Raw genomic sequence first — 576,716 nt, 5'->3', positions numbered from 1 at the left:
GAACAGCAAGGGGAATAGAGCTGTATCAAAAGTCCATGTGCAGATTGTGTGTGTTTATCTACACATGGTAGAAAAGAAGGTCAACAGGAGTCTAGATTGGATAGTGCTCCATAGCGCACAGTCAACATGAGTCCGGATAGGAAAGGGAGGAGAAATCCATTAGAGATAGGAGCCTTGGTCTGAGGCTTCATCTAATGCACAGCTACTCAGCCAGTCAAGCAATGCCTGCTTATCACGTTACACAATTGTACACACAAGCGCATACACACACAAAAGGTTTCCCTGGGCTGTCCACCCAGCATCTTTGTCAAGAAATACGTAAAAAGTAAGTAGATTTTTCTTATCTTTGATGCACAAACACACTGAAACGTAAACAGTTCAAGTGTGCAAATGAAGTTGTATGTTCTTTTTTTTATTTTAGAATTTCAGTATCCACAACAAGCACTGTAATAAACTCGGTTAGAAGAAACTACGTGACAAAACAATCTTAACTAAATGTACATTTACATTTTTTTGTCCTGTGCATTAGTGCTACAGTCTAGCATTACTGTACTCACTCCAGGCTGAATCGTTGCATAATAATAGGATCATATTTGTTTGACGTAATCTGTTGTTCAAATCAGCAATTCAAAGTGAATTGTAAGTAGTTTTTTTTTCATTTTAGCTTATTTGCATTGCATCAAATCCCATAATTGCTTTTTAGATTTTTTCCCTTCCCTTAGTTTTTTCTTTCTTTCACAGCAACGATTTCATATATATTCAGTTGTTACTTTTCCCAATATTAGGCATCTCCCATGCAGGATTTCATTCACATTCTCTTACGCCATGTATTTATACTGCCAATCAAAAGTTTTAGAACACTCCAATTTTTCCATTTTTTTTTTAAAATTGGAAATTATGCATTTTTATTTTTATAATTATAGTTGTGCATCTCATTGTACTCTGAAGTGAAAGCACAGAACAAATAAACAAATGACATAAAAATCAGGAAGTGTATTCTAAATTTTTGACATCAAAGTAGCCACCTTTGGCAGATATCACAGCTGAACACATGCAAGCTTCTTTTTCTTATTCGGACATCTTAGCAATGACTTTTCTTGCTGTAACTTGACCTGTCAAACCTGCAACTGGAACACTACTTTCATGCAGACAGAGGGGGTTGTAAGTAAAGTAGAAAAGTTGGGACACCTGTAGGGTTTGGTAGCACCAACTTTCAAGGCTTGATCAACCTATATTGCTGCAGAACAGCTTTAAGTTGTTAGCCCACTTCTTTTTCCCTGAAAACCACCTTTCTGTATAATTTTAAAATGAACATTATTTTTCAGTTTTGGGTAACTTTACTTTTTTAAATTTTACTTTTTTCACAGGGCTACACACACACACACACACACATACACACACACACACACACACACACACACACACACACACACACACACACACACACACACACACACACACACACACACACACGTTTGTACTTCTATCTTAGTGAGGACATCCATAGGCGTAATGCATTTCCTAGAGCCTTACCCTAACCTTAACCATCACAACTGATTGCCTAAACTTAATCCTTACCCTAACCCTAACCAAACCTCAATTCATACCTGTTCTCTAAAAACAAGTCTTCACCCTCAAACATGGTTGTTTCAAAGTGAGGACCGGCCAAAATGTCCTCACTTTGTAAAAATGTCCTCACTTTGATAGTTAAATGCAGAAAATGGTACTCACAATGTAGCAAGTACAAGAACACACACACACACACACACACACACACACACACACACACACACACATTCATAACATAACAGTTCATAACACTGAGGTAACACATTTTTTTTATAAATTTTCAAAAAATATATTTTTTGTTGTATACTTGTGATAGTATCAGTTTGAATTTATAGTATGAATTTGACTTAGTAGAAAGCCAGAACAAAATAGAGATGACTTCCAAAAAAATCTGATTTTATTCCAAATACATTTTCTTTCCCATTTGAATTTGGGTTTTTTTTTTTCGACAAAAAGAGATAACTCCAACACTCTTTTTTTTTTTTTTTTTTTTTTGGCAAAAACAGATAAATCCATAATTAGACTTTGCTTCCCATAGACAGTTCAGTATTCTACTGACAGTGGAGAAAGGCTGTCAAGCTCAACAGAACTTTATATGCATCTTTTTCACATCCAAATCAGCAGGAAGATACTTTCTACCAGGTACACCATGGCAAGTATATTGGCTTGCTCCACTGGCAAATTTTTTGATAGTGACATCTGATTACCTCTCTCTTGGCTGCTCTTACATCTGTATTGCGAGCACCCCCATGAAGTTCTGGCATTGGTACTCCTTTCTGCATCTACTTTGCAGTGTTGCTGAGGTGATCCTTCTTGTCACCTGTAGTTACAGAATAAGCCCTATGAACATGCTACCTTCTATGAGGGGCTGTTCGGAACATTATTCAGAATTACCATGCAGACACACTACTGAAACACTCTCGCACGTATAACTGACATGCTCATATACATACATCTGAAATGCTTTTCAGTTGTATGTGCAACAGTGTTTCAGTAGTGGATTGTTCAGAGAAACAATGGCTCCGTTTCTGAACAGATGTTCCATCTAAATTTCCTTGTTAATGCCAACTTTTTAACACTGTACCACTAATTAAATTCCATTCACCTCCATTGTGTTGGTGGCCTTTTACAGCCAGATGTCTCAAATTTACCAGTAAATAGCCCTATCCCACTGAGGAGACACTCGAAAAATCTCCTTCTTTGTGGGTGAATATATTTGCATACTTCCTGGACCTTTTGGTAATTTGGATAAAACTGCTTGTTAAATGAATTTGAAGAGAAACGTTTACCTAAATCAGTGTGAAGTCCCAGAGGACAGTCATACAACTCCTTAGGCCAATACCCAAACACAGTGCAGTGGCAGACTGTTTTTTATTATCATCATTTGCATTGTATTTAATTTATGGTTCCGTCAACCCTGACTTTCCTTCCATACATAAAACTAGACAAAATTTTGCACTGACCCAACTAAAGTACCAAACTTAGAGGCTGTGTGTAATAAATTATTTTTTCAGTATTAGCCAGACTGTCTGTGCCCTTGCATTCTATCTACTTAAGTGATTAGATCTGTTCACACTTGCAACAATACCACTGCTGCATGTATTATTGCATTTAAGCAAAAAATCTCAAAAGGGCTCCATAATAATCCCCTTCATCCACCCGCCAAAAAAATGTCCAGAGGAGACAATATTTGTGGATAATAAAAACGTATCGACGGCTCGGATGGTGCCGGTGTTTATCCTGACCTCGACTCAGTGATTTTACCGTAGAAACTGTGAATCTGTGCAGCAGCTGAGCTGTTTGCTTGTAGAAAAGCATTTCAGTTAATAAAGCTACACAAGGTCACATGTGCGAAGTTTAAAAAAAAAAATCAATAAAGTCGATAAAAAGAAGGGAACATTTAACTTTGTTCGGCGCTGCAGAGACTCTGAAAACTAATTTAAAGAGCTGTATGTGAGCTGAGCAGTGGCAGAGTGTCATCAACCGGGCCTGAAATTTTAAAAATTATACCTTTAAGATGCATGAACGAATATATGGGCCACTTGGAAACAGCACAGCACACTGTTAACATCAGTACATAAAATCTGCTTATTTTACGTCAATCTATTGCCTGTTTTTACATCACACAAGGAGGAATATTAACAATCATTTGGACTTCTTGGTTTGCTTCTGTTGAATATTGACTGTCTTTTTTTGAAGCTATTCTGTCTCCTGCCAAAATCCTCTGGGAAATATGTGGCTCTTTCCGCTGCTAAATGCTCCACTTTGTTCATCAGCTAATCACTGACTGTGTCTGCCTGCCTGTTACTGCTGGGCAGGTAGTGTACAGTGAGTTTACCAGAGCTTTTTCCTCTAAAAAACAGCTGCCTACTGTGGTTGATGAAGGCACTGCAGTAAAATTGCAAGCTGTAAAACCAAAACAGTGAGTGGAAACATGCTGAAATGCCCAGCGGAGCATATGGGAGCTCAGGTGAACATTGTTAGTCACTACAGACAACGACTTTTACATTTTACAGTCATTTAATCCGTTGCTACTGTAGAAATATTAATTGGTGCTACTTTCGACTTTGAAGTTCTGTTATTCTGGTTTAATAGATTATATTTTTTGGATCTCTTTTCACCTCCACTTTCTTGTTTTCTTTATTTACGTATAGTCTAGCTTGTGCTACACATGAAGGCTTCCCTCCTGCTGACAGTTTGATCTGTGCTGGCATTTATTGATGTGGCCCAAAGCCCATCCTTAAGCCTCTCTGAGATAGTGTCAACTGGGATGGAGGGGTTGAGGGCGGAGTGGTGGTTGGGGGAGATAAGCCAGCGTTGCACACAAGTGCTTCGTTTATGATGAAGTGGTCCAGACAATTACACTAGAGGCACAATGAGAACCCTTGTCTCTCTCTCGCCCCCCTTCTCTCTCTGTTGCTCTTTGTCAGCTCGGTCACTCTCACGGTGCCTCCTGCATCATTCCCAGCAAAAATGCAAGGAGGCACCTCAGACACCTTATCGGACCAGCAGTCAAGGACGGGAACTTTTGTGCGTTCCAGCTTTTTTATAATGCCTGGCGTGGTCCGCCAAAAGAGGGAGAAAGATTTATGATGTGACACCAGTCAGGCCCAGCACCTGCACACAACATCCCTCTGTTGAGAGTATCTGTTCACTCTTTTATGGAGGCCGTGATTTAGGAGGAGTAATTGACTGGAAATGGACTAGTGCAGGTGAAATGTTTTATAGACCAAAGTGCTGGCTAACTGCACGAGGTTCTTGATGGAGAAGAGGAGGAAAGGAGTGAAGAGAGTGTTCAAAGAGACGGTGTCGCTCAGACAAAAAAACCTGAACAAGTAATTAAATGGCATATTGAGCCTTACAATCTCTTCTGTTTTTGCAAACGAGATAAATTGCGATGAAACAAGTGAAATTATTTCAGCCCACTGGCACATTTCATCATTTCTCACCAGAAAAGGGGAGGGGGGGGGCAGATTTCAAGCTTCAATACTACATTTAATTACTTGTTAAGATTGAGATATGCAATATAATCACTCATGAATGTAATCCCCCTGCAGGAGTGTCTCTGACGTGATGTTTCTTTTTTTTTTCCTCTCTCTCTCTCTCTCTCTCCTCCATTTTGCAGCAGGATTAACCTATGACTGCAATTCCTGAAAGTCCTTTATTATATCCCAAATGTTTGCAAATTCTTTTTTTATGCGAGGAGTTAAATTTTAAAAAGTTAGGCGCCCGGCGACAACACAACAAATACTGTTTCATTATGAAAGCAAATACATCATGGAGCAGTTTTTCTTTGCAGGATTAGACTGTCAGCCAGATGTCAAGCATATCAACTTTTCTTTTTTTTTACTTTTTTGCTCTCACATCTGGGTTGAAGTCTTCTCTCGGCTCATTAAACAGCAACAAATAAGGACATAATTAGTAGTAAAAACCTACATCCTCATTATGTGTTGCAGCAGAAGCGTAGCAGCACAGACAGCCACAAACACAAACTTAAAGCAGGCCAGATGGATAGTGTGGCTTAATGTTGTCATGTCATAGGGGCCCTTATGTTCGTCTGTACGTGATTTCTGTTGGTTTAGTTGTTTAGCGTCGGAAAGGCTCGGGAGAATGTGGGAGCAGGCAGGGAGAGGAAGGGGTAGAGAGAGAGAGGGAGCGGGATGCAGAGGAGTGCTGCTGCCCACAGGGAAACAGGCTTTGACATATGTGGAAGCACATAGCTCCTTTGGGGGGAGATGGAGGGAGAAGAGTGGAGCAGAGAGGCTCCTCAGAGCTGTGGGGAGAAGGGTGTGATCATTCTGTCATGGAGTATTACTGTCATAATGCAAACACACACACACACGCAGCAAATTCCACACGGCGCCGTACAGTGAGCAAACACACAGAAGTTGAGATGCCGATGTATGATACAGTGTGGCAGCCCTCGTGCACTTCTCCTCATACACCTGTACCCCGGTGACGGCAGCCCCCTCCTCCCCCGGGGTGGAGCCCTATGGGGCCTGCCATTTTCTGCACCAGCACCTGTCACCTGGATCGTGCACGAGGAATGAAATGAGCATGTCAACCTCTGCTCCCCTCCACGCTGCACCCACCCCGTCTCCCTCCTCCTTCCCTCCCAGGTGTTTCAGACCAGCCGGCTATGATAATTTAGCACCTAGAGACATGCTCACTTTGCTTTTGGAGTCACCGATTGCTACAGTTTCCTAGCGAAGCTCCCGAAAGCTTGGCGACGGCTGCGAGACTGACAAAAGGAAATACCTCAATTCAAGGTCTTTGTGCAACTTGACATGAAAGGCAGGAAGCGACATTAAAGACATTCACATTTGGAGGGTAGTAATAGCCTGAACAGTCGATGAAATAAGTTGTCTTTGGTACGGTACATATACAACCCATTTACCGTAATTACTTTAATGTCTGTAGGATGACATATTTTTTCCGCTCAGGGGCCACTGGTCAACCTGTAAACCCAAAATCTGATATTTTATCACCTGACATATCACTTTTAAAAGCTGTTGTGACAAACATGACAGCAAATTGACACCCTCTTAAAATAATGGCATAAGTCATAAGTTTTTCAGGCTTTTCAGAGAACACAAAAAAACTGAACCAAACCACAGTGAACCATGACCAAGGCCATGATACTACAGGTGTAGAACTGAGGTCAGAGGTGGCCAGCATCGTGAGGAGATGATTTTGACCAAAAAACAAAAAACAAAAAAAAAAGTCAAAAACTGACTTAGGCCATTGTTTTGGGAAGGTAACTTAATGTAGCCGAGCTCAGCTAGAACCACTGAAGGTGACTAGTTAAGCAACCCCCTCACTCTGTTTGTTGGACTGAGGAATGAGCAGAAGAGCTGTTTCTGTTTTTGTGCAAAGCTCAATTGTTTCAGTTTTTTAATAAAGCCAAAGAGCCTTCCAATAAAGAAAAAGAATATGATAATAGGGTCATTAAATATACAGCATTACACATTATGCAATGTATGATCAAAAAGTTCCAAGACTTTGCCAAAAAAAGTCAAACATTGCAGTGACAGCAGTTCCAATGCCTCTGCCACACTTCTCCTTCTCTGCCTCAAAATGCTGACTCCTCAATGGGAATTAGATTTTTTTGAACGGGGAGAAACATATGCAGAGACAAATCTGGTGAGTAGTTTGGGTAGGGAGTGACAATTGTGTGATAAAATTCACAGATTGTCAATACACCTAGAGCAACTGCATTGTAATATGGGAACTCCCAGTTGCCTTCACGCCACAGTTGAGGTCTTTTGCACCAAATGTCACGCCAAAGGACGTTGAAGTAGAACTTGACAGTCCGAGCCTGTGGGATGAAGTCACTGTGCACAATCCAATAAATCTTGAAGAAAATGACAAACCTGCTCTTGGTTGCTCTCCTTACCTGTGGAAGAGACTGAAGGCTCTTAGCACTGCGACTACTGCTGTTTGTGTCTGGGTTGTAGCGCTCGACTCAGCTGTCATCACCAGTGATGATCCACAACATGAAGTTTGGATCATTCAGGGTCTGCTGACAGAGGAAATTGCAGAGTTTCACACAGTGTAGCTTCTGCTGGGGAGTTAAAAGCCCCAGGCATGAATGCAGCAGCCAAACAATGCCTGTTCAAAGTGAACTTGAGGATTCCATGAATTGTTCCAAATGACACGTTGACCGTGTCCACAGTTTCCTGGATGGTTTGATGATCCAGTGATCTTGATGCATAAATCATTTAATTACTTGGACGTTTTTGGTGGTTTGTCTCAAGGAGAGTCGCCCTACACTCTCATTGTCCTTCAATGCTGTTCTGCAGTTTGACATGAGCACGCCACCGAGGATACCTCACTTGTTGCTTCATCTCTGTAGACTTTCTGAAGCATTTTGCGGAGTTTGACACAGAATTTGATGATGGCTGTCTGCTCCATTTTGGGATCCATTATGATGTTGCAGATGTGTGCTAACCACTGTCCACAAAAACCCTTGCAACAGCTCACATTGCTGATCACCACATGGGACATAGCATACTACCACGGGACAATTGCTGCTTTCTCTGATGTGCGATTCGTCAGAGCTTTTTGATTGCAAATCGAGTGATCAGTTTATTACAGAGAAATGCAAAGTCTATGCTTTACAATTATGGACTGAGTAATCAGACCGCTGAAGGTATGACGAGATGATTAATAATTTGGAAAATGAACGACTGATAAGTGACTAAACTGAGTTATTAAAATTTGAATGAATCCGCGCTGTAAGATGGGCTTTGGTAACCAGCGCACGAACACAAACTGATACCAAGTCTTTATCACGCTAATGGTGGAACGGAAAGGAAGAGGAGTGTTGAAATGGAGTTGCAAATGCCAACAACACAACTGAAAAAGTGGAAAATTACTGTGAAATGCTAGCAATGGTACCCATCAATGAAAAAGAGAGAGAAAAAAAAGTGTGTAAATATGTGTGTACAAGGTCAGAGGTGATTATTGAAAACTGGTTAAGTGGGGTAAAGGATTTGCAGAACATATCGGTTCTACGTGTGTGTTTGTGCGGAAAGTGCTTTCAGAAGCACAGATGGGTGCATTAGCACACAGTGGGAGCTTGTGTTTTTTAATTTTTTTTTCTACAACCATAAATCTTAGTGGGGGGTGCAGATATAATTATTTCACAAGCAATTTTGTATGAAGTCCTCAGAGGGAAGAGATTGCAAGTTGTAACTCTGCAAGTAAATGACTTCTGATGAATTTGCAACACTTTTGCTTTAAAAGAAACTAAGCAAGGAGAAGGATGACTGCGGTTAGAGTCCCCACTGTCCATTTCCAATGCTCACAGGAGGAGGAGAGAAATCTTTCACGCCACCGTGACAGCACTGGACATACACTCTTTTCATTTCTGTCACTTTCTCTCTCTCTCTCTGTACCCACGCTCTCTCACACCTCTCTCCCTCTATGTGGTCTTCCATCTATCAGTTTTCTGTCCAGAGGAACATCCCAAGCTGTGATCTCTAAATTTCCATCCCAGGATCAAGTATCGATCAATTCCCTCCACAGACTGATGTCTGCCTTCGACATTGCATTTTGTGTGCAGCCATCTCCGTGCTTGTTTATCTCTTCTCATGCATCATCCTCCATCATCCTCCTCCGGCTTCGAGCACCTCCCCTTCGCCATCATCTTTTCCTCCGCACAAACACCTCCCCTGCTGCTTCTCTTTCCTCTCTCTGTTTCCCTTCTGGTCAGCTCCTCCTCCTCCTCTCTTCTCTGCATCCTTCTTTTCCTCTTCCCACATCTGTCTTCTGTTTGTCTGTTTTTCAGATCTCAGCATCAATTCAACAAACTTAAATGGCAGAGATGTCATAGAAATCTCTCCTAATTATTTGCCAAAATGCCAAAACTTCTCTGAAAAATGCACAAAAAGAGATGCTATTTTTTTCCTGACAAGACTGACAGAAGAAACTAACAACATTAGAAAATAAATCTCTCTTTCTCTCTTTGTCTCTAGCTGCCTGCAGTTGGTTTTTATGTGGCGAGCGATGGCAGGATTTCAAACTGTGATGGAGTGCCAAGATGAAGGCTCCATCATCAGTATTATTATTCATGATTTAGACGCATAAAACAAGTCCTTCATGAAGTAAACAGGACATGCCCGTGGTAAAGAGAAGCCTTGGCCTCTCTGCTATAAATTGCCTTCGTAAAAGGACACTTTGATATTCCAAGCTTTATTAGGATGCCCTTTCCTTTGGCATTGTAAGAGAAAGTAAACTGCCTTGTGGAATTAGATTTAAAGCCCGTGGGTGACGGGACAAATTTGTGGAGAGATGGGAGATGATAGAAGACAGATAGGGCAGCTTTTATAGAGAAGGATGGCTTTAAATCAGTGTTTCAATAGTTAATTAGAAAGCCATCCTTGTCAACAACTTAGCAGAAAGACTAGAGCATCGTGACTTGGACTATATTTGTTTAAAATTATCCACACATATTCAATAAGGAAGTCAATAAAGGTGTGTGGAAACATGAGTTGAGAAGTACATGGCTTCGTTTTGACTTGGCTCTTTCATCTTTCCAGTTTCTTACATAGTCAGGGGCCGAGAGTGACGGAAACACGAGAGCAACAGGAAAATGAATAATAATTTATTTGGTAGGAAATGGAGCAGAAAGTGAACAGAGGGTTGCCAAATAACAGAAAGGACAAAGGGATGTAAAAATGAAATGCAAGTGCACATATTGATAAAAACAAAAAGCCCCAACACTGCCAGTCAGAAATATTGAGCAGCTCATTAGCTGAACTGTATCCAGCAGCCACTAGTGATTTTTTTTTTTTTTTTGACTCTCTTGGATATATTCTGAGAGAGACACCGGCCGGACTGAGAAGAATGATTAAACTGGACGATGGTTAACCTAATGACAGAAAACAAATGGAAGTGAATTTTTTCAACCAGAAAATAAGGGATCGCTAACAAGCTGATGGATATTAGGATGAATGTATTTTTCATTTAGTTCAAGTCACAATGGCCTGAAGGTGTATTTCCCGATGGGCTTCAATGTTTACAAAACAGAGATGCATGGGCGGAAGATGGTATTGACGATGTGTCTGGGAAGAGACACAGATACTCTGTGAGATTTCTGCTCAATCCACTTGTCTCCGGGTATCAATAGCAAAAAGTCCTCGGGGATCAGCACTTAGATCAAACTCTGCTTTGGAGCTTTATTCACTGCAAGGCTTGTAACAATTTGTAACACTATTGTATGTTAGCTTGAATTAGGCACAGCTTACATGGAATCAATGAGGTCAGAATTCAAGAGTAAATAAACACCTGTTTAAATACCAGTTTAGCTGCACATCTCTCAGGCTCCAATGCAGGACAGAAATTGCACAAAGCATACAGATCCAGAATTTCCATCCATTGAAAGCTCTCCGAAATAACCATAAACAACTTCGGATGGATTGCTATTTTTTTTAGTCCCGATCGGATGAATCCAAGTGAATTTGGTGACTTTTCTTTTCACCTCCTATCAGACTGACAGTTATGGTTCTGGATGTGTCATTACCTGCATGGTCTGCACTGATGTTAGGTTCCATCATTTACAGTGTAAATGATTTGTACTCATTTTAATGATCCGTCTTGCATCATCGTCTTGTCAGAGTTTGAACATGTCTCGTACAGTTTATGAATGAATACTCACATAACCAGTGACTGTCCCACCAACTTCAGTTTTGTGTTTCATTCACGGCACATCGTGCTTCAAATTAAAGTGGTGTGAAAGTCTTTAAGGGTCCTGACAGATAACAATGCATTCACACTCGTGTCTACCTAAAGGCTCAGAGACTTATTTTGGTTGAGCCTGTTAGCAGGTGATCATTTTGGCTCTCTGTGCACTTAAATAAAAAAGAGTAATTTAACTCTTAGAGGCACGAGTGACTGGACCTGCACTCCTCCATGAGTGGGTCAAAAATGACCCATGTAAGAATCAGTGTGATTTTAAGCCATTTTTGTCATTTTGGTTAAAAATCATCATCATGTGTATTAATGTTTGTATTAGATGTTGGTCCACATAAAAATGATTTCATGTTTGAAACATGTTCATTTTTCACTTTATAACAAATTCTGAGCATTGTGATAATTGTAAAAGAAGAATACACAGAACAGCGAGAGAAGAATGTCAACATCCATTTTGTAGACATTTTTCCACTCTTTTCATCCAGCTGTTGCGACTCTCCACCCATCCAAGTTTGTGCACTACATCACCTCTTGACATTATCAGTGACAAAGAGCTCCTATGCATGTCTTGGTGAGACGGTGGTGGTAAGGCCTGGTGCAGGCCCCGACCAACTTCTCAAGATATTGTGGCTTGGTGTTCTGCTCTGGGTGGGAGATGACTTGCTTCAGTAAGAGTCCTTACGACTCATTCTGTTAGACGTAGTTTGGACTGATCAGAGGAATCTTCTGTCACTTCAGTCACAATTGATAAGAATCACAGGTTTCCATGAGATTCTTGTATCACATGGGGATCCTGAAGGGTTCAATGCCCAGTGTGGCCACAGCACAAAATAACTTCTCAGTGAATTGCCATTGTTGGGGGCTTCACGATATCTCTGCTACATAGTCTCACAGCAAAACCCCCACAGTGGTAACAGAGCAAGAAATGGATTATTTAAAAAAATAAAGATTGTGAAATTGTCTGGAGTGATGCAGGAGGCAGAAACTGTATTATTTTCACTTTGGAGGTGAAGGTTCGAGTCATGTGTGTAACCACTGTTATTGTCAGCTGCTACATGCTTGTGTTTATACTCCAGAAAGACTTGGTTAAATTTGGGCACCAAAATTACTCGGTTAGGTTTATTGTTTGGGTCAAAATACAAGCAAAGCTCTGTTTGTTTTCTACATTGCAAGGGTGACAATTCCCCACCCCGGGAACAACCCTTGAAACACAAACATTTCACAATTTCACAGTCATTTTTTGTGAAAAAAAGGAAGATTTGCGTTGTGAGCCAGTGTAGCTACGATGCTGATGTAGTCTAACTGACGAAAACACCTGCTCAGGTGGAACAGATGTCCTTTGGATATCCTAGTTCTCCAGTACAGGAGCTTTCTATTTATAATCTATGGAGGGCAGCGGCAAAAAGGCACTTATTCCATGGGCACTTTGTCGGTTAACATAATTACTTAATTGATCAATTAAATTGAGGCAATTAGCGTAAAGGCATTCCACTATTTATATGTTAAGGATGTCACCGATTAAATGATTATTGGTCAACAGCCATATAAAGCTCTGCTAGAAGCATCCTGTAAATGTGATCGTGATAAACTGTACATATATGTGTGTGTGTGTGTGTGTGTGTGTGTGTGTGTGTGTGTGTGTGTGTGTGTGTGTGTGTGTGTGTGTGTGTGTGTGTGTGTGTCTATTTGTGTGCACCTGTGTGAACTACATCTGACACCGAGCGGTAGAGCGTTGGTGATCGAGGAGCTCCAGGAGCCATAGATCAGCGCAGAGAAAAGGTAGAGGTGAGAGGCAGATTTCAGCTCAAGGTGTATGAGGAGGAGATCAGGACCGAGAGGATTAAAAAGTGAGTGTCATGTGGGTGTGTGAGGATGTGTGAGGGAGAGAGAGTCAGAAAGAGACAGAGAGAAAAAAAAAAGAAGGTCTCTGAGGAGCATTCTGCTGTCTTACAATGCAGGGGCAGGGATGAAAAGAATAAAAGTACATGTACACCGCATGAACTTTCTTTTTTTTTCCTTTTTTTGCTGCACTTATCAATGTGTATGTGTGGTAGCAGCTTTAAAGCAGCGCATCAAAGAGGCAAAAGGCTCTAAAATAGATGTACAGGGTTTAAAAGCTGTGCATGTCTGCGTAACCGGCTGCCTAACGGTGCTCCATATGAGGATATTGTGGTGACTGTTCCTCGGCATTAATCAGAGCTCCCAGTAACTTAACGCCATGCATCACCTTCTGTAATCAAGGAAAAGAGAAGAGAGAGGTGCCGACAGACAGGCTAGATTGCAGCAGCCCTTTTACAGTAATTCACGAGAATAAAAATGATGTGGTTTAGGCTGTGTCATTTCCCTGACTTCCTGCGGAGAAAGTTTTACTCAGCCTCCGGAGCTGAAAACAGAGAGGGAACGACAGAAGTAATGGCAGTGACCTTGGGAAGTCATCTTTGTCTCAAAACGTGTAGTGACACAGACCAGCACTCTTATGCATTTTTTTTCCTCACAGACACGCCGCATGTTTCACCCCTTTGTCACAAAACCTGTCAATATCTGCTTTTAATGAGGAGCAGACGCAGTATGTAAGTGCGTGTCCTCATGCTTGTCTGCCTTCGATTGCATGATTCGTGGTTATTACGCAGGCCCATAAACATGTATACGTGCCCTATAAAACCTGTCTGTGTGGCTTCATCTATGTGGGGAAATCTCGAAGGGCCAGTACAGCGTGAAAGGTGAAGGCCACACAACTGCCTGAGGTTAGCAAGCTGGTAGGCTACACTTTGGCCACGGCTGACCGCAGAAATGCGATGTGTTGGTAGTTATTTATGAGTAAAAAAGGCCACGGATATAGATATCAATCAAATGAGATTAAATATTGTGTTTTTAGCTATGTAATCTACAGTATTTGTTGCATCACATCACAAATGCTCGCTAACATTTGTGATGTGATTGAGTGAGATTTACACTCAGATTAAAGTACAATAAGACTTTGAAACACTAGTTCATGTGTTTTTAATGGTATTTGAACATTAATGCAACATTAAGACAGAAAAATAAGCTAAACCAGGCTTTGTTTTTATAGACACCACACTTATCAGTCACTTAGCATAATACAAAGGGCCGTCCAAACCATAATTACCCTGTAATTGTCTTTTTTTTCAGAAAATTATTAATAAATTCCTTTTTTTTCATTTTATTTCACAGACTTTAGGCTATACTGTCATTATCGTGTTCACTTGCATAATCATTGGCATATGTTTAATTCTCACTCAACCCATTTAGCTGTCTTGAGTTGCCAGTGAAGTGAGAGCTCACAAAGTATAAACATCCACTGGATTGGCGTTAAAGCTGAAAGAGCTTTGTTCGGATGCCTAAGACAGATATTACATTTTAACAAGTGTTTCTGCTGTATGTTACATTTGAGACTTCGGAGCCACATTAATCTTCGACCTTGCGATACACACTTTTAATTTGCAAAAATAAAAAGAGAGAGAAAATTAGCTTTCGATTGGTAATTGTTTTTTGTCGCACATCTTAAGATTAGTTGGTTTTTGGAAAGAAAAAGTAGCATTGATATATCTCTAATGTAGAAAATGTGGAACTTTCCCCCTTCTTCCATCCCTCTTTTATTATATGGAATTGTGAGTCCTGTTTATTTATCTTGTATTCATTATACATTTAGACGTCTCCCACTGAGGCTTTGATGTAATACAACAGCAAGCAGACACAAAAGGAAAAGTCAATTTTAAATTACACCTAAAGTTGGGTGTTCTGACACTGCATTGATTGTCTTTGTGGAGGATACTGTAATTGTCCAAGCCAGCAAAACAACCAATCTACCAGTATGCTAATTTCTGTAGTTGCCTCCAGCAGTCACATGACCCCTGCTTTGCACGTTCTAGCAGCTCCTTTATGGTCCCCTCTCGGCTCTCGGCTCTCGGCTGCAGTGCTGTAGCCCAGGGCAAAGCATTTGTGTCACCGTGGGTGGTTGTGTGTGTTATTAGCAGCAGGGGAGCTCTGGAGAGGGGTCACCAGTTAAACACGTGGGGTCACGTCAGATTGTCCGTGCATTAGGCTGTGGCCGGGTGTGTGTGTGGCCTTTCCACGGGGTGACTGGGTTTCTGAGAAGCACGGCAAGCACAGTGACAGGGTTAGACGGAGCAGAGGAGGGGGTCATGTGCCAGGCAGAGCATATGTGTGGGAGAGAACATGTTAGAATGCGATGTTAGAGTGTGAGGATGGTGAGATCTGAGCCAGGTGTCACCTTGTTTGTGATAAAGCAGGGCTGAGAGGTTGCAGAGCTCTGTGTTTCTCTTCACCTTGGAGAACACTGGCTGTATTAATATACAGAGTGTCGCTGCGTGGATCCAACACTCTGAGTCTCACTTACTATTTCACTGAACCTGTGCAGAGGCTTTAAGTTATGCTTCTTTTTTTTTTAAACCGCAGGGCATACAATATAGATGTGGAGATGGAGTGGCTCTTCATCCCTCCCATTTCTCTTTCTCCTGCCCTGCTGATCTCTACATTTCTCCTCTCGCAGTCTAGCTTGTACAATGGTGTAGATGGAAATTCAGCAAAGAGATTTATTGGTTGGATTGATCTCATAGGATTAGTCAAATGCTTTGTGTAGTTAGAGGCTCATGTTGATTCGAATCGTAGCAGGTGAGTCTATTCTCCACATGGAGGTTTATTGATCCCACACGTATGAATCAGCATCTTTGCAGCATCATCGCTACAAGAATAAAGGAATGCAAAGCTTTCCAGATAGGACGTGTTTGTGTTTGTCCGTGGCCCAGGTGAACCTAATGAGAGTGGCTCCTATTGGTTTGCTGCCCCTGCCGCAGGTGTATGCGGAAAGCCGAACAGCAGCATTTTTTATGAAGACAGATGAAAGACAAAGAGAGGCCATTTTCATTCCAGACGGATGAAGTTAAATGATCCATCTGGTTGGAGCCAAATTAAAGTCTCACAACAAAACCTCTTTGATTGTCATGTAAAACACAAGTGGAAAATAAAACGCATCATAACTGCTTTTCGTTCTGTCACTGCATATGAAATTTAAAATGATGTGGCAGATTTATCATCCAGACTCATGCTCATTAGCTTGCTAATAATAACTCAACAAATTGGTTGAAACATGTACAAGTTTTCAGGTTGCATGTTTATGGATTGAAGTTGCACACACCTTTCAGAATATAAGCATTCTTAGAAGGCATACAAATAATACCAGGCATTTATTTTGAAATAACCTCACAAGCATCAGAGTTTACATTTTGTTTTTTGTTTTTTTTTTTTGTTATAGTTTCCTTTCTTTTACAAAAGAGCATAATATAAAGATGATAATTAACTGTGTCTGTGTTTGAGCCATCCTGCTCAGGTGAGTAGGTGCATCGATGAGAATGTGCTGTGTGATGAAGGATTTCTCCAGAGGCTAACTGTCTTAACAAATACTGGGTCGTGCGAGTGGAAATTCAATCCTAATCCTATAATGAGTCAGATCAATCACCCCTCACCATCCACAAACTGGGGCACCGCTGAGATTAGCCAAGTTGAAAAGCTCAAAGGGAAGGCAACTGAACCAGAGTCCACGGAGACACAGGAGTTAACAATAACAGATGCACCAGGATGAGAGCTCGACATTATGTTGTATCCTCTCTGAGCATTCCCCCTGCTGTTCTCTCTCCTCCTCTTCTTTTTTCTCTTTCTTTTTTCTTCCTTTCTCTCACCCTGTGCCTTTATTTGTCTGCGCCCACTGCTGCTCAGACAAACCCAACAAATCTTACACTTACTCGCCTGGTGTCTCCCCACCTCCTCCTTTTTTTTCTCCCCTCTCCTATGCCATGCCTTTTTCATGATGTATTTTTCTCGTCTTGCTGAGTTATGTCTGCTCGCGTCATGACCTTTTGTGTTTTGCCAGAGTCCTCCAACAATAGCATGACAAATAGCTGATTGGAAAGTAGATATTCTCTCACTCAGAGGTTTGGACCTGGTTAAAATTACTTTCATGTGAAATTACTTCTGCCATCTATCCAAATTCCTCCTCTGCAAGTACAAATAGGCCTGTATATATGCAGGCCGCGTATTCACGATGCCTCATTAGGTAATGCAATAAAGAAGAGGGGAGGCAGAGGGGGAAAATGGAAATGTTCAGTGTGTGTGTGTGTGTGTGTGTGTGTGTGTGTGTGTGTGTGTGTGTGTGTGTGTGTGTGTGTGTGTGTGTGTGTGTGTGTGTGTGTGTGTGTGTGTGTGTGTGTGTGTGTGTGTGTGTGTGGCTGGTGCTGTATATACTGTTTGCAAGAGTTTGCATCTTTACCTGCATCTCACCTGGGTTTGACTCCAAAATCAACAAAACCATGTACATGTTTTTTTTTTTTTAAGTGATGGATTGAATAGATTAATTGATCTCTTCATTCTTGTCAAAACTGTTGTGTCATTTGTGAAATTAGTGTGGCAAATGTGTTGTGGTTTTATTTATCAGCTTCGACTGCTGATTAATGGTTGACATTGTTCATGCTGTTTTTTATTTTTTCTAAGAAAATTCAAAAAATTATTGTCAACTTTTTTCACTCTAGTCTGGACATTTAAAAAAAAAACAAAAAAAAACGTTCCTTACAATTGAGGGATGAAACAGAAACAGAACCTGGTCGATACTGGATTTTTGAGGCCGATGCCAAATTTAGTGAGTAAGGAATTCTGATATCGATATATCGGCCAGTATATATGTTAGATTTTGACTGAAAAAAGAACATGATGGGGCCACCTTTCAAGCTATGTATTTCACAAACTAATTAGCAACTATCCACAAAGACACTGTTTGACCCCGCACCCCCATCTGTCGAGCTGTGATGTCTATGCACTCTGCTACACGTGCTGCAAATGGTTCTGAGAGTATAAAAATCATTTCAGAGCTGCTCTGCTGGACAAACTCGGTGATGCAACTATTTCTAAATTACCCTAAACATCTTTTTCTGTCTCATGCTCTGTAAAAGAAAAAGTTCTATATTCGCATATATTGGAGAACATGCACGGCTTTACCGATATATTAATAAAAGGCTGCTTATATTGGCCAAACAGTATATCATTCTGTTTCCACAAATACCGAAAATGATTATTAGTTACTCTTTCATCTCACCTGGCAGTTGTTAAGAGTGGATGTTATCAAAAATCCTTTTGAACAGTTCTCAATTCCTAATGGATACATTATTTTTGGTTAAGAATGGGAATGCAGTAATATGATAATTGATAGGTCTGTGGAGTAAAAGTTACTTGCTGGCGTTTGTTTACACAATGGTTCGACTATCTGTGTGGTCAATAACAAGATGAGATTAGATTTACCGGAGGAGTTGGAGGTGCAGAGAGAAAGCTTTCCTTTACCTTCTAACGCCCCATTGCTTATCAGATGGGCAGAAGAGAAGGCCTTGACATTATCACGAAAAAGAAATGGCTGGCTAAGACCGATGTTACCTGGATAAGGCTGCAGGAACAGGGTTAGGACATCATGGGAGATGGATCAAGCTGTGAAGAGAAAAAAACAAGCTAAAAGAACTCATTTGATCCATCTATATCTTGGTAGTATAGAAAATGCAGTTCACAGAAAGAACAGTAACGGTTTCTATTGCAATTTTGACGGGAAAAAATGGTCAGAAACTCCTACATACATATTCATATCTTACCCCACTTTGGAGTTCCATCGTTAAATATTTCCAACACCAACTTACTTCTTAAGCTTCTTCTATCTTCTGTCATTTGATAGCCACACTTGACAGTGATTATTCAAGTGAATTATGCTAGTTTGCAGATTGAGCCCATAAACCATTGAGGTAAACAGTCAAGCATTAGCAATTCCAGAAGCTGTTTACATGTAGGAGTACAGTGATGCGTGTTGAGCTCATACATTCTGCTGAATAAATTCAAAGATCATGTTGACAAGTGCTTGGCAATGATAGACATGAATTGTAAGGAAGTGGAGAGTCATAAGTGTGTGTGTGTGTGTGTGCATCTGCGTGTATGTGTACACAAGTGTGCATCAGTGATATTAATGAGTGCAGTCAAAAGATGGATTTAAATCGCTGGGGCAGGCAGACAGAGGAGCTTGTCAAAAGCGTACACAAGCGGAGGAGAGGATCGGCGTCTCTCAACCCCACCCCCACCCCCACCCCAGCCTCCACCTCCCTCCAGAAACAACAATTAAGTGGTTGAGCTGGCAGTGGTGATGCTGTCAGGCAAGTCTGGGTTTCTTTAATGCTACTTAATTAATCTCTGCAAATCAAATCGATGGTAATTTTGCTCACACGGCAATCGCATTTGGGGCTTCGTGCTGTGAAACGATATCCAGCTTGAGCGCTGAAAGGGCTTGTTTTTCATGGCAATCAAACAGCCTCATCCATATGTTCACAGCGCATCCGAAAGAGGGAGATGGACGATGGAGGGACAGGGAGAAAGAGGAGAAGCAGAAGAGGGGAATGTGGCGAGGAAGCATGAGTACATTACGCACTGCTTCAGTACGTTTTTATTCTTCTGGAGGCCATTGTGTAGCCTTGAGCAACTGTTGACACTGAGGGACACTGAATCCTTTCTAGATGAGGACAGGGTCCACAGTACGCTTCCCAAAGGCCTAGCTTAGTTGCTACCAGTATACAGTGCAACTTTCAGAACTCATATGTAGCCTGCATTAATCCCTAATATCATATGAACCTCGTTTCTTTTCAATGTTAATTTTACAGGCAGCTTATGCAAAACAAATTATTTTCCATGGGTGAAGAGAGAGATCATGCGGATCATAATGAAAAACCAAGCTATGACAATAAATTGATGAGATGATAATGGCTTAAAAAGGCACTTGATCACAATGTCAGAATGAAATTTAAGTGATCATGCCAGTAGTAAGGGGTACACATGCCATAATTCACTGATAATGTAATAATGTAGGCACACAAATTTGAGAAAAAGTGCAAGTTGTTATGGACAGAATGAATAAAGTGCTGCATGAAATGTTCAAGATGGGAAATAGCAAACTATTTCACACACCGAAAGCAGTCTCACCTCTACTTTTAATTGTGATTTATAGTGTTGCGTATTTTCGCAACAAATATTCACAATAAATTGACTCGAAAGCTCATCTGTTTTTGTCCATTAATGCATTGGATCTATTATCGAGATTTTCACTGAGAAGCTGAAAAGTGAATGCGTGCACACGTGAAAAATGACAAAGGCCGACACAAAAATCAATTACACTATATCTGTAAGTGAGTAGCAGTATCCTTAAAGAACTCAGTAAGGAGACGGAGAATAATGCCTATTGGCTACATCTAACCTCTGGATCCACACATTTTTATTAAGCTCCCCTTGAGTCATCTTTTGGGTAAAATGACTGTACAATCTTTGCCAACATTAATAGGACTGCAATATTGTGGATTTGAACGAGTATGGAAAAAAAATATTAAAAATGATGCTCATGCTTATCTTAAAAAAACATTTAGAACCATCAAAATAAAATCCTTTTTTTTCCCTCTTGGATATTTTCCTCAAATCCAGTTGTAACTAAACAATATTAATAATAGAGTTGGTAATATCATGGTTATTATGCTGCGCATGCCGTCTCACTGGGTTACTGAGATGTGCTAAAGGGACAAACCCATTATTAAGTCACGTCTGTGCTTCGCTTTCCCTGCCATGTTAGATCAAAATTTCCACTAAGGAACAGATTGGTTTTTCTGTGTGGCCAAATTCAGTGGTTGGAAAATGTTAAAACACGGCTCTTCTCATAATGTGATCTTTGTTTGGCCTGATCTTTGATGCACATCTGGGGTATCTCTTGCAGCTCTCAATATGCCAAAATCCAATGTTTACTGGCCAGTAGTTATTGGATCTTTCAACTGATTGTCTTTAAAGATCATCTCCAGTGAGTCGTCAGCGCCACGGCTCAGTGTTTGCGCCTTGAAGCTGCTGTGTATTGATGTCAGTCTCAAAAACACAGATTCAAATCAATGGAACTAGTACTGCCCACTTGGAAGCCAGGGTTTTCCATGTCAGTATTCTCCTTCAGAATGAGTTTCCAGTTTTAAACATGTGTGACTGAATTACTCCAATATTACAACTTGCCGTTGTGTAGTGGATCTTGTGTTGCTTAATCTATCGTGTTCCATAAGTAAAGGGATTGAACCCACAGTGTGATGTAACAAAACATAGCTAATCTATCATCTCTACATGTAAACTGCAGGTCATTTAAATGTGGTTGTATTGGTGCTAATGCTTGGAGGGAATGTATTCAGAGAGTGCAGTTCTCCACCAAGGTAAATGCCACAAATTTTAAGGGACATGATCTGGATCTATTCTTGGTAATTTTTATGTAATCCTGTTTATAGACAGACAAACATGCTGACAGGCGAACAGATGACACCGAAAGCACACCTTTCTCTCAGTGAAGAATAATTCCCTAAATGTCAAGGCAGATGACAAAGGATGGAAGATAAACACCAAGATAGTTGTGTGTTCACATGAATGGGGCATGTTGAAGGCAGATGAGAGAAACTCGCCCACCTATCCAAAAAGTTATCTAAGCCCTGACTCAAAGGAAGTGATACAATCAGAACCGTGACTTTACTGGTTGCATCGCCACCACAGAAATGTAGCATTGACACCCTTTAAGACATAAAGTGGCTATGTTCTTGTGTTTCTGGCAGCATATGACTATATGCTGTAGATACCACAGGTGTGACAGTCCTGTCCTGCTAAGATGTCTGTACATATCTAAATATATCATGTCTGTATTTAAAATATGAAACTACAGTCAGTAACTGTAAGCTTAGCATCCTGACTGGAAATTACTAGCGTGGTTCAATAGAAAGGTAATAAAATCCTCAAGATAGCACATCTGAAGCTCAATACTTAACAAGTTATGTCTCTAGCCCAAATAGTCTGACTTGTAACCCTCCATGAAATCCCAACTTGCCTTTACAGTTGGGGTTTTGTATGAATTAAGCAAACTCGATAAGATGTGTTAATTACTGTGCATTTCTGAACTGTGTCTCATCTCAGGACTGAGCTAAGCTAACCCCATTGCTGGAGGAGGCTTCACATATCTGTATGTGTAAAGATGTGGCAACAAAACTACGTATCGTATAGAATTTCAACATAGCCTGTAGTTGAAAAACCCATTTCGAATGTATCATATGGAGATGCAGTTAGAATATACTGCATGTTCATTCTCACATTACATTGAGAGTGCAGATGAGTAGCAGAGGGATTTCACACAGTGTCAGTCAAGTGGCCCTGTTCAGCTTGTAATGAATCTTTGATGTTAAATGAAAGCTTGTTGGCAAGGAGAGGACATGGAAAGTGAGCATGGTAGAATCACATATGCAACAGGATCTAGTCGGAAACATGGCAGAGCCCAAAGGCTCACAAAGCTCATGTAGTTTTCAGTGAAACTGCTAAAACACTCTTCTATGACACGCTTCTTAAAGGAGGACGTGTATAATGTGTAGAGATCAGGGATGGATGCGCAGTAAAAATAAATAAATAAATAAAATAAAAAATTGAAAACCAGTGAGCACTCAAAGCAAAACACTAACCTTGTCCACATGATGGTGGATTTTTTCCTCTGTCATGGTGCACTCTGAAGCTATAGAGGATGTGGACAGATGACAGAAAGCACTAAAATGTGAAATAATGACTGTCTCTTGACAAGAAAAGCTTTTATCACACACTGTCTTTGCAAACATGCACACATGCCATATAGCCTGACAGCTACAGATGATACGCCCTGAATGGACTGTTGTGTTCTCTCAATGTCATTGAGCCAGAGTTTTTGGTGGAGAAAGGAAACACTAGAATATATAATTCATATGAAGGTCCGTGTTTGGTGTCTCAGAATCCCACTGAATTGAAAATGTCACTAGGTGCTCTAAATGGGAGCTTGGCACATTGTTCAAGCTGTCAGTGACATAACAAGAGTATATATATATATATATATTTTAGATTGATCGAGAATAACAATATTATTCAATCCAAAAAGCTGACTTCTGTTCTTGTGGAACACATGCTGAAGGGAACAGACTTTTCAACAGCAGAACAAAGAGTAGTTTAGAAAGGGATGTGTTATCAATTTTGTTAGACACATTTGACATACTTCTAAATGATATTTTATCATCCCTTCTACAGTACTCTGTATCTGTGGTAGGACCTTATTTCTCTGCATAAAGCACAGACCACAACTTTGGACATTTCACGGATGTTTAAGTTTGCCACTGTGTTGGCTCACTGTCCAAAGCGATCAGGGATACTTTATTGGAGGTATGCCATTGACAAATCAAATCAAGTCAAAGGGATACTGTGAAAGGTGTCTTCGAGTTCTCAGTTATTTTCATCTCTTCATCTGATAGTGGTAAAGTTGGTTTCTAAGGTATCTCCCAAATTGCATGTCTCAAAAAAATCACTCATTGCTTGTGCATGTCTCTCTCGTTTAAGAACGTGGCCAGACAATCCAACAACATTCGTTATCCATAACTGATGGACAAGGAAGGCACATGGCAGGAATATACATCCAGCTACAACATTTATACCACTGACAGGTGAAATGAATGACGTTGACGATCTCATTACAATGGCATCTGTCAAGGGTGGGATATATTAGGTAGCAAGTAAGCAGTCAGTTCCTACAGTTGATGTATTGGAAGCAGAAAACATGGTCACGGTAAGGATCCGAGTGACTTTGGCATGGGCCAAATTGCTAGACGACTGGGTCAAAGCATCTCCAAAGGTCCAAGGAAGAACAACCAGTTAAGCAGTGACAAAGTTGTGGGTGCACGTAGCATTTTGATGGAGATGGGAATGAAGATTGACCCATGTGGTCTGATCTCAAAGAAGTGCAGAAATAGCTGAAAACCTCAACCCTGGCTGTGCTTGAAAGGTGTCAGAACTCAGAAAGCATTGCAGCTCGCAGCTTGCCATGTATGGGGATGTGCCTGTATGCTTATCTCTGTCTGTTGCTGAAAATACCTAAAATGAATAAGTGAGCATTAGAACTGAACCATGTAGGGCTGGAAGAAGATGACCTGACCCGGTTAATGATGATTTATTTTACATTACATGGATGCAGTGGGTCACAGTGTTTTAATAGGGAATGGATGGGAGCTGGGTGCACTATGGAAATGGGGTATGATGCTCTTGGCAAGACTGTGTAATGCAAACCTTGACTCCCGGCATTCATGTAGTAACCTTGACATGTACACCTACCTAAATATTGTCGCCGACCGCTTAGGCCCCTTCAGGGCAACAATATTCCTTCCATCAGTTGCCATACTGCAAACATTGCTCAGGAATAGTTTTGAGATACATGGCAACGAGTTAAACAGCCCAGATCTCAATATGATTTAGCATCTGTGGGATGTTTCAGAAAAACAAGCTCAGCGAAGGACCAACTTTGCAACTTGTAGAACTAAAAAGATCTGCTGCTAACATCTTGGTACCTGATACCGCAGGAATCCTTCACAGGTCTTGTGGAGTAGATGCCTTGATCGATCAGAGCTGTTTTGATGATGCAAAGTGGACCTACACCATGTTGGGAGAGGAGAATATGGTCAAAAACTAAACTTTGGCAACTTGGGGCATTTTAAAATTTGAATCCCTATTTTGCAATGTGGGACTTTACAGGATTGTCATCACTTAACACATGAAGTGAAAGTTAATGTCTTTGTTACTTGATTCCAGTTACCCATACATACGATAGAGCAGTTGTCACAAATAAGCCTCACAAGCCTGAAGTCAAACAAAAAACAAAAAGGGAAATTTATTCTGTGACATCACTCACTGCTAGGACCATGATATAATCTTGTTCAACTAGCATGCAAAATAACCACCCAAATATACATGTGCCCATACAGATAGGATAAAAACACATATTCATATGGGTAATTGTATGTAAAAATAAAGCACGTTAATAATGTGGTACAGTATACTATACCATTAGTGCTACTTTAGGGACTATTGTATATGGAAAAGCGACTTCTTAAATAAAAATAATTGACTGTGATGGCTCGATCTTGTGCAGGTAGTTGATCTGTCCACATCACACAAACATATGACGGTCACAAGCGTTAATATACGCCATGGCAACTGTGACAGTGGATTGTGCTGCTCTTGCTAAAACTTTGGTACCACTGTAAAATTTCATCGTCTTATAATCTTCAGCTTGCTACTTTCACGAATATTCAGTCACAGGAGCACCCACCCAAACACATACACACACAAAAATGCCATGACGCCACGGGATCAATAGTATTTCCCTCTATTAGCTGCTTAATTAAGCCTCCGACGGATGGCATTTCAGATCAATAGAGGAATTGGTAGAAAAAGACCCCTTACCTCAATTAACATGGGCAAGATCAATAACAGTAATCTCTGGTCCCTGAATGATAAATAAAGGGAATATATGTGCTGTGGGGTGCATACTAGGTAATTTAACTCAAGCATTTTAGACAGGGGAGGTGGTTAGAGGAGAAACGTGAGGGCAGGAATGACAAGATTGGGGATAATTGTGGCGACTGGTCTCAACAACAGTGTTAACCTCACAGGGCAAGGGCCCGGGTTGGAAGTGCTAAGAGGCTTAGCCACTAATACAGCAATGGTCTCACACATGAAACTAGTATCTACGCTTTCACATATACATGCAAATGCAAAAGAACCAGGCTTATTCTGGCAGTGCCCACACATACGTATTATGTAGTCACTCTGCATTTCCTCATTAAGGCATATGAATGGCTTCTAAAGACTCATGGGAGAATTTCATTAGTGCTCTGTCAAGCCTTACTCTTTACTCATGCTCGCACCAAGTGCTAAGTGTGTTTGCAATGGTTGTCACTGGACTGAAACACATATTAACATGCCCTGAGTAAAACCAGGGGGACAGGGAGTCAGAGGAAGGCTCATAACTGTGGATCGATACTGTTATGCGAATGAGGCGCACGAGTAGCCCAAAACAAGAGAAATGGTTGAAGCAGTTTGGCAGTTATACAATTTCTGTTTCTTTATTTTTAATTTGTAATTTATGGGTACATTCAGTTGTCTTTGTGGTGCTTCCAATCTGAATATATAGTTCCAAAAGTGGAATTGTGTTAAAGCTAGGCAGGCACATTAAAGAGGTTATATATGATATAGATCATTAATGCTCTCTTTTCATGAGCAGATATGTCATCTGGATTGACTTTGTTTGAATCTGCAAACACATGCCATAGATGCCATTAGTGCCTGACCAAACAGCAAGTGGTTATTGCAGCATTTTCCTCTGCTGATCCTGCGATATTTCATCATAGGAGTTTAATCTTCACCTAAAAAATAAAGCAGAACACTGACAAAGTATTAGTATGAGTTTTTATAAACCCATAAACTCACCATGGATGGATGCCAGATAGATTAAATACAGCTTCTAAAGCAGACCAAAGTCAGTTCCAGTAGGTTTACATTCCACTTTATCCCTAAACTGAAAGACCATCATTGACCATATTAAAGCGAGCTGGCTGGCCCTCAGTGGACCTGCCCTGTCTGCCTTCTCCACATCAGTAATGTGATGGCGGAACATTTACCAAGCGAGGATTTCAGAGATGAGCCCACAAGTAAAAGTTTCTGAATAGCTGCTTAAAGCTCGAACTGAACACATGAGCACATGTTCAGCATTAAATGTGGTAGGTTTATTTCTATCGTGAGTGGGAGCTGGGTAGATTTAGAGGTTGTTTTGTTCACGTTTCTCAAGCAGAACTGTCAGAGGCCACAATACGGCACAAAGCACTGCTGCCCTGGAATACCTTCACTTCATTTCCAGACTGCTGGATCCCTTACCATAAATTGTTCACGTCCCGCTTTTTCTAACCACCTTTGGGACAGAACAAAGGAGAGAACAAGACAGAGAACGATGGATGGGGAGATTTTCAATGTGTACAGATGGCAGAATAAAACAGAGGAGCAGGCAAGCAGAGAGGCTCAGACTGGGAGACAGGACAAAAGAGTCAATTAATAAGGGATTGTAGTCAATTCCAGAAGACAAATGAGCAGGCACGTCTAAAAAAAAAGAGAAAAAAAACACAAAATGTTTCACTGAACCTGGTCCCAGTTATGACAGTTCAAAGAGCAGCTCTTACCTAAAACACTTGCTGTAATGGCGTTATCACAGAAGAACAATTGTCCACCCGACATTGGGGAAAGGTGGTAATGGCTTGCATTCCATTATAGTGAGAGACAGGAAACTGGAGAGAATTTGGCTCATTCAACTCTACTGGGAAGAGGTGAATGAAAATTGAACCATAATTCATTACTAAATTAAAGCTTTGAGTATTTCCTTAATTTAAGCAAGAAATTAATGTGGGCTCCAATGAGTTTTCTGTGACTGAAAATGAAATGCTTGAAAAGTATACACATATTGATCTGTTGAAAGTCTGCAATGCTCTATCCACATAAGACATGATTGATTATTTTAAATTCAAGCACTGCATGACAGATGCCTAGAAAATGCAAACATCACAAGTGATTTAAATTTCATTGAAGAAGTCACCTTGTGCATGGTACATGCAGCACCATCTGTGATGGATCTCCTCTACTGTGATAAAATATGGCCTTTCAAATTAAAATTCAGTTTGAAGAAGAGGAAGTCACAGGGATCAAAATCTGGCAAACAGGCTGGATTGCAACTATGTTAAATGCAGTCAAAACAAGACAGAGCTCAGGTTGCTTACATTGAATGTTTCCTTGAACACCTCAGAACATTATAATCGGTCTCTGCTGCACAACCAGACTCCTGGTGCCTTCCTGATCTGATGCTCCCTTTGTGTTCTTAGTCACTGTGGGGTCTTACTTTGTGCTGTATCTGCTCTCAGTGGTTACCACAGACTCATCTCTCGTTACCAGTGGAGATCCTTAGCATGAAGGTAGACTCATCTTGGGTTACAGACACTGAATTGCTGTTTCCTTTTCTGCTTCAGTCTGTGGTCCCCTGAGAAAATGCAGATGTGCACTTACCAGTGGTGCTGAATCACAACAGTTGCTGCTTGCATGTCATGTATTCTTTGCGTCCACACAACAGTCTCTGAACCTTTTGATCTCATCATGTATTTCAACCTAAACAATAATCATTTCCTAAGCCTAATCAAGTTGTGCTTTTTGTGTCGAAATCTAACCAAGCAGCGATTGAAAACAGAAGTAAACAATGAGTGAAAAACAGAAAGTAAACAATGAATGAACAAAACTTCCATCTCTAGCCATCTATACAGTCAATATCAAACCATCTTCAATGTCCAAATTAGCCTACAAATTCTGCATTAACTTGCTTAGTTATCTAGTTCGAAATAAATGCAGTGATGCAGCTGTCAAAATGTGCAGAAACTATTAATATATGAGCTAAAAATTCAGAGTTTGAGTTGTAGCCCGCTGCTAACTGACTGCCTCTATACAAAAACCCTGAACTAATGAGAACTGTAGTTGAAAAATTTAGCCCATGATTGCCCCCCAAACAAAAGAAAGATAAAGAATTTTCAGAGAAATTACAAAATCTGTTAATAAATGTGTTTCATATTTATATTTCTGCTATGCTTTTCTTGTTTATTGGTGTTTAATACGGGTTCAAGTGGGCCATCAATATAGTTTTTACATTCCTGAAACAGTGCATCTCCTCTATCCATTCATATCTAGATATTTGCAACATGTTGAAAAGCTGTGGACATTGAGAAAAAAAATGTAAACAGTTTGATTTCGGTCAGAGCATTTAGTGTATTATGCATCAGAGAACCCAGGACTAATGAAGAGAACTTTCATTTTTCAACACTATGGTGTGTGTGCTTTACATTCCGGCATCCTCTCTCTCCCCCTGTTATTTCTCTGTCTCTCTTCCTCTCACATGCTTTCAGTGGGTTCAGCCCAGCAGCTTTTTTCTTTTTTCTTTTTCATTCTTTTTGAGGGGAGGGTTAGACACCCGGATGAACATAAGGCTCAAGGAAACTGGCCATCTACAATGCTGACCTCTCTGTGAACTCTACAGGATGCCGACTCATAAATACACAGCTTACAGCTACACAGCATAATGTGCCTCCAGCAACACAGCATTCTCTTCTGCCTTTACTTCACTAGGTTGCACACCACATATTGGGCCTTCACTCAGTCCATTTATTGTGGGTGAAGCAGCCGGTCATATCTCACAGGGTCTCCATATGTTGTTGAGGAAGTCATTTCAGAATTTATGAAGTAGCTTGACTTAAATCATAGCTTGTAATCTGAAGAGAGATGTGACTTATCTAACATTTTTTTTCTTTCCTTTCACACTAATAACTTACCAAAGAACTGCTGATTTCAGATACGCAGTAGAGGAGATGACTGCACTGTAGCAGCCTTGTGAGTAATCTCTGGAAACAAGTCTGTCCTGTAACCACGGCAGAAAGCATCAAGTTTTAAAAAAAAATACCTTTCTCTTTAGGAAAGCAATCTACTACTTTCTGACGGACTTTTGATGAAGAATTTAATTTCCTTTTGGGCTTGAACTCTTAATGAATAGCTTTTTACAGCCAGACAGTGCTAGTTTTTAAACAGTTTGCTGTACTCATTATAGCAGAGCTTATGTTATTCAATGTACTTCATAATAGCTTTTCTGTGCGGTTTGCATTATTACCTATGTGGCCCATTACCCTGACAGGGATTGCAGAACATCAGAGCAACAGAAATGCAAACAACTTTAAAGCTGTGTGAAGGAAAATTAATCCTTATATAAAGCTTTATTTAGGTTACCAACACTCTTCTTTATTTGTCTCAAAGGCTAGCTGTATTAAAAGGAAATGAAACAATGCAGAATTTAAGAATTGTTAAAGCTACATCACTTAATTAGTGTAAGGATTATCTAGACAATGTTCACTTTGTGTTTGATCTTTTGAATTTTGACATCTCATAGCACAGTTCATCGTTTTCAGCTTTTTCAAAGGAGGACAGAGATTAAAATTGATCTTTAAAAGGCAGGCTTTATTTTGCAAACTGCAAGAGCCTCTTGTTCTAGCGAGTGTCCACAGTTTGATTTGCGTAACAGTGAAGTGGAATCCACTTGTTAAGATGTGACATATTGACCTTGCATTAATACTATTAGCACTTACAAGCCTCTACTATGTTGGTTGAGGGTCTCATCTTTTCAAAATATCAGAGTCTTTCTCCCGCTTTTCTTACAATGACAGCATTGCATGCCAGCCACTCCTGCCTCCCGCGATCCTAATGACGATTAAGTGGTGTATAGATAATGGATGGATGGATGGGTGGAAGACATAGGTCTCTGGGTGTTCTAAGGTGTCTGTGACTAGGGTGTTGTGCAGCATATCCTTTGGGTCCTATACCTTGCAGGGTTTGGCATCCGTGATTTGGGCTTGTTTTGGCATATATTAGGGACGTGGGAAGTGACTGGCTTGGTCTCATCATCATACTTCATGAGATGTGCCTGCACAGTATTTGATTCACTATCATTATATTTATTGATGACTGCCCACTCCACACATATTCCCAAATCAAAAGTCTTGGTCTTTTCCCCTACATCGATAACTTCTCACACATTGCTCATTTTCACCTTTACAATATGTCTAGACTTTGTGCTTCCTTTTTTCAACACAGTGCTAAAGCCCTTATTCACACCCTGGTCACTTCTCTGATTACTGCAACACCATCCTCTCTGGTTTTTCCAATACTTTTTTAAACAGCTTTAAATCATTCAAAACTCTGCCACAAACCCAACAACCACTTCCCATCATTCAGTTCCTCTGACTCTGAGTGTAGCAACAGAAATATTAGAAGCTTCTACTGCTCACCTTCACGGCCCTCCATAACCTGGAACCTCAACACCTTTAGGACATTCTCCATCCTTGCACCTCTTCCTGTACTTTTAGATGTTCCTCTGCTGTAAGTTTTGTTCTCATCACCATGGGCCAGAACCTGCATTTGCACACATCTGTCAACTGGTCTCTATTGTATAGTTCAACTCAAAACCTTAAAGCATTTGTTTCACTTACTCACTTTCATTATTACTCAGTTGTAATCTGCTCTGATCATGTTCTTGATGCGTTATTGCTGTCTTAATATGCCAAATGTTATCTAAAGTGTCCTTGAGTGTTTTGAAACTCGTCACCACATAAAATGTATTATTATTGTCATTAGTTTTTGTCTTTTGGCTGGGTACATTGTCTACTGGGGGAGCTCAGGAGTCTTGTTGACATGCAAGGTGCAATTGTACTGAAACAATGTTTAGGTAGGTGGTACATATCATAGTAATAGCTACATGAATGCCAGGACCCAAGGTTTCCCAGCAAAATATTGCATTGTAACATGATGATAAATGCTCCACACTTCAATGCTGTGGCTGATATCCTCTAGCTAGCAAGGTTACTACTAGCTTTTAACTCCTTTCAGCCTTAGGAATCTTCTTTGTGATGAATGCTTGGACTACCTTTGGTCATACAACCTTGCAGAAAAGCTATACTAATCATCATTTTTAATTATCTGTGGTGCCTTTCTAAAGAAAGTGATAATGAAAAGTTCTGCTTGCTCTTCATACTTGTCAGCCTTTTTTGGATGCCCACACAGACCTCTAAGTGAAAAAAATCTCCAAAATGAGTGAAAAGTCAATAGTATCTATAAATGGCAGGTACATGTATTAGATGGTAACACTCAACAAAAAAAAAAGATGAGCAGCTGTATCATCATACCAACAAAAAATGGATGAATACACACAGCATATTCTGTGTGTGAGGCATCAAGATGGCAGCATCCGGTGTGAAGGAAGCAAATGAACATTTTAAATCAAAACTGCACCAGAGGAATCGGCACAGACAAATAGAATCAGCCACAGGTAGTGCTGTCTGTGCGTCCCGTTGATGTTAATGTATACCTCCATAAAAATTTTAAATGGGGGGGGAAATCTGTGTAAATTACAGAAATATTGCAGAAGTTGACTTGTATTGCTTTTGGGATCTGATGGATTTGGACCCAGAAATGACTATTATGCCACCCATGGTGTCAGATTTAACAAGCAGACACATAAATTCTGAGGTTTTGTTTTGAAAAAAGAAAATACAAGGCTCTCAAAGTTACACTTCACACCTTCCTCAGCGAGGAAACTGTTGAAATTTTCTTCTCCCTTTGGTGAGTTGGATTTGCAACATGTGGAAGAAAACAAATTGCCACAGCTGTTTAACAGGTTGGAGAGACTTTGGAGAGAAGCTAATGATTCACTGACACGTATTCCACTTCACCTAACCCCACATGCCACATGAATGTGCAAATGTAGCAAATGTGCTGCATCGTTGGCCATTTAGACTGGTTGTTGTGCACTTAAATAATAGCCCTCACACATTGGCATTACGATGTTGGTAAGACAGTTAGATTCAACACTCTAGCTTCATTTTAAAGCAAATGAAAGCCGTTTCTTCATGTGTTATTTATCACAAAACATTCGTCTTATGCATCCTCCTACTCCCATTATCTCACTTCAAGTTTTATTAAAGCAACTTTTCAGAACATCGGGGACATGGATGCTGCTTGCAATGTGCAGCAGCTTGGCTCAGTCTCATTTTAAATGGCTGAACTCAACACTAATACATGAAAACAAGCCCTTTGCCAGGCTATTTGTGTTGCTTGCCAAATTGACATACGTGAAATTATGCTCCATCTCTAATTGTTGCACATTTTGCCCAAGGCAGAGGCAACTGCATTGATGTATTCTCCTCTGATTCTTGATGACCAAAAATTCTCATTTGTAGTCATTTTCATTTAAAAGCATTTAAAATCGCTAATGACCCATTTATTTAAGACACACATTGCATCTATTGTACTCTGTATGTGATTTCATATCGTGGTTATGTAATATGATCTGCTAACTTCTGATTGGTCAGCAGTGAACTCTGCAAACAAGGTATGTTAAACTCCAGTAAGCCTAGCAACTGTAGAAGACTCTACACTGTTATGTAATAAAAATAAATGATTTGAAGTTGCATAGCTGTAACTCACTCTCTGTGGCATTGTATTATCACAATGCTACTCCTCCAAGTTGGACTGATATAGAAAATCATTTCATTGAAGAAAATACCAACTGCTTTGACGTCTTTCCCTGTGCCGGATCTGTCTGTATTTACACTGATCAGCCACAACATTAAACTGCCTACCTAATATTGTGTACAGCCACCTCATGCTACCAGAACAGCTCAGACTCATTGGGGATTGAACACAAGACCTCTACGGGTGCCCTGTGATTTTTGGTACCAGGACAATGTTTGAGTCCTGTGGTTTGTGGGTTGAGGCCTCTGTACTTGTTCTGGCTTGATCAGATTGGGATCTAAGGAGTTTGGAGGTCAAGCCAGTGCCTTGGGATCTTTGTGTTCCTTGAGCTGTTCCTGTTCCTGCAGTGTGAAAGGGCATGTTGTCCTTCTAGGGGGTGGCTGTTGGCGTTAGAGATTGCCATCGGGGTTGTGTTTGGTCTGCCATGATGTTTAAGTGGGTGGTACGTGTCAAAGGAAAGTCCACATGACTGCAAGACCCAACAATTCCCAGCAAAACATAGAATTTTAACAAGATCGTTTTAGTGTTGTGGCTGATGGGTGTATATCTCTATCAATATAATTGTCATCTTTTACACTTCTGTCATGGAGGTTTGCACAAGACAGACAGACACATACAAACAAACACAAATCCCAAGAAGTTACATAATGTTTCCCTTGTCAAAAGATTTGGAAAACAAATCTATCACACTCGTGACTGATTTGGTTAGTCAGCCCAGACAGGCAGACGTTACACAATGAGCTCTGGGCTTTCTACTCTACAACACATTTCATTATTTACCACCACTGTAGAACTGAGCAGTCTAAAATTAGGCCTCTCCAGCAGTGTAATGTATCCATTTGGAGTGACAGCATGAAATAATTAAGATCAGATTTCGTGTGTGTTTGTGTGGGAGATAATACATCTGTGCTGTAGGAGTTTTGGGAACCGCATGTACTGTGTGTGTTTGTGTGTGTGCAAACAAACTTCTGTGTGTTTGTGTACGTGTAGCATAAAAGATGCATGTAGATACATGCGTGAAGACCGTCTTATGCAGATTTATATTTATATTTTCCAAAAACCTGGAGATCTTATTGAAGAGGCAGGACGCACACTGGAGATAAATACACGTGTATGCTTGCTGTGTAGGAGGGTTTTTCTTTTGGATGTAAGCGTCCAACTTAAAGAATTTTAAAGTTTAACCAGCTGCTGTTTCTGTGGCTGACAATGAATCCCTTTGCAGTGTTGGATTTTCCTTTATCCATTTTAAATGATTGACTTGCGGCCAGTTTCAGGTGTAGCACTGAATTATGAATGTAGGTAAACAAAACAAAATGTTTTCATAATATATTCATATTATGAATGTGCTCAATATAATGAACATGTTTTACACGAGGTTCCTGCCCTAACAAGGCGCCAACTTCTTTCATCTCATCTTCTCACCTCTTGTCCTGTTTCTATGTATATATATATATATATATATATATACATATATATTTTCCACCCATGTGTCTCATGCATCCCTGTATTCGGTCATACTTTGGCAGTGGTGAGCTATCAACACCTGTCCCTGCCTCACATACTGTAGATATGCAGGCCATCTGCCCATCATCTCTAATTAACTGAAGAGGAGCGAGCCAGAGAACGACAGATCCATAACAAATCCCAAATCATGTTGCAGTGCTATTACATACGTTAATCACCAATGTGCACCAGTGGTTATAGTAATGTAAAGTGCATACAAAGCAATCACCATTCTCTCCTGGATTGTCATGCTACCTCAAGGAAATCCTCAGCATCTCTGGAGTAACATGTAAACGGCTTTATTGTCTTGCTCATATATTCATCTTATAATGAAGCATTTCCTGCAAAAGCCCTGGCTCTAAAATCTGGCCATGCCACATCACATTATCCATGGAGATTGAAACCCCATCTCCTTCTGCTTTGGATAAATTCCGTATCATTGCCTTCTCTCTTACCTTGGCACTGGTGCCTGGATCGGTAATGGCTGCATGTAAACAAAGAGTCTCTACTTTTATTTCCCTGGATGTTTTCGCTTGTGTTTGGAAAACTGTGTTATTACATGATGCCATGTATATAGCCACCATGCGCTTATTGAAGACCCTTTTTACAGCAGTGTTGTAGCTTATTAGCCCAGTTTGTCTATTATGTTTAGTGAACTGTATTCATGGTAAATTACACTTTTAAATCTTTAATCCTTATTCTAGAGCAGAAACAGGAGCTAGGTTAGTTGTGTTGGTCTGCTGAGTGCTTGAACACAACATTTCAAATGTGTTTGGAGGAAAACACACACATTTAAGTTGTATTGAAGAGGGATTATGTTTGAATTGCTCATTTTTTCGAGCTTGTATGTATTTAATTACACTGAAAATCTTTGCAATCACAGAAATGTAAAACTCTCTGTGTAAGTCATCATCCAGGTCACACATTTGACACAGTTATAGTAATAACCACTCTGGATTTTATTAAAATGTCAAAGACTGTGCCTCATGGTCAATAAACCGAGAAGCTCTGAAGAAAACAAAATAGTTTTTTGTATGGTTTTCCAATTCCACGCACACAAGTAGAATTCAGATTTCACAGCTGAAAAGCAGGTTTGAAAGAGCCTTGAAAGGGCAACTTTGGGTAAGAGAGGCTTGCATTTCGCGTATTTACCACAAATAAAAGTGGATGTTGTTAGCTGGCCATCACCTGCATCCAATTCTCATGCTATACAGAGAAACTGTTTATCGGGTTTGTACTTTTAATGGTGCAGAGAAACTAACACGCTCAGGTTTTCTTGTGTCTCCCCCATGCAGCAGGAATAAAAGGTTGTTTACAGTTCAGATATAAACCCTTCTTTACCCCACCTTCAACTCTCCATCACAGCAAACCAATTACAGCTAATGCAACAGACCTAATAATGAAAATATGCCTTTGTTGCATGTGTGCATGAGTTCATCTGCATGTGTTTACATGGGCATGTGATTGTGTTTCATGCGGGACAGTTATCATTCTTTAAAACTCCAATTGTTTCCTGGTAAATGCATTTTCTTGAATGTTTGTTTTGTGCGTGCGTTTGCAGTAAGAAGGTGCGTGTGACGACTGAGTATGTGTGTGTGTGGTGTGTGTGTTCCTAGGGACCTCCACAGGCCCTAATTGCAATAGCGTGCTACTGACTGTGGTTACTGTCGGTTACGATCTGTCAGAGCCCTCATTTGCATTGGTCTACCTCGCCATCAAAGCACATACACAAGTTGAAGTGCAGCTTATGTGATCCGACAGCAATTCGCAGCTGCTTAGACACGCTCACTAAGGACCTGACTTCAGCTCATTTGTTGTATTTGCTTGGTTTTTAAAGAGGGAAGTTTACCTGTATGTGGAGACCTTCAAGATGCCTCATCCCACGGAAAATGCAACTCGATCAATATGACATTTTAACTGTGGTGAACCTTGGATCTTGCTGTATTCTTCCGCTCAGCGGTACGCACACACTCATGCTGAAAAGGAAGCATTAGCAGGCTCACAGTGTATGTCCTTGACAATAGAGGATCTTGACTGAGGGATCGGTTCATTATGCAATATTTCTCTCTAAGGGACGCTTCTGGTTCCACTTCTTTAGCTTAAACAGCAGCATGCTGGTCTGCCGCCCTGCTGTCTGCTTCAAATGATCAAAGATGAGGATGGGATTTAGATATGTTTACATCTTTCTTTTCAAAGCCACCCAGTCTGTTCAAAGGCAGTACATACATTATAGAGTAACCTATTGCTAAGCTGAAGTCATTATTTCTTCTCTGCTGGTCATATTTGAGTCTCTTCAACTTCTGATCATGTTAACAAGTGCAATGTTAGACTGTAGTGTTACTACTGATTACAATGTTACCAGTTCAACTACATGTCTGAGGAGGGAGATGGTAACGTCACTGTTTTCTGAATCAAACACCTTTTCAGTAACGGTGCTCTTTTATTAATCAAGGCATGCTGTGGTGCCTATACAAACAGCATTTTTCAGAGCATTTTTTTTTAACAAACACAATATAGCTTTCAATGTGTTAGGAAAAAAAAATACAAAAAACAAGAAACGGAGAATGTTGTGAAGGTTTAGCAAGTAAAGGTTCACCATGAGAAAGTCTTCTGTGATGCTTAACACCTACTGGCCAGAGCTCTCATTTTATAAACAAGCTGAAGTCTGCCAAGACAACTTTGGCCAAATAGCTGCTTGTCTACGCCAGGGGTCACTAAATGGCAGACGGCAGTCAGGATCCGACACGTCTTATATGGACCCAGACCTGTAATCAGTAAATTCTAACAGGATTTTAAATTTGATGGGTCACTTCTATTTTACTGGCACAGCTTTTCCAGTGTCTTGTTCTGAAATTGTCTTATTAAAAAATTCCATATTGTGCAGGGTTTAGAATTATGTTAATTAGCTTGCAGTCTAGATGTGCTGCTTTGTGTCTTTTCACATTACTCTCTGCAACTGTTGAGAAGTGAGATAGCTTGAAACCGACAGCAGGAATTTGAATCATTGTGCCCGTGGATTTGTGTATGTACATATACGTCATTGTGTACAACACAAAAAAAAGGAGGAGACCCATTCGGGGAAAAAAAGCATTGCTCTGTTGATGTGCAGACACAAATCTGACAATAAATGTTAATGACTTTATTAACACTGACATGTTGTCAAATGTAAAGAAACATGAAGGAAAACTCTTAATCATGACTTCAATAAACCTGCCACCATCACACTGACATTATCACAGTAGAGATCAGTCTCATCACAGGTCCAAACTTCACTTTAAAGTGCATTTGGAAATGGCTCCTCTAACCTGAAATGCTGCTCTACATTATTGGTCTTGATCATTAGTGCTGCTTGCCTCTTGTTTTTTTTTTTGTCTACATATTTGTACTTTCTAACTAATAATTGATGTACCTCGACATATTTTGTGTCAACTAATGTTTTTTGCATACTCGCATGCACATAAATTTGCACAGTGCACTTATTGTACAGTTTACTACTGCACAGTAATTCATGTAACTGCTTTCCATGATAAGCACCAGGTTTAGCACAATTTACATAATGTAAATATCTAGACATGTATGCATGCTTGGATGTTTGCTGGGTGTATTTGTGTGTGTGCGCGCGCGTATGTGTGTAGAACATTTCCCTTGCCCGCCACCGTGCTCAAGGTTAATGTATACACCGATGATGGATATGATGTTCTGGAAAGCGTCCTCACTTCTGTCGGGGAATCGCAACTACATTGCATTACGGAGCTCATCAGCATGATGGAACAAGCTCCTTAACATCTCTTTACAGCGTGCACGTACTTACACACACACACACACAGAATACTACCTTTTAACAGGTTGACAGCTCTGTGCTGACACACTTATAGGCTTACACTCCATGCACTTCACCACCCACATTACCCACAACCCCACAGGTCCAATTCTGTGTAGCACAGTTAACCTTGGACCTTTTGAGCCACAAGTGCTGCATACAAAATGCAGAGATGACTGTGTCACCATTACCTGTATTGTATGTCAACTTTTCCGAAATAAAAAAGGAACTGCAGTGTCCATACAACTGTACAATTGCATTCTATACCCTATAGTTTGTTTAAGTAGTCTCCCAGAGTATGCATTCAGAAACACTGAGCAGAGGTCTGGATTGCCCTTGCCCTGGAAATTCTGATGAATGATGATGGTGAATTTTGATGCACAAATGTGTGCTTTTTCCTGTATGAGTATATGGTAGAAAAGTCTTTATTTGACTATCCGGACAATGATCCAATATCATGTCATAAGGCTCTCACGCATTCAGTGTTTCAAATACTCATTCTCCTTTAGGTCAGCTTTTCCCATTAAGCGTTATCACTGCTGATTCCACACACATTTATAGGTATGATTTGCTCTTCTGTCCTTTTACTGTGTTTTCTGTGCTTGTACTGTATCTAATGTACATGTGGCATCAATTCATGTCAGTCATGAATTGATTCATTTTAAATATCTCGAAAAAACCCTTGACTTAATGCTCGTGTGTGTTTCTGCGAGATTTCTGCTTATGCTCAAAACTTTGTGCATATTCAGAACATATCCCCCGTAGCTGTGTTGAATATGCTAGTGAAAATAGCATATTCAACGTTAAAGTCCTTGGCTGCTTTATGTTTAAATGCATGGGTAGAGATGCATGTGTACTTAATATTTAGGGAGCTGTATCTTTAGCATCCCCCATTAAATGTACCCCGATGATGCAGGGCAACTTCTGCAGTGAAGGACAATTGGCCATTGTCTACCATGGGCATGCCTTGGGCAGCATAATGGGTATGCCAGTGGGCATCGTTGCCCCCAGCTGCCCCTAAGGTTCTGCCCACCCCAGGGACAGACTGCATCAAAAGGGTCTGCATGAACAGATTGAGAATATATGAGAAGGGAATGGGCGAGCAGAGAGTGCTTGCACTGCAAATTCACAAACGCATAGTCAGTGCTAAGCGAGGAAATTGCAAAGAAAGAGAGAAACAGGGACAGAGGAGAGATAGGAGAGGAATGAGAAAGTGAGAGTGCCAGTGAGAGAGCCAGAAGAATACAGACAGAGCGGTCCTACGTATCGTCTGTTCTCATATTTTTAGGCTGTCTGCATGTACCGAGGCGTGGGCACTGATCATGATTGGATGGCTGCTCAAATGGAGCGTCATATCCCTGGATGTAGAGGCCTCTCTCCATTCTCCTCCCCTCCCCTTGCTCTCCCATCCGTGATGAATCTGAATTGTCTCCTAACCGAAAAGCGTGCAGCCCATTTTTCAACGCCGATATCCTTTTACAGCAAAGTTTCAAGGGAACCCTCTCACGCTTGTTCCATATTAGATGACACTCTTAATCCAATTTGGTTGGAAGTACGTTCCTTCGCTTTTCTGCATCCCCCATTCTGTTAATAGTGTGTGTAATGGCCTGCCTATGTGTGCGCGTGCATGCAGGCCAGTGTTGAGATGTGCAAATTTGTGTGGGCACGGGCAATTGTGTGGGTGTGTGTCATGTCTTTGCAGTGATTAGCTTTAGCTGCCGGGTCTCTCAGGACCTGTGCTACACTGTGTGTTCTGCTTGCCAAGCACGGTTAAGACTACACTCAAACTCCCAGCACTGTGCCATGGTGGGGAAAAAAATGACTTTTTCTCTGCTGATTTGTTGTGAAAGGGGAGCAAACACACATCGGTGCGGTTGTGCAGCTGCAGTAAAGGTGGATTGCCTTAGGTTGTTTCTCTCTGCAGGGCAAATCCAGGGCAAACTTTTAGCCAAGGTCAGCTTTGGATCGTTTACAGAAAATGGATGAGATCAGATCTAAAAAATCTGCAATGTGAAATAATTATTTATTAATCCTCTAGCACACACAAAAAATATGCTGAGCTTTATGCTGTTTCTTTACCTGATGCATGCATACTTTCTTGGCCCAGGTTTGGAAAACTATGAATTGCAAACAGAAAATAGGAATCTCCTGGGAAAATGCACTAAACTGTGCACTGGATGCACCGTAAGACCTTCTACACCATGAATATTGTAAATTAAATGGGACCCCATTTAGAAACAACCATAAAATACAATTTAGAACTCATGTGTCACTTTTTTTTATGTATAATGCAGAGTACCTTTTGTATGCAAAACCAAGAACAAACCATAGCAATCCCAACAAGAGCTCAATTAAGCCTGACCTTTTTTGTGATTAAAGGAGTGACAACTTAGAGAAAACGTGTCCTTGTATAAATCATTTATAGTGAGTCACTAAGGTTGCCTGCTTGTTTTGATTACAGTCTCCGTTCTCTCGCTTTACTCGAGGGCCCTCCAGAATCTCCGAGGGATTTTTAAAAAAGGTTTCCAACAAAGAGTAACATGGCACTATCTGATTGCATTTTAATATTTTGTCTGTATCAAGTGCAGTGAATATGACAAATCCACTGGACCACTTTAGCTTACATCACAGCATCGTGTTTGGACATGCTCTGATCAGCGAGAGGAGGAGTGTCTAAAATGAGAAAAAAATAAAATAAAAAGGCTTGCTCATTTCACAGGGCTTCACTCTTAGAGGTTTGTCTATAGGGGAAAAAAGGAGGATATCGCTTGTGAATGTTACACCCAGACTAAATTGATTTTGGTTTGGGTTGAAGGTTTTATCAAAGCTTCTTATCCTCAGAGGAAAGGATAAGTCTAATCAGAATGTTTTTCTGTTGGGATTAGTGGCTGCAAGCTTCTATCTCTCCCTCCCATTCTTTATTGCTAGCTGTCTCATGTACAGTTTTTCTCATACTCTTGTGCATTTTGCCTCCTTTTTTAAAAATCCTCTTTCTTCCTTTAAATATCTTTAATTTCTCTCGTCTTGCTCATTCCCCACATCTCTTTACAGAGTCTATTGTCGAGTATTTCAAGTGCCTTTCTTAATCACACATTTTTTTAGTTACAATTCTGTGAAGTTTTTGTTTAATATTACGAAATGATTTTTTTCTGATGTTGGCTCATCTCTTGTCCTTGGCCTGTCTCACTCCTACCACACACTTTGTTGGTCTGAGTATGGGTAATTCTTCCATTATCCTGTGTGGTTTTTCCATTTCTCCATTACACCCACTCTTATGTATCTTGTTATGTGCCCTCTCTTTCCTCTTGGTTGCTAACTGTCTCTAGAAAGAGACTGTGTAGCCGGTACGGGCAATGATCATTTAGATGTAATGTCTTTCTAACAAGCTGGGAACAAGCTCTTTATGGAGCTAGATAATAAGATCACGGTGTCTAAGTCACAAAGGGGAACCTATATTCAGTCATTTTAAAAGGCTAGATGCTGCAGATGCCATTGAGTCTGTAGCAGATACTTCATGTAGAGTCATATATAATGACTTGTGAAACACAACATAAAGCCCCGTGTGACCGAGTCGATCTATCTTAAAAGAACTACGACAGCATATGATAATGGATAGCATAAAAGGTGGCCATGGTGGCGAAAGGTGTTGCACGTCTCGCTTTCTCGCTCTCTTCTTCTTCATGAGTGGAGTTTGGTGCGAAATGCTCACTGGCTTTATTTATGTGTTCATATCTCATCCATTCGCACTGATTTGATTAGAACTTGATAAGCAAATGACACTGCGCTTATACATCTTTTTTACAGCCATCCTATTGCGATAATTTGATTCTGCCAGTGCGATGTAGTGCAGTGTTTTTCATTCAGTGCAATGTGCTGCAATAATGGAAATATTTTGGTAATTCATCATCTAGTCGCTCCTGAAAAGGGAGAACGAGAGAGGGAAGGACAGTGCTAATATGCTTTTTGAAACCCTATTTTTTGCTGTTGCAACACAAGAAACAAAAGATGTCCCCAATTTTTGCTAATAACAATAGATTTACTTGTGTATACCACACTTGAACAATAGTTACTTTGTGTCTTTCAGCTCAGACTCTACATGTGAAAAAGAAAACAGTATAATTGTGTAAGAACAACAATGTATTATTCAACTCCTTTTTTTCCCACTGTCAATGATTGATTATACCCCTGAAAACCCATCTCTGCATATCAAAGTTACATATTTAGAAGTTTGTCCAGGAATAAGATCCCTTTCTAACTTAAAATGACGTGTTTAGAGCGTACAGACCCACCTGGTCAAAACAAAGAAGCTTTAGCACAGCAAAGGGTGGCTATTTTTGAAGAATCTAAAATATAAAACAGGTTTTGACTTATTTCACACTTTTGTTGTTCACTGCATAATTCTATATGTGTTCATTCATAATTGTGATGCCTCCAGTGGGACTCTACAATGGAAATAGTCGTGGAAATAAAGAAAAACCATTAATTGAGAAGGTAGCTTTTGACTGATAATGCATGTTCTAGACAGGATAACCTAACTTTCTATGACGTATTTAAAATGGAGACAAATGTACCAACGTTTGTATTTTTAAGATTCCCAACAAGATAGTGAGGTCATAATTTTCCCATTAAACACCTTCAAGTGAACCATTTTTATCAGAATTTTTGTGATATGTCCATCTGTTTGATTCAGTGGAATCTGAATATGCAACCCATTGATTGTACAGTAAAGTGACTTTTTAGAAACAGTTCATTACACCATGACATTCATTATACAAGGTGGAAAACCTGAAGATGCTGGTTTTCTGTGTGCTGCCAAAGAGGGAAAGATGATAGACTCATCTGGAAACTTGACAAAGTGACATGATTACTGCAAATTGTTTTCTGCTTTAATATTTTACAACAAAGCCACAAAGAAAATAATTTCAGACCAAGTAATGGAGCACTGCCATGTCAATTTAGGTGAAGCATTGTGCTATTTTATTCATGTAATCACAGACTATCACACAAATCATATTTATCAGAAAAGATAGCGCCAGAGCTTTACATTCCAGCCGTTCACCCTTTCAGTTTGCAATAATCCAGGAAATCACTTGAGCGGATTATTATGCAATCCAATTATGGTTCGTAATCTGAGCCTAGAAAGAGTTCCTTTGCTTCTGTGCTGTCTGGCTGCAAGATGGTTTAGTTATCTAAGCCGCACAGCTGATTTATATGTATATGTCCTTATACAGCACTTGAATAGGTGGTAGACATCAAAATGCCTGGCTAAGACGTGTGACAGGATTTACATGATAATCGTGAGCAATTCCACACAAGTATTTAAGTACTTATGTGTGCACACACTATGATAGTTCTTAAATCGTACAAGAGTACTTTATAAACAAGTAGAAAGATATGCTTTACCTGCCTTCCTAAAACTGTACCATTATATTTCTTTTATAAAAGATGGTATCACAGTTTAACTCACTTCTCTGCTCATTTTAGTAACTGCTCCTAGCTTAAAAATATGTCTGGAAAATTTGGAGAAACTGTCTAATTGTGATTTGCCTGACAGACATTGCAATTTCAGTTGCGATCTACACTTGAAAAGTCAAGCTTCAGTTGAATTTTCACCATGTAATAGAATTAAAATGTGATGGATAATTGCGTGACTTACGAGGAAAGCAGTATGGATATGGGAAAGCATTGGCATGTCAGTATAAACCCTCGGTAGATGTGTTGAAAAAGTCACATAATTAGTGAAATGGAGATCATCTGACTATAATTTTTTTATCTCAAGTGATTGAAGTACAAAGACACCTGTATCTGGAATTTCCAGTTACTGCTGAGTAAGCACAGCTGACTATAACTACAGTGTGAAGACAAAGCAGCCCCACTCCAAGCGATTCCATGAAAAAGTTAAGGCATCAGTCACTGAATAGGTACAAGAAAAAATCAAAGTAACTCGAGTACAGTTAAAGCCATCATTAAGAAACAGAAGAAATATGGCACTTGTTAATCTGCCTAGAGTAGGCCGTCTTCAAAAAAAGTGAGTGATTGTGCAAGAAAGAGACACATTTGGGAGGCCACCAAGCCACCTATGAGTCCTCTGAAGGAGCAAACTTCAGTGGCTGAAATTGACGAGACCGTGCATGAAGCAACTGTTGCCCTGGTTCTTCTTAAGTAAAGTTAAGCAAAAAAAAAAAATCAGTTTACTGTGATTAGAAGTATGAAAAAAGCTGCATTTTAAAGTAAGTATGCATTGTGAATTTTCCCGTCAAATGCAACCTTGGAAGAGCTAATGAGATTTTGAATCTGATTTTATTTGAACTGACAAACGAATGAAAGAAGATCAAGACAGACGATGCTAAATATACACAGAAATATAGACGCACGCAAGCTCCTTCTAGTTGCACTTAAGACACTCAGAGCAGGCATCAAACAGCTTTGTCTGCATCACAGAGATGACATATCAAAGCCGTAAAAAACAGCCCACTTCAGCTCCGACAGGCAGAAGATCAAAACACGTGTCTGCATGTCTGGACATACATGTTCAAACATCTTGTACTTATTCATCTCAGAAAAAAAAATCCATTAGCACCCAACCATGTATTCTCGCTTATTACGGATCTAGACGATGTGACTGAGTCGTGCTCATGCTGCGGCAAGAACTTTCAGTCTCGGGATGAAAAGCACCAACTTCATAGTTCTCTCAGAGGCTTTCTCACAGAAGTCTGATCTCGAAAACTTTATTTTTTTTCTTCTGGTGTACTATCTTAGGACTTAATTAGCAACAGAGATGCTCAAGTCTCGCAATGTGCATTCACCATTGTTGCAGCCCAGACTGCTGAGATAAATACTGTAATGCTCATTTTACCACTCACTGTATGTAGAGTGCAGAAAATCCACGGAGACCTCGGCATCTCCGAGCCTCTCCGCCCCACTGGCCTATGATGGATTCCCAGCAGAACTGCTTTTGCTTTGTCTCATCCCCATTGCTTCTTCTCATCCTTCCTGCTCTCCACACAGCAAAGCTACTCCATTCATAGAAAGAGTCACTTTTGTCATGAATTGCATAGTTCCACTTCACGAAAAGAGTCAATTGTTTCAGCTTGTTTGTGTTTCAGAACATCAGTCAACGCAAACTCTTGTATCTACAGAGCAAGCGAGGATATGAAACCAAATAATAAATGCAAAGTATGGCACTATTGGGAGCACGATTGAGAAGAGGATAGATCACAGCAAGTAAACCCAACCGCCCACACACTTGTAGCATCCAGCACTTCCAATTAAGTTGTTTTGAAGTTCGGGGCTTGTGCTTTGTTTTCGTGTGCTTGTTGTTTCTGCGTGCGACACTGAATGTGGTATCATTAGCGCCGTCTCCGTTAGCGACTGCTCGTTCCCTCCATCTCTCTTCACAAGTCTTTGTTTCTCCTGGTCTTTTCCTCCACCTCCGTCCTTTAGTGTTTGCTTTCATCACAGATTACATGAACAAAGCTGTGGTTATCATCCCCATCTACCACTTTCTTGACCCCTCCCCATAAAAAAAAAAAAAAAGAAAATGCAGAATGTCGGTTGGACCGGCTGTGTCAAGTCTGCCACTGCTTCTTCAACTGGGATTAAACTCCCTCTATGTGTTCACCAAAGTGACCTCTAATTTGAGGTATTTTAGATGGAACCTCGGCTCAAAAAAAATCGAGAAAATGTGAACAATACGCATACCATCCAGCATATCAAAGAGTCTAAATTCAATAATGTATGGAAACCCTCCCGGTCATTCTGCTGCCTTGAATTTTAACTCACTGACTTCCTCAGAGGAAGTCTTATGCATTCAGTTAATGATACCTCAACAGGTGGATATATGTGCATGAAAACCTAGATTCTTAGATGTGTATTTGTGTATTTTTGGGTTGTTTCTCCAAGAATTCCATTTCCTTTGTACTCACTCCCTTCTTTTGCAGATCCAGTGTTAGTGATCATCCTGTCCTCACATTATTGCCATCTCTGCTAGCGATTGCTCGTTTTCTCCATTTCGCTCAATCAGTCTTCATTACTTCTGGCCTTTTTCTTCTATCATGTCTTGATAAGGAGAACATAGTTTTCATCTTCCTTTGTCGCTTTCTTGATTTTGCCCCTAAATCCATTCCACTGGCTCAACTGGCTATGTCACTGCCGCCGCTTTTCAAACTCGGACATCTGCAGACACCACAAACATGTTACCATTTTCTTGTCATGTGGAGCACACATCCCATACATGTGCAGCAGATCTTCATGTACATATTCTGTGGATATGCACTTCCACGTGTGCAAATGTTGTAGCAAACTGAACGGTATGTAGATGTCTGCACAAAGACTCGTCTACTCCCTTCACGATATGTACGGCTGCAGAAAGAATAACTCTGTCCTCATGCCTCCTCATTCTTATTTTATACACCTTTTCATCTTTTCATACATGTCTTTCCACTTCCTTGGCCCCCCGTTTTGATCCATTCTTGCTGTACTCAGCTAGCACTTTACTGTTTTCCACCCTGCCACATTTTGTGTCCCTTCATCTCTTGCTCCTCCACAGCCCTCTCATATGTTCTCATAATGAGGTCCTGCTCTCAGAGGACCAGAGCCATCTCCCTTGGTACGAGTAAACAACCAATCATGCATCATATCTGGCATGACCCTTAACCTACCAGAGGCCAGATCAAAGCAGGAAGCGAAGGAGAGGATGCACCCGTCCAAGAGTGATGGACTGTCATTAGATGGCAAGGATGAGGGATGTTGTGTGTGTGATTGGCCGTGTGCTGCATGTTTGTGCGCAGAAGGAAAAGAAAGAAAAATCTGAGAGTAAACTCTGAGTGGAGATTGAAAGGAAGAGGCATAAAATGGTGTTTTGGAGTTTCAGCTTAAGTAGAAGAGAGCGAGGCAGAGAGAAATTAACTGAAGGAGATGTAGAAGGGCAGACAGCACCACTAACACATTCTGTCATGTGCCATTAGTTCTCAACAGGAAAAGGGGAAAAACAAGTTTCCAGTTTAATCATTTCTGAGCGAGTTTGGCGAGACTTGTCACAACCTCCTTTATGGCTGACTAAAATCAAGAGAAAAAGTATAGTTCATTTGTCAAACTCTTTATCAATGCCACTCCTTTATCTTTCTTTAAAAAACAATGACAAGGCTCTGTACGTGGCATTTAAAGCCAAAGTTTAACACTGAATGAGAAATTGCAGCCCTGTGTTCTGACAAGTGTTAACCCATCTGTGTGACTAGGGGAGTTAGGAAGAATACGTCCTCTTTCTATTGGAAAATGCGTAGAAGCTCCATGGAACATTTTCATGTATATTTTATCCACAATGAGACGTGGCTCTGTATTATTGATGGCTGACTTCTCAGCTGTCACCACCCCTTTGGAAGAGTTTAAGTTACAGAGGGTGACTCATAATTGAATCATAGTGCAACTGTCCCAATACAGGGGGATGTTTTAATGGGAACCAGCCTCCTGGGTTGACATGAAGGAGGAGGACAGAGAAGAATGAGACCAGGTTGAAAAAAATATTAAAGCATCGATTTACTGCCATCAGCAGGCAGTGTGTTATTGAGAGATATAGTGGATACTGTAGCTTTGTTTGCAATATTTATCTGGCTTGGTACGTTTTAATTCTCTCATTCAATATTCTATTGATTGTTCTTACGTTGGATGGAGTCATTCATTCATTTTCATTTTTTGCACACATATAAAGAACCGTGATATTTATCCAGCCATCCATCTGTAGTTTATAATTGCTTTATTGAGTGTTTCTGTTGCGTAAATGAATGCATATTATGCAATCAATCACTGTTTATTTGGGTTACAAAACGGGAAAGTAGGTGTTTGTTTGACATTCATGTCTATGCAATATTTCATTAATTGCCAGTCGTTTTCTGTGATAAAAGCACAAGAGACGGTGGGGAAAATGGTATCCATTTAATCCCTTTTTGATCTCCGATCTTTTGATAATACAGTTGTATGTGGGCTGTGTCAGAATAAACTGGCATATAACCACTGGACCAGATGAATGAGAAAATACATCTAGCACATGCATGTGGATGTTAATCTGCAGAGAAAGAAGGCATCTCCTGCTAACGCTGCTAACGTTAGCCACTCCTAAAAAAACAATATGACATTGTTTACCCTCAAAAACGTTGATCTTGGTTTGAAAACAAAGCACATTTTATCACAGCAATGACTGCAAAATATGCCTTCAGTCGGCTTTGTTGATTCTGAATGCTAATGGCATATACTGAACCTGATTACACTGAATAAATGATCACATCCAGATCAGAGCACAAACAGTGTTTTCTTGCACACAGGCTGAATAGTCTAAATTTGAATTTCTGTTTAATTGACAGGGAAATTTGTCACAAGAAATATCCAGTTGCAGAAGTGCAACGCCAGTGGCATTTTGTTATCGTCTCATATTTCTATTCTGTTTCCTACTCAACTATTAATGAGAAAAACTATTTATTTTGACAAAATTGTGCACCAATAAAACATTTTAGGAGTAACAGAGGCTCAGTTGAGAAAAACAAAGAGTAATAATTGTTCCATAAAATCAGCCATATCCAAGAGGCCCGCAGGTCATTCCTTTGCAGAGAATATTAATTCATTGACTTCCTTAGAGTAAATATAAATTCAGTTAATAATATCTCATAGTAGCATGTTTTTAATTGTATTTTTTTATCAAGCTTGGTCCTAATTCCTCACTTATGCTTGAATCTGTGTCCTGTTCAGTTTGTGGTTCTAGTGTTAGTGGTCATCCAGACTCTCAAAATGAATATGACCACTATTACTCGTTATTTATGTCCAGTTTTGGTTTGGTTTTACTTGTTTCTGCAGCCTGTCCTCAAAAGAAAAACGACTATGAATTTGAGGACTTGTTGCAGCTGGTATTCGGTCAGCCTTTTCTCAAGAGGTTTTACTCATTTGACGGCAAGGACTCTCCTTGACGAGAGAGAGGAACTACCTTATCTTATTTTTCTGCCTTTTTTTCCCCAAACCAATGGCATCTTGACACATCAGAATACGTTCATGTCAGCGTCATCACTCGAGAAAAACAGCAGTCACTCCGCAAACCGGCCCATCCTGGCTGTATGCGCTACAACCACCAGCTGACACTTGACAACTAACTACACATTAAGCAGAAACACCACTACCTTTACATTTATCCAGATATGTTTCTGGCTGTATTTGCTTACCTCCCTTAGCTGAACATACAATCTACAAATTGCATTTTCATTTTGTCGCCGCAAAAGAGAACAGAATTTTTTTTTCAAACCATATCCACCCACCAATTTGTGTTCCTTTCACTCAGAAAATAATTCAATAAAAATACATGGATAACACTCACTAATTTCCCAATTCTGGTATCTGTAGTCATCATACCGTTTCAAAAAAACAAAACAAAAAACAGCAACATCCCTCTTCTCCATTTAATTTTCAACATTCAATTCACAATTTAATTTTTTTTCTCCGTCTTTTACAAAGCAGGGAATTAATAAAAGAACAGACTGTGGTGACTAGACATTCAGGAAGTACAGCGTCAATGAGGATGATGTGAATGTGTGTGTGTGTGTGTGTTTGTGTGTGTGTGTGTGCGTCTGTGCTGTTAGAATCTCAGTAAAAGGTCTCATGTGCTCACAGTGCAGTCATAAATCGATACCATCTCCCCAGGGTGTAGAGTCATAGTTTTACTATCTTGCACCATTGATCTATGCGTGTGATAGTGAATCTCAGAGAAAACACACATGCCGGAGACAAGAAACATACTGTAGCTGGACAGAGATACACACTGACAGAATGTATGCGGTGTCACCAGATCAGTTCTTCTCATTTTGCTGTTTGGCTCAGGATCATGATGTAAGAAATGTGTAAGATTCAGGCTGACGCAAGAAGAGCTGTGGAGTCTCCTAGTTTATGGCGCCCTTATTTGACATATACCATCATTTGGCTGTGAACTTACGGCAAAAAGGGATGCAGATAAGACACTGAGAGAAGGGAATGGAGGCCTAGTGCCAGAATTTGACTGTGTTCACGCAGAGCAGAACATGAGAGTTGAGGCTGCATTTCATTTCCTCCCGCAGATGTTTTCTGTTCCAACTCAAATTCCTCGCCAGCTGTCATAGTCTCTGTTTATATTCATGAATTCAATCTGAATGTCTCAGATTTTGTGTCAAACTGAGGTGAGGCTACGATGTCGGATACCTACCCGCTAAAAGAAAAATCTGCCCTGTTTGCAGACTCAACTCAAAGCTTTTGTTATAAAAGAATTACTGCGGGCACAATTGCATGTGATATTTCATATCAGTTTCTTGTTGCAAATCAGTGCTTAACAGGGCAAGGAGAGTTAGACCTACATGTTTTAAAGAGGCTCATTCATTAATTAGTGGATGTTGTAGAAGCTGTGTATGGCATTTTCCATCTATCCATTATCTATACATTGCTTATCCTCCCATTTTTCCTGCTTCGAACACATCGACTATGAGGACTAAATGTTCACTTCCAACCCACTAACAGGTGACATGATGTACAGATAATTAGTGTTATTCACTTCACCTGTGTGTGGTCATAATATGTCTGAGTGGTGTATAACAGCTTACATTAGGAGTACACAAACATTAAGAGTCTACTGCAGTTTGATAAAATCTGCAAAATTTGTGTCACAAAGGCAAATCTCAGTCAATCATGACACATATATCTGAATATGTCTGCCTGCAAGTCTCACTTAGTGAGATCAGCTCTTCAAGATTCAATTCAGTTCAATTGAGTTATGGAAGATGGCCGCTTGATCGGACTGAACCTGACTGCTAAAGCCTTCCAGCTTTGGAATACATTACTGCACACATCAAAGACTGAGGATTCGCATCATCACACTGATATCTCTTGAATGATTTTATGGAGAAGACAAGCAGCAATGAATAGCTTGTTTTTAGTATACAAATGGCCATTTGAACATTTTCTGAAGATAAACTTCTTTACATCTTAACACATTGCAAGTTAAACTAAACCTTTTGAATGTGTTGTCCAGTCAAATTTAAGCAGACAACGCAAAAATAAACATTTCTTTGCTTTCCGTGTGACACATTAATGCAGATTGTCCCATCAGTGGAGCGAGCAGTCTGGTTTCGAAAAAAGTAAACACACTTGTAATTAACCATCTGCAATTGTAGTGAGTCTCATTATCAATCATTTATTATTTTTTTAAGTCAAATGTACACTGTATTGTCTTATCAATCCACCGCCTGGTTCTGCATACAGAGCAAACATCTAATTGTCACCTTATTCCTCCAATTTGACATCACGTTTCTCAAAATATCAGCGCGGTTGGGGTCTTTACCGGGAGAAATCCTAACCACAGATATGACATTTTTAATCTAACCAGTGTATGAAGTTCATCTGAAAGACTAGACAGGCTGTGTGGCACAATTGCTGCTGGAGTCCTCAAGACTGCTCGTCGAGCTTCACATGTGCAGTACCGCCGCTGTGTTTCATGCCACCTCTTCTTGCCTTTCACACGATCTGCCTCGCTGCAGGACTCCGCTGGCACATATCGCCATGCTGTATTCACCTCACATAACACAGCATGAAAAGTTTGCATGTGCGTCAAGCAGAGAGGTCCACTTTTAAAACAGACTTCTCAAAGCCAGCTGCCAGCCGCCCAAAGCGGACCCTGTGCATTATTTATGTTCATTTACACAACCTCCCATCTCCTTAGCATGAGTTGATCACACTTTCACTACTGCTCGCTGTATGGTGAAGGAACCAGAGGACACTGTCATGAAATACATAAGTAGAATGCAATGTAGGACCCCAAAGATGGTTGAAACTGTTCAATTTGTTTGTTGGATGGATTTGGTGATGATTCAGGTGACTTCTGCAGTATTGTATGTTTTGATATGCACTTAAGAGAATTCTGTTCAAAGTAAAATGTGTTATTTTGACTGCAGGGGCTACCAATATGACATTTCTGTGCCAATCAGTAGTGTACACAAACGTACCGGCAAACTAATTAGCATGGTTCAGAGCGGATTAAATGTTATACGTAGAAGATAATGCGGCTGTTTTGACTCTTTTCCAAAGCAACGCTCATGCCACAAGCTCATGAGCTGATGGAATGCTGGGTTGCTACAGGCTAACTCCCCGCAGGCAACGCTTCTGCAAAGGAAATGCATTATTTCCTGTGCATTCACTACATTTGCACAGTGTGTGAGAAGGGCAGATGCAATACATAAGTACACTGTGTATCGGTTGCTACAGAAATGCTAGTTAGGTTTAAAGAAAAAAAGAAGTATTTTACATATGACAATCTTGAGGATAAATACCTAAAATCCTGTGGATTAAATGCGCTCTCTGAGTCCATCTGTGTGACTTTGTGTATGTGTGACAAGAGGATAAGAGCAAGCTATGGCTGTCAGAATAATGTGTTTTATGTCAAAATAGAACCAAGTTAAACCACCTCAGGGACAGGCTCTTTTAATTACTCCATGCATGCATGTGACTTAGCGAGTGTGTGTGTGTGTGTGTGTGTGTGTGTGTGTGTGTGTGTGTGTGTGTGTGTGTGTGTGTGTGTGTGTGTGTGTGTGTGTGTGTGTGTGTGTGTGTGTGTGTGCATAAGCTCAACCAGGGGTTAAAAAAAAAACTGCACCAAACACCCATTTTCAACTCAAGTGAATGAAGCAACCTGCATGAATCTGGATACTAGAAATGATACCACAACCCGAATATCTGAGAGAAACAACATGATAGCCTTTTCCTTGAAACAAGCACACCCTTGTTGCTGTTGCACATCACGTCACCCAAGTTATGGTGCTGAATTTAATAGATATTGTGCTCCACTCAAATATCCTACATATCCTTCCCCTTGTTTGTTTGATCATCTGGAGACACAGACAGAGTCAACAAGCTAACAGCTACGGATCTCCCCTGTTCAAGACAATATCTCCCTCTATGCTTTGTGAGAGGGAAAGAGGATGTTGAGAAAGCCACAGGAAACTCCACTTTAACAGAGGGCACTTGATGTGTTTGTGTGTCTGTGTGCATTTTCACACACACACTGCCTGCACACCTGTGGTCGCCAAGGCAACATCTACACTCCCCCACTCTCCGCCGCCCCCTCACCAATTCGGCAGGGGAAATCAGAGATCCGGGTGACTGCTGTCTTCCGCCACCTCTCCCCACCTTCCTCTCAGCCAATAGCACAGATTCCACCCCCCACCCCCTGCCTCCCTGGGGGAGATGAAGCCTTAAATGGAGGTTTAATGAAATCTCGGGGATTGTCCTGTGGCTTGATCACTCAGGCGCTGATCGCATGGGGTGGTCCCCTATTTTTTAGCAGTGTGTCGGAGAGAGGGAGTGCAGTCGCTAATTGCGGGGCCTCGGGACAAGCAAAGGGGAACAGAGAGGAGGGGAGGAGGGAAGGATGAATACAGACATAAGGAAGGAAAAATACAGAGCGGAGCAGCAGCACATGTTTTAAAGGTCACATGTGACACACAGAGGAGCGCTCAAACATGCACACACATATACTCTCTTGTACAACTGCAGTCAATGGCCCTGCCAACGACCAGCCCCCTATGGTGCTGATTGTTGAAATGAATATTTAATTAGCACAAGTTGAATTAGCACACTGACAGTAGGCGGTGCTGCTGTGGATCATTGAGGCTCAGTAATTAGAATCTTCCAGAGCGGTTGGAAACACACAAGTATTGTATGAACTGTTTATTTTCATGTATGTGTGTGTGTGTGTGTGTGTGCAAATTCAGTGTCGAGGATGAATAGATCAACAGCCTGGTAACCATGTGCCGCAGAAGCACCAGTGCACTGCTGGAGTAATTGTTGATTATCGCTTAAAGCACAATTAAAGGGAAACTATAATGAGGAGATAAACAAAGTTTATTTTTAAATTGAAACCTGTTGAAATGTTAGTGCTAATGAATTGCTGCTGCTTTGCTATATTTTCAAATGAGCAACAGCTGACTGTTTTTAAAAAGAGTGCTCCAAGCACAGAGTGTTATCAATAATTTTGTATTAAGCTTATTTGTGTTGCAAACTAACATTTTTGAAAAGATTAAAATTGAATTGCATTCTGTTTTTCATTTTACAGATATCAGTATGCCAATGTTTTCCAATTTATTTTGGCCAATTATTTGTGCAGGTACGGATTTAATAATGTTTTTTTCTCCACCATTGCAGAAAAATCTGATCCCTCCTGCAGTAGAATTAACATATTATTAGAATTAGTCCTGTTGTGATTGTCCGTTGACATAAAATACTGCTTTCTCATGCAAGAAAATCTACATGTTGACATGCCATATTTATTAATATATGATATTTTAAAGCAAATCTGTAAACTTTAACATGAATCATGATGCTGAAATGTATGTTAAACAGGTGTTGTCTCTGTCTGTAGTGTCACTCATTAGACAATGAACAAACCAATGTTCTTTCATTTGATTTAGTCAGACTTTTAACAGGTGATATACTTAACAGTTATTAACAAATCCTCACTATTGTACTTAAAACAGCTGGAAGGATAAAAAGATTGTTTGATTTCTTATAATATAATGCAAATGAGGCTAAACCCAGCAGGTGTGCATGTAGTTGTATTTACACTAGTGGACGTGTTAGAATGTAAAAACTCAGGTCAACCTTTCAAAATAAAGATGTACAGACAGTGTTTATTCATTTAACAGTGCCCTCAAAAATCCATCACAAAAGCAGCATTTTGTATACCCTTCCATGCAGTGCAAAACATTTGTCCAGCTTTTCACTTGAACTAAAAAAAATTACAAAAAAAATCTATCTTGGTTGCAAGTTTCATGTTTTTTTTCTTGTTCTGTAGGTTTACATGTAGTTTCCCCCAGTGGTGTCACACTTTTGTTGTACTGTACAGAGAAAACGATATGACCACAATGGAAATGGAAATTATTTATAAGCATGGATCACTGTTTGTTACTGTTTCATTAATGCTTTTACGCTATCTGCGAGTTGTCCGGATGCAGCCCATTTTCCAGTCAAAGGTCAGTCGATGTTTCAAATGTGATGTTTTTGCACCTCACAATCCACATCCAGTTCAAACCTTAAGAGCTAAAGCAGGAGGCAGTGTTCCTGACATGTAGTGAGATGGAAATAGCGCTGGCAAAAAAGAGAATCCAGCAATAGTTTTGTACTAATATTTTTGCAAATTCACTTGATGCCAGGTCCAGACTGGCACACAGCGCCTCAAAGAAATAACCATGTGCTAAGTTCTGACTCTGATAAAATCTCCTGCCAACTCAGCTTTTACATGATACTAAGCTAACAAAAAGTGTTCAGAAATGGAGTTGTAGCAAACTTAAACAGTGTTACAAACCCACTGGAGTTCTGTGAGATAAAATTTAGCTGTGACCAGTGTGGATGGTGACCCACTGACATATCTTCCCCTCAGGGCTTCCCATAGTGTACACACAGAGGTTAAAGGCACCTCACAAAACCAGTTCTATTATTAGGGTTGCATTTATTCAAGTGGAATATGCTTTTTTTTTCTAAATCAAATGCTCAGAAATGACAGAAAAATGCACAGATGTCTGTGAAATAGGACAACACGGAGCTCATGTCTTTTGCTGTACATCAACCAACTCTGCTTACTGCCATGCAGAGTCGCAACCCAAATATTCCTACTGAACTAAGACAAACCCTGTGGACAGTATGTATTGACTGCTGAGGCTCATCACTTTTACAAACCTGTAGCCTCCACTTGGCTTGACTCAACTCCAGCTTTCATACATGGCTACTGCCTTCCATACTTCCTGTACATGCCCAACTGCAACACATTCTAAATGTGTCTGTGGCACTTGCCACATTGGTTCATGTACCAACAGTAGAGCTGGAGCTGCAGACATTTGCTTGGTAAACAACTTTTAGTGACCTTATTTTAAAGTTTTGCATAGTTACATACATTTAAGTAACATTATTCCCTTCAGTTAATTTACTTTTTCTGCTTTGGTCATCTGAGTTGGTAGACGATTGTTTCATTAATCGTAAAAAGATTGCACATGTACCATCAACAAGATTATTGCAGTAAGTAAAGTCAAAAACGCGAGAAAGTTGTGTAACTAGAAAGTTTTCAGAAAGCAACAACTTTGAAAAATATTGGTTCTGTTTCAAAAGAAAGGTCACTGAATATTATTTGGGCTTTTTTTGCATAATCATCCTAAATCGAATCTTTTTGAGACTGCTATTTTTCTATATTGAAAATCCCCAGTAGATGAGTAGAGTGGTGTGGTATTAATGGAGTTCAGGGTCACCATAAAAGAATTAAGGATTTAACAACCTGTCTTATTTTCAGAAATAAAGAAAACTCGTCTGACATATTATGGGACAACTTTGGTGAAATAGTTCCTCGACAAGTTCTCATTTGGGTGAAACTGGAAGTCAAACAAAGGACGGCAAATCCTCGCAAAGTAAAAGCAAACTCATTTCCCAAAAAATAATTGACGGCAAGAAGCAAATGTAACAATGATAATATACCGTGCATTCCTAGCCATCTTTTCTCTTTCCTTTAAAAAAAAACATGCTGTACACTGTACTTTGTGGTTTTAAAGTGAAAGCCTTCAAATATCCTTGAGGCAATTAAGGCCGACCTGCTCTCTTGATGATCGAGACAACGTGTGATAGGCTAACCTTGGTGCTCATCAAAGCACAGCATCTGTTCGAGCCCATAGCTATATTAGTGTGTTTTCTCCCTCTGTCCCGTTGGTGCCGGCTTTAATTAGCAGAGCCAGGAGAAAGAGATGACTTACCTGCCAACCTCTGCAAACATTATTATTATTTGGAGCTTTGCTGTTTTATCCTCTCCCCCAACACTTGACTCTAATACATGTCTCAGAAATGTGTGTTGTTGTGTTTGCACAGATTTCCCGTAGAATTAGCACCATGGAGTTCTTGTAATTAGGCTTTGCGGATGTGTGACTGAGTGGTGTGAGGCCATATATTCAGGCTACTCTGATGAAAAAAAAGAAAACATCCTACATGACTCATTCGGTTATTAACACGCTTCTCACACACAATGGGATGCAACTGTGTTTGCAGCAACCAGTCGCAGCCCAGAGACAAACAGAAACAGCATGCAATAAAAGCTAATCAAAGATTTATTTGGCTAGGTAATTTACATCTGATTACTGCTGTGATGTCCTGAGTTAAGAGGATGATTTCTGAAGTTTCACCTGTTATTTTTCCAGCAGATCGGGGTGCCAGCCTCTTGTTATGCAGCCCGAGTGAATGATGCCATCTGCTCATCATCATTTAAATGTTTTTGTCTGAGCCAATTATGTTCATTAAGAATGCGAGACAGATCTGAGGGCATGCGGTGTGCCAGCCACCACGTCCACGTCCTGGACTCACCCCTGAAGTTATAGGAACACACACACACACACACACACACACACACACACACACACACACACACACACACACACACACACACACACACACACACATACACAATGCAACACACACACATGAGCACATGGCTGATGGCGAAACTCTCTTTTACATGAATGTTGTCATGCCACATTTACTGTGGGAGCATTGATGTGTAACAGGAGAAAAAACAAAAAAAAAGACGCACAGTGCATCCACAACTTTTACAGATGCACACACATGCATGCACACAGTCAGTGTCAAATCTGGGTTACTTTTTTTTTTCTCCTTTCCCACTGGGGATAAATAACCAAAAGAAACGTAGCTTGTCAGTGACTCATTGACATTATATGACAATCTTAAGTGGAGATGACAGATATTAGGCTTGGAGACATCTTTCTCTTCCTCTCCGTCACTCTTTCTCTTTCTGAACGCACACACAGAAACAAACACAAAACATCAGTGGTTCTTGGGTTCGGTATCAGGCGGCTTGTTTAAGATGTGGAGAAGTGTAATGTCACTGAGATGGGTAGCAAGGATAGATTTCATTAAGATAAAGCTTCTCCACTAGCTGCTGAGATAAATGTATTTCTGGTGATAAAAAGAGCAAATCTTGTTCTCAAAGTCTCTGCTTGCCGCAGAATTTGAATGAGAATAGAGTGCACTCGGGAGTATTGAGAAACGCATGTATTTATCCCGACCACTCTGTTTGGGAGTGTCTGTTTTTCGCTGCCTCTGTGTGTTTCTTTATCTGTGTGCGCATTTCAGGGAAGAGCACTTTGATGGAAGGCTGCCCATGGATGAATAATACCCTCATTCAATTTCTGTCTCACTGACTCTTGTCTTAATCGCCGTGTGACAGTGCATCTTTCCCTTCTGTTCCATACTTTGGAACATGCAGCAGCCCCACATTGGCTTTCCCCTTATAAAACCCCAGTCTGACAACTTTTTTTCTAACTTTTCTTTTTGAACTTTTTTTTGTGCTCTTGTCTTCTTTCTTTGTAGTTGTGTTTCTTTTTTTGAATCATTTTCAGGAAAGATGACAGGGTAAAACAACAGCAACCTATGAATAAGACATTTTAAAGCTGATCTGTTTCTTGGTTTTCTGTAAGCTTTGCAAGGATGTGTCCCAACCCATCATTGTGCCATCCCTGCCATATGGACCGTGTGAAAAACAACATTCCAACTGACTTTTATGTTTCAGCAGCAAAAAACTTCACGTGGTTTCTCTTTGATGCATTGCAATATGCTTCTGCCACCTCTTTGGGCCCTATTTTCATGGCGGTGCTGACGCTATTTGGTATTGCCTCACTGTCAAACATCCCAATCTGCATTCTGATTCCAAGCGTTGACTTCACAGGTAAAAGAGGTGCAAACAGTTGGGTGATTCACTCAAATGAGGCAGCGTTAGTACATTTATTGGAATTTTGGTGAGCATTTAACTTGAACTTTAGGATGCATTTTTCATCACTAGTAGCAACAGATGAGTCCACGGCTCCAACCCAGAGACCAAACAGCCATTTTCTGTGGAAGCGCCAACAATCTCCTAAACTGAAGAGGTTGTGCTAAGTCCGCAATGCAACCAAGAGCTTGCTTGTCATTATGTTCCACATTCATGGGGCTGTGCACCTTAAATTCATTTCCTGAGGTCAAAATGTCCAAGACTGTACTGTCTTGAGGCATCTGAGGAAGAGCTTTCATGGAAAATGACCTGAATTATGACATGACATCATGTATGCAACAGTTTTTTGGGCTGCACCAACACAATCTTCACTATCCATTCTACCTGCGAAATTTGGCCCCATGACTTCTTCAGCCTCCCCAAAATGAAATTTAACTTCAAGTGTCACCATTTTGATACAGTGGAGGATATCCAGTATTTATAGCAGATGGTTCTTGACACTCTCACAGAACAGGACTTCCAGGGAATGTTCCAAACGTTGCAGGAATGCACGGAGCTGCGTATCATTGCACAAGGACACTGCTTTCCAAATTTAAATCAAGTGACGTTTTTGCTTTTTGTATACTCAGTCTCACAACTTTTTGATCATGTCTACGACATTGGAATTGCCTTATGATGGGTTTGGGGTTTTATAATAGCTGGCACTGACAGGGGGGAGAATTGCAGTGAAGCATAACTCTTTCAATGTAAGTAATCATTACAAGAATGTAGAGACACAATCATGCTCGAAGAAGCCACCCGCTGTTTATGACACACGGAATAAATCTAGCTCGGAAAAAGGGCTCTTCTCTGAATATAGTGAGTTTGTCATCATCCAGCACAGCCCGGTCTCACGGGGATTCGTGAAACTGTCACGTCAGTTTTTGTTTCGGTTTCGTGCGCACCAACACGATGTCGTCATGTTTTTCGTGCCGCTCACCACGAGCGAAACCCGCTGTGGTAATCACATCTGAAAGTGGTTTATACCGGCGGATTCATGACGATCTAAGCTGTCCATCGGTGTTTGTGGCAGCCGCTGCGGCCGCCGGACATTCTTTAAATTCCTATGCAAATTAGGCGGATTCATGACGATCTAAGCTGTCCGTTGGCGTTTGCGGCCGCCACCGCGGCCGCTGCTGCGGCCGGATGTCTGACGCCGATGGACAGCTTAGATCGTCATGAATCCGCCGGTATAAACCACTTTCAGATGTGATTACCACAGCGGGTTTCGCTCGTGGTGAGCAGCACGAAAAACATGACGACATCGTGTTGGTGCGCACGAAACCGAAACAAAAACTGACGTGACAGTTTCACGAATCCCCGTGAGACCGTGTTGTCCAGCAATATGAGTCCTGATAGATGTTGGCAGAAAAACTTGATAGTCTTGGATATTTGATGTCTAAACTGACAATCTTCCAGGATGATCTATCTATCCATGATTATTTTAAATAGCAGCCATCATATCTGATCTAATTACTATCTATATCACTCTATCCAGGCATGATATCTATGCAGTTTAACTTCTTATTTATTAAAATATGCATTGCTGGACAATCAGATAAACATAGTTAATGGAAAGTCACAAGGCCATCATGCTTCATCTATAATATCGAGGTGTTTTCAGGTTGCAGTTAGAACAGGAATGTATGAGATGACCTCAAGCAAGTGCGAGGTCTGAGAATGAAGAAAGTAAATCACGATATAACAGTACAGAACAGAGCTTGCTCCTAAGTAAGCTCAAGATGTGCCATCAGCTGTACAGATGAGTAACCAGGGAAGCCAAGAATGAGGTGGCAAAGTTCAGGGTAGCTGCTAATAATAATAATAATAATAACAATCAGAAAAAAAAAACATATCAGTCCACATTCTATAGTTGTTGAGATGTGCAGTGGGAAAGTACTGCTGAGCAAGCTGTGGGGAAAACGTAACAGAAAAAAACAAACAGTACAGGGAGAAAGTCCCAGGGAGAGAAAGATTGAGTAGTAGACACATGAGTTGAGGCAGAGGTCAAGCAAAGGGAGAGATGGAGGGCGGGAGGGATATATAGGGGTAGTAACGGTGGCCTTTTGGGTCCAATTCTGCCGGTGTTCGGGGAACGAGGGCAGCTGTGCTCCAGACCCAGAGCGCTGAAGCTGAACTAACGAGAATGTAATGGCCCTCCATCAAGAACTCCAGCAGCTCGCCAGTTTGCATACACATACTCATATGCACATGCTAACACATTTTCAGCTTTTACTGTAAATACACGTGTGCGCCAGCAGTACCATGTGACTTGAGTTCAATAAGAATTCCAGAAAAATCAGAGCTGGATCTCCTATACAGATCATCCACACTGCAGTTACAGTACAGCACATTGAAGTGTGATTTATAATGTAGGATAATGGGTATCTGCCCAGTAATGTCTTCCTTGTAGAACTTCTGGCTCAGTGTGGCTACACAGATTGAGAATGGTTCATTAAGACCCAACATTATACTCAGATATCCTAATTCCTATGCAAAACTGACTTAAAGTGTGGAGTTCGGTGTGTACAGGCTGAAGCTGTGTCTATTTTAAGTTCCCACCGTCAGAAACTCATGCAGTACTCTGTAATTTTAGAGGTTTGATCTGACTCTGGCTGTAGGCAGTGCTTATTTACTGTTTCCCTTGTAGACAATTGCTGCTGAAATGGATTTTCAAACTTTTTCACATGCACATTTATAGACATGCATGCATACATTTATACATGTACATATGCATGTACACAGTTGTGTATTTAAAAGCATATGTACAACACAGTGTTGAAGAAAGAACAGAAACAGTTAAGCTACATTTTATTCCTTTGGGGGGCGCTTTGCTTTAACAATTTGTTTTCAATGACACATTAAAGCAGATACAGATCCTGTGTTCCTTGTGAAACACATAAAGCTGACTGCTCACACTCACTATAAGCTGATATTTGCCAGAGTGGCCAATTTTAATGACAGGATACATGTTAAACTTTACCGCACCGTAAGCATTTAATTAGAACATCGCATCCACCACTCTTTAGCCCTGCCAATCTGACTAATGGCAATAGATGAGAGCTAATGAATTTTATCAAATGCCTACCCCCGCCCTGCAAATACACTCCTTCACACAGAGACTGTCACCAAAGTCTACAGTAACAAGCACTGCAAATCCAGCCTGATTCAATTAGGGCGGGGGGGATTAAGTGGAGTCACTGATAGGAAGGCGTGTGATGTAATATTAAACATCGGCTGTGTAGGTGCTGACGGGGCATTGTGTGGGACCGGAGAACAGAGGGAAACATCCAGTGCCCTGATCTAATTGGCATCCCATTGGTTTGACACATACCGTATGTCCTCTTGCAATGAGATCGCTGATAGTTCATTGAGTTTTAAAATGATGTGACACGATGTGGCAGGACCTGGCTGCATGGAGCTCTTATCTGGCCAGCCATGCACACAGAGAAGCCCACACACACACCCTCTCTCACTCGCTTCATCGTTTGTTTGCCGTTTTCCCACAAAAGCTAACGTGCACCGTACTGTATTACGCTAAACGTGCGTGCGCTTTTGCTTTGTGGTAACATTGCTGGCGGCCGCTGTCTAAGTTGATGCAACAGTCCTCATGCTGTCACGCTGTCATGTTGATTAACTAATGACTCAGACCTTAAAAGGCTGTAGATGCTAGTTGCCTTATAATGGAGTCTGGCCCTCGGATTGCGCACTGCTCTAAAAGGCTGAGGAATAAATAAATAAACTAGCGGGTAGCACATAAGACATGGAATTTATTACCTGTCCGGCTAATTAAATGGCTAAAGATATATAGAGGCAGGAGAGAGTGAGATGAGAGTGGGATGAGGGGCTGAGTGGAAAAACACAAGAGAAGCAGATTGCAGGGTCTGATAAATTTCTCTCCTCTCTCTTTTGTCTCGTCGTCCTTCCTGCACACACACACTCCACTGTGACAAGTGACCCAGCTTTGTTTGTGTGTGCGTTGTGAAGGAGTGCAGATGTGCATGAAGGCGCATGGCGGCCTGTTAAAGAGGTCTCAGGCAGAACGGGCACACATCCAGGCAGCCATGACATCAATATTCAAAGCGGCTCCAACAGGCTTTTATAAACACGGAGGGAAAAATAAATAAAATTATAAGGCAATGTTCTGCCAAATGGACTAGAAATGGATTGGGAGGCAGTTTGCTGGTGATTTGCCGTTTGACCATTACTTATGCACAAGCAGATTCCCAGGTTACTGTGTCTGCCTCCCTCAAATTGTTGCATTGTTTTGCCCAATTATGCTCCACAGCACTGAGGGGTCCGTCCTGCTCATTTGTTGCTAATTCCTCGTCAGGCTCTTGTTGTGATTGCGGCCGTGATTGTTTTGAAGGTTACCCTCCACTCATGATTCAATTTGTTCAGGTTTTTTTTTTTTTTTTTTTTTGTCACTCCACTGCCCTCGACCCTAATTGATTAAAAAAAAAAAAGAAGAAGAAGGTGTCCGGCACCAAGAAGGGAGGGATGTAGTCATGTAAATTGCTAATTTGAGACAGAAAAGTGAAAAAAAAAAAAACAATGCCACAGGGCTCAGCTGGTGAAAAAGGCAATCCCACTTCCATTAGGCTACTCTCTTCTCTCCTGCAATGAAGTGGCTGCCCTATCATTGTGCTCCTATTTGAGACTAATTTAAAAAGAGGTATTACACTCAACTGTTTACTAGCCTGATTGAGACCAGAAGGCATTTTTTTTCCTACAATCATTTCTCTTTGATGTCTCTCTCTTTTTGTTACTCAGGGGGCTGGACCTTTAGCTAACCTTTCTTTCGCTTCAGTCTCTCACTCTTCAGCCAAATAACAGATGACTTTGCTTCAAAAGATTGCACGCGCGCTCTCTCCGTGTATTTGTGTGTGTGTTTGTCGGCCACCGGGGCTAGCCTAGCGGGACACAGAGTTGTGTTATGTCATGGAGGATTTAAAGAGGGTGTTTGGGGGGGAAGCAACCGGCAGATATGCTTTGACATGGATGTTGACTGACCCACTGGCAAACAAAACTGAGTGAAGAACAGAAAAAATATCGACGTCCAGCTTTTCCCAACATGACGTTAGCCTTGTGTGAAGAACACCGTCAGAGCAGCTTTCTGTCTATCTGCCTGTCTGATTCTTTCATCTTCGCAGACGTCTCAGCCGAGGGTGGGTGGGAGAGAGAGAGAAAGAACACATAAGACGAAATGATGTCGACCTGGAACAGCTCTGATTTTCTTTTGTGGACAACTGAGGCTACTTGTAGACAAAGCAGAGACGTTTACAGACATAGAACTAGACATGCCCTCCCTCACACACCTGTGCATTTTCTACAAGATTGCTAGAGACCAGGATGGAAGTCAGGGGATGATTGTGGATTTCTTTTGCTGTGGGATTCACATTTTCCAAAACCTATTGCATAACATTTTGTATATTTCCAATAGTGGTTGTTTTGATAACCGTTGCATAAAGCATCCTAAAAAAGAAAGAACAGTGTCAACACTTCACACTTTTGCAGCAGCAGATTCATGACAGCATAGCCTGATATTCACTGCAGGGCTTAATGATATGTCAAACATCATTAAACATGAAAACTGGCCTACCGTAGCAACGCTGGCCCAAATATTCATTCCTTTCACTATGCATTGATAACTGAGATGAAGTAAATTTAAGCATCCTATTTTTCTCTCAATGTACACTGCCCATCTAAAAAAAGGTCACACACTCTAATATTTCATTGGACCGCCTTGAGCTCTGAGAACGACACGCGCTCACCATGGCATCATTTCGATAAACTTCTGCAATGTCACAGTATTTATTTCTGTCCAGAGATGCATTAATTAAGGTCTTGTATTGATGATGGGAGAGCCACTGCACAAAGTCTTCTCCAGAACATCCCAAAGATTCTCAATGAAGCTGAGGTCTGGACTCTGTGGAGGCCAATCCATGTATGAAAATGGTGTTTCATGCTTCCTGATCTACTCACTCACATTGTGAGCCTCATGAATCCTGGCATCATCATCTCGGCATATGCCCATGCGTTTTCTTTTTTTTCTTTTTTTGATTAGCTTTACTGATAAGTGGTTTTCTTAGAGCTACGCAGCTGTTTAGTCCAAATCCTTGAGCTCCTTTGCACGGTGCATGTGGAAACGCTCTTACTTTCACTACTAAACATAGCCGTGAATTCACCTGTTGATTTCCTGTGATCTTCTAAGAGTTTGTTCCGATCACATTTCTTCCTCGAAGATGATGGTCACTAGCCAAGCCGCGCTAGACAACCCATGGCAACGAATTTAATTCTCTGCCAGGGTGGGTCTAGTTACCCTCCATAAGGCTCGAGGCTGGATTCTCCTAAAACTGGCCGGACCAATCACCATGAAGTGTAGAGTCAGAAGGCGGGCGTAACGAAGTGACGACAGAGGCGCGACGATTCTTACAGAAACAACCGGCGCACAATAAACAGTTATCTTTCGACTCGGCTTTGGCCACAGCCCTTAAAGATTTGAAGCTAAAATTCATCTTGAAAGATAAACAAAGGACGGCACTGAAGTTTTTCATTGAGAAGAAAGACATATTTGGACTTATGCCGATGGGATATGGCAAATCCTTCATATACCAGTTGGCTTCGCTGGTTGGGAAGCTAATGGGACTTAGCCACAATCCGCCGGCGCTCTAGGAACTCCGTCAGCCTATTTGTTGCGCTGATTGGTTGTATACTTACCCAATTGCTGCAGAGTGATTTGATAGACAACCTTTTAGCCCGCCTCCCTCCCTGTCGAGCAGCCCTAGACCCTTGTGCCTTCAGAAACATGGGTATAGCGTGGCTAGGCTAGATGGTCACCACTGTCTTTCAGGTTTTAGTAATGGTGTTGGATGGTTCTTAACCTGATTTCAGTAGTTTCAGAAATCTCTTTAGTTGTTTCCTTTGCTTGATGCAGGTCAATTATTTGACCCTTTTGAAACACATCCTTCGCATGACCACAGGATACGTCTTCCAACACAGTTGCTAGAGAAATGAGAAGCTCCTCATTGGATCAGCTAGGGTTAAATAAGTTACTGCCAGCTGAAACATATTCATCACTGTAATAATTATCCAATGGAAGGCTCTTACCTATCTGCTTAGTTAAATAAAGGTGGATTAAACTAAGCAAATAGAAGAGCCTGCGACTTTTTATTGGACAGGCAGTGTATATGTCAGCAGTCGTTACTGATACCTTACTCCATCTTGTCGAGTATTTATGCAACTGTTTAAAATGTGGACACATTTATATGGAAAATAAAGACAAGATCCGTTTCATCAGGTGTTTCAGTCTATTCATAACTTAATGTAGAACACTAAATGATTCAGCAACTCACATACAAATGAAGCAATACTACAGAGCAGTGGTCACAAACTTTTTTCTGTGAAAAGTTTTCTTCTGATACACCATTCAGTGCACCACAGAGGTGTTACACATCAATACTGATTAATATTTCATACTGATGCTAGTGTAAACATGATAATTTTCACCGTGAAACAATGCACAGCTGAGGCAAAGAATAAAGTGAAAGACACTTTCGCAGAGAAAAGGCGTGTATGTCCCACTACATAGTATGTCAAATGCAGTGTGCAACATACCAGGATGTCCTACTACATCTGGTTGCTTTTCCGACCATTTTCAGCCACGGTCATCTGTACAGTTGCGTCACATTCGAGTATAAACTAGCTTCAGCACAGACAGATGACATAATCTTATGACAGTTGTATGCATTTGCATTTGTATTCATCTTGCATGAAACAAAATATACGGTATATGGTAAGCTGTACTAGCTGTATTATGTACTGGAAGTAAAAAGATAAAGTATGTGATTTGGAATGTAGCCTGAGAGTCTACAGTCGCAGCAGTTGTTCTGTTAAGCTGTTCTTACACTTATTTATAGTACTGTGAGCATTTCATACTAAACAGCATCTTGCATTAAACAAAGGCAAACTGGATAAACACACCACACAGGTTTTAAAAGATAACTGTATGTATTGAAACAAAAAGGTTATCCAATACCAACTGGACTGAGTCAAAAAAAAAGTCACTAGATCCCAAAAAACTAGCAAGCTGCATTCATAAGTAGTAAGCAGTTGAACAAGATACACCCAGTCAACTAATAACTTGAATAGCCTATTGTGAAAAGCACAAAGTTGGATTGAAGGTCTAACTAGTAGCACACTACGCCACAATCAAAGGAAATTCCACAAAAGATGAGGAAGGAAGTCATTGAGATACATCTGTCTGGGTTACGAAGCTATTTGTAAGGTTCTGGAAAATTCCTCCAAGATCACAACGATGAGTCCTCCAGGAAGTTGCAAAAGATCAGATAAAAACATTCAAAGAGGCAGAGGGCTCTCTCTCCTCAATAAAGGTCATTGTTGACGCATCCATGATCTGAAAAATATGGGCATGCATGGCTTCTATGGTGAGGGGGGAACTACTGCTATGTCAAAGGAACAGTGAGGCTGACTTTGATCATAATACACCTCAGTGACCTTCAAGGCTTTTTCCATGGACAAATGAGTTGGAAATGGACTTTTTGGAAGATGGCGTCCGATTACATCAGAATTCCTCAAAAGAACATTACACCTTCAGTCAAGCATGGAGGGGGCAGCGTGAAATTGTACGGATGCTTTGCTGCTTCAAAGCGTCTTGCCACAGTTATGTTCAACATTTTCTCTGTTCTCTGACATGAAATTCTGAAAGAGAAAGTCAGATCGTCAGTCTGTAGGTTGAAGCCCATGTGCAGCTGGGTGATGCAGCAAGACAGGGATCCCGATCTGTCCGCCACAGATTGCCTCAATGCGTTTTAGAGTGACAAAGTCAAAGTGATGACCTCAACCCCATTGTGAAAGAGCAATTTCTTTTCTCGTAGCATCTAATGTATCTGCAGTGAAGCCCTTCTGCAAAGAAGCATCAACCAAAATTCCACCACAGCGAGGCAGATGTCCAATTATATGAAGCATTTCGTCGCAGCTGAAGGCGTGTGTGCCCTATCATTGGTGGGACACCAAAAAAGAAATCTACATGCAAATGTTTGCTAATTATCGATAACTGCTAAGTATAGGTGGGGTTGATGGGTGTATGAATCCTGCCTCCTACCAGCTGTCAAAATGGCCGCTCTTTGTACCTAAAAACACGGAGCAGTGAATTCATCTGAAAAAATATGATAGTCTATTTCCATAAAAATCCCCTTGAAAATCAAAGAAATTTATGCAAAAACAAATGTTGTCTTTAAATATGTTGCTAATTTGCAATGCTGGGACAAAGTGTGCCTGAAAAAGACATATTGTTTGAGAGCTGCACTAAAAAGCTTAAAAATAAATAACCGAATGTCATTGGTGTGGGACTGAGAATGAGTGGATGCTGATGGAAAATGCCAGCACAATTAGAACATGCTTTGCTTCTGCCGTCATGCTTCATTTTTTTCACTCTCCATTTAAAAATGATGTAAATGAGTCATAACTATCATATTTGCCAGCACTGTCCCTTGTTAATTACTTTCTGAATTACCAATTACCCCACATCCCCCACCCCTCTGCTTACACGCTTTTATTGACATATATAAGGAAAGCTAATAAGTCTCATACCAATTAGTCACCAAACACATGTTTAATGGCAGCTGGAAGCTTTTTTGGTCCCTCTATCACGTCCAGCAGCCTCTGTAAATTGCCCTGGCAAATTTGGGCGACATGTTGATGTGTCAGTGGTTTTATTATGTTGGCGCACCGCGGCCGGAGTGTTGGAACAGAAGAAGGCAGCGGAGGGTGCATGTGCGGGGGTGTCTAACAGAAGGCAGAGGAGAAGGCTGAAAGGGGGCATGCTGTATTAGCATGGACAGCCAAAGCTTCATCCCACTGCTTGGCTGGTGTGTTTTCCCTTGGCCTTGCTTCCAGCATGTAGTTTTTGCAGAGTGGGGATCCAAACACACTCCTTTGTGGAACCTCCAACCTGTGTCCAGCACCAAAAGAGGGTCGCCACATATAGCCCCCAGATAAGTCAGCGAGGTTTATTTAGATCAGCCGTATTCCTTCTAATTTACCTCTTCTCCATTTCATATTTTCTGTTTTCTAATGATGAGTTTGTACTGTTAAACTGATTTACCTGGTCACTTGGCAGCCGTGGAATCAAGCTGTGAGCACGTTGCTGCCATATCATCAACATTTAAGTGATGAGTCCAAGCAAACAGTTGTGTTTTTGCATATCTGGCAGTACATATCTGAAACATAACTGAATTTAAAATCTTTCTCCAAAGGTATGAAGTTTTTCATGACCAAGCTCTGTCATACTAGAAAGACTTTATCGGACCATGTTATCCCACCTGAGCACTTCTCTCTGAGAGTACAGGCTTACTTTGGTTCCTGGAGTTTTCAAAACCAGAATGGGAGGCAGTGCCTTCTGCTGTCAGGCTTCTCTCCTGCAAATCCAATCCTCAGTTTGGGTTCAGGAGGCAGACAAGTTTAAAACGTGTCTTTTTGATAAAGCTTAAAGCTGGTGGAGGTTAGATGATGTGTTATGAATTGGCATTATACGAGCAACATTGAATTGAACTGAAGTCCAATTTTCACTTTGCTTTAGCTCTGCTTTTGGTCTCTATCAACTCCTGAGGGGATTGTCTGGCTCTTCAAGTGATAAATGTTTACCAGCTCGTCGCTCAGTGAACCTTTCGAGCTTTCACACTGAAAACAGGCATCTGCTGTAGCCAAAAGTACGATGAAAGCAAAGAGAGTGAAACAAAATAAAGCTGAGGGCCAGACAGCTCAACATTAAACTGCAACTCATTATACAGCTGTATAAAGCAAAGGGAAGACACGGATCCAAGTGATTATTCACTTTATTACAAGCAACTCCTTTCACACTGTCATTTGGTAAACATTTATTAGAAAATATTGATAACAGCTGCTTCCAAGCTGCCCACAACAAATGAAAAAATAACTAAAATATTATGGTGGACTCAGGCTTGCTAGGAATGCGATGTGGACCTCACACATAAAAAAACAGGAACTCACAGACACACAAAGAAATAATCAACCTGAAAGATAAACTGAGTAAGAATCCCTATCTGATCTGCCAGGTTCAATGGCTCCATTAGGAAGAGTTCATTAGGGAATGTGAACAAAACAGCAGTTCAAAAGGAGGAGATCAGATCAGAGACAAACTGATATAATGTGAGTACAGATTAAGTGCAGATTAATTAGAAGGAATAACCCAAATTCAACTCAGCAAAAAAAAAGTACTACACTTCTAAATAATGGCCGAATGCTCCATTTTGAAATTCTATTTTTTGCCTCTAATCGATTTTTTCTTTCAAAAGTACCTCTGTTGTGTGTTCCTTTGCTGATGGTCCATTAATGACACTTAGAGTAAAGGTAGTTCCTCCAGTTTTAAGCAGCTCTTCCTTACTGCTGCAGGTGTTTAGTCCTTGTGCTCAACAATAAAGCCTCCCCCATTATGTTACTTTTCTGTGCTGACACAGACAGAAGGGATGCTTTGACTGTGCAAGGTTAAGGTGTGAATCTTTATCGGAACAGTAGCCCACGGCTGCCACACAACTGCATGATCATTAAAATTCAATTAGAAGCAATCAGCAAAAAGCTAACAACACTAACCTGTTTGCAAAAGTAGGTTCTGGAGACCTGAAATTGAGACTTTTCTGAGTAGACCTTAAAAAGGAACAGAAATGGTTGTTTTAAATGGTTTTGCTTCTTGTATTGCATTTATGTGGAATGTATTAATTTAAAAATTCTCGGCATCCTCACATGATCGTCCAAACATTCCCTGTGCTTGCTGTCAGTCATATGAATGGCTAAGGAGAAGTTAAAGTAAGAAGATAAAACATGTAAATGTGTCTGTTAATCTCCAGCTTCCACCTTAAAGTCTTCCTTTACTCACATCGTTCATGCTTAAAACAGAATGAAGGATCTACAGCCATGTTCACAGCTCTGTGAGGGCATACTGATGGAGTGCAGTGCTAAATGCCAAGGTGTTTAGTATTGAGCATCTTAACTTAGCATGTTAGTTTCCTAGTATTTATGCAAAATACAGTTTAGACTGATGGACAAGTCAGTTTTGTTTCGAGTCAGATTTCCAACTGATGATGGTGCAAGATGAAAACTTAAAGGGTCACCAACATGATTGTGACCCACATGCCTCTATCAAATTTAATGACAGATTTTCGCAGTAGCTACCACATTATTTACTTCACTACATGAAAAGCAGAGCAAATCAACAAAGGCGATAGGGGCACAATCTGTGGGCACCGTCAATATTTATTCTAAAATTCACAGCAATTATATTAATACTTGCTGAGATGTTTTAGTTTTGTCCAAAGCGGTGGACTGACACACCAATGCCATCCCTGAGTCTACTGTAGCTAATGATGACAAATAAAAGGTCCAAGAAGTCTCAGTAAGTTTGTTAATTTTCACTTTGTAACTTTTTGTTGTCAGTTGTGCCATTTTTCTCACATGAAATCAGCTTTGATACTTTGAGGCTTTGATACAAGCGCCCCAGACAATATCATATTCCATCTGCTGATCCAAAGCTGTGTAAGCTACATAAGTGAGATCCAGGTGTTATCGCTCTCTTTATCGCACTGTCACATTAAAATCCATTTGCACCTTTCCTTATCCACACCCACATAATATTCTCTTCACAAACCCTTCACTTTTATGCAACTACTTTGTAAAGAAGTAAAAAGACAAATCCTGCTGCAGTTGTCTGATTATAAGGTGATTTCCAGAAGCTTTACCACGAATAAGAGAGTCAGAGGAAATGCTATGTGTCTGGTGTGTACATGCAGCTATCACAGAGCACCTAAGGCCAGACATAACCACAAATGACCTCAAAGTATATTCTACCACACGATGAGATGAGATTTTGTTTTGACGTATTCCAAAATGAAGCCATGAATAAATGTAAAGGCCTCTCCGCAGCTCCTATATACTGCGAAGTGACTGCACTCACAGCCAGAGTTCCTTTCAGCTAAATGAGAGTTCATTTTGTCTGGGCTGGGTTTGTTGTGCGGCGCTGGAAGTTCTGGTCATTACAACCCATCATGGTAAAGTACAGCCTGACTAACTCCACTCATACTACCGGCTATGATGACAAATAGATCTGGAGAGCCTGAGGCTCTGATACAGTAAATGCAGCCGGATGGCTGAAGTGCTGCATTACAAATCTGTTAATCTGCCCCTTCTCTCATTCTAGCACCAGGGGAAAAAGTAGGAGATAAAGTGGTTTTATATATTATGTAAAGAGAAACAATTGAGAGAGAAGAAAAATATATTAGGTATGATAAGATCTAATATAAGATAAGGTAAGGTGAGATAAGATGAGATCAAACTTTATTCATCCCAAAGGACATCCTTAAACATATATAGAAATTTCACCTTCAATATCCACACTTAAAGAGCTTTAAATGGTCCTCTTGTTTTTCACTGGGCAGCTCATTACAGGAGTTTTCTTCACTGCAGCTTTTACCCTTCCATTGTCTCTTTCTTTCATCATCGACTTCATCACTCCACCTTTTTCCGCAGCACCTTCTTTCTTCCTGTGTTTGTCTCTAATGGCTCACCTCTCCACCTCTGACTGACGGACAGCAGACCTCCTGTTGTCATGCTTGTTAAGCCCATTAAGGCCGGTAATCACCCGCTGCTCTTCAGGTGCTCGGCTGTCTGCACACGCCGGGTTAAGTGGGTCGGCCGTGTCGCTCTGAAAAATGCACATACACACATATCAGCCATGCCTTTCTAACTCCTCCAAGGAAGTGTCAGCACACTGCAGATCCTTTGCTAAATATTGGAAGAACACACTCTTAGACCCAATTTCTTTTCTTAGTTCCAATTACGGAAAAAATCACAGTTAATTACAACCTGGGTCTTATTTTCTTAGAATCATCTTTTTTTTTGTAGCTCATGAGCTCTGGGATCATAGCAGAAGACATGAGTAATCTGGTAATCAGGCAGGTTGTAAAAAAAAAAAAAAGGCAGCAGTAAAATTTATTATAAAAGTGATTCAGCCAAGCTCCATGTCTGTGAGAGTATGGCAAGTGCAGTGTGTCAAAACTGGACAAGGACCAGACAATGACTCTACAACTAATATCTTCACTGTTCACTTTTGCTTTTGGGATTGTTGAAATTACAAGTAAAAAAAAAAAAAATGTTTTGCACCTTCTTTAGAGTTATATGAAGAGACTGATGTCACTCATCTCTTTACAATACAGTGCAAAGTTAGCAAGTAAAAACTATGAGAAACGATCAAAAGCAAACCAAAGTGAAGCTCTGGTTGTTTCCAAGGTTGAGAGGATGAGTCATACCTCAAGAATATACCCTGAAAACATAAGTATGTCACAATTTTACAGCCATTTTTTTTTTTTTTTTTTTGGGGGGGGGAAATAATACATTTTGAGCTTTGGATCAATGTAGCTATCACACATTTAGGTGTGAGACTTGGCTGGGGAGAAAGACAATAACCATATCTTCTAAAAAGTCAAAACTATGACAGCTCACTCAGCCTTTTAAAAATGGAATTTACAGCACATAATAAATACTATCAGTCATCCCCTCTGACTAGTTTTCAATATGCCTGCTTTATGTCCGCACATTTTGCTTTAAATCAACAAAGCGAACATGCTCTGGCAGATATATGCATATACATTTGAGCATACACATACGCACAATACATATATCTGGCCTAATTCCCAAGGCTGATAATAAATCCAGTAAACTGCATTTCATCCAGGTGCATAACAGCATAGCAAACACCAGATGAGAAGGAAGCTCCGCATACGCCTACAAAATGTGTTTGTTTTTGATAATTCCCTGGGAGTTAGGGGGGCTCCTCATCTAAGCGTTCCCACAATCAAGGTGTCCTTGTTTTGTTGGTCCAATAACAAATGTGCTGGGGATTTTTATTTTTTTTCCCCCAATCCCTCTGCCCTGCAGTTTAATTAGAAATTGGGCTGTGAACATTCTCGAATCCTTTGCGTTGTTGCTCCTTGTCTGTAATTGCATATGCAGGTGTTTGCAATGTCCCCAGAAAGTAAGAAGAGGAGGAAGGGGGTTCTGTAGGGGCGCGTTCATTATCCCAATACACTTTGTGACTGTTTATAATGGCTCGCCTGCACCTGCGCTGTTACTTAGTGATAAGTGACTCAAGAGCATTAGCCGTAATAATGAGCTGTTCCTTTGCTTTGCTCTCGATGCTTTCTCTTTTCTCCGTCTCTTGCCGTCTCCTCTGTGTTGTTTACTTTCAACTAAGTCCAAAGGGTTGGTTCTTTAAAAAGATAATGCTTGTATGACAGATAAGGGAAAACATACGAAGCAGGGTTGCAACAGACTGAAAGCTGCCATTTATCATACACAAATGTGCAGTAAAGCCCCTAATTAAAGCTCATTTAAACACAATGTGCAAATGAATGCAACGTGGAGTGAGTCTCAGATTATATGGCTAACTTTCAAATAGTTCCAATTGGCTGCTGAGAGTGGAGAAGACAAGGCGTTTGATCAGTTTGATATTTTCCATTATGTATATTCTGTTTTCTTTTTCTGTGAAGTTAACATTAGAGCCTATTAGCAGCCCTATTATGCACAGCTTCTATTATTAATGTAAACTCAAAGTGAGAGATGAAAGATTACTCTGAGGGAGGCCTAATGGATGGCTGCTGCCCATTGTGTATGGGTGTTTGTGTTCTTTTTTATTTAGTCTTCAGATGTGTATTGGTTGTTATTAACTCCCCCATATTTGCAGCTACATTATTTTCAAAGGTGGTCTGCACGTTTCCTGATATAAGGCTGCTTTATATTTAAAGAAACCTGCACATATTGAGATATTATACTGTGTACATATGAAGCAGACAGTGTGAAACCTCGACAGACACTGTGTTGTTGAGCGTTTCAGCTCGAATCACCGACGAGAGATTAAAGATTGCCAAGAGTGAGAACACATCATATCAAAGACTGTGCTAAAGCATGTGGTGTGAGATGAGAAACAAAGAGACAGTGGCTTTGATTAAATGAAAGGGAGGAGGAAAATAAAGAGGGTGGGGGCAGAGGGGGGCAACAGAACCTTGAGGAAATCAAGCCACTTAGAGAAAAACAGGAACTGATGAAGAGAGAGCAAATTGAAGGTCAGAGCTTCATTTAGACTTCAATCTGCTACAGCGAAAAGGTGGTAGGTGCTGCAATTACCAGGGATGCAGAGTGGGCTCCAAAATCCCTGACATGCTTGATACTGCAGTTCAAAGAAGTTTTATTAGTATTTGGTATTGAGGAAGGTGAATGCCATTAAAATGGTAATTGTTCTGAGCACAGTTTTGGATATGTACTCTCTCAGTCTCTAATTAAAGGGTTCGTGATTGCAAACCCTTGACTCCTGTCTGCTCCCATGTCAGCTGAAGATGACTCATACCTGTCTTCCCTAATGCTCATGTACAGTACACCTTTTATTTTAGTAACTCTTATTCTTCTTGAGAAGCTTTTGGGGAATCGGCATTTGTCACATTTTTACAAGCTCGGTCTGATCTGTGCAGCTTATACCTTGTTATACACCATGTTTTGTGGAGCGAACGCCAACATTGACTTGGTGTCTCACTTGAGACGCCTTTATTGACGAAGCTTCTCTCGATTGGGAATCGGTTACGTCTTCAGACTTTGGGTCTGACTGAGACAGTCTGACAAAACAATCTTCAATCCATTTGGGAATATAAATCCTCCTACACAGGGATTTGATTTGGGAAAAGTCGTGTTGCTTCCAATCATAGATGCTGCATCATGTTGTAGATTTAGTTTAGTATTTTTTTTCCCTTCTGTTGTTAACATAGAAAGCTAAATACTGCCAGTAGGAAAAGAAATAAATATGGAAAGAGTGGTCTACTTTAAATATTTTAGGATTAGGATTTGTTATGGAAGATGCAGATCAGGGTTTTGCAAAGTCTAGTTAAGGTCAGAATCTGTTCTTAATGGCAGAAAAATAAAATATAAAAATATGCAGGGCACACCATGTGCCTGCTATAAGGCAATATTGAGATATTAATTTTTGTGTGTATGTGCGGTTTGTGTTTGGGTTACAGTAGTGTGATTTAAGGCTCCCATATATTTACTGTACTGGTAGTGAACTATTGCAGAAGCCTCTGCATCCATAAGTAATGCAGCATCCTCTTAGCAGGCAAAAGCTGAGGTTTAAAATGTTGAAAACTGACAAGAGAAGGACAATCTGCCGCTTTGGATAATTCACATCTGAATTTTGAGTAAATTCACTAACTTTGGACGACAAAGCACTTTCACTTCGCTACCAATTTAATTTGTGTCTCGCATTGGGGCAGAGAGCCTAGTGCAGTATAGAGCAGTCTGCCACGCTAAACCGACATTTCTCAGAAGCAGAGCTGAAATAATTAAAACCTGTGGCCATGCATTACCCAAGAGAGTCCTATGTATCCATGTCAACATGAGGATGCATTTGAAATGGGAATACATAATGAGTAAATCACATCCAGATTCGCAAGTCTATGCCAGCAGCAAGATGTCTGAGAAAAAAAAGTGCAAAAAATTAAAATTAAGAAGAGAAAAAGAACCACAGCCAATTCAATCCTGCAAATGCAATCCTGCAGTAAGCCTGTGGTGCTCATACTGCAGCTGCATTATCAATGAACACTTTGGCAGTCTCACTTGGTTTGTGGTTCAAAGCACTAGTTAAAATCAAACTGCACAGTTTCACCAAATAAAGCCAGCCAGCATGCTGCCTTGCTGAATATATATGTAGTTATACTTTCATTATATGCTGACATGGATTAAGGTTAGGTATGTGAGATTTCAAACATTGCTATAGCTTGAAAATAGCAACAGCTGACTGCTATGTAAAGATGTGTTGGAGTAACGGTGTCAGTAGTGGGTTCAAGCAGGGAATGAAGTCGCACTTTCTCCATATGTTGGAACAAAAGCTGATCTGTTATATATGGTTTTGGTCTTTTCCTCACGAGCTACATGTGCCTGTTAGTGCATGTGAGTCCCTCCATTTGAAACTGCTGGCCCTGTCCACATTTAAAAGAGACTAAAAGTGATTGCATACACGATACTGTAAAAGTGAAAGTGCACGCTGTTCAGTCCCAAAACCAAAGAATTCAAAATAAACTATCTCATTTATTTTATTTACCTAATTAAAGTGCATTCATTTCATTTTAGCTTAGTCTCTGCTGCTTTTTGGATGCTCTCTTGCCTGCTCATCTGCTTCCTGTTGAAATACAGGACATGGAAGTGATGTTACTTCAGTTAACAACCACTTGTTACTGTCTTTGATGTAATTTACAATGGGAACCATGGGTTTATGTTTGTGGTTGGACTTTTTTCCTTCTTGTTTTGGGTGAGGTATGGCCGTTTATAGTTTGATCTGATGCTGATGCTGCTTTAATGGTACTGAATATTGTACACATTTAGAAACATGTCTACAGAATATACCATTGCATAGCAGAAATATTGCCATATATGTATGTATGTATAGATATTCATTATTTTCATATCATGGAAACAGTCTTCTGAACTAATTTGGTGACCATTTGACAACAGTGTGCCAGTTTGGCTGCGTAGAACCCAGCAGACAAACGAGTGTTGTATATTTTGAAATATAGATGTGTTGGATGTTTTTTTTTCTTTATCTTTGAAATTTGTGCCTGGTCATGGACAGTCATAGGCTGATCAATTTGCAAAATAAAACAAAATAATATTGCAATTATTTCTTGTACAGATACTGCTTTATTAGTTGGAATTTTAGTGGAAATGATGATTTTTGCTTTTCTTTTTCACTAAAAAAACCACATCAAAGTGATTTGATTTTTGCTGCAGTCTGTACCAATTATTAATTCCTTTATGTCAGGAGAACATGATTTGTAGGTTGCAGTATCTCTGTAGCGCCACAATGCCTCATGTATGATGGTATGTTGTGACACATTTTACTTTAATCGTAAAAATTGCAGCTTCTGTGATATGGATATTGCGGTCTCTTTCTTTTAATCCGCTTAACACATTTGAGGCATAGACATTTCCCGTGCTTTTAGCTTTATATGATGGGCTGCTGAATATATGAAGTTAATGACTCTATATATATTACTGGCTTATATATGTTGGTGTTCCATAAGACACTGCAGTACAGGCTCTTCAGTGGGATTATAATGTTCAAACTGGTGCAGTTTATACGGCATGTGGACACTGTTATTGAATTATCCATGGAATTTTACAACGGCTTACTCGGGCAGATTATCTTAAAGCCTGATGAGGACAAATTAAATATTCAATCAAATTTAGGCTTTAATTTCTTTCATCCAGGATTTGTAAACATTACTTCCCCGCATGTCCTGAGAGGAGCATTATATCTCCCACAAAACACAATAAAAATACAAACATCTCATCACCGATGCCATCAAGAACAGAACAAGCATCTCTTCTTCTTTCAACAGATAGAAAACATTCTGTTTGTCAGTGATCTTCCAGTGACCAAAAAAAAAAAATCTAATTTCTGAAAACTACAAAGACACAGAAACCGTCTATGCATAACTGAACTGTCCGTCAGTGTCCGTGATTATAGGAATAACTGAGTAGTTACTCAGTGTTAAATGATTAAACTTTAATTAATAAACATAATCTTTGAAACCAACAGACAGACAGACTGCTTTGAACCGAAGCTGTGGATGAAGCTTTAAAAGAAAACAAGCTTAGGATGAGAAAAAAGTCAACACTCATTAAATACTTTGATTTAGAGGACATATTGATTCCAAAAAACACCCACACATTTCAGGGTGTTCTCAAACACTTATGTGCAGCTGTTCTCACACACTCTCCTGCACAGCTGCCCTCTTGAGGAATACGAAACGGCGAACGTGGTGCACGCTGGCTTTTGTCAAATCTCTGATGGATTGTGTTCCATTGTGTTATTGTAATCCATACAATTCCAACTGCCCCGTAGATAGTTAAACACGCAAACAGGCTTACATCTATGCTGCCTTTTAGACTCGCAAGAAATGGCTTGGTGCTTCCTCTCATTTGAATCAATCACAGGTGACCTTATGCTGCTACAGAGGAGTGAGTGAAGCCTTGATTAGGAGTGCCTATGCTTGTTAGGCACAATGTCTGTCTGCTATTCTGCATCCCACACATTTTAATCAGATTCTCACAAACATGCACGCAACACACACATACACACACACACACACAACTTTTCATGGCTGATTATTATTATGCACAACAACCTCTCCACCTTAACAATCAATGTGAAACTACCCTGTTCTGATGTTTACTGTCAATATTAGCTGTTAATGAGTTTCTTCTGTCTTCATTTCTGTAAACAAAATTAATAGGGGAACACACTATTCACCATGTTCAGATTGAGCACCGTGGTCGACCATAAAACCCCAAAATGTGGGTGTTGTGATGGACGTCGTTGCGTTTTCTATATGCTTGGAACCTTTGATACATAAGCACAAGTGTGATATATGCGCTTCCACACCTAATTTAAAGACAAAACCCCTTTCAGACATGCACTACTCTCTGTGAATCTAAATGCATGTTGGCTGTATGTCTAAAGGAGCATCCTGGCCACTCTTCAGGCAATCTTACTAGGTCCAACCTTGCTGGATGACTGTATCACCCTTAAACATTGCACAAGTTTGAGCTGCGTGCCGTTGCATCAAAGGATAAAAACACAGGACACACTTGGAGCTGTGTGATGCAATTCGGGAGAAGGCTTTTTCCATGTTTTGTTGGTCACAGAAAGTGCCAAACATATAGCCTTGCCGCGCTAGACCCATGCTCTGAAGACGCAAGGGTCTAGGCACGCTCGACAGGGAGGGAGGCGGGCTAAAAGGTTGTCTATCAAATCACTCTGCAGCAATTGGGTAGGTATACAACCAATCAGCGCAACAAATAGGCTCCTAGAGCGCCGGAAATCAGAGGACGTGGTAGTTCGGTGAAGCCTTATTTATACAGTCAATGGGTGAAGCTCAAGTATATTACAGACATGTTAACAGAAAGATTATTCAGAGTCGGTGCTAATGGAGCTCAACGACTATTGTCGTTTTTGTTGTCGACCCTGGCAGAGAATTAAATTAGTTGCCGTGGGTTGTCTAGCGCTGCTAGGCTAGTTGTTTCCGGTTGTTTCTGTAAGAATCGTCGTGCCTCTGTCGTCACTTAGTTACGCCCACCTTCTGACTCTACACTTCATGGTGATTGGTCCGGCCAGTTTTAGGAGCATCCAACCTCGAGCCTTATGGAGGGTAACTAGACCCACCCTGGCAGAGAATTAAATTTGTTGCCGTGGGTTGTCTAGCGCGGCTAGACTACCACACATAGAGTTTTGAATGCCAAATTCCCATAGCACCTTTCTTCTTCTCTGTTCGCAGCAATTTCACTTCTATTATAAACAATAATGTACATAACAATAAAGTTTTGGTGCAGTGTAAACAGAACAGGTCAGATTTAATGAGATTTACCAACAATTAATGTAATCTCTCATTCTGTGACTCCCTCTGTCACTGTTGTGGGTATGTCTTAATCAAGCTGTGAGGAATATTCACATTAAAGTGACCTATATCTGAATTACAGAATGTGATCACTTAATAAAACGACATTAAAATCAAAATTTGCAATTTGCATTTCTTGAAAGTGATTTATTTTTGCTTTTTTTTCTAAAGCAAATTCCGTGCAGACTCAGAATCAAGTACTTGAGACGTCTGCAGGTTCGTATGGATTTAAATTTGGACTCAAAGTACTTCAATCAAGTCCAGTTGCACAAGTGCCATGTACAAACATTAAAGTATAAAAGCCCTGACTATAGCAGCTGGTGATTCCTTGGATCTTACAAAACAACAACAAGAAGAAAAACAGAGGAGCAGCATTTTATGTGATAAACAAGGCAGGAAACATAAGAGCAGTCATTTTCAATTCGCATGCATCCAGTGCAAGATTAAATAAAAATCAATCGTGGTTTTCTATCAAGAGAAAGTTAACGTTAGCATTCTACAAGATGAAACGGAAAGACAACAAAATGTGTCTCACATGTCTAATCTCCCAATAAGTGGATTTTATTATTTGTGCTTAATAGGCCTTTTGCTTCCTTCAGCTGGCACACACAGAACATTCCACAGCACAAAGAAGAGTGAGTTACCATATTGAATTTAGCTGTTGTCCACAAATCATATTAGGTGGAAGATTTAAGGCTGGACAGATGGGTGCTCTCTACTGACAGCAAGTCTTCATCCTGTGTTGCAGCTGAGCCATTACTTTGAACCAACTGAACTGATGTGTTTCTGTTTTTTATTGATTTTATCCTTTGACTGTTGGGATCAATACAAACATGCTGACTATATGTCAACTGTGAGAGTTAAAAAACTACATATATTTAAGAAATATGTACGCTGTTGTGTTTATGACGTTCATGAGAGCAGTTTGTATTCACAGCTTTGAAAAGGTGCATTTTCGGATGGCTCTTAGACTTTAAATAACAGATGGACACAGTGACTGTATTGTCATTTATAGGTTTATAGATGACTGTTTTGAAGCATTTGATCACCTTCATCTTGCTCATTTCAAAACAGGCATAATAAGGGGGTTGTGATGCAAAACGCGACAAGACTGCTGGTAGGTAAATATATAATTGCGGGACTTTTTGTAACATAGTTGGCAGGTATCGTAGTTGACATTTTTGCTATTTTCAGGCCTAAAATCAACATGGCCGCCTATAACCAAACACCACATGGGATTTTTAGAGAAAGGTTCTTCTAAAATATGATTTATTCAAATGAGTAAAATTGGAATTGAAAGTTATTTATAAAGATATTGTAGTAAACCTGTTGACTTGCGACAAATCTACACTTGACTCACACACTACTTTATATTAAAGGATTAAGAAAGCCTTCGAGTCTTAGCAGTCTTTTCTTCAGGAGGAAATGACATCATGTGGAGCAGGTCATGTGATTTGGAATAAACAAACGTCCTTGAGAGGTGTTTTTGTAATGGCTAACTTAGTTCAAAATGATTTCTCGGACACAGATACAATTTGTTTTTTCCATATAAAATTTGATCTATTGCCAAAAAAGAAATATCTGTCATGATTATCTCAACTTAATAAAAAGAACACAATCAAAGCTATTTTTTAACAAGCTTATTTTATTATTATCTAGCTAATTAGAAGTTTTGTATTTATTATATTTTGATGATTCATTAGTTGACATTTTAGTGATATCTAGTCATTTTAATTAATAAGAGATTGTTTCCATAATAAATAATGATGGAATTTGTAAAGATGCGATCATAATGAACATAAAAAAATGCTTTTTTTAAAAAAGTTTGTTAACAGAAATGTATGCAAGATATATTTCATGGACTTCAAAAGTCCTTCAATTATATATTGAACCTGGTACAGTAGTGATCTGCAACATACTTTATCATCTGGTTGTTGTAACTGGGAGCATTTTGTAAATTCGGTCGGAGACAGTCCACATCTTCACCATCGGCCAATCTTTCTTTTCATGCCTGGCAAGGTCAGGTACAACCTGGTGAAGGGCTGTGTGGCTCCTCAAAGGACGTGCAAAGCTTTTGTAGCTTTTGTAGTTTAATAAATACAAACTTACTGATATGATTAAAAAAAATCCTCTGGCACAAACATACATCAAAGTGAACCAACAGATTAAAAATTCTTAAAACATTCTTTCTACTCTGACTGATCTAAGCGAGCCCACCTGCGCTGATAGTCATGAATGCTCGTTCTGTGTACTGGTGCAGGGATGAGATCTGACACAGTGGGGCTTCATCAGGCTGCTCCTCTCAGCAGGAGGTGGAGGAAGGTTCTGCTGGACAGGGCGGGTGGTCGCTGAGGAGCACTGCTGTGAAGAGCTGCATGCAGTTAGTCATAAAATGTTAAAAGCACTTAATAACGTGGCAGTGCTTATTTACTGGGAGCTGAGGCCGTACATGCTGCCTGTGTGGTGCATGTTGATGAAGTCATGCTTCAGCACCTGATGGGGTCTTATCTGTTTTGCTGCATCAAGCTAAAACATTCCTTTCAGCATGTCCACAAACATAATCAAATTACACGTGACATCATCTGCAGAGTTCTCATGACTGAAGACCCGGACCGAGAACCATAATCAAACTAGACTTTACTCCATGCTTCTTGTAACATTTGGTCCAAATATTATTCCTTCCGGAATAATGGGCTGGACAACTGCAAGAACTGAAGGTGTTTCCTCAATGCTGCAAACACTGTTCATATTGATATTTAATCTCACAGGCTACCATCATTTAGAGTTAAGGTTATTTTATTTTTTTTGGACCACTTGGGGACAGTGACACCATCCCTTTGCATGTTTTTATATGGAATTTTTTGGCAAACAGTTGTCTATTTACAGATCACATACTTCCAGAGCAGCTTTTCTCATTCATTTGGAGCAAAAAGTATTCTCGTTTTAACCATGAATTGGTTTAAACTGTAAAAAAGGAATTCTGGCATATTTCAACCTGATGTACTTCTTATTAATGTCATTACGTGGTACTGCACTCCTCACTGTCATTCAAAGAAAAGGAGTCGCACAAAACAGCTTGTGAGCAGCGTTAATGGGGTAATTAGAACGAGCTTCCTGCAGCTTCCAGGGAAAGTCAAATTCCACCTTCATTATTTCACAACATTTGTTTTCAGTCTGATTGAAGGTAAATACAAAAAAATAGCAACCGAGAGCAGACATTTTGGATCTCCATCTGGGGATACTTGCTGGCTGATCTAATCACTAGCATATGTGAGGTTGACTTGTGTTGTGCAGGTGAAGGCGAAAAGACAGCATGATGTTCTAAAAGACAGTGCACTTTGAGGTCTCGCTGCTCTGCTGCAGGTTGAAAAAGGAAAAGTGTTGCTGCGTGTGTCCATGGATGCGAGTAATCTGAGCTGTGGAATTACAGCTAATGAATCTGCAGCTTTTATACATTTTGCCAACCAGGAGATGATGATTCCCCTCCACAATATCCACTCAAAGTAATGGTCTAGACCAACTGGACTGAAGGCTCAGCTCCCCATAGGGTGAGCTAAAGCTAATACAGTTAGGAAAATGTTGATGCAGGTGACTAATCTCTGTATTTACTTTCAGTTAAATTTCAAAACAAAGGAGTGTAAAGTAAGCATGACACTTCAAACCAAAATAGCCACATTAAAAGGAAATATGGTAGGTTCAGATATAATGGGATTCTCCTGTGAGTACAGCCTCACAGAGCTGCTTAGTGTTACTGAGAGTCTTATTGTTAAGGAGCCAATGGACATTAGCTCTCACTGTTATTCATATTTTGCTCCTCTACCACTAAGTATGATTATGAAATACATAAAGGCAAGTTTCAGTTTTTCCTATGGGCTGCTCAACAACAGTAAGGCCAAGCAATTTGCTCCCTAAAACAGAATGACACTTGAAGGCAATAAAAGTTGCTTGATCGTGGTTGCAGTTAGTAAAGTCCAGGAAGCATCAATCAAGCACAGTTCCCACACGCCCACACAATCCCGCGAAGAGGTCCAATCAGCCGAAATCACTGAACACCCGGGTGGGTGTACTTTAATGGCAATCTTGCTTGATTATTGTTGGTCCGTTGGTGCAGGTTTGTTGTTTTTTTTTTTTGATTGCAAATGATAAGCACAAAATATTACAGCTGTTTCAATATTTGGAGTGTTTTTCATTTATCGTTTTTCGGTTTAAGGCAACACAGTGTTCTCAGTGGTTTCCACTGTTGTCTCACGGTGCTAATTATGGTTCTCCACTTAGAGAGTGAAGCCTTTTGGGATTAGTGTTTGCATGTTCTTCTTGTGCCAGTGTATATTTTCTCTGGGATCTTCAGCATCTTTCTATAGTCCAAAGACATGCATGTCAGGTCCAGAGGTGGTTCTGAATTAGCTGTAGATGTGAGTGTGCACGGTTGGCTGTCTTTTTGTGTTGTGTCTGTGGTGGACTGGCAGCCTGTCCATGGTGCACCAACATCAGCTGGGGTAGGCTCCAGCTCCACATACACATAGTCCACAGTATCCCACAGTGTCCCTATCGACAGAAGGTATATGGATGTTTTTCAATATCTAACAGCATTTGAATTTTTAACTGGAGCCCTGCAAGCTCTGTAACATTACTCTTGACTTTTTCCCCCCTCTGAGCCAGTGGTGACCATCCATCACTTAGAGGAGCTCAAAGCAAAGCACACAGGGAGATCAGCGGAACAGAAGAGATCACTCTGATTCAAATAATAATACTGGGACTGAGAAAGCAATGGAAACTTGAAAAGGGACAGAGAGGGAAGAAAGATAAGACAAAATATTTCAGCGTTCCTTCATTACCTGAACCTGACCCTGATATGGGAAAGCAAATTCATTAAAAAAAAAAAAAAACAGAACAAAAACAAGCATGCTTTATTTGGAGCTGTCTATTTGATACATTTCTGGTAGGAGACAAAGCAAGGTGCAGATTGATGTATGAGGCAGAGGAAAATGAAAATCTGGCTTCTGAGTTAGAGATTGCCGAGGGTTCTCCTATCAACTCTCAAAATCACATAAACACAATGACGATGAGAGCTGGGGGAAGAGGGATATACAGCAAACGACAGCGGGAGAACAAGGAAAAGGGGCCTGGAAGGGAAAAGGGGGAAAGAGATGTCAAAAGACAGGCAGATTGAGAAACAGATTTGGGAATTCAAACACCAAGTGTCCGTGGCAGAAACAAAAGGCAAAACAAAACTGCTCGAAAGTGAAAGAGAAAGATTAAAGGAGGTTTTTGCGGGCTTTTATCTCACAGCAAAGCTTCAGCCCTCTCGCCGGGGTGGGGAGGTGGGTGCGCACTCACCAGGAGAGCTGGGGGGCCACACAGAGGAGACATGGAGGGGTGAATAAATGGGGGGAAAATGCTGACTGTGTGTTTCATGCCTCTTACTGACTCTCATCTTACTCTTCCCCCTTTTACAGTCCAGTCACTTCATTCTTTATGTTGTGCCAGTTTGGGCACAAATGTGTGAACCCCTAAAGCCCCTAAAAGCATGGCTTCAAATCAGTTTAGAGATGGAGTGTGCAGTTCTAACCCAATATGATCGATCGATCTATCGATCTATCTATCTATCTATCTATCTATCCATCTATCCATCTATCCATCCATCCATCCATCCATCCATCCATCCAACTGTGAACAAGTCATACTGTTTGGATCAATATCAACACATTTAAATTTGTGCATTATGAATAGTTTGTATATTATTATTATTAAAACTGTAGACAATTTCTCTATCTATGAAGAAGTCTGTTCAATATTGCAATATTTTCCTCATTCGGACACATTTTTGACAACCTGAATATCCACATATAGAAGAAGTAGTATGTATATATATATATTTTAGGTTTTTTTCAATTTTTTTTTTTGTCAAGCTCACCCAATTTTTTTTGAATTATCATCCCCCTTGTTCTGACAGTGGAAATATCCTCACCGTTGAATTAATGGCGGATCGGCTCATATCATATAACATAAATTTTCATGCATGAAAGTTTATCGCATCCAAAGTATAATGGTTGTCTAAATTTGATATGTTTCCTTTTTCTAACTTTGTCTCAAAGGTCAGGAAAAAAGGGAAAATGAACTATTTGATCAGTCTTTATAGGGAACTGGTTGGTATTTGAGAGTAAATCCATCAATAACTCAATGATTTTTGTTTAACTGATTTGAAAGCCAAATTAGAAATGGCATATTGTTTGCATAGCATTAAAACCATCAGGATTCCTCTTATATGAATTTGTGGCATCTCAATAGTTTATGCTTGCTGGGCATAATGGTATAGCATGGTTGCATGAAAATAAATGAATGGGTCAATAAATAGTTAAGCACTCAAGCATGTCAGGATTGTGTGAGTGAGGTTTCATCAGATTTGACTGACAGCACCGCCAACAAATGCTCCACATCGTCCTTTCACAACTGAGTCACACCGACTTCAAAACAAACTGTGTTTTTATGTAGGACAGCTTCACACATAGAAAGAAGCCGATGGCGACAGTAGGTTTTCAGAGCCCTTAAATTTTCTTTTTTATTGTCAGTGTTACAGTATATGCATTCTTTTGTCTCTGCCTCTTTGGTCTGTGTGCTTATGTGTTCACACAGTGAGTGACAGCCAGGCAGCTCCTGCCTCGGAGACCCAAAGAGCTCAGGCTTGTGTGTCGGATGCTTCACTGATCCGGGTCGAAGCTTTTATTTCTGCATCCCCTCAATGGACAGCCACTCTGTCTGTCAGGTCAGCTTTGGCAGGGCTGACCCTACATGGCCTTCAGCACCTGAACTAGCAGATGTAGCTTTCTGCACTATTCCCTAAATTTTATAGGAAACGACAACAAATTTCATATTTTAATTTGAAGTTTCCTTATTCGCGATCTTTGTCATTTTACTGTCACGCCACAATTAAGTTGGATTTCCGTGGACATTTTTAACTATTTAAAGACAACACAAAGCTTTGATTTCTTGTCATCCATGAAATATGAGGTGAATATGAGATCAAGCTGCCTCTGCAATTCCCTCAGTCTGTTTCACTAGGGGCGGAAATAGTCTACCACAGTTACAGTAGGCTCCAAGCTAGGCCTGAGGCACCAGTCAGAGCTGGGAGGGAAATTTTTCTAAATGAGAAGCCCCAAAATAGCACCCGCTTGAAGGAGTCACTGTCCAAAACAACTTCTGATTGGCTAACCTGTTTGCAAACAGTCGTCACATGACACCAACCGGAATTCAGCATGGGTGGACTGTCAACTAAATAGCATTTTTAACATCTCGCAATGTATTGAATTGCTGCTTAATTCTGTAGCAATTTGCTTTGAGGGGCTTATGTGAAAAACAAATTACATTTTCCTCTATCCTTAATGATTTTTTTCTTTTTTCTTTTATTCCAGCAATAATATTACAAAATCATCTTTGGCACATGTTGCAAACACTTGAGAATAAGCCTCAGATAAAGATGTATTCCTCAAGCCTTTGTGTGATATATTTCAGCGGCTGCAGACAGCGGTTCCACCTCTAATCATTTACCTTCATTGCAAGATGGCTCATCAATAGCAGGCTGTGACAGAGACGTTGTTGTTTGACAACCCACAAATCATTATTTCATCACATCATTGATGTTCTGACAGTGGGGGCTTTGTCACAAGGTGAGCTGTGATGTATTATTGGGCTTTTTGGGCTCACTTTTCAAAATATTATATCGGCCACTTGTCTGAGACCTTTATTCTTTCTTATCTACTGAAAGAATGATAGCTACGATCAAACACTGTGTGTTTCCTTTGTGGTAACTGCTGGTCTTTAGAAAGCCCCTCAGTGTGGACTTAGCCGTCTCATATACTCACAGTGCTCGACAGACAACAAATCTTCTGTATGTTTGACTACATAAGACGAAGCCACAAAGCTCATTTGGTTTAAACCCACTTCAAACACACACTGACTAGATCCTGGAGTGACACTTCCTTTGACAGTTGTAGCACATATCAAACATCACTCAGAAGCACTTAGATTACTGTAGATGGGGTAGAGAAATTTGGCAAGTAAATATTATGGAATTGCAGGGTTGATTCTCGCAGATGTTGGGATATAGTTTTCTCGCAGTTTTCTTGGTGGGTTGACATGTCATATATCATACTTTGTGTGGCCCTCGTGTATAGGCTGCCAATGAAAATATGTTGTTTGTTTTATTCTACCCAAGTCCTTATCTTTCCATCAGTATACTTAGTACAATGAGCTGACGATTTATTCAGAGGGTTATGTGAACATTTTCATACTAGTAGGGCTCACTTCCACTTATGTTTCCAGCCTCAAGCAGAGACGAGGAAAAGCTCACTTCTTTAATCATTCACAACCCCAGAATCTTTTTATTCATACTGGTAGTATTCAGCTCTGACCAACATTGCCATTGCTTCATTGACCATCCTAAATTTAAAAAAAGTCAACCTTTTATGCATAGTTGGCACTAGGGCATCCGGTATTTGCAAGCTAATTTAGCAGAGGGGACTCCTGGTGCATAATCAAGGTTCCGGCCCACCAGTGTTCCTGATGGCCACAATTACACTCAAATTATCACTCTTCACACAGATTAACATGAACTCATCCTCCGGGTCGGATTGACTTCACCAGTCAGAGATGCATTGTGAGCTTCTCTGTCTACTTTTTTACTCATTGGACATGTCTCCTTAAAACAGTCTTCAATTTGAACATGCTTTCTGACCATTAACGTTTGAAGTTTGAGCTGTGATGTGTCTGCAAGCTCACCACAGTAGATGTTTTTTTGTTTGTTGTTTTTTTATGACAAGCATTCTTGCTAATCATACAGGGCTTAGTTTGGAAAAGGTCATGACTTTTAAGACCACTTATGTGTTATAGAAGGTGCCAGACAGGGTGTTGGAATGGTTGCTACTTGGATCAGTTTGGCATTGACCATGTATAGCTTCAGTCTTATCTCAATAGCGATAGCTCTGACAGCACATAGCCTATATCAAATAGAACATTTGTTGCATACTGTAACTCCAGATTCTTTAGGTATGACTCTTTAACCTGTGGGCTCCACGGGTTAGGTGAAGAAAAGGAATGGTCAGATGTTGTCTTTTGTACTTGTAATGAAGACCATCCATCCATCCATCCATTAACTATACCCATTTTGTTCTGTAGAGGGTAGCAGGGGCCTGGAGTCTATCTCAGCTTAGAGGTGGTATAACCCTTGACAGATCACCAGTCAATCACAAGGCTAACAGAAAGAGACGGCACACACACTCAGCCAATTTAGAGTCACCAATTAACCATCCATGCATGTCTTTGGTCTTTGGGAGGAAGCCAAGAAAAGCAATGTAGGGGTGGAAAGACTCCAGCTGATCTCCAGATTTAAACCTTCTTGATGTGGGGCCAATAAATGCAACCCCAGGCTGCTCTTTGATGTAGAATGGTTGTGGTTGAAGTCTGACAATTAACTCCGATGCTATAGTTAGACTTAGATTACAATAAAGCAAGACAAGTTGCAGTGTGACATAAAAAACTGAATGTTAAATATTCATTCACTGCCCTGGCCTTACAGTTATTTTCTACCTTATTTCAAAAGAGCTGACCACTCCTTGCATTGGCACTGTATGTAGACTGAGCTCTGCTAAAGACATGACTGTTTGAGACATCACTGAGCTGCATATAATAGCGTGTACTGTATGTGAATCAAAGACAACGCACCATGCTCAAACACAATGAATGTTCCCCGATGGCCAGTGTCTTCATACATGAGTGCATGTGTGAAATATGTACACTTGCATGGTTCCATGTGTGTCCTAGCTTTTATGATGTGGGCTATTGCATCCGTGTTTACACGGTGTTATTTATCAGCCCGATCTCACGAGGATTCGTGAAACTGTCACGTAAATTTTTGTTTCGGTTTCGTGCGCACCAACACGATTTCGTCATGTTTTTCGTGCCGCTCACCACGAAATGCGCACCAATGTATTTTAAACGGCGGACTTTTCGTGCCACTCAGAACGTATTTCAAACGAATGGGTATATTATATTTTTAATGTAAAACCGTGGCGAATCCAACGCTATATTTTGCATGACATCGTCCCTAACCATAAACCTAACCATAACCTAACCATAAGCTAACCATAACCTAACCATAACCCTCACCATTACCCGGTGGTACACTTACCAATTTGCATAGGAATTTAAAGAATGTCCGACGGCCGCAAACGCGATCACACAAGCAGTATACGCCGATGGACAGCTGAGATCGTCATGAATCCGCCGGTATAAACCACTTTCAGATGTGATTACCACAGCGGGTTTCGTTGTGTGCAACACGAAAAACATTTCGTGGTGAGCGGCACGAAAAACATGACGAAATCGTGTTGGTGCGCACGAAACGGAAACAAAAATTTACGTGACAGTTTCACGAATCCCCGTGAGACCGGGTTGTATTTATAGCTTGTCAGTGTTTTGCATCGTGCTTTCATGTCACAGTGAAGCTTCCCATGGGATATCTCTATATCTGCATGTCCACGTCCAGTAGCTGTGGGCCGTGTAGGATTTAGACTGCCTTTACCCTCCCCTTTATTTCTCTGTGTCTCTTCCCACTCTATTAACCCACTCTCACCCCTTGTCCATCCACCCACTCCTGTTTCACCTTCCATCTCTACAGCCTCTCCTCCCTCTGTCCCTGCAGCTTTAGCTTTGGAGAGGTGTCCTTATCTCCTGCTGACATTGGGCTTGACGCCAGCCAGGCCACCACTTTGCCCCCAGCTAGCACAGCTGTCAAGAGAGACAGCGGGTCAGGGATTGGGAGGGGTGGGGTGGTGGGGGGTGGTGCTTCGGGTGTCACAGACTGACCCACTCCACCAGAACAACAATCCACAGCAACATTTGTTCAGCAGGGTCTGTCGCGTGGGCGAGAAATATGAAGTTCTGTGCAACTCTGTCACCAGCCCTATCTTTAACTTTTATAGTAGCCTCAGGTAACACAACCCAAAAACCAGGCAGTAAATATGAACATTCTCTTCCACATTGTGCATCGTGTTCTGCTTGTATTTTCCCAGAAGGAATATGGATTGAAAGAAAAAAATGCCTACTGGGTAATAATCACAGTTTTGAGGGCACATAGGGGCTATGCAAGTTTCAATTTCACACTCTACTCTCCTTTCCCACTCGTTTGCTCAGTCTCTCTCTCTCTCTCGCTCTCCCTTTCTCTCTTTCTCAGTAATCCTCCGAGGCAGTGCTGACAGCGGAGGTATGATAGAGGAGGGCCTGCTGGAGCGGAGAGGGAAATGATCTGCTAATGGTACACTCTCTCCCATAGGACACCTGCTTACACTCCACAGCCCTGCTGCTCACTCGGTTGCCGTGTCTGTGTGTGTGTATATGTGAGAGAATATAAGCCAGACCCTCATCCATGTGTGCCTTTTCTCAACCAGTACACCCCTTCTTTCATTTCTCCACAACTTCCTGTCTCGATAAGCCTCCCCGCCAAACTTTGTCCTTATTTGCCTTTCGATCCAGATTCTTTGCCTTTTCCCTTTTTATTTTTCTCTCTCAAACACTAATTCCTACAGAAATCCATCAGCGTGTAACATCAACTTTTTAGAGCTCATCAGATCATGCCAAGCCTGATTAAAACAATCCACACTTGATCATTACACCCATGGCGGCAACAAAGCTCACAGCAATTAATAACCGCTCTTCACAGTGGCTTTGTTGGCCAATTCCAACTCCCTCTCGCTTGGATAATAAACAATCAGCAAATTTTACATCCCAGTAAAACTTTATGAATATGGCTCGATGTGTCTCCCCGGCTGCCTCCCTGTCTAATGTCTCAGCTTTGCTCTCCGACTCCCTTCGTCTCCGTTGCCTACAGTCATCGCTTGCTGTCCCTCCTGTCCCTATGCACCATGTTAGTTATCCATTTAAGTCAGCCCCGTCTAAAGCTGCAATTTAATAGGCTGAGAGAAACCGATTGCTGGCGCATTCCCATTAACTCCCATAGCAACAACCCATGCATTCAATCTTGCACATACATCGAGTCATCTACATATGCATGTGGAAAATGGTAATATGTATCTTGCATCCCAGCTGACGACTGCTCCACGAGCACCCATGAGATTATCTAATATTTGTCGGTGTAATCATGAAATTGAATCTACGGTAATATGTATGTTATAATGGAATGGTATAATCAGATGGTTTCGGGAACCAAGGAGGAAAAATGAGGATCATTAATTGGCGCTTCACATTGGGACAGCAGGTCACATGGAATGGATTTGTTACTACGCATACCTATCCTGAAGTGGATGGCAACTTGAATCTGAGTCGGTTAATAGACATGTTTTTCTAGTGCAGCTTTATGGCCGTAGGAGGCCCTGTACACCCGGTGAGTGGGATGTGTCCTCCACGGGGACCTGATTTGGGCTTTGGCTTCGCCCCAGCCAGTCAAAAATAGGTGGGGGTATCAGGAGTGTCGCTGCCCAGTGAAGGGTCTCCATATGTGGGGAGCAGAGTGAGACGTCTCCCAGATCAACCGCCATCTGGGAAAGAGGACAATATGCCAGGAAGTGCATGCAGAGAGAGAGAGAGAGAGAGGGTGTGAGAATACCAAAATAGATGGCTGGAGAAACTGTCAGAGTGAAGCATTGAGAGCAGGACAGGAGGAGGAATTCATGGGGGGAAAGATGGAAGGCTGACAGGGAGAAAATCAACTGATTTAGAGGGATGCTGTTTTCATCTGCTCTCTTGGCCCGACAACCAGCATTTAAGCTTTTCCGCCCGAGGCTGAGACTCTCGTGTCTTCATGGTGACGTAGGTGAGCGGGTTGTGTGTCTGTGTGTGAGGGCCCATGTGTAAAAGGGGGTAAACTGGTCAAACTAATTCTTCTCACAAAAGACATCTTTGCCCTGTGCCTTCCTGTATGAACCCCAATGTCAGTACTTTCCCACAACCCTACACTTATTCTTTGCAACAGGAATCTTTACACAATATGCACAAATGATGTAAAAAACAAAAACACATTCTCATTGCTCCCCTTCTGGTACATCGTTGTTGTAGTTTTGGCTTTTACTTGCAAAGATTGTGAGACTTAAGATATTCTTCCAGCAATATCCAGCTTATGTTTTCTCTGGAACACAATACTGAGACTTTTTGATGACTAGTATCTTCGCTTAATGTTTTTTTAAAATTATTATTATTAAAGGTTAAAGCAGTATAGTTTGTAACTAAAGGATGTCAACACAAGACTTCTCCATTCAAAGTAAGACAATCAAATTTTTCTTATTACAAGTTTTCTGAACTTCTGTAAGGGTGGAGGGTGGAGATTTCTACAGGTAAATACTGAAACTAATAGATATCACCATAAACCTTCCCCACTTGGTTACTTACATGAAGACAGTTAGTTTATATGTTTAAATCTACAAAGACAGCATTATTTCATTAAATCTATCCTAATCTGCATAACATCTAAGAGACAAACCGGAGTAAAATAAACAACTAAAGGTGAATTTCGGATGCTTATTTCCACTAGTCTAAAAGACAATATGTTATGGAAGGAAAACATCTGAAAAAGAAAAAACAATCTCAAAAGTGACATTAAAAAACAAAGTTTTTGATATTCAAGTCTTGCCTTAAGATGTTCGGCAAATCATGAATGTCGACCTTAGACCAGAAGCATTCTTACCAGTTCTGGATTGTACAAATTTGTTGCTTTGCTCACAAAAAAGTCAAGATTAAGTTTCCCAGCATAGTGTAAGTGGGACAGTAGTAGGAGACAAGATTGTCACTATTCACACTCTCTTTCTCCCGTGATTACGATGCAGCACCATGTAATGAAGTCTAAATGGTTATTAGACATTTTGACACACAGGGCTGTGACCTGTGGCACTACAACCTTATCAACCAGATCAGACGAAATCCAATTTAGATGTGGCTTGGCTTCTGCTCAGTCTCACATAATAACTCGATATACAGACATGGATTTTTTTTTCTACTGAATATGCACTCTAAAATAAAGCATATGTAATAAAATACTGTGGTTCTTCTTTCTCTTTTGTTAGTAGTAGTGAGTAAACTCAATAAGGAGTAGGGATATTACTACTTTAATGGCCAGGTTAATTCCCTGGGTTATTTTTGTGTCTATAAGAGTCCCCTTTTGTTATGGTGCACACAGAACCACCTTGGCTGCTGTTTGCAGTGACAAACTAATCAAAATATTGCACTGTAATTGGTGGGTAGTGATGTGTAGACTGTAATTACTGCAGACAAGGTTGCCTTTATTCTCCAGCACCATCCTTCTGGGATGTAGGAGAGGGTCAGCATCCTGCAGTCACAAAAGCTACAGCAATTGAAAAACTACTGTCGCGCCAGACACTGATCATTTTAACACAGGTGTCAGAGTCCTACTGTGTCGCAGGTGAATTGGACATCACATGCAAACATTCAATTTGGGCTTTTTTTGAACCCGTATATTTTCCATCAATTAGCAGCAATTTTCCCTCATTTTGACATTAAAGATTCTTTTTTTGTCTTAATCAGTGTCAAAAAACAGCCTAATTAATCCACTGTGATTAAAAGTTTTATAACTTTTAGTACATTTTTTAAGGCTCTGTATGATCTTTTAGAAAATAACAGTGACAGAAAATATCAAGAGCGCAAGGATGTTCACTATTCATTGTACTAATTGCTAGTAAGGATTAGGATGGAAGCAGCAGAGAACAAAGACATGCAGACTTAAAAGCCATTCACAGAAAAGACTAAAAAACACAAGACATCGGGGGGGAAAAAAACATGCAATCGGTATGCTGAAAGAAAAAGAATATCTTGAGTAAAAATAAACTAAAGCAGCTTTTCATCTTCTTAAAAACTGCACAAAGGTTTGATGCCTCATGGAGAAGAGCTTGTGCCAGGAAAATGAGAAGGATTAGGTACTGTTAGACACATTTCCCTCAGAATTGTGAGGCTATTTGATATTGTAAAAGGGAAGATCCGCAATTGTGACTTTTGTGCTGCTTCAGAGGCACGTTTCTAAAGGAAACCCTTTAATATCGTGTTGCTCTGCTCGGAAAAGGATCGCAGCTTGCCATGATAGTGTCACCAAATGATGAAACTGTTTTATAAACATGAAAGTGTGAGGCGGTGAGGGATGATGCTTTTCTCAATCTTCTGTCTGTGACCAGATATTATTGCTCTGACCTCTTCTGCTGGATATAATTCTCTTCCTACTGTATTCCTTTATCAACGCGTGTCCATGTGTAAATTGAGATTTTTTTTTCAGTCTGTATATCATGTAGTTCACCTAATTTATATTCTTCCACCATTCCGATTATTAAATATCAGCACTTGGATAGCATGCATAAAATTTCTTCTCCAGTAACATATAATATGAATTCAGTCCCCAGTGATGCATGCTAGGAATTAAATGCCTTCTCTCCCCAACCAGCGTGCACTTTTACAGCCTATTTTAGCAGATAATTTCAGATCCCCACACCAAACAACTACTCCATTAGGTACTCCAACAGAACTCTCCTGTAGCTCAAACATCCCAGCTGAATCTAACATCGTAACTTTGGACCACTTCTCCCTTTTGTTTTGTTCCACCCGGGCCCCGCTTGTTATTTTTGGGTAATTAATTTAGAGCCTGCGTGCCTCGTTTGTTGCAACACCATAGCATTGATTCATGTTTACACCTAAGCGCCACAATTAACGGATCAATACGGAGTGGAGAAACAGGGAGCTCTTCAGTCAGCCTTTGTTGGACATAAATGAAAGCGGATCTGCACACACATGCAGGGTAAGTGCATGCAGAACACACCAGCCTAGCCTCCTAACTACTCCATATGCAAATGTGCCTGAGTAATGGCTGCAAGGTAGACAGCGACAGAGAATGAAGACAAAGTGACTCTACGTGTTTATTTACCAAACTGTGGGATAAAATTTAAAAAAGATTGCCCGAGGACACTTATTCCTTTGACTGTTCAATATGACCTTTACATAATGTGTGATAACATTTACAGTAATTGCTTACGTTTAATCCTCCATTACCACAGCTTTCTTAGACACTAGCAAAGCGCATCAGATTCCAAAGAACATTCAATTACAGCAAAATGCGCCAGTGAGTGGCTTCATGCTCTCTCTCTGTGAAGTGCCGGTGTCCACAGGGGGGCAGAAAAAGGGCCCCATCAATTTTCAGCTTCCATCAGGGATGAGCGGTAGTCATTTTGTGGTCAGGGCGGCCTCCAGCTGTGCGCGGCGATGTCCGCATCCACACACATGCAAAAGAATCAAAAAGCGCCTCGGGCCAAAATTCGGCGTGGAAAAACACAAAAATACCCTCGCTGAAGGGGGTGTGCTCTCTGAAGAGGGGTGCGGGGGTGCAAGTCACATCAATGCATGTTGTGTCGCACTGTGTGATTGTGTGTGTCATAACTACCACTCAGTGCTGGTCAGGTATAATGGATGTGAGGCAGGCAGGGGGCTGATTGCTGTGGTTTGTTCCCCCCATAGAGGGATGAGGTTGAAGGTCTCAGCTCCCTGCTCTCCAGGTGGTAGATGTGTATGGGATGATGGAGCATTTTAATGAGAGAGCGTAAAAGGTCAGTGTGTGCGTGTGTATGTGTGGGCGTGTCGGCGTGCGTGTGCCCACACAAGCGCATCTGTAAATGAGCTGATATGTAGTTAAGGTGCAGAGGAGTCACAAAGTCCCCTTAAATCTAACGACACATTTTGTATGCAGCCAAAATAATCTGAGGAATAATGCATGCTTTGTACTCCTGGCATGCACCCAGCAAAACTGTAATATGTGCGCATGTGTGTGTGTGCGCGCGTGTGTGTGTGTGTGTTGGAACTCGTCCACAAACTACAGCAGGCAGCTGCTGCTGGGTGGAAGAATCATCTCCATACCACAGAACAGCCAGTCAGGCCACCATCCAACAGAGAAGGATTTGGAGGATTTAAACTGTGTGAAGGTGAGGCACTCAAACACACACACCCGCGTACTCACACATGCGTTAAAACTGCACATACTCCAAAGAGAAGGGGGGGGAGGACACCGGCGAAGCAATTGAGGTGGAGGAAGAGGATTTTGCTTCTGTCCTCTTACCTCCTTTAAAGTGCTCTATCTCGGCAAACCACATTTGTTTTATTAATTTAATGTCACATCAGGAAGAGTCTGTCAGGCGGCTGACTCAGAAAACTCACTTCGCAGAAGTTTTATTCTCTGTGTGCAAAGTACCAACAGAACAAAGAACCATCGTGTAATGACAAAGCAGGGAGAGAAAAAGAGGGAGACAAAGGGAGGAGGGGTGCTGGGGGATGAAAGCAGCTTCCCTCCGCCGATTAAATTTCCCTTTAGATAAAAGTAAATCAAGTAAAAAGCATCGCAAAAGGGGGAAATTATTAATCATTCTCTCCTCTAAAGTGATTTTCAGCCTTAATATTGGAGATGAATAATCAGGAAACAGGGGACGAATGTGTTTTTTAGCGTGTTGGGAACTTAATCCCTTTAAAACAACTCTGCATCTTATTGGACCATAAACAAGCCACCTCATGGGGAAGATATCGAGGCGTCTGTTTGCGATCTGAGGCCGGAGTGTTATGAATTCTAGCTCTCATATGTCTTATTAGTTTATAGTTTTCCCCTCAGCAGAAGCATGCATACATTTTGATGGACAATGGTTCAGTGACATAAAAAAAGATCCAGCCGCTTTGTTTCCCAGATGCGAATACATGCACGTAAGCGGGGCATTTTAAGGAGACACCAAGAAATGTTAGTGATGTTTTGTTGTGCTGTGTCACGGTCAGTAGGTATGGATGTGACCTACTCATAAAACTATATGTGTGGTCAAGTCATTACACGGTGCAGATGTGTGTGTGTGTGTGTGTGTGTGTGTGTGTGTGTGTGTGTGTGTGTGTGTGTGTGTGTGTGTGTGTGTGTGTGTGTGTGTGTGTGTGTGTGTGTGTGTGTGTGTGTGTGTGTGTGTGTGTTCTTGTACTTGCTACATGGTGAGTACCATTTTCTGCATTTAACTAACAAAGTGAGGACATTTTGGCCGGTCCTCACTTTGAAACAGCCATGTTTGAGGGTGAAGACTTGTTTTTAGAGAATGGGTATGAATTGAGGTTTGGTTAGTGTCAGGGTAAGGATTATGTTTAGGCAATCAGTTGTGATGGTTAAGGTTAGGGTAAGGCTCTAGGAAATGCATTACGCTTATGGATGTCCTCACTGAGATAGAAGTACAAACATGTGTGTGTGTGTGTGTGTGTGCTGGGACAAAATGAAAGCAATAACAGCCATAGGTCCACTTAGAGATAAGTAACTAAGCAGCAAAGCAAATGGCCGATATCAACACCCTTAACAATCACTGGGCAAACCTGTCATTATGTAATTGTTGTCATTGACGATGCGACCCAACCAACAGTAAATACATTAAGCTTAGCTAATGGCAACAATTAGCTTATATATGTATGCAACTCCAATATGTCTAATGCAACTTAAAATCTGTGATGCATGACTCCCTTACCACTACCACAAAGAAATTATAGAAGCTATCACACAATTATGTTTTCCCCAAAACATTACAAAAGTGCAAGTCTCAACACACTGAACACGTACCAAGCACCAGCAACCTTTATGCAGTGCCTTCTATGCTAATTAATCAATGATGAAAACCACTTAAGAACAAAATGGTTGTGTAACTATAGTTCCAGGCATGCATTAGGGACAAAGCACATCGCCTATAAAAAACAAAAAACAACAACAAATAACCCACTGCTTCCATCGTGTCCATGCACAACAAAGAAAGCAAGAAGATGTGGAGGAGCAGAATGCGGGGCTTGTTTCAACAGAGAATCCGAATAAAAAACATGATCACTCATTAAAAACCAGCTAGCAATCACAAGCATAAAACAAGTTCAAAATAGAGGTACTTTTTCTGATTGCATTCTGCAATGTATTTAATAATTAAATGTCCTACTTCTGACGTTTGTATGTTGCAACTTCTTGTCCCATCATCAAGCTTTTCACAAAAGGAAATACAGTGCTTGACTCACACGGACTGCTACTTAAGGGATGAAATAGTTTCCTTTTTTTGTCCTTCCTTGGTTCAGTACGTTCTGTCTGCCAAACAATTACTATCAGAAGTCTATTTTGATCAATGCATTTGCGCTCCCAGAACAGAAATTCTAGACGGAGAATTCAACCTTGAATGTTCTGCAATTCACCAGTCATACAATCAGCTATTTCATCCTAGTACGGATGGCATTTAAAGCTGGACAGACACTGTGATTTTTTTGTTAATATGTACAGTGTGGTCGCAGTATGTGTTGAGTGCGAATCTCACTTTTGCCCCATGAGAAAGCAATAAAGTTTATTCAAACAGGATGGCTGTGATGATAGCATTGACTGTATGAAAAAAAAAATGGATAAAGCTGATGCCGAAGTGCCCTAAACTAGCATTCTTTCTCATAACCAGCAGGGGGCGACTCTTCTGGTTGCAAAGATGTGTTTGATTGTACAGAAGTCTATGAGAAAATGAGCCAAACTGTGACTTGATTTATTCTCTCTGCAACTACAAACCAGTTTCTAATGAGTTTATTGGCTCCATCACTTGATTTAGGGTTATTTCAATACAGTATGATGTTCATTTAGGAAATTATGGTTGCATTTATAGTAAAATAGACAATAAAGCAGGGTAAGTTTTAAACCATCTACCATGCCTCTTGACAGGCCGCTACCATATCAATTTCTTTCACTGCAGTTTCATTTTATTTATATAGCACAGGATCACAGCATATGTCACCTCAGGGTGCTTGACATGGTAAGGTGAAGATCTTGCAAAATTTATAACCAACAAATCTGGCTCAACTAGTTGGGGGAAGGGTGAAGGGAGAGACAACGGGATAGCAGATGGAGAACAATAAACACTTTAGAGGTCAGTGAGGCAACAGCAGATCAGAGGCGTGTAGCAGCAGAGCCACAGCTACCTGCAGAGAGGACAAAACACAAACTACGGGAGGGAAAAGACACAAAGTTACCGACATGCAATGGTGGCATGTAATTCTATGAGAAGGAGAGGTCTTTGGTGTATCATGGGAAGTCCTCCCATTGAAAATTTTAAGCCTAATCTTTATTGTAGACAAGGTTTCAGACTTCCAAACCCTAACTGGAAACTGGTTCTACAGGAGAGGAGCCTACTGTGGCACCAGAACCAGAACCGTTATGTACACCCCCTGTCAAAAGTTTTAGGACACTTTCTCATTCAAATAAAGTAGAACCTGTCCTACAACTTTTGACAGGGGGTGTATCTACCAAATTTGGTACTCATATGCAGCACATCAGGCTGAACAAAAAAGTCAGTGACAGCCACATTCCAAACCCAACAGGAAGTGAGCTATTTTGTGTTGAATGTCAGATTTTGCCCATTTTTCATTTTTTTTCTAGAGCAAACTCCTCCGAGGGTGAAACTCCAATTCACCTCAAATTCAGCCAGTACATACAGGAGGCCTTAATGATTATTAAAATCTTTCTCCAAAGCCAAAGGACATGTCCGTGGTGGCCTCTGGAATTTTGATCCTTCGCCATGAAATTTCAAATGCTGTGTAAATGCCCTGAACATGCTCCAATCTGCATGAAACTTTACATGTATGATCAGAGTCCTGCCCTGATCACATCCACATGATGAAATACACCTCCTGTCAAAAATTGTAGGACAGGTTCTACTTTATTTGAATGAGAAAGTGTCCTAAAACTTTTGATAGGGGGTGTATATAGGCATAGTCTCCTCATGTTCTCAGTGTGATTTCTGCAAAACCAAGGTGGAATCCACAGTCATCCACGACCAATGGGTGATGTCACAGTTTACGGTTAATAAAGAGAAAAAAATCAAAGTGTTGAATATATTCAATCTTTGCAAGTAGCTGATAAAAATAAATTAATTTCTACATGTTTCTGTTTTCTCTTGAGTACCCAAAACTGATGATTCATAGACTCCAACAGTGAGATACAAACCAAATTGTGCATTTTGTTAACTGCTGCACCCTTTTTATTCTTGTCCAGTGTGACTGGGTACATCAGAGATGAGAGGACGTTCATGTGTTCAGCCTCCATTCTTGGATTTGCATGACCTCCCTAATCAACATGAAGCCACCACCATTTTTCATCAGCACTGATTGTTGCTTTCCTGCTACAAACAGTTGATTGCCTATGCGTTTGCATGTTCATCACCACACAGTTGTTTAGCCTCATCACATTCAACCTACAGAACATCCCCCACATTTACACTCATAAAGAGGGGTGTAATGATCCTATATTATTCTTTGCCACCAGGTCTTGATTAAACAGAACATTTGAGTAACTCAATTTGTCTGACTACTTTGACTTTTCCTTTGTCTTTGATTATATTTGCACTTTGCAAGTGATGTTTTATATTATCTTGTGACAAATGTTTCAAATATATTGACTTAAATCACAGTCCAGAAAACGTTTCAATTTAAATAATGTATATGTTATTTTAGTCTCAATTTCCGAGTAAAGATGGCCAGTGTGAAATGTTTATTCTCTGAAACCACTGCTGCTCCCTTTCTCCTCCTGTGTGATGTTGTTTTTCTTCTATTATCCCTCCACCGATGTTGTTGAGCCTGAGAGGGCACTGTTTGATGTCAGAATTGGTATCTTGCCACAGAGGTGGGAAATAGGAAATGAGATTTGTGGCCTCTCCAAGGGATCGGCCTGATTGTGGCAGCAACTTAGCTTCAGTTTTGCTCTGCATTCTTGACACTGGCTGGTACTTTTAATATCAATATTCCCTCGCCTACTTCAAGGCTGCAGAAACTTTAAAGGACACCCAATACCACCCACAAAACCACCAGAGAGCAAAGATATTAGACATGCCCCAGCTGAGCTTTGGTGACATTTATATCACAAGCTTTAGCTCATATTTCCATTCACAGGTCCTAAAAACTGTCAAAACACAAACTGTCAGACCTGTACACTGAACAAAACAGTGTATGAAAAGGGATTCAAAGTCACCTCTGAAAATGTTGTTGCAGTTAAAGTTCTACTGAGTTGGTTTGACTTCCACTTAGAGCACTTTTTGAGGATAGAAGTTGTAACATTCTGGCACAGTTGTCCCTCTTTTTCAGCTTTTAGTGAACAAAACATTAAAAGAGTTAAAAAAAAGAAAAAGAAAAAAGAACCAGTATTAAACAGTAGGGGAATACCAAGCAGAAGAGAAATATATTTTTATTGCAACAAAAACGATGAAAAACTATGAAAAAATATCAGTGATAAATAATAATGACTCGCCTTTTTTGGTGATGTATTCACACATACACACATGTACAACATCAACATCATTAGCCAACAATGTATCTCAAAGCAGTACATTGTCACGGATTGCTATGCTTATGCTTTGAATCATCTGATCTTCCCTTTTGAACTGCAGTTGCATGATCAGCATAATTTTTTTTTTTTTTTAGTTTTGGGGGGAAGAGAACAATGAGAGAGCAATGTGAGAATTTAAGTCCTGTGAGATTTAAATCTCTCATTGCTTCAGTGTGAGAAGTTCAACCAAAGTTACAAAACTCAACTTAAGATGAAAGTCATAGAAAAGTAATCCTAAACTACTGTTAAAGTATTTTTTGCTAAGCTCTGCATCCATTTGTATTGGCAGAAATAAAAAAATAAAAAATCAAACCTGATAGCCAGCCAAGTATCCCCAGGAATTGAATAGAGAACAGAGAATTTTGCACCTCATAATTTGCATTTAATACCAGCATCATGTGGTTCACTTGCCATCATTTTTGTATTTAGCTTTCTATCAAAGAGCTGCCAAGAGTATTTGCCTTTCTGGTAATGATCATCGACAGAATGATGGATTATTGATCTTGTAACTTTGGTGTTTTAGTCGACATACCCTAAATATATCTGCAATTACTTCAGTTAATCGCGAACCTCAATCGTACCTCCATATTGTTGTTAATTGTGTATACATACACAATCAGCCAACACGGAAACCGCCTCACATGTAATGTGTAGGTGCCACCAGAGTAGCTCTATCTTACTGGATCATGGACATGGGACCCGTGAGGGTAACCTGAGGTGTGGCAGTGGATCCTTTGGCTCCTGTTGGTTCCAGGTTAAGGCCTCCATGCATCAAGCTTGCTCCAGCATATCCTGCAGACACTCAGTTGAACTGAAATTTAGGGAGTTTGGAGGCTGAGTCAAAGCATTAAACTCTTGGTCTAGTTCTTCTACCCATGTCTGAGCCATTTTTGTGTTGTAGAGCGCATTGTGTTGCTACTGGAGAATTCCATTGCCCTGCAAGGGTGTTCTTGTTACAAAGTTTAGGTGAATGGTGCCTGTCACAGGAGCATCCACATGAAGGCAAGGACCAAAGGTTTCCAAGTGGAACATTTTATTCTATGCAGCCGAAAACAGCCTAAATGATCATTTCAGTTCAGTGCAATTTGGATTTTCTCTGATGTGACACCAATGTGTCATGAAAGGAATGATAGGCGTTGTCCAAAGTCATATGTAGCATCCTCCTCTCTGACACCTCCACCAATGACTTTAGCTTCCCCACTCCCAGGACAAAACCAGCTTTCCAGTCTTTTAGCTTAGCGGATGATGCTGGAGAGCCAGAGCCTCCATGTTTAGTTTAGTCCAGTCCAGTTTATTGTTAATGTGGACACCAAGGTATTTGAACAACAGCCACCTCTGTTCCCTTAAGTGGTGATAATAGTAGTATTAGTACTCATCAAGTTTATTGCTAAGAACGCATTGGCATTTCTTAAAAACATTAGCAAAACAGAGGAAGAAAAAGCACTGATCAGTTCTAAAGCTGATTCCCAAACAGTTTTCCAGCAGATAATCTGGCTTCTTTACAGCCTCATTCTTTACAGTCTCATTATCAGCTGCTTGCAGTGACACCGTGATCTCAAAAGTCAGAGTTGAATGCAATAATATAGCTAAGACTGTTGCAATAAATAAATTAAAAAATGAACTGACCTCAGTTGTAAATTAACTGGAATCATTTAATGAGACATACACTACCGTTCAAAAGTTTGGGGTCACTTACAAATGTCCTTATTTTGGAAAGAAAACCATTTTTTTCAATGTAGATAACATTAATCCAAAATACAGTCTAAACATAGTTGATGCGGTAAATGACTATTCTAGCTGGAAATGGCTGATTTTTAATGAAATATCTACACAGGGGTACAGAGAAACATTTCCAGCAGCTATCTCTCCTGTGTTAATGCTACATTGTGTTAGCGAATGGTATTGAAAGGTGTAGTTTCTCAGGCTAATTGATGATTAGAAAACTCTTGTGCAATTATGTCAGCACATGCATAAACGAGTGAGATTTCATGGAAAACGTGAGCTTGCCTGGATGACCCCAAACTTTTGAACGGTAGAGAATATATTTGTCCATTTAGAGTTTGTGGTACTGACTTCTTCCTCATAGCAGGATACCTTTACAGAACAAAATCCTATCCTAAAGGTCTGTATTCATTCTCCAAGCCTTCAGTATATGTTGTGTTGTACTGTTTAGATGTCTCCCCTTTACTTTTATGGGGGCGAATTCAGAGCAAACACAACTGACAAGTGCATAAATTCCTCTCTGCGTCTCCCTCCCAAAGAAAGTATTAAAGTGGAGTGCAGTGATGTGAAGCCTCCATTCTTCAATAGCAGCTTTTCGAGACTAAGCCCCAGTGTTGCTAATGCATAGCCTGCGATTAATGACTGTTTCCTAATTAACACCCATCCTGGCAACACAATTAAAAATAACTTCAAAGAAAAACGTAAAACTCTAAAAATACTAACCAGAGCGAGAAACCATTCCATCTTTGCTGAGGTTACACTCATACATACATACACAGTTCTATACGGCTCTATCAGCACACCCATAGGCATCATTTAATAAGCCTTTGTGAGGGGCGACACAGAGCTATAATCATGTTTGATCATTCAAATCATGTTTTGCGTAATCATCAGTATCTATCCAATACCACCTAACATGCTGGCTTGTCTGCAGCAAACAGCACAGCAGAACTTGTGCACAATTCCCCTCATTATGATTCATCTCCTCTACAAGTGAGCAGAAAGTTATTGCTTGGAAAATTATAAACAAGCCTTCTTCTTTCTGCATCACATCTGTCCCGGCCACTGCCTGATTGCTTTGTGGGCACTGTTTAATTGCCAATTAGAGGGTAGACCAGGACAGCAATCACAATAGGTATGTGTGTGTTTGTATTCGTATTTCAGTATGTGTAGGAGGTGGCAGGCGAGATGAGGTAAATTGGTGGTCCTTGAAGCAATACATATGTTGTGAATTCAGTTATATTCTTTCACGAATACCAGTGATCCCAGGTGTAAACTCATTTTCACTTCAAACTAAAAAAAAATGAAGAAGTCCTAGATAAACAAAAGCCGAAAGCGGATTGAACAGTTGTTGCAGAAGCAGCCACACAGGTGCATCTTCCCTTAATTTTTCTAGGAGACAATGCATTTACAATCCTTACATTGCAGTCAAACAGCGAAAACACAATATGCTTCTTTTGCCTAGGGGAAATCTGGTTATTTGGTTCGACTATCCAGCAAAAATGGACAAGTACATGTGCGCCTATCATGAAAATCCACCCACAGATTGCTTGCTAGACAGATGTATTATTGTAATTATGCAGCAAATGTATGGCAACAGCTTGCCCAGTAAAACAATGCATGTTTTTACTATCACCAGTCTGCCGGTGCTAAAATCAACAGTTGTTCGCAGAAGCTAGAAAGAAAGAAAAGAAAAAGGAAAACATATTACCACAGAATTAGGAGACATATTAGTGGATTATCATGAAAATATCTAAGAAAGTGATTCTTTGTGTTTCATTATTAGTTTGACAAGGTAAAAGGAATGGATTCGGTGGTTTTTTTGTCGCACTGAGGCGTTTGCTGTATCGGCTCAGTACAAAAGAAATGCTTTTATGGAATAATTCATAGTTAGTTTGGGCCTTTCTTTTGGATTTTTTCACAGTAGTGGAATTATAAAACTGGGACCTCTTTTCCAATTAAGCGACACATTTTGCAACATGTGAGACAAACAACAAAAAATAACACATAATGATTGTGGTGACACTAAGCTGCAAATCTGTTTCTTCCCTTCTCAGTCTTAATTTTTAATGGCTTTTACACAACCTTCAGTTTCTGTAGAGTAAAAATATAATTTTAGAGTGTGTTAGGTGACATTCTAAGCTTTTCATTCTCTTTCCCAAGGATTGACTGAGGTTTAGTTCTGATCCTAGTAATTATCAGCCTCTAACCAAATGTCTACTGGTTCAGCAGATGAGAGTAGTGATCATGGTGGTGGCAAGGTGCTATAACTGGAACTGGAAGGTGTGTAATGGACTCCAGGGGATTTCAGGTTACGTTGACCTTCACTCTCAGGTAATCAAGAAATTCTAATTACCATTTGCCTCATTATGTCTAGTCAATGCTGAACTTGCGTCCACGTTTAGAGTTCTATTTTTATCAGGGAAGTTCTTACTTGCTGACAGTTATTCAGGATTTGTTTTCCCAAACAGACATATAAGTAATTTCTTTGTTCATGTGTTGTTGTGGCAACCTTGTTATACCTATTTTTAGTCTATATTTGCTTCTATTTTAGCCTAGACATACTTTTAAATGCTATCAGCTGCAGTGATCTGTCGAACAGAAAATACATTGTAAGTTACCATAGTAACTGGACAGAGTTTCCAGTCACTAGTTGCTTTTGAGAATGAGAGCACTGATGTAAAGAGTAAAAGTTTCTCAGTTTAATGAAAAAGTTGCCAATCTGGCAGCAGTTGAGGGGGTTTCAAAAGCTCCCCGCGCCAACGAGTAGTTTAATTTCACAATAATTATACTCCCTGAAAGTTGGGTAGGTGACAGAATGCATTTTAAAGGATGTTCTATTTTTTAAATCAACTTCATCCTAGTTTATATGCTAATAGTGATGCTGTTTGTACCTTCCAGCCGGCTATTTAGCCAACTGACCCCTTGACCTTTGATAACTTCTTTTTGATAGGCAGGGTTTGATTGAAATATATATTTTCTATATTGAATCACTGCAAGTGATCGACATAGGATGCACACAAGTCCATTGTAGCTTTGCTCTTGTTGCACTGATCTTGCTTGAGCGAGCTACTAGTCACAATAAGAGAGAAAAAGCTCAGCTTTCTACAAATACCTCAGATCCATTCACATGTTGGCACATGTCAGATTGCACCTGACACAGTGGGTTTCACAGATATATGCAGGCATAATGTGAACATGAGTGAAGTGATGGATATTTCTCAGATATTCCGCTTTGATTGGACTTGACACGCTATTCTGACATTTGGCAAGGGCAATTGATTATTCAATAACTCATGTCAGGCCGTGATAGATTGCAAATGGATCCTAGAAGAGGTGTGTTGTCTGCAGTTTTTTTTTTTTGTTGTTTGTTTGTTTGTTTCTAGGTGCTGCACACTATTCCACTTTGGTGGTAACTGATTGTAGTCCCCAACTTCAGTTGTCTGAGATTAAGGGATCTTTTTTACTCACTGTACTGTGTATTTATTGACCCACTACATGCTGTTGTCACCTCTCACATATCATTCTTCAATACACATGATTAAACTACAGCGTTTCCCTTGGATACTGTCTAACCCCCTTTGGCCACAGTTTATGTCTTGATATATTTTTCAAGGAAAAGGTTTGGAAACCACCAACAGTTTTAGATTTGTCATGTTTACTGCATAAACCACAGTGACTGGTGTTTTGTTTTCTTCTTCTTTTTAAAATATTCACGTATTTATATTCAGGTCAATAATGGCAGCAGGGAAAGGAACAGCTACACTGCATCACTGTTTGTGTGCAAAATGTTAATTTGGTGCTGCTCAATGTTTAATTTGGTTTGTTTAAGCTCTTAAACAAATCTTCCGAGCTTGTGTCCAAATGTTCCCACACCACAAATTAATTATAACGCGCTCACAAATGCCCCCCAATGTGCCATCATTAAACATTCTTTGAAATGTAAACAACTATTAAAGCAACTTCCAAGTGCTCTGGAGCTTGGTAAGGAAGACTGTTAAATGCACCAGCCCCCTTTTTATGATATACATTTTAATTTTAAATGCAGTTTACAAAGATAAACCCACAGTCACTTACTCAGCAAAGTTGTTTGGAGCCCATAACAAGAGTCAACTGATTTTTATTACTAAATGCACACTAGATCTGTACTGTCAGTATCACTGCAGGGACTTTTCAGCTAAATTCAGGGAGAACAGATAGCCACTTTTTCCTCATTTTTTTCTCAAACAGAGGAAATAGATGGGGAACATTAGCCTATCTCTAATGACAAAGACATTAAGGATGCACCAGTCTGATACTCTATCAGCATCTGCCCTGGTGCTGACCATATTAATCGGATTGGGTCCACATTAAATGCTGATTCTTAATCACTGCCATTGTAAGAGACAGTCCTACCAAGATGGATGACAGCATCAGTCATTTGAGCAGATGCTTCCAAACAATATTTGTTTAAGTTCAGTTGACAAATGGCAAAGAAGGAGATGTGCTGATGTAATTTTAATAGTGCAAATTCCACCAGTCACGTAAAGAGGAAGTCAAGGTGGTCATATGTCAAGAAATCAGGTTCCTTTGCCCTAGGAGACTCCTGAATCCTGAACTCATGGATGGATGGATGGATGGATGGATGGATGAATGGCACTGCAGTATAGCTGTGGTGTTACATGGAGTAAGGTGTAATGTAGTATAAGTTGTGGTGATCAATAAACAGCAGATAGGCAATGTAATTAACATATACAAAGACTGAATAACAATGTAGTGGATAGATTTTCACCCTAGGTGGGACTCAATCCCACAATCCCTGTCTTAAAAGGCCAGTGCCTTATCCACAGGGCTACTGGTACAATTTTAGCATGAACAGCCATAAGTCTGAGACAGAAAAGTGGTCATTTTTAGTGAACGTGATACCTTAGTGCCTTTATAACGGGTGTGCGGATGATCTCCTCCAGCAGTGTGATTTGTTCTCTTAAAATCCGACAAAAACATGGTAGCAGCATTATGAGTAAGTTACAGTCAGAGGTCTGCTGATACCAGAATAAAGTGTGTAGTACGTGTAGCAGTGGTCATGTCAAAAGCATAAAGGTTGATTTTATTTTCTAGATTTTCAAGTCCTGATCTTAGTTGAATGTCTCAGTGGGGCAGAGCAGGACTGCACCGCATGAATCAAAAGACAGCTCAGGTCAGAAGTGCAGCTATTTTAAAGGTGAGCCACAGAAAATAGTTTTCATTTATTTCCCAATATATACACATAAATGCAACCTGAACTACACGCTTATACTTCAGCTTAACTGCAGTTATTATGTATTGACTTATGAGAACTTCAAAAGCACAGATTACCTTGTGGAGCATATGAGGTCTTTATTAACATCTCTTGATTCTATTAAAATCATAGAATTTCTTCAAAACAATTTGACTCTCCTTGTTTGTACATACAGGTGATGGAGATTTTATGCCTACATTTAAATATAATCAAGTCTGTCAGACTATTGCGGATCACTAAAACCCTTTTGATGTTATTCTAACTGTAATTAACCACGCCTGACGTGTACGTCAGCGGGGTTACTGCATTCGCTTCGGTATCTGGCTGGCTGGGTAAGTCTGTATGTGTGTGTGTGTACGTCCGTTCATGGGCTTGGTTCTGCCATCTACTGAGGGCTTGTCTAGTTGCATTTGTCCTGATTCCCTCTTGATTCTCGTGACCACAGCAGTTCAAAAATTCAAATAAACTTCAGGAGCACTTTAAAGATGAATGATGAATGTTTTTTTTTTCCATCCAGGTATAGTTTTCCTTAGCAGTCCTGTTCCATGCCCCCTTTTCTTGCTGAAGAAGGGAATGCTTGGATGTGCATTTCAAAGGCCTCAACATCATTAAAGAAAGCGTCAGTCTTGGATGAAAGCTGCACTGTTGATTCAGACATCCAGCACCATCCCTCCTGCTATCCGAGCACTCCACCGATGATGACACATGTTCTAATCATTGGGTCACGTCACATCTGATGCTCTTAGCAACATCAAAAGTCCCACGTTGAGATGCAGAAATTCTCAAAGAAGCAGAGGAAGGAGACGACAGCCCCGCTTCCTCAATTGGTTATGTTGGGGAGGAGAAGAAATCGTTTGACACTTCCCTCTCTGCTCTCCCATTTCTGAAGCCCTCAGGGGTCCAACGAGGCCTGTGTGGCTGATCTCTACCTGACAAGGGCATCCACCGGGAATTAAGCAGCTGCAGAGATGGCTTTTATTCATATATTTATGTCCATGGAGAAGTCATAAGGGAGTCAAGGCAGAGTGAAGAGCGCAGGTCTTGGGCTTGTACAGTGCATTTTTTCATGATATTAATAGATTGCCAAGCACTAAGAAACTTGACCTAGTTAAAATCCCTTGAATGGGCTTTGTTACTACATGCTGCGCTGAGTGTGTTCCACTGTGGGCCTCTGCTTGAATGGACAAACACCGTCGGCAGATTCCTCTTCATGTTGACGGGGATATAGCACTTAATTCCTTTTATTAGATGTACAATTCAAAATTTTCAAATGCACTTTTCAAGGGCACATTTTTTTCATGTATAATTGCTGAGATGTTATGTTACAATTGATTCAATGATTTTTTTTCCATCTGTGCTTAATTATTTTTGAAAAAAAAAACATCTTGACTCACCTACTTCCACAACTTTTATTTATATTTTTTAGGCCTTTATTCTCAAAATACATTTTTAAAAATTATTTTTATTTTTTATTGATGCCCGTAATCTTTCACACTAAAAGATTCATGAATGGGTACTTCAATATTTTGTTTCATCTGGTTACTAATTTACATGATCAGGCACTTGGTATGCAGGACATCGAGCTATCTGACCCAACAAACACGTGATTTCCTTTACTCAGAACCAGGCAGTATTCAGCTGTAGTTCTGAGCTGAAGAATGTAAAGGCCATAATGCCCTATTGTATATTCCGCGTTCATGGTGGTTGCTATGCTGTGCCATTGTAGCAGCAGAATGACACTGAGGGCAAAGATATTTATATATGCACACTATTATACTATAGCTATAGGGTTAGCTGTTGCTACTCCACCAAAGAATGGCACTAAGGTCCGCATGGTAATACACTTACACACCTTTGTGCCATTCTTTGGTGGAGTAGCAACAGCTAACCCAAAAGCTATAGTATAATAGTGTGCATATATAAATATCTTTGCCCTCAGTGTCATTCTGCTGCTACAATGGCTATAGGGTTAGCTGTTGCTACTCCACCAAAGAATGGCACTAAGGTCCGGATGGTACATTATTATTAATACACTGACACAACTTTGTGCTCATTAGAAGATACACACAGTGGCTTTATTTCTTAAAGTTTAATTGACTCTGTTTATTTTTTGGCGTTGTCAAAATCAACACAACACATCAGTGTAGTCGTAACTGTCTGTACAACCACAAAATGGGAAAAGAAATGGCAGATTGATCTCTCCTCCTCAGCCACACACTCTCAGTAACACCCACCTGTTAAAGCCACTGCCAGGCTGCACTGCAGGAACATCAACGCATAAACACACACAGGGAGGAACACACACACACACCATCTTGGCCACAGTGCACCTGATCACAGCCCACACATGGAGAAAACATACACATAGCTCCACTCGCCAAAAGAATCACAGCGTGTTGTGTGAGAGCGGTGGATGACTAAGTCGGAGAGGGGGGAAAAAAACACAAGGAAGTCAAAGCGTTTTAGTGAGCAGAAAGGAAGAGCGGAAGAACACTGCACTGGTTCTTTGTTGTCTGAAGAGCAGAGTAAACTACATTGTGGTCGCTCCTGCCGTATATTTTTACACATTACAACAGCGCTGCCTCCCAGTAGAGCTGTCTCTCTTCTGTAAGCTCTTTCACGTCTGAATATTCACAATCCCACAATGTGTTTTTGTTCCAGGTAGGTACATGCAGAGATAAATATAGATGAGGTGCATCTCTGAAGAACCTTTTTTCTGTACTTTCCTTTTTAACTTCTACATACCCCCCACCCCCCACCCCAACTAACCCTCACATCTACTCGCCTGAGTGAGCCGGTAATAACTCTCTGCTCCCCATTCACCTTTTCACCTCTCATAAGGTTCAAGTATTGCGGTGCTGTGTGCTCAATGCCGGGTGCAGCTCTGCCGCTAACCCCGCGACCTTATGCCGAGACTCACAGCGGCACACAAGTACGCACCCCGTCGCTTGTGTGCACACTCAAACACTCCTACGCTCGGATGTGAGTGCACGCGTGTCATGTCTTCTTATGGGCGCTGCTCTAGGCATAATGGAATAAGGCTGGAGCTCCAGAAGGAAAAGTGACGTACAGCGTGGTCACACCCATGCATATGAACACTATCATCTTGTGGAGAAATCTCTGCGGGCTTTTTTTGCATCACTGCTTCTTGTTCTTGAGGGAGAACACTCCCTCTGCCATGAAGGGGCCATATTGAGAACACGGTGCTCCACAAGTATATTGATACACAGAATATCTTCAATTTCCAAGCTAGTGTGTGAAAATCATCATATTAATACGTTTAATTAGCACAATCACAACATGTTTTCAGAAATTGCTCCTGGCTATTCCACATGATGGTGTGATCACAGTTTGCATTGTGCGAACGTTTGCAGTATGTGTGTATGTGTCTGTGGCAACAAATCCTGAGTGTAATTGACTGTCTAGACTGTAAGCTTAAAAGCTTTAATTATGTGATCAAGTGTCGAGGAAAAACATAAACATTCTCAAAAACCCAATTCACTTCAGAGAGGTTTATAATGTATCTTCAGTCGAAATGCAATGCTTGGGAAGTTCCGAGAGAATCTTATTTGTTCGCTGTGGAACAAATTGTTTCTTTCTCCTATATCTTGAATTTGTGGCAACCGTGCACGTATCTTCAAGTCTGGATGTGACTAAATAAGAAAAAGTAATGTTAAAGCATTGAAAAACACTTCAGTGAAAATAGACTTCAAACAAGGTCTCCTAAACTCCCCAGCCTGGTATGTACGTCTATATATTACCATATTTGTAGGGGGAAAGTATTAATTCACATTTTTTATTTATTTATTTATTTTATACCTGTGAGCATTGACGGAAGGAAGTTAATTATACAGCATTCCCATGGTACCAGCACACCAGTTGATTCATCTCCTACTGATTCACTGCCAGCAACTTTGGTTTTGTGTGCACTGGGAAATGTCTGCAGGTAGTGAATTGCAGTGCTGGTATTTACATTTCCTTGCCAATAACAACTTAAATTCAAACACACATAATGAGACTTACTTTATTTAGGCAACCAGAGTGGAACAGTCGTGGGGAATAAATAAAATAAAAAGCAGAAAAAAAAGTGCAGAGGCTGCTCAAAGTAGGGTACATTCATCACAAGTGCCTGACCCAATACTGTTCATCAGGCAGGCCCAAAAAAGGGCTTAGGACTAATAACCTTGTGTCACACAGCAAAGATTTACAGGGACCTTTGGGCCAAGTTGTGGAAAACTATTATGCAAATCTCGCACATTATCTTGCCTTCCCTGTCTTCTCCATCACCAAAAACTGTCACTAATGCGCTCTGCCTGCTGTGTGGGCTACAAACAGACAAGAAAGAGACAAACAAATGCAAGCAAAAAGGCAGACATGAGTAACCTCATGTTTTTTTTTCTCTCTATCTGTCTCTTTCTCTCACTTTCTATTTGTCTTACTGGGGCTTTCATCCTCACACACGGAGACACTTTGTCAGATGGATGCATCCTCACATAAATGCACAGCGCAAACAAAAAAGACAGAGAGGCAACAAAAAGAAACCTGAAAGACGGCCCTTTCGCTCTTCTAGCGACGTCTGTGTGGACAGATATGCACACATGGGCCCATAGGCGTGCACTCCAAGCTGCACTCATATAGCGGTGAGTAATCAGGTCTGTCTGCAGTCCTAATTACACTCGCATCTGGCTTTTAGTCACCCATGGGTAGCCAACCACAGTAGGATAAACAAGCCCCTTGGTGTCACATCTTGGCAATCACAAAGGTGACACTGGTGCGTGGATGGAGGGCAGGCCAGCATGGAAAGATGGAACTAGAAAAATGGAATATCATTTTTACAGCTAATAAAAGACCCGCATATCAGAATAAAGTTGAAAAGGTTAATGAAGCATGTCAGTGACAGTCACTTTCCAACATGCTGAAATTTCTGATCCTCTAAACACACCCCCAGCTTCCACTGTGACACAGATCAAAAACAATCTCTTCCTAACACCTCAGTGAAGAAGAACCGAGTGAACAAAAGACATTTCAGATAAACAGCCTAAAACACCTTATTGTACATCAGGTGTCGAAGCTGCAGAGTTGTGCTTTGTGAGCCACCGTGAGCTTCTCTTTGAAGGAAGACGTTTTGTTCTCTGATTAGCTAGCTTGCTCGTCTCTGTTGTGACGTTATTGGTTGTTGCAGGTCAGTGAAGCGCCATCAGACAGCAGGGGTGGGAGGCTGAAGCAGTGCCAGAGATTTGTGTAGGGAGAGAGGGAGTCTGCTTGGCATTGTTGCAATAAGCTGGTGATCACTGGTAAAGGTCAGGAGGTCGTGCATAGCATCAAGCCACGTTGTCAAGTCGTTGTCAGTCATATTTAATGTGCGAATGCTCGTTTCTAATTGAGTGAGATCATTATTCAAATCTCCAAAGCAGTTTGTGGATATTTTAGTGTTTATGCGACAAGCATCTTCTTGCTGGTTTGCGTAAGAATCCAAACATGGCCCCGAATTTCTAATTTGTTGACATAACATGCTCTTTTTCTTTTCTGTGACACCTGTTCCATTGAGAGTCCCCAGGAGTCAAATTCAGGATGATGTTTGAATCATACAGCAACACGGTATTTCTTAGCCTACTTGTGTGTGTGGGTGTGATACTTGCTTTGCTGTTATGTAGGCTATGGAGAGAGAAATACATATTTTTCAGACAAACACTGGGGTTCAACCTGAGTTGACGAGTTAACTTGTATTGCAGTTTTACCTCACAGGTTTGGAGTTACATATCATGACTAACAAATTAATATTATACCAAAGGACAACTTTCATGTGTAAGCGTACTGTAGCTGTGTAGCAGAGGTGTTTCTTTCCTTAGGATAAATGTGTGGTTTTTAATAGAAAAAGCTGAAGCCTAAAACTTGCTTTGGGAGTGAAATTGGATAAAATTGAAAATTAAAAATTCAGTTTGGAGCTGCCAACTGAAGCTGTACTTTCAGATATGGGTGGACGGTGGTTGAAATTTTATTTAATATCGGTTTGGTTAACTGGTAGCTGGACCACAATTCCAGACTAGGTTTGGAACCTGATGTGGGATGTGCAGGATGAGAAATGACAAAATTGGTGACATTTCAGGTGGTGGAAAGAGAAGTTTTTTTGGTCCGTTTGAGTTAGCGGCACATTTGATGTGTACCATCACTGCAGTGATGACTGTCATTGAGGCAAAAGAACAGGAAAATTAATACAAGATATAACTGTCAGTCACTTCTAATGCAGAAACACATGCATAGATTTAAACTTAAATAGTTCGCCGATGTACAGTTCCACTGTGGTTCAAACTGTGTACTATTATTACTGCTGAAGTCATTGGAGATCACTTGCCTCAGCAACAATAGACCAGTTGAATGTCTGTGACCATGAAATATTTGAGTGCATCGATATCTGTCATGCTTGTAATCATGAACCATTGCATTGATAGATGCATGTCAGTTCCGGTACTCTGCTATGCCTTGTAACACCTGGAAATTACAAATACTTACAGCCACATCCTGTTCATAGATGTTAGTTCTGCAATGTATTTCATCAACCCACTGATACTCTTCTGTGTACTCTTGGACATGACCCAGCTCAACGTAACCTCACACCCTCTTAGCTTCCGTACAGGAGCTCCTCGGGGCTGTGCTAATGACACCCTGGACTGCATTGAGAAGGACCAAGTTGTCACTTGGTGCACTGACAATGTCCTTCTTAATAGAGCCAAAACCCAAGGATATCTATCTATCTATCTATCTGTCTATCTGTCTGTCTGTCTGTCTGTCTGTCTGTCTGTCTGTCTGTCTGTCTGTCTGTCTGTCTGTCTATCTAATCCCAAAGTATCCATAATCACAGATGAAGGCCCCCTATCGCCATCACTAACTCTTTTAAATTCCCAATGCCATGAATAGAAAACTGCCACTGAACACATCATTGTATTGAAGTATCAACTTCTTTTTCATGTTCTGTTCCACTCCGTTATCACTAAGTTCATCACTGCATCTTCTATTACAGCATGGTTCTATAGCATAGACAGTGAAACGTCTAAGGAAATACAATAAAAGTTGTCGATAAAGTGTTCAAACTCTCCTCAGGTGAATCTCTACATACACGCCAGACTGTAAAGCGAGCAAAGTAGATCATCTATGACCCCTCACACCCTGTTCATCACCTCTTTCAGTTCCTTCCCTCAGGGAGTAGCTTTGGGTCACGGTCCACTAACACTTAAACACTTCACAAACATTTTTTTTTTTCCACACAGCAAACAGGACTTTAAACCCTGACCACTCTTCCCCTCCTCAGACAATACTGGTCTGTATAACTTTCCGAACCATTCTCATTGGTCATTAATTGATTAAGTACGTACTAGTATTGCATAACGCTGGCAATATTTGTGGTTGTTGGTGTATGTATTGTGCTGCAAAGTTTAACATACTGTACTCTAAACAGTTTGAATCTGAATGAAATTCCGTCTTACTCCCTTTTAACCTGTTTGACTCAGTACATTAATTAAGCAGAACATTAGACACTTAAGCTCCCTGCGTCAACATGCTTGAGTCACATCCTGAACACATTGACTCATATATCTCTAGTTAGGAGTGGAGGTGTTTGTGCATTCATCTGAAGTGGCATTACAGGACTGGAAAAGACTCAAAAAAGAGAATGAAAGAAACAAGCGTGATACATCAGTAGGATGTGGGCAAACATAATACAAACTTAGAAGTCATATTATGACGTCTGCAACTGTTTCAGTTTAGCTTGGTTTGTTGAATGTATTATATACGCTTAAATTGCCAGCAGGGGGGGTGTACTGGCCATCTGGACGAGTGGAAGTTGGTTGACTGTTCAGTCATCCTGCTTCAGATTGGCTGGCCAGCATCTCTCTGTGTGTGGGGATTGCTCTTGCCCCAGAAATCTTTCTTACCTGTCCAACTTTACTTTGGCACTTTTTACCTTTCATGTAGTGCACTCACAATGACAGACTGATTATACTGTGCATTAATTGCGCCCAAGTCAATCTCACGATTCAAGCATGCATGAACGAAGCAAATAAGGGGTTCAGTAGTACAGGTGATGTTTATCTTACATTATCCCCAAGTGACTTTTCCGGCTGATAACTTCTTTCCACATGGCATGTGGCCTTCAAACTATTTCTAGCAGACAACATGAGTGATGCTATGTTTGTGGTCAATGATGTTTCCATGTAAGCTATACTCTCTAATGGTGTGACTGCCCCGAGCTTTCTTGCTTGTTCTGATGATGCCATTTGGCTGCCAGCACTGTTCTCTTCAGTTCCTGCCCTGCATGAATTTTCCCTTGCTCTCACCACCTTCCCAGTATCCACCTGTGAACACGGACTCTGTAGGAGATGTGCAATTTTTCTATGCTCAAATTTCCTGTCCAATATGCTTACCCTCAGCGGCAAATACACATCTTTGGAAGTTAAAATGAAAGTCCTTTTGATATGTATTGTTTTTGATGAGTTGAATTGAAGACATTTTTTAGGTCCCTGCAAGATATTTAATTCCCATAAAGGGTCTTTCCACCTCAGATCATCAATTTGTTGTACCAATTTTTGCTCGACCATCTCACTGTTATTTTTCATTGTGCCACTGACTGATATTTTGAAACACTGAACAAGTAGATCATATATTCTCTGATTATGGCTGATTTGAAAAATGAAAAGAAAACCAAAAATAACAAAGCAAAAATTAAGCTGTTATAAAACGTTCTATCTTGACGCACACATTAACAGATGCAGATGTCAACTAGTGATACTTTCTGAATCCTAGGACTTGATGTATATCTAGAAATTCTATATAAAATGTCACAGCTGCAATGTTAAATATTCATAGTTTATTATAAACAAAAAAGTTCAGAGAAAATCAGAGCTAGTCAACCGAAAGGCCTCTGAAAATTTGAGCTGGAACAACCCTTACCATTGATAAAATGATGCTGTGTCCATGTGCTAAGAATGGCTAAAGGTTGGCAGTGAAACTATTTCAGTTCGGATACTTAAGTCTATCATTTCGCTTGAAATCGTGGATTGTGAATAAAAATTCGCTAATTTAGTTGGCAGACTTTATAAAAGGGCACTATAGGAAACTACATACTGTAAAAAAAAAAAAAAAAAAGCTCAGCTGTCAGCGTGAGACAGGTGCAAAGAATGGGCAGACAAAAGCTCTTATGAAAATATCAATGCCAAGTAAATCAACATGACCATTGTTGTGATGAAGGTCATCATTAATGCTCAGCCTACCATCAGTCGCCATGGATACAAGTGAATGTGAGAAGACATGGAAAGTTGGAGACAATACAATATCACAATGACACTGGAAAATTTAATATCTCACGTGGCAGACCGTCAGTTGCTCCCGGTAATTGTGGATGTTAACATTTTAAGAATCCTGAGCAGAAAACCTATGTTGGTTTTAAGTTCTTTGAAAACATTATGCAATTTCTCCAGTATTCACAGCAGGAAGACCTTTATAAAAATAAAAAAAAAACTGCGTAGTGTACAGAAAGCTCTTGTACCCGCACTTCACTTGATAAAAAGCCTGCATCTTGAGTTTAGAAATTGCTTGGTTGTGTATATTTTGCATTAAGATCAAATACAATGAATAGGAGGCTGTTTGCCTTTGTTGTGCGTGTTAGTAGAAGCACACTGAAGTAATATCAAAAGGAGTCTTTTAAGGAAGGATGTGATAGGTTTTACTGTATTTTGTGAGAAGATCTCGTATTGTATTTTCTTGCAGCAGTATGGCATATTGTATGAGACCATACAGAATATTATGTAAGATTTGTGGCTGCATAATTCAGAATTCCCCAGCACAGAAATAATAAGATCATATTGTTATTCAAATGCCTGTATTAAAGATTTCCAGGAACCAATATCTCTGTTTGGCTAGCACATACAGTATTTCAAGGTGCAATATGCAAGATTCCAAACATGAATATAATATTAATATAGCAGCAAACATCTGCTGCGTAAAGGTACAGTGGAGTGATGGCATTTTTTTAGGAGAGAATGAAATCAGACTCGCACTATGTGTTCTAAATCGAGCTTTTCTGTTCTCTGCTCTGTCAGTGCATGTGAGTCCCTCCCTTTGAAGTTATTCCTATGCTTATAAACATATCAAGACCTCCTATACTGCACTGGGAAAGCAGAAGAAGTGCAGTTCGATGTTCAATCAAGCCTTAAGAACCCAAAGAACAAAGTATTCTATTTGTTTTCTGCCTACTTTACGTGCAATCATTTCATTTCAGCTTTGTGGATGTCTCTATTGCTGTTTTGAGGCTTTCCTTTGCTACTCCTTCTCCATTCCTGTTTGCCCCCATCTGGTCTTTGTGTCTCCAGTCCATCCACAAGTGGGTCTGGTCTATTCATTGGCATATTCGGGGACTATCAACCCAGACAGGTGAAGCAAAAGTAATGATACAAGAATTGACAACAACCTCTCTGGTTGTAAATGAACGTAAACTGAGAGGAAGGTGTGCCCATTGCGCTCCTTTGTTTTGGTTTGAGATGCTGGTGCTCTAGCAACATCCAGTGGTTCCCAAAGGCTGCACACAGAACGTTTAACTTCAGGTTAATAATTATTTCACTTAAGATCCTTATTTCAAATGTAGAGAAAGACGATGTGCCATGCAATCATGATGTCATGTTTCTTTGGAGTCAACTAAGAGAATTTTAAATGATGTTACAGCGAGAAAACCAGTCCAAGAACTGAACCTAAAGAGACTCAGAGAGTTTCAGCAGCATTGAATTACTTTGTTGTCATGTCAATAACTAGCTGGTCAGCATGTTGGACTCAGATTAGATTTTTCTCTCAGAAGTCAGTGCAGATTAAAACTGAGCTAAGAGGCTACAGTCAATATTGCTAGGTGGGCAGAAACATAACTCCAAGCAAACACTCATGTTGCTTGTGTCAGCTGGATGCCTAAATAGACATAGTGTTTGCTAACATATTCACCATGTCAAATTTAAATGTATAAAAATATGTCAATGCTGTATTCATAGTTGTGCTCTCCCAAGATGCCACAGAAACTGCCAGTTTGAAAATGCAAATGCATATAATGGAGCTTTGGTGGTTCAGACAGTCACTGATTCAGTTAAAGTCACATACCCTACGTTGGCATACTACCGCTGATCTGCAGATCATCTTTTTCTCCTCCTCAGCCTCCTCCTACATAAGCAAAAAGCGTCTTTGGGCTGATATTGTGCTCATACATCCAAATATTGTGAATCTCAGACTCAGCTCAGTTGGGGTTTTGGGGATCTTGGGGACCGTCTGTGTCTTGCTTTCTCAGATTTTTCAAGAGCATCACTCAACCTAAATAAATGGTTAAATCTTTTGCAAGTGTCATTCTGAAAGTAAACATTTAGCTTTCCACACAGCAGGGTTTATTTTTTAAGTCCTTGAGGGTGCTCTGGTAGCCTAGTAGTTAAAATGTGTGTCACGTAACCTGAAAACATCATTCAGTTCAGTTCAGTTCAGTTCAGTTCAGTTCAGTTCAGTTCAGTAAAGTCCCATCAGCCACTGCTGCTGCTCATGGAGGAATGTGTTGCTGCCACCACAGCAGAGCTGCAGTATGGCAGCCAGGTTTACCCTCTGATCAGCAATAAGGGATGTCTTTTGGAAAGCGTCAGAGGAAATTCCAAGTTTTTGCCTCGATATCACACTTCAGCAATGATTCTCTACCTACAGTCCTTCTCTACAGTCCAGTGTTTGGGATGTACATGCATTCAGGACCACATCAGCACACATCCTCTGAACAGCAGATCCCTGGTTCAAATCCCAGCTCTATGTCCTTCCCCTTTTCTTTCTCCTGCATATGCTGACCTACTGTCACTTTAAAAATGAATCTTTACTCAAACAAACAAGAGTCAAAGAGATTTTAAAGATGAAATAGGCAGCATAGATGTAGGTACATAGCTATACCTCTGGCATTGGCAGCTAGAACTCACTTTGGTGATGCTCAAAGGACCTGTTAGACTGTTCCTTAACAATGCTGCCACTGGAGCTACAGCTGGGGCTGCTTGTGGCTAGGGCTAATGAAATTAGAGCTAGTTGTCAAGCTGGGTCTCACATTGCAAGCTGCTGCTATTAAGACTGTACTGTGAGAGATTGACTTTTTGCTTGGGCCGAAGCTGATTGACATACCTATCAACTAGCACAACCGCAGTACATAATCCTCATGCTCTGAGATAGTAAGTCTGAAGCTGCAACACGTGAACCGCTATTATTGGTTGTGCACGTCCAACTGGTTTGGGAACAATGCTGACGCGGAACTGTGTGCAGTGCTAAGCTAAGCTTCATGAGCTTTGCTGGCCTGATCAAGAGACAGAGTTGGCTAGGCTTGTGCAACCATGGAAGTGTAAGTAAGGGCATCTATTATTCAAGACATAATTATGCAGTGGGCCGCTTTGTCAGCCAGTCAATCAGAACCCAGCTTTTCATTAGGCTGCCTGTCATTGCACTGTGCTGGAGGCATGCCTCTCACACGCATTCCACATAGCCACCACACACACATGCCAGTGACTACAAACAGACACATAGGCACTTTTTCACACACATTGTTCCCCTCTGCCAATATATCATTATAAAAACAAGAGCAGCAAGAAAGAGAAAAAGGTGGAGGGATGACTATTGCTCCCTCCTCTCATTTCCCTTCTCTTTCGTCCAACAGGCCCCCACTGAGACTCAATTTAAATGTCAAATGAGACTGATTGGGTTATGGGAGAGCGAGATCTGAGAAAGGCCGAGTGTGAGGAAGGAGTGAAGATGAGAGGAGGTAAAAGAGAGATGCTGAGGGAGGGCAAAGGCGACTGGGATGGGGGAAAGAGGTGAAAAACCCTTAAACACAGAGCTGCGAGACACCAAAACTTTTGCTACACATACACTGTATCTTCCTTTACTGCACTAGATCTATGTGAGTGATGAAATCGTGTATAGTGTGGACAGGTAGGATTGTGTATAAACACTGTGAAGGAAGGAAAATGACAATGGAGGTAAATAATTTACTTCAATGTACATTTAGCTCTGACATCCTGTATGTAAAAAAGACAACATGCCTTGTGTTCATGAAGCATTTCTATCTTACACTCACTAGTTACATGTGAATAGACTCTCAGTCAGCATGAGTGGTTTCCTAGGTTAAGCCTTTAGTCCTGAGTGTTGCCAATTAAGGGAACAAGAAGTGATTAAGTTTCCCTTTATTGCCAACAGAATCCTGATTTCAGCACTGACTCCCTCAGTCCCACATATTAGCTGGATGAAGTGGATGGGAGGATAAGTGAATAAAGTTGATCGCATCAAGACTCCACATCATATCCTTTTCCTATTATTTTGGCTTAATATCTGCAGTAAATGAATGTATGTGATGGGCACTAACATTGTTACTTCACCTTATTAGAACATTATTGGAAGGACCCTGACAGAGCAGCAAATCAGTTGCACTTTGTGTTTTCTCTCCTTTTTTTCCCTTTAAAAAATGATATCTCCCCTTTAATCTGAGCATATTAACCAATTTTCAGCTTGATTTGTTCTTTCAAGCCTTTGATATTAATATACAGTGACATATACAGCAAGTAAATCCTTTGAGGTTATCTATATATTGTTGAAACACTGACAGAGTGGGTTAGAAAAAGTAGGTAGCCCCTTGGCGAACACCGTCAACAAAACTAATTAGGTGCTGGAGTTAGCAAATCTGGAGTCCAATGACTGAAACAAGGTTGGCAGTGTGGGTTAGAGCTACATTGCCTTCAATCAAGTATTGTGAGTTTTCTATTCACAAGAACCATCTGCGAACTATGAACTATGCCTCAAAAAAGAAAAAGAGAATTACCACTGAGAATTTGTATGAAGCTAGAAAGGGTTATGGAGTCATCTCAGAGAGTTTAGATATTCATTAGTTCACAGTCAGATAAATTGTCTGTAAATGGAGTCAATTTATTACTGCGGCTACTCTTGCTAGAAGTGGGCGCCCAGTTAAGATGACTCCAAGGCATAATGCAAAATGTTCAGTGAGGTAAAAAAAGAAGCTCTGAGGAACAGCTAAAGGTTTAAATGAATTATTGAAGTTGGTTGACATCTCTGTTTATGATCCAACCATACACTGAGGCACCATAGAGGAAATCGCTTCTCTGCAAAGAAGCATCACAAATTTTCCAAAGAGCACCTTGACATGTTTTCTCGACTAAAGAAAATAAAATTGATAAAGACCACTGCAGATCAACAACATGAAACGTCGTACCAAAGGTGAAATACAGCATCATGGAGCTTCATTCTATGGGACTGCTTTTGCTGTGTCTCAGTCTAGACACCAATCGTTGGTGGGGAAATGGCTTTCCAAGTTTATTAAGGTATGTTTCAGAGTGGCTGTCTGCCAGCTGCTCAGTCAAACAGAGAAGTAAATCTACAATAAAATAACCTAAAACAAAGAAAGTCCACCTTTTGGACGAGCCATGTCAAACCCTGCACATAAACAAAATAGAGTTGCTCTGGAAATACCTCAAGAGACTCCTTCAAACCAGAATTTTCACCGCTGTTTTCTCCACCAGCACTGGAAATGTTTAATAGGTGTGTTCAAAAACACAAAGAAGGCTGTTTGTTTTTGGCCTCATTACATTGCGACTCTCTTTACCTGTGCCTTAGCAAAAAGATCAGATCACATTTTAAGACCCAATAGTGCAGAAAACCAGATCATTCCAAAGGTTTGCATTCCTCTGCTTGTAAAAGAAATGTTTCTATGTGGGACTTTGAAGCTTTTCTCTAATATCACTAAGAAATGAAAGAAAGGAACTCACTAGAACATGACTCACACCCGTGGTAAGCTCTACTTCCAAAAGATTACATTCTTTTAAAACTAAACTGCATACTCAATAAAGGTATGAGGGAAATGTTTCTGAACAATATATCTTAGCTTTTTATTGTATTTCTTTTGAACTGTCAAACCTTTCCAGCCAACCAAACGTAGATGAACTCTATATCTACTGTATATATTTTATACCATTAATACTGTTTTCACTTTTCCTACAGTTTATGCTGTCCATACTATTTATACTGTTTCAATTGTTCATGTAGCTATTTATTTCTACTTATAGATTGAGATTATCAAATTTATATTGAATCCACATCTATATGTTAGTGTGTTCATAGCGCTCTGTCCATAACATACTGTATATAATATAGTGTAAATAATGCTCTTCACTTCTGTTTTTGCACTCCTGGTTAGATACGAAACTGCACTTTGCTCTTGTAGTATTCATACTTTGTGCAGTAAAAAGCATTTCTTTTAAAATGTAATTGAGATTGTAATTTATTTCACTTTCAGGTGTTTCTCTTATCAAGACCATTGTCAAGGCATCCTGATCCTCCATGACGATCTATTAAAATATGGCTATTGCAGGTAAAGTCCTGTGTGGAGAAGGAGGTTGTGTTGTGCAGTAGTGAGTTTTTTTTTTCATTTTCTCTGGCTTCTTGTGACTATAATATAGTTCCAAAAACACCTTTCAGTACATTTTCCTTAAAGTTGAAATCCGTGATTCTTGAGAAATGTTGATGTTTCACTAGTTGTCCGATTTACATAGTTAGACCAGCTTGGTCATCCATCTCACCATGACTGTGGACAAACACCTGGATTGTTCTTTAGCGCGCACATAGAACAGAAAGCTAGAGAATGTTGACGAGGTATTGAGTGAATTTGACAAGAACTGTATTGGATTTGAATCACTTCACCTTTAAATTTGTGCCTGAACTGTTCTAAGAAAAAGCCATGCTAAGCCTTTAATATGAGCTTCACTTAAGATCAGGCCAAGACTGTATAGATCACAGAAAAAAAAAATACATACAAAAATGCAATAGATTAGTTCAGCATGAAAATAATCATCAGTTGTAGTGTCTTTATTTTGTGTAAATGTTTGAATGTAATCCAAAGAAGATGCTAAATTCGGCTGTTACTATTAAAACAAATCACTAATTCATAGCTTCTGTAACTTAAGCTGAATTTGTCTGGATTTTTCCTGCTACCTAATACTGTCTGCTTTTAATAAAACAATACACTGCCTCTGCTACATACAGTAAATCTAAAAATAAACAGCAAGGCTTAATGGTGTTGCATAAACCGTATTAATATACATTCCCTCCCAGGGGACAAAAATTAATGAATGAACTGTCAAAAAGAGGTACAATTTGCCAAAGCGATCTGTCTCTCTCTTTTGAAAATGCCAAGAGAACATGGTATGACTGAGAGGGCAGGGATGGAGAGAAGAGGGAGGATGGTTCAGGTCAGAGTCATGGTGAGAGCAGGACTGAAGAAGATTAGAAGGCAGGACGGCAAGATTGAGATTTTGCAAAGTGGTAATAACAGTAATATGCAAATGGTGGGAGGTTAAAAATCAGAAGACAGGTTAAAATGAAGTTGGTGACTCCAGCGATTTGACAGAAAACAGCAGAATGAAGACAGCGAGCATGAAGCCTCGCCGCAGAGCCTCTAGTCTAGTTGGTTAGAGAGTAAGCAAGATCTCATGAATATGTATGTCTACAGTGTGTGTATATGAATGTTTGTGTGCATCTCAATGTTTACTCTTCTTTTGACCAAAACGTCTCATTAGCAAATGTGACGGGCGGTCAGGATGGGAAGAGGAGGGGGTTCATACTATAGACCTGAGGATCAAAGCCACCATCATGTAGGATAGAAAAAATAAAATAAAAAAAATAAACTCCTCTCCACTCCAGAGAGGAGCAGTACACAGTAATGATGTTGACTCAAGCCTGATCCATGTGTACATTTCCTCCTCACTCGGTGCACCCAGAGAGGGTGGTTTGCGTTTGTGGATGTTTCATTTTCGAGGAGGAGTGTGTGTAATAAGCGAAGTGACAGGGGACTGCAGCGAGAGCTATAGTACACGAATGGCATCAGAAAATGTTTGAATAATGTTGTCTAATTGGTGCCCAATATGTTTGGAAGGAAACTAGAGCAAAGAGAGTAGTTAGCTATGCTTAGCAACTGTTAAGTCACTGACTGAGTGGCTCAGTGTTCTGATTGGCCCACTGAGGAATGCTACTGCCTGCATGCAAATACAGAAATGGCTCATGCATTCGCCTTTCGCCTTTACCTATTTGTTTTATTTTAAACTAATTTAATCTGTAATAATTTTAAGTGGATTTCAGTATATATATATATATATATATATATGTATATATATATATTTTTTTTTCATCACAAATCAAGGCATTCTGTTGCCACATTGCATCAACCCTCACTATAGAGTCTCCCAGTCTTCTCTATGCCTTATAAGAGGGGCAAATGAAAAATGAATTATAAATCCTTTGGCTATTAAACAGTTATTCAAACTGTCAACAGATTTATTTAATCAGTGGAGGATAGGGCCAACGACACATGAGCTGGCCACCTGCAGGTATGTGTGGATGCTAATCACGAGTGTATTTGGGAAAACTGGAGAAACAGCTTCATCATTCAGCCAAGATGTTTAACAAACATAAAGATGGGCAATGAGCGGGAGGTGGTGTGAGGGAGTTGGTAGAAAGAAAAGGAAGAAGTGACAGCGTAACAAGGGGGAAATGAAGACGAATGGAGATTAGATTGTGTTGTCATTAAAATCTGGTTTGGATTTGACAAAGGCTTAAAAAGCGATCTAATAAGTAAACAGGAGACACTTCACTCTTGTTATCAATTGCTAATTTACTAATTACCAAACAGGCCTTTAACTGTATTAACCAAAACAAAAAATATTGAATTAATTGTAGCAGTTAAAATATAAAAGATGTACACATATGTGACGATCATTTATATGAAAATGTATTCATTGTTTGATGTATACATGCCAATAAACATATGAAACAGAAAATATAAACTTTTGGTAAACATGAAGGTACCATGTGAAAATTCGTTTTTATTTTAGTGTTTTGTGATTTTGTGATTTATGATGAACACACACACACACACACACACACACACACACACACACACACACACACACACACACACACACACACACACACACACGTTTGTACTTCTATCTTAGTGAGGACATCCATAAGCGCAATGCATTTCCTAGAGCCTTACCCTAACCTTAACCATCACAACTGATTGCCTAAACTTAATCCTTACCCTAACCAAACCTCAATTCATACCTGTTCTCTAAAATTAAGTCTTCACCCTCAAACATGGCTGTTTCAAAGTGAGGACCGGCCAAAATGTCCTCACTTTGTAAAAATGTCCTCACTTTGATAGTTAAATGCAGAAAATGGTTCTCACAATGTAGCAAGTACAAGAACACACACACACACACACACACACACACACACACACACACACACACACACACACACACACACACACACACACACACACACACACACACACGCACATTTGCTGCCATTCCTCTGTTGCTAATGTGGCTATTGTTAGCTTTAGCTCTGACCCTATGTCAGAGATGGTGAAAACTCCAGCAGCTTTTTGTAAACAATAAACAAGGTGAATAATATGTTTTCAGGTCGCATGTTGTGTTTCAGTGCTCCACTCCCTTCACAGACTCAGGAAAACAGGCCTCTCCACCACACACCTCACCACCTTCAGGGGCAACATTGAAAACATCCTGACCTTTGGCTTCACCACCTGGTGCGGGTGCTGCAGCATGAAGGACAAAAAGTGGCTTAACGGACTGGTCAAGACAGCCCGCAAAATCACTGGCGCCCCACTCCACTACCTGATGGAGCTTTACCAGCATTGCTGCGTCAGTAGAGCCACCTCCATCATCATGGACCCACTCCACCCCTCCCACCACATCTTCTCCCTTTTGCCATCAGGGAGGAGATGCAGCAGACATTAGCTGCAAAACTAGCAGGAAGCTGAAGAGCTTCTTTCCCCAGGCTGTAAGACTTATTAATGGACTGTCCCCCATCCCCACCCACAGTCACCCTTGACAGCTAGTCACCTGTCAAGTCAGAAGACTTAATGTATTTTTGAGAGATTGGATTTGTTTTTTATCTGATATTATTGCTATCTAATAGTTTATTATAGTGTTTATGTTTTAATATGATGTGTGCTATGTTATTGATGTTTCTATTGCACTGCATTCACTGATCAAGAAACAAATTTTGTTCTCTTCTGCATGAAAACGCATTGTGAAAATGACAAAAAAAAAACTTTGACCTTTGACCTTGACCATAAACTTGGCTGATGGCATGTCAACTGGCAGTCCCTTCAGGAAATGTTCCAGCTAAAAAACTGATTTTATAACTGCAGCATTGTATGACATACTCACCATACATATGGGTTAAAAACAACAGCTGATGTGTGAATTTGGCAGTGTCTTCATATGAAATGATTGCTCAAAGATGAAAGAATTTAGTTTAGTAAAGTCCTGATTTCACTTTTACTTTCATTTTAGTATCAGCTGCATTTCAGTCACCAGAGAGAGTATTCTTTCTTAAGTGAGCACCAACAGCAGCAGCTCAACTGCATTTAAAGCTACAGACAGTGAATCAGCTGGTTTAGAACGGGGCTGGAACCTGGAGTTATACAGTCATGGGGAAATGAACCATCTTGATAATATTTTGAGCTAAACTGACACATTGTCAGGACACATAGGCTAATTTATTTGCTAAAAAGAGGCCCAATGTGGTACCTTTAAGGCACAATCTCTGATTTGTGGCTGCAACATGACAACACTGGGTATACAATGTAGCACACACACACACACATGTATCTATCTAAAGGGTCTAACTAATCTTCGGTTATTTGATGTGATACATGTTTAATTAATACAGTCACATTATTGGCATTAAAATTAAGTGCCTTGCTACTAGCATTGTCATTTTTAGCGTTATTATAAAAAGTTTTTTTTTTTTTTTTTTGCACAGCAGACAAAAGGACAGACCCCCCACCAGGATCAAAAATGGTTCTTTGAACTCTATATATACTGAGGACTAAACACAAAATAATGAAACAGGGCAATAAACAAAAGAGAACAAAATACATGTAAAATGTGTGCATAACAGAACTGGTTCAATTTTCCACATAATTAGCATACACAAAAGAGTAGCCTAATAAAATTCTGTAATTACCTGGCATCCAGCAGTAGTACCAGTAAAACCACTTCTAGGCCTTGTGGTGGTAGAACTTGAAAGGAGCTGAGGCATTTTTAGAATATCTGACCCAAAATGAGAAACATGTTTGACTTTTGTTTAGTGAAATCAATTCAAATGTCTCAAAATATAGACTTACGTTCTTATTTGGCATCATGGGCACAGATGAAGGCCTAAGAAAGGATGTGCTGGAGGAAATATTGTGGAGGAACTACGTAGTCTAAACATGTAGCCACCTGCCTTGTATCTAATTAATCTTATTATGCTCCCCTCGCATATGTTTTGCATCAATTTCTCTTCCCTCCTCTCATAGAAAATGTTAGGCAGCTGCGATTTTGCCCTTGGTTTGGATTAACAGGGGGATGTGGTATGCCAAGAGGCTTTTATTTCTCAGAAAACCGTCCAATTTCAACTCACAGAAACTTTGGTTTTATGGATTCTGTCACCTTCCATTTTCTTGAAAGGCTTTTGTGAGTTTCTTATTTTGACTCATCTGCATCGAGACATATAGTAGATATTTGTTTTTGTCTTTTTACTGTTGTGCTGAACTGCTCTTTTGCAGTGCGAATATGTTCCAGCCGAGGGGCTAATGTGAGGGAAGCAGCCATCAGTGGAACATGAACGACAATAAACACCCATGAGCCAGTTGCAAGGACAAGAGAGTCTTCCTTCACTGCCTCTCCACCTGATAATGCTTTTGATCTGATGTGCCACTAGATGATGCACAGTTGACAATTACCTCTTTTGCCGCGGCACTCAGGAAGAAAGAAAAAAAAAGCAGTCGCTATGTTCCAGCTCTGGAACACACTGACAAACAAACGCTGCCATTCGTCGTGCCATTTGCCAAGACCACTTGGACCAGATTCCAACCTGTTGAACACAAAGCCAAGATAAGATGGATTTGGGCGGGCGGCCTCTCTTTGTGTTTCCTGAGCAAAATGTCAACAATACAGGGTGTCCTGGGGAGTGGCTCAGACTGAATACCCCCTCCTCTATCGGTCTGTCTGGTCTCTGATCCCCTTTGATGACATGTCATTCCATTAAAAGTCTGAAAGGATCCGGGTCCCTTATCTCTGGCTCTAACTCCATCATACAGCTGCTGGTGATGAACGATGCAGCATGTCTAGCCTCGGGGTGTATATATGTGAGTAAATGCAGTCTCCAGCATGATACTCAAATGTCTCCTTGAATGTAACTCACCTGTGTGTGTGCGTGTGTGTGTGTGTGTGTGTGTGTGTGTGTGTGTGAGCGTATGAAATATGTGAACCATAGTGCAGGTAAGTGGCTGTTGATAGTCCTCCTGGCATTGTGTGGAGCGCCTTGAGTGACATGCGGTATTAAAAGTGTCAGTGTGGGGTGACACGACTGTGATAAGGAGCCACTGAGAATCATCCTCATTAAACATCAATCCTGCTTGACTTTCAGGCTTGTTGCCCAGGGCAACACCCTGTATTGTGACACACTGAACAACAACTAATGCAAAAAAAGAAATAAATAGGGGAGACTGGATAGAAAAAAAGAAATGTGTGTTCGTGTAGAATTTTCTCCTTTTCTGCCACTTGGGCGCAATTTGATGTACGTCTCATAAAAACTGAAGCTTTCTCTGGTTGACACTTCTACAGTTAACATATGAGCAGATTAAACCCAGTTAGAGGTGCATGTGTTTGCTTATTGTGAGTGCTAAATTAAAGTCTAGTCATCTGTTAAGTATTATAGGATTAAAATAGTTTTGTTACCAACTGCAGATGGTGCTGAAAGGGATTTGTTTGTTTCTTCTCTCTCTCACTTTCTTCTGTCAGAACATTCACGTACACACACAGGAGCGCCGCTGCTCAGGGAGAGTCGTATATTGATGCTCAAATCATTCCAGTGTGCCTGCATGCTTATCAGTTGTCCTAAGAGCACTAAATAGAAGCACTGTGACTAGGGATTTCTAACTGACAGTGCTGACTGCAGATTCTACATTGTGCCACTCTATTTAAAATAGCTGTATGGACGCAGCAGCTTTGCAGCTACAGGTGTTAATGTACTTCACGTGAGTGTAAGTGTTAGCGTCTGTCATGTAGTCAAAGAATAACACATCTTTGTCACTTAAGCCCTGTAGCACTTCCTTTTTCCATGTGTTCTCCCAAACATGTACACACAAAGCCGCAGGTTAGATTCATAATCCTGCCTTTCAATACGTGGGGCTTGTTTGGATGAAAGAATCCATTTAGCAACAAGTGCATGTTGCATGCATGATACTAAGACAACAGAAGCTTGGATTCAGGGACAGCGTGTGATACAGTTGTGCGGGTTACTTATGCACCTCGCATTCAGCATTATTACATGTGCATTCAGGCATGTTGTGTTCTGCACCGCCTCGGGTTGCAGTGTGTCCAAACAAAGTACATTTGCAATTTTGTGTTTGGGGTGATGAGTGAAAGGCACAATGTGCTTTCTGTGCGTTGAGAATTGCATGGAAGCAGTTTGTGAAGACAGCGGCAAAAGCACATCAACATTCATGCTTGCACTGCCTAAAAATAAATCGCTAAATAAAGATATAAAGCCCTATAATGATGATGATGTGGCTAAAATTCCTGCATCTCGTGCCTAAATGTACATTTTTTGCTTTGCTGCTCGTACATGTAGTATTCACTGGCTAGGCATTTTGAAGTGACAGAAAATAACCACTTGATTGAAATACTGAAATACAGTAGTTTGGCATAATTAACCTAAATTTTGCATGACATCAACACTTTTTTGACTTTTTAATTCTTCATTAGTGCAGATAGATTGATAGATTTAACTGTTTGATTCTGAAAAATTCTGTTATTGTACAAGGTAGTTTCATTTATGAACAAATCCATGTAACAATAGAGATTCTCCTCTTCTTTTTCTGTGAAGTATTAAAAAGCAATAATTTTAGAAACCTATTCACTGAAGTAAAGAAATAGGTTGCCTTTAAAACAATGGGAATTTTATTATTATTTAAAGTTGCATTTTCATTAAAGTATCAGATTTTCTTTACAGTGCAGTTATACAATGAAACAAAAAAGAGTAATTATAGTAATAATTAAGATTACCACTTGGGAAATAGTCACCCAGCAATATTAAAAGCAAGTTACTATAGTTTCAAATTAACTTTTGTCATAAACAGTGTTGATCACAGGGATAACCTGCAAGGCAGCTAAAATGTCATCGTTTGTTTGAGTTAGGTGTCATGATAAACTCCCCCTTAAACTCATTCTAAAATTAGTCAGAGTGACCAGTTTAGGGGAAAAAATGGACTCATTCTGTACAGTGATTGTCCATCGTTAGGTGCAATCTGAAATGCATCAGAACCAGTGTATCATCCTCCCTTTCTCTGGAAAGTTTCCCCAAAGCAGCCCGTCCTGCTCCTGCAGTGAGTTGCGAGCACATTCATTTTCATGACAACTTGTTGTGTTTTCTCCGGAAGATAATGCTGGAGTTTGGTGTCGTAAACTGTGTAGTGATATTGATCTTGCAAAATGAGGTTCTCTAGTGGCATCCAAAGCAAAGTGAAACACTTTTTTTTCTCCTGTGCCCATTTTGTCAGGTGCAAAAATCAATCAGTTTGGAAAGTACATGCTTTCATGTCTTCACTACTTTGGCAGACATGTCAATTCTCAAAGGAAGAGAAAAGTTGGAATCTCAAAAACCAATCAAGAGACACATCAAACTCGTTTCCAAACTCAGAGAGACCGGGAGATAAGTTATTTCTAGTCATGGCTCACTGCTGATCTGCCCCTTGTTTCCATAAAATCCTGCAGCAGCTCCTCCAGCCACCAACACCGATAACTCTTTCCTGGCCAAATCGACCTTTCCCCTGTGCCTTTCAGCAGCCAGTCACATCTTTTACTGACTAGTGTTGTGCTAATTGTCACCAGCTTTCAGAGCCCAACCGCCTCAGTTCAGAGGCCATAGTGGATCCAATCATGATGATGAATCACTGGCTAAAGGCCTGGCACCGATGTGGTCTATGTCCTGTGGTTGGATCATTTGCATGAGGAAACTAGCAGAGTTTGGCTTTAAAAGATCAGGGTCAGTGGAATAATAGAGAGATTCACATTTCTTTTTAATCAATGCGGTGTCCCGAGGCCGTGTGCAGGGCTGTTCTTAAAGAGTTATTGGGAGCACTTTGCTTTATGTACTGAGCTCTTGCTGAGCATTTCGCTGACAATCAGCAGTATTGGATCCGTGCTGGATACACTCGACCCCATCTGGGCGAACATCACATACTCTGGATTCTCCTCCGATTGCCCTCTGCCACAACAGTCCTTTTGTACTTTATTTTTACTTTTGTACTGCCAGTGATCAGATTGGTCTCAGTCAGCAATTCATAAACACACGACATGACTTGTTGTCAAAGAAGGGTACATTTGACCAAAATGATTTCACCTCAAGATCCATCTCAACTGTGATGCATTAAGTCTTTTTCAGTGTTATCATGAGGTAGGATTTGCACAAACTTGCTGGATGCCGTGTGTTTTATCTGTATGAAAACCAAGCATTAATAATTGTTTCATGTTGAGGTATTTTTGGTCAGGTTTGGTCAAATATATATTTTCGGTTTATGCAGATTTATGGTGAGATTTTTGGCTTATTCTCAAAGTAGACATTGCAGCCATGTCATGTCGTCAGTGCTTAACCTGCAGCTCGAGGGAGCTTACGAGGCTTAGTTATATGCAATCAATAACTGGTACCATACAATAACCCTGTGGTGATATATTAAGGGATGTGACATCACCACACCTCCCTCGGGTTACTCAGTCTTCTGTATAATGTAAAGGTATAAATAAAATGTCATTGAAAAAATATTAAGAAGCTGGATTCAATATCAGGTTCATGTCCCTTCTGTTGCATTGAGATGCTCCATGTTCCTGAGAAAAAGTGCCTAAAGGTACCTTAAGCTTCATCAAGTTGTCTTTGTAGCTTATCCCTTACCAAAGATTTAGTGTCCTTAGTGCTAAAGCTAATCATTCCACATGGTAAGCAGATTAAAATGGCATCCATTTACGGTGTTACATTACCCAGTGTGTGGTGGAGAAAAGGGATATTCACATAATTTATGTCAACACCGTGTTATGTCTTTCCCAGCATGTCCCATTCACTAACATTTTATGAGACTGCGATGCTGTGTGTCACATGCCATACATGTTTACACATTGATTTTACGTTGGGGTTTATAGGATATACGTGCCTGCGTGTTTTCCTTCTTTCCCTTAGTATGCAATCCACATGCGGTTACATGTTGAGAGGTCACAAAGCATCATCGGTCAGCAAGAGAAAGCGAAAGGAGGGAGGAAAGTGTAAGTGTGGGTTTAAAAGATTCAAACATGAAAAGAGAAAAATGTGCAGAAAGCTCATCATGACAGCCTGCATCTTGTATTTTTCTTTTGTGTGTGTGTGTGGATACACCTAAAAGTGTCTCTTTTGGTTTTTGCAATATCTGAGACAAAAAAAGCGAACATCAAAATTTATTCTTTTGTGAATGTGAGTGCAATTTAATGACATATTCTTTCATAATGACTTTCAAAAGTAAAAGCAGCCAAGATTATGTGCTTTGGGTATGTGTGAACTAAATATTTTGTGTGGCATATTTAAAGTGGTGCAACTCTCTACATATTGCAGTTTTCTGTCATGAATTTGTCATATTATCTGCTCTGCACTTGTTTTGCTAAGTAGAACTTTGGTTATTTCAGTTTAGTTACAATCAACTTCAAAAGAACAGTAACTAGTTACAATTATCACAATGAACATGTTAGTAATATTGTGACCATAATAAGGAATAAGAATCAGACACCAGGGTGATGAATGGGAATATTAACAGTTATCTCAGCTCTAGCATTATTTGATTATGCCTAAAGATACTATATTATTCATTAGTAAAATACATTATTCACAAATCTGATCTTTTCTTGGAGTGGAACCTACATATACAATAGGTGATGAAGCTAGCTATGATGACATGCACCGTTATTATCATTAATGTGGTATTATTTTCATCTTGTCTTGTTAATTTGCAGTTTCAGCTGCAGTTTCAGCAACTTCAGGCACTAAAACTATGTAGTTAAATTAAGAAAAGCATCATAGTTTGGTTTAAAATACACACTATATCTTCAATACCAGGATGATGCTCTTATTTACTCAACCACAAGGGGGCATTTGTGTTATCGGGGTTACTGACTGTTTATCGGAATCAGAATGGATGATAGAAGGTCTAATAGAAGGTGGAGAAGGTCCCCATACAAGGTTCCCATACAAGGTCCCATTGTATGGGAATGCTGTAGGATGATAATGGTCATTTAGGGGCTGATAACATTCATATTGGGTAGTGCTCCCTCTTACAAGTATCTAATGCTGATAGAGATAATGCTGATATTGCACACTGGAAGTCTCACTTGCCTTCTTCTTTTCTGCAACACATATCTAGCAGAGCATCAAAAAAAAATCTTCTCACACAGCAGTGATTGCATTAAAGTGATCGTCTATTCAGTATAAAAAAAGCATAATATAATTTGCTTGATTTAGCTCCAATTACTGACCACAGAGTGTTCCCCATTTGCTCTGCATCACAAAGCAAAGTGACGTTGTTATAACAGGCAACATAAATAAAGCAAGTCTGCACGTCATGCATTCATCTAATGTTACAGTGGAGACCAACAGTGATGCGGCCTCTATTAATCCCATGTGTCAAGCACAAACGTGTTTTTAGTTTCATTTGATCACCATCTTTATTTAACGCAAAGTTGGGTTGAAAACTCCACTAAAATATATCGTGTTTTACCTTGTTAGCATGTCCATGTGGTCTTTTTTAAATGCTGGAAGACACACACTGAGTGAAATTAGCAGTTAAAAACATGGCTGAACATTTCACATAGGAGCTCCAGTGTACCAATATGTCAGCTAAAACACACAGATTCAGACATTTGATGTTCCATATGTTTCAAACATTCATAGCTGAATTACTCCAGTATTCAAACTTGCTGTTCTGTAGTTTGTGCAGTGTTTGAGCAGAGTTGTAGGCAAGTCGTAGGTGAGCTCGAACTGCAGTGAACAGAGACGGGTGAATGGAGAAAGGAGCAGAGACTTCTGAAATACAGAGACTTCTAGAGGATGCAATGGCACACGTTTATTAACATACACAGAGATTAGTTTTGAGTTGGTAAGCCAATGTCTGAAGAAATTTAGGAAAAGGGTTAGGGTCAGGGTTAGTTTGCCAAAGTGTTATAGCTAATGCATGAGCAAATAAATGCCTTTTTCCATATTCAGTAGAGACAGACCACCATGGTGTAATATTGGTGTCCCTTTTCTTCACCAACTGCTGAAAATATGTCCATCCTGCTCTCACTTTGCTAAAGTGAGAGCAGCTGCTTGTGGTTTTATATAAAAGCTGTGTTTGTTTTCTCAGTCTAATAAACCATACACAGAGTGTGAAATGTGAGCAAGTATTTGCTTATATGATCAAAATAAATGGTAGTCTAGCCGCGCTAGACAACCCACGGCAACGAATTTAATTCTCTGCCAGGGTGGGTCTAGTTACCCTCCATAAGGCTCGAGGTTGGATGCTCCTAAAACTGGCCGGACCAATCACCATGAAGTGTAGAGTCAGAAGGTGGGCGTAACTAAGTCATGACAGAGGCGCGACGATTCTGACAGAAACAACCGGAAACAACTAGCCTAGCCGTGCTAGACAACCCACGGCAACGAATTTACTTCTCTGCCAGGGTCGACAACAAAAACAACAACAGTCGTTGAGCTCCATTAGCACCGACTCTGAATAATCTTTTTGTTAACATGTCTGTAATATACTTGAGCTTCACCCATTGACTGTATAAATAAGGCTTCACCGAACTACCGCATCCTCTGATTTCCGGCGCTCTAGGAGCCTATTCGTTTCGCTGATTGGTTGTATACCTACCCAATTGCTGCAGAGTGATTTGATAGACAACCTTTAAGCCCGCCTCCCTCCCTGTCGAGCGTGCCTAGACCCTTGCGTCTTCAGAGCATGGGTCTAGCGCGGCTAGGCTAAATAAATGGCACAACAAAGAAAGAATTATACTTTGATAATAGGTTGGGAACATAGTCGGTGCTGATTTGCAGTCCTGCAGACTATTGTTCATGATAACAGCATTGAAGAAAAATGGTTAAATTGACATCTATAAAAGCAGTTGAAGGTTAACACTCAGCTCTTTTGACAGACAGTAATGGAACACAGGTGCACTGCAATAAAAGAAGTGAAAAGGATGTCAAAGGCAATAGGGAAAAAGTTAACTTCATTAGAAAGACATCGTTTTCCTGATGCGCATTTGCAAGTAGAACCTCCCCACACACACTTCCCCAACACACCGTCTCCTCTCATGTGACAGTCCCTGCAGTCTGCCACACTGGGACACTATGGACTCAGGATTGATTTTAATCAGGGCTGTCACTGGATCAATGGAAGTTTATTACCCCCAGAAGGAGCACCGGCAATGAAGCTGTGCCCCCCCGGGAGGTGTAGTTTCACCAGCCTTCATCATCCAACCTGCTAACACCCCTTAGGGAGCATCTGGTATGGGAATTGCAATTTTTATTGTGAGCAGTAAATCTCATTGTTATTCCTCTGAAATGTGACGTTTTGGCCAACATCGGTGTCACGCAGGAAAATTGAAAGGAGTGCCACGACAGAGTATATGTTATAAATACATTAGTCGGGAGCACATTTGTTGTTTGTCAAATGTAAAATGATGTGGTCAGAAGTGGATAGACAAAAGGGAACTGAACAACAGAGCGAGGTTATTTATTTGTGCTCACAGTCCTGTCAGCATGATGAAACAGTCTGTTTCTCATCTAATATCTGGCATATGTGTGCACCAGGCGTTGTTTTGACAAACCACCAAGCAGTGGTGCTTACAGCGCAGCATGTTATATTAGAGCCATTTAGAGAGACCGCTGGAGCCCACTCCCCACTGCTTTCAATACACACTGGTTTTCAGTTGCCCAGGTGACCAGTACATGGCTGTGATTAATTGCACTTTGTTAATAAGCAGTTCTTCCAACAACTGTACACCAGAGTAAGCGGCGATCTATCTGTGTGTGTGTGTTAGTGTGTGTGCATTGGTAGTGTAGGTATCTCCATGTGCACACATATGTTTCTATGCCAAGCCTTTGTGCCTCCGTGCCATTGTACATGAACATATTCACTTGGGGGTTAAACAATTACAAATAAGAGAGGTTTCTCCCCAATATTGTCCTCATCCCTCATCGCCCTCCACCGCCAGTATTTGTCCAATGATATATGAGGTGAACCTAATACTGTTCTCACCAACCCAATGTCCTGATTACAAACAATTATTCATTGTTACTTACAGTAATAAAAGGGTAATGGGTCCCCATAAATCTACTTGCTGGCACCTCTATCCGCTCCCAGAGGGGTGTTGCCAGTGGGCCCCTTGGGGAATGCAAGACTCGGCGAAGGGGATGGTCAGTGCCAATGTCAAACATTTGACCTGCTCCTTTGATTTGAGTGTGTGACATAAACAATGTCACATTATTGTTTCACAAATGGCGCTGATGATAAATCTTTGCTACAATTTACGTGTCACAACAAAGGGAACTAAACAAGTGAAGCTGTAAAAATCTCCGAGTTTATCAGTAGGCACGGTTAAGATGCACGCTTGCCAGGCCCCTACTGGATGCACCGGATGGCTTTGATTAGATAAAAGAAGTGCGCAGAATCAGATTATGGAGGATAATAAAGTAGCTAATGTTGAATCATCTGCAGCTAGGTTGACGCTTTCAATTACATCCAAGTGCTGATGCTGTAGAAACATGTGATTAGCACATGTCAGGAGAAAGCCTTTTGATGTGCAATGTCAGGAAATGAAAAGTAAGAAATGGAGGAGGCTGTGGGGAAAAAAGATCTTTATCATCTGAGCGTATGATTTATGATCCCCCCCGCCTCCCCCCACCCGCTAATTCAAATTTGAATGAAATGCAAAATTCTCTCATCACGTCAACCTATTTCTCATTCCCACGCTCTTCCTCCCACGCGTCAAACACACAGACACACACACACACACACACATACACACATTCATCTACACTGGATTCCTGGACTGCCCTGCAACAGAATGGCAGTGTTACCATGACGCTACTCCGGTCGGTCATCAAGGACAGCTCGTTGAAATTCCGCTCATCTCTTCCTTTTCTCCCTCAGTTTCCCTCTATCCATCCCAGCCCTCTCCCCTTTGCGCGACCGGGGTGAAGCGGCCTGCTTTTGTTAACGGCATTACATAAGTGCCTGAAGAGACAGAGGGAGAGATAGAAGACACAAACGCAAAGACAAAAAAAAGGGTCAAGATTCTTTGCGAGAAAAAAGAAAAGGAAGAAAACCTATTTATATATATATATATATATATATACATATATTACACAGATAATCCTTTGTAAATTACTTATTATGTGCCTTTGTTATACAGGGATAAAATGATTAGAAGGCCTGCCTGTCCCCTGTTTTACACACACACACACACAAAAAAAAAAACCCTCACACACACATTCCACCACTAAACCGATGATGATTGCCAGGAAGCACTTAGCATTGCACTGACCTCAGTGTTTATTGTAAGGATGGGAAGGCGGATTATAGAAAACATATCAATGGGGTGCACATGAAGGGGAAAGTTGGTGTGCAGCGTAGATGGATGGAGGAAGGCGGATGGTTAAGTAATTTGTGAAGGGAGGGGAAAGACCGCTGATGGACGGCATGTCCGGTGCTTCAAGGACGGGTTAAAGAGAGGTGGGTGTGGTGAGTAAGTGGGGGAAGGAGAGGTTACAAGTGGGGGGAGGTTGTGCGTAAGGGGTGGCAGTGGTGGCAGTGGTGGGGGTGGGGCGGGGGGTGTAATGTCATAAGTGGGCTGTTTGATTCAATCACGTTCCACGTCAAACACACATTTCATTCTGCTTCATTTAGCTCAGCCGAGGCCAGACTCTGTGACTCCCACTTACACTTAAACACATCACTGATACATTCTGAACCAGGGAGCACCTGCTCGCATGTTCTCACATTAATACACATGAAGGCGCCGATGGCATAAACCCATCAATATCGAACAATAAGCCTAAAAAATGCTTGCACCGATTTTTGTCTGCGACAGCCACAAACAGGCATTTATGCATGCACACATGCATGCAGTCTCAGAGATGCACCTGCCTTTGGTTGGCCCATTAACCATGTTGAGAGGGAGGAAAGTCAGGGGCAGTGGAGTGTCTCTTATTCCAACAATCAATCATACATTAGCCAGACAGCATATCCAACTGAGCAAGCTGCCAAACAGACGGGGAGCCAGAGAGGAGGAAATCACTGCCTAACATCAGGAGCCAGATGCAGACAAGCCGCTGTATGTGTAGGTTTGAGACTAATAATTGTGCTTCCAGTTAAAGAAACACTCATGCTCAGATTTGTAAAGCAGCATTCACCCCTGTTTCTGTTTTTTTTTATGTCCCTCTTTCACAGTTATCCATAAATTAAAGTAGATGAGCCCTTCGTGAAAAGATTTCATATCAATAGATGTGCTTTATCCAAAAATCTTTGCACCTGTTTGTAAAAGCAGTTTTAAAGTTTCACAGAGATGCTATCCTCACACACAGGAAAACCAGATAGCCTCAAGGATCACACATCTCAATCATAATTGTCGTTGAAAGTCAGAAAAATAATCAGTTAATCCAAGAGAGTTTACTGAGCAGTTACCACCAACGAGTAAACAACTTTCCTGTCAGATTGTATCTCTGTAAGAAACTGCACCATAGTCTATATAGGACTCCAAGTTTCACTGCATATTTCTTTTAATTTACAGGTTCCAGTTTATATTTGATTCCTGTTAAGCATGTGTTCTGACTTGTATATTGTAACTATTTGACAAATGTGGAAATATATTGCAGTAGCCTGCATAAATTTCTACAAAAGTTTCCATGGTTATGTCTCACACAATATATTAACTCAAGGTCTTGACAGTCATCATAAGGAAGTATGGATGCTAATGCATATTGTATAACTTTTTCTGCACTAGCAGGGAGCAGTGCTCAGTTTGGTTTTCATCAACATGTTAGTATATTGATTCATGTTGTGTTTTTCCCGCCCAGAGACATGCATTCAGCACCGAATCTTTCAGCAAGAAACCCATCTCAGTTGACTTTTATTTTGTACTTTGCTTTTTTTTGTCAGCAGAGACACATTGCTACATTGAAACATGAAATCTCTGCTGACTGCAGTTCCATTATTATCAGAGGTATTCACTTACCCAGTGAGGGTTAGTTTGTGTAAACACAAGCACTGCCTGTTATGTAGTCCTGTCCACTACAAATACTGTTACATACCACCTGAAATCCTTGTTGAGAGCTAGAGTTTTTTAGGACACAAGCAGTCAGACAATGGATTGCTAGTCTCCTTATCTTTCTGAGAAAATCATCATAGCATTTCAGAATATTTTCCAGCTTCTCTACCTGCATAACATCAAATGATATTGCCGCCTCCAGCTATTTTCCCCATATTGACTGCAAAAGGAAAACAGAAGACACAGTTTCTTTGAGGTCAGTTTGTTTTGCTGCTTATTTTCAGCCATGCCAGTGGCATAGCTTTACGGATAGTCCAAATGGTCAGTCCACCACTTTAATCCAGGCTAAAATATCTGAATGACTACTGAATTGATAACAATGGGACTTTCTACAGACACTGATGGCCCCTAGAAGAAGGATGCTAGTGCTAATGTTAGCCATCCTCTGACTTCTACTCTAGCACTGGGTAAAAATTTAGTTTTGTTGGAGGTAATACCTCACCATCGACTTCACAGATTTAAGCAAAACATGGACATTCGCGGTTCCCAGAGGATGAACCATACTGCTCCCCCTTCTCATGGTGTTATATTAGCAACACTGGCAGGTTGCTGTTTGAAGTTTTGTGTGGAAACTCTCAGCAAGTTTGTATGAATTCCCATGAAAATTGATATGTGTAAATGATCTGACTTTTCCTCATACCTGTTTAACATGGGGATTGTTAGTGTTGAGAATGGAAGCCTTTTAGCATACCGATGCTTCCTTTAGCTTAAAGCATATGTACCGTGTGCTACTTTTCTGTTTTATCCTAAAATTAATAGTTGCTACTTTCCATTACATCAACTTCCAAATCTACAGACACTAAGGATATAACATTAGAGGAGACATTCTATCCGAAAAGATGTTGGTCAGTCTATTGAATCCCTTATTTAATGATGTGATGACAACATTTAAGCCACGTAAATATTACTATGCATGTCTCCCAAGTCAACCAAAACAATTCTGGTCCACTGGAGCATGGAGACAAGGGCACTGGGGGGCAAACAGTAAGTAGATTGTTTGGGTCGGATTTGTTTTGGTGCGTCCTGTGGATGCTCGATTGGATTGGGATCTGAGGTGTTTGGACACTGGGTCAACATCTTAAACTCCTTATGGTGTTTGTTGAGTTTCTCTTGAGGAGTACTTGGGGTCACGTTTTGTGAATTGTCCTGCTGAGGAAGGCTGCTACTGTCAGGATGTGTTACTGCCATGGAGGATGTGCTTGGTCTGCAACAATGTTTAGATGGGTGACATGTCAAGGTAACATCCATATGAATGGCTGGATTCAAGGTTAACCAGCATCTTAGATGATCAATGTTTCACCTGCCAGTGGCTGTAATGTTGTGACTTTTCAGTGTATTGTCAGTTCAAAGTATTCTGTCTTTATGACATGAGCACAACATTAGCACAACTGTAAGTGTTACAGACGATGTCTCTTAGTTGCTTCTGTGTGCTGCACCTCAAAGGCCGCTTGCCCAGAGGGAAGGAGGAAGAAACGCGTTATAATTGGCATAAGAAGTTGCTGCAGACATGATTTTGGACAGAGTATAAGATACAAGTAGCAGTAAGTGTGTTTGAGTTCTAAAAGCAGTGAAGCAGAGAGGAAAATAAGAGAAACAAAGGCAACTTAAGTTAACCACCTGGATTGTGCTGTTATTCAGTGAAGAAAAGGACAGATTTAGTTTGGACATTTAGGAAGAACTCAGATAGATCAGGATGTATAGTAGTTTGTACTGAAATTCAAATCAGGAAAAATAAAAGGCCATGAGCACAAGTTAAAGGAAACATTAGGATAACAGAATTAAGACTCTAATTAGGGTGAAGGGAAGCCACAAACTGCTACAGCTAGAGCAACCAGGCGCCGTCTCTGTAACTCAGCTGGGAGGATAAGAGTATACCCTTCACAGCAGTAATGCTTAGAACAGTGTGTATTTTCTGTCATTATAGTTAAGCTTTTACAGCTTGAGTGGACCGACAGGAGACCACGCCAGGAAAACCGGTGCGCTTTCACATTCCTTTTTATTTTATACCTCTTGTTTACTCAGCTGTTTCTTTTATTTTGCCATTGTGTACGTACCAGCGGAAAAAACTGCAGTCAGCAGCACAGATAGCAACACATGCTTCAGTGAAAAGATTCAGGATTCCTGCTTTCTTTTCTGCTTCCTGACATTTGTAAGTATTAATAATACATGAATCTCCTTTTATTTTCCCCCAGCAAATCACAAAGTTGCGACTGCCACATAAGCAGAATTTCACAAGAATAATAAATGCATGATGCAAAGTCGTAAAACTCTATTTAATGTCACAAAACAGATGCTTTTATTGCTTCAACAAGTAAACAAAATGTGTTTGACTGAGGGGAACAGGTGGGGCTCGGCTCATTGGCAGCCAACATCACAGATTTTGGAAGAGGAGCAGATCAAAAATGAATGAAGCTTAAATATGGTAACAAGTTCATCAAGTTCAGGATACGGCAACTTTAGAAGTTAGTTGCAAACTAGCCAAGCCTGACTAAATGGGTCTTTGGAAGTTATGACATGGCTGACTGATCTAATACGATTGTGTTAAATTGTAAAATAAAGGAATCTCATCTGCATATCATAAATGAAGTAGTGATGCATGAGGTGGATGTTTTGCATTTTAGCGTGAGTGTAAAATATGCATCTGTGTGTGCCTTGTTGAGATCTGACTTTCATTTTAGGGATGCATTATTTATGTGTGCGCATTAGTAAAAACAGCAGACAGGCTGTGCTTATACATATTGGTTTGTAAGTGGGAATTAGTGGTATTCAGAGTGTTACGGTTTACTGAACTGTAAGGCAGCGAATTACTGTGAAAGCTGCTTCTGATTGTGAAAGTTTGTTTAGACGCTTGCTTCTCTCGTTTCTTTTTTTGAACCCTGGGAAGAGAAAATAAAATGTCAGAAAAAAGCACAAGCTGAATTCAAAAAATTGAACTTTCAAAGGACACCCCCACCCAAATGATGCCACTTTGGGAGAATTTACTCGTCAAAACATTTGTTGTCATGACATGCAGGCTTCAAGGGTTACTCACAGACATAATACCTACAAGTCCTCTGTGAAGACAGTACTGTTATTGCTATTTTTAAAGGGAATTCTTCAATTTACTGTGCCTATTTGTTGCATCTCATTTTGACTAAGGGAAGCTGAACACCAGAATATGTTCATGGACATCAATCATGTTAAAGATAACTCTGTTTTCAATTGAAATTCCATAAACCAAAGTACATGATAGGATCCATCTTCATCTGTTGTGAACTTCTTCGAAAAAAAGGTTCATTTTTATGAACATTTTGTAATTAGTACAGAAATGCATTGATCCAAAACAATGAAAAAAAAAAGTTAATTAAAACAAAATGTGACAATGGAAACAGACTGGAAAGTCAAAAAAAAATGTGACAATGTGACTACAAAAACAAACAAGTGCCATATTTTCATCATGTTTTACCTATTTTTAGATTTGACTGGTACTCTTTTAACAATGTCTTGTTGTCTTGACTTCTTTAATTATTTAATGGCAACCAATTGGATAATTAGCACTATCTGCTATTTGTCTTGATGGAACTCACATGTTTTTTTTCTGCACTTTCTGGAAATGTGGTAGAAAATTACACTTCATTTGTTCTGAAAGGTGAACAACATTAGCTTTCTTATCAAAAACGTTTGAATATACTTGACCGACTACAACATGTGTCGCAGTCTGGTATGTTCTAAGCCTACAGAAACTCTTACTGCAGTGTCCCAGAGTCAATATCTAAAAGCAAGAGAAATAGCCAAAAGACAAACGGGCAGCAACTTGCCTTCAAAGCCTTTCAGACTTAAAACTAAGAGGGGGAAAAAAAAAGCAGATTGTAAATAATTAATTTTTACTGCAGTCAACCACCAGTTCTGTTTGGACAGATTTTCTTTTCTCTCTTGCTTGTGGGGTCATGAAAGTCCTGCTTGTGATGTGACAGTATGTTGTCTTCATCAAACTCGTTTCCTGTCTGTTCGGCAAAAAACATATATATTTTTTTTCAATATTTCATGACCCACTGAACACAGTGTATAAAATTGCATTCAGCGTTTCTACCGTGTTTTTTTTCTGTGTCACTGAGCACTTGCTGTGATTCTTTTTGAGCCCTGCTATTAAAAGATACCACATGTATGAATTATGGATGGACTGTTAGAGGCTAAAATTGAGCCAAAATGGAAGTTTCCTCTAAGAACAGTGGGTGCAGCGGGACTTTAACTCGTGTTCCTCATGCAGACAAAGTGTACATTCATTACTGGCACAGTATGTGCTTGTTACAACCATGTCAAACTACTTATGCAACCATATCTAACAGAAGGAAAACAATGATCGAGGGTAAGGAAGGTTACACATATTTTCATATTTATGCAGCATAATACATTGGAAAGCTTGTAAAATGTACTATTATTGACAATCGTGTTTGCTTTCCAATCCCCCCTCTGTTGTTGTCTTTCCATCTCATAGACACAATCACAAACAGACTTGGGACTCATGGCCACGGCCTTTACCTTTTAGTGTTTGTGCTGCTTATTGGAGCGTGCTGTCTACGCCATGGCCCAGCTCTCAACAATAGCCCCAGCCAAGATCACATTTAGTTAAGAGCCCATTGAAGACCTGTCTTGAGGCTAAACGCAGAGCAGCAAAGAGTCAAGGAGGAGCAAAACAGGAAGAGGGAAGGCGATCAAAATCTGAGACAGGACACAAAGGCTGAGATGAGCAACTAGTATCTGCTGTGTGGGTGACACTGGTGAATTTCAAACCAGGTTTTCAAGGCTGCATTTTGTTTCAAAGCAACTTTAACCAAGAGGAAACTTTCTCACTTGCTATCAGCATCACTTACTAAACACCTCTGATACACGAGACTCCATGAATCCAGCGTTTGTCCGACACTCTCCATCCCAGCAGAGCAGGCAATCTCACTCTCATCTTGATTCCCTGTTGGTATTGTCAAAATGATGGAAATAGCAGCAATTCCTCAGTGAGTGGAGCTCTCTAATGGTGATGGGTGTTTTCTGCTGGCATGAAATTGCTAACTTATCTCCTGGAGGGCGAGATCAGGCGTCATCACTACTGTCACGCCAGGTATTATTCATTGCCTTCCTCTGCCCACCTCATGGTGATGGAAGGCAACAAAGCTTCGTATTTTATGTGCCGTAATTAGGATCATGACTGGCGAGGAGTGCGGTTACAGGTATACGCTGCTATCATAATGTAGAAACAGTCTGATGAGCTTTGGTGAGTTTCTCTTCGATAGGAGGCAGTATTAATATTTTAAAGGTCACTAAATCCACCCATTGGAGTTATTTAATGAGAAGTACAGTCATTATTTTATAGTATCCAACAGAATTACAAGTCTCTGAGCCATACCGCCTACCTTTGCTGCATCAACGGAGGCCTTTCTAAGCTCATATTAAGGGAGCAGTTCCTCTGACTTTGAACTTTGCAGTCTTGGCTGTTAGTGAAGATCGACACTTGGGGGAACTGAGTCACCGTCTCACTGCAGTACCCACAGACCCAAGAGACAGGCTTGTATTTTCTTTTAAAAAAATTTTGTCATATCTCACAGGTACTGTATTTTATCATTCCATTTTTCACATTTTGTGTCTGATTATTTCATATAAATTTTTTTTTTCTGTTTTAATCAGTGCTTTTTAAAAAATTCTAACGTATTACGGTCCCGGTTTACCCCAGGCAAATGGACCCATTTCTATCTATGCTGCTTTATTAGATGGAACTATTTATTGAGTTCATCTTTTCCTTGGGTCCTAATTTAAACTATCACACGCTATCAGATAGACGCACTTGTCAGCCAGTTTTGTAGGAGACAGATTTCATCATATTCTCTGTCTATGACACAAAATACTGCTCTTCCTAAAATAAGATGATGTTCAAAGCCTGAAGTGCAATAACTTTATGATGAAGTGTTTTATGATTATCAAATTAAATCTTTATGTTCTGTTGTACAAGTTGAGACTAAAATAGAGTGTCATGTACACTGCTGGTCAAAAGTTGTAGAACACCCCAATTTTTCCAGTTTTTTATTGAATAATGTGCATGTCGGTGTCTCATACTCTGAAGTGAAAGCATAGAACAAATAATCAAATTAAGTTAAAAAAAATCAATTTAGAAACCAAAATGTATTTGAAACTTTTGACTCATCAAAGTAGCTACCTATGACAGATATAACAGCTGAACACACTTGTGGCATTCTTTCCACAATGGAAATCAAATATTCTTAAGAAGGTTCCTCCCAACTCTGTTGAAGAAGTTTCTGTAACCCTGGGTTAAACACACTTTTATTTAAGAATTTAAAATTCCCACCCCTTTTTCAAGTCCCTGAATGCATCACATTCACCTGAGTGATCACCTGGCTTCTCCAGCCAATCCCATGTTTTGGAGGGAATATATATGCTGCCTCACTTTCTCTCCAGTCAGTTGTGTGGGGAGAGGAGCTGAGGAAGTAGCTGTACAGGTCAGTTCCCAAACAAACACAGTCAAAAAGAAACATTTTGGTTTAAACTAATACATAAAATGCCAAATTACAGAGCTTTACTCTGGGACGTGAGGATTGGTGGGACCCAATGCCATTTTGTGCAAATCTGATCATTGGAATTGGTGAGTGTGAATTGTTTGATGTTTTGTTTTGTGTGAACAATGAGTTAGCTCTGCTGGGCCATGTGGTAGCATTAGCAGCTAATGCTAATGCTAACATGCTAACCCAGGTGTCCTAGGCCTCAGGCCAAGATCTATTATAGATTTATATGTGTTTAGCCTATTGTTCTTAAATGCTAACATTAGCTTAGCATTTTTCAGACTTTTGGTTTTTGAGTCTGTTTTATTGGAATGAATTTATTTGAATGAACTGAATATATACACCATGGTATTAGTGATTTTAAAAGGTTTGGATAGTGTACACTAAGTTATGGAACTTGAACTCTGGTTTTATGAGTTTTCATTTTGCCCTTGTTTTATTTATACAGGCCAGGTACCTTTACCCTTTATGGGTTAATTCGATGGTGAGCTAGTGATCCACGGCCAGGAGCCAGAAGAACCCTCAGTCCGTCTCTGTAACACCTGTCGGGTAGGAGGCTGGTGCAGCCTGCTCTCTCCCTCCACTTACTCACCTTCCATTTGCCCCGCTCCACTACTCACCTTCCTTTGGACAATTGCGCTTTTTCCATAATCCCCGAAACCTAATAACAATTACTGAACATTTTGCGGTGCCTAAATGGACTGTCGTGTGTAACCGGAAAACCTACAACAAAAGGACTTTGGGTTTTGGTTTGTTCATTTTAAGTTGAACATTTGGAATTAGTGCGTGTATCTTTAATGTAAATATTCACTGTACAATTGGGTTATTTGTGTTGTTTTGTTTCTGTTATCACATATTCACCTTAATATATGGTACCATCACTTTAAAACTTACCTTGTCTTGTATTTACTGTTCTCGGCTCTCCAGTAGCCGTTCTTAGATCTTCTGAACACTAGTCCAATTCTTGTGTTAATGTATTATTTAGTTACACTATACAACCAGGTGGTGTTATAATACTTGCTACATTTCCATAAATGTGTGGCACCTATAAGTCGGTTTGCTTCCACTGCTCTGTACAGTTCATCCCAAACCAGCTCAGTGGGATTTAAGTCTGGAGACTTTGCTGGCCAATCCATGTTTTCAACCTTAACATCTTGTTATTTTTTTCCTAAGGTAGTTCTGGCATAGCTTGGACTTATGTTTTGGGTCATTATCTTGCTGTAGGGTAAACCCCTGACCAACTAGGAACATACCAGAAGGTACTGCATGGCACTGCAGAATACTGTGGTAGCTGTTTGGTTCAGGGTACCTCTGACTGTACAAATCACCGACTCTGGATCCAGTAATACAGCCCCAGACCATCATGCTCCCTCCTCCATGTTTGATATAGACTGCTAAGTCCATAATACCTTCTTCCAGTCTTCAGTGGCAGTGTTTCATGGCCCATGCAAGCCTAATTTTCTTATTCTCATGTCTTAGCAATAGCTTTCTTGCTGCAACTTGACCTGTGAAATCTGCAACTCCAAGTCTTCTATTCAAAGAAAGTGAGCCCACCTTACTACGACCACTATGAAGCTGTGCTTAAAGCTGTTGTCCTGTGAGCCGCCTATCATGCATGCTGTTCACGCTGTGGACTTTCGGTCTTCCGGACCTCTTCCTGCCAGAGTTTCCTCCACTTTCTGAGTGCCTTTTGATGTTGAAGAAAATTGTATTCACCAATACTTTGACTTTTTTTTTTTTTTTGCGCAATTTCTCTGTAAGAAAGACCTACATTTTTAAATGGTATGATGGTGTGTCTCTCTTCTTTTGTTTATTGCCTTGTCCTCACCATTTTTATTAACCTTGCCAGCAAGCTGATTTCTCGCGATATTTGTGAGTTCACAAATCTCTCAAGAAAGCATCTTGTACCGCTCCCGCATTCACTGTTCGTACAGAGCCAAGTTGGCACGGGCCAATCACGCAGCAGTATTCGTGTGTGGGGCGGGATATCCGGGTGTAAAGACGACACCAAGCGCCAGTAGATCAAAACAAACATGACAACAGAGGACAACGATTGTGTAGATGCTGCTATTAAGTCAGTTTTAGCTGAATCTCCTAAGGAGGAAGAACAACGAGAGGCGCTTTGCGCATTTCTGGATGGTAAAGATGTTTGTGCTTTTTTACCTACGGGTTTTGGTAAGAGTTTAATCTACCAATTGGCTCCGCTCGTTGTGAAGATCCCGCGATTGGCTAAAAACAAACCTGTCAGAGGCGGGACATACTGTTGCATTGTCCAATTCGTGCCTCTTTCCTCCAAACGGATTTACTTGGAGCGGTCCCAGATTGATATTGTGGAGTACTATCAAGTACTACACAATTATTAATCTGGCTATTGCCAGGTTACATTTTTATGGCAACATACTACTCTCTGTAATACTGTTCAAATAATACCCATGAGGGTACAGTACCATGGTGTGTTCCTACACAGACAGAGGGGGTTGTAAGTAATCAAGAAAAGTTGGGACACCTGCAGGATTTGGTAGCAGCAACTTTCAAGGCTTGATCAACCTTCATTGCTGCAGTTATCTCATTTCTTGTTCCTTAAAAAAGGCCTTTTTGTATAATTCTGAAATGTACATTATTTTTCAGTTCTGGGTTACCTTACTTTTTAAACTTCTGGCAGTTCACCACTACCTTTGTAGCTATTATGAGTGTGTGGAAAACCATTTGTGAGGTTGTATTGGCAATGGGTGAAAAGGAAGAGGTATGCAAGTGGAAAGATTTAAAAAGGTTTCTGCTGTTTGTGAGAGTTGATGCATTTGGCTTTAATAAATATAGAATGTGTCTCAGCAGTAAGGTTTTGGATGACATCAGTATTGGTTTTGCTAGGCACCAATGACCAGCGGATTGTGTTTAGCCAGATTTGGATGAAATTTTGGAATATGTAAATATTGTACAAATCATATTTGAATAAATATTTGACATCACTGAAAACAAAAATGCTACTAGGATTCAAAGATGGTAAATAAGCTTTTAAAGATGAAGTAGGCAGTATTCCTTTGGCACCACTGAGGCAGCATATTGTAACTCAAGTGGTCTGACAGGAAATTGACCTTCGACATCTGCTCCTGGCTCTGTTTTGAGATCTTAGAAAACCTCTAAAATGCAACGAAGTTCAGACTGAGAGTAGCATGTGGTGGGTCAGTGAGTTCCATGGAAGACTTTTAATTAGGTGGTTGATGTTTGAGCTCTGGGTGAAACCTTGGGATTAGCTTAGCTCAAAGATGAGCAGAATGAGGTCTGTATATTTTCAAAATGATCATTTTTTTTGTTCTCTGGATTCTGCTAAGTGCAAGTTTCAGTATCAGTGTGCATTGTATTTGCAATAAAACCTGCAGCACGTATGAAAGAAAAGCATCCATTTTCTTCCATGATATACAGGTTAAATCTAACTTTCCAAATATATCTTTTGGGTTTTTTTCTGTCCCCAATGAGATTCGATATGTATTGTAGAGAATGTTTATTCTATTTTAAAGAGATGGTTGTTTCTTATAATGTGGTTTAGTCTTGAGGTCCCCAGGAACTCTCGGCAGTAGTCCTCACATGTTAAATATGCTGGTTGAGGCTGCAGATTCATTTGACTTGCAGGGAAAATAAACTTTAGGTTGTGAAAGTAAGACACAACTGATAGATAGAAATGCTGGATAAAATGACAGTTACTCGTGCAACTATGATTCTTTGAGTCCTGTAAGGAAAACTAAAATGTCTGAAAAATCATCAGGTTAGAAATGAGAGATACAATGGACAATACTTGCAAGCTTCTCTGGCTTTTTACAAACATTATGTAAAAGTCAATCTACAACATGTTCCTGCTTTCCATGTGTCTTTGTGCCAAGTACAATCATAATCCAAGAGAGATACAAAATAGTGACTTTCTATCTACAGTAGCTGCTAATTCAAAGACTCATTATACTGACTGCATGATCTCCAATGAAGACCATTTGACATTTTATGTGTTCAAGCTTGTGATTGTGCCTTCAAGCCAATCAGAATCAATTCTCTCATGCAATACTGGAGTGATAATTAAAGATTAAATACTCTTAGTCCTCTACTAGGAACAAATTGTGCACAGAAGGTGCTGGTACAGTCAGTTACTGCCGTCACTGAGTGTTTATTGTGGCCCACTCAGTAGATATAATACAAAGCATGCAACCCACCATTTGCTTACAAACGGAACTGAATGAATAGAGTCTCAGTTCATGTTTCCTATTAGCATTTTCAGAAAAGGCGCCTGAAAGTATTTATCTTGATTGATTATTTGTCACAATCAATGGAGAAAATTGAAGTTATGCACACAGCTATTTGCAAAGCTGAAAGACAGATTACAGTAGCTGAACTTTAGATGTACCAAAATTAATTCTTTTCACAGTTTATTTATTTATTTTTTATATCTAAGAAGCACAGCTGGGGCCCTACAGAGAAGCCTGGCAGGCTTGAGAGCAAGGTAGACTTAAATCATAGCTCCTTTTTTTTTTTTTCTTTTTTTTCTTGGACCTGTTTGGCCCACAGTCAGTTGTGATGGATGGGGCAACAAAGTGTGGTCTGCTGTGGGCTTCAGCTGCTCTTAAATGTATGGGCAGGGGGATGGAGAGATGGAGAGCAGACAGAGAGATGAGATGGAGGGACCAGGGGAGATATATGAGAAGAAGGCCGGGGAGAGGTGATAGATGTCCATGAAGGGGGGGTGGCGAGAGGGAAGGCATAGCTGGACCAAGACGACCACAGAGAAGTTATACTGTAGGTGGGCTGAGAGGAGGCCCATGGTCAGCCTGTGATCTGTCTTTGTCACTCGAAGGAAAAGATTTTCTCCCTCAGATAATTCTAAAAATTTAACACTGAAGCTGAAGGTAAGGCCGGTGGTGTGTGGGTACATCACATGTTACGATGTATAGCAGTGATTTATTACACATATAGAACCGGGCTGCTTCACGAAGAGCCTCTCTTTGTTGACTCACCATCATGGGTGCAGCCAACCCTGTACGCTCAGAAAGAGATGAGAATAGAATGAAAAGACAGAGATTAATAGGCACAGAATTGCGCCCCCCCCCCACCCCAAAAAAAAAAAAAAAAAAAAAAGCTACAGATTAAGCTGTAAGAATATTTGTGGATAAATTTCACCATTTCATTTCAGCTCCCTTTGTACGTTTTTGGCTCGCTGCACGGCTGTGTCCTTTAATGTCCTGAGATGATTCTGGCAGTAAATATACCATATTGGAGAAATTTTCCCTCCTTTTCTTGGTGAATAACACCAATTACACGGACCCATAATGCAAGAATATGCAGCCTGGTGTGACAGAATCAATTATCAAATAATTCATGGTGTGAGTGCTGAAGTCACCCAGACCTGCAAATACTTGGGAGCTGTGTTTAATAACGGATTGAGATTTAGTGTTATTACAGACGTCATTGTGTGAAAAATGCCCACTAGCAGCAGCTCCACTGCTTACATGAATTAAACTTCTTTAAATTAGATCAGAGAATATTGGGGGGTTGCCACTAATGACTTTTGCAACTGATTAATGTATCAACTATTTTACCAATTAGTCAAACAATTTATATTCCTTTAAAAATCTAATTGACCATTCCATTCAAGTTCATTTTAATTCCGTGTTTTAGCTTTGTGAGTGTATCCAGCATCTACAAGGACCATAGATATTAAACAGCTCTTTCTACTAATGATGTGATACGCCATCAGGAGTTTGCACATACAAACCATGCGTTTGTTTTGTGGTCATTTGGTGTACTCCGATACTATTAAAGGCTTTGGAAACCTTTACACTGCACCAAATCAGACCCTGCTGCAGCTGCCACGTTCTGAGACCATTCTAAGAGTGCAGCAGACTAGTGAGTGGAGCCAAAAGTGAGAGAGACAGCAGGTCCGATTTGTGGCACTGGCAGCGAGCAGTGACACTTTTTGTGGCACCGCTGCCGTGCCACGGTTAATGCCACAGCGGTGCTACAAAAAGTGTCACTGCACAGTGGCATTAACCGTGGCACCGCGGCGGTGCCACAAAAAGTGTCACTGCTCGCTGCCAGTGCCACAAATCGGTCTTGCCCCTACTGGAAGTGATGCAGAAAATAAATTATATGGGAGAATATCTGAATAACTATTGGATTAAATTTCATGCAGACATCCATGTAACCCAGCGGTTTCCAACCTTCAGGCTGCAGAGTGGTACTGGTCTGTGAGTCATTTGGTGCCGGGACCAGAAAGAATAAATAACTTACATGAGTTCCGTTTTATTTATCTCAGCCTGAACGATGTTTTATTTTGAAAAATGACCGGATTCTCTTCGCTACATCCGTATATGACTCACTCTTGACACATGTCAAGACGCTTGTCTCGGTCACATGGTACGTTGCCACAAACTAGCAAAATAAATAAAAAGACAGTCTTTGGAAAGTGTTTTTTTTTCTTTTTTGTGCCAAGAGGAAAAGGCCCAGCGAGGAGACAGAAGAAGAGCCAACCACTTCCAAGAAAAAGAAGGCTGCATTTCACAGACAATACCAGTAGTCCGACTTAAAATACGGATTTATTGCAACAGGTGATTCCAACGCAACAAGCCGGCTCTGCAAAATATGCGGCGACTGGCTCTCGAACAAGGCAAAGAAACCTTCAAAACTGCTTCGCCACTTAGAGACCAAACACCTTGCATTAAAAGACAAGCGTTTTTGAGTTTTTCGAAAGAAAAATGCATGAACAAGACGGACAGAAACAGTTACTGAGGGCCACTACAACAACAAATGCGAGTGCACCGACAGCGTCATACTTGGTGGCTAACCATATTGCTAAGGCCAAGAAGCCTGAGCAGTTGGTGAAGAATTGAACCCGCCTGCCACTCCTTGAAGAGAAACAAGCTCAGGGTTCCCACGGATTCAGCACAGTGGTGAGTTGTGTTTGTCATGCACTTTATAATATTTGTTTTTGTGGTTTATCTTATTTTGGAGGCATGTTTTAACATTACCATAGCATTAGGGGCAGAGGGGATGTGACTCATGTTGTTGGCGCAATGTTAGGTGGAAGCTGCTAATAAAGTTGCATACTGATACACAGTGGATTTAGGTTTGTTATTATATTCATAAAATACCACATTTTTATGCTGATTGTACCATTTCATTGTCCTGTATTGATATATTGTATATATTATTTGTTATACCAACATTTGCTGTCAGAGTAGCTTTACAGTGTTTGAGCAGAGTCACAGGTGAGTTGGTGTGCTTCAGCTGTAGGGCTGCACCAAACGACGCGTCGACGAGTCGTCTGAGCATGATACGTCATCAAAAGCGGAAGTGATGCAATGCAACAGAAATTCCCTTCCAACTGGAGCACGGAGCACGGAACACGGACGAACGTTGGCGCGGCATCGTGCATGTATTATGTATGCACGCTGCAGCGCGGATGTCCGCGTTTAGATACAGCTGTATAGTAAATGCTGACATCCATGTTTACGATAGAACGCGGACATACATAATACAGTGCCTTGTGAAAGTATTCGGCCCCTTTGAACTTTTCAACCTTTCGCCACATTTCAGGCTTCAAACATAACGATATAAAATTATAATTTTTTTGTCAAGAATCAGCAACAATTGGGACACAATCGTGAAGTGGAATGAAATTTATTGGATATTTTATACTTTTTTAACAAATAAAAAACTGAAAAGTGGGGTGTGCAATATTATTCAGCTTACTTTCAGTGCAGCAAACTCACTCCAGAAGTTCAGTGAGGATCTCTGAATGATCCAATGTTGTCCTAAATGACTGATAATGATAAACAGAATCCACCTGTGTGTAATCAAGTCTCCGTATAAATGCACCTGCTCTGTGATAGTCTCAGGGTTCTGTTTAAAGTGCAGAGAGCATCATGAAGACCAAGGAACACACCAGGCAGGTCCGAGATACTGTTGTGGAGAAGTTTAAAGCCGGATTTGGATACAAAAAGATTTCCCAAGCTTTAAACATCTCAAGGAGCACCTTGTAAGCAGTCATATTGAAATGGAAGGAGTATCAGACCACCGCAAATCTACCAAGACCCGGCCGTCCGTCTAAACTTTCACCTGGAACAAGGAGAAGACTGATCAGAGATGCAGCCAAGAGGCCCATGATCACTCTGGATGAACTGCAGAGATCTACAGCTGAGGTGGGAGAGTCTGTCCATAGGACAACAATCAGTCGTACACTGCACAAATCTGGCCTTTATGGAAGAGTGGCAAGAAGAAAGGCATTTCTCAAAGATATCCATAAAAAGTCTCGTTTGAAGTTTGCCACAAGCCACCTGGGAGACACACCAAACATGTGGAAGAAGGTGCTCTGGTCAGATGAAACCAAAATCGAACTTTTTGGCCACAATGCAAAACGATAAATTTGGCGTAAAAGCAACACAGCTCATCACCCTGAACACACCATCCCTACTGTCAAACATGGTGGTGACAGCCTCATGGTTTGGGCCTGCTTTTCTTCAGCAGGGACAGGGAAGATGGTTAAAATTGATGGGAAGATGAATGGAGCCAAATACAGGACCATTCTGGAAGAAAACCTGTTGGAGTCTGCAATCGACCTGAGACTGGGATGGAGATTTATCTTCCAACAGGACAACGATCCAAAACATAGAGCCAAATCTACAATGGAATGGTTCACAAATAAACGTATCCAGGTGTTAGAATGGCCAAGTCAAAGTCCAGACCTGAATCCAATCGAGAATCCGTGGGCAAAGCTGAAGACTGCTGTTCACAAACGCTCTCCATCCAACCTCACTGAGCTTGAGCTGTTTTGCAAGGAAGAATGGGCAAGAATTTCAGTCTCTCGATGTGCAAAACTGATAAGAGACGTACCCCAAGCGACTTGCAGCTGTAATTGCAGCAAAAGGTGGCGCTACAAAGTATTAATGCAAGGGGGCCGAATAATATTGCACACCCCACTTTTCAGGTTTTTATTTGTTAAAAAAGTTTAAAATATCCAATAAATTTTGTTCCACTTCACGACTGTGTCCCACTTGTAGTTGATTCTTGACAAAAAATTAAAATTTTATATCGTTATGTTTGAAGCCTGAAATGTGGCGAAAGGTTGAAAAGTTCAAGGGGGCCGAATACTTTCACAAGGCACTGTACATGCACGATGCTGTGCCGACGTTCGTCCGTGTTCCGCGCTCCAGTCGGAAGGGAATTTCTGTTGCATTGTGCGCTCACTTCCGCTTTTGATGACGTATCGTGCTCAGACGACTCGTCGACGCGTCATTTGGTGCAGCCCTATTCAGCTGCAGTGAATAGGAAGGAGTGAAAGGAGGAAGGGGTGAGAACTTCATAGAGCTACACATTCTAAATGAAGCAATGCTGTAAAGTTATATCTAAAACATTTGAAGGCATGAAGAGATTACTTCCCTGGACAAAACCAACAACAAAAAAAAATCTACTTTTGTAAGTTTAACATGTGGGAAGTAGTTTTTAAAAGCTGAGCCAACATCCAGAGGGGGCTTTATAAAGCTGTTCCACACTGATGTACTCAAACTTTGTCAGACTCTTGATGGACAGTATATTACCCACAATGCAGCTTGACTGCCAATAGTTCAGTTGGAGATTCGAGTGTGTTTAACGTGTGTGCGCGAGCCTTAAGCACAGATGAGGAGTGTGCTGAAGAGGTCCGCTAAGGTCACTTCTTTCTAACAATACACCTCCATCCTTCTTCTTTTTTCTTTGCGAACTTGTAGTCTTCATCCCCACTCAATATTGCCTCAAGTGAACATCTCTTGATATGGTTTAACAAACTTTGGGCAGCTCCTTCTGGAGCTACAAATAACTTTTTCACATATGCAGTAGTTCTCTGCATGATGTGTTAACTGACTTTGACGCGTTTCTCTTTAACTTTTAATCAAATAATAACTTGCTGACATCAACTTCTTCTCCCAAAAAGTATGCTCATATGCAGCTGAACTGCATTATTATTAACATTTTGAAAGAAATCTATTTTTTTAACATAATTTCTCACTGAGAGTTAGGACTCCGAAGTCGCAGGACAGGCTTTTATTTTGAAGGAGCACATTTTGGAAGCAGCAGGTTCTATGTGGGACCTCTATTCAATTGAGTTTTCCACTTTTTTGGTTGGAATAGGCATCAAAACTACAACTAGAAAAATATATCATGGTTAACATTTTTCACAATAATAACCAAAAAATCCCCAAAATGTCATAGTTAGGTTTCATGGTTTTGGTTAAAAACAACCATTCCAAACATGTTTGAACCTTCTTCTCTACTATGATAAGTCATCCCCCATTTAATATATAATTTGTTAGCCAGAACGGGGCAACATTAAAGCAATAAATAGACAAAGATATGTTGATTTACTACAGTTGTGATACATTTCAAACAAACATAATCCGGCAAAAACAAAACGTGTTAAGCATGCGGTTTTGCTGTATAAGAATGTATTTTTTCTTGGAGGATACTGAGCACAGTAAACATTATACCTGTTAGCATGCACATCAAGCTCATAGCACGTCAGCCATTAGCATGGCTATCGACTATTTCCAGGTGTACGTATGTACATATTACTTTTTACTCTATTTCAACACCTTTTCCCCCCATAACCAGCTTTTGCACTTTTAGATTTTAATTTGTGTAAATAAATTGTGTCGGTAAACAAGCTTGTTGAGACATGAATGAAGTACCGAGAACCGAAATGAAGATTAATGCAGGTAGAGAAGAGAGTCTAAGGATGAAATGGGCAAATGGAGGTAAAATGGGAGAAAAAAACATAGTTTGGCGCAAGGGAAAAATAGCAATTCAGACAAAACCCCCCCAAAAATAATGTACCGGTTGCATGTAAGAGAAAAGGGCAGCAACTAAAGGATGGAAAGAGAAGGTGGCATGAGGAGAGAAGAGAAAGGAATAGATGGGGAAGCCAGAGGGGAGTTTTGTACCAAGGAACACTATCATAATTGTCACATTTGATCAGGGAGGAACTCTAGTTAGCTTCATGGACCGCTGGTTTTCTCCAAGCTCCCACCCCTCTGAGGATTCAGTAGGCTGAGCATAAGACAAATGCACAAACAAGCGCGTACACCCCCAAATGCATGTTGGCGTCCATGTACACAGCTACACATGAACACACACGTGCAAGAATGAGCTTAATTATCCTCACATACATGATCGAGGACATTGAATAAATAAGATTTTTTAAAATTTTCATTTTTTAATTAATTTGGGGATGTTTTATTCAGATGTTTATCATGTTTAGAATTACCTCAGCATGACATCCCTGACGCACAATACTCTACTCTCTCTTGATTTGAAATATAAGCAGGGTAGAGATGCATTAACACAGAAGAGAGAGGATTACCAAAGTGTAGCTCTGGCAAGTGTGAATGGAAAAAAAAAATGCAGCGTGACAACTGTATGACATCAAAGTCGGCGCTCAGGTAAGCTCTAGAGCGAGAGAGAGAGAATTAATGCTAAAGGCAAGTAATAAGTATGGACATTCGAACAGCTGATGCTTCACAGACTGCAGAGGAAAAGCGCACAATTCAACCGACATACCAGCTGTGTTTAGCAAGTTGTCAGAGTGACTGAGATTTAACAGGGCTCAGAGTCCCCCCCTACGAGCAAAGTGAAACAATAAAGAAACTAGAAAACAATTGTGACAATACGAATTCCCCCCTGAAGCTTTAGCCTGCCCTTATTCGTGGGAAGCGAATCAAACACGCTATTGTTCTGGAGCCATTTGCCTCGAACAAATTAATCAAACATAGGCAATACAATTTTCTGACAAGGCAGGCATTTTAAAAGTGCAGACAGGAAGGGCAGAAAATTGCTCTGATTAAGGGATGAACTGTAGAGTTGGGGGTATATTTGTGCCTTTAGGATGTTACTTTTGAAGTGAGTCTTAAGGTTGTATGTGAAAACTAAGTAGTACACTTAACATACACTTTTAAGCCTTCATAGCTGTCGTGACTTTATTTTGTGGCTTCACACAGAATGCACATGAGAATGGCTTTTAACAGCACACACAGACATATGTGCGTACATAGAGTGCAAATACCGCACGCCAAAGCAATGATCCTCTTATTAGCTGCTTGGTGTTTCGAACTGCGAAACATCACACGCTGCTTGATGTCATAGTCCGGCTTTGTGTGTTTCTTCTACTGGTTGTTCCTATAGCATCTGTGCAGGAACACTCCCTCTGGCCACAGCAGATGTCAGCTAATCAGGTCAAGGGGCCCCATTGGCTTGTGCTGATGTGTACGTATGCATAGTACATACAGTGCCTGGCGAAAGTATTCGGCCCCCTTGAACTTTTCAACCTTTCGCCACATTTCAGGCTTCAAACATAACGATATAAAATTATAATTTTTTTGTCAAGAATCAACAACAAGTGGGACACAAACATGAAGTGGAATGAAATTTATTGGATATTTTATACTTTTTTAACAAATAAAAACCTGAAAAGTGGGGTGTGCAATATTATTCGGCCCCTTTACTTTCAGAGCAGCAAACTCACTCCAGAAGTTCAGTGAGGATCTCTGAATGATCCAATGTTGTCCTAAATGACTGATGATGATAAACAGAATCCACCTGTGTGTAATCAAGTCTCCGTATAAATGCACCTGCTCTGTGATAGTCTCAGGGTTCTGTTTAAAGTGCAGAGAGCATCATGAAGACCAAGGAACACACCAGGCAGGTCCGAGATACTGTTGTGGAGAAGTTTAAAGCCGGATTTGGATACAAAAAGATTTCCCAAGCTTTAAACATCTCAAGGAGCACCTTGCAAGCAATCATATTGAAATGGAAGGAGTATCAGACCACTGCAAATCTACCAAGACCCGGCCGTCCCTCTAAACTTTCACCTGGAACAAGGAGAAGACTGATCAGAGATGCAGCCAAGAGGCCCATGATCACTCTGGATGAACTGCAGAGATCTACAGCTGAGGTGGGAGAGTCTGTCCATAGGACAACAATCAGTCGTACACTGCACAAATCTGGTCTTTATGGAAGAGTGGCAAGAAGAAAGGCATTTCTCAAAGATATCCATAAAAAGTCTCGTTTGAAGTATGCCACAAGCCACCTGGGAGACACACCAAACATGTGGAAGAAGGTGCTCTGGTCAGATGAAACCAAAATCGAACTTTTTGGCCACAATGCAAAACGATAAGTTTGGCGTAAAAGCAACACAGCTCATCACCCTGAACACACCATCCCCACTGTCAAACATGGTGGTGGCAGCCTCATGGTTTGGTCCTGCTTTTCTTCAGCAGGGACAGGGAAGATGGTTAAAATTGATGGGAAGATGAATGGAGCCAAATACAGGACCATTCTGGAAGAAAACCTGTTGGAGTCTGCAAAAGACCTGAGACTGGGACGGAGATTTATCTTCCAACAGGACAATGATCCAAAACATAAAGCCAAATCTACAATGGAATGGTTCACAAATAAACGTATCCAGGTGTTAGAATGGCCAAGTCAAAGTCCAGACCTGAATCCAATCGAGAATCTGTGGGCAGAGCTGAAGACTGCTGTTCACAAACGCTCTCCATCCAACCTCACTGAGCTCGAGCTGTTTTGCAAGGAAGAATGGGCAAGAATTTCAGTCTCTCGATGTGCAAAACTGATAGAGACGTACCCCAAGCGACTTGCAGCTGTAATTGCAGCAAAAGGTGGCGCTACAAAGCATTAATGCAAGGGGGCCGAATAATATCGCACGCCCCACTTTTCAGGTTTTTATTTGTTAAAAAAGTTTAAAATATCCAATAAATTTCATTCCACTTCACGATTGTGTCCCACTTGTTGATTCTTGACAAAAAATTAAAATTTTATATCTTTGTGTTACTGTTTTGTATGAAAAGTGCCATATCAATAAAGTTGATTTGATTTGATCTTTATGTTTGAAGCCTGAAATGTGGCGAAAGGTTGAAAAGTTCAAGGGGGCCGAATACTTTCACAAGGTACTGTATATGTACTTGCATGGACAATACAAAGCTTGACCTAGCTGCTTTCCGAAGCGTGGCCACTGAGGTGCGGGTCAACTCCAGTGCCGTGGGATTGTTGTTGCTGCTAAGCTATAATGCCGATTGCTGAATGTGAATGAGGAAGACAAAGAAAGAGCGAGAGTCATTTATTCAAGTCATTTACATGAAACATCAAGGTCTTTGTAAATGTTGCTCCTTTAAAATGCCATTTACTGAAGCTCATAAAAGCAGACTATTCTTAAATGCTGACGGAATCTTTGGTTTTGCTCAAGGTTTAGCTAATTCTCAGGGTCATAAAGATGCTCCACACATGCAGGATGATGTCACTTCTAAATTAAAGCTGAGAAAAACAGTAATTGTGCAAAAGAGCTGTAATCTCTCAAACACTGTGGAAACCTTCGCACGGAATATTCATGTCCAACAGAGGGAAAAAAAAAAATGCAAAAATCTGGAACAAAATTCATGTTAGCGAATTTTCCTTTGGTTGGCTGGAATATAAAATCTTATACAAAGAAGCTCTCAGTCTCTCTGCTGTCCCGAAAACTGGCTAAATCTATGCCCGAATGCGTGTAAGTCGGCTCCAAATCACCTTTCATGTCTCTCTGAATTAGTGATGGAGCTCTCCATGGTGCTGAAATCTTCCAAGGTTTTGTGTATGTGAGGACTTTTCTGTTTCTTCTTTAAAAGCGTGTGTGTGTGTGTGTGTGTGTGTGTGTGTGTGTGTGTGTGTGTACATGTGCCTGTGTGTGTGTGCGTGCCATTAAAAGCAACGTCTTGAACTTTCAATGAGCTCTCCGTGGTGCTGAAATTGCAACAAACTTTGCAAACTTAGCAGGCTTTTCCATCATCCGGCTTCCATTATGTCACTCTGTGTTAACTTTACTTCATATTTCGAGTAACGGGGTCATTATTAGGCAGCATGACAGGTGTTGTCATTCATTTCTGTAGCCTGATTTTAGACCAAAGTTGACTTTACATGCCAACAAGAGTTGCGGATCACAACCCAGCTCAAAGTAATTATAACTAAAAGGTCAATACTAAATCTCGTACTAGTACACCCTCACATCACATTCAAGGATAGATTCTGTAACATGTGACTAGTAATTAATAAGAAATCCATGTCCATAGTGTTTTTTCACTTTACATGCATGCTTGAAACACCTGCCCATGATCTCCATTGCACAACACAAGGAAACATTTATATTCCCGATGATGATTATTCTATCTCCGCCAAGAATGTTGATGTAAAGTAGGCTGTTGTAGCCGATGAAAAATTTCCCTCTCCTGTGATGTTATTCCGAGCTGCCGCCTTGCCAGCTGGTTGATGTATGAAGATATAAGGATGGCATGGCTGACTGATGTTTATGCACCATCTTGGGAATTTGGCACGTAGACGAGACAGAAGTCTGAGCATTGTCTGGTACATGCCTTCTATTAATATAGTTAACCATTTTTTAATTTTCATTTATTCATGAGAAATGATAAGTTTTAAAGAGAGATTCTTGTCAGTCAGTAAGTGAATTAAAGGTGAGGAATTTTTCATCACTGTACGTTGCGGCCGAATTAGTTGCGATGGCATGTTCTAATGCTAATAAATGAGACGGATTATCACAGTGGCAGACAGTCTGCCTTTTGATCTGCTTTGTGCTTTCATTTGCTCCAATTTGGGAGCCCACAAATTTGATTCTCGGCAGAATCCTCTCAGGCGAATAGCAGAATGTTCATAGACAGTCTCTTATAAGAGCTGTAGAGTGGAGGAGAAATTTGCATTGACAGATCATTTGACAAAGGGCACATCCAGGAATAATAATAATAAAAAAACCCATTCACTTTTAATAAACCTAAGTGAACCAAAGACACCAAACACATGCACTCTGTCATGTCATGTCAGAGTGTATAGAGCCATTTAATGTTCCTAATACAGTGTTAACCACAAATCATCATTGACCAATTAAAAACATGCCCATGTCCGGAATGCAATGCATGCTTCTCGAATCACTGAACTGCTGCGACTCTGTAAGCCTCGGAGCGAGTGAGGACCAAATTCCCTAACATCAAAGAGCCACAAGATAAAAAAAAAAAGTCCAGAAAGTCAAGCCAGGGTCTATTTACATATAAATAAACGTGTAGCCACAAAGGACATCTAGCAGCCTACTGAGTCGCAAACGGGTGTAGGAATAGAGAAAAATGTAGCTTCACTTTTAAGGCAAATCTCAGGACTCCAAGTAGGCTTTGTGGTTAACATGCAGACTCTGAAATGCTGTAATCTGACAGACGTATTCCCATGATAGCGTCTATTTTCTCTGTCATTTGCGTCCGTGCTCAATGAGCCCGCTGGTGAGTAATTTTCAAATCTGACTGCGAAAGCATTACCGTCCACTTTTGTCTTCAGAGATATGCACTTCATTTTCACACAGTTTTCTGCTGTCTTTTACTACATTGTAGCGGAAAAGCAACCAGATGTTGGCTGCTCTTTAAAGGAGAAAAAAAAAGAAGTAGAAAAAACTTTAGTGTTCTTCTTTTTTTAGCACATTTATGAGAATCATTGTGTAAGACTGATTTAGTAAGTTTAATTGTGCCTAAAAAGGGGGGGGGGGGGGTTGACTCGTTCCAGAACTGTAAAGAAGATTGAAAAATGGTCGATGCATGAAAACGTGGATGGTTAGGAATCTGTCTCCACCAGGAAATCTGCTCCTCCTCCAACCCTGAGCCTTTCAGAACAAGCACTTGACTTGACTGATGTCCCACCACTTTTTCCCTCATTCTTATGCAAATATATGCAAGCGAGAAGCTCCAAAGTCTAATCACATCATCTACTGTATGGAGGATGCCGTTGTATAAGTAGGGAATCTGACACCAAAGGCATGAAAGGTATGATAATGGCATGTTTGTTTGAGTTTTAGCCTTGCAGGATTTGGTAATGAGGGCATGGATGGTGCCAGATTTCTGATATGTTTTACAACATTGCTGGCAGAAAGGTTGCGAGAGGTAACAAGGGCATCTGTTAGGTCTAAGATTAATAGAGTTGACACTATTTTAAGATGTGTAAAATGCTCTATCAGAAGTAGCCTCACAAATCAAACTAAAATTGGGGATTGTGTGTGTGTGTGTGTGTGTGTATGGGGGGGGGGCGCATTTTGTAAATACGCCGTGTTATCTTTTAAAAGAAAGAAGAAGCACTTGCTGTATTTGGAAACTGCGCGTGCTGACGTCATGATGGTGGTGGGGGTGGGGGGTGTTCCGCCGTGAACGCGCCTGACGGATCCCCGGCGGAGGGCAGCGAGGGCGCGCATCTCTGTCCTCCGCTTGTGAAACGACTGCAGGGGAGCCAGATGCCCGACTGCGAGCCGCTGCCTGTGGATACCCATCACCCAAATGCCAGAGCAGGCGAGAGAACCTCAGACATCCCCGTGACAGGGGGGAAAAAAAGAGGAGAGAATAAAAGGGCAGTGAACGGAATTGTTTCTTTTTTTTCCTTCCTCTTCCTACATTTTCTTTTTTCTCCCCCCTTTCTTTTTCTCCTCCTCCTCCCTTCCACTTGCTCTCTCTCTCCTTGTGTTTCATCCTCCGCTTCAAATGAAGAGCTTCCTTGGACTTGGAGTACCGGGCATCACTAGAAAAAATCCCCGTTATCCTTTACTCTGCCTCTCCTCCTCCTGCTGCTGATGCTGCTGCGGCGCTGCTAACTGTGAGCGCGTCCTCCTTCCTTCCTTCCCTCACTGCTTTGGAATATACAGCGTGCCTATATGCGCAAAAACCATGGAGATTATATGACGTGGATATATCTTTTGAACTAAACTGGACATCTACAGTAACGACGTTCCTTCTTCTTCTTTTTCTGTTTTCATTTCGCCCCTTTTTTGTGCGTTCTTCTGTTCTTTCCTTTTCGATCTGTGGCTACTTTATGATTTCATGTCCTCAGCTTATTTCTCCCTTGTTTCTGTTTTATTTTGACACTTGATTATTATTGTTGTTGTTTTTTTTTTTTTTTTTTTTTTTTACATTTTTGGTTGCTTTTGGACACGCAGAAAGTAGGATGCCTGGCAGAGAACATTTGTAGCTGAGAAGATTTCCGCGCAGCAGCGAGGGTGAATGAATGATAGTCTCCTTCTCCATCTGAGACGTGCCATGGATGGGAAACTTAATTTGTATCCACGGAACCGATCGGGGAATAGCCGTCGCATCAAATAACTACTGCTGACAGCGATCAGGTAACGTGCTTTACCTTCCAGAACTCTAAAACCTAAAAAAAAAAGAAAGACCTTCGTTGGAGTGTTTCTTTTGCGCCATACTCCAGATTGCTTTGCAGTCTGCCTGCTCATTTATTTATTTATTTCCTGACATGCATGTGCGAGGATCGCTGTGTTGTAATTAAAGATTTTAACAGTCTCAGATTCACGCCACAGGGCAGTTAGGGCAGTTTTCAACAAGGCTGAGCTGCATTTTTATCCGTTTGGATGTGCGATCGTGTGAACCAGAAGTAGCGGTCACGGGAGAACCAAAAATCCCCCCAAAATACACCAAGGCAGTTGAATTAAACACCATTACCAGAGCACAGGTGGAGAGCAGAAGCCTCCTGGATGCCGGATCCCTCAGTGGGAGACACACACAGAGCTGTATGATTGCCTCTAGCCGCTGGCAGACATGTAACTTTGCGCAGTGGCCAAAAGAAACGCACACACCACATCGTGCGCACGTAGCCTGCACAGACACTTTTATTTCCGTCTTTCACACTGCTGCTTCGCCTTTTTCTAGACGCATTCACATGCTTACATCCCCCCTCCTCAGCCACGCACAATGATGGTTTTCTCTTTCTGCTTGCGCATTTCTCTCTCTCTCTCTCTCTGTGTGAGGGGGGGTTTCCACGATGCCATTTTGAGTTTGGAATAACATTAATAAGTCAGAGCGTCTCCCGCCCAGCACGGATGCTTCTTTAACAGTGCCCCTAATGGCTGGAAATGGTTCTTGGCAGGACGATGTCTCATCCGTGGCCTGATTCACGTATAGGTTTAGGTTAGAGGTTCTACTGCCGATGCTCCCTCCACTCTCCAACCCCCTCCCTCCCACCAACCCCCGTGCGCACTGTGCGCTTGGTTGAGTGGGTGCTTTCTCCCGTTGAATGTTAAAGAGCCAGGATGTACCAAAGACGCCAGTGAGCGTGCACTGGGGATTGAAAGAGGAGGAGGAGGATGAGGGGGGTCTGCTTGACTAACATCCGTACTGCCATCTCACCGCGCAACAGGAAAGCCCTTTTGAAAGCTACCTGATCACGCACCGGCGTCCGGTTTATTATCTGCGGGGGCGATTTTTGTTTGTAGCGCCTCCGACCCCGGCGTGCGTCTGCCGCAGTGCCGCTTCTTGGTGCCATATCTCACCCCTCTACACACTCCCCAGCCCAGTCTGTTCCGTGTTGTTTTAAGTGAAATGATAACTATGCGGGCTTTTATCGAGGTTCCTTGTCCCCCACCCCATCACCTCCTCTTTCTCGGTAGCGAGCAGGTGGCTCCGGTGACGCTGAACGGGAATGACAACCGGGACACGACAACGCCAGTGCAAAGGAGGCTCCAAGCATTCTCTCTCTCCCTCTCTCTCTCTCCCTCCCTCTCTCTCTCTCTCTCTCTCTCTTTTCTACCCATCTGTTGAGCATGCAGTATGTGCGCTCTTTCCGCACACACCCCAAATCAGACTCCCATCCTGCTACCAAAACTCCCTGAAATAACGACGGAATGCCCTCCATACTGTTATTCTTTTTTATGTTCTCCTCCAAGCAGCCATCCGTGGTATGTTAAACAATTTGCTTCAGTGTTCTACTTACATTGCCAAACTCTGCAGCCTGCTGGTTGGAGGCTCCTTCACAGGGGACACTTCATGATTTGTGACTGTCCCCTTGGTTCCTTTGGCATCCGGATTAACAGGTCAGCCACTTGTATTGCTGACATCCTGCTCAGGGATTTCAGAAGTCAAGTCATGGACTCTTAAGGCACAAATCATTCATGACCACAGAATCATATTGAAGGACTACTGACTTTGCATTTGGAGACTTTGAAATCTTTGCATTGAAGTCTTGTTTCTACTCATGGAGCAGTGGATATCCTAACATTTTTATTTATTGCAACACTCCAAATAAACTTGTTTATTTTATTTATCTGTTGTAACTAATGGAGGTGGCTGCCTTTGATGATGACTGATGAGTTGGAGGTGAGAAAAATGAGAAAAGGCACCTTTTTTTTTAAGCACAGTGGGCATCAGTTAACCATTGGCATCTATGCCATTTTCAACCAAAACTTCCAATCGTTCTTGTACTGATCAAGCTGATCTATGCTATATTCCCTGTGAGGACAGCAGAGAAACCTAGTGTTCTCTGTATGAGCTTAGGAGAAGCCTGGTTTGGATTGCTGCACTGTTTTTACAAGTAGTTTCCAGATGAAATTTGAAGTTTTTTTTTTTTTTTTTTGCTCAATCTTGTAACAAAACTGCCTCCTCTCACTTTCGTTAGCTTCCAATCAGTGCCACAATTTGGCACCTTGTAGTCACTTGTGGAAATGATGCCTCTGTTAACCTGCAATGATGTGAAATCGCATCCACAGCATCCGAGAATGCTCAGGATGGTCCCAGATTCAGCACCATGGACAGCGGTGGAGGCAAAATTGCATTAAAAAGCAACAGATCTTCCATTTGAATGGTTTGTTTTGATTGGAAAGTTCATACAGGACCTTCAGTGAAACCAGCAAACAGCATGTTCTCTGTGTTATCCAGGGGGAAACTGATCTTATTGTTTTTAAGGTATTTTCCTTAGCACCACATAAAAAAAAAAAAACACATTCAGCCTTATTGAATCTGGGGCTGGCAGCAGATTTTCAGATTCAGATACCTTGAAACCAGGTCAAATAAAACCAAAACTATTTCCGCTTTCCAGTAGAGGTAAGTGAGAAAATACGCTTTGCTGTGTCAAGGGAAATGAGACTGCAATAGTGACACAAGAGGAATAATTAGCGATTGGTTGAGTATCTACTAGACTTTCAAGTGAATGCTAACAAAAAGTGTTCAAAGTTCTCATCATGCTGCTATCCCACTTAGAGTCCTATCTAGTGTAGTTTATTACTAGTTACAACTAATGTTGCCGTAATTAAAAAAAGGGAACTTCATGTACTGAATCTGTAACTGAATGTACCAGAACACAAACAACTCTTTAATTCTCCTGGTTTGTTATAGCAATTATAGTTCCTAGGCATAATTTGCATCATTGTATTATCTTTGACACACACAGAACATACAGTATTTTGCCACATGATGCTGGTTTTCACATCTCTTTGAGTGCAAAGCTGGTATCTGTTTCTCTTTTCCTATGTTTTGTGAAATGTTGCCACAGAAGCAGTGCCTCTCTCCTGAGTTTCTGTGTCCTTTGCCAAACAGGCCGTGGCTGTTGCCCACAAAGATCCTCTGAGACTTCTTCAGCTCCTTCAGGAAGAGCCTCCTTATGTGGAGAATCTTCCTGGATTTTCTCATGCTCATCGGTGCCAGGGTCCAAAACGGGACCAAATGCCTCATTCACAGTTGCAGTTCATCGCTTGCTCATTGTGGCACTAGCCACCGAGTGACATGTTGACTAACTGGCAATTACATTCTGGCCCAGGCGAGGTGTAATCGGTTGTAATTTTTGGGTTTCGTGAGGAGAGAAGTGAGACATCTGAGAAAGTAGGAGTTTAGAAAATAGTTGCGTGGTAGTAAGTGGTTGTGAAAACTCCTTATTGGCTTGGAGTGAAGTATAAACATGAAGTAAAAAAAAAAATCTTTGCAACAGTGAGTCGTTCATTGCACATTCTTGGATATTAAATGTGGAGGCTGCTTTTTAACTTGGAGATAATCCTACAAGGCAAAAGAAGCAGGTTTACGAGAAAATAAACCTTTGAAGTGGTCAATTTGGTCCAAAGCTCACCAGGAAGGTTATACAGAACAGAGAAATGAGACAGCGACTAATGATTGCGCTATCACTTAATGATCATCTGAGCAGCTGCTGGAAATGCAACACAAATGACAGTGTGACACGTATCAGCTGAAGATGTATGAAAACCACCCAGCTCTGTGGCAGTTTTATAAGGCCTGTAAATGTGATACTAATAACATCTTCAATATCCACCCACATGTCATGCACTAACGCTGGCAATGCTAAATCTTTCTCTCCCTTTCACACACACAATATAGATACACCCCAGCCTCTCTCCTACCTATCCCTCGCTCCTTATTTCACATCTCACTTTCACTCGAGCAACTCTGATGGGCAAATATTCACACATACATCAACATACACGCAGCAGGAGAGAGAATGCACAGTGCGAAAAGTCATGGCGGCACGTCACACTGTGTGTGCGCGTGTGTGTGTGCATGCTGTTTAAATAGTGCATATGGACCAGGGGCCAGGCGACAGCTTGGTCTTGCCTGGATCACTGCACCCTGGCTGGGCCATTGTTCCTCTGACACCCCCACTTAGATGCACAAATACACACTTCCACCCCTTTGTTGGCCTTTCCCTAACAAGCTTCCTACTCTCTTCTCCTCCCCCCATCTCTCTTCCTTATGTTCCAACCTCATCCATGCATTTTATCGTTTCTTATCTGGTTCCCAATAATTGCAAACGTTTTTAAAATTCCCACAGCAGCAACGAGATTTGGCTGAGATCGCGATGTTTTTTTTGTTGTTGTTTTTTTAAGCCGGCGTTGGGTCTTCTTCTGTCAGCATGGTTGACTGAGTCTGTTCAAGTAACGTTCACCGACAACTAGGCTGAAGACTTTTCAACATCACATCTAAAAACTCTGCTGTCAGCTCTCTGCAAATCAGCCATCCGCAACCCAGGCCAGTGCTTAGCAAGGGAGAAAGGGCAAATGAGGGGAGAAAAAAAATGAAGTTAAAATAATCATTGGGTTGATTACTGGGTTCAAGGATGGGTCAGAGAGGAGCGATGGACCAGCATGCTGAAGTGAATCACTGAAAATGATTTTTAAAAAAACAAAACGGAGAGGTTAAAAAAAAAGTATCTACTTTCTCCCTCGCTTCACCATCATATATAGTGCCCTCCTACTTCCTATCCTCTGCCATGGTCCATTTGGAGTCACAGATGCCTCTGTCGCTGGGGAAGCATTCATTTGGCGCGGCCCCGGGTGACTGTGTCAATATTTGCAGTGAGTGCCATTTTTGTTTGGGGCACCTCTATAAGCATGACTGGGCTTGGGCGGGGCTAAAGCTAAAGGAAAATCAACAGGAAACAAAAACCCCGGCACTATAGGCTCGCTCTGAACAATTAATTAAGCCTTTTGGCAAGAAAAGTGAAAGGATGGGCCTCCTCGGGAATAGACAGGTTGGGGTTGCGGGAGGGGTGAGGAAAACAAAACAAATTAATTGCCGTGAATTGCTGAGATAATTCACATCTCTGATTAATATTGATCGCACGAAGGATAAGAAACTGCCACAATACAACCACAGAGAACAGTTAATTCAATGAGGGATTTTATTTGTGTGTTAATAACTCTCTTTGTGTAAAGATGAACAAGGAGACTTTGCTGGGCAATGACTGTGCAATTTGAGATTGTTACTTTTGTGTGCTTGGAGCTGCGTGTGTGTGCACAGGCTTCCTGGATGGTGACTGACTGCGTCCCTGCAGTGATATTTGCCTTTTATGTAATGTTTTTCATAATGTGTGGCCCTTGGGGATGCGGAAAGAGCAAGAGCTGGCAGATTGTATTGATTCAGAGCATCTAAAGCTGCTGTTTTATAGTGCAGTACAGGAGGGCCCGCGAGGATTCCTTAAGTTAACGTGTTTTCATGATTGCTTTTCCTCAGCATCTTACTGGACAAGTCTTACCTTTTCATTCCCAACCCATCTCTACTCCTTCTTTTATGATTCTTCTGTCTCTCTTTTCCTTTCTGTAACATTAGCATGCACACACTCGGTAACACTTTCTTCTTGCTTACTCTCATTAGGGAGTGGATGTCCGAATTCAGTTTCCACAGAAATGCACACCCACAGTAGCTACTCTTTGCAGTTCATGCACATGCAGGCAGCTAGTTCCGCTGCTTAACTCGGTGTTCGGCGGGTGCAGACTCATCTGCCTTAGCACATTGGCCTCATCATCAGGAGAGTGCCCTGCTCTTACACCCATCGGCCCCTATTACGGCTCCTTATAGAGGAGGGCGATTCGTGTTCGCAGGCCAACAAGTGGAATGCTGTGCTCTGGTGAAGCAGATGGAGGGAGCCCAGACTCCTCCGTGGTGTGTTCTAATGGGATCTGATGCGTGCCTGTGCATTCAGTCTTGCATGTACGAACTCGGTAAATACCTCTCCTGCACCAGAGAGCTGGAAACAATGAAATAATGCAGGGTTTTACTTTAGAAAGTAGGTGGAAACAAGTTGATATATGTAATTCAGAGAAAGCTATTGTGACAGTGATGCTTCCGTTCATTTACTAGGTGAAAAGTGTGCATTTGTATTGCGCTAATCATTAAATTGCAGGTAATGTATTAACCTTGGAATGTTCCCGAATGCCTTCTACCTCTTTGAGTAACAGTCATTTAAAGTTCTGTCTTGCATAATCATATTCATCTGAACTCTCTAAACCCCCAAACATGCCCACAGGATACAGTAGAACGACATGTTAGCTATTTTTAAAGAAAAGCTCACAAAAATTACACAATTTTTCAAACCCAGAACTGCAAAAATAAAAACATTTATTGGATTTTCAGCTTTCAATGGTCCTTGACCCACTCATCTGTGATGTGCCGTACTATCTGCAAATCGATCCACATCTAAGCTTAGAATCTTGATATTTCAGCAAAAGCACTTTACTCTACATGCCTCTGTCAAAAAGTAGCCAAAAATGAACCGTCTGCAGCGAGCGGATTCTGTCAAAAACTACAAATTCTGACGTCCACTGCACAACTGCGAAGCTGTGACTAATTCAGCTGTGACCAAGAGTTATGTGACGAAAATTCAGAGTCTTTGTGACAAAACTGGCAGAATCACATGCAGTGTTTGCACAGAGCAGTTGGGAGAGAAGTATGAAAACAAATATTTAAAAATAATAATAGTAATATTATTGTAGCATTTATATGGTTGCTTATACATGCTTTATTTATTCATTGTGTTTGTTTTGATATTTTTAATCAAAGAAATTTAAACCTTTTCCCCCTAGATTTATGGCAATATAAGTGTGTCATACTGCACATAGGACATTTTTGATTTCTCTCTACATCTAGCCACTCTTTCTATTGAATTGCAGGACTTTATATTGCAGCGAACAATGAGCCCACTCTGAGCAAAAATGGAACATGAGCCAAAATGCCCAGAAATTGCTTCAAGTTCATAGAGTTAACCAAGAGAGAAAAAACTAAAACATAAAGGCCTTCCATTCCTGACACCTTCACGCTTTTCATTGATAAAAGAGCGAGAAAACATTTATGACAAAGTAAAAGGTGGAAAAAAATGATCTTGAATAAGGGCATCTCATTCTCCTCGGGCTGCTGTTGTGAATAAAATGTGTTCTTGGAATGTGCGCGGCTTGCCTGTTTGAATAAAGGTTGCGAGAAAAAAAAAAATCTATGACAGGCAGTCCGGGGTAACATGCTGTGATTTTATGTGCTGCCAGTTTTCATGTTTCATTAGTTCTGTGTGAGGTTGTGTGGTATATGCGCGTTCAGCGATGCGTGTGCGATCATCCACGCTGAGTTGTGTAGGTGTGTCTGTGCGCGCGTGTCGGCGCGTGGAGAACCACCCCAGGTCCAGTGGCTTGTCAAAGCTGCAGCTTGTGTGTTTTCCCAGGAAGCAAAGTGGACAGGTGGAATTCCAGGCCAGAGGCATGCTGGGTAGACTCACGGGGTGACAGGTGTGCACATTGACGGAGTTGGCATGGAGATGATTACTCCGACCTCAGTGGTACATACCTGTTCTCGTCGTTTGTGTGCGTGTTACAGTCTTGACGTGGAGACGAATGGAGATTGATAGTGCGCCTGAAGTTTCCTTGTGTCACTTCATGTACTACAAAGGCAACATGCATCCCTCAATGTCTAAATCATGATTTCTTTTGAATGATTCCCTGTTGCATGAAAATGCGGCTCTTCGCATCGCAGTGCTTGGAAGTCTGCTCTGCATATATTAATGAAGTAATTATTTATACTGTTAAACAGGAAGGGAATTTTTTAAAAAAATGCTCCAAGGAGTGGCATCCTGTGAAAAATGTTTACCGGTTTCATATGACATTCCAAATAATCCGAATTGATGCAGCTGCATGGGAAATAATGTCTTTTCTTTTTTCCTATGCATTATTCTCTCTTTTCTAAACCTGATGCTTACATTACTCACACTGCAACTGAAGCAAATTAGGCTGATTTTAGCATCTTTCTTTGGAGCTACACTTGGCCTGTTCTATTCTCAATCTAAAATGTATTCCCTATCATTGTTGGATACAGGGGATTAATAGTTAACACTTGTGAATCAGACTGCATTAAGGAGAAAAGTCACCAATTTGACTAAAGTGCTGGGTTTTTCAGATCCGTTTCCTCTCCGGCTCAGGTATTTCTCACTCTCAGCTTCTTTGCAACTTAAATTGTTGGATGTGAGATTTGGCAGCTCGGTGTTATTGCAAAAGTGTTAACTAATAGCATATTTGAGTGTTACACATAGAAAAGCCTGCGTTTTTTTTGTGCCCAGAACACTTAGCGGTGCTGTTCTTCCTGTGAGTGTATGCGCAAATCGATCTCTATTGCTGGAATTAGTGGACTCCAACCACGTCTACAGCCAGTATCTAAACTTTTATAGCCCAACAGATTTAGTACAGCTAGTCGGAACGGTGCACACAGCCTGGGAGGCCTGCTTCTGAGGTGACGTTAGGGCCAAAATAACACACAAAATATATGGGACAGCTTATGCCAACTTCCATCTGCTTCACCAGAACTTCAATTTTCGACTCGTATAGGAGCCTGCTCCTTGCCGGTTATGTAAGTGGTGCAGAGTGGCAGCGAGGGGCTGTGATTTTGTGTGGAGTAGCTCGTTTGAAAGTCACAGTGTTGCTTCCTCCATCTCGCTCCTTCTAAGCGCTTTTGATTGTGCTTGTGATATGGAGTCTGTGTCTTTTGGTCACTAACATCAAGGGTATGCTTCCTTAAATGGCAGTACAGATGTATGCTTTAAGAAAACAAAGAAAAATGTGTTTGCGGTGAATGTTCGTGACAGTTCAGACTGACTGATTCCAGACTCTACAAGGAGCTCCAGTTGTTTCTCTTATTTCCCTTCAGACTGTCTTCTTTTTGTTGGTGTCTCTGCACATTCATCACACTGAGTTTGACATGTCTTTGTCTCAGACTTTTGCCAAGTACAAAAAGGATTTTTATCTGTTTGCATGTTTGTTGACTTTGTATGCTTTTGTGTCACCTTTGAGTTTCTCCTTGGGTTGTATAATGCAGCTGAAGGGCAGCATTTAGCACATTTGACTTGGTGTAGAATGCTGATATTCTATTTTTCTAAAACCTACAATACAAAAAAAGTAATACTTTACCCTTCAATTAGAGCATCCCCTTGTGGTCAGCAGCACTACTGTTTATAAGGTTCCACTTTCCAGTGTTTACAATTTACCATCTCAGGGGAAGCTGGGGGAAAAAAAAGTATGGGGAGTAGAAAACAATAAGCCTTAAAACTACAAACAACCTCTGCGAAACAAATTGGCTTCAGCCTTGCAGCTTTAAAAATGAATTAGTGCACTTAATAACACGACTCGGATTTTCATGGAGCACCACGGAGAAATGCAGGTCTCGTGGAGCCAGACTGTCGCCCCTTCACAGATGCATGGTGTAATTTACTGTCTGCCCACTAAACGTCGTGACCAGAGGCTGTGTCATCATCTGGCCCTCCCGCTACCTTCACAGCAATTAGACAGGTAGATGAAATGAGAGTGTTTCAGAGGCCAGCAATGTAATTAAACTTGGAGCGAGAGGCCAGTGTGCTCCTATGAAACAGTACCCCTCCTGCCCACACACTGAGTACACGCATTGTCACAAAGGCCCAAGTGTGCTGCCTTCATCAGTGTGCTTCATCTGTACTGTCCAGATGATGAGTGCATACTGGGCTGGCAGAAAGACGTGCCTACCAACAAACAGGTGAGTGTGGGAGAACGTGTTTGTAGACAGTCAAAGACTCGCATGAATGATCTTGATGAGAGAGACAAATCCAAAACAACACATTTCAAGACACTATGAAGTTCTATATGACACCGACACTAGCAAAAAACTGGGCAATCTGTGAAGATGCGATGCTGGTTCTGCAAACATACAATTGAATTTTGTGAATAGATTCACATATAGCATTCAGAAACCTTCTGAATGTAGTTCAATGGAAACCTTTTGACCTGGCGACTCCTAGAAGTCAAATTGGCAGATGCAGGATAGATGGCAAATATCTATTCCCTGGAAATTAGCTGCAGATGCTTCATCCACTCAGTGCATCCTGAAGACTCTTGAAGTATTGGCTAACTGGCTCCAGGCTCAAGAAGGCTCTTAAGGATGCTGCAGAAGAGGCAGAGTCAGGAACCTTCTGGCTTTGGCTGAGAAGGAATGACAAGAAATGGAGAAAACATAGACAGTCCTGCAGATGGCACATCTATTAAACTTTGACATAGTCGTTTGATGAATGCTTAACAGGTAAACACTGAATATTTATAGCAGATTTAATAGCTTTGATTTGTCATTGTCTGCATTATGAATTGCAGTGGAATATCCAATTACAACTGAAAATACTGGTCGCATGAATGATGAACATAATTACAATGTTGATTGAATATGTGACTCAAGGATGATTGAATATGTGACTCAAGGATGCATCTATTTTCAAAGAATTTTCCACATTTAGTACATGCTGTACATCAGACAGATAAACAAACCCATGACAACATCGTCATGCGGTTTAACGACGGTAAAAGTGCCAGAACCAGTACTTGGAGCTGTGATTTACTCCACCTTATCTGTTCTGTGCTGAAGCGAGTCATGTGCTTTATGGACATTAAGCGCCCCAAAAACGATCGCTGGAGCTGTGATTGGTTTCATCATATCTGGTCAGTGTTGAAACCACTCCCACGAGCGTGCCCTGCTGACACGGAGGTGGTTCGGTTTGGACTAAACGGGACGCTGGGAAAGACCACGCTGGGTTGTTTGTTGGCCAAGTGGAAAGCTAAGACATACTGCTTGACCAAATGTTGTTTGTGCTCACTGGAAACTAACATGACCATACAGCACAATGTGGGCCGTAAATCAGTCAGGGGTTCGCTGGTGACATTGTAATGACTTGCCTCGGGGTCTGGCCGAAACCTCATGCATCTGAAGGTGTTTTTTTTTTTTCTTTTTCTAGAATGCAGAAAAGCAGAGAGTGATTGTCCTGTCCTGATCTATGTTAGTGCATTATCTGCGGTGCAGCTTTGATTCAGGATTATAAAACATCTTCTTATATAGCAGATGGCGCAATTAGAGTTAAAAGGTTCCATGTGTGTGGAAGATTGGAGTACTGTTTTATCCATTTAAGAAGCAAACCATGTAGCATATATAAAGCACATGGTAATTATGGAGAGACAAACTTCCTTGTCGATTAAACGGAAATTTTAATTTTGACCAATTGGCTAAATACATGGCATCATGTATTTGGCCTCAATTAACTGTCTGAAACCTTTGTCTTTAACAGCAGAGCCATATCTCACACTGTCATTTCTGTGATAAGCTGTGTTATCTTTTTAGACTAGGGAGGATCATAGTGTCTGACGGTAAACAAGGTCATGTTAATTTGCTAAATGAGGCTCATGTTAGCAGTATGGACGCTGGTAACTTTTTCCCTTCTTTAGGGTTCGAATGCACATGCATGCGCTCCCTTCACTGGTTATGTCAGTTTAGTCTGACACTGCCTGCATATGGACTTGCTTCATTCCCGGCTAAGTCACACTAGTTTTTCAAAGTGTCCCCTTCCACTATGCTTGTTTCCAACATTTGTACAAAGAGATGGGCTGCCTTCTAGTGCCGGGAGGCTGCACAACATTGTAGATGCAGTTAATGGTGTTGCACGTTCATAAAATATGAATAATTCGTGTATCTGTCTTGTATTTCTGGTGCCAGCTACTGAACATTGCAATATTGAATCATTTAGTCAACTAATCCTGCATGTCCCCCAATGGCGATGGTTCCCTTCTAAAGCAACTATTTTCATAATGTTGTTTTTGAGGCTTTTCTTTGTTTCTAGTGCGCCGTCCTCATGTGCTATCCACGATGCAAATGCTGCACTTCTTTTTAGGATAATTTCAGCAGACACATTTATCTCCATTTCTACTACGGATGCACTTTTTATGTACGTACTGTGGCACAAATGGACAAATGTGCATTTGCATGTGAATTTGCATTTGTTATTTTACATCACATCCTCTCACGAACATTAACCAAATAAGTAAAAGAATAAAATATCTACTGTGGGGCTTTACTCAGCAGGAACATCACTGCATGCATGTTCACAGCAGCTGTTCCATTTGGGTTTTTTGTTGTTGTTGTTGAATTAACTCTTTTTTCCTCCAGCCTTGCACTCTGTCCATAGACAGACACACACACGCTCTCCACTCAGCTGTGACAGCTGCACTCATATTACACACACATGGCAGCACACTGTGACACATGATACATTATTACAATCACACTTCAGCAAATGCCATTAGCCAAGAATATTTCCTGTGCCACACTATATTGCAAAAGGGCTTCATGTTGCAATGTCCTTATCTTGGTGGTTAGAGCTCAAAGAGGCATTTAGTGTAACCCTCTGGGGTTAGCAGTCAAGCTTTTGTGTGCGATGTATTGAGGGAAGTGTTAAGATGTTTAAACTGCAGTCCTTTTTTAAAGGAACAAAATGGAAATGTAAAAGCAAAAAGAGTGATGTGGATCCATCCATCCATCTTGAAACGTGCTTGGTATTCTGATATTTAATGCATTATCCAGACTAAACTTGGCACTAAGATGTTTTTACTTTTTTTGTGTATGCAAATACAGCGGACTTGCCAGCATGATCTCTAAGATAATCTCTACTCAAATATATACAAAGCTTTTTAGTACACTTGTGGGTGGTCAGTACACATGAACATTCAAATCAGCTATTAATACCTTAGGACTTTCTTCATATGTGCTCTAGTGAAGAAGAAAATCCCTGGTGATGCTTAGATAGGTTTTATTGCTTGCGGCCTGACAGCGTTTTAATTCCCCTCGCGGTTCCAGTATCATAGCAGTCCAATATCCTCTCACTACACCATCAGCACCTTTCTCCCAGACCCAATTTAGCCGGTGATCCTAAAACTAGCACGCCAGAAACCCGGGAGATTTGCAACAGTTCCCTTCGTGGAATAGGACCCTAGTACCTTTAAGGAATAGACCGCCTCAGAATGTAATTAGATGCTGCCAATCTTCTTGCAATCGCTTGGAAACTCGGGGCTAGTGAGTCTGTTAATGGAGATGGTTTCTCAGCATGGACATATCCTTTGGAAGTAGAGCAGAACTCCTGCTTCTGAACCAGCATGTTCAACATCGAAGTGTCTTGTTAAAAGGCCCGTTGCTTCCAATGTCCTCCATTCGATCTGATCTCATTTACTAAATGATGCTTTGTTAAACTTGCATGTCTTGTAAAACTGATTTACAAGATTCTCAACACAGCAAACAAAAGAGTAATCTGTGTTCTCCCTCAATAAAGGTGTTCGTCTTTGGGAATATTTAGAATAGAAGGTCATTAAATATCTCACCTTTCTGGCACAAAATATTTATTTTCCATTTGTACACATCACAAAGCATGGAATGTGCTCTATGAAGTGAGAATGTCCTAAGTATCTCAGCTCCATATTAGTCATCTTATGCTTCTCGACAGATCTGATGGCCAGTGTGATTATCGGTAATTTATAGCAGCTGATGGTGTCTTAAACCCTGATGTAAATGTGGTTTGAATCCGATAGAGCTTAAGCTGTGATGGGAATGTAGCTTATGGCACGCGCGCCTCCACTAAATCTATTTCAGAAGTCATTATAATGATTAGCACTACCATTAGGGCTTTGAGGGCATTTATAGCATGTATAATGTACCAAATATGAGATGCTGTTAAGGACCTGCTTCTGGAAGATTAGCCTGTAAAGCACTGAACCTATAGGATATTCTCACTCCACAAGTGAAGATAGACACGCCGTAGAATCTTCTAAGGATTGGCTTCAGTGCATTGGCTCTATGCTCAAACTGTGTTTTTTGTTCTTCCTTAAGGCAAGGTTAAATGCCTTTTAAGTGCCTATTCAAAGAATAAGACTGCAGGTTTGAACACATGAGTCATTGTGTGTAGCCGTGTGTGTGGTTTGGATAGCGGATTTGCCAGCTTGGGCATGTAGGCAAGCGTCTGGAGGTGCGGTGATAGGACTCGATCTGTCTGTATCCCATATCTGCTCTGCTTCATGCACTTACAGGATTAAATGTAACTACATTTGGGTGCATGGGTGGTGCGAGCTGAAGGATGTCCGGAGTGAGAGTCACCGTCTGAGCCGGACAGCAGAAGGTGATGGCAGGAAGAAGAGGCTACTGGCAATATTAACCCCTCACCGAGTTGAGTGGAACAGGCAATTACAAGCGGTCATATGGCTGTCACATTGCCAGAGGGAGACAGCTCTAAACCCCCCCACACACACACACACTCACACACACATACACACACAAACAATACAATATCAGATCCTTTACCTAAAGGATAATCAATTTATTCCATCATGGATTTTATTTCCATAATTTCTGCTGTCTTCGTTGTCACTAATAATCGCATTGTATTCGTCGAGATAATTGCTGATATCTGAAACCCCAGCAGCACCGTCGCTGAAAAACAAGTCAGATGTGGCGACAAACACGAGGAGTCAGACAACTGTGTTTTAAACAAATCCCCAGGTCAGTCACACTTGTTTCGAAGAGAAAAAAAAGGCAAATTGAAACAGTAAGCAGTCACCATTGTGCACCCACTTTTAGTTTCACCTTCAAATGAAGTTTTTTTTTTTTTTTTTTTTTTTTTTACAGATAAACTGTTTGCAGCCTGATTTCTTTACGACACACCCTCTGGACACATTTCTACAAGGTGGTTGCCTGCCTGGCATCATGTGTGTCTGCTCCTCAACATCTTCCCTCTGTTTGCAGCAGTCCTTAATGCTGCCTTCCCCTCTTCATTTCTGTCTTAAAAACACTCCACCCACACCAGCTCCTCTCCTTTTCCACTTCTATTTCGGGGGTGTTAAGCTGCTGAGCGTTGCCGAACCTGCTCACAGCAGTATATCTGATCAAATCGATACCTATTTCTCTCCCCAACACTTTTTCTATTCTTTCCTCTCGTTTCTGACTGCGGTTAGCCATGATAGGTTGATTGGAAGGCGATACATCCACTGGGTCTGTCTTGTCTGTGTGAGATGGATAGATTAGCGTGGGTGTGGAGGGGAGCGGTGGAGCAAGATCAGTGAGAGGGCTTTGCCATGTTGCACCGCAGTAAGGTGTTAGCAAATCCATCAGTGTGGCACGCTTAGTGGAGGCCAACCTGAGCTTACTTGACTCGCTCGCGAAGCAATCTGACTCCTCCCTTCCCTTCATGTCTCCCCATTAACACCTCATGGAGCCAGTAAGGGAGCAGATTGAGATGCCTTGTAACACCCATAGACAATCAGCAAATGTGTCAGCCATCTTCCATTGTTTGCCTGCACCAGTTTTCCCTGTCAGATGCACATATTTCTCACAAGAATCCATTCTCACCACTCGGTTTGCTCCCATGTTGCTTCCTCTTTCACATTCTTCCCTCTGCTGCACTTGAAACTGTAGTGCGCTAATTTATTTGCATCTTTTGTGAAGGCGTAATCTTTCCTTTGTTCTGTTCATTGAGCCCTCTCTCCCCTCCTCGGATGATTGTATCTCCCTCTTTTGGTTTGAAGGAAGGTTTATTATTATCTGGGTGCAGACTATGAGGGTTAGAGTGATTCTGTTGGCTTTTAGGAACCACAGGGGGGGTCAGTCTGCTGCATCTCTTCCCAGACTTCTTTGTTTTCCGCTGATTTTCTGCTGTCCCACTGCGCGCTTTCTTCGGCTGTGTTTTGATGCATCTGTTCACTGGCTCAGGTCCTGTTAGTTTTAGGAAAATGTGAGAAGCCACAGCGTTTCATTAGTGCAGCGGGTCCCATCACAGTAGACTGAACACACACACACACACTCAACTAAGTCATTTATTCATGACTCATCCAGCAGGTCAAATGATGTGAGTGTATGTGGGAATGTGTGCTGCCTTTGTTTTTGCTCTTTTATAGATATCTGACGACTCTCCTCGTGCTGTGTCTTCACACACGTACCTTTGTGTATAGCTGTCCATCCCTATCACTCTTACCCACGTAGGTCCCCTCCTAGATCTCAATCTACTCTATATACTCACTTAAAAAGCTGCTTTTCCTTCTTGAAACCTGCTTATATTGGAGGTTTGTTTTCCATTTTGTCTCCTACCTGGCATGCGTTTGTTTTGTGTGTGTGCGTCTTTTAGTATTTTGATTTTTGCAGACTTGTTGTTATGGTTACAAGCTTGCTACCTTTGAAAATCCAGCATTTTGTGTGCTGTTCTGAAACTCTCCTATGAGCCTGCAAACACGTGCGCGCACACACACACACACAGATACTTTTTGGTGTTTCTCTTTGTCTGTCTGTCTTCAAACATCTTCACTTCAACGTGAATGCAGTGGAAACAAATTTCCTGTTGGGGAGCAATAAAGTGTCTGTCTTTTTTTTTTTTTTTTTTTTTTCCCAGGCCCCATTAAATGCTCCCCTACACACCAATTAATTAGATCAGTTTCCTTACAGTGGGCACTTGTACACCAGGAGGTAGCCTACTTTTGCAGTTGCCAGGGATACACTGAGTATTTTACTAATTAAATGAATTTAAAAAATCCGGCCTAGGGTTTGGCGTAGATATGTATAAATTTTTCGCTAAGTTTCCCATAAATCTACATCAGTACAGTGAAAACAAGTAAGCAATTAGCCAGTAAATTTGAAACCATTTGCTCCAAGAAGCGAACATGAGGTTTAGTTAAACCAATAATCCTGACCAATATGCTTATTATTAGTTCTATTTTCACATTGTTACTTTTTGTACTTTTTTTTTGTACTTCAAGTAATTGTAAATATCAACGATTTTTACACCTTTTTTAATAAGAATATGAGTAATCTATCTAATCTATCTATCTTGTCTATCGATAGGAGCTAGTCTTAATGAATAAACAGTTGCCATAACTGGTTAAAAATCATGGCTAAAATGTTTTAAACTATCAAATAGAATGGCCGGTTGAATTGCTTAGATGTAAATATTGGAGAAATGTTTAAAATTGATTTCTAAAAGTACTGAAAAAAGTTAGAGAAGTTAACTAAAAGTAATGGATTACGGTTAAAACTGCTAAACTGAATGGACAAACACAACTTATGTGTCTTAGAAGAAAAAGTATAGAAAAATCACTTGTTCATTACTGTGTTGTTTCAATTTCCACTGCTTATAGTTACAGTGAATCACATAAAGCTCATCCATTTCCATGAATACGCTTGGAGAATGATTTGAGCTTACCTGCAGGTACATCAAACAAACAAACAAAAAATACCCGGGAGCCGCTGAATTTGATAAAAAGCATTCGACGCTGAGTTTAAGCCGTTGTGTGTTGGATAAAGTGTAACTGTTTGTTACTTTGTCTCCCCCTCTCCTCCTCCAGCTCTGTCACGAAACCTCCCTCTCCCTCCCCACATGTTCCGTACATTTTTTACTTTGCCCAGTGACTCAGTGCTTGCTTTGTGGATTCCATCATCATGAATTCATGAGACGCCCTCAAATGCACTCAACTTCTGGAGGCGTGGTACTGAAAGAAAAGTTTTTTCTTTTCTTTTTTTTTTTTTTTGGTGTTTGTTTATCCCACTCATCCCTTTCACGGATTATATCTTTACTGGCACTCTTCTTCCCCGTCTCATTTCCCACTAACTTAGATTCATGTAAAGGCCCTCTAAGAGACACCAGTGACACCACTGAAGCATGTACCCAATCAAAGCCAGAGCTCTGATATGCAAACTAACACATTCTCTTTGCTTGATCAGAACTTTGATTGACACCCTATCATGCACTTAAAATGAGTCCATATTAAATGGATTTGTAGCCTTTCAATTGCGGGAACAGATTGTTGCGCTCTTTCCCAGTACATAATGAATCATAAACGTCAGTCATGGTTTTGATCAAAATTGTTGTGATGAGCCCTTTTTTGTCTGTTGTCAGTGAACGGCACCCTTTTTTCTTGGTTCCCGCTTGGCATGCATGGGTGCCGGAGATCCAATTCATCAGGGTAATGGGCCCCCTGAAAGCAGAAAATGTCAATTTAATGAGATACGCTTCCGATATACATATGGCCACTAGCTCTTAAAGACCCGTGTCTGTTAAGAATCATATAGCAATAACACTTTGGCAATAAAGGACAGCCATGTGTGAAATATGTATGAGTGGTAGTTGCTGATGTCGATATAGTATCTATGAAATTGAGTATAGCAGATACCTGTGATACTTGGAGGAATGTTTTCTTTTGCCGTAGCTGTTATCCTAAGCCATCAGTGGGATTTTGCTCTGGCATCTGAATTATTCACAGACCTGTAAACCTTTAGGTTTAAGTAGTGTTAACTGAGAGTATAGTCATTTTACTAAAAACTATGTGTCAAAAACTGATTCTAGCTAATCAAGGCAGTCAGCAGTTTACCTGGAAAGATTTTGGAGGTGTTTGCGTGATTATGTACAAGCAACCCAAGACATCAATGTATTGATGTTTTCTATATTTTAGTAGATGTACTGTATGTGTGTGTCTTTCAAGGATAGTCTCTGCACTGTTGGCTAATGTGGCATTCAAAACCCAGCACAGGCCGTATCAGTTATCATTCTCACCTTGTTACTTGTTACCAAGCAGCAAAACTGGTTACAAACTTATTGTGTTTCTACCTTTTCTTAAACATCTTCTGCTGTATTTTCCATCTTCTTCTGCGGTTGGATTCTATGTCAGCCCCTAGAACTGTGTGTGAAAAAAAAAAAAGTTTTGAAATATGGCACATTGATCGTGGACCGTCCCTTGATTCTTTCCACAAAGTTTCATGTCTGCACCTCAAGTACTCTAGTGCCACCAGTGGGTCAAAGTTAAAGGTGCATTTATTCACAGAACTTAAGTTTTCAAAAAAATGAGTCACTGTTAGATTCCTTGGATCAAGCTGTGTTCAAAGCTCCCCATGATGACAATTTCCACTAAATTGGATTTCATTAAAACGAAGCATTTTCAGAGGCCATCATGTTTTATCCAGCCTTTACCAAAACCAGCAGAGATGATCTTCAATATTCGTCACAGCTAATCAGCTGCCAAGCAGAAAGTACAGTTATATCTCTGCAAATTTTAATGATGAAAACCAAGCTTGTTGCATTATTTTTGGATCCCATTTTGAAGAATGACAGAAATTTGACAACTAGGGGGCACTGTAGTAAAAAAAAAGAAGTTTTTTGCTGAATAACTGCTCATGTAAATGCTTTGGGAGGACCCAAGGCTGAGACACGTCAACTTGCCGTGTCAACCTAACTGATGCAGCTGCTGTGTTGGATTTTAATAAAAAGACTGAAGATTTTATTTCAGTCTTCACCATACCTTGTACAGACAAAGCCTCACAAAAGCAGTTAAAATGGATGTCAGATTTTTGAGCTGGGTTCAAATTTCAGAGGAGCTTTTTTAAGTGTTGATGCTTTCCCCCAACAGAAGTGATCTTTGTGTCAAGAGATACTTTAACAAAGATGAGACATGACAAATTGTGATCTCATTGTAGTTGATATGGCTGGTATTCCTTTTAGAAAAAAAAAATGAAGAGAATCATCACAAGCCCCAAATTTGCCAAATCTTCATCAAATTCCATTAACATCTTTACAGAGATTAAGTATTTTAATGAACTCTTATTGAGTACATCATACATACACATTCAAACCACTGACCTTTCACATTTGGAAAGTTAGTAGTGAAGCTGATGCCACAAAGAATATCAGAAGTAATGTGCTGGGATAGATACCTGACTTCAAAAGATCTGCAGTCTTTCATTCTTGTAGATTCTGAATTCGATTCGTATCATCTTGCGCAAAGCAGGCAAAACACCCCAAAACATGATGTAACCTCATATCACTAACACCGAGTCTTTGGTCAATTGATGTACAACCTGCTAGTGCTTTTCAGCTGCCCTTTTAACAACGTCAGATCAAATTGCCATGGCGACTGTGCACTGCTGAACTGCTTTCCACCTTCATTACTGCCATTCAGCTTTGTTTTCCAATCCATTTGTCTTTACTTCTGTTTGATTTTTACTGGATTTCATCCATCACAAAAGCATAGCAGTCTATCTCCTCCCAATATATTTCCAGAATCCTGTTTTAACTGTTGTTCCTTTGCTTTATAAAAAGGAAAATTTCTTTTTTTTTATGATTTGTTACTATTCTTTCCAGACAATAACATCCAGGTCCAAGACGGGCGAGGCAGTAATGAATTATGTCTGTTTTATCTTCTGCTGGCTGACAGCCGAATCTCATTGCTATACTGTTTTTAAAGACGTGTGTGTGTTTATCTCTGGGCCTGTCTGCATGAGGCTGTATGTATGTATGTATGCGTGTCTGCGTTTGGTGTTTAAATGAAATGATCTATCATCACCATCCTCGTCTCCTTCCTGGCAGCCCGTTCCATCATAAGCATGCGCATTTCAAGGGAAATGCACCGTCATGTTCCAGTCATTTACCCAGCCAGGATTTCAATCCTACCCAAACTGTCTGTCTCTGAGGGTAAAGGCACATATCTTTAATCCGTATTCATATTCAAATATGACAACAATGTGCTAATAGTGGCTCTCACACCTCCCCAGATTCATCACAGAGAAGAGAACTGGGTAAGAATCTAGGACCGATTTCGTATTTGTCATTGTATCCCAACCGGTCGCCAACTTGGTGTCAGCACTGACTCCTTTAGCTGACTTTAATTCTTTATGACCAACATAGACCCAGACACTTTGCAATCAAATCATCTTGGCAGCTAGACCAGCCCTTATACTGAGTGAAATATCTGCTGGGCTCCTGCTCTTGTTCGCAGATGTTTCGGATAACTAAGCCTATTTGGATGGAAAAAGTCGCTCCCACAATGGGTACTTAAGTCATTTGGCCGCTTTTGGAGACGTGCACAGTGTTTGGACAGAAAGAGGCTATTCTGTGCTTCTCCTTTCATCTGTCACACTTGCATCATTTCATTTAATAAGTCAAACAGGAGGTGTGACATTTGGCATGCATTTATGCGTGTTTCCATTTGGGAACACATGCCTGGAAGTGCGCATATGTGTGCATGCGCATGTTTGTGTAAGAAAAGCAACCAACTGGATCTGTGACCTAATGGCTGAACAAGACAGATTCATTATGTTCTCCTCATAGATATTCTACTCAGGGCTTTAAACACGAATAAACACCGGCAGCAGTGTCATTTTTCCTGTCAATTAGGTGCTAGTCATGTTTCTGTTGGGTTGACGATTGTGAAAGAGTGTCGCTCATGTGTGCATCCAACATATAGACGTTGTGTTTTGGTAAGTGAAATTTATACCTTTCACTTTGATATTGCCACCACATGGGCATTATCCATGTCCAACTGTCAAGTTTGCTTGCCTTTTCTTGTTTTCTGCATCTGCAAGCAGGTTGCTGCTCGACGATAAGAGCACGTGAGAGCTTGGCACTAAAACCAAGAGCATGCACAGCAGTCATTGCACGGCAACAATGATAAGGAGATGCAAAGAGCAGAGTGTGGGAAGAACACAGTGTCTGATTTGGCTGTAGTGCTGCCTTCTGTCTGATCTTCAGCTAAAAAGGCCCTAACTCCTACAAGAGGCTTATAACCCCTCGCTAATCCCCCCTTCTGACTCATTTCACTGCAGTTTGAAGCTCTCTCTTTAAATCTCTTGTTCGCTTGCTGCCGTGCAGTTGCACACACATGCACATGCACACACACACACATATATATATATATATATATGCCAAAGTCTCTGAATAACAAAACCCTTCAGTTGAAATGGAAATGTCTCGCTGGACCGGTAAATTGCACTGTGAGAAATATCTTGAGCCAAATGTTCACACACTGACAAGCGGAGACACGAGCACACACTGCAAATCCATTTTGTGATTTCCTGTTTAATTATAAGTGCGTGGATGCCAGCCACCCGTGACCTCCATTACTGATAGTTTTATTTTGTTTTCTTTCAGCTCGTGTTAAATGTTTTCTTGTTTCCAAGCATAATGCTTTTCATGGTGAGGGCAAGAAGGACATCCTCGGTGGATATTCACAAAGGCGCGGGCACACAAGTACACTCATTCAGTCCTTTTACATGTGTCACGTTGTCTGTTAATTTTAGACTGAACTGAAAAATGACAGATTTTTTTTTTTTCATTTTTCCCTTTAGCACTCCAAATTAAAATAGTGAGCTGTTGAGGCCATCAAAAGGTTTGGAGGGGACAGAAAATAACCCCACCCCCACCCTCTTGACAGAGGGGCCTTTGTGTCATTATTAAAGATTAATGTTTTTACGAGCACTGGAGGAATTAGCATTAGTGACGGTTTTAGTGTCAAACGCTTGTTTCAGAGCTGTCACTCGCTCCCGCCTCCCTAAAATGAGACGACTTAATATCATGCCACTAATAATACCACCTAATCACAGTGCCAAAATAGCAGATCACAGCCGTGGGTTTAGTGGTGGTGGTGCAGAAATACAGAGAAAAGGCAGGATTCCGTCATACTGCACCCTGATGGTATTCATAGGAGGCTGGAGCCACTTCTATTTGTGTCTGCTTCCCATTTTATTATCACAATTGTCCCTTGATTAGCATGAAAAAGCGGATCCTCTTTTTTTTTTTTTACCACACCTATTTTGGGATAATGATAAGAAGCATCAGTGACAAAGCAGACGATTTAGCTGTTTGGTGATTCTGAGCTTTAAGCTAGATAATATAATTTTTATTCAAATTCTTTGTATTCTTCTGTTTATAAAAGGACCCCGAACTGGATATAATGCAGAATATTTCATACTCAGGAAAGCTCAGCGGCAGCGCCCACTGATAGATTGTTCTACCTTTTGCCGTGGTGCTGCAGCTGCACTCTCCATCTTCATTGCCCTATGGAATTGCATTGACCAGTCACATGTGAATGGAATGAGAATATGGTTATGGAGAGATGGATATTCGCCATGCAGAACATATCACCGTGTCCCCATTTAGAGCCATTAGGCTCTGTACTCAAACAATATTTCAGCCCCTCTTTAACGCCAGACTATCAGGGGATTTTTTTTCTTTTTTTTTTTATATGATCCAATTACCTTTGTTCATCAGACAGGAGTTAAATGGCAGTGATTCTCTCTGTAATTCCTGCGCTGGCAGCCTCATGACACACATGCTTGAACCCAGATACAAGTATACAGTCTCCTGTGCGGCATGTAGGATGAGTGTTTAATAGCTGAGCGATGAGGGCGGGCTTATCAGTGAACTGTGTGAACCATTTGGGCCCCCATTACATAAATGCAAACATTGTGGGCTCAATGAGCAAAGCAGCCATAGCAATATTTAGACTACAAAGCTGTGAGAAATACATTTTTTTGTGGCTCAGTGACAGAGAAATTCTACGCCCTAAACCTGCATTAATGAGGATTTTTGATAATATAGATTCAGAAAGCTCATAGCAAGGAGCTGTCTGCAGTGCCTGCAGTAAATCAAAGACTGTTAACGTCTGACTATACAGCTCTACACAGTGTATTTAGATTGTGGTTTCACAGCCCTCCCTCTTAGTTACTGTATAATGAGCAGCTTCATGAAGCCTTGATGCACCGTCTAACCAGCACTAAAAGCTGAAAAGGCCAACAAACTAGAGAGTGGAGCAGCTAGCAAGCTAAAGATCAAGTTAGTTTAGTTGGTGGGGACCAAAAAAAAGCAAAAAGACAATGATTATTAGAAGGTTTTGATGGTTTTCTTGATTATTGTTGGTTGATGCAAGCAAAGTGTTGGAAAAAAAAATCTCCAACACCGACTTTAGATTTACTACACTCTTTTAGCCACTTGATATTTTATAACACATTTTCAGCAAGGTAATTTTTGGGGTGAGTGAAAGAGCAGACATAGTAAAAACCAACCTCAACTTGCCAAGTCACATAAATTTGAGAGTATTTAAAAAGGATTTGTGACATTGTGTTAAAGCTGTGTGTCCATTTTCATTCGTTCAGAATGGGCCTTTTTGGGGAGTGACGCGTGACAAAAAGCGTGATCAATCTGTGTATAGGAAAGGCACTCAGTCTGTTACCATATTTTATAGAAATCTGTGCATTTCTGGTCATTTTTAAAATAAAGAATGCCGCTTTTGCTTGAGTAAATTAAAGCCGAGTTTACAAAACTGGTTAAAAAATAGATCTATTTTTTATTCTCGATACTAATCATGTTTTATGCTGAGGATTTTTCCCTTGGTGCTGGCTAAAGCCTCTTTGGGGATGCCAAAAAACCTCCTCAGCAGGAAAAACCCAGCTTGTACCCCATGAGGAGTATCTCAAACAATCCTTTGTTTTCCTTATTCAGGACACAGAATTGTTCTAACCACACACAGTTCCCCCTTAAATTGTGCTCCATTGGGGTGTGTTCCATCTCATTTCTGCCCTTGTTTATTGCTAATTGTTGACTAATAAATTGTTCTCGGCTCCTCTTTAAACATATATAACTAATGTACAGTAAGGCAGCTCCTGCTTAGCAAGGGGAAAGCAATACACAAACAGAAGAGAACTGAAATGAGCTCAGAGCTGCAGAGGCTTTTGCAATATATTATGTTCACAGCGTTTGTACCACTTTTGAACCTCCATATTTACTTTCTGTCAACAGCCATGTGTTTAAAGTTTACATTAGGTTTCCAGAGAAAATAGACTTTACAAAAGGCTAGACTGTTTTAAAACACAATACACAGATTAACAAGCTGACAGATAAGCAGATTCCTGTGCTGGTAATTACATTAGCAATTTGAGTGATGGTGTTTTTCTCTAATATGACAACATCCTTGCTGATGCACCTTCACAGTGTCCCCGACTGTGTTTTTTTAATGCTAGGAGAGTTAGCATTATGCTAATTTCAAACTAGTTGATCATAGTTTGTATGCAAGTGGATGCAAGTGATTAAGATGCTTTCAACCGATCGATGTCGGTTAACAGCTTGTCCTGACTGAGTAAACAGAGTGAGACAGAGGATGGAGGGATGAGAGGGTACATGTTTGATTAGCCTCTGAAGAGAGGGATGTGCCTTTAATCCCTCCTCTAACTAATCCTCCTCTTGGAGGGTCCTCACTGCCTGGGGGCGAAAACTGTTCTAAGTCCTGAGTGTGAAGCCAGTGATCAGACTGTTGGGCTCTTTTGCCTCTGTCCATTGCTTTCATTCTTCACATTGCCTCCTTTTTAATTTTTCTTAACATAAACCAGGATAATTCATAGTCAATACAAAGTGGACATGCCTGCTAATAATTTTATAAACCCATGATAACCACTACAAATGTACTGCAGTCAGTAGCGGCTGTATTTTTAGCCATGTTTTTGTTAAGCCAATCACTTGGGTTCAGGCTGAAATATCTCAACTGGACCTGACTTTTCATGACATTTTTGGTTTTTAATGGTGTATTTTGACAGGTATAGAGGGGATTGCCGTGACATTTATTCTATTCAAGCTCATACATGCCAACTAGTGTGAATGATAACCTTTAGGCCTATAATCCAGTGGAAAAATGAGCAGAACCCATTAAAGATTCTTAGGGTCTAGCAAAATGTCTTATAATTTAACATTTAATTTAAACAAAAAGAGGTGTTCAACTGCAATTTCAGATGCAGATGGGCAATAAAAACAAACAATCAAAAAAATACTCACTCTGTATCATCTGTGTGTGAGACATCAAAGTGGCAGCATCCTGTTTGGATAAAGCAAAGGAACTTTTCAAATCCAAACTGCACCAGAGGAATAAACATCAGAGGGAGAAGCAGCCACAGATGATGATGTTTGCACATCCCACATCGAAATGGCTGAAGTTATGAAGCTGTGCAACTTCATGAAACAACACAATCTGTCGGTGGCTGTAGCAGACCCCCTGACGTAACTTTTGCAACACATTGCATTCATTTTAAGCAAATCTGCATAATGTACACGCATTCCATACATGTTGAAGCACGTGCAAGCCGCTCATTGGATGACTCTTAATGACTTTTCCTGATCGGACCACCAGCAGGTCCAACTCACATCCCAAGATCTACGTCATGGATTCACACAAAACTTGGTCCAGATGCTATCAACCCCATTTGGATCAAGTGAAAGATCCTTCCGTGCTAACGAGCTCATGTGAAGTTGTGAAAATGATACCTACTAAATGTTAGCATTTTGATTGTGGAGCCTCACAAAAGTTCAGTTGGTTGTAGAGTTTTGTTTAGAACATTTTTGATCTCACTCACCAACTGTCTTATATGAATTTGCAGTCTACAGTTTGAACAGAAGATAGATCTCTAATCTAGTAGGGGGCTCAAGTCTCTTTCCTCACTGTCATGCTTCAGACTTATTACTTATTTCCGATAAAAGAAACTTCTCAAGATGGAATTATAGAACAAGGTCAAAAAAGCAGCGGATGATGAACCCTCACTCGAGCCAGTACCATTTAGTGAATGGGTGTTGAGGGGAAAAAAACCAGCTAAAACTAATTGTAATTCCTCAAGCATCAGTGGAACTTGAAACCTCAGCTTGTAGCTTTATCCTGAATGCTGAGCTTCAACTGCCTGTACCCATTATGGGCTAACATGCCAGAGCATATCTTGTCCTGTGGAATTCAATTTAGCCAAATGAATATCCGGCCTTCAGATAGTGTGCTGCTGCAGTAGCTACAGCGAGCCTCCACGCAGACAGCAGCTGTCTTGAAGGACCAGTCGCTGCATAATGTCTACCAAAATGCTTCGCCACTGGTATCAATGTGTGATCAATATGCAATAAAAACTCATTAAAGCAGTCTATGTTCTGTCATGGAAATTAATTCCGGAAGACAAATCTGGAAAGTGTCACCCTGGATATGATTTCAGTCCATCCATGCAGAAACAAGTTATTTAAAGCCAGAAATTGGATATGGAGGTGGGGGGGAGTGAAGAGAAAGAGAGAAGGAGAAAAAAAATGAAGATGGAGAGAGAAAAAGGGGAGGATGAAACCAACCCATCTGGAAGAGAGGAGACAGGAAGAGTCTATGACAGCCCAGCATAATGAGATTTGGTAGTCTGTGTGGCTTTCTATTCACCTGAAAAAGAATTAACATAAAAACACACACAGACACACACACACACAGTATTCTTCATTCTGCTCACATCTTTCCAAAACCATCATCGCTTCATATCCATCCCTCCCACACTGAATGATTTCAGCATCTGGTGGATCAATCATCTCACTGTTTATTGCAAACGGTGTCTTTTTTACATAGTTTTAATGCAGGGCGAAGAAAGAAAAACACCACAAACAAAACAAGACGGACTGAGATTTGTGATCTTACCATATGTTTCACTGCAAATGTGCAAGCTATATAGCCCAGCAGGATGTCATTGAATGTTTTTTTTTTTGTTGTTGCCACAAATGCTATTTTGGCTTAATCTTGCTTTGTAAGGACTTCATGTCGGGATACTGCTGTGAGCTTTGCGGGAAAACATACAGCATGACTTTTAGTGTCGGGTAATGTATGTATCCATTCCCTTCTGTTGGGTAACAACACAGAAATACAGATGTTACAATGGATGCTAGTCTACCTGCCTTGGAATCCAAGTTTCCTCTCACACTGAACTCCTTCCACATGCGCTACCTAGGACGCATCCTTGGAATCACCTGGCAAGATCGTGTCACAAACAACGCTGTCCTCTCCAAAGCTGGTATCCCATCCATGTTCACACTCTTGCGCCAGCACTGCCTCAGATGGCTCGGTCATGTACGCAGAATGGACGACGGTAGGATACCCAAAGACCTACTGTATGGAGAACTGGCCAAAAGCAAAAGGAACAAAGGACGTCCTCACTTACGCTTCAAAGATGTCTGCAAACGAGACATGAAGGCTTGCAACATTGACCCCAACACATGGGAAATTAAGGCAGCTGTCAGGTCTGAATGGAGGGAAATTACAAAAACTGGTCTATCTCAGGGTGAACACAACATCAGAGCCCTTTACGCGGAGAAGAGAAAGGAAAGGCAAGAAAGTCGGCAAAAGGATCAATCAACAAATGATGATGCACCTGTCTTTACATGCGAGGGCTGCGGCAGAGTATGCAGATCCAGGATCGGCCTCTACAGTCACGCTGCTCATCTACTACCTCGCAAGGCACTTATCCATAGTCTACAAACTGACGGATGCCAACAACAACAGCATGGATTATATAGTTTAATGGCTTCCTTTGTGTTCACTTTTCACCAGGCCATCCATCCTCTATACACCGCTTTATCCTCACTAGGGTCGCGGGGGGTGCTGGAGCCCATCCCAGCCGACTTGGGCGAAGGCAGGGGACACCCTGGACAGGTCGCCAGTCCGTCACAGGGCTACATACACAGACAAACAATCACACTCACATTCATACCTACGGGAAATTTAGAGTTATCAATTAACCTCAGCATATTTTTGGACTGTGGGAGGAAGCCGGAGTACCCGGAGAAAACCCACGCATGCACAGGGAGAACATGCAAACTCCATGCAGAAAGATCCCAGGCCCATCCCGGGATTCGAACCAGGGATCTTCTTGCTGCAAGGCAAAGTGCTATCCACTTACTCCACTGTGCAGCTCCTTTCACCACGCCAATAGACTGAATTTTTAAGAATAAATGTAAGCAGGTATGCATGTCTACTTGCCTACACGGAAACATCCACCAGCCCACTCTTTCACCTTTCCTCCCACTCCGTTTCGTTTCTTTCTCTGATACGCGTTAATAGTAAAATCAGATATTGACTGCTTGAACTTCTCTTTACACATTTGCCTGTATGCCCATGGCTCCAAACAAGCTGTAGGAGACCTTCACAGTCTGCATTTTTCAAAGAGGAATATGTATTGATCGAGTTTTACTTTGGTTTTTATCGAAACAGAGCCTAATTCCTCTACATGACTGCGAGACTTTAAAGACAGGGCGAAGGCACATGCTGGCTAACTTGCCATGATTTCACAGCTGACTTATTTTGTAGTTGCAGAGGAGCTGGTTGTCTTGTGTGTTTTGGAGAGTGTGTTTCTTATGATACATGCAGTTTCCCTCTGCTGTGCTGGAATAGTATATCGATCCATATTACCTTCTCGTAGTCATCCAAGAACAAAAGCTCGTGCTGGTTCCATTGACTGGAGAGCAGTGATGTGACTTACTCATGAATTATAGCTTTAAAATCAATGTAACTGACATATAATCATTATTTTAGGCTGGGATATTGTTAAGAATGGTAGCGCTTACTGAATTTACACGATTATGCAGTTACTTACTTTGTTAGTCTTGTCAATATGCAACTTACTGATGCTGACTGTTACCTGTTATTTGGTTTGTTGCTGTAATTTTTCCTTTTTGTCACAGTACAATGTTCACTATTTCCCTGCATCTTTTCTTGCAGCATCATGCTTTGGCTTTTGTTAGAAAGCAGGAGGACTGTGTGTGACTAAAGTGTGTGTATGTACAATCCTTGTGTGTGCATGCTATGACTGCACTATTTTGTTCTGAGTCAGATCCTGTGAATAGCTTGTCTAATTTTTTTCATTTATCCCTGACTCTGCATTTACAAATCAGCCCAGTCACATCCTATTCATCAGTTCCCAGCCTTTCATTTATTCAACATCCCCTCCTCTCTTTCTTTTATCACATTTTCTGTGTTTCTGATCCTCTTCGAGCCAGTTCAGTTGGACTATTTTCACCCGGACCTACAGCACAGTTCCATAAAAAAACTGACTGTGTGGATTGTTTCTGTCATCATATTACTTTTTAAAAAAAAAATTTTCTCCTGTGTCTCTTTATGACCTTACCTCCTTCATATTTAAAGTCAATTAGCTTATTTTGCTTCGCCATAATACGTTAGAATATTTAGTCTCCATTTGCTTACATTAAGTGAGATCACAGAAATGACAAGCCTTGAAAACATTTGTAGCTCAGGAACGCGTGACAATGCACATCAGGGCCTTTCGCATGTAAAATCACAGATGAATATTTATAATTCCCTCCATCTGTTTGATGAATAATCAGAAGCAGCATAATTGATTCTGACAGTGGACCCGGTAGAGCAGCCAATCATAGCACACTTTGACTTCAAGTCCCACACTTCAAAACATCTTTAATCAGATGCGTGGACCAAAGCCACTGCTGTGGCCCACATTTCTGGCTTTTGTTCCTACCTGCCATCCTGAAGTTGAATATTCTTATCTCCTGCCATCTTAGTCGCTGCACACTCTGGATCTTCAATATCATTCAATTTAGAGAGCTGGCTGCATGCTGGGAATTCATTGGAACTGTATGAATCACAGTATGTCTGTCTTTCCTGTCCCATCCGTTCTCCATTAGTCTGGATTAGGACAGGGCTCAGTGGATTGATGAATGGAGGAAGCGTCTGGCAAGGCATTTCCTTTACTACTCTTTTTAGCTATAGCATGCCAAACTGCCTTTCAACCAGTTCAGTGGTTTATTGCTGCTTAACACCGAGTGTGTGTGCTCCTGTGTGTACATGTGTACATTCAAGCATACTGAAACACATAATAAATCTGCTGTGGTGTTTTGAGTGTATTTTTTAGACCCACTGCCTTTATGTTCTGTCTTTGAAAAGGGAGTCTGAGAGGGAAAGAGGGCTTTCTGCCATAGAAAACCCTGTGACAGCACAATGTATATGGCTCAGGTTTCACTGCCCCGGGCTTCATTTGAATTGACTCATACGTTTGTTTACTCACATTTAACTGCAGCAGATAGCAACGTCTGGCTGGTCTATGTGGTGTACCGTATCAGCTTTTATTACCCAGCTTCTTGGGAAGAATAGAGTTCATCGTATTTATCTTTGAAAGTGATATATATCACTTTCTATGTCTGTCTTTGAGGCGAAGGCCATAGACAGGACATCTGACTCTACATGGTATCTGAAGATATACGCTGTCCTCCATCGCAGAAAGATAAGATTCTTTGTTAAGGTTTATTAAAAGTGTTATTTGGTTGGTTGGTTGTTTCATAGCTTTGATCTCAAATTTTCAAAAAAAGAAAAACTTTTCAAGCATGACCAACCTGTTCAGTTTATAGCATAGATGTTAATGCTAAAATGTAATGTAACCATTGAGCTAGTAGAAAAGACTCATAACATCAGAATACTGATAAAGTAATGGAAAGTGTACTGCAATATCTGTATAGAGTTTGCTAACGATAGCTATCAGTAGTCCCCATAAGCTACCAGACCAAATAAGGTTGCATCAAGGGGGCACTGAATTCAGTAAGGTTCTGATTTATTGCTAGCAATTCCACTGCTTATTTGAAAAGATTATTGTGTTCTTTCTAATACCAGGAGTAAAAATGATGACAATCCTAGCCAACTGCAGGAATTGATTACGACTACAATCAACTCCTCATGCTGGGGATTGTTAAACACGTGCTACACCCCAGAACTTAACTGATCTTTGTCTTAAGTAATGGTTTGTATTATGTTATAATTTAACTGAAATAAACATTAAACTGCCGTTGAATGGATTCAGGTTTCTTTTAATGCCTATTGCTTCCAAAATCTTGAACCTTACAGACTGACATGTCACCAAAATGTGATTTTTTTTTATTTATTTATTTTTTTAAATTTAGCAGTCATGTATGCCTGGTCATTGTGAAGCTAAATGAACCAAATAAATAAGTGAACATGTTCTACGTCGGCTCAGACTAGTCCCCCTAAATCTAGAAGTCGTCAACTGTCTTTTCGCTCGGACACTAAACCACTTGCCTGTTATTGTTTACTATTGTTTGAAATGTCAAGGCATTGACACTGGGGACTTCTGAAGGTGTGCTGCAGTGATATTTTGTGCCGTGGTGTGGGACCTCTATATATAGTTTCTATGTTTCATCACTTTAATATCTGGGAGGCTTGGAGGCCAGGTCAAACCTGGGCTTTTTGGTGTGTTCCAGAGCAGTTTTTGCAGTGTGACGGTTGCAGTGTCCTGCTGGGGGAGGCCACTGCCCTTACGGAGTGCTTGATTTAGGTGTGTGATATGAGTAAGTAACATCCCCATAAATGCCAAGATCCGAGATCTTTGAGCAGGACATTGCATTCTAACGAGATGATCAATATTATTCACTTCACCTGTCAGTGCTTTTAATTTGCAACTGATCAATGTATACAGCTGCGTTGGTATAGTCTAAGCAGCAACATGTGTTTTTCTAACGTCCTCGACTTTACGGTCCTAAATAACGGGCTCATTGACTTTTGCAGGTATACCTACATTTCACAAGCTCCCACTTATCGAGCAATCTGCCCGCCACTGGTGAAAACGTTTTCTAATTGGCATATGGCTGCACAAGTTTGCATATGTAGGCACGTCTGTTATATTTTGTCCATGTCACAACTAGTCCTGGGGTTAGACCGCAGCTGTGAGAGATTTTAATTGACTTCAGGGGGCTTGGAGAGTGGATTAGTATATGTGTACGTTTGTGCGTGCGTGTATTTGCGTGTCTCTGAGCAGACACATTTATGGGGCGTTAACAAAGCTATTAATGCCACAGCTGGGGGGAAAACATTAGTGTGGTAAATGGAATTTGTATACTTTTATGTGCACACATGCGCTTCCGTTTGTTTATGCGTGTGTGCATGTGGGCGTGTGTTGAGCGGATAAGAGTTGGGGCGATGTGAAATGTCACACCTCATGGGAAGCGGGAGGTTTTGATGTGGCACATGCACCCTCTCCCACTTTAAGCCCTAAACATCTCCTGGGCATCCAATCAGCTGTGAGTGGGTGAAGCATGGGCGTTGAGGCTTATGGAAAATGCGGTGGGCTTCATGGCAGGAGCCTGTGCTTGCTAGTCTTTTCCACCTGGGAATATTGAGGTCTTATTACTGATTCATGATCCCTGACCACCCAAAACACAGTTTACACACCCGAAATGCGCCGTAAATCAGATCAGAATTTAAACCACCATTTCCATTTTATGACTGATAATATACAAGTGTGATGGCTGTCACAGTTTATACGGCAACAAGGCAGTGGAAAGAGAAATAAATAGAAAATAGGTCAGTCTATGAAGGCTTTCACTACATGAGAGAAATGGGGATTGCACACAAACAGACATGCAAACACTTTCACACATTAACACACAGTCCAGCTGTTACGTTTCCTAGGTAGATGTACTCTCTTCTACCTCTGATGTGACCTGAAATAAAATGACCCTTATATGACCCCTTGTCTCTTTAATGTGGTCATCCAATCATCTTTGAGCAAGTGAAGCGACTTTGTGTACTCGCCTGTTTGCTTCTGCACACAACTGTAGGAACATGTGAGCACAGATCTCAAGCTGTTATAAATAGCTGTTGCCTTTAGAGGTAAAGGCAACAGTGATTTATTAGAACAAAGTGTGGATAAAGGTGATAAAAATGTGTATCTTTGAAACTAATTAAATTTGTCAGGTGTTGTTAGAAAGACAAAGTACTTCAATCCATGAATCAATGAATCAACACTACACATATAACGGTATTTAACACCCCTACTTGAAGCTAATTGAACTAAGTATTAAGATAACATTGCTATATTCATAGAATAATCTATAAATCTTACTTTAGATATACAATGGAAGTTAATCCAAAGAAACAGTCCATTGACACTGTTAAAAATGTGAAGAAAACTACAAGGAATTCTACAATGAGTTAATTTACAACATGACTTTGAACAGCAGCAGCAAACATGCTGGAAACATGATTTTGCTATCTGCAGAGGATTTGCTTCAGAAAAGGATGTCCCATGCACCACTGCTTCATCACACATTCCATATATTCAGCCATCGAGTAGCTACACTAACTGTAAGATGCAATCGCCTAAAAATCCGATTCAACTTGCAGGAAAAGGACAAAAAAAAGGTTTTTACAACTTTTGAAGAGTGGAGGTCAAAGGTGGAGTTAGTCATTGTCCAGCGGAGTTATGGCTGCAAAAAACCTATGGCGAAAGTAAAAGAGAGCAAAAGGTGCTGCCATTCAAACAGCAGTTGGATCCAGTACAGTTTGCACTGAGATAAAGTTAGTTTAAAGTTTGGTATTGATCAGATGGACTCAGCTAAGGTCAATACTGCAAGTCCGTTTGCATCAATTACTCAGATCAGATAATTATTCTAAAGAAAAGCACAAGGCCCAGGCTACAACTTTTTGTCCTCTGCCAAGGTTCTTGTATTTCCACTGTGTTAAGACACACTATAGGAGCTGACTGTATACATTTGACCACATTGACTAAAACTCAGATGGACTTTTAGTAACAGGGTTCAGACTGTAGTTCTGTAGACCAGCTATTTTTGTAGCTAGATATTGAGATATAGAGAATATTTGTATGATTTCCTCTCATGTTACTTTAATATGTTAAAAGATAATCCATCTAAAACGATTATATGGTATAGTTGTATTCAGATCTTCTCTGCCCACAGTATTCTGGGGATTACTAGATTTACAGTACATAGATACCACAGTTTTCATTGCTGTAAACACCACATATGAAAATCTGTGCATTATTGTATTGTGGTGGCAGGAGTAATCTTGGAAACAGATGTCCTAAAATCTGGTCCATAGGCTGTAAATAAACATAGAGGAAGGATAGTTTGTGTTTCTGAAACAGCGTAGAAGCTCGGTGTGGTGGTATAAAGAGAAAAACGCTCTGCCAGTCCAATCACAATCGTCTAGGGCAGTAGTAAGTCTAGGATGCAGTGGTGGTGCTCCAGTAAAATAGTGATGAAGGAACTGTTCTAATGCAACTGTTTTAGGGGAACATTCATGCATGAGGAGCCAAGCACTTGCTAAAACGCCTAGCTCACCAAAGGAGTCAGGCAGACCTGCTTTATTGCATTATCTAAATTTTGAGCAAAGTGACATTTTAAACATGTAGGTTGCTGCAGATAGTGGAAGGAGAATACTATGTGAAATGTCCTCCACCTAAAGCCTACGAGAGGTGAGTCAGGCTAATTGCAGGCTAATCCAAAACTGCATCCACATTCTTATTTATGCATAACGTTATGCCTTAATATAATTCAAATGGGTGAGTTATATAAAAATTCAACCTTATACAGTTGTCATAAACAGGAAAATTACCTAAAGACATCAAAACCCTTTTTGTACCAGTCTGTAAACATGTGTGTATCTGCTGCACAGTTGAGCATTTTAGCATAGGCGTCTATGGAGATTGACTTACTTTTGGAGACAGCCTCAAGTGACTATTTGAGGAACTGCAGTTTTTGACGCTTCAGTTTTCAGTCCTTGATGTTACCGTCTGGTCATATAAAACCAAACAACCCACGAGGTTCGATACCCCTATGAGCAACAGTGCACAAATATGCATTGCTACTTTTATTTTGATAACGATGATGAATTCATTCCTTAGTTAAGCAGTCAAGCAGTTGAGCTGTTTTCATACAACACTAAAAGGTGCACTGAGGCTGGAAAAGCAGCCGCATTACATCAGAATTTCCACAGCAGAGGCCCGCTCCCAGTGGCCAGTCAAACTACCATTCTGCCTATTAAAAACCAAGCTGACATGAAGGTGAAGTACAGAAAGCTTCTGCTGTCCTCAGAGGTGAGTCGAGCACAGGAAAGGCTGAAAGAGAAAGCAACAAGAGAGGCGAAGGAAGAGTGAACTTGACAGTTGGCGTTCAGAGAGCATTTTCTCCCGACAGGTCCCACCTTACCTGGGTCAAAGAGAGGAATTGAGATGAAAAGGAAGAGCGAAAAGGGAGTGGATATGTGGGATTGGACCATGATGAAGGACCCAGGAAGGACATGAACGCTGCAGTGGGTGGTTATGTGTTACACCTTCAGAGCTCATTGTGAAATAAAGTCTGCATTTTGCTTAAGAACCAGCATAAAAAATAAATAAATAGAAATAGTAATAACTCAGCTTGATCTTATCCCTTTAAGCTGTTGGTTTTTCATTTTGTACCAACTGATATCACATGACCTGCGTCACAATACATTTTCCATTTGGTGGGTGTGCTGCACCAGTGAAATGTAATCCTCTCACACAACAGTACATTTCTTCAATCCACAGCTAGAGGGTCCGTTGACATTTTTGCTCTCATAAGCTCCTTCTTTCTCTCTGTGTCGCTTTCTCTTGGCCACTGTCCTTCCTACGATCCCTTCACTTATTATCAGCAAGCTGCGTTTTTGAGGAATGAGTCACCTGTTACTGGTTATCTCATCCGTTACAGTAAAAATCTTATATATACTAGTACACACACACATGTATGTAGTATAAAGACTGAGTGACGTGGGGTGAATAATAGGAGGGAGATGAGTGGATGGGTGTCTTCTCTAGCGTTTACACAAAGGAGAGACGAGGAGGAGATTAAAGGGGTGAGGCAAATAGAGGAAAGGAGAAAGTGAGGAGGAAAGACAAAAGGGAGACGGGGAGGAGAGTTGGACCTTATCAGCATTCACTCATCCTACAGTGGATGAAATTACCCTTCTCTGTCTCGCTATGTCTGCGGTCATTGCTATCGGCCCGGGCTGGGGATTTGCAGTGGTCATAAATCTGTCTGTATGTATGTACATATGTGTGTGTGAGAGAGAGACGTGAAAAAAACACAACTGTGTGGGCGCAGGTGGGTGTTTGTGTTTAGATGCCCTGTTGTTAAGATGAAAGGACTTTGTGGACAGAACAAAATTCACGGAAATGAATCTGCGGCATGAGGAATGAGCTCTCGTAAATCACGCGGATGTGTGCGTGTAAGAGTGTGTGGGACTGATGTAGTAGTCAGCTAAAACCGAAGCGAGGCCTCAAATACCCTGCTTTACTCAGCTTATGCTAAAGCAACATTAGTAACAATTACGTGTGGGTGTCTGCGCTCCTGCATCTTCGCCGGAGCATTCATGTGTATGCGCTGATTTGTGGGTGCGGATTATGCCTGCACTGAGACACTAGTTAAAAGAGCCCTCCGGTTGATGAATTCTCTTTAGTGAAAAAGCTGATTTAATTGGGTTGCTCCCCGATCCTTTTCACCGATAAGGACGCCTTGATAAAAGATAATTCCCTTCTTTATTCTTTGCTTCGCCTTCCTTTCTTGCATGTTGTTCCACATTTTATCTTTCGCATCTCACGATTTCAGTCCCCCCCCCACCACCCCACCGTTCTTTCACCTTCACTTTTTTACCTCCTCTGTGCATACAGTACATATATGCTTTCTCGCTTTCCAGCTTTCTCTTTTTCTCCTTGCCCCTTTAATTTATTTCCTCTGTGTGCTGTGTGTGAAATGCTAAATTAGAAGTCGGGTAAAAAGAGGGCCTTGGAGCAAGAGACATCAATAGCTTCCTTTTAATTCTGAGAACTCCCTCTTTCCCCCCTTCCTCTTTTCTCTCTCTCCATCTATCCCCCTTCCTCTCTCTCTTTTACCCTGCTAATAAAGCCAAATTGGCATGAAAGCTAGTGACCTCTCCCCTCATCTGCTTTCTTTTCTCTGTTTAAAGAACCATGTCGAGGGAAGGAGCGACAATGACAAAAAAAGGCTGATGTCATTTTCCATCTGAAAATATAGAAGTTCCTTTTATTTTCACCTTTTTTTTAGCTTTGCTTTTATGCCGCCTTATGTCTAATCTGTTTGCTTCAGGTGCCATTCTTGTGTGCCTGCCCTCTCTCACAAAAGACCTCTGTATTTTTTTTCTTCACTTTTTTTCCCCCTATCTTTTCTTAGCATTCCCTTGGGGGAAGCGGGTTTGAACTTTTTTTTTATTTTAATGTCTGACTCACTAGGTGTGTATTTAATAAGTCTGCCTACCAGCCTTACCTGACTGTCCCCCTTTTGAAGGCGTTGGCGCGCGCCGACCCCGACGTCGGCAGGGCTCTCGTGGAGTTTAGATTTAACAATCACATTCCTTTTTCATCTCTGTGTCTCCCTGACCTTGAGGAGCTCTTTTTTTTGTCTTTACATGTCAACTCCCTCACGCGTTCCAGTGCTTTGAACAAAGAAAGAAACTTCTTCAGTTCCTAAAGTTGGAGGGGGCTGTTTTAGAATTCCCAAAGGGCAGGCGAGAGTTGAGCGCACCTGTCATTCGCTTGTCCTCTCTTTTCACAACTTTGGCTATGAATTATAAATACAGCGTTTTACTGTCTTTATCCTTTCTTGGCCATGGAGCATTCTACGCGTAGGTACACTCACACACCGAATCCCTTTTGGGTTATTCATATAGTGTACATAGCAGCACTTGATCCATAGCTTATTTGCATTCACTTTGTTCTCTCCCTCTTCTATTGCCCTCCTTTGGCCTTCTCTCTTGTCATACCCTCTGTTTTTTTTGCCCTCTCTCTGTTTTGGCATCACACCAGAGAGTGACATAGAGGTGAAAAGTTTTCAACTGGCACACTGACTTTTCCAAAAAAGCCTGCCATCACTGATTTCCCTTTTCTTTTCACTATGTGTGATAAATATGATGAAAGCTCTGATCTCCTTTTCTGATCCCCCTCCTTCTGGTGTTTGCATGCTTGTGCGTGTGCCAGAGTGTTTCGCTCTCTGTGTCTGTGTGAGTACGTCCTGTCCCTCTGGGAGTATTTACACATTAAGTTTGAGCCTGTGATTATTTTGACTCGGTAGCTGTGTTGTACTCAGAAGAGCCGAGGCACTAATATAATTGGCAATTAAATTAAGGAAGCAAGCTTTCCACACACCCCCTGGTGAGTTTGCACAGTGTCTCCTGAAGTGCTCTGCACACATTCACTCAATACTCAACGAGCAGACTCCCTGCGGTGGTATGGTTCCAAAAGTGTTATAACATAAGTGAGCAGAGTTGGATGTCTGTCACCGTCATGCCCTTGGTGTTAGAAAGATTACAGAAACAACATTTGATCGTGAGCTAAATCCTCGTTGTTTTGATTGTTTTTTTTGTTTTTTGCTTGTTTGTTTTTTGGGGGTAAACATGTTGAACGGCTTGACATTTTGTCATGCTATGTTTATTTTTTTTGCATTTACTCATCAAAGCTTATGAACTAACTGAATATTTTAATTATTAATATCATGGAGCAACAATCCACCAATACCCCATATTCTACTTGACCATTAAGTATTACTGTAATATTCTAAATATATACACGCTTAAAATACCAGACATTATACATCATTCTGTCAGTACTATTGCAGTTGTTTAAGGTACAATTAGGAATAGTCCAGTGGCTCCCTTATTAAAGGCTGGTCCCCTCTCCAAAGGGTTACAACTGATCATTCTTGCTAAAACATTTTTTTTCTGCAACACAAACTAGTAATAATTCCCCTTACCTTTTCCCAGTTTTTGATAATTTTGTTGGATATTGAAATTACGTCATGGAATGCTGACAGGTGGACATGGAAAAAATATTGCTATTTAAAAAATGTTTACAAGTAAAAAAAAGTTTAGGAACCACTGGTTTAATCTCTAACAAATCAACCTGTCTTGTAAAATGGATATTATAGTCTGTGGAGAGGCTTCAAGTCCATGTCATTAACTGAACCCCCTAAAATGTTGTCTGTGTCTTAAAGTTATCATTTTAGAAGGTTTTGTAATTAAAAACTATCCATTTCTTCCTTATGATGGTTTAGATGTAACTCTGCACTGTTACTTCCTCTGGAATGTGCAGAACTCAAAAGTCCTTGACTCCTTCTCCAATCACTGTAGCTCATGATGTCTACAAGCATATAGAAAAACACCATATGGGCATGTCAAAAGGGTGAAAACACTTGATTCTCATTATGAGGGGTCTTTAATGCAAGGATAAATGTTGCCCTCTAAATGTAGTAGGAGGCAGCAATGTACATTGACAAAAATGAAAATCTGAAACTCTCTTGAATAAATGTATCCAATTATGTTCTACCACTGAAGGTTTCTAATTAAGGAGGAGTTTGAATAAGTTCACATACATAGGCAGCGTGCATCCACTTGACGCTGATGACTCCCCTCTTCCTTCTCACAGGCGCAACATTGAATTAAGGAGTGTGCATTAGCATGTGAAGCACCCCTCTCTGCAACTTTCTAAATTACACTCTGCTCTGCCCATTACCGCGAGCCCAATGGGAGCAAGGTTTGTTTAGCTCTGCTCCAATGGGAGAGGATGTTGTTTGAAGGCCTGCCATTTCAATCAGGGTTGTTGTTCAGCTGCTGTTGTCTTTTGGGGAACCTGGCCAGGCTCGTCGCCACGGGGACACATGTGCTCCATCACGCCTGTAATTGGATTTGATTCTGCTTTCTCCATTTTTTTTTTCCACCATGTGAATTAGGTGACGGTGTCGTCGAAGACTTTGTGCTGGCACGGTAAAGCACGATGCAACGAAAGGAAGTAAAGGACTGACAGGGAGCCCTAAGTGAGGCTACATGGTGATTAGTGATCTGGGAAAAGTGGGCAAAAGCTAATTAGTGTATATAGTTATTTGTCAGTTTACAATTTGTTGGAGTTCGACTCGAGGGGATGGAAGCAGTTCTACGGCGACTTTAAATGATTGTATTTGAGACCAGTGTTTTCACCTTGTGTGCATGTGAGCGCATCAGTTCAACAGCAAGACCGAGGGAGGAGAAGGGAGGCGGTGATATGCGCGAGTACCTGCATCGATTATGACATGGCCTTCCTCTCAGGGGGAACCACGGTCAGGCCATTTGTTTGACAGCAAAAGAGTGGAGGAAGTCTATTAGCGTGGTGCCTTCATGGACGGATGACAGGCAGCTGCGGCGGCCAGGGTCGAACCCGCTGGGACCGACCCCTTAGCCGCCCTCCCTCCTGCTGGCGGCTGAAGCAAAGAGAGGGGACGGGGTGGGGGGGAGGAGACAAATGGAGAATGGAACTTACCATGCTCCCAAACCCCATGGGTGCTCTGAAGGTCAAGATCTTACGGTGCTTTATTTTATCTGAAGAAGCGGGGAGGACGGAGAGAGGGGTCATAATAATGGTTTTCACCTTCCCCTTTAAGTACGCTGCTGACAAGGAAATAGAAATGGCTTGGTGGGGTGTCAAGATGTTTTGTGCTCATTTCTTACAAAGTGACAGTCACCAGTTAAAGCGGGATATATCTTCTGACTATCAAATGCTCACCTTGCCAGAAAAAAATAAAGGGTGATATTTACTTAGCCAAACATCTGTCAGGGGGCTCAAAATGTTAAGCGTCGCCACCGTTTTTCAATTTTACTTCATGTTTGCTCGGGTTGAAGATATAAATGAGCCCAACCATTATTCACTTTGTTGCCATGCAGTTGCGCCAAGTAAAACCTGACGTCAGGCTCATTTCACGTGTCTGGGAAACAATGGAACGCATAGAGAAAGCATTCTCTGCTGCTGAGCTTGGAATATTCCTGGAAGAAAAGCCACATTTGGGCCTGCAAACCTATATCTGTGCATGTGGAAAGGAAAGTTTTTTTTCAGGAAATATCAGCTAAATAGATTAATGTTCTCAGCACAACAAAAAAAGATTAGTAATTAAATGAGTTATGAAAAATTAATGTGAGATTTCAGTAAGCAACCTCCTTGGGATAGATTATAGCTATAAATACAAAATTAATTACATGAATTTTTACTAGCTGATTCATTCCTAATACCCAGTACTGGACCAGCTGAGAGACCTTAAAACTCAGGGAAAAACAACCATTTTGAGATGTAAAACATGTTTGAATAATTAAATATGGACAATAAGACAATTTTAGGTTTGAGCAATGCAACAAAATTCTTCAAAATGTCTCGCCTGCTGTGCACAAGAGGGTTGTCTTTCCAGGAAGAGCTACCTAACACTAGGGGTTTGGAACATCATATGTTGACGCACCATTAACTGTCTAGAATTGCATTGTCAGTTGCAAATGAAGAGTAGCAAACAATTATTTATTGGACGACTGTGCAAATCAGTGCTCGCAGCGTTTTGAGGAAAACCACTATCAGTCAAGCTACTTGGTTTCCCAAAATTGCTAAGCAGCTTCCTTCGTGAATTCGGAAGCTTTAGCCTGGAGCTACAGCGACATCCACTCACTGCCTTCACTGTCATAGATCAAATTTAAGAACTGATTCCAACTTATTTAAATTTTCTCACATGATTGCCCGAGCTCGTGCACATAGCCCTGGGCCACGGTTGAGTTAGCAGCACCACTTCTTCTTCTCATTTTTTTCTTCTTTTTTGCACAAAATGTAATTCAGCCTTCAAAACTGCCTTGCTATTTTCCCCCTGCTGTCATTCTGACATCCCACTGCCCTCCTCGCTGCTACCCACACAACTTGAGTGGCAGTGGTTCGCCCACAGAATTACACTATAATCCAAGTCTGCCACTGAATGATCGCAGAACAAGATAATTATGTAAGCTAGGCAGCCATAAGCAACGGAGCGCTCAGTTGTGCGCTTTTTGGCGTGTGGAGAGTCAAGAAGTCGCTTTTTTCGGGTATTTAGTTTGAGTAAAACCTCACTACAGGTGTTTGAGGAATGGACATTTGTATTTCAAGACATACAAAACTCAGAATGCAAAAACTAAGCAGCAGGGAGATGGTAAATGTTAAAGCTTACCGGTGTGTCAAGCTTTTCCATCATGTGTGCACATATGAATGAACATGTGAGTGAAATGAGCGACGGATAGAAGAAAGCAGCAGGGTTCTCATCAAGTTTACTGCCCGCTCAACAACAGTCATTTCCTCGGCTCCCCCATCATTGCTGTTAGTGTTCCATGTGGGCTGCAGGCGCGAGGCCAAAGAAATGAATCCATCCAAAGCCCTTGACTCTCTGAACAACTGTCAGCGACAGAAGTGAGATTGATTTTTGTCCCCAGGGTGCAATTTGAGATTCAAGCATAAACATAGTCATTTTCATTGCAATTCTGAAAGGTTACGTTGCCTGAAACAGAGTGGAATAATGAATGAATCTGAGGACCTTTCTCTGACTAAATTGCCACAGTCAAGTAAAGCGCTGTTAAAAGAAATGGAGTGATGATTTTAAAGTTTAAGTGACAGAGTTGAATGGTTATTGGTGTGAAGAGAATTTGCTCAGAACAGAATAGGAGTGTGAAATGATACGCACATGTGTAGAAAGGCAATGGTTTCCCAAGGTCATTTTGATGAAGGTACCTTTTTTTCCAATATGGCATTAAACATTTGAACTCATGGAAAATGTGACTATTGGGGTTGCTGGAGTAACGCAGCAGTTTTTGCTGCTGAATTTCTATTCAGGTAGGCCCCATTCTGCTCGATTGTATGAGGTTTCAGATCAACAGGACACTGTGACATGTGTAATGAAAGTGTTTTTTTCTGCTTTTTTGCCGGAGATGTGCCCGTGTCCAAGATGGTTTTTGAAAGGGAATGAGTTTCTTTCCAGTGAGACAGACCGAGCCACCGTGATGCACCACACTCACACCATACACAACCATGCAGAACTTGTTACCTGATAAGAATTTTCTTATTTCTCTAGATTTTCAACACCTGAGAGAGTGAGCGAAATAAGAGAAGGGGGAAAAGGAGATTGATGGAAAGTCTGTGTGTATTTTTTTGTGAGATCTGTGTGTTTGTGTGTGTGTGCGTGTGTGTGTGTGTGTGTCTAGACTTTGGCCGCCCAACTTGTCTGTAGCCGGCCTGTCATGGACTGCTCTGCTCAGCAGTCCTGTAATATCTACTCATTCCCTTCCTATCCTTGCACACATGCATAGACACACACAGACACACACACATGCACACACTCTCTTTATTCTGCTCCTCTGGCCAGTGCTGACTCAGGCTATACAGAGACTAAAAGAAGAGACAAAGAGCTGACAACACCAGGTCGTTTGGCTCGAAGCAAAAGGTTTGCATCGGTTGACAAAACGAACAGCTCAGCGGCCGTAGCGCTTATGAGCACTTCACCTTTTCATTTGAACATTTCCTATTCATGTCTTCTTCAAAAACAACAGCAAAAAAACAAAAACAAAAACACTGACCCATCGTTTCTTCTGTCTTCACAGCAGGATTCATACGTGGCATTTCACCCATCTCGTCTCCTTTTAGCAGATTATACTGCGCAGGTTGGATGAAATAAATGGAAGAGAAAGCCATTTGCTTTCTTTATACGAGCGACCCCGCCAGTCACCGCCTCCTTATCTCACCATTGATTGGCTGCAGGATTAGCCACCTGCTTTGACCAGTGTGTGGTATCGACGGACTGCCTGTCACAGTCAAGAGAGCCCTCCAAGCCTGTGAATAGAACTCAACAGACCGAGGGCAGGTGGGGGTGTCAATGCCGACCTGGCAACCAGACGGGTGTTTTGGCTGTTGCTACATGGTATAGTTCTCAGAGCTGTTATCTGGGTGTGTCTAGGTGGCAGCGGTCGGCCTTATTACTTGAAAACTGCGACACATTGCTCATTACTCACTTCGAAATGAATATTGTTTAAGTTATTACTTCCCAGGAGGAGTGCATTCATCACACACAACTCCATCACCTCTGTGTTACCCCCGAAAATTGCCAATTGCATCTTGTATGACCTTGAGGAATGAGGATAATTCAATTGCTTCACCTGTGTGTGTGAATGATCAGGGAATCCTAACAGCTTTAATGTCCAATTGGCTAATCTTCCTGCTGATTATGTGCTGCATTCTCAAGCGAACCATACCATAGTCAATCTGAAAGAGATTTTGGATGGACTGGTGCGTGATGGAGAGACAGTGCCTGTGCCAATGATTGTTTAGCTTGAAAATAATATTGAACAATATTGGTTGGGGCAAAAATGCATTAAGTTTAGTGCTGAAATTAAATTAATCTGTAGCCACTATTACTCATTTGGAATTTGCTAGCTCATGATTGTAAATCAACAGATTGCAATCCGTATTATTATTCTTTTTTTGCTTTGTAATCAGAAGAAATACAGCATTTTAATAAAATTTGAGATGCATTAAGTTGTACAGATGGAGTAAACAACCTTAGACTTCATAGAGCAGAGCACAGTATCACAACAGGCCGACGTAATCTAAACTAAATTTAGAATCTAAACATCTAAAGTTCTCAACTGTTTACTACTTTATGCTCTGGTAAAAACTGTGCAGAAATGCTCTTTCCATACCCTGCAGCGTTAATGCATCTGTTACTGCATTGATGTTGGCGTGAGAAACCGATCGTAGTGGGATTTTTGGATTGGCACAGCAAGCGAATGTATAATTATTTTCAACAAAAACAAGTAAATATCGTGAAGACTGTGTGTACTAGCATGGATATATTTTGTTCATTTTGCTTTATTCCTCTTCTTTCTGTGTGCCATAGTAGATTATGTGTATTCATATTCACCTCCCGCCTGCATCTGCACACATGTTTGAGTTTCCTCGATTAATGCTGCGTGTGCGTATTACTTCATGTGTCTGTGTGAGTCCATGTGTGTGTTTGTGCTCCAGATATCAAGCTGCTTGCAATCAGCAGTGTGTGTTTACGGGCTTCTGCTCCTCCTAATCACGCCGGGTCGTCAGGCCTCTCTGGCGCGCTGCTGCCAGTCTGGAGCTGGAGATAAAGTACTGGCCCTGAAGGAGAGAAGGCAGGCCGCATCCACCCTCTTTCTACTTAATCCGCCTCTCGCCTCTTATCCCCTCCTTGTTCCTCTCTCCATTCTCCCTATCTCTCCCTTGCTTACCCCCTCCGACCTGTGTCCTCAATACACACACTCCCTGTCATCGTTCCCCCTCCTCCTGCCCTTTTTTCCACTTCTTCCCGCTGGCTCCCTCCGTCTGCCCTGTCTCCCAGCATTTTATTTTATTTCTCTCTCTATCTGCCCTGTCAGACCAATTCCATTCTAGGCTTTTTTTAAATTCTCGCTCTGGCAATACATCTCTATCTCGCTCTCCCTTTGTCGTCTCTAATGTTGTTTGATCACCTCAGATGATGAAGCACCGTTTCCTCAACGACTGCCGTTTTTGAATTGGTGGGGATTTAGTAAGATATGAGTTTGTTTTGTGTTTTTTCTTAATTTTGGATCTGCTTTGTCGGTTAAAGTCTGGTTGAAAATGTCACGCTAGACAGAAGACAAAATTACAGCAAGTAAAAACTAAAAGGAAAAACGTTTCACTGAATCCAACAAAACAAGTTGCACAGGTTTTTATTTCTTTCTTTATTTCTCTCAGACCACATTTTTCTTCCTTCCTTCTGTGGCCTTTTGATTTATCACCAAGTAGCGCAGAACAGATGTTAAAACAGATGTGAAAGTAAAGGTATGGCACTTTTCTGTATTTGTGAATTCCTTTAGACCATTGTGTATTTGCTCAGATGACATCTTCTAAACTATCAAGACCTGAAACGTCCAAAGCCTTCAGGATCAGTCGAAGTGTCATCAGTAATAATAAATACCTCTGGCAGGGAGAAAACAATGAATCACATGTACATGGTTCCATCGTATGCGCAGTGATTGGCCTTTTGGGAGCGTAAAGGCAACTGCATCTATAAAATGGACACAAGATGCTGCACTGAACACACAGAGGCTTTGCTTGCTTTATGTGTTCTCTCTGCAACCCTGTTTAGGCCAGAAAGGATAAATGCGGTTTATATTTTTACAAGCCAAAGCGATGCACTGGGAGGCTGAAGGATCACACAAGAACATTCAGCTATCACAGGCATTTAGAAATGTTTATTGCGTTGATAATTAGAGGAATGGGCACTGCTCTGCCTGTTGGGAAAAGCTTTTTCTCAAGCATGCCATTTTGGCATACCGGACTGATTTCCTACCTTTTCAGCCTGCCCTTGGTTCTTACTCACCTCTATGAGAATCAGCTCCAAACGACTTGATGTAATCCATCAAATCATCATCCATTAAGCCAGCAATAGTGCTTTTTTGTGTTCTTTTTTCCTTTGATGCAAGAATCCATCCATTTGCTTTATCCTGCAGAGAGGTCATGGGGCTGGGAACCTATCAATGCGGACACAGGGCAAAAGTGTTCAAACTGGAATTACCGAATTATACTAGCGACCTGGAGATTCAAACCCATGACCTTTGCTTATTGTGATAGTGTGAATCAAGTGTGCCACTGTGCTCTTTACTGCCAAAGTCTATCCATTTATCCTTTATATGTTGTTAATGCAATGTTTGTAGACGGTTCTTTCAATCCTCAAGATTCTTTGATTGTATCACAGAATATGTCATCTTTACTAAAAATGAAAAAAAAAAGAGAAATTTGCATTTAATCAATCAAATGTTACTCTAAAGAAAACACGAATTAGTCTTTTGAAAATGTTCTACAGTGGTATTAAATATACATGTTTTACAGCAAAGAAGCAGCAATGAGAAGATACATGTAACCATAGTGATTCTGTGAATTGTTTCTAGACACCAATTTCATTTCAAGAACTTTCTATAAGCATCTACGCAGACACATATTTTTTATCTTTAGCTTAAGTGATATCAACACTGCTGCATGACTTCTCAATGAGCTCAGCTCTCTGGTTATTGGCACAGGTAGAAAGATGTCAACACACCACCAACTTTGCTTTTAATATGTAGGTTTTCCAAAAGTGATGTCTTTAAGGAATGTCTCCCCTCCACTTCCATGGAGTTTTCTTACACCAGAACAAACTGTGCACGAGGCTTATCTGAGTCATATTAGGGATAAATGGATCCAGACTGGTAGATGATGTCAGAAATGGTGAGATTGTTTAGTTTGATTTGTGAGACAAATTCATTGTGTCTCTTTGTGTCCAAATATCCAGACACGGATTTTGTCTGCATGAGAATGATTGTCCTCTGCCACTGTCATTAACATTTGCATTTCAATAGCCTTTGCTTGATTGAACACCAACAGCGGCATAAGTGGCTTGGCAGGGCAATTTCCTTTTTGCTTCAAAACAAACATGCATACTTATTGTCACGTCTCCCAAGACTCAGACATCCTCTGTTCCTTTCAGTGAGAGAGAAAAAAAATCCATCTGTGTTTTTGTTTTAATTTCTCATTTTTCCTTTAGGGTGCTGTTCATACAATGCCAGATCTTTCAGTCATCTTACTTTTTGTACTGCGGTATCATTTTTGGCTCTAGGGATGGTAATGTCTGACTTATCTGAACAGCTCTTGAATGGATCTCCATTAAATTTTGTGCAAACATTAATGATCCCTATAGGCATGAATTGTACAGACTTTAATGACCTCTGGACTACTCCTCTTGCAGCAGCAGCACATCATTTTTTTCACTTATCCAGGGAAATGTTCCACATTTTCTAGATGGATTGGCAGCACAATTGGTTAACACATTTTTGGTTCCCAGAGGATGCATCTTTTAAGTTTGAGGACCTACTGACTTTTCTGCAAGCTTGATGAGGTTCCAAACCCACTCCCAGAGTGTCAAAAAAAATTGCAGTCCTGGGGTGACCCAGTAGTCAAGTGAATAGGTGAAAAACCCACTGGGAGCACCAGTCCCCCAGTTCCAATCCCAGTTGGGGACAATTTTCTGCATTTTTTCTCTCTTTCCCCTACACCTGCTGTCTTTCTCTTCACCACACTATGAAATAGTGGCATAAAGGTTCCCCTTAGAAAGCCTGCCTTTTTGTCAAAACTATTGGCGTCTTGCAGATGCACATAACATGATCAATATTCAACATCAATATACATATACAAGTTTTTCATTTTAAAAGAGTGCCATCAGAGGTAAACCAAGATTTTACCTCAGGAGGTTTATGTGTTTCATTTTGTTTTATATTATTTTGTCATTTTTACTTGCTGTTTGCTTGGTTCAGGCAATGAAGTTTCTTATTTAAGTTTATGAAAGGTTCATAGTTTGGGTTAATCACATCCCTTCACAGCATTTAGCAAAAACAACACAATAATGGAATAAAAGTGATGACACTAATTGAGGAAAAATGGCTACTGTCTCGATTTTGTGACATTTAGAGAATTTTATAGATATGTTAAACTAATTTGCATGTTGACAAATGCTGCTAAAGGGTATCCAGGGCATCCAGATGTGACACCAAAGACTCCTGACATATAACATATGTTGTTGGGCAAGTTGGAAGTGAGACCAACTTGAGTGCATATGCTTCAAGTCTCAACAACTATTAGATGTATTGTCATGTTTGTTGTTGACACGTTGATAGTCGTGTTTGTGAATTCTAGGCTTTAGTGATCACGTTAACATTTATTCATAACTTTGGATGACAAAAAAAACAATGAAAATTCCCATCAGTGTCAGCTGCACTTTAGTTAACATGAGTATGAACATCAGTAAGTAGTGGTATTTTCATTGTTTGTGTTTTAGCATGCTGATGTTGGCTCTAAACACTGCAGTGCCTGTTGACTCAAAGGCTGCAGTCAAGTAGTCCTATTAGCTGAAGAAGGTTCGTAACTGAATGAAATTGACCTGGAAGTAATCAAAGTGGCAGCCATGATTAAGAGCTGCTCGTATTCTCTAAATGTTAAGAAAGGTGCAATCCGTGCTTCCTTTCTTTCATAGTCCAGTCCATCCCTTTAGAAAAGGAAACAAGATAATACCGAGTGTTTCCCCTGGGTTGAAATGGCTGCGAGGTGGTGGGTTTGCTGGAGGCGCAAAGCAACTAGGGGGTTCGGGGGCTTTGAAAATCAAGATGCAAAATGGGGCATTCTGGCACAATTTGGAGCACATTTTGTTGTATTTGTAGCCATTTCCAAAAACTAAATTAAATAAAATTTTCATGTTTCTTTTCTAAAAATTAGTGATAGGGAGAAAATATGACAAACATAAACCAACTTGTCCTTGCGATAAAAACATGTCAACTAGTCCAGTCTATTATATTCTGGTCAGATTTCCACAAGCCATTCCAAAATGCCACATCAGTTCTTACTACAAATTTGAAAAAGATGACAAAGGACTTGAATCTGGAATCAATGGTGACTTTTACTTTTTTCTAAAAACAACTACATGTTAGGTACCAAATTCCCACTTCATTTTTATTTATAATAAAAAGGTTATGTCATGACCTTCATTTTACTTAAAAATGTGAAGAAAACTTCAACTCTGGGTAACAACTGGTTTTCTGAAGGAGTTAGTTCTGTTTTCAAAACTGTTACCTTTTTGAACACAGAACTAGAATTTGAACAGAATTTGTTTTGCCATTGAATGATATAATTTCGGGCACTCTATAAATCATTTTATCAAAAGAAACTAGGAACTTTATATTCCATTGAAATCATTTGTCTCGTTCATGAGAACGGGTTTGTCGTGCCTAAATGTTTTAATGGGAGCCATTTTTGCAGTCACTGTCAATTCGTATCACCGCGGACAACAAAACAGTAAGCAAACTCAGTAAGGAAGCGAGCTCGATGCCTACACTGCGTTGCTCACTTTATTTTGATGACATGCGATAGTTTTGATACTTAATTTGACAAATGTCTGTGATACACACCTGCTTTTAGCCCCGAAAAAACGAAACAATGGAGCGCTGCCGCTTCTTGTCCGCCATGCTTGTTGTTCGCCAATCGGAACGACCGACATTTGAAACACGAACTCACGGGATGTCATACGAGAACTGAGTGTTACCAACCAATGGGGATGTGCCTTGCTGTCTTCACCCACGACGAGAAAAGGCTGCCATTCTGACTTGTTGATTTCAGCAGCGAATATACCGGACTTATGTGTCAATGCTTTCTAATATTTAGCATTACTTTTTTTTTTTTTGGTGCGGACCAGTGAGGCGGCAATGTCGGCAAAATTGTAATGAGGCGGTGGCCTATACCAGCGAGGCGGCCCGCCTCGTCGGTCATATAGGAGGGGAAACACTGTAATACATCCCTGAATTCCTTGTTGTAGCTACATTAACATGACGCTCCATCCATGGCAGACCCTCATTCACAACATCGACCATTGTATGATTTCTTGCCTAGTGCAAAATGCAGCTGAATTCTCTCTATTTCTTTTCCTTTGACTCTTTCCTTGACCTCATGTTGTTTTTTTCCATCAATGCAATGTAAATATATTTTGGAAAAGATCTCAGACGTGATTTTTTTTTTAAGTATTTGACCAAGCTTCTCTTTCCATTCCTTTATCTCTCTTATATTTGTTTCTTTTCAATATATCATCTGCTTAATCATCAACAATAATGACAAAAAAAATTACACAGGACAACAACTACTGCCAGAGAGTTGTATCATGGTGTTCGAGGAAGAGAAATGTGTACATCCCATCAGACTGGCCTATATTAATGTGTTCAATCTGTTCTTTCTTATCTTCCTTCCAGTTACCGGTCCTCTGACGGCTCATTTAGTTGTCATTTTTTATGATCTCCTTCATCAAGATTCTCTGAGTCCAGTGTCATTGCCATTGATAAAGAGTTCACTTTTCCACAGAGCGGAACATCTCCTCTTTCTCTTCTTTCTCTCTGAGTTTTCCTTTCTTTACATTTTAGGCCACCGTCTCCTCTGCGTTGCTCACTCTATATATCTGTCAGTGTATGAGGCGAGGAGAAGAAGTGAAGCAGACAAGAAATATATCCCAGTGAAAGACAGGTCTGGATAAATAAAGAAGAGGTATACTCAGCCCTACCCGAGAGGGAAGACTGGAGTGAAACGAGGGAGGGATTTTTTTTTCCTTTCGGCAGCTGTCAGAATGTGAGAAGACAATAAACAGGGGAGAAGGAAGGTATAAAAGGAGAAAAAGTTGAGGCGAGGGGAGATGTAGGCTGGATGGGCGATAATGAGAGATAGGGCACAAAGTCAGTATTGTTAAATGAGACAAGGATGGATGCAACATAACATGTACACGCGTAAGTAGAGAGTCTGAGTGAAAGGTTGTTGCATTGAAGATATGTTTGCGCGATAGGATGGTCAAATGATCAGTATTTTATAGAATTTTTGCATTGCAATGCTCATATATCCAGAATAACCTACAGTGTACCCAATTTAATATATGGCTGTAGACGCACTCACACATCAGCGCCAGACTTTTCCTCATTTGGAAAGGTTTTACATTTCATTCTTGTTCGGTTGAAAAAAAAGAAAGACATAACCCCAAAATGTCAGCTTTTCAAAAGTGAAGAAATAGGGATTTCATTTTATTAATTAGTTTTGAAAAGGTGTCTTCAACCTAGCGGCTATTTCCTCAACCTCCAGAGGAGCACAGAATCCTTTAATAAAAGTGAAAACATGAACACCAAAATTTCAATAACAAGGTTTTCACCTGACAGTTGTGATATGTCAGATTTTCAGTATTTTAATGGGCCCTCATTTACATCACACTGTCAGGCCTCCTAAGTGGATCTATTTTAATCCCAACTCGACTCAGAACTGAAACCTTGAAGATGGGGAATTAAATTTGGGCGTACTGGTGCACCTATAAGTGCTCGTCTTGATCTGACTTAATTTGAGTAACTCCTTTGGACGAGCATGGCAGCAGCTCCGCTCATATCTGTTCTGCTCCTGCAAATCAAACACTGCGGTTTTATTTACTGTGCATGACTAAAATTAAAGCGTTTTTTTTCTTTACTTCCTCCCACAAGAAACTGTGTTTTCCACAAGTGCTGGTTGTCAGCAGAATCATCTTCAATCCATCCGCTCTGGGATGAAGAGGGAAGTTAAAGTTGTGCTCGTGTAGTTCAAACTGCGCTCATTTGTTGTGTAACATTTATTAGTGGGCATATACATCAACTTCAATGGCAGTAGCTGTACAATGTGTGATGTGAATATCCTTCAAATCCTAAAATGGTATTTTAACCTTAATACATCTACAGCTCTGTGAAGTGGAGCTGAGAATAAAAGACACAGTAACAGATAATAGCATTCTAACACCTTTTATGACAACTTTTTATAGATCTCTTTCTAAAACAAGGCTTTTCCTTTCGCACATCCCCTCTGTAATCGTGCAATTCTGCTTGATCTGCTTGCTTCCTTCGAATATTATGTGCTAAATACTTGGGAGAATTTAGTGAAGTGTTTAGGCTTTCAGCTTGGCCATTTGTATTTTTGTCAAGTGCATTGGCTGTCATCCTTATTTGGTCATAATTGTCTTTGAATGAGACTGTACTTGGCAAACTCCATGTTCTAGACTTCATCTTGGCAAATCCAGCCTCCTCTTGTATGGGATTACTTTTTCTAACAAATACAGCACAGTCTTTGGTTTATTCCAGGATTTTCTTCGTTGTTCGGTGGCATTCAGCAGAGAGCTGAAGTACTGCCAACGCAACTGTAAACGGCACATACATTTGTTCTGAATAAGGTGACCTACTGATGTTTCTGAATGTCCCTTACTCGCGTTAGATAACTCATGCAGCTCTTATCATCGTAGCCCTATGCCATCTGGGATGAAAGAGAAGCTTATGACTAGTTTTTATTGCAAAATTATTCTTTATATGTTTTACTCAGTGGGACAACATATTCTGTATTTAACAAATTACATAAAGTGTCAAGGGACTGCACAAGCCTTCTTTTTTAAAGAACAGTGGTTAATGAGTCTGAGCTTTTAAAGTCCCTCTACTGTCCTTGATTAAACCCATAAAAACTCATCTGTGTTCATCAGAGTTACATGTTTTGAATATTTATTTACGAGAATAACCCTTTCCTGCCTTAAAATGGCTCCAATAGAACTCCTTTGTCCTTGTTAGTGTGCTAGATCAATGAATATATAAATTGGGCTCTGCCTCAATCTCCACCTGTCCATCCATCAGTAGCCTACAGCTCGAACACACCAGCTCACCTCGGACTCATAACGTTGGACAAATTCAACCATACATTGGAACCAGAAATTGAATCTAAAGAAGAACAATCCAGAAAGCAGCTCACATTGTGATAGGACTGGTTTGTTACATATGAAAACCCTGGCTGTCAAAGGATGGTCACGAATGAGACCGTCATTTGTGTACTCGACCATGGTATCGAATGCTTATTATGTGCATTGACAAACACCATATGGACATGTTAACAAGGTTGAAATGTTTAACATTGCCACGATAATATGGTCCACAGTATGAAAAGCAGCATAATTTAATTACCCTTGTCTGTAATGCCGTGATTAGCTCAATGAGTCATGCACTCTAGGTGTTAAGTTAATCTGTAGATTCACATTATATTGTATTATAGGTATTGCCAGGAAACAACAGAAGGCAAAAGAAGCTCATCATTTACTGGCTATTTTACATTGTCATCTACCTACAATGGCACATTTTTTCCGACACTGAAGTTGGGCTGGACCCGAATATCCGAATATTCGTTCGCTACGGCGGTATCTGGATATTAATTTTGGTATCCGAATATTCGCGCCCACCCCGGTCAGACGTTACCGGGCGGAAAGACTATTCAGCGTTACTGTCTTCCCTCTGCCTTCGGCCCACATCAGCTCGTCCCACCGTGTGATCACATAGACATATACACATATGTCTATGTGATCACCCCTTCCTCCCCCCAGATGAAAATATTCGGAGCTCGTCTCTTCCCTTCGCCTTCGGCCCACTTCGGCTCATCCCACTGTGCTCAGCTCATCTCGGCTCATTCATTCGTGTCTGTTACAACCACCCCAATGGCCAGGTGGCTGCCAACTCTGACGTCACGCTTTACTTCGTTGCATAAACACAAGACAAGATGCCGAAGACCTCTGCTGTTTGGGAATTCTTCAGTTTAATTGAAGACAAAACAAAGGCAAAATTTGGACCCGGGAGACCAGACGAATGGATTCGAATATTCGGGCCGTCTCCGCCACAAGCCCCTGTCGGACGATACGGGGCGGGACGAATATTCAGATATTCGTCTTTAATAGGGCCTGAATATTCGGAGGCCAGAAAACACTATTCGGGGGAGCCCTACACTGAAGTAATGCTGATATATTGCACCTTGCAGACATGCCTTGCACCCGGTCAATAATTGTGTGTGGTCTGTGAGAGGTGAGCTCTCCTCCATGACCCGGTGGGCGACACAGTTTCACAGCAGACACGGTCAATTTTAACCCCCTGAACCCCCAGCAGAGGCATGACACGTGTCAAACGGACATCGGGGGAAAGGTTACACACACACACACACACACACACACACACACACACACACACACACACACACACACACACACACACACACACACGTACAACTCACCTCTGAGGTTTCGGTGCAGTTCCTACTGACATGATGGATGCTCACAAGAATGGAGCATGTTCAGTTGTTGAACATGTCCCATACTTACTCTCATCTTCTTACGCATATGAGTAGCCTGAAATGTGTGTTAACACAAGGTACATACATGCATTTTTACATATTTAGCGCTGTGACTGTGAGAACAAAAGGAGCAATTAAACTCAAACCCCCCCCCCCCCCCCCCCCCCCCCCAATATAGAATCCCTTTGTTGAAGAAAGGACTTGTACTCTCTCTGCAGGATTTCCATTCTTGCAAAGGACATTTTGTCCACATAAAGATGTGAACAACACACCAACACAAACACCCAGTCCAGAGTTGTGGGCCTGTACCTGCAGCGTCAGCTCTCTCTGCCTCGCCTCCTGTCTTCTCCTTGATACCGAGCCCTAAAAACAAGGAGAGGAAATAGAGAGAGAGGGGAGATAATGAAATAAATACCCTGCCTGGCAACACTTCAAAGAGAGAGGGAGAGTCTGATCTGCTCTACTGCAGCTAGAGAGCGGAGAGATGTTACATAAAGAGAGAGAAAAGATTTGGAGATAACACCACCTCCACAATCACACACACGCGCACACAAACGCATTAATAAAGTTTGACATGCTCTTAGCTGGATGGTTAAAAACAACATTATGCAGTTTGGGTGATTTCAAAGCACTGGTCAGCATTTGTTAGCGATATTACATAGATTATTTTAGCATAAACTAATTATTCCACCACTTTAGCCATGTAGTGTGAACGGAAATGCTGCCAAAGCAAGGCAAACCGTGATACAGGGCTTTAGTGTTACGACATTTATTATTCATATATTCATTGTATATGTGCATGCAGGCGAGCAGAGGATATGTCTATTTTAGATATTCTCAGTTGTACACAAGAGCAGAGTGTGTGTGTGTGTGTGTGTTTTGTAGCATGTAAATATAATTGTCCTTTCACTGTGTGATCATAATTTACATTCACACTGCACAGTTGTACACACACATGCACAGTACATTTTGCTTATTGGCATAAACTGGTGTCCTTTATTCGTTGATATTTTAAGTTAAAAATTCCTGGCTGATGAAGCGGTTGTCCATCAGTCTATACACTTTAATGTTTGCACAAGCAACGCTGCCAAATATTTGTGATCTTGGACAGTATAAATAACTTGTCAAACATGTACAGACTAACCCTTTTACTGTATTTCTCCTTTTAACTTCAACATTTCTGTTGACATACACTATAAATTTAACTTTGCCGGGTTTTTATCCCTCATCCTGAGGCCACAATTACATTAAGCACACTATTACTTTGTGTGACACCTATAGATATATTTTAAATTAATGTGTCCCTGCAGCCCACTCACTGCTCAATCAATGAGTTTTGGAACTTAAAAGCTTCTTTAATGTCCTCTACGTCTCATTCGGATGACTCGGCTCTTCATTTAAAACAGCGTTTGGTGTTCTTCAATAGTTTTGTCTCAAATCAAATTCGCCATCAGCTTCGCAATGGGGAGAATCGAGCTGTTGATGCACAGCTTTCCCTGTTTACGTTCAGTAATCAATTGCTCCACTTATTTTTGCCTTTAAAATTAATTATTTGCCTGCCAGATTTCCCTCTAACCTTGTCACAGAGGAAATGAAAATCTCGTCCGGGTGTCTTTGTTGCGTGAACACCGTCCTTGATCAATATATTACTTATTGTTCTGATGACAGACTCACTGCAGACATATAGACTTACTTCTGCGCTTCACATAAAGAGCGTCGGTATTGACGTTTTTTTTTTCCTTCATCTTTCTCCACCTCTGTCTAGAAAGTTGTTATTGATGCACTCCAGTCTCACAAGGTAATCAATGAGTTTGCTGAAAATTGCATGCAATCACTGCATTGAAAAACAGGAAAGAAAATACAGACCAATTAACATCTAAAATCCTAACTTTAAATTTAAGCAAATTATGGCCAACAGCGGTGACCAAGTCGTACTCTTTTCTGGACCAGTAGTTTTATATTATTATTACCTGGACAATTTAATTAGTATTTCTGAAAAATGGCAGTTTAAAAAGGATTTGGTTTCCCATTTTAAGGAAGCTGCAATTTTGAGGAAGTCAAGTATTTATTATTTTTCTTAGCTTTTCTAACTTTAGGTAGCACAAGTTTCACTCCAAATATTCTCTCTGCCTGCGTCACCCACTTTTTTTCCCCTCAGTGTCCGCCCCTCTCCCTACTACACATCTGTGTTGTCTCGAGGAAATAAAAAAAAAAGAAGAAGCTGGTGTAAGCTGATCTGCTGGCAGGGATACACTGCGAAGGGAAGCCGATCACCCTCTTCCACAGACTGTTTCTCTATTTCACAATGAAACCCAGATTCCCTCCAGGCCCACCACAATACTGTACAAGTCCTTTTTCCAACTCTTTATTGCAGACCACTCCACATCACACACACACATACATTGGCACAGGTTTATGTAGATATATTGTCACAATATATTGCCAATATATTGTGAGCACAAAAGCCCGCTCTGCTGCGCTTTCAGTTTCAGTGGGATGTGGCTGTGTGTCTGCTGTATCAGATTCTGTCCAAACACTCAACAGATGGTGACATTTAGTTTTTTTACCCCCACTGTGACAACAAGGTTAAGGGTGTGACGACGCCTGAGTGGGTGCGCTGGGGTTTGCAGGGTCAAACATGACACATGCTCGAGCATCTGCAAATTTCGAATCCACTGAAACATACCGTCAGTAAATCAGTGCAATGATGACAGGCGATATTTTGTTCAGTTTTGCACAAAAAAATTATGTGTTGCATCAAGAAATAATTTATCCCGCTAATTTGTGGCTGAAACATGTTTGTTGCAAGGAGAGGTGTGAGGTAGCATGGTGGTGCATGTGGAGGACAGAACAATAGTTGGCAAAAATGAGCTGGAAAAAATGGGAAGCCATTTATTTGCAGTGTCCAAACAAATAGCAGCCTCCAAAACAAAATAAAAACAGTAAGTGCAGTGCTGCATTCAGAGCCCACCATCATCCTTCCCTCTCTCTCAGAATAAATATAGATATATATGCAGCCAGGGGACTGGCCTTCCTAGTTAAAACTGACAATTCAAGTCAGAACTTCAGAATGGAAATGACAAAGTCTTCAGTAAATATACACGATTTTCTGGAACTTCTTCCAACAACGCTTCAATTCATTTGTGCACAAACACGCATCAATACCAAATAATCATAGGAGATAATGCATTTGTAGTATTTATCTTAATTACTTTGAATGCATCACACACCTGCTGTCCAATCAACATTGAGACCCAGCCTTCTCATACACCCAATAAAAGAGCTGCTTTTAGGGCCGTGGCTCTTCTTTCAGCTCCAGCACAAGATGGCTTCCACAGGAGAGAAACTCTGACAGGTGATGACTTTTAGAACTTAATGTCCTTTTGATTGGTTGGCTGTTTTATTGAAACACATGAACTTAACTTTAAGGAGAAGTAGAATTCTCCCAATAGCCACTGCATTCGTCAAACTACATAAGGTAACCAACAAAAGAAAATGGTGTGTCGTCATATCCACCTTCTACACAATAGGGCTTCCTAATAAATGTCAAAGTAAAACTTTTAGACAGATAATTATTTAAATTTAATGTGGGAAGAATAAGTTACTACTGCATGAAGCCATTTTGTCTGTAACCCTGATTACTTAATATGCTACATTTTGGTTTTAGTTGCTTTACCTTACTCATTATAATGTGACTTAGTGCAGAATGCTGTAGTAAAGACATACATTCCACTGTGTTATATTGGACTCTCTCAAAGCAGATTGGGTTCTTACCTAATGCTTGATAAGGAGCAGTTGTGAGTTTAAGAGTAACTGGTGTAATGACTGTACTGTCGCTGAGGCTGTCTTGACTGCATTGCAGTCCGTCCGTGCTTCCGTCCGTCCGTCCGAGATGAAGGGGACAGCTTTTCTGGGAAACTATTACAGCTAGGATTACGAAATTTAGTGTGTAGCTTCACACCATGGACACCTTGATCAAGTTCGAAAATGAGACCTGTGCGATAATATTTTACAGAGTTATGGCCCTTGATCACTATTTTGGATATAGACTCATATGAAGGGGACAGCTTTTCTCAGAAACTATTACAGCTAGGATTACGAAATTTAGTGTGTAGCTTCACACCATGGACACCTTTCGAAAATGAGACCTGTGCGATAATATTTAACACAGTTATGGCTCTTGATCACTATTTTGGATATAGACTCATAGACATCACATGTGGCGGGGGATATTGATGACCATGTTGTCTTTTTTGTTAATTGTGTCATGCAATTCTGTGGCTTAATAGTGAGGTGTCTGGATCTATGCTGCAGACTGGAGTCTGTAGGGGCTGAAAACTGAAGCTTAGCCTGTCACAGGTTCAATGTGTGTTCAGCAGACGTGATATGACACAGCATGTCTGTCCACAATGAGCACTGCTAATTATTGTTTAATCCAAAATTGGTGTGAAAAAGCTGCTGTGCTAACTCAGTCCACTTGTTATCACAGCAGCAGCTAACAAGCCATTTGCAGTTTTTGTTGCACTTAACGTGGTCTTTAAAAGCAACAGCCTACTTGAGGATAATGAGTTTTAAGTGAGGTGGAACTGCTTGATAACCTGCATTTTGTTCCTGACAACCACATGTATGTTGCTACAATATCAGTAACTGTTCTTGTTTTAGACTGCAAATACCACAAAGGGCTAACTTTAAAATGTTGCTTTCCTTCACTTAATCCTTCACTGGGCTTCTAGCAATGTGGTTTTAGTGGACTTTCTATCCAACATAAGCCTTTTTAGTGAACTTTTGGTAGAAATACAACTGGGAACTCTGTGAATATAACAGGAAAGAATAAAACTTTAAACATATTGCCTCTCTGCAAGCCAGTTTCCACATCATCCATTTGCTTTTCCTCAGCTCCAGCAATCATTAATTCACTCATGTGAAATTAATGGGCCTCATTATCAATATCTCCCTGTGAATGCTACATTGATCAATATTGAAATTCACATTTGGAACTTATTGAATAAATGCTACATGCCAGTGAATTGTTTCTTAAAGGCTATCAGAACATATAATAATCCCAAAAGATCTTATGTCCATAGAGTATATTATAGTATATACAGTGGGGCAAAAAAGTATTTAGTCAGCCACCAACTGTGCAAGTTCTCCCACTTAAAAAGATGACAGAGGTCTGTAATTTTCATCATAGGTACACTTCAATTGTGAGAGACAGAATATGGGGAAAAAAATCCAGGAAATCACATTGTAGGATTTTTAAAGAATTTATTTGTAAATTATGGTGAAAAATAAGTATTTGGTCACCTACAAACAAGCAAGATCTCTGGCTCTCACAGACCTGTAACTTCTTCTTTAGGAAGCTTTTCTGTCCTCCACTCGTTACCTGTATTTATGGTACCTGTTTGAACTCATTATCTGTATAACAGACACTTGTCCACAGCCTCAAACAGTCAGACTCCAAACTCCACCATGACCAAAACCAAAGAAGACACCAGGAACAAAATTGTAGACCTGCACCAGGCTAGGAAGAGTGAATCTACAATAGGCAAGCAGCTTGGTTTGATAAATCAACTGTGGGAGCAATTATTAGAAAATGGAAGACATACAAGACCACTGATAATCTCCCTCAATCTGGGGCTCCACACAAGAGCTCATCTTGTGGGGTTAAAATCATCATGAGAACGGTGAGCAAAACTCCCAGAACTACACACGGAGGGACCTGGTGAATGACCTGCAGAGAGCCTGGACCAAAGTAACAAAGGTTACCATCAGTAGCACACTACGCCAGCAGGGAATCACATCCTGCAGTGCCAGACGTGTCCCCCTACTTAAGCCAGTACATGTCCAGGCCCGTCTGAAGTTTGCCAGACAGCATATGGATGATCCAGAAGAGGATTGGGAGATTGTCATGTGGTCAGATGGAACCAAAATAGAACTTTTTGATATAAACTCAACTCGTCGAGTTTGGGGGAAGAAGAATGCTGAGTTGCATCACAAGAACATACTGTGAAGCATGGGGACGGAAACATCATGCTTTGGGTCTGTTTTTCTGCAAATGGGACAGGACGACTGATCTGTGTTAAGGAAAGAATGAATGGGGCCATGTATCAGGAGATTTTGAGCCAAAACCTCCTTCCATCAGTGACAGCATTGAAGATGAAACGTGGCTGGGTCTTCCAGCATGACAATGATCCCAAACACACCGCCCCGGCAACAAAGGAGTGGCTCCGTAAGAAGCATTTCAAAGTCCTGGAGTGGCCTAGCCAGTCTCCAGACCTCAACCCCATAGAAAATCTGTGGAGGTAGTTGAAAGTCCGTGTTGCCCGGCGACAGCCCCAGAACATCACTGCTCTAGAGCTCTGCATGGAGGAATGAGCCCAAATACCAGCTACAGTGTGTGCAAACCTGGTGAAGAATGACTGTATACATTTGACCTCTGTCATTGAAAACAAAGGTTATATTACAAAGTATTGAGTTGGACTTTTGTAGGTGACCAAATACATATTTTCCACCACAATTTAGAAATAAATTCTTTAAAAATCTTACAATGTGATTTGCTGGATTTTCCCCCCCATATTCTGTCTCTCACAGTTGAAGTGTATCCATGATGAAAATTACAGACCTCTGTCTTCATTTGAAGTGGGAGAACTTGCACAATTGGTGGCTGACTAAATACTTTTTTGCCCCACTGTATATCTACAGTTTAATTGCACTGATCAGCCACAGCTTTAAAACCACCTGCCAGACATTGTATAGATCTCTCTCCAAAACTTTTCTGACATTGTTGAGGAAGAGACGTAGGACTTCTAGGGGTGTCCTTTGGTATCTTGTGCCAGGATTTTGCCATTCGATCCTTTGGGTCCAGTAGGTTGTTAGGTAAAGTCTCTGTGGATTGAATTTTCTTCCTGCAAACGCTGACCAGATTGAGATCTCGAGAATTTTGAGCCTATGTCACTCCACAACACTTTGAACTCTTTGTTGGGTTTCTGGAGTTGTTCCTGGGTAGTTCTGGTGGTGTGGCGGAGTGCAGTGTCCTACTGGTGGTTTTGCAGCAGAACCTTGCTTTACAATGAAATGAACAATGTTACACACTTTACCTGTCAGTGGTTTTAATTGTGTGGCTAATTGGTGTATATTAGAGTCTGATAAACGAGGCACAGTTTTCTTCGAGCTTAGGCAATTTGTCAGTATATATTTGCTAAGACATCCCATTATTAATAACATTGCCATTGTTGACTTTAACTTAATGGATCATGACACAAAAAAACACAATATAGAGTTTTGTGCATGTAGAGTTGCCTGCAGTGGTGGTCATTTTCATAGCTTATGTTGATCTTACCTGTGTTTAACTCCCTGTGAGGAAGCTTACTTAATCATGAGTCATCCCATTGACTTAAAAAAAAAATGTCAGTATATTGTATGCCTTGCCTCTTTGTTTACTCCACCTCCTTGATATCATTTTAATTTTTTATTATTTGCATTCAGGAGCGCAAGAAAAATGGCCTTGGATACACAAAAGTAGGCAACAATAATTCACAGTATATGCGTTCTAAGAGCGATTTCATGATGAAGTGTGGTAATTTACTCCTCTGAGGTTGAGCTACCTTTAACCTGCCGCTTCCCCCCTCAGTTAGTATTTCATCTTCATTTACAAGAGCGATGTTAGAACATGTTTCTAGAATGAAGCCATCTGCTTGCTACTGTAAACTTGTTTGTTAGAGTGTTAATAGGGGTGGTAATCACCGACAGTGTCACTGCTGGATTCAATTCCAATTCTTGGCATTTGATTCAGACTCCATCTGAATTTCACCCCAATATTTGATTCAGTAATTAAAAAGAGAGACAACAGTTTTAGGGTATTACTCCAGTGTGCATTGTCCAAAACTATTCAATGTCCGCAGGCCACTGATTTATAATGTGCATAATAAGAGCCATTTAAGCTAAATAGTCTTCATGAAGGTCACAGTTTGAAAAGGTGCGTATGCATAACTACATAAGTTTTAAAGCTTATTACACTACTGAGTCTGCAAGACGCTGATGAAATGAATGTGTAAATTGATAAACAAAACTAACTAGTGTGCATATTTAATATAAAAAGCATGACACTTGACATTATGCTCAACTTCTATGGTGCATATGTTCACTCATGAGCACATGGGTGATAAATCTATGGCTGGATTTCTTATTTTTGCCTGATCGGAGTTGACTGAAGTTTTTCTAACATGGTGCAGTAGGTGTTGGTTGGCCAGCTCGTTTGTTCAGTGTTCCACTCACATTAGTCACTGGATGATGGCATCAGACAAGATGGCAAAATATTGCACTTTAATCTGGCAGAGCTAACTGTTAAGATATGATCAATATCCCCAACTGCTTGACTTCTTCAAAGACAAACTACAAAATGACTCTGGTGCGTGGAACTTGTACAATATCTGCACACTGGCCTGTGTGGTTCCACTGTTTTCGTTATGCAAGCATTACTTTCTCAATAACTTTCTAGACTTGATATTCAGAATCTGTAAATCATAATTACCACTTCTTACAAGAATCCATTTGTGCTCCCACCCCTATGTGGAAACACACTGTTAAAACCACTTTAAGAGGGAGTATATTTATGGAAAAATGCATAAAGATGTAAACTGTGTTTTTAGTCTCTTCAGGCTTTTTGTAACTGCTAATGTAGTTCTCTCTGTGTTGTATTTTTGTCTTTAATGTCCACTGTAATCTTAGTTTTGCTGCACATTCCATCCAAACATCTTGGAAAATGTTACAGTTGTAGGTTGTTTTATTCTAACCCTCCAAACCAAATGGATGCACTTTACATCAAAATAACATATCTTCTTCTTTTTTGAATTGCTTTAGCAGAATTTATTACAGCAGGGTGCAACACATACAAAGTGAACTTCACCTTTCCAACAATGCCAGTTGTTGTTTTTTTTTTGTGTGTGAACTTGCGTAGGCAAGAAAGCTAATTTTGCATTTGCATGATATTTAAAGCAATAGTTGCAACCTCCATTTAAATGTACATCTATCTCTACACCCATTATTCTTGTTTCAATCACCCAGGAACTTATTGCTGCATAAATATGTTAATATCTATACATGAGAATATCTGCACAGTGGCATCATTGCAATGATATGTTAATATCATTCCAGAAGAGATAGCAGAACCAAAGCTTTGCAACTACTGTGTGCATATGTGAACATCCCAAAGGAATACCTTTATTAAGACAAATCAGACTTCTGCAAAGTAATATCTTTACCCATTTTTGCATTTTCCTAGGTCGGGAAGTTCCTATTGTTTAATAACTTCAGCCTACCACACATCAAAATTTACCATTTTCAGTAATTCTTGTTGTTTCTCTATGCCTGGTTTTCCCACCTCGACAAGTTAGCTGCACATAAACACTTCTGTAAATAAAGCAGTGACATTTATTTTAGTTTGGCACTGTGTTTCTTTGTTTTTCCTTCTCCAGTTTACAAGTCAGAGAGGATACTACCATTATGGTTCTGATGTTACCAGACTCCAGGCAATCTCTCCTACATAATTACAAAAAGACATCTCCCCTGCATTGTAGCATTTTACGTGGAAATACATTTAATGGCACACGTTACTTTTCCATGCTTTTGATATACAAGTCAGTATAAAAAACTATATATTTAATTATTGGATCAAATGATAAATGATGTGGATAGCTTTTTCTGCTCTGAAAAACAAAACAAAACCATAAACACGATATAGGAAGCATGACTAGCCCTTGGTAGTAATGGCCAAGATAAGAGCTTAAAAGTAAAGGAAGCGAAACATGGTCTTGGGTTTAAAGGGTTAATGCTCATGTATGTGATCTAATGACTCCCTCCCTTCACTGGTTTAAAATTGCATAATTAATTTCTTCCTGTGTTTCATCACACATTTATAATTTATGCCTTGTTCCTCAATCATCACACATGTCACATGTCAAGCTGACATGGTTCTAGGAATATGTATAGGTGCAGGGGTGTGTGTGTGTGTGTGTGTGTTGCATATGCCATGGCTGGAAGACAAAATGCCCTTTTCTGTGATCGAGGGGTTTAGTATTTCTGCCTCTTTTCACGGCATGAGATCCTCTCAGCTTGTCTGCCATTTGTGAATAACTGATAAGGCAAAGTGAAAAGCACTGACTCGATGGTGCGCTGGAGTACGTTTGATAAAAGGACAAACAGAATGCCAACTTCAAAAATGTCAACCGAACTAAATTAGTTCTTCACACTGGTTTGCAGACGGAAGATCTTATGTGGATAAAAGTCTTGAAATGGGGCAGACATGGATGGGTGTAGATGTGCGTAAGTAAATTAAGTTTGACTTTGAGGAAGGCTGAGATTTCTAAGGGGCTGAAGCAAAAGATGAGAAGTGGCAGAGTTGAGAATTTTATGCTGGAGGCCAAGAGAGAAAGAGAAACGTTTCATGACTTGTTAATCAGTGGTAGAGAGACACTGCAAACACTTGGTGCAAGGATGCAAACTTGAATTTTTGATGATATAGAGTTAGCATTCAAACGTTTGAGGCGTGTGTGTGTGTGTGAAGGCACATGGATTAGTTAGTGTCACTTTGTGTGTATGGGCCACATGATGATCTCTGCTGAGGGTTGCAAATGAGAGAAATATTCTACATCAATAAATCAGACAACACCACTGTCTGTCACAGTGCACTTAGATGTCTGCAATAAGAATGAGAGATCAGGATGGGGGCAGAGAAACAGAGGGGGAGGAAGGCTGAGATAAGAAGGGAGCGTCATGATTCTCTATCAGAAAAACCTCCCAAAATGCATTCCCCAAAACACAAGCACCCTACCTAGGGATATTGTTAAGACTGCAGCCCACAAGCTTTTCCACTTTATTATTCTCCTAGAACAAGAAAGTTTACTGGAAGCTGCTTGTGGTTCAATGCGTCATGGACACATGGATGTTACGATATACTGGGGAGTAATGCTCATTTTAGAAAGGTCCTGGTGCAGAATATGTCATGAGTGTTTCCAGTTGCTTCAGAGTGATTGGTGTGAATGATATGTCTACGAAACTGGGGTCCGATTGGCCGAGTTTTCTTTGCTGTTGGTGTTTTCCACAACCAAAATAATGACATTCTAACCAAGCATTTTGACCTAACCGTGGTAAAAGGAATTTCGGGTGATTTTGTATCCATATGGAGGTTCATATGAGGAAAGTATCCACAAGTCTAAAGGCTTGCCAGATGCCAAAACTTTCCACAGTTGTATGTAGTTCTGTGAGATGGGATTTTACAGCTCTGGGAGTGATTGTAGTATTCATTTTGTCTTCTGTTGCAACAATCCCCAAGTAAACAGTAAAAACATTCTGTCCATGCTACAGTACAAAGTAATCTACCAGGATTGGGCGCTTGCACAAATTTGATTGGCCAAGGCTATCCATTGCCAGATCACACTGCATTTCAAAAATTGAGAAGATAATGCGAATTTTTGGACAGCAATGAATCCATTGGCTACGTGTAATGTAAAAAGGAGTCAACTTGCGTGAGAATTTTCCATCTCTACAGTTTTCTCCAGCTCTGTGGATCCTCATAATATCTTTCAGCTCATTATGTTGGTTTTTTGTAGCCCCCGACTTTACTGTTTTTGTTTCACCGTCACTGCTCTTCTGGCATCCTTTCCACCACAACAGGCTGCTGTTTACAGTGAAAGAAGCTTTTGAAGCCCTCTGCTTTTTCCCCCCTTTTCCCCCCTTATCGCCCACAGAAAAGTTAGCACCTAGCTGGTAAACTAAGAGGACATTATTATTATTAGACTTCCAGTACCGTGCATTACAGGTTGATCCAGGCATACCTCTAAAGTGAATGTTTAACTCACCTTTGGAAGTTTTCCCCTTTGATTGCCGTTCAACACTGAATCATAGTTAATGCAATTTGGCTTTTTTTTTTCCAAGAATTTACAAAAAAATTGCTTATTTCAATTTTAAAACAGATTTCTTCGAAGGAATTTCAATTAATCAAAAATGTAAAATAAGTGAATGCATGGGTTTTCACCACTCACCTAATTCAATACAAGTGTAACCACATGGTCGAGAAATCACACAGTTGGTGAAATAGAGATCATCTGAGTACAGTGAATGTGTCTCATTGATTGTGGTATAAAAACACGTATCTAAAAGGTACTTTCAATTGTGAATCAGCACTTCTGATTATAACTACATCATGTATACAAAAGAACACTGCAAGCGACTTTATGAAAAGGTTATTAAAGCATAAGTCAAGGGGTTGATAAGAGACTTTCCGTACAAGTGAATCTACCTTTGAGTACAGTTCAATTCATCATTAAGAAATGAAAGAAAAATGGCACATGTATAGATCTGCCTACAGTAGACAGTACTAAAAGAAACTGAATGACTGTGCTACAAGGAGATGAGTGAGGGAGGCCACCAAGACACCTATGCCTCATCTGAAGGAGCTACAAGCTTCAGTGGCTAAGATGGAGACTGTGTATAAAACAATCACTACACACTAGGCTTGCGCTAGCCGATCGCCACAGCGCCATTGGCGCATCGTTTTGCTGGATGGCGCAGTCATTCTGAACCGTGTGAGCCACAGTGGCGCTCTATTTTTCTTTTTAAAAAGCAACAAAAAAGGGTTCGACTTACTTTTTCTTCGAAACGCCCAAGCGATAATATAAGAAAAACATTCTTTTTCTCTCGGCAGGCGTCGGAAATGGTCGGAGCCACCCGAATCTTGATCACGCGCCCGGGTCATGAAAGGCTCTCGGCCAATCACAGAAAAGCATGCTATTTTTACTGCGTGAAATCTCTGAATGGTGTGCCACAAGGCGAGTCATTTGCGATCAGGAAAAGCGAGAAAGAGGAGGTTTATGTTGAGTTTATGCTACAGTTGTGAGATATGGTACATAGTGAGGGTTGAAGAATTGGACATAGGAGGAAAAGAAGGTAAATTGGACATGAAATGAATCTTTTTCTGGGTCAAAAAGTTTTGATCATGAAAATGTTTCAGGTACAGGTTTTTAAATTGGCCAAATGCATATATACATGGGAATGTGTCTTCACCCTTGGCTGCCTGTTTTTACAAAAAACATTAAATTTGGATCTGAAAGTTTAGCAAAATGATATAGACTCACACTTTGTGATGATATTTATATTCAGTACTTAGACTTAAACATTTCACATTGTGTGTGTGTGTGTGTGTGTATATTCACATGTATGTTTTTAAGTACTTTAATTGCAGCATGAAGCAAACCAGCCTGCAAGACTCATTTTTTTCCGCTATCACTGACACAGAAATTTGTGGCTTTTTGTTGCTCATTGTTATTCTTATGAGTGAGCCACAGTGGCTCTTCATTTCAAATTCCTAGTGCAAGCATAGACACAGTCACTCCACCAATCAGAGCTTTACGGGAGATGGGCAAAGACAAAACCATTGTTCGGGAAAAGCTCATATTAAACCTGAACTAGAGTTTGCCAGAAGGAATATGGAAAACCTTGAAATAAACTGGAAAAAGGCTCTTTTGTCAAATGTGACCATAGTTGAGTTTGCACTCGGTGCTATGTTTGGCAAACACGAAACACTGCACATCATCGCAAACAAACCAAACGCACCGTCCCCACCATAAAGCATGGTGGTGGCAGCATCATGACTTGGGAAGTGCTTCTCCACAGCAGGTCCTGGAGACCTTGTAAAGGTAGACAATAACATACATGAAGCAAAAAGTGAATAACTCAGACAATTAGTGGAATTAGTCAGATTTTTTAATGCTGTTCGGGTAATATTTTACTTGAAATGTTGATTCAAAAGTACTTAAGTACTATATTCTTGTTATTTCGAAAGACTCATTTGTACCAAAGTTTTCTCTTGTCCATTTGACAGCGATAAGACCTCCTTAATTGTCAACAGAAACAAAACAGAGGAAATGGCTTCTGGTTTATCGCAAGATGAGTATCAGCCTTCAGGGATGAGTTATGAGTTTAATAAACAGGTTCCAGTATCAGGTTGTTAATGTGAACTCAGCTGCAGAGACTAAGACTCCCCACAATGAATATCTACGACATGAATTCTGCAGAGCATTTACTATGGTCTGTCTGCAGCATGAGATCTTTAAACGTTGTCTGTGGGTATTTTATAATTCAGTCATTCAGAGTGTGCTGCTTTGTGGTGTCACAGCGTGCTACAGAGGCATTTCAGAGGCTGGTTACACTTTTCAGTGTACCAAGATTGTGGAGCTTCCAGAAACAGCCACATGGAAAATAATATAATTGGCGACCGTTTCCATTTGCTTTTTCCATTAAGGAGAAAGTACAGGATCCCACTGTGCAGAAGAAATGGATACAAACATTGTTTTATCCCAGAGACTGTTCGATCACTGAATAAGTATAGTGCATAGTGAGGTCATATTTATATTTTTTAAAGTTTCACTTGCAAGACAGCTGGAAATCAATGTGTTTCTCTTGCAACAAAGTTTAGCAATGTGTCTCCTATACATGTAGTATTATTGCACCGAAGGCTCCGACAGTGATGCTTTTAGTGCTGTGATATTATTCTAAAACTAGTGTCCCAGCACTATTCTGTCTTGCAAGAGTTTTATGGTGAGGACAAAGATCGGATGATTCATATTGTCACTTCACTGCATTAAAGAAGCAAGACAGAGCCAAGAGGATAGGGAGCGGAAAGAGAGACAGGGAGTGAGGGATATACATATTTTGCCATCCTTGGTGATAACATTAATGTCAAGGTGGAAGGGGGAAGGAAGACATCAAAGCTAATGAATATTTATGGATGCCCACAGTAAAGTGCTGTTTTAGAGTGAAGTGGGACAGAATGGCCTCATGAAGACAGCACTTTAGGGCCTACTCTTGCACAGACTGTGGGTCTATGAATATTCATTGTTCATTGTCCCAAAAACAATTTGCTTAACGCTTTTGACTTCTTTTCATCCGTAAAATGTGTGTGTTTTTACCTATGCATGGTTTGGTCTATAATTCTATTTGATAGGTCTGTAGCAAGATGCACGTCAATTCTTTGAAAGACTGAAAATAAATTAAAATGTGATGTATATGTATATTTCATAGCATTGACATAGTATCAATGCATTTTACAATTCCGCTCAGTGCACCGGAAAAAAAACAACCGGAAAAGCAGTGTGTCATATAGAATAATTCATTACACTGGCAGTGCATTTCTGGATTTAACAGTTCACTGACACATTGTTAGCAGGATGTGTCACCGGCTGGGATGCAGTCTGTATGGATGTTTTCTCATGCCGTATTTGTTTGAAAGTAGGTGAGCGTGTTCAAGTGACAGTCTATAACCCCATCATATGCCAGACGGCATGATGTCCTTGAGCATATTTCACAACATGCTACATTAACTTTGCCTCAGCCCAACTGTGGCATGCATTTGTCAAAGTGTCACTGCAGCCGGAGCCAATGCTGCTTAAAAACTCTTTATGTCATGCGTTCCGTGTGAACAACCGCAGGTGAGAATCCTGTGTGTGAGGGAAAAAAATTATAATCCATCCAAACAGTGACAAAAGACGAAGATAAAGGAAACCAGAAAACAAAGATAGTAGGTCATGATGTTGCTATGGTGACTTCTCTCATAGCGCTACCAGCTCCTCCCAAAGTAAACACTGCCTGATAAGTGATCAAAACTACAGTGGCTTTATGTAGTGTGGTCTCATGTGCAAAAGCATAGTGTATTTTCTAAGGAACAGCACATGTATTATATGAACAAATGTTTATGAGTGTGTCTCTGCTCACCATTGCCGTTTGTTTAAAGTTTAATGTACAACATTTTGAACAGTATTATGGCGTCAGTATAGCAGCAAACAACTGTCTGCTATGTAAAGATAAGGAGTAGTAATAACATGCTAGAAGAGAATATAATTACGCTACCTTTGTGTGTGTTGTAATCGTAATTCTTCTGCAACATATTTTGGTGGATGGTCTGAACTGGCCCTAACCGCTTTTTAAAGACACAGTGTTGGCAAAACATAACAATGAAGTACCACACTGCATTGATAAAGTGAGAGTATGTTCCAGAGCATTCCAAAGATGCCCCCCAAAAAACAGAATAATCTTTTTTTTTTTTTAATGAATGAAAGAAATGTCCATTATGGTTTTATTCAGGTTATTTAAAACATTTATGTGCATTCCATTGTTTTGCTGCACTTTTCCACTCTCACCTGCTCGCTGTAGCACTGTGTAAATGTCTACATTTTACCCCGTCTCCTCTCCTGTGCGTCACGGTGAAACAGACACACATGGAGTGGTGCATACATGTATAGGTTGTAAAATACAGATAATGTTCCTCAAGTTGACATCAGCTAATTACAGCCATTTAATGCATTTTGCAATTTTAACTTTGTAATTGTTAGATTTTTTTCCTTGGCTCCTGTGTACCCATTTTTTTTTTTTTTTTTGGAGGAGGTTGTGGCTAAGATGCCCATTTGTTTTGGTCTGAGATGCTGGCGCTCTAGTGCATCAACCGGTGTTTCTAAATCTTATGTATCCCACATTGTGCTACTTTTTTGCTCTTATTCCATCTAAATTTGCAGTGCTGTAGTGCTGTAAAATATTCCTGCCCTTGCTTACTAATATTTACTGTGCCCAGTAGGGTGGAGTGCTGGTTACGAAGACCTTTCCATGACCTCGGTTGTGGCATCGGTATTTTCCATCAGAAATATTTTGTGGAGGTGAATTGTCTTTGAGCATGGCGGTAAACCATTTCATACATTGTACATCAGTCTGAGTTAGCATCAGCAGGATGCCTAAAACCCAAAGGAGATTATTTTTTATGATGAATGATGCAACTTTTGGACATATTTTCATAGTCTTTGTGTAATTGCAATCTTTTTATTGGACTTCTCTCACCACTTTTCCTGTTTTATTGCCCATCATCTCCTTGCCTTTCATGCATTTTTAGCCCTTATTAACACCTCACACCTGCAAGCCCAAGTGCCTCTTATTGTCCAACCCCATGGACAGGAAGAGGCACTTGACATGGTGACAGGGACATGTTGAAGTAACCATAGTTCCTTTCCCTCTTACCCAGGCCTTGTGGACTTTCTGTGCCATGCTTGAGAGCCTTAGCAGACTTATATAAATCCTGTGAAGTACAGGCGACTGCTGTGTTTCATTAATCTAGGCCTTAGGGAAGCGGAGTTGCTCTAAAGGCACACGCGTGCTTTGTGAAGTGGCTCTTTGCAGTCCTGGGACACGTTTCGTAACCTTGGCTGGTACTATTATGATACTGTATATAGCCCACTTATAAAAGCTTTATTAACTATATAAGCATCAATGTTAAGCGTTATATCTGACTATAGCGGATTTACATACAAAGCATATTATGAATGTCAGAAATTCCAATAAATTTTTGTGCATATTCTTATATTTGTGCATTTATTTTCAGTCTAAATGCGAAGGCCCTATTGCAAGATGGTAGAAGGATGGAGCTGATAAACAAATAATGGTTCAGTGAAAGTGATTTTATTTGCAAGTAAAGTCACAAAGGAGGGGATCATTTTTATTCACTTCAGCCAACTGGTTCTAAACAAGCAGCTGTGATATGTAAATGTATTTTTTTTCCAGTGTATACAGATGGATCATGTGTTGGTTTTCAGCACTCCATAACTTGTCATTACAGCTTTAAAACCTGTAAGTAAATGTGGCACAGACAGAAATTTACAGCACAATAAATGGCATGATTTGCGCATACTGCGTGAGCTCGGTGCTAATGTACTGATGCACACTGTGTGGAATTTGTAATGGAAAATACCTTGTATAAATACATATCTGCTGCCTGTGTGTCTGCTTTTGTTGGGTTTTTTTTTGTTTTTTTTGTGGCCAGATCACATCACATCAACTCTTGGCTTTCCAGCTGGGAGATGTTTTGCAAAATTATTGTTCATTTTCCCCCCCTTTTTTTTGCATCAATCACCTTATTTTGCATATTTTTGAACCAAAATTTTCTTGTTTTTGTTTTATATAACTATATTTTATTTCACATTTGCATTAATTATCTGATTTTTTGCATTTTTAATATATTTTTTTGACATTACTGCATTTTAATTTACATTCTAATTATTTTATCGAGAAAATCACCTTCCATAAACAGGAAATTTTAATATCCTTTTTTGTTGTTTTTTAAACCTGCTGCATTTTCTGTATTAGCATGCCTCTTTATTGTTCATTTTCCTTTCTGTCCTCTCTGTTTTTGCAATTTAGTGCAATGTCACTGAAAAAGACAGCGGCCCCTCAATATCCTCCCGAGTCTAAATAAAAGTTGAAGCGATTGCTTTGTCAACTTTTGTGAAATGTTTGAAGCACGGAGTTGCAGGGAGGTTTCTGTTGAATTTCAGAACACAGAGATATTTTAGGGGAACTTGTCTGAATATTATGCTATAAGGTTATCGGCAGAGTGCTGCGAACATTTCCCGTCTCCCACACATCCTCCTCAAACCTCGTTTATGCAGAAGCGCTTGAAAGTCTCAGGTGATGGAGCAGACACACTGGGTGTACAAAAATATAGAGACTATTGAAGTAGTTTCAACCAAAATACTAAAACACTGTATATGGAGTTTTTTGTCAGCAGTGTGTTTGTGTTGCGAGTCAAAATCAGGCTGTTGGCAGACCCTGACTGTGTCGGTGATGGTAATAGTTTGCCAGAGCCTTGGGGGAGCTGCTCAGCAGGCGGTGTGTGTGTGTGTGTGTGTGCGTGCGTGCGTGCGTGAATGTGTCTGTGTTTGTGTGCGCATAACAGCAGGAAAGGGTAGAGCAGGCCCCACAGTGCATGTCTCAACAGCCAAGTCATCAACCCTTTTAATCCAGCCCAGCAGGGATGTGTTTGTGTTTTTGACAGGGCTTGTGTGTGTGTGTGTGCGTTTGAAGAACTTCATGAGAACTGCTGCCGTGAAGTTGGTTATATTATACTCCGAGGCGAGGCAGAAATCTGTCCAAAAACATTTCCAGCCAGACATGATTCTTCAATCTAGACATGTACAGTACATTGAAGTTTTTCTTTTGTCTGAGTCATGTTGATTTTGTCAGGTTGTGTTTGAAGATACTCTAAAATATGTCTAATATCCAACCCTATCTCCCCCTGTCCTTGTTTCTATTCTCTCCCTCCCTGCAGGACGAATGTCATAGGATGAACACTGCTGGTGGGGTGTGTCTGTCTGTGCTGTCCTCTCTCCTGGCTGTGGCTGGGGCCCTGGCTGCCGTGTCTGCCCTCGCTCTAGCTCCTCTCTCTGCCCTGGCTGAGGTTGCCTATGGGGCTGCCGATAGCATCCCCAGCACCGGGGCAGAGGGGGCCCCCTTGCCCATCTCCTCACCATGTTCCAGCCTTGTAGCCGGGGTGCTCTATGGCTCTTTCTCCCTAAGGGAGCTGTTTCCCTCCAGGGCGCCGGGTTGTTCCTGGTCCCTGGAAAACCCAGATCCCACCAAGTACTCCCTCTACCTCCGCTTCACCCGCCACCCTGTCATCTGTCGGACACACTCACCCATGCTCCTGTCCCTCGACCACCACCTGGCCAATCAAAGCTGTCCCCTTCATTTGCAGACGGCCACTACCAGGGATCAGGAAGTCATTGATCTCTGTGGCAGCCAATCTAACACAGATGGACCTTACTCCTTCCTACAGTTTGATAAGAATTTTGTCCAGCTGTGTCTAACAAGACATCCAGCTGCAGACGAGCCTCAGGTAACGAAGGAACTGCTGGAGCTGAGACTGGTCGAGGTGTTGCTCATTAACAATGAGAACTCCAGTCAGTTCACCTGTGGCGTGCTTTGCCGATGGTTTGAGGAGTGTTTGCGCACAGATCACAATGGAGACCAGGAAGTTTCGGATGGGGATGGTTGCGGGATGACCCAGACTGGCTGTATTTGTCCAAATCACAACATCATGGCACCACCAATTCCACTGCTCCCGGAGACGCCGCACACTTTCAGCAACGGATCGCAGTTTCCCGATGACTGCTGCGTCACTGAACTGCATTCCAATGACGCCATCGCCATAGCACCTAGAGATGTCCGACAAGGTAGGATTATGTTTCTGTGAGATGCGAGATGGTGTTTCAGAGTTGCTTTTGCCGCTTTAAATGCATTACACATGAGCACGCTTCTCTGTACAGAGAATTATTCATGACTGCACATACATTGTTAAAATCACAAAGAAATTTTATCCCATAATACCAGTTGTTTACTTGTATACCCTGCCTGAAACGACAAATAGAGAAGAAAAGTTAGTCTTGTTATTCGGACTTGTTTAACCACCTCAGGGAGGTCACATTCTCTGCTTGACAGAGAATTTATTATTTGAATTTTGTCTTTTGCGTGTTGGCCTTTAATTAGAAAACGAGGCAGTTCAAAGAGGCCCTTTAAACCCTCCATCAAAAGATTTGTAATGCCTGACAGAAATTCAGCCTTTTGATCTATATTTTAGAGGTTCCCCCATGTGGCCGAGAGGTGTGGCTCCGAGGACTTCAGTTTACATGGCACACATCTTTGTGTGTGTGTGTGTGGGTGTAGGCGTGCTTGTGAAACCATCTGTTGACAATGTTAGGACAAGATCAGATTTGACACCCATGGACAAATCTCTGCACATGGTCATTCATACATCAATGAATTGAACACAAAGCAGACAGTCCCTTCACACACAAAACACATGGAAATATGTATGCATGTGTGCATCCACATAAATCCCTGTGTGCCTGTAAGCAACATAGATAAGTGCTTTATCCAGTCAGAAATGGACAATTGCTTGTACTAAAGCTTCTTCATTATTTCACTTCATCACTGCCACCAGAGTATTTATTTCAGTTTAATTAAATTAGACCCATGTAGAGGTAGATATACAGAAAGATGTTGGAGCTTATATTGTGCTTCACAGAATTACATGATCATTTTCCTTTGGGTGGCTCCTGTGCATGTTTGCAGTCTAATTAGAACTCAGTTACGCTTATTGCAAGGCTTGACCTGCCTTCAACAACACACTAACACACATACTAGGAACTCTAGGGAGAGTGTTACCTTGCTAACGGGAAGGTTATCGTTCTCTGGATTTAATCAGCAGGGGAGCATTTTATCATCTAATAACCTCATAGAGGGAGAAACAGAGGGACAGAAGAAAACGTATGGCGTAGGAGGATGGAGTTACTGACAGTATTTTGCCAGTTTGCCTTGGCCTTATATTGCTTTCGACGAAAGACAAACGGATAGCATCACTCTTTAAATATATGCCAAGTGAAAAATCTAACTTTTGCCAGTTACCTAGAAGCCCTGTGTCTCACCTCAAAGATGTTTCTTTTTGTTTGCATGTTAGCTACCGGCTGGTCAGTCACCACTAACAGAGGTGGCTGTGAACAGCAAAGACCCCGTGATGTGGAGACAGCATAAAGAAGTGTAGGCAGGCCTTTGTATATGGACAACTATTTTCTGCCAAAATATTCCCCTACGTCCTAATTACTCAAAAAAAAAAAAAATACAGATTTACTCTAAATCCAGCATTGCACCATCAGAGCAAGATCCAGAATCTTGCCTGCACCATTTCTCTATCCATAAAAAGGTAAACATGAATGCCTTTACTTAATCCGGTGCTCTCACAAACATAGCTTCCAGTATCCTTTTTACCTTTTTTTTTTAATTTTTATTTTTTTACCTGCAAATCCTTCTTTACTTAGGGTTTGTTTTTAATTTGATTTTCCTATTTCCGCACCAGACCTACTTGGTTAGGTTTAGGAAAAGATACTAGTCTCAGTTTAAGTCAGAGATTGCACAAAAGAGCTAGAGATAGCCACTAGAATGTCATCCATTGGTTTGTAGACTAGTGTTTTTGAAGCCTTGAGAGCTTGGCTGCTGCGTTCTTGGATTTTTGGAATGACGTGTGAAGAACATGTGATGGATCTGATTGAGAACTCAAGGATGCACACCCATACAGTAGTGACCTGTCAATCACAAGATGGCCATGCCCTTCAGCACATCCTGCTTTATCGTCTGTTTTACTTTAGATGAAACCATAATTTGTCAAATGAGCACCACGCGGTCTTGAAGGAGACTTAAAACTCGGTATTGAGAGCATAAACTCAATCAAGTGAGAAGTGGGGTCATATTCTCAAAGACTCTTATACAATCGGACCTCTTTTTGCAACCAGAGGTGTCACCCCCTGCTGGACATTAGTAAAAAAGCAGATTTAGGTCACTCCTTGACTTCACTTTTCAAACCTGAGACTATATCTATCTTTTATATACCATCTACGGTTAAAATGCACTCTTTTGTTACGTTAGCCATTTGACACAAAGCTACATTTTGTCTGTTTCCCCGGTGATTTCCACACGATCATAAGATGTCTCCAAAAATAATCGGAGTTACTTTCTGTTTATTATTGACCGACATGGATGATAAGACACGTTCTGGCCAGGAGGACACCCACTGTGAGATAAAACCGGACAACAGCCATTTAATGAGTTGACAACAATTGAATCATGTGCAAAGCCTGTTTGTCCTCAATCCACCCAGTAAGAAGAAAAAAAAAAGACATGATTTAAAAAAAGAGTATATTATTGATGTATTCCCTAAACAGAGCCTATAAAGCAACAATACATTTGCAATCCATATGTATAATTTTTATTTTAGTAGTAGAGGTCAAGGTTCTTTGTCAATCAAATTCATGGGTGTTTGACTTTATGACACTGAAGAGATTTGAATCACTAATATATGTAAAACACAAGATAAACAAGTATATTCTCATTTCCATAAAAAAAAAAAAACTGAAGCCAGGCTGAATTATGCTGTATAATTTTACTTTGCTCCCTTTATTCCAACTAAAAGCAAACTATATACTTTTGCAAGCATATTTCTGTGCTTTTATTTCGCACGGAAAGACAGACATATTCATTTTGCATTAATGAAGTTCAATGTCTAGCATAAAAGAAGAAGAGTGCTCTTTGTCACATAACCTATAAGTCATTGAACAACAATACAGGCAAACGATGGATTAAAACAGGCCTGACAATGTTATATGCATGGTTGAAGGAATATTTTATAGGATACATAGCGTGCTTTTCTTTACATTTGCTGCCCATTTAGTTGTAGACGTTTACCCAGCTACCATGGTGCGGTGCAGTCTTGTAAACACTAAAATGTTGTACTTGCTTCTGAAATGCATAGATTCATCGCAGCGTATAGAACAATGTTTAACATACAGAACATTCATTCTCTAAGATGGTATGACAGAGTTCTTGACATTTTTGTAGCTTTCCTGCTCATGATGCAAGTCTGAGAAACTATTCTTAGGTTTTGAACTCCTGAGATGTTTTGTGACTGAATGTCAGGTCTGCTTGAAAGAAGAAGGAAAAAAACCCTAAAAAAAACTCAAATCTCCTCGTTTTTCTGTCAGTCAACAGCCCTGACACAGATGCACATTATATTTGACATGAAGGGAGTTTCAAAGGAAAACAAACATGCCACTCTGTATCACCCTCTCATTTTCACTAATTTTCTTCTCCTCACCACGGTAACCTTTTCACTGTACTGGTCATTGCTCTATGTTTTTCTCCCACCTTTGATAAAGCCCCTTTTCAACCAAAATAAACCGCCGGTAACATCTTCAGCTAATGGTTTACTTAACACACACAACCCTTGACTTGCAATATAAGAGAGTTCTCAGCTTTTTTTTTTTTTTTTTTAAAGCTTTTCTGAAACTGAAAATCTGACTGTGAGGATTGCTTTGCAAATTAGCCACATGGGCTTAGAGATATAATAATGGTGAGAGCTCTATAATTCTGACCACATTCCATCCATCCATTCTCTATACACCGCTTTATCCTCACTAGGGTCGCGAGGGGGTGCTGTAGCCTATCCCAGCTGACTCGGGCGAAGGCAGGGGACACCCTGGACAGGTCGCCAGTCTGTCGCAGGGCTACATATACAGACAGACAATCACACTCACATTCACACGTACGGGCAATTTAGAGTGATCAATTAACCTCAGCATATTTTTGGACTGTGGGAGGAAGCCGGAGTGCCCGGAGAAAACCCACGCATGCTCAGGGAGAACATGCAAACTCCATGCAGAAAGATCCCAGGCCCACCCTGGGATTCGAACCGGAGATCTTCTTGCTGCAAGGCACAAGTGCTAACCACTACCCACTGTGCAGCCCCTGACCACAATTCTCATATTCTTATTTGCTAATAGCAGTAGTGTAGAGGGGACTGTCACTGCAACGGTGCAGAATTCTTTGGGTTTCAATTTAGAATAAAGGACAGCCCTGGCCTGAAACCATATCACATTTTTCTTTTTTTTTCTTTTTCAATTTATGCCATTAAAAATGTGTGAAATTGATTCTCCATTTGATAGGCAACCAGTGAATAACTCGTCCCTTCTTAAAAATAGAGTGCTCTAAGTATTATCTCATTTCCTGATCTGGACCAGTTCTAATTTGCAAGCCATCTATATATCTCTACTTAGCAGTGGCAGAATACAGTGACTCGCCAAAGTGCAGCATGTTCCACACACGTGGACTCAAGCAGCGCAGTGTGACTGAAAAAATCAAGCTGCAGATGAAAACCAAAGTGGATATTTCTCCATTATGTGGACACTTTACAGCCCTATAAGCCATCCTGTGATGTTATAGTCTAGTGTTGACATACATGTACTGGTACAGCCAGCATATGTGTCAACCACAGCACTGCTACTGTCGCTGTGATGGATGATGGATGCCTCCCGGTCCTTTTTCCCCTGGTGACTGGAAACCACAGAGGTTAGAACTGCGACAGGGACAAAGATGAGGGGCACCTTGTTGTGTCACCTCGTGGCTTCCCCCTCACCCACCAGTAGCGTTGAGTTAATCTAAAAATGTTGCTTGGACAGCAGATTCATCCCTCTGTGTATTTCTTACTATCATCAGATGTTATAGCTTGTAAAGATACAAGGATGACTCATATGTGTGAGGAATATCTTCACACAGAGTACGTAGCTGACATCATTGTTCTCGATCATTCATCAGTCATTCACGGGAAAATTACACCATCCTGTATGTTTTGGCTCATTCATCATGCTGCATTAGCGACCATGGTTGTCCTTTAATTTAATTAGTTGACTTGCACATGTTAACTTGGGGTTGGAACTGGAAGCTTCCTTTTCCAATTTGCCAAAAGGGCTGTAAGATGGTTTCCATTATTTTCTGTGGTAATCATGACATGATTTATGGTATTTGGTGTTGCTAATGCAAAGCTAGAATTAAACGGTGTCACTCTCAGCTTGTTGGATTTGGGGATGAGGAAAGATCTTGCACAGTTTATTCTCGTAAAAGCATTAAGTAGTAAAAATGAAAAAAATTACATTCGATAAATCTATTTCTATCCAACAATTGTGCACATGAGCTGTTTTTATTCTACTCAAGTGAACAACAACAGTACTGCAGTTTTACCGTGTTGCACTTTGCTCGTGCAGCAGCCAGGAGTTAGAGTAATTAGACACTTTCTTGCTAAGCGTCTGTGGTGTGAATGTAATATTAAACTCTGAAATTGTTTATTCTTTTTTTGTCAGTATTTTCTGTTTTCTTCTTGCCTTGGAAATGCATAGCCAGCCGACCCAAAAATTCAAGAATAAAATGACTGAAGCTGTGTCCGCTGCCTCCAGTGCGTATGCAATCTGGGTCTGTGCAGTCATGACACATTCAGGTCACGGTTGTAAGGTCCACCAGCAGTGTTTACACATGCAGGATAGCAAGGACAGCTGGACTTGGATTTGAGTTGTTTTTTTCTTTCCTTCTCTTTCTTTTTTTTTTTTTTATTCTGAAGTACAGTGACAGGGAGCCAAACATCTGTGAAAAAGATTCAGTGTTGTTGACCCTTTTGAATCAATGTGTGACTAAATCTTAACCCTATTCAACATAATAAAACATTTCGGCATTATATAAACTGTGTGAAAAATAACATTTACCTCTAGATTTACCATTTAATTATATGGAATTTATCTATGCACAGTTACTCCGGTTACAAATATGCCACTTCAAAGCACATACAGTGGGTACGGAAAGTATTCAGACCCCTTGAAATTTTTCACTCTCTGTGTCATTGCAGCCATTTGCCAAAATCAAAAAAGTTCATTTTATTTCTCATTAATGTACACTCAGCACCCCATCTTGACAGAAAAAAACAGAAATGTAGAAATTTTTGCAAATTTATTAAAAAAGAAATACTGAAATATCACATGGTCAGAAGTATTCTGACCCTGTGCAGCAACATTCATATTTAACTCACATGCTGTCCATTTCTTCTAATCCTCCCCGAGATGGTTCTGCTTCTTTATTGGAGTCCAGCTGTGTTTAATTAAACTGATTAGACTTGATTAGGAAAGGTACACACCTGCCTATATAAGACCTTACTGCTCACAGTGCATGTCAGAGCAAATGAGAATCATGAGGTCGAAGGAACTGCCCAAGGAGCTCAGAGACAGAATTGTGGCAAGGCACAGATCTGGTCAAGGTTACAAAAGAATTTCTGCAGCACTCAAGGTTCCTAAGAGCACAGTGGCCTCCACAAAGCCAACTATCACTGCAGCCCTCCACCAGTCGGGGCTTTATAGCAGAGTGGCCCGACGGAAGCCTCTCCTCTTTGCAAGACACATAAAAGCCGCATAGTTAGCCAAAAAACACATGAAGGACTCCCATACTATGAGAAATAAGATTCTCTGATCTGATGAGACCAAGATTGAACTTTTTGGTGTTAATTCTAAGCGGTATGTGTGGAGAAAACCAGGCACTGCTCATCACCTGCCCAATACAATCCCTACAGTGAAACATGGTGGTGGGAGCATCATGTTGTGGGGGTGTTTTTCAGCTGCAGGGACAGGATGACTGGTTGCAATTGGAAGGATGAATGCGGCCAAGTACAGAGATATCCTGGAGGAAAACCTCTTCCAGAGTGCTCAGGACCTCAGACTGGGCCAAAGGTTCACCTTTCAACAGGACAATGACCCTAAGCACACAGCTAAAATAACAAAGGAGTGGCTTCAGAACAACTCTGTGACCGTTCTTGACTGGCCCAGCCAGAGCCCTGACCTAAACCCATCTCTGGAACATCTCTGGAGAGACCTCAAAATGTCTGTCCACCAACGTTCACCATCCAACCTGACAGAACTGGAGAGGATCTGCAAGGAAGAATGGCAGAGGATCCCCAAATCCAGGTGTGAAAAACTTGTTGCGTCATTCCCAAGAAGACTCATTGCTGTACCAGCTTAAAAGGTGCTTCTACTCAATACTGAGCAAAGGATCTGAATACTTATGACCATGTGATATTTCAGTTTTTCTTTTTTAATAAAATAATAAAATTTCTACATTTCTGTTTTTTTCTGTCAAGATGGGGTGCTGAGTGTACATTAATGAGAAATAAAATGAACTTTTTTGATTTTGGCAAATGGCTGCAATGACACAGAGAGTGAAAATTTTCAAGGGGTCTGAATACTTTCCGTACCCACTGTATTTAGAATATCGACGTCTGAATAACTCTGAGTAAGACGTCCTGCTCAATGTCTTGTCTTGACGGATGTATACGGTTCATTATCTGTTTTTTTTTCTTCAGGAGGTCCCACAAGTGAGGCTTGTTGTTGGACACCTGCCTTAATTTCCTGACATCCACGCTTCCCCAATGGCATGCTAGTTCCATACACATGCACACAGCACTTCAGCAGCAATCAATGGAGATCCTCATTAGCACAGAAAGAGGATGTAGGTTGTGTCATATGTATGAATGTGGGAGGATATAGACAAGAGGGGGCCGTACAAAAGACAGAAACACAGAGAGGAATGGGATTTGGCTGGGACTCTGGAGACTAGATCACCCTTGCATGGAGCAGGAGCCAGTGGTCCGTCACTTACAAACCCCCTCGCACACAAACGTAATCAGCTCATATCGTCCTCGTGGAATACTATCTGCTTCTTGGTAATTAGAGCAGAGAGAGAAGTGTGCGAGGTTTCTTGTGTGTGTCTTTCGCAGCACGGGTGAGAGGTGTTTATTTTCACACTGTGCCGGCGTACAATACATACAGGTGTTTTGAAAACCTTTAACTCTGCTCCAACACATGCGGACGCGATGAAAAATGTACACACATGCCACCGCTCATGACAAAGAGTAATTGCATGCTGTGGAATGCTGTAGCTGTGGAGATTTCTCCTAAAAAGAATGAAGCAAGATGGTGTGTGTGTGTGTGTGTGTGTGTGTGTGTGTGTGTGTGTGTGTGTGTGTGTGTGTGTGTGTGTGTGTGTGTGTGTGTGTGTGTGTGTGTGTGTGTGTGTGTGTGTGTGTGTGTGTGTGTGTGTGTGTGTGTGTGTGTGTGTGTGTGTGTGTGTGTGAAAGACTGTCTGCTCAGGGTGACTGTGGAAACAGAATTAGTATTCTGTGCTCATGGGTGATGACTCTCTCACTGAACGGGCTCAGCACTGAGCCTCTTTATGCTCCAGCAAAGGCCTCGACACACACATGCACACATTCACAGACATACACACCTTGTCATTTATATCTTTTCCCATTTTCTCAGCAGATCGCTTTGGATGAGTATGGATCGGTTTATAGCACATGAGCCAGCTTCCTGTTGATGCCATTAAAAATGTCATCAATCTAAATAAAGTGAAAATGTATTGTGTATCTTCCAGTAGATGCCTATAGAGCAAAGGGCACATGATGCTGTGTGTCTTCAGTTTTCAAGACAGTATGGTAAATAGACACTTGATTGAATTCAGTTAGAATGTAATGTATCAGAATGAACTCAGAAGTGTCAAACTGCAGGTGTTAGTTTCACTACAAAACAGCAAATAACATGCAATTTTGGGTTCTATTGATCCGATGAAGTTTTGCAACTCTTCACCAGTTGTTATCTCCAGATATATTTTGCTCATCATCTTGTAATCTGTGTTGTTTCCTGGTAGTTTTGTGATTTTAAATGGAAAATGTCCATCCATCCATTATCTATACACCGCTTAAGCCTTGTTAGGGTCGCGGGTAGCTGGAGTCTGTCTGACTTAGGGTGAAGGCAGGAGACACCAAGGACAGGTCACTAGTTTGTCACAGGGCTATATATGCAGACAAACAATCACATTCTCGTTCACACTTACGTACAATTTAGAATTGCCAGTTAACCACAGCATGTGTTTGGACTGTGGGAGGAAGTCGGAGTACCTGGAGAAAACCTACGCATGCACAGGAAGAACATGCAAACTCCATGCAGAAAGATCCCAGGAAGGTGGGGGCGTGAACCAGGGATCTTTTAGCTGCAAGGCAGCAGTGCTACCCACCAACCGACTGTGCAGCCCAGGAGACAATGAATTGCATTTACAGTTCAAGTATTTCTACCAAAACATTTAGCCTTAAACTAGTAAGTAAATTGTCCTTTCAAAACAGTACGTACTCTCAGTCTGCAACACTCTTTCATTTTCTAAAGCTATAACTACCTGCCTTTACTTATAGATGCAAAATATTCCTCCATTCCTCTAAATTCCCTGTTATTCTTTCTAAGAAAAAGAAAATCACTGATATATATATAGCATAGTATATCAGACCTTTCTCACCCAGGAGGCCCCTGCCTTGAAACCAGGCCATTTCATTTGTTAGAGAAAGCAACTGGCACCATTTGTCAAAAGTTGCCATGCCTGGCACATTCACTGAATAGGCCGCCTAGACTAATAACATAACTGAAATGGGAGTAGCGTTGTTATGTTTCACGCCTGTTGCATCAAATCTGGTAGAGCTGCAGTTGAGAATCTTTAAAACGGACCCAAAAACAGCAGTGACTGTCTTGCTGTTCTCTAATGTCACACTGACTCCTAAATATTGTGGTCCTACATAACTAAACTGCATTCTCAACAACGATTTGAGGGAGACATCGTTTCCCAAATTTGTCATATATCGCAAATACATTTCAAATCAACATATCTTCTGTCACTTGTATTACATTGTTTCCCAACTGTTGCTCCTTTTCAGCAAAACCAGCCATTTACTAAATGAGCCAGGACTGGTCACTGTAAAAAACCCAGGAAATGTAATGGAAGCTTCAACAAATTCTGAAAGGGTGTTGAGCATGGCATCTCCATAAGCTTAAGCAAGTATTTTTAGTGGCAAATAGCAAGAGAAAAAAGAAACTAAGCTGCAATTAAAATGAAAGTTAGTTAAAAATTAATGTTCCTGTATTTAATACAAACCCCAGTCTACTGGGTGAAAGTCCTGTCTCAGACTAATGCCACCAATAGCCGTACATCTTTTTTACATGGATTCTGTGGCTCTTTCAAACTGGAAATGTTTCTTACTATGTCATTTTGTAAATATGTTTCTTTTAAAACATAACTGAGAATGCAGTTTTGCTGTATTGTGATGCAGTATTTGGTAGATAGAGTTTGCTTGTGGAGTTTTGAAGTAAAAATGTCTGTTTCTTCTGGAGTTTTTCAAATCTCACTCTGGTTTGGTGATAAAGATAAGGAGAATTATTGAATTCTAAAATTGTCCGAAGTCTTTCTTATCCATTGAGCTCAAGGCTATTCCTCCTGGCCTCATGGTTTTGAAGTTGTTACTTGTGTTTCAAAGATTTCACTATTTAAAAAAAAAAAAATAGCAGAGGGATAAAGCGGTTAAATAGCAGCTTCATTATTCATAGTGTTTTTATGAAAGAAACCGGCAGTGTGTTCTATTATTACATAGTAGGTTACAAAGAGCAAGGGAGGGAGATTAATAAAATATAGATCACATAGAAAAGGCACACACACTCGCACAATATATAGAGAGAAGAATACAGTTTCTGCAGGGTACAGTATCCATTCCCCTACTCCAAACGCCTTCCTGATACCCGGGAATGTAACTGGTAGAGGGGATAGGATGAGGGGCAAAGGTTGGCTCTGAATTAGGTCCATCACTCTGTCTGCACCTAATGAAAGTTGTATGATGTTAAGAGGAGAGCGGCAGCAAAGGCAGAGCGGATTTGCGAGCAGGGTATTTTAGAAGGAGAGCGGAAGTTTGGATCGACATGTGAGGAGATGAAGTGAAGCGAGGGAGATGTGGTTAAGGCACCAGTGGGCCAAATTAGCTAACCTCCAGAGACCTCGCCGTGCACGTCCGCCATCAGAGACCATGTGTGAGAGGGAGAATGAGCGTGAGCGCATATGATGTGTGTGTGAACGAGTGGATGACAAAAAGCCTCAGCGCTACAGTGAGCCTCAGAGGGCTCTTGCAGCTCGAGAGTGGTCGGAGAGCGATTCGATGATAATGGAATACAGAGATATATTACCACAGCACACAGACACACTCGCACATACTCACGCAGTCTATATCACTCTCTGGCCCACTGACTCCCAGTCAAGCTCCAGTGACTTCATGTGATCGATTAAGTGCAGAAAATAGACAAGCATCCCATAGTGCACCTGTGCCCCACGGTCATGTGATACATTCCCTTGTGTTTTTTGCGTGAGTGTGTGCCGCCGTTGAAGTTCCAGTTGCGTGATAATGTAAAAACATCCCAGTGTCAAACTCTAGCCGTGCAAATCTGTATGACAGGTTTGACATTTTGTCTCTACGTTTTTTTTTTTTTAAAAAAAGAAAAGACAAATATGTTTGTGTGACAATGCACGCTGATTTTCAAACACAAAATCCCTGTATTGTTTCTGCAACAATGACATTTTGTACAAACAAAGCACTGACAAGCAGTGCAAAGCCAAAAGTATTTGATTTAAGCAACTATTTGTGAGAACTGAGTGATGGCTCACCTGTATGAAAAGTTGCTTTTATTTCACTGCTTTGCACAGGCGAACGGATGTGTGCTGCATGATAATTCCAGCTCCAGTCTGTGACTCACAGACGCTTAAAGACAACAGCATGTTGGATCTACAGTTAATGGGCCTTCAGATGATTTAAGCCATCAAAGTAGGTGCTTCTATACAGTATACAACAAGTGAGTAAACCACTTAAATGTTAAATAATTCAAAATGGTGTAATGCAGATATTTCATTACTTTGAAGTTGAGTATTTACTTTGATGTCACATCAATAATTAACTCAAGGCAACAAAGTCGTAACTAAGATTCTAGTATTTTAATTTTCCAATACTTTGTGTCCATCTTTTTAATTTTTTTTATTTTTTATTTTTCTTTTTCAGATGCTACTTTCACACCCGCTCCTTGCTGGAAGGGTTGTGTTACTCTCCCTTTCCCTTTAAAATACCCTAAGGTGTTCAGTTGCATTCAAGTCAGGAAACACAACCTGCCAAGTCATAGTTTTCACCTTTTTTCTTCTTTAGAAACTCTTGTGTGATTTTGACAGTGTGCTTTGAATTGTTATTATGCTGGAATATTTCTCTTCTGTCAAGTTTCTGCAGACTGGGAGTCATCTTGTCAGCCAGTATTTTGGTGTATCCACAGGCATTCATGGTGCCATCAATAAATGACATCTTCCCAACACCATTTTTCACTCTTATATGAAGGCCAAAATCATCACACTCTTTGTTCTGTCAGGACTGTGCATTCACTGTGGTAGTTCTGAGCAGGTTAATGCCAAACATGCTAGACTCAGTCTGAGTCAAATAAATTTATCTTGATCTTATCTGGTCTAATACTGTGATATCAATATTCATTAGGTTTCTTCTCATGTTCTTTTACCAAAGTTTCATCTTGCAGTTTTGTACCTAAATAAGATAGGACCACAGTGGGGGAAAAAGAGGAATATCCAACCTTTAATTCAAGTGCATTTGTTCAGTGGGGAAATAAATCACACATTAAGAAATAATTCTTTTACATCAAATCATTCGTGCCACAATTATGAGCACTACTGATTATTAAAACTTTGTACAGCTCCCTTTTGTCAACAAAACAGCACCTAATCTTCTCCTATAATAAATTTTTCAACAAATTTCAGTGTGAAAGTATGCTTCTGCAGTAAAAATTGAATTTATTTTAAGGCTTTCAACACATCTTAACCAGGGGTGCCAATAATTGTGGAGGGTGCTGTATATTCATAGCCTAGCCGCGCTAGACCCATGCTCTGAAGACGCAAGAGTCTAGGCACGCTCGACAGGGAGGGAGGCGGGCTAAAAGGTTGTCTTTCAAATCACTCTGCAGCAGTTGGGTAGGTATACAACCAATCAGCGCAACGAATAGGATCCTAGAGCGCCGGAAATCAGAGGATGCGGTAGTTTGGTGAAGCCTTATTTATACAGTCAATGGGTGAAGCTCATAGCCTAGCCATGCTACACCCATGTTTCTGACGGCACAAGGGTCTAGGGAAGCTCGACAGGGAGGGAGGCGGGCTAAAAGGTTGTCTATCAAATCCCTCTGCAGCAATTGGGTAGGTATACAACCAATCAACGCAACAAATAGGCTGACGTAGTTCCGAGAGCACCGGCGGATTGTGGCTAAGTCCCATTAGCTTCCCAACCAGCGGAGCCGCGGAGCCAACTGGTATATTAAGGATTTGCCATATCCCGTCGGCATAAGTCCAAATACGTCTTTCTTCTCAATGAAACACTTAAGTGCCGTCCTTTGTTTATCTTTCAAGTTGAATTTTAGCTTCAATTCTTTAAGGGCTGTTGCCAAAGCCTAGTCGAAAGATAACTGTTTATTGTGCGCCGGTTGTTTCTGTCAGAATCGTCGCGCCTCTGTCGTCACTTCGTTACGCCCGCCTTCTGACTCTACACTTCATGGTGATTGGTCCGGCCAGTTTTAGGAGAATCCAACCTCGAGCCTTATGGAGGGTAACTAGACCCTCCCTGGCAGAGAATTAAATTCGTTGCCGTGAGTTGTCTAGCGCGGCTAGGCTATGAAGCTCAAGTATATTACAGACATGTTAACAGAAAGATTATTCAGAGTCGGTGCTAATGGAGCTCAACGACTGTTGTCGTTTTTGTTGTCGACCCTGGCAGAGAATTAAGTTCGTTGCCGTGGGTTGTCTAACGCGGCTAGGCTAGTTGTTTCCGGTTGTTTCTGTCAGAATCGTCGCGCCTCTGTCGTCACTTAGTTACGCCCGCCTTCTGACTCTACACTTCATGGTGATTCGTCCGGCCAGTTTTAGGAGCATCCAACCTCAAGTCTTATGGAGGGTAACTAGACCCACCCTGGCAGAGAATCAAAATCCTTGCCGTGGGTTGGCTAGTATATTCATGCAATTAGGTTAATTGAAAATGACAGGTGTAACTAGTTTCGTTTTAATAATCACTTTTTTTTAACTTGTGTGTCAGTGATCACAGGTGTATTCACTTGTTGCATTAAGCTTCTACTCTGGGGTCTGTATAAAGTTGTTGATGGTTCACAAAGGGAAATATATGACTTGTTAACCTAAAAATACAGCTGTTATTGAGAGACGGTTCAGTTTTGAATCATATGACACTTAAGTGTTGTTCCACAAGAGGGTACTCACTTCTGTTGTGTCCTATATTTCTCCCTGGTTGGCATTCAGGGCAGCAAGCATGACTCCAGACTGGCTTTCCAAGAAACATATCATGCGTATAAGTTTAATTGACAGACTTTGTTAATCAGTGGCATGCTGTGCAACTAGTTCTGCACATCAGGCACAGTGGAGCATGCAAAGCTCATATTGCCTGACAAATTCCCTTCCAGCAAAGCAAATCTATACTGGGATACACAGATTGTTTACAACAGAAATAGCTAGCTGTGCAACTAACCTCATTGATAGGCATACCCTGTGGACATGTTTGTGTACAAACACAGTTATCTTTGCATTCAGTGTTTCCCACTGAAATTCATTTTGTGAAACCTTGAAGCCTATTTTTTCTTAACCTGTTTTTTTCACATCCATATCTCCTAGTTAGCAGCCTAATCCCTTGGACTTCTAATGGTGCACTGCAATGTTGATAAGTACAACAGCCTGAGATTGGGTGTAGAAATTTGTATTGCTCCGGTGCTTGTGCATGCACAGATGCGTCCTTGTGCGCCTGCTAGTGGCTCACGATGCAAAGAAATGAAGACCCACTCATCAATGTTTGGCTCTATAGTTCCACAAGTTTTAGTAAATGTACTGACTAGGTTTTGAAAACCCAGCGTCTGATTATTTTAGTATGTCATGGGGCTTCGTAGCAGACAGTGTATATAACATGAATTATTTTTAATTTAACTTTGTCGGTGTATTACAGTGTACTGATTGTTGCTGGCTGAAAGTGTCACACAAATGAGATGTCATTTTGTCTTGGTGTACCTGCTTTGTTGAGCTCTTAATTGATCCATCTTCCAAGTTACCATTGTATTTAGTGGTGTGCCTCAATGTAAACATCAGACAGACTACTGTGAAGTTAATAACTCCATATGTGAGTGTGTTTTGGCTTGTAGAGATTTTTCACTGTTCATTTTCATTTTCTTGGTGCAGCATGGCATTGATCAACCTTGCATGCTGATGGGAAGTTGTCTCTGTTTTGCATTGATTTAAAGATTGGCAGTGACTTTAGATGTGATATATTGCTATCATATATTAGTCATCAGTCTTTTCCCTGAGGTCAGCTGATATCACGCCTGTGCACTGGATGCATGCCAAGCTGCGCTGGTCTGAAGTTACTGTAGCATGCTTAAGCATGTGTGTGTACAAGTGTGTGGCCCAAAATGACTTTGAAAAGAGTGAAACAGAAGATTCTAGTGTCAGATTTACCCAAGTTGAAACCATGTAATGTTATTGACACGGGCTGTTTTCCATGAACGGAGTCTTTTATATGTGGAGTTTTTATCGAGTGGAATGCATTTTATGCATCAATATCTCAGTCAATCATACTCATTTATTCGCGGGAAGCCAAAATTGTTTTACTATGCAGCCTGACTGCTGACATTGTGATCGAATGTAGTACTTTTTTCTTCCTCACCGGCTCAGTTGGTGCCTCCACTCTCATCGTCAGGTACGTCTAAGTCTAGGGCTCACTGTCCCCACCAGCATCTTCTTCGCTCTCCTCATTTTGTCTTTTTTTTAATTTTCAGCTTTGAACTGCTTCATCTCTGGAACACAATAACAGCTGCATGGCGGACAGGGTGACATTGACTGTGGTAGTGAAGAAGAAACAGTGCTATTTCCAGTCAGAATGGCTAGTGCACGAGTGACCCATGCCAGAGAGAGGCACCAAAAAACCCTCAAAGATACTAAGAAAGACCACCGCCATTGTGATGCCATAGATTTTTGTACACTGTTGATCAGATTCACTGTCAATGACTGAAGTCCACCAGCAATTATATTTCCTTCTGAAATGAAGGAACAATAACTGGTAAACAGGAAAAAAAATGACCCTACTTTTAATCTAAAGAACTCAGTTCACTATCCCCTTTTCAATCTGCCACTCCTAACAAGTGCACTTTGCAATCTGAACCCCTGCACCAACCCTCTGCCCCTAAACCACAACAACAAGCATGCAATCTTCTTTATAGATGATTGTTTCCAGTGCATGTGGTCTGCATATAATTCAATCATGCATGGAAAGCGCAGTGGTGTGACCCATGTGACAAACAACTGGCCACCTGAGCCCACAGCGGTTACTCTGCATATGCATCCGCCTGGCCGAGAGCACGCACATCATAAAGCATGTGTGCCTTTCCTGACCGTATGTGAGCACGCTGGCATGTGAGAAGATGATCTAACTTGCCGGGCTATCGAGAAGATTTACAGCAGCAGTATAATTACCTCTCGGTACAGTACAGTGATTTAGTGTGCGTGGAGGCTGTCACCCTGGAGATGGAATGATACTGAAAGCGCCATCAGAGCCGACAACCAGTGGTTATCTAATGCCGTTCTGAAGGTGCTATAGGTGCAGCTTCTATCCATTTCCTGAAGTGAGCTGATGGTATTGTCACCAGGAGAGACATACTGAGACAGACAGAAGAGGGTTATTGATATCAAGTAGCAGGGGCTATGACAGATTGCCTGCCATTATGTAAATGAATTTTTTTTTTTTAACATCACTGTGTCACGACAAGATATATTTCCGTGCTATTGCCTACAGGTGCATTTAAGGCCTGTACGTTTATATAGTCCCGACCGCTCTCCGCGCTTAATGCATGATGAAGCCATATTTGCTTTCTACCTGTCTCCCACACCTTCACTTTACCCTTAAGATGTCCTTCATGATAAGTGTCACAAGGACACGATTCCCCCTGAAATGTCTCCTCTGGGGACCTCATTTGTGTTCATCTGGCTTGACGTGAGGGGAATCTGTTTGCCAGACACAGCCTTACATGACAGACAAGGCTATTTATCCTAATACAGGAGGGGAAGCTTCAGAAACACACTGACACACTCACACATGCCTACAGAACGCATACACGTTCAGATTTGCTCATACAGTTACCTTGTGTGCTTTTACATACAGTAGACCCGGGTTTATTACAAAATCACACCTGTTTTGATGCGAGTTTGCTTTAAATTGTTCCACATCGGGTTATTGTTCTGCTCACAGGTTGATTCTGTAAGGAAATATACATGATGCAAACACCCACACACAATCCATACTGCAGCATGACCATGGGTACATACTGTGTTTCTGCCTTTACCCTTTGCCTGTTGATACATATATGTGTGCGACTACAGTACGTATAATTCATCCGCCTGCGAATTTGTTGTGTAACGTACCAGTGAGAGGAGAGTTAAAGAACTACGGTGTGGGTCTCGCTTGTTAGTGATGACACTCTATGAAATACTGCATTAAAGGTACACAAACACACAGGGGCATGCACACGAGCGTGGAAACACACCACCCAAAGGAGCACATGCAACTTAAAAACCCACAAGCCTGCAGCAGGGAGTGGTGACATAAAGTTTACTGCGAGGGAATCTGGCGACGCGGTGCAGGAAGAATACAATATCTTGGCGTGAAGGTGGACACGTGTGTATTTGTTGGTGAGAGAGAGAGAGAGGGGGAGAGAGAGAGGGAGAGAGAGAGGGAGAGAGAGAGGGAGAGAGAGAGAGAGGGAGAGGGAGAGAGGGAGAGGGAGAGAGGGAGGGAGAGAGAGAGAGAGAGGGGGAGGGAGAGGGGGAGAGAGGGAGAGGGAGAGGGAGAGGGGGAGAGGGAGAGGGGGAGGGAGGGAGGGAGAGAGGGGGGGGAGGGGGGGGGGGAGGGAGGACATGTGACAGCAGCTGCTTCCAGTAACAACAGTAAAACCCACTTCCAAAAACACAACAGGCCACATAGTGCTGACCACTGTGTGACAGTCACTCTTGCCCTTGCCAAGTCAAAGTTATACTTCAAAACAAGTGTGACTCTCTCCCCTCTCTCTCTCTCTCTCCCTCCCTCCATCTCTTGCTCTCTTTTTGTCAGTGCACATTAGCATCACCAGCCGGTGTGTGGCAATTAAATATATCCCTGGGCAATGAGGCCCTATTTAGAAATCATTACAAGACAAGGAAATCTTGCCCCACGAGTTTAGCAAAAGCACATGGGAAAGTGTGTTTCTGTCTGTCTGTTCTGTGTGTTTGTGTTTTGGTGGGTGCCTGTGTTCTTTACTTTTACCATCCGTCATTCTGTTCCACTCATCCATGGCTCTTTGCTTCCGAGATAACTCTCCCCCTCAGACAGTCTCCTGCAGGGCTGTGAAACCTCCCCTTCCTCCCTCTTTCCCTGCCTTCTCCCCTGCGTGCCGGCTAGAGATGATATCATCTGCATGAGGGAGTAATGGAGCAGTGGGGAGACACCGTGGTCAACTACAGATTCGGTGTTTGTGTATTTGTTGGTGCATAAGAGTGCCGGAAAAATGGATGTCGGGGTGTGACATTTTAAGAAGTGGCCAATTGTGTTTTCATATTCCCCTTACAAATGCCTTTGACTGGAGGCTGTGTTAGAGTGTGTGTGTGTGTGTGTGTGTGTGTGTGTGTGTGTGTGTGTGTGGGGGGGGGGGGGGGGGGGGGGGGGGCATGTGTGTATATAGGATTAGTGGGATTAGTGACCTCTTACATGCAGAGATGCCTATTCTCAAATCAGTTTCATCCTGTTTCTGCTCTCCTTATCTTATTGGTTCTTTGTGAAGCAAGCTACATTGGAATCTGACATTAAAGGAGCTATATTTTATGTACAATATTTGATTTGACAGAATTTTCTGCTTGGATTGCTTCAGTATGATAATAAGAAAAGAAAAAAATGGAAACAACGGAACAAAAGAACGGAATAAAAAAAGTCCTCGACAATCACGTTTGCCTCCAATTACAGACTTTTCCATGAGAGAGGTTGTGTTGATTCAGAGGTTCCTCCGACTCTTTTTGCACTTCAAATAAATATGTTACGCTTAATTGTCTGGGCAACTTTGAATAATGATCCCATTAGGCTTTTTTTTTTTCTCATAATTTTTGAGTCCACCAACGGCGTTTATTGCTTTTTTTGGACGATACAGTAATCTGCATATCTAATGCGATGTGTGGAGGACTGAACGTAGTCACTAACAATTCTGCCTAATGTTTCAGTGAGCCACTGTGCACGCTAACATGCAAATGAAGCGGATTTTCATTTGGTAAACACACAACAAGAAGAGACATTCAGAACGAGGATGAAAAGTTAAGGAGGCTACAAACAATTCATATTTAATGCTCATAATCTTTCCAGGCACTGGCTGGGGATAAAATTTTATGATGGATGGGAACCCATTAATATATAAATAACCGGCCAAACACGTGGATATTAAAAAAAAAAAAAAAAAAAAAATCACCTTGCTTTTTTGTTCTGCAAGGGACATAAAGCGAGGTATGCTTTCTTGGTCTTGCAGGAAATAAATGCGCTTGGGATTTATCGACACACTGGCTGTTATAAGCCTACTGTCACACTCCAGCAGTTACCCATGGCGGATTTAAGACTCAGGGAAGAAGAAACACTCTTAGTCTCCATCTCAGTCTCGTTTTCCTTTTCTTTTGCACCCGGCTGCGAGTGCTTTTATGCCACTGCAGCCAATTCTCACTCAAATGTGGTCAAGTGGAACCAGATAGTCATTTTGGAACGCAAATTTTGCTAAAGTTTTTCAATAGGAGAGTCTACATTTGTGCCAGCTCCCCTCTAATCCTGACCTATAATTTCTGTTGATGGCAACACGCTTGGCACCGAGCCACGGATTTCTTTTATTTTTTGTCTCCTTTGTCTCAGTCGTGTGCACAGCTGCATTGAATTGTTCTGTTTAAATGATGGTAAAATATTCATAGAGAAAAATAGGTGCGGAAGCTGTCCATATAATACCTCATAAACTGATATCTAAATCCATCACACACATGTGCACACATAAACACATCCGTGCCCATGCAGCCATGCAATGACAGCTGACAGCCTCAAGGGCACAGTGAAATGAATGACAGCAGCACCTGCATGTGTTTGTCCTGAGTGCCAAACATCTTGCTCATACACCAACAGATATGCAACACACACACATAAACACAGCTCCCAGACTGATGCTGCGGTTGGGGAGTTAGTATCGATTGACACTCGTCAGCATGTCCTCTATAACAAGCACTGTCCCCAAAAGGACTGCAGCAAGCCTGTCGGGGTGAGAGACAGAGGAAAAGGAAAGAAAGAGAGAGAGAGAGAGAGCTGTGGGATACCTGTGTAGACACAATAACAAGCTGACAAATCAAACCTACTGCACATGAGTGACCACTGATCAACCAAAAAAAATGTTTATACGCCGGGCATGCCATTCAGAGATGGCTGCTTTTGTCTTTACCAAGGCTGCATAGCCTAATTTGTTCGATACTTTTACTGTTTTTTCCCCCACTGCAAAGCCCGCTTGAAGATTATGAGCAAGGGCAGAGTGGCTGGAACCAAAGCGCCAGCCTGATGATAATGATGAAGTATCTAGCCACCCGGCTAACGAGAGCCCAGATCTGCCCTAAGTCTGCCTGCTATGCAAATTTCTCTCACACCAGCAATGAATCAAAGGCATAGCAAACCAATGTTTCTTTTCGCAGCACTTTAGCAAAGCCATCATTCACAAAGGGCACGCCAAAGGCACGCACACGTAAACACACACACAGGCAGCGTACGTGGACTTCAGCGCTTGCACAACAGCCTTGCAACACCTTCTCATGCTATGTAAAAGAAAAAAAAACATAAAAGCTGAAAACAGTGGTATTGCTCGTTTGAGATGATTGAATCCACAGTTTGTGTGTGCATGTGTGACTTTGTACTGGTGTGACACTTCAGAGCACAATGGCCTCTACCACTGAGTCGACAATAACAAGGCTCCGGAGACAAATTCCTCAAAGTTGATGTTCTTGGCAAAGAAACACAGCAACATTAGACAGATCTTTTCTCTCCCTCGCCATCTCTGACCTCACGACACCCCGGTGTTCCCGCAGCATGGATTTTTAATGTTCAACAAATAAGTTGTGTCTTTGTTGCCAAGATGAAAAGCGAGCGATCTTAGAGTTGAGGCTTTAATTGATGGATGGAGACATAAGAGCGGGCACAGATGCACGCTTAGACACAGGCAATTTCAAGTCATTCTCTGTCCTTCATTCTTTCTGTCTCTTCCCGTACCCCACTGTCTCTCTCTCTTGGCCCTCTCATTATCTTGTTGCTCTGTCAGGCTTGTAGGTTTGCCTCTGGGGTATTGAACTGGCAGAAGTAACAGTATGACGGTAATTTGCTGGAATGGAAGGTTAGACAGGCTCACCTTACGTTTTAAAAGGTGTCATGCGGGCCAAACGGCAGACCTTTGACACCGCAACTAATTATGCTACAGGAGAGGAGCTTTTCCCTTTTTTTTCTTTCTTATGCAGAACTGAATTTATGTCTTAATTGGGTGTTTATACACGAATATTATGTTCATTTATGCATGCAAACAAAGAGAAACACATTTGTGCATGTTGAAGCAATGATACGCATTTGCAAGCGCATAAAATTGCAGAAACAAACACCTGCATGCATGTACTCACCTGTCATACCAGCGTGCGCACACAAACAGACAGTGACAGGCTTTTAAGCCTTTGTCAGATTAATAGCCACTTTCTCTCTGCGGTCAATAAATGCTTCGGGGAGTTCCCTAAAGGCTCCAGGATAGCTCCCTGTGTGTGTGTGTGTGCATATGTGCGTGCATGCATGTGCGTGTGTGTGTGTGTGCGCACGGGCAACTAACAGGCCTCATGGGTCAACCTGTCACCACAAAGATGGCTAAGCAGTTGGTTGACCAGCGGGAAATCAATGTAAGGTGATGAGGCTAGTTTGTGTGTGTGTGTCGGTTTGTCAGTGTGTTTTTATGTGTACCTGTTCATCTTTGTGCATAACCTTCAATTAGACTGAGAAAAATAAAAATGTTGTACCAAAGTGACAGCCATAAATTGACTCCATTCATCAGCTGCAGCTTTGAGAGACATAGACTTTAAAACGCTCGCATGCTAATTATGAAAGAGCTTCTTGCTTTCTGCATTCAGGCTTATTTAACAAAACTTGAACCAAATTCTTTACAAATGCAGAGTATAGCATAGCGTGTGCTCATTAGTAGAGAAAACCTTCCTCCAGATGTCACAATGCGGAGGTGGGAAGATAATGGAGCTTCCACGAGTCACACTTTCAGGATTGGATATCGGAAAGTAGCGGGCCTGTGGCATTCAGGGGTCAGGGTGCAGGTTTTGAGCCATGCAGCTGAGTCCTGATGCAATGCAGGCTGGCGGTTATAAAACGAGGAGAAGCACTGAAGCTGCTCTGCTTTTCCTGACGCCGCTCTGCTTTTCCTTTGCTCCGGGGACCGTTGAAGCTCCAGCTCGCTTCTCCACTAGTGAACCCTGGTTGTTTAAACTAGCCCCAGCGGTCCTCATTACCCTCTCCCTGGGCGCGTTCACGCACACCGATGCAGGAACACACGATCGCGAGTTCACAGCAGCACTTGTAGATCGAAGGAAAGAAGCACTTGCACGCAAACAGCTGGCAGCTTTGATGAAGTGTAACAGAGTTGGATTATAGTTTGTGATAGTTGCTCGGACAGCTGCCCCTATCCCTTTAGAACCTCGGGGCTGAAGGGGTCGTTACCGCGGTAATGGCTCCTAATGATCCTTAGAGCACCGAGGGGCTGACACAGCAACACTTCACAAATAAAAGCTTTTAAAGTTGATGTTGATCCCACAATATTACATCTCAATTGATAAAAGTTTTAATGAAAAAGACTCAATAGCACTTATTCAGGCAAGTTAATTGCAAATGAGGATTATGAGCGCTGCTTGTATGCTTTTTTAGCGAGCGTCATTTACTGTCTCAAGTGCTTAAGTGCAGCGATTTGAGCTCTCTACACCCTCCACCTCCAGAGTGTTTAATCACAGCTTTAGGTGATCTCAGCTAGGCGTGCACTCCCCTCCAACCTGTTTCTTTTCCTGTCTGTCTTTCCATTTCCGTCTTGCTCAGAGTGCTTTCTGTCATGTGCTCTGTGAAATCTATCGGCCCTCATCTAAGTCATAGAAGACGTGCACACAGCCACACATGTACAGATCCCCTGTGGAAAGAGGGGAGCCACTGAAAGCATGACTTGTCTCGCCTTCGAGCTCATCTTCCTTTCCATTTGTCTCTGTGTTTTCATTTCGCTTACGATCTCCTGCACCAGCAGATACCACCTATGGAGCGAGAGATAGACCTAGTGTTATATTGCCTTTGCTGATTTGTGTATGCATGGGTGTGTGCTTGGTTGTCGGTGTGTCTGATATTGAGGGCTGTTTGAAGCGTTCAAGTGAATTTGTGATGGCTGAGTTCAGTGAGACAATGATATAAGGTAACAGTGGTCCTTGAGCGTTTCTGGATGAGGCGACACACTGCCCAAGAGGTTTTTCTGAAGAAACGAATGATTGAAATGCTTCTCTTCATGTACCAAAGCACAAGCTTGATGTTATATTTGTTGCATCACGTCTTTTTTTTTTCTTTTCTTGAAACAGTTTAGGTTTAAAGAGGGCAGCTAAGCTTCAGAAAATGAAAAACTAGTCAGCTTCAAGATTCTATGGCTTTAAGATGTTTTATTTATCTGTAACTTCAACATCCCCTCAAGGGATTGTGTAGCTGTCTGAACAGAAGGCTTTTTCTCTGTCTTCTGTCGATGTTCTTTGTCGCTCAGCGCTTTGTGATCTCTCTAAGATGTCATGGACATGACTGACCTTCCATGGCAGTGTTTTGCAAAGATGTCCCCTGGTCGCGACTTGCTTCCCGTCAGAAGTGTGCAAAAAGAAAGTTGTGCTCTCCGGGGAGTCCACCATGTGGCAAAGTTAATCAATGTGACTATTGGCTAGAAGTAATCAAGTGATTAATCAGCGCAGCATTTTGCTGACACGGGCAATTCTGTGGAAAGATTATGGATACTAAAACAGGCGTAATAGAGAGAAACACTGTGGTAGACTCACATGAGAAAGCCAGTGAACATAACAGAAAATAATTGGGAACTAGGGAGGTTTGGAAGCTTGTTCTCAAAGCAGAAGACAATACTCACAAGTTCTAATCAATACTATGTTTTAACTGCCTAGAATTAAAGATTGGTTGTAATTGATACATTCTGTAGCTACATGAAGCAGTGTGTTTCTTGGTTCTTCATTTTCAGTCTGTCAGAACACACACCCAGGCAGGACTCACACACACGCACGTCAATCATAAGCCAGAAATGTGTGTTGACGTGGGGGGAGGTTGAGGCTACAGAATGCAATATGATGAGGCAGGCAGTCATTTTTTTCTTGAAGTGATAGTGTGAATAACCATGATATGATGCAATGTGATGATGGGAAAGTCAACCGTTTGCATTTCCTCCCTTCCCAGCTGTCTTTAAGGCATCATTAAAATAAATAAAATATTTGACAGGTTGTTCACGCAGCTTTAGATGACAGCCGCAAACACACACGTCGAAATGCGCCAGTCCGATATTAGCTCAGACTGTCTACCTGTCACTGTGTAATCACTAGTTTAACTCGAAAACAAAGCAGAACAACATGCTCATGAATTGTTGTTGAAAATTCTAAATTAAAAATCATGCACCGAATCTGTAAAATGGGGATAATAAAGCCGAGCTCATTTCGTCGTAAAAAATATACTTTGAAGCGGAATATTGTATCTGCTATGGTTTTCTCTCTCATTTATCAGTTATTACTTCTCCTATTTCTCTTGTCTTCCAGAGAATAGAAAGAGTTTTTACCACAAATTTCACAGAATCCATGAAGTTATTTTTTGTTCAAACTTGAAAGGATATCAAACAACCTGCGATACGCTTTGCTTTGTCTAAAAACTCTCGCTGATTTGGATAGTTTTGCAATTCAGTGCAATATTATTCTGTGCAGTTTGCACTTTGATCGAGCCAAACAGTAATTTTAAAAAACAAAAACATGCCCTTTTATTTATGTGTCTAGTCTACAGCCTCTGACAAAGTTAATTGTTTCAGGATTTAGAAGCAGTAAGTCAAAGAGGAGCCATAGATGAAGGATGAGGAAGGAGCTGAGGAGGTGATAATTTCACTCAGTGGCACCAAGCTTTTCAACTGACATTCTGCTGAGAGGCTGGCAGGAGCAGAAGAAGAGTGTAATTAAGGGGATGTAGAGGACGCGGACTGGGTCAAGGGGTGTGACAGGGGCAGAGAATCACGAAAGAGAAAAGTCATGATGACAAAAGAAAGTACTGCACATCGCAAGCAGGTGAAGTAGTGGCTGATAATAGCACAGAAACACTAAGGTTAGGAGGCCACATTAAGACCTTGAAAGGTCAGAGGTCTGAAAGTCCAAAGCCTTGAAAGTTGTTTGCCTGTTTTTGAATCATTTTGTTTTGTCTGACACATTGAGATTGTAAGAATGTGTAACAGACAACCAAGCTACCTGATCGAACGATATATTTTAAAATTTCACAAACTATATTGGCACATCAGACCTCAAAATAACCAAAAATGAAGTTACTTCGCTGCCAAACATTCAAACACACATATTAAATTATGACAGCCTCAGATCCCATCCACAAATGAAACTCACACATGCTATGTACAGTTTTTCAACAATAAAAGCTAGTATTCTTCAGATGAACAATTTAGCTTTACTATGTTCTGTCTAATTAATATGTATCCGATTTTGTCATCTTTCAAATCAGAACGCAGCTGTGTACAGTAAAAATCTGTTACATGGCCTAGATGGAGAACTATTATTCTTGTATTTCTTTTTGTTTGTCCCAATCATCCATGTATTTTCAGTCACCGAGCAAGTGCATGTTAGGCGCCCAGCAACACCAAGGAGTTTTGTTGCTGTACTTTAGCTGTTCAGCTCTGGAAACACCCTCGTGTGGTTCTGTTGGTCTTTTTAGAGTCTTGGGCACAGGACACTGGAACATGTTCCATAGACCTGTTCAATGAAAAGCCACTTTCCTCCACAGCGTACTCTCAAACAGCAGTATAACACACGCACTAGCGGTAGTGATGACCAGCAGATGGAAGAACATAGTGTGGTGGCATCAGGGTGGCATCCTCTGGGTAGAATTATTCTCCCATGTTCTTATTTTACGCAACCACTGGAGCAGAACAAGGAATGCTGAACAGTCCCCACCGTCTTTCACCCTCCTTTTCACTGTTTCCCAAGCAAAGGCAGGGTAAACAGTATGATACGTCCCATGTGTCGATCCACTTCACAAGACAATGGGATCCTCTTAAATCCAGCATGTTCCGTCACATTGGGAATCCTTGGTGAATCCCTAACCAGAAGGCCTCTTTGTAGAGCTCCCTGTAGGTGTCACAGGCACCAAACTTCGTCTTGAAATAATTCAGGATTGGTTTTAAAACTGTCCATGTGTGCAGGGTATCGAGTGCCAAGATAACACGACTACACCAGACTTACCACTGAATCATACAACAGGCTCTGACTACTGGGAGCATGTTCTTTCCTGGCACACGCATTGAAGTCGACAGTGTTGCCGCTGCTTGAATCAGCCAAGACGAACAGCTTTATCCTCTAGTTTGTTGGCTTATCTTTCATATGCTGAGTTATACCTGTCTTGGCGACCATCGGTTCATGGCCAGCTCTCCTTCTTGTGTGGTGATCCGCTTTTCAGGCTGCACAGACATCGTCCATCAGTGGCTGGAGGCGAGACAGTTTATCATAACATCCCCTTTTTCTTCTCTTTTTCTCTTTTTTCCCTTTCACTCGTGCAGGTTCATACATCAGGGATGCTGCCCTGGTTCCAATAGTCTGGCAACTTGGCAGTGTAACCAGTGTCATGTATAGCAGTAAACTGAAAAATGTTAGGAATTCAGCAACATCAACATGATTTCAAGCATGTCTCTTAGCAAATGTCGATTCCGCTGCATACGTGTGCACAGTTCTTTTGCAGGGGAGAAAATTAATTGGAAAACACTGAGGGGAGTTTTGTTCCGCTGTTCTATCAGTCTGAGGTCCAGAGTGGTCTGAATGTCAGAGATGGTGGTGTAATCTCTGAGTCATTCTTAGTTTCCCAGCCCCCTTACTGTCTCTGTTTCCCTTCTGTACTTTGGTGCAGTCACGTGGCGCTCCATACTGACTGCTCACCATGACTGTAGCGCACGTAGAAAATGATCAGGTTTGCATTTTCACCAACAGAGAACTAACAAATGTAAGATGACCTTGAGTCTGGAGCAAAAGCTGGATCATCTTCTGCAAAGAAAATCCTCTTTATTCCAGCTGTGCACCTCTATGCATGCATCTCACTCATACATTTTATCGACTTACGAGTAAACAAAAACAACCCAACAAACAAGCACGCACCGAGTCATATGCGGCGGATGTATTGTTCTGTTATAACAAAGCCTCTTACAATGTGCGCTGTTCATGGCCATGCATCTCTGTCCTTGTCCCTGTATTGACAGAAAAATAAACAATTTGTTATTTCGATTCATACATTGTAGTTAAGCTTATCTATATATCTAATATATTTACATTCCAAACAAGCTTTGCTAGCGGAAAACTTTGTCTTCGTCTGAGAGCTTACTGATCCAGTCTGAAGTATGTATTGTTCTAGGTGGAAAAGATCGTTTTGTGCCTCATAGATTGCCAGTTTTCATTTGCTAAACATTTTCTAATCGACATATGACGTCTCACAAAAATATGAATCTTCAAAACGATGGTGTGGTAGCCTGTCTTCTAAGTGGTTATTCGCTCTGCAGTAGGTTGATGTCACTGAAAAAAGTCATTTATATGATGAAGTAGATCTGGAGTCACAAGTCCTGTGGATTTTGTTGTTTCTGTGACCAAAAATAATAAAATAGAAACGCAAAAATATAACAATATAGAGCTATTTTTGTAAGTTTGACTGTTTTTGAGGCACCACTTCTTAAAAATTCAAAGGTTACAAAGGTGGAGCATCCATATAAGGAAGTTTTTTTTTCCTTATATGGTAAGGGTTTGTCAGTGTTGTGTTTTTATGTGTGATCAGCTCCAAGGGTTAAGAAAAGGAGGAAAAGTGAAGGTCATTCTGTTTTCTGTGTATTTTTCTACATAATGATATATGTGTTTATTAAACAAATGCAAGATCTACCTGAATACATTTTATTGATGTCACACCCAATTCACTGCCCCCCCCCCCCATTCATAAAACTACTATAAAATCATCTCTGTATTTGTAGTATGAGATGTATTCATTTAAGCCTTGGCATATTCAGTACTTATGTCCAATTTAACTGTAGGAAATCCAAAATAAACACAGACTCTCAGTGGGAAGAGATGGGGGAAAAATGGTAGTGTTACATAAAAATTATTTATATATATTCCATTTCAAAGGAAACGGCTCATACAGTGTATTCCATGCAGCATGTGATCATGCAGCTTGGTCGGTTTGCAGATGGCGCTCACACTGCAGGGCTTAGGGTTTGCCTCCCACTGGGACGTACTGAAAATGTCTTATGGTTCCACAAGGCATTGTGCTTTCTGGAGAAGAGGAAAACTCTATAAATATTTTGATCCCGTACCTCGGTGTGATGCTAGTGCTGCTACAGTGTGAGTCTCATTCCCAATGGGCCACTGAATTGTCGAAATGTACAGTTTTGTTACTGTATGTTGTAAGGCACTTTGTATTTAAGTGTCTATAGACATGAATTTATTCTCCACATTTTTTTGTTAAATTATATAGCGTCACAGCTGAAGGGTATATTTTTATGTATAATGCTGCTTGTTCTTACTGGAAAAATAAATGTACTTTGACAATGATGCTGTTGCTGAGAGATCTACCAGTCAGACTTCTACACTTCAAGCTCCCTTTCAAATTCTGCACGTTTGTTGCTTTATTTGATCTCAAAGAAACTAAGTTTTGATATACTATCTCATCACAAACATATTCTTTCACCCTTTTTAGCCCCTGAATCAGATGAATCTAAGTTGAAAATAACTCTTGAATATATATTTTTTTCTAGCTGGACATATGACTGTCTACCTCTGATTTACAACAACTCTCTGTTACTTCCACAAAGCAGATAGAATAGAATTAGAAGAGAAGATGCTGGGCTCTCTTAGTTTACTCTGAGCAGCTGCACATCATTTTTCTATGGATGAAAGGTGAAGGCACTGAACCTTACGCAAACATCAATGGGTTCAAAATTGCCAAAGAACCCAGCGCTTCCCCTTTTGACACTCTGTTCCTAAAATTCACAGATGCCCATATCCAAGGCACTGAAACTGGGCTGATGTTGCTCAATAGTGGTATAAAATTAACAGTTTCTTCCTCATATCGAATGCAAAAAAATAAATTTAAAACCCACACATAACATTTTTAAAGTGCAAAGTACCATCAAATGCAAGCACTCAGACACATCATCGCAAACACAATGGAGAAGAAATGAATGAGGTTTGGTTCTATAAATAGTTTTTGCAAAACTACAGTATCTGAAGAGGAGATGTTCGTAACTAAGCGACCACGGAAGGTCACATCACCTATAATAGAGACGCTGGCTTGACCTCGAGTTGAAAATATCGCTTCAGGACAAAGACAACAAGTAGCAATTCATTCACACTGACAAAGAATATCTGATGAAAATCGACTCAAAAAATGATTTAGACCACAGAAGGTGAAGTAGGACAGACCTTCGAATCAAAACATTAGATTGTCTTATGTCATTTTAATGACTTCTCACTAAAATTTCTTCAGAGAATAACTGCTTCATGTTCTATCTTGCACTTCCAAACATGCACACACCCAGACAGACTTTCCTTCAGCTCGGGTAACCATATAGAAATCTGGGACAGAGTCCTTATTTTATCATTCAAGGCAGAATCATTTATGGTGTTCTTCAAATTAGGGGTATTAAAATTCCCACAGCAACCCAGTAACTAGTATCCATGATGGAACATTTCTCCTTGGGAAAAATGCACAACTCTGATTAGCCCTGCTGACCTCTATGGCTGAAATTAACTCTTTAGCATGGAGCTCCCTTCATGCTGCATGACTGCACCGCTCTCTCGGTTAGCCTTGTGGCCTGACTGCTCTCAGCTATTTATCCAGACGCTCGTTCTCGCCCAACACTTTTTCTCTCCTTGGAATAAATTGCCTGGAACATTTTGCGAGACAGTCGAAGGAAAGAACGAGCCGAGAGGCTTCATCTAGAGAGAACTGATGAGGGCCTGACAGTCCTTGAGCCCTGTAAAGAGGAAGATTGTTCTCACTGCAGGCCATATATGTATGTCTGTGTGTGGGGGGGTGTTTGCTGCATGTGGACTGCTGCACACTGGTGAGAACTGAGGAACTGTTTAACTCTAGGTCAAGGCCACAGTCCTGTCTTTGCGTTTTTTTTTTTTTTTACTTTCCCAGGAGATATTTCTGTCCAACCAATAGAAAGAGACACATGCAGAGAGAAGTTGACAATATGGGAGTGTGGGGGTGCAGGACATAGAGAGGTGGAGGAAAGAATTATGACTTTTTTTTTAGATTTGGCAGTGATACAAAAAACTATACTTTTTTCTATTCTTTACTTAGAGAAAAAGGCAGAGTCATGTTTTCTCATAGTTTGTAATGAATTTGGATTACCAGTCTCCTCATAGGCCCAAACATACCAACGTTCCTCTGTACCACACTATTCTTCTTATTTGTGTCGCTCAACATCATCAGCCATCTCTTTTTCTTTTACTTCTCTTTTCTAAACTACCGTAAACCTTATATGTGCTCCAAACTGCAGTTTTACAGAATGCAAGGTACAGGAATTCTTCTCTCTAATACACCAGGGGGAAAGGTTGGCTGCTAACATCACCAGAGTCACATATGTTAATGCCAGACAATAATGCTCTCTGCCAAAGAAACGAGGATTGTTGTGAATGAAGACCTATGTGATTACTGCTTCACTTTGCCTTACCCAGCAGGCATTTCAAAGACAGTAATGCATGAGATACCCAAAGTGCACAGCAAGCAAGAAAGAGCTCTCTGGAGTATGGAGTTATAGCAAAGATAAAATCTTAGACAGTCTTGATACATAGACGTAGAGTTAACAAACATGGAACCATAGTGGCTTTATTCCTCATGAAACGTCCTTGATCGTCCAGGACTGTATGCCAAAAAAAAAAGCAACTTAATTAAAGGTTTTCAGGAGAGCAAAATAAATGCTTCATTCAAAACCACTGCTTAGTGATATTGAACTTTTTCATTTTAAATCCTAGTTGAGGCCGTTGCAAAAACACTTCTAAATACTAATTCCCTTAAGAAAGATAGCCGTCTGTCTAAAAGAATGTTGAGTCAGAGGCACTTATGAAAAGAAAAAAAAAACATTTGGTTATTCGGTTACACATAGCAGCCCTGCATTCCACATTCCAGGCATTACATCTGCATAATATAAATTTGCAACAGCAAAGACAGGAAATGATGCAATTCTATTCTAAGTTCAGTGACGGTTTGGTCTTGCAATACAGTCTTTGCTTGACTAGGCACTCATAACACCTCGTTAATATGGAACAAAGATGTTCTTAGTTAAATACTTATCTGTTACTTTATCTTTTACTTTCTTTTTACCTAACCTCATGCAGGACTTATGATACAAATTTTGATGTCTACAGTCAAAGTCCTGCATTTTTTTTCCCCACCACCACCAACCCAAAACACCTCATAGGTATTCTGCAGGGTATATACTATACATGCTCTGTAAAGAAGCAGAAACAATGCAACAGATGTTTACACCAACGAGGAAAAGGTTGAATTAATCCCCTCTTTATCCAAATCTCAAGCTACCTACATAAATCAATGATCTCAAAAATTTAGCACGTACAGAAGAGGCTGAGGTAGCATTAGGAAAATAGCAGTGAGAGATGTTTCTAGTCACTGTGTAGCACATCAGCTTGAATTTGGTGTGCCATTCATCTTCAGCTACCCTTGCATCACCACAACTTTGTTCATAGCATTGTTTTAATGATATAGAATTGCCTGCCTGCATCCATTATGTCTCGCTATGCTCTGGCTTGTTTGTATTTCTTGAAACCAATTGCAAGTTGTCCTAAATGATGCTAAGCCCAGGATGCAGCAACAGTGCCCCTGCCAAATATCGTTGGGGCGGGAACATAGTTTGTTGGAACATGCTTGATTTATTTTTTATTTTTTTACCTCCGCCAAGGAGGTTATGTGACACCCGGCGTCTGTCTGTCTGTCTGTCCAACCCGGTCTCACGGGGATTCATGAAACTGTCACGTAAGTTTTAGTTTCGGTTTTGTGCGCACCAACACGATTTCGTCATGTTTTTCGTGCCGCTCACCACGAAATGCGCACCAATGTATTTTAAACGGCGGACTTTTCGTGCCACTCAGAACGTATTTCAAAAGAATGTGTATATTATATTTTTAATGTAAAACCGTGGCGAATCCAACGCTATATTTTGCATGACATCGTCCCTAAACATAACCCTAACCATAACCCTAACCATAACCTAACCATAACCTAACCATAAGCCGGTGGTACACTTACCAATTTGCATAGGAATTTCAAGAATGTCCGGCGGCCGGCGGCCGCAAACGCGATCACACAAGCAGTATACGCCGATGAACAGCTTAGATCGTCATGAATCTGCCGGTATAAACCACTTTCAGATGTGATTACCACAGCGAAAAACATTTCGTGGTGAGCGGCACGAAAAACATGACGAAATCGTGTTGGTGCACACGAAACCGAAACTAAAACTTACGTGACAGTTTCACGAATCCCCGTGAGATCGGGTTGGTCTGTCTGTAAGATAACTCAAAAACGCGTGTGCAGATTCACATGAAATTTTGAGGGGATGTAGACTATGGTAAGAGGAAGAGCTGAATTAATTTTGGTGCCAATCCGGAAAGGATCCTGGATTCTGGATCACTTTGAATTTTGTAGTATGTGTTTTAGTATGTGGTCCAAAATATGACAAAAACATCATAGGTTAGTATGTCGTCCAACAAATTGGAGCAAGGTGTCCCGATAGCTCAAGTGGTTTAAAAGGTGATTCGTAAACAGAGCTGTGTCAGAGACGCAGGTTCGATTCCAGCTCATGATCCTTTAATGCATGGGTTTCCTGTTTTCCTCTCTATCCTTGGCGGAGGTCTGCACTCTCTGAGTGCTTTTCTAGTGTTCCATATGCAGTAGGTTGCTAGCTCATTGGTTTCCCATCGAGAAAGGAAACACATACTCACACACACACAGATGGGGAGAATGCTACAGGAACTAGCAATAACCCACAGTCTACATCTGGTGAGTCAGACTACTAGCTAGCTGGAATCCAAGAAGCATAATAAGCCAGAGATTGTTAAGCGTGCATGAAGCAGCTGATGCTTACCGGCTAATGCAAAGAAAACTTCAGTGCTGTGCCTTGGCTAAAGCTGCACTTTTGCTGAAGGGCATCGTGCAATTTCTCCAAGTTCACCTCAGAAATTGTGAGAGTTCTCGCTGTGTCACCGAGCAACTGATGGATATTTGCCTTAGTAGTGACTTTGTACATTCTTACTGCTAGTCTGAGGAGCTGATCTGTTGGTCCCTTAATGTCTCCGCATTCCGGCCTCATCTGATTACTGAGCACAAGCCACTGAGGTCAGTCTCGACCGGCAGGAGTAGAAGCAAAGTGTGGGTGGAAGCGAACATGAGCGTTTGCCTTTTACATGAGCATGAAGTCGTGGTTGTGGCTGCTTGTGTGAGTGGGTGCACAGGGCGCATTCAGGCACATTGGTTTGTAGAACATGTTGTTCTAAATGTGTAGCCTCCCCTTGAAAATTACAAATATTTAGAGAAATAACACACGTTAGTAGTTGTATTATATAAGCTGTTATTGCTTAAGTGCAGAGCTGTTGTATCTTAAGAATAGTAGAAAATCTGCTCGGAACAAAGCAGGACACGCTGTAAAGAAATAGTCTAAAATGAGCCAGATATTAACACAAATGCAGCAGAATGAATAAGGCATTAGCAGCGCCAGTTTGTACCTAAGCATAATAGCTGCAAAGAAGTACATACAGTACGGAACAAAACGCATACGAAGAACATTTATTGAGGAAGACATTGGAAAATCAGTCATACAGTGCTAATAAATGGTATATTTTTTTCAGTTTTCATATCACAACTCAATCTCCCATTTCCCACCTGAAAAAAAAAGAGAGTAACCATGTAGAAATCTAGGACACAATCTCATTGTGATGAATCAGCGGGGGGTTATCAGTGCCGGGCTGTGTCACCGACTCGTTAAGCTGCTCCGTTTTATTCTTTTTTTTATTCAGGTTGCACCTCTATTTTCTGCTCTCTTATCTTTTTTTTCTCACATGGGTTGATCCTTCTATCTCCAAAGGAGAAAAGAAAATACAACAATGGAAGGTGGGAATGATTCTGGTCCCTCACTCGCTGTGGACTGGCGCAATATCTCACCGCTGCCAAGCCGAACTATGTTTGTCTGTGAATGACTGCGAGTGTGTTTATGTGGGGGTGCATGTCCGTGTGCATTGAGCGGAAGAGGTCCCAAAGATTGGCCCTCTGTCCCGCTGTGCTGACCCTTCCCGCTGATGAAAGGTAGTTGACAGAGTAGAAGTAAGTGGTGTTGTGAGTGTTTGTATACTCAGGAGAGAAGTTGAGGGCAAGAGTCAGCTTCTGAGTATCATTTTTTTTTCTGCCCCTTCTAGCAAGTGGAGAACCAAAGTCTGGCTAGTTGAGAGTCTTCTCGTGGTACTCTGTTGTGATTCATGAAAAAACACCTGCCAGAGTGTGCTCAGGGTTGCTGTGGCCCATGCAAATGCAGTTTGTGTGTGTTTATGAATGAACGCCTGCTCGAATGCATTTCGGGGGTATGCCAATGTGGCTAATAATTCCCCGCAGTCACAGATTGCACACGGTTTTCTTATTAGAAGGATACACAGACTGCTTTCACTGTTGATTACAAGAGAGAGGAATCAATGCCACGCATGAACGAACATACAAGTCCAATATTAACTGTTACTCTGATACATGGAATGCAGATAGTGTAGGCACTGACACGTGGGTAGTAATATGTGCTGAAGGAACTACTACTGCTTTGTCAAAATAGAACAAATTAAACACAGAAAAGAAAAAAAGATGAGAGGACTAAAGCATAAAAAGTAGAAGCAGCAGATAAAAGTCTAAGAGTCATAGCAACAGCACAGTAGCTGCCCTTCATTGCATTCCCAAACAACCGTCTTGTCTGCTGACTCTATTCACCTCTGTCAGACACAGGATCGGCAACTGAGCGCGGACGCTGATTTATAATCCGCCGCCCTCCCTTCATCCCCCCTGCAAAGTCCCCCACCTCACACCACCATGCGTCCCTTCCGTTTCTTTACGGCATCAGCATGACGGTGTTGCTATGGCAACAGCATCCCACTGCAGAGGCAAATGTGAGCGGTAATCAATCTATTCTGTGTGGCTGCATCGTGTGCATACATGTCACTGCTGTCGTGTGGGGAAAAAAAGCTGCACGGTAAAGTGCAAAGTTCCCTTTGGTCGATGTCTTCAGATAACGTTATTGACAGATGTGTATGAGAGGGAGCGAAGCAGCAAAAAAAAAAAGATGAAGGCAGAGAGGGGGAGATGACATGTGACTGAGATGGTAGGCTGCACTGTCAGCTGAGCTCATGATTTAGCTCTTTTCTTTTAGGTTCATGTGAAGAATTCCAGGCATGTCGATGTTGCGAAATCCTTCCATCCGCGGTGCTAATGAGCCGGACAGAAATCACTGTTCAACTGCAAAAAGCAAGTTAAATATCATGTGTGCTGGGTTTTAATTGTTGGAAAGCACACTTGCTGGACATAAAAAAACAACAGAAAACACATCAGATTAGATAAGTCTTTGCACTATTTAGCTGACCACTTCAAAATTTTAATTTGTTCAAAAATACCGATGACTAGAAAGCTGGGGGGGGAAAGTCAATCCCAGTCAGCTTCAGTTGTACTTAAATAGCAAACATTACATCTTGGTTAGTGTCATCTGCTACTGGTGCCACTTTTCGGTCTGCTGGACTTTAATGATTTGAAGTTCCTCTCCATGAAAAACTTTTTTAGGAAATGTCTAAAAAATGTCTTAGATGTGCCTCTATGCTATTGAAATTAATTCTGAAGATGAATAATGATTTAGAAACTTCCACCCTGCAAGTTGACCAAATTGGTTTCAAAAGTCTTTCGGTTTGTTGCATATCAAATCCCTGGAAGTCTGAGTGCTTTTTTTTTCTTTTTTTTTTTGAGATTGCCATGACTCCATTGCAGCTTCAAGGTCGAAATGCTCCGCCAAGGTGCCTATTTTGCTCATTATATGTCTCCCGGCATATCAAAAGCCCTGCATGTACGTGTTAATAAAGTGAAAAATTAGATTAGCATTTTTCACACGCAATCATTTAGAATTTCATCCGTTTGGTCAAAAGAGAGAGAGGAGAAGTTAATGATTTATTTAATGCCATTCATGTCTTTGAAGAACCAGCAGGAAGTTAGCAGGCAGAGGTCTCAGACACGCATGTGTAGGAGGCAACTTTGGTGCCATCTCTGAGTGCGATAGCCACTTCTACTTAATATATTCATGGACTTTATTCAACATCTTCCTGTGTTACGGTAGAATCATATGTCATACTTATCTGCTAGCACATTAGTCATTTGCAGCTCCACTATACAACGTGACAATCTAATCAGTCATTAGAACAATGGCTGTTCGGCTAAACCAGGCTGAGCTGTATTTCTGTAGCTATCACAGGAGAAGGTCTTTAATTATGAGGCACAAAGGCATGCCAAATAATTTATAGAATATCTGAGTAACTACACTCAGTACTTAATACATGTTCAAGTTAGATGTTTAAGTTTAAACAGACATGTCGCAAGTCCAAGTTGTTTTGTTTCTCCAGCATCCTTATGCTTGGCGAGAAAAGAGACAGATGAAGTTGTTGGTTGGATGGAGCGTGTTTTCTTTTCTGATAAAACTGTCAAGTGAATCCTGTCCTCTACAGTCAAACCAAGTGCATTGAGCTTGACAGCAACTTGTGTGTAAGCAGAAACTCTCGGTGCCCGCGGCCCCACCCAGGTAAAAGAATCACCTGCTGCTAGCGGCTCCCTGCCGTGTGGACAGACAGTCAGGTGTCTAAATCTGAGCATGAGGCTTACACACTTTTGAATAACCTGTATCTGGCTGAGGCAGAGATATAAAGTGCAGCAACACTGGCTTTGCAACAAGTTCACCAGGGGCTCAAGCTTATCTCGCATCGATCCATTTAACATGCTGCAAGCCATGATTTTCAACCCTGCTACACCGGCCTGTTGGAAATGCACTTTACAGAGGTTCCTTCATAAACATGCTAACCCGCTGTCTGTAATTGATCAGGCCGGTGCAATGCAGTAATCTTGCTTACAGTGCTTGGAATGAATTGTTGCCGTGCTTATTGCCATCACTGCATTGATTGCTGTCTGATTGTAGCGAGGCAGCTTTGCCCACAGTCTGCTGGACTGTAAATCCATCTATATTTTCATCTTGTTATGGAATTGAGATAAAAAAAAAGAGCGCAAGATAGAAGACAGAGGGAGAGGGGGTGGAGGGCAGAACGATAGACCAAGTGACTATGTGGTGTGGGAGTTGGAAGATTTGAAAATATCTAATAAGAGAAAGGAAAAAAAATGGGGGGGAAAAAAGGCACTTTGAGATTGAGAATGTAAGTGAAATGAAACAAAGCCAATTTGGCAGTTGGGAAGCACACAGGGGCTTGTGTTGCTCTCTGTGTATATATGTGGGTATGTGTGTGTGTAGGTGTGAAACAAAAACACCAGTCTGCCTGTGGGGCTGAGAAAACTAGATTCTGAGTCCATTTTTTTGAAGGCACAAAACTGACCTTGAGGCCCCCATCCTCAGCCACACACCGTCCTGCACCAGATTTAGCTTCCCTCTTCATATCTGCTGCCGAGAGAGAAGGAGGTGAGGGCGGAGGGTAGAGAGGGAGAGAGATGGAGTGGGTCTGTCTGTCCAGTAGCTTATAAAAAGTCCATTATGGTGCGCTTCTATCAGTTTGGGCTCTCCCAGATGGACCCTGGAGTAAATGGACAGCACCAGAGAGCTATAAGCTCAGATTTGATATACGGCTGAGAAATAGCTCTGTGTGTGTTTGTGTGATTGTTCGGGAGTGTGTTCAATCGTATACGCTGCAACAAAAGCGCTAACTGTCAACGGCAAACATTTCCATGTCACTATGTTTTTGTTCATGCCTCCTACTTAACACAGCTGTTTTAGCATATTAGCATACGCACACCCCTAGCCGCGCACACACACACAAACACACACACACACACACACACACACGTGCATACAGTCCTCCCAGCAGGCTTAAATCCCGGCTCAGTCTGACAAAGGAGCCTGTGGCTCTAACTGGCTCTGGCCCAATCCCCTTTCCCCAGCCTGCTGCTTTGTACTGGCTCAAAACCGCTTTACCGCGTGAAGTTTATTTATCAGCTGTATTTACTTCCTATTGTGTAGGTTTGTGTGTGTGCACCGTGTCAGGTATGTTTGTGCTTTGGAGTCGTTGCTTGTGTGCGCATTTAGATGCAGTGAGCGTGTCTGCGCTTGTCTGTGCTCACTGAGGGCATCCCGCTGCTCATTGCACTGAGTTGAGGAAGCTGACAAATGCCCTGCCTGCTGAGTGATGCGAATGCGACTTGTTCTTCTAAATGCTGCTTCATCAGCTGTTTGTGGTGTCGAGACACTAGCCTCGAGCAAAGATGAGGAGGGGGGAGAACCGTTGCTTTATTCTTAGCAGTTAGGGTCCAAGTAGGTAAACAATTCAAGTGGTTGTCTTCAAATAACCAGCACATCTAAATGCTTTGTGGGACTGTTTTGATGCTTCTGCACATCCCAAAAATGAACCAGCAGCGAAGCTACTGCTGTGATGTCTTATTTTTTTCTTGCTTTTTCCATTTGATTAACTTGTGTTGTTGTTTAAGGTCATTTGGCAAAAGAAAATAGGATAACAGATGTTTACTTAAATGAAACGCCACAAATTATTGCTTAATGTGCACTTCACCTGGCTGTGCCGACAATTTCTTACATAATAAAAGGCCCACAGATAGTGCCAGATAGAGGGGGGATAAAAAGAGAAAAGAAAAGAAAGCTGGTTAGCTGTGCTTTAGCCTCCAAATTACCATCATGCATAGACTTCCACATATATACCAGCATTTGCTCCCAAGCAGGAAAGAATAAACCTTTTCTCTTTCACTCTGTACCAACTGTTGATACGTATCTGAAATGACTAACAGCATGTTTGCTGAGACTCACACACAGGAGCTACACTTGAGTATTTTTTTTTTTTGTCATTTTCTCTGACAAACATCTCTGACCACAGGAACAGCCACAGCATTACACTAACTCTTAACAAATCATCCAGTCCAGACTGTGTGCCAGCTACCTTGGGGTTCTCACTTTATTTTCTCTTTTCTTTTGTCAAAAATGACAGATGCAACATTTATGAAGCACTCAACTTAGCCTGTATTTATCATTGTTCCTTTTAATAGAAAGAAGATTAAAAAGTTAAAAGAAAGTACATGAAAAATAGCCACCGCTGTGTGTCTTTCAGCACCACAGAGGCGTGGAGAGTGAGGAGGACATCGTTCAGTCTATTCCAGAAGTAATGGTGGCAGATTTTATTGTTGATAAAAAAGACATTCAGTCAAAATAGTGTTTCTTCTGTTTTACAAAGGTGAAAAGGAAAATTGAGTCCTTTTATAAATGTTGCATCTGACCAGGAAATAGGAAAAACATGCCTTTTGGATCACCCTCATGCGTGAATCATAAATCAATAATAGCCGGATTATGGTGATGAAGATACAGAAAAACAGAAATGTATACCAAAAAAATCGCATGTTGTCAATATTTTAGAAACCCTGGCAAAATTTCACAAAGGTGTTTTCAGGGGAGCTCATGTCTTATTGAGAGGAGCCAAGCTCCACCTGGCTCCCCTGTAGTTTGCTCCCTGAGTCCAAATGCACCTTGATGGATCGATGGAAAACGTATTCCGCAGGAGAAGAATAGAACAGAGGCTAAAAAAAAAGACAACAGAAATGGGAGGTTTGCTTAGATATGTTTTATATCCGCTCTTTCACCACCATATAGTCATCTTTAAATCAGCTTTATAAAGGCAGATCCACATTACCTCACAGCCTTATAATCCGATGAACCATGTCCACATTTGTAAGAGTAAAATTTTGAAACATGTTTTCACTTTCCTGACACTCCAGTCAGCACAAGTACAAGTAAAATATCAAATCTTCACCTTTGCTCCCAACCAATCAGAGGATTATCGACCCTACTCGCAATTGGAAGCGATACTGCCAGATATAGATGGAAATAAATTCCCCTGGAGATGGAGGCACACCTAAAACTGTAAGGGGTGAAAAGTAGGGATGAAAGAGGGCAAGGCAGTTTGATGAAGTGTGTGATGATGTGTCCATTAAAGTGCAGTCCAGAACATTAAACAATATAGTGGGGTTTGTAAAGGTCAGTACTCTCAGGGGTTTATCCATATTGATCTCTACTTTCAATTGTGCTGGACTCCACACCGGTGTCCATCTAAATCCTCCTTCGTGCGTGCGGACCTACCGGAGCAAGAGAGACAAACAGAGGCAGACAGAGGGAGAAATAAAGGGAGAAAAGTAGTCCTCACTGGTCATTTTATGTGAGACATTACTCCTCCGTACTGCCTGACTGACCTCCATCTCCCAGGAGCACAGAAGCATACAATATACACCCACACACTCGGCTTAATTTGTGCCACGTTGTGCCAACGATTTGGAAGCTTAGAGATCAGGACTTATGTTGGTCTGAAAATAAGTCGGTACATTTTCTGAAATGTTTGAAAGCGGAATCCAGTAAATAACACTTTGTTCTCAGTTTTTTTGTGTTAAACTAGTAGGACTGGAGCAAATGTAGCTAATTGTAGGAACATTTATGTCTTTGCAAGCTGATTAAGAGGCAGTCAGAGCTGTGGAGAAAAAGTAACAAATGTACAGTTTAAAAGTATTTTTTTTGCACACGCTAAACATAAGCATGACAAATAATGTTAGAAAGATGAGTGCAGTCAATCTAGTCATGCACACTGATATTGTAAGATAGAAAGGATGACTATATGCTGGTACAAGGTTAATGTTTTTGGTGTGAAATATACCAGTAAAACCTGCAGCTAAGCAAGTGGGTGTTTGTAATGTGAGCTGACCTGAGAACAGTTGTGTAATGAAAACTTGTTTAAAGTCCCAGGGCTGTTGGCATACGCCTCTGTAGTTTAATGCTGTAGATTGTCACATCTGATGCAACAATATTCTGTGTTTTTTTTTTTCCTTCAAAAGCAATTAGGCAACATTAAAATCCGCTCATTGTCTTCTAATTCCTTCAGATCCCTTGTTGCACCATTTGCTAATTCCAGGTTGCTTCAAAACCAACACACAGTTAGTAGTTGCGTTTACCCAGGGCTCTGCAGATTGCATCTAGAGTGCACACAAACAAAGTTATTACATGCTTCCTGTGGTAAAATGTTGTACTTTGGCCTTTAAGCGCAAGTGGTCCTGCTGAGAACAATGTGTAAAACAAGGAAATGGGAGAGAGAGAGAGAGTTAGACAGAATAAAAGAAAGGGTGCCAGAGAGTAAAAAAACAACAAGTCTCTTTATTCCCTTTTGTTTTTTTGTTTCTTTTTCTTCCTGACAGAGTTGATTCTGTAAAAGGCCAAATTAGAGGGCTGGTTGCAAAAAGCGTTGGAGTAGTCATGACAGAGTCTCAGCACGCTTCCCAGGCATTCGTACTTGTGTGTGTATGTGTGTGCATTAGAAGGGAGGATGTTGTGTGTTTCTGCGCGTGTTCTCTTCCTTAGGTCAGCTCCCTGTTAGAGGCTAATGCGAGGAAATTTCAGCGTCGATCACTTATTCCCTCTGTAATCTAATACACAGACGCACAATCGCTTTCCATGTGGATAATGTACCTCAGACACGCTGTATGTCTGCGCTTCTTTTCATAAATACAACCGTCGCAAAAAAAATCCCGTGGGCAAGAAGTACCCAAGTGAGAAAGATCTGCTAAATCAAAGATTGTTTCCCCCGCCGTGGGAGTTGATTAAGTCTTGTGTTGGTGAAACTAAGCCTACAAATCCATTTACAGCGAACAGAACAGTCTGCGCTCATGCCTCCATATGTTTGTATCAATTGAGATAAAACCGACTTAGATATGTTGCATGATTTCACTTCCTCCATACTTTTTTCCCTCTCTCTAGGTATTTCTGCTTCCACAAATGCTTGCCACTTTTGTCAAGCTTTTCACATCATCTCTCTGACATATCAGAGCCAGACTTTTCTCCAGAGTAGCGACGTTTTTTTTAAAAAATATATGTATTTTTACAGTTTCATTATCAAGCCAAAACTTTTTTATTACTTACTTTCCTCTGCTGAATCGCGAATATTATCACATTGCATTTCAGTATTAGATTGCATGACATTTCATGTTTTCCCACCAAGCTAATGAGCCAGTCAGATTCGACTTCCTTCTGATTTTCGAAGATTATACAGCAGACCTGACATTCTGTTATCTGTTGCTGCACGATGTGTGCTGAAATGTATCAGCATGTTCTTTAAATATTCAAGTACCAGGAGTAAGCCAAGGAAATGTAGGCGTTTGCAATTTTTATTTTGCCAAAGTCGTGTTTTGGCTGTGTAGCCTTTTCTGACTTCTCAGAATATGTAAAAGTGGATATGGATGCTGATGAGCACTTATTTACTGCAGCTTTTTAACCAACTTTCTGTATGCTACGATATAAATACATGTAGTAAACAAACCAGGAGACTGCTGAGCTGAAAGTTATGCCTCACAAGTTGAATCATATTACATAGGAGTATAAATTAACAGAAAAAAACCCTCTTTTTCATGTTTGTTTCAGACCCGTATGATGACGATCTCAAGGTGAAGACCCAAAGACCACGATCAGCTGACCAGCCAGGTGTGTTTCAGGCACAAACAGGTGAGTCTTATAAGGGCGTGATAGTGTTCACAGCCGGGAGGAAAAAAGAAGACAACCTGACCTTTAAGCTGTATGTGTAACTGAAAATAGTGAGTTCCTCCTGAATAATTGCTGTACATTTACCTTTTGAAGAAGAAACGCAGGGCAGCTGCCATCGGTGATGATTCACTTGTGTGAATATATGAAAGTGTGAAACAGTGTGTGAGATTTTAGAATCTTACATAATTGATAGGATTGAAAAAGAACGAGTGAATTATTCGTGGTGTGATACATTAAATATATTAGGAATATCACATGTATATCTGAACAGGAATCCACATCCATGACATTACATGTTGCTTGTTTTGCCCACACTAGGATAGGTCGTATTCAGATTTGAGTTTACAGAACACGCACACACGCTTGCATATTCACAGCTGCCACTGTGTTGAGGAGGGAGTCCCTACCGCGAGGGAAACCCCTGGCTCTGTTTTGTCCTTCTCCTCCGTCCCCCGCTCCGTCTCACCCCTCCGTCGCCTCTCCCCCATTCTCCCGTTCCTCTAGGCATGTGTGATGAGCTTAAGCCCTGACTCACGGCATGTTAATGAAGATGTAATGCGATTAACGGACATGCAATTAATTTGATTTCCTTCTTTGCCATGTGATGACGCCTCCATCAAAGGACACGGCGCTCGTAAACAATTTAGAAAGAGCGAAGTGGGGATGACTTGACTTGACGTTTTTTTTGCGCATCCAAGGGTGCTAACTCTGCGGGAAACAATGGGACGCCCTCCACAGCCGCCTGCAGAGCTCTACGTCAGCCCTGGCTGAACACCCGACATTTGTATGGGTGCACATCGACACAGGCTTAAATGAGACACGCAGGCAGGCTTTTGTGCTTAAAGCCCTTCAGCAATGAGATTAAATGTGTTACCATAATTCCATTAATGTTTTGAATATCACCTGAACATCACATAGCCCTCTTACATAATCATCTCTTGAATATTCAGTCAAGATTTATTTACATTAGGAGGCTTAAATGCATTAATGACCTCCATGAATCACTTACTGCCCATAGTTCTATGCAGTGCAGGAGTGTCTCTCTATATACAACAGCACAGAAGTCAATGTGAGAGGGATACATGATGAAATCTACTAAAAACACACCAAAGCAAAGTTGTATTATATCCAGAGAATGATGAACTCAGGCTCTCTTAACTTATCAAAGGATCTTTAATCCATTCGGGAAAAACAAAAACTACACTGTTTGGTTATTGCAATCACAAACTCCTTTCATCATGTGTCAGATAGTTCCATGCTTTTCTCTTGACACTTGTGTTGTTTATGGCTTTGTTTATTTGTATTTTTTATTGTAGTAATATTGCAGTGGTGTCACTACTATCTGAAAAAGAAAATTTTCATTTTATTCCAGTAAAGAGAGACAGAAAGGAGCAAAGAAAAATCACAATTACTAACCTCTAAAGAAAACATGTTTTTTTTTTGGTGAAAACTGGAAATGAAAATGTTCCTGGAAATTGTCATACATCTCCACTAACACTTCCCGTCTTCTCACTTTGGTGTGACTCCATGCTCAACTTTTTGCACTTTCGTTACAATTTATGAGACACTTTCACTTTCTACTAGAAAGTGTGAGCCTGCGAGCTGAGATCAGGTTCGCACAGCCGACTTCCTCTTGACTTGAAGAAACACTAGTCAAATTCAGCTCATATAAAACTGGAAGCCTTGAAAATATAAAAAAAAAACACTGCCCTCTTTCTGTCTCCTTCTTGCTCCTCAGGCGACCCTGCAGCAGAGGAGTGGTCACAGTGGAGTGTGTGTTCTCTCACATGTGGGCAGGGCTGGCAAGTGAGGACCAGGTCGTGTGTTTCTTCTCCCTACGGGACGTTGTGCAGCGGCGCCCTGCGGGAGACACGCATGTGCAACAACACTGCCTCCTGTCCAGGCGAACCTGGACTCATAGGCTCAGGTACGTTGAGCTGACTCCCTCCATTTGACCTGATTCAATGATGCTCACCGGTAAATCGTGTTTCCCCACAGCACTTTCCTTGATGCCGAAGGTTATGTGGTAGGACAAGCAAACAGTAACGATCATGCTACGAGGGAGGGCGCTACTTCCTTGTGTTTTCCGGGATACACATCCTGGTGTTGTTTGCTCCTGTGTTTTGCTTTGGAAATGTAAAAATTGACAAATTGTAGCTTTCAACCAGAGTCTTCCTGCTTGGCACCTCACTCACCCATGAAGCGTTTACTTGTCTTTTTTTGCACAAGTGTTAAGAAAACTGAAGAAAATAATGACAGTGTGAATCTCTTGTCACTTTCGAGGAAGGTAGGCGGGATGCGAATGTGTGCACACACAGTCACACGCGCACATCACATGGGATCTGCTCAGCCAGAATGTAATCTAACCATGATGTAGTAGAAGGGAGAGGAAAAAAGAAAAACATGAGAATGGCTTTTGTCATTTCAGTTCACATTCCCCCCCATGTCTTGTATATATATATCACTGTTTACAAATGTCTGCAGAGATAGCATGGATGGGGGATTTATCTATACGAGCATAATTAGCACACAAACCTCTGATGGTATCTTAATTTACAATGAAAACGAAGATAACCGCCTGTACAAAGACGGGGATCCACAGTGAATCTGTGATCGCAAAACAGCGATAAGCATGAAAAGCATCCAAAATAATAACTGCAGCTATTTATTTTTTTATTTTTGCTTTGACTTCAGTGGAATTTGTCTCGTTTTAGCAGCGATGACAGCTCCAAAACATATTTAACCAGTCGAATTAAATTTTCATGTGCGTACATGCTCTGTCAATCAGGCTAAGTGCAGTCAACCCTATCCGCTTGCTTTAAAAAGGCAACAAAAAATGATGGAAAACTTTCTTTTTTTGTCCAGCAACATGTGACTACACAATCAAGCAAGATCTAGTCACCGGGGCAACACTATAGTTCACCCTGAATAATCCTAGTTCTGCTCTGCTTTGATTGCTAGATGGAATTGTAAAGTGCTGCCTTGTCCTCCTCCGGTTTGATTGGCCTGATTGCAATGGAGGCAGACTGCTGCATCACATTGCCTCTCTCCTGACTGTCCTTCCCTCAGTCCAGTGCTAATGATAAGCCCCCAACCAGTGGATGACAAAAACTCACTTCTTCTTGATAGAACTGCAGTCAACACATCTTTTGTGGACTTTTTCAATGCTTTCACTGATGCAGCTGCCTCCTAACCTATCTCGCCATATCTGTGGTCATACAGCTATGAACTTGGCTCAGGCATCATAGCCAGATTTTCAGCTTTAATCCCACCCACGCTTGAGGAAGTTTGAGAGTTCACGAAGACTTTTTGATCAGAACTTCATCAGAGCGAACCTTTGGCATTATGGTCTTCACCGCAGGGCAGAAGGCCGAGGTATCTGCCAGCTTTGCAATACGTTGCCAACAGCAAAGGAATGGTGTAGCCTTATGTGAACTTGCTGCCTCACTGTCAAAGTTTTTATCAGGCTACACCTCTTTGTCAGCGAAGTGAGAGCTGTTTTCAAAGTAGAGCATTGGTGATTGGTATTCCATTGTAACGAGAGGGATGATAGAATATCAATCCTGCAGTAGACTCAAGAGATCTAGAGAATCAAGTGAGATATAATATAAAGCTGTCTACTCCACTGGCTTTCCACACCAGGTTATGATGATGGGAATGGTCACTAATGGTGGCTTGACTTTATGTCTATGTGGCAGTTGGGCCTGTCTGTGGAGATAATTCGTCCTTCCTTTCAGGCTGACAGGAGGAGTTCCTGGTCAACCTCTTTGAACCCACTCATAGGTTAGAGATTGGATCACTCGAATATGGCACTACTATCCACCATACTGTGTGCTCTAATAATGTCTGAATTATGAAAGGATGTGTTTGAAGACGCTGTTGAGTGAGAAGTCAAAGCCCATGACTTTTCTGAATAAACGTAATTCAAAGCAGGACCCGTGGGACGTAATGTCAGGGTCGCAACATGGCGTGCAGTCACATTTTCACCAGTTGCTAAGCAGTTAGTGAATGAGGAAGCATCCATAGGGGGGACCAGACTTTGCTGATTTGCTGCTCACATCTATGCAAATGCAACCGCATGAAAAACAGGTGGCTGTAAGCCTTTAACTTCTCTGTAGGGAGCTTCATTGTTGAACAAGGGCTATAAAAGGTAACGTTTGTGATCATCCTGTATGGTGCCTGAATGAACGTTTTCAATCAGACTTACAGCACTTTAACGATACAGCAATATGTATAAATGCTTTAAATATAGACTAAAGCGGTCCAGCACTGGCGTCACATTCTGAGTGTCCTTGTGGACTTTGTAGGCAGCGTTCATTCATTTCTCTGTGTGCGGCATAGTGCATGTGATTCATCCAGTGTTGATATATGCACATACTCTAAGTGTTGTGTTTGTGACGTCAATGTGTTATTTGGTTTGTTTGCCAATCACACTGTGAAGTCGAGGTGTTGCTTTGACATTCTTCATTCCACTAAATGCCATTAGTGATTCCAAATGCAGTTTTTTGTGCTCTTTATGCACATCTTTGTGAGTTGTCTGTGAGTTTGCATGAAGTGTGCATTCCCATACTTTCACATGTGAGATAGGAGAGTGTTTACTACCTTCTAAAAAACTAAATGGGAGGGAAAAAAGTAAAAAAAGAAGGAAAGTGAGAGGAACATTTTCCTTCCCTGTCAGTGCATATGCTAATCTTGTTTTTATGCAAATGTGCCAGCCCGATTTGTATGTCTAAGTGCCTCATTTTCCATTCAGTGTCGATATTAATATCCTCAGCAGCTCCTTTGATGGGATATTGGTTGCTGTGTTATGTTCCGTTTATTTTTTCATTTCCTCTCCCTGCTCCTCTGATGTTTTCTGACGTGGTTCTGGAGGGGTTTATAGGGGCACTCCAGGGATTGCCTGAATGGGATCACGTCTAATTTAAGTAGACTGGGAATGTGGGGGCGGGAGCAAAAAGACATAAAAGTCTTCAATGAACTTGATGTGATTGAGGGTTTTTTTTTTTATTCATTTATTTATTTTTAAAGTAATTTCATTTTCTTTCATATTTGGGGGGGCTAGGATCTGCATGCTTGTTTGATTTGTTAATCTCTTTATTGCTGGATTCAAACCCTGTCTGTCTTTCGCCTGATGGAAAGTCATAAACAAATATATAGTGCAGTGCAGAGAGGCAGACACAAGCACTCGCACACTAATTAGGACTGCAGTGAAATTCAGTTGACATCACAACTTTCAACTTCAAATGCTTGGAAAAAAAAACACTATACGCTCGCATATGAAACACTCACAGTGCCAATAAGCTTGCCAACATGCTCACTCGAAAAGGAAGTGTTTGAAAATTAAACAACTCTGGTTTCATTTTTTTTAATAGAAAATTGAGTATACAAACGCAGGCACAGCTTGAGACTACCACAGTTGTGCCTTTCAACCCTGATGTTCAAAAAAAAAAAAAACTGCCAAATTCTGTGATTTCTTTGTATAAGATGTTTTTACCCAACATCCACTGTTCTGTTTCACACGCGTTTACTCGCCACAGCAAACATGAAAAAGCACACAGGCGTAACCGAACACACACACACACACACAGACATATACACACACACACACATTTTTGTTTTTCTATACCGGTGGGGACTTACCATTGACTCCCATTCATATCTAACTCCTAACCCATACCCTAACCCTAACCTTAACCATCACCAAATCAATGCCTAACCCTAAACAAACGTTTTTGCACTTTTACATTTTTTATTAACAACAATATGGCCAAGAAAATGGTGTTGCCACCCGTGGGGACCTCATTTTAGGTCCCCACCGTAAGACAAGTCCCCACCTTTATAGCAAATAGTCAGGTCAAAGTCCCCACCTGTATAGCAGAAACAAGTACACACACACAGACACACACACACACACTCCGAGTTTTCAGTCGAGTGTCCTGAGGTTGGGAGAGTGCACTCTGCATGCTTAATTCGGTGGATGGAACTGCCAGAATTTTCTTTCTTTCTTTCTTTTTTCCCTACCATTAATTTGTGTTTGTGCGCAAGTTACGACTTAGAAGTATGGATGTGTTATGAGTGGGAGTGTGGGTGGATATGTCTCTGGGCACATCTCTGTGCACGGCTGTGTGTGTGTGTCTGCACAAGTTAGGCAACATCAAAGAAAAGTAGCTTGGACAGAAAGCCAATGGAGTGAAAACAGACATTTTTTTTTTACTCTGCGTTTTTTATGGGTAAAACCCCTAAATTAAGGTGATACAGATAATCAATTTTAAGTAATGGTCTGGCTCTTGACAAAGCAAACTAGGCAGTAATTGGTCCAGCAAATTAATTTTAGTTTTTTTTTTTCAATATGCGACGAAGTATAAAGCTCTCTTGCCCCAAAGCATGCAAAGTGAAGTAGTACCCCTATCCGTGTTCTATTTAGCCACTGCTCATTTACAATAGATTCAGTGACATTTAAAACACGCAGTGGAACAATAGTGCATAATAAATACGGCGTGTTTGGGTCAGTGCGTAGTCAAATGCAGCAACAACATGCTTCTAGTAATCATTCAAGCGAGAGACTGAGGGTGTATCCAAGGATGTAGTCGTGAACTCATGGCAGAGTCATGCAGATGGCACATGAAACTGCACACACTCTTACATACAGCAGTTTTAAATAATGTAGCCGTGCTGTCCTATGACCCAAGCTGAAACTGCCAGTTATTAATTTCAGGATCCATATGATGGACATGTCCAATTACAGCCAGTGCATCTCAAAGGTAGAAGTGAGAAATTAAAAAAAAAAAAAAAAAGTTGCTCTCGTGTTACAGCACACACCATTATAGGTGAGTATATTTCATAACTGCATATCTGCCCAGCATAGATTTTAAAGACATATTTAGACGACATGAATCCTCATTACACAAAAGCTCATCCCGATCGGTGCTGTGAATATGTGCTCTGCAAAGTGCGTGTGTATGCATATTTTTAAATGAAAAAAGGGTGAGCATGGACTCTCTCTTAACTGAGCTTACTGGTATTTGCATCAGAAATGGAAGGCAGTGCGAGTGAGTTAGTATGCCTCCTTTTCGACAAATTCTTCAGCATACAAAGCTAGGGAATGTAGAGTTCATGAACTCGATTTTGTGACCGAATGTTATGAGGCACGGATCTGTCACGCTGGCTGTTTGATCAGCACTGATCAGTTCATTTAATGCGTTTATTTTCTGCGCTTTGCTGCCGTAAACATCCTCTATTGCACCTCCCACTGTGACTGCAACCCTGATGGCAGTAAACTCCCTTTCAATGTGCACAGTTGAACTAAAAGATGCGCTTTATTATGTTAATTCAGCTACTAGTGTCAACACAAAGACAATGATTTTGATGTAACTGCATTGTTTTTAGTCACTGAAAATATCGCTCAGTACTTACTTGGTCAGGTGGTGCTCAGGTGTATGGGGTTTCCTCTTGATACATTTGTTTATCAGCTTCTACGTTTTTTCCATTCTTGTCCTCATTTCCAGATGATATTTTCCTCCCTCAGTGTGTCCTAGTCCCAAAGCTGCTTCAAGCTTGATTTTATAGGCTAATTGATTGGCTTTGCGCAGTCAGACTTCAGATACACTTCTACTGCGCTTGAGAGATGGAGATTCAATTCGGATGAATAAGTAATGTCTTACAAGCAATCCGGTAGTGCTGCAGCAAAAAGATGTGTATTGTTCTGTTTTGGCTTTTCTCTGCTTGTTATTGTATTGAGTCCTCTGGCCTGTGACAGTCCTGAGGAGGTTTTGCAATTCAGAAGGAGATACCTCAAACTAATCTATTGAATGTCAGTTAAATCTTATTATTAGCATCATGTATTATGTGAAATATTTTGGAAATGAGTTTTATTTCATACTTGATACTGAAATATTTAAACTGATACACTCGGCTGCATTAAAGTACCACTTTTCACACCAGTGACGACTGCCTGAGCCACAGCTTCCTCAGTGGTTTGTGCTAAATTGCAACTGCAAAGCTCAAAAATCACTTTCAACCCTGGAATTATGTGTTTATAGGAACATGACATAAAATTAGAATGCATTGTTATCAACCACAGAACGACTTAGAAATTACAACCATACTTGATATTCAGGATTAGATTGCACCAACTGTTAATGAATCCTTTGGATGTACAGTCAAGTTCTTGCTCCTACTCACTGCAAACTAATGAAGCTGTATCATTCAAATTTAATATGCCTGTTATACAGTATATAATAATAAGTGTATATATAGAGTAATGTGTAAATGAGATACTGGGAACATCTGTTGCACTGTCCAATGCAAAGCAGTCCCTATGTTAACAGAAATGTTAGCATAGGCTAACCTAACTACATTTTGTGTGGGTTTGATGTTATCACCGTAACTTTTGTAACTTCCAATGTTTTATTTCATTTCAAATATCATTTCTATTCATTATTCATCAACATTAAATACCCTCTCAAACATGTTAGTCCTGTTACATATTATAAAGCCATTGGTAAATTGTCACTTGGTTCAGCTCGCTAGATTAATTACTTAAAATGACTGTTTTTAAAATTCCTTTTACTTTTACTCATTGTTTTTGAACAGAGTTGCATGTTCCTAGTGTGTCTCACAGCTCATAAAACATGCATGAGATTATTCTAGGTCTGAAACAATTCCTCGAGTTATTCGAGTATTTTGATTATGAGAATTCCTCTTGGCAAAATTCTCTGAATCGAGGCTTCGCTTAATCCACTTCATGCTAGACCCCATGTCCCTAACTGGCAGACTGCGGTCCGAGTCTGGACCCAGACTTCATCCTATACAGACCCAGACCTGTAGTCAATAAATTATAAAAGGATTTTAAATTGCACGTGACACTTCTATTTTAACCGTTGCACGTTTTCTAGTGTTTACGGCATTGAGCAAATCAAAGGGCTGAACTACGAAGGCAGTTTAAGATGGCAGACCTTCTTTGTGTACATCAGGTCGACAACAACAAACATCTCAGTCAGAGTTAACATGTATGAAAATGGTTTTCAGCTTTCTCTGTTCACTCAGACTTTCATATTCAAACTCGCCACACAAAGAGGAGCATTTAATGCATCATTTGACTCATTTTCCACACAAAATGAATCGATCACAAACAGCTTGTTTTGATGGAGAACAATAAGGAATATAAAAATTTAGGATGGTAAAAAGCGCTACTTGATGTAATGTAAGACCGGAATGCTGGTAGAAAACTGTCAAACGTGTATAATATATTTTACCAATCAATGCAACTGATTATTTCTGACAGACAGCTGCACAATAAAACTATCAAACTTCATACATTGAAACATGATATTGTATTGAAGTGCATGTAGGTCTGATGCGGTCTCATAATGAAGGAAACCTCTTAAATTTGTGGCCAAACGGACCAAACATAAAAATGTGATTTCTGCGTCACTAACTAAATACATGTCTGGTTCCCATGGCTTTAGTTTTAGTTGAATGCACCTGTACTATACTATATATGTAGAATACACTGCAGATGTCCGCCCGTGTTCTGCCAGGACAGTTATTTCTGTCGAACAGCGCACTCACTTCTGCTTTTGATGCTGTAACGTGCATGTCAAGCACAGAATCCAATTACTCGATTAATCACCAGAATAATCGCTAGAATAATGGATTACTAAAATAATCAATACCTGAAGCCCTAGATTACTCCTCTGTTCCCCCCATGTCTCCATAGTCTGTCTTTGAATGAGATGTTAATTTTTGCAGCCTGTTGTGATGTCACAGCAGGACAAGCACTGCTCCCTGCTAGCTCCTCCCCCTTCCTTGAACTCAAGTTTGTCACTCACTGAGCAGCATAGATGCAGAGATATTTCCCTATAGTCTTCTTGTGTGCAGCAGTAATAGTCCAGGTGTATTTTAAGTTACAGATACTGAAACAGCATGTTTAGAATAAGGCTAAAACTGAAGTTATTATAGGTATGGAAGACTGAACAATCTGTGCCGTTATGTGAGCTTTGAATACGCATCCATGGGAAACGTAAGACTTAACTTGTCACCTGTATTTTCAAAGACAAAAATATTCTACTTTTAACAATCATAGATGTCCCATACTGTTTTTCCATAAAAGAAAAGTTTAATTACTTCATTACACATTCTTAAACTGGTATATGCCTGTGTGCTCTGGTGGGAAAAAATCATTAGTATGCAAACATTTTTCAGTTTAAGGCTTCAAACATTTGATGTAAGATGTCGCTTACATCACTGAAAGACTGCTGTCATTGCATGTGCAATGCAGGCTTTAGGTTTCCATATCACACAGGATTGACTTCCAGACTAGTTGTAATATCACAAATCCTGCATGCAGGTGCTCCCCTTAGACTCTGAGCACAGATAACTCTTTCAACAGATAAATTAGAAAACATCCTCCTCATGTTAACTCTGCACAGACATCATTCTGTACAATAGAGCTCAAACATCTGAGAGAGACAATATATACGTAAACACACTGCTTCACTAATGAGCTTATTCTAAAAGGTATTTCATAAAATATGTATTAAGAGAACCACAAATACTTGCTGTAACACTCCTCTCTTCTGCTCTTGCAACATACAGTATATTCTCTTTGTAGAGCACTTTAAAGACACACTGGTACTATGTTTTTCTGAATTTAAGGACATCTCACTATTTACCAGCTTTCTGTATCTCCGTACTTTTTAATACCACCATCTTCTTCTTCTTTCTTAGCCCTCTACTCCTGCTCCTCTGAGCCTTCCTTCACAGAGTAGACTTAATTATTTATCGTCATGATTTATTTAGCTTTGCTCAACGCAGGACCAGCAATCTTCATCCTGCTGTCTCTAACTTTCTCTCCCTCTGTCCCTCCTCCTCTCTGTATCCTGCTTTCCATCTCTCTCTCTCTCTCACTCGGGCTTCTCTCCAAAATCTGCTCCTCTCTCTTTCTTCCACCTCTTTTCAACACAATTTAATCTCCTCTGGCCTTTTGGTTGAAGATTGCAAAATTACCTCATCGTCTTGCTCTCTGTTCTTTTCATTCCATAGTCTTTCTAGCTTTATGAGCTTGAATGTATTTGTGTTTTTTTTCACTTTCATCTCCTGGTTTTTTTTTTTAAATTTAATGTTTACTTATTGGTATTCTCTCTCCTCTCTAGACACTTTTTAATTAATCCTGCCATTCATCTGTTCTGTCTTTGCAAACATATGCATTCCCTTTCCTCTAAATTATCTCTCTCTGCCATTATTTCCTCTATTACGAGGTCTCCAAATGATTTTTGAGTAATTGTGCTTGTGAATGTGTGCGCGCAAATTTGTGTCTTCTCCCTTACATGGCGTCTGCCAGTGCCACATACTGGAAACACGGATCAAGTACATAAACTTCTACAAGAACTAGCGCTCGGTTGAGCAGCGTCTCGGGTTCATTATCTGCAAAGTTTCTGTCCAACTCCACTGCTCATTTATTGGATTTTTAGTCGTTTCCAACTTCATCTCGCGGAAATGGGACAAGATGTGTAATAAAGAAGGAAAATGAGGAGGAGCATTTTAATGGTTGGCTGAATGAAAGCTCCTATAATTTCACAATCAAACTTACCGCATTCATTTCTTCGTCTTGATTCAAGCTGCATAACTGCATGACATAAAATAGCAGAGTGTCCATTCCTAACCTTCATTTTCTTTCGTGCAGTAACATATAAGTGCAACCTCATGCTCGGTGTGTCTTTTCCTTTGCAACTGGAATGATTTCAGGAGGTCAGAAGGTCACCTTATTCATGTTTATTTTTTTTAAGGAATGTGCTCATACTCATTTAATCGCTCTTTTCTCTCATTCTCTAACCCTCTTACCTGTGATGGGATGCTCCACCCCTTCTCCTCCCTTCCTCCCTCATTCCTCATCCCTGTGTCATGTGTGTTTGTGCGTCATAATTGTGGGTGTCTCAGTGCATGGGCTGCATGAGGAGTGGTCGACATGGAGTCTGTGTTCTGTGACCTGTGGGCGGGGCTCCAGGACTCGAACCAGGAACTGTGTGGACGGAGGCGGGGTCGTGGCTTGTGGACAGCCCGAGAAACAGACCAAACTCTGCAACATAGCAGTGTGTCCTGGTTAGTACCATCCCCATCAACATGATACACCCAGTCTCTCTCTTCTCTCTCTTTAAGGCATCAGCTTCTCTTCTTTTCCTTTCAAGTCATAAGAATCAAAACCAAAAACACTGTCACAGCTGAATTTACATGCATTTACATTTATATTTTATGCTCTTACATTGTCGTTCTTCTACTGACAAAATGTCTGTGGTCAGTTATTGCTTTTTTCATCATCAAAATGTCTGAATAGAAAAGAAAAACTGTTTAACCGTGTTAGCGTTGTGTCTCTGTTGAGACAGTTTGTTTTTGTCTAGTTGGGTGGTTAAACATTTTCCTTCATTTGCATTGCTCTCTTCACCGTCTGATGATGGACAAAAAGTTTAAAATGTATTTTGTGTTTATATTCATCTGTTAGCAAACTACTAGAAATATAACACATTTAACACAACAAAACGCAACATTTGGCTTAATTTCGATTGACCTGGTATGATTACAAGACTGTTAATTTTATTTATAACATCCTAGACAGAAAACTGAAAACGTCCCTTTCTTCCCGCTCTGCAGACATGGTATAAAGCCAGCCTAGCTACCATCTTTCCTGCCTGTTCATTTTCACTGCTTTTACTCTTGCATCCTCACCAGAGTTTTCAGCTCTGTCTTCATCTGTGGTCAGTCATGGGTTTCATGCCCACTTTTCAAACTCTCACTCACCTGTAGACTCCCAGCAAAGCCCATAGGTTGGACTTATATGCTTCTTCCATGGTTGGCTTGGTTTAGATTGCTGAGCAGTTCTGCCGTGCAGCTCCTCAGTTACTGTCTCTGAGACTACCTATTAGGCCTATACCTTGTCAAGAACAGCAATAAGTCACTGGTGCAGCCCCATCTAATCCTGCTGTCGAGGGTACCTCAGGACTTTATTCCAATCTGACTCAGGCTGTCCAGCTGAAACGTCTTTATCAGGCTGCCACTGGAGTGGAATACGCCTCACCAGCGATTGAAATAAAGCCTTAATGCAGCCGACTCTGAAGAAACACTGGGACAAGCTTTGAACAACAACTACTGTAGCCTGTTGCAGAGCAGCTTTCTAGATAAAGACGTCACCTCAGATGTAAATACTAGCAGCATGTGCCTTTTATTAGGCATAGCTCTCTGACTTTTAAAAACTTGAGGTATACTTAAAGGATAAGTATTGTCTCTGTGCACTTTTAATTTTGCATTTCAAGTGCCCTTTTAGAAAAACACTTACTTTGAAAGCATTGACATTAGAAAAGGATATTTATTTCAGTGATTTAATTTGCTCTGGCTTTCTGTATTGTCAGACTATAAATGGATTCCACATCGGAGTACAGGCATTAATGGACGCACAGACATTAAAACATAAGACAGCTCAAAACAAAAATGGTGGCTGCTTTCTGTATAATAACCTCTTATTTTTCCCCTCGAATCGATTTCAGTCCAAGGGAGAGTGTGTTTGCTTAGTGTGTAATCACTCACAGCCTGAGCAATTATCACAGGGTAAGTGCTTTTTATTTAATGCTGCTAAGACAAAGAATTGTGTATCATTTTTCCCTGGATGGTGAAAGCATGCACCTTTACACTTAAATGAACACTGCTGGAGCCATCGGAGCTGGAGATTTTAGTGTCCTCACCTTCCCTACTGACCAATACATATACACATATATATATGATTTTGCTTGTTGTTTTTTTATGTTTTCCAAAGCTGAGGTTTGATAAGGTTAATATTTAAATAAAACAAAAACTGTCCCCATCGCCCGACAAAGAGGCTGTAAAGTTGTGTCGCAGGAAGGGACGAAAAGGGAGACATTGTAATCTAAAGTATAGCCTCCGGGATGTTTTGCTATGCTGTTTTGGGAACAGTGATGGAAATAGAGGGTTTGCGAGAAAGGGTAGGCTCTTCTTCGGAGGGCCTTGAGGAAATCTATGCGTGTGTGTGTGTGTGTGTGTGTGTGTGTGTGAATCTATCACAACAGATTCAGCCTGCTTTTGGGAGTTCAAAGGCAACGGTCCTTTGAAATGATGAATACCAGCATAGGCCTTTTGGCACAAACGACCATGCATGGAGAATAAAGCTTTGATGGATCTCGACTAGATATGTTTGTGTGCGTATGTGTGCACGCATGCTTGTGTGTTTGTCTCAATAATTTACTCTCACTGCAGATTGCACACATAAACCTTATGCTAAATCTCACAGCGTGGCCTGTGCTGTTTATGCTACATTCTGCCTCACCAACGTAGATTTGAATTCATTCAGAATTGACGCTTTTACTCGAATTTGTCACCTTTTGTCACAGTGGCTTATTTATTATCGAGACACATGCTAAGCTTACACATCAAACAAACGCATGCACACGTGGGCCGAGCTGCAGTTGTTACAGCTGTTGCATCAAACAAAGTGAGAGTAAAAAGTGCCAGCATGCATAATTAATTTGATCATAATAGGCCTTTATGGAATACTAAATATGTCTGTTATGTGACACCTTGACACCTTCCTTTTTTGCTCACAATATACATCGTTTGCTTCACAGTCAAACATATGCAGAGATTAATGATTTTGACTTCAACACAAGCAAACTGAGAGTCGGTGGCTTTGGCAAGTGAACAGCTTCCTACCAGAGAGCTGCCATGCTGCTTTCCAGCTTTAGTACAATCACTGTAAATATGCTGTTTGTGTTTTTGTCTGTTGATGTGGCACTTTTGCTGTTCCTGCTGGGTCCTGTCTTTTCATATATGCATGATAGCCCGGCCAGAAGTTATGTAGTTCTCGCTCGTTCTCATCGTCTATTGCGTTGCGCACAGCCCACTCATGTATCAGTGGTTGTGCACACTCGTGTGTTTAAGAAGCGGGCACTGACAGAGAGACTGAAAATGTCTCTAATTAAATCCTATTTTAGACTCGCCAGTTTTATTAATCAGGATTACCCTTGGGAAGTTTCACATTCACGCTTCCGTTCAGTTCAGTCCTTCTGTACATACCATCTCCTCAACGCAGCGTTGGCTCAGGCTCGTTGCAACACTGTACAAGTCACACACAACGTGACTGACCACATTACCAAGGAGAGCTGGCAATGCCTTTACACTTGGGAGAAGCAGACAAATACATTTACAGCACTGTGCGTCACATTTTTTTCCTGCTACTTAAAGCTCCTGTGTGTTGAGTTTGTGCCTCGATATATCATTCTGAGCCAGAACAGGGAGAGTTTTCACTCTGAACTGATCGTCTTGTTAAGAGTGTAGAGAAATACTGTACAAATGAACAGCACATACACCAGAGTTGTTCATTTAGATTTACTTTTCCATTACAAAAGTCCTGGTGCCTTGTAAGTGTTATCCTTAGTGGTAGTATCCTTTTTAAAAGTTTCATTAGGAATAACTAAGCTTAAGTCATTCTACATATGAAGCCGCTTTTAAAGCTACTACTTGTAGGACTGTTTATTTATTTTCAGCACAGATTAGTCACCACGCTACGGAATTATTTCTACCACATTAATTTAGCTTGACTCAAGCTCACATTAAAATAATCAAATGATAATCAGTGTTTCAATGATGTCACCTGTAATCTTAAAGCTGCAGTCCTCTATCTTGTTCTATTTACATCCTATCAAATGTATCTGTAATGTGCTCCTTGGAGAATTCTCGTTCAGCGTATCTTCTTTCAGTTTCATGAGGCATTTTAATGTCTTTTAGCTCTTTGCTTCTTTATTTTACTGTTTTGGCTCAGTTTGCTTCAACCTTGTTATCTGGCAGCATTTTCAAGCTTTGATAAATCCCTTGTATGTTACCAAAAAGCAAATTTAAACGATGTAAAATTTCGCTGCTGAAGAGCTGAACGCTGTATTTTTCTCTGTAATCCGTGGGGAACAAAACAGAGCTAAAAGGAAAGTAAATATTAGGCTTGGATTTGCCTCATAGTCAGAAACCTGACTCCAAATGAAAGCTAATGCTGCTGTCAGGCTACTGGATGTGTAAACAGCTCTTTGTTTGATAGCATGCCCCCCCTTATTAATCTTCTGAGGTGATAATATGCCAATGTTGTGTTTTGCAGCTTGTTTTAGTGCCCGAAACTGGCTAGAAGGAAAAAAAAATTGATTAATATGGCTCGAACATTTTAGCACATTTTGGGAGGCAGCTATTAATTCATTACACATTGTTCAGAATTCAAATTTGGGCAAAAGTCAAAGCATAGCTCAAGTCCCTCAATAATTCCAGCTGGAGGCAACACATAGGAATATGTGACAGTAGAAACAAAACTATTTATTTCAAAACGACAATTGACTATTTAGTGCAATTAATTGCTGTGTAGACCGAACCAAATTGATGTGACTGTTTTACAATGAAAACACAATTATGAAATGATTATCTCCATGTTGCTGCTCCATAGAGAATATCCATTTAAGACATTAATAACCGTAATACAGTCAGACATTCGTAAAGCACTATTATCGATTGTTTGTTGACCAACAGCAGACAACGAAAGCACTTCAGAGACGTCAACGGATGTGATTTGTGCGTTTTCAAACCAGCTTTTTTGCCTGCAAGGTTTTGGCAATTGCTGGAGTTGAAGTTTGGACATTACTCTGAAATAAATGGAGGCCACAGTTCAGTAATTAGTTTGCGTAATAAGTTTTTGCCACAAAGATTTCTACGACCAATTAAATAAGTATCCACTGACGACATGGCACAGATCTTCACCTGTAGTCAAGCTTTTCCACAGCACAACACTTTTCTGTGACATAGATCTTCAAAAAATATCTGAACTACTACAAGCCATGGTAACACAACACCAAAAAAAACCCCTAACCTCTGTGTTTTTGATTTTTGATATATCCATATACATCTTGGACATTTTATCTGACAGCTGAAGTACTTCAGTAAACCCTTCTTTTTCTACCGCTTATTAAAAGGTGCAGCGGTTGCTTTGATTACACTGGTGCATGTCATCAGGCTTTGGTTAAGCTGTTTGGTATTCACGCACTGTCTGACAGGCGGCACTGCATTGTATTTAAATTACTCTTGTTATTTACATCATTTTTTAAAATCTACTTCTGCACAAATACCAGCCTACAGAGCTGAAATGCCTTTTCTTCCAACACCAGGAATGAATTTCCAACCGAATGTACTCTGCGTGAACTCCTTAAAACAAACCTTGAAAGGAATTGTAATCAGCTATTTCATAAGATTGAAATATTTAAAATACCCATAGACCCATGAAGTGTGTTCTGTTTGTTTGTTGCTATTTATGGAAAAGCAAATAGCCTGTGTAATTTATTTGTTCTCCATCTTAACTCATTGTGTATTCTCTTTTCTCGTAGCCTACTAACTGTCTCCGCCTTGTCTCTCTCCTCCCTTCCACTTCTCTTTTCGCTTACATTCGCCTTCCTTTCCTTCAAAACTCTGCATCAATTTATCCTGTTTTTCCACGGCCTCTTAAAAACTTCATCCTCCCTGTTGTCTACTCTCTGTTTCCCTTCATCTCTCTCCCACTGTCCAGTGGAAGGCCAGTGGTTGGAGTGGGGCCCGTGGTCGAAGTGCAGTGTGACTTGTAACACGGGAACCCAGCAGAGGCAGAGGCGCTGCAGTGCGTCGGTGCACGGCTGGGCTGAATGTAAGGGCTCGCATCAGGAGAGCAGAGAATGCACCAACCCTTCATGCAGCGGTAAGGCATACAAATGAACACTTAGTATTCTCTCACTCAGATGCTCTCAAATGCCATTATGCAAACATAGATCATGCATTATCTAAAGGCATCTGCATGCTTGTTTCGGTTTCACGTTTCCACATATGAGTAATTTGTGGGTTGAGACCCAATTTGGCTTGTGAGTCTGATTCAACAGGAGCCCTGGAGGACAAAAATACTGGTGTGTTTTAATGAGCCTGGGCTCCAGAATGGCCTCGTGTTGACGTATTGTAGCTTTTACGTGAAGAAAATATCTTAAAAATAGTTTTACAGCTGTAGGCTACTATTCATCAACAACTCACATTGCCACACTGCCATCCCACTCCCTTCTCTACACTTTCCGCTGCCGTAGGTGGAGGTAACTGGGGCAGCTGGAACCACTGGAGTCTCTGCAGCAAGACGTGCGACTCCGGATTTCAGAGGCGGTTCAGGATGTGCGAGGGCACCGGTGTCCAGGGCTACCCCTGCGATGGCTCGGGAGAGGAAGTCCGGTCCTGTAACGAGAAGAAATGCCCCGGTCAGTGACTCCAGTGTGGGATTTTACGTGGATGATTGATAGTGATGAAATATAGATGGATAAATTCAGTAAATGTATATATAGTAGTCATACTTCAAAGGCCTGGATAAACATTTTTGTTTTTACCTTTGATATCTTTGTTTTTTTTTTTTCCCCTTTTCTGTCGTTACGTCCCTATTCTTGTGAGCTTGGACTTTGAAAAATGTGTACGCATGTGTGCTCTAATCTGCACATGCACACTATTTATCTGGCAGAATGGAAGCGATTCCCTGCGGTTCACACCACAGCCAAAGGCTTCCATTGCAATTGTCGAACTGCACTCTTCTCCTCTTTATCTGTCTCTTGTCTGTCTTCCTGTCAATTCACATACCCATCCATCTTTACCTCTTCATTGATTTTGCACGTCCTTGCCTTGTGGTGCTTTCTTTTTTATCCCCCTCCCTGTTAACCTGTGAGTTACTCCCTTTCTCCTTATATTTCTACTCTTCAACATTCTAGTTTTTTAACACACCAATCTCCCCTGCTTTCTCTCGCTTGTTTTATTTCTTTGTGTTTCTCTCCCCCCGGTAGAGTGCAGGGTGTTCAGTGGTCTGCTTGGTGCTATTTTTCAGAGTGTCAGCCACTGCAGGAAACACTGCTTTAATAAGTATGCCTCTTGACTGAAGCTGTGTGTGTGTGAATATGCAAGTGTATTTCCAGTGCCCCATGTGTACGTGCTCGCTTTGAGCCCTGACAGGCAACAAATGATAAACCTTTGAGTGCAGCCTCCACCATGACCTCTTTGTTTTCGGGAGCTCTCAAGCCGCTTTTACACAAGACAAGGATCTTGTCCGTTGGCATTGCGCAGGAACATCGTATCATATTTTCTCTCTTTCTGTCTCTCTCTCTCCCTTTGCTCTTCACTCTCTGTCCCTCTTCATCTTGCTGCATCTGCCTCTGCCAACACTCATCTGCCCCCTCGGAATATCTTCAGAGCGTTCTACCCCGTTTTTTCATCAGGGTTATGAAAGAGAGAGAGAGAGAGAGAGAGAGAGAGAGGGGGGAAAACAGATGAATAAAAAGAGGGGGTAAGATGAAGAGGGAATGAGATACTGTACTGAGGCAATGACACTGACAGAGAGCACTGAGAAATGTACAAGGGAATAAGATTGGGAGCTGCAGGAGAACATTGATTTGAATCTTGTTTTTTGTGCTTTTCTGTCTTTCCTCCCCCCCCCCCCCCCCCCCCCCCCTGGCGGTGTGTATGTGTGCTGGGTGATTTTTCTTTTTTCAGCCCGCCTGCTAGGCTGTGCTTCATTTCACTTTTTCTAAGTGTTTCTCACCTACTTCCACAGCACCTCATGAGATATGCAAAGAGGAACACCTCCTCGCTATGTCATGGAAGAGAGCCTCCGCTGGAGAAACTGTCTACAACAAGTGTCCAACTAATGCCACTGGTCAGTCACATGATAAAGTTTCCAAACTGTAGCAAGCCAGTTCATGGGATACACTTATACAAGATATAAACAAGACCTAAACTTGCAGTAGAAAAATCTCCAACTAGTCCCATGAGCTTGTATTAGCACTTGGTTGTTAGCAAGAGCACAACTACAATAGCTTTAGTAAAGAAAGAAGAACCCTGGTAAAATTTAATCAGCAGAAAATTTATGGAAAGACTATTGGCTTGAGACAAAAGAACTCTTCGCACATCTATTTCATGAGAGAGGTGCATTGGAGAGAGACGAGTGTATCAAAAAAGCAGGCTGAGCGTATTGAAAAACAGACTCCCACATAGAGTCTAACTTGCAAAAATGCATTTACTTATCACATTTCAGTGCAAGACCTTCATCAGGGAAATGGTTTGTTACAAAGCCGGCTTAAGTAAGGAGTGCCTACAAGTCTGCATCCAATCGTACCTGCATAATATAGACAGGCAGTAATCTCAAATATCATTCCACCTAATGACAACTTCCAACAACATGGAGAAAGTTTAAAAAAGAAAATGAACACACTATGTAGTATGTAACAGTCATCGCTGTACCTGCAACAAGTCCATTTCAAAATTGTATCACTGCTCAATAGCAGGATTTTTTTCTAAGTTGACAAATAATGTAAACAAGTGCTTTAGATTCTAAAGCGTTGTTTTTTAGAAGTTTATAAGACTATATCGAACATCCCAAAGTTTAAACAAAAGTGCAACAAAAGTGAATACCCCAGTGACTACTGACACGAAATGATGTGAACTTGTGACTTCCAAGCAGCCTACTGGTATGAATGTTATGAAAAATGACCTGTGGATATTTCTACAATCAATTCTGAGTTTTGGACCTATTAGCTGTGTCCACCTGCATGCTTGCATCAGATCCAGCTCTGAATAACAGACATGTATATGATTCAGAGATAGCACCCAGGATATCAGTTGAAATCAAAGCTTTTTTGACAGCCCAGACAGTGTGGAGGACAGTGTATCACATCAGACTCTAACAACGAAATCCACGAAAAAGGAAGCAATAGTTTCTTGGTTTTAAGCGCAGAATTGCAACATTAAACTTTACTACAGATCTTGTAATGACAGAGTAAGAAACATTTGTTACATTTGGCCCAGATGGTGCCCACCCTTCTCGGACTCCCATAGTGAATGCATGGTCCTGACAGTGAAGCTCAGAGGTGAGAGTGTGATGACTGGGGGCAGAATGTTTGCAAAGGAAGTCTTGAAGATTACATTTATGGATGGCACTGCAAATACCTGTGGATATGCCAAAACACTCGCTGATGAAATGATTCCCAGTCTGCAGAAGCTTTCCCAAAGAGGAGTATTCCAGCTTGATAACAATCCAAGGCACACTGCCAGAATCACACAAGACTTTCTAAAGAAGAGTAAAGTGAAGACTATGACCTGACTGAAAATGTCAGCTAAGCTGAATCCAATAGAACACCTTTTGTTGGATTTTAAAGAGAAAGTTCGAGCAGCCCCTGAGAATCCCTTCAGAATGGCACATGTTCAGAACATCTCTTCAGAAATTTCAGCAACACTAATATCCTCTACACTGAGAAAACTGGAATCAGAAGTAAAGGCGGACATATGAAACTTTGAAAAGAGTAAAAGATTTGAATCTCAGTAATGAAAGGTGCAATAACTTTCTCTGTATTGAGATCCTACTGCATTTTGAGTCATTTGATATTGTACAGAGGTCCACTCCCTGTTGTTGTATACTGCAATTAAATGAACCTGCAGGGATACATTTACATGGCAAGTGAAAAAGAGCACTAATGATACATAGGATTTTTCCTTAAAAAAAGTTGCATAGTACTACAAGCTATAAGCACTAATTACTTATGGTGAAAAACAATAATCACATTTACACACGTGGACAAAATTGTTGGTACCCCTCAGTTAAAGAAGGAAAAACCCACAATTCTCACTGAAATCACTTGAAACTCACAAAAGTAACAATAAATAAAAATTTATTGAAAATTAAATAATCAAAAACAGCCATTACTTTTGAATTGTTGATTAACATAATTATTTTAAAAACAAACTAATGAAACAGGCCTGGACAAAAATGATGGTACCTCTATAAAAGATTGAAAACTATTTGACCAGAGTGACATGATTAACTCAGGTGTGTCATTTAATTGACATCACAGGTGTTTCCAAACTCATAATCAGTCAGTCTGCCTATTTAAAGGGAAACAAGTAGTCACCCTGCTGTTTGGTGAAAAGGTGTGTACCACACTGAACATGGACAACAGAAAGCGAAGGAGAGAATTGTCCCAGGACATCCGAAAAAAAATGATAGACAAACATCTTAAAGGTAAAGGCTATAAGACCATCTCTAAACAGCTTGAAGTTCCTGTGACAACAGTGGCTCATATTATTCAGAAGTTCAAGACCCACGGGACAGTAGCCAACCTCCCTGGACGTGGCCGCAAGAGGAAAATTGATGACAAATTGAAGAGACGGATCGTTGGAATTGTATCCAAAGAGCCCAGAGCAACCTCCAAAGAAATGAAAGGTGAACTCCAAGGCCAAGGTACATCAGTGTCAGATCGCACCATTCGTCGTTGTTTGAGCCAAAGTGGACTTCATGGGAGACGACCAAGGAGGACACCACTGCTGAAAAAAACTCATAAAAAAGCCAGACTGGAATTTGCAAAAATGCATGTTGACAAGCCACAAAGCTTCTGGGAGAATGTCCTTTGGACAGATGAGACCAAACTGGAGCTTTTTGGTAAGGCACATCAACTCTATGTTCATAGACTCAAAAACCAAGCATATGAAGAAAAGAACACTGTCCCTACGGTGAAACATGGAGGAGGCTCAGTAATGTTTTGGGGCTGCTTTGCTGCATCTGGCACAGGGTGTCTTGAAAGTGTGCAAGGTACGATGAAATCTGAAGACTATCAAGGCATTCTGGAGAGAAATGTGCTGCCTAGTGTCAGAAAGCTTGGTCTCAGTCGCAGGTCATGGGTCTTCCAACAGGACAACGATCCAAAACACACAGCCAAAAACACCCAAGAATGGCTGAGAGAAAAGCGTTGGACTATTCTAAAGTGGCCTTCTATGAGCCCAGATCTGAATCCCATTGAACATATGTGGAAGGAGCTGAAACATGCCATTTGGAGAAGACACCCATCAAACCTGAGACAACTGGAGCTGTTTGCTCATGAGGAGTGGGCCAAAATACCTGTTGACAGCTGCAGAACGCTCATTGACAAATACAGAAATCGTTTAATTGCAGTGATTGCCTCAAAAGGTTGTGCAACAAAATATTAAGTTATGGGTACCATCATTTTTGTCCAGCCCTATTTCATTAGTTTGTTTTTTAAAATAATTATGTTAATCAACAATTCAAAAGTGATGGCTGATTTTGATTATTTAATTTTCAATAAATTTTTATTTATTGTTACTTTTGTGAGTTTCAAGTGATTTCAGTGAGAATTGTGGGTTTTTCCTTCTTTAACTGAGGGGTACCAACAATTTTGTCCACGTGTGTACCTGTACCGTGGCAGGACTGTATACATTAAATTAAGTTACTATAAATAAATCCTACAGGCCTCCAGAGGCAACTGCAATGGAAAAAAAGTACACACATTAAGGAGATTACGTTTAACTTAGCATACAGTGAAAAGGTTAACATCAGTAATATATTTATATCAACAATAAATATATTCAAGACCATAGCCTGTACGATATGTAAATACAGTAAACATTAAGGTCTGAAAAAATAAATGCGGTATCAGTGCATACATTTATACATGGATGAAATCAACAGTTTACATCAGTGAATAAACTTGATAATATATGCACATTTTCATATCATAGGCTGTCTGGTAAAGAAATCCCTTGAGTTGAGTTTAATCAGGAAGGACATTCAGAAAACATCCATCCATTATCTGTAGACCATTTAATCCTCATTAGGGTCACGGTGGGGCTGGAGTCTATGCAAGCTGACTTGGGGGCGAAGGCTGGGCAGCCAGGTGGGACGCAAACCGGGGGATCTTCCAGCTGCAAGGCAACAGTGCTAACCACAGATCCACTGTGCAGCAGTAAAATTCAGAAAGCAGTCTAGCAAATTATATGCACAAAAAATATTATATTTAAGGAGTCACAGGAAAATACAAAGAAATAATGCATCATTTAGTCACTTAGGAACCAAAGTTTGAAGAGTGAAAATCTAGTAAGCCTCACACTGTTGGAGAATTTTATATGATCACCGTCTCTGGGCGACAAGTTTGAACCCACGGACACGAAATGAAGAGGTGCTATGGTGGCTGATCATTTTGCCATATTGTGCTTTTGAGCACACTGATCGTTTGTTGTCTGGTGTTTTTTCCATAGTATGCAGTCCCACATTGGCAGTGTACCCTATAGATCCCATGTGTGGATACACAGCTGATGACATTGGTGATGGGCAATATTTTTTGTCATGTGGGGATTAGAAAAATGATTACTTTCCATGGTGTTACTGCACCGTGCATGATTGCTACAGCAGTAGTTTCCATCGGGAATAGGGTACAAAACATATCTGTATTACTTGACTGGATTTCTCCCTCTGGTCTCCTTCTGTGGGGAACATGAATGATGATTACAGACATACAGCAACTCCCTATTTAAAATGGCTTATCTTTGTCACAAACCATTTGCCTGATGAAGGTCTACCGCGTCGCAAAAAAAAATAGATTTTTATCAAGATAGACAGTGTGCAGGAGCCTTTTTGTTAGAATCATGAATCTACATTAGCATGGAAAATGGAAAACATCCAATAGAGACTACAGAATGTGTTACCTCCATAAATGTGCATTAACAGCAGGTACACAGCCTGAGCAGAGCCAGAAACAGAAAGAGAAAAATAAAGATGGACTTAAGTACCCATATTCATGTCTGAAGCCCAGAAAATTATTTTTTTTCTAAAATTATATTGCTTTTTTGATACACACTTCCAACTCATACATTAACCAGCATATGCACTTAATAAATACAGCAGATGTGTCCTGCTTGAATGTAGTCAAACCTCATGTATATATTGATTATCACTGTACTTCCAATCTAAAAGTGCCTTCATTCTGAAACCGCCAGACCTTTTCTGTGAACTTCCACAAGCAGAAACAAAAAGAAACATTGGTACTTCAGAATTAAAGCCACTACTACGGCATTGCCTCTGGCATCGACACGCCTGACAGAATCCAGTAGCCTGCCAGTGAACTTTACAGCTTAAAGCATGTCACATTTGATCTTAAATCAAAGTGTCGCATTTAATTAACCGAGAAACTTTACATTTAATTACTTTGTCCATCTACGACTGATTAAAAAAAGAGAGAGAGAAACACTTTTATTGTGTTTTTATTTGGTTTAAAAGGTTTTGTCTTGATGAAGTATTTTGGCAACGGTCACTTGTTTATCTTCTGCCTGTAAAGTCTAGGCTGGAGAACACTGGAGAACTGCTACTATGAAACATCTTGTAGTTGTAACAATCCCAACATTTTACTCTAGGAAAAGGCACATGAGAAAACTTGACCTTTATTTTAATGTTTTATAAATGACAATATTGCTCCCAATGTCTAAATAAAAAATCCACTGAGCAGTCAGAATGTGTATATTACCCCAAACTGTATGATAAATGGGAGTACACAGTTTCAGAATTTAAATTAAATGTGGTTTGTGCTTTACTCTGCATTCACAGCAGTTGTTCAGATTTGATTACATTTTTAGATTTGTTGCATTCTCTTTTAAATATTGTTCTTTTTTATTTTTGTTTTCCTAGGATCTGCTAGTCGTCGTTGTATGCTGGACAATAATGGAGTTGCTTTCTGGGGTCCTCCGAGCTTCGCCAGATGCATCTCACTTGAATATAGATATTTACATTTATCTGTAAGTTCCTGTTCAACAAATAAGTACTGCCGAATTCAGAAACTCCTTCTACTGATTATATTTTCTGTGATCTCCAGCGACAACAAGGACAAATAAGGTGTTTGTCAATTAATTGCTGTATTACTTTCAATCACAGCTCACTTTCATCAGGTTTATCTGTGTCTTAAGTGAGTTTCAGAGAAAGTGAAGAAAGGTTTTCACAAGTTCTTCTGGAATTTACACCTTAATACCCATAATATACCTCTGTGTACCTTTGTTTTTTTTAATGTTTTTTTTTTCAAAAAGTTTTCTCAAAATAGAAGAGTGCCTTTACTCGAGGCTTGCCACTATCTCTAATTAGCTTTTCCAGAGTTTTGCACTCACACTTATCAATTAATGAATATGGCTAATGAATGTGTTCATCAGCGAGACTGTTTTCCTGCTCTGTGAACTTCAACCTTTTCCATCTACTCGATGATGGCAGAAGGAGATGAGGGTCAGGGATTGTGCGTGACGGCGCTGATTGCACTGTTTAGCTTCTGTTCCAACCTTTCATTAACACCAGGAGTCAATAATTAATTTTGTGTGATTGCTGTTATCTTCTGTTCTTCCAGTCCCTCTCACTCTGCCTCCCTCTTTCTACCTCTCTCCCTCTGCATTTCACATTCACACACAGTCTTGCTTTGTGTATCTCTTTCTCTGAAATGATGAGATCCAGTTTCTGCCTGAAAGTGCTGCGAGGCCTCTTTTTTGCATGTCTATTTTAAGCACAAACACAAAAAAATCCAACCATGTACATATACACTCCTGTGTGTGTGTGTGTGTGTGTGTGTGTGTGTGTGTGTGTATATGTCTTTAAGCTCACATCCAAAATATTACTGTGATTCCTTTGTCAAAAACACAATCGTGGTTGTTTGGTCTTGCTCTTTTTGTCACTTTTACCAGCTGCACATTTTGAGCAGCAACACATGTGCATCAGTAAGTGCCAAAGGGCTTGCATTTAATCATCAAGCAGACATGAAACCCTTCTGAATTTCTGTCTCTCTCTACGCGTTGTAGTTACGAGAGCATCTCGCGAAGGGTCAGAGGACCCTGGCTGGGGAGGGCATGTCTCAGATCGTACGGAGTCTCCTGGAGCTCTTGCAGAGGAGGAGCTACTACAGTGGCGACCTTCTCTTTTCCACGGAGATCCTGCGAAATGTGACGGACACCTTCAAAAGAGCAACCTACATCCCAGCTCCCGACGACGTGCAGGTAGAGTGCAGAGCCTCTGAGCCAAGTCACAAATCACCGATACAGTCTCACACACAGCGCTACACCCGCTACACCTTGAAATTTATTTCATGTAGAAGCTCCACTTTCTACTGCACAGGGTGTGCATAACAATGAACTGGAGCTGCACAGTTGCTATGGCCTCAATGGGGGGATTTTTAGCAGCGTTTTTCTCTTTTCACTGCCTGTAAAAGGGAGCAAAATGCTGCTGTCTCACTCAATCATGTGACAGAGATTTTTTTTTAATGTTTTACACTATGCCTGTGTATAGACGTCTACTGTACTAGAATTGACAGAATTAACTGCAGTATTGCTGCAGTGCTAGTTACTGGTAGGTTAGTAGAGGTGAATGTAGGTTACAAGTTAGTTTTGAGGTGATGATTCTTCTTTAACAAATGAATACCTGTTTGTTTTGTGTGTAGAAATTCTTCCAGATAGTCAGCCTCATGTTGGACATCGAAAATCGAGAGAAATGGGAGGATGCTCACCAGGTAAAGCCTTTTATTTATTACAATGTGTGGTGATGTGTTTGCCTCTGCACACTTATTTAGCATAATTAGTGGCTTCCACTGTACCAAGTGTCTTAAATGCATGCAAATACATATGTGGATGTGGATGTGTGTGTGAGGGTGGCTTTGACCACAGCATATATTGTCTTTTTACTGCTAGAGTCATAAAAGCACACCTGTTCACAAAACACAATGGCAACCTGTTAGTTAAACTGCTGTCTGTCTGTGTGCGTGTCCTTGTATATTTGTTTATGTGTGACGCAGCTCGATGCCCTTGGGTTGAGGTGTGTTTACTTGCCATCTGGGCATGATAAACCAGCAAGAAAATATGATATTTTATCCAACATAATTACATTTTACAGAACTGAGACACATTCAGTGGTCTATATAATGCAGTGAATAAACATTTTTCATTGGGCACCTTTTCTTTTGCATCCATAGGTCGCTCCCGGTGCCGCTTTGCTGATGAGGATATTAGAAGATTTCATTCACCTCATTGGAGAAGCCCAGAAGCCTTTTCAAAGTTTTCTAGTGGTTACCAACAATCTCAGTGAGTGTCACACAATGCTGAGACCTTATAGTGCGTGAAGGAGACAGTTTTTACACCATTAACGTTTGCTGATATTACTTGGCATTATATAGAGTTAAGGTCAGAGTTTGAGTGTGAATTTTTCACCATTTTTTTTCAGCCTCAGTGAGATTCAGCCAAGATGTTTATTTACTTCATTTAAAAATTAATGTGACCTTTCAAGGTGGGATTTTTGCTTTCATTCTTCTCGTTCTTCTAGCTTACCTTTAAGCAGTGGTCTTTGCTGAAGCCTCAGTTTTCCTCTGCAGTGAGTTTCAAGTGTTTTTCTTGTCTCTTGTTTATCCAGTGATAACCATCCAGCGAGAGCCAGTGTCAGCAGTTTCCAGCGATATCAACTTCCCCATGAAGGGGCGGAGAGGGATGAAGGACTGGGCCAGAACAGCAGAAGACAAGCTTTACATCCCTAAAGAGGTGTTCACCATCCCAGTCGAGGGTAAGCAAACTAACGCACATATCCAGTGGCCAGGGTTGGTCCAAACTTTGGGCTTTTTTTTTTTTTTTTGAACTTATCTCTACTACTCATTGTGTTAAGTGTCTGTATACATAACACACAAGATCTGTTGTATTAGTTTTGAGGATTTTTCGAGTAACAATTGTTGTTGAGACCTGCAAACATGTATACCAGACTTAAAGGACCGTAGTTGTCATTTTCGCTCTCATTCTTGGATCTTAAACATATGAGGATCACCCCACTCAATGCTTTCTTTGACCAAGGTCTGCCTCAGTGTAAATGCCCATACTCAGAGAGTATGTCATTGTATAATATAGACAGTTTCTTAAGGATGTTAAAGGGTAACGCTGAGAAGGACATGGACTGAAAAGAGTCCCTGGAAGGTTTCCAAGTAGATGCAGGTCGATCATCTGGAAAGAAATGTGCTGAAATTCAAGTCCTCATGCAATTTTGAAAATCTAGCGACACCAGATTGTCAAATGCTGTTAGTCTTAACTATTATCCTATTTAATTCCACATTGTTCCCAGGAAACTGCAAGAAACAGGAAAAGACATTGTTCAGATACACACAAAGAAATAAAAAAAGAGCAGAAAACAACATGATTCTAGAATGCACTTGAGCTAAAGTTGTAACGGGGACACAAAGGGATATAAGGATAGGCAGGAAGAGGTTCATACTAGATAGGATAATTACTGAGGCAGATGTGATCCACTACCAACAAAGGCAAAGGTTACGTCCCACAGGAAATTACACTGGCAGTCTTTCTGTCTGGCACCTCATCCCTTACCCCAAATAAAATTCAGAGAGGCTGCAGACCAGGAGTGCAGAGCTCCCTCCGACCTCTGAGCTCACACTGATGACAGACTCTCTTTGATTGGCATTCAAGACAGCCTGTATGCTAACCTCAATCTCTCTATTATGCACAGCACAATATGCTCGCTTTAAATCATCTTACACTTTACATGTTACAGAACCTGTTTATGGTTTGTCTGCAAGTTATTGTGTTCAAGTTCTTTCCCCACATTTTACAGAACAGTAAATGTGGGTATCGGAGAGGTTGAAGACTTGAAGACTGGGGTGTTTGTTAGGGCTGTTCAATGCTGCATGTTTTCTTCCTTACAATTCTCCATTTGTCATGTCTTTCTGTTTCATTTTTGCAGCTTGTTATGGTTCATTTCCACCACCATCTTGCTGTTTTTTGGGGGTTTTTTTTGTGTCCATTACCCTCATAATTTGCAACGGTGGATATTATGTATCTCGTGGTGCTTATTGTGCAATAAAAGTGACCAGCTGCAGCACATTTACACTGGGATTTTCTCATGCGATATTCAACACATGCCATTGCCATTTTAGCATGCGCTATTTGGTAAATTGTTTCATCCAAGCCGAGTATTGCCTCATGAGTTAGGACGTTATTAATACTCTTTTGCCCCTGTGGGAACTCTGCCTCTTCCCATTGGCAGTCCATGAGTTGAGATCTTCAGTTGATTGCTATCAGTTTGTTTGGTTCATTTACCCCGTAATGAAAGCCTATTTCAGATGGACAGCTTAAACATGCTCATAAAGGCCCATCGGTACCTTTGTGTGTACACGTGCACACACTGGCGCACATACACGCAGCCAATTGATAGGTTCATGAATCGCTTCGGTGGGCAGAGGCTGGGGCTGTTCTTCACTGATTTTCGAGGTGACAAACTCCCTCTCTCCCACGGCTGCCCTTTTTTTTTCTCTCGCCAACACACATACAGACAGCACATTCTGTTATGCTCCCGAGATCCAAACATACAAGTCAGGAATGGCTTCATATTTGAAATGCCCCATTGTTGGTACATGAACACGGCAATGCATCGTTAACTTTTAGGGATAACTCAAGCAAGAGCGCAAACCACATGAGCTCTACAGTCTAATAACGTGGAGAAGATTGACTTTTGCAGTTATACTTGCTAGTATGCAGAGTTTCAAAATGTGAATCAGCAAGCTGTGCATTTTTAAGAGAATACAGAAGAGCATTTCCCAAGATGTCCCATTTGTTCTTAAAGAGTGACAATGTGAAGAATGGTAAAGCTTTCATACCTGCACATTAAAGGATAATTCCAGTTTATTTTAATCTGATATATACTGACTATACCAGCTGTATGGGTTGTACCAATGCCACTTAGTTTGAAGCCATTCAGACAAACAAGACTCCTACAGAAGAATGTATATTGGTGCAAGCCTGTAGTTGCTTTCAAAATAAACAGGATTTTTTTTACGCAAGTCATTTAAAGCTCGTCTCTGGGCTTGACTGAAAGCAAACACAGAACGTAGTAGCCTGAAACTGCCATTATCATAACTGCATTAGGGATTTACAGGGAAACTCCATAAGCTAATTGCTATAGCGGATTACGCTTTGGATTGTTTTGAGGACAATTGATTTCACTTTGATGGCCAACTGCATTCATGCCAACTGGAGAAAACTGACAAGTGGCTAAATCCATTGGAAGAGGAGACATGAATGGCGGGGGCATAGATGAAAGGGCCAGATTCATCCTGAAATGTATTTTTTCTTGGGAAACTGGTGGTCTTCCTGGAGTTACAACTTTCTGCAGAAGGAAAACGTAGAGGTAGACCTGTTGATTCTAGATTTGTAAAGATACATGTGTCTACGAAGAAGATTAATTCCAGTGTGGAAACTTTAAGAAATGATTTTAAATGGATGCTTCTAATTTGGTGAGCAAAGGCACTGCTCATTGGCAAGAAATGTGACTGCAATGCTGGGTGAGGGATTAGAAAATGCCTGTCTCATCAGCAATAAACATTAGCTTCTGACTGCATTGCTTGACCCACTATCGGTTAAAATTACAATGGTAACTGTTCCAGGCAGCTGCTTTCATTGAGTATTTTTGGATCTTGGACAGCGCATCTGCAAGCTCTATTAGTCTTGTCTGCTTCTTGGTAAAAATCAAAACAAACTAGACATGCATATATCCTAAAATTTGTAACTACCGGCCCAAGAAGCAGCTTGATTAGTTAGAAATTGTTACATACATTATATTTAATTCAGAGAAAAATAGTAGGAAGCAAGAAGTTAGATGAGAAAGTTATTATCACTGCCCCTAAGTATTTGGCATGTTAGTGACTAAGTATTTCTGATGATGAGAATATTATCCTGTCACGATGTGCAGATGGGTGAAAGCTAAGATTGTCCATCTTCTGTGTCATATACACAGTAGAAAAAAAGTAGCAAAACTGCAGAAGAATCCTGGAAGAGAGAAAAAGAGTGACTCACAAGGAGCTGCTAGGATGGCGCTTTTGATCTTTGATTAAACCCGTAAATTATGGCTTAGCATCAACTCCAAGCATATCTTTTCCTGATAAACGGCACACTAAAGTTCACAGCTGGTGACTGGTGGTTTGCCATTTTGCCGGATTACTGCTTGACCACCAATCATCTGGATGTTCAGCAAGGGGAGAGTGACGAAAAGTGTGTTCATGGGAAATTAGAGTTTTGTGATTGAGTGCTTTTGTGGCATTAATCATCCTTGAGCATTGGAGCGCCACCCCCTCACATACTGATTTACCATTTACCCATAATACACTGACTCTCTCATTTGCATGCCTTTGCAGACACTGTCCAATTAGGATCCATCAAACTCACAGGCTTTCTCATGCTGACTTTGATCTGTTTTTTGCCTCCTCACAGTCTCAAAATTGCCCTTTTTTTTCCCACTGTCGAGATCTTTTTGTCTCTTCTTCCTTCTCCCCCTCGACTGTCTCGCACAGCTATCTCTCTTCCCGAGTATTACCTCTCAGGCAGCAGGCAGACAGATTTTGGATGAGTCACCCAGTACGTCTGATACCATCAGCCCCCTCTGTCTCCTCCTCTTTCTCTGCTGATGCTCATCCATTGCTTCTCGCAGCCTAAAAGGGCAAAGGAGGGAGTGGCATCTCTCAACATGAACTCTTTCCCTCATACTTTTCCTCTCTGCTTCCTTTTGCCTCCCCTCACTTGAGACAAAGTGACATTTACAGAGGGACACTATGTCTCCTTGGGAGCCCCTGCTCTTTTTAGTGAAAGAACACTGAATAGAGTCATGGGAAGGCAAAGGAGTTGTAAAGGAGGACCACTGAAGAGGGTGGTATAGTTGAAAAGTGGGCTGGTGAATAGCAACAACAACAAAGGAGGACAAGAGGGGCGGGTGCTCAGGAGGAGGACAGAAAGAAAGGGGATTTGAAACAAGCAAAAAGCGAGAGCGGCAAGGACGTTGTGTAAAGACGTCTGAAACACCAGCAAAAGTTTAGTGCGTGCTGCAGTGAAGGACTTGGTTTTTGAAACGAGGCTTCTGTATTGCAGCAGGTCTAGCTGAGCCATAAGCGAGCTACTAGCTGCTCAAAGGCAAACAAATTGACACAAACAGTGTCTCTGCCCACGCAGAGTGTGAAACCAGGATCGAGCATCTGACTTCCTTTTACATCTCAGAAGCATAATAAGGATGTAATATGTAGCTGTCAAATGCTTCAAGAAGGCACTGCAGTTTACTGACTACCTGTTTTGATATAGCCAGCAGGGCATTTGTCAATGATGCATAAATAAATGAAGCTGAAATTGCGGATTGATGAGATGTTTGAAAGCATTGCTTGTTTGCTTCACCACCTAATAAATGCATTTATTCGATCAATAAAAGGTTGGCTCAGATTTAATTAGCCCTAAATTGCAGCACTCCAGCCTAAATATTAAATTATTAGGCTTAATAGTGCCTAGAGAAATTTGAGTTTTTACTTTTAACCCTTCTGAACTCTACAGAGTGCTTTTTCTCCTGTCACAATTCTTCCACCTCTGTGGAAGCAGCACAGCCTTGGCTTCTCTGCAGTCTGAGATAGTTCTCATGACATAAATCGTAAAAACGATAAAAGATACTTGAATTGGTTTCAGTATTTATTTAATGTAAAATTGCTAAAACCTTGAATCAAATCTACGACATTGTTTTCCGCATGCCAACAAGTGTTTGATGTTTAACTTGTTTCCTTGCCTCCTATCTGCTCTGTTTAAACACTGCCTGCAGTTCAGCCCAGTTTAGCTAAAAACACCTAGAGTTTTTGTCACATGCCTTTTGGTTGCAAGTGAGTCAGTAATGGACTGGTTTCAGATTTGGAGAACAACATTGTTCTGATTAGGGCAAACAAAATTTTAGATGAGACATATAGAATGAAATGTGTTGGGTGAAATGTTGTAAGTCACAGATTATTGATTCAAGGAAGTGGAAAGTTTCTGAGTTCTGATACAGGATGGGATTTTGGCAATTCCTTTGTAAAGCTAACATGATTTTTAAACCTGCTGGTGGCTTTTGAGCTAAACTGTTTACCTATATTGTTATACCTTCCTGTATCTCCCTTATCAACATACAATCTGCTTATGTCATATTCTGAATGACCCACTTACCTGTTTATTTGGTCTTTTTAAATCTAAGATGGGAAACGTGAATTGTTATTGGTTTTCCCTCTTTTTGAGCTGTTCTTGCTTCTCCAGAAATGTCTTTGTTTTCAGTGTTCAAGAGCGTTTTGCACACGATGACGAGAGATACACCACATTAAAGTATTGATGGAATCGTGCATTTATAATTTATCTTGAAGGTGTTGCAGCCAAACCAGAGCATCTCTTTGGTCTGATCAGTTACAAAATGTTCTTTTCTTTCAGAGACAGAAACGGACTCAGAATCTACAGTGTACTATGTCATCGGAGCCATCTTGTATAGGACACTGGGTGTGATCTTACCTGCACCAAAGTGAGTATATAGCTATTCTTTTTTTTTGGTGAACTTTAATTCACCTTCTTCTTATTTTCTTGTCCTCTCTTTTACCTTTCTGCTACTCTTTTTCCCAGCACTTTGTCTGACTTTTTTTCCTCCCTTGTATTCGCTTTTGTTTTCTTTCATCTCTGTTCTCACTACCTTTCCATTTCCGTGCCCCTTTCTTCTGTAGCTCCTTCCCTCGATCTCATTCCAGACTCCAATCCTGCCTTAGTCTCCTTCTAATGTCCTCTCTGTTGCTTGTCTCCTCTCCTTCTGTCGGCTTGCTTATCAGATTTCTTTTAGAAAGTACATTTCCTCGATGTTTTTTCCTTTCTTTTGTGCTGTCATTGTATTTTTGGAAGTGTACAGTGGGCTAAGAATTGGTGCAGGCCGAATGGGTCACGAAACATACCTAGAACTTGCAAAAGATAAAATTTTAAGGAAATCAGGAGGTTGTCAAAAGGCTACTGTGATATGGTGTTTGCACTGGCCCCGGGCCCTTTTATTCAGGTCAGCGCTCTTGGTTGTGGATGAGCTGGATCTGTTAAAACCCTTTTCTCCCTGTAGCTGTGCTGAATGTTAATAGGTCTTGTATTCTGTTTTTACTAAAGCGCTCTCTTTTGATTTCCGTCTCCTTCGTTAGCTTTTTTTGCATGATACTTTGCAAATACGCTCGAAAGCCCTCCGAAACATGGGAGTGATCTGAGTGCATGCATGTATACGAGAAAGAGAAAGAGCTCACCAGCAGTTTTTTATGTCATTATTCAAAATCAAAGGCACAGTCTGAGCCCTGCTTGAATGTGATGCAAAATCCCCTGAAAATAATACTCATTTGTACAGTATGTCTTTGCATCTCTGCAGTCCCCCTGCGGTGATCAACTCCAAGATCCTGACTGTGACAGTACGACCGGAACCGCAACCCAGTGAGCCCATGGTGGTGGTGGAGCTGTCGCCGCTTTTGAATGTAAGTAAATTAAAAATGTGATTTCCTTTTTCTTTACCTAACCGCATGACCCACACTGTTTTTAAGCAATACAAAACTGGCAGCTCTCCAGGAGCCTGTTCTATGGGACAAATTCAACATACCCACCATTTAGTTTCATGACATGGCTTCAATAAACTTAACTTCCACAGTCAGTCAGGCTAAATGGTCACTCAGAGTTGACTATCAGCTCAGCAAGTCAACGTAGGGTTTCCAAAAATGGCTACAAGCGCATTCACTTGAATGAAGTGGAGTTGGCATCAGATGACCCGATGTAAGCATGAAGAGGTCTAGAGCTGTATATTTTTTCACAAGAACAAACTAGAATCCTAAACCAGTATGAGGAGTTTTTAAAATATAGTACAGGCTAAAAGCAACACAACTCCTGCTGCCAAAGTCAGAAAGCAAAGCTGGCTAAAAACTCTGGTTTTTATCACTGCAAAATTACTAGGCTTGTCAATTTCACTGTCCTAAGTTGCTTAGATTTGGGCTCCTTAATCAAGATTCAAGATTCAGTTTTAATTGTCATCATGTGTCACACGATTTTACAACAGAATTGCAGATTTAGTCAATTTATGCCACAGAATAATTAAAAAAAACACAGTTATTTCAAGAATATCTAATGAAATAGTAAAAATGTAACTATTTTCATGGTTGTATGAAGGACGAATTCAGTAGTCTCACATTCAGTCTCCTTGTTATTGCACATTACACAGTAGCTGCAGCCCTGGTGGTTTTAATGGTTTTGTGAGCAAGTAAAGAACAAATGTAAAAACATCATTCAACCGATAAGTAGAATCACTGCAAATCGTATAAGGTCAACAAGGAGGCTATAAAGGTTTAGTGTTTTAATCAGGTTCTACTTTAGGATTATATCGCTCTACAAAGGCCTATAGAGCAGGGGAATGGGTTTGAAATCTCTTGCGGCACTAAAAACTCCAACCTTCTCCATTTACTCTCTGCTCATCGAGCTCTGCGAGATCTTCCAGGAACGATTATTCTGTTTCCATGAGAGAAGCGAGTTAGACGTTTAGCATTAGTCACCGTGACGATGTACCCTGGTAATAAACAAGCCACCGTCATAGTTCTGAAAAACCCTGGGCTGAACCTTCAGTTTACCTCGCTGACCTCAAATCCTGCTTTGTTGTACAAGCTTCAGGACAGTCAAGTTGTTTTTCAAGAGTACTGCAAAAAGAAAATGAGGAACTTTCCCTCTGTTTTCATCATGCAAATGTAGCCAAACACCACAGACAACCACTCAAAATAACCACCAGGAAAGTCACCTTATTTTCCTGGTAATATCAATGTGGGCTATATTCGACAAAAATGTAAATTATTTCACTCATTATTGCACTTGTTGATTGAGCAAGTAGTGGGTAAAGAAAATGAATTTGTTTAAGGCTTTAAAGAAATAGTCTTCTCCCTGCTGACCCATGTTTCCAGAGTTCAGATGAAACAGAAAGTGCTGCATGCTATAAAGCGCCACAGCGCTCAGTGAATTGCCTGAATAAATGCAGACCTTTTTGACTTCTTTATATCGCAGTGTCTCCTGATACCTATTCGGTTTATATTACAGTGAAGTGTGTTATTATAAACGACTCGTGGGGTGTCTTCAGTGGAAAGGACTAAGTGCTGGTTTAATGAGAGGCACGCTTCATGACCTCAGTAAGAAGTGGGTTTCATTAGCCATTCTGCTGCGTAAAAGGTGGGCACAGTTTTGAAAATAATGTTGAAAATTTAATTGTTCTCTCAAGACAACACAAACATGCATATATATATATATATATATATATATAAATATACGCACATGCTGAAACTTTCCCAATGAAATCAGTCTTTTGCTGCGTCAACCAGGACCTAAGGGTCAAAATTATTGCACAGTGTTTCATTAAGGAGACTTTGTATTCATTCTCCATCCCCCGCTACTCCATCTCCCTGCTTTAAAGCGCTGATTCATTACATAATAATGGCATTTCCTTTATATGCCTCTATCTTTTATCTTCCTATTATTCTGCTTTTTAACAATTTTGGCAGAGCAGAAGCCGCTGCAGGTTGTACACCCTCTGTCTAGAGGATGATGTCTTAATGCTGATCCGAGCATGCTGCTCTGTACTACAAGCTGGAGGCTCCCGCTGAGGACAGGCTCTTCTCTGGCACACAGTGCAGCTCCTTTGCTAGGACAGTGGACACAGGGGAGATGCTGCTGTGCACAACCCGAACCAGTGCTCTCCAATGATTTAGAATGACTCTTCCCTAAGTCTTGGTGGATTCACAAGAGATAGACTGAGAAAAGAAGATACCCTGGCTTCCATGTATTTATGTAATCTTCATATATTCCACACATCAAAAACGCTCAGTCCCACATTCTCTATTTTGAACAGCGTCTTTACTCTGAACTATTATCAAGAGAAATATGTGATGTGGAAATTTAATTAATGCTACACTGTGAAATGAATACATATCTCACACTTAGCAAGAGAATCACACGACTTCAGAAGATGCAAGTGATTAAAACAATATTAATTTGGGTTTTTTATTATTTTTAATTGTGGGATTCATTTGATATGGAACCACTACTCATGGTCTTAATCACACATATTCATTATTGCTACTTGTAATTAATTTTGGTTTTAGCAACTCCTAAATATAGGATTTAAAAAAAAAGAAATTCAGCTGTGTCTTTAATACATTAGATATGTTGTATTTGTAGTCGGACTGCATGCAGGTAACAAAATCCAACTTAGAACATCTCTAAAGGATGCTAGTTAAAGGATACTAGCTAGTTGTTCTACCGAGATTAAATATATCTCAATTTTATCTCTTTCAAATAAAACCCAACTGGGAAATTTAGTTTAAACTGAACCAAACAAAATGAAGGTTAAGCATAATTACAGTTACAATGTCTGCTTATCAGTTACTCCCCCACAAAACTCTACTGTACACAAGCATTAATGTGCACACGATAAATATTATATCTTCAAGAGTGCCAACTCTCCTGCCATGCTCGTCAGCTGTGGTTGGTGTCGACCTTGGCCACTGTAGAAACATCCAACTCCTGAAGCAGTGGCGTTGGCATCAGCTGCCTCGGACCTCGCTCTCAAAGGGGAGTATGGGAGCCTCGGTGCAGGGTCATGTCTTCACTGAGAGGACATCTGCTCCAGTCAGATTCCTCTATGCATTTCCCTGGTGCCCTCATGTGTGTGTGTGTCTTGTGTGTGGAAGCAGGAGGCCAGAAAGCCCCGTATCCCTACAGTAGACCAGCGCACCATATGCCAAGTATTCCCCTACAGCCTCCTCCCTCCTCCTTTAGCCATCCTTCATGTAGCTTTTGCAGTCATAATAGCCAGCTGTAGTTAGCTTTACCAACCTGAGCGATGAGCCTTCCTGGTAATATCCCTGTAATCTAGGTTACTTTCATCAGTCAAGAAGCATCACCCTTGCTGATCCAATTCATTGTGTAAATCTATAATATTTGATATGAAATTGAAAGACTTTTAAGACTCCTCGAACCAGTGCGGTCATGTTCTGTTACATTAGTTCATTTAATTTTATTAGCTTAGCACATTCACCGTATGCAGGGAAGAAAAAACTGCTGTTCCTTTGAAAAGAAACAAAAAGAAGACAGAGCTTTTAAGGTGGATGTCATTATTGCTGTCCACAAACGTGACAGAATCACAGTCGCACGTTGCTCCCTTTGAGAGGCCTCCGTTGAGCAGACGCTGCCGCTATGCAAGGCACTAAAGAGGAGGCAGACATCGTGGGAGTACACAGGTGTCACTCCTGCTGTAGCGAACAGTCGGGCACGGCGCTCGCTGATTGATAGCTGAATGCTAACAGAGCTTGCCGCGCTAATGCACGCCCAGGGACATCTAATGTCGGCGACGGCGGTCTACGTGTGAGGCAGAACAAAGCGCTGTCATCCATCAATCCATGTCACCTCGTCTCTGATCCTCTCTATATAAATGTTGCATCATTCTGTCCTTTCAAGTCCGGTACTGCAGAGACCAGTGGATGCACTGATTCATTGGAGATCAGTTGTGAACTGTACGGAGCGAGAAGGACGACCTTGCCTTTGGTGGAATAAATCCTCATAGTGCGGGTTTTGAAAGTGCATCAACTCCTTTTCTCCCCCTTCTTTTTTAAACTCATTTAAAACACTGTTGATTATCAGAAGAAAAAAACTAAAAGTTTGCTCCTCATTCATGAAGAAGTAATTTCTTCAAATTATCCCCAGGCTGCAGTCAGTCTTATGTGGACATCACCCGTTTAATAATGGACACAGCAGTCTGGCTGTGGAATTACTGCTATAATCCCCTTTGCCATAGGGGGGAGCTCAAAGGCAAAGTGCGTAATGCAGGACTCAGGAAGGACCAACAGACTAGTACAGAGAGGGATCCATTTTCCTCTGCATCAGCCCAGTGGAAGAAGTGGCATTTCAGTTGTGGGTGATTAACTGCAGGCCTGACCACTCTTCTCTGAAGAGCCCAGAAAGTGTAGTGGATAGTTGATTCTCTCCAGCTGGGATCAGAGTTGCTCAGTTTGTCTGCCCTTTGTGTCTCTTCATTCTTTTCATTGAGGACTAAATGCAAAAGAAACTGAAAATGTGATCCAGACCAGACAGCCGTAAAGTTCACCTAAACCACAATCCAATCCTTATCAAATGAGGCGTACAGGTTGAAAGGGCACCGGAGATCCATTTAAAAATAATCAATGCAGATATCACTGAAGATCACCGCTGGAACAAGTTGTGATGAGTCAGTTAAAGATATTGATCCTCTGATTCATTCACTGATTGAGTCGTGGCAATTCTTGCTTTGCCATCACGCGCCGCTGAGCTCTGATTACCACATGATTCACCTGCCATTTGACCCCAACGATTGGCTTTTAGCTCCAGCGAGTCGATGGATTAACAATGAGGAGACAGCAAATCGTATACATTTAGTCCCTTTTGAGAAATTATCTAGCTTTTTTTCCCCAGATTTAACATGCTTTGCACTTACTTTGGTGACACTGAAAGGGCCACTTCTTCAGTTCCCTAGCTTGTTTTTTACTGCTTCATAGTTGTTTACATTTACTTCACTACTTCCCCCTCTGCTTGTACTTAAGGAAAGGATTTGAATGCTTTTTCAGCTGCAGGATGTTTATGACCCCAACTTGCTGCATATTATTGTCCATGAAATGGCTTTTCTTTTGTTGTTTCTAACGCTCTCGATTCATGGCTCCGTACACCTTCCTTTTTTCTGCAGCGGCATCAGCTATTTGCTGCTCCGTCCTCTGACAATGACTCGTTCTCCATCTCTCCCTCCTGCCGTCTGTCTCAATCCTTCTCTTTCATTGTCTGTTTACCTCTCTCCATTGGCCATGCAGCATCACTCTTTCTCCTCTGGCAACGAGCTATTCTGTCTTCTCCCTGCCTCTCTCTCTCACTCATCCTCTCGACTGGCAATAACAGCTTATCTTTTCTCCCCCCTCTCCTCCTCCCCTGTTTCTCCCCCCTCCTCTCCCCTCTGTATCTTGCAGGGTACATCGGATCCTCAGTGCGTTGTCTGGGACTACGGCAACCCGTAAGTTACACTCAGATACTCATGCGTTCAGGTGCTGGTGTGTACAGTGCAGAGATACATGTGTCTGTCGGAGTGCGCACTGATGTGTATCTGGTGTGCTCCCTCGCCCAGTCGGATTCATTTTATTAATGAACTGAGAACAGTCTAATGAAGTTTTCGGTGTTGGTGGTAATTAAATTACTCCCTGAGAACAAACACCGTTCTCTCTGTGCTGCTAAGAGTTCAAAAGTAACATCGCTAAGAACTCCTCCGTGGAGCCGCTTGCCTTTGTTGCTGTCCCTCTTCTTCAGTCTCTACCTTTTCTCACACCACGTTGGAGGTTTAATTTGCTCGTCTTTATTCCACTGTGAGAATTTAGTTTAATGTGGACAATGCAGTCGCAGGCCATCACTGTCCTGAAGTGTTAGTCTCTACTTAATGGGCTTTTTCTCATTTGTAAAAGTAGGCCACTGACTTTTTCCCCTGAATAGTGGACCAGCTCGTGGGCTACATAATGTAAACCAGCACAATTGATCATGCTGGTGTTGCCATTAACCCACATAGTGATTGACTTTTGGTCAGTAATGGAGTTAAACTTGTTCATGGCCATTAAACCCGGCTTTGGTTCCAGGTCATTGTCTGATTGCACTGTAATTATTGCAAACCACTGTCTTTGAATGGCCTATATTCAGACTCAGTCCTGTCACTCAAACATGTGTAGAAGCTGCCTGGAGGACATTTACAAGGAATTTTTTTTTTTTTCTAATTGAGCAAGTGTGACGGAGTTCTACTATCTAGAAAGCAGAGGGAGGAAGTATTGGGGGGCTGAGGTCAGTGCGGTTAATTGACCAAAAAAATATGGGACATGCTGTTAGGTTTAGGCCATTAATTATTTATCTGAGTAATTTTATTAGGAAAAACAATGAAGCTGAACAATGGATGAAACACGAGATCTCTTTTACAATTTTGCGCTGGCGATGAACATTTTCTCTTCTTTTCAACCGATCATTCTTTACTCAAGGTCTTCTCACTTGCTTGTACTACAGTTTGTAACCTTCTCACATCGTCTTTGTCAACAGACGGAATTCAAACTTGCCGTTATTCTGTGCACTTTCAGGACCTCACCTCGCTGGTATAGAGCTTATACTTGACGGTTCACCTACGAGCAGTTCCATGATCGTGGAGAGAACGTAATCTGATTACAAAGACTCTGAGATACCTTGAGTGGGGACTGGTTTGTCGATTGCTTCATTGTTGTGTCAATTTAGAATGCAACTGTGGCAACATTGCATATCCTTCAAAATGCATTTGCTAACACAGATAAGTTGTCTATGAATGCCATTTTTATCAGAAATATTTGATACATGATGCGTCAACAGAGCCAGTGACTCACTGTCTCATGTGACAACAAGATGGAGAAATTCTGGTCAGCTCGACTCCCCCCTCGAGATTACATTAGTCTATCCAGTTCTAGGGCAGTGCTCTCCAGTGAATAGCACACACAATGGGAGGGCAGGTTCACAGGGAGAGGATAAGGCATTGTAACTTATCAAACCACCCCTCCATCAAGGTGGGAGAGAACAATGCTTGGCAAAGTCAATTAAGTACCCGGCAGATTACAGCTGCAATCAAATTAAATTTGCAGACACGACGAGGGCAAGGAGCCAAACAGAATGCAAAGTGGCAATGTGACAGTGATGACTATCAACCAAACATACCCAAACTGGAAGGAATGTGGAAAACATCCAAATGTGTTTGCCAGGGATCAGGTAACATGTTTGCAGACATACATAGAGGAGGACACAAACACACTTCCCTGCACTAAAATGCTAATACACCGGCGTGCAAGAGATGCAGCCAATAATCAAATTTACTATGCTGTATGGATTGTTTTTATATCCTGTAGCAAGCAACACAAAACTACAAAAAATAATGTTCCAATTACAATCACTGAAGCTAGCTGGGACCATCAGCAAAATATTAATGCTCATGTCAGCCGTTCCTGCTCTCCTGAATTGACTGCGAGAATCTGCTCTTGAGATCCATGGGTTGTTTACATTCTGAGCTAATGCACAGATTTCAGCGTATCAGTGTAAACAGCCTCGAGTCATCACAACATCCTGCAGAGATGCTTTTAGTTAAAGGGTGTGAGGCTGTGAAACATAAGAAGTCGAGGTTTCACGGCAAAATCTCGCGATCATTTGCGAAATGCAAACCCGTGCATGCAACCACCTGTAAATCTTGCATGCAGAGATGAGGACAGGGACCGAAATAGTGCGTATATCCTGCCTGTATATCCTGGCTGTACCGTGTCAGTACCTCAGTCCTCTACCATTTGTTTGTTTGTGCCAGGCAGCAGATCTTGACTGGAGCTGGGCATGAGCATGGCATTGATATGGACAGAGAACATGTTGTACAAAGCAGCCGTTTGTTTGCTGGAGGATATCACCTCTCTCAACCTGGCTGTCTCTCTAACTGAGCCACAGGCTTTGAGGGGTTGAGCACAAGGCAGACAAGAGGTGGAGAAAGTATAGATAGCAGTGTGGAGGGAGGGCAGACACGGCAAGCAGTTGAGCCAGACAGCGGCAGAAAGGAAGTTCAGCTTTGAGGTGGAAAAGAAGAAACTTTGCCGCGCCGTGATCTGTATATGCAGCCTACATTTAGTGCATGCCAATGCATTTACATTTGAAACAGATTAGTTTCTCTGTGTGTAATTGTCGTAATGCTCACATGTGCAATGTACACTTTACTTGGAGATTACAGCTCACATCGAGGCTCGTGTCTGCAAAGCCTATTGTCATCCCCATCATAGCCGCGTGTGATTTGAAGCAGCGGTGCTCTATTTGGAAGTCTGCGAGCGATTTCAGCAGTAGCTCTCTCTCAGCTGGCTAAGTTGGCCGACAGTTTGTGGCACTCACAGTTCATCTCAGTATTTATGTGTGAGTGTTTATTTATTTATTTTGCCCCTAACAGGCCCATATGTCGGTGCCATCTGCCCACCCAAATCGTTGAGCTTGCCATCCCTCCCTGTCTTCCCCCATGTGCCTGTCTCTCCCCACCCTGCTCAACCAACTCTCAACCTGTTTTCATTTGCATCGCCGGCTCGAATAGATGCCGTTATGTTTAGCTCCCATAAAAGTTTTACGGGGTTCAAACCTGCGAGCTCAGGTTAGCCAACGAAAAGGGAGACTGTCAGGAGTAAAGATACACATTTTCTGATCGTGTACAGAGGTATACAGGGTACTGGAATGAAAGAAGAAGTTGACAAGACTGTCTTCGTGTTGTCATCTTTGTCTATCTTGAATCCTCACTTGATACTCTCTCCAACGCCCTCTCTTTCTTTCCTTTCCTGCTGTCTCTTACTGTCTCTCTATTCCACTGGAAATGATGATGGGTGTTCTACTTGTCTTTGCTCTGGTTCCTGACCTTGCCTCTGGCGTCTCTGTGCTTTGACCCTCGCTCTGCCTCAGTGTGGGATATCTAACCGAACCCCCACTGACGCACACTCACTCTGCTGTGAAGCACGTATCGCGTGTCTGGTGCATTATGGATTACTGTTGCTCCTTCAGATTGTTGAAAGATTTGCTGGCATCTATAAAATATACATCGCACTGCTCAAACATTTATTTATGCCTCACTCATACATTTCCATTCCATTTCTAATAAGCACAGAAGCAACTCGCTGTCACACAAATGACAAAGCTGAAACACCGATGCAACACAGGCTCAGTCGACTGAGCAATCTCATTTAAAAGCGTGCTTAAAAATATATCCCAGTAGGAAGAGATGAATGTAATATACACTTTAGATGGATGGATGACAGTAAGCTCATGAAGGGGCTGAGGGTCATTTAATCCTATTTCTAATCCCCACTGGTCTTCAGTTTGATCGGGGATCAGTGGTTAAAGAGCCGGGAACCCCACCCTACTCCCCCCCACCATCGCCGCCCATCACTGCCACAGAGTAATAAAGACCTGGTGTGCAGCGCAAGTGGCTTTAACATCCTCAATCTGACACGGTAGATTGAGGCTTGCTTTGGGCTCAGACTCATCGGGAGCCACTATCAGCTTTGGCACCGGCCTCAACCTTAAATGAAGTAAAAAAGTCAAAGGCATATTCTTCACGCTGCCAAAAAACTAGCTGGGCACAAATCTGGCCAAAATGTAATCGCATTTACTTTACAAAAAAGGCATGGCGGTAAGTTGTGACCTTAGCCAAGCGTGTGACAATTTTAATTCCTATATTGGCAGATTCATGGCCTGCCAAATGCCATCTATATCTCCCCTGCGAAATAAACAAACAAGTAAACCGAAGTAAATGAGTGAAGGAACTGATTAATAAATTCAGTGTATTTTCTGTCCCTTTTGGATATGTTTGACTTTCAAAGTCACTTCCTTTACGTTAAAAAACGACTGCGTCTACTTAGCATTGCACATCCATAATGCTGTCAGACTCACAATACACAACTTGAGAATAGTGTATCACACAAAACCTCGTGTCTGCATTACCTTTTGGGTAATTTTAGGCTGTCATAAATAAGCAAGAAACAGCAAATATCCACAGCTTCTAGGATGACAGGGTAATCATTTGATGAACTGTGAGCCCATCGAACAAAGATTAAACTTTCGTCTTCCATATTGCTGTATTTCCAGGACACAGTGTGTGAAACACTGACACTTTTAGGGATAATGTTGTTACAGACCAATTTCTTCATTAATTTTCTGAAGCCTTTGCCTCCACAAATGGGTCTCATATCCATAATGATGAACTCTACCACAGCATCTTGTTTCGCTCTTACTTTTCTTTCATTGGGTTTTGGGACAGTAGGGAATGTTATGTAGCTTTGAGTGTAGTTGTTGACTGGGCAAAATTAGATTGGGCTACCCAGTTTTGTTTTGTTTTTTTGTACTTGTGCAATGTTCTGCTGGGAAAGTTTGGATCGTGGTGTTCTTGTGGAGGTTACTTTGTCACATACCTGAACATTGCTGCAGACCAACAACAGGGGCACTCCCCAATGGAACAAGCCCGATCCAGAGAGGCCCCATCGTACTGGGTTCCATTGTCATAGTCCTAGTGTAGCACAAGACCGCCTCAGAGGGTCCTTCTCCTTAAGGGGTCAGAACCCTTTTGAGGACATGAGGGGGATCCACGCAATATTAGGCAGGTGGTTTTAATGTTGATCGGTTGATAACTCGCACTCAACTGACAGTGCAGTTAAAAACATTTAAATATATTACAAGACTGTGATGACTAAATACACTTCTGCATACAGCTTACATTTAGGAAACACAACACTAACAAAAAATAAAATCAAATGAATACTTAAATCCCAAAGTTCAAACACAAATAGCCCCACAACAAACCAATGTCCAACAAATCCAGATATCCAGGTCACGTTCTAATGTGCAGTAATATTCTCCAAAACCTGTAAAGCTGCTTAGAATAACTGCAGTTCTCTTTAAACAGGTATTGCAACTAATGTACAGGTGTCTTAATTGTTATATTTTTGTGCTTTACATAACCAGCATCAATCTTAGGTTTTCATATGTAGCATCAGCTCATGTACACACGTAAACTAGCATTTATTCTACAGTGTGCATTGAATGTGACACATTGAAGCAGTGGCTAACATGGTCAACTTAAAGTAATAGGATCCTATAGACTAACCATACATGAATGTTTTTGTCTGGATGTGTATTACTCCTGTCCATAGTGTGTGTAAACCAGCTCCAGTGTATTGCTTTCTAGGAGACACCATCCTTCACTGTGACCCCAAACAGGACAAGTAGGTAAGGAGAATCAGTTAGGGAGATAGCAATAATAGAATGCCATTGGTTCTATAGAGACTGCTTTCGTTGAGGATGCGGTAGATTAGGTATATGAGAAACATAAGGAGGCTCAAAATGGCCCTCCATATGTTTACGTCAATACAAGGTAATAGCCCCCCCATTTACAACATGGTCGAGATAATATGGGACAGTGCTTTACACAAAGCGTCTTCTTTATTCTACTTAGTTTCAATGCTTGATCCATGGATGTTTTGTCAGAGATTGCTTTGAGATTGAAAAGTATTTTTTGAGCATGTCATTTGTTTTCAAAATGCTAAAAAGAATATATATATATATATATATATATATATATATATATATATATATATATTTTAGCCTTCAATCAGATATTTACCATTTGACAAATTTTCATACGTTCATATTTCTTTCCCACACCACGGAAGCAGAAACACACACACTAACACACTTTACAGTGCAGCCACCAGGAGGTGGGGGCGGATGGCTGATACGGCTTGCTCCACTTTTCCATCTGACAGAGCAGAAGGGATCAAGACTGTGTCAAACAGCGAGTCAGTACGGCAAGAGGGAGTCGGCCAGTAGGGCTTATGTGGGCTCTGTCTCCGTTGGGCGTTACAGACATGGACAGGCTCTCAGCTCATTTCCCTGGCTATCACAACAGTCCTTGGAGAGCGTGTTAAGGTGGTAGATTCAGTTCTCATTGCATAAAGCTCGTTGGCTTGTTGAGGACAGTCAGCTTTAGGTTGCTTTTGATGCCTTTAAGTAGCCTTTATATGCTTAGATCAAGTCTTAAGTAGCTGTATGTACCAACCTTTAGCAATGGTTCCTTTCTTGGACTGGGCTTTACGGAAACATGTAGGTGGCTGGAGGAAAGTTCTGCTTTTGAATGTGGATGAAGAAGTTATTTAAATCAGGTTTGTAGGGGGTTTTACTGATTTCTTTTACTGCATGCATGATTGCTATTGATTGCATCACCATGTGACCAGTGTGGCTGGGATGGGGTATCTGACTGTACAGACAGGGGTAACCTTTAGAACTGATGCTGCTTTCCATGGGCAGAGTCTTAGATGAAGATGATGTTAGGTATTTGTAGTGATTAGTGTTTGAAGTTTAGATTAGAGGGAGTGGAAAAGTAGACGGTTGGAATACATTGCCTCTTCACCGCCGGACCTGTAGAGCTCGAGAATCACTAGGTAAGTAGAATGTGCATTTTTTAAAATTTATTCTAGGTCATTTAGTGGCTGTTGTGTTAGGCTCTCTTGACAATTATGCACTGCAAATACACTCGTACAAGATCTTATATGTAGCCTTCTGTCAAGTGCAGTATTTGCCTTATGTTTATCTTGTTGACTCACACATTATCCTCTTTACTCGTGTGCCGCTGGAAGTAGGCTGAGAGGGCACTGTGTTAGTGCTTTATGAGATAGAGACTTGCCCCTTTGGCCTTGTTTTTGAGCCCCTGGCAAGATGCTCAGTACATGTCCAGATTTTAGAGAAATCTTCTGCATTTTCAATGAGATGCATCGCTTAAAAGGCTGAAAAACACCTAAAAAGGCAAGCTTTAAGGCTTTTTTTTTTTTCCATAGCCAGGATTAACAATCCATGTTCTAGAGGAGACAGTTCCTTCATAGTTGTGTGTCCATGTTAACACAGGCAGTAGAACGGCACGCCATTTATGGCGGTATAGCCAAAACCGGTGTCTCTGCTTTTCCTGTTCTCTCACTAGCTTGCACACCAGGAAGAAAGATAATCCCGGGAAAGAAGCTTATAAATTAGCCCAGGGCCATGCCAGAGAGGAGCAGATAGGGACAGGCGAGGTCATTGACAAAGCATACTCGCACGAGAATCGGGAAAGAAGCAGGAAGGAAGTTTTTGTGTGACAGCCTCACATGACACGATGTACAAGAAAGACAAGTAGGATTAGGCAAGGACACTGTCACTGATAAAAAAAAAAAAGACCCATTTAAATTTTCATTTAAAAGTAAGTGAACCAGAAATTAGTCTATTCTAAGCTGTCTTTGTGCGATCCTATAGAAATCTTTTCTAATATTCATATCACTGGCCTTGTGATAGCTACCTCATTTTTCCCGTATTGATTGATGCATGCATGCATCAGGAAAGATGTTTAATTCATTTTTTCCTCTGATACATTCCATAACACACAGGACTTGTATCAATAAATATTTCATGTTCGAGTTGCCGCAGTGGAGATGACATTTAGAAACGTAAGCTGTACAGTCTTGCACATAAACATCACAACAAGCTTCAGATAATCTCATAGCATGTTCTTCTGCTTATAAGACCCATCGTTACATCAGCCAGTGGACAAGAGGAAAGCTTAGTTCCTACAGAGTTTAGAATATCTGGGTCAAATACATTTATGCATGCTGCAGCACATGCACAGGAATGCAAGCACGGCCCTATACTGTGGCAAACACTCCGGCATAAATGTGTGCTGGTCAGTCCTGCGTAATGGGCATTATGAAGGGTCGAGTAAGTACGGATGATTTGTGTCATGAGAAGATTTGCTTCATTGCTTTCCAGCTGAATTGAGAGTTAAACGGCCAGTATGCACTGCATCTGGTGAACGTGCACTTTTTGCCCATGGTAGTCGTAGATGTCGCATCTACCAGAATAGATTCCATCAGCCGTGTAACGTCAACTCTTATAGACAGTTTTTTGGGTTTTTTTTTTCGTTCAGTGGCTTCGATTCTGATTGAAAATAAACCCTTCATGTCATAAAGAGGCTACTGCTATGTGTGGTGTCAAGGTAGATAACCTACAGCTCAGTTTTCACTTTTGATTTGATTCTTTAGCTAGGAGAAAAAAGATCACGTTTTGTTAGACATGTATAAATTTATAAAAAAGCTGCTTCTTTTTTTTTCCAAAAAATGCTGCTTCTTTTTTTTTTTTACGACGGACAAGACGTATACTACGCTGTGAACACACACGCCTAAATGCTGCACCGAACTCTTTCTTAAGCACTTGGTCCAGACAAATCATATAATCCACGTTGTATCATACACATATTGCTAAAGACAATCTAACATTCTTGAACTGAAGAAACTAGTCACAGACACTAAATAAACACAGGATTACTTTGAAAAAAATATCAGATTAAGCTATGAAAAAAATACAGATATTTTCTTTCTACATTTAACAATATGGGGCATTGGGAAATCCTGGGAGAAAAATAGGATAACATTTGGAAGTTCCGTGATAAAAAAAAAAACTTGATGTTTGCTGTGGTTGCAGCCAGCTGGGCCAGCAGGATGATCTAGCCCTTGTTTTCTCCTGCAGCGTACAGGCAGATAATCACAAAATTATTACAAATTTGCAGTTCTTGACATTTGAGCAGTTGGAGTTTACTAATCTGGCTCAGTCTGCTGTATACTGAGAACCTTAACTCAGGCACTTTGCAGAAGACAATTCAGACAGATCCATTCCCATCAGTTTAATTATAGGCAGAGATGTGCTGATTTGTATGATGGCTTTTTTTCTTGCTATATAAAACTGATTATTGCTTCTTCTTTTTTTTGGTTCACATATGACATGGAAATGAAGCAAAAAACCAGGACCTTGAACATGAAGCAGCAAAATGGAATTGAGCCATCATTAATTCATTAACTCCAACCTTGAAAAAATATCTCTTGGAAAAAATGTCAGTGTATATGTGGACTCCACCTTTTGCCATTAAATGAAAAAAAAAAATTGGGATGTTGTGCTGCCCTAACAAGTGTAATCTGTGAGTCAAAGGGAATCTAGAAGGCCTTAATATGTTACATTTTCCTAGAAGGTCCACATTCACTGTAAATTCTGTAATTCTGTAAGATACATCCTTCCTGTTACTGTATCTTAAGCCACTGTGGACCTATATGGCACTTTTTAGGTTGTTGTAGAACTTTTGCATTAATACCTTAACTTGGAATTTTGTTATCATTCCTGTGAACCTCAAAACCCACAAATGGGTTTAAACTGCATTATTTTTACGGTAAGTTTTTTTGGGGGTCTTTGTGGCCTTTATTATAGAGAACAGTGGGGAGACGAGTGGGGGTAAGACATGCAGCAAATGGGCGTGGGTCAAACTGGAACCCATGTGCTGTGTCATGGACTATAGCCCCTGTAAAGACTTTCCAACAGTCCTTTAAAGAATTGTGTATGAATGATGAATAACCAAATCTGAGCATAAAGCTGTGATATTTAGTCATGCCATATAAATGAAAACATCTGTGTGAGTGTGTCATTGGTAACGTAAAATAGTACAATTGTACATTATAGCAGGATGTTTAAGTGTTTGTTCCTTTTATGCTTTTTATATTTTCAAATGACATGAATTAGGCACAGACATAATCAGCACACTTCATAGAAACTGAGAAAAAACATACATGTTATCGCAGTTGAGTGTCATTGATGCTGATGTACAAAGAGTTTTAACACGCTGGTGTGTTTGAATCAGTGTCCTCTTGAGATCATTTACCTCCATAATCCTTCAAATCCTTTCATACTACAACAGTTGCTCTCCTTCCCTTCTCGTCCTTCTGTCTGTGACTCATTAGCTCTCTGTTTCCGGCGTGTATCACCAACTCTCGCTCTGTTTCAGACAATGGCTATACTCGCTCCTCTCTTCACAAAAGCATAAAAACACTGGGTTACACAGCGTCTGGGGTAATTTGCTCATTGACTTCACAATATAATGCGCTGAATATTAAGTCGACTATCTTGTGGAGACGTTACAGCAATTTGACGTGAAAGTATTCTTTTTTGTAATGAGGACAAAACTTTCTGTGATTTACATGCTACTGATTTCCATCTGTGCATGAAATTCCTTTTGTCATCCCCCAGTGCTTCTTCATCTCTGCTTTCTGGTGCTGTTTGCCCTTTTCTTTTCACATTTTTTTTTTTCCCTCTGAGTAATGTATTTGCGTCCCTACCCTTCTGACCACTGATGACACAAAGGCGAATATTTTGCAGATATTTGATGGCACATTTTGCCAGGAGGGAGCAAAGCGAAGCAGAGTAGTGGGCAATTTGGAATGCAGTTTATTAGTATCAAGTAGAAATGGACTAAACTGTATGTTGTGGCTACAGTCATCTCATAAATCATTTTTGGCAGCATTTGCCAGCAGCTGAAACAAGCTGATGATGGTAATCCTCATTAAATCAATGACAGCCATGTAGAACAACGTTTTCTCATAAATAACTGGTTAAATGCTTAACAGCGGATTTTATTGAATGTACTAAATGTTACCTACTGCTTCAAATGAAGGAGTAATTGTAAGCGAATTCCACCCCATTGACTTGAAAGTACTGTCTTTTGGCATATTTGGACAAACACATTTGATTCTCGTCGAAACAGTGCCTACAAATAAATGTGGTATCCTTGAACTACTTCATAAAAAATTAGACTTTTCAATCATTTATTCAACAAAAATATGATAGAAATAATATTCTCTTCAGTATACCCCTGGCCTCAGAGGTCGGCATTATACCCTTTAGCAGAAATAATTTCTTGTAGGCGTTTTGCAAAGCTGTCCAGCAATCTCTGCTATTAGCTCGGTGAAATTTTTTGATCATTCTTCCTTGTTAAAGTCCTTCAGTTGCAAGATGTTTGGGGACGGAGGGGGATTTGAAAGGGGATTCAAATCTAGGTCTTTCCTAGGCCGTTCTATAACCAGCCTTTTCTTCCCTTTGAGCCATTCCATGGTGGATTTGCTAGTCTGCTTAGGATCATTATCCTGTTGAAAGGTCATATTCCTGCTAAACTGTGGGACAGATGGCCTCGCATTATCTTCAAACAGTCCTTGATATGATGCAGATATCATAGTTGATAGATTGCAGGCTGTCCAATCCCCGTGGTGGTCGAGAAACCCGAAAGCATAATATTTTTACCACGATGCTCCACAGTTGGCATGAGGTTCTTCTCTTGAAAAGCTGTCGTTGGTGTGTGCCAAGCAAATATATCTGCAAAATATCTTTGAATCCTCCACTGAGAGTAGAGTATTCCAAAAGGATGGGTATTTGTTAGCACTATTCTAATGCTGTTTTTGAATAGCAACGGCTTTTTTTATTTATTGCTAGCCTGCCGTGCAGGTCAAAGTTGAGCCTTCTTTGTCTGATTGTAGACACAGCACTTTGATGCCAAAAGCTGCAGAGTTACCTGCAGATCTTATAAGAAAATATTGGGGTAATTGATGTCTACTTTTCACATCAAATGTTCTTAGACTGAATTTACTGGGGTGGCCAATCCTGGACAAATTGGCAGTGTTTTTTTCCTAGAGTGAAATTATTTATTTCACATAATTTTTGAGGTCTTTTTAAATCCCCTGCCAGACTCGGAGGGATCAACAACCTTTCTGAAGGCCGTAGAGAGCTTTTTTTTTTTTTTTTTTAGAATTGGGCATGATAACACCACAGGCTTCACTAATGAAGAGAACACCAGACCCTGGATGTCAGATATTTGACTAAGACATGTGAAAATATATTTAAAAAAAAAAAAAATTTCCATTGGATGCGCTTATTTTTTCACATGGCTGCGAAGAGGTGCTTCGAATGAGAGACAGTGGCAACACATCACGAGGCAGGTGGAAGGAGGCTTTATCAGAGACTTTACTTTTATGCAGCTGAAATCCCTACATCAAGTCCTTCACTTTTTTTGAGAATTCAAAGCATGTTTAACCTTTTTTGTGCTTCTTAACAGGGGGAAATTGGTTTTCATAGCATTGCCCTTTCAGTCAAGAGTTGGTGCCAATTTATTCACAGAAGACATAAAAGGTCAATTTACGCTGTTGTTCAGGAAGTATTTTTCCTTTTTTTTCCTTTTTTTTCTAACAGCTGCAACATTGTTCTATTAGCAATTACGGAGCAAATTGGGAAAACGTTTTAATATGCTCTGGCTGTCACTGTACTTTATATGTTTTAATGTAGTGTAGTGAAGTGACACCGTGGGTTTATCTCAAGCATGAAACCATATTTTTAGCCATGCGACAGTGTGTCTACACATACGGTAACGCCAGTTTGCTGGACTGACACTTCTCACATCCCAACAATTATTGAATGAAAGTTGTACAGTCATGGTTTCCAGAGGATGAATCTTATTGGCTTTTGTGAGCTCTGATATTTTGTCCTGTGCTACCAGCAGGTCAACATTTTTACTCATCCAAGGCATTTATTTCGACATCTACAAGATCGATTCTCATAAAATGTGTTTACGGTTGCCCGAGTGATGTATCCCCACGCTTTGGCACACATTTGCATTTTTGATTGAAATGTCTCAACTACAAGTAATGGCATAATTGGCAACACATCTGAATGACTGTTACCATCATGAGGTCAAAATTTGAATTTGGATTGGACAAATTCTGGCTTCAGACCAAATCAGCCTCGATTGCACTTTGTTTTTATGGCCGTAATTGACAAATTTCAACCTTCTGACAAGCCAAAGATGATGGACAAGGTAAAGGTTACAGATGCAGAAAAATCAGCATGTCGGCGTGCTGATGATAGCATTTATCTCAAAGCAGCAGAGTGCCTCTGTACCACCTCACAGAGCCACTTGCCTGGCTGCAGTCTCTCTGTCTCATTGAGTATATATGTCAAGTTCTGGCTCAGGTTGATCAAAGTAAACTCTATAATCTCCATGTGCACTGAGGGATAGCTACCTGTCAAAATGAGGCCAACTCTAACATCCATTATGTCAAACTTTATTCTTTGTCAAAGTCAAAACCAAACAACAGATGCATCAATTATCGCAATGCTCGCAAACTGAACGGTGTAATGTATATTTACACATTTTTTTTATATAGTGCCAGGCTGATATCTTGGCAGTATACATTTGGGATTTGTGGCCTATAAACCAACTATACCGATACGTAGACGTGTTTGTACATCTGGTACCTGCTCGCCATGATAAGAAGAGTCAGCAGCAGCTCCTGGAAGATTCAAATGCTAAAACAAAAGTAAAACAAAAGCCGTGTCCTTTTAATCTTTCCTCACCAGCTAAGCCTCGCTGATAATCTAATACTTCTATGAGCCCTGCAGGTCCCACAGCAGCAGCAGCGTGTGTCTGTAGAATATAGTGGATCTGCAATAACAGAGGTCAGTCAACTTTTTTGTATGATATTAAACTAAATAAAAGTAAAAGCTGGATTTTTGCCGAAATACATCAAAACCAACAATCAAATCTAGCTAAAGTAGATGAGGGTCAGCGGCCTATTAAGGTTGACATTCAACAGAGGAAACAAAGAGGTCACAGATACTGTGTGTGTGTGTGTGTGTTGGTGTGTGTGTGTTGGTGTGTGTGTGTTATCTTTAGCGACCCCCTGTTGTGAGCTGTCAGACAGTTTCTCATTATGCCAACTTCCTGTTTTGGTGCCAGACTGTTGTAGAATGCTGAATTTGTGTGCATGGAGACAGGCTATTTGTGCCAGTAAATGAAAGGAACGCATGCTTTCCTTAGTATGTGCATATAATACACCACTGCAAGATATCCAGCATGAATAAATCAGTCCACACTTTCCTCTATCCGTTCATGAAGCACACGGTCATTAATGCACGTCTCATCCATGTGGCTACGTTTTACTTGTGTGAGCAAAGCCATTTGTAAATACTTTACTTGACAGCTCTTGGGAGTTCACATAGAGAGCTCGCATGTTTTTCAAATTGTCTATGCATATGATGTTGGATAAATAGCTGAAAGCTCCACGGATTGCACATGTGCATGTTTCCTTTAATTAGAAATGTAGATGTAAGACACGCAAAAAAAGCTTAAAAATACCTCTCACGCTTTGGTGGATTTCCTCATGAAAGGTAACAAGTGCACGTATCTTTTTTCTCACTCTCTCCTCGTCTTTTTCATACATCTTCTCGCTGTCTGACGTGCGCAGAAACACACAAAGCCCTGCACCATGTTGCTAACTGTCAAGCTGTCTCTGCTTCAGTGCTGTGACTCGTTTTCCGATCTTCAGTCTTTGAAGTGTCACCGTGCAGATGATGATCATCAGGGAATTGTGCTCACATCTCATTACTGACATTATGAATCGTCAGTCTCTCTCTGTGTGCTTATCTGGTTCGTGGATGTGCGTTTGTGTGTGCGTATACATTCCTTCATGCTCAGACACGGTTTTGAGAATTAATGTCGATGCATTGTTGGTATTTATAATCACAATGATCGTGTTTGAGATCTTGTCACAGCAGAAGTGTGTTTATTCGTGACTGATGTGATGTACTGTGTTGCAGTTAATTGTCATTGAAAAATGGTTTTTAATTGTCTCCTTGCTTCGTTTGATGATTTTGATGGATGTTTTGCTTTGTAAACTTTTAGTCCGTTCAGTTTGTTGGATTTATTATCAATTTTTAATGAACATACTCGGGCTATGTTGGTAAGTAGCATCAAAATAGGACTGATTTTGAGTTTGAGCTTCAAAATAAAAGCACAAAAACTGCAACAGCTAGGTTTAAATTGGCGTAAGTGAATTTTACTATTACGTGTACAAAGGAAATATTTGGTTAACATGAAAAGTGTGCCAGTGGTACCTGTAACTACAAGATGAGTGTTAGCTGAGGAAAAAAAGAAGGGCCGTGTGTAAATCTGCATCCTCAGTTTATAAATCATGCTCCTGGATCCGTAATCCATGTGCATGGATTTGTAATCTTTGGGCACAGATTTTCAGTCCATTCGAATCAGCTGTCTTGCCGGCATAATTACCCTCTGATAGGAAGTGTGCACCTCGCAGTGGGAGTGCGTATGCATTCGGTGAAGGTGGATCTTGACCAGCAGAAAATGTGCTACAGTGTGTTTAAAGAGAAACCGTGAATAAATGAAGTCCAATAATACCTCAAAGACAAAAATCGACACCTGTATCTACACAATGACAAATATAGAGTCCCCATTGTGTCAGCTGGGGAAAAAAAGAGCCATGTGTCAATCAGTGCTCTGTTTGTAAACTGTGGTTTTAGAATTAGTAATCCATGTGCACGGACATGCAATCTGTGCACATAGTTTGGCAGTCCATGCTCACAGATTTTGAAGCCATGCAAATGGTTTTGTAATCAGTCGTCCCTTCAGGATAATTACTCTCTGATAGGAAGTGTGCTCCTGGCTATGGGTGCACTCATACATTCAGTGAAGGTCAACCTAAACCAGCAGAAAAAAGATGCTATGACGTGTTTGGATCTATGAAGTCCCAAAATAATGCAAATTTGTCTCATCAACAACTTATGGCACCTTAAAATGTGTTTTCATTGTTACTGGTACTTGCTGCAATAGTTTGGTAGTTGTGTTATTGATTGGACTGTTCACAAAGGTATATTCTAGATAGTAAGCACCATAATGTTACTGTGCTGCAAAGATTAAACATTTAACATGACAGAAACATTAATTGGACTTGAGTAAATGGATCACACTTAAACTAACAGTCATAAGGAAATATGATGAAGCTGAAGACAACCGCAGCGCAATGTGATTCACCATTTTACTGCTGATCCTAATTGTTCTGTCCCTATGTTGGGGATAATTAGATATTTTAATTACTGCAATTCCAAATCCAAGAACACCATTTAAAAACCAATGTCATGTATGGCAGGTATGTTTTTTTTCGGTTGATACTAGAGGGGCCGCATAGAAACATAGATTTCTCCATATTTTCTTTTATTTACTATTCAAGATAAATTAAATAATGCATAAAAAAAGAATTTCATGGCATTTTTTTGTTAAGTGATTTATTTGTGTGATTTTTTTTTCACCAAAGGTCAGGTCAAAATGTTTTATGGCAAGAACCAAAGCAGCTTATTATTTTTCATAAAGTCAAACTGTCACCAAAGCATTCATTTGAGATTTAAATAGTGCTCAAATTTACAGTTTTCCCAGTCAAAGCTGATATTTTTTACCCTATTGAGTGATTTGAAGGTTGCAGATTCTAATACCGTGAAGTCCTTATACATATAATGCTTTATAAAATTTTCTCTCCATCAGCTGTGAGGGTGCTCACTGCTGTTAGCTTGGCAAGAGGTAATTAAGTTCTGCACTAGAGCATTAGCCGTGGGAAAACAGTGTACAATGTGCTGTCGGCAATACATTTGCAGTTCATATTTTCAGCTCCACAAACCCTATAGAAGAAAGAACAAAATGAACAAACACAATCTGCATTTTTAGGTTTCCACTTTTAAGCTTAGTCATTTTCAGTTTCCAACTTAAATGAGATTCATTATTGTTGCCGACTGTTTGATGCCACAATGAAGATGAAGACTACACTGATCAGAGTATCCGGATCTGTTTTCATTACCTTAAATTAAACATTTCCCCTGTTGTGGAGCATTTCTTGTACAGACACAGGTTACCTCCTCTAGGACTGCTTTCCCAAGCTAAACCTTTGCATACTGAAGTCAGCAGCGATCGCAGTAATGGAACAGCAGTGGCATTAGTTCTTCTGCAGTTTCCAATAAATTATTTCAATTTTTCTTACAGTGAGATTGAAGGCCCTACTTGAAACCAAACCTGGATCTTAAAAACATCTATAGGCGCTAATTATTAGGATTTTCCACTCAGCTCATTTGCTCTATGAGGATCATTAGGCAGACCTAATCAGGTTGGATTAGTGTTCTAACAACCCCGACAACTGTCATAAGATCTCATGTTGCTAAATCCTGTTCACTGTTTAACCACCTTCAAACCAGTGACAAGAACACAGAGAGCAATAAAGCAACACAAAAATTTACAAGAAACTTGAAATTTCAGGGTCAGCATGTCAATTAAACGTTTCTTGCGGCCTCTTTTGCCATCAGTCACGAATTTGACCTCCTTGACCCCATCTGAACATCGATGTAGCTCCTCTTATGTCTCCCATTATGCTCCCACAGGTCTCTAGTGACTAGAATAGAAGTGTATCTAGGGGTTAAATGTGAGGTTAATGAGCAGTGTGAACTGCCAAGGTAATTAGTTCAGTTCGACTCTTATTGATCGACCTCCACACTCAACCTTCTATTGGGAGCATTTAGAGTGAAGTGAAATGGAGGGGGTGCAGGGCAAATAAAAGTAAGAGCAGAGACATGTAGCAAAAATAAACTACACAAGTTTCCATTGTGTGAGATTCTGGGCACTTGCTTTCCCAGTAACTTGTTGAGTGTCGAAGCAATTCAGCATTTAGTCCTGCTTAACCCCTGTCCACCATTTAAGCCGTGCTGCTTTTCTTGTTAACTGTTAGCAGATGCAACCCTTTCCATTTTTCCTCAAGGCCTCGAGACTCGTAGGGCATTCTTCCAAGTGAAGGGAGATGGGATAGAAAGAAGAAAAGAAAGAACAAAGATGTGAAAGAGAGTGTTTAGAGTGCTAAACACGGAGAAGAACAAGTGGGGTGACATTGGCTTCTGATGCCAACAGGGTGAAAGAGCCTGTCAGTGTGCATGAGTGCTGATCACTGAATGCTAAACCTATGAGTGGATGGGTGAAATGGGTGCAGACTGTCTGCCTTCTGAAACTTGCTGTCCTTGTTTCACTGCTTTTTGGAGCTGAAGTTTACTATAGGCGTGTGCAATCATGTGACAGCTTTTTTTTTTCTTTCTTCTGTTGCATTTGTCTTACAGTCACTGTTTATGTCCCCTGTGCCACCTCCCTCCCACCCCCCCTTCTCTCCACCTCCAGGGAAGCTGGCGCCGAAAACTGGGGCACAGAAGGCTGCCAAACGCTCGCGTCAACCACTGTCCACACCAAATGCCTGTGCAGCAGAATATCCACCTACGCCGTGTTAGCGCAGCAAGCTAAAGACCCGGTGAGTCACCAGTGCATGCCTGATGCTGTCTATGGGACTTGGGGGGCTAACAAGGTAACTACTACCAGGGGGCAGGTCAGTGAGCTGACGAATTTAGATACTATGAATTTAGCTGGCATCCTTGTCAGACGGATTATACTATAAAATCCAACAGCCTCCTAAGGCTGTCATTTATTGTCTTTATAGAGAGCTGTGGATATTTAGCGCCTCTTTGACTGGCAGATTTGGAATATGAGGTGTCTTACTTGTTAATAAGCATATTTTCTTGCTAGAAAACAGGTGCACTTTGAGCTGTGCTGTCAGTTTTGAACTTTGTCACGATTCTATATAAGATGCTATTTCGATCACTCCATCTCTGCTTGTCTAATTATGTGATGATTGTCATTCTCCACATTATGCAACTTTTTGGAGCTTAAGCTCCATAAAGGTCAGGTTGTTCAGTGAGCTACTGCCATGTGATGTGGAAGACAAGAGGCATCAAGAGAAAGAAAGAAAGATTTTATTGCGTCTGTGTGTGATTTTTGCCTGCAGCACATAACCTGGGCTTCTATAAATAGTTCACTTGGCTTGCAGTTTGTGTTTGACTTGATTAAAGAACAGCTTTAAGCAGTTCAGGGTAGTGCTTGTTCTGACACATTGGCCAAGTCTTCTATAGAGCACTAATGGTCATCCAAATACCTGTGAGCACTTGGTTCACCTTCATCCAGAAGATCCTAATTCAATAGTTACAGCGCACCCCACACCATCACCCCATTTATTCCATTATTCATCCCTTTATTTCTTGCTACCTTTATTTTTCTTGCCATATTTTCTGTTAATGTCATTTTTATCTTTTTCCCTCTCCTCCTCCTATTCCTCCTGCTCCTTGTCCTCTTCAGCACCCTACTTTTGTCACTTCCTCAACGCTCCTTTTCACCTTGTTAACACTTTCAGCTGTTCTCACAGCTCTTTGACTGCTGTAGTCACAGAAATGCTCCCTTTAGTGTTGGCTGTTAATTTGTCTCCATGCTTACCTGCATCTAAGGCCCAGGAGGACAGAAGTTACATACAATAATCGGGGAGCGTAAGGAGACCGGGTTTTGTTACATCTGTTGTCATACATTCAAATCAATGAGTGTTTTCTGTGTGATTTTTCCCACCTAATGACTAGTTTAGAAAATGGACCCGATCCTTAGTAAGCACTGGAGGGTAACTCTGTGTGTCACTGAAATGGAAAGTGATTGTGAAGGATGGTGGATTTTGGGGAGGAAATGTTCAACCAAACAGAAAAGGCAGCCCGGTCTCAGCTGGCTGAGACAGAAAGATGGAAAGTGGATGTTGTCTGCGTTCACTAGTAAAGCATTAACAGCCAGCGTTGCTGAGATAAAGAGCTGTGCGCTTATGTGGACACCTATCCCTGTGAAACCTTTTTGGTGTATAACATCGCTCCTTTATGGCTCTCAGTGGGGCTGTGCAGTTACTGTTCGCTTTTTCAAAATACATTGTTGTCTGCTCAGTTTTTAGGTGCCCTGCCATCAACTTTACTGTTTTCAGTAGGCAGTGGTTTTAAAAGAAGACCTTGCAAACTGTATTGTATTTTATGTGGACAGGACCAAAGACCAAAGAGACAGTCTGTATCATGAACACGGAAGAGCTAAAGAGTCAGATATTTCCCTCAGTAGTTTATAGAGACCAAAAATCAACTTAAAAGAGGCTAACCGTTTGGACTTAGTGTACACACTAAACTTTCAGACAATGATGTGTCAGTGTTCTTTTCACAGTTTCTTTCTACTTACTTAAGTGTCAAAATGAAATGCCAGTTTCATGATATTGTCAATTTCTGGTTATACAATCTAATGTCCATCTTAGGTTATAATACAGTTAAAATGTTTTTTTCTTGCCGTTAAGAAGAAAAAAAATCGGTGTCATGGTTGCCAGATTCACCCAAAACTGCCACTGAACCAGATCATTTAATTGAATTTATTGAAGCTGCAGACTGTAATTTTAGTTCTCTCAGCAGCAGCCCACCATTAGCAGTGCTCATAGCACATATTTATTCTTTGTTATTGGATTTTTCTTACCAAAATGTACTTTGGGAGTCATTTAATTTTACCTTTTTTATGTCCATGGACTTACCTTTGGCTTCTTAATCAAATAACCATTCACTTTCAAGTGTTGCAATTGTTCATCATTTAGTGATGATTCAATCGGCAAGGTTTCAAGTCCAAATGGTGAAAATGCTCCAACCGTGACTCACTTACGATTGTCTGTTGAGAAAATCAATAGAACCAAGGGAGGCAGAAACAGCTCACACAACTACATTATGATCATTTGTGATAATAGAGACCAGACAAACTAGCACCATATGCCTATTTTCATGAATTAGTCAGCCTGCCTATACAGTGTCAGGCCGCAGAGTGATTCTGAGTGTCACAGTAGAAGACAACTTTGACTTCTATTTTTGGTTCAGTCCAGTTGTCCTCCAGATTACCATGACCTGGATGACCGGGAATCTATTCAAATTTGCCACAAACTAAGGCTGAAGGAGAGTTAAAGATTCTTTGCATTATTAATTGGCAAGCAGTCTTCACTTCTGTTTCTGATAACTTCCAAACTTGGATGTAACCATCCAACAACAGCAGTCTTTAACTTTTTCTTTAAAAGGATAAAGCAGTTTAATCCAACTAGACATGGATAAGCCAAATGTACACTGATGACCGTGATTTGTACCGTAAGTTTTATGTGACCTGTCTACTTAAAAGGCAGTCAAAAGCAGGAACCTGAAATTATCGGCTGCCTTGAAAAGATGGAGGTGTCTTTACCACACTGCGTAGAAGTTATTTTTTTCTTTCCTTTTACTCTACCCCCTGTTTTCCCCATTCTTTTTTTTTTCGTTAAGTGCAAAGAGAGTCAAAATAAGGTGATGGCCTTCAGGTGAGCAACTGTGGTTATTCATTATTTTGTCCCTCTAAGCTTGAATTGCTTTACAGGGGACTGAAGCCTATTACAGAACTCCAGGAAACATTAATTCCCATAATGTAGAAAAACATGATGCCTTTGACCTATAAGCTGAATGGGTCAGTCGAGCCGCTGTTTCTGGTTCCTGTGACTCCTCTTCCAGCTAAACAATATTGACTTTTCCCTGGCCATGTTGAGCAAAAAAGGGCTAGGAGGGAAACCGCATTGACTTCTATGGCGTTGGTGACATCTGTGAAGAGTGCGATAGTCGTTAGCGATTCATCATTCGGCCCCCCAGTACCACCATTAGACCCAGTGCAGAGGACCAGAAGGTATGGGTCAGTGTTTTTGTGTCATTGACTCTCAGACTGGACCTGTTGTGACGGTGCTGAGTGCACTTTGTTGCTTTAGGGTGCTCCAGCGTTGGCTTTTTACTCCTGTGGAGATTGGATTGTATAAAAGAAGAGAGGCTGAGAGGGGGAGGCAAATTGAATTTGGCTGAAGATTAAAAAAAAAAAAATCCCAACATGCAAACATAGGCATCCATCGACACAGATCTGGACGTATGCACTTAGAATCGCTTACACGCACCGGCATCGACGCACACATAAATGTGCATGAAGGCCATTAAACACGCACACTCATATATGCAGACATCCAGGCTGTGTGGCTGTTGGAACAGAGCTGAGTATCAGCAGCCCAGCTCTGACAGCTTATCCTGGGCCACGGCGCTAGGGACAAGGGGTGCTGAGGATTAACCTCCATGTTTAATAGAAAAGGGAGGGAGGTGAGGGAGGGAGGGGCAGGAGAAAGAGATGGAGGGATTTAGAAGCAGTGGTGCCATTACAGGCCGTTTACAGTGGAGCGAGGGATAGCCAGTTAATCCTGTTTACTTTCTATAGCCTCTGAGATTTCCGTGTGCGAATATGTGTGCGTCTGTGTGTTCTGCTGTCTGTGTTTGTGTGCCTACAGAGAGAGACCTTCACTATCAGACACAATGCAGAGGTTTCTTTACTTCAGAGTACCAGATGAGGGAGAGAGAGAGAGGGAGAGAAGAGGGAGTTGATTGAGTGAGGTCATGAAACAACACAATACACCGAGCCACTTAATTCTTAAAGTGACTGCAGTGGGAAGCGGGACCCTACGGATGTGTCTGGACTCATTGTCTCCTTAGTGCTCACGGGAATCTTGGGATTTGGAGTTGAAGGAGGTATCGGCTTCATAAAAGTCAGTTTAACATTTTGCGCCTCAAGTCGATAAAGTGACTTACACCCCTTTTGCTTCAGTTTTGTCAGCACATAAAGCCGAGCTGACGTGTAAATTAATTACAGCTTTCGAGCGCCTCTCATACCTACAGTGGGATTCACGGCTCGTGCTTGCCTGAGCAGGTAACTAGAAACGGTGGCGAAAAGGTCAGCGGTTCAAACAGCACCTGAGACCTCGATTCAGTCGATGAGAACACAAATGCATTGACGAGGAGGAGAAAAATAACACAGCCAGCGTGGGGAAAAGTGTTTTTTTTCCCCTCTGCTTTTCCATAAATTATTTATAAGCCAATTACTTTATCAAAGTAATTTTCTCCGAAGAACAATATCTGAAGTGATGTCTTTTCTCACATTTTCTTTTACCTGCCACGCTAACTGCTTTTGGCCCAATCATTCTCATGAAATGATTGGCTCTACTTGAGATGAATCGAGTCCATTTCGTCTGCTATCATTAGTGCTCAAGGCACCTAATCAGAATGGAAACATTTAACAGCTGGGTCTATTATTTAGACTATTAATGGCCACTGTGCCTGATTTGACTGTGGAAGGACGATTGGGATGACTGAAGCGCTGCAAGATGGCAGCTCATATTTTAACTTAATATAATTTAACTGGAGACAGTTTTTAGAAAGAAAATAAGGTCTGTCCTAGATGAAGCAGGACTGCAAGGTTATAGTATGCAAATATCTTGCTTGCACTTGTCAACTGTAATTAAAGAATGAGGGTCGCTAAAATTTATGAGGGACTCGGCGCGGAATTGCATTAGAATCTCCGAATCCTTCGTCGCCTTAATTGAAGGTTAGTAAAGTGACAGGGGAGATGATGACACGAGACATGATGAGTAGAAGGGCGAGATGATTTATCTGTGTTTCTCTGGCTCATGATGCATAATGGCTGAGCGTGGGTATGACGAGGATACGTTTACTTGATAATTAGATGTTTTCATTTGAGTGGTAAGTGTTGTTTTGGATGCATTGCCTTTTTTTGACACAGTCCGAAAATTCATGCAAACAATTTTGAACAAGTAGGGGGTCAGAATGTGTTGGCTGGTGCTTTCATGCAGTGTAACAAAAAACATACAAATAGAGGAAAAAAAACAACATTTTTTTTTCCAACATATGGAGGCTAAGCGTCTAAATAAAATGTGGAAAATTTGTGAACAAACAAGGCATGTCACAGTGAATCATCAGCATCCATGAAGAAAAATTGTGTCTAGAATGCTGGCTATTACCGTACTTTGCACTTTTTGTTCAGTACCTCTGTTTTCTTGCTGCATCAACAAAGGCTAACGGGTGACTTGAATCCTTCACTTTTTGCCTCACAGTGTTGGGCCCCTTCAGGTTGTCAAACATTGAAGAAGATTTATGGCTTGTCTTGAGGCCACAGGAGTCAGAAGTTGTCCAGCTAAAACCTCAAAGGTTTGCTGAAGTAGATTCGTCGAAGTGGTGCCATGGCAGCAAAACATGCAACTGAATAGCAGGTTCGCTAGATTAGCTGCTTGTGTAGTTGTAGCATCTCAGGAGCTGCACGGTTTTGGCTTGTGTCTTTGTATGTACCTGCGTGGTGTACAAAAGGAGCACATGAGCGCCTCGAATTGAAAATGCCATCTTTTCAGGAATTATTCAACATTTCACAAGGGGCATAGCATTTTCTCAGTCTCCATGGGACTGTGATGCACCCTGCAAAAGATAAAAATAAAAAAATGCCATGATGAGTGTGAATGAAACCGCACAGATGCACACATATCGAGTATCCACAGCCTGTGAATGACCTTACCAGAAACAATATGTTGGCTGTGTTCAGATACATGAAACCATCGCTTGCCTTTTCCTGACAAAATCCTCCTGTGGTTGTGCTTAAAGTCATGACTGTTCTTCTGATGGAAGTTGCGCGATAATGCTACTTTTGCAAGACCTATTCGGGGACAAGTTGGACTGAATGGCTGGGTTAGGAAGTTTGTGACTTTGACTCACTTTGCTCATATTCTGCAGTCACTTAGCATGTTTTCCTAAACCTTAAACTTGAATAAACTTTTTTTTTTGGCCAATTGAAGGCAGCGGAAACATGCTGTGACCACTTTTATATCACACATTGTCACCTTTGAAGCTGATAAGTGAATGTGCTGCTGCTTATTTACACATCCAGCGTTCATTTCTCATGGTTCCAGCACATGAGGATTTTAGGTCCAATATTCACTCTCATCTTTGCTCTGTTTTGCATTTTGACAACTCCTGTGGGAAATATGTAGCGTTTTAGCACCTAAATGTTCCACTGACTTGTTGCTAACATTCATTTGGTGCGAGACAGGTTGAATACAGTGGGTTTATAAAGCCTCCTCTCTGAAAACAGCTGCATGCTTCATCTCTGTGGGCTCCAGCTATGATGAGAGCAATGAGACCAAACCAAAAGCAGCAAAGTTGTGGGGGGAAAAATAGATCTGTAAGATGCTGGAGCGCTCTGCAGAGCTGAAAGAAACTTCAGGTGTCAGGTGATTATAACGGCTGTGTACGAAAGCGTTTGTAGCCTCCAGGTTTGAAAAGTGAAGCAAATGCAGACTTGCTTTTCTATTGGCCAGCAAGATGCGATTCCTCCGAAAAGAAGTCTGATTTTAGGAAATGTGCCTGATTTTCACTTGATTTATTACCTCAGCAAACCTTTTTCTAATGGGTTAGTGGTTCCAAATGATAGCCTCAAGTCTTGTTTAATGCATTATGTTGTTTACTTTATAAATTGTGGTTCCATTTAGAATAAAATACACAATAATGGATGGTATGCTTTAGGGCATGTCTACAGATTCTCAGTCGGGCCCCATCAAATGACTATGTCCACTTCTTTTATACAGTTTGCATGTGTTTGGATCAGATTCTTTCACTTGCTTTTACTTTTATGTGACATTCTTAATATAAAAGTTATAATTAAGCGTCATTAATCTTTCAATTTTACCATAATACCTGCAACATGAATAATATTCCCATCAGCCTTGGTTGGGTTTTATGAGCATTTTTACTAGAAAATGTTCATATGAATCTGTGATGAGGAAGGTGTGATGCGTACCTTTGTCAGACAATAACAAAATACACTGTAAAAATGCATTTGTAGACATATTTACTTGTCGTTTTTAAGGGATTTTTTAAAACAATTTTCCCAATTTTGTTGAATTACATAGTTTTTTGTAAAAGTGCTCAAAAAAGTACAAATTTACATGTTAACCCTAAAAAAAATTTCAAACTGTCAATAATGTCCCCTATAAATAATCTGTATTTTTACAAATAGTAATGTGATTTTGTTCCAATGTTCAACTACAAAATTATGCTTTTAATTTAATGTTTGAACATATTTTTTTGTACTATTCTTGCTGCCAGATTGCCGCATTTTTTTCAGTTTTTTTTTTTACAGTGTAGTTATTTGGTATTTTTGATATGAGAGCATTTTTTCAAAGTTTAAAAAAAGTCCATTGTGGACATTTTTAGGATTTATAAGAGACAGAATATTTTCACATTCTACACTATGTGGGACTGGAAGACAAAACACAAACCTGCTACAGAGGCGATGAATACACACAGGCATACACAGCCAATGCAAGTTCTCTAACAGTCCTCATATGGACGATGCATTATTTAACTAACGTGCAGTATTGTGAAATCTCTGCTCTTCATGTTTTTCCTCGCAATCAAAAGAGAGATTGGGGAGTTAATGGAAAAGAACCAGTGAGGTACAGGTGGAGAGAGAAAGAAGAGGGAGAGAGAGATCTGCTGGTGAGAAAGAAGTGAAGGTAGGGAGGAAGTGGGGGATGAATGGGAGACACAGAGGGAGGGAGAGAGGGAGGGAGGTGGTAGCGGGATAGGTGGAGGAGGAGTGTCAGTGAGAGGAGATAAGTAGGTTAAACTTCCTGAGCTGAAAATAGCTATCTTCTCCATCACATGGTAGCCAAGCTGCCCAGGGGAGCCTGGCCATATACAGCAAAGCCTCAGCACACTCTTTCTAATCTGTAGTCTCTGTCTCGGTTTTTCTCGCTTCCACTGCACACACACAAAACACGGGCGCCGCACATCTCCTCCCACTGCAACAGAATATCGCCACATCTATTTGGGGCAGGGCATTTGCGTGACACAGTAGCCTCCGGCCGGATGTGTTGTGTTTGTGTGCATCTGTTTGTATGGGAATTTCCTCTTTTCATTTCCTAATTCCTCATTATGAAATTAGACGCCTAATCTCATCACACACACATAACCTAAACGTGTCAATTAAGGAAACAATATTAGACAAATTGACACTCTGAAGAGTTGAGGGACAATTTGTGGATGTGCATTATAAGTATGAGTATAATTTATGCAGTTAAATTTCTGGTTGAGGCTAATTTGGGATGGGAGCAAAGGTAAAACCAGAGGCTTGTGAGGGGTTTGTGCTCGCCATTTCCCATGTATCCTCACGTTTGATCTGATGGAGCTCAAAAACACAGAAATGACTGTGTGTTCTTTGACCTTCCTTACTACATAATATCAAAAACAACCAGTCTCTATTGCTTCTCACTGTCCTCCAAGACCTTCCCTTTTTCCTGGAGTAGATACTTGTCATATGCCCTCTTTCTCTTTTTTGTGGCTATCTTCTTTCTTATGAGGCGGTTTTGATTATGTTTGCACTCCGTTCTCCTCCCAGTGTGTTTGTGTGCATGCCGTATTGGTATTCCAGCCCATTTCACTTTCCTCTGGAGAAATTGGCTTCCTTTGATGGGCCAGGGAAAACCACTATAAGAGAAACTTTGACTTTCACTCATTTTTCTTATATATCCATTTATTCCTCTTTCTACTCTTTACTTTCACTTACTTATCCTTAACTCTTTCGACTCCACCGTTCTCTGAATTTCTATCCTGCCCATTCTTTTATGTATTGGATGCTGCATTCCTTTCTGAAGGTATGACAAAGTCCTCTCTCTTGTTCCCATCCTCTAGAACATACACGCACAAGTTCATGCAGTTGAAACACTTACTTTCAATTCGCCGGCACTTCCACCTGGACGTGCCTTTGTGTGTAATTATGTACTTTATTTGCGGTAAAAGACACCTTGTGCGGTTTCAGCGTACAGTGATAAATCTTTGGAATGAAAGGCCGAACCACTGTGGGAGGTAAATTGAGGTAAATTGTGTGATTGAAAACTTAAAACAGGCCAAACATCTAGACCATTTGGGACGCGGCGGGGTGTATGCTTCCCATGCAGCTTCATTTGTCTGATCCTCATCCTTTCAAAGGCACACCTCGGGAGCAGTGGTGCACTGTACATCATGACCCAAATTGCTTAATTATGTGCTATGGTCTAGTGCTTTTACCCTTGTACATAAGAAAATCCTAAAATAATTGTAAATGGGTGCACAGCAGGTGCAAAGGAAACTTTGCTTAAGTCTGTGTAATGTGGTTCTTCTTTGGCACTAGTCATCCCAAGTTTTTCTTTTTTTTTTTATGTCCATCAAAGCAAATATAAGTAAACTGGGATTGTAACTGTAATTAGGAGGCTGTAGAAGTTACACAAGTGACAAAACATTGATCCAGATAGTTACAGTACTTCTAATAGGTAGCAACTTTCAGAGCAGTGTAATTATGTGTCATTATCCAGCTTCATCGACGGTAACAGAGTCTTGCAATTCTAATTAAAGGTAATTGCATGTAATTAGCATGGGCTACGAAAGGAATTACAACCAGGGGAGCGTAAGAATGAAACAGTACTGTAAGTGCAAAACGGAGATGTGCCAAGAATGACTTTTTATCTGTGCAGATAAGTTATTACTCTACATAGCACATCTATCTATTTCTCTGTTCTATGTTCCCATTTTAATTGATGATTCATTTAATGATGTGTGCCTAATTATCTGTCAAATATTGTTTTTCATTTCACTTGGAAATGCATGACAGAGGCTGATGAAGCTCCTGCTGTGTTCACTGTTGCTTTAAACACCCCGTGCAGTATTTTTTTTTCTCTCTAATTGAATACAATGCACTTCAGTGACAAAAGCTAGCCATTATGATTTGATTTGTAACATATACCTTTGGGGTAATACCTTTTGCAATAAATATTAACCCCCTCCCTTCCATTTTCTTCCTTGTCCCTGTCTTCAGGACATGGGTCCTACCAGCATGCCCTCTGTGCCCCTCATGGTGGGCTGCGGGGTCTCCTGCACCGCTCTGCTCATCCTGCTGCTAATCTACGCTGCCTTCTGGAGGTAAAACACACACCCTGCACTCACATACACGACCGTTCAAAAGATTGAGGTCTCCAATTTCATGTTTTTAATGACAACTCACACTTTTATTCATGTGCTAACATAATTGCTTGAGGGTTTTCTAATCATCAGTTAGCCTTTCAACACGATTAGCTAACACAATGTAGCATTAGAACATAGGAGTGGTGGTTCCTGGAAATGTTCCTCTGTACCCCTATGTAGATATTCTATTAAAAATCAGCTTTTTCCAACTAGAATAGTTATTTACCACTTTTACAATGTCTATGTTGTATTTCTGATTAATTTAATGTTATCTTCATTGAAAAAAAATGCTTTTCTTTCAAAAATAAGGACATTTCTAAGTAACCCCAAGCTTTTGAACAGTAGCGTATGTTTAAATGTGTCATGCCAGTGTCTGTACTCACACATCCCCCATGCACACAGTGATAATTCTCCTCTCTATTGAAGTTCCTACCAGCAGAAAAGTTCTGTTTTGTGTGTTTCCTATGCTCTGCCAAAACTCCATCAAGGCCTAATAGGGAACAAATGGTTCATTTACAGCAGGGGGTGTTGGTTGTTTTTTTTTTTGGTAACAAACAAGACAGATGGTGAAATCAAGCTAATGATTCTGCAACGTCCAAAAAGTCACTCTTCGGTCCATCAATCTGTCATGAACACTCATCTCACATGCCTGTTCTGTCTCTGTTATTTTCTGTCTCTGCTCTGTAGGTATATCCGATCGGAGAGATCAATCATCTTGGTGAATTTTTGCCTCTCCATCCTGGCCTCTAATTTATTGATCTTGGTTGGACAATCGCAAACGCTTAGCAAGGTAAAGCACACAGCGAAGCACAGATACACGTACATAAAATTCCATTTACTGGCACGACAGATGGCTTTACACAGCAGTTCTTGTCAAAACTCTGATGATTCCAGTAACAGTGCTCTTGACCTAGCCTCTTACACTTCCCAGAAACAAAAGTGCCTAAAACTCACAGGGTTCGCATAGACAAACGTTCACACAGTGAAGTTCTCAAAGTGGCAGGCTGACATTTTTGGCAAGCAGAGTTCTCTGACTAAGCGAAGCTGCACTGTGTGGTGGTCAGTATCGATCAAACCAAGGAACACAGCGGAGCCAGGTTCAACTCCTATTCGTATGTGCTGCTTTATCAGGCTCCCCTGTTTTTCCATTTGTCCTCTGTATTTTGCAGAGGTTTCATTTTCTTCCTCTCACTAGTTCTCAGAGATGATTCATTATGATGATTTTTTTTTTTTAATAAACCGCCTTCAACTGTTTCTTCCTCTCTCTCTTTCATTGTAACTTTCTTTCCTCGTTAGGGCCTCTGTACTGTGACTGCTGCCTTCCTGCATTTCTTCTTCTTGGCGTCCTTCTGCTGGGTGCTGACTGAGGCGTGGCAGTCCTACCTGGCCGTCATCGGCAAAATGAGGTCGCGACTCATTCGCAAGCGCTTTCTGTGCCTCGGCTGGGGTGAGCGCACACACGAGCACAGCATTACACGCTCAGACACACAGCACTGCGGTGTTCATTTCAGCTGCTGATTTGTGATTCAGTTTTAATCTCAGTGCCCGGTCACCAGAAAGTTGCAGGGCAAAAATCCATACGTGTGTCTGTGAAATATTTAGTTCTACAAGCTCAGTGATGTGAGGACTACTTGCAGGGCGAGATTCTTAACCCCTGTAGCTGACTGCCTTAATGTTATGACACTAGTCAGTGAAGAAGCTACCAGATTTTCGGTACGTTCACTCTGTATCATCAGCTGTTGTCTCCTAACTCGAACCAGACTGCAGTGGTTTCGCACGCAGAGCCCCCGTGATCGCTGGTTATAAAACTCTCTCACTCTCCTCCATAATTACAGTTTTCATTCCCAAACTTGGGCTGTTTGAACAGAGCAGCTAGTACTGGCACTTTTTTTTTTTGCTCAACTGACATTATTGCAGCTACCTTTGCTCTCTACTGGAGAGCAGAAGCTGCATTCAATCAGAAAAAAGGGAAGGAGACACTGTCCTGATTTAGCTTTGACACGAACTGATAGAAAGTACGAGAGTATTAACACAGAAATATTCCTTTTGCTAAGAGAAAAACTGAGGTAGTTGACAGCTTTCTTCAGCCCAGTTCCCATCCCGACAGTTTTAATGAGTTATATTAGCATCACATTAGTTGGTAGTACAGCTTACTTTTTTGGAAACATTGCAATGCTAACATGCATGATTCTGTGATGCATTCAAGTGTTTTGTTGCTTTATTCTCTACTATTTTTATTCAGACTGTAGATATTTTAACCTGTGAAGTTGTTTTTTTTTCTTCATTATTGGTCATTAAACTATAAATGACAGTCAATTTACTCCTGAATAGGCTACAATTACATGTGATTGTGCAGGTTAATGGAGGTTGTTAAGTAAGACTTTGCATTAAAACGGTCCCTTACGTTATTTAGTAATCATTTTTAGAACATACCATCATTTGTCTAATGTCTCTTTTGTCTTGTTGTGGTTATATTTTTCATTGAAATCAACACTGCATGACAGTGCATTCATTTTAGCATTCTGAATGCAGCTACACGATAGCTTCAGTGATTTTGTCTAGCAACATGGTTGATTTGATTTCCCAGGAATCACATATAAGTCAATCATTTTGCCCAGTGCACCATTCGTTGTGGCTGAACTTTTAATAGTTGCTGCATTTTTAAACAAGCTATTTGTCTGGAAATGCGACATGCATGAATTATAACATCCAGAACCATAGCGGCATTCACTACACTTAGCTGCTAACGCAAGTTTCTTTCACTGAAATATAGGCTGTCCCTGTGTGCCAGATGATTTTCAGCATAGCAAATGAAGACGCTTTCATGGATTGGGTGCTGATTGAACTACTGTTGTGTGTCATGCCTTGGTGATGGAGAGCAGCGAGAAAGGCTTATTTTGCATGAAAATGTAACAGCTTATTATGTTGTACTGTTGAATTTTTTTTGGCGGTGTAAATGCTTAACAGTCTTCATTTGCTCCATTCTCATTTACATCCCATTTTTTCTCTACTCTACGCTATTATTTGCTGCTTAGTTTCCCAAAAGGCATTCATTACTGTTTCTAATGTAATTTCATCTAATTCAGCCAAAGCTTGATATGAATTTTTCCTCATGCGTATACACACACACACACACACACACACAAGGCCGGGGTACCAGGGGCGCGACGGCCGGGATTTCTTCTAAGTGTTTTCTGGGCTTGAAATGCGCCTTTTTTTCCTCTTTTCCTCATTTTAAACCGCGACCTCCGCATTTTTCCGCTCCGGGGGCCCGCCCCGAACACTTTTCCCCTCAAGTCTCTCTCTTAACTTTCCCCCGTTTTTACTCACACACACACACACACACACACACACACACACACACACACACAAGGTTTCACGGTATACATTCAGACTACAGGTAATCTCTCTCGTCTGTGCTTTTCAGCTGTACATCACTTCTTTTCTTTGCTGCCTCTCTATTATATCATGCCCTCGGTGTACTCTACCTGTTGCAACAGGCACCAGGGATGGTAGAGGATAATCAAAACATATGATAACATCTGCACAACACTGGCAAGATGTTAGGCGATAGCCTCAGAAATTACAACCACAACCCTGAACACCGTCCCGACACGGACCCACAATCTGCTCATTTTACTTGATATTGATCCCACCGGTCTAATCTAACAAGCCACTGATGGCCTTAGCTGATACAGAGGAGGCAGAATGTATAGAGCGTTGTACAGTCAGAGATGGAGAGATACGGACAGGGTGAGTGCGTGTTGGGTACATAGAATTACCCAACCCGCTTACAAATGCACATGAAATTAAACAGTTGAGCAGAGTGGCAAAGATCAGACAGCTTATCCTCCTCACATCCATTTTCGCAATTTCCCCTCCCCAAATTATGTGATTGAAATCAGTCGCCATGGAAACAGGGAGATTTAGGGTGTGACTGGATCGGTGTTATATTAGCTGATCTATACGCGTTACCATATTATGTATCGCTGAATGCCAGGCTGAGGTAGTTGTTGACTAATTGAAACTTTGCGCACGCTGCTAAGCGGACCGGCCTGGCTCTCCACCATCTTATTTGTTAATGTTAATGTGACTTTTTCTAATTGCTTTTCATTTGCAACCATAATCACAGCTTTGTTAATTACATGAATATTTCAGAGCCAAGCTCATTACGGGCCCAGCATATTTCCTTCTCTTCCTGGCACGCGCTGTGCGACACTCAGTCTCACTCTCTTTCCTTCTCATTTGCACACACACACACACACACACACACACACACACACACACACACACACACACACACACACACACACACACACACCACAAATGGCTTGATTTAGCTAATTAATGCATGACTTACTGCCCGTTCGAAGCTATACCTCACATTTTTATAAACTGTCTCCTCGTAACATATGCTCGCATGTTATGCTGCATGTGTGATTCACCTGTGGATGAACAAACAGAATGTCACTACAATAAGAATGTCCTAAAAGAGCTTCCATCCTTGCAATAAGCTGGGATGTGAGCCCAGCTTTCATGCCTGTATTTGGACCTTGTGTCGGGGAGCACTCGCGGAGCTCACCTACAGAGCACCCTGTCAGTTTCAATCATACATGCCCCCGTTACGTGCTATTGCATGGCTGCTTAGCATTTGAATGGGAGAAGCCGTATGGAGTTGTCCGCGTTGGAGAATCTTATTTGACTGCCATGCTTTATCGTCGTCGTTAAGGCTTTCCTTTTATCCTTTGTCTCACTCTTTTCATGTATCTCTCTCTTGCGCTATCTGTCTGCAGGTCTTCCAGCCCTCGTTGTAGCAGTGTCAGTGGGTTTCACCAGAGCAAGAGGTTACGGCACAGCCAGCTAGTGAGTATCGCTTCCAGACCTCCTGGCTCGTCTCACACGCCAACCTCCAGTCATTTTGAATATCTTAACTTAATACCAGTTCACACCTCTGACTTGTGTTTGGATGAGCTGGTGGAACAGCACCATTCATTGGCCTTCTTGGTAACCATTCACAGCAGCCAAAAGTTTTCCCTTTATTATCCCATCATTCCCTTTAGTATGTGTGTATTTTATGCATCTTTATTTTATACCCTTGCAGAGGTTGGTTATTTATTCAGTGAAGGCAACCCATCTCTGCTATAAACAGTGGAATGCGTAAACCCTGAATGCATTTTTCACATTATTTGCATCAACAAAACAGTCTGTTTTTCCTCCATCCATCTATCCATCCAATTTTTATATCCATCTCTTCCTATTTTGTGCCACAGGGGCGCTGAAGCCTGTCCCAGCATGCACTGTGTGACACGCACAGTACATCTTTGCTGCTCATTTAACAGGGCGCAAGTCTTTGTTGTCAGTACCATTTACATCACGATTCTACTCAACACACATTAAACCCCCTGAAAATGAGGTTTTAAATCTTAAGTATCTCTCTGGAGTCTTAAATATTCATAACTAAATTAGCAACAATCCAAGCCTAAGTAGAAAAAAATAACAGCCTTAAGTCTTATTTATAAAGATTTTAACAGTCAGAAGCTAATGGAGCTAATTTGCAGCTTGGGGACTGTATGACTCTAATCTGATTTGACTGAACGCAATGACACCATAACCGATAACCTCACAACTGTCAGGTCACTGTCAAGCATTTTGATGTGAATCTTCATAAAATGTGTGTTTTAAAATTACACATATACCCTTTTCATATTTACAGAATGGGTTTTCAGGATTAATTAGGCTATGTTGACATGATAATCCAACTTAAATGTTGATCTCCAAGTGGACAGATGGTCCAGATAGACAAGTTTCTTTGCATACTGAGTCCAAAATAGAGACATTTCGATAGTCGTGTTTTGCTTTTTGTTTGCATTAGTCAGCAGAATATGAAAAACATAAGCTGCTGGGCTCACCGGTAAACAAAAACCTCCCATTACAGTCAGTAATGTAATTGATTTAATAATACACAGCTTAATGTATTCCCCCCTTACTGTACTCGCAATATCATTAATATGAGGAAAGTGTATTAGCTTTTGGGCCATGTGTTTTTCATCTTTAGCTTCCTCTTTATTGAGCTGCAATTAAGTTGACAGAGGGGTCTCAGTATGCTCTGATGACATCACTGGAGGACTCTTTGAAAGTCATTATGTCTCAATAGCTTTCACACCAAATGAAATTTACAGTTTGAGGGTATGTTTTAGGTAATGTACATAATAAATTTGCTCAGCTCCGAGGGCATTATTTACAGAAACAGGCACTTACCCACACATTGAAGTGCTTCATCCCTCACAAAGGAAATCTGAATAAATGTGATACTTAATTGAATGTGTACTTGTTGTGGTTAAGTGCTTGGCACTCTCCGCAAGTGAAATGTGAGACCTGAATGCGGCGGCGTGATATTTTACGCGCTGTGATTTTGCTGGGTTTTGCACTCTAAACACTCGCGTTCTTGTTTTCGTTTTCTTTCTTCCTCTAGTTGCTGGTTGTCCTTGGAGGGCGGTTTGCTTTATGCTTTCGTCGGGCCTGCTGCTGTCATTGTGCTGGTGAGTTTGTACTCTCCCCATATGAGATTCCCTCATTCTCAGATCAACCAGCCTCCTTCTCACTGGTCACACTGCATAATTCGACAAATATTTTGCAAAGTTAGGCCTCCGAGCTCAGCGCTGCGAAGCGACTGTGTGTTGACCTCTGAGGATATTTCCTTTCCCCGCACTCACACATGCACATGCGAGCATACGCACCCGGGGTGTACACGACCAAATGATGAGTTGAGCACTTTGATCCTTGAGTTTAAAATGTCAGCCCGGAAAAAAAACTAAACTATAGACAAGAGCTTTCGGCTATGCAACGCATGTCTCTGCTCAATTCTAACGCATTTCTAGCCCTCAATCTCTCACTCTTATGTGTAATTTCAAAGCATGAGTCACTATTGAGAAGACATTCATTTATAATCCAAATGTCGTTTTCGACATCAGGCTGTGACTAACAGTGTGCACCACAAACATAATACGCACTTTGTTTGTTTTTATCAATTGCTTTAAAATACGCTTTTATGGAGAAACAAATATCGCCGTATATTATTCCACAGCAAAATGGAGTGCATTGATTGCATCTCAGTGGTGTTTAAATCATCCGTCTTTGTGTGCTGCTGTATGTGGCTCGGCTAATTTCTCCTAAATGAATCCCTGGGTGGATATTTCCACCACTAAGCTTAATAAGTCTGAATGGGGTACTAAACTTTGCTTTGGTAATTGCTGCCACTGCTGTTGTTGTTGTCGTATGTGTGCGCATGGGTTAGAGTTTGTTTTAAAAAATTATTTTCTTGTTTATTGCATGCTCACTGCATAGTACATGTCAGAAGGGAAGCACAGATCAGAGAGCGTCACAGGTGTGCAGAGTGATACGCACGCTTTTGAAGTAAAATCCTGACAGGAGAACAGCAGTTTTGACAGTTTGCTCAAGCTGCAATTTGAAACGCAAGGGAATACAGGATTATATAGTGTTGAATATTCATGAATATGATAATACAGTGTCTTGCAATGTTGCAATGATGCTATTATTTAACAGTCAAATAGTCGGAAAACACTGCACGCTAACCAAGAATGATTATTAGGGTAAATATTAAATGTTATTTATAAAAAAAGTGTGACCTTTATGTTTTGATTCAGGATTTTCTAAGGACACACAAGGGTGGTGCTTTCGTTAAAAAATGCAAAATACATCAATCTAAAATGAAACGTGTACACAATGTAATGTTGCAATATTTTGGGGATATTTATGTGTAAAAGGTTGTAGCAGTTATGTAAAAATTATGTGAAAGGTACTTTCCAGTGTTTCTTTGTATGTTTCCTCCATTTCTGCCTCCGTGATGTCGATGCACACCCCAGCTGCTATGTGGTAACCGGCCCCCCGGTGTTGTTGCCGGGGCCCCACTCTAGCAAACAGCTGTAATGAGAGTGGGACATCGGGCAGAGAAACACAGACCTTCCCACAGGACTCTTCTCTAATTAATGAACCTGGCCTTGGGCAAATAGCAGAGCAGGATGATGCTGACTCACAGAGCCGGGGCCAGACATGACTGGCATGACAATAGTGCTCTCGCAATCTGGCACATCGCAGACAGTTGTCAGCTGCAACACACACGAGAGTCAAAGAGATCAGAGGGAGAAAGAGTTTTTAGCAAATTGTAAAAGCTGCCAGATGTACCGCACTTTAGATGTACCAAAGCAAATGGCTTCAAGCAGAAAGCTGCAGAAACTGGAAATTCAACTGACCACATGAAAGTCGGACTTTAACAGCTCAGCTGCTCAGCTCTAAGGATTTCTTGCAACCGTGTACTGAATATATAAATTTTTCCTTCTTTGCCAGAAGCTGCCTGTTTGTGACAGTTGAAGGAAGGAATGCAAGCAGACATTCATGCTTAGGAGCTTGATAAGAATAGAAATGCATTGCATACACAGTATAGGTATGCATTAGGGGGTGAATATCTGCACATCTCACCCCTGACATCCTAAAGCAGGGGTGTCAAGATCCGTTCCTGGAGGGCCACTATCCTGCATGTTTCAGATGTTTCCCTCTTCCAACACACGATTCAAATGATCAGGCTCGTTATCAGGAGTCTGCTGAGCTTGATGATAAGCTGATCATTTGAATCAGGTGTGTTGGAAGAGGGAAACATCTAAAACATGCAGGATAGTGGCCCTCCAGGAACTGAGTTTGACACCCCTGTCCTAAAGAATGCAACCAGATGAATGATCAAACAAAGACTCTACAGAGAAACCCATAGCTGGTGGAAGAAGTATGAGTGAACGCTGGATCAGGATTAGAAGGAACATGTCGCCAGGATATCTCCCAGATGGGCAGGATTTCAGAGTAGAAAAGGTCTACATGCAGCAAGCCTTGGCTCAAATCTCTGTATCCAATAGAATCTGCATCACTGGGTCACAATAGCCAGATGTTTAGCGGCTTAATTACGGACTCCTCATTAGTAAGAGAAGCCAGGATGAGAAGCAATCAGTGTTTTCCCCTGATTTTATTTTTAGGTATTCATTATAAACAACCCTGTTCCAGGTCTGTCAGCCAGTTGGTATACAGTTAAAGGAGCCTGTCTTAGAAAATTTCAGTGACTCAAGCACTGAAAAACATAATAGGTTGGAAAAAGGATGATCAGTTCTCAGAAGAAAAAAAAAACAACTATGAAAAAATGTGACTTTTAAACAAAGTTTGGATTATTATCTCTGGAGTACATTTCCCCTCCTTATAAAAATCGTATGTAACTCATTTAAAAAGAAAAACAAAGTGACATCCAAAAAGAACTTTGTCCGAGCAAGGCCAGCCTGGGGACCACTAAAAGATCCCCAAAACAAACTCTGTTCTGTTGATCTGCTTCAAACTCGACACTGCACTTTCTCCGGGTCCCAGCAAAATAATTGCTAAGTTTGAAATAGATCAGATGAACTGTCATTGAAATATGTAAAGAACAGACACACAGACAAATGTTCCTTCATTTATTAATGACATATTATGTCCTGCATTGTTTGCATTCATGTGAACTTGCAAGAATTCTTCTTTTATTGCAGCCTGTTGATCAAAAGAGTAATGTGGAAGTAGTGATGGGAATGTGTATGGTGTCACCTGTGAGCTTGTGCGTGCACATAATAGTAGGAAAAAAGAAAGAAAAGGAAAATTGTTTTCCTCTGTAGTGCAACTACATTATGACAAAGTAAGAATAAATTCCAACGTGCAACATGTTATGTAGAAGTGACGTATGCCATTTTCAGTCTTGGAAGTGATTAAAGCAATTTGATTCTATGGAAACATTAAGAAAAAAAATGTGCATAAACTGTTATGCAGTCACAGCAGTGCTGAAACTCTCCTCTCTGTGTCTCTCAGGTGAATATGCTCATTGGAATTGTGGTGTTTAACAAGCTCATGTCTCGAGACGGCATCTCAGACAAGTCGAAAAAGCAGCGAGCGGGGTAAGTTAGCTTCCGAAAACACTCTGCACCACACACACAACACTCATGAACACACACAGCCACTTACTCATCCATCCACACAATTCTTGGTGGAAACGGACGACAAATTTGCCGTATTGGGTAAATTTTACCTTCTGTCAGGCAAACAACATTTTCATGGCAACTAACTCAAACTGCTTTCAAGGGTCTCTGCACACACTTGTGCACCTGTGCCTCCACTAAAAATAATCAAAAAGTACGATCCAATTTGGCAACAAAATGACAAGACATCTGTTACGTTCTGTTGCTCTGTGAAATGTATCAGCGTTTCAGTATCGCTTCCACATACGGTTACCATCTCGTTTTTTCTGTTTTATGTGACATAGATGAATATGGTGGTTATGAAAATCAATAGCAGATGGGACTCTAATTATATACAGTAAACGCTGGGATTATGTGGATGAAACTTATTGAAATCCGATAAGATTTTCCTCCAGACAAACATGCATGTGAAATGTAACACATGCATGCACATGCATTCATCTACACCATTATATCTATTAAAGCAGTTAGCGGGTGTTCATCATGTTTCCTAATCCTGAACGGAGCTCTCACAGCTAAATCCATTCCTTAATTTTCACACCTATTGATTCCATTGTTTTCTCTCTCTCTCTCTTCCTCTGTCTCATTGCATTTCCCCCCAGTGTCTAATTCCACCACAAATTGAAATTGATAATTTGTGTTTAGCTGCAAGGGTTAACCGTACAGGCTGGCTCTCCGGGGGGTTGATTAGCTTTTGTTACCCGGTGATGCAACTGAGATTAAACCAGTTGTTGTGTACAAACACACTTAGAGTCGCACACAAACAGGTGTAGCCGTTTGTGTTACAGGAAAAGTCCTTGGCCTTATCCGAGTCTTAAGCACATTTCCTCTCAGGTTCTCAGAAGTGTGTGCACAGACGGAAGCACACGTACCTAAGCGCTCCCACACACAGTAGTTGGTAGTGTTGCTAACAGGACAGGCTGTCATTAGCGTAATGCATTTCCTTATGAAGCCATGGGGATGTGGCTGGCACCAAGGCAATGAGCTGTGATGGGACGCTAATGTAGCATAGCCTGTGCGTGGCCCCATCATTCTCCACTTGTATATACAGACACACACACACTCGCTCTCTCTCTATCCGAGTAGTCAACTGTAGGTAAACAACCAAAGGAGTCTTTTTCTTCTCTCTCACTCATAAAGCTTCAGTGTGCACAGTGACACGTGCAGATAACTAACACACCAACCTGCATGCACTGGCAGTGGAAATAAAATGGCTGGTGTGTTTCCCGTCTGTGTCGCTGTAATCTGTTAATCCACACGACTGCTGTAACATTACAATGTCCGTCTCTCACGTTCTCTCTACTTGAATCAATCTTTGTATTCTGACTGTTTTTTCATTACTGCTACTTTTTAAGATCTGGATTTTAATTTGCCTTTCTTTCTTTTCTCCCTCCCCCTCCCCCCGTTTTTTCTTTTCCACTCCCTCTCTCTGTTGTGTCCACTTTTCTCTCTCTTTTTTTTATTACTTTCTTTTCTTTATTTATGTTTGCGACTGTGACACCCACACATTCACCTGTTGTCATACCTGTTTCCACACATCCCCCACCCCATTCCCCCCCTTCCTCTCCTCTTCACATGGTTGTGTGTATATGTATGTGTGTGTGTGTGTGCGCGTGTGTGCGCACATGTCCTAAAGTGTCCCAGCGGAGGCGCGTAGCCGACTGCTCCTGAAATGCTCCAAGTGTGGCGTGATCTCGAGCACCGCTCTGTCCAGCTCGACTGCCAGCAGCGCCATGTTAGTCCATCTTCATCTTTCTATCTCTCTATCGCTCTCTGTGTCTTACTCTCCATCATCCTCTCGCCATCTTCCTCTCTCTCCTCCATCCTTTTAATCTCTGGCTGTCGGTAATGATGCAGGATGACATTCAGACTCGCCTGGATAGAAAATACAAACTAATGAAAGGAAAAAACACCTGCACTGCAAGCCGCTGCTATTTAATGAGAGCTGGTTTTGATCCAAAGCAGGTTTTTCTCAGGTCGCACTGAGCAAATCTGACCTGTGTCAAACAGTGTTTGTGAACCATTTTCAGACGTTCTTTTAACTTGTTTATAGTGCAGCATTGTAGAGGCTTAACACATCAGCGCTGTAGGATGTCAGGAAGGTTGTCAGTTATGCAAACTCCACTGGAGGTAACCACATTATTGTGTAAATGTGACTCTCACGTTATCTTAACCCTCTCAAACGGGTGGTCGCATAAGCACATCAAATGTCAAATGGACATAAATAATCAAAGAAGTAGAAAAACAACAAAGCAGGCCAAGTTTATGGCACTATTTTTTAGGTGCCATGTTTGGGAAAGTCAATTTACTAGTCCTGGAGAGTGCTATTTAATGTAGCTCTGGAGGGCTTTGTGAAGTTGGAGAAGCTACTAAAGTGACATTGCGTCTTAAGATAACAGAAAAAAACAGTATTGCCTACTTGGGTTATGGAGTTTGAAAAAACTTAACAGGAAATGCTATGATGTTAAATTCTGAAAAATACAACTATATTACCCTGTAAGCAAGACCAAAATGAACAACCTTGGGCTCAGTGGATAAGAAATATATGGGGGACTTCTGAAATACAATAATGCTTTACAGTAAAAAGAAATAGAAGATATAAAATAATACTTCGAGTTGAAAACCTCCAGCAACATTTGACATTTTTGCTTCCACCCGGTCCATCTTCTGCATTAGCAAGTAAATAACATAGCAATGAGCCAGAGGACATTGTTGTTACTGAGCCTGTTTTACTTGAAACTGGACCACATTTGACGCAACAGAGATAGAAACACAACAATGCAACAGTGATTTTAGTCATAGTAGTACGAAGCAGCTTCTTCAGTGAATGTGCCACCTGGGCAGCTTTCGTAAAATGGCACCAGTTGCATTTTTAGAACAAATACTGTCTGGTCCCAGTCCAGGGACCTCCAGTTTGGAATGGGATGAGCTTAAAACTGAGACTATAGTGGCCTCGATTTTTGAATCAGTTTATGTCAGTTGTGTTTTGTTCAGCTTCTCACAAACCTCACAACTTTGTGGAGGCTCCATGCAAAATTTCTGGAACATTTTTATCTTTTGCTATTTGCAAATACACATTATACAAGCAGTGCAGTGCCCAAAGCCACTGATGCTGCTGTAAGACACCAACTGGGATCCAAACTAAGTGAAATCACATTAGTTATCCCAGAAAACAATGTTGAAAACGGATTAAAGAGATAGACATAAATACAGTTACATATATATATATATATATATGTATGTATTTTTATTTCCCATGATCTTCATGCCACAGTCTCCTGTTAAAGCCACTATGGTATGCCAAGAATAAAAGATTTATACTGATTTCCCTGTCAACACTGATGCTCTGTTGGCAAGAGGTCATTTCATGATCAGTGCAGACAGTCTCTGAATTAAAGACCCTCCTCTCATTTCGCTACTGCAAACTATCCTGTGCATGTTTAACTATGTCCTTGTGCAAATCTTTCATTACGGCTTTGTGTTTATTTTGGAAAAGCACTCAATTTAAAGCAGCAGCTCTGGTCTTAGTTGTGTTGTTGCATGATTGGCTGCCACGATTGGAGGGTAATGGGATGGGATTGCTTATTTGCAGTAACAAGTGCGTATCAGTTTTCTGTTGCTGTCAGTGGGAGCACACAGGGCCATTATTTGCTCCCACTTATATCTTTGCTTTATACAAATGGAGTCTATCATTGCATATGGTCATCTATATTCATGTTGCCGCCCTTCTTCTTGCTGCTTGCAGTATACTGTTTGCTCTGAAGGTCCTTCAAATATTCTGCTTACAGAAATCCATACTGTAAAGCTATAATCAAACAGTCTGCTGTGTAATAGGTGTTATTTACAGAAATGGTGTTTTGGCCTAAATGGTAGAAATATTACCCACTTCTTCATTCTCTGTAGCATTACCGTACTGGACGCCTAGTCTGTTTTCACCTAAGTGAAAATTTCAAAGCCTACTTGGGAATTTATTTCTAAAATGAGGTAACCGCCATTTGAAAATTGCGACAAAGCAATTCCAAGCTTTCCTCACATTTCTCTTTTCCCAAATGACTTTGCAGCACTTTGAAATATACCCACTCATTAAAAAACACTTATTATATATGATGAGGTACATTTACCGTGCTGTTTTTTTTGTTTGTTTCTTTTTTGTCCTCAGGTTGTTACTGTTACTCTATTGGACCATAATATGTGGTTAAAACTGCAGCCAACAACAGCGAGAAACTTTACGCATTAACAAGAGGACAGCACAGCCTTGGCTTTAATTCTCCTTTTACTCATTGCTTTTGGCCATGCACCTCTGCAGGGACATGCTTATTTTTTTCAGCGTAGTTAGACGGAGCTGCCCGTCTGTCAGACTGACGCTTCTGAAAACGCGAATATGTGCTCAAACAGCATGAACATTTTAAATTGCTGTGTGACTCTGTGGAGTTACAGTCAAAGCCACACGCACACACAAATACTTACTCCTCACAAGCCCCCGTGTCAGCACTTGTCAATGGCTTGTCTTCCGCCTCTCTGTTGGGTCTCTGCCTATTGTCTCACAGTCCACCAGCATGACACTTGGAGTGCATCAACCATGTAATTGTGAGCAATTGTCAGTCTCAAAACTATCTACATGATTACACATCATCTTCCACTTATCAGTTCGAATATTAAGTCTGATCCAAGCCTCGGTGTGCCAATCAGCTTCAAATTGCCCACCAGCGAACCTCTGACTGATCTGTGCCCATATGTGTGTGTGAGCGTGCATGTGAGGAGTGGAGTTACGTGACTTACCGGAGTCGGCCTGTCTGGTTTGAGACTGAATCCCTTGTTCATTCTCCTTCTTTCCCCTCCTTCTCTACCCTGCACCTCTGTCTCCTTTTTCTCTGACAGGGCGTCTCTGTGGAGCTCCTGTGTGGTTCTTCCTCTGTTAGCATTAACCTGGATGTCAGCAGTGCTGGCCATAACCGACCGCCGCTCAACTCTCTTCCAGGTGATGGTTCTCACAGCACTTGCACTGGCTGACAAACTGTATTTTACACTTGGACGCTTGTGACACATTGCAGAAAAGCTGCTTTGAGTTGTTGTAAAGTTAAGCATACATCAATCTTGTAGCACAAAAAGACGACGTAGTTAACGTGCACTTGTTTCTGCTTGGTGTTGCATTGTCAAAACGCGGGTGAATCACAAAAGAAAACAATTTGTGCAGGAGTTTTTATGTGTATTATATGTTATTAGCCTATGCAGTCTCTTCCATTGACTTGTTAATTTTGTCTGGTGAAGATAATTTTTTTACTTTAACAAGCCCATATGTTGAGAAAAAGAAGTAGTCAAAACCATGGCTGATCACTTCTACCTTGAAACTGCAGTGTAATGATCAGTCTGAAAAACCGATTTAGACCTACAGGGTTTCATATTTAACAAACCCAAGGAATCAATCTAGTTGACTACAGATGGGGATTTTCTGTGTTATTGTTCTTCATTAGAATCGCTTTCTGGTTCAAACGTGTATGGCTGACTTACTTAAATATTAGATCTGTCTATTGTGTGCAGCAAGATAGTTTTACAGTGTTAGATGAGCTGGTGTGCCTGAGCTGCAGCAAATAGCAGATGGGTGAGTGGAGAGAGAGACAGGTACTTCATAGAGCCGCACCTCTCGAGGAAGCAACAGTGTAGAGTTGCATCTGAATCATTTAAGGCACTAAGAAATTATTTAATCTAAAACACTGCTACCTCTGTCATTTTGATGCATGGACATGATGTTTTAGGGGTTTAAAGAAGAACCAATGAGGGACTTCAAAATTTTTGTCATTAGATCTAAAACTGAAGTAAAACAAGCCTTCTTTAAAGCTGGTTTCCTTAATATTTTAGAACAATTTGAGATAAAGCCCAACAGATTAAACCTTAATGATGCCACGTATCAATAAAGAATGTGTGAAACAAAGAACAACCGAGAAACCCCACCATATCAAGATCACAAGTAGAAAAAGTGAATAAAAGCAGTAATGAGTGTGATGATGTATTATGAATAATCACGACTTAGCTGACTCATTTCCTTCTCATATCAGTGCCTCTCTAATGATTACTCAGTCATTTCACTACAATATTACACTAATACAGAGTACAGTAACGCAGTGGTTTTCCAAAGAGGGTGCCATAACACCCTGTGGTGCCTTAAAAAGAGTTCACGCAGGCCACAAGATTTGTTCCCCCTTTTACTATTGTAGCAGAAAAGAAAGACGTGAAACACTAAATTTTCATTATGTCTCAGCTAAGAACAGTGATGACAGCTAACAGTTGTGGGTTGTCAAGGTAAAATAAAACCTGCTCTCTGGCTCATGAGCTTTACAGGCGTATTGAAATCGAAAATAGTTAAGTCGGAGTCAGTCAGCAGCTTACAGGCTTTTTTGAAAGGAAGAGAGTAGTCGTCACCCACTGGAGTGCTTTTCAACAAGGAGAAATAATGAAATACAGACAATGAAAGAAATTTCTTCTCTTTAGCTCACAAATCTACTAAATGCTTTAGGTGAAAAAGAGAAGAGAAGTATAATTAATCCATGGCGGCATATATACTTATTTTTGTTCTTGAAAATCTGAAATGTAAGCGTTCTCTTTCATAGACAACAAAAGAAAAACATTTAACAAACAAGCACATAATTATTTCCTTCTTTGTTTACTTCAAGTTCAGTACTTAACAAATCTGCACAGAAACATTATCAACTTAATCAATAGTTGACTTTTTGAGACTTTCATTGGAGTTGTCTGCTTGATATGTAGGACTACTTCGAAAACAGAAATCATTCAGAGGAGATGCCCGGGTTTGAAAAGTTTCAAAGCCACTGCAATAATGAACCACTGTGCAATAACTAATGCACACATATTATCTCCTTCCTGCAGGTTCTGTTTGCCGTCTTTGACTCTGTCCAAGGTTTTGTCATCATCACTGTCCACTGTGCCATGCGCCGAGAGGTGAGTCAGGTTTCCTCCTTGTCTTGAGCAAGCCATGAGTGCATCCGACTCATATTGAATTTGTTCTACAAAATCTGTACTACTCTGTGACTTCCGCGAAACTTCCTCCCCCTACTAGGTGGGATTCATTTTCTTAAATATCACGTCAGTGTCCGGGTCTGTCGAAGTCATGTCAGAACACAAGCGGATCAGACGTGAGACGGATTAGTATGGCGCTTATGTCCTATGTTGCAGCGCTTCTACATAATGCAGTATTGTCCGTCTGATCCAAGTCTGCTTTAAGAAGCTTACCAAGATGCTGTATGGAATAAGACGATAAGTCCCCAACTAATAGCCCCTAGTGCCTATTTGCTACAGGCTTTGCTGTGCCCTCAGGGAGCCTGCATTTTAAATTCATTATGCACATACATGTATTCATACCCTTGAGACGGAACAATGACATACACACACACACACATTTTGGACTATGTTGATCTTGCACCAGCTACAATGATCAGATTTACGATGTGATCAGTATTTCCATAACTGTAAATGCGTCTTGTGTCTCTGATGCATGTACACCCAACGCAGCTTTGCCTCCATCTAAGAGATCATTATGATATTGAATACAGAGCATAGTGTAAGTGAATTTTTAAATGCTCTGAATGCTTAGCTGCATTAAATCAATATCACAAAAGCGGCAGGGATCAGAGTACAGTAAATCCAGGAATTATTTATTGTAAATGTATGAAAATCCCCTGCAAGAGTCTGAGCGCAAATCCGTCGTAGCTGCAACAGAACAACAGGCAGAGCGGGGTACGGCACCGGAGGACGGGTGTGGTGGGGGAGATCAGCAAGCATTGTAGTGCAAAACAAGAGAGACGTAAAGTAAACTCCAGACACAAAGCGTGCCGGTGAGCGTAGAGCCGTGTAGCGCTCTGCGATAGCATTTAGGGTGTCGGTGGAGAATGAAAGGACCGAGGTGGCACCGGTGACCTGCTGAGATCAACCGAATAGAGACGAGACGATGAACATGTGTGACGTTAGAGGTGCTGTGTTTAGGAGAGGAAACCAAAGGGGAGATGTGGATGTGATGGAAGGAGCTAAGTGAGGAGGGTGGAGAAAAAAATGCAAGCAGAGATCTGTCAGGACAAAAAAAAAAAGAAAGAAAAGATGATTCAAGAGCGAAGCAGGGGATGATAGTCAGGGAGGAGGAAATGGAGAGGAAGGTGGAGAGAGAGGTAGGTACCCATAGAGGGGCTGCTACTTTGAAGTAGGATGGAGCTACACTGGGTGCCAGCGCACATAAACACACTCATACTAACAAAGAACAGTGTGCAAATGCCACTGAGGATGAGTATGGATATAGAGGAAAGCATCAGACAAAAGAAAACAATGGAGCAAATACACTATTCCATGCAGTATTAATCAGACATGGATGCAAGCCACTCCATTTGTTCCAGCGCACAAACACATACACACATGTAGGAGACCACCTGATGAGAGTGAAGCTCTTGTACCACTACTTACACAAGCACTCTTGTTTCCACCCGTGACATTCTTATGGGATTTGACAATAGCAACATGGAGAAGCGATGTTGCTCCTCAGCAAGCAAGCAGGATATCTATAATACAGAGCCTTTTGGAGGGAGAGGAGTTCGGAGTTGAAAGAGAACGCAAGAATGCATCTGATTTGATCTGTGTTGCACGAACTAGCCTTTTGGCAGTGGACTCCTGTGTGTTTACTTATGTGGGAGGATAAAGAAAAACAATGTGACACAGCAAAAGCCCAGGGTTTAAAACATCTATATGCTCTACTGTTGATTTTAATTAAAACTGCGAGCCACTGATCTCACAAGGCTCAAACAGGTCACTTTTGAAGCACTGCTGTGTGCTTTCTATTTCACTCCAGTGGCTGTTATATAATCTACAAGCTGAGCTACCTTGTAAAGAATTTCACTTTTACCTTTTTCACACAGTTTAGAATTCACTGTACACCTGTCATGGCGGTGATAAAGATGAAGAATTTACGATGTCTAAGGAGCCAGTTCCCCCGTGTTCCGACATTCGCCAAACTAACTCAAGCGAAAGTTCCTCCACTAACTTCTTTCCTTTGCATCATCTCTTCCTCTCCCTCATCATTCTTTTCCCTCGCCCTCTTTTCCTCTCTATATTTTCCCCTCTCTCTCCGGCGTCTCTCTTTTGCCCGCTCCCTCCCTCTTCCCTTCGCCCACCCCAGGTGCAGGATGCGGTGCGCTGTCGAATGGGGGGATGTAAAGATGACAGCGAAAACTCACCAGACTCCTGCAAGAATGGACAGGTGCAGATCATGGTGAATAGCATTCCATTTCATCCCACATTGCAGTCCATTTGCCTTAGAGTAACATTAACCAGGCAGGAGCTTTCTGCAAGCTTCAACCTCAATAGAAGAAGAAAAAAAAAAAGCATGATTGCCATTACTGAAATGCTTAAACTCATACCTGGCTTTCTCTTCTTTCTTTTTTTTCCCCTTAACCACTTTTACCTTAACAGGAATTCATTATTGTTTATGCATTATGCATTTTCATTTTTTTTTTCCAGAAATGCAATTTCACTCTACACTCTCCAGTTCTGAGCCTGAAACTAACTCCCTGTACTGCCATAACAAATACAGCTTTGTGAAACAACACCCAGCTATTATATCATTTTATAAAATGAATGTAACTGTTTGTTGACATCTTTATTGTTTATACAGTACTTAGTACAAGATACAGTTACTTGCCCAGTAGGCTCTAATCACGTATTATCTCAGAAAACACTTCAGCACTTTTATTTACTTTTAACCTTAACTTCTCCATCTTTATTTAAAGAGGACAGAGCTCCCGTAAGGTTATTGTGTGCCTTCCAAATGCGGCTAATAGTGTGATAAATCATCGAGACTTGAACTGCCTTGCCAATGTCAGTACGGTCACGCCACAACTCCGAGAGCATGAGCAGCTCTCATCTCTATTGCCTTTATTTCTCCCTCAGACCTGTTTGCGGTAACGATTATGGGCTCCTGAACGCTCCTCGAAGGTTATCAAGATTAAACTTTGGAGCCATCATTCTGCTCAGTGAAGGCATCATGATGCATCCTCATCCTCTGTTATCATTTACAGTCTAACTCTACTTATTTAATTTTTGGTCTAATTTTTTTATCATCGTACGCCAACTCGCCCTGTCAGCCAGTTGCTATGCCAACTGTTGTACTTCTGGAAGACAGTTGAAAAAGCTTCTTGTTTGCTCCAGTTTTCTCGTCTAAATGCGTGCGACTTTGAAGATGTCTTTTCAGACTGCTCATATACACGTGGAGCTGTTGGATGAGAGACACGTTTCCCTTGAGAATTTTAATTGTGATGGATAATTTGGTGAGGCTGCCACCAGTTATGTCAGCTTCATAATTACAGCAGCCACCATTCTCTCAGGTCCTCCCGCTATATTCACAGGAAATCTCATTAAGATGTTAAACCCTTGACATTTCGGGACATCATAAAGATGTAGAGCTGTGGCTACACCTTCATGCTAAAACTGAATCAAAGCCACCTTTAGAAAATCCTTTGGTTAGTTAAACTGGTTGGATGTTCTGCTCTAACTTTTCGACTTTATGCTTCCCGTTAATTTGTCTTTATGCCATCAGAAGTGTTCAAATGTGGGCTCCTGTGGACAGCAGCGTGGCTCTATGCGTTACGGCACCGCCCTGTGCCTGTCGGGTTGCCATCAGCAGCCGCTGCCTCCAACGTCCCACCAGACATGCCAGCAAGCCTGTCACCACAGTCTGCCCCGCAACAACTACGGGCTAGAGCACGGCCACGCTCATGGCCACACACATGAGCACAAACCTCTCCTCAACAATACCCACAACCACAACCACGCCCATAATCACATCAGCAGCCAACCAGTATGTCACCTGTAGAAAAGATAAGGTCATTAGTAATTATAGTGAAGTGCGTGAGTAGAAAAGGTGCAATCTGTAAAATATTTAGCAGCAAATATGAATGAACGTTTTGGACAATAGATGTAATGGATGAGAAAATCTGTGCCACTCTCACATCTGTAAATGTGAAGCTATAGCTAGTTTTCTCTTAGCTTCTCACCAAGATGAGAAACAGCTAGGTTGTCTCTGTCCAAAAGTAACAAAGTAAGCAGGGAACAGGACTTTCTGGAGTTTTTCTGTTAGTTTGAGAGTTGTTTTTTTTTTTATCATCTACAAGATCAAGTCCAGGAAGATGCTGCTCCAAGCCTTGAAATACACCACCACATAAACCCTGCATCAAACCACGTCATTTTTATATTTTGTATTGTAGCCAACTAAGGAAGGTCTTGACCTGCTGAAATCCTAACAACTCTTCAACCAGACAGCTGGTTGCAAGGAAAAGAAAGATCTGCACAATGTCTCTGGATTAACAAAATGCACTGTTCCTGCTTGCCTTATGAATTAGAAATAAGCACAAAATTGCTAGTCTCTGAAGCATATTAAACATTTTTAACCTACTTGTTTTATACTGAAATGATAAAAGATTTGGACAAGACTGCTGTGCTCCAGCCTGTCTTGTCCACTCATCTGATTTTCAAAAATGAAACCACATCAGCCGATAGTCTCGGCACAAGAGCTGCTGAGGAATATAAATGAATTTATATCTTTTTTTGTAGCATACAGGTGTGAGAGCAGTACCAGTCTTGTCTGACTGTCAGCAGGAGAGCCAATAATGATGAAATAAACTATTCCGTTGAGCAAAAAACATCATAGTTTTGTCAGATTTCATTTTTTGTTGATTACATTTTGCACCTTTAAGTAGCAATAGCTGTGACGTGCAAGAAACTCGAGTAGCTGCTACGAAAACTAGTACATTTTTGGCATTCGTTTCAGTAGTATTCTGTATGTGTCCGCTGCGGTATGTGTGCTCAGTCTATGCTGCAGTCTGTTCCCATGTGGTATTTACATACAGTTGATGACTCACTCTACTTAACCTATGAGGCCACTGCAGAGAGAGTGTGTAATGGTTAAAATAAAGATGATTTGTTTTTCTCAATTTGGATGAAAGAGAGAGACTAAGTGAGAGAGAGAGGTTTCTTTCATATCCTCCCTCGTCCATTTAGCAGAGTCCCATTTATGGTGCTGTGGGTGATTTGCGTACTAAGAGCTTCTCTGCTCCTCTGAGACCTTTGCACGTTCTCTCCTTCTCTCTTTCAATTTTTCATTTCTCCCTTTCCTCTTCTGTTTGCCTCTGTGGCGTGCCCAAACTGTCTAAAATCTGTAGTTTATTATCCAAACAAAGGCTTTTGTAAGTGAATCCCGCCGAGGACAGGAAGAGGCTCTGTGGTGAGAAAACGGAGGACCACATCTGCATAGCAATGAGCTTCACTTTCACTAAAGTTTAGAAAAACTTGAGTGGTGGCCATTTTGCGAAAGAGAAAAAAAACCAAAACAATTGTTCATTCAACCTGATGCCTTCCGGGTTTGGAAGTATTTCTGTACCCCATGAAACGGTGCCACCCTCCATTCCTCCAGTGAAATTCAAGATCAAAGCAAATAAACATCATTTCTGGTAGCGCCCAATGTACCGTATCCGCATAAAATCCGAATAGTGAGTACAGGTTAAACTCAGCATTGTGGGTATGTGTGTGTTTTTTGGTCGCCAGTGTGAAGGAATTGCAGAAAGCATTTATATTCTTACATTAAACATTTTTTTCAGCCCGGCTGGGAGATGGCAAAGTTGTGCTTCAACGGGCACAGCAGATAATAGTTCTTGCCGCCGTGTAAATTTCTGTCCCTGTTTCCATTGAGATGATAGGAAGGCGACTGATGAGGCATATAGTAGCATTACATACCTCGCAAACACTCCACAGCCTTCTCTCGCAAAGTCTGTATTTGGATCTGCTGCTGTGAATTGATACACATCATGAACAAAGTAGCAGCAGTGTAGGCTGCTCACAGAAGTCAGCAATTTTCTCTGCTCTTTTTGGGTTTAAAAAAGGCTTTGGACAAATTTGTCATAAAGAATTGAAAACTGAACCTTTCTGGAATGACTTAAGGCAACACTTTTTATTCTTGTTCATAAAGGGCATTACTAATCGACTGAGTTGTAAAGTGTCACCATGGCAACAGATCCTTCTCTTTCTATAGAGTTGAATCAGAGCATCAGAGTCATTGGATACATCATAATCATTTTCGATCCAATCACTCAATGGGCCTCTTCTGCTGCTATTGTAGTGAACACTGCACATAATCTTTGTATTTCCTCTCTTCTTACCATGCCTCCTTTTCTCAGACGGATTTTGAGAAGGATGTCGACTTGGCTTGTCAAACAGGTGAGCTCTCCTTTCCACCTGATTTCTCTTTTCCTGTCTCCTTTTGTCTCTCTTTGCTTTTATCTTCCTTTGTCCAAAACAGGATTAACATTGCAGGCTGTTGCATACTCAGCTTGCTGCTGCGCATGTTGATAAAATGACAGGAGATGATGGGCTATACATCTCTGCACATTTTTGTACAAATTGTTCTGAGTTATCAATCACACTGATTCTGCCCAGTAAGTGTTCAGTGAGCATATGTTTGGATGAGACTGTGTTTAATTGTGCATGATAATAACACTCCTTTATGTGTTCAGACCTGTTTCACTCGTTAGTCGATGATGGTCTGTTTGAATGTGTTACAAATGTACCACAGTTCAATTTGTCCTGTGCTTTGAAATATTAATAAAGAGTCACTTTCCCCCTCCACCCTTGCAGAGAGAGGACACCCATGTAAGTTTTGAACCCAACTGACCTCCTTAACACTGCCTGATCTGCCCCTAGACTTCAATTATTCCTATAGACGAATCCGGTTTTAGATATATGTTAAAATGTTACCATAGTTCCTTAAGCCATTTTGTCTAGAGATCCCGTAAGTAGTAAAAATACCATTTAAATCCAGGTTATATTCTAAAGCCTTCAGCAGCTTTAACAGTAACCTGTAACTATGGAAATAACAGGAATTGAAAGCCGTCGCCATCTGCACCATTTTTTTCCATTCGATTATTATTTCATGTCTTTGCCACTATGGGCTAAGTGATCCACCTACACGGGGCCGATGTTTAGCCCACCATTCCACTTATTTCTTCTGAGCTGATGCTTTCCCATGGGTGTAATGTGCAACATTCAGAACCACTAGATGTCTCTAGAGCACTAGCAACTTACACGAAAACAAATGGGCACACCAAAATAAAACAAATGCACATAGTTTATGCAAATAACCTCAATAAAATACTTTGTTTTCAGATACTTGGGATATTAAGGGCAGTGGTTAAGTGCTAGCCTGCACTTCAGCTTTGCCAGTGTGGTGTAGGAGGTAACTCTTATTCTGTTTGTAAGCATGGGGAGGGTCAACAATTTCAATGGGAGGGATTCACATGTACAAACATGTAGTAGTAGCCATGCACTGCCATACCAGCTGCTGGAGAAGCTCTGATTATAACACACAGAGGGAGTCTGACTTTACGTTTTCCTAAAGACACTGTCCACAATAGCTTTACATAGCAAATATGTATTTACTGCTATATTTATGCAATTTATGTTCAAAACCTTTCTGGCAAAACTTTCACTTCTACACTATCTCGTGTTCCTATTTTTAACTAAATGGTGGATTTCTTACTTCTATGACAATGCAAGAAATCCCAGCGCTCTTTCATTTAAATCACACACTAGCAAGTATTTTGTGCTGGTTTTAAGCTACCGCCATCCCATACAGCCCTTTGACATCCACACTGTGAAAGACAGAGAGGAACAGTACATTAATGTTATTTTTCCCGAAGGCTATGTAGTAATTAATTTCAGATTAGTGTTTTGAGACTGAATAACTTCCACATTCATGCAGACTACTTTCATCTGTCAGAGGGGGCGAGTGCCAAGCGTGATTAATCCAAACATCTCTGCTTTCAATGTAAATGTGTTCATTTCCACTCTGCCACTGCAGTAATGATGGTGGCGATTTAGAAGACGCAGAACAGCACCGGATTCGTCTATAGTTTATCCTCTGGGCCTCCGCTGTTTGATGCAGATGTTGAAGGGAACAGATTGGTCAGACTTCCCAAAACCTGTCCAATCCTGCCATTTCAATATGCACCAACAGGACGGTGAAACAGAGAAAACGCTCAGTTCTGTACTCAGCCAGCATCCTTGCTGTTATGCTCACTCTCAGCAGGATCCAGCTTCAATTTTTGATCAAACGTGTTGCCTGACATTCTGTTACATCAATGGAGTTTGCATGAAAATGGTCTGTGCTACACGCTTTGGTCTAGAATTGGATTTTTGGGGCAACAGAGTACATTTCTTTTCCTCTGATGGTGACAGAATGAGCATGATATCTGGCATGAACTTCCAGATGATTTGATTTGTGTTTGATTGTGCTGATAGATTGATGCTAGTTGTGAAAAAACAAAAGCATGTCCCAGTTAATTTTTTTGGAGTCGCTATTCAAAAAAAATGTATAGTGTCTGTAGCTTTTTTCCTGATCAACATGCATGAAAAGTAACCTAAAGCCTCTGCCACTAGTTCTATGTTGTGTCATTGACAATATTGTGGAACATATATATATATATACACACACACTTACACACAAAATACCTTCACACGTGTATTAAAACCTAAACACACAGAGACTTACACTGATATGCGACAAACAGGGCAGGGAAAAATAAGCCTCTGAGCAAGATATGAGACTGGACTCAGTAGCAGGGGAATTTGGCTCCATTTCATTTGAAGCACACAGCATTTTGCACCAAGCTAATAAAAATCCTGGCTCACCAGCAAATCCTGAGATGGACCAAGACTTAAGGTCACAGTGTCACAGACAAAACTCATCTTGGTTACTGTAAACCACATAAGCCCAAAAGGATAAGTGAAACTTTACTTCAGAGATGCAATCTGTCTCCCAGCTGCATCAAAGCTGCCAAAATATTTCAGAAGCAGTAACTAATTCATGCTGTCTATCTCTGTTTTGCCAACCTCTCTTGTCAACTGTCTTCTGTTTGACATAAAATGTATATGTTTGTGTCCATTCCCCTTCCTCACTCCAAATATTCTGTTCCCCTTTCTATTCCCCCACTCATAAACTCTTTACCTTCGCTTTTTTCAATACACCACCTACCCTAACTCATCCTCCGCTCACTCGTGGTTGTCCTCACTCTCTCCCCTGTCTTTCCGACTTTTTGTGCCTCCCTCGTCTCCCTCTAGTCATTTTCAAAGAGGTGAACACCTGTAACCCAGCCACTATCACTGGGACCCTTTCACGCATCTCCTTGGATGATGAGGACGATCCCAAGCTGGCAGCCCATCAGGAGGGTGGAGTGGGTGTCAACTTCAGCTCCCTCCCTGGGAACATCCCTCCTCCCAACCTTATTGTACAGGTACAGGATTAAAGCTGACAGTGCTCAACTTTTTTGTCTGAAATCAGGAAAAAAGATTCATTGCATAGGCCTAATACAGTACATATTAGTTGTACTTAAAACCACGAGTAAAAGTTTGTGTTCACCCAAAGTCAGTGCCAAGATGCAGACGGCAATCCAGTCCTGCCCACATTTTCTCATTTCTTATTTTTGAGCAATTTCTCAGACTACGTTATTACAAGAAATCTAGTCAAACAGAAAACTTAATGCCTTTTGTTGTAAAGATTATCAGCTTTGCTAACAATGAAAGATTAATTCTACTTAACATTTTCCAAAATAATTCCCCTTCATCCAGAAATACATGTTTAACTGAAATTTTCTTGTGTTTTTTCCTCAAGGTGCCACCCCTAGGAGGCCTCAATGAGCTGAGCGAGACCCCCCTGAAGAAGGAGGTGAATGTGGACCAGCAGAGACAGCAGGGGCAGCAACGCAGCGGCGCTCCAATCTACCTGTGCACCGAGAGTGGCCTGGGCTGGGCTCGACTGCCAGCTTCCTCCAACACCTCCCAGGACGGAAGTGCTGGGAGTGGAGGAAGTGGAGGCGGAGGAGGAAGCGGCGGAGGTGGGGAGGGAGACTACATGGTCTTACCTCGTAGGACGGTCAGTCTCAAACCTCCAGCGTCCTCCTCCCAAGGAGGAGGCCTGGGACTGGGGGGTGAGGACAAGCCTCTCAACATCGCAGTGGAGGATCCCCCCTTCCCCCCGCCTCCCTCTCCCCTGACCCTCCACCCGGCTGAGAGTGAGGCCTACCCGGCGGATTTTGTTCCGTCCAGTGTAGGCGACATGAACATCACCATGAACCTCAACCGCTCCTATGGGACGATCAAAACCATGCCCCATGGGCACGGCCACCTGATGGCTCAGGGTGGTCTTGTGCACTCCCACGGAGGACACATGCATTCCCATGGGCATTCTCTCCAGCTGAAGCCGGGCCAGAGGCCATCAGTCAGACAGATTCTGACAGGAGGAACTACAGTGGAGAGAACCAGGACCCTGCCACGCAACCTGGGCAGCACCAATGCCAACACCAGCCTCTCAGCAGGATCTCTGGAGGTGGGTAAAGGTTAAGGAAGGGTTCCCAGTGGTGGTTTAATGTTTTTTATTATGTCCACTTTTTGCCTGAGCTGATGTTTTAAAATTATGGATATGGTGATTTAGCAGGTATGTTTGTAAAAGTACAGAGGTGGACTGATAATGAAAAGAAGAGAAGAAGCACTCTGCAAAAGACATCCAATTATTTAATCTGTCTATGCAAACATTTGCACCTAATATCCATCAGTTAAACAAAGCTATTGAAATAAGCTGATTTGCAATGGAAAAAAAGTACAACTCTATTATCCAATGAACATCTCTTTCTTTCTTGGGGAATAATGAGATGTCATTTTCTATTCTAGACTCAATAACTTTTTTGAGTCATCAATCTGTCGCTGCAAAAGGTTGCGGAAGGAAGAAGGAAATGTGGGGCTCATATATAATTCCATGAGTATGGTTTTCAAACGAGTCAATTCATACTTCAGACAAGGCAGTTTCTAATACATGTTGTCCATCATATACAGTATCAATACATCCATAAGTTGATGGTAATAACACAGGTGCCTAAGAACAAGTTTGTGTTCACAGCTGCTATTACTTTCAGCTGAGTAGTATTTATTACTGCTGGCTGAGACAATGAGCATCAAAGTGAGTTATTTTCATAATGACAGACAGCTTCTTATTAGTTTAGCGTCTCTATGTGAGTGAGTTTAATATGTGTGACACCCCCTCCTAAAGGTACAAGGTGGCGCAGCAGATGGACTGAGACAGAGAGGATCAGAGGAAATACCCCTGGTGAATGTTCTTTGGCCCACCTTAATTTTACACACACACACAGTGACGCACGAAAACAAGCACACATAAACACACAGACACACACATACATTGGATCTCCCCCCACTGGCATCTTGCTGACTCACAAGGTTGATTAAAGAGATGGAAACGACACTTTCGCCGAAAAGTGCAGATGCTTCATTTAGGGCTGAGGACGTTAAGGACGAGTCATTAGAACTCATAAAAAATCACTGTCACAAGAGCTGCACTCATGAATACCAAAAAAATTAAAAATAAAATCTGTAGAGAAACCTGCGGGATGTAATTTACTGCTATAATTTCACCCTGTTTGAATATGCTTGATTTGGAGATGGATACCAGAGCGTGCCTCTCAAGATTAAATCACAGCAGTGTTTTACTCCTCAATTCAAACATGGTACCACATAGTGAAGGGATCACGCAAATGTAGTCAAAGTGTTCATTTTGCTGTTGATTTTTGGTTAGAAGCTTGTAAATTTCAACTCAAAGTGGTCGAGTTAAAACGTGAAAAATATTCACGGGGCACATTATCCTGTCGTCGTGCTATAGAGAGTAGTAAATTGATATAAAATGGAATCTTCTTTTGAGAAATTGTACATGTTTGCAAACAAATGAAAAAACTATGTGACTGGGTATTACTTTAGGACCATTATGGCATCATAACAGCAAATCACAATGAGTCGAATGAATTTTGTATGAGTGAGGAAATGACTGCTTTATGTGTGTTCCCACCAAAACATGCAATATACTGCACATGTATATGCATGTTGCATGTCTGCCATGTTACAAAGCTAACTCAATCACGGAATTTCTCTGTTTAAGGTAAGGATTCCTCTATAAGAGGAGCATAATCGCATTCTGTTTTGGAGGCAGTAGTGGGTGCATTCACAAAGTGAACAGGACATCTCAGAGAGAAGCCTCTATCTGTTCCCATTTCTTTGCGTTTTAAAACCTTGGCTGCCCCAGCATCAGATCAGCAACTCTGCCCTTTTAAAGAATGAATACAGCTTTTAACTAACTGTGGAGAGCAGCTCCTTTTCCCTGCCAAATGCAAATGCAAAAGCCAGATAGGAAGTCAGAGATGGAACGTAATTCAATGCAATGTCAGGGCCAGATGAGTTGGAAATGTCTGCAGCTGTTAAATTGGCAGCTTGTGTGCCACTTGCTATAGCTACAGAGGCACTTAAGATGAGAGCAGTAGGGGCCAAACAAGATTAGATGATGAAAACTATTTCTCATGTTTGTTGCAGCTCCTTTAATCGGAATGTCTCCCACAAACTCTCCCGAAATAGCAAAGAGGGTGATTTATGTCGAGCTTGTAACGATTGTATTTGAGAGTATGTGAGCCGAGAAATTATTATTTCGTTGTAATTTTGGGTTATTCCACTTCACTAATCTCATTATGTTGAAACAGACTGAAAAATCTGCTTTTCGCCTTGACATTTGTAAGAATATCTGTATCTTGTCGGGCAACCAGTACATATTAGCCCTTCTCTTGTTACTGAACAATGGCACTGAGAGATCCACAGAGACATCGGGAAGGTTCAGTAGTGGTCGAGGGGTGGTCATTGATGCTTTCTTCTCTCCCCCTGCCCCCTCCTCTTCCAGAGGAAAAGAGTACGGTACTCTGAGCTGGATTTCGAGGTAAGATCTCGGACCTCATCCCCCTGTCATCAGCCTGTCTCTGCTTTCTTGTGCTTCTGCCAGGACTTGAGTAACGCATAGAGGAGTTAACAAAGCATTGCTAAACCCTCCCCCTCGCACCTGTGTCTCTCCCCTGCACTTAGAACAGTGAACCGTTTTAGACCTATCTTACATAGTATGCTGTTTCTCCAACAATGGCCTCAAAGCTGTCCCTACCTACTGCCTGCCAGCTTATGTGTAAATTAATCATCACACCGTGGAAACAAAAATATCCCACCAACATGTACAATTAAATCAAACAAGGCTGTGAATTCATTGCGGGTCCTGGTTGAAGAAACAGCAAAGTAGAGTGCTTCTTGTGTCTGGATAAATACTAGTAATTCAGTTCTGGGTCGACACGTACAGTATGTGGCCGCAGTTGACTTGCTGGTTATATCTGTTGGAACGAGATGGTTTGGCAGTGTGCGTGAGTATGTTTGTGTCCTGTGAATCTCCAGTCTCAAGCAAATATTCCTAGATCACAGAATGAAATGCATCCTTTTATATGTGCTGCTTTTGCTCCTGAGAACTCCATTTTGATTGCTGTAAAGACTGGACATTCACCTCCCACCGTGGAGGCCCATCATATCTGTCGAGGGTATGAGTGATGACAAGCTACTAACAGTGATTATGGCTGATCGTTTTACTTATCTGGCAAATCCTCTGGAGAGTCGTATGTGGTCGCTGCATGAACAAGGAGACTGGCTCTCCTTGAAATAAACTCTTTTTCTCATCAATTGACTATTGACTTTTGAGAAAGAGCTTGACATAGAAGAACCTTAAACAAGAAAGAGTACACTTCTATGAGTTAGCTAAAGGTAAATCCATTTTCAGCCATGTTTTTTTTCTTTTACTTTAGTTTTTGTTTCCATTGAGTTTGCCCACCCATTCAAACTGTCAGAAGTTAACTTTCTGTGAATATACTGTATACTTAAACAACAACAAGTCTGAAACTTAATTAAGTTATAGTCATTTAGGGGAAATAATACCTTTGTTAAAATTCAAAAGAGCACTCTAGGGATTTAGTAATGCACTTAAAACAGAGGTACTTGCAGGAAACACTTAAAAAAAAGAATAATCAAGATGTCTGCTGCAGAAGAGAAATCTTTTAATTCCCGATTTTTTTTATGGATTAAGCACCAAAAGTCCTGGTTACCACAGTACAACTCAGCAGTGTTTGCTTTGTTGTTGAGTTTTATCACTGAGGGTCATAGTTTATTCAGGTTAGAACTGAAGTACTTGAAAATCTAAAACTGCAAAAAAAAACATATAGCATGGAGATGGTAGCACCTTCTCAGCTGAGCAGAGATAAGAGTGCCCACTCTGAAGTAATTGGAGCCAGTGCAAAGCGCCAGTTCTGGCCAGTAAGTGTGCGGGTGTGAGTGCTGGCATCTCGCCCCTGTGTCACTTTCAACCTCACAAGCTGCTTTGACGATTAGCTACTGCCGAGCAGCTCCAGCACTGCCCATTAGCACAGAGAGACAGCAGTGGCACTGACAAATGCAGTTCGCTGTCAGAGAATTACAGATCTGGATTTAGCCGCCTTGGAGACAGGCATATTCAGAACACAAGTAAGGCAGTTTTTGTCAAACATTCTCACACTAGGGCAAGAGTTAAATTCCAGTCCGTCTGTTTGACGTTTAGTGACTTTGACAAAGCCCTGGCTTAACAGAACCACCAGTTAGCCGGCACCAGTCTGCAACAATGGCATCTTTGTCAGTCATTTTCACCAAATTTTCATTTAAAGGACTGCTCTGTTGCACTCCCAGCTGCCAAATTCTTAAAGACTGAGGAAGTGGATGATGGATGAGCATGAGCCAGCAATCGATCGATTTCTCGGCGTCCCTCTCTAACCCCTTTTCATGGCTGGCATCACTGCAGTCCCTCAAGCCTTTTTACCCATTCCCCTGCCTGCCCCTACCTTGCTTCCCTCGTACTTCCATTCCGTTTGCTTTTTTTTTAGTTTGTTTCTATTTGCTTCATTTTTGCTGTACCTTCCTTTCTTCCCTTCCAGAAAGTGATGCACACTCGCAAAAGACATTCTGAGCTGTACCATGAGCTCAACCACTCGTCCAAGTTCCACACCATAGACAGGTATAGCAGGGACCCAGCCATGTCCACATTCAAGGTAAGATCATTGCCCAGAGGCGGGATGGGAACCCGCTGTACCCATGCACCTCCACTCCCTCCCGCACTTTGTCGCAATCCTTAAATCCCACCCCTTAAAACACTGAAGAATTGTTACTGGAAAAGCACGCTGTGATCAAAGTTGCATTAATATGCTTCACAGAAAGTGGTCAGAATGGGCTAAATATTATCAGCACTGTGGTGGTGTTGTATTTACTTGTAAATGCAGCTTTCAGACAATTATAGCCATAAAAATTCACGGCAAAGCACCCTGTCATTTACAAACATGAGGTACTTTTGAAAGCAGTTGTATTCATTATGGTCGTTCTTTCCAGCCAAATTGCTGCCTTAGAAATGTGAAAACACTGCTTGCTCTAACAAGGGAATTTGAATGCAATATGAATACTTTATATAATTTTCATTGCCATTTGATTCATTCACTGTTGCACTTATTATCGCAACTGGGAAGAATTGCACAATAACTACCTCTTAGATATTTCTTCAGAGGCACATGCTGTTCCATCTTTCATACTGTAAATGACTTTCATACCTTATAAAATTGGCCTGAGCTCCATTCATTTTCACTTGTGGTTAGTGCCTTATTAAAGGCCTATCAAAAAAAATAAAGTTGATCACATGAGCTGTTAGTTGCAAGATAATCAATCATAGCAGGTTAATGGAATCTAAATTCTGCAATTGAAGACCTGTGAAACTATTTGTCATTCTTTCCGAACCCCATAATGAATTGCTGAAAAAACACACACACACACATCTGTCCATAAGTGCTTTGTCTATACCTGTGTCAATCTGGTAAATTGTCTGTATCATTTTCTATGTACCGTATGTGACTTTCTTTCATGTGTGTGGGGAGGGTGTGCGTGTCTGTGGGGTGCTTGGGTGGGCACCTGAGACGCAGCAGCATCTTTGAATCATTAATACGCCATTAGCGGCAGACGAAAGAGTCCCTGCTCGCTCTGCACTGACCTTCAGAGGACCACTTTCATTAAGATTTAAACACGCACGCACACACACTCTCCGCTCATCTGCTGAGCTTTAGTGCGTGGAGCCATGATGAGTTAGCCTACCCCTGATAGGTGTACTTTCCCCTGGCATGGGCAGCATGCTGGTTCACATCTAATTTACACCGCCAGCAGAGGAACAGAGGCTAGTCTGACATCTCTCATATTCCCCATGCTGTGTAGCCACACACAAACCATCCACACACACACACACGCGCACACACACACTCACATGCATACATGCTACCATTTCCCCATGCCAGACCGATGGCCTTTTTCTTCGCTCCTCATTTGCTCAACGTCTTGATCAAGATTTTCAGAAGCGCTGGCCAGCTCCCCCCTTCCTCCATGCCAAGCAAATATTTTATGGAAGAGAAGAAAAATGGCAGGCTGCTTGCAAAGCCACGAGCCATATATTAGAAGACTGTGGTTCCTAATAGTTGTGCCGCGGCATGCTAATGTGCTTCAGAGGGGAGCTCAGGTGTGCTTTGAGATTATGCCCAAATGTAAAAAGAAATGAAAGACCGGCCACAAATAATAGATAGGTTGTATTTAAACTAATTAAGAAAAATTGGAGCGCGTATTTCCTCTGGGTTAGTGACGTCACTTAAGTTATGAAATGAAAGGGCAGCGCAGATATGGCTTACTCATCCAAATCCATTATGGTAAAAGTAAGTAGGCAGTTCACTTAACTGTGAATAATTACATGGATAATGCTATCAGTGTCAGGCCTTTTGACAGGCCCCAGCTTGAGTTCAGCGCTGCTGTTGTCAACATCTCACTTTGAGAGTCACCCCCAGACACGGACATGCTGACTATACAGTAATTATGGAGATGAGAAGGGTGTGTGTGTGTGTGTGTGTGGGTGGGTGGGTGGGTGTGCATGCTCATACACTATCATATTCAAGTGCCTATGTGTGTGGCTGCCTGCCTCTGTGTGTGATTGTGCAAGAGTGTGTCCACATCTTTCTTTTTTGTTTGTGTGCTTATTTTATGTCTGAGATCACTCTGTTGCGTTGCCTGTGTTTAAAGCACATAAACTGTGGAGACAGTTACTGCATGACTAACGATATAATTCCATAACAACTTTAACAACCTCCTTTCCAAGCCATATGACAGACGCTGACAGTGATCGCCACGTATACAGCATGAGTGAATGATTTAATAGCAAACATAACTGCATTTCATTAGGATGATTTCTCACAGATGGACACCCAAAGTACTGCAGAAGTTGAAACTCACACGCTTAGTTGCTAAAGGACAGGCATTGGGAAGTGTCTCACCTGTTTACGATAAAGGGAGCTGATCAGTTCCAGGTAAAACCAGTAGAAGGAAAACCCTCACTCCCATCTATTCATCATCAAACTCATTAACCCTCTCACTTTCACAGGCCTATCTCTCCTTGAAAGTGCCTAAACAGTATCTTAACCAGGAACCCTAAACACCCTGTAACCCTACTAACCATGCCGGCTGGTGTTCGCCCACCACAGGTGCCCCCTCCCCCACCACCGAGGCACAACACAGAGCCGTCGCTAGTGCGCAGAACATCCCTTGTTTACAAAGAAAGTCAACGTAAGACATACTAAACCCAGCATAAATCTCGTGCAGTAGAGCCCCCATTAACTCACGCTAAAGTAGGCTTGAACCGATACGCTACATGTAACAGTAGATGTATCATAGTTTGCCACTGTTTGTTCTGTAGGTGTGTTTTCATGCAGAACCAATGTGCTCAATCATAGTTTAGCAGCTGTAACTTGGTCTGTCAAGCTTTGGATCTGTCCACATGTTTGAGATGTGATGTGTGTCTGTCTATATGCAGTTGTAGGAAGAGTCGTGTGCTGTAGGTAAAGTAGGGATGGTGCCTTTTCTTCTTTCTTTTAAAGCTAAAACTAAACAAACAAAAGTGTAAGGATTGGGATATATTGTGTGTTTATCTATTACAGTATAAGTGGAAACTGTTAACATCTCTAGCATTGCTTGAAGCTAAAAAGCATATCATGAGTTTTTGGGGTAAAATTTGCATTTAAAAAAGATGATGCCATCAGAGTTGAGAGTGATAAAAGCAGTTCTGTTCATTTGGATTAAAGAAAGGTTACATTCCTCCATCTACAACCAATGTTACCCAAGATAGAGTAAAGTTTATACATCTCTTAACCCTCATCATAAAACAGTTTTTTCAGTTGGTGTAAATACAAAAACTCGAATCCTAACACTAGACAATATGGTGCACCCAAACAAGATTTCTAGTGTAATGTGAGAATATTACAGATATTTTTACCATAGTTAGAATACCAGGAACTACACTACATGGAAGCTACATGAAAGATACTGGCTTTTCCCTGGGACATGCAGCTTTAGCTTAATTTTGTGAGGATGATATCACGTGTACTCTTGAAGTGCACATTTAACACCCTAATGCAAGGATTTAAAGAAGGACCGGTTTATAGTCAGTCAAAGACAGCAGTTTAATACAGCTTATGGAACTAGCAATGACTGTGCTTACATGGATTTGAGTATTGTAGTTATGACTGGGTTTCCCAGTTTTACGCTTGTGCATGTAAACCTTATATCCCGATTTCAAAAACCTGGGTAATAGAATAGCTGTGAGGATGTTTTCAGTGTTTGAGTGTGGTTTTTAAATTTTGTCTTCCAGCCATAACAAAAGACAAATTTCTGTTTTTACTTGGAACAGACAATAAAGTTATCTATTCCATTCTATTCATCCACTGCTACCTGGCCCTACATGGTGACAGTAAGAGCCTGACACTGGTCAAAGTGGAGGACTTGTTCAATACTTTCTGTCAGTGTCATCTCCCATTGCTGGAAATAAGGTGGATAAGCCAAATCTGCAGCACTATGTTGGCATTTAATCTTGCACAGCCAGCTATTAGCCAAAGTGACCTCATTTTCTATAGCCACTGTCATGTTAATTTAAGGTTAGACTTAGAGTTAGCAGAATGTCAGATTAAATTGCCTTTTTGTTTTGTAATCATCACAGACACTTGCACAAACAGTACGCCGTAATTGGGACACTAGTGTTTTTCATGCATACATAGAGTTGAATAACCAAATATTGCTGCACTTAAAACCAGGATATGCCTCATAAATGGGATACTGCTATGCATGTAAGCACAATAATTAATATTAGTTTTATTTGTGAGCTAGTTTTAGCTTAAAAATGTGAAAACCTCAGCGGTCTTTTCAGCCGGTAAGATCAACAATTGCTAGGTACAAGTGAAAATCCAGCGAATTGTATCCCTGTTTAAAACAAAGTCCGAAATAAAGTTCATAATAAAGTTAAATCTGCCACTTTTTGCATTGTGTGTGTGTGTGCAATGTGAGAACGCAAAGCTTGACAGGCCCAGTAACTAAGAGTGATGGATCTCGTCAGTGTATATTCTAATATGTGTAATTACAAAAAGACAAATGGTGTCAAACTATAAATTTACTTCATGTAGCTGCTCGCCTGCTACCTGTCAGTGCTGCTTCATCGTGAAGTGACTGTATTTTGATGAACCTTGATAGTATATGGTCCCCTAGTGGTGTGTTTGTGTAACAGTTTGGTGCATCATAGCACAAGCTCCTTCAGCATTCAGGTAATGAATGCTAATTCCCCTTCCTTTGTCAGGCTCCTATGCAAATCCATATAGAAATACACAACCTGGAAGCATTATACCAGGAGAGCTGGATTTGTATGTTGGTCTGATTTAGGACTGGATTTTTCTTCCACGAGGAACAAAACATGGTGGGGATTTTTGTTTGTTTGTTTGTATTGTTGTTGTTTTTGTTTGTGTTGTGACAACCCATACAGTCGCCAAGTCCATTTCAGTGCCTGAAATATGATCTACACACCACCGCCAAGTGGTAAATCAGTTCATAAAGACAATGAGCCATCCAAACCGGTTTATAATCACTTCATAAACCATAATATTCTGTCCATAAACCAGCTCATTGGCACTAAAAAGGGCCAAACACTATGCACTTTTGAATGTGTGCTGAGGAGAGACTCAGAAATATCACAAAGACAGAAAATGGTCAGGAGAGACCTGATCCATTTTACTCTGGAAAGGTAGGATTTCTGTGTTGGCTGTTTTGAGGAGATGAGTGGATATCAGAAAATGTCTCACACACAGAGATATGGACACTTTTTTTTTTTTTAACTCTCACATCTTGTCCAATTTTCTGTGTAAGTGTGGTGGGCTTAAAGTGGTCTTGGGCATTACATGTGTCATCACAGGTAGAATCCACATACTTCAAACTGTTGAATTTTGCTTTTCCTTTTCTTTCTTCCTTGCTTCATCCCACCCACTCATATTCTCACTAGCTCTATGTCACCGGGTAACTGGTAAACCCTATATTTCACATGCATAGCTAGAGGTTGTCGTGTTGTGCTTAATAGACAGAAACGAAGAGGAAAGACGTGACCCGAAAGAGGGGGAGTCCCCATTAACCTCAATGCTGAAAATCACCTTGTCTGTCTGTTCTATCAGGCGCTGAAGATAGCAGAGCTATTCTTGCTGTCTGAAAATAAATTTAAATGCCGCTCTGTGTTATTTATTCTGTTAATATTTCTGAAAAAACATATGCATGACCTTTAAAACCTATCAGCAAAATGTCAAACTGGTAAACTACGGCTAACAAAGGTCAGTTGGAGGCATGATCATATTTATCTCCTGCCTCTTTTAGACATCCATATCCATTTTCAGTGCAGAAAGCAACTAGTTTGCATTCTGAAAACTAAAGAGTTACACAGGTTTCTGTATGTTAATGTTAGGTTCTTTGCTCTTACTTTGCTTTGTTGACCCTGAAACAACAGTTGCCGAGCAGGAATCAAGTGGGCTTTTTGATACATACACATTCATCTGCCCCCATATAAGACAAATATTTGCAGGGTTAACACTTCCACTACACTCCGTTGGAGTGGATAGAAAGTGTTCTTCACATTAATGCTAATGCTGAAAAACAAATTCCAATGCTACTCTGCTTTAAGTATAGTGAATGCTCTGGCAGGGGCCATATGGCCAGCAGATGGATGAGTCCACGCTCGTTGTGTATTCCACAATTGGGGCAGGATACAAATGGAGTCATTGAGGTTACCAAAAGACAGAGCGGATGCAATGTGTACTGAGCACAGTAAGTATTAGCATTAGTGTCGACACTAATGTTGAGATTTAGCGCAGCTCCTTGGCCTCTGTCACTGTTGAGTTAGCCTGTCGTTTTCTATCCTTTCCACAGGGTTCAGGAGGTCACAACACAGATTTGCATGCAGTGCCCAATGATGCAGCGTTGTGCCTCGCTGTGTGTGGGATGAATGGTGGGTGTGTGTGAGAGGGAGAGAGAGAGGGAGAGGGAGAGAGAGGTTGCACTGCATAATGGCTTGGCTGATGTATTTTTTAGCTCTCAAATGGGATATATTTCCATCTTGTCGTCTGCTGTGTTCTTGATTAAATGAAGCGTGGATTGGTTTGCCTCTCCGGATAGACAGCGAAGAGCTGTGTGGAACACGGTGGGAAGGAGAGAAAGACAAAGGCAACAAGTCTACTTTGTTGTGGATTCACTGATGCCGGATCAGAGCAGGAGCGGCGAGCAAATTTTCCATGATGAAAGATGCGCTCGGGATTCTACCTTAATGGCTTGGTGTGAATTACATGATGAAATCCTTGCCTGTTAGGCTACATATGGAAATGTATTTTGATACAGACTGAGGGGATTCTTAATTTGTAAAGCCCATGAAAAGGAGATAGGGTGCTGTCTGAAGGCTCGTGTCTGTTATTGATATTCCAACAATGTTTTGAGGCCACTGTGGGGAAATTTAGCGAAGGTAATGTGTATGCTTTGAGGATGTCTCCTGTAAAATGAAGATGTATAATTTTAAATGACAAAGAGCCGGTTCCTGTTGATTCAGGGAGGGCAATTTGCCTGCGTTTTCTAAACCCGTCGGTCTTGATAGTCAATTTGCTGGCATTAAGCTAAGGGGTTTCAATTTCACATTCCAGCAATAAAGCAAGTCCTCCCCTCTTCTTCCTCTCCATATCTCATTCTCCCCTCTATTCGTCCTCACAGTATGACATTTTCTCTCTTGTTGTCTCCCCTTATTTTCCAATTTCTCCCTCTAAACTCGGCCCGCGGTGGCACGTTTGAGGCATTAATTGAATAATTAATTCCTCTCATTAGCTTGTTTTTAATTATTTCCTTGCCCCCTTCTCCATGCCGAGTATAAACTCATCAGCTGTTTTCATCCCTCCACACAAATTGCCCATGAAAACTGAGGGTTGGTGGAGTGTAGCTTTAGCACACTGGCTCTATCAATGGCTCCTAATGAGGGGACGGACAGTCCAGGCGGAACAAGCCTAACACTGGCTTCGTGCACCAACAGGCACAATACTAATTTAGCTCATTTAGTGTCCTTGGGCCAATTAAAGGGAGGTGAAAAGGTCCGAATCGCTAGCTGGAACTGTTTTTTTCTGTGGGAGCTCCGGCCTTGGATTGCACAGGCCCAGACAACCGCAAAGCGAGCCTGTGTGTCTGATTGCTCGTTTGTTTGCAGTGTGTTGCACTAATGGAATTTATTTACCCTACATTCACCAAATTTGGCTCCTTTGAAGGGCCTTATTATTTGTGACACAGATTCCTTCCCTGCTAAGGGGGTAAGTGGTGCTAAAGACGGCTATGCGCGGTCTATTTTTGAGCCCCTTAATAAGTTATGCCAGTGCTGAATAGGCAATCTTAGTTCTATCATTGCCTTGATGATATAATGAAAGAGATACACAGAAGCCTTGAAATAGGTCAGCTCTGGCTCAGTGATCCAAAGCCCACTGACAGCAATAAAATGACCATCATGTTCTGGCATCCACTCAATCTCCTCCTCTTTCATTTTGTTCATGTATAAATGTAATTTGAGTTTGTTTCATGCCCACCTCACACTCAGTGTATGTCTTTTCTTTGCCTTACTGCTACATTTTATTGATTTCTTTTTTTGTTGTTGTTGTTGTTTGTTTCTTGTTTTACGTCCTTTGTTTGCTGACTGGGCCTGGTGTTGCATGCTTGTTGCCATGTCCCAGTTTGAATGTAGCCAGACAGTCAGCAGAACCATGGGCATCCGAGTCAACAAAGGTAAAGTTAACCCACTTACCCACAACCACCTGTCCTCCCGCATCATCTCCCAAAGACAGCCTGCCACATTGCTCACCCACATCCAAACACGATTTTCCAATTCCACAGTCCAGGTGGGGGTGGGGGTGCTCTGAGTGGCAGAGAGTGGGCCCTCATCCACCAACACTGCAGCCGAGGCTTCTAGAGATGTAGTTTGATGTTTGTGCTGTAGCATCCTTTTTCTAGTCTGTTCTCTCCCACTGAATCAACTGTTCTCGTCCCTTTTCCGTTTGTCACGCTTGCAGCTTTCTAGCGTTTTCTCTCTTGTAGCATACCAGAAACTTTCAGCGCAGGGCAAAAAATTCATATTTAGCTGACTGTCACCCCCTTCATCCAGTGCTAGATAATGTATTTGGGGGTCTTGTGGTGCTTGCAGCAACATGGGCTCAATTTCCCCCTGCTCCATCTGCCAAAGTATAATAGAAAGCACTTCTATGATCCCCATGATGCCTTTTTTAAAAGCAGCAGTGGAGCACTGCAGGTGAGTTTTTCTTTAACTGGTTTCTGTTGCACAGATGTGATATCACTTAATGAAAATCCATATTGTGGGTACAATTGTGACCAGTGATGGCGCAACAACTGTGATTTACGAGGTTAATTACTGAATTATGTTCGGTGCTTTGACTGCTTATAAGGCAGAAATATAAAAGCACTCATTAGGGTGACTGAAACAGACCAGAAAATAAGTCATCATTTCAGCTTTCGCAGATGGCTGTTAATGTTCAAACGATCGCTGAACCTCTTTGGCTTTTTTTGATATGGTATAAAGAAAGTTTTTAGCACATGCTGCATATATTTGAACATAATAGCCCAAAAGAGAAAGAGTAAAAGAGCGTATCATTAGGAAAAGTTGAGCGAAAGAAGCAAGAAATAGTGCTGATTTGAAAATCTCCATTTGCTTTTTAACAGTGGAGATAATGTCATGTCCATATCCCTTCATGGCAGCCCGATGCAAACTGTAAATCTCTCTTATACCAACACCAAGCAAACAAAGTTTGCCTGCCTCTTTGTCTACTCCCAAATACTCTCAGAAAGAATGCAGCTTTTAACAAATAGAAAAATGAAATAAGGACATAAACTTACAATTGGGTGTTTCAAAATACGCCCGCTTGTAATGACCTTAAAAAAAAACACCACAGCACAAGCTCCACTCGATACATTCAATAATAACCACTGCAGGGAATCAATCTGGGGCCAGATCTGAGACAGACTGGGATTTAGACAGCACAAATGATACGAGTCCCCAACCCAAACCCCACAATGACATGAACACACAGACACACGCAGTCTGCCCAGTCAATACAACCACCGAGAGAACTGCAACACCAGACGCTATTGTATTTGTGTTTGCTTTTTCTACTGGTGTTGCTGGACTCATCACCAGCTCCAACTCTGACCCGTCCACTGGGAAACACCTGTTACTTTGGAGCAGCAGTGAAAAAGAAAGAAAGGGAAAAAAGCCCAATCATAGAGAAGCAAGTTACCACAAGCAACGATTTGCTTAAAGAAAAAACACGATGAGGACATTAAAAAAGAATGATGGATAACACTGCAGAGGTGTGGCAGGGGAGGTTCAGTTTATGTGTTTAAGCCAGAGGCGGAACATACAGAGTCAGCAATGTCCACTTTATAGCCCCGCTTTTACTATTTTATGTGTTATGTTAACACATACGGTATAAAATCAATAATGCAGATGGTGTAGATACTGTAGTATTGCCATGCACTAATAATCAGATTAGCTGTCCTTTTTTTTTCCTCAACATTATTTCGAAAACATGAGCTGCAAAGCCTCTAGCACTGCACAGTGGATTTATTGTGAGGACTTGTAGAATCAAGATTGCTTTACACCCACGTGTCTTCCAATTCTTTCATCCCTTTTGTAGTAGTTCTTTCCCATCACTCTGTCCTTGCATTCGCGGTTTCCCCCTCTCAGCTTTGACGGGTCAGGATGTTGAAAATGCAGGGCGTTCCAACGCACTCTGAGCCTGTCTGTATAGCCACACTGACCACTGTCTGCACTGCTTCTCTTCATGTGCACATGTTGTGTGTGAGTGTTATGTATTTTCTTTTATTATTTATTTTTGTTCTGGTGAGGGAAACTGAGAGATGGAGACAGAGTGAGAGAAGGGGTAAGGTTTAAGAACAAAAGCAACAACTGCCCGCTCACCTGATGAAGGTGTGGGAACAGTGGTGTTGTTTCGGGGCAGAGTTGTCAGTGACTGTGATCCTCCCTCCACCCCTCCACCTTTCTCCTCTCTCTCTTCCTGTCTCTCTCTTTCTCTCACCCCCTCCTCGTCCTCTCCCTCCCATTTCATCAACACAGAGGGAAAAGCGATGGAGCATTTCGTCTGCCGGAGGTGAAAAGAACTCGTCGAGTGTAAGTAGAGGGGGTTTCTGGCAAAAGAGAGAGAGAGAGAGAGAGAGGAAAGCGATGAGATGGGGCTTTGGGGCAAGGAGGGAATGGAGGCAGGCAGAGATGGCGAAAGGGAATGGATAGACATGCAGTAGCAGCACAATCGCGTTAGCCTAGTCTCCGAGGGATAAAGTTGGGCTTAACTGCAGCATTACCCACACTCCTGCATTACAAAATGTTCCTTCGCCAGCATTTAGCATGCAAATTGGCTCCCAGATTATGCCTTTTGTATTCATTTTACCAACTGTCAGGCTGTGATGCAGGGAGAATGATAATCAGGCAGATATTGCCCCCTAGCGCTTGGGCAACGATCATCACGCATTGCAAGAGGGAAGGTGAGGGAGGGGAGTAGCACTGTGCTGCTGCAGATCAATGAGTCGTGCGTTTGTGTCAGATGAAGAGATAGACAAGGACTGAGGGTGTGAATAACTCAAAGTGAGATACATGTGAGAATTTTAGGAGGGTTGCTGCAATGAAGCAAAGGGTGCGACTGTAGAAAATGAATGCAGAGAAACTACATAAAGGAAGCTAACGGATCATTCAGTTGAGCTCTGTGCATATGTACAAATAGGCACAACAAAAGTATTAGTAAGGACGTTTAGTATTTTCAGTGAATCTGCTCTTAAGCTACACTGAAAATCCGGTGAATATTCATCTTCTGAATGTTTGTTTCGAATGTGAATATCCACCGCCATGTAGTCAAAAATGATAATCTGCAGCAGCTGGGTTTATTTTGTCCGTGGGAAGCACCACAAGTTGTCCGTCTTGCCGTTTGTTTTTTTTGTCTTTGTGTGGTTTGCTCCACCACGAGTCATCCGGGCTAGCGATCCCTCGTGTCTTTCCCCGCTTGTATCTGTGAAATCATCCTGTGAGATCTCTGTGAGATAACGAGTCCAATTTGAATAATGGCCCTGATCTCATGGATAATACCACCTCTAATTCCACTTTGGGCTCATCCCCAAACATGTATTTTACATGCATGGTGGGCACATCTGCGGACCACATGCAGTGATCACAGAGCTGAGCCATGAAGGTTTCGTGCTTTTATCAGCTAATTTGAAAGGTTACTGATTGGGAGAGGTGGGAGATAAAGAAGGACAGGTGTCACTCCTAGAAGTAAAGACCAGAACTACGATTTTTTTTGATTATTCAAAGATGGAAAGGTGCTTTGAACTACAGGTATGTACTGTGATGCTTTTTTTTTTTTTTTTTTTTTTTTTACTATCTGTGAGGTTAAGAAATATCTGTGAGGGGCTGGCTTCTCTGCGTGTAAGCTTACATTTGCAAAGGTTAGAGGCATAAGATGTAATTCAGCCTCTGTGAGTGCAAATTGTAATGTATCCATCTCCAAATCCGTGCAGTACAGAAAGTAGTGATTAAAGTAATGACTAAGAAGTCCAACATGGAAAGAACCACCAGTAGTCGGAAGACCACACAGGTGGTAAACAGTTCAGTGTAATTATCTAAATCTCTTTGATGGTAAAAGCAGAAGCGAGTGTGCCCTCATGTTGGTAATGATCATCTATTTCACAGGAAACTGTGTGTGCACCGCCACGGTGAGTATAGAAGGTCAAAACTGCAGCAAAAAAAAAAGCCACTAATGGGCCCCAAGACAACCATGAACAGCACGTTTAAAACTGTACTCTGTGCACGTAGGCATAAAATCAACTAGTTGCACTTTGATATTTTGGGAAGTGTGCTCAGTGTGCTGTTTGTTAAATAAAACCGAGCTTCCTGGAGCGTTAGCTGGTGCCCTGCCACAAAAAGAGTCTGACATACAACCTCTAATAAACAAGCGAAGAGTCGTCTGTATATGTCGTTTTTTTTTTTTGTGCAGATTATACAAGCTAGATTTTGTGATATTTGTGAGTTTTACATGGCCTAGTCAATGGACATTTGCTGTTGGAGCCGATGTCTCTGCACTCTGTAAGCTGTTATTCAATAACATTATATTACCCTAAAAGCAATCTAAATGACAGTCCACATGCACACATGCATTTCTTAAAACTAATTTTATTTCATCGTCCTTTTAAAAAATGATCTCAGTCCACATGAAAACCTAAAGGCACAAAGCAGTATCAACAGCATGCCGAAGCACAGACAGTGTTATCTACCTAATCCTAAAGACATGTTTACCAATCAGAAGCCTGAAATTAGGCCATTACTGGTTCTGACAGGTCACCAACAATGCTATGCCAAGGAAGGGCTGAAACAGATGTGTAAATTGATTCTATCTCTGTGGAAGAATAATTGCGCATTAATGTGAAATGTCCTGTTAGCAAAGTTGCACTGGCACTATTTTGGTCATGTTTGCCGTTGCACAAAATCACCCAATGTCAATGAAGGAGATAATGGGCCACACATGCCGGTCTACATGTCAACACTAGAAATGGGATTTCTGAAAATCTTCACCCTGGAAAGGGGTTTTTCCAAAAGCTTCATTTTCATTGACCTAAAATATAGTTTGTACATCAACAAAAAGCCAATATAAGCATAATAAACTTTTAAAAGCACTTTTAAAAGTGCTTGTTTACAATGTGGTCCACTCGGCCACTAATATGCTGGTTTTTCTGAAATGCTAAACTGTTAGGATTCCAAAACAACACAGGTAAAGTTGCAGGTCTGCGTTAAAGGTAAAGATGCAACAGGCAAAATTCAAGAAAGAAGTTGCTTGTCAGTTGTGTCCATATTCTGCTGTAATCCATACTGCAAAACAAATCTGCAGTTAATCAAATTACCACAATGCTTGCTGCACAGGCATTCTAGGGCTTTCGGGGCTGGGACTAAGATAGGCTTTGGAAGCATGAAGTTTAGATAATTTTGCAACAAGACTCCAACCTGATGATTTGAAATGCTGTCTGAGCTTCTGCTACGATGTTCAGTACCTTGCAAATGTGACCCAGCTTGTATAAAAGAAGGATGTGACTTTATTGTGAATCTGCTTTCCTAACAAGGCTGTTTTCCTCTTCTCATCAGGACAAGTCAACCCCGGAGGACCAGAGCTCCTGGGACAGCTTCAAGACCATGACCCCCGAGCTGTCCATTGTGCCTGGAGAGCAGAAGGACCGGATGGAGCTGCACAATAAGAACTGGGACTCCTCCTCAGCTAACACACCCGACTCATCCGAGGGAGATTTCCAGACTGAAGTGTGAAGACACGCAGACACACTCAAGTTGAACACACACACACACATGCACACAGAGATACTGGACTCCTGAAAAGCTATACATAGGTACATGATTTTTTCTGCAAAGGATCTCACGCGCACACACACACACACACACACACACACACACACACACACACACACACACACACACACACACACACACACACACACACACACACACACACACACACACACACACTGCTCCCCGTCTCCTGCAATGTGCTCTGTCGGATCCCATACTGTATTTGTTTACTGCTGCAGTGGACAGACATGGAAAGAAGACTGTTCTACTCTATATTTTCGCAAAGAAGCTATTGAAAAGAAAGAACAGGGGCTTGACACGTCTGTGACTGAAGAGAATTTTTAAATGAACTTTAAAAGAAAAACAAAACTATGAAAAAACTTATTTCTGAGAAAAAAATGTCTTGATTTTATTCTGGAGAAAAAAAAAGAAAATCTCTTTCAATTGTTTGACTTGGGGGAGGGGAGGGAAGGCGGGGAGAGTAAAAGACGAATATTTCTGCACCGTTCAGTTCTTTTTATAGCAAAGGGGAAAAGATCTCACTGAGGTTTCTCACACTGGTAGCCCCCCTAGGCACCTTGCTTTCATTTATTTCCTTTTCCCTTCTAATGGATGACGAAAGCAGTCAGTCACTCAAGTCTTTACTTTACGTTTTTCTTTTCTTTTTCGTCATTTCGAATGGATAGGGGATGAGGGGGCAGGGGCCGAGCTGCTCATATGATATGTGCCATCCTCTCTCTCTGCTGTTTTCAGGCTCCAGTTCAACACTCCTACCCATCCATTCCTCTCACATCCTCGGTGTCACCACGGCGTTCCTTCATTTTGTGTATTTTCTATGGTTTAGTTTTAAAAAAAATGTTCCTCCCCTATGGTTTGAAACTTTTAAAGAAAAAATAATAAGATTGAAAGAAATAACTACCAACTGAGTTGTGTTCTTATGGTCTAACTGTTCAAGAAGAATTGATTCATTTTCAGACTGGTTTTTTTTGCGCTTGTGCTGCTTTTTAAAGTTGTTTTTTTTTTTCCATTTTATTTTTTTCCTTTCCTTTGAGAAATAACTCGTGGAACTTTAAAAAATTACATGGGACACACTGCACATAAACGTGAGTTTGCTTTCTGAGGTAATGTGCATAGCATGTTATCCCCCCATGAGGGACAAAGGAGGATGGTGGTCACCATGCAGATTCTCGCATGTCCGTCGATTGTTTTCTTTCTGTCCTTCTTTCTTACCCCCACTGCTTGGAGGTAAAAGTCTCTGCAGATCGATGCATCTGAATCCATTTCAGCCATCACCAGTCATAGTAATGCCAGAAAAGAGGATATCTCAAATGCCCAAATGGAATCTCCGTGAGCTCCGTTTAGCATTTCTCATTCCTCAGAAATGTGCAGCTTAGAGTGAAGTATTGATCAGTTTGGCAGTAACTTCCTCACTTACTGAGGAAATCTTGTTTCCTGAGGAGGTTTTTCAAGCCAGTCAAAGGCATCACCTGATCCGAGAACGTCAACATGGATTCGCAGATGAGTCCATCAAACATTCCTCTCTTTGTTTATAGTGTATCACATCTCTGCTGCTCATTCTGCCCACCCAGCGTGGTGCTACTAGGAGGCATGAAATCTTAATGCTGGCAGCGAAGCCAGATGTGTAATTCCTTCTTCATTCTTTGTGCTGTGATTGTATACTGCGCTTTTGAGCACAGATGCCAAAAAAAAAAGCCAGCGCGAAATAGAATGGCAGAGAGGGAGCCGCGGAGGTTACAGGGCCATAAGGTGTCAGACTGAAGAGGAGCTGTCGGTGATGGTTCCTGCTTGACATTCCACATCCGTCCTTCAGTCATTACAAGAGGACGACCGGTTTCCTGCTGTTGCTACATCAGCACATCCACACACCGACAGCAAGAAAGTGGCAGGGCGCAGGGATGCATTCGATAGATAGCTCGATAACTTTGCTATGCTCAAAGCAGCTGCCATTAATCTAACAGTCCGGAGAAAGAGAGATGTGAAGCAATTCGAAGAACGCGGAAGGAGATGGTAGCCAAGAACAAAGATATCAAAAAATACATTGCCAGAAAGCTAGAGGCAGGCAGGGATGCAGAAGAAGGGGAGTGCTCAAAACAGTAATTATCCGGGGACGGCGATTTGTCCTGACATTTTCCAATGCAGCCCTCAAACCATCTGTTTAAAGATCCCTAATGTGGTAGTAGAGCAGCACAGCGCAGATGGTGAGACAAGAGTGCAGCCCTTCTAACCTTTCAAGCTAATCAGCTGATAGGCAAACCTACAGCTCGCCCTTTCTCAGAGGAGCGAGATGGGTTTGATCTCAAGTTGCAGAGCTAAGGTCACATTCACCTGACCTTCTGTGAGATTCACTATCTTGGCCTCCTGCAGTGTCCAACAGAGCAACTGCCAGTTCTACAGCAACACACTCAATATAAGTTGCTCCATAGCATTTTCAGTTTTTCATGTATATATGCATACATAGCTGTTGATTTTAGAGAGAAACCTCAAAATTAAATCCACACAAAGCCTTGTTCCCATGGTAAATTATAAACAGGATTTGCAAAAAGAATGATAAAGTGTCCAGGTTTTATTTCAGCACCATATGAGATTTTGTTACTTTCCATTCTTTGCCCACAGCACAGGAACAGTTTTAGAGTCAGTGACGGTAAGTGACAGATTGAGATTGAGATGTTTCATTTTGCATCTTGCAACTTTAAAATTTCCTTAAACTTTGGTTTGATGACTATCAGAGTATGTCAAGTTGTTTTCTTTTCAGTGTTGAAAGCCTGCCAAACTCAACAACCCATAAAGAAATATGAAACACACAAAAGACATTTTGAAACTCCTTGTAGAAGCCAACTCAAAAACCCTCGATGCTCACCTTCACCCTCCACTCTTCAGCCTTTGATGCTTAAGTGTTAACCAACTTCTCCAACCATCCAACATTCCAGTTGATTTATTACTGAAAACCCTCCCTTTCTCCTTCATTTTTGTTCTTTTTATACATAAGATTGTACAAAGTAGTCCTCTAATGTTTTCATAGTGTCTTTTTATATGAAAATAAATTTTCAAATTGATCTCGGTGTCTCATATGTGCATATGCGCTGCTTCAAGGGCATCTGCAGAGGAGTACAACCAGTCTCATCCTTTATTCGCAGCGTGCTCGCAATCCCATGTTTTCATAATATCATTCTGGGTGTCGGGCATGACAAACTCTGTTACCCAGAAGCATTGAAGCTTTACTGTGACCAATCAGAGGCCCACTGGTCCGTCTGAAAATGTGAGAGGTTCTGGGAGTTTGAAGCTGCGTTGCACTGAAATAACCAGCGGGGGATATGTCAAGTCAAAGTGATTATTTCATTAAAAATGTCTCAACCTTGAGCAATGTTTATGCTAATAACAATCCTCTTCCAAAATGGAATTTCCCATAACTGGTTTTGTTATGCAACACAGTGAAAACAGCCGCAGTGGTCGGGCTTTACTAGTCAACTCAGGGATGCTGGAATGAAGGAACAAAAGGGGAAGAGGTGGGGCGACGTAGCACGCATGCCTCAGTCACTCTGCATTTGCCCTCCAAGGGGCTTGTGGGTAATTAAGTTTGGATGAGTCTGCCCATGGAGCTGCCATCAGTCACCCTGGAGAAAGGCCACCAACTGGAACTTTCTCAAGGGAGTGAGAGGGATGAGAAAGAGGCCAGAGGAAGAAAATAAAGAAGACAGCCCCAAGGACGAAATGCATGGTGACAGAGTATAAGCAAGGAAGAGGTTTTCACATTACCTCTGGCAGAGGAGTCACAATGATAAGAGTGCCTCATGGTTATTTTTCCCAAAGGTTTGTGGGTAATTAAGTTATGGTACTGGTGTGTCACTAGTGACCTAAGGAGAGGTCCCGATGACAACAGGGAGACGAAGTGAAGAGTGGACTAACTGTAAGAAATTTGAACTTGACTGCAGCTGTCTCCACCAGGATCCTCCTGTCAGAGCTGCCTTCTGACTGATGTTTACAATAAAGACAGGACACGCTACTGCGTGATCCTGACAGCGCTGAGAGATTAGCCTTTTTCAGAGCTTGGAACAGCAAGTTCTGAAACTTTAATATCGCTGACAAAACAAAAGGGCAATGCAAAGAGTTGTACTTTTGAACCGAGAAACGGGAGCAATGACTTTAGGGTGCCTGTCAAAATCTTGTTTTAGTAACTTTTATGGTGTTTTTATTATGTTCACACAGTACATATTCCGAAATAAACCTGTGATTCTCCATATTCCTTCACACTAGCACAGAAAACTATGTGGTGTGAGTCCAGCATAGAACATACTACTTGTTATATATGCAAATATGGTATTATATAGACGGTATGTATGTCTCAAAACAATTACAATCATTGGTTTATTTGTACTTAAATTAATTATTTGAATTAATATTTATTTACTAATATTGTTTTTGTTTTGCTTTTCTGTAGATTTTCAATAATGTTTTGTTGCTTCATGTCCCCACCCCCTTTTTTTCTTTTTTTTTCTTTTTAATTTGGTCAGTTCTGTGTTTTGTAATTGTTGACACCTGTGGTTGGCAAGTGGCTGATTGTTCATTTGGAGATGCCTATTTTTTGTGCTTTCTGACTCAATTACCTGCTGCAAATTGTAATTGTTCTGAGAGATGCAGACACATATACAGTATATATTGTGATATTTGCAATTACTCTGTGTGGCTGAAGTAGATGTGTCCAATTAGCACAGCATTGGGTGGACATTAACATTTTTTTTAGGCATACTGTTTTCTTCCTGTGCAATGAAACCATCTGTCAGCTCCTTCCTTTGTACTGTACAAATGCTAGATGTGACAGGGTGCAGTGCTGGAAGTGGTGGTAGGTCAATAGTGGTGGTCAATAGTCAATTTTTTTTTCCCACAGGGCCACCCAATGGCCCATTCATTGCCCTCCTTGTCACTCTTTGAGAGTCCATGTGGACTCCCCTGAAAACGTCAATGTGTAGCTCAAAATCAGAAACCATGCAGACGGTCCACACTGCAATCACACCAACTGCTCATGCACCGGGACAGCAACTGATGCAAAAATAAATGTTTGATACAAGAAGGGGCTGTGCAGGAAAATTCTCCCTCATCCACACCTTTATAATTCATCATTGAAACAATTGTAACTGATGTAGTCACTGCTGAACTTTGAAAGTACTTTGACTTGCTTTCCATCAATGGTGCCTGGAAGTTCTAAAATCTTCAGAAATCCTGGCCTCTGTCTGCCCTCTTTGCGCTAGGAATAATCACACATGGTGCTCTTGCACAATCTGAAAGTAACTGTTATATCCTGTAAAAAAAAAAAAAAAGAAGTGTAAAATCACAACCTTTCAGAAACATCCATGGCAACCAAATGCATTTTTCTGTGTTCAATTTGAAGGACAATGTGACCTGTGTAGCAGACTGACAAAAATCTATTCGAGCGTTGTCTGTCATGCAGTGACCATGACTGAGCCTTAGGAGTCAAGGTTGGCTATAATCACGTTTACAGCAACTTGTGATTAAATTGTTTTAATGAACAAAGAAGATAACATCAGTTGTGATAATCATAACATGCTACCCATTCAAGACGCATGAAGTTGTTTGAGGTGGGCAGTAAAAGCAAAAAGAAGGCTGCAACCTCTAACAAGAATGGATGTAAGCTACATCCAGTTTATGATATATGAAGGACATGCTTTACAAATGTTCAACCAGGGCAGGAAATCCTCAAAGAATCAGTGTCACTTTTGTTTGTTTTTTATTTTTGTTTTTTACAAGAATATACAATATGGCATCCTTAATTAATTGTGAAGCTTTCTTAAGCAAGGCGTATCTTAACTAATACATGGTTTCTTTTGACAGAAAACAAGTGAAATCATCTATACAAAGGCAGGTAAAACACACACACACACATGCACAAAACTGACAGCTCAAGCCTGAGGCTAATTTAGCTCTGCACTTAGCTAGATGTTCGAGTGCAAGCAAAAGGAGAAGGAGTTCGATTGACAAGCAAAGTCAGAAAAAACAAGCAAAACAAATACTCCAGGGAGGAAAGCAATGAGCATCCTTAGAGCCTTGAGGAATTTGAGCAAAGTGACAAGTATGAGGTACTTTGGGGGATACCGTATGCAGCAACCTGTGAGTGGAATAGCATGTCTGCCTTTGACACTGCAGTAAAGTGAAAGTGTGCCGGCCATGCGAGGGAGAAGCTTTAGTCCTGAGACAGGGAACAGTAGAAATCCATTGCTCTAATGGTTGTAGCATGTCTAGCGGTCCCTCCTCTGTGGCTGACAGATGGTTCTGTCCCACAGGCTCCGGTGACATGCTGCTCAGAGAGGACACTGAGAAAGAGGTAGGCTGACTGATTAGGAAGACGGCGTGGACAAGTACCCTAATAAGTAAACGGAGACACAGAAAATAATTCTGGGAATTTTTCTTGAGGGTATAATGCAAGATAGAAGATCCCAATGTAAACTGAGCCTTTTTAAAGCTGCTATTAACCCCTTGTAATAGACATCTCTTTTTCTGATGTTTGACTAAACAGCTTATTCTCATCTGTGCTGTTATGGATCAGATCCCCGAATGCTTTGCGACGCCAGTATTTCAGTTTTGGCCCAGTTTTGTGGTGCTGATGGCGCTGCCAGATTTTTCCTTTGAGACTGCATTTCAACAATGGTGTTAGATGGCAGTCCATACGAAATGCCCCCGCCGTACCTCATCCAAATTCTGGCCCTGCTAATCCATTGAGTGTTTCCGTCTCCATCATACAGACCGGGATAAAACACAAGTGGTCTTTGACACTTTGAGGGTGATTTATTCAGAGCTGAGGTAAAGGACTCATTGAAGCTTCTTTTGGCTCCACCAAGCTCTCTCCACAAAGCACTCTTCACATATCATGGCAACCTACATTTAGTCAGAATGAATTGCCTCTCCACACTGCCAAGGGCTTCTCGAAACACTGGCATAATTTAGTGGTAGGCTTAGACTAATGCAATCCACCACAGCCTCTCTTGCAAGCCAGAGCCACCCAGAAATGCAGTGCCTGAGACATGCTAGATGTTTAACAGCGACTTTGCCCTCTTGTGTCATACCGAAAGGCCAGAAAAACCAAGAAAAGAACACAGGTTGAAGCTGTGCAGGCGGCTGTAAAACTCCAGGCCGTTTGTCAGAGGACAGGGCGGAGGAGATATGCTTGACAGGGACAGCGAGGTGAGGCGTCGTGATGTGCCCACACACACCTTTGGTTGCGGGGGTAATGAGACAGCCATGGTGGCCTCTCGAACTGCAATTGTCCAATAGCGGTCAGTCGTGAAGACTCCAAATGAGGGCAACCACCTCCATGCCTCCTACTTGCACTTTAGTCATTGTTTTCAGTTACGTGTGTGTTGGAGGTTGTTGCTCTGCTGGCTAAGATGCTGAAATTCAATAGAGCTGGACCGAAAGTGAAAACATGGCTGTTTAAGTATAAAGTTTGTGAAATTGGCGTGTTTGCTGTCTTCATGAAAATTGGATGAAAATATTCAAATGGATCTCATACTTTTACATTAGGGTCAGACCTGCAGTCATGGCATTGTTAGTCTAGCTTCGTCTAAGACTGAGCAGTAGGTGAAACAGGCTGGCTGTGTCTGAAATTACAAATTGTGCTTATTTATTTAACGGATATATCTTGTCTTTTTCACAAATACAAGAAGAAAAATGTGCAAAATAAAAGCTATTTAGTATTTTCCTGATGAGTTTTGGAGCTATTTCCACTGGTAAGTAATGCTTTTTTGTTTTTCAGTATGCATGCTGTTGTGATGTCCAATGGCATTAATAGTGAGAACATATGCCTGTTAACACACACCTAAACTTTTGTGTAAAGAAATTTATATATGGTATCCACACATTTAAGGGAATTCATATATGCAGCTGTAGCAGTAGCATGAAAAAATAAATTATAAAGGTGTTGGCAACGTGGCAGTGCCAACACAAGAAGGTTCTAAGTTGACTATTGGTCGACTGGGGCCTTTGTAATTGGAGTTGGCAAGTTCTCTCTGTGCCTGTGGGTTTTCTGAGGGTGCTCTGGCTTCCTCCTACAGTCCAAAGACGTGTAGGTTAATTGGCGATTCTAAATTGGCGTAGGTGCTATTGTGAGTGTGCATCGTTGTCTGTCGTGGTTCTGTGATGGCTTGTCTTCTCGCCCAGTGTCTGCTGGGAAGGGCTCCAACCCTCTACAGGTTAAAGCAGGTACTGTGTAAATGCTCTCACATATTCAAGCCCATTCCTATGTGAATACAAAAGATGCACACAAAATGGACATCCACTCATCAAAGCACTGCTCCGAAGTGCTCCTTTGTCCATAAACTCCACAGGGTACATTTAAGTTTAGTGGCCTCAGCAGAAACTCATTTGAGCTTGAAAGGTGAAAGATTCAGTTGATGACTTAGTTGATGCTGGTGTAGCGTTTCAGCATTGTGTGGTGTCTATTCCAGCAAAAGAATCTGTATTGGCAGCTGGAGCCCTGGTATTTTTGAACATTGTACTGAGTGTGAATGGTTTCTTTTTATATTACAATGTGTGTGTGGCAGCGGTGTGCATGCATGGAATTTCATGCCACAATCGTGCATGCTCATGATATCGACCAGTGTTGCCGTTATATAGTTAGCTCATCTCCCACCCATTCACACATGGCTGAGCACATGGCCCCATTCCTAACCTTCAAACAAAGCTATTGGGAAGCAAATCTACCACATAAATTCTATCATCAACGTACAGACAACATATGTTGGATGCTTCAATCTCACTTCACCTCCTTTTCATCCCTCTGTTCTCCTAGGTAAGGCTTGAGGACTTGAAGAGTGGCCTGAGATAAAAGCATGATGCGTTCAGGGACCCGTCTCACCCCTGAGGGAGTGGAAATATTATTTGATCCCGCTCAAAGAGCCTCTCTGTGCCAAGTCAAGTCAACCCACAGCAATACAGGAATAGATTCCTCCATCTCCTTGCCTGTCTCTCTATCTTGCGTCCCTCTTTATGAACCATCCTAACTGCAGGAATTGGGTTTATTTGCAATGCAAACACAACTTTGCACAGTGTCGTTATGACATCTGTCACAGTCAATATGTCTGAAATGTGAACGCGTGTACACAGTGTTGACTCATCTGTGAAACACGTGTCTGTGAGTGAAGTAAAGAATTTCTAAAAGGCAACATCTGAATACTATTTTAATTTTACTACTATTTGATCTAGTCACTTCAAATGTCAAATGAAACTACTATAATTACTTTAAGTTATAATTTGCCATCCATCTGGCCTTCCAGTTGCATTGCTATGTTGTCATAATTTAACTCAGCAAACACTCTGGTTGAGTTGAGTCGGTTAAAGGGGGTCGGTTTGCGATTCTGAAGTAAGACCGTTGGTATTCATCTAGTTAGCATATTTAAATAGATAGCATATGCAGATTTACCATCTCGTCTGCTTCCATGGCCCATTCTTGCCCCCATCCTCTCATTTTCCCCATTTCCCGTGCACGAACACAAACGTTCACAGGACACACTGGAATCATGTCGAACACATTGGTCCATGCCACTTTGCTTGTTTCCACTTTAAGGAGCCACAGCTGTGTACAAGCACTGAAACATCAGCAGGTAGTCACTAAATCTAACAAATAGTGTCTTCGATTAGTTAGGCCTTCTTTACCTGCTAGACTATTCTAATATGTATCTCTGTTTCTATTGCAGTGTAGGATCCAGCACTTGGACCCCAATATTAACTCTGAGTGCCCTAAAACGACAACAAAAAATAGTTACTGGAGGTAAGTTCAATGAGCACTAAAGAAATACAACAAAGAAGGATTTGACATGTATGGCAAATTTCACATTGATGGTGGAGATATTAGATAGACCCTCCAGAAAAACGCGATTATGCGATCACATGAATTCCCACATTAATCGCCAAAATGCTGCTGATTATGCGGGGGTCAATTATTTCCCAAAAGGCCGCATAATTCCCGCAAGAATCTCACATTTCCACGAAAAAAATAAAAATATGCGGGTCCCGCTTGATTTCACAATTTCCGCATAAAATGAGAAAACTATAACCGATATAAATGGAGTTGTGAGTTTTTATGTGACGCCCGGCCTGACGTAATCAGTTCGCGCATTCACACACACACACACACACACACACACACACACACACACACACACACACACACACACTAGAAGCACGAGCTGATGCGGAGCCAGTGTTGCCAACTTAGCGACTTTCTCGCTAAATCTAGCAACTTTCCAAAGCGTCCTAGCGACTTTTTTTTGTCAAAAGCGACTAGCGACAAATCTAACGACTTTTTCTGCCGTTTTGGAGACTGACAGGAAAACTCGGATCATTCTGCAGCTACTGTCCTCAACAAGCAGCAGGTGCTGCTGTGAGCTTCTCCCCCTCCCAGAGCACAGGCTGTCAGTCCAGTAACCCCGCAGCAGTCCCAGTGTCTGCTTAGAGGACACATCCCTCCGCGGCCAGACGGCAGGTGAATCGCACATATTTTTGCATATTTCAGAACTATTCGCATACTTTGCAACTTTCCGCAATTTCCCCGCATAAAATGGCATAAAAAACCCGCATATTTATTCGCATAATCAAGGATTTTAGCCTGCATTTTCTGGAGGGTCTAATATATATATATATATATATATATATATATACACACACACACACACACACACACACACTGCCATTCAAAAGTTTGGGGTCACCCAGGCAATTTCATTTTTCACAATTTTCTTCATGTGCTAACATTATTGCACCAGGGTTTTCTAATCATCCACTAGCCTTTCAACACCATTAGCCAACACAATGTAGCATTAGAACACAGGAATGATGGTTGCTGGAAATGTTCTTCTTTACCCCTATGTAAACATACCATTAAGAATCAGCTGTTTCCAGCTAGAATAATCATTTACCACATTACCAATGTCTAGACTGTATTTCTGATGAATTCAATGGTATCTTTATTGAAAAAAACTGCATTTCTTTCATAAATATGGACATTTCTAAGTGACCCCAAACTTTTGAACAGTAGTGTTTAAATGCCTTAAAAATGGCCTTGCCAGTGGGGGTTTGTTCATTTTACATTAGGAGTAAATTGACATTCATCTGGTTTGAAGTTTTAGTTAGTTGGCCTATGTTTGGATTGGTTTCTTTATTTGCTTTGGGTCATAGCCATAAAGGTTACCTGTGTGGCTAGGTTGTTGGAGATTGGTTTGTTTGCTGTAGCTTGTAGTGTGGGTATTTTTGGATGCATTTCTGTATGCCATTTGTTCACCTTGTGCGAGAGGTTTTGGTTCAAATCCCCCACAACGCCAGTGATAGAGAGGAGAGACCTGTGTTTAATTGTACAAAAAGGACAAATACTTACAATCTTGAGGTGTGAGGAATCAAAGTATCAGCAGTGTTGGTGGTGAGTGGATAAGTGAGACGAGTGCTTAGGTTTTGTCAGTTAGAAATAAAACAGGAAGCAAAGTAAAGGCAATAGATGTAGATCTGAGAAGAGAGAGACAAAGAATGTTTAGACCTGGCTTACATATACTGTGTAAAGCCTAAACCGTTGCTTTTAGCTCATTCTAAAGACCCTCCAGCATAAGAAACCAGCTGCAGGTTCTACATGGTTGCATCCTTCGGTTGGAACATACACAAAGATTCATCAGATCCCAAAACCAAAATTCCTGCAAAAGAAAACAGCTTATTGTTATTGTCTATAGCTAGTTAGCTCCAATCTTAAATTCTTACAATCTTGCTAATCAACAGAAGTTATTTGTGGATTAAAGCCATAAGACAAACTATGTCTTTCTGCAGTTGAAACTTGACAAGCCCTCAGTAGATGGCAGAACCACGCCATCTACTGGCTGCCACTGTGCAGCCCCTACCGTCACACATATAGTTTTCAATTTTGATCATTCTACGTATATCCCTTCCTACTTGATCTGCTGACCTCTAACTCCACAAGTGAGCAGGGGACCTTAGACCGATCGCCAGTGCCAAGTTTGATCATCCTGACTTCAGCACTTGCAGAGATATCTGACCGGACATACACACACACCCACATACTTACCCAGCCAGCCAGCCAGATACCGAAGCGAATGCAGTAACCCCGTTGACGTGTACATCAGGCATGGTTAATAAAACAAACACGAAAGCTCAAATGTGAGCAACTGACTTATTCACTTTTTCATCACTGCCACAAAATCTTCTGTTTGCCTCACTGGAGAATATTTCTATGTTCCACTGTTCCATTAAGATTTGAATACACACACCTCTCTCCTCACCCTTTGTGATAACAGATGAATCACTGTGAGTTGTCAAAGAAAAACATGCATTAGCACTGTCTGAACCAAGTCTCTACTTTCAAAAGTGGCAGAGTCATCATCTCCACACTCTAAAACAACATATAATTCAGAGAAATGTAATTAAATTGAGCACGAACAGAAAAATATCTCTTTCCACATAATCACCCAACTGCTGCAACTCGAGGGGATGCAGTACCTTCAGCAAATGTAAAACACAGCACCTGTACTGACATTCATTTGTGCCGGAGTGATTAATGTTGTGATTAATGCACAGAATCTGTTCCTATTAGATTCTCCTCCCTCACCGAAGGAAACTTTTTCCAAGGACTTCATTAATCTTTCAAGAGTTAAGAAAAGTACAGTCTGTTGAGGTCCAAACAATTGTGCTGAAAAGAGGAGAAGGGAAGATTTTCTTGCGCGGTCCCTTTTAGTGCTGTGTACCGAAAATTACCAAATATCACAGCTGAATAACTAAGAATACATTTGGTGTTTTTGTCAGTAATAGTAGCTAGGTTGATCATGTCGCAAGTTTAGAATGCATTGCAGTGACTTGGATTCAGTAGTTTGAATTTGAATATTTTAGGGAAGATGCAGAAAAAATAAAAGCTAAAAAATTGAGTCAGCTGTGGTTTGTTTTTAGCAAGCCATTTGCTTTTTATCTTGAGATATTTCATATCTAATTAAGTTGATCTCAGCTAGCAATTTGGTTCACAGTTGACAGTCCCTTTATACAGTAGAGGCAGAAGATTGTCCAAATTTAGCTTTATATGGCGTTTTACAGTTGATATTCACCATGCTGCTACTTACTATCTTGTCATTGGATGCATGTGGAAAGAAGCTCTGGGGCTACACTGCTGATGTATTTGAAAACTGCTTTGAAAAAACAAAACTGACTGAAGGTGTGAAAGCGGAGGTCGATCGTATTATTTCAGGATGTGAGAGTGATGCCAGTGGACAAGCTGTTTTGAGTATTATATAGTATAATAATCTGTGTGATTGTACATGACAGTGCTGGAGCCCATGCTGTCATATGATGTGAATAAAGGAGAGAAAATCGTAGAGTGCATAAATAACTGGGCGGGCTGAATTAGTATGCAGTGCCTAATTAATCTGAAATTATTAAGGTGGGTCTTACCTCCTCTGTTATTTGTGTATCATGAATTTAAAATCTTCAAGCAAGCCCTGTTGTGTAAAAAAGAAACCTAGAAACTCATTTTTTCTCTTTAGTACAAGATGATTATATGTAAGTCACAGAATCATGGTGTACAGTTTGACAGCTAGGATCTCCACTGCTACGCTATCTGACTTAGCATACATGACGATGTTTGCATACAGATGGCAGCTGACCCCTTGTCTACTTGTAAGCAAGCCATTTGCAAATAGACTGAAAAGCAGCGGACCTAGGACTGAACCCTGTAGAATACCCATTATGTTGTTTACCGTAACAGGGATGCTTTTTCTTGCTCACTGAAGCTTGCAGACGTAACTTTCGAAAAATTGAATCTCGTCAACTTTGGAGACTGCCATGGCTCACAGTGTTTGATTATGTATTAGGATGGATACACATCAGTGTGGTGACTCCGACATTCAGCACATTGGCAGTGCTTAACTCCTAACTCCCAGCTAGTCCAAAAATGAGCAAAGACATGCTGAGTGAGTGGAGCTGAGGTAGGTAGCGTAAATATTTCTAAGACATGGACTGTCCTCTGTTGACACCCACCAGTTACTCAAAGGGTAGTCTGACTCACCGGATGTAGGATGTGGGTAAAACCCTGCCAAGTTCTTCTGAAAATTCAGATAGTGAAGTAGTGCATCCTTGCTAGTTTATTTTGTTTTTTGGTGTTCCATTTGAATATCAATGCTCGTGTTCCTACACGCAAAGGTTCCATCTTGACAGTTCCATGCATCACTATTTTGAACACTGAAGGTACATCGATACTGATCCTCACCCACGATGACTGTGATGGATTTTTTGAAAAATACAAACGAGGCAGAGCACTTTTTCTTTCTCACAGCAGAATCGTTATGTATTGCAGCCAGACCATTACATTCTAATGTAATTCAGGTGTAACTGATCAAAGTGGCCACATCTTTAGGTAAGAAAAAGAAATGCAATTATCATGAATTGGGAAGTTAGCTATAGAGTCCACAGCTGCTTTTTTGTTGTTGCTTTTTTTTGTATGTTTGTTTGCTATGTTTGCCTGCTTTAAAAAACATATATATAAATAAAATTAATAACTGCCTTTGGTCTGAATTCATAAACTAACAAGAAGAGACGCAAGTTGCATCAATTCAGAGCTATATTTTTTAATGATAGACACAAATTATGAACATCTTTTACCTAAAGTTTTGATCATTTCTGAAAAAAAATCAGCAATTTTTGCTTCAGTGACGTTGAATACAATGCTATCAGATGATTCTACAGCTGCTGTATTATTAGATATAGTTGAAGAATCCAAATCTTGTGTCAGTTCTTCTACTGATTGTATAAAGTAATTGGTAAATTCACACAATGGAATTGTCTGTGATGGCCATACCATTTGTTTTTCGTTATTTAGCTCCTTTTCGACAGTATCGGAGTATGAGTTGAGTGTAAATTAATGGGCAAGTAAGTTTTATCTTTTTAATTCCATGCATTCTCCATATGCTCTTACATTAACCAAGATGCAGCTTGAGTGCCAAAAGTCTGGTCAGAGATTTGCATGTGCAAGTGTTGCTGGTAGTGACTAATGTGGCCTTAAGTTGTCATCGTCAAACAGAAAGGAGCCAGTTATCAGTCAGCGTCAGAAAGTCATTATAAAGTCGAAAAAAGAAGAACTTACAAATAATTGAAATTCATTTATTTTAAGTAAAAGGTGGGCCATGAAATAAAACAAGACTTCAACTAAATGTCAGCATTTTATGTGTCCGGCGCCTCGTAAAGCAATTAGCTGATATGCATTTAAACTGCCTTTTAATTAGCTGCCTAGAACAGCCTGTCAGAAACCCTTTTTTTTTTTTTAGTGATGACAGGGAAACTGGGTGCAGCATTTGCTTACTGCAGAATTTGTTCACAAAAACAGGGGTATAGTTAAAGGTTAACTATGATCAATAAGAAAGCAAAAGGAAGGATGAGGTACCGAGGAATGTGGAGAAACACAGCACTCACACCGAAAGGCAGAAAGCATAGATCTTTTTATTTATTGTGAACTTAGACCTCAAGGTTCAGAGCTGTTCTGGAGCTTTTGGACAAATCACACAGTTCCCCCTGAGCTGGTTTGACTCAGCCCAAATGCCATAGAACTAGATGTTCAAACTCTCAACCTTTTATGACTTTTCATGCATGTTGAGTGAAAAGTTGAGGCAAACGAAAACTCCAGAACAGAAAATAAATGGATGTTAAAATGGTAAAACAAACAAACAAACAAAAAAACAGTTATTTTGGTATTTGAGTAAAGATGAACAGCATTTATTAAAACTGTATTAACCTTGCTGTGCATGTCATTATGGGTAATACCAATTTATCATTTATAAAATTCACAAGACTCCTTTAGGAGACCCAGCGTGAAGGCTCTACAGTCTGAATGATAACAGAGGGTTTTTGCAGACACCATAATAACAGCGCAGAGCTCAGACTCGTGGCACAAATACTCCCCACAAGCTCACAAGGTAAGATTTTTTTTTTACATTACCTCATCATTGTGTTTAATCGGGTGCACGATGCTGTCTTTAAACTGTCATACAGTGTGCACAGTATACACAGAAAAAAGGAATTTCTCCCACACCCCCACCGACCTGCCGCTTCTCTTGGCTCTATACTGTGAGTCCTGCAGCAGCTGGTGGTGGTCCTGCTTCATCAGCAACTCTGTTAGAGCAGAAATTGGAGCTTGAAATTAGTTTATTAAGGACACACAAAGGGATCGTTAACTTACAGGGAAAGTACTCCTCTCTGAACAGGAGATGTTTAAAATAAGATAATCTCTGGAGCAGAAGAATAGCATAATAAGTGCATGCATTTTGATTGTTTTTATTGAAAAGGTATTATTAGGATAATAAATAATTACGACTGTAGAGTCATGTTAATGTGAAGTAGCAAGGGCACAGTAAGAATGAAGTACAAATAGTTTTGACACCTAAAGCTACACACATACACAGATATATACATAATATACGTATAAGCTCTTCCACTTTAAATGTAGACCTGTACCTGTAGAACTGTATTAGCTCCGGGCCCTGCAGTCTGTTTTCCCACTGTAGCAATAAGCCAGTATGAGCCTTGAATGGTTGCCATTAATGTGATCTTCGCAAGATGAATGCAGCTGCTGCTACACCTGCCTCTCTGTCGGCCTGAGCCTCCAGGAAGGAATCATGAGCATCACAGCAATCTAGTGTCAGTATTGTTGTGCTGAAGGCCTTCAACGTCTGTTATCAGCATGAAGTCCAGTCAAGGCATAATATTAAACTCTACACAGCTATCTTAACTACAATAACCAGCCATTCTTTACCATTTCCTGCAGTAAATCAGTTGTTACTGGCCTTGTGAACTCTCAAGTGCATTGACACGGCAAAGTTGCTAACTACTTTCTCACCATGAAGATATAATAATGAGTTAAAACTGTGAATTTTCTTATAAGTATTCGATCTAGCACTCCACGCCAGCCAGCTGCTGCCACTTTCCAAGCCAGCGTCAGCAGGGACGTCATCCAGCCTCGGCCCCTGCAGGATGATTATGAGGTTCCTTTGAAAGTCAAAACCAAAGAGGAGTGTCCCACTCTTCTAGTACAGAAATGGCATTAGAGAAACCAATTAGACACTTCTCTATGAGATAGAGCCCAGCGGGTTGATGTAACATTTGGGCTCCCAGCAGGTCCTTAGAGTTCGCATGTACAATAGGCTGCTACAGCACTCCTGTGAATCAGATTAGCTCTTTTAACAGGACACTTATAACGCCGCAGTTTGCTTCAACCAGCCAAAAGCCTGATGTGCAGAAATGAAATGCTCCAGACTGAATTGTTCACACGTGCTTACTCTGCCATTTTTTATTTAGACAATACAGTGAGTCAAACCATTAATTAACAAATTACTAATATTGATGAGGACGTTCCAAAATAGCGCTGCCCACTTTAATTTCAAGTTGGCAGGTTTTTTATGTGAAGCTCTCAGTCAGCACATTTTGTCCCCTCATAAAGTTGCTGGATGCACTGATGCAACTCTAAGACAAGCTCATTTCTGCTCAAAATTATTCAGTGTGTTCTCATATATAAGATCAAACAGCACATTATTAAAAATAAACAGCATTTTACCAATTGCATCCCGCAGATGAGACACAACTATGCGCATTTGTTTATCATGCAAACACATCCTTTCTAATTCTGAAACTCATCATATATGGAGAAGAATGGGCTGCATTTCTAACTGTAGTTATTGCGGTGTATATTGAAGTTTTGTCAAAAAGACATTGCGATTACTAAAATGCCAATAGTATATGAGTTTCCAAAATGAATATAAAGTTCTCCTTTTGGTTCTTGAAGATGTTTCACCTCTTCTTTGTATCTAATTCTAACTTAACTAATAGGGAGTCACAGATATGTAAATTATCACCCTGAAATCACACGGCTAAAGGCCCATTAACAACCTAAGACTCACCATTCTCAAGGTGTAAATGGGTGTGAAGCTGCAACTCATGGGTGACTCAAGGTGATAATGGTGGTGACACTTTATGTAATATAAGCGTCTGATAATTGGTGTTGCAGATCTCCTCCTCTACTCGAAGATGGAACATGTTTAAAAACCAAAAAGACGTCATATTGTCTTTTACTGAAGCGCTTAGGGTTCCTGTAGCTTTAATAAGTTTCAATCTACACAGACATGCAAACACTGAACTCTCTAAAGAATAACCTGTTACGAAGTTAATTCAGTTAAAGGGAGTATACTAATAATATCGCTGCTTTGGTTGCACTTTTAAATGTAATGCCTGTTCTAAATGTGGCTTGCATGATACATGTATATAAAAGATAATACAACTCAATACAATAAAGCTGAAATATTCAGGTGTCACATCCTGTTTCAGTGAATGCAGCTCACTCAGTGAAGTTAAAGGCTATCACTGGTTAAATGTACAGTCAGTAATGCTCATGAGAAATCTGAAATCACTGAATTACTTTCCACAGTAAGGAGTTCTTACTGCCAGCTTTTACACTGGCTGGAGATGTAGCCCATCTCCCAGCTGTCATAGTCACCTGTTGTTCTCAAAATTGCACCTAAAAGAGGTTGCAGAGATAACTGCTACCTTCTCGTATACAATTTAGAATTTGAAACTGCATGTTCACTGTCACATGTGAAGGGTCTGTAATCATGCAATCATTGTCATACCATTTTTTTTATAGTGTGCCGTGTACGATGCTGAAGCTTGTTTAAGTCATGCGGTGTAGGTCTGTAGTTCCCAGAAGATGAACCCTGCTGGTGTTGATGATACCTTTATTTTTCAGGTTGATAGATGCTGGTTTTTAGGAAAGTCTCTTGAGAACAACTAATGGATTGTTCGAAAATATGATACACATACCTGTGGTCCATTTACATCAAATCTAATTTGACAATATGAAGTATGGGAGTCTCTCGTCTTTTCAGTTTGTTCCTCCAACACATCAATATGTGCTCTTATCCAGTGAAATATCTCTGAATCTCCTGGATTGATTGGCTCAATTTTTTTTTACAGGCAGAGAATGAATCCTAATGACTTTGATGACCCTGACTTGCCCATTAGCACCACTAGCAGGTTGACAGTCAGTAAAATGTCTCGACAGCTTTTGGATACTCAGTATTTCCATAAAAGTTTTCACAGATTGATGTTACATTCATCTCAGTATGAACTGTAGCAGCCGTAGAAATCACCTGACTTATTCATTATATGAAACATTCTACTCGTATAACTGATAGCATTTTGTTAGCCTAATAGTTGCCTAAATCATGAAGGCCAAAACATGACTTAGGCAATTATGCTATTAGGCAAACGATTTGTGCATTTCTCGGCTCTACTACTCAGCATTATAGCACACTATACCAAGATGGTTAACACAGTGAATATTATATCTTCAGAATGTAAACACCATCCGTGTGTTATAGTGTTGATGTTAGCAATTAGCTCAGAGCACAGTTAACAAATAATGAAATGCAGCTACTTTCCCTAGTCGGTACCAGGAATACTAGTCGGCACAAGGGATTTATTTTAAAGAGTCACTTTTCCAGGTTTTTTTTTTTTTTTTTTTGTGGGTCTGCTGAAACTGATTCACATGCTTTAAAGTTCAAAAAACACATTATAATTATTTCACTGCATGTCGCTGCTGCATCATCTTTCATCTGAAAAGTCCCATTTTACCTTCTGTCTCTTAAAGGACCCCTTCCTAAAAAGTCCTGTCCGCTTTGAGTAGCCAGCTGACCCGACAGATGCAAGTCAATGTTGGATATGAATCTAAGTAAAGAGGCAGAAATAATGACTGGCTGTAAGAAAGCTGTTGATTTGTTCTTTGAGGATGTGGCCAAACAAGCCACTAGACAGGTGTCATGCAAATATGTTACACAGTGACGTATGTATGCGATTAAAGAAAAGCCTAGATTTCAAATGGCTTTTCTTAAGCAAGGAAGAAGGGGTGTTATTTGTGAGAGAGAACAACTGCCCTTGGTGTGGACTTTGCAAATTTGAAAACTTTTTACATGCAGTAGAAAGCCATCATGTAACACAAAAAAAGTGGGGGGGAAAGCATAAAGGCTCTTTAAATTTGATGCTAATTTAGAGATGTGTTCCAAAGGCTAATATTACTGATAGCAAAAAGGAGTTTGTAGCTTTTAAGTAGCAACAGATTTGTGGCTTGTGGCATTTAAACAGTGGTGTCTCACAGTCAGTACAGAGTGATACATTGAACAGAATGGATGTTCTATCTCTTCTGTGAGATCGGCCAGTGATAGACATCAAAAGCGCTTTGTCCTGCTTTTATTTTTTCACTGCCTATCACATAGTGTGTGAGATTAGTAACAGACAGATTAGTCATTCTGAGGAACACTGCAGTGCAACACAAGAAAATGAATAAGTTTGGAGAGTAATGCAGCTAACACATTTGAAAAATTGTGCCACGAGAACTGAAATTCTCATTTCGCCTGTTACCGTTATGTTTATGATGGAGTTTGTCCTCCAGACATTCATGATATGCTGTGTGATATATGAGCCTTCCGTGGTGCCTGATGCAGGTCATAAGAAGTAATCAAATGCTTTAGAGGCCACTGTTAAATGATGCCTCTTTATACCATGTCCAATGACAGGTCAATGACACAGTGATTTGTCCCAGTGGACCTAGAATTGAAACCACCGGACAACATTATGACTTCACATTTACACGCCTCCGAAGTGCCAAAGCCACAGCGCTGTAAAAAGTGCATAATACATTCAATTTCTCTGTCTGTCTGGATTGTGCCTCACTGTTTGTTAATCGGTCTGGTTTCGTGTTAGTTACCTTGACAACGCATTCTCTCCTCTCCTTCCCTATCCGACTCTCCCTTGACTCTCGCGCAGTGCACCGGGTGGTTTAGCGGATGGTCTTGTTGCAAAGCAAGAGAGAGAATATGTTGCAAATACATCTCACGCCTCCCCAGTGGCATATTAATGCTTAAATTGTCCCTCAGGTCAGAGAGCTATAAACACTCCTGAATGTGATGAGGCGCTTCAGCCATAAACCTTAGAAAGGCCAGTGGATTTGAGGGATTCAAAGACCAAAACATCGAGACTGGCTATGCATTCACGCGGTCACATTGATTTTTTTTTTTCTCGATTCTTTTGCGTCCTTAATTAAATTTCCTTTGCATTATCACCATCTCATCTCTCGCCTTCATATCTTTTTTCTATCCCACAGTGTGCCTTACTTTAATATTTCTCCTCTTAAAAACTTTCTTTTCCCCCGCTGTCTTTGTGGTGTCAGCCAGCGTGCTCTGTGGTTAGAGGGCTGCTGTTTTCACAAGGAGGGGAAGGGCACGTCTTGCAAATGGACATGTCATGTGGAGCAATGCCCAGTGAGTTGCACTAGAGAGAGCCCTGGGGCCTGGAGCAGAGCAGCCAGGCAGTCACACAGAAAGAGGGGGAACTATCTTTGGCCAGGCGAGTCAGGATGCTCCCTGGGCCAAGCTGGAATCATGGAAGAGATGGACTGAGAGCGAGAGAAAGAGATGGAGAGGGGACAGAAAGGGAGTCGGCTGGGCAGGGTGATGAGTTTGCTGATGGCGTTGGCAAAAAAAAAAAAAAAAAAAAAGAAACGCAGTGCATTAAAAAAGAGAAGCCGTAGACAATGAACTCTAGGACGCCATATGGATTGTGCACAGAAGCTCACTTCAGACATTAATTACGCTGAAATACAGATGATCATTTCTGGGTTAAAAAATGCAATAATAGTTTTTGGCTAATTGACAAAAAACTAAATGACAAAGCTGGCCATTTGTTATTGCATTTGAAAATCGTCATTATGAGTGTTTTCTAATTCTGTCACTCTATCAGCAGAATGACATAATTCATGAAAATGACTCATATGCTTCCTGATTTGCTGTCGTAATGTTTAGCTTAGGTTATTGTTTTGCACAAAACTGTGTTTGTAAAGTTGTTATCCTTAACACTTTTCCATCAAATCAAACCAGATGCGGCTAGCATTCAGCCTGCTGTACCTTTTTAGTTATGACTCATCTCTCTGTATATTCATGTATTTGCATCACAAGTGCCGCAAGCCCTTCATTCTCATACAAGATGGAAATTGAAAGATACATGCTTTTCAAATCACTCACCCAGCCTTACTTCTGCAGTAAGCGCTCGGTTCAGTAACAAAGTGAAGGTACTTCTGCCTTTGATCTTAAAAGACAATAGCCATAATGCACATGGCCACAAGAGGTCATCAGGTAAATGTAGCTTCTTTGAATAAATGGCCTGTCGTGTTTTTTTAATGCAGTGTCATTACAGTCCAATATTCTAAATTGAGATGTTCTGTTTTATATATAACAATAAAGCTGTGATCAAATGAAAGGTAGTGCTCAAGGAGAGGAGAAAAATAGAGGGAGGCAAGGTCTAAAGTACAGTGAGGCATATCAAGATGAAAAAAAATAAAGGTCTACTGAGGTGAAAGGGAAATTGGTCCAGGAATGGGAGGGAGAAAAAAAAATCAGCCAAGTGTATCACTTTAATGAAGTATCATGACTCCCTCACTGTTGCTCTGTCCTCCTCTTCCTCCTCCTGACTCTCCCCTGATGCCACGGTGTCAACTCAGCAGGGAAGGTGCTGCTGTCGTCTGCAGCCTGTCGTGGCAGATATTCGGAACTAATTTGGGAAACATGACCCAGGGTCTGGGGGGCCTGAAATGGATTATGGACGGCGGGTAATGTGATTCTCAAGCGTTTCCCCTGAAATTAAACAGTGCTTTGGTGTTATTAATGCGCATGAGATAGAATCAATCTACCCCATCTATTGCTCAATGTTCACATTGTCGCCATGTCAAATCTGCTATTTATATACTTCACTCCGCATTCTCCTCTCCTCCTATAGCTCCAAATATTTCTCAGTTAAAATAATAATAATACATGTTAAATTATAGGAACAGTACATCATGATGACAAAAAATTAGTGTGAAGAAATTAACATAATTAACTATTACTGTACATTTTTCTTTTGTGAATGTAATTCTCCCATCCTCTCCTCCATTATTTCTTTTTCAAACAGCAACAGGCAGATCAATTTCCCAAAAGTCCTGCCTCTATAATTATAGCAGTGCTGTATAAAAGGCAGCCAGCTCCCTCTCCTCTCTTGCCTATATGTTGTGTGTGTCTGTGTGTGTGTGGTTCAGCTGTGCGTGACCGCGTGAGGCCATGATTGGATGCTCTTAAGGAAGTGAAGCGTTACGCCAGCGCTACAAGAGGGACACAGAGATAGAATTAGGAAAAAAAGAAAAACAGAATGAGAACGAACGAGAGAAAAAATGCAAAATGAAGAGAGGGAGAGACACGGAAAGCCACTTTAAATCAAGCACCTTTTAATCAGGATTCTCACAATGGGGGACATAAAGATAACAAGGCAGAGAGAGGATCCTGTTGCCTCTCTAGGCAGCTAAAGTCACAGATTTATGACTAGCTGGGGAGAGTCCTCTCAACCATGTTTAAGCCATGCTGCTGGCAATGGGGATTACACTGGCAGGGCCATCTCTATGCAAGTTATGAATTTATCTGGATGTTTTCCTCTTCCACCCTCACAGCACATGCGGGTTGCTGTGTCTCTCTGTACTTCAGCAACACCTGAACAGAAAGGATGCAGCTTGAGATGCACTTATTCAAATGAAATGATAGAAATATGCACCAGTGATACACACTACATTGATAGCATTAATATGACAGAATGTTTGATGGTTTCACTACAAATGAGATGCAAATGACCATGAAAGTACACTATGAAATAGGGAAATTCTGCTGCATTAACAAACCGCAAGCATGCTCCCTTCCTGGCTCCCTGTAGCCTTTGTGCAGGTCTCCCGAGGTGTGTTAGTCTGCTAGACCACATCTGGTGGAGGATGCCGGCAACAGGTGCTGGTCAAAGAACACCCATAAACAAAGAACACACTTCCACTTTCTCAGTGCTTCTCGGTTTTACTTGTCTTCTTTATTCAATATGCACTGAGGTGAGATCATTCCTTTATCCTTTTTTATTTATGTTCAAGGCTCATGTGGCCTCTGTTGCTCGATCGTGTCGATTCGCCCTGTATAACATTAGGAAGATCAGACTCTTCCTGTCTGAACATGCAGCACAACTCCTGATACTGGCTCTCCTAACATAATGCATCGACTACAGCAAGTCCTTGCTGGCAGGCCTCTCCTCATGCATGGTCAAATGTCTGCAGACGATCCACAATGCAGCAGAGCGTTTGGTTTTCAGCCAGGCATAAACAGCTCATGTCACCCTACTGTTCAGATCGCTTCACTGGGTTCCACTTGCTGCCTGCATAAAATTCAAAACTCTGACACTTGCATTCAAAACTAGAATGAAAACACCTCCCTCCTACCTGAACTGTCTCATTCAGGTCTACATTCCTTCCCACTCACTACACTCGGCCAACAAAAGGTGCCTGGTACAACCACCATAACAGGGCCCAAGGTCGATAGCTAGACAAATACTGTTCAATCCGCAGAGTCCTTCTCAGACTTGAAGAACATATTAAATATCCAGCTCTTATGTAAACACCTTTGCACTTGAGACACTTCAAAAAAAAATCCTATTATGTCCGCACTGCCTGTAGGCACCAAGGTCCTATTATCACACGTGAACTTGTTTTTTATGGCACTTGTGCAGGTTGTTTTCTCATGACTAGATCCTTGCTTGTGTTGTATCTACTCTCAGATGTATGTTGCTTTGGATAAAACCATCTGCATTTTTCATGCCTTTATTAACTATTTAGCTACACTGTCCAGCCCAAGATACACTACATAGTAGGTCATGTACCGTTAAATTTGTTCCATTTGGTGTACTTAGCTGAATATTGTGTTAATTTGTATTTTTCAACAATCCAAAGAAAAAGGATTTAAGCTTTTTGGACCCAGGTGTAAGTTTCGTATTTTAGTTAGATCGCACTGTTTCTATCTTATAATGCAATACCCTGGGGTTGCATTGCCTTATCCGTACTGTGACAAAAGTCACCAGCGTGTAAGCCCAGGGCTCAATTGCTTTCCCACTACACCTCTGATCATTTGTATGCATACTGAGGGACTATAATGGCACTGACAGCGCCAAAGAAACTACACTCTGGAAAATTGGTATTATTAACAAGACTGCAGTCATGCTTGGATCTGTGTGAGACTATACATGAACATGGTAGTGCGTTAGCGCTAAAATCAGCATGGTAGCACTCCCACATCACAATCTTAACATAATGACTGTTATAATGTCGGGATTCAAGAACTAAATCCAAATACAGAACTCAGCGTGCACAGGAGGAAGGCTTTAAACAATATTTTTAAAATTTGTTGTCACAGTTCCCATTGATGTGGGAGGCTTGGTGAGGATCCAGGGAGATGATACCATGTTTTGCTTCGGCAAGGGAGGATTTCAGGTGGGGAATCCAGGGACTTTATGACTGAGACAGACTTGGCAGAAGCGATGGGTGTGATGCAGAACAGGTGTGGTGGCTGACTGACCATATAGAGGCTAAAGTAACTGAGCACAGGGTCAGGAGGTTGTTGGTGGACATCAGGCTGTGGAGAACGGATGATGGCATTTCTGCAAGTCTGAGATGAGGACCAGTGGCACAAGAAGTCAATGAGTTACTTGAGAGTACCAGAAGAACATGGGAAGCATAGAGATAAAGTCTGGTTCAGGCAAAACTACTGTGAGTGATGGTAGAATGATCTGGTGAAGACTGGACAAGAAACATGGTGAGGGGTAAAGCAAAGAAACCACATAGAAAGGACTGTGATACTGCCAGGGTCTTGACACTCATGTTTAGCAAGTGCTGTGATTAATGTGGTGTCCATTTTAGTTTAGAATGTTGGAACGCAAAGAGTTTGCAAATTTGGCTCAGGACTGTGTCATGACTAGTGGATAATTTACAATTTTAATCTGCTGACAGAAGGACACATTTTGTAATCTGTGATGGTGAATTTTGGACCGGGTCCTGCTTTGACAGAGTGCAAAACTATCTCGAAAACTTATTTTGATGAAATCTTGCATCAGTGAACAAGAGAAATGAAAATCTACGATCCAACAACAGAAAAGCTACTTTTGAGCTTTAATAATTGATGTCTCTGCAACACACTTGTGCAAAAGATGTGGTTGTGCAAGTAAGCAAGGCAAAGTCTCTGGATCTTACACGTGTTCTAAACTCCTCCCCCCTGACAAGACGCACTTCAAAGACAGAAAGTCAGTATTATTTTGTGGCTTCAACTTGAATTTGGCCCCACTCTGCTGAGTGAAAACCCCTTTGTGGAAGCCGTTGCACCACTTTGACTGCTGACTTTGTTGTTATTCATGAACTCTCACCTGGGTGAACGCCTCTGACTGGCGGCAATCTCCCAACATGGGCTAGACTTTCTAATGTCTGAAACTGGAGCCAAAAGGAGGTACAGATGTCTAGTTTCCTCTCAGACCAAACTGAAATGCAATATGCTACAAGGTTAAATTTGTGCCACAATAATACTCCCTATCCAAGCTTTATCACAAGTAGCAACAGGTAGAACTGGATGTCGTCTGTGAAGTTTTAATTACAGGCTGTTTCATTCACTTGAATCATGACTTACATCTAGTCAACAGCAAAATTAAAACTAGCTGACACATTGCACATGGACTTGCAACAATATTTCAGATAGAAAAGGATACAGACATTGTCATATTTTTGCTTACATTTTTAAAATGTCTTCCTTTCTCCGCTTAATTTGGATGATGCAGTTTTTGCAAATTCTGGCCCCCACAACAATAACCTTCCCCTCACTCGCTCCTCTGACACTTCCTCCCCTCTGCTTTCAGCACTGCTCTAGGTGGTCTGCTCCACTGCAGACAAGCATATCCATGCCTTTGGGCAAAGCAGCAGGCGCAACATTTCCTCTGCAATAATTCTGCATTGTGTCCGAGCAAGCACTTTTGTCTGTTCCAAATGGAGCGCATGGCCTTTAAGCAACTAAGCCGGACATAATGATGGCTGGGAGGTGGGGGGGATGTGGCTCAGGGTGAGGTGATGACTGTTGGAGGAGTGCTCAAGTCCTGCAGCCTCAGTTTGTGATGACTGTTTGCTAGCCGTAGGGGCACTGCTGTGCTCTGGATGCTGTGTCCTGTGGATGGCACATCTTGCTAGGAGAGTGCTCCTGTTTCATACTGTCCATTTTGAGTATCTGACTGACAGCACGGTGTGTGTTCCTTGACATTTTTGACTACCCAGAGGGCAAATACAGTGTGTGTGTGTGTGTGTGTGTGTGTGTGTGTGTGTGTGTGTGTGAAAATGTGTCTGTCTGTGTGTGTGTTTGTGTGTATCTTAGCTTAAAGTAGCACCCACTGCTTTCCAATCTCTTTTCACTTCTCCTTCTCCCCAGACAACAGTGTTTTTACAGCAGCGCTACTGACTCTTTTGGAGCTGTCAAATGGAATTTATGTGTTTCACAAGTGATGTTCTGTCCACTAAATACACTGGGAAAATGGGAGTGAACAAGCACTTGCCACCATTTTCCACCTCTCTATAGCTGAGGATTGTTTTGGGGGATTTTTTGGGGGTCAGAAGATTCAAAGATGAAATGTCTTACAAATAAACATCCATGTAGACATTTTAGCGCCTTTTTATGTGTCTGGAAAAAGAAAGAGGAAATTTAGAGAGAGCCAGACACACACAGGGCGATGTAATGAAGTGATAATTCTTTTACTGTCCACTGTTAGGAAACTCTTCCTGACTTTGATAGATGTGTCTGGCCGGATAATATGACATTTCCACGCTGTAGCAGGAACTCAACTTGAAATGTCAGGCTGCCGACTGCCCCCTCCTTTGCCCTCTCTTTCCGCTTTTGGTGCATTTCCTCTTATGTGACTGGGTGTGCGTGCATGTGTGCACATATACACTCCTGTGTCCTGTCTCCAAGGTAACAGCAGAGTAGAAAGTCAGGTACCCCATCACAGAAAATCTAGTATTTTCTCTGTTCTCTGTTGGTCATGTTTTTTTTCTGTTCTTTTCTGCGTTTGTTTGTTTGTTTGTATGTTTTTTCCAACAAAAAGTAAACCATCAGTTTATGTAATTTAAGCATCCATCATACAAGTTTGATAAGGAAAAACATTAGCCAAAGTTTTTTTCCCATTTTGTTCAGAGAGCTGTGTAAAAATAGCCTTTATTCTGGTAACTGTATAGAGTAATGAAAAGACTGCAATTGAATTAGCTTTCATCCTCTGGCCAAAAGAAACTGAAATCCATCAGAGGCCTCTCCAGAATATTTGCTGTGACAATCGGTAGCTTGCTTCAGTTGGGAATTGATTTTTAGAGTTCTTTACAACTGTCATTCATCAGATTTTCCTCGGCTTATTTGTATTTACTTGCAATTTTTGTGTTGACTGCAGCACTAGTCCGTGCACTCAGCGGTAATTTAAAATTCTCTGGTGTGCGTTGACTTTGGTCCAGTTTTTTGTACACCATCATGAAAGGTCTGACAATCCTGGATTAAACAATAGATGTCTTGCCCAGAAAGTTTTGTTTTTGAGACAAGCCAAATAGACAAATAAAACTGACTGACGCGAGTTGTGAGTCAAGTTTGAGAACTTTTGAAGCAAACGGGTGGACTTTTCGACCACTTCACGGTGTGTCAGTCTTCACATCATGAGCACTTGGTGTCATAGTTATTATGCACACAGGCTATTCTCAATGGACTTATCAGTGCAGTACAGCGCATGTGTCGGCTTGTCTCTTTTCTTTGGTTTTAGCTAATCAACATTTTTTTTTTAGGAGTTTGAATAAGTAAAGCAGAATCGAGCACTTGAGCACACTGGATTTGTCACCACCTTCCACAATATGAGCCATAAAACTTGGCTTTGTTCTGCAATTGTTTCTATTCTGAAACATATCTTTATATGCCTGTATGTGCCACTGTAAGTATTGTCACTCATCCGCTCGCTATTATTGTAGCCGTGGCCGCATGGACTGATCCGTTTTCGTTTTTTTGTTTTTTTTAAATGCTGATGTCCAGTGAATTTAACTGAACAAGCTGCATTGTCCAAAAGAGACGGATGACTTTCATTTAGCCAAACACGGCCAGTTCAGCCGACAAGATGTCGACACACTTGTGCCAAGACAACAACCTTAATTATTACTTGGCATCATTACTGATACTACTGAGGCAATGCCTCATGGTTATGCATTCCAGATCAAAGATGATGCCTTAAATCACTTGATAATAGGAGCTTGCACCCAAATAACGGATCAGCTGTATGGTGCTTAGACAAAATGGCACTCTGTCAGTGCATAAGAACTGCATGAGGGACACCTAAGCATGCACATAGAAAAGAACAGCTGATATTAAACAAAACTACGGGAAAACTTGACACAGCAGTTGGCCTGGTGGTGTGACAGCATGCAGGAGTTGAAATTCTCTCTCGAGCTGTCTTTTTCTTTTCATGATTAGAGCTGAGTGCAACATGGCTTTCAGGAGACACTGTTTGACTTGAAGCATGTCCCTATTTATTCTTGTTTGTACAAAATGTTGCATTTTGCCACTCTTAGTGAAGTGTGGGCACAATTGCCGGTAGGAATGTCCAAGCAGCGCTGTACCGGTTTATTTTAATTTATTCTATTTCAATTCTGAACACTGTGTTCTTTCACGTACACATATTTCTGGAATAAGTCATTCTAGCACTGAGCAGTTTGTGAAATGGTAGTTACCTTTAAAAAAAAAAAAAAGATCCAGGTAATGTAATTAGAGATAATTATACCTGGACTACAGATCATTCCATTTGGGGCCAAACACCATACAGTTTTTTCAGAGAAGCATATTTTCAGGCAGAACGTCTGGCCCTGCAGCTCCTGACATTTTGCAAACTGTTGCTACGTGCTTTAAAGTTAGTGCCATTTGTGTCACAAATGGTGGCTGCAGGGAGAAGGCTGCTCATCTTTGCATAATAGGAGGGAAGAAGGGAAGAAGTGGAAAGACAAGCCCAACATCCTGTCAAGTCAGAATTGCTTTATATGTAGCTTATATGTTTTCACATCTACAATATACACATAGACTTGTAAAGACCATGCACACCATGACAGTCTTCAGTCTTCAGTGACAAATCTTAATTTTCTTTGGTCTATTCATTAAAACACATGTTTGTCACAATAAAACAATCACGCATTTTATTTCTTTTAAAGATTTATTGTAGGTCTTCTGGAATTATGATCAAATCTGCTGGGTGAAAAACATACATAGTGATTTAATTGATCAGTTGTGGTGATGTAGAAAATTGTGTCAATCCAGTTGTCTTAGTTACTTGACCTCTTACCTTCTTGTGTGTGATAGCACTAAAGCTGTTGATGTCTCATTCAGTTTAAATAAGGCCCATTTGATGCGCTCTTCAGACTCCATTGCCACAAACTCTGCAGTGAGAAAGTCAAAGGAATTGAGAGCAGATCTGAAGAAGCAAATCACTGACTTGAGCAAGCCAAGAAGACTAACTTGGAGTCACTTCAAAGATGATTCAGATCCCAAAATCAATTGTGCAAACAGTTGTCTGTTGGTATGAAGGGCAAGGCATAGTTGTGTCACTGAAACAATCAGGAAGAAAACATAAGCTATCAACTGCTGCTGAGAGACGATCGGTCAGGGTAGTGAAAAGTCAACCAATAATCACCAAAAGCAAATTTGCAAGGAATTATGAGCTGCTGGAACATAGGTGTCAGGTTCACAGTCAAATGTGTTTTACATCACTGTGAACTGAGAGACTGCTGTGCAAAATTAAGAACTATTGTTCATTACTGTGTGTGTTCATTTGTGTTTTTACTTACAGGGGTGTCATGCATCATATTCTCTTTTTTGTTTTTGTAGATGAGGGGATACAGTTTTACAGTCCCACAACAGTGTCATTAAAAGCTTAGATTCATAAAACACATTTATTTGCAACTTAGAGTAGATCCACACGGGAGTCCATTTATTTGTTCTATTTGCTCAATTTGAAAACTCTAAAATCTATCCGGATGTTAGACACAAAGCCGAAAATTCCCTGCACATCCTAATAGCACTTAAATTATTTACTGTTTACTATAGCAATACAGAAGAAGAAAATGTTGTGAAAGGGCTTTCTTCTCAGGGGTAATAGCAAATTTGTTGGCACTTCTGATTATTTCAGGTAAGTAAAGAAAAGAAAGTTGCATTGAAGTGCACTGTATACTTAGACTATTTAACCCATGACTCTTTTTTTTAAAACAACCTCCTCGTGTCTAACCACTTATTTGTGGGATTTGTCTCTGTGTTTTAGTATGCATTCTGGCACAAAAACAACATTGCTGCGATTTATAACAAATGATAGCTAAGACTAATGTTATCTACAGATTCTAAAGTCACTAACATCCTTCTTTGTTCATAGATTTAACCCTTAAAAACTCATATCTGTGTATCAAAATGACATATTTCTAAGTTATTTTTTTGACATGAAGATAAGCCCTCTGTGCCTTAAAATTTGTTGAGTCTCACAACAACATTATTTTCTTTTTGTGTCACAAGTGACAGATAAGAAAATGTCTTTCTTATATATAATAATGCCGGTTCTTTCTTCTCTTCCTTACATACCACCTACACTCTTTCTTGTGTCATAAACAGAGCAGCCCTACGAGGCATTGTGTGACACAGATCCAAGGTGACAGCTTGAAATAACAGTTAACAGTTCTTCTGCTTGGCTCCCTCTGACAAATTCACAGTGCTGTAATGTTAAATGGAGTGTAGTGCGGACCAGGCAGAGGCACAGGTGCTCTCTGACACCACGCTGCCTTCACCTTGACACCCCTATCCTACAACCATCAATCCCACACTGCACCAACTCTCCTCTCCTCACTCTGTCATGTTGCACCATGTTAATTTCCACCTGAGGGCACCTGCCACCTTCTTTGCTGTCATCTCTCCACCAGGGATTGCCATGTTTTCCTCATGTTTCCTGGTAAACTTGATTGGTGCCTTTCAAGACCTTTCATATGCTGGAATACGAGTCACATCTGAACGCTAATGTAACAGCTAGGAACGTTTAAATCCAACTTTTTTCTTTCCATCACAGCATGCAGATCATACTTGAAACTTGCATGTGTTGAGCGTTCTTTTAAGAAAAAGCTATACCTGTTTATATACCTGCAAGGTTGTTTATATCCATTTATGTAGAGGGAGAAATTCATGGCATTCAGATAATCAAATCATTTGACTTCAAACTGCATTTGCAAGAAGTATGAATCATTATCTTTCTATTATCTCCTGATGTTTACTTACAGCCAGCCACAACTTTGAACTGCGGCCTCTAACAAGTTATATTCACACATTTATTTATCTTTTCAACATAATGAAGAAACATTACCGTTAATTAATCTGTTTGAAAAACCTCAACATCGGTATTTGAACATTCACCTTTGAGAAAAGTGCATCGCTAATGTCAGTTTGCAAGGCAATGAGGCCAATTAGCGAGCCAAATAGTGCAAATGTAACTTTTATATAAAAACAAGAAGTTAGCTCTGGGATCTCAGTTGGCCTCGACTGAAAAAAAAAAAAATGACATTGTGTCACAACCTTCAAACTTGTCATCTCCATTAAGCAAACTGTGCTATAATTTTTGTATTTCCTCAGCTCTTCAGCTCAAACAAAAGCAAACCACTCCAGCCTTTGGTGCAGCATAATGCATACTTCTGTTAAAAGCCCAATAATACATGACCCATGTGTGCTGCGCATTTCTCATCAGCAGAGCCATTGTGGTGGAACCCACCTCTCTGATTGCTTCCTCTTCTTGCTGTGTACATTTCTTTCATTATCTCCAAAGCCCTCCTCTAGCCAGCTTTTTGTTTCAAAGCTGCCACTTTAATTACTTTAGCCCTCGATGCGAGCATTGCATGACAGTTTTCGCTCAAGCCTGGCATTAGGGAATATTGGGGGAGATGATTTGTATTAATGATGGGTGGCGATGAAGGGGGAGATGACGAAAGGGAGGAAAATGATATGAGACAGAAGGAGAGGAGGAGCCGTCAGGGAAAATGTGGTTGATGAGCCCCCTATCATGGCTCAAATGAAGCTTATCCAACCTTTTACCTTTCAACCTATTCTCAATTGTTTATACGTCCATCAGGAGGCTTTTTCGCATGCTGGAGTCACAGCTTCAAAGCTGCACTGTCATATTTCAACACATTTTTATGAGATATTAAGCAGAGAATGATATGTGCTTTTTTTCAAAGTAAAAGTATGCTAGTTGAAATATGTTTGCCATGTCAGCAGAGGTGACAGTTATCACACATCCATCTGTTTCCATTTCAACAAACTTGAGCGCTAACATGCTTTTGCTGGAGGCATCTCCGACTGTGAGGTAGCTCATTGATTGGCGCTGGTGTTAACCCAGAGCATGCCAGCAGTCAAAGGGTGAGCTCACTTGTTCTCTGGGGCCTTGAGACGGTGCGGGCCTCCACGGAGCATCGTCCAACGGGAGCTAAGTGTTGATCAATGCAGCAAAGCGAGTGAGGACAGAGGCAGGGGGAGAAAAAAACAGAGGAGAGAAAGGCCACCGCTATCGCTCTTCCATGACACTGAGGATCTGGATCCGCTGGGCTCCCAGGCTAAATTAAAACAACCGGCGTCCCATTGATTCCAGCACTGACAGGGACCATACATCACCCCACAGCCAGGGAGAAAGTAAGAGAGAGTAAAGGGAGAACGAAGAAGAGGGAGAGAGGAGGGGGTAATAGAGAAGCGAAGAACACATTCAGGAAAGAAAATGATTACTAAAATGATAGGAGGAGAAAAGAAATAAGAGGAGGGTAAAAGAGAGAGAGGCGATTAGAGGAAGGACGTCTATGGAAAAGGAAGAAGGGAGGTGGGAGAGGGGGTGCAAGGAGCAGGGGGAAGGTGCAAGGGGAAAAGATGAGATGGCAAACTAGACGTAAGCAATCGTCCACTGACAAGTCCATTTATTTCCTATGCATGGCTGATGATTACTGAGAAGCTGAGGGAACTTTTCGGTAAGGAATTGGAGGTTGGGCAGAAGCACAAAGACATCAGTTGTGAATTTTTAACAATTTTTTTAGCCAACACAAATCCACTGAGATGGACGAAGCCAATTGGAAAAGCTGGGAATAGAGAAGCAAAAGATAGTTGCGGGTTAAAACAAAGTGCACGCTTTTCAGTCTCTTCACTTCAGGCTTTTTTTCCCATGTTCCTGGCACTTTAATGATCTCTTATTGCCAAACAATATCTTTGAAACCTCAATCTATCTTACAGACTTTTTTTAAAAAAATTCAAATTTATGTCATCCTCTGAACTCCACGAAAAGAGGAATTTTACTCACTGATTTGAAAATGACAGGGTTACAGAGCTTTTCTTCATCATCACTGAGCTCCCTGGTTGGGTACCAGTATCCAAATGAGGTCTTGCGACAAGAATAGGGGGTTTGGCACATGAGGTGAGCTTTGTTGTGACTCTGTTAATGGTGAATTCAATAGGGTCTCACAAGTGCTAGAAGAGGAGAAAACACATCCGGATGATTAGATGTGAACTGCTTTAATTATTCTGTCATCGCTGATTTACTGTATAATGGCGTTCAAAATGTCAAACCTTCATGCTGTTTCCTTTTTCTTTCTGTAAGTGTTAATGCTGCTCATTTAACTTGCTTTTGGTTACAGCGAGCTGAACAATGGCCCGCTAGGGTTCCATGTTATGAATATGCAGCCTGATTTGCAGTGTTGAGGACTGACAAACAGTAGTGTCATTCTTTTTACTTGGGAGTAGTGCAAGAGATTGAAATTTGAAGTTTTTACAGTTTGTAATCCATGTGATCCTCTGCTGGTTTGGTAGTTTGGGGGTCAGCTTGTTTGCTGTTTTGCCTGAAGTTGTGTAGATGGATAATGAAACTTTGGCTTCTCTGCTTTCGATGCACATACTGGCCTGATGTGTGCTGTCTTGGCACAGGGTCTGCTACATACTGCCTCCAGGAAATAGCCATATGCTCTGACACTGACAGAAGCTTTTGCTTTCTCCCGCCTACTTGACTTCATTTCTGAGTCATAACTCAGCCACACACACAGACATAACTCTCATATTTTTGGATTCAGTGTGGTTTAAAACCATCCGAGAATATCAATATCGCTGATGTCCACTGCAAGTAAAGCAGTTAAGAAATCATCTAAAAAGGCAGTCCTCATAAGAGTGTTTAAAGTTGCCTGCTTTTTCTATCAGAGCATTTCAGTTTTTGGTATATCTATGAGTACATTACAGAAAGGGATTGATAATAGCTAATTTGACATGTTTTTAGAAGCAAACTGCAAGCAATATAGGTTTAAAAAGACAAGTCTGAAGCTTCAGTCATATTCCTGTACCAAAATAGGAGCAATTAGCCTTTTATATGTTGTTCTCTACATGTTTTTTCCTTATGTTATTGAGACTATGAATGTCCTCTGGTCTTTAAAGTTAGTCTGACTCACCAAAAGTGGACTATGGGTATAAATCTGCATTTCACATCCTCTTGTTTTGCTGTTTGCATGCTGCCATGTTCACAATCCCCTTTGCTATGGGAAACAACACCTACAACCTTCAAACAGCAAATTGTATGCTCAAAATGTCAAGTTTTTGCATGACTTGGATCATGCAATGAAGCGAACACGCCCATTTCTTTTGGTGAATTGGCTTTTTTTTCCACACAGAAGAGATGCATCAGTTGAATGTTAATTTGAAGTAACCAATCATTTTGCATGATTCAAGTTTGTTTTATTTAAGCAGTACCCACCTCAGTGTGTGCAATTGCTCCACTGAAACAAGTGGGTTTAGCACCATCCAACAAACTGGTGATTTGCTTAAAGAAATACAAATAAGGCCAAAGTTTTTTTTTTCCTCCTCCTTCCAGTAGAGCACTAATGGGGTGTAGCCAGACCATTCTCCTGTGCTGACACTGTGGAGACAAGCCTGACTATGCGAGGAAGCACTTTAAAGTTAGATGGTGTGTGAATCTTGCGGCTTCACTGTGGGTACAGAACTTCTGAAACGCTGCCTGTTAAAGTTAATGTCTCCATATATGGTTATTTGGAATATGTGATGTGTAGGGGTGGAGGACATGTAGGCATTCAGCAGCATCTTTGACTGAGCAGTGCTGAGTAAGGAAGGTTTAGTCAATGATTCATGCAAATAGTTACTTTAATGAGTACTAAAATACCATTTTTATTCAACTAAATTTCCAGGAAGTAAAACATACTGAGCAGCCGATTGCAAAACACATAAACACAGATGCAGTCAAAAACCCAAGCACATGCAGCAAAGTGCCCCTGGAACCCTTGGCCCTGCAGAGGTAGAGGAAAAGACAAAGAGGGATTTCCTCTCTTCAACCTCCACTTATAGGTTAATTCCAGTTATATTTGGTCTTGGCTATTACCTTCCCCAACAGATTTAGTGGGGTTATAGTTTTATCTTTTCTTGATTTTCTGCTTGAACACAAGACCTCGCCCTGTGCAGAACTTTTTTTGAAAGTTTGGCTCCAGGACAAGAGGAATTTAAAGGAATAAAGTCAAAGAAAAAAGAATGTTCTCCTTGTTGAACTCTTGACTGGACCCATTTAGAAGACAGTTCTTGCTCTTGAATCTGTGTGGAACAGCCAAACTAAGATCACTGAATGCTGTACTTATCTGCTGGAGCTTATCGTCATTTGAAATGATGAACTCTAATACAGTCATCCACGCTGTTTAAAGTTTGCATAATTGTACAGCGCTTTCAAAATGTGTGGCACATCCCTCAAATTAGAGGCTTGCAGATGGAACACACACATCATTACTGCTGCTGTATAATGGCTGCAGACGTTTAATAAGCTGACAGGGAGGGACCTCATATATCCTGGATGTAGCTGTTGATGACATAAGAAAAAAAAAAAAACACTGATGAGACTCAGTACAAGTTGTGCCACTGCTGCATAAAATTTTGTGTATCGGGCTGTACTGTATGTGTTAAAATGGAGCTGGATGAAATATTGAAGTGATATGCAAAACCCATTACAAGTAGTGTTGTACTGTTTCCTATTCTGGTGTGTATCTGTATTTGTGAATCTGCCAGTTTGGATAGCAATATTCACCAGCAGAGCTCAATGTCATGTGGATGATTTAAACTGAAAGTTTGTAGTTTTTACAGTTTAAGAAAGTTCAGATGTTTATGCAGCATTATATGCAATACCTCATATGTCACACTGATATAGTTTTTGGTCATTGTAATCATTTCTGATCTTCATGCTGGCCGCAAAGTGATGAGTAGTACAGCAGGGTTTACTTCCAAGGAACTAAAGGTGTTATTATCACAGTGTAAAGCCTCAGAGTGGTGAGCCAGCTGATATTTCAACCAGCCACAGGTGTTTTCCAAGATTTCTGACTGAAAACAACCGGATTCTGTCAATTTGCATTTTTTTAACAGCTGGCAAACTGCTGGAATGCAATGCAAATTGCATACTTTTTTGTCTTTTTCCTTTACATACAGCGGTCTTTACAAAGTATGTACCATTTCATGTAGTATGCATACAACTGGGACACACTACTTTGTCATAATATTGGCCTTAAGCTTTGATCATCACAGCCTATAGTGTGAAATAAGCTGTCATCTGTCTGACCTAATTCATGTTTTCTTTTTGTGGCATTTCAAAGGTTCGCTTGAACTTTGCTTAACAATTATATAGAAACCACGGCTTGTGTCATTCTCTTTGTATCTGTATTGCTGGAGGCAATTGACATGCAAAGAGGGATTAAAGACACTGCACTGATCTGTCTCACCACTGCATCACTCTTTGACAGTCAGTTTCACTGTCATTGGATAAAACTTTCTTCCACTAACATTTCTGCCACTTGTCCTTCGTCCCTCCTTTTAACAGTTCTGCATCATTAAGAGTGTTGTTACACTACTGCTGCATGGCCAGTTGTGGAGAACAGGAGTGATTACGGTGAACTCTGTCAGTGAACATAAGGCGTGCGAATACTGTACGAAGAGAGGCTTCAAAAAATGGATTATAATAGACAGAGGCGCTTTCTGCAGAGTGAGATTCATGGTGAAGAAGCTGGTAAAACTAAAATAATCCCTCTGTAAGAGCCAGTATGAGTGGCAGTTGCTCGCTCACTAAGCGTATTAGAGAGACACATCTTTGTATAAGAGGTTACAGTGTGTTCCTATATGGCTATGTGTGTCCAGGATTATTATATTAAATCAGCAGATTTAATAAATAAAGCTGTTATTAATAATTATTCCATTTTTCCCTGCCGATTCCTGTCTCCATTCTTTTTTTTAACCATGTATCCCTCTCTGTGCTTCTGCAGTGGTCTCATCTTCACCTCCATTCCTCACCTTCATCTTCCTGCCATGCTTCCGGACTGTTTCACCTCTCTCATCTTCAGGACTCTCTGCTCTCATCTCAGTCGCTTAGTCATGGATATGTTTTGCCTCTTCCCATTTATCTTCCATTCTCACTGCATCGTCCTTCTGCTCATGTTTTCATCACACGTGCTCCATCTACCTACCTTTTATTGTTTCTTGTGGCTCGCATTATTGCATTTATTCCTCTTTTCTTTTACCAGCTTTAAAGGTTGGGTGCTGGTTTGTTCCTCTCAGCCTTCCCTCGTTATCACTTTCATTTGCTCCCTCATTCCCATGTTTTGATGTTTATACCTCCTTTGAAACACAGCTGAACCTCGTAGCCATGGGTGCGAACGAGGCTTCACAAATGTGCAGCTCCACGCCGGCGCGTCTGTGAGCGCATTGAACTTCCTCCATAAAATATGATCTTGATCTAGGGTTCGTCAATCATTTACAACGTCAGATGTTTTTGAAGTTTTTCCAAAAAACAAAACAAAAAGAACGAATTCCAATAGCATTACCACTCCACACTTTTGAAATATTAATTTGCGGACTAGAGTCTTTTGAAATTTTCATTCGTCTCTTTTCTTTCACCCTGTTTGTTACTCTGATTTGAGTTTATCGAAAATGAGATAAAAGAAATACAACCATTAAATGAACTGTGTATGTGCAGATGGTTGACAAATTAGAAAGAACACAATATTACATTTTGTGATAGTAAGATGTTATTTGCGAAAATATACCACTGACTCAGACACAGACTGTACAAATTAGTGACATGTCTCTTAACTCTTTCCATAGGGGTCTGACAAATAAGCACCAAGCCCCAGCAGATGAGAGCAATGATTGGCACCTGTCAGTCAAATTAATTGGAAGATGTGAAATTTTCTCCTCTACCGAGACTCCATCTTCGCTTTGTATTTCAAATGAAAAAAAAAAGAACTTTTACTCCCTAGTTAGCTGTGTTGATGGTGCAGTCAATCAGGGAAAATGGAAGAATTAAAAACCAAACTAAATCCATCAGTGAGGTTCATGCAGGGCCAGAACTACGGGTGTGAGAGTTTGATGGCCAAGCAGCTTACTGTTAATAATGTCTGAGTTATGCATCTGTGAATGTTGCCTGGTTTTAATCAGCAGCCTGAGGTTTTAGTAGCTGCAAATGATGGAACATTTCCACGACACTGTATTAAGAAAATCAAATTGAGATGGCAGTGGATGAAGTCACCTGGTGTAAAAAGCTCTTGTGTAGCTCGCGGTGCGCTGTGTGTGGTCAGTGTTTCCATGGGATTCAACACTGAAATAATGCCAAGATGTAAACTCCACTGTGGAAAATGTAGCCTGTATCTGATAGAAAACCTCTTATCTGTCCTCTGAAACCACTTTTCATTCCCTGCAGCAAAAGCAGGCCAGAAAGCTGCCACTGGGTTTAGAATTAGGACTCATATAAATACAATTAGATGGCAAGGAGACTGTAAGAAGAGCTGACATTTGAACTGTTGATTTTAGATATAATGGAAATCCCTAAACTGACATAAGAGCTAGATACAAAACAGCACATTAGCTACCACCCCACACGATTTCATCACATCACACAAGACCACATTAAGCTGATACTAAAACAAAAGTTAGAGGGAATCATTATAGATCAAAACCAAGTTAGAATAGAAACCCCATTTCCAAGACCTGCTTTGGTAAAAATCATTTTTTTATGTCTAAATGTTGTTTTTTCATATGCAACAAGACATATCCTGAGTGAAATAGATATTTATCACCATGCTGAGCGTATCCGCCTTCAAACTGCACTGAGTCGGACTTCCAGAATTTCATATGTAACAAACCAATCCAGCCAACTTGCAGTGTGAGACTTTGTGTGTCATTACTTGTCAATTCAATTCCAGTTCAAATGTACTCGCCTGAATTACACCAATATTACATTTCCATTGTGTAGCATTGAGAAGTTGTACAGTATTTGAGCAGAGTCGTGGGTGAGCTGGTATGCTCGAGCTGCAGCGAATGTTGGTGGTGTGTGTGGGGAGAAAGGCAGGGACTTCATAGATCTGCACTTTCTAAGTGGAAAAAAGACGTTGAGTTATATCTAAGCCATGTTAAGGCAGGTAGGGATTATTTTCAACACAGAAGAAAATTTAAATGTGCCTGACTTTATGTGGAGGCTTTTCGCTTTTCATTTCATTTTCTACATCACCAGAATATAGTTGTGTCTTGTGAAAATTTCCATGTGGCATAAAACAGTTTACCACAAATCGTACAGTTAGTAGAAGAATTTAATTTATGCCATTCTATATTGCTGAATAAGCTCTTAATTTGATGCACAGACACCTGATCTTTCTTTATTTGGCATATGGATATAGTGTGTTGGAAGATAGAAGTGTTTTTATGTCCGTGATGTCGTTTGTAATTTCATATTTATAGCTTCGTGAAGAATTTCAGCTCACGGAAACTGTTTTTCCCCAGAAAAAAAGTCATAGGTAAGAGAGAGAGGCAAGGATTGTGGATCTACTCATTATAGAGGAAGCAACGGTGTCACATGTAAGTCATTTTAAAGTAGAAAGGGATTGCTTTCATGGAAACAAAATGTCTAAATTTATAAGTCTGTTACATGAGGATGAGTTTTTAAGGTTTAAATCAACAACCGGAGAGGGACTTTGATATTTCAGCATGACAGCAGATACTAACATTGCGCCTCTGAGACATTAAAAGTTTCTTTCTATTTGTCTTCATTGCACTGTCTTTAGCATGAATGTTGAAGAAGCTTGTTTCTTCTCTTGGATTCAAATGTAAAACGTGGTGTTTGCAGATCTACAGAAAGGTAAAGGGAGACAGAGAGGATTGGGTACAAGTTGTACAAACACACAGATTCTCAAATGATCCTTAACAAATCTGTGACTGCTTTCATACGGAACAAAGTCAGTGTTTGCGGAGTCCTGAGCGCTTCAAATACAAAGGTCTCTACCCGACCTGAACCGGCTGCACACGTTCTAGTCCACATGCACTTTGCCAGAACTCTTGGTCTCCAAATACTGACTGAAGCCAACGGCACCCAGCAGGACACGTGAATATAAACCTAAAACCCAAACAACATTTAAAATTATGGCATCAAAACACAACAAATTACCAACTTCAATGCAGCTTAACTGTGCCGCCGTGAGTTTCTACTCAGTCCAGATGGCGTCTTTCTCTTTACCCTGTTAGTTGGGCGGAATATTGTGTGCACGCAAACTGTGATGGTGAATTACCTAAAATGATACCTTTTTTCCAATTGCGTCGACAGATTCAAGGAAAAAAAGCGCAGTGATAGACCCAGCTGTTGTAGCATGAAATCTCAATCTGTGTAGGCATGGATGTGTAGAACCTCAATAATTTGACAGTGAAAATGCTGTCTTCCAAAACATTACCTAAATAGTACCATTACTGTCTCGCTGCACTCCCCGCAGCAGACCACCCACAACCCCTGAAAGCATGGAGGCGAGGAGCCAGCAGAGAGCCATCGCTTAAAAACTGTAGGTTTTTCACCCTCACTGAGATCGGATTTATGATGTAATGTAGATGCAATAAATCTTAAGATTTGCAAGTACAGAAAAATCACATTACAGCTAAGATTTCGATGTATGTGTATTAACCTACATGCTGGAATGTAAGGCCTTTTTTTTGTTGTTCCTTTTTTTGTGTTAGTTTCCAGTGAGCATCCCCGGATCGGAGTGATGTGAGGCAGCCCGTCCAGAGCAGTTATCAGCCTGAGGAAGGAAAAAAAAAGACAACAAAAAGCACTGGGAGACTTTTAACTAAGATGGATTTGTTTACAGAGCTCTTGTGATTGCTGCTGCATTGTTACAAATGCCAGTTTAGGCTTAAATCCAGTAATTGTAAGTTCAGGCTGAAACCTTTACTCCCGTGGCATTTCTGGTTTGATGGAAATGGAAATGTGCCATTGGTCATCACACTGAAAGCTATTCCAAGGCGCTTGGATGGCGCTCCAGGGTGAAACAACAGCACATATTTCCCCCCACACACACACTGCCCAAACACCCACCCACCCCACCTGGCCCCTGTTCTCTCTGAGAGACAGACAATATGGTAATGAGGGGAATGAATAGTGAGTCTCTGGGAAGACTTTTCTCTCGCCTACGATTGTGTGTGTGTGTGTGTGTGTGTGTGTGTGTGTGCATGTCGGAGCATGTGTGTATATGTGTCCAGCTGCTCTCTTGGCCACTGTGGCCATTACTGAGCAGCACCAAGCAGCAGAGCATGACACACACCAGCTGGATCGGCACACACCTCCACTGAGAGAGGAGCTCTGTGCCAATGAGACAAGGAGACAGAACGGAAGTAAGAGAGGGGGAGGAGGAGGTGGAGGAGGCAGGAGACAGTGGTGCCACAGGCAGAAGAGGAAAGATCCATCCTGGAGGTAAAGATGAAACACAGCGAACACCTTGCGAATGACATAGATAAAGTCACCAGCAGCCCATCCAACACACCCAAACATATAATTATGATCCTGACCTCCATGCGAGGTTGGATGTGAGAAATCATGTGTGTAGGTGAGCGGCCTCTCGGGGAAAACTCTCCGGCATGTGTCATATTGTCATGGGGACCATCAGAGGAGTCATAAATACAGCTCAGACTGGCCGCATTAGAGAATGTCCAGTTGTGTGTGTGTGTGTGCGATTGTTTGCACATGTACTATATCTTTCCGCGACACACTGGAGGCGACATCGACATCATCAAGGCTGTTTCTCTCACCTTTTACAGCTACACACAGGCACCTTTTGCCAGTCATGAAGAGGGGAAAAAAAGCATTATGCATGGATGGAAGGGGTGGGAAGGTGAGGACAGCCAAAAAAAATGGAAGTTTTTTCATATGCCAGAAGATAAATGTATTTTCTCCTTACCCTTTGTCTCCTTCCTCACCACTTCTTCCCTCATTTCGCATTCTTCGGTCCAGCCACATCATTCCTGTTCCCTCTCCTCCTTGCCGCCGTCTGGCCGGCTGACATGAAACGATAGAGTGTTCTGTCACGGTGCTTGGAACACACTGAACATCACTTGTCAGCTGAGGGACGACAATGGCTGGCATCGTGCGGAGGGTACGCGGGCAAAGCGAGACATTCTACTTCAACCTACTTCCGTCTTTGTTTAAATCCCATTAAAGGCAGACTGTAGTCCTCTTTTCTTGGCTGGGAGTCAATGAGCGTCTCACTCTGTGTTCAAAATATTTTCTTCTGTGCGTTAGGCCAGGAATGCTAATGCCCTCCAGCTATTGAAGAGAATCAAATGCATCTAATATTGTTTGGCACTAAAAACTTCCAAAAACCTTCTTAGAAAAGCCACTTTATCGATTAATTCTGCAGGAAAGCAAAGCACTCAGTGACAAGATATCTTTTTTTTTTCAGCGTGCTACATTATCGATGCGGTTCAAAAACAAATAGAGCTTGGATTGATCTTGAGTGCCTCCCTAATATAAACTGTTTTACATAGTCTTCCAATACATTTATGGGAAGCATGTGAGATTGCTCCCACTTGTAAGCTTTAAATTTAGAAGAGACGACTGCCACAGTTTCACAGCTTATACGATTTCTAGGTCAGCTGCAAGATTTGGTTTAGCCAAACAGTGTAATCAGGTTGCAGCTGAACTGTGATATGTAGATATATGTTATAAAATGCAATAAATATGTATTTTGAGTATGTTGAACTGGGGAATACAAGTTATCTGATCCTTAAATCTCAGCACTTTAACTGGTTATTAAAACATTTTGATTTATAAAGTTTGATTTAGAGACAAAAAAAAATAAAATAAAACTAAGGCCTCACTTTCAAGGTCAGTTGTTTTCAGATGTTCGGTACTGTAGGTCTTTTTCACATCAGACATTCTGAGGAATTAAAGGAAGTGTTTCCAAGAACACTAACAGTTCAATTCTATTAAAGGCATTAGAGGAGATTTAATTTCCTACGAATTTGAACGTAGCATGCGCTTGCGCACATACAACCTCTCCCTCACCCCCCTCTAACCTCCCCCTTCTTAACATTTACGAAGAAACGCCCCCCTCCAGAAACGTGCGTAGCACTCGTGAAGTTGTCTTTTACGGCTGGGTCCCCTTGGATCTTTAGCTGCCATTATGTAAAAAAAGATGAGCAAAACAAGTCGCCAGCTAACTACGAAGCTATACCAAAGCAACACATACAGAAAACACGTAAGTCCAAGGTGTACGTAATCTACGTAACTAGGCCTGAGCCGGAACATTTTTGATTGACAGGAAAGGGAGCAAACCAAACGCCTCGGTCCGAGCGCAATGATTGGCTGATGTTTTTCAGGTCCTGCCATGTCCACAGTTATTTTTTTTTAATTTTTTATTCTTTTTGAGACCATACATACGAGTCCACTAAAGGTCAGTATATTCATTTTATGTGAATCAGACAAATTAAACAAACAAAAAAACATCCTCCACAATGCCTTTAAAGCTTCTCAGTGAGCTCTGTCGTCCCTTTGGCATAGTTCCAGTTGAAAATTATGGAAATATTAGACCTTCAGAAAGTTCATATGGATCTTACATGAAGAGCAATCATTTGATCTATTTTAAATAGAGATTTACTGAGCTGCATAGCATTAAATATTCAATTCAGGGTGTCTCAAACTGAGAGTATGCCATTTTACATTTGCATTTTAGACAATTTGAGCTATTAAAGTTAGCGATCCTCTGGTGGAAATCAAGTTAACACGTCCATATGGTGCTTTTTATATGCTGGAACACACATCATGAGCGGAATAAGCAGTCAGTGCCATGGCTGAGTAGTTCTACCTTGAAACTGCAGTGCACCAGTGATGGTTTTAAAAGCACAGATTCAGACTTTCAGGGTTTTATACATTAAAAACCTTAAGAAACCAATTCTGTCAAATCGCAGGGTAAATTTTCCATAACATGTATGACTAAATTAGTCTACTATTACAATGCAGGTAGTTTGAGCAGAGTTGTGGGTGAGCTGATGTGTCTGAGCTGCAGTGAGTGCTCGTTGTAGAGAGTAAACAAATCTGCACATTCTAGAGGAAACAAAGGAGTAGACTTACATCTAAGCCGTTTTAAGGCAGGAAGAGGGTACTTTAATGGGAAAAAAAACCAACATCTAAACATGTAATGTTGACACACAAAAGAAAAGTCTTCAGAGGTTTAGTCAATGACTGGAAAGCAACTTCAATAAACTAGTGTCTCCCCACTGTCATCCAGCAGGCATGGGTCAATATTCACATTCATCTGGCATCCCATTGGATATCACTTCCATAGTTATTTAATTTTTAGCTCTGCTTTGATCAGATCAAACCAAACTAGATATATTTACCTATTTAGTTATTAAATATATCACACAGTTAGCAGCTAACTCTGTCTGCTCTTTGGTGTAACATCAAGATTGAATGGCTATATTTGAGGCGCTTGCAGCAAACCAAATCTCCCTGGATTCCCATTTTAAATCTATTTTCCCATCTCCATCTCACCTATTTACCTGTTCTGATACCCTGGTGGGGGCTGATGCTTGTGCCATCTGTGTCAGTCAGGAGTGGCCTATTTAGGGCAGCTAATTCATCATGGCCTGAGAGCTTACATACGGTACATATAATTACCCCCCAACGCAAACAAGACCCTCTCAGTCCCTGTGATTTATGGTCGTGTCAAGGGAGAGGAGACATGGAAACAAGGAAGAGATAGGCAGGAGGAGGAGAGAAGGAGAAGGGAGGGAAGGGAGAGGGTAGGGGTGAGTCTGGTGCAGTGGGTGGAAATGAAGGAGAGGACAGGTGAAAGCTGGGAAATATGAAACGTCCAAGTGTGGCTCAACAAATCCTCAGGTTAGACAATGTTAATACAAGTTCTGCATATCAAAGTCGGGGATTTCCTTTCTGTACCTTACTCATTTTTATCCCTCCCAACCTGTTTTCAAAGAATCCTCGAGGCTTCACACAGTTTGTATCAAAGTCACATCCACTTTGACTCTCGAAGACAGCAGGATTGCCGTTTGTCAAGACGCCACGGCTCATTGTTTTTGTACCCCCCCCCCCCACGCACACACACACACACACACCCACCCACCCTGTCACACACACACACACACACCCACACACACCCACCCCCCCTCCAACCCTCCTCCCGGTGGTGCTTATTTTAAAAAATGCATCCCTGGCTTGCTGTAACTGTGGTGGTTATAATGTAGAGCTGAAGGCCCATGAAAAGCCAAGTGAAAATGAAGGGAAAAAAAATGGGAGATGCCGGAGAGGAGAGTAACAATGAAAGATTTATGACAGGCATTGAGTGCAGGCGGCGGTTTTATCAGCCTATTATCAACCAAATCGCCCCCACTGAGATGTAGCGCATATCTACTCTGTTCGCCACACTCACTCTCTTTCCACATCAATGCTCACCCCTGCTGCCATCACTACACATGACCTGATATTCTCAACCTAACCTTTTGCCGTTCATTTTCCTTTTTCTTTTTTTTTCTTTTTTACCTCTGCTTTGGTATTTACTCACCTCTAACCTTTACACCCCCCCCCGCCCACTTCTTCCTCCTCATCTCTTTCACTGTTTTTCCCTCTACCTTCTTGCCTTTCATTTCCTCCACCTTGTTTTTTTCTCTCTCTGCTTTATTGCTCTCACAGCCTCCCTCCTCTCTCCCCTCCTTCCCGTAGCCGCTGGAATATTTTCTGTCTACTTTGCTTACGCCGTCTGTTTTCCCCCCACAGCCCGCCTGTATATCTGCCAGTGTTCCGTAACCCATGAGAGCTCTTAATCAATGGCAGTTCACCCTACCTCCCTTGCTCTCTCCCTCCCATGTTGTCCTCCTCCTCCCCCTCTCCCTCCACCCTAGTTTAGCCCCCCTGTCCCCCGCTTCCCCGTGAGGGAAAGCAAGGCACCTAAGGGTGACCAGGTTAATGTTCTGGCAGTTTGAGATACGCTTGTGACATTTCAATCCGGCATCTGTTTTTATCGTAGCTGATTTAAGAAGTGCGGGGGTGGACGAGGGGGTAATGGAGGAAAGGAAGGATGGAGAGGCAGAAGAAGGAGGAGGGAGCCCATGGGATGGTATAGCTACTCGGAGACTGAACTGTGTATGAGGTACAACAGGGCTATGGACTTGCAGTTGCAGAGCTGTTTGTGAATGGAAGCACATGGTCATGTCGCCCCCAAGTGGCAAGCAGCGGAACTATTGGAGTGGGGACAAACTGCGGCAGTGCATCAGACAAAATAGCAGACTGTATTCTTCAAGTTCTGAAGAAAGCGAGAGGCAAAGCTGCAAACATCCTTGAAATAACTTACCATTATGTGGGCAGACCACTACAGAGTAGTCTGTATTCTCCTTGACCTCAATCATAGCCTTTGAAAGGAGTAATGCAAATCTGCAAAGAGCTGATGAGACTGCTGGGCGCAGAAAAATGACTTCACAAGAAATGAAGTCACTTGCAGAACACACAAGCTGAGAAACACTGCTGAGGCAAGTTTTTTGAAGAAACAGCAGATATATACACCGGAGATACCAGCATTTGAGGGCAAGAAAAGCACCCAGGGAAATCTGACTAGGAGCTTGGTGGCTGGATGGTGGAATTGCTACGTCACCCTGTCAGCCAGCACTTTCTGTGAAGTTTTATTTGATATGAATTCAATAACCAGCGGCCAATCTCCATGCCCCGGGTGTAATTACCGGCAGAACAGCGGGGGCATTGTGAGCTTCGCCCACCGCCTAAACGCTTCCCTGCTCGCTTCCAGGTCAGCTCTGATCTTGTCTGAGAATGTCAATTATCCTCTTAAACGCTGTTGGAGGAGTAAGGGAAAAAGACGCATGGAGGGGTGGGAGGTGGGGGTTTGAGAACGATGAAAAATGGCAAGCAGGGAGGAAGTATTTGCCCAGCGTCGCAGCTTAAGAGGAAGAAGAGGAAGAATGTGAAAGATAAGGCCACAGGCTAGAATACTAATGGGGCCCTTTTCATTGTTTAATATGAGATGGGAGTCAAGAAAGCAAGGTATACTGTATTCCATGTGTCACTTTGTTGTTCCATCATCCTGGGCCCAGTGTGCCATACATGGCGCAGCAGGGATTAGCTGAGGCCAAGCTGGATAAGGCAACTCATGGTCTTTATGCAGTCCAGCACCTCAGGAATTTTGTCCATATTGGACAGTTGGCCACTATGTATATCATGTCCGGTGCCAACATTCAGTGGAAACAAATGGAGCGTCTCATTTTCACATACTTGACTTGTTTTCTGCATGTATTAAACAGAGCTATTATCTTTCCCCAGAATGCTGCTGAACCTTAATTGTACATAGCTGGCCCACAGCTTGAAATCTATATTCTATTTCTGGAATTAGAGAAGAAGATCTGTACCACTCATATGTCTACAGTAAATATTAAGCGCCAGCCAGTAGCCAAGTAGCTTAGCTTAGCGTAGAAATGCACTAAGACTATAAAACAAGGTTGAAACAATAAGCTTGGCTCTGTTGACAGACATAAAACTCGATGTATATAAAGATGCATCAACCCTGCAAAACATCACCCAGAGATTTCCCAAACAGCGATTTTGAAGCTCAAGATGGTGGCTCTGGCCATCACAATCTTGACAATGTCTGACTCCACTTAACTTCCAGCTATTCCAAAAATGAGCAAAGAGGTGGAGAGTGAGGGGAGCTGAGGCAGACACAGCAAACATCTATGCGCATGAGAGCACCCACTTGTCACTTGGAGTGGACTAATGCCATCAGAACAAGTGAAATACATAAAAATACGGTTTTCATGAAGAGAGAATTACCTATTGAGATCAAGACTGACTGTGAATGTGTTGTTTTCTGCTGTAAAATTGGAGGTTTTACCATGAAGGTCTTACTGGGTTTAGTCATTTTTTTAAATTGGCCCCAAGTGGCCATTTGGGGAACTGGAACTGTATTTGACATTTGGGTGTTTGCTTCATTTTTCAGCCTGACAGGTTGCTTCTTGAGCAAACACCACCTGTTTGCATAGGTCCCTAATTAACTTGTTGCAGCTCATTTTTCCTGTCCGAACGGAGAAGTATGAACAACATATAGTTTCATATGAGTGCAGTGGCGGCTGGTGGTAAAATTTGTTGGGTGGGCTAACAAATGCATAATACCAATTAAATAGTTAACATCACCTATGATACACACAGTTACATCAATTACAGGTACACTATACCTTAGTTCTCTCTCTCTCTCTCTCTCTCTCTCTCTCTCTTTCTCTTTCTCACACACACACACACACACACACACACACACACACACACACACACACACACACACATACAGATACACATGCCACATTGGTTGTCTCATCAGCTTGCACAGCCACAAATGCCGTCTGTGATATCTCGTCAGTCACTTTTTGTTCATAAACAGCTAACATACAGTCAAGCAACTCGTTTTGGCTAGTCTTGGACGTGTACTTTGCAACTTGTGTGTTTGACAGGTGATCTGCTAACTGGCTGTCTAAAAAAATAAAATTGGTCATCCAGGTCCAGAAATACGCCGCGTTGGGTTGAAGTGGGGGATTCGTCTGTTTTCGATGTGACTTGTGCTGCATTCATGTTTTCTAATTTTGTCCGACAAATGTTTCAAATCCACAATTCCTTGTTGAGTCCATGCGGTATCTCCTCCAAAAAGTACGCATGGGAAACAGAAAAGTGAATTCTTAGCTTCACTTGCCGTTAGCCAGTCCTTTCTGTCAAACCAAGAAATGCAAAACTTAAGATTTTGTCGTTTGTCGCGTTGAGTTATTTGAACATCGTTTGGCCGATGTGATCCCAGTCTCTTAACTTCCAGCTTTTCCTCCAAACACATTGAGGAAAATGGACAAGAAAGCAAATAATCCACCTCATTCATGCTAACACCCGTCATAGCTTAACTTTTTCTCCCTCCTTTCCAACTCTGGCACAAAAAGCAGCACCGCTGTGTTAACTCGCTGTTATTGGTCAAAAGTCAGTGGCCTGTGGGCTGACTGAAGTTAGCCCAAATGATCAGTAAATCACGGGGCGTGACATGACACCTGTCAATCACTTACAAGAACGAAATGAATGAAAGCGGATGGTATCTGCTGGGGCTGTACAAAAAAATAATAAGCCCATTTCGAGATATTCTATGTTTTTCTTTTGACTGATTGATGCTGTTGCTACCTTTGGTTTCACCTAAACTTAAAACAATCTGTTGTAAGTTATTTAAAAAATAATTTTCTCATCTTTTTTGTGTTTGCTTGGGAGGGCTTAGTCCTGTTAGCCCATTTATACCAGCCGTCCCTGTATGAGTGCTTTTGCTAAACTGTCAAATAGTCTACCACATATCCTGAATCTCTTATATTTGCTACTCAGTTTTGTTGTCTGTCCAGGAGTTCCAGTGAAGAATTATCCCAGAATTCCTGTCACAAGTAATCATTACAGTACTTTTTCACTGAAGATGACTGTTCAATTTGAAAATCTTAACTGTTTAATCATCGGCAGTAGTTGTATTTTATATAGATTGTCTGCAACTGTGTCTGTGTTCTTCTAAATGCATCCAGCCATCTTTTCATCCTCCTTCCCTATTTGATGATTGTTTTGTTGGATCACTTAGATATGATCAGTTTTCCTTCAACCTTTTGTTGAACATTAGTCCTGATTTATCATGAATTTTCATCAATTCCTTTTTATCCATCAAGGTTTGCTACTCTTTTGTCCTTTGAAAAAGCACTCTCACTCAGCAGTGATGCTCAGCCTTGGTACTGGATTCAAACTGTTTACGTTGATTGCACTTTGCATTCACTGCTGCGAGTTCTGATAATATGCACTGATGAATGCAGGAATATTGTAAGCTAAACATTGTTAAGTTTACTCTCTGTGCAGTCAACTGCTGTTTTTTTTAAATAATGAAAACACTTGATTGGTGACCACATGTTGTGCTATTTCGTTGAATTCAAGCAGCAGGATCTTGCATTCTGCCAGTTTACAGTGAATGGCAGCAAATGCGTATACATTACAGATTAGATGTTATGATGATGTAATGTGTGTCCTCTTTCATCCATCTAAGCATTCATCACAGAATCCGTCCATCAGTCTAGCCTTATAGAAATTCATCCGTCTCCCTCTGTTTCCTTCTCTCACCCCCGCCGTGCCCCACCTAACCCACCCTCCCCTCCATTTCCCCTTTGGTGGGTGCCAGTGGGAGTGGTCCGCCCTTGATCTGCTCTCAGAACAAACAGCCTGGTAAACATCATGAAACATTTAGAGGAGGCAGAGCAGCCTTCTCTCTAATTCACATTGGCATCCCGGAGATGCACAGTAACAGCTGCTCCCAAAGCTCGCTCCTTGCAGAGGGGTTTCAGTTAGCGTGTGCATGCCTGTGCTGCATATGCCTTTACATATCTGGGAATCTGGGAACCTGGATGCATGTGTGATGAGCACGGATGCGTGCATGTCTTTGTGTTAGTGATGTGTCTGCATCAACTTTGGAAAGCGCTGTTTCACTGAACAAGTATCCAGGCTGAAATCAGGGGTTTGTACTTGCTAAAGATCACATACTGTAGCACAGAATAAGTCGGTATATTTGTATGGATTAACATATTTGGCAAGTGCGATGTTGGGAGGAACAAATAAACGGATTAGAATCACAACGCACACAGCTGGAGGTCTAAGTCTGTGCCTTGTACAGAACAAACCCGTCTTCACTGATTCCTTCCACAGGAGACTGTCTTGTGCTCAACATTTATAGCTATTTGTAAAGTTGGATTGCCTCTGTGGCTGGTACATGGAGCAAAGCTGCCTTGAGATCTCACCTGCATTTAGACATTTCAGCTCAAATTTTCTACCTCCCTGAAGCCCACAGACATTTATGTTCTGTCGGAGTTTAATGCCCCAGTAAAGCAGTTTCCTGCTTTGCGTTGTACAGTGTAATTCCAAGCGTGTTTTTGTCAGTCACAAAATAATGTATCTTATTTTACTCTTGATTTTTGTCTAAATCAATAAGTTGATTTGAAGTACAAGCTTTCTGCAGGCCATTTTAGAGCCAGTGGACAGTTTCTCCGCTCTTTCCCTGTCTTCTCACTGTGAAAAAATCCATTAAAATCAATGAATAATGAATTAAGGCATGCAGCCTCTCACTCCCGTTAATAAAATGTAGCAAGCGGAACAGCTTATTCAGTAATGTAACGCATAATTAGCTGTGCTGCCTAGACCACCTTCATGCAGCAATCTTTCTAGACCGGACCTGCATTCTGTTTCTCTTCTTTTCCCCCTCTCTCATCCTACAATCATCTCGGTCTCTTCAGTCGCAGAGCTCCCTCTGTATTTGTCTGTCTCTCTGCCTTCCCTAATGCTTGGTTTGTGTACTAAGATCACATACCACGAAAATCACTTTGTGTGAGGCAAAAAGGACAGGCATGTTAACACACAAAGTTCTTAGATGAAAACAACAAACACTCGATGTGTGGGCGTGCCCTTGCAACGATAACAAGCCCTGCATGTAGTGCAGACTTCCACGACAATTACTTATCCATATGAGGGCATGCATGTCATTTCAAAGCTGTGAAATTTCTTTTCAAGCCAAAACATTCTGAAATAGTGAGAACAGCCCAGTGCAATAGTATGAAAAACAACTTTCACTGTGTATCAATAGAGCATTGCGCCGCTGCTGTGTGGGCTTCGGTGTAAGCCAGAGCGAGGAAGCTACTTACACTACGATCAATGCTACTAGGCCTTGTTAGGAGGGAATCGATCAGCTTAGGACCTGATGTGGAACAGTCTCTTTCTCGCTATATCTCTCTCTTTCTCTGTCTGTCTTCCTCTATTTGCTCACTCTCTGTTCTCTGTCTCGCACCACTATTGATCCCAGGTGATGATAGTGAGCATATCTTCTCCGTGGGGGTGAAGAGGTCGACGCTAAACCACAAGAGACTCTTAATGACAGGACAATGTGAGAAGAGAAGGGTGGCGGAGAATAATGTGTGTTTATTTTTGGGCGCACTAACCTGAATGAATCTGCCTGAGCAAGTTACACCCATTTAATACACAAAAATAGACTGTGTCTGTATTCAAGAGAGCTTCTGTTCGGCGCTGACTTCAAGACTCCAAGCTGAAAAAAAAAAATCACCTGCCGACCTCGCTACCGCACAGGGTTGGGCTAAGCCTAGCTTCCCCACAGTGTGGCCTGGCTAATCTAAACTAATTGCAAGGACCGCTGATGCATATGAAAGAGGTAGACGGGGTGTGAGAGAGTGCAGGCGGACAGATGCCAAATGAAAGGTACCATCTCCTGCTGCTGCTACTTGCCTGTTGTACACTTGATGAAAGGCAGAGAAATCGAATCCACATTCTCCAGTGGCATTTCAGCCGCATAAGGTTTATAAGATCTGTTTTTTGTTTTTTTTTATAACCACACTGCACTTGCATTTTGACTGTAATAACATTTCCAATCAAATGCTTGCCTAATAGCTCAGACAACATTCATTCAGTCAAGCGAACACAAGTTTGTTTAATGTAATAGTGGTGTAGACTACGGCTCAGTAGGCAGGCATCTGGCCATCATTTTTCCAGCATCCATTCATCCATTTGCAGCAACTTTTTCCACCACACAAGCATTTGACAGGAGCGATGCGCTTCTTTGTTAATTAACATAGCTGGCTAGATAATTGCTTATGCTTCGTTCGTGCTTTACCCGCCCAACTGCAACCTTACGCTTATTTTCTGGCTCTGAGCTGTGTTTTGGTGTCGCTTATAACTGTAACTTGATTGTACATAGGTCTGTGAGTGCTGCCAGAAGGCTGCTTAGTTTACAGCAGTCATACGCATGAACACATCCATTGCAGACACTAAGAGACGGTTGGCTTTTGAAATTCATTTTCTCCAAATCTCTAAGGCTGTTGACGTGATGTGCAACCCAATATGTGAGTATGTGAAATGGTCTTTCAGTTGCAGATTTGATTTCTAGGGGCTCAGTTGTCTTTGTTCGAGACAGACATTATATTAAATGGAAAGTGGAGAGTAGGGACTAATAATGTTACCGCTAATTTGACGTTACCTATAGGATAATGGGTTAATTGTTAAGATTCTCATGGCTCCTCACTTGCCATTGACCAGTTATGGGGTGAAGTAAGTACCATTATCCTGATATTGCATGCCTGGGAATAAAGAAATTGCTCGTCTCCATTCAAACAACACGCAAAGGAACAATGACTATGATATCCACAATCTGTTGAGGGACATTAGAAATGGAATACCTAAGTATCTAATTCTCAGAATTTAGTTCTCCCCAGCTATACTCACACTTGTCCAGGATTCAGAGACAAGCATATTACAAGATCCAAAAGGAGATACAGCTTTTTGGCCACACAAAGCTGATATTTTGGGGATGTTCTGTGTCTAAACCCCCCACAACATCTGACCACCATGCCTAAGGCAGAGGTAGCAGGATACTTGAGCTTTCCAGCCCTGCACGATCTACTTGTCAATGCTGGTGCAGATTTGATCAATGATTTGTCAGTTGCAAACATACCAATTGTAATAGCTGACATGTAAACTGAAAAGAAGGGGAATGAAATATAGTGTGTTTGTCTGTCTAACCTATATTCACATATTGTATTTCATGCCTTCATGCAAACAGCAGTCAAACAGTAATAAAAAGATATGTCATCATGAGATATGGCAATATAAAGTCTGTTTTTCTGACAACAGGGAGTGGCATATATGATAATTAGTTTACTTTGCAATTTTGCAGACTTCAGAAGAGAAGTTACTTATGCTCATAAACTCATGTTAATGTTGTATTACACATTAAGTCAACTTAAAGTGCATTGGACTGATTTTTTCTTTTCTTTTCACTGCAAGTATTAGCACAGAAGACAAACAAAAGTGATTGTGGGTGCTCATGTTGCATAGTGACAGACAAGAGACTCCTTTCTTTCTGAAGAATTGAGGCTGGTGCAGAGTTTGTACCAACACTAGTTCTACAATATTTCAACTATGTTCCGGTACACTGGGAACAGTACATCAGTTTAGCTTTGTTTATGCCTCAGTTGTAACCTTGCATGAGCAAAATGTACAGTTTTTCTGAAAGGAGGGCAGCCTGACCCCCTCCTATTTGTGTCCGCATCACTTTCCAACTCAAACTTCTCCTGTAGCGCTGGATCCATCATTAGGGTGGAGAAATCTGGTGAACCTGCAGTCATCGGATGCTTTTTATCATGAGACCTGCTGATAACATCCTAGCAAGCTCTACAAACAAACCCGTTCTAATGATCTCTCAAAATGTTAGAAGTTATATTGTATGCTGAAGCCAATTAGCCATGGCTGTGGTGGATTGCTGTTGAGATAACGAGCCTGGAAGGGACAGCACGAGGCCACTGCCTGAGCCCTATGTTAATGAGCCAACACTTTCATTAAAGCTGCCACCGTCAGCTGTCAGAAGTATCCTGAACTCCTGGTGTGCTCCGTTTACCTGGCGGACAGTTCGATTAGCCTAAAAGCCTCCGACTAAGGGCTGATTTACATTTCCACTGTCTGTTTTTTTTTGGGATGCAGAGCAGAATTAACCCACTTCAAGATCTAAAGTAGATACCTTTGCCTCTAAATCTACCCACCTTGAGGGTGACTTAGACTGACAGGAACTGACAGAAACATTTCTCTTCTGTAGTGAATCTAACTTCTTTGTAAGCATTTTAAAATAGCTGGAAATCTATAGCAAACAGGCATATGGCAGACATGGCACTGAGGTTACGTCTGAGATACACAACACTGATATTGCTCATATTGATTTGGTTATAAACACCCTATCTGTTTGTGACTGAAGGCATGAAAGTGTGTGAACATCCACCACGTGACGCATAATAGTATTGATTCAGTCAGGCGCTTGCTGTGGTACGTGTTTTGTATGTCCTTTATGACCTTCTGTAATTAGGTGCAGTGCCCCTGGTGGACATGCATATGTCTCCATTTCCTGTTTATACTGTATTGTAAAACTGTTCTATGTGGTAGTGCAGTTTTTCTTCTGCAAGTGGAAAACAGTGAGTGCTTTTGCTTGCCAAGGTGTTTACCTGTGTTTTTTGGGGCGTGCATGCACACACTTTTTTGCCAAGATAAACTATCTGAGCTGATAAACAGAGGGAAAAGTCTTAGGTGATGCTAAATGGTAATATGTATTCCAAGTGTGTCTTTGTAATCTCTTAAAGTGCAGTTTTGCATTTGAAAGCAGATTGCATGCCCATGCATCCCTGGGCAATTAGGAGGCAAGTGTCAACAGTCGACCTTGGCCAAGTCTTAATGCTCCTTTGGCTGTCTACAGCCCTTGAACAAATGACATCACTTCCTGAGTCCTCAGAGAGAGCAAAGAGAGGAGATCTTTCTTTTGCCCAGTTGACTGGCTCCCTTGCACATCTTCAATAATAAATCGATTAACTTCAAGTCCTGAGGGAAAGCAATACACCTCCAACGGTAGTTTGTTTGCCCCTGTGACAAAGTGCCGCCAGTGGTTTTAATGATCTTGAAATTCAGTAGTCTGTTTCTGTTGAATCAGAACAGGCCCTCACATGCTGTCCAACCAGCGCTGGATGGAGAAACGGTAAAAAGAAAGGCTCTATTCCAGCTGTAGCATTACAATTACTGACAAAAAAACTGTTTCTTTTGAGTTCCTGAAAGATAATTCCTCAGAATGAGCTCATTAGTTCTCTCTCCTCTTAAAAATGTTTCATGGTCAGTATGATTTATCTTGTATTTATTTGGCCTTCACTGACTTTGACGCTAACAGGGTGTTTTTCAAATTCATCTGTGGCAAGTGGACAGTTTTTTCGATGCACATTTGAAATCTGAATTTAAGGAGTGTAGTCTGTAGGATTTGAAACATCACAAGCAGCATGGAAACCAATCCTGATTCAGTAGGCTAAGTTTGATGTGGAAACTTAAAGTTTGCATCACACGTCTACTGAGAATGGACTCCCAGTGATATTGGAGACAGCTTGGATTTTTGAGAAGCCTATTTGCATTTTTATTTTTATGGGAATACCTAGCAGACATTTGCATAGATTTCATTATGCCTGGAGGGTATCTTTAATTTTTGTAAGAGTGCAGACCAAATTTTTAAAAAGTTGCAAAGACGAGCAAAAGGACAAAGGAACTATGACCAATGCTTTTGACTGACTTTTTAGTTAGTCAGTGGGTCCACCTCTTTGGACCTTCATGGTTCCAGTCAATCCTGATGACTTTGAAGGTCCTTTGACTGTCCACAACCATTTCAAGATATTTGTTGGATTGATTTAAATGTTGTATCCATTGGATGGATCGCTATGAAATATGTTACTGGAATTCATAGTCCCCTCAGGATGAATCATGATAATCATGTTATTTGTCATCTCGGGCCATCAAAATTTGATCCTGGTTTTAAATATATACCTGCTAAGCTCCTGTTAGTATTTCTATTGTGCGTATGTGCAGACATGCTTTTGTGTTAGTACACAGATATGTTAACATGTTAACATTTAACTCCAAACACTGCTGTGCCCAAGACCATTGTTATACTTTGCACAAATGCATGAGGGTCTGTGTCATGTAAATTTTGCCATCTCCTCAAGTCTGCAAGAATTTGTGATGAACTTTCTGAGGATATCTGTGTTCAACCTGAAATTTTAGTGCTCAACAATTACATACAGTGGGTACGGAAAGTATTCAGACCCCTTGAAATTTTTCACTCTCTGTGTCATTGCAGCCATTTGCCAAAATCAAAAAAGTTCATTTTATTTCTCATTAATGTACACTCAGCACCCCATCTTGACAGAAAAATACAGAAATGTAGAATTTTTTGCAAATTCATTAAAAAAGAAATACTGAAACATCACATGGTCAGAAGTATTCTGACCCTGTGCTCAGTATTGAGTAGAAGCACCCTTTTCAGCTAGTACAGCCATGAGTCTTCTTGGGAATGACGCAACAAGTTTTTCACACCTGGATTTGGGGATCCTCTGCCATTCTTCCTTGCAGATCCTCTCCAGTTCTGTCAGGTTGGATGGTGAACGTTGGTGGACAGCCATTTTGAGGTCTCTCCAGAGATGTTCCAGAGATGGGTTTAGGTCAGGGCTCTGGCTGGGCCAGTCAAGAACGGTCACAGAGTTGTTCTGAAGCCACTCCTTTGTTATTTTAGCTGTGTGCTTAGGGTCATTGTCCTGTTGAAAGGTGAACCTTCGGCCCAGTCTGAGGTCCTGAGCACTCTGGAAGAGGTTTTCCTCCAGGATATCTCTGTACTTGGCCACATTCATCCTTCCTTCAATTGCAACCAGTCGTCCTGTCCCTGCAGCTGAAAAACACCCCCACAACATGATGCTCCCACCACCATGTTTCACTGTAGGGATTGTATTGGGCAGGTGATGAGCAGTGCCTGGTTTTCTCCACACATACCGCTTAGAATTAACACCAAAAAGTTCAATCTTGGTCTCATCAGATCAGAGAATCTTATTTCTCATAGTCTGGGAGTCCTTCATGTGTTTTTTGGCAAACTCTATGCGGGCTTTAATATGTCTTGCACTGAGGAGAGGCTTCCGTCGGGCCACTCTGCTATAAAGCCCCAACTGGTAGAGGGCTGCAGTGATAGTTGACTTTGTGGAACTTTCTCCTATCTCCCGACTGCATCTCTGGAGCTCAGCCACAGTGATCTTTGGGTTGTTCTTTACCTCTCTCACCAAGGCTCTTCTCCCACGATTGCTCAGTTTGGCTGGACAGCCAGTTCTAGGAAGAGTTGTGGTCGTCCCAAACTTCTTCCATTTAAGGATTATGGAGGCCACTGTGCTCTTAGGAACCTTGAGTGCTGCAGACATTCTTTTGTAACCTTGGCCAGATCCGTGCCTTGCCACAATTCTGTCTCTGTCACGCCCCTCTGAGAGCACAGCCGGCAGTAATGAACAATCAGTGCAGCATATAAGCCTGACTCTCTGCACAGCTCATTGCTGGTTCATTGCCTCATTCTCCATGCCACGCTTACACCCTGCATGTTAGACGCTGTTCTCCGCCTCACGCACGACGGCTGTCTGGACTCTGGTTCAATATGGATTATCTCGCCTGCTTTTCACCCCGGAATTCCTCATCTGCTCGTCATTCCTCAATCTGCTCATGGAATGCCTGCTCCTCGGTCCTCGCCACTGCTCCCCACCTCATTTCCCGATCCCCTGGACACGTGTGAGTCTCCTCTCCCCTGTTAGTTTATTTTTATTTAGCTTTCATCTCGGCCATCTGGTCCACCCTTAGTTTAGTGTAGTTTAGTTTAGTTAACCCCCTGTTCTGTTTAGTATCTGTGCCTCCCGTATGGAGAGCTTTTGTGTTTCGTTTTGTTATTAAAACCCTGTTCATTTATCTACCTGCCTGTCTGTTGCCTGCTGCTTGGGTTCGCACTCCCCCCGTTTTGTGACAGTCTCTGAGCTCCTTGGGCAGTTCCTTCGACCTCATAATTCTCATTTGCTCCGACATGCACTGTGAGCTGTAAGGTCTTATATATACAGGTGTGTGCCTTTCCTAATCAAGTCCAATCAGTTTAATTAAACACAGCTGGACTCCAATAAAGAAGCAGAACCATCTCGAGGAGGATTAGAAGAAATGGACAGCATGTGAGTTAAATATGAATGTCGCTGCAAAAGGGTCTGAATGCTTATGACCATGTGATATTTCAGTATTTCTTTTTTTAAAAATTTGCAAAACTTTCTACATTTGTTTTTTTCTGTCAAGATGGGGTGCTGAGTGTACATTAATGAGATATAAAATGAACTTTTTTGATTTTGGCAAATGGCTGCAATGACACAGAGAGTGAAAAATTTCAAGGGGTCTGAATATTTTCCGTACCCACTGTACATGGGTGGTATTGCAAGTTTTCAACAACAGTGTGCATGCTTGGCATCTGTCGAGGCCAAACTATTGTGCATTTATGGAGACAGAGTCTTCCAAGCGAACTGGGAAGTAATATATAACTGTGTGTCCATGATGTCTGCAACCGTCTGTGTGTCTGTCCACAAGAGACTAAAGCCTGAGTTCATCATCACAGAGCTGCTTGCATAGCTCCACACTCTGTCCTGTTTTAAGGCTCACTGACATGAAAGGAAACTATATTTAACCAATTCTATATTAATGTAGCTACAACTTAATTTAAATACTTTGGAGCATAGAAACAGTTCACAAAAGATCACATTTTTCTGCTGTCTCAACAAAAAATACTGGAGTGTGGTTGATCATAGTGGTAACTGGCAATCAGTATTGCCAACTTCTGTGTGTTTTGGCCAGCACAATGTTGACACAGTGTTGTCGAGATTCAGGTAGAGGCTTGTTGGCTTAGCGTCTACACAGGTGTGATGAGGTAAATATTTGGACAGGATAGCATAATTTGAATATCAGGAATGAAACAAACTACATAGGCATTTGTCCACACGCGTCCATGCTTCCCTCGTCTCCTTTGCATGTAGAAACAGGTAGACGTTGAGCGTAAAAAGAGGAACATGTGTCCACTGAATACAGGAAACATTTGAGTTCAAGCAGAGCAGCAGTATATCTGATTTAGTCACGAGAAACAGAGGAGGAACAAGAGAACTGTCTATGTTAGGCCTGCATTTTATGTGGAAAAAATTCATTTGGCACACATGTCAGATTCATGCCGCATGTTTGGAAAAACTTGGCAGGAGGAAAATCCTTCTCTTTCCAAAGCCCAGGATGCAGCAAGTTTCCATCAACTTCTGAATAACGTGGCGTAGTGACCATGTGACTACACATGGCTCCTGGCTCAGACTGAGAGGAGCACACCAACTCTTTCCAGACTGGAATGGAAAACTACTGCTGCAGCTACTGTATTTCCTCCACAACTTTTTGGTCTCTCTCTCTCCCTCTCTTTGTGTATGTATCTTTGTATCTCTCCCCCTCTTTCCCTCTTTCTCGTTAGCCTGTGTCAGCATATTGCGCAGACCCATCCCCCCCTCCCTCTGCTTTTTGAGCCTTTCTTCTGGATGGAAAGAATGAGTGGAGGGAGGAAGAAAAAAAATGAAGTGCTGTTGTTGGAATATGTGTCAGTTGAACAAATAGGCTCCACATGCTTGTCGTCATGGTGTAGGATGTGGCACACTTAATCTAGTCCCTCTTCATCTCTTTTTTTTTTTCCTCAAGCTTCCTTTCCTATCTCCCTTAGTAACTATCTTTCGCTCTTTTCTTTATTGAGCTCATTCCTTCTCTTTATGGTGCACTATTTTGTGCTTCTCCCCGATGTCATGACAGGCAAATTAGACTTTAGCAACGTATTACGGCGTCTTACTTCAGTCTTAAATCCGAAGTGCGCTCCGTGTGTGGCGGTGTTGTAACTTAAGTTGCTGGTTTGCTGCAGCAGTGGGAATGTTCCAGCTCAATGCCTGGCAGTTTGACTTTATTCCATGGCTTATTGCGGCAATAATGCAGACCAGCAAACTGAGGCACCCTACAAACACACACACACACACACACACCTCTATGCAAGCTAAGCTGACGCCTCGTTTACATTATCAGTTGACAAGAGCTGGTGTTGAGCATTACGCCAATTTACTGGTACATACAAGTGTACTGAGGCTTTTAATGACTATCAAAACAGAGGTTTCTCAAACTAATTCACTGGACTACTGGAGTGTGTTTTGTGCGACTGCCCATCTATAAGAATTTGAGGCTATCTCTTTCCTTATTGATTGACTGATTTATATCAGCACTCATGCTTGAAATAGAATCCACTCCTCGGTCTGCACTGAAGATGCAGGGACTTGCCGAGTGCACTGACTGCGTCTTCTGCTCAGCTGTATGTGTGTGTGTAAGAATTTCACAGTGCATGTGTGACGGTTCACTGACTGCACTTCTTTCTTTCTTTCTTTCTTTCTTTCTTTCTTTCTTTCTTTCTTTCTTTCTTTCTTTCTCTCTCAGAACCCTACCCCACCTAAACAACGCCCATCCACCTATCCCGCCTGCTTCCTTCTTTCGGTGCTCCCTTTCTCCCCAATCCTTCATCCTCTTAAGGGAGCATGGGAGCATGCAGTGGAAATAACTGAGCCAATAAAGACACTGCCAGGATCCATTCACTCCCTGTGCCTCACGTAGTTACTGAGGGAGAGAAAGAGTGGTGGAGATAGGAATGAGAGAGAAGGAGGGAAAGAGAGGGAAGTCCATCCCTCACATGTCTACAGCCACAGATAAGATGGAGGACAACATGCAGGAGGTGTGGGTTTGGGAGAAGATGAATTGGGGAAGGCTGAAGATGGAGGGCAGGATAGAATGAAAATGGAGAGTCTCAGATAGCAGAAAATGGTCCCAGGAGGGAGCATGTGCATGCACATATGAACCTGGTCAGTTATGTTGTGCTACCTAGAGGGCTTTGCAAAAGTTTCAATTCCTTACTGCAAAAACTTGAGATTCTTATGTTAGTTAGCACCAGAAATCTCTGGAGTTCTCAGCTGTAACCAGACTGAGTTCTCTTTTTGTTCATTTTTAATTAGAAGAGTGGAAGTGAGCTTAAATTGAGAAGACCTATTTAATTTTCAAAGTGGTGTCCTGTTAACAAATGTGGAACAGGTGCATTTAAAATCGAGGTGCAGAGCCGAGCTAAACCTGAACAGAAGGTGAGCTGAGACTTTGAGTGCTGACAGAATAATGCTGGTTCGACCGAGGCCTTACATCTCGTAAATCATGGAATGTTTTCAGACCACCATACGATGCCGGTTGACTAGCTCATTGATCCTCCTTTTCAGAGATCCTCCCCAGCTGAGAGCTGGAACTCGGCCAAACCCACCCACCACGCACGGTGTGTGTGATTGCAATGGATCACACCATCACATACACACATACACCTATGCCCACGCATATACACACAAGGCCTGTGAAACTTGGACCAGTCTAACCAGGCCATGCTCAGGAGCCTTGTGTTCCCTGTCAATTTGTTTAACAACAACACAGACAGTGATTTGAAGTGAGGCCAATTTCGTCTGAACCCCTTCTTCCCCCCAAGGCTCAGAATTTTATGATTATATCTTGTCGATCCTTCATGGCAATCTATTATTTTGTTTATTGTCCTTTGTTTTCCATTTTTTATGATGAAACCTTTATGATGGTGTCTCTCAGGGTTGTCATCACAATTTAGTCCCACCAGGCAAAGATCTGAATGACTCATATGCATGTGAACTGGAGCATTTACATCAATTCTCATTGAAACTGTAGTCGCATGCCGCGATGTGGCCTGATTTTTGTGTACGCACAGTAGAACTGTGAAGAATTGGAAGAGAAGACAAATCTGTTAACCATATGGAGCTCTCAGGAGGACTGTGAAATAGCATCCTTTCATGTATAATACAGAAACCTTCAAAATAATTGCATCTTTCTTGTCAGTCCTTTCTCTTCTTTTCCCTCCATCGCACACAAACACTCAGAGCACCTTTGAAGGAAAGGTCTAGTAATTATTACAGCAATTCTCCACTGCATTGGCAAGTTTTGATCTGAGCACTATAGCAGCAGAAAACTTTGGCAGACAGATTATCTCTTCTTCGTTGTCAGTTGCATTTATTGATGATGGCGAAGTGGAGCAGGTAAATGGTAACAAGTCAGTTATGATGACAGAGTGTTTGTAAAGGAGCAAAGAAGAGACATTGCTGAAACAGAGTTTATGTGGTTGTGTGTTCTGAACGTACAGTTCCAGTGGCAGCGAGGACAGTTTGTTTGCATGTCCTCATGAAAATGCTGTTTAGGATGGAGAGCCGATGCTTGATCTGAACTTGTTTTGTTCCTGCAACATCAGTCGATTCGTCTCATTAGTTCATTATGTATGAATACAACTTCAGTTGATGGATGAAAACGAAGGCAGCAGTAAGTAGAATCTAATGAGAATACATAATTATGAAACTGAAGTACTTGGGAGTTTTGAGCTTTGAAATATTGAACTCAGAAGACCGGAGTCTCAACTTCAAGTGAGTTTGAATTTTCATCTCTGAATTTGCCAATAACTTTTTTTCTTCGTTGTAAAATTTTAAAAAGAAAATCAATATTATGTATTTGTTTTATTCATTCCACAAGAAAATGAAAGTTTCCACTATTTAAACCACAGTAAGAGTCCACAGCCATGCCACAGGTAGCAGCTTTGTCTTCAGAATACTAAAGACACAGCAAAACGTAGAGCAAAATGCTAACATGCTCACCGAAACAAAGTACAAATAGCAATGTTTACTGCCTTTATTTGCTATTTAGCACCAAACATAAACTACATATGATACAATGAAGAGATTTGAATGTATTTTGTCAAAAAGCAAAGCCAATATGGTTTACTAGAGTTAGGATTCATCCTCAGGGCACCAAGGGTATCTAAGATTTCATGGTAGTTCATCTATTAGGTGTTGAGATATGGGGAAGGAAGTGGTGAACAAATCCAGTTGGCATTGCCATCCCTGCAGCCAGAGTTTCTTAAATTCAGTTCAGATCTAAAACGAGATTGAACAAAGTGGTGGGTGGAGAGAGGCAGGGACTTCAGCAGTAGTGGTATTTATTGTGTAAAATGTATGTGTATTGATAAAGAGATGCATAGGCCTGCCTGTCAGTAACAATACAACAGAGTTAATATTACATTCATAAAGATCTGTTACTCTCGGGCATTAAGTACACAATTTATACATATGTGCAGGAAAAATTGCTTTATCTGTTGACTCAAGTTTATTTTTTGACTGCACACTCCCACCTGCAGCAAAGTTAAAACTGCCTGCTCCTGTGAGATTTACGGTCCTCCGTTTCATAAGTCTGCACATTCTAGAGAAAGCAAAGGTGTAGAATTACAACTAAGCCACTTTAAGGCAGGAGGAGGATAATTTTCATACAAAAAAAGCCTGATTATGTAACTTTAATGCACAGAGATGAGTTTTTAGAAATTTAATCAATGACCTGACTTTAAACTCAGTTCAGATCAAAGCAAAAGGTTTCTTTTTAAGAACTTAAGTTGGACAAGAGAACAGCAAACTCCGAAATTCAAGATGAAAAATTTAAACTTCAACAGCCCGACTGTCAATATGCTTCATGAAAGAAGAATTCACATGAACTCTTTGAACCCTGTTGCACACACACATACACACAATTGTCCAGATGTTCCACAAACAGTGGCTCAATGACCTTGTTTCCCCCAGTGTTATTAGTTCAAAGAGGTCGCCTCTGGGTCAGTTTACAGCATTTTCAGAAGTAAAAGAACACCTGGAGAAATCATTGATGAAGCCGAGTGGATGCTACTTAGACCCTTTTTTTCGGAACTTGAGGTTAAAGATAATGAGAAAGTGAAAGATGACAGAGAAATTGACCTCTCAATAGAGGACAGGAATAAGTATCTCAAAGAAGTGAGCACACTTCTGTACCTATTCAGCCATAGCAGCAGCAGCAGAGGCGTGTATAAATCAAATGCTAAAGCGATATTTATTCGCCTCCTGAATTATTTACTTACTGACAATAAAGGTGGGATTTATGTGGCTGTTAAGACGAGTGCTTCTGAATGGTCAGGGGCTGCAACCGAGGCCACTTTATGGATTGGATGCAATAAAAAGCCAGTGATAAAACAATATGGAAGCTATGGAGCCGGCCCCGCAATGATAGGTAAGTATGATAAGTAAGTTCATTAATTTTAATGGAGTAAATTATTCTCCATAATGCTGCAGCCTGGGCCACCGTAATCTGTATTTCTTGTCTCAATACAGTGCTTTAATCCAGACAGAATGGTCTTCTTTACGCCCCCAGTAAGTCATGAATCAAACAGTGAGGGTGGAGGAGTGAGGGGAGGAGTGGGTGACTGGTGGGAGGGTAGAGAATAAAGAGAGGGTAGAGGGCCTGGAACAGTTTGGCGATGAGATTAGAGAGATGCCCCAGGCTTTTTCTTTCTTTCTTTTTTTCCAGCACTGTGGACAAGGTGATGTCACCACACGTTTCACTGAGGGATCGCCCAATGAGAGAGGGAGGGAAAGAGGGAGGAACAGAGGGAGGGAGAGGGGTGTTGAAAGAAGATTGAAGGAGAGAGACAGCCAGAAGGAAGGGATAGAAACTGAGAGAAAAGTAATAAGAAACCGAGAGACAGCAGAGAGAGAGAGGGGGGTGAGGGAGACGCTTGGGATTTGGACTGTGCTGCGCAGGAGAGAGAGAGAGAGGGGAGGAGAAAAGTTGGACACAGACAATCGTGCAGCAACTTTCTCTCCTTTCCTTTCTCTGTGGAAGAATACTCAAGAAAAAAGTCAAGAGGGATAAAAAAAACGTGCTGGATTACAATCTTCAAGATTTCCAATTTACTCCTTGGACGCACACGTGCGTAATTTACGGATTAATGTGCACGCAAATTTGTGGATTAATCAGTAGTTGAAGGTATGGCTCTTTATGGATCTTATGAACACGATGTTTGGTTAAATAGAAAGAAGTTGTGCAGGTTTTTGCAAAGAAACCGTATCTGCAGTTTGTAAATGAAACTTTCTGACTGAAGTTTTATTTATTTATTTATTTGCAGTGGATTCTGAAGCTGCGGTGCAACAAGCTGCTTAATACTGCAGATGCATCACATGGGAATATTACAGGCGTATCATGCACCAGGCTAAATAAACACCCCAAACTCACTGTGAACTCACTGCTTAGCTGGAATATCATAAACTGGCTGTCTCCCAGTGGAGATCATTAAAGTTAGATTTCCTCTGTGGTCCTGATGTGCTACATGGTAGTTGTATTTCTTTATTGGATTTTTGCGAGAAACTTTCAGAACTAGTTGGTGTAGCTGCTGGCAAAAGTGATGCAGATTTTTTTTTTTCACTTTTTAAATCTGAGCCAGGCCTGGACACATAACACATAACGGGAGTCTTAGTTGTTAGTGTAAGCCTTTGTGGCACTGAGAAACCTGCTAGCAGCACTGTTTTTATTTTAATCTGCTGCATGTACATCATTCTAGCAAAGTATTGTCTAAGAAAAGCATTGCACAGTCTCTAACATCTTTTCTTCTACCTGGAAAAGAAAATGAAAAGCAGAGGAGGAAGCTTGAATGTCACATCTGCTTTCCCCATTACTCAGGCATCCCATGTTTTCTGGTTTTTGCATCCTGTGTGTGTACCCCCTTTTCCCCAAACACACAACCGCCCTTAGGGCTCTGTTCAGATTTAAACGTTTTAACATGCTCACCTGCGTTAAACAAGAGGGATGTTTTCCTTGAAGGATTATTTTTAACAGAAATATGATCTCTAAACCCCTACATGTGTGAAATCTTTACGTGTGGCAGTATCTCCAGGGATACTTTCATCCCTTCTGCTCTCTCTACAGACCCTGGGGATTGTGTCCCTGTTAAATGTTCCGAATTTAACCACGCATTAAGTGTTGCTCACTAAACCCGCTGCAGGCTTCTCATGCATTGCGTAGCTGGAGGCCACGTAGTAGCTGTTTCACATGCTGCTTCCGATCCCAGCCTGTGCCATGGGCCAGCTGCAAATCTTAACACCCACGTGACTCCATGCTTATTCAGGTCAGCAGGGAAGTGAACATCAGGACTATCAGAAATGTAAAGTCATGCAGAAAAAAAGCAGCAGGCCATGTGCTTGCTGAAAGCTGACTCAGCCGTGCATAGCATGAACTTGGGGCCAGTCGGGTCATGTCATCAGAGTTAGTCTCACTTTGCATCATTACTTTTGCAAGTGGACCCAAACCGTCAGTGGCTTCGGAACCTTCAGGTTGCCCTGAGCAGACTGTAGGGAGAGTTACATGTGTTTCACATTCTCTACTTTTGCTGGCCTCTTTCTCACTGAAATATTCAAGTAAAGGCCTTGAACACTGCCCAGAATGCAAGACTAGTAAAAACTTGCCTCAGTCTCTCTTAAGTGTCATGCAGGTCTGGATATTACCACCTCTAGTTTGGAGCGTTCTTTTGCACTTGGTCAGTGGATATCAGTGTCTATCAAAGCCTCAGGGCATCTTTAGTTACTTATAAACAGTCCAGGTTCCCCGCTGTAATAGGCCCGCTCTCAGGTTTGGCCTAAAGCATGTCCGAAAGGTTCGGGTTCAGGGAGTTTTAGTTTAGTTTAGTTTATTGATAGGATCCCCATTAGCACAGCTTAAGCTGTCGCTATTCTTCCTGGGGTCCAACAGTAAATACAAATTAAAACAATAACATATATAAAAACCAATACAAATCAAACAAGACACATGAAATACATAACAAGCCACTTCAATTCGTTTTACAGCTTAGTCAACATCCGATTTCTTTAGTCCCATTTTCAATCCTAGTTCGATATTTAATCCACATCTAGTATTTCCTCCCGATTCACCTTCACTGACACCCAAATTCACCAACTGACTGCATTCTACACAATTTTCTCTTATCCTATGAACTACCCTTCTGTTCTTTCAATAGGAATTTCTTTAGTTGTTGTTTGAATTTATTTGTTTTCTCTTCTAACGTTATCCTTTCTGGCAATTTATTCCATTCTGACATTACTCTGCAAAGGAAAGTTCTTTCCATAGTATGTGATTTTACTTTAGGAAGACAAAATTTTTTTGCACACGCATGTCTAGTATTGTAACTGTGTTTGTCACAACTGAATGAAAGATTGTTGTAGAGTATTTTAGGATTTTTATGAGTTATAATATTTATTAAAAGTGATAACGATGAATATAGTATCCTCCCCTGCACTGCTAACCAGTTTAATTTATTTAGCATCGATTTAGAGCTACTTTCCAATTTGTAGCCCAAAACCATACGCGCTGCTCTATTTTGTAAGATCTGTAACCTTTTTAACACTGTTTTTGTTGCATTTGACCAAACAGGCGAGCAATAATCTAGATATGAGAGGACCAAGGCGTGTGTGATTTGTATAATTGCTTTCCCTGTTAGAGCATGTTTGTACCTTTTTAACATTGAAATTGCTCTTGCCATTTTTGTACACATCACTTCTACATGTTTAGCCCATGTTAATTTATTGTCAACTATAAGACCTAACAATTTTGTCTCTTGGACCTGTGTTATTCTTACTCCATCTATAAATAATTGTAAGTCATGTATATATTTGATACTATTTCTTGATCCCACAACCATTGAAACTGTCTTAACTGTATTTAATACCATTTGATTATACTTAATCCAACTTACAACATTTTTCAGTTCTTTATCTAAAATACTTTTCAATTCATTTAAAGTCTGTGCTGATGAATAGAGTGTAGAGTCATCGGCATACATGACAACTTTAGCTTTTTCTAGAACCAGTGGCATCTCATTGGTATAAATATTATAGAGCAAAGGTCCAAGGCAACTGCCTTGTGGCACCCCACATGTTACAGTTTTTTCTGTTGAAAAATGACCATTGAAAAAAACAGACTGTGTTCTCTTATCTAAGTAGCTTCTAAACCATATTACTGCTGACTTCTCGAAGCCATAACTTTCGAGTTTATCCAAAAGCAGTTTGTGGTTTAGAATATCAAATGCAGCCGAATAATCTAACATAATTGTTCCTACAACATTATTTTTCTCAATTTCTTTTAACCAATCATCAGTCATTTGTATTAGGGCAGTGCCTGTTGAATGCTTCTGCCTGTAGGCATGTTGATAATCAGTTAGCAAATTATTTTCATGGAAATATGCATTCACTTGCTCATATACAATTTGTTCCATTACTTTTGCTAATACAGGCACTAAACTTATGGGGCGACTATTGTGCCCAGAGAATGTGCTTTTTTTATCTTTTGGAAGTGGAATCACTTTTACTTTCTTCCACTCACGAGGACAGTAACTATTATTAAAACTTAGGTTTATTATATGACAAATTACAGGAGCAATGTAGTCAGCAGCCATCCTCAAAAGGCATGGATCTAAACCATCCAGACCTGCTGGTTTGTTTTTTATATTTTTAAGGATTTTCTCAACTTCTTTTGTTGTTACACTTTTTAGATTAAATCGACAGTGTTTGCGCTCCATCAATTTGTCTCTTATTAATTTGTTTGATCCGATATTATTATCGGTTTTTGATAATGTTGTCTTAAGGTTTTCAACTTTTTCTATGAAGTAACTACTGAAATAATTTGCAATCTCCTTCGGTTTTGTTAGGAAGACACCTTCAGCTTCTATAAAAGCAGGTGTTGATTTCCTGTTTCTTCCTATGATGTCATGTATTATGTTCCACACTTTCTTGCTATCATTTTGAATATTATTAATTTTATTTTCATAAAATAATTTCTTTTTATGTCTATTTAGTTTTGTTATTTGATTTCTTAATTTACGATATTTAATCCAATCATCCTGATTTCCTGAGGAGTTGGCAGCTTTCTTTGCCTGCTCTCTCTGGTTTATCATTTGTTTTAATTCTTGATCTAACCACGGTGTTTTTATATTTTTTGTGCAGAACCTTCTGAGAGGAGCGTGTTTATCTGCTATTGACCCAAAAACATTGTTAAATAATTTTATTGCTTCGTCAGCATCAGTTTGCTTCTTTATTTTTAACCAATTTACCTGTTTAACTTCATCTAGGAAATGTTCCAGTATAAACCTTTTATACGACCTTTTATATATTATATTAGGTCCAACTTTATCTATTTTAACCTTCCTAACCGTAAGAATTAAATTATGGTCAGTACATCCCACAGGAATGGATACAGTGCCTGTACAGAGTTCAGGTGTATTTGTAAAAATATGGTCTATACACGTAGCAGTTGTTGTCCCATCATTTTTATAACATAATCGTGTAGGTTTTTTTATGAGCTGCACAAAACCATTCACAGAGGTTATTTCTGAAAGCTTGTCCCTTAGAGAACATTTCTTTACCAACCAATCAATATTCAAATCTCCTACAAAATAAGTTTCATGACCCATCGCACTAATTTTCTCTAACATCATACTGATCATGTTCATATAATCATTATTTGCATTTGGTGGCCGGTAGCAGCATCCTATTAATAGAGGCTTTATGTATGGTAAATGTACTTTGAGCCAAACTGCCTCTAGATAACCCTGAGTACAATCTTTAATTTCTCTAACAGGTATATTTTTATGAATATAGAATGCAACTCCCCCACCGTGTCTATTCCTATCCCTTCTGAAAATGTTGTAATCTTGAATTATCAATTCACCATTATCAAAGGTATCATCCAGATGTGTTTCAGAAATGGCTAAAACATTGAGATTATATACCTGAATTAATTCTCTCACTTCATGAAGTTTATTTCTAATACTATTGATATTAAGATGTGCTATTCTTAGACCTTTTCTTGGTTTCTGTGTCATGGTTGAAGAAAAAAGTGTTCAATTTAATTTAAAAGCTGTAACATTATAGCTCTATTGCTTTAGGACTTTTTGGGTGTGCTAGTACGTGGATGTATTATTAGCTTGTCATGTCTTAAAAATGCTATATTCCCCTTTTCTCTTGCTTCCCTCATTTTTGGAAGCAATTCTTTCCTCTTTCTCAGAACCTCTTCAGTGTAATCTTCGTTTACATAGATCTTTGTCCCTTTCAAATATTTGGCTTTTTGCAGGACCATCAATTTATCTTTATATTTCTGAAATTTGACCAAAATAGGTCTGGGCCGAGTTCCTTCCACTCTTCTACCCTTTCTGTGTACATTCTCCATTTCAATGTCCCCATTCAGTTTCAGTTTATCAGTCAGTATCGATTTTACCTTTTTCTCTGTTTCTAACGACGTTTCTCCTTCAGTGTCCTCCACTCCGTCTATGATCAAATTAGTCTTTTTTAGTTGTCCTTCCAGGTTCTCCATTTTGTCAGTGATAGTTAAAAGACTATCACACACTTTCATAAAATCCTGCTGCATGGAGTCACATTGATTGGTCTGCTTTGTTAACACTTGTTTCATCTCGTCCACCTGACTCTGTGTGAACATCAGACTTGCTTTCAACTCTTGTACATCCTTAAATAGGGCATCCACTCTGTTGTTTGCTGATTCCATGATCACCTTCACAAATCCCTGAAAAAGTTCCTGCTGTTGATGTAAGAGTGCCAAAAACATATCCTTTTGCTGTTGTAAAGACTCTTGTACAGAGACTTGCTCATCATCCTGTTTCTGATCTTTCTTTGGTGCCATTTGGCCGTATAGTAGGCTACAGGTCTCTCTGCAGCACAACACCAGCTAACAGTCGTTAACTTCCTAACCGGTGGAATGAAAACAGGCTATAGATGTAGCTTAGCCTACTCGTAGCCGTTAGCTACTTAGCCGGCAGAATGTCGATAGCCTTCGAATGTAGCTTAGCCTTTAGCCCTAATGTAAACAGGCTGTGATCGTAGCTAACCCTGCTAATTAGCCGTTAGCTACTCAACCAGTTAAGTGTAAATAGTCTGGAGATGAAGCTTAGTCGTTAGTCTTCGTGTTAGCTCCCATGTGAATAATCCTCCGATGTAACTTAGCCGTTAGTCCCAGTAAAAACAGGCTGGATTGCTTGTTCAGGCTGCTCACTGGCTACTCACTGGCAGAAGTATATTCTGCCGGGGCTCACGGCGATGTCTCCGCCGCCGCTGCCGCCGCCACTCCTTCCCAAGCCGCTGACCCCCGAGACCACCACCGGACCTCCAGAGGACCACGTAGCTTGATGTAATGGTTTAGCCGTGTTCTGGTGGCTGTCCAGGTGTCCCCTGCCTTCAACCTCAGTCGGTCCAGTTGTCCAGGTGAGCAGCCTCACGCCTCACGGGTTCCTCGTTCAGAAACACACCTGTGTGTGCGTTTCCTGCGCCATTGAAGACCAGCACCGCCTGCACAACATGAAGACCTTCTCCACAGCCCACAAAGAGCTGATGGAAAAGCTGAGAGCAGAGCAGCAGGCCTTACAGGTGAAAGCAGACGATGAGAACGTGAGTCTGGAAAAGTGGGAGAAGAGTGAGAGAGAGAAGCTGGGCAAGCAGAGTGCAAGCACGTTTGTATCACTGCCTTCACAGTTAGAAGAACTTTGTGAGAGTTGGACAGGCGTCAGGCAGCATAATGACTAGTTAAACATACATGGTGTTTTTTGGCTCCATGTTGGTCTGTTTGTCCACCATTGGACTGGAATATCTCAGCAACTATGGTGTATGCAGATTTTCATTTCTTTGGCAGCTCAGTATAGTCCTTATCCAATCAAATTTCAATATTTACATGGTGGATTAGTATAAAATTTGGTACGGACAGAGTTGCTCTTTCTCACATATAGCAGGTGATTGTGCATGTCAGATGTATTCTCACTAGCGACAAATGCTCCATTTGGTGTCCGAACAGGTTGAAATCTGAGCAGACAGGATGCAGGATCAGACACAAAAAGTAGTTCATATTTTGGCCAAAATCAACTGAGTGTTGTGCTGTTTCTAACAGAAGTTCCCCAATCTTGTTGTCTCTCCAGTTAGACATTTTTGTTGACGTCTTCATGTAAATGACCCTTCTTCCTCCTGCACGGATGTTTGTTTTCTTCTGATTTTGTGCCAGTCACATGACAGAAAGGTCACCAACACGCCCACTCGCTCGCTGTGAGTCCTCTGGACAGTGGCCTTCTCTCTTCACTCATGGGTTTAATCTGACATTCCACTGATTTTTTTATTAGGGAGTTGGAAAGTCCATTTAATGTCTGGTCCAACTGATTTGGTCATTTTCATTCTCACACACAGACATTACACTCTGGCTTATGTCTAGAAGAGTTCAGGGTTGCAGTGCATGTACAAAAACAACTCTGCTAAATTCCTAATTCTTTTCAAGAATGCCGGGCTGTCAACCAAATTTCACAATACGAATCCACACTGCTCACAAAAACAGGCACCTCACAGAGTTGATTTTGTAACATTTTGCAAACAGCAATGATAATTACCTTCTTGAATGCTGGCTTTTGGTTCCTTCAATGGTGTGTGATGAAAAAGTGGCTTGTGTCATTATGTGTGCATCTATATGCATAAATACCTCTACCTATGTCTGTCAGACTGACTTCATATTCAGTCTCCCTGACCTCATCTCTGTATCACCCCCCCTTTCACCTTCTGTATATTAATGTGCTTGTATGTCTGTGAATGTGTTCATGCATGTCTACCTGTCCCCTTAATATGCAGGCCCTCACTAACATTGCTGGATTTTTAGACAACTTTCTCTGCATTTTCCAATACATCCTCAGCTCAGAGAGGACTCTGGAGGATTTAGTCAGGGTCACAACCTGGTAGACCAATCAGGGGGTTGCTTTCACAGCCCAGCAGCAGCACCACACTTGGGTGTGTGTGTTTGTATTTGTGAGATAGTGCAGAGTAGATTGGAAGCAGATAGGCTTCGAATGAGCTGCCTATCAATCTTCTTGCTGCAGGATGCTGGAAGAGACAGCTGGGAAGGCAGTGAACCTTCGGATATTACATGACTGACACATTTACTCTGGGTTCTCCCGTTTAAACAGATGCAAAGTATACTTAACAGTGGGCCACCGGTTCACTGTTATTTAATCATCCATGTCTGGGTGGCTAATAAACAATTCTCTTGTCAGGCCATCAGGAGGACGTGTTTCATTTAACTCTGTCAGAGTGTGTTCCTCTAAACAGGGGCTGTTGTTCCATCTGTAAGCGGTGGCAATGATGATGAAATGTGTGACAACAAAAATTGCTGAGCACAAATTGCCTCCATTGTTATGTAGGACAGTATCAGTGCCTCTTTTGTCTGTGTATCTGAGTCTTAAAAGGAACTGGAACTGAGAGCTGTAGTGAAAATTGAAAATAGACCAAAAGTCTGGACAAATAACTTCCAGAACCACTTAGTAGCTCAGTATCTTCAAAGGAGATCCACTGTTGTTAATAAAATTTTAAAAAAGAATAGGATGGACCAAAAATGTCCAAGAAGCCGAGAACATGAATGGTTGTTGTGTTGTGATTGTGGATGCTCGTCGTCACTTCCATCTGCCAGCTCTCCTCCTTGGGTTTTTATTGCTGGAAATCTCTCAAATCTGATTGTTTTCCTTCCTGCACTGGTTCCATGCACGGTGACCCGATCACTCACAGGCCCACTTACTGGGCTCAAGGCCAGCCCAGTGGCCAAACCCCATCCTGGCTTTATCTGTGCTATAGCTAGCTGTGGATGCAGTGCAGAGAGGGAAGAAGAAAGAGAGACATCCGTGGCAACACATATTAGGAAGTCTATTAAATTGTTTTGGATTATGGCCAGATAATAATAGCAATGAGCTGTAACTTTTCCCTCAGCCTGTGTTCTGTGAACTGTGATGCATTATGTATTATGTACTTCCTTATTATTGCGATCATGTGGCATGAAGCCTGTAATAACGGCTGCAGCTTCAGAATGCTCAAACACGGCTGTCTAAGGCTTTGATTAACCTTCCACCCAGCCAACTGCAGGAGAAAACATGTTTTTAAACCATTCTTTTTGCTATTTAGCTTCCAGCTCCTTTCACCTAAATGGTGCCCATGTTGGCAACAGTTTGCACACATAATTTGTGCCATAGAATGGTTAAATTGAATTCTGCAAAAATGAATATTCTTACAAAAATGACGATGAAACAAGGAAAGCAACCACACCTCGAGTCAGCAGCCCTCAAAATTGGATGCATAAGTCACAGTGTGAGACACGTCAAGCTGTCCTTGTTATTTATTTCAGATCATAATTTGAAACGGTGTCCTCCACCGTATTGTCTGTTGGCAGCTTGCTGCAGACAGTCAGACGGTGTTCACTCCGTGTCCTCGGCCGGGCCAGAGTGCCACATTGTGTTCCCCCGGGGGAGTGTGAGGGTCATTTCTCCTGGCAGACGGGACAGGTGTGTGTACAGAGACACAGTCTGCTTGCCTGCCTGCCTTCAGGGCCCTGCTGTACCTGTAAACACTGCAGAGTTATGGGGTCCTCGCACATGCTGAGGGCAACTCCGGGTCAGCTGGGATGTGTTTATGCAAGCAGGAGTGGGCGGTATCGGTGTGTTTATGCCTGTGCATTCCTGTGCGTGTGTTCGTGAATGAGGGGTTGTAGTAAGGGAGAGGGACTACAAAGACAAAATATAGTGATTATTTACACGTGGCATGCATTTTAATGTGCATGCCTGTGTGTGCTTGTTGTTGGGCCACGTGGAAGCATCTGGTACAACACAATCGTGGCTCCAGTGGAATAGTCTCCAGATGTGTTTGTGTGCTTTGGCCCCACTGTCTGTTTGACTTCAGACCAACCACACTGCATGAAAATCATTTCACTTTCATGTGTGCTTCTTGCATTGTTGTCTTGTATACGCAGTGGTTGTTGTGTGCAGCTATATGTGCACATTCTTTTTGACTTTAAGAATGGCATTTGCTATATGACCACGTGTGTGCGTTTGAGTTTATCTCCTAAACATATTTACATGCATGTGTGTGTGCACGCGCGCAAGTGTGTAGCATCTGCCCAGTCAGAGGCCAACCAGATGGACAGGATAATGACTATGATCAGACTTTATAGAGTTACGCTCCTTAATGAGGGACATTCTAGTTAATTCATATGCCACTAACAAAGCCTGCATCATACCACATAATTAACACATCAACTGTGACTGACTCATAAATATACATCAATGTCTATTTGGGAGTCAAGCATAATGTGCAGCTGTCGCTGGAGTGAACAGACTGGGTGGCATGATGACAGAATGGAGCAAGGATTTGACTTTTTTGACTTTCCCATTTTTTATTTGTTCATCCATCAGTTGGTGGCTGAGGTGAGGTGAGGTGGTGTTTTCAGAGGAGGAGGAAAACCATGTGGCTTCTCTGCTCCTCTCTGACTCTGCTGGCCCTCAGCTTCGGAGCAAGCAACACTCAAGGTGAGTTACTCCTTTCCCTGTTTGAGTTTCGAAGATGTTAACTCTAGTGGTGGTTCTGTGCATGTAATGAAATGTAAAATTCAAAATGAACAATATGTGTTGCTTTTAGAAAGTTGCTTGTTTGCTTTTTTTGTGACAAGAACCGGACCTTCCAAAGGCAGCAACAACCATACAGAGGCAGATTGGTAATGTTTCACATCTAAAGTTAAACCTAGAATTAGGATGGCAAATAGAAGTAAATAGTTAGTTTACCAAGCTCTCTAAAGCTCTCTTAGTTAGTGAGTCAGCTGGCTGTTTCCTCCTGTTTTCATTCTTTAAGTGAGACTAAGTAGCTGCTGGCTACAGCCTTGCATTGATTTAGGCACAACATTAAAACCTTCTGTCTAATAATGGGAGATCCCCTGTAGGCTGCCAAAACAGCTCTAAATCATCAGGACATGGACACCAGTCTTCTGGGGATGTTCCTGTGGCGTCTTGTACCAGGACATTTGCAGCTAATCCTTTAGATCATGTGGGTTGAGAGATGGGGCCTCTGTGGATCTGGTCTATTCTGTAGCATCCCTTGGATTTTCAATCAGATTTCGATCTGAGGATTTTGAAGACCTGTCAGTTCTGTGGGCTCTTTGTCGACTTCGTCAAGCCATTTCTGAGCAATTTGTTGCAGTGTGTTGGGGAGCATGTGTGAGCTGAAAGAGGCTGCTGGTGTGGTACGAGGGTGCGTCTGGTCTGCAGCAATCTATAGGTGGGAGGCACATGTCAAAGTAATGATTAAAAATGCTTTAGACCATATGACAATGCATAAAGGAAACAAATGTCATAAAATGTATTGCATATTAGCTGCAGTACTTGGTTGCGTCACCAAGTGGAGCCTCATACTGTTTTGACACTGTAGAATCCAAGTAAGTGACAACTTGGATTACTAGCAATTCTGTTTTGACAAGCAGAGAACATTGTGGGAGTTTAGTAAGTAAAGTGCCACCATGAGAAAGTCTCATTTGTTGGTTATTACCTACCAGCCAGAGCTGGCATCCTGTATTTTAGCTGAAGTGCACTCTGAGTGTCATTATTGGCTGGTAGCTGACTGTCGACGTGATGTCATGTGACATAGGTCATGTCATTTGATGTTATTGATTAATTGAATATTGATTGACAGGGCAGCTGCTGATCAGTAAAGAAAATAGTAAAACATGTGCATCCCTATTCCCTCTGGGACATCGCATTGTAATTTGATGAACAACGTTATGCCTTACCTGTCAGTGGAGAAATGTTTATTTAATGAACAGGTATGACTGATTTTCTTATCCGAGTCTTTGGAAGAAAGTGAATAATCACAGTTTCGAAAATGTAAAGCTACTGCTTTAACAAAAGAAAGATGTTAGATTTACAAAAAAAAACAAAAAACATTTCTTCCCAACTAAAACTGAATATTGGAATTATTTTAAAAAAATGCATCACATCTGTAGCCACTGTGGAGTTCTATTAAACTCCTTTATTTATCCAGTATTACTGCCTCCTACAACAAATGCTGTAAACAAAAATGCTACTAAATAGAAAAGGCCACAAAAAAAATACTAATTGCCAGCTGTTTCTTAGAATGGTCCTTATATCTTCATTTGCTACAAAGGCAATAAAGTCATAAAAGCGTGCCTTCTGGAGCTAAAGCAATACTTTTACAAGTTGCAAACTGCTGCGGTGCAGTTTTTTTTTTCTTCAATTCTTTAAACTGTTAATGCCTGACCAGTTTGTCACATTTTGAAACCCCTTTGAATTTGATTGAATTGTCAGTGTGTGTGTGTGTGTGTGTGTGTGTGTGTGTGTGTGTGTGTGTGTGTGTGTGTGTGTGTGTGTGTGTGTGTGTGTGTGTGTGTGTGTGTGTGTGTGTGTGTGTGTGTGTGTGTGTGTGTGTGTGTGTGTGTGTGTGTGTGTGTGTGTGTGTGCGCACTGTATATGTAATGGTGCCCAAGGCAACAATGAAAACAGTGTAATTACAGCTTATGATGGCTGGTGGCCGATAGTGGCGGCGTGGTTAGGCTGTGGTGAAGAGGCGTGGGTGTTTACCGTGTGTGGTTGTGTTCCTCTTCATAAGCCATCAATCATTCTGAGGTTGTGTATTTGTGTAGGAAACACATTTTTGAATGTCTATACACATGTTGAAATGCTCACTTGGAGAGACCGTGCATGTGTTGCTATTTATACCCAGAAATGTGCGTGTGTGTGTGTGTGTGTGTGTGACAGAAGAAAGAAACCGACAACTCAGAAATCAAAGATAGGTGAAGAGAAATCTCTTTTATTGTCTCGTCTTATTTATTTATTTTACTCTCAACTGTCAACTGTCATACTCCCTCATCACACTGCCAGTATGTTCTCAGGGGCCGGCTCTGTGATATCACTTGGGGGGCCGAGCAATCCTCCATAGCTTGTAGAGCTCTGAAGGGAGCTTTGTGGAGGAGGGGGGACCCCCTTGGGAGAGCCTAGTCAGAGCATTTCAGATGAGACTGAGTCAGCTTGCAGTTCCCCAGAGTCCTCCCCTCCAGTGGTTGGAAGAAAGTGCTTTCTCAAGTGCAGCTATACACTTTGTCACAGCAAGCGCCACACACACACACACTCACACTCATGCACACACACACTCGCAATTTCTCCGACTCATCCAAATCACTACTCAGGGGTAATTTGCTGACATTACAGCAGGAAAGCAGGTTTAAGTAAAACTAGTGTTGAAGAGTCGAGCTGGGTGATTGCACTGCACTTCTGCAGTGTAGCAGACAGAGAGACTAGTCCCCATAGTTAAAATGAAATTGCTGAATTTTCCTGCCTTTGATAACGTGCTGCTGATATGGGGGATTTTTCTGCACCGCAGACCCTAAGCAGTCTGAAGTGAACAATTTATGTATTGATTTGTTTTGACTCTGTTTCCGACTGGCTGTGTTTGAGCTAAGTTGTATGTTTTCAAGATTCAATGAATTGTAGTAGTAACAGCCTAATTTGCACGGAGTAGAAGTTGGGGATGGACGGCTGCTAGTGGCAGAAACAGACATTGATTACATCGGGTTTGGTTAACAGAATAGCTTGTCGTTTTAGATGGAAATAAATACCACATAAAGAGACAATTCAATATGCTGTTTTAATTCATACACTCTGTTTGAGTCATAAGTAAAGGAAAAGGGTGATATTGAAACAGCATTCAGGACATTTTTATGTTTTTTTTAGTAAACTGCAGTAAGAGAAGGGAAGAGAAGTGGGATTGTTAGGAAGTTTAAAGAAGCATTCATTGATTTCTTGACTTTAATGTTACAGCTGAATAACACAACACTGGTAATGACCTTAGGAAGTCACCCGTTTCAGGTGTTATCAGCTCATTAAATGGCCATTATCATCGCACATCATTCCCATATGTATAGGCCAGTAGGGACCTCCTCCATATTCTGCTAAGCCAGGAGGCACATTATCATCCATTCTGATCACCGATGAACAGAAAGTAACCCTGATAACATAGGAAGCTTGCAGACATGAAAATAAGTGCATGTAAAATCACTGATAGTCGTCACCCGGGACAAGTACAAAGTGGAACATGTGGTATATGTAGCAGCGGGATGTATTTTAATCCAAACCGTGATCCTTTTCAAAAGCTAAACCAGTACCTGTGGTGCTTAAATTCAAACACTGAATGAAACCCAAGTAAGCACCAAGCAAAGCAAAAAATGAGTGAAAACAAAAGTCTAAATGATAATTATGTCAAATAAATCACATAGTTGTAATGGTCTGAGACAGGATTTAAACTCTCCTGACTCAAAGTCCTCCGATTTTCACCACCACTAACCTCTACATATGAACTTCTGCTCCTTTATGTAACTGCTCCACCATCACTATTAAATGAAGTGGGTCTACAAGAAGGCAGAGGAGGTCTCTAGTGGCCCACATGTGTGGGAATGATGTGCACTGATTACTCTTTATGTGGGTGCTAATGTTGACATGGTAACAATCATAGTAAACAATATTTTTAGATCCAGCAGTCAGCATTTACTTCAAGTCATTAATCTGATACCTGATGAACGTGTGTGATACTTAATTTCCATTTGGCCCAGATTTGGTCTTCATCAACTAATGAGAAAAATATTCATTATCACCAGCTAACCTATAACTTGCGTGGTGTGGGACATGTAGCATGCAAGCTGTTAAAAGGTGTTGGCAGCTGAGAAACTGAACCAAAAGTGTAAAATGATATAAAAGATGTTAAAATAGTATGAATTAGGTGATAATTTGATGTTTGTTACCATGGTTCCCATGAGTGGCCTCATTTCACATTGCATGAAGAGTAGTCAGTAGCCATTTTAAATACAAAATTATTGAGTTGTATAATTTTAAATATTCATTTTATGGTATCTGGAAGTGGGACTGTAGACATTTGCATTTCAGAGACATTGGGCTACAGAAGTTAAGGGCCTTCCCTGATCAAAATCTTTTTTTCCCCTTGTGAATATGTCTATGTTGTGTTTTTGTAGGCTGGAGGACATCGTGAGCGAATATCCTCCATGGCAGAGCATTTCTGCCTTGAACCTGCACTGAATTAGTGATAGCATTAACAACAGATTCAGGCAGCCGGGTTTAATATGTGACACGCCTAAGGTAAAAATTCTGTCAGCTTGCAGGGTGGGGCTTTTTGTATGCTTGTTCTTCCTCGGAATCAGGTTGTGGTTCGAACATGCCTGGCTGAATTTGTCCAATGTTACTGTTGGCTATTGTGTAGCAGTTTTACATTGTGTGAGCAGAGTTGCAGATGAGCTGGTGTGCTTGAGCGACAGATGAATGGGTAGACGAAGAGGCGGCATCTTCAGTAAATAGGAGGCAACAATGTAGTTACATCTAAACCATTTTAAGGCAGGAAGAAATTCTTTTAATGGATAAAGAAAAAATCTAAATATGCTTAGGGGTGTAAGTAGTGACCAGAGAGGGACGTTAAGAAGCCATCTTTACTCCATCTCCACATTTAGGCCTTATGGGCAACGATAGTGTGACTATCGTGACTATGCTAGTTTGTAAGGCTTAAACAACCAGTGCATGACCATCATTATGCACTGCAGAAAACTAGTGCATTTGGAGCCCCCATCATGACTACTTGCAAAAAAGGTAATGAGGGCACAAACATTTTTAAACACTATTAACTCAGTAGCAGTGGATCCCATCTCAGTACAGTGCAGTCATAAAAATGACCAAAACATGACAAATGTGGTTAGACCAGTACATTAAAATGTTTTAATAAATGCTGAATGTTTTGAGCTTTTTCTCTGATGATCTAATCCAGATTCATGTCTCAGTATGTACATGCACACAGGATGGAATACATTATGTCAGACAACACAATCTCATTTGTCCAAGTTTATTGGTATGAAAAGCTTGTAAATGTGTATCATGAGTCAGACTGTATCCGTCTGTACGTGTACGAGCATATTGAAAGTGGGCCAGAGGCCTACAAGGGGAAAATGAGTGAGCTCATCCCCCCGAAGTGCTGTGTTTTAAGTCTTTCCACTCCTCTGCACTGCAATTTTATCTTTGGAAAATAACCAGGAATGTTCTCTCCTGACTGTCTCATTTGCCCGACAGGGCAAGTAAGACACACACACTGTCTGCCTCTGTCTCAATCTCTCCTTCTTTATATTAACATTTCAGTTTGTCATTTTTCCCACACATTAACCTTACAGGCTGTATTCATTGTATTGAATCATTTACCACATGAATCAGCATGCCCGTCTCCTTCCCATATGTTGCATGTTGTTAATAGATCCAGGACCTGGAAGACTCTCCCTCTGAGTCTGACTTTCTGCTGATCCGCAGCCCAGACCAATTATCTCAGAATGCCACATTGTAAAGCACATTCAGTAACTACCATACGCTCTCTATTCCAAACCACATAGCACACTCTGACACTGGGAACACACTTCCGACCTCTTCCCCTTAATGAAAACACTCTGCCAAGTTTTTAGCTGCTACGAAAACAGAATTAATAGTCAGGCTTGGCCATAACAAGGCACTGGTAGATAAGGCCATTGATTTCTAAACCTTTTGAAGTTTGTTAAATATCACTCACAATGCAAGAAAGGTCACACATGACTTATTTCAGGCCATTATATGGCAGTAGGTCAGCTACAGTTGAGTGGATAATGCATGTACACAGTTCTGTATGATAGTGAAGGCCTTGAGTAATATACGGTATGTTTCTCTCGTCTTGGGCTCAGCACAAATTGTATTTGAGACCTCTTACTGTCTCCTGATTGACACATTTACAGTAATCAAATCATCCAGGTGTGCCCTCGCATGACACATTTCACTTGTACACCCTCCAACCTAAGTGTAGCTGTGTGTACATCAAAAAACAGTATTTTACCTCACTAAAGACCTTAAATGTCCTGAATTTTTATCTTTGGCAAGATGGAGACTTGGGGGAACACTCTCAGCAGTGTGCTGCATGACTGCCAGTGTAGTATCATTACCTGCTTTGGCAAGACTCAAACGCAACCCATCAAAGAGCAAGTGAACTCAGCCAAGACCATCCAATCTCTTTAAGGCTACATGCAGCTACTAGCAGGATCCTGGAGTGGCACTCATACTTTGTGCTAATTAGCTTGTCAACAAGCAAATACTTCCCTTTGATCACAGCTTGAGAGGAAATGGGGTTCAAGTTCCACTGTGTGCCTTCTGCCAAACTGCCAAAGTGCCTGAGTGTGCAACAGTCCACTAAAATATCATCCATCCTCGGAGTTGTGAAGCAGCTTGTTTCTCCTGTGACTGTGAGCGAAAGTCTGACACTTTAACAAGTAAACACAGAATTTAACTTGATTCACAGCTCCAAGGTAACATGTTTTCAAGCTGTTTACCAAGTAAAAACACACATCGCACAGTGTAAAGTGGCATGTCAAGCTCGTGTTAATGGAATAGGTTCTTTTTTGTTGGCCTTTTTCGTGAGTCTCACTCTTAACTTGGACAAAGGTGGCTTTGACAGCTCTGTCGCTATTTCTGTACACTACAGGGCTGTGCAGTAAGGCAGTTTTGTCCTTTTAGAAATGTATGCATTTTAAATGAAGGATTTTGAGTAAATTACAAATGCGCTGGCAACATTTGTTATGTATGATTTTATTGAAAAAGTGAGACCAGGCTATATTTTGTCAAATGATGACATTGGCATCACATTCAGTCTCAGATGTATATCTACAGGTATTACCACTGATTATTAAAAGCACTCCCCAAACCCTTAATGTGCTTTAGCGTTTTACTAAGAAAGGGTATTAAATTTTACTTGTTGAGTTCTTAAAAGGGCTTTAATAAATTGCATGAAAGTGTGCACACACCCTGATGTCATTGTAGCTTGTGTTTTTGCTACATCAATCTCCCAAGCTGCGAGGTTCTCTAGTTGATATCTTCGTATTATGCTGCCACAATGCTTAAGTATGCCGTGCTAAAGAATCCATGCAGTTTTTTGTCTAATTTCCATCATTAAAATAGGTAAAATGACAAATGTGTCTCAACAAAAACTTCCATGTCCGTGTTTTGCACTTATGGTTGAAGTGGATCAGTCCAGTGGTGCTACGTATATTATGTTGCATAACTGACCATGTAGTAACCTTATGTATTGACTACTGTATTTAGAGTAGGTTTGCAGGTGTAGGTGTATGAATACAAATCTTCAAATTTTGCTTATAGTCTAATAAATGGCTACATAAATGAATAATAAATCTATCTGGACACAGAATATTGTGACAGACAATATATTCTCCAAAGCCCATTAGCAATGCTTAATGTAAAGTATAGCTAATAAAATAATGCATGATCAACTCTGTATATGTATTAACTATGCCTAATATGTTTGCACTACTGGGTTTGTGGCCAGCTGCAGGCTCCCTTGGTTGCTAATGTTACCAAACACAGAAATGGAAAGTTCAAACACTGAATCATTTTTCATTTTTCTTAAAAAATCTAATTCTGAAGCAGCAACCCAAATGTGAACAATTAAAAATTAAATTGAGAGGCAACTATCCATTTGTGAAGTAATCAAATAAAATGAATAATGAACATTTTCAAATTCCTTTTTTATTGGTTCATTTTGATGGTGTAAATTGAATAACAAACTACAAAATGTTACGCGGACCCTCGAGGATTAAGTCCACTGTGCTGCTAAGTTGATGGAAGCTGTTGAGCTAAGCTTGCTAACAGCTCAGACAGCTCAGACTAATGAAAGCTGAGCCAAATGGCTGTAAGCAGAGCATGAGCTAAGATGTCCTAAAATGGTCACTGGAGAGACAACAGCGTATTTATGGGATAAGATGCCTCTTAAAACCTTTATCTTGGGATAGGAAACAGTCCGCTTTTCTTAGCGTTACCTCAGATAAGAAAAAATGCAGCTTCAAGAGTGCTTGTCTTGGTGTTGAGGTCAGGTTGCTTTCCTTCAAGCGACACTTCCCACCTCCTATTACCTCTTATTTTTCACTTCCCCTCCGCTTCTGTCTTCCTCCTCTCTCCACCTTCTCTTTTCTTGTGTTGTTTAACTTTTCATTGTTCTGCCCGCTTGCCTGCAGCCAGGATCTCTCCGTTCCTGACAAAAGCCTTCATCTTGATTCTGTCTGATGGAAATGGGGCGGTGATGAAAAAACAAGAAAAGGAAGTGAGAAATAAAGGCAGCAGAGTAAGCAGTGACGAAAGGTGGATTTTACCATATCTTGACTTCAAAACTCCCTGCCATGGGAGTTGTGAGGACGAACTGTTAGTGTGAATATATTCATGTCTTTGTGGGGCTGAACACTGGAATTTGTGCTGAGTTTGCAGAGAAGGTTTCAGGATCGACCAGTAGAAAATACAGTATGTGTGATATGTGTGACTGGAGGCATGTAAGACAGGCTGTAAAGTAGAGTGAACGAGAGTATCAGAAGTCTCGGAAGGCTGAAAACCTGTGCTTGATACTTTCTCCGCTACATCTGTTGTTCAAAAGTCATATCCAATCTATGCAATTTCTTTGACTTTTCATCTCAAGTTTCTCTCAGCTTCCCTCAACACCACTGTTTGACACCTCGTTCCTACGCCTTGATTTATCCTTGAAGACAGCAATAAGATTGCAGGCAGACAGGCTGCAATGTGCTGCACTTTGAAACACGGCCTTTGTATTTTGAGATGAGGAGAAACTGCAGAATGTCAAGCGATGAGCTTGATAATAGGTGCGGCACTAAAGTGATTTTTTTTTTCTGAGCGGGCCTCCGTGAAATTAAATTTCTAGCTCTTAATTAAAGTCGGTTGGATGTTATTGTTTTTGTAATTATATTAGCCTGTTTCATCCCACTTTGGTGCCACTTCCATCCTGAAAAAAAGTTTAATTGTGGTTAGATACATAAACATTATGTCGCTATTCCATGCTTTGAAGCATCACTCCATGCAGTGTCGGAGAACCGTCAACGATAAGCGCTTAAGTCGAACCCCACGTCTGAAGTAGGATGTATTTTTTAGTGCATTCCGGCATATACAATTTTCCATTAGCCAAGCTCCATCTTGATAAATGTAATGTAATGAGCTAAATAACTGCAAATATCAAGCTTTGTTCTCTCACACTGTGCAATTGTACACTCTAAAAAATATTGTTTGTGTTAAACAAGGAGAAAAAATGAATGCAACAGTATGTATCAACTTATGACGACTTCTATGAAATTGTGAAATTGTGTTCAACCAAAAGACTACACTACACAGGAGAATTAGCTTTTCTTCCGTTATAAAAAGACATTTTTTTCAATTAACTGTTATGAATCAACAAACAGAAACTGAGTTTAAATTTCACATAATATTAAGTTGATGCCACTCCCAATATTATAACATCAACCCAACTCATTGAAAATCATATTTGCAATGTAAAAGGTTTGTCTAAATCAGTCAATTATACTTTTTGATTCTATTTTTTAAAATATCTTGCAATCTTATAGTGTAGTTTGCCATGATTACAAAGGCTTATATTCACCACTTGAAATTTCCAGTAATTTTTGAAACAAACACTTGTTGATTTCAAAAAAGAGATATATCACGAAAAACTTCAACAGTATACAGTGATGTGGTAGAATAAGTAAATCCCATTGATGTTTTCAACATCTTGAACAAATTTGAACAAGAAAGCACTTCCTCTGTAAAACAGCACCAACTAACAAATGTGATATTATCAATTAAATGTTAGGTAAAATTGTTATTTTGTAGTCTTTTACGCAGTTTAAACAGAGTGAATCAGCCACATAAAAGTTACACCTCTGCATTTATGCCACCTACAAGCCTTTGAATGAAAATCATGGGTCTCAAATTAGGTGATAATAATTACAATCTCCTTATGGATTGAAAGGTGGAACCTGTTTACTTAAACTCAAGATGTTTAGGGTCCACTGTTCTCTTTGTAATTGAAGTCGATGGTGTCATCATGCTAATAACTAAATACATCTCTCAGGTCTTCAGAAAATAAAAAAAGTTTTGGATGCTTATGAGTCTGGCAAGGGATTTTAAAAGGATCTCTAAACTATTTCCAATAAATCATTCAACTGTGAGAACAATCATCTACTAGTGACAGAGATTTTAAATGCCTGCCAGGTTGTCTATGGCTGGATGGACCAGCAAATTCAGCCTCAGACAAGAATGTTTTATGCAAAAAGAAGTTTCCAAGAAGCACAGAATTTCATCACAGACTCAACAGACTCTTGCGACTGTTAGTGTCAAAGTACACGTCTACAATCAGAAACAGATTGCCCTCATTTCACCTGCGGGGTGCTGTTGAAACAACAATAAACAACAATTTACCTTTTGGAATAATGTGCTTTGGACAGATAAACCTCAAATGGAGTTGTTTGGCCACGGAATATATGTTAGCTGCTTTTTAGGAGAAGAACCTCATACATAGTGTGAAGCATGGTTGTGGAAATGTCATGGTTCAGGGTTGGTTTGGGGCCTCAGAGACGGGGCAGCTTGCAGTCATTGATTCAGATATGAGTTCTTATCATAACAAACAAGCACAGGAAGATACTCTGAGGCTCTGATCTCAGCCTGACAATGATCATAAGCACACTAACAAATCCAATAAGGAATGGCTCAAAAAGAGGAAATGAATGTTACTAAATGAGCTAGACAGAATTCAGACTTGAATCCCACATATTGTTCGAGGATTAAAATCCAGCAGTACATGCACGGAAACTGCCAAACATCTTGCATCTGATGCCTACAAATACTTATATCGTGCTGAAAGGTGCTGGCTTCTGAGTCCAAGAGTGTAGTAACTTTTTGCACGGACGAGTATCACATCTGGTGTTATTTTTATTGAATGAAATGATAATTGTCCTTGTGATTGCATTCATGTGTCTCATCTTTATTTGAAGGCACAGTTTCATAAGGGGTCTCGTGTTTGCTAATCAAATATATCAAAATAACCCAACATTTTCTAATTCTGGTGTTATTTTTTTTTTTCATATGCTAGTCCTTACACTCCTGAAAAGACATAACAACCCTCAAGATGCATGTTTCAGAGCTCATTGGGTTTACATTGCCAGACTTTCTGACACACATACTTAACCAATTAAAAGCGCAGTCTCCGGCCCCGCATTTTCAGCATTAACAAAATATTGCCGGTCCCGAAATACATTTCACAGTAAAAATCCCTGCTAAGGAATGAAGGGTTTCTTTTCACTGAAACGCCTGAGGGCTTTTAATTTGAAATGATCACACAAAGTGGTAACTTTGTATCAGCAGCATAATGCAGCAACTGGGGGTTGATGAAAACAAGATTTCATACGAAAATATGGATCATTATACTTATTAAAGAGAGGGATCAACAAATAAAAGCCAACATCTGAAATATAGTATACAAGCCTGCCTCAAGTAAAGGTCTGTTCTGCAGTTGAGTTAAATAAAGAGAATATGATCACATATGTAACCTTCGCCCAAGCATGAGGCACATATTAATCATTTAGAATATTACTGACAGCAACACAACTCAGAGAAAATTATTAAGTTGTACTTTTATTTGACAAAGGGCACCACCTGCTTCGTGATTCTGTGCGGCCAGAGTAAAGGAAAATAAAAAAAACTTCTTGAAAAACTGTGCCACAGTAGAATGTCTTTTTCGGGGCCCCAAAGAGATCAATTAACTGTGGATCATAGTGATTCACAGGGTCCATGTCTACCTGTACCAGGCCGGTTTTTCTACACATCTCACATCTCCCCTCCTGTAGTCAGGCAGGCCGCTCTGACAGGCAACACTTTTCTCTGCAACCTCCCCTGACAGGGTGAGAACATATCCATCAAACGGAGGCTACCGCGACAGACAAGCTCGGCGCTAGACAACCTGTCAGACCGGGTTGTGTTCCACTCTGCACAGCTTTGCCCTCATTTCATCTTCTTCTCTGTGTTTTACACTTCTTTTTTGTAAATCTCTTTTTCACCTGCTCCCTCTCTCTCTCTCTCTCTCCTCTGGATCAATATTTCTGTTATTCTCAAATGTATATATGTTTGAAGTTGCTGGTTCTCCCTGACACAAACTCTGTCCATTACACTCAACATTGAGGTTATATTTATAGAAACTTCTCTCTTTACGTCTCATGAATGAATAATTTTTACTGTTTACATACATCACTTTATGACTTTTTTTCTTGCAAAACATTTTATGCAGTTGTTTTGTTCCCACAGATGTTCAGTGCCCGTCCTTACAAGTGGATGATTGGAAGTTTCCTCAGACGGCCAGGCACAATATCACGGGTGAAAAGACGAGCTCAAATACACACACAGTTTCTGAGTGGTATTTATGTGGGTGCTGATGGATGCCTTCTGTTGCCAGGCTTTAACTTGGTGAGGCGATTCTCCCTGCTCAAGAGCACAGATGTCAAGAAGATCCGCAACCCTCGAGGACCTGTCATCCTCCGCCTGGGCAAGACAGCGCTCTTACGACCCAGCAAGTAAGTTCTCTGTGCATTTTCCCAGCACCTACAGACAAACGCATCTCACACCAACACATTGTGTACACCTCGAGGTGCAAGAGAACGCATTACAGGAGAGAAATAAAGTGAATTTTTCTGCTGGATTTTCAGTTTTTTGTGGGCCTACGTTGACAGGTTCTGTCTTTTCACGCCATGTCTGAACAAAGAGAAATGCAGAGAGATTGAACACCTTATGGCTATTCAGCCTCTGAACCCTCACTCAACATGTCAGCGCCGTCCAATGGTTGCTGTGTAAAAAAGCAGGCTCTTGGCAAACCGCGCATCGTAGGTCAATTGTTGATTGCATTTCCAGAAATGCCGCTTCATTTCTCTTCACCACTGACGCTGGCTTGTAAAAACGAACAGCCTTTTCGGTTGAAACCGCATTATTATGACCAGCTTTCATAATAAAATGTCAGACTTACATGCCTGAGCAGAAACCTTAAGAATGATGTCTTAATTAGTAGGCATGATGCGGATGCCGACACATTTTTTTTTTTTTTTTTTTTTTTTAAATTACAAGACTTTGAATTTAATGGCTGCAGCTCTTTCTGAACTTGTTTCTGGACAACGAAGCCTACAGCCATAAAACCCAGCAGCTCATGGTTTCCTTGCATAACATGGTTTTGCTGCATGACATGGTGTAATTAAGCCTTCCTGGGTTTTTCATGTGGTTATTACACAGCAGTCGAGTCAAGATTGTGTTTGGAATTGTGTGACAATTTCTTATTGGGGGTTTCTGTGCTGACTGTTTTTCAGTATTTTTTTTTTCCAGTTCTTGTGAATTGTTGCAGCGTTTTCAGACGGCTGTGCTTCTTCCTGCTCACCGATAAAGCACTTTTTTTCTTTTTCAGTGCTTGCCAAATGGGTCAGCCTCGAGTATTTTATCACTCTGTCCAGCGCTGTGAGCTGTGCGCTCCACTCATTTGAAGGCTCGATAAATCTGTCTACAAAACATTCTTTTTTGGTTGAGACATTTTGTTCTGAAAGTGTCACATATATTGTTTGTCACAGGCTTAGAGAGCAGTCGTTCTTCTGAACAGAGAGAGAAGGGGGGAAACACTAAAATATAACACTGTCACTTCTCGGAAAATCTGCATCTTTGGAGCCAAAGAGGAAAATCCAAGATGTTTTTGTTTTGCCTTTAACCATACAAAGAGAGGACGGGAACACCATTCTCTATCTCTTCTCTGCTGCTGGTTGGGGATTTTGTTAGGATCCAGTGTTTATTGAAATTTTGATGCCACTGAGAGCTTTGCTGTCAGTTTTATCGGTGAAGAACGCTACCTGGGTGACTTCTCTTTAACTGAGACAGAAAATAATCAATGTCAGCACATCAGCTTTGCCTGTTGGCTGCCTTTCATTCTGTTTCCCTCTATACATAGAACTCCCTTTCTTCTATAGAGGTTTGTCAGAGTGAAGAAAGTAAATCTGAGGAGATGTTTGCTTTTTGCCTCACAGTAAAGTAAATAAAATCAGAGGGGGTTATTAACACGTGTTCATAATAATTCTGTCCTTCTCTGTTGATTTTGATTGATTTCTATTCTGTTGTTTTGCTTTCGTCTTCTTAAATTTCATCAAGTGGAAGGGTCTTAGCCACTTGAGTTTCTAAGAGTGCCTAAAACTTTTGGAAGAAGTGTGAAGGTTGGGAGCAGATGATAAGGGGTGTCATGGTGGGGCAACAAGAGGGTTAAAGGCAATAAGTGAAAGCATCAGAACAAACTCTCAGGCTTTTTGTATCAGTAGCAGTTGAAGTGTATTGTGCTCAGCATGTGATGATACAGTTAAGCCCAAAACTATGCATACCTATTGAAAATGTAATTTTAAAAAGATTCTTTTTAAAATTTTAACCAGTGTAGATTTGGACTGTAGCTGGTACACTCCAAGTGAGATAAGTTATGTTAGTTGCGTTTTAACACTTCACTTTTTTCACATTCCTCTATTAATGCAATATTATTAATTCACAAAATTAATTGCAGTCTTTCTCAGTAACCAGTGGCAAAGCCTCTATTTGCTACTATAGCAATCAAGCTACTCATATCATTGCTCACTTGCTTTTTGTCTCTTACCACTGGGATTCTGTTCAATTCCTCTCCATTTCTTTGAGGTTCACTCCAGTCTCTAGTTCCCTCCACAGATTTCCAGATCTAGACTCTGCTTGAGCCACTCCAGCATGTTGATATTGCTTTCTTATAACCGCTTCTTGACCACTTTTTTTCTGTATGTCTCCATGTAAAAGTTTTGCTGCTTGATGTTTTCTTTCACAAGCTTTCTGCACTTCTGTTTTCTCACAGTTTACTTTTGACAAAGTTGTCTGGCCCTTCAGCTAAAAAACACCCCTAAAGTCTTACATTACCCCCACCATGGTTGACCATAGAGATGGTGTTCTTAGGGATTCTACTTTTTCCACCAAAGAATATCTTTGTCTCTTTGTCCAAGCAGGTTTTTTTATGTCCCATCTGGCACGGAAATGAAAATGATCCTCTTTGTCCATGTGAGCTATCATGTGCTTATCTTGGAAAAAATTAAGTTCTTCTTGGTTTGTGTCCAGCCTTGTGCTGTATCTGCCTTGATGTTAGTATCAGAGTTGCTCAGATTCATCAGAATGGCCATGGTGGGGATCTTTGGATTCTTTCAGGGGTCACATTGCTACATTTCTTTTTAAATTTTCAGTATGAAACTCCTGCTACTCTGACTTTATGGTTTGCATGATGGCTGCTGGCACTTAAAGACACTTGGATATGACTTTACAACTTTTCTGATCTTGTGAGAAGCCATGGTGCACAGCTCTCTGAGTGATGGGCACTGATAATACACTTATGAAGCTCTTTGGTTTTAGCCATGATTTACAATTAACCAGTAAATGACTGGAGAACTACTGCAACAGTCATTTCACTTCATAGTGTATTAGAATACAGCCACGTTCATTTTAAATTGCATAGAAGTTGCATTTTCAACATTTTCAAGCTGTTTGAACAGTTTGGGATTTTAGATTAGAGTTTACCCATTTTCCGGTGTATACACTGTGTTTGTGAAACAGTCTAATAAATGGCCCCTGTCCAGCTCAGACTCCCTGTCACTCAGGCAGCTTTTTAATTCATAGCCGCCGAGGTTGACTGAAGTGCGAGACGTATGTACAGTAATTGGAAAATGCCATTTTGCTTTGTATCAGAGGTTAATCCATTCAGCTAATCCAAGCTAACACAAATGAGTGACAGCCAGATGAAGCTACTTGTCTCTCGCCTCTCGTCAGTTGTCTGCTGACAGTAAAATGGGCACCAGTCACAGCTGGGTCACATGCATTTTAATTTCTGCACAATATGATTTGATTGCTTTGAGCCCATTTCTTTTGTGCAGCTACAGTGACTAGAAGTAATTCTGTGATATCATGGCACGAAGCCAATGCCGATGCCGATGACAGCTATTTATGATAGAAGTGAATTCATTGAATGAACATGACACTGACTATCACGGTGCAAAAGTGCCGCAATTTATAGTGTGTTTACACAAGAGTCACAGAGCACAGCTGTACAATTAAATGAAATTGAATGTTCAACATAATTATAAGTAACCAAAGATAATAGTGCAAAGGTAAGGGTTGTGATGCTCGTAAAATGTCTCTGTCACCATCAAGGATCATGAAAGAGCAAATGTGTAGGAGGTGGAATGAAAGAAAAGCTAAAGAGTGAAAGAGAGGAAAAGAGATTTTATTTTAAATATAAATACAGACCATTTACCATTTACCATTTAAAAGAATATAAACAGAAGGCAGATTGGGAATATGAGTCAGCGCAGAGCGAAACATATACTTTTTATAGCAATATGTCAACTTACATGCCGTTACGCGATAATTGATTGCCTGACTAATGTTGGCTGCGTGGTACAGCAAATGAATCCAGCATGGACAGCCGCAGGGGATGCAGGTGTTTTAACATCAACACTTTGTTGTTTTCATGTTTTCAAGTCCCCATTTTGTGAATGTTACCGTTACTGGTAAATGTGTATGTGAGAGCAAATCAGTTGAGAAACTCATAAAACAAACAAACAAAAAGCCTTGATATTTTTTTAGGATATAAAACATGTTTTACAGACACTAAAAAGCCTGAAATCAATACTTAATATCACGATATTCAGCATCTGATGGTGTGACGCCACATTGTGTATCACAACCTGAAATTATTTACAGACTATTGATTCAAAGCCACACGCATTTTCATTAAGGTTGATTCGCCTCTGGTGTCCAGACTCAATGTAATAGCCAGAAAACACTTATTTTGTATGATTTATACAGTCCCTTCATGTTTTCTCTAAATCTCTTTCAGGGGCGTGGGCATCCTTGGAGCTGCTATGATCACCCTGTTGAGCATTTGTGCAGTTAGTTGCATAGTATCGATATCCCTTGAGTTACAGCAGTGACAGCTGGTCAGTTCTTTGGTCTGTTGGTTTAGAACTACCGGATGGAGTTCCATGAATTTTGCTCAGACTTTCATGATCCATTGGGAATAAATTCTAATTACACTGTCGATCCACCGACTTTTCCTCTAGCGCTACTACCTTGGAGACATATTTTACTTTCAATGAATGTCTGACAGCAATCAAATGGCCTGATGAATGAACTGATGAAATTTAGCACAGACATTCACGGTGCCCAGAGGATGAATCCTAATGACTTTAAAAATCCCCTGACATTTCATCTAGCACTAGCAAGAGACTGACATTTATGGTTTTGAGTGGAATGTCTCAACTATTAGATGGATGGTCATGAAATTTGAATCACACATTCATCTTCCTCTCGGGATGAAGTGTAATAAGTTTGGTTTATGACTAGATAATTGCAAAACTAATGACATTTCCAACAGCTTGAGCTGTACTTTGTGATTAGCTTATTCAGAAAGGTTAGTATACAGACCCGCTAAAATAAAAACATTATACCTGCTGAATATCAGCACGTTAGCATTGTCACTGTGAACATTTTAGCATGCTGACATCAGGATTTAGCTCAAAGCGCCGCTGTGCCTGAGTACACCCTCACAGAGCCGCTCAAACGGATGCAGACCATTAATCTTGATCAGAGTGCCCTCACCCTAGGTTTGACGAGTGAATTCAATTCTGCTTCGGGCCCGGGAAAAGGCTTGGGTCAGTGCATGCAATAGTGATATGAGCTGAACACCATGAGCAGTGCAGAAATTCCCATATCCAAAGTGTTTTTTTTTTTTTAACAGCACTTGTAAGATGTGTGCTTTCTGCAAAGTTCATTTTCTTCCGAAAGTTGTATACAGTACATATTTTAAAATACAAAAACAGAGAAGCTAGCCATAGGGAAAAAGTTACAATGCGTAACAAACATTTGTCCGCTATAGCTTGAAACTATTTCTTCCTTTTATGTGTCAAGTTCTAGCTGTTTAAAATTCCTTTCAGTTAGTTTGGTGTAATACATTCAGGGATAGAAAGCCCTCTCCACAGAAAGCAATTGATTCCAGCACAGTTAGAACCCAGTATAAGGGTGCCTATACGCCTCTCCAGGTGATATTCCCATCTTAAACCAGAGATCTGCTTTTTCAACATTAGATTTCCTCTCCCCGTCTTCCCCTGTGCCTCCCTGGCTTGCACTCACTTTATTCTGCCTTCTGTCTCTTTCTTTTTTTTTAAACAAGGGAAGCAGAAGTAACTTTTTCTCAGAGTCGGGAGAGACTAGATCTGAATCTGTCTGGCCCATAATAAGTGATTTATCTCCCCATTTCATGTTTGTGTGCATATGCGTGTGGGTGTTTTTAAGGGTGGAGGTAGTAGGATTGGCCGAGGTGCAGTACTTCTGAATTAGAAGTCAATAGATTGCGCGAGTGGTTTAGTGCCTTGCAGCTGACGTCGCTAATCGACATCAAAACGACTATTCTCGGCATTGGTTTTTCTGTCTCTTCTCTCTGTTCATCTGTTTGTCTTGAACATTCTTACCATCTTCTTATACCTGCATATGTTATCGAAGATTAGTTAAAGTAGAACTTTTGTGCATTTTCATAGCATACCGATTATTTCTTGGTCTCTCACCATAGCTTTTTTTTCTCGTCCTGCCTTTCTCTTTCTTTCCCTTTCTCTCTCCACTTTTTCTCTTACTCACCTTTTCTCCCACTCATCCTCTCTTTGTTTTGACGTCCTGTAGTTGGCTGTTTTCCCTTGGATCTTCCTTCAGTCATAAATCACTGTCACCCCACTTCTAGGAGTGGGAAACCAGCTGCCACCATCAACAATTCTGTGTGTGTGTGTGTGTGTGTGTGTGTGCAGAGAGAGAGAGAGAGAGAGAGAAAGAAATAGAGCAGGAGAGAATATTTCAAAGTGTTTACCATCTCAGTGAGCATGCATTTCACTGGGCTTGTTTGTGAACCCTTCATCTCTCAATACATCTACACACCTCCATGCAGTGAATATTTGTGCCTGTGCATACACTATATCCGTGCGCTTAGATGCCCTTGACCAAAAACTGAGGGATGAAGCTTGCCGGACTGTATCTCCTATGAAAATTAATGCCAGGGGGTTACACACACGGGCTTTGCATTGCGCCGCTGGCTGCAGTCACAGAATGTGGAAAAGGGGGGGGGGGGGGGGCAAAATGGAAAACAAAGGCAGAGAGAAAATGTGCGCAGAATATAAAAAAGCTCAGACAGGTGAGTGGAAACCCTAAAACACACACACAGGATTACTTTGTCACTGTACTCATGAGGACATAAAGAGATGATATATGAACCCAAAGGTTGTCTCAGCGTGTCGAAAGCCTAATTAAAGGGGATGGCTCCTCTCTGGTGTCAGGCTGCTTTTATCTGTAGATAGATCATGTTTATGCATTATATACCAGCAAACTGTGACAAAAGCATTCATGCCCCACAAATACACTTGTGCACAAATACATACAAATGTATACATTTATACATAAAGTTCTCAAGAAGGTATTTCATTCAGTGTTGCTATGATATAAAAGATGAAACTCCTGCAAAAGCTAGTCTTGTTTCCACAGTCAAATAGAAGTAATATTAAGTGCAGAGCAGCAAATAGCTTTTTTTCAATATAGATAAAGCTGCTGATTTTCCATGTACTCTTTACAATTAATATCAAAATGTCCACTCCATGATGGCATTGTCAAAATTCTTCCTTTATAAAACAGAAACCCATTATTTTTATGCCAAATGACTAAGTGATCATGTCAGCTCCTAAAGACTTGATTGAGTGGGTGGTCAGAGCTGTTTGCCCTTGGGTGCTGTGATTAATAAACAATTTACCGTTGCTGTTCCATAAAGTTAGTTTCACAGGAGAAACATGTTTAAAAATTTGGTCAAAATTGAAGCAGCCAAGACATCTTGACTTTACTCGCCCATAGGGCCCAAAATCCAAACACCCTGAATCCTATAGTTCCACAAATATCACGATCGTTTTAAAACATCCTGCTTTTTAAAACCATTATCTATTATATTATTTATAATTTACAGGTTTTTTTTGGGTGCTTCGGAGAAACAAACTAGTGACATAATATTTTAGGTTAAAGCTGAGGTCGGCAGAACTCTCTTTTCCACTCCATCCTCCCACATTTGCTCGCACTTCAGGAACAGTCAAGCCAAACCTTAACATTTGCTTGTGGCTGCTTATGACATTTGAGTCCCACTTTTCTGAGGAGAAGCCTTCTTTTTAGCCCACTGTTCCACCACTTCCTACAGGTTTTGTTTCTCTTTATGCTATCTCACCTGCTCTGGGTGAAAAGACCTGTGGTTGACTTAAGTCCTCTGTCTTCTAAACCCTGAAACCAAAAGCCAATAAGAGGCAGACATCTGTTCTCCTGGATCACTTGAGATATGTTATACTACAAGTTTATTGTGAATTTTTTACCCAAATATACCAGCGAAAGACCTTCGGGAGCATTCTAGTACACATGAATGTTTTATGTGCACAGTCAGCAAATGCAATGTAACATTAGCATTTATTTGGACTAATAGTGATTGCGACTTTTAACATTCTTCAATACTGAGTACAATATTTCATATTTAATTCAGTTTTAGGTCTCAACTTACCTCTAAAAAATACCTGTCTTGTAAGTACAACTTACGTCTCTGTCATTTGCCATTCCTTCTTTGTTTGTTGTCCTTCTCTTAACTATAGAAGCAGAAATGTCTCATAAGAAACCCCTAAAACATGTATTATAACTGCTTTAAATGCCATACTCCCAACTTGTAGTGCAAGCCTCTTACAGTCAGATACTTGTCTTGCTTATCGACTTACTCTGACATTCTCCCTTTGGAGGAATTTCCTCTTTAAATTTTAGCCTTGTGTAATTTCACAGCTCCTGTGTCTGAAGGAATGTCGTGCCACTGACTCTTTTGAACTTGTGTCTTCCAGTCAGGTGTTCCCTCATGGCCTACCTGAGGAGTTCACCATGACCTTCACCCTGGCGTTGAAGAAGGCTGCCCTGAGGGACACCATCTACCTCTTCCAGCTATCTGATCAGCAGGGATACCCACAGGTGCAGCTCACACATTGCCTCACCCACCCCGCTTTATGCATTCTTGCATGCCTCCTCCTCCTCCTCCACCTCATTCCTTCGCCATTCCCTCTTTCCCACTACTCACCTCCTTGATCTTTCGCCCTCTATTCATCCCGCTTTTTTGTCTCTTCATTCTCGCCGCCTCTCATCTCTCTTTTGCATAGTCATCCACTTTCCCTTTCGATTTCTTCTCTCTTGTGACATCTTTTCAATTTTCTCACCCCCCCCCCCCCCCCCCCTTTTCATTCCATATGCCTTTTGTCCCTTCTTATTTTTCATCCGATACCCCTCTCGCTCGCTCCCTGTCTCTTTGTCACTCCTCCCTGGATCTCCTGCTCCCCTCTTTCATTCACCTTCATTGTTATTCATGTGTGTTCCATGATGAAGCACTGGAGTCCCTTAGAGTCCTGATAATCACTAAGAGTCTGAGGCCAGATTTAAATACTCAATGTGTATGATGGATGAAGGCTAAGCCGCCTCATTAGGAGTGATTGATTGGCTGTACAGCTCGTGTGTGTAATTAATATGTCTTCCGCTTTACCTCATCTTTGCCGCTGTGTTCTACAGCTTTGTTAGGCAGTAGATGCATGTAGGTATTACTCTTTGCTGAAGCCACTGCCATTCAGACAGCCTGGGATCCAGTACATTTTTCATTGCATGAGAATACTGAACATACTGTTGAGTGTTTAAGTGGTGCCAGCTCAGGCCTCTCATCTCCATACCCCCCACTTTTCTCTGGCCCAAAACCCAGCTCTCTGTAGAACTTAACGGCCCCGATGGCACCCTGTCCCTTCGAACCAGAGGGGTAGACCCTGCAGCTGACCTGGAGAGCTGCGTTTTCTCTGGCGAGGGAGTGGAGGCCCTGATGGACCTGCGCTGGCACAAGCTGGCCCTCAGCGTGCAACACGGAGCTGCTTCCCTCCACGTGGACTGCAGTTCCATTGAGACCAAACCCCTGGAGCCCCGAGGAGTTCTGCCCACCGACGGACACACACTGCTGGGCGTTCGGGCTTCAGATGCTGGGCCTGTGCAAGTATGACAGTAATACTACTGACTACAGCGTTTTCAGTTAAACTGAGTAGCTGGCATTTTAGAAAAAAAGTTTTTTAAGGGAATTTTACAGAGGGGATACGTGTTCCAGATTTGCTCGAGATGCTCAGGCAGGGAGCTCCAAAGCTGAGGGGCACAGACAGAAAAGTCAGATTCTCCTAAAGTAACAAATTGAGTGGTTGGAAAAACCAAGAGACCTCTGCTCGAGGATGTCAGGCTGCACTGTGACTCTCGAGAGATTGCAAAATATATAAAAAGAATTTAACTAGGCGCAAGAGGAAGATCTTAAAATAAGACCTAAAACTCACTGGGAGCCAGGACAAATATGCAAGTGGGGGAGTGATAAGATTTGTTTTCCTTAAGTTTCTATGGCCTCTTGATTTTAACAATGAAGCTTCTGTCCTACGGATGTGAGCCAATGCAGTCGATCAGTCAGTTTTTTCAAAGAGTTAATTAAAATCAAGAGTGTCAGGCGCAGAACTAAATAGGTAAAAGAGTTATGAGTGTGTTTGAGCGTTACGAAGCTACCGAGTTGGGAAAACACTACCATTGTGCATGAGAGATATTCACTGATCAGAAAGTTTTTTTAAATATATATATTTCATTCAAATGGATACTATGCGTCACGGCTGGTGGGCTTTTTCAGCAGGACTGTAGGATGCATTAAAAAAGGTATGCCTCTGTGGAGAAGTGGGAAAATCAGAAAGGGAATGCTTTGAGCTCAGTGTGAAATACGATTAAATATGCAGTCTGTGACCGCTCTGTCTTGATATTGAGGAGCCTTTGATCAAGATTAAGCTTTGCAGTGTAAATGTCATCTAAAGCTACTATTTGAACATATGGTGACCTTAGTCTCTCTCTGTATAAAGAACAAACTCTCTCAGAAGTGGTGTGAATGACGCAGCTTCCCTTATTGAGACCAGTACCATAGAGAATGGCATCTTAGCGATTTGTTGCATAAAATAATTTAATGTTACCTTGACATATAGAATTTTAATAACTTGCCAGGCTTTTTCCAGACCACCTTATAGATGCATTTAACTAGCAGAAAGGATAGAGTGAAGCATTTCTTGTGAATCATCCTCCTATGAAGGCCTTGGGGCTGATCATTTTGGGGATGTGTGCATGTCTATGTTCATATTTGTACGTGTTTCAGACCATAGGCTTTGCCCTCTGAGGTGCTGTTTTCTTTGAGGCAATCTCATCCAGTCCTGATTAAAAATGCGAGCAGACTACCTGAGAGAATATGTGTGCAGTGAGCAGGGACTATTAACGTTGAATGGATCCAGTAATCCAGGCACTTAGCTTGACGATCAGTTAACTGGCCTACTTAGAAAGCAGGAAAGCCCTTTTGTTAGCACAGGGAGGAAGTGTGCATACACACATATACACACATCTACATACACACACACACACAGATGTTAACCACTTGACAGTACTTTTCTAATGCATTGTATAAGTGAGAAACTAATTACCTCTCAACCTTGTTTACTAGCTCATTTAAACTTTATGCACATTATAAAGCAAACAAAGCATGGGAGTCATAGATAAGTGCATGTGAAATACCATATATCACAATATCTTTCTCCCTCTTTCTTTTGCAGATGGACATTCAGCAGGTGATGCTGTATTGTGACCCCTCGCTTGCCATCCAAGAAGCCTGCTGTGAGATACCTGGAGCTAGGGTGAGAGTGGTGATCCTCACTAACTGACAATAACAAATAATTTGTGTAGAACAGAGAGTATTCCCCCTGATCTAAAGCAGATTATTTCCTCTGCGATGTAGACCTCGAGTTTAAGTAAGAAGTTCACCTTTTCGGGGTGGTTTGTCTTTTTGTATGGCTTATAGGAAGTGACAGCATGTGTGTAGTTAGCTTTGCTTAGCTCAACAGAGACAATTGAAACATAACAGCTAGCTTGGCACTGTATGAAAGTAACAAAAGACACTTTCCAGCATCTCTGAAGAGCACAAAATTACATTTTAGATTTCATTTGTTTAATCTGAACAAAATGACACAGTGGAATTTGATGTGCTGAAATATTTGTTGCCTGAAAGCATAGATTGTATATATACAATGAATGTAGCCTCTGGCTCTAAAAGTGAAGCCAACATAGAAGTACCTTTAAAGTGCTTTTTAATGGCCAGGAGGAGGCAACTCCTCTGATTGGAAAAGGAAGCCCGATTGTATAGAATTCTATAACAAAATAACCTTAATTCTCACTTGATTTGTTACCTCAATTTAATATTTTCTTCATGGGTTTATGGTGTAAATCACTAATTTTAGGACTTTTTGAATATTGCATGTTGGTGATTTTGTAAATTGTGGTCCTATTTAAAGGAAAATAGACAATAAAGTAGAGTATGTTTAAGGGTGAAGCTACTTTGTGATTCACTGGCTACTACTGTATTACTGTGCATAGGGTCCTTGAGTTCTCAGCCAAATCCATGGCCACTGTGTCCATTTTTTTTTAAATACAGCGTTTGTCTGGAAGCAGTAAGTTTCTAGCCTCTTTATTAATGCCTGACTATTGGCACTATCCAGGAAAGAGTTCAGTTCATATCCCCCTTTAAATCCTGTCAGCTTATCAGCTTTACACACCCGTTTTTGTACAGACTAAACAAACTAGAGCTACTGGGGTGCTAATATTCTTTACCTCTGGACAGTGCATGTCAAGCTTTACATAAGAAAAGTTAACCTGTTGTTGGCTAGAGCTTTACTGCGTGTTTAAAGACAGAAATGAGTGCAGTATAAATCTTCTCTTCTACAAACATATTTCAGAGCCTCAAACAGTGCCTGGAAATTGTCATCTGTCACTTCAAGCAGTGGTCACCAGTGTCTGACGGATTCAACCAATTTAAACTTTCACATTACCCCTGGCACACTGCAGGCATTCACACAAGGCTGTTGCACCGCACAATATACACAATGATGGAGAGGGCATGAACAAAAGCTGTTATTCTGTGTTAATGTAAAAACACCACAACTCTCCACCAGAAAACTAATATGCACATTTCTCAAAATGTTGAACTGTTGCTCGGACAGAATCAGTGTGGATCCTCAGTGGGCAGTTTGTCTGGAACTGTAGGGATTCAATGACTTTCACAAGGATTTGTTATTAGTGTTAACTGTACTGGTTAAAACTATGTCCTGATTAGATTAATTGTTTATTAATGCACTACTTTGGCTCTGATGCAGTGGCCTCTCTCAATCTGTAGTCACCAGTCTGCAATCTCAAGCAATGTTCCACCCACAGCACTATCTGATTGGTTTCATGTCACAATTAATAGGCTATAAGCATTGTAGGGTAAAGGGTCAAGGTTTAATTGAACACATAAACTAAGAATAAGTCAATGGGTCTTAATGAAGTTTTACATTGGTCTTGACATCAAGACTTTTTTTTGTTGTTGCAAATGTATATTAGTTCAGTTCAATTATTGGTCTCCTTAATGACTAATCATTGTCGTTACTATTTGCCCTGAACAATAACATCAATGGACTCCTAGCTTGAACTTCTTACTCCAGCTCACCTTATCCAGTTGCTCCTTTTCCCACTTCAAATTACTAGTCTAACCACAGTCTCTACATGGGGCTAAGGGAAGGTATGAGTGTGGAAAAAGCTTTCGTTGGGGCTTTCAGGATGTGAGTTTCAAGGTTTTGGTCTCATAGAATGCTTAACTTTAGTCAACAGGCACCTACCATAAAAATAGTTTTGTCCACATGTGAACTGGAAGCACCTACTCGCCTCAATTAAACTCAAGCTAAACTATGGTAAATTAAACCCAGTGATGAGAACTCGACACTTGTTGCAGCTCCTTCGCAATAAAAGCAAATTGTTGGAAGACTTTTACTGTTCAACAGCTGCAAGAAAGGCTGAGTCTGCATTATCCAAATTAAACATCACAGAAAGACCCGCATCTGCTCCGGAGGCTTATTCTCGCTAATCGGCAACGCTTTGTCTTCGTAATACGTTATGCTCAATTTTGTTCTTCTAACTCATTTTAGTTGGTCAGAGAAGAAACTTGGCCGCCTGCCATAGAATTTGATATGCAGGCAGAGAGCCCTCACTATACAGCACTCCATCAGTTACTTGACTTGGGCTTCCACAAATATGGAAATGATTGTGTTATTGTGTTCGTTCAATATTCTTCAGAGGCTTTGTTTAACATTGGATATTATGTATACAAATTGACTAGAGCTGAGAGTAATTCCATTGTGTGCAATTATGCAACATCAGCTGTGATTTGCCAATATTGTTTGTACTTCTAAAGTGTGACTTAATTGCTAATTCACAATATCACATGTCTCTCCTGCAGCTTCAAAATTACCATTTTGTGTCTTTGCTTTTATATATCTCTGTCTTCCTCTTGTGTATATAGCTCTCTTCTTCTTTTGTATTTTTGTGCAGTCATTGTTTGCAAGCTTCAGACAGAAGCATTATCAAATAGAAAACAGATTTATTGGACTGAAAACAGTACAGCACTACATTGAGCAAGCGATCGTTCAGGTATGGGAAGAATTGCAAACAGCCGGTTCTTGGGTTTATTTTTAAGCGGAAGGTATTTTTGTACTCAGCCAAGTTTTTGTCAGAATTCTCCAGGGCGCTTACGTGTCTGTGTGCGCACGTCTACGTGTCTTTTTCATTAGCAAATGAATTTATGAGAAGGATACAAACAGGATAAGAAGCTTCTTCAGAAGTTTGAAAGTGTAGAGTCCTCTAGAGGATGGACCGCATGCTGTAAAATTGATTAAAAGGTTCGAAGAAGGAAACTTCTCCTCCTTTGCTCAAGGCTTGTGTGCTGCAGGGCTCCCTCCAAGCTGCGTTTAAATTTGAAATGAGAAGTGGGGGAGCAAGTGTGCACATATGTAGACACACACACCCATGGAGACTGCAGACTCTTGAAACACAAAAGAAAGAGACAGAAGTGCATGTTAGATGGTGCAGGAATGTGCATTGTATTTTTGGACTGGATTTTGAGATTGAATCTTGGAGATGATGCATTCGATTTATGTTGTTTTATGTTTCACATCATTGCTTTGATGTCATTTTTGTTAACATCACATGTGTTCAAATTAGAAAATCTGGATGATGTAAACAGCTTTTAATTATACCTCGACCTGTCAGGATGAATTGTGACAGCTTTGGCAATCTGTTCACATCAATCTAGGACCAACTCCAGGTATAGAATGTGCCCAGTTTCATTATAGTTTGCCCAATACTCAAAGTAATGGCACTGTATTGATTATTGCCAGTTTGTGGCATGTACTAATTAGCAACAGCTAGCATGCTAAAATGCTGCAAGTGGTAAGTTTATGAACATAGTAGTATTCTTGCAGGGCACATGCATGATACTCTGGTCATTGTAGTAATTTTAGCATGCTAGCATTTGGCTAAAAGCATCACTGTGTCTAAGCACAACCTTTGTCATGAGTATTTTCTTGTTTATTTTTTACCTGCTCCTTTGAGAACAATTATCCCTAAAAATAAAATCCACGTAGTAGCACAAATAGTAGAATATACAAAACCTATAGTAAAACAACAAGACTGATATGAGGAAATTACCTAAACAAAGATGGGATCTATCACTTATCAGGTATTTACAATGCATTCTTGAAACCTTCACTGTAAATTTCACCACCATTAATACCTTGAGTCATCCCTGACCTGGTAATTTCACAATGATTTACACTTCAAGGTATGTGAGTCTTTGGTCTTTAGTGCGGCATTAGCCATGTTATCTGTGGATGACTGTATATATCAGAGACTCCCCATGGGTCAGTTAAACATTGTCAAGAACAATAAAAGAGATGGCAGGCTGCCTTCTACTAAAGTTCTTAGGATTACACTGACTTTTATGATTGAGAATCTGCACAAGCGTGAGCAAAATGTTGTCTTTCCTTTTTGTTAGCTGAATCGGTAACAAAAGACTATATTCAGGGGGAATTTTTTTGTCAGATTTTTACATTCTGTCCAAGCTGAATTAAAGGATCCAGGTGAGAATTCACCAATGTACTCTTTTACCTTGTCTTACCTTTATCCATCTGTTGCATGCTTGCAGTGCCCTCCTGATGCCCCGAAGAGCCGCCGTGCTGCTGAAAATGACCTGCTGGAAAACACATTTAGCCAGGTAATCAAAATTTAAAATGTCTACTGTCTTAAAGATAAAAAAAAACACACACTGCAGAACATATGATCACACAGACATAATACAGACTACAGTCCATAAATAAACACTCCAGTTCGTCTATAAACTAAAGAAAAAATGTCATTGGATATTTCACAAACAATAGTCCCTTCCTCTTCCTTTGTAAATTTCCCCAAAAGCCATTCTCACAACACACACAGACACAGACACTCACTTGGTCTCCAACAGTTTTGTTCCTTAGGCAGTTTGATTTGTCTGAGATGCTTCTGCTGGCAAGCAAACACTGGACACAGACAACATGTTTGCTATTCTGCTGTAGTCTTTATCACTGCTGAGTTTTTTATGACTTCTGTTCTGTTGAGTCTGCTGGTAACAATCATTCAAAGTGTCTACGAGTAGCGTCAAATTTGTGATAAATAGAGCCTTATGCAACAGGGAGTCATTTTCCCAGATATTTCTATGACATTCTTTACGGTTGCTTCAATAGCCCACCGACTGATACATGAAGTTCTTCCAGTATAACGCAGAGGCAATTTATTTTTGTTTTCACACCCGCCTGTTTCATCATTCATATTAATGGGATCTATATCCAATTATCTATTCATTAGAGCCTGCTGTTTGTCTTGTGGAGTGCCGGTGTTAACTTAGAGCAGTGGCAGACTTCAGGACACAGTAATCAATCCCAGAGATGGTTGCAGCCAAATGCAAGCATGCCATCTCTCTCCACATTTCCTTCTCTCTCACAAATCTCCCTCGTCTCCTCCTCTGCTATTAGTTATCACATACCGACCATTATCATGGGCAGCATGACATTTAGTACAGTATTTTTGGCTTGATAATGATACCAGCGTCACTGTCTGTATTTGATGCCACAACACATTTCTGTCCTTAGTTCTCTCCATTTTCTCTGCTGCTCTCTAGCAATTTTAAGACTTTCTATTGTTATCTTTATGTTGGTTCTATAAATGAACTGTGAAATAAAAGATTCCAGTAGGCCAGCCAGATGTTGTTTTTTTTTCAACCAGCTTCTATTAAACTAAGCCTCACTGAGTGACAGCACACTAAGCTCAGCATCTGTGGAAAGTTGTGCGTTGGATGCATGGGGTATTCAACATTATTGTAGCTGACTAAGCACAAGGTTCACTGGGATTTACTGTTTTGGGAAATTCCATTTCTGTAGGTGTCTTTGAAAAAATGCCCTTCTGTCTCTTTAAGAAGCCTTAAAGGGAAACTTAACCAATTTTACACATGAAAGTCTATTTACAGGTACCACGGCACCTGTCTCTATATATATATAGAGAGAGAAAAAATGTGTAAAGCCTTCAGTGGCTCCAGAGGGAGCTGCAAAATCACATCAAGGGTCATCACTTGAGCCCATATTGGGTAAAGGATGTGGTGTTTAGTGTGTAGTGACTTTACCAGACATCTGGTAAGCGACTTGTGGCAGAATTAGCCAGTTATAGTTTACAGCACCAGAATCTCTGACCAAAGCTGTCAGTGCTTTGGATGTATTTGTACTGTAGGAAGAAGAATGTGGGGCTCAAAGAACATTTTGAGTAGTCTTATGATAGACATTGTGAATATTGCGCTTATTTCCTTTCTTACAGAGTTACGTAAGAATATCTACCACCTTCATGTCTGTATGGCAAATATGAAGTTGGTGCCAGCAGCTGGGTAATGTTAGCCTAGCCATGCTAGACAACACACGGCAACGAATTTAATTCTCTGCCAGGGTGGGTCTAGTTACCCTCCATAAGGCTCGAGGCTGGATTCTCCTAAAACTGGCCGGACGAATCACCATGAAGTGTAGAGTCAGAAGGCAGGCGTAACTAAGTGACGACAGAGGCGCAACGATTCTGACAGAAACAACCGGTGCACAATAAACAGTTATCTTTCGACTCGGCTTTGGCCACAGCCCTTAAAGATTTGAAGCTAAAATTCAACTTGAAAGATAAACAAAGGACGGCACTGAAGTGTTTCATTGAGAAGAAAGACGTATTTGGACTTATGCCGACGGGATATGGCAAATCCTTAATATACCAGTTGGCTCCGCTGGTTGGGAAGCTAATGGGACTTAGCCACAATCTGGCACTCTAGGAACTACGTCAGCCTATTCGTTGCCCTGATTGGTTGTATACCTACCCAATTACTGCAGAGTGATTTGAAAGACAACCTTTTAGCCCGCCTCCCTCCCTGTCGAGCGTTCCTAGACCCTTGTGTCTTAAGAGCTGGGTCTAGCGCGGCTAGGCTAGGGTAACAGAAAAAGTAGGAGAAAACAAGCAAGCTGATTCTGGTCAAAGTTCATAAAATCTGCCTACCATTAGCTGTGTGTCTGTATCTGTCAAGCGACTTTTGACAGCTAACTTTTGAAATATCCCAAAAGAAAATAATAAATTTAATTCAGCTTGTGTTTCCATTATCTCCCTTTTAGAGAATACGACAGGAGTCATAATTTTGGCAAAAGTTGGCAATACACATTATGTCATGCATGGTTGTGATTAACAGTGGAGAAGAGGGGGCAAATAAACCTTCTGTGTTACAACCTCCAAAAACCTCAAAGAGGAAGAACAGACACCTACAAAGTTAGCTATCTATGAAAGAATAAGGGACAGAAGTCTTTGGAAACTGTTTTCCAATAAAGCAAGTTAAAATAGAGTGGTGTTGGATATGTTTCATGTTATCTATCTGAAGACAAAGACAATGAAAGAAGTGAAAACAGCTCTTCAGTTATGAGTAAAATGTTCAGAACATATTTGGAAAAGTGGTTTCCATCACCAATTATGTGCATTAAATCTTTAGTGAACTCTTTTCCCCCCCAAGCTTAAAAGATTTTTTGGTAATGCGATTCAAAATGTGTTTAAAAAATACATTGTAGAAACACACTGAATACGAATGAACTTAATGCCCTTGATGTCAGTTGTTGTTCAAATGCACAAACACAATTACTGGAAAAAACATGTTAAATATACACATTTTCCTCAAATTAAATGTGACATATATGGTACATTTGGAAACTCCATGGAATTAAAGCTCTCCACAATATCAAGTTCTGTTGGCTTAAACAACATTTATTTGAATCAAATTGGTACAGCAGGATGTTTGTACCATTGTTTGCTTCTGTCTTTATGTGGGTCACAGCAGTTACTGCTTTCCTTAGGTATGACAAATCTCACCCACACTGTTTCTTATCTTCCAGTACTGTAAAGCTCTATTTTTTCCTTGCTTTCAACCCAGCTCCAGCTGAAAGGTCATCTAGTCCTCAAAAGACCCAAAGTCTTTGTGTGTTGTTTCCAGAGCCTCAGTGTGTCTTCTTGACTTTTTAAGTCCAACGCTTGCTGTAAAATGGCTTCCCCGCCCTTTCCTTTTGCTGAAACTCTTCCTTGGCTGCACTGAAAAGAAAGTTTCCACTCCGCTTTCCAATCCTTCCTCCATCCTTCTTGTTGTTGACTCTTTTTTTTGTCTGATTTATAATTCTGTGCACAGCAGGGTCCATCACTTCATTTACCTCAGGGCTCATGAGGTACAACACTTCTCTTCCTCTCTCTTCTCATTCTCTTTTATCTCTTCTAAAAAAAAAGCAGAATAAAGAATAGCTTCTAATGACCTGTGTGCAACCAAGATGGCCCCTGTTTCATCTTTCTTTGTTGTTTATCTGATGCAACGAATTGTAACGGCAACAAGATTTGAAGGGATGCACCGTACATGCAACAGGAAAACAACAGCTTCCTTATGCCAAAAGATGCTGTATGATGTGGATATTATGATCACTTTAAAATGCAGTTCTTACTATTTCTGGCAATATTAAGATTCATTGTAAAGTACAGCAGAGTGGAGCCAGTGACCGGAACCTCAAGTATCTGAGAAGAATGTTTGAGATGTAGATTAATTCCTTGATAGAATAGGGCTGAAATAAAACTGGTTGTAGTACTGCCAAAAAGAAGGCAACCAGAATAAGGACTGTTTCTTTGAATGGCCTTCTAAGCTGTTGCATTCCGTGCATATGAATATTAGCTGAGCAAGTCTTGGCAATGGAACTGTCCGCATTATCATCTAACAAAGAAGGAAACCAATTTAGGGCCAGCGTGGAACCTACGGTAGTCTTAATATTGAGGTCATACTCAGATATGATGTGAAAGAAAAAGGCCTGACCCTTTCTTCCCTTCTTTCCGCCAACAGGACATTTTTGCATCCAAGGAACTTGCAGAAAAAGTAAGTCTCACTCCCCACATGTACACGCATAATCTTACTGGACTGAATCTCAAATCAGACTTGAGGGATGACATAGTAGCTCAAACTAAGACGATCGACTCAATGCAGGAAAGTCCTGGGTTCAAAAAGTGGCATTTTCACATGCTTCATGTACTTTGTTTTCTTTTTATACTCTAAAAAAACACATGCAAGTTAGGTGAATTAGGAAATCTGTGTTAATATACTGGGAATTGCATGTGCCTTCTTGTGAAGTCCCTCCCCGGTCACTGGTTTAACCTCTAAAAACTAATCTCTGTCTTCCAGTTACATATTTAGATTTTTCTTCTCAAATAAATGAATCCCTATTTACATTAAAATGGCTTAGAAGCTCTACACCATTGCTTCCTTTGAAATTCATGGTTCTGTGAAGTCCCTGACTCGCCCTTCTTGAATCGCTGCACCTAGAGGACACCAACTCACCTACGACTCAAATGCTGCACGAGTACACTGCGCTACACGATTGGCAAGTTATAACTTTGAAGCAATTCAGTCATACACGTTCGAACCAGAAACTGACAGTGAAACAGAATAATGATGCAAAAAGCCCCACCCTGCATGTTGACAGGATTGGTGCCACAGAACAAAACCCCAGTAAGCTATATCAGTGTCTTTTTAACTGTCATTGGTACACTGCAGTTTAATGGTAAACATGTTCAGCCATGGTACTGACTGCTCATTTCACTCACAATATGTCTTCTGGCATTTAAAAAAAAAAAGCCACATGGACATGTTAACAAGGTAAAAAAAAACTTTTAAAAAGTGCATCCCAAAGTGCAGTCCAGAAATATCAAGTACATGGTTGGATGAAGAGCCTTTCAACACAGATTTTCGGCTAAAAGTCAAATATGAGAAATAACATGCAGGGCAGAGTGTCCACTTTAATGTTCTGTATGTTTGTGAGTGTTGAGCACTGGGAAAGAAATTCTATTTCCACCCTCTTTCCTCACATGCATCCAGCTTGCTGACTGACTGAAGACTGATTTACACCTCATTATGCGCTGAGTCTCATTGGGGAGTTGCTGCTGCCTATTAATTTTGTCATTCACCTACAATAGGCATGTTCTGTTCACAAATAGAATACAAAACTCCAGACGCTTCATTATGTTGCTCCTGTGTGTGCTTACTAATACAGCTGGCCGCCCTCCCCTGACTTCCTCAATGTAGGTCAATACCTGAGTTAGAGCACTCAGCTTGGTTTGCCACTGGGGGCACATAGTTGCAAAGAAGCGAAAGTGAAATTTCTTTTGTGCTGTGAATTTAATTTGGTCAAATTAAACAGGCCGCACTTTTTTGAGGGGCAAAGATTGGTATTCCACCCATAGGAATCCATTGATAGTACTAGCTGATTATATGCACTGCATGACCAGTACAAACAAATATGCCAAGCAGGCATATGAATTAATGTGATTATGGCAATAAATGGCCTGAATAAAGGGTAGATTTTACTTCTGCTGCACAATCCCACAGCTAAGTCGGAAACCAATTTTCATCACCGTGTTCATATAATGCTTTTTCAGCTATTCTTGTATAGCTTGTTCCCACTACATCAGTGGTTTCTTGGTTATGTGACTCAAAGGGCTCTGTTCCACCAATATGCTGGAATCTATTTTCACTAAAGGCTTTTCCAGAAATAAAACTCCTTTCTTTGCTCTTACATGTCAGGGAAGGTTATGTTGAATTTGCCAAAGGGTTCTGATAATTATATTCAAGGAGATTGTAAATTCACGTTTTTACTGATATAATGCTTTTATTAGTATGTGCTAGTCCTGCCCTTGTTTTGGCATGACTTGACAGCTGGACAGAGAAAGCCAAAATATTAACAACATTACTAAAAAACCGAGGCTCAGTGACTAGATGTATGTGCCAAAAATTCAGCCTGTTCTGAGGTGTTCAAGCTAATAAGTGAGTACTGGTGTTGGCATGGATAATGTAGAATGAGAGCCTTTGTTTTGAGATGTGGGTGTCGAAAAGAGCAGATTTGAGCACATTTTATGCCAGAATTTGAAACCTTATGTTGGGATTCTTATTATAAAAATTACGCTTCCTCTAAAGCTGTAATAATCAGGTTTATGACATAAACAATGGGTGAAATGATGACTTGCCAGTGAGGGAGGTTGTGCTTGTAGTGGAGAGTTATCACCTGACTTTGCAGATTCTCAAAGATATTTGGAGCATTTAAGCAAGAAGACGTGGTTTGCAATTAGCTGATGAGCACCGTGGAGTTTTTTAGCAGCTAAAAAGCTTATATTATGAGCCAGGACTTGGTGGGGAGCCAACAGGGAGCTAAAAGAGGAGTGACTGTTAGATTTATATTCAATGGGAGGACAGAAACATGACTTTTAATGAATGTTGCTTTGTCTCTGCTAGGTCTGTTACCAGCCACTCTTTAGCCACACACACACTTTTTACAGTAATCACAGTATTGTTGTGCTTAGAGTCTGTTATGCTGCTCTAAAGTGGCCAAACAATAAGCTTTAAGGCACTAATGCGACAATGATAATGATGCATATTAAACTGGTGAAACTTTTTTCTTCATATTCGTTCCGTAGAGTCTATAAATTGCACTGCCAACAAGTTAGCTTAGGCACTACAGGAATTTAATATATGGTAGTTAAATGAATTCCATTTATTGGGAAACTTCAGTTAGTTCCAAATGTTACACAGCAATGCAACTACTAGTTTAATGCACAGTATAAATGAAAACAAAAAATGTGAACCAACTGTTTGGATAGTTAACGTTGTGTTTTGATGTTGCTGTGGATTATAAAGTAATCTGCAATAATTAGGAGAAATAACAGCAGAAAAGCGGACTGAATTTAAAGCTTATATTAGCATAGTGTCATAGTTCTTTTCTAGCAATCTGATGTTTTCATTTCAAATGTGAGAAATGAAGTGAATAAACAACAAGACTGCTGAGGTTTGAAGTTGAGGTATGTGACTAAGCCTGCAGCTTGGAAAGAGTGACTCGTCACTGCAGCTGGTCCAGCCAGCCATTGATAGATTTGTAGCTCGTGAGGGGGAGGGAGGAGAGAAAAAAGAGAAGGGGGAGAATTACACATTGTCTCTGTGCTGTTCTACCAGTCCTCTTTCGTCGTCTCAGCAAGCTCACAGTCACAGCTTCAGCATATATGCAAACTTCCTGCCGTGTCAAAGCAAAGGCTTCCAGAAACACAGGGCGGCTGGGGGTTCGGCTTTAATTACTCGCTTCCGCTAAAAATGCCTCAGTTATTTATAAGGGTTATCCATATTTGGTGCTTGCATGTGTGCGCTTGGATGTGTGTGCCCTCCTGTGAAAAGCAGCTGGCCTGCTCACTCCTGTGCTGTGGGAATCAGACATTCCTATTGATCTCCATCTCCCATGGGAGGCGAGTTATTGTGTATGTGCGTGTGTGTGTGTGTGTGTTGGTGTATGTGCTTTCCCACTTTTCCACCTCTCCTCCTTTTTAATAGCATACTGTAGCAGCATGGAGATACAGCAATGTGTAGTTTTGTACAACAGTGCCACTGCCAGGTCACAACGGAGACTACAAGGCATTTATTTCCTCTCACAAGCCTGTTTTTATTCAGAAGCACGACTCCTTTAGTGTATATTAAATACAGTATATTAATAAATCTCTTTCTCTGTGTCTGTCTGTAGTGTGGTGGTTGTTTACGCCTGAATAGGGAAGAAAATGTAAGGATCACTGATCTTTACTTTCACGTCTTTCCATTCGATCATGTCAGGCGTATATAACTGTACAGCGTGTAATTGTGTGTTTGTGTGTGTTGCAGGTTGTAAACTTTGGTGGGGCTGCTGGGCTGAAAGGGGAAAAAGGCGACCGGGTGAGTTTGAAGGACAAATGCATATGTACAGACACACAAATCTGTGTACATGTGTGAAGTATCTGTAATATCAGTGGAATGTGTGATCTCATCACATGCGCCTTGACATGTCTAGCATTATCCAGACACACTCGCACACACGCTTTGATGCTGCTGTTGTCCAACATGATGCTGGCTGCAGACCAGCTCACCACCAAACTGATGCACTTCTTTCCTCGGTGCTCGCTGATCCTCTTCCTCACCCACAAGCAATCACTCTTCTTGTCTGCTTCTCTCCATTTTAGGGTGATGACTGTTCTGGCTCCCATTCAGGTCCAGTAAGTAACTTTTCCATTGTGTCTCACTCTCACGCCGTGCCTCGTCTCGCAGACAAGCATTGTTTCATGATTTGGTATGCAGCGTAGTGAGCCTGAAATTTTCTGCCAAAAGTGGTCTGTGATAATACATGCCAACCAAATGTCTCTAACCTCAGTGCACAGAGGGACCCAAGGGCCAGAAGGGAGACAAAGGAGAGCCGGTGAGTGCCAAAATTCTGCTACAGGTTACGGTGACACAGCCCACTCCTTTCCAACCCCACTGACCCCTTAGTTATTTACTTTGATCTTTATTCAAAACCTCATTTTAAAGCATCCGGTCTCTGTATTAATTATGCAGTGGGGATGATAGTGTGGTTTGTGTGTTTATTTACTGGTGAGTCATTCGGTGTGCATTGATGTGCATCTGTGTATAGTTGGTTCCATAAGTTTTTGGATAATGATCCAGATTTTTTGCAATTTTGCTTTCGTATGTCACCACAAATAATTTGAAATTAAGCAGTCAAGGCGGGGTTAAAGTATAGACTTCTAGCTTTATTTCAAGAGGCTTTGCTAAAGTACTGCATTACCGATTCAGACACTATAGTCTTTGCATTTTCAAAGGCTAATATGGTAAAATAATTGAGTCATAAGCAGCTTCATGGCCAGATGTGGGCTGTTTTCCTGCTATTTCCTGACAAATTCAGATCAAAGGTCTGTAGTTGATTCCAAATGTTGAATTTGCCATTAGCTAACTTCAAGAGTGGTAAATGGTAAATGGCCTGCGCTCATTCACTTCTCTTCTACCTTAGCGGAACTCAAAACACTGTGTAATGTTTCCCACTCACCCATTTACACTCATACCATACCAGTAGTAGCAGTGCTTCAAGTTGCTTGCTTGCCATTGGGACCAACTTAGGGTTCAGTGTCTTGCCCAAGGACACGTCCAACCTTGGACAACCTGCTCTACCACCTGAGTTGCAGCCACCCCGAGGAGTGACCGAGTCAACAATTTGGTACATTCTGAAAAAGGGGGAATGCACTGGTGAGCTCAGCAGCACCAAAAAGCCTTGAAAAACACAGTGGAAACTAAAGGTAAATCCACTGTAGAATTCTTTCCTTGGTGAAGAAATGCAACTTGGCAATATCAAGTGAAGTTAAGAACACTCTCGATGAGGAGGGCATGTCATTATCATAGTTTACAATGCAGAGACACCTTCATGTATGTAAAAGTGTGTTTAGATGCAAAGCAGTGGTAACACTCAAAAACAGAAGTGCCAATTTATACTGCTAGAACTCTTCCCAATTCTAAAACAAGATTCTTTGGACAGGTGAAACCAGATGAACTTGTTGCAGAATGACGGAAAGAGAAGAGTATGAAAAAGGAAAGAAAAGACTCACTATCCAAAGCAGATCGCATCATCTGTCAAACATGGAGGCAGTGTTATGTCATGGGCATATATGGCTGCCAATAAAACTGGGTCACTAGTGTTTATTGATGATGTGGCTTCTGAAAGAAGAAGCAGTAAGAATTCTAAATTGTACAGAGCTGTACTTGCTGCTCCAATTCAGTCAAATGCTGCAATACTGATAGGACAGTGCTTCACAGCACAAATGGATAATGACTCCAAACAAGGCAACCCAGGAGCTTCTTAAGGCAAAGAAATGGAATGTCCTTAAATACCTGAATCAGTCACCTCATGTCAACCCAACTGAGCATGTTTTTCACTTAGTAGAGAGAAAAAGCAAACAAGCAGCAGCTGCAGGCAGCTACAGTAAAGGCCTGGCAAAGCATCTAAAGAGAGGAAGCTCAGCATTTGGTAATGTCCATGGGTTCCAGACTTTTTAGGCAGTCATTAACTGCACAGCATTTGCATACTGGTATTAAAAAAAAGATCATCATGTTTGTAATCATGTTAGTTTATCCAATTACTTTGCCTGTGAAAAAAATGGAGTATGTAAACAGATAGCTATAATTCCTAAATGGTTAATGCAATATATTTGTGAAACCACTTAAATTAAAGCTGGAAGTCTACACTTCAACCATATTGTGATGGATTCACTTCAGATCCACTGTAGTGGTGTACAGAGGCAAAATGATTAAAACTGTATTACTGTGTGAATACTTTCGGACTGGACTCTAAGTGTGCAGGCTTCTGTGGCTGTTCATACATTATCTTTTGGTATTTAAATATATCCTCTGTCTGCAGCACTGTATACTGAAATTGTTGCCTGCAGAATACAAATACCGACTCCTATTTCGTAGGTTCTGTGCTTGTGAGTGAATTGGGCATATGGCTCCTGCTGGTCGTCCATACGGGCTTCTGACTGGTCACTGTTTTGTTTTCTCTGCTCCAGTGGTGTGTGTGCTTGTTGTCCCTTTAGAGCCAGGTCATTGATCTGGGCCTTGTCTCCATTCCTTCTCTCCACAGGCGACGCCTGCCAACTGGGGCGAAGCAGCTGGGTACAAGGTGGACAGTTTAAGAAACTTTTTTTGTGATGAATAATGAAGACATGATCTTCTAATGATCATCTAATTAAATTCTAACCTCCTATTTTTTCCCGCTGGCTTTGTCTAGGGAGAAAAAGGTCAGAAGGGAGAGATTGGTCCACAGGGTCTGATAGGCACTCCAGGGAAGGATGTAGGTGTTTTCAGATTTTTGTTGTCTTTTCTTCTCTTTTTCTTTTACTCATGAAATTTGCTTTCAAGCCAAGTCAGATGTAAATATATATATATATATATATTTCTTCATTGCTACAAATGCATTTACAAACCCAAAAAGACTCTTACACACACTCATACAGCCACTTTTATGAGGTTAGAGCGGATATTCAGTAAACTTATATGGTATTACTCTTTAAGCTCAGACTCCCATTGAAATCTGTTCCCCCCTCTCCTCTCTCCCATGGCGTTAAGTCAGCCTGTTAATGCCTGTTAGATTAGGCTAGAGCAACAAAGCTTGCACAATCAATGCTGCCTCATTGACTGTGCTGTTCGTCTCTCACACAGGCAGGCGTCTATTCAGGAAGACTTAAACCTTTTAATCTTCCCTGTTCGGTGCAGTGATCCTGTAGACGCATGAAAAGTTTTGAGGAACAAATTACAACGTGTGTGTGCTCTGAGATATTCCCCTGGTTTCGGCATTACACGCACTCACATTTAGCTCCTCACCAGGCTAAGTGCTTGTCGTGGCCAGATGGATTTTGGTGAAGGATAGATTTTCTTAAGCCTCCCATCCATCTGACATTGTGAATATGAATGTGCTTGTTGATGTGGCTTGAATCAGGCAGGCAGAAAATATTGCATATGCGCCACTGAAGATAATACATCTTACGGGATCTGCATTTCTCCCTCTTTCTGTTTCCCCCAATGCAAAATGTCGAACAAATGAGGGAAATCAACAAGTGTCTGTAACAATTTATGAAGACATTTCGGAGATAGATTTCAGCAGAGCTTGTTTCATCACTCTGGGCTGACACTGATGATGTCGCTTCTCTCTCTTTGTCTGTCACCATTTCCCAGGGTCGAGCAGGGTCCATCTGTGTAGTCGGCCCTAAGGGACAGAAGGTCTGTCTGCATTAAGTCTTGAAGTTTCTACCATCAACGTGACTGTCACATGCATTCAGTCCAGTTTGGGTTTACTAAGTCTGTGTTGAATTTGTTTTCCAGGGTACTCCGGGTTCGGTGGGTCCTGAAGGGTTGGCAGGGGAGCCAGGGAGGCCTGGGCTTCCAGGCATACCAGGAGCTGGAAAGCCAGGTCCTCCAGTGAGTGTCCTTTTTTTAATTAACGAGCCCTGAAATAGGTTGTTAGAAGAAAAAAATATGCATGCACTTATTGGATTATGTCCTTGCATTAATTATCGTAATGTCCTCGCACTCCTCTTAGAGATGGTCTTAGTTTGACCAATACATAGCTTTACTGGACAATGCTCTTAGAAGTGCAGGGCTGGCCTTGGCAGAACTCATTTAATTGGAGCAGATTCCATTGTCCTTGGCAAAAGTCTAAAAGCATCTTAAGAAAGGCATTTGAGACAATTTATGTGCATTTGTTTTCTTGCCAGGGCCCTCCTGGTGAACCTGGTGGTGCAAAAGGAGAAAAGGTAGGAAAAAGTTTTCTATTATTGTAAATATCTCCTTTTACTATGGTATGTGTAAATAAATGAGACCCCTGATAACAGAGAGTATGCATACTCAGGGGGAACATATTTTTAACTTATCATAAAAAAGTAAAGTATGACAACACGATTAAAAGTATATTCACATATTCGTGTTAAGGAGAATAACAAATAGGTAGCAAACAAAGATGTTGAAATAGTGAACAATAATGTTACAATGTCTGAAGTAGTCAGCTGAATGTAACAGATTAAGTGCTAAAATATTAAACAATGTCATTAATGAGCACTTGAAATTATTGAAACTGTTATGGATTAACAATTGAAATAGTCAAGCATAATTTATAAACTGTTGAACAAGCTTAAATTAATTCAGTTCAATTTCAGTTCAATTCAGTTTTATTTAGATGGCACCAATGACAGGTTAAATAGTCTCAAGACACTTTACAGAACCCGCATGCCTGAGATCATTGATGAATGAGCTATTGCAATTGTTAGCTCACATGAATAGATAAATGGTTGAAATAGCCAGCTCACCTTCATGAATATGCAACTGAAATATTTGACTAAATTTAAAGTGTAAATTGTTCAAATAGTTAGCTAAAAATAATAATTGAATACTTGAAATAGTTAGCTCAAGATAATGGCTAAACAGTGGAAAGTGTTAACTAAATGTAATGACTTTACAGTTGAAATATTGAGCTAATGTGACAGATAATTGGTTGAAAAATCAAGCTAAGTAATTAATGAACGCTTGAAACTGTTAAAACTGTTATAGATGAACAACTGAAATAGTCAAATACAATTTATAAACTGCTGAACTAATCCTAACCCTAACAAAATGCTTAAATGAATGGATAAATTATTCAAATTGTTTGCTAAAATTAATGAATAAGCGCTTGAAATAGTAAGCTCAAGTTAATAGATAAGCGACTGAAATAGTTAGCTTACAATTATGAATTAGCAGTTAAGATACTTGACTAAATGTCTTGGGATAATAGCAGAAAAAGTAAATGTGGACCCCACACTAGTTTGCTTTGAGTTATAATGTGACATCCAAAATGACATCCACAGATGTCTACTATTGAACCAGGATTGGCTTTCAAACTAGTCCTCCTTACAGATGCCTTGCAGGCCTTTAATTTAAGATGTTAGATGAATGTGGAAACATGCCTCTTCCAGCAGAAGTTTTAAAAGTCTTCTCGTGTCATATTTTGAGAAGAAGGCAATGTAGCACCATTTGTAATAGAATAATAAGAACATACTGTGTTGCAGATGTGATTGGTGAATTGTGTGAAGGATACTTCAGCTGCACTGATGGGATGGTGGGGAAATTATTGATTTAGGAAAGCATAATAACCAGTGATGCAGCATAAAATTGGCATCATCTTCGACACAAGCTGATGAAGGCTTTGAAAAAAATATCAGCACTGGCCCAAATCGAACATTCACAGACTGATAATGAATGTCTGGCACCATCATATGGTGTGTTTTATGTAGACAATCAATTTTATTATTTTGTATAATGAATGTGTATTTTGAACAGCACTGTACTTAATATCTTCTTTCTACCACAGAAGAGACTTGATGAAAAAATGCACATACATATTGTGTATCACCAATATTCATGGAACTATTTGTCAGGATTTGATGCTATGTTTTCACTTTGGTGATACAGAAAAGATACAGAAATCCTTAACATCCTTGTCCTAGTAAACCCAAAATGACATTTCAGATGTATTAAAAGGAAAGTTTTTTTGAAGGATTTTGTAGGATTTCCTATTTCTGCGTGTGTTCACAGGGAGATTCAGGACCGTCAGGAAGAGATGGATTGCCCGGAGATCCGGTGAGAGACTCTTTTAAACATTGATTGGTGTTCAGTAATGTATGCAAGAGCTTCCAATGAGCAGCATTGTAACTGTGAACTGATACATCAGTGTTTGACTGGGATTCTGCTGTTTTCATAGGGACCAAGAGGATCAGCGGGGACTAAAGGAGAGAAGGTAGAATGCCTCGTGTACACTGTCCTTAATCTCTTGATCTGCATGTCTGTGTGCTCTCTCATCGATACTTTGTGTGTTTGACCTGTGCTCCATCTTCAGGGCGACCCATGTGAAGTGTGCCCAGTGCTGCCTGCAGACATGGGCAACACGGTGGCTTTGCAGGGGAAACCTGGCCCTAAAGGAGAACCAGGATCACCAGGGATGGGAGAGCAAGGGCTGCCTGTGAGTACAACAGCTTGGCCATAATGTATTCTGCACTGGCCCGCAATGTTCAGTTAAACATTTTTACGATCTTGCTACATGTTTTATTAGGGAGTTGTAGACACGGTCTGAGCTGTAGCTAACAATTGAACCTTGAGCACTTGTTTGATAGTGCATGTATTATACTTTTTTCTTATCATTCTGAGGCAAAGCATGGCATTTATTTCTACCTTGGGGTTGTATTTGCCCTTGTAATTTTCACAGTGTTGCAGCAGCTCAAGGGGAGAGGGCGTGATATGCTGTCAAAAGTTTATTCTCCAAGGCAAAGGTCTTTTTCTTAATGTAATCTCAACGTGCCTTTCTGTCTCTCCAGTGAGTCAGGACACAACATAGTGCGCATTGTGTTTCGCTCTGTTTATTTCTGCATCTTCCCACTTACCCCAGTAGGTTAAATAGAGAATGATTTGTGTGTGTTGGGGGTGGGGGGATATAAATCTCGAGCCTTATGAGATTCTCCGTGCAACGATTTCCAATAGTGCCAGCATCCATCTGTCATACCTGGTTAGGGCAGAAGGAGAAGCAGGTAGAGCAACAGAGAGGGAGAGGGAGACATGACCTTACTCTTACAAAGTTGGACTAACAGTGTCTTTACTTTTGGATCATCCCTGCCTCCCTCTCTTCTATTTTTCTCTATTTACCAGGGACCTCAAGGTGCAGATGGCAAAACAGGACAGAAGGTACAGGTTCCCCCTTATTCATTTACAGTTTATGGTTCATTCATATTCTGTGGCAGTGCGGCCTATACACACTCATCTGCATTCCTACACATTCAGATATGCTAACATCAGCATTGTAGTCGACTTTCTCCTAAAGCAGATGCAAGCAAACTGGCTGAACTAACCTCCACAAACACAAAAGAAACAAGAATCCACACACAAATACACCCACATTCATCACTCCTACAGATGGCCACCAAAGTAGGTCTATACCCCTGCATGTATGCGTGCAAACTGCTCCTGTCCGCACACCTACCTACACACACATTGCGAATATACTCAGCCATCTGCCTAATTGCAATGACCAGTATGCTTCCAGCGCCATGTTCAGACACGACATCTCAAAGCAAACATGCTCGTCAGGGTGAGCTGGGATTAATTTGTCTTCCTGGATGTCTGTGTTTTTGTGTCTTTTGGCAGGGTGAACCAGGATCAGGCGGCACCAAAGGAGAAAAGGTCAGCTTGGTGTCTTCAATAGGTTTTAGGTTAATTTCTTGTTTACCTCAGAAATCAGCCAGATAGACCAGCCTAATAAATAAGCCATGATTTGTTTTTCTGGTTAGTCCTACACGTGTTGCATTCGTCTTGGTACATACAAGTATTTTTAATTGCATGCATGTAGTTGGTTCTTTCTCGATGGGCACCTTCATTGAATATTATGTTGAGACCCGTTATTTGACCCTGCCTATGTGCTTTAGGGAGAGCCTTGTTCTGTGTGCCCGACTCTTGGAGAGTTACCTCCTAACCTCGTCCCCGGTGCCCTGCCCCAAACACTGCAGCAGAAGGGCGAGAAGGGAGAACCTGGGATTGGACAGAAAGGAGAGTCTGTAAGTCTATTTATTAAGAATTGATGTGATTCTGGGTGTGAATAAAAAAAAACTAATAATTTTTAAATGAACATAAAATTAACCAAGAATATAACAAAAAAAATCATTTGTCTTGGAAGACTTTGATCCTACAGAAAGGACACATCAATGTACATTATAACACACAACACAGTAGAAAACTGATGGGGTAATTGGTTTGTTTTAATTGCATTTCTACGTCTGCCTTTTTGTGTTTGCTTGCATGTGTGAGCAGTAATAAGCACCTTCATTAAAATGATACATTGTTCACTTTTTCTGCTCCGCAGGGGGAGCCAGGAAACGTAGGATTGCCTGGCCTTCGAGGAGAGAAGGTAAGTAACGTAAAAAGAAATACTGCTGAGACTAGGTGACCTCAATAGCAGACAAAGCTTACATAAGGTGAACTTGCTCAGTAGGTTTCTGAGTGTGGCTCTTAATAGACTTCATGAGGAAGATAATCACAGCAGTGTGCTAATTTTAGGGCCTCAAACTGTCTGCCATAGGGATTTTTTCTCAGTGGGAACCTTATTAGTGAAAAGCTTATGTAGTCAAAAACCAAAATCATTTGACATGGCTGCCTGTAGGGTCCACCTTACTATGAAATGTGAATTACACATTTAAAACACCTATCCATTTTTATCAATTCATAAAATTCAAATTGTGATTTTTTTCTGCTTGTCTGCAGGGCAGCAAAGGAGCTGATGGTAAACCGGTAAGTTCAGACGAAGTTCTTTAAAAAGAAGAAGGTTTTGCTTCACATCTTGATTCAGTAAAGTCATGAAATTAAATGTGTTCATGTCTCAGGGAAAGCCTGGACCAAGGGGACCTGGTGGGAAGGATGGACAAAGAGGTGAAAAGGTAGGAGAACAGTGTGCAGTGACGAGCTCTGAGTGTGATGTGGGAGATTGGAGGCTTTCTTAAACGCTTTCTCTTTGTTTTTCTGCTTTTTCCTCCATAATTTTAGATTAACAAAGAAGACCCAATGTTCTTCCTATTTATTCAGCATTTTCACAGATATACTGTTGATCTTATGAAATTGTGTGCAAAGATTGACTTTTTTTTTTTAATTCAAAAGTGCACACACAGCAGTGGTCGACAACTTATTGCCACAATGTCAGCTTGTACATGGACTTTTTTAGAATTTAGATACAGAAAAAGTTGTTTGAAATCCCTGGTTAGATGGAAAATTATATGTGCTACTCAACCTGACATTTCAGAAAGATTTCTACCACATGCGGCACTTTCACACACTTTCTAGCTAGCTGAAATAACACACGGAATCCAAATGCGAACCGGTAGGTAGTAGCGGTGATATCACTACCTGGAAACGCATTAAATTAGCTCCCGCACTTTAGTAAGTGAAAGATAATCCATGTTCCTCAAACTGTGAAAGAGCAGTATTGGTAAAAAGCACAATCCTCACTGTAACTTGCATTAGAAGTAGCATTTGAAATGTCTAATGTTTGTTGACATACGTTTATTCTGTATACTAGATTAAGTTGGTTAATATCAGCATGCATTAGTCTGCTGTTTACTATTACAATATAAAATTTATATGTGTACCACACTTACAGAAAAGATGTCATAATAAACCATCTCAAGCCAGGATTTAACAAGTATTCATGAATTCATTTATTAAGTATCATGAAAAGAGATGAAACAGTCAATTCTTTTTCACCATATTCAACATTTAATTGCGCACACTGAGCTGAAAGGGTATTTTCCTCTGTGGGATTTTGAGAATGTTTTATGCATTACTTTTGCAACTTTTGAAAAAAAAAACTGCTCATGCTTATCATCTTGTAATCTTTCAATCATTCTGGTCTGCTTTCTGTGTGAGCATGCATCTCATGCAGCTGTGAAATGAAACCCATCTACATGTGCATATTATTTTTTGCCAAAACCATTTCATCCTTTATCTCATTCCATGACACTTTAATGTTATCTTTTCACAGGGAGAACGAGGCTTGCCAGGTGTCAGTCGTCCTGGCTTAAAGGGTGAGAAGGTAAGTGCATATATATGTGTGTGTGTGTGTGTGTGTGTGTGTGTGTGTGTGTGTGTGTGTGTGTGTGTGTGTGTGTGTGTGTGTGTGTGTGTGTGTGTGTGTGTGTGTGTGTGTGTGTGTGTGTGTGTGTGTGTTGGTTTTGCATCCTTTAGCTAAATTATCATGCAAGATAACCCTCCTGCCTCTCCTTAGGGCGAGTGTGGCGTGTGCCAGCCATCAGAGGTTGGCAGCGGACCTGCCGGCCTCAAAATGCCTGAAGGAGCAAAAGGCAAACCAGGTGAACCAGGTCCTCCAGGGCCAGCCGGACCACCAGGTCTCGGGGTTAATGGAAAACAGGTGCGCTGTAAGAAAAAGATATCCCTCACACAAATATCTAGAGATAGAATCAATCTGTACAAGAGCAGACAGGTATGTTTGCAGAATTATCAACTTATTTTGTCTTAGATTCTCAAAATCCGAATTGTCGCTTTGTTGCAGTGGATGCAACCAAATGGAATCTGAACTAAAAAGGCAAGAAAGACACGATATTGTCAGATGAGTAAAGGTCGTGTCTGAGGACTTTCTTGGTCCTTCCTGAAGAGGGCAGTCTGATTCCCTCTGAGCACTTGAACTGAAAAACAAAAAGATGCAAGGACTCTTAAATTCTTGCCGCTTAAACCGACGCCCATTGCTGCTCATTTGCTCTATAAAACCTAATGAAATAATACAACCTTCATTCAACCTTCATTCAAACTCAGAATACACTAAGTAATAAAATAAAAAATGTAGGCACACAAATTTGCCTAACAATGACAATAAAAGCAGGGAAAGGGAAAGTTAGTAAAATAATACAAAACACAAACAGAGCATTTGAAATTTTAAAACAAGTATATCAATGAGAACAAGGGCACCTCGAAGTAAAACAAAATGAAGTTAAAAACTGGAATTGCACAGAGGATAATGATGAGGTTAGTTTTAGAATGCTTTAAAGGTTATTTCAGGTTGCAGGTGTACAGTGAGTAAAACTGGATTTTCCAAGCTTAGTTAAACAGACAAAAGCTGCATTGTTATTCAATCATATGCACATGTTTGGTAATAGGCCACATTACAGTGAAAAAAATGTTAGTGGGGAAAAAAAAAACAGTAAGGGACAGTGTCTATTGTGCCTTACAGAGATAGAGAGAGGACCAACCAGCCTTAGCATACAGCTCACAGCCATGACTATTGTAATTATCACCAGTAAATCTTAATGCAGAGTGAAAAACACTCTCCAAGGGCTTAATTGAGTGAATAAACATGGAATGCTGTCATAGCTTACAACCAAACCCAAGAACAAATAAAACTTGAAATGTATTAAAACACTGCACACACCATTACATCCATTACTGATCTCCATCAGAATTAGCAACAGAAATCGCATTATACAAATTCCACAAAACCAAAGCGGCTTCTTGATATCCTATTTTGTTTCCGCGTGAAACAGATTAAGCACCATCTGGATGAGTGAAAATTTCGAGACGCTGAAAGATTTCACCCCGAGGGCGAATCAACCCATAATGCTTATTGTACAAACAGGATATGCGGAGATTCTCCTCTTACCACAGAATTGTTACTAAGTATAATAAATCTCTGTTGGCTTCCGTCACCCCTCCCAATTACACGCTGTGTGCCTCTGTGGTTAGCTGTATGTCAATAGTTTTTATTTTACCTGAATAGATAGAGGCTTGCACAGTACTCACAGATGACTACACAGGCTTTTTTGAGAGTGCGTGAGTGTATGTGAGTGTATGTGTTCATGCTTGTGTACATATATCTTCGTGCATTTCACTTTCTATTTGACTTCACAGGGCCCACCAGGTCTGGCTGGTGCTAAAGGAGAAAAGGTAAATTCCATATAAAAGTCTCCTACAGATCCTTTTTATAAAAAGCTATTCTGTATCTGTACTTTCACACACCTGCAATGACCCAGCAAGAAATTCACACCACATTTAACAGCTCTGTTGTCAGTGGAGAAATTAAAACCAACTAATCATGTCTCTTGGGCATTCTGTGAGGCTTTTATGTAACACACAGTCTCCCTTAAATCATCTATTGGAAAACCTGAAAGAATGAGACTATTTAGAGTCTCCAGTGGCCTTTAGAAACAGTCAGATGCTCTTAACTAATTTGACATCTACTGAGACCAAGGATGTCTGCAGGAAACCAACCCCGCATGGTATTAAATAATATTTCAGGGGAGCTCAGACCTTCATACTCTGGCATTATTTTAGATCACCGAATATGCCTTTTGGAACATTCACATCACTTTACCCAAAAAAAACTGAGAAATAAATCTGCCATCAGCTGAGCCAGGCTGCCTTAAACTGCTCTAAATCTTGCCCACAGGAATCGCTCGGCTTCAACTTCAAAGTGCAGCCAGATAGTTACTGGAATGCTGAGACTGATACCATTGTCTACATTTAAGAGCTAAATAAATCATCAGCTATTTTTTTTTTCAAACTTAAACTCAGATCAGCCAAGAACACTGGCCTGGTAGATTAATAGTAGAAGAGGGAAATATCAGCTACCCCATGGGGCTTTCTTGTAGATATACATAAATGTTCCCAATCACTGTTTCTCAGCAAATTGCATCATGGGAATGGGTGGTGCTTAGCAGTCATGTTGAGTGCATTTCTGCCTTTGGTGATACATTTCTTACTGACACCCACATTCAGTAAGTATAGAATGATGAAACCAACAGGAATATTGTGCCATATGTGTGTGCAATACAAATTCATTAAAAAAAAGCCACGACTTCTTACCGCTGCTAGTGCTAATTATCATTTATGTTGAGCACTATTATATGGAAACTACACAGAGGTCAGGCTTTTTGTCATGGTGTTTCAATTTCACCAGGGTGAACAAGGAGATCAAGGAGACAAGGGATTGGATGGAGCTCCAGGAGTCCCAGGACTGCCTGGAGAGCCTGGCCGAGATGGACTTATGGGCTTGAAGGGAGAGAAGGTACATACCGGGACTGTTGAGTCACTTAGTACCAGAATAAAATGTAGCAGTCATGTGTTTTGCTCAGTCTGTATACCTTTAGGCAGACATACGGTACATGTTGGAGACCTGATTAGGTTGTTTTTTTTGTTTGTTTGTTTGCATGACTATGTCTCTCCATTCGTTGTGGATACCTGATCACAGGTAATACTACTGGTAACATGTTTGGCCCAGGACAGTTTCCATTGGTTTCAAAATAGACACTAACATTTTTTGTTATTAAATCAGATTGTTCCCAAAGGTACCTGGATCATGGTTTGGATTTGTTGTGTTTTCCCAGGGGGATGCCTGTACCAGCTGTCCTTCTTCTAGCGTTGTGGTGGATGATGGTGTAGCTGTGCCGGGTCCCAAAGGAGAGAGAGGAGACCCTGGTCCCCCAGGAGAAGGGAAGCCTGGCAAAAATGTGAGGGAAATTGTGTATTTGTTGCTTTCCATACTGCTATGTACAATGAGAAAATCTGATAATAAAGTCACATATTTTAATTTCAGGGAAAACCTGGTTTACCGGGTGTGCAGGGCCCTGCTGGTCCCAAAGGAAGCAAGGTATGAATGTCCATTTACTAAATTACCATATTTATAAATATTTGTGAATGATTGCATAATTTCCTGCATTCACATCTTTGATGTATTCTGCGCCCTGTAGGGAGAAGCTGGAGTTGCAGGAGTTGGAGTTGCAGGACCACAAGTAAGGCTGATGTGTTCTGAAAAAAAACAAAACATCTTGATTGATAAAGGAGCTTTATGTTCACAGCTGTTGCATAAAACATGTACACAGCTCTTAAGTGGATGCTGTCCTCATGTGATCTCGCTAATGAACACCATATTCTCCTATGATGTCACCGGTTAGACTTTTCCTGCCTTCCAGATCAAACAGCCAACTTGTAAATAACCATCCAAACATAATCTTGGGTCCTTTGATTCTTTGTGGAATAACTGCTTGATGCTTTGTTGACATGGGAAAGTCAGCCCTTGTCCCACTCTTTACACTTGACTTTCTCTCTAGACCACCTAAACCACCTACTTCTCTTTTTGTTTTATCTTTGTTTTATTGTTTTTCACGTCTTAGGGTGACGAGGGACCAAGAGGACTCCCAGGAGTTGTAGTAAGCTTCACTCATACTTGTAAAGTCCTGCTTTTCCACACAACATATTTAGAGTTTTCTTCTAATCTGTGCATTTTGTGCAGGGACCTCCCGGTGCCAGAGGATTACCTGGCCCTGCAGGCCCTTCAGGAGAAAAGGTAGCATAAAACAGCAGTTTAATCTAAATTGTCTTTGCAGTGTAGAACCAAATGAACCCTGTAAATATATACATGTTAAACGTTTTCTGTTCATAGGGCTCTGTGGGTGATTCTGGGCTTCCAGGACCACAGGGGCCACCAGGCACTGGTGCACCAGGACCACCGGTAGGATATAAAAGTGTGTTTTTACACGAGCGTATGAATATATCATATTTTCAGACACAATGTCGTATTTACTTTTTGACCCACAGGGTAGAGATGGAGCCCCTGGTCATGCGGGACTACCAGGAATGGATGGCAGACCAGTGAGTTGTTTTGTACCTCTGTTGTCCAAGCTGTTTTTGTTCATTTGCATGCTTTTGTACATGTGTATCAGCAATTTGAAGAGCTGTAAGAGAAATTCAAGTGGCATGCTTCAGTTGTTGCCTTTGTGTTAGCGTCTGTTCAGCGCTTTAATTTTCTTTGAGCTTCTTTGGGAATTGTCCTTGATTTAGGCATCATTTGTAACCAAGGATGTCTGCCTCGATCCATAACAGAGGCGATGTCTGCTCCCATCTCATCCTCTGTCCCCTGATCTACGCTCAGCTCACTGCCCCGCGAGCTTTCTTCTGAAACAACAAAGCAAGAGTAACTAAGTGTTTGACTTTGTGTGCCTGTGTGTGTGTGTGCATTTGCTCTGTCTCCTTCTCTTGCAGGGAGCTGATGGAGCTAAAGGGGACAAGGTAAGTCTACCGTTTTGTTTGGATGAAGGGAACTGGAGGGGCTCGAATATAAGGGGGCGGAACAGATGGTAATCGCAAGAGATGGCTCAACACCCCACCAACATCCCACAAACCCCAACCCCACCAACCCCACTCCGCTCGCTGCCACGGCACTGACACACTCATGCACATGCTGGCCCCGGGGCACAGATAGAGTAGCAGCAGAGGTGACAAGTGTACTGTTACTGGCAGACTACAGGAATTTGGGGGGCCTTATGAGAGAAGTGTGTGTGTGAGACTATTAATTACAGCATTCATCAGAGCCACCAGTCCACACTGTCACTGAGAGGGTGGGAGAGATGAAGAAGCAGTACAGGCACTGCTCCAGGGTTGGGAGGGGTGTAAGATGTGGGACAGGAGTGCTGTGAAGCCTCCGTTATAAAGTTAAGAAAGAGTAAAGAAAAAAAGAGAGAATGAGCAAGATGTATCACTTAGAGAGTCTACTCAGTCTTTGTTTGCACATTTAACTATTCTGCCAGAGCTCATACATGCAAAATTTGTCTTGGGTGTTAAGACTTGCATAACGTGTGCTTCTCCTATTACTAATACACGAATTACACATTTCTATGCGTCATTTCTGTTTTATTTATGTAGCCCCAGTTTACAACATCTCAAGGCATACTAAGGTTAATAAGACCTGACATATTACAGAGAAACCCAACAATTCCCTGTAACTAACAGTTGGAGACAGTGGGGAGAAAAAAAATCCCTTTTACCAGCTTGAAACCTCGGGCAAAACCAGGCTCAGGGAGGGCAACCATCTGCCTCGACCAGTTGGAGTAAGGGGAGGGAATAAAGAAAAAAAGAGAGAAACAACAAACAATATAAACTGTAACCATACTGGAATATAACTATGCTACAACTATGTTCATTGTATACATAACATATTTGTTAAGCACAGTTTCATGTAACGCAACACGACAAACACTGCATAAAAGATATTCATAGCATTTCATCCCCTGGAGTTCTAAGTGTTTTTGTGATGCATAAGATTTCAGGATATAGCAAAACTGAACCAAAGAGTGTTGAAAACTGAAAGAATTCTGCCTTTGTAACATTAACAAGAGCAGCTTAAATATTGCATGAAAACTCGGTTTTGCAGCTTGTGCGTAAAATTGTGCAAAGCGCTTCTCTTTAGCTTTTTTTTAAGAGTCTTTTTTGATGTATATTTCAGGGTGAACCTGGAGAGTGCAACTGCATAATGCCAATGCACACGGGTATAGGTGGACCTGTGAGTACACACTTGCACACATGTACAGATGCACACTGGAATACAAACATGGGAACATGCATTTAATTTACAATATAGCATTGGTGCTCATCATATTAGGAGCCTGAATACAGGGATTTTCTTAAACACGTTGTCAGAGAGTTTATTATGCCACTACAGGGGATGTGTTGAGAAAAAAAAAGAAATGTGCTTGTATTTTTTTCCTCCATACTTCTCTGCAGTTTGACATTTGCTGCATTATTCTTAACTTCACACTCCATGCTTTTTGTATATCCTGCAAGCACTGCTGTTGCTCTGATTTTGACTATTCTTGCCTTCCAGGGAGCTCCAGGAACTTCAGCAAACATGTGGCAGCCTGGGCCTCAGGTCTGATCTGTCAGCCAGCAGTCCTATCTGACAACTTAGGCTTCATTTGAAAGCTTTGTGTCTTTTGTTACCTTGCAAACTTTGTTTGGGAAATCACAGCACTCTAATTTTGTGACTGGCTGTGATTTTGTGATGTCAGTTGCAGTCATAACTTTATATGTTACAGGGTCCCCCAGGACCTCCTGGCCCCCCTGGCCCACCAGGGCCTGAGGGAGTTCATGGAATCCAAGGACCACAGGTAAGAGAGAGGGCCAGTTGTATGGTGAGGGGGGTATTTCTTCAGTTCAATTCAGAAGCTGCTCCGTTAGCCTGACTTGAACTACAAGCTACTTATATTCAGGCTTTCAGCTTGGGCACTGTGGGTACATATAAATAAGGCTTTGACATGCTTTGCATCTTCAGGGGTGAATAAAGTCCATAATATGCATGTAGGAAATGGACTGACAGTTTACAAAGTATGCGTGTGCAAGCTTGGACACAGATAGGTTAAGGATTAAATCAAAATGACAAAATGCACTAACACATTTGGTGCTTTGAGCTTTAACCCATGTGGTAAGCAACTGAGCAAGCTTTTGGAATGTCAGTCAAGACATGAACAGTTATTTGAAGGCCTGGCTTTATTTACAAAGTTCAAAACACACTGAATTGAATTTCCAAAGTATGAATTTGAATAATTTCTAAAGTTTGTGATTTAAACAGACCTTCAAATAAAGTGAAGCTCTGATCTGTGCTGCAAGAGTCAAAGGTGTATGAAAGACATCAGAAGTGGTGACTGGATTGAAGAGGTCATGTCTTTGACACGGGTGCATTTGTTTGAACGGCTCAACTCAAAATAGTTCTTGATTTAAATATATTGACTTCTTATTCAGATTCATGAAATCAGTGGGATCTGGAGATTTTTTGAAAATTTCATGAGACATGGCAGGAGAGGGAGCAGGTTTCGACCCTTTGACTCTGCCTTAACCACTGGTGGAGATGGGAGTGGCTAGCGCTCGATTGGCAACAAACCAGTTGAACCTCAGTTCCTTCTTTCAGGGTATCCCTGGAAACGACGGGCTACCGGGGAAACCGGGTTTGCCTGGAAAGATCGTAAGTAATATTAGAGAGGAAAGGAGGAGATGCAGCTCTTAACTGATGGGGCTTTATGTACAAATGCTGAAAAAACACAAAATGAATGCATGTATCAGAAACTGGAAAAAAAAGAGATAAACCCTGTACTTTCATGTGTGAGTTTGTTGAGGCCTCTAATTATTTATTTCAAAGATGATCAAATGAATCCATACAGTGGTGGCATTTTTAAGAGAAAACAAAGATATTTTATTATGTTATGATTGAAACGGTTTAGGTACTCTTTGCCCCTAATTTACACTGTAGTTGTCCTGTCAATTTGCCTTTCATAAAATCAAAAGATTTGAGCACTTGTGTACTTTTTCAGGGGTGCTGGTGATGCCAGATGAGGGAAAAGTTTATTGTATCGCATAAAATTAAAAGGGGAATGTCAATATAGACATAAAGCTTGCGCATACGCCTGCATGTTTGATGATGATGGATATGCATCAAACATGCAGGAATGCAAGATGTACTACATATGCATAATGATTGTTTCAGCCAGTTTTTCATTTAGCCTGAGGTCTGCTTGTAACTTCAGAAGGTATTGTGGCATATATACCATTAGTGCAAGATCCAATTCAAAGTGGAGACTTAAGGTGCAATGCTGTGAAGTTGTCCGTGCTTTCTAACTGCATATGGTGTCAGTTTTGTTTCTTTCAAGTCTGTTTATGGCTTAATTTCATTAAGGGAACATCAATGCTGATCTCCAGCCAGCACTCAAGGGGAGCTTCACCTTCAGTACAGAAATTAAAGTAGTAGTTTAAAGGGGGAAAGAGAGGTTCTACTCTTTTTGAAACTGATTTTACAGAAACTCTCTGCAAAAAGGCATAAATTGCTTGCACATTAAGGTGCACATTTATTCACACAGAGCAGTACTAAAATGGAGATGCACATTTATGCTTCGGGGGAAGAAAGGAAATAATGCACTTAAATTTTCAGCATAAACTCAGACCTATTACTGAATTACCTGCATTGGAAAAATTGGCACCCTCTGTCATCCACATACACACCCCAACACTTACAGATTTAGTTTGGTCTTAATATTGGTATAAAAACCAATCAGCACCTCTCTTTCCTCTGTGCTTCTGCAGGTGTTATGTCTTTGAGAGTAACAGCATACCCCTCATGACCCCTCAAACTACATTCTCTTTAAAACATAACATTAAGTTACTCTAAGAAACCACACAAAGTTATGAAATTGCAGATCCCTTGAGAGTGTGGCAAAAGTGAACATTGCATTGTGACATATAATTACAGAAAGCCTTCTTTTGAGCAAGTCTGCTAATGCACATGGCCTCGTTCTAGCTTGTGTAACAGCCAATAGCGTACAGCGTAAAATAGCCTTCCCCACTGATGGCTCCAGTTCGAACAATGTCAAATGGGTTTGTAATGACTTTGAAGCCAGGCCAGGTGCTATTGACAGACTCAGTGGAAAGGGTCCCAACGCTTTGATACGGAGCTGACTGCCTTTCACAGTAAATGCGGTTGGATTTTGTGGAATTATCAGTTGTATTTCACAGCTTCATTGTGCAACTTCATTGTGGCATCTGTTAGTTTTTTGAAAATGCAGTTGTGGTTTGATTAGGTAGTATGTGTGGTCAGAGACAGTTCTGTTTCTGCTCTTCGTATCGTAGTCAGCCCTCAGAATTTTAACCTTTTCTGGTACGAACTTGATCTCTTGGCAGAATTTAAAAGGAGCTGCATGGTTTCTGAAAACAGCTTTTGTTGTCTTTTTTAATACCATCATAATGTGAGATATGTTCTCTCTGTGCCAGCAGGGCTTTTGTGTGGTCGCTCTGCCTTCCTCCATGCAAACATGCAAGTTAGGATTTCTGATGACTCTGAGTTGGTCATGAATGGCCATCTATCCCTTTATTACATCTGTGATTGACTGGCGAAAACATATAGTGATGCAGACAAAGTACTGTGATATGAACAAACTTCTGTCCTCTACTTTACTGGCCTCTGGTTTGAAAAATCTTGTGCTGCCTTTGTAATCCGTTTTGTTTTGACACTGTGCTGCACAGACGTATTTTTTGGAAAAATTGTGGCTCTTTGTTCCAGGTATTTCGTGCTTTCTGTGATTTCATCCCTTACAACAAAGTTCAGAAAAAATATTAGATCATTTCAATCAGCTAAGTAGATGAAGTTGGTATCAGAAAGTTGTGTGCTTGTTTCTCAAGTCAGTAACAGACCTTTGTCCCAGAAAAATATTAACATGACAAACACAGGTGTAACTGGAATGAGTGGCTGGGCACTGACATAGTCGGTGCAGGTTTAATTGTGTGTCCTCCCGGCACACTTAAAACGAACAGAATGATCATTAGTGTTATTAGTAATAACTGTGCTTCTCTTACTTTAACAACCTGAAATGTCTGCTGTGACAAAGGTCTCTTGCTAGGCTCTATTATTACTTATGACTACACTGTGTGCTAACTTCTGCAGTTCCTACTATTTCACAGTTTATGTGTGAAATTTAAAAATTAAAAAAAAAAAAAAAAACACTATGTGGGTTTCAATTAGATTGAAAGTGTGGAAAACTACTGCCAGCTTCAAATATGGAAATTTACCAAACAAAGCGTTTTTTTTGTGAATTCCTCTATTTCTTCAACAGTACATCCACACATTGCAAGGAGGAACAAACTGTCCATATACTGACATTGTGTAATATACTTAATTTTCTTATTTGACCATGTGAATGCCCTGTTCTAGCCTTGTCTCAGTTGGTATGTAGACCTCAACCAGGACTGAATGTTTTTTGTTGTGTTTGTCATGAACCTGCACAGAAAACAATTGATACTGAACTCAAGGAAAAGGAATTGTGTCCTATTTTAGTCTGATCCTTATTAGGAATTCATATCTTTGTGGATTTGTGTAGTCATTGAAGTAATCTTTCTTCATTACAGCATGAAAACATTGGGAAACCTTTGATGCCATAAATTCTTGAATGGATGTTAGTTTAATTTCCATTTCCTTGCCCCTTCAGCAGAACCCCGCTGGACTTTTGCCTCAAGATTCGACTGGAGAAGGCGATGATGTGAGTTCATTAATAAAATGGTGCATTTTAGGGATTGGGGACTGGGGATCGTGCTTTTTGCTTTGCCAGTTTTTTGCTTGAAAACTGTTGATCAATGTGTTTGTGTGTGTATATATACGCTCTAAAATATAAACACAATACTTTTGTTTTTGCTCCCATTTTTTATGAGATGAACTCAAAGATCTAAAACTTTTTCCACATACACAATAATCAGCATTTCTCTCAAATATTGTTCACAAATCTGTCTAAATCTGTGATAGTGAGCACTTCTCCTTTGCTGAGATAATCCATCCCACCTCACAGGTGTGCCATATCAAGATGCTGATTAGACACCATGATTAGTGCACAGGTGTGCCTTAGACTGCCCACAATATGGCACACCTGTGGGGTGGGATGGATTATCTCAGCAAAGGAGAAGTGCTCACTATCACAGATTTAGACAGATTTGTGGACAATATTTGAGAGAAATGGTGATATTGTGTATGTGGAAAAAGTTTTAGATCTTTGAGTTCATCTCATAAAAAATGGGAGCAAAAACAAAAGTGTTGCGTTTATATTTTTGTTGAGTGTATATGTATGTGTGTTTCTATGTGTATAAAACAGGAGGGCTGTGAAGGGGGCTGTTCCCAAGGGTTGCCAGGGGTGCCAGGCATGGCTGGTGCCAAGGGAGAAAAGGGAGACCAGGGCAAGCCTGGTGTAACCCCTTTGGACGGCTGTGACAGGGTGAGACTTGGGGGGACTTTGTTGCTGGAACATTTTCAGCTTCACTGTATGATTCTCTAAGCTCAGAATCATATGAAACGTTAGTAATAGTACAGTCACCGTGTTTGTTGTGCTGCTTTGATGGATGCAAAATGACAGTCCCTCATTTTGCATTGTCTTTGAGCGTGCATGCATTGATGTGATTCGCTCTCAGTGTGACAGTAAAGCATTGCACCGATAACTTATTTTCTTGTCTGCTCGCAGTGTTTAGAGAGACTGCAGAGGGAACAGGCACCACAAGCAGTGGTCAGTCGAAATCAGTGACATGTTAAGGATAGATTCAAAGACATATACACAAGTGTACACCATGACAGACCTGTGGACACTTTTCCTGGTATGCTTTTTCTTTACCTAACAGGGAGATCAATCGTGCACAGGACAACCTGGAGTTCCAGGAATGCCTGGATCACCAGGAGTAAAAGGAGAGCCAGTGAGTCTGTGTGCATACTGTTAATTTGTTATGAGGGTTTATGTGCAGCAGCCTTTATTCAGATATGCACGTCCAAATGATTTTACAGAGATTAGATCACGTTTCTTCTTTCATCTGTTCTTCAGGGTACACCAGGAGAAAGGGGTAAATCTGGAATACCAGGAAACATGGTAAGGCTTTATCTAAGCTAATATTCAGCAACATATCACTCTTTTACTCAACCAATCCTGAGAGTTTAGCTTTAAAAGACTTTTATTTATCACAGAGAAACCTCATATATTTAAGGCATATTTCCCTGTTAATCATCTCACTGGAAAAACTGTCATGTTGGACTCTGAAATCTGTGCCTACAGTGCTCATAGTGCCCATTCAAAGAAAAAGTTTTCCAGTACTTTTGATGACATCTTTTTCCAACTTTCACTCTGAACAATCTGTTATCAACGTAAAATGTTCAAAAACTATAAAGTGCATTCTAATCGCTGCCTTACAATAGCTTGCCAATATTTTTGTGAGAGAAAATCTTCATTTTTTTTTGTTATCATTATTTTAGGACAGCACCGTTGGGTTTTTGTCTCAAAGCTAAGATATGAAGAGACTCGATAGGAGCTTGTGCTTGCCATTTTCCATGAGCTCACAGAGCCCCCTGCTGGTGTCACTGAGAATATTGTACTAATGTGGTCCAAAACACTAACCTCCTAAATGCTGATTCACGCACACACTAACTCTCTGCTGCGATTCCTGGTGCAGTATTTGCCTAATTGTCAGGAACAAATTGAAACCTGCTTTAACTGGAGGTGCAAATAGATTTTATGGTCATCAGTTAGTTCTACTTGTCCCAAATGTTTTAAAGTGCCTCTCTCTGTCCACAGGGACCTCCTGGTTTCCCAGGTCCTCAGGGTCCGTCTGGTTTACCTGTAAGTTGCATTCACACTTTCACATTTTAATAATTATTTTTTAATTGGTTAAATAAGAAATTGCAAGTATATTTACAAATGTATTAATACTGAAGTACTAAAAGTCCTAGTTAAATGCAAATATAGAGGTATTAGCAGTTAAATCAAGTTAAAAAATCAAACTAAAATAATTGTTTCTGCAAAGGAAATGGCCTGTGTTGCTGATATATTACTGAATTTGATTGTACCTGATTGTTATTGCTAATGCAGAAGTTGTATTTCACTGCAATGCATTGTGTAGCTTAAATCTTAACTAGCTTGTACACATGCATGTATGTTAGTCGAGTAGTTTCCAGCTTCAGTGTTAGTTCCTTTCCAAAAGGCTCAAATATATATTGGAGGGACCACAAGATGATTTATGGAGCAGAAAAGTAGAAAGAACAAAGCTTTGTTACACAATTTTCTGATCATTTAAAAAAAAAAAGTTTTCTGTAGTCTTTGTTTTTCTGTAAAATATTTGATAATGTCACTTTTTGGTCTACAAGCTGTTATTTTTTTGCGATATCATCTGACAAGTTTTGCAGGGAAATGACTCTTTGCTAAGTAAGTGCAAACAACCCCTACACATCTGAAGCATGACAAGTGGCCCTAACTACACATTGCTTTTTTCTCAGTGGTCACAAAGTTCATAATCATGGCTTTTAACAGCTTACTTCATCTTGGAAGCCTGTCATATGTTTTATTCATTAAACATTAAATGCTGTGAAGTAAAAATCACACTATTTTTCTCAGAAATGTTGTGGAATAGCAGGCTAAAACAGCCCATAAGGGAAACACAGGAAACAGGTATTATACAGGTACCTTAAAAGTGTATCTGAGTACAGTTCCTGAATAAGTGTATCTGAATAAGTGAACTCAGTTACTTCCCACCACAGTTTTCATATCTTTGACTTGTCTTCTCTTTTTCCTTCATCTCATTTTTGAATCAAGTCGCCCTTGATAATTCCATCTTTGCCATCTCTCCATCCCCCAGCCTCACTGCATGGCTCTTTAATGAAAGTTATTTCAGATGAGGAAACGATTTGGTTGTCTCTTTCTCCAGTTGTTCAATTATTCCCCCGTCTAAGTGATGGAGAGTGGGACTGCTGCGCAGACGGCCCTCCCCTTCTCCTTTCTCCTCATACAGATTTATTGTTTTGGGAGAACAGAGATGCAAAATGGGTGAGCCATGTGAGCGCTGCATGGAATCCATTTGGAGCATAGTGGCACTTCATAGCAGGTGTTAGCTTGTGCTGCGTGCTGTGGTGTGTCTGTTTGTACTATTTGCGGGAGAGAAGCAGAGAAGTGTCACCCTGCTGCTGAATATGTTACTCATATTCAGCATTGAGGGAGCTGCACACAATGATCAGCTACCATTTAGTTTGTCCCCAAGATGATTAGCTAGGAATTACTTTTTCTAAATTACAGCCCTTCCAAAAACACTCACTAATAAGAAATCATGCTACTAAAACTTACATTTCACAGTAATATTCTTACTATTTATTGTCGTGCAGTTTATTGATTGATTTTGAAAAGAATTCATACTGCTACACAGATCATTTGCAAATGAGACTCCAGCTTCTTCAGATCTCCAGCTTTCTATGATGTTTTTTTATTCACTCATTTTTCAAAAAACTTTTATATCTGTCCTTCCTGAACATGAGCTGTTGCTAGGCAACAAGTCACACTTAGATGTGCATATTAATATTTACATCAAAACAGTATAACTCAGTACTCTGTCAATAGACTATGAAATGAATGTTTCCAACAAAACACGATGAAGTCCTTCTGTATTATGATCGCAACATTTAGTTCCGTAGTAACTGTTTTAATTTTCTATTTTTTTTTGTTTAATTTGTTAGATTTTTGTGTGTTATATGACAGAGCAGGGTCTAAAAGCTTTAGTGAATCACTGATTCTGCAAACTGATTAAAGAAGAGGGAAGCAGCATTTGAAAGTATCATTTGTGCTGGGAAATAAATTAAAGCTGAACCAGCTGGACTGAGAAGTCAGTGTTTTGCCTCTGGGTATCACCATCCCAGACCTAAATCACTACCCTGAAGCCTCATAGAGGTGTAGAGAAGAGGACAAAATCAAATTTAGGCAGTCCCACAGGGAGGTGATCCAAGCCAGTTAGCTGTTTCCTCTCTTTGATATTGACTTAGCATGTCCTTTTTTTTAGTTCCCCTAGATGGGCTTCTCTTGCAGACATCCTCTCCTTCATTTTCTAATCTTTCCTCGCTCCTGTCATCTGCAGGGTCAGCAGGGTGAGCGAGGGTCAAATGGCCTCCCCGGACTGAAGGGCGAGCAGGTAAGTGTCTGACAATCAGTTTCCTTGAAATTATGACATGTAGAAAAATAATTGGTTTCTCTGTTTGATTGATTGTGTGATCTTTACCTCAGGGCCCTCCAGGGACACCTGGGTATCCGGGAACCATGGGGCCGCCTGGACTGCCTGTAAGTCACACTCCCGGCCTCATTATAAAGGAACTATGGAACTGGCAGCTTTCATGGGTGCGTGGGGGGTCACACTGACATGCGAGCTGACACTGATTCACTGCCTCTCTGTGTTTGTCAGGGACTGAAGGGCGAACGTGGAAGCCCAGGAAGCAGTGGTCAGAAAGGAGAATCAGTAAGCCACTACGCCAACAGACAAAATGAGTCTGCAGCTTGTGTTGTATATTACTGGCTAACATTTCCTTCCCTTCGACAGGGTCCTCCTGGTAACCCTGGGTATCAAGGACAAGCTGGCTCACCGGTCAGTGCTTTATCATAAATTTGGCTCGGCAGTATTTATACTCTGGCTTCTTCATTTATCATTTCAAAGTTTAATAAAGTTCTGTGTCTGCAGGGCATTAAAGGAGATACGGGACCAGCGGGGCCTGTTGGTGCCAAAGGGGATCAGGTATCTTTAACACATATCACACATTTACACAATAGAAAAATGTAACTATAGAAATAAATTAAACACATATTCATGTTACTCTTTTTATTCCAAGGGTTTCCAAGGACAGCCAGGTTTCCCAGGACCCCCAGTATGTGCATGCTTTAACTACCTTATTCCTAGTTTTTGTCTTTGGGACAATTGCCTTGACTTTGTATATTGTGTGTGATTTTTAGGGTCTCCCAGGACCGGCGGGCAAACCTGGAAGGGAAGGAGTTTCTGGGCTCAAAGGTGAAAAAGTAAGTGCAAATCATACATTTGGCGGTTTCTGATTTATTTATTTATTTATTTTTGCATCTGATCTCGTCATGTGATGTACCGAAAATTTCTGCTTCCGAAGGGCAACGACGGTGCTCAGGGCTCTCAGGGATCAACCGGACCTCCCGGCTCACCCGGCTCCCCAGGGTTGATGGTACACGTGTTGTTTTTGTTTCTGATGATGTCGTTTCACCCACGCTGACATATTTGTGAACTGTATGCTATACTGAGTCCTCATCTGCACTCTCCTCTCCACTGTTTGAAATGAAAAGGGCCCCCCGGGCATTGAAGGAATAGATGGAAAAGATGGGAAACCAGGGCTGCGGGTAAGTCTCACACATGGATCACATGGGTGTGCCCACACATATGCAGAATATCCAAACAAACAGCATTAAAGCTGTAGTGAGTATAGTTAGAAACATGCATACAATTATTGCCCTTTAACATTGGCTTTTTTTTTTTTTCATTGCCAGGGAGAGACGGGCCCTCCAGGCCCAGCAGGACCACGAGGAATCCCAGTGAGTCTCACCTCTGACATTTACATTATCAGATTTGATTCTCGATCCAGTGTAGAAAACAACATGCATTAGACATGAAAAATATACTGCATATATCAGAATAACCAAATGCTTTCTAATTCAGCTCTTACTATAACGTCAATAATTCTAATCAATATGTATGTGTGTTTTTATGCATTAGTTATATCCATTTAGCCTTTGTTATTTTTGTATTACTAATTTCCAACAGTATGCATTGACAGTTGCATAAAATAAAAGTTAGCCTAAAGCTAACCCATGCTTGCATATAAGCTTTTCAACTTAAGATGCATTAGCATTTAGACCTAATTACAGTTTCTTGTTAAACCATTCAGTAAGTTAGAGATACAGTAAATGTAAATGTTCATTACTTTTATGTACTTTAACTTGTTTTGGTATTTCCAGTGTATTAGGCAGGCTTTTTATACAATGCATTACAATTGCATTGCCATGGCTCACCCTCAGTTTGACAAGCAGCAAGCTAGTATGCAAATCAGCCTGCTTGACTAACCCTTTTTCATTAAAAGCCTATTCAGTGCTCTTTATGGAGATTGACAAAGACAAGTGAATTGTTTATGACCGTCATATTGTGACTTGTTTTAAATATTCAGTTAATGCATGCATGAAAAAGTTTGAAGACACGTGTGATAATCTTGATTCTTGACCTCTGTAAAGTTCCACTAGTAGCACCCTATGCAAATTAGCATGATATTTCACTCACCTCCCCATACTGGAACACTGCATTAATATGTGCAGTCATTACTGGGGCTTGTTAATGTTTTAGATGTCGCCAGTAATGTGACCCCATTTGATACTTCTAAGCTTCCTATCTTCTCCTAAGATCTTCCTAACTTTCTGTCTTATATCTCGACACAGCCGAGACGGTGATATTCACACGCTTTAGTCAGCCTCAGAGATGACACAAGTAGTCGCCTCTCCCTCCCTCTCTTTCTTTTTTTTAAATTTCTCTTTCTTGTGCTCTCAGTTTGTGTTCTACCCAAGAGCAGGTGTTCAGGATTTCAAAGACTCGTCTGCCTCTTCTTTCGGCAGCCTCGACTTTGTGAATTTTTGTACTGTACCGGTCTCATTCTCTTTGATGTCTGTCCTCAGGGATTCAAAGGAAAAACTGGTCATGCTGGCTTCCCTGGACAAAAGGTTAGCCAACGACTCACTGCCTTACCATCACGCTATGTTTTTGTGATTTTCTACTTACCGTTGCCGTCTCTTGCTTATGCACGAGGCCAAAGGTTTTATTGCTTAGCTACATTGTTGTTTTGAATCTTCACTAGCAGAGTGATGCATTCCTCTCATGCCTCATCTGTTTCCTTGTCATTACTTTCTCATCCTTCAGGGTGATGCTGGACCTGTAGGCCCTCCGGGAGCACCTGGCAGACCAGGACATGAAGTGAATATTTTGCTTTCCATCAGTTACCTTACTCGATTTGGCTAAAGATCATATAGCAAATTAATAATCGCTGCATACAAGCTCAAAGCAAGAGTGTAACCCTAGAGATATCTAAAGGTTAGTCTGTGACCTTTTCAGGGTGATGCTGGTACCCCAGGAACTCAGGGACGACCTGGACCCCCCGGTCACATTGTAAGTTCACTTCCCTTTTGATCTTATACATTAATGATTCCTTGCTATTGTGTGTTAGCATGTTAAACTTGAGCAATGTTGTTTGCTTTTCCCGTCAGGGTTCTACAGGTCCAGCTGGGCCTCCCGGACCTCCTGGTCCATCAGGAGTGGTAAGAGAGAATCTCTCAAGCACGTCATCATTGTTGTATTTTCAATAAACAAGACACGAATGATTACACTTAACTGAATCTGTGACACTCCAAGAGGGAAAATGGGTTGTTTCCACAGCCAAAAGGAAGAGAAAAATAAACAAGAGAATGCAGAGGCGAGCAAATAATATCAACATTAATTACGACTCCACAAAACAGAAATGAGTCTGCACACACAGAAAAAAAAACTGAAACAGATATATAAAGTAAAGTTAATGTGCCTGCAGAAAGTGTTAAAAAGAAGCTGTATTGACCATTTATTGTTGGTGTATATGAGTGTGAAAAAAGTTGGAACAAGACACAATTGAAATTCTCTCCTGCTGCCAAAAGTGCAAACAAACAATAGAACGCTATCTTCTTCATCTTCATCTCTAGGGTATAAAAGGAGATAAAGGCCAGGGTGGAGAGAGAGGCCTCCCAGGCATGGTAGGACCTCCAGGACCACCTGGTCACCCAGGAATTATGGTTAGCAGTTTTCACCTTGTCTCAACTCCCAACCTTTTCTCCCCCAAACAAATGAAGTTTAATTGAACATAATTCAAACTGCTAGTCTGACAGCATGTAACACTTAACCTTTTCTTCTGCTTCGACTTTGTCTTTAAGGGAGAGCCTGGCAATGACGGTGCTGCTGGTAAAGATGTGAGTAATGTCTGGGTGTGGGGTGTTTGTCCTCTTTAAAAGATAATGGAGAGAGATGGATGTGTTGATGTGTATATTTTATTCTGTGATGGATATTTCTGTCTTTGTTTTGAAAGGGAGCGGCAGGCTTACCAGGGGAAAACGGGCAGCCTGGTCAAAAGGTAAGAGTTGACTCAGCGTGAATGCACCAGTGTGTATTTGTGTGTCTCATCAAGCTAAGCATCAACCATCCATTACGTCCGAAGACCATTTGAACGCAGTGAGATGCACCCTTTCCCTGCTCCCTTTCGCCCAGGGAGACTTATGCCAGCACACTGTGGTGCTGAACATGCTTGCTCCCCTTATTTCTGCTCGCTCAGCACCTGCACTTAACACAGTCATCAGTTCACTGACCCCCCCGACCCCCTCACTGATACCCTCCTTCCTCCTCACCTCACTTCACCCCCCTAGAAGCTGGCAGCCAGCTGCCTGCTAACCCACTGCAGCTATATAGCCTGTTGGATCTCTCCTTAGATACAGGCTTACAGTAGGTGGGTACAGTGATAAAGTTATTCTTCTGCCTCTGGGATAATGCTATTAAGCATGAGGGGAGATGCTAGATGAGGCTATTTGTCACGCTGACAGGCCGGCATTGTCAGGGTTTTAGCAGCACAGAGGAGGAGAACAGAGGAGAAAGACAAGAACGGACTCCTCTATTCTTCTCGCTCCTCTCTATTTCAAGAGTCGCTTGTCTGTCGGTGACGTGTAAACATTAGACGTCCATTATGGGCTGCTTTGTCCTCGATAAATCACTGTCGCTAATGTAGCGGGGCTGCTTTTGCGTGCATTTACACAACCTGAATGGTAAGTGCTGTGATGTAGATGTAGCCAAAAAGCTGTTTGCTTCGTCTTTGAAATACAGGTTGATAATAATCTTCTTACTGCATGCTTCTTAAATTTGGCAAATAATTATATTCTGATAAATGTATTAATAGGATGAAGAACATAATAGTTAATAGAGTGAGATTGAAACAAAATTACAGCCAGGGGAAAAGAGTTACATTAGCTTAGTACAAAGACCATCAGCAAGTATTTGGTTCTTATTAAACAAACAAGATACAAGGTGTTAATAAGTCAGCTTCATAGGTTCTAATAATCTGATTATTACTGCTTTTAAACCAAACCAAGCTAGCTCTTTCTGTTTCTTTTTACTGAGCTAATCTAAGCTTCTGTACTTCATGTGACAGTGCAGATTACTCACTGATTGTAAGATTGATGGTTCAGTTATCAGCCAAAGTCTTATTTAAAACAGCTAGATTTCACATATTCTGTAACCTTAGAATGTGGAGTTAAGTTAAGCAAACCAAGTTTTTTGTATATAAATTTCTTTCAGCTTATTATAATACATTGGGGGTGAATCTCATAAAACTGCCCTATGAACTTAATAATTTACTTTTTTAGAGATACACAAATGACTTGTAAAACCAACAAACTTGTATTGATGTCCTAAGTCGTCCAAACATGAGATTAAAAGTTTTTTAAACTAATCATCTTATTGAATCAGTTTTCATTTTTTTAGGCAGCCAGTTTACTTTTCCAAAAATACTTCATCTTACTTGTAATGTGAAGTTCATAAAAAAAATCAACTGTGTAATTGCCCCACATAACTTAAGTGTAATATTTTCTACCACTACAACACAAAGTTGAATTATCAGCATCAAAAACCATTCAAAATCCAATTTTATTTAATTTCCAGACTGACCGTAATCTTTTTGTTTTTAATATACTACTGAATTAGTATTCTGAATCCTATGATTTGGTTACTATGGTTACCATGTGTACAGTTAGGCAAGACTTGGAAACTAAATGACCCCTTAATGACAAGCAGGAGTCTTGCATGGCAGCCAGTGAGTGTGTATGTGAATTGATAAATGAGAGACACAGTCCTTTAATAGAATCTAATTAAGGTTAAAAGGCACTGCATAAGTGCAGACTATCTAGCATAAGGACATCAGAGTATCTACTCATCTAACTCTTGGCAACAAAAGCAACTAAGTGTATTTCTGAAACTATTTCTTGGAAGTGAGGCCAATGATTATTAATAGCAAAGTGTTTCTTCACTACAGATCCATAATGGTGAGATTTAAGCAAGGATAAATCCTTATAATCAGGGATGACAGTGCAATAGGCTTGATGTATAAATTCATAGAAAGATAGGCTCTGCCAGCTAACCATTACACCTACCTTGTCTATTTCCCAGGGTGAGCCAGGGGCCGGTGGTCAAAGGGGTCCACCAGGGGAGAGAGGTAGACCGGGACCCCCTGGTGGTGGAGGATATCATGGTAAGGATGCACAACCCATGATTGGCCCAGCTGGACCCAGAGGAGAGAGGGGTAACGCGGGCTCAGATGGCCTCCCAGGGCTCCCTGGTCCTCCAGGGTCACCAGGAAATGACGTGAGATATAGTTTAATTACACTTACAGCACTGTAGCCTGTTTTGTTTGAACTTAATTTTTAACTTTTAATCAGCTCTAAATCATGCTGTAGTCAGCCTGGTTGTAAGAAGAAATGAGTACAGTGGCCACAGGCGCTCACTACCTCCATCTGTTCCAGTAAATAATGAATTTTTTAATTATCCACCTTGATTAATGTTTGCTCGTTTGTTTTTCTCTTTCTCTGGCTCTTCTTAAATAGGCCGTCGTCAATTATGATGAAATCAGGAACTTTATTCGCCAACAGGTCATAAAGATCTTTGATGGTGAGAGCATGTGCAAATGCACGTTGTTGTGAGAATGTTTACTGTGTATTATGCCACAGTTTCTACACCAAAGCAGTATTTTCTCTTCAGATGCATATCTCTGTTTCAAAGACTGATTCCATTTTCCCTTGGGACACCACCGCTCTGTGGAATCATTTCTGTGTTATTGCTTGTTTTGTCTCTCCAGAGAGAATGGCCTACTACATGTCTCGCATACAGATGCCAGTAGAGATGGTGGCTTCTCCAGGTCGGCCTGGGCCCCCAGGAAAAGACGGAGCTCCGGGTAATCCTGGCGCTCCCGGTGCTCCTGGTATTCCGGGACACCTTGGCAGACAAGGCCGGCCAGGTGCAACAGGACCCCCAGGTGAACCTTTTCACTCATACCAACATGAAGGTTATGTTAAGTGTCATCATTAGCTGACCGTAAACTCTGAAGCAACAATGTGGTCAAAATGTGTGACTCTATGTCTGCAGGACCTCGAGGACCACATGGAGATAAAGGAGATAAGGGTGTTGGAGAGATGGGAGATGTAGGACCTCCAGGAGCACCAGGTAATGTATCATGAATCCGTGGGTAGTACAGTCAGTGGCAGATATGTGGCTCTAAGTCAACTTAGTTGTGAAATATTATGTAATCAGATTTCAACCATAATGAGCTTTGACCTAACTTATGCTTAAACTTCTAACTAATCGTTAACAACTTGTGGCCGATTTGACCATGAATATTGATTTTAAATTTAGGCATTTTAGCATTGCAGTATGTTAGTTATTTGTCCTGTCACATATTTCGAGGCACTTACACCTTCAAGAATCTTCTACTAGACTTCTAAAGTGCTGTATGCAAAATTGCAAACTACACCTAATTCTGAATCAAGAATTGGCTGAACTTACATAAATGATGCTAATTACTGAATGTTAGCATATGTTGTTCATTAGTAAATTGCCATTTTGATAAAAGTGATTTTTTAAAATAATTCTTAACCGATTCTAATCAAATTTCCAGCCCAGTTCATTCCAGTCAAATCAGCATCTGACAATCCTTCATCTTTGAGTTTGGATAGCATTGGCAATTGACATCTGCACTTTATATGCTGCCGATTATTTGACTTGGTGAAAAAACAACTGTGCTCAAATAGAATGAGCAAAGCTGGACTTAAATATTTGTTCATGCTTCATTCATGAGAACAGACATGGTAATCCCATCATCTATTAAACATGATGCTTATTGGTGTTTTTACGCATTTTCTGATTTGGTGTGTAGATAATACTTGGTCATACTGCCAATGATTAAAATCATTAATCATGAATCTACACTGTATTTGTGTTGCTGTGCCAAATGGCAACACTTTACTGATGGAAGTTGTATTACAGACTAAAATAAACCTCTAAAGGATGAACTTCACATTTTTGGGTAATTAGCTTTTTGTTCTTTTTTTTTTATTTCCCCTGAGAGATTAATGAGAAGATTGATGCCACCCTAATGTTCTTATGCTAAATAGGAAGCTACAGCCAGAAGCTGATAATTTTAGCATTGTATAAAGCCTAGAGGGAAGCGACTTGCTTGACTTTGTCTAAAGAGAAAAAAAGAATAAATAAATGAATACTAGCACTTTTAAAACTTAGTAACTAGCAAATCTGTTTAATCTATATAAAAACTGAAGTGTAAAAACCAAGCCCCTTCATTGTGAGGTACACCAAACAACTGCTGTAGCTTCTTATTTTAACGGGACACCAGCTAACTCTTGGCCAGAAGGAAGACAAGCTTTTTCTCTCTCTTTAATCTTTAATATTTAACTTAGTCTTTCTGAAGTTTCCTTTTAGGGTTTAGAACCAGGGAATTGATAGTTTTGATCTGATTATCCTCCTGGGGGTTCATATGATGAACCCTTTATATTTTGATATAAACAATTTTCATAAATGAGCCATTTATTTTTTAAAAACAAAAATGTCAAAAACTCACTTCTTCAACCTTCTTAGATGTGAATATTTGGCAGCTTCTCCAGGTTTCTGTGGGAGCAGACTCAAAAGATGTCCCTCACAATTACTCGGTTTTCAGTATCTTAATTACACGACAAACAAAAAATGAAAACAATTTCATGAAACTTTAAAAAATGGGCTCGGTATACGGTCCACTCTAGAAAACAGAGCTCCAGGATGGATTACCAATCAACTTTATACATCTGTGGTGTAAAATGTGTACAAATTTACGATTTTTCAGACCACGTAGGCTCTGATGATACGAAATAAATCTGGGACGCAGTTGCCTACTTTGCCCAGCTGATATTCCAGCCTTGGAGTAAGTGGCAGGACTATTACTTTTCATTTATTTCCTTTCTTCCTCCAGGTGTTCCAGGACCCCCAGGCTACGGTAAGATGGGACCCCCTGGTCCTGTTGGCCAGCAGGGTGTTCCTGGAATCCCAGGCCCTCCTGGACAGACTGGTTCAAAGGGAAAAGATGGCCGGTGTAATCCTGGAGACTGTATGAGCCATCAAGTGGAGTACAGCCCCAAGGGCCCACCTGTCAAAGGTCCATGGTAGAGGCCTAGAGGGGCAGGGGGAATTGAAGCAAATAGACTATATGGAGACGACAGAAAGCCAAAGACCATGACCCAAAGTTATTAAATCTGACCACAAGATGGAATACAGGAGTTGCCTTTGTTGTTGAATAGATAGATTTAACCACACACATTTCTACTATACTTGTGAGCAAAACCCAGCAATTTCTTTCTAAGGGCCCCGCTGGAACTGAGGCCTACAAAGACACACCAGCAGCACATTTTTATTGCATCATTCTTTTTGTTTGTGAATGCCGATTCACTGCTATTTTGCTGTCTCCTATTTTGGTCTTGCCACTTTTTCTTAGTGTTTTTATTCCTTTTGTGCTTTTTCAAACAGCCCAGGAGAGGTGACAAGAATCACAATCTGTATTTTCTTCTCCTTGATTATTAATTCTGGCCTCTTCTGTTTTTTTTCCTTTCATTTTCTTTGTCTAAATCTGTAGGAAGAGAATACACACAATTACTGTAGCACTTTTGTTTCCATCTCATATCTTTGTTCCTTCCTCACACAGTACCATTCTGAGTGCATCCCATGCATTTCTAATATTTTGTCTCAGTGCTCGAGGTGTGATACATAGTTGAATTTGACTAGAGAATTTCCCTAGAAATGTATTTCAGTTCGTGGAACAGATGTCACAAACTTGTATTCGTACCCTCCTTGATGGATCGACTGTTTTGTATATATTTATATTTATATATATAGTGGCTTTTTGTACTTTTTCCAAGGCTTTGATACAAGGCATACACATGGCTAGCCACTTATTTTTCATTGTCAGTGGTTATACAACAAAATGCCAGGGGGATTTTTTATAAACTCTCAAAATGGAATAATATGCTCAGTAAAAGACAAATTATTTATAGAAGAAAATTGTGTTTACACAGAAAGCATATTGGCTTTTCTAATTATGTTGCTAAAGTTAATTTTGTGTCCTCTTAACTCTATTATTCTTGGAAATACAACCATTTTAAAGCCTCATCTCATTTTCTATTTCAAAGTAGCTGTAATAGCCATCTGTCTGCTTCACTAGGCACTTGTTTTAAACAGAAGAAGAAAACATGAGGAACAATTGAGCCCTTTCACCACAGGTACTGTAATGCAGCACAGCCACTAAGCACCATAAAGGATAAAGACAATATTCTGAAAACCATCACAAAGCTTTTGTATTGTCACATGTTACTGTACTTCCTGTTTTTTATCAGTTGTTTTTATAAATTTTTTTCTTATCTGGACATCTGTGGAGTTTTAAATCATTACCATCTCTTATATGCTCTGTAGTTTAAGTGGCAATTTAAACTCTGAGCTGTGGTCAGGCTTTTGTTTTTGATTTTACAAGCCATGGGAAATGTTAAACTGAATTAAATTGCTTTTCAAAGAGACTCTATTGTGTGGCTATTATTCTCAAACTGTGTTCAAACACACTTCTCTCGACGCATTGAGTGAATTATTATCCAGTCAGCTTCTACACACAGATATGTAAAATGCTCCCCCATTGCTTGTAGGGCACTAAGACAGAGAGCTGGTTTGAATTTTTGCAGTGGTTTGTGTCCTTTGGCAGCTGTTTGTGTCTCCGCATTTGTTTCATCTCTTAGCAGTTTTTTGTGTCACTTTGTGGTTGTTTGCATCTTGTAGTTGTAGTTTGTGTCTTCTTGTTGTAGTGTGTACCCAGGCCCGGGGTGGCTAAGCGGGAGGACCGGGACAGTTCCCGGTGGACTGGTCTGATGTTTGGGCTACGAGGGCTGGTGTTAACTTTATTTTTGGGCTTCGTCTGAGAGACCTCAAAGTTGGCCAGTATATTCAAGATGACTTCCCGATGAAAAGTTATCGTTTGTGATGCTGAAGCAGTGACCAGTTTCTCTGTTTCTTCTCTGGAGATGCACAAAGAGGGATGTCTGCAGTGACTGATAAAGAGTCTCACCACATCCTGACATGAGGAAAAAGACTTTATTGAAGACGACAATGAGGAAAACTATCAGACAACAGACGGCATACATTCAAGGTGACCTCTGAACATCTGATCTGGAACAGGAATTCAATCACGGCAGCATGAGTTTCATTTCAGTCTGTAGCTGCTGAATTCATGGATGAATCACCTGGCACTAGAGAGGAAGACCATCAAATATCCACATCAGCTGATGGAGGTCCAAGAGTCTCACCGCACAAACAACCTACAGAGTGAAGACCTCTAACCTGATTGGATGGCCTCCTATTCAGTCATATCTGTGAACAAATGCCTCTCAGTTGATTTGTTTTCTAAAATAAATCTTGTTTGAGTCCTAATCTATGCCTGTGTGTTTGCTTCTTTACACCGTTGGTAACAGTTTAGGCTGTTGGATTGTTCCAGATAAGACAAGTACAAGATACTTCAGAGCCGTTCTACAACGACCCTGACAGGAAGAACTCCAACAGCTGTTGAATGTTCCTGTGGTCCCCTCAAGGCTACAGGAGGAATCCTACGAGGACGAGCCGGTCCACCTGATGGCGGCCAATCACTGCGGTTCAAAGCCGACACCGACTACGTGGACTTCTACTGGACCACATGGAGGTCTTCAAACTGGACCAACAAGATCACCAACTCCCCGACTTGTGAGTCTGAGGATGCCGCTGAGCCTCGGCCCGGCCGGCCACCTGTCTGTCGGTGTGGAGAGAGGTTTGTGGATGCATGTGAGCGTGTCTGTGTTGAAACAGCAGCTTTTGACTCAGTAACACCGATAAAAACCAAGAGCTCCTTTATTTGTGACTTCCACTAAAAAAACTGATGAAAATAAGTTTGCCAGGGTTCTGACTGATAACAGATTATTAAATAATGAAAATAATAATTTAAATGTTCCTTTAAACAATCCTTTTAGGTCTACATTTCCTTTACACTGACTTCTTGGTATATGTACAAGTATTTTGGGTGGAATATACCAATAAGCCCAATGTTCAAGGGTTCTTCCGGGAATATACCATTAAACCAAATTTTTAGGTAAATGTTCCAGGATGTTGGGTAGAATATACCATCAGATAAACCTTTTAGGTCTACATTGGAAGATTTTTGAGTAGAATATTACTCCAAACCATCCTTTCGGTCTACATTTAAGGTGGAATACTCTTTTACACCAAGATTTTTTGGTCTACGTTGAAGGATTTTAGGTGAAATGTTCCTTTGAATGAACTTTTTAAGTGTATGTTCAAGAATGTTGGGTGGAATATACCATCAGACCAACCTCCAAGGTCTACAGTAGTGAATCTTAGGTGGAATATACTATTACACTCACCTTTCAGGTGTACATTGGAGGATTTTAGATGGAATTTTCTACCAAACCATTTTTAGGTCTACATTTAAGGATGTTTAGGATGGTATATTCTTCCAAACCAACTTCTCAGGTCTATATTTCAGGTAGAATATTCCTTTTTTTGGTCTACATTGAAGGGTTTTTTCTAAACCACTCTTTCGGATCTATATTTGAGGTTCTAGGTGGAATATTCCTTTTAACCAGCCCCTCAGGTCTCTTTGAGAATTTTGGATGTAATACTCAGTTAAACCAACATTTCACTAACCGTGATGTCACCCATTGGTTTCAACGCCGAGAAAATGAAGCCCGGATTTTGCTACTTCCTGGTCGCCATTTTGGATTTTTTGGAGCCAGTGACATAAAAAGCGTCATCAAACAGGCTGGACCGGAGAGCAACACGGGGCAGGACCAGTGAATGGGACTGTCAATCAAGTATAGCCACGCCCCCTGGCTCCGCCAACTTTAATGATTTATTTAAAATTCAGTATTGATTTTTTTTTAAGATCGGCCACCTGATCTCTCATTTTGACCATGAAAACTAACGAGAAAAAAATCCTGAGCTGTAGAAAATCAGTCTATCAAATTTTATTTTTTCCAAAAATGAATTGGGGTCTATGGAGCAAAAGCTTTTTGGAGCCAACCCTAGTGGACGGTGTGATATTGCAAGTTTTTGACACTTCCGGGTGGGCTTCAGTTTTGGAGCCAGATACTACGTCCAACTTTATATACAGTCTATGTTAAAAGCTGCACCGATACGAAAATAAACACTTACCAAACTATCAGAGTCCTTTCAGTGTCTGCTGGTAGAATCAGCCGAAGGTTAAAAAAAAATGCTTAAAACAAGCTAACAGGCAGAAAAATTGTTTGTGGAGAAGGTTCTGCTGCTTCTCCACCGATAAATAAACCAACAGTTATTAGAGCAGAGTCTGGGCTGTCTCCTCCAAAGGACCTGTCAAATATTCCAGACCGGACTGTCAATCAAGTAGCCCCACCCCCTGGCTTCGCAAAACTTTCTAAAACAAAAATTCAATATTGATTTATTTTTAGATCGGCCACCTGATCTCTCATTTTTACTAATGAAAACAAATTATATACTGTCTATGCACCATACTCTGTTTGGCTCCACACTTCCACTTCCGGTGTCAGAAAATGAAAAAAATGAACCTTTTTTCGTTTCTCTCTCTTACTGATTTTATTTTCTTCTATCCATCCATTCTCTATACACCGCTTTATCCACACTAGGGTTGCGGGGGGTGCTGGAGCCTATCCCAGCTGACACTGGCTAAGGCAGGGGACGGGTCACACCCTGGACAGGTCGCCAGTCTGTCGCAGGGCTACATATAGAGACGAACAATGATTTTATTTTCTTATTGTAAATATAAGATGAAAATCAAAGCATTTTTAAAATTTCGTATATCCCTTTTTGATCATGAGAAGGAAAAACGCCTTGTATTTCAATCTTAATTTTTGTATTATAAAACCAAAATCAAATAACCACTCGTTTTTTGTTTTTCAGAATGGAAATTGCAAAATGTACCAGACCATAGTGACATCATTAGAAAGTTATGTTACACTGTGAATAACAAACTTGCAGACAACAGTGCAATAATTATTCTTTATTCATGAGGAGTAGATATCTGTGAACACTAATTTGCTTGATATTTGATATTGCTAAAAACGACATTGTGATGTTGTAAAGAATAGTGTTGGAGATTAGCCCTTTAACTGACGTTCTCATATTTGTGAAATTTAAGTTGTGATAAAGTGATGTAACTGTTTCCTTGCAGAGGAAAAAGAGATGATAGTGTTATTAGAAAGCGCAACACCTTTTATTTTATCTTTTATTTTTTAAATTTAATATTTTGATTTATTATTTTATTTCATTTTAAGGTTTGGATATTCTTGAACACTTATTTTAACAGAATATAGATTCTAATATTGTTGTAAAGACTAATGTTAGCACTCATGTTGGAATAAATCCTCATTGTGAAGCAACCCTTACTTGCACTGAATTGGAAATATTTTAGAAAAACACACTGGACAAGGCTAGAATTACATGATTTTAATAGTAATAGGTCGTGATCTAAAGTGGGTCGATCTGAGGCATGAAATTCCAGGGCTGAAAATGAGTCCCACTCTGCCCTGTGTGTACCACTTGGTAGTTGTTGGGGTTTTTTGTCTCTTTCTTTTATTTGTGTTGCTTTGTCGTGTTTTGAGTCCTTTTGCAGCTGTATGGGTCTCTTTGCAGTTGTTTTGTTCGTAGTTTCATCTGTCTCTTTGTGGTTAATTGCATCTCATAATAGTCATTTGTGCTTATTTGTAGTTTGTCTCTTCTTGTATCTCTGTGTGCTTCGTGTTTTGCATCTTTGTAGTTGTTTGTCTTCTTGTAGTTGTCTCTCTGTAGATGTTTTGTCTCTTTGTAGTTGTTCTTCCTTTGTAATTGATCTGACTTTACAGTTGTTTGCATGCCTTGTGGTTGTTTTGTCTCCTTGTAGTTGTTTTGTCTCTGCAATTATTTTGTGTCACATTGCATGTCTTACTAATTATCTTTGTAGTTGTTTGACTTTCCGATATGAAATGTTAATTACTTAAAACAGAGGCTGTTGCCACCTTGCCCCCCAACCCACTGGGATAGGGTTAGGGCCTCTACCTTGCACGCACATTTAGTAAGTTTGCATCAACTTTTAACGGCATCTGTAGATATTGCTGCATTGTCATTACTGTCCAGATCATATTGCATTTTGCTTTTTTTTAGCTACATTAAAAAAATACTTTGATGGCAAAACAATGAGAGAAAAATATGGCTGTCTTTCATTGCAAGAAACAAACGTGTGCAACTGGTTAATTATACCATAAAGGTGGCAACTTTTGGCCTTAGTAGTGTAAGAATGTTGACAAAAGCTGAGCATATGCAGCTTTAGAAGGATGGCAGTTTATTTACATGCAAGAAGTAATACTAATTAATACTAAATGTTTGAAAAAGAAGAAAGAAACAGACGAGGAGCTGTAAGAAATCCATTTCCATTCCCAACATGATACAGAAGAACATTGGATTTTACAAAAGGTTCCTCTTTATTGGTTTGGGAAGACCTGAACAGCCAGGAAAAAAAAAAACTTTTTACAGACGACTATATAAAGAACAATAAATAGCTTCTTTTGATGAAAATAAATCAGTCATTAGTTCGCTGACATCCTGTGGAGAGTTGACAGTGGCATGGAAAGCACATTTGGACTGTTAATTGATTGATTTTGAGAAAAAGTCATTATTACTGCAGGAACTCCTTATTATTCATCGATTTCATTAACACAGGATTTTTGTTGGTGCATATCGTAACCCATTCTTTTTTCTCTACATAATAATCAACACACATTTACAAAGATTTACAGCACTGCATTGTGGGAGATGGGAGTGCCCATCGGGATATGCTGTTGCCAGGCAACAAGAGGAAGAGATAAAGCTAGTCGTTAGTTTCTAAAATGAGACTTGGGTAGAAAGCGGTGGATTGGGAGGGGAGGGGGGCAATGTACACATGAGGTAAATCAGGGATTTCGCTCAAGCTTACAAATGAAAAGACTACATTTTACAATACAGTACAGTACTGAGTGGACATTCAGGCTGCAATCATTTATTGGTCCTTTTTGTACACTTTTAAGGCGTCAGGTGTGATGTCGCAAGAGAAGACATGGCATTTAAACTTCAAAACACATCTCAAAGAAAATATTGCATATATAAAACCATTTAAAGTGACCACGGTTGAAAAGAGTAGCACCCTTCATCACATTTGGTTTTCAGCTCAGATACTGTGTTGGTGGGAGACAAGGAGATGCAAGATGAATCTGTTCCTCTTTCACTGTTGGAGCTGGGCTGGGATATTTGGATGGGACTGACACTGACATCATCCAAAAAACACTAGAGAATTCAGAGGGATGTGGGTGGCCGTGAGCTGCTGTTGTCATGGTGATGTGGGGGATTAAGATCATGATGCCCCACCAGTAAAAAACTTCAGGTTGTCAGTCCTAGGAGGGAGGGGGGCTACATATCCAGTCACCACATTAATATTGTCCCCCACCTCTCATTCTTGATGTTATCCGACTGAGAAGAGTGGTCTCTTGCCGTCTCTCCTGCTTTCTCTCCCCTCTCTCCCAGGTGTTGCGGGAACAGGTCTCTAAACATTGGGTCCTTTGATCGTTCCAGCCTCCTGTAGTCTCGGTGAGGTGTACGCTGACGCTGCCAGACACATCGCTGCCTCACAGAAGCCTGGGAGACCTGACGAGCCTGCCTTACCGGGGCGACCAGCCTCTCCAGCTGATCCCTGAGGTCCTCTCTCGCCGGGCCTACCATCCCGAGCCACACCATCAACACCAGGAGGACCTACAGATTTAGAGGGAGAAGGGGTTTTAACTGATTTCTAAGGGTCAAGATGACAAATGGCACTGCAAAACATGTAAACAGTGGAAACCCCATTCAAGATTTCAATTACACACGTGCACTGTGTGTATGCATATATTTAAATCGTGTGTATGTGTGCACAGGGGAGTGTGAGTGTGTCTTACAGTGTTCAAATTAGCGTGTACTGTTGCAATCCTATTACATTCTCATTCAAAAGCATCTGTTAAATGACTAGAGTTAATGATGCCTTTAAAATGCTTTTCAGCAGGCTCTCCTGTGGCAAGAGCTGTAATGCCAAGTCCTTCAGTTGCTTCCTCTTCTTCACCTGTGGTGAGTAAGTGTGTTTCCATCCACCTGTCTTTTAATGCACATTTCCAATTGGCCCATAAAAAACCTGAGCGGAAACACTAAAACAGTCCAAAAAAAAAGAAGAGATATTTCCACTCAGCTGAGGTGGAAAAGTTAGTTGCATAAAAGCAAAATGTCACAAAGTGCAATTTAGACAGACTTTGTGAATAAATCATAATGCATATGAGGTTTATACATCATACAATTTCCTGTTCTTCTCTAGTTCGACAATGAACCATTTGTCATTGACATTGAAGTACTGAATGTTGGTCTCTGGCCTTCTGAATCCTGTGACATCAACATACCGCCAACCTTTATCTGCCTTTCTCACTCTCTGTTGCAATTTTAAGCATGAAAACAAGACCATGCCATAACCCAAAAGTTTTGTTTTTTTACCTTTTTAGGTAGTGACATCGGTACATTCATGTCTATTCCAATGTCATTTTGCCTACAGTATGTCAAAAGTGTACGCTTTATATTGCTTTCCGGAGATTTACAGACATTTATTAACATTTCCAAATGTGCTTCATTTTTGGTGTTACTCTTGACTTGAGAGCTGTCTCAAAAATAGACCCAACACACACAAAATGGTGGAGGTTGGAAAACAGCCACAATGCTTCAACACCCATGACAAAGATGCGATTTGGCATAGTCAGGTCCTGTGAACTGGCTATGACATTTCAAGTTAATACATGAAGAAAACATAGCTTGTCAAGACATTCCATTTAGGTTTTGGCATCAGTGGAAACTTGCTGAGATTGTTTTCAATTTTAAAAGGGTGCGTAAACTTTTTTCAGTTCTTACCTTGTATTCCTGGGGGCCCTGGTGGTCCTGGGTGAGGTTTACCTGGATCGCCTCTCTCTCCCTTGGCGCCTCTCTTTCCTTAAGAAAGATGTAAAGGCAACAGATGTAGGCTAAGAAAGAATTTCTTCAACATCTATTGGCAATATCCATACATATCAATGCCATCCGATTTAGTTTTACCTTTCAGCCCCGTGTTTCCAATCTGCCCAGGTGCTCCAAAGATACCTGGGATGCCACGTGCACCAGGTAAGCCATGTAACCCCTGAGGACCAGGTGCTCCTGGAGGTCCAGGGGGCCCAGGAGGTCCCATTACACCTGCACCACCAAGCACAGCCCTCTTGGCGCTCACTGCCACTGCTGCTAGCCTCTCTGTAACAAAAGAGACACCATCATCATTTTGATTAAACGACCTTTGATAGCGGGCAACTGATTGCTCAGGAGATGAAAGTAGTTTCAGGAAATGAACTAATCTAATCTCCTCTATGGACATCAAAGGTGAATATTCATGTCTAGACACTCACCCTGCAACATCTTCAACACCACTTCGATAATATGCTGGTCAGATGCATCACGTCCCTGGAGAGTGGAAGAAGGGGACTGAGTATTGCAAAGAGGCAGCAACTGACGAAGCATCGATCAGCATCGGTCCATATATGTACCATGCATATTAATAATGTTCCGATCAAGAGTGAAGTGGACTCACTGGTGATCCCTGAATGCCTGGCATGCCAGGTACTCCTCGCTCTCCGTTAAGACCCCTAGGACCAGGTAGCCCTGGTGGTCCCAGGTCTCCCGGTTTACCAGGATCTCCAGTGGGTCCATTGTGTCCAGTGTCCCCCCTAATTCCTTGCTGTGAAAAGAATAGCATTAAAGATGTATGAGGAGTGCAACAAAAGAGCCACTAAACTGTTGCATAAGGGAACAAATGAAAGAGGATAAAACAAATCCAGTGGTCATTAGACGTCCACAGTGCAATTCTCACCTGTCCTTTGGGCCCAGGTTCACCAGACAAACCCTGTCACAGCAAAGACAGACAGTCATTTTCGCATTCATCACCTCTGTCGATCATTTGTGCCTGTGAGACACTTATTGAGCTATAATTCAAGAAGGAATATTGTAAATGAACGTCTAAAAATGCGGCTTCAAAAAGCTAATGTGCATTGTTCCTTCACTGTCATGTAAATAGCTTATTTGCCATCTGGATTATTGTGAGGATTTGTATGCAAATTCAAAAACAGACATTTCCTTTTTCTTTTTAACTTTGGTACATTTTCGGCTATATATCACTCTGCTTTGATGCCTTCGGAACCAAATGTTTAAACCTTCTTACATAAAACCAGAAAGTTGTAGAATTTTTTCATACATACATATATATTAAGAGACATTGGGGATTTTGTCATAACACAAAGTTTCAAACAGCTTTAGGTTGAGCTGCAATCATTTTTTTTTTTACCTTTTCACCTTTCTCGCCAGCCAGTCCCTCAACGCCAGGGTCACCCTAAGAGCGACAGAGAGGAAAAGATGAAGAAAAGGAGAGAGAAGGCTGGAGGTTGCAGACGTTTGGAGGTGAAATACACAACGTTTCTGACAATTCTGTTTAAAAGAGCCAAAGTGCTACTCACAACGTCCCCTTTTGACCCAACTTTTCCTTGGAAGCCCTAGAAAGAGAGATTGATGAAGTACACGTAAACATGGTCAAACATAAGCTAAATAAGCTCAACATTGATTGAAGCCAGTAACACCAGAGATCACAAAATAGGATGGATGTTTCCTCACTCCTAAAACAAGTAACAAGAAGATACTCAAATTATCATTTATATTGTTTGCCTCATTCAGTGATTTACTGTGGATTCATTGGACTTTTATTCATGGGTAAACACTGCCCTCAATGGGCAAGTAGATGCAACTACAGTACTATAAGCGTGAGCATACTGGGCAATAATGCACATTTTAGACACAATGATATCTGTATTTTTTTCATGCACACAAATGCACAGACCTTGTCTCCTTTAGTTCCACTAAGACCCTGGGCACCTGGAACACCAATGGGGCCTCTCTCTCCTTTGCTTCCCTGTTAGGAGATTATATAATGTTAGAAGTACATCCTGGACTCTGTTCAAAATGCATTTGAAAAAGACACAATGCAGCTTACAGGCTTGCCGACGACTCCCTGTGGCCCAACTTCTCCCCGCTGGCCTCTGTCACCCTGCAGACATCAGCTGAGGTGAGTAGACATAGTTTTGAAGCAGTAGTTCTCGGTGTTTTAATGTCATATTTTGAGTTTATACCTTGGGTCCAGGGACTCCTTCCATACCAGGCTCACCAGGAAGACCAGGCTCACCCTAAGAGGAGGCAAAAATACATTTAATCACTCCACTGCACAATTAAAGCTTGCAATACCTTAAAAAAGAGGAAAAAAAACCACATAATTCTGTCAATGTTTACCAAAGGTCCCGAGGCACCTGCCATGCCAACATGACCCCTCGGTCCAGGTTCTCCCTGGCAAGAGAAGATTACATGAGAAAGGTATGCACTGAATGAGAATGGAAACCTGAAAAATGCTTAGATTAGTAGTAAACATCAGCTAAAAGACATACCTTCGCTCCAGCTCCACCCTTTGCCCCAGGGCTGCCAGGTAATCCCTACAGGCAGAATTAACACAAGTGAAATGAATGTTAATCAAACCATTCTGCACAATGCAGACAATAAATCTGAAAACGCAAGTGGGAAATGGCTGTGGGTATTAGTGTACAGGCCCTGGTAATAATGTTGGTGCTTGATAAAATAATAATACTAACAATGAAAACAGACTAAGTGGTTTCCATAGCCATACACCCGACAGTGATTGTGTGTGTGTGTGTGTGTGTGCGTGATGGTGTATCACAGCTGGGCCTAAAGCAGACTAAGTTACGGTGTTTGAGTTTGCAGCAGTGTTCGTGTCACCGCAGTGACCACACAGCAAAGTGTGCATCTCATGCTCCATTACCTCTTAGTCAGAATGATGCGCACACAAACACACACTTGTGTATACCCGCTGGCCTGATTGTGATAAATCGCTTGCGGTGGGAGGGAGAATGCTATTTCAAGGTGGTTTATATTCTAAAACAGTGTGGGTCACAGGGTCACTCTTAACCTGGATGACTGCCCAGAAAACCAAACATATCAAAATTTACAGGCTGCTTCACGCTGGTTTCCCCTGTCTGTGTTGTGGCTTTGTCGAATTGAGGAGTAGAACAGATTGCCCCCCTACGTGATCTGAGTGACAATGAGCTTTACTGACTAGTTCATTTGCATGTGTTTTTAGTGGCATTGCTGAACAAACCTCAAACAACCATATATCCTTCCCCAATACACCAAAATATCACTCACTGCTGCTCCCTGAGGACCAGGAGGACCAGGCATGCCAGCCTGCCCAGGGCCACCCTGCATGAAAGAGAGCAGAAGAGGAATAAATTGCCATCTTCTACTCGGATTGAAGCTACACCGTTGGCACTCACTTACCTTGATTCCAGGAATACCAGGTGTGCCATCTTTCCCATCAATACCCGGCAGACCCTGAAAAAGCAGGCAGATGAGTGAGTGGACTTCATTTGGCATACTGTCTGATCACCTCCACTGTTGTGCAGAGCACAAACAAAAGTGCGTTCACTCACATTCTCTCCCTTTTTGCCAACTGCACCCTGTGGGCCCTGGATACCTCGACTGCCCTGCAGAAGATAACCAAATCAGCCTCAGTGTATTCACAATGCACATCAGGGTCATTGTTTCCATTCAAGTTCGAAAGAATATTTCATCTTCTTTTTTTCCACATGTGCCACTGCTTTGACAATGAACTTCAAAGGAAAACACAAGGAATGTCACCCACTTTGTCTCCCTTGTCTCCTGCCTCTCCGGGTGGTCCCTGAGGTCCCTCCTCACCCTGCAAAAAAATGAAGAGGCTCAGACTACCTAAGGTTTGTGTATGTACCTGATTTTTTATGAGTAGATTAGTCTGTGCTTTGTGTGTGTGTGTGTGTGTGTGTGTGCGTGTTCTTACAGGAGGACCGGGAATTCCTACAGGTCCGTTGATGCCCTTGTAACCACGAGGGCCCTATGGGAAAACAACAAAGTGCCATCAATCACTTGAGATCAGAGAGGATGTTAAGTCACAGTAACCTACTATTCATTGTGATAAAGGGATAATTAGCGCTTAACTCACTTCGCTAATGGGAGCTACACAGAGCCAGCCACTCTTGCTTTGGCACTAAGCCGGGGTGCTAACTTGGCTAACGTGGCTAATGTTAACAGTAAGACAGATGGCTACAGCGGATCATTAACTACAGATGGAGGCACCGAGGACCCAGACAACCCCAACTCATTAGAGGAGGAGAGAGATTTGTGTTAGCATCATTTCCATATGTCCCCGTTGCTGGTAATGGATGATGTTTGTATAGTGGGGGCAAGTCTGGCTGCGCCTCCTTGGTGCTCATCTGAGAATGAGAACGGCCTCATACCCGAAGAGAGAAAAAACACAAGAAACTTCTTAGTGAATGTGATGAAAAGAAATAGGTTACTCACTGCCTCTCCTTTGGGACCCATCATCCCTGGATAACCTCTGAGACCCATTGGACCCTGAATGGAAAGTAAAACAAGGTCAGACAGAGACTCACCCTTGACTATGAACATGCACAGACCACTGCAAGTGTCAGTTTAAGATTATAATATGGCAAAATAAAAGGACATTAGCTTTTATTTCTAATTACTACTGATGAAAAATAAAATCATTCTCAGTATACCGGAGGTCCTGGGATGCCTTGTTCCCCAGAGATGCCTATTTCTCCCCTGGGGCCCTGGTGAAGAAAAGAAACAGAGCAGGCTGATTATTTTCTCTCAATCCGTGCTTCTCTCTGTCACACCTGTACCTGCTGCTTCCAATCATGGCACATTCACAATACGTTCTTAAATTTGTAGAAGGTTTATATGCCTTGTGTTTGATCGAAGAAAACTTTGAACTGGAGAGAAAATCCACTTGATGGTTGCTTTTGATGTCTAAGCTGGCCTTTGATGGTTGTGTACTGTTTACTTGCCAAGTCATGCTTTATAGAAACCTGCTGATGCTAATTGGCTAGCTAGAGTTAGCTAATCAAAAATTAATGAAGACTGAAGAAAAACCTACCGCAACCTCCTCAAATATTCAACCTTGGTCTTGGTACATGAAGCAGCTGATTTGGGTTATAATGGGTTGTCTGTATTATCAAAAGGAAGAGTTCAGCATTCTGGAGAATACAATTATATTCTATTTTTACCTAGAACTACGTGGGAAGCATGATGGTGGCTTTTCATCTATAGGTTAAATATGAAGCAGGGCTCAGGGGTTCATTGTCTCAGCTAAGCATCAAGAATAAATTCTGGGTTAGTTTATTTGATAAAATTACAGCTTTTTTTGTGAGGCTACCCGTTTCCTGCTGCCTTCCCCACTAAATAAGCTAGGCTAAGCTACCGTAAATGTTTCCTGGCTTTAGCACAGTGCTTCAGCTAGTGTTAAGCCTTAATTAAGCCTTGATTTTGTATCCAAGCAGATGTGCACACAGACTGCTTTAAGGACAGAGTTATGAGATACATATACAGGAGCCATCATTTATAAGCTTCCCATTCACTGTCCATGTAAGCTGCTGTGCAATGCATTCTGGGAGTAGCACATTTGTTTTCGAGAAACATGACATCATGTTTCCCACAGCTCACTTTCACAGAATTGAAGTCCAGGCTACTTTATGCAAAACCAGCTGGGGCCCGCTGCTTTTGGAAATTCCTAAAAAAAACAACTTTAAAGTAACCCACAGATTTGTCAGCTTCATGGCTTATTTCCCACTGCAAATGTTTTAAGCAATAACTGTGAACTGTTTTTGTAATGTAAGTGAAAGTTGCCAAACAAGCTGCCATATTGGTCTGGTTTGAAATCCAAGAGCAGACCGCCTATGAGTGGGGTGGTTAGCCAGTCAGGTGCAACCAGTGCTTGAATGGTTGCAGGAGGGTGTGCCATTTATTGGTTTTCTTGTGAAGCACATGTGTCTCTCATGACAAAATCTAGTTGCACAGACATCAAGCTTCCAATGCTGAGAAGTGGTGCAACCCTTTGCATTCAAAAATGCCTATGTGGACACATACCATTTTACTTTCCATGTTTATCGCTAAGCAAGGGTGTGATAAGGACCATGAAGTCTTTTGAGTGGACTCCAAGTGGACTAGAAACTAGTAAAATAACTCCACATCTATGATGTCCACAGCTATCTGGGTGTGAATCTGCAAGATAGTATAATCAAGGCTTATGTCACATAGACATTTTCTTCAGCAGTTTAGATGAAGATGAAAGCAATAATCTTTGTTAGTCTTTGGCATCCCTTAGTGATCAATGATATAGCAAGTAAAAAAGTACTGTACTATCTGCCGTATCTGTGTTTTATTCTAAAGAGCTAGTGGGGATGTAAATAGCTCTTACTGATTCTCTTTAAGAGGAAAAAAGTAAGAGCAGAGCTACAGTGCAACCTTGAGTCATCGCAAGTCTTCTAAAATACTGGTCAGCCTGGGAGGAGTGGTTCCTTGGTGTGTTGAGTGTTTTGAGCATCTAAGCACTGCCAGAAGGCTCCTTGTGTGGGAAGATCAGAGGCTAATTCCTCGAGCTTGGCTAGCTGCTCCCTCGGAGCCCACTGTGTGCTCATTAGATGTGCTTAATACAGCGAGGTGAGAGGGCTATGTGAACCCTGACTCTGTCATCCTCCCCTTCATGTACCTGCCCCCCCCCCCCCCCCCCTTTTCATCTGGCTTGTTGCATGCTGACTGCAGGGCCAGGGCCAGGCCTGACTAATCGCAGCCAGATTAGCGCCAGTCATGTGCCTCAGGGGGCTTCATTAGAGCTAATCCTTGCCTCTTGTGGTCCTGAATGGTGGATGTGCAAAACTGTACAGCATGTACATGTATGGGTGTTTGAGGGCATGCATGTATCCCCTGTAGCAGAGACTGTGCCGCTCACCGGTTTTCCTATGCTACCAGGGTCTCCAAGAACACCAGCACGTCCTTTGTGTCCCTAGAGGGAAAAAGTCAGTCAGGTTGGTGTCACAATGATTTTGCAATGTAAAATATTCATTGATGCTTGAAACAAACACTCGGGCTACTCACCTTGACTCCCTGTAGTCCTTGGGGACCTTTAGGTCCTGCTGGACAGTTAAGAGGACACTGTTGTAGAGAGAGAAAGAAGCGTATGAATTATGAAAAGGTAACTTGTGTCAAAAAAGATTTGCAAGAAGGGAGATGTCCTAAGGTCTTACCTGGAAGTCTGCACTGCCTTCCTCTCCACCAATGAACTTTCCTGGAGGACCCTAGACAGACAGATAGATATATGGAGGAGGAAAGTCACTGGGTCACAGTTGGCAGACAGTTGCATCTTCTCTTCTGAGCTGAGCCAGCACACTTTCTCTGTTCCTCTTCATCTATTTTCTTCCCATCTTTCCTTCTCGCTGTTTATAGATTGCATTCGAAAGTAAAGTATCTTTACAGGGCCTGATGTATTCCTACTTCAGTCAGATGAGACAGCCCACTGATCTAATGGGGGTTTATTTACCCTAGGACAGCACTAAAGCTAAACAAATACACTCCCCTAGGCTGGCAACATCATTCTCAATGAAGATACACCCCCCTCCCTTCTTGGAGTCAGTCAGAGATGCACACAGGAGACTACATACACCACTGGAAAATAGACATGAAAGCGTACCTCTCAAAACTGTTTTTGGTACCTCACCATTTAGTGTCTGCTGGGAGCTGCACAAGCAGCAGTGAGCTCTGGCTGTGCTAGGTGTTTTGTTACCATACAGTACATTTAAAAAAAACACATTAACTGCTGCTGGGTGTTTTGAACGGAGACATAGCATTATCTCATTTTTTATGTCCACCCACTCAGTGAAAGGAAGTCAACTGCAATTAGACTGATGGAAGTATAAGCTTGATTAAACCCAATAAGCTCCTGGTAGCTAATTTATTTCAGAATTTTTACAGCAATCTCAGTCACTGAAAAGACTCTTTTCATGAAATTATTTACCAGGACGTCTTTTCGGTAGATAAAGTTTGAGTTTATGTTAAATGTAATTGGAATGAGTTGCATGGTTTGTCCACCACAGAACACTGAAATGTTACATTTTTGAACTGCAAAATATTGCACAAATAAAAAATAAATGATTGAGGGGTTTTATTAAAAAAAAAATAGTATTAAAACAGATGAACTGCTATTTCATGTGTTCATATAAGAAGACAGGCTGTAACAGGTTGATTATCAGATCAGTGCCAGCCTCAAAAATCTAGTAATTAACGTGCTTTAGGGGAAATTGTTGCTTATGTTGACTATCCTGCTATTTTCTACCTGCTTACTGGATTTGGAAAAGGTGAGCAAAAATTGTTATTTTGAAAGTTATTCAGCCCATCCACTATACAACAATGTTAGAAAAGGTGGATCAGATGGTCACAGCAGAGCTCCTTGTCTTCTTTTGTCTGAAGGAATTTTAACTCCAAGATCATCTCTGGTAAAATTCAAAAGAGAGATGATCAACTGATCAGATTTTCCCTGTGAAACCAATCCTGGATGGACACTTACTGGCTTGCCAGGAGGTCCAGGAAGCCCTGGAGGTCCAGGTGGTCCCATGACACCCTGAATGAAGACAAAAATGTTAGGAAACTTTAAATAAGAAGCTGAAAATCAAAGGATTCTGGCTCATTTATGTTTGTAGGTCATGAAGACAGTATGATAAACTGAAGTTACTACCTTTGCTCCATTTGGCCCGATTTCACCAGGAAGACCAATTGGCCCTGGAGCGCCCTAGACAGATGGTGGCATAGTGAAGGAGTGCAAAGGACAATATAATATGAACATACCCCACCTTCCACAAATTACTTCCACACCTCAAAGAAAAGCTATTAAGAGATAAAGGCATAACTGTGTAATGCCATAAGAGCTACTTACAGCCAGACCTGGAAGACCGGACCCCTGTGTGGACAGAAGAGAGAAGGGGGTTCAATTACCATATGACAAGTAGAACCAATCCATCGGAGTATCAGTTAATGTTTGAGAAAGCCAATTAATAACAAATGCAGTAATTCGGTAATGCGTGTGTACAGTGTCAGCACAGGTTAAACAGTGCTCAGGAACAAAGGCACAGAACACAATCAGTTTGTGTTTGCTGTGTCTTGTGCTTGGAATTAATTATAAACAAAGTAATTAAGTAAGTAAGCCGTCTTGGAGAGAGAACAGCCTACAGGGCACGATCTCCTGCCTGTGCAGCGTAAGACAGCCGAGTGTACAAGCTCAGCCCTCAGACTGGACGCCTGTTAATGCTAAATAAAGGATTATCTAATAGTGTAGCATTCAAGCATGACATTGGATGACTGTGGAATTAAATATATTGGAGGATGTGCAAAAGATGGACTCTGAGCACCACCTAGCGAAGACAGACGGTACTACAAATGATGCATGAACTCAGTGGTTGCATTCCATGATCATATAGAATTGGATTGTTATAGAAAATAAGGCTCATGTCAGCTGGAAGAAGCATATGCCACATCTGGGTGCACTGGAAAGGGGGCACAGCTGGTCAGGCATTCAGGCATAACAAAAAAGGGACTCAGGAGGTTGCTTGATGAGACCAGCTGCGTTACAATATGTTTGTTGGGAAACTGACTAGGCTTTAAACAACACATAATTCACTCATTCATAACTCATTTCTTAAGTACCACGGAACCCCGTTGAGATAATGTTACATAATTAACCACAAGTCATTTTATGCAAATATGCAGCAAGAATATTTACTCAATAACTGACTTTCAGTAGACTTTAGAGGATAAAACATGTATTTTTTTGCTTGCAACCCCTTACAGAAAAAGCATCTGACTGTCACATTTCCACAGATTATGAGCTATTCCAACAAAAAGACATTTAATCTTTCAGCAGCACCAAGAAGGCAAAATTATTATTATTATAAAAATGTTGGGAAAATATATATATAAAAAGTTGTCAACTATGTGAGGCAGAACTGTGTTTTTTCTTCTTTGCTACCCCATTCATCATCAGGCGACCACTCACATTTCTGTAGAGGGACCTGATCAATAGGTGGGCAGCCAGTGGTCTAAACTACCTAACTTAATATAAAGTATGATAGTTGCTGAAAAATGGTTCCTCCAGGACCAGCAGTAAAATGCTTCATATGTATTGATACAGGAGTAACAATCCAATAATGTAATGTATAATACATATTGTAAAGTATATATTTATCACTCGACGAGGCAATTTTTTCTGCAGATTTGTCCACCCCATTTATATTAGTGCGACTCAGGTAATAAATAATAGTGCAGTTCAACAGCACCACAAACTATATCCTCCAACATGATCACAAACTTTTAATGAGAATTTCTTATCAGAAAAAAAAGTTGAAAAAAAGGGTCTGATGATGAAAGTTCTTTCTGTTCTAAGAGACACACCTTATTACTTGCACGTCTCTTGTTGCTGTATAAATATTACCTTGTGTATTAACTTGCCATCATTTTTCATGTGACTTTTAATGTGTTTTTTCTAAATTTGTGCAACCATTCAGCACATTAATCTTCGCGAAGGTGGCATGTTTTCTAGCAGGACTGCTGTGTTAGACTGCTTTTTTTTTTTTTTTTTTCAATGTACCTAATGAACAGATAGCTGTAATTTACTTACTGGAGGTCCGGGCTCACCACTTGGACCGGGTTGACCCTGCAGACAAGAGAAAACAGTCACGTAACTATAGTGGTTACATGCTAGAAACTTTCACAAATAAGTAAGAAAAATATCCTGAGGGTGTGGAATTAACAAATTTGCTAAGATCATATTTTATTACAGCTGCAACAAACAAGCACAAAAAAAATAAAGAGCGACACTAATTATATAACTTGTACTGTCAGCAGGGGTTCAGTTGTGCTGCTCAACATCACAGTGACAACACAAAGGGAACAAGCCCCGGAGTTGTTTTTGTTGCTGCAAAACTGACCCCTGTTTTTCACATAGCAGCAGTATAATGGTGCATTTGTTCTAATAATCTTTTCAGGTCAACATTTAGACTCTTGCCTTTGGGCCAGGGCTCCCGATGGGACCTCGATCACCTTTCGCTCCAATCAAACCCTGCAGACAGACAGAAAGGGATGAAAGCAGGAAGGTAAACTGTACAGAAGTTCATGGCAGGGAAACGGTCAGAAAGGACACCATTAGTTTACACGTGACTTGAATTCACCTCACAACAGGGTTAATCACACATCTGATCGAAGCTGACACAGTAATTGGGAAGCAAACCTGAGATTGAGATTCCGGGGCGGATTACTGACTAAACCTCAGAGGAATGCATGTATGTGTGTGTTTGTGTATGTGTGTGTGAGAGAGAGAGAGAGAGTTTTGGTAGCATGTGACTATTTGGCATTGACACTCAATTTCCCTGTGATCTAGGCTGAAGCAACAACTTGCCCTCAGTGCCCTCAGACAAGCTGCAATGCAATTACTATCAGGCAAATCCACAAAGGAAGTTCAAAAATCATTTTAAACCAATCTGAGTGTCTCTATCGCTATTCAGCTAGTGATGACTGGAGACTTAATTGTTGTCATCAGCAAAGTATAATGGGTTTGACATAAAATATCTAGTTCATCATGTGAGTATTCCTGACTAGTTGCTGAAAAAAATAAATTACCAATTGAAACCAAACTGGGAAACGTGAGAAACTACAGGTAGCAGTCCTCCAACTAGGTCAATAGCCTGTTTCTCAGTTATAAAGAAGGTGTTTAAGATCTGCCCCCAAAATGTAATGGGTTCTTCCTGCTTCATCTCCACCACTAAGTTTCATGAAATCCAGCCTGGTAATTTTTGTATAATCTTGCCAACACGTGCCAACAACAATTCTCGGTTGCCATTCTTTACATAGGAATGATGAAAATACCACACAATAAACCAATGTTTAGCATCTAGCATTATGACAATATGTTACATGTTATATTAAGCCCAGTCCATGGGAAAAATTGTAAATGCTGTTGCCAAGTGAAAAATGTGTAAAATATTAGGATAAAGCCTGTTATGCCAGTATGCAAGTACTACTAATTCAGCATATTAAGCCTCTCAGACGTTTTCTTTTTGGAATAATTTTTTCCTCTATCGTTTCATAGTAATAATATTCTTTTCATTTTATCACACACAAAGAACACATCACCATTAAATTCTACTTACATCAATGCCATTCTCTCCTGGCGGACCGTCAGGACCTGGCTCTCCTGGCTCTCCTTTCAGCCCCTACAGTAAAACACAAAGCATGAAGAAAACCAGGTCCAGCTAAATCACAAGTTAAATTTGCTGCAATATTGCATCTAACAATGTACTATAAACTTACTGGTGGACCAGGGGTGCCTGGAGGTCCTTTGTCTCCCTGCAGAGAGACAGATTACCGGATTACCAAAGTAAATGACATGTGCTAAACATCTCCTATTAGACTTGTGTATTAGAATTAATCATTTAGTTCATATCTGCATCACATCCATCACCTAAATGTCCTTCACCAATCTGCCACTGTGCTCTTCTGGAAATGATTTAGGCAGCTTTAGCTGTTAATTAGTTTTAGAACATAAAAACTGTCAAAGTTGTGGTGGCTCTCTAATTTCCATGTTGCTTCTGCATAAATACATATTGCTACACGAATGTTCTTATGACCAAAGTGTACACAGAAAGGCACATATCCAACAATTCAGTTGAGTGTAAAGTACATCTGCGCAGAAAGATTTAGTAACTGGCATGTACAGTGTGTAAATACAATAGCAGGACACACTTTACTGCAAGATCATGGCCTTTATTTTTGTTTAGAATAAAACTAAGCCAATTTTCAAAAACCTGTTCACATTTCATTTGGGATTTAGACGCCAAGCATGTTATCTACACACCAGCAGACTGTTTCCTGCTGCACCCGCCCAGCCGCTTTCATTTCCAGCACATTTATACAACCTGCCTGTTGTTAACCCTTAAAATAACTCGCATGTATCACATTACTGTGACCTAAACCAAGGACCAAGCTGAGGATCCCTCCTCAAAGACCCCTCTCTCTGCACTGAACAGAGCTCTTTTGTGACAGTGTGTTTTCATACTCAGTGCTCCCTGCTGGTAAGACTCCAGTACTGCAGATCAGAGCTGGGTTTGGTATTTCTCCAGCACAATGACGATCTTTGTGAAAAACCTGCTGGGCAAACCTGTGTGGATACTCACATCAATGCCATCTGACCCAGGAGTGCCAGAGGGGCCTGGTGGGCCTTGCTGGCCCTGAGGTCCAGGTGGACCCCTCTGAAACAGGCAGAAAGAGAAAATGTCAAACGAGCACATTGGTCACTTAGCGGTTATGAAAATTGTACAATTATTTAAAGATACTGAGAAAATCTATTGTAAATTCTATATATCAGCAATAATGTAGTAGTACAGTATGCACTGCCACTATAAATTGTCACTTTTTACCCTTAAAGCAATATTAATATTATATAAATTAGTTTTCACAGTTTTACAAATGAAGAAATATACTTAAAAATAAAAATAAAAATCACAAAAAATATATGAATCATTATACAGCATTCTATAAACTGGGTATGCAATCTGGATTAACCTGTGGGGCTAAAAATATGCCATAAATAGTATCAATGATTACAAAGCATGCACTTGAAGTCCAATGACTTTATTATAAAGCATTAAAATATCATAGAAAAAGCATAGAAAGCAAAGTAAATACAATAAAATGTGTAAATGTGAGGGGTAAAAACAAAGAATTGATAAGGAATGTGGGAGGAGGCACAGTCATGAGACTGGCACCGTTTACCCCCATCTCTCCCCTCCTCGCCCCCATCTCTCCATCCTGTCTTGAATATCATCGACAGTGAGTCCATCGCATGATAAAAAGTCTTAATCCAACTTTGAATTCTTCATGTGTTTAAAAAAAAACAGAATAATCCTTGATGGCGAAAAAGTCCAGAAGGGTAACATGTGGGTGTCTGTTTGAAGAGGGGCTTTCACACACGGTGAACAAAGTTTGTGACTGTGTGTGTGTCAGTTCAGACAGTTTTGTATCTGTCGTGGCAAGTTTGCACCAGAAAAAAATGTCTCTTATTTATACAAAAACAACCCAACCGTCCTCTTCACCCCAGAAAAGTAGCCTCGGTACTCAAAAAATCCATGCCTTTAACAGGTGCTCCTCAGAGATACGACTCCATACATGACAAGGATGATAATCCACAAACGATTGTCCAGCTTTCTTGCATGTCCACAGACCCATCTGAAACACTTCTTTTCTTTTACATTTATGCTCTAAAGCCCGATCGTCACCACACATAGGTCTGTGTCGCCAGGCTTCAGTATTTTCAACCAGCACACAAGACAGCACACAACCTATACCATCACTTTAAGTTATCCAGAGGGCCCTCTGTGGGGGCCCTTATCCCCCCTGAACCCCTGAATAAAGCAGCTGAGCCTGATCTCAAGCTCCACTGTCCACTCACCACTTGGGCCAGAGCCAGGCACAAGGTCTGCAGTATCACCCAGGTCTTCAGCAAGGCAGAGAGAGCAGCCATGGTCCCTCTCCCCCGTCTGTCTCTCCTCGGTTCAGCAAATCCTCTCTTCTCGCTCCTCTTTCCGCTCCCTTACTCCTCTCCAGGCCGGCACAGTGGGGAACTGGTGGAGCGAAGCTGTCCCGAGAAGAAGGGGGGACGTGGGGGAGCCGGGGGGGTGGGGGGTGGGTGGGGGGGATGGATGAGGAGGGTGGGGAGGGAGTAGCGCAGAACGAGAGAGAGAGAGAGAGAGAGAGAGAGAGAGAGAGAGAGAGAGAGAGAGAGAGAGAGAGAGAGAGAGGTGTATTCCTGCCCCTTCTGTTGGCCCCCTAGAAAAATATTCTATGCAACTATATATACACACTCAACAAAAATATAAATGCAACACTTTTGTTTTTGCTCCCATTTTTTAAGAGATGAACTCAAAAATCTAAAACTTTTTCCACATATACAATATCACCATTTCTCTCAATATTGTTCCAAATCTGTCTAAATCTGTGACAGTGAGCACTTCTCCTTTGCTGAGATAATCCATCCCACCTCACAGGTGTGCCATATCAAGATGCTGATTAGACACCATGATTAGTGCACAGGTGTGCCTTAGACTGCCCACAATAAAAGGCCACTCTGAAAGCTGCACCTTTAAACACATTATCACAAGCCTTTGGACAATATTCAAAACCTTAATTTGCATCTGTCTGTCTCTCTCTGCAAATGTGTCTTTTTTTTTTGTTCCCCTCACACCCTAAGGCTAAAATGCGCATGGTGATGTAAATATCCCCACACACTAACAAAGTCAGTGTCTGACTGCATAAATAAAACAAATCCGCAGAAGGACAAGCATATAAATGGACGGGGTTGAGTCAGGGAGGAACAGGATGCAGTATCCATTATGCCAACAAAAATGGTGGACTGTATCTTCTTTGTTTGCATAAATGAGTGATTGCAAATAATAATCCTAATCTCATCTCACCTATTTATGCTTTCAAGGCCAATGCAAACTGCCATCTGCTGCCACCTAGTGGTCATTGTACACAGAGCAGGTTAGTTCCCACACTAATCCAAAGTGGTGTTTCAAAGGCGAATAAACAAAACTCATGGAGATGTGAAAAATGACCTCATAGTGACCCCTATTGTACAGAGAATACATTACACCAAATAAAGCATTTTCCTCTACAGCCACTAGATGGCAGCAAATACACATTAACAGATGCCTCTGCAGAGCAGTTTTTCAGCTGTCGATGCCTCCACTGCAACCACTGGGCATCACATTTGTTGATAATAAAGACAATGCCGAGGATGCTGAGAGGAGATGCATTTATTAGCAAATTGAGATCCATTGCGCTACGGGGAATCTCAGCACACCACTATAAACAGCAAATTAGGAAATCAGCTCAGTGGTGGTTTTTGTATTAGTTTGTTGTTTTCCAGTTGTGCATCTATCACTCTCTAAATCAAAATTAATTGTTATGCGTTTCTCATATGTTGCACAATGGATTAAATATTAACTGCTTCCTGGTGATGCTTTTACAAAAAACAGGAAATAGCAGCTATTAAATGGAATAATTAAAATGAAATATGCAGAAAAACCGAATAAATCTGAATCGTTTTTCTTTTTTACATTTATTTTATAATAACTTTTTCAGAGTTGGATTGTCCTGGTTTGCTCTACTGTAGCCTGCAGGATTGAATGGAGATAAAAACCAAATTGCAGACATGCCATCGGAAACAAAGCAATTCAAAACCACAGAGAAAGCACTTCAAGTAATTTATAAAGTCAGTAATGGATTGCATATATTGCAAGACTTCCCTGTCTCTGGCTCATCATATTAGTGTTGTGCATTCATGAAATGAGACCGATCACATATTAGAAAACTGGTGCTGGTACATAATAGTATCTAATAAGAGTGCACCAAATCTGTGTCTTGCAGGGACCACAAGCAGGCATCGTTAAGGGTCTTCTAATTCATTATTCTCTAGTGAACTGTGAAGCGTTTGCCTCGATGCCACTTCTCCAACAAGTATGTTTCCAAAGTGACAATGTCAGCAAAGTTCTGTAAATTCAAATGACAAAGTCCTATTTTCTCGTAATCCTTATGAGTCACTTCCTTCAAGCAGTTGACTATTGCAACATGAAGGAAGGGCTTGGTTTAGATCGTAATAAGCGTTTGATGCAGTGTGTAATTGATCAAAGCAATATGAAAAGTGATTACATGGATTTTAAAGGTTTAAGCTGTGTGACAACCAAGCTCCAAACTTTATTGTAGACTGAATATCAAATACAATCTTTCTCATTTTTATTCTTATATCATTATCTGAACTGGCCATACGTACTGTAGTTATGTTGTGATAGCATGGTGCTGGTTACTTTGTTTTGAGTGACCTGACCTGATTGATGCTACAATGATAAGTAAATGCACAGTTAAGTTAATTAAAATACATAAAATAATAGCAACAGAAGAATGACAAACAGAACTGCTAATTTTGGATTAAGAATTATATCTGTCAAAAGAACAGATTGATATTTTGAGAAATTCTCTTGTTCTTCTTGCTGAGAGTTTAATGAGAAGATCGATACCATTCACACATCTGTATGCCAAATGTGAAGCTACAATCAGCAGCTTAGCTTAGTGAAAAGACTGAAAACATGCAGAAACAGCCAGCCTGACTCTGCCCGAACGAAATAAAATCTGTAGAAGAGCTGCTAAGCAGATTCTTACCACAGTCTTGCTGTTTTGCCCTGTTTCCAGTCTTTATGCTAAGCTATCTGGCTGTTGGCTCCAGCTTCATATTAGATGGAAAAATATGAGTGCAGCAGCACATCTCTCAAAATGTCAAACAATTCCAGGTCACCTACAGTGAGTATAAACTAACAAATAGTCTTTCAGGCAGCTGTCTGATATACACTGACTGAGCCAGGCTAACCCGTTGTTATCTGAGAAGCTGCCACAGTGCAGCATTGCTTATTTGATTTTGCATTTTCATATCAAAATCTCCGACACCAAACCTTATAAAACACAGCGAGAGCACAGGCGCATCGAATTTCAGAAAATAGAGAGATCAAATGCATGGAAATGCATCTGTATCCAAAAAACCCGCTGCGCTGATCTTCTCACGGGTGTAAACTCAAAAAGAATCATCATCCAG

The 576,716-nt window shown here is 40.9% G+C and overlaps 3 protein-coding genes across 22 annotated transcripts; 2 read left to right on the top strand and 1 right to left on the bottom strand.

The window, feature by feature from the left end:
- The first annotated feature begins 166,659 nt into the window (after positions 1-166,659).
- adgrb2 (adhesion G protein-coupled receptor B2) lies at positions 166,660-404,803 on the top strand. Of its 16 annotated transcripts, XM_051955151.1 has the most exons (36): positions 166,660-167,615; positions 241,886-242,789; positions 285,993-286,073; positions 287,851-288,039; positions 298,050-298,211; positions 303,703-303,867; positions 304,241-304,405; positions 305,740-305,841; positions 311,650-311,756; positions 312,795-312,989; positions 313,430-313,498; positions 313,958-314,066; positions 314,392-314,538; positions 320,232-320,319; positions 321,166-321,289; positions 326,828-326,871; positions 345,292-345,472; positions 355,729-355,832; positions 356,562-356,664; positions 357,171-357,321; positions 360,668-360,737; positions 362,347-362,413; positions 365,763-365,848; positions 367,566-367,664; positions 370,808-370,907; positions 372,812-372,883; positions 375,102-375,194; positions 379,150-379,189; positions 379,607-379,621; positions 382,088-382,260; positions 382,638-383,351; positions 385,752-385,787; positions 387,841-387,954; positions 396,034-396,085; positions 398,448-398,501; positions 401,514-401,638. In XM_051955151.1, the coding sequence occupies exons 2-35, from the start codon at positions 241,901-241,903 to the stop codon at positions 398,483-398,485; spliced, it is 4,944 nt and encodes a 1,647-aa protein (XP_051811111.1). In that variant the 5' UTR covers positions 166,660-167,615; positions 241,886-241,900; the 3' UTR covers positions 398,486-398,501; positions 401,514-401,638. The 16 variants fall into 16 exon arrangements, with proteins under 16 accessions (XP_051811111.1, XP_051811110.1, XP_051811104.1 ...); XM_051955144.1 differs by lacking the exon at positions 396,034-396,085 and having other exon boundaries at positions 166,661-167,615; positions 285,993-286,052; positions 401,514-404,803; XM_022194367.2 differs by lacking the exon at positions 396,034-396,085 and having other exon boundaries at positions 166,661-167,615; positions 321,187-321,289; positions 345,292-345,418; positions 401,514-404,803.
- A 12,780-nt stretch (positions 404,804-417,583) lies between these two features.
- Positions 417,584-551,535, top strand: col16a1 (collagen, type XVI, alpha 1). Of its 5 annotated transcripts, none has more exons than XM_051955854.1 (71): positions 417,584-417,703; positions 478,708-478,821; positions 491,503-491,571; positions 491,651-491,768; positions 500,166-500,289; positions 501,062-501,343; positions 502,965-503,045; positions 507,419-507,487; positions 511,682-511,714; positions 515,391-515,426; positions 515,525-515,575; positions 515,860-515,892; positions 516,048-516,092; positions 518,301-518,339; positions 518,448-518,510; positions 519,392-519,436; positions 519,539-519,634; positions 519,931-519,969; positions 521,783-521,827; positions 521,949-521,984; positions 522,084-522,206; positions 522,887-522,922; positions 523,382-523,417; positions 523,660-523,788; positions 524,094-524,138; positions 524,492-524,518; positions 524,611-524,664; positions 525,762-525,812; positions 526,005-526,148; positions 527,639-527,674; positions 528,687-528,794; positions 529,114-529,236; positions 529,323-529,376; positions 529,477-529,518; positions 529,900-529,935; positions 530,019-530,072; positions 530,169-530,237; positions 530,324-530,377; positions 530,768-530,794; positions 532,008-532,064; positions 532,386-532,430; positions 532,597-532,668; positions 533,466-533,519; positions 536,527-536,577; positions 537,181-537,300; positions 537,544-537,585; positions 537,698-537,769; positions 537,895-537,939; positions 538,639-538,683; positions 540,959-541,012; positions 541,105-541,158; positions 541,280-541,333; positions 541,415-541,459; positions 541,553-541,606; positions 541,701-541,736; positions 541,822-541,884; positions 541,986-542,057; positions 542,176-542,229; positions 542,377-542,421; positions 543,550-543,594; positions 543,791-543,844; positions 543,983-544,036; positions 544,135-544,185; positions 544,600-544,689; positions 544,828-544,863; positions 544,980-545,024; positions 547,103-547,297; positions 547,537-547,600; positions 547,788-547,964; positions 548,075-548,152; positions 549,945-551,535. In XM_051955854.1, the coding sequence occupies exons 2-71, from the start codon at positions 478,758-478,760 to the stop codon at positions 550,136-550,138; spliced, it is 4,833 nt and encodes a 1,610-aa protein (XP_051811814.1). In that variant the 5' UTR covers positions 417,584-417,703; positions 478,708-478,757; the 3' UTR covers positions 550,139-551,535. The 5 variants fall into 5 exon arrangements, with proteins under 5 accessions (XP_051811814.1, XP_022050157.2, XP_051811815.1 ...); XM_022194465.2 differs by lacking the exon at positions 417,584-417,703 and adding an exon at positions 467,897-468,440; XM_051955855.1 differs by lacking the exons at positions 417,584-417,703; positions 515,391-515,426 and adding an exon at positions 467,897-468,440.
- Positions 551,536-556,482: 4,947 nt separating this feature from the next.
- On the bottom strand, positions 556,483-576,344 carry col9a2 (procollagen, type IX, alpha 2). The gene is made up of 33 exons (XM_022194479.2): positions 576,290-576,344; positions 573,522-573,707; positions 572,248-572,322; positions 571,385-571,420; positions 571,225-571,287; positions 570,084-570,137; positions 569,697-569,732; positions 567,960-567,983; positions 567,762-567,815; positions 567,594-567,647; positions 566,278-566,328; positions 566,129-566,185; positions 565,983-566,036; positions 563,752-563,805; positions 563,534-563,587; positions 563,013-563,066; positions 562,842-562,895; positions 562,630-562,683; positions 562,478-562,531; positions 562,346-562,399; positions 561,574-561,618; positions 561,422-561,475; positions 561,265-561,318; positions 561,129-561,182; positions 560,976-561,047; positions 560,599-560,634; positions 560,430-560,474; positions 559,959-559,991; positions 559,680-559,826; positions 559,498-559,552; positions 559,157-559,345; positions 558,977-559,054; positions 556,483-557,806 (listed from the first exon to the last, which is right to left on the bottom strand). The coding sequence occupies exons 2-33, from the start codon at positions 573,591-573,593 to the stop codon at positions 557,601-557,603; spliced, it is 2,076 nt and encodes a 691-aa protein (XP_022050171.1). The 5' UTR covers positions 573,594-573,707; positions 576,290-576,344; the 3' UTR covers positions 556,483-557,600.
- Between the last annotated feature and the right edge of the window lie 372 nt (positions 576,345-576,716).

The sequence above is a fragment of the Acanthochromis polyacanthus genome, chromosome 11 (genome assembly GCF_021347895.1).
Source record: "Acanthochromis polyacanthus isolate Apoly-LR-REF ecotype Palm Island chromosome 11, KAUST_Apoly_ChrSc, whole genome shotgun sequence".
In the NCBI taxonomy this organism is placed as follows: domain Eukaryota; kingdom Metazoa; phylum Chordata; class Actinopteri; family Pomacentridae; genus Acanthochromis; species Acanthochromis polyacanthus.
The sequence above is the reverse complement of the archived record's forward strand: the minus strand, read 5'-3'. Positions and strand labels throughout refer to the sequence as shown.

What these genes read in the sequence shown, in the direction of transcription:
- adgrb2 (XM_051955140.1), top strand. Translation starts at nt 241,901, where the DNA reads ATGAACACTGCTGGTGGGGTGTGTCTGTCTGTGCTGTCCTCTCTCCTG. An exon ending in AATCGCAAACGCTTAGCAAG is followed by an intron (nt 356,665 to 357,170) that starts GTAAAGCACACA and finishes TTTCCTCGTTAG; the next exon opens with GGCCTCTGTACTGTGACTGC. An exon ending in TCTCAGCAGGATCTCTGGAG is followed by an intron (nt 383,352 to 385,751) that starts GTGGGTAAAGGT and finishes CTCCTCTTCCAG; the next exon opens with AGGAAAAGAGTACGGTACTC.
- col16a1 (XM_051955854.1), top strand. Translation starts at nt 478,758, where the DNA reads ATGTGGCTTCTCTGCTCCTCTCTGACTCTGCTGGCCCTCAGCTTCGGA. An exon ending in CTGGCTTCCCTGGACAAAAG is followed by an intron (nt 543,595 to 543,790) that starts GTTAGCCAACGA and finishes CTCATCCTTCAG; the next exon opens with GGTGATGCTGGACCTGTAGG. An exon ending in CTGGACCCCCCGGTCACATT is followed by an intron (nt 544,037 to 544,134) that starts GTAAGTTCACTT and finishes TTTTCCCGTCAG; the next exon opens with GGTTCTACAGGTCCAGCTGG.
- col9a2 (XM_022194479.2), bottom strand. Translation starts at nt 573,593, where the DNA reads ATGGCTGCTCTCTCTGCCTTGCTGAAGACCTGGGTGATACTGCAGACC. An exon ending in TAGGAATTCCCGGTCCTCCT is followed by an intron (nt 562,896 to 563,012) that starts GTAAGAACACGC and finishes ATTTTTTTGCAG; the next exon opens with GGTGAGGAGGGACCTCAGGG. An exon ending in GGTGTTGAAGATGTTGCAGG is followed by an intron (nt 559,346 to 559,497) that starts GTGAGTGTCTAG and finishes CTTTTGTTACAG; the next exon opens with AGAGGCTAGCAGCAGTGGCA.